Here is a 447,577-nt window from a genome sequence, read left to right as displayed (position 1 = left end):
GACTGTAGGATGGGGGCAGTTGGTGCTTTAGAATTTTTAAGTTTTCACTTTAAGAATGGACAACTGACCTGACACTAATACAACACTGTATGTCAACTACCAAAAAAATAAATAGTGGGAAAGGAAACTCTTAGTTTCAGCTCAGGTCGTGATCTCAGCATCATGAGATCGAGCCCCACATTGGGCCACACGCTCAGTGTGGAGTCTGCTTGAGATTCTCTCTCCCTCTCCCTCTGTTCCTCCTCACCCCTGGCCAAACTCTCTCGAATCTTTAAAAAAAAAAAGTGGGAAAATGGATAACTTAAATACTAAATATGGTATTTCAAGTTTTTAAAAAAAATATTTTATTTGCTTGTCAGAGAGAAAGAGTATACAAGCGGGCGAGCAGCAGGTAGATGGAGAATCAGGCTCCCCACTGATCAGGGAGCCCGACACCGACTCGATCCAAGGACCCTGGAATCGTGACCTGAGCCAAAGGCAGCTGCTTAACTGACTGGGCCACCCAGGTGTCCTGGTATTTCAAGTTTTAAAAAATGCTTTTCAGTTGGCATTTATGCCCATATTCCCAACTTATGTTTTTATCATTAGAGGTCTCTAATAGGTAGAGATCATTTTTACATGCTATTTAAACATATCCTGTCATAATATATAGGCCAGCAATAAATAAATAAAAAAACTATCCATCTATTATTATATCTTTTCAGCAGAAAATTAAAAGTCTATAATCCCATCCCTGAAAAATTATTCATCATTTATTATGGTCACTCATTATTTAAAAACTAAACAACATGTTTTTAAAAAGCAGAAGAGTGGGGCGCCTGGGTGGCTCAGTGGGTTAAGCCTCTGCCTTTGGCTCATGATCTCAGGGTCCTGGGATTGAGCCCCACATCAGGCTCTCTGCTCAGCGGGGAGCCTGCTTCCCCCTCTCTCTCTGCCTGCCTCTCTGCCTACTTGCGATTGCTTTCTCTGTTAAATAAATAAATAAATAAAATCTTTTTTTTTTTTTAAAGGCAGAATAGTTTAAAATTGGGGGATTTCATGAACATTCCTGAGACTTCCACCTTCTTGTTCATGAATCACAAAGATTCAAAGATTGGTCTGGTGAGAGTCTGGAAACACGGCTGGTCTGCCGTGCTCCCTGCCACCTGGTCTTGCCATCATCTTCGTCACGTTCTGTGTGTGCTCCTCCTGTTCTCAGAAGGGCCCGTGGGAAACCCAGAGCTGCACACATCCCTATCCTGCTTAGAACTCCTCATCAGCTTCTCACAATGTTCGGGTGCATATATCCCCACCTGTTGACAGTTTTTAGCATCCACCACAATATAGATGTGTTTATAAACTGCAGTGATGTGTTGCTGCACAAAACCAATACATTCGTCAAATATGCAAAATGTAATAATTTTTAAAAGGGGGTGATTTTTTAAAATACAGAAATTATAATTTTATATCCCAGCAAGCCAGGGACTGAATCATCCGGGGTAATTTTCAAGAAGTCAGGCTTTACTTTGGGGTTCATGCATCTGAGGAACAAGAATTCAAATTCCTTAGCAATTGTCCTCACGGTCAGGCCACCCTTACACCTCTCTGTGCTCGGAGCACATTGGTTGTATGTGGAATAGTCTCACTTCTGTGCCCTCCCTATTCCTTGCTGCCTAGAGTGACAGTCTCTGATTTCGCTCGGTGAAAGTCTTTCCAGTTTTAAGTCACAGCCTCATCACTACCTCTTCCAAGAAAGCTACTTCTCTCTAAGAAGAGTTGGTGAACAATACTAATCCTTGTTTTTATTATCCTCCTACAGCAGCAGCTCCACCACGGGCTGCCGTCCTGCTCGGCCAGTGCGAGAAGCGGCACACATGTCTGCTATCACATCCCAGGGAGACACGTAGTGCTCCCCCGTTACTGCATGAAGCAATAACGGAGGCTCAGTCCACCCTCTGGAGTTCAAACCCGAGACCGTTTTCCAGTGACTTCTTCCATGGCCTGATCCCTCACACGGCAATGTGCCCTGGAAATCTGGGGCTGTTTTTTACCGATTTTTGCATTCCTGCTGTCCGGCATCATACCTGGCCTAGGAAAACAACTCAATGGTTACTGAATAACTTTATAAGCAATTTTTAAAATAACCTTGTGACCCTTCACAGTTGGTATACTGATGGGGTTCTTAGGCTAGTTATAAAACGTTTTTTTCTTATTAACTGTTTATACACTTCTTGCACAAATAAAAGCTCTCCTGAGCTCTCATATCATTTTTCTTTGCTTCCTGTCAAGAAAGTAGGTTAGAGGATACAGTTAATGGATTTCTGAAGGCACGAGCTGGGGCCCAGTATTCGCTCAGCCGCAGCTTTCCCAGTCGTTCGACCTCCCTGAGCTGGACTTTCCTCCTCTGTAAAGTGAATTAGGAATAGGAAGCATTTCTAGCAATGACTAGCACACAGGTCTTGCTCCATATCGGTTACAGTTCTTAGAGATTTAAAAAGGATACCTCTGGCCCCAGCGGGTCCCAAGCTTCATAGATGTTTTGGCATCTGAGGGGTTCCTCTACCTTGGACCTCTTGTCTCACTCTAAACCCCATCTCTGGACAATCACATGCATACTTATGACTTCAAGAATCACTTTTCTTGTCAGTTATGCTAAATTCTACCTCTCGGTTCATGCCTTTAGCCCAGGAAGCTCTCTGAAACTTCAAACTCAAATATACAAATGGCTACTAGGTACATCTCACCATGTCTCAAGTATAAAGACTAGGACAAGGACAGACAGATAAACAGATAACACGGACTTGAGTTTCAGATGGAAAAGGCAAGGGCATCATTAGTACTTTCATTCATAAAAGAGCCAGGTGGAGGGAGAAGCTGGGGACACAGAGATACAAACTGGAGGGGCCAGTGAGTGTGGCTGGGACAGGTGGGGTCAGAACGGTGGTGGTGGGGAGAAGGAGGGAGATGCAGGAATGAGGGTTCTGTCCAGTGACTGCTGATGTCTCTGGGAAAGCAGAGAAGGCCCTGTTTATTAGAAATACAGCAGGAGAAAGGGCAGCCAAGGACAGATTTAGGTTGTAAGAATGTCCATCTGCGGCCAAGGAATGGACAGGAGCTGCCTTGTGAGGTCCAAGAACACAGTCTGGATGTGTAGCTCTGTTAGAGTCTGCCTGGAGGGCAGAACCGTGAATGGAGAGGAGCCCTCAACGAGAGAGATGCGTTCCTGGAGCCCACGCGAGGGAGGACATGGTTCTAACTAGAGCATGCTGACACACATAGGGACCCTGGGCCAAAGCAAGAGAAAGAGAATGAAAGAATGCAGTGCTAGGGGGATAGGAGGCTGTGATCAGACAGCAGGGGTCTTGAAGTATAGTTTTCCAGGAGGAAGCATTCCAGGTAACTGCAGGTGTTACAGCGTGGCCTTGGCAGTGGGGAGCCGGAAGGGCTGGTCCTTGCACTAGCGCAGGTGTTGCTTTGGCCATGCCCCCGGGCACTGCGAGGAGGCGGAGTCTGCAACCTGTGGGCAGGCCCAGCGCTTCAGCGGCTGAACCATGAACGACGGTGCCCAAAAGAATGAGCACAAGGTTTTGCGTCAGAAAGAATAAGGATAGTAGGAGGCGGGCAGCACGGCGGGGTAGAGAACTCATGGACTCTTCCTGCTGGCGGGGAGGGCTGGCGGAGATTGCTGAGGACTCCGGGGAACGTGGACCAGAAGAGAATGGATCAGCTTTGGAGGTGGATGAAACGTGGAAGGACTTGTTCTAGGAGCTAGAGGAGCGTTATTTGTCAAGGAGTAGGGGTTCAAGAATGCCCAGAAGGAAGTCCTGAAGCAGAAGAAGGGGAAGGAAGTTAAGGGGAAGGAAGAGCAAAGCAGGTTGGGGTTTCCATGAGGGGTGTGAGAAGCAGGTTGAGGGCTCCACTAGTTGCCCTGTGGGTTGCTCTGCGAGGTGTGCTTGGGTGTGCAAGCTCCGGGTGACAGGAGAGCCACAGAGAGATGGTTCCATTGATGAAAGTCAGTCGGAAGAACACGTTTCAGTTCCCAGGGCTGCAGTCACAAAAGTGTCTTCCTGTCCATTTGGAGGAAGTAGTCCAAAGAACAAGAACATTCCTTATTTGGGGTGGGGGGGGAGCTGTTTGTTCATGTGGAGGAGGAAGGCCAGAAAAGAAAGCAAAACCCACCATGGTGAGCAGTGTGGCTCAAGAGTGGGTACATGGAGGAGGACTCCCCACATGGGGGGGTTCCAGCTGTTCACTGAAGTAAAACCACACAGACAGAGCTAGATCTGCAAAAGTAGTCAAAAACGGTCTAACTGGTCAACCTCTCATCTACGTGTGCAAACGTGTGCCTTTAGGGGATACACTCAGTGTTGGAGAGAAAGCCCTTCTAAGCTTCTCTCAGGGCGGCTTACCCTCTGGAATCACCACAGGCAAATACTGGGACAAGTCTTCAAGTGGGAGCACCAACTCTTTCCTCTCCCTGATCTGCTCTCGGCTATTTAAAAATGAAAGGTCAAATCTGACTATCTTCTAATATCATTTTCCCTGAAAACATCATTAGGCTGAAATGGATCTATTACTTCGACCAGTGTCCTAGCTATAACTAAATAGAAATTAAATTATATAAATATGGAAATATAAATGTATTATATAATAGGAAATATTATATTGTGTATATTATATATTATAATACATAAGACAAATATAATGTATACACATATAATTATATATATTATATCAATATAATTGTATTATATAGAGGTTTTGTTTTTCTGTTATAAAAGCTATTATACAGTCATTGAAATTTTTTACATAGTTACAACATTAACACTTTGAATAAATTTCTCCACTTTTCCTGGCCTATATTTAGTGATCCTGACTGTTTTGTCTTATAGTGACAGGACTGAACTATTGTCAAACCACTCTCTCCTACTCAATCCACTGTAAATCTTTCAAACAAAGAAACGGATCCACAGTCTTAAAGACCAGGCACTCAGGACTCCTTGGAAATTTCTGGTGGCAAACACTATTCCAGCAGACCTCCAACTGCTCCAAATCTCCTGCGCCCTGTTTAGTTTCCCATTGTGGGAAAGAAAAGCCTGATGGTCTGCAAAACTCCATTGCCTGCCAATCAGTTGCACCTGTGAGACAGCCTGATAAGAGCCCAGGATGCCTGGAGCCCCAAGGTCACTAAAGTCAGTCAGGCAGATACAGAACACAGATGGAGAACAGTCCTTTACTTTGAATCCAGTTGACCTGGGGCACCTGGGTGGTGCAGTCGGTTAAGTGTCCGGCTCTTAGTTTCAGCTCAGGTTGTGATCTCTGGCCCATGAGATCGAGCCCCATGCTGGGCTCTACACTCAGGGCAGAGTCTTCTTGTTCCTGTCCCTTAAAATAAATAAACTTTAAAAAAAATTCAGTTGATCAAAAGCTTCTGCACAGCAAAGGAAATAGTCAAAAAAACAAAGAGGCAACCCACGGAATGGGAGAAGATATTTGCAAATGACAGTACAGACAAAAGGTTGATATCCAGGATCTATAATGAACTCCTCAAACTCAACACACATGAAACAGGCAAACACATCAAAAAATGGGCAGAAGATATGAACAGACACTTCTCCAATCAAGACATACAAATGGCTATCAGACGCATGAAAAAATGTTAATCATCACTAGCCCTCAGGGAGATTCAAATTAAAACCACATTGAGATATCACCTTACACCAGTTAGAATGGCCAAAATTAACAAAACAGGAAACAACATGTGTTGGAGAGGATGTGGAGAAAGGGGAACCCTCTTCCACTGTTGGTGGGAATGCAAGTTGGTGCAGCCTCTTTGGAGAACAGTGTGGAGATTCCTCAAGAAATTAAAAATAGAGCTTCCCTATGACCCTGCAATTGCACTCCTGGGTATTTACCCCAAAGATACAGATGTCGTCAAAAGAAGGGCCATCTGTACCCCAATGTTTATAGCAGCAATGGCCACAGTCGCCAAACTATGGAAAGAACCAAGATGCCCTTCAACGGATGAATGGATAAGGAAGATGTGGTCCATATACACTATGGAGTATTATGCCTCCATCATAAAGGATGAATACCCAACTTTTGTAGCAACATGGATGGGACTGGAAGAGATTATGCTGAGTGAAATAAGTCAAGCAGAGAGAGTCAATTATCATATGGTTTAACTTATTTGTGGAGCATAACAAATAGCATGGAGGACAAGGGGCGTTAGAGAGGAGAAGGGAATTTGGGTAAATTGGAAGGGGAGGTGAACCATGAGAGACTATGGACTCTGAAAAACAATCTGAGGGGTTTGAAGTGGCGGGGGGGGGTGGGAGGTTGGGGTACCAGGTGGTGGGTAATTATAGAGGGCACGGCTTGCATGGAGCACTGGGTGTGGTGAAAAATAATAAATAATGTTTTTCTGAAAATAAATAAATTGAAAAAAAATTTTTTTAAATAAATAAAAAATAATTCAGTTGGCTTATTCCAGCCCATTCAGAGTTTGCACTGCTGAGGAGATATGGACACACTTCTCTACTCAGATTGATCTTCCCAGGTCCAACAGTTGGCTTACAGCAGTGAAATTTCCAGCAAATTTGCTAACACTAATCCCCTCAGGGTCACACACATGGCCACCTGTCACACTTAGCAGGGCCACTGACCTCAACCTCCTTCTTCCCTGGCCCCGGAGGGCTCATTTCAGCCTCTTCTCTACCATCACACTCAGGCTTGAGCACAGCGTCTGTCAGATTTGCCTCCACTTGGATCAGCCAGAAAGGATGGGGAATCCCGCCAGATCCAGAGATTGGAGGGGACTGCCTGCCTAAGGGATATATCAGTATTTCCTGATCACCATCCCCCCCCCAAGCATATCTTCTGTGATTGTTATGTGAAGAAGGACATTTGTCCCTCTCTTCATCTTGAGTGTCAGAGACCCTTTTCTGTCACCTAAGTCATAGTACCTGCCAGGACCCTGGACAGAAAAGTAGGTTTGATCCAGGGAGAAGAGAGTAGCAACACATCCCACAATGCTAGATTTTCAATTAAGAAATATCCTCCAGGGGCACCTGAGTGGCTCAGTGGGTTAAAGCCTCTGCCTTCCGCTCAGGTCATGATCCCAGGGTCCTGGGATCAAGCCCCACATTGGGCTCTCTGCTCAGCAGGGAGCTTGCTTCCCTTCCTCTCTTTCTGCCTGCCTCTCTGCCTACTTGTGATCTATGTCTGTCAAATAAATAAATAAAATCTTAAAAAAAAATAGAAAGAAAGAAAAAGAAATATCTTCCAGGGGTGCCTGGGTGGCACAGTTGGTTAAGCATCTGCCTTCAGCTTAGGTCATGATGTAGGTTCCAGATATTGAGCTCCGGTGTCAGGCTTCCTGCTCAGTGGGGAGTCTGTCCCTCTCCCTCTGTCTCCACCCATGCGCGCTACCTCTCTCAAATAAATAAATAGAATAAAATAGAAATACCCTCCAAAATCCTAAGTTCTTAAATGTCTGCCTGGTTATGCAATCCTGACCACATTATCTGGGTTCATGGTTTAGGACATTTTATTTCCCTAACTTGAACTTCCCACTTGATAGAAAAAAGTGATCACAAGTGGGACCCCCCAGTGAAAGGATCCAGTGCAGTTTAACCTAATTAAAAGCTAACTAGAGGGCCCTGGGCTTGGCTATGGCAGAGTGGCCCATATCTGACCTACCCAACAATAAAAGCCAGAAAACAACCATCACCCACTGACCCCTAACAAAACAAAACAGTTGAAAGCTATCGGAGGGCAGCAAAGATACTCAGGACGTAGGAGAGAGAAGGGTCATTCGGGAGGGGAGCCGGATCTCCTCCAGAGATTTTCACCCACTGAGCCTTTGCTAATTCACAGTGCAGCCCAACACAGTCCAACACTGGACAGGGGACATCTACACTGGAGTTTGCGGCAACAGAGGCAACTAGGAATGGAGGACTCAAGATCCTGGAAAAAAGGACCTGCAGAGAAAGGGGACCCCTGCTGCACGTGGAACCTCCAGTGGAAGGACCTGCTGATGCCTGAGGTGCACATCGCAGAGTGGGACAGCACAACAGATGGGGCTGATGTGGCCAGGCTGGAGAGCAATGCCTGCTCCCATGAGAGGAACGCATGCCTGATGGTACAGCGACTAAGAACGGAGGAAGAAAGAAATCAGCACAAAAATGAGCAAGCAGGGGCGCCTGGGCGGCTCACTCATTGGGCATCTGCCTTGGGCTCGGGTTATGGTCTGGGGGTCCTGGGATCGAGCCCCGCATTGGGCTCCCTACTCAGCCTCTCCCCCTCCCACTCCTGCTGCTTGTGTTCCCTCTCTCGCTGTCTCTGTCTGTCAAATAAATAAATAAAATATATATTTTTTTTAATGAGCAAGAAGCTGGTGCAGATCAGTGGACTGCCGAGCATGATTCACCCAAGCTTCTGCACTTAAAGTGTGAGGAAGAATGAAACCATAGTAGTAACTTACATTGTAATATACTTGCAAGCAGAAGTAAAAAGAAATGTACAAGATGAATACAGAAACCTATGAATAATTGAATAACTGGAGACATCTTTGATATATGGATAGGAAGCCTCAAAATTATAAAGATATCAATTCTTCCTACAGTAATCTGTGTATTTAACATGATTCTGGTTAAAATCCCAAAAGATTACTTGTAACACTAGATGAAAATTCTAAAATATAGACTAAACCTGTGAGAATATTCAGAAAATGTTCAAAAAAGAAAGTAGTGAGTTTAAATGGTTCCTTCCAGATTAGATTATAAAGTTATAACAGGGATCATTCTCTTGATCACTGGGGTAGAATAGATTCTAAATGGATTCACGAGAAGCCTAAAGAAACCACAAAACACAAACCATAACAGTCATGCAACATAATGTAGGTCATTCCATATATTGTGATTTCATTTTTATAACATATACTTTGATGCATTTTGGATTTTTGTTTGCTTTAAGGAGGTAAAAACTAAGCGTTTTCCCCGGGGAGTTCATCATCACTGAGTGCCCACATGGATTACAAATAATTCTCGTGTGCCGGCTTCCTGGGACTCATTCAGTCTCGCTCTTTACCTGCACTACCGTAATCACTGTAGTCTCATGTGTTTTTATGTACAGAGGGCAAATAGACCTGATTTTTTATTTCCAGAATTTCTCCCAGCTACTGTTACATATTCTTTCATAGAACCTTTTAAATTATTTCATCAAGTTACAAAAATAAGTGTTTCTTTTTCTTTCTTTCTTTTTTTGGGGGGTGTGTGACTCATTTAATTTGTTGATATATTTGGGAAGAGGTGACATCTCTACCATGTTGACTCTTTGGACCCAATCAGAAGAGAAGTTGATAGTTTCCTTACAGGAAACATATTTCCAAAATAAAGGGTAGAATGCATGTATTTGTTATTCAGGTATAACAATTTGTATAATCTGCCAATGACTAAAAGATTTAAGTTTCTATAATTAGGTTATAGTTTTCACAGTTTTTATCTTAAGGGTAATCTCTGCTATTTTTACTTTGATGTTCATAAATGTTGAACTCGCACATTTTTAAATGCTTACCAGTTCTTCTACGTTGGCTCTGATGTGCTGGATCAGACTATCCTATGTGAGCTTTTTCAAGATCTGAGATTTTTACGTTTAATTCCAGTATAGTTAACGGTGTTATGTTAGTTTCAGGTGTACAGTGTGATTCAACACCTCTCCACTACTCAGTGCTCATAAGTGTAGTCTTTGTCTGCATCACCTGTTCCCCCACTCCCTGCCTCTGGTAACTATCAGTCTGCTCTCTATAGTTAAGGGTCTGTTTTTTGATGTATTTTTTGTTCATTACTTTCTTAAATTCCACATAGCAGCAAAATCACATGGCATTTGTCTTTCTCTGATTTATTTCACTTAACATGATACTCTCTAGCTCCATCCATGTCCTTGCAAATGGCAAAGTTTCTTTCTTGTTAACAGCTGAGTAACATCCCATCCTGTGTACGCATGTATAAATATATACACATACACACATGCATCTTTATCCATCATTCAATGGACACTTGGAACACTTGGGCTGCTTCCATAATTTGGCTATTGTAAATAATCCCGAAAGAAATCAAGGTGCATACATCTTTTTAAATTTGTGTTTCCATATACTCTAAGTAAATGCCAAGTAATGAAATTACTAGATCATATGGTATTTCTCTTTTTAACTTTTTGAGGAACATCCCTGTTTCCACGGTGGCTGCACCAGTTTGCATTCCCATCAATAGCGCAGGAGGGTTCCTTTTTTGCCACCTCCTCACCAACACCTCTTTGTGGTTTTGACTGTAGCCATTCTGACAAGTGTGAGGGGATAGCTCCGTTATTTGTGGCACGGTAGTAGTGCCTGTCAGCCAGCCAAGGGTCCACTTTTTCTATTGTTACTACTTTGTCTTATGAAATTATCTGCATATTAACTATATTTTGACCTTATAAACATAATTGAGACATGGAACCATAAATGGGTTGGTGTTAGTAATAAATTCATTCTATTGCAATAAAGGAGGAATTCATCAGATAGATGCAAAGCAGCAAAACCTCAGCTTCAGCCAGGCATGTTACAATGAAAATAAAGCAAAATTACATGAATTATATCAAAACTGTATTAATAAAGATGATTGTATAGAAGAACAATGTCCAATGGAATGTAGTACAAGCCACTTGGGTTGATTTTACATTTCCTAGTAGCCACATCAAGGTAAAAACACAAATGAGATTAATATAGTTTCTTTAGCTTAATGTATATATTTCAACATATAACACGTATTAATATTCTTGATATGGTGATCTGCATTTATGGTAAGATTTAGAAAGCTGCTACTTTACACTTTCCGAGTCTCCCCTCAGTCCAGCTACATTTTCAAGCATTCCAAAATGCACATCTGATAAGTGGCTAGTGTAACGGAAGGCAGAGTTCTAGAAGGCAAGGTATGGTTAGGAATCGTACCATAGTTTAGCTCTCTTGGAATGAAATACCCTTTGTAACTTAAATGATCATCCAGCTGTGGTGTGTTACGTTTTCATGAACTTTTTCATGAGCCTATTTTTAAAAGAACTGTTTGCATGGTATTTTCATGTTAGAGGTTCTTGGCAATTAGGAACTTCTGTAACTTCTTTACCCATACGTATCAAGTGACTGCTAGGCCTCTTTAAAATTCTTTGCTTAACTTTAATTTTGATAGTATCTTATGATCCGTGCTTTGGACTTGTTTGCATTTCCCTGACCTATTGTGCCTATCCTTTTATTTAAAACTTTGACTGCTCTTGTTTTAAAAGTGTCTCATAGACCTCATATACCTTTCTTAATTGTATCTCTAGTAGACATCAATTGGTTTAAATTTGTGATCCAATAGGTGAGCAAATACCATTTGTACATTATTATTATACTATCACTATAGCTTATTAATGTAGTTTTTACTATCACTGTATTTTTATATTATTATAGATACGATATTATATAGTATTACTGTAGCTTCACTGATATTTTTGTGAACACGCATTCCAATTTCCTATCTCCACAATATACCCTGTGGTTTCCTTGAGTTCATCTCACCCTTCTCCCTGTGGTAGTTTGAAAGTTATTAAGAATGATCCTATCTCAACTTTAAGTAACATACGTAAACGAGGATATTTCCAGTCGGCTTTACTCCACTTCGCAAACAGAATAAATTCTCTTTACTTCTCCCTGTGGAAGATGAGGGAATTCACCCACTTAGACTTCCTTCTTATATTGGCTCCAAGTTTTGATTGGGATATATTAGGATTTTTGTCTATGATTGCTATTATCATCATGGGGCTTTTCTGTAAATAGGTATAATACCCTGTATAACAATAGGTACAACACTCTGTATTGTGAGCATGATTATTCTGTGCTTAGAGAGTTTAATGTTTACTGTCGGCCAAGGCCAGCTACATAATTTGTAGACCAAGTGCAAGATGAAAACATGGAGCTCTTTGTTCCAAAATCAAGATTTCTAAAATGGCAACCATAAAGTGCTTAACTCTGTGGGATTCTTAGGCATAAAGCTCTGGGCCATGGTACAGATCCTAAAGTCCATGAAGGAGACCCTTCTGTAGAGTTTTTATGCCACTTCCATGTTATTTTATCATTTAGTCAACTGGATTAGGACTCTGCATCAGTCCTGGACCTACCAGCCTTCAACTGTCTTCCTCTCCCTTCTGAACCATACAGGGGCAAGATGTTTTATCAGCGTGTTGAATGAGCTGGTTTTCAACGAGGTCTGGACAGCAGGAGAGGAATTGGGAGACTGGAGGACAGGGTAGCGGACTGTTTTCTCCCTCTCCCTGTCCAGCTCAGGTTGCATCCCTGGCACCCGCTCCCCATGGGCCTTGAGCAACAGCTCCATTTCATGCCAGATTTCAGCTTCCTGCAGGTGACTGGTCCCTGGGCTCCTCTGTCCTACCAGCTGTGAGACTTGCTTTTGTTAATCATAAAGAGTCTCCTTGTCCTACATGATCTTAACTCCTCCAATAACCGTGAAACTGATTTTCTTCATTCAAGTCCCCCTTTCAAATACTCCTGAGAAATCAATGTCCTGAGCCTGTACAAAGTGATGGTAGTCTGTTACCTTCTCATGTAAATGACAACTGAACATGGTATAGAATTCATGAGTTGTACTGTACTTACCTCAACAACCGTAACAAAAACATTGCTTCGGGTAATATAGACATTTTAACAATTAAAACAAAACAAGACAAAATATAAAAAGCAAAAACAAAAAACAAAACTGCATCTCCAAAGCGGAGTTTCACAAACTTTACCATGCATCAGAAACCCCTGGAGGACTTATTAAAAACACACATTTCTGGGCCCCACCTCCAGAGAATTGAAATGCATGTGTCCATGGTAGGGCTCTAGGACAGGCTGTTCTAAGAAGATGCCCCATGATGAAGCCACCGGCCTACAGACGCACAGGCAAACACTGCTCTGAAAGCTGCTCCAAAATCTACTAGTATTTCATGCTACTGAAAAGAGGTCTGAGTTTATCTTCAGTTCCAAACTTCATACGTAATGTGCATATTTATAAGATTCCGTCTTTAACCCTGGAGTTTAGCTGATTCACTGGAACGTTATCATGGCGTCGGCCACACACTAAATTTTTCTCATCTGAAGAGGATCGTGTTCATTTTAGAAAAAAAAACCTGATCATATTTAAGTACAGTTTTGTTTCCCTTGTTCTATGTTCCACTTTAGGCAGCAACAGCAAATTTTCCACAGATCAGCTCTCCGAGGCGGATCTCCCCCAACCCACCCCCGTGCCCCCTCCAGGTTTCCTGCAGTTTGGTAAGAAGCCCTGCGAGGCCCTGCGAGGCCTCATCTTCCCAGAGGACTGCTGGATTGGGAATGAAAGTAGGTTATCTGGAAACTTCGTGCTTCCATTTTCTTCACACAGATCTCTCGCAACCCACGGAGGACCAGCCATGGATCTGGCCTCTCACAGAGCCAGGGTCTAGATCATGAGAAGGGGTACACGGGGACCCAAGACTTCTCGATCCTGCCACCAATGTGCTTCTGTGCTGAGGGACTGGCCCCCGTTTCCTCCCTTGGCACTTCACCTCCGCCCTCCAACTTGAGGTCTTAGTGCGAGCGTCCCCATTCCTGCCCTTCCTCTCCCCTCGCTCCCTACCACAGGACTCCTCCTTCGATGTGGTCAAAATAAAAATGGTCTTTTGGCTACTTTTTACAATCAAGGGAGTTTAAAGTGGAAAATACTTGGTTTCTGAATACAAAGTTTACTGAACTATTACAATTTTTGTTCACTTAGGCTATCAGAAAGGTTTTACTTTTTTTATTTCCCAGTAACTTTCCTAGTTTCAAAATAACTCACTCATAATGGAGAAAACTAGGAATGCACAGAAAAGAGAGAAATAGGAAACAAAAATTGCCCATCATTTCACCATCTGGAAGTAACCAAGGCTGGCATTTTTGCACACTTCCTTTCCATGTTTTTCTATGTATTTTAGCTTGCTGAGAGAAAAAATTATGTAATTCAATTTTGATCTGATATTTTTATTAGAAAATTATATTTTCTGGGTCAGATGCAGTGATCTGGCAGGAATATATATACATATATATTCCTGTTTATATACATATGAATATATAACCCTGTTTCCATGGCGTGACTAAAGATACACTGGATTACACCTTTGCCCGAGCATAATTACTAGTAGTGCCTTCTTCCACTGTTATTAGTGTCTCAGTAAAGCAAAAGTGAAGAAAGTTAGAGAAAAGAGTTTTAAAAGATTTTGTTTTGTACTTATTTTTAAGGAGAGAATGCACAGTGGGAAGGAGCAGAGAGGGGCAGAGAGAGAGAAAAAAGCAGACTCACCAGTGGGCAGGAAGCCCAACGTGGAGTTCAATCCCAGGGCCTGGAGACCTGAGGCAAAGGCAGATGCTCAATCCACTGAGCCACCCAGGCGTCCCAAAACAGATTTTGTTTATTTAAGGAAGTCAAAAACAGGTGACTGAACCAAAAAAAGTAAAGCTTTCTCTATATTAAAGATTTGAAGACACCAAAAGCGAAACAGTGTAACAATAAAAAAGTTGGAAAGGCAGAGGGAGAGAGGGAGAGGAGAGACAAGCATTAAAGTGAATCAAATGCTTGCATAGGACGTAGCCCACCCGGTACACTGGCATCAAACTGTCTCTTTCAGGGAGCTGTTCTTCCAGAAGCTCCACTGCCCCTCCCCCTGTTGCTTGGCACGCTGATGCTAAGGGTCAGAGGCTACACTAGACCTAGACCACAGAACCTCCACCAGTTAGTGCAAAATACGCATTTCCACCCACAGATTTGCCAGAAGATGCCACTATCTCAAAGTGCAAATTTTTTTTCCTTCCTAGTTCTATACAGGCCGTATGTCTGCTCAGTGAAAACTAGGTTCCATATGGATCTCCAGCTGCAAGAGAGTCTGGAAAATGTAGGTTTCCTTTTAAAAGGACTTCCAGCCTCTGTAGTACAGGAAGGGAATAGGCGATGTTGGAGTTGGTGCGGAGAGAGCCAGTTTGCAGAATATGCTGCCGTCGGCTTGCCTAAATAACACCTGTTGGCAGTATTTTAAATACAAATACATGTATACGAATAGGAAGTGCATCCAGTACCGAAGGAAAAGCAGCTTCTAGTCGTTTTCCACCCTCTTCCTGTAAGAGTTAATCTCTCGCTGCATAACAGATGAACCTAAACGAAGGCAGCTTTTGAAACAAAACACTTAATCTTGTTCTGTGGTTCAGAAATCTAGGTTGCTTAGCTGCTTGTCTCTGGCTCCAGCTGTTGACTGGACTGGTCTCCCATAAGTGCTCGGCTCAGGGGGGATTGCCTTCTGAGATCTTGGGAGGGTTTACCCCTCACAGGAATTGCAGGGAGGGTCCCAGCTGCTTGTGGGCTCCGGGAGGCAGGCCCCCTCCATTCCTTGCCTCCTGACACCCTAAACAGGGCAGCTTACAACAGAATAGCCAGATTCCCTCCAAGTGAGCAGACCAAAGAGCAGTGTAGGGCCAAGGACGATACCCAAGATGGAAGCCACAGTCTTTCTAGAACATGATCCTGGAAGGGACATCCACCTCCTCTGAATTCTACTCATTAGAGGCAAGTTAGTATGTGCAGCCAACACTCAGGGGCAGGGCTTACCCAAAAGTGAGTGCCGGGAGGTAGGATCATCTCAGAGGTTCCCACCACACCTCCTCTCCCCCACACACTGTCACCCCAAAGTAGCCGCTGTTAATAATGCCTTCTGATTCCTTTCAGGGAAAAGGGAAAAAAAACCACAATTGAATTTAAGTCAATTTTCCTAAGTAACCTGGAAGTGTGCCAACAGTTGCTGCTAAGACTTAAATGTCAGCCACTTCAAAGTAGCATGAAAGTCGTCCTCCCAGCCAAGCAGACCAGATGAGCACCGAAGCTCGCGGCTTGTGTTCAGCCAAAGAGGCAAACAGTACGGCAACGGCGATGTGGTGCAAGTGCCCAAACGTATGTTTACATTTTCACAAATAAAAGAAAAGAAGAAATCAACTGCGGAACATATGGCCCATGCCTCAGAAGTTGTTTTTGGAGAGAGAAAAAAAAAAGTTACTGTGCTCAGAAAATAGGTCCACCCATGTCTGTGGGGACAGGGTGGCACTCCAGGACATGGACAGGTTGTAGCCTGATGCACGAATGACCGTGATCGGGGTCCACTGGCCCCAGCCACTGCACCTGCCCACCCTCTGCCCTCCTGGCCAATGCTGAAGAAATGAGAGGACTACCCCTCCTCAGAGATGAAGAGACAGATTTTGAAATACGTGATTTGCCCATCTTCCAACCTGGGAGTCTCTGGTTTCAAGGCCTTTGCTCTTCTATTGGACTCCCCAATGCCCATGGTTGGCTTCAGCCTCTCCCCACTTTTACTGACATCCAGACTCTTCCACAGCTTGACTGGGCAGACCTAGCTGCAGCCCACCTTGCCAGTGGTCTCCTTCTATGCAGAAGGATATTTTCCAGCGGTCACCTGCCAACCCCTCTCCCATGTGAAGGATTCGGGAAATAAGCATCAGATCCTTCTCATCTGGTTCCAAGCAGTCTAGACAAGGGAGACTCATAAGGTCTTCTTTTCCTTACAGAGGCCAACAAATATTTAGAAGTCCTTCTTAAACTCTTCAGTACAGCAGGACATTGGCTGCTGGCTTTTGTCCTGAATTTAAATTAAGAACGCAACTATAAATAGATGGAAGACTCAGCTATTTGGAGAGAAAACTCTACAAATAACACTTGTAGAGACTGCCCAAATATAACCACCAAGACATGTAATTATGTTAGAGAGACTGCTGGGTATTAGAAACTACTAGAAGCTATTTGATTTAAGAATGTGAGCTGTTACTGTTGTGAGAAGGTGGAAGAGGGTCAGCAAAGTGTCCTCCAGACTAAAGATGTCCTTTAGGACAGAAAAAAGGAAGCAGTCATTTTATACCATTTTCACAGAGCTTCAGTCTTCGTAACTGACAAACCCCGGGAGGGGGGCGATCAGAAAGAGAGATGATCCAGACAATACACAGTCACCCTCCACCCCTATTCTCCATCCAGTCTGGACCTGAATCCCCAGCTTTTATGGGGGGAGGGACTGGTGATGGGTCACAGAGTAGTTCAAGTAGTACCACCTGTGTACCTGTCCTAAGAGACCTGAAATAGCATTAGTGAACATCAGAAGGAGCCTGCTCACATACTGCGCAGGGCACATGTTCACCTCCCCCTCCACAGGACCTGGAACATGCAGTCCCAAAGGAGGTCACTGCATGGGCTAGTGATGGAGCTACTGTTGTCAGCCCTCCCACACACTACACCCTCCATCTTTGTGACCCATACAATCTTAACGTGCCCCTGTTCCAAGATGCCCCTGGAGCCACATACCAGGAGAGGTCTTGCATCCCTGTGCCGCAGCAGCAATAGAAGCAGCAACAGATTAACCCGTCCCTCCCCTGGCTTTGTGCCATTCCGCATTCTTGAGAGGCAAGGACAACAGCAGCTCGAGCTAACTTCCTGCTAGAAAGGGGTGTAGGTCAGGATTTGAGGAAAGGAACAGCCTCACGTCCTACTGCAGATGTTCTCTAGTACGAAGCTGAGCCCTTGTCCTTCACTAGAGCCATAATTTCAGAACTCTCATGTATAGAGTTAATAGCTTAGTCCATGTTTCATTACAAGGTCAATCAGGTCAGTTGAGTTAAACAGTGGGCTCATTTCAGGAAATGGTCCTGTCGAAGGGCTTTCAAAGTCAGGCCCAGAGTGTGCATCAGGTAGAAAATTAGCCAGCTATGCAAGGAAACCAGAAGAAATTCAGGATCCAGCCTAGTTTTATAGGTAAACATTCAAGGACAGTTCATCATAACTAGAATCTAACGCCCATGAAGGTGTGTTACTGAAATTTTTTTCCTTTCTGAAATCAGCATTTCCAAAGGTAGCCAAGTTAAGACTACGCTGTTTATGAAACCAACCCCATTTTAACAAACTTAGCCTAATTATTTATATAAATGCAGCAAGAATATGGGGCACCTGAGTGGCTCAGTGGGTTAAGCCTCTGCCTTCGGCTCAGGTCATGATCTCAGGGTCCTGGGATCGAGCCCCGCATCGGGCTCTCTGCTCAGCAGGGAGCCTGCCTCTCCCTCTCTCTCTGCCTGCCTCTCTGCCTACTTGTGATCTTCCTCTCTCTGTCATGTAAATAAAAAACTAAAATCTTTTTTTAAAAAAAATAAAATGCAGCAAGAATAAAGACTGGCCATTTAAATTCTTTTAAATCTGCTCTGTTAGAACCGCTCATGAGGAATTTCAGATTGACCCTCTAGCCACAGCCTTTCAAGGCTAAGAACCCCATCAAACTTGCCTGTAATACTTACAGATTTTCTAGGGTTGCTTCCTCTTCTAGAGGTCCCCAAGGACTTCGGTGTTCTGAAGCCTGCCAAGAAGTGACCTTCCTTATTCACTTGGTAAGGCTCCCTGGAACTCCGCAATTAGGGTACCAGGCCGATTTTGGCCATGGTTGATCTGTCCCATAAAGTCAACCTTAGTTCCTTAAAGCTGTCTGCTTGCCTGGGTGGCACCGTTGGTGGAGTGTCTGATTCTGGATTTGGCTCAGGTTGTGATCTCAGGGTTGTGAGATCAAGCCCTGCACTGGGCTTCAAGCTCACCTGCTTGAGAGATTCTCTCCCTCTGCTCTGTTCCCAACTCTAAAAAGACTGTTGGCACCTATGTGAACCTGCCCAGGTCTCTAAAAGATAGGACATCTTGTCACAGCCTCAGTAATAAAACCAATGTTTCCAACGGTATTGTGTTATAGGTAGAGCAGGTTTTTTAAATTACTTTTTTAAAAAATTTCATTTATTTAAGAGAGTGAGAAGGAGTGAGGATGAGCAGAAGGAGAGGGAGATACAGACTCCCTGTTGAACAGGGAGCCCGATATATGGTTCGATCCCAGGATCCTGAGATCAGGACCTGAGCCGAAGGCACATGTTTAATGAACTGAGCCACCCAGTTGCCTGAGGAGAATAGATTCTCGTTGAGTTTATGGGAAAAAACTATAATTGATTTCCTACCTTGCTCCTGCCACAAGCCCCAGCCAAACCCTCCTGGATATGAACTTAAGTCTAATTCTAATTCACGACTCACATTGGACATTAACCCCCCAGGTCCTGTATTTGTTTTACTGGCATTTCTGCTGTTAAAGCCTTGTTAGTTAGCACCCCAATCCCAACATATGCCCTTTTTAACTAAGACATACAAAGGTCTTAAGATCTGTGTTAGACGGCAAATAAAACGTTTCTAGTAGCCCAACAAACAAATAAGAGGCTGTATAATTCCTTACAATTTTAGGGACCGGGAAGGCTTGTATCTGATTAGTGATACCCAATGGCATCACTTTTGTCCTAGGTGATCAGAAACTGTACTTTGACCCGGCCACCAGACATTGCTGGTGTTTACCTTCCATCCTCAGGACTTTAGTTATGCCTGTAACAACAGCTCCTAGAGATGGAAAAGGTCAATCACAGATTAACAAGACAACTACAAAATGACAAATCACCATCTTCTCCGGCAATTTCCATTTTTCCAAACCCCTGGGTCCTATACCTTGACAAACTGTGGGACTATGGAGGTACTGTTGGGGCAACCCTGAGAAGGACCACTGTCTCCCATCCCACGTGAAAGCAAAATGGTCTTGGGATTCAAGTCCTAGTGGAATGCTGAAAAGGGCAATAAATAGAACCAGGACACAAGTAGACCTTGTGTGTCAGGATTTCTTCTTACTCTCCCCATCCCCACGTTATTATAACTATTGAGTTCCTTATAATCTGTTGCATTTAACAGGTCCCATTAGATTTCTTTATAGGCCACACCTGATTATCAAATGGGTTTTGACCAGGCTTAATCTTTTCTACTTCTTTCACGGTGGCAGTGATCCCATGTGCCCTTCCTCCAGGTGGGTAATATCACCTTACAGGTATTACTTTTCAGGGAACTGGAAGCTGTCTAGGATACCAGTGTCCATGACCCATGACGATGGGTTTTGTCACTTGGATACAAAAGCTGAAGTCTCCTGTCAAAAAGTTGTAATTAGATCCAGGTTCTGTAAAACATCTATGCCAATAAGCACAATGCACCAGAAAACAGCAGGAAGGAAGCCTGCCATTCTATAGATAGAGACTAATTTGACCTTGATTATTTGTCCCCCATAATCATCAACATCCTTTCTTTCTCCCTGAAATTTAAAGAGTTTCCACAGATAAGTCTAATTCAGCTCTAGCATCTAGTTGAGTTAACAGAGTTGGTGAGAGTGAGACCAATAGATGGTTAATTAGACCTGGGGCCCCCTCTTGGAGCCCCCTATTGCACACACTAGAGGGCAGCACAGGTCTAATCCCATTCCTTGGGGAGGGGAAATCTACTCCCAAAATTCCTGGTACCATTGGAGGGGCACCCAGCAACACACCTGGGTTTTTGAACCTTCCCCCAAGGGGGTGAACTGCTCTTCCTTAGGCAATGCCTTCCATAAGCTTAGCCAGACCAAACTGGGTTGTTGGCCCATATTTCCTCTTGGGTCGCAGATAATGTTAGATCTTGCCACACTTGTTTACAAGAGACTCCAATAAACTCCCTCCCCATTTTAACGTTGGCAGGAGCCTCTGCTTCTCCCCATTTTTCAACCCACCTCTTTCCCTTATGACAAATGTTTTGGGTTTCACTTAAGTCCACCACCACAGTGGGCTGAGTGACCACAGGAGCAAGGACAGACACTGAAATCCTATACCATGCCCTTAGGGCTGGCTGTGAGAGCTGGTCCTTCACATCAGAGGAAAACAGCTTTTCATCTCTAACATGCTGGGCGTAAATGGCACATTTCATTCCCAGTTCACTCACAATTCCTCGTCGTTCTTCTCTAGACGTCCAGCATAACAGATAGGAGGGACATTCCAGCCATCAGACCAGGTTTTCTGAATGTCAGGACATACCTAAATGATCAGATTAGCTAAGCACCCATCATTCTCAGCCACAAGGCCATCCCCAACCTCCCACACCTGTCCCACACTATACCATCTCCCCCAGTCTCCCCAGGGGGCAACACGCAGCCTGCCGGCCCTTCTTGTTCCCACACCTCCACACCTCCACTTGAAGCAGCTGGTTAGCTGTCTCCATTCAGCAGCAGACTATTTTTTTCCTCTAAAGCCACTGTTCCTGTTTGTCCCAATTCTCTCCTTCCTGGAGGGTCTCCAGTCACGCAGTCTGGTGAGCACAGATCGATGGCCCAGCCATGGTCACGAGAGCTTGCTCACCTTCCCTCCTCCGCTTCCTCCCCCCACAGTCTCAGAGAAGATACTGAATATCCCCCGGGGCATTTTCAGGGGGCCCTTGGATTCACACACTGATCTAAAGCATTCAAAATGGCCGAGTCTCCCCACATAGCAGTGGCGGGGCAGCCTGGGGCATCTCCCGTGTCCCCATCACCCAAGCTGGCTTCCTTTCCATCCTCCTGGCTGGCTCGCTCACCTTAGAGGAGGAGGAGGGTCACCAAAGAATCCTCCAAATGGAGGAGACCCTTTAAGATGGCAAGACCGCGCTGGCCACCCCATGCCACTTTCAGTATTACTCAGGGTAACTCACTGCCAGGGCAAAGTGAGCAGAAGGACCCCCAGGTCATAGGCAGCCATGCTCTATCCAGACCCTCATGCCCAGCTTTTACAGAGCGAGGGGCATGGCGGGTAAGGTCACAGGGCAATTATCTAAAGTGGCACCACCTGGGGACCAGTCCATGCTCCTCATTATCCTCATTAAACTGAGGTCTTCTGTACACTGCTCTGGGGACAGGCCTTCCCACATTCTGGTCGGAGCCAACATCAACCTCCACGAGGCCAGGACCATGTGGCCCCAGGGCAGGCCACTACGGGGGCATGGAGCAAGATGGAGAGCCAAGGGGGACTCGGGGTTGTCAGCACCCCTACAGCTGTCTTCAAGATTAAGTATTCATCTAACAGCTATTTATTGAGTGGAGTGTCAGGCATCGGAAATGCAAAAATCCACAAAAGCATCTTTTGATGTAAATCTAGGAGTCTGGAAAGGCAGAATGAGGGATGATCATACAGAAATAATTATGCCACTGCAAAAAAGGCATTTCTTCCCCAATTCTGTTGTCATGAAGAACTTGTGTTCGACAACCCAGGGCTTTTCTCCACCCCCCTTCCCCTCTTCTCTCCTTTCCCTTCACAGCAAACGAGGCTCATGGTGGACTGTCTGATGGAGTGTGTGGAAGAGGAGATTGGACTTGCTTCTTTGCTCTCTCCCTGTCCCTCCCTGACTCCCACCAGGGGGCTCTCCGCCATCCACTTACAGGAAGCCTGAGAGTGCAGCTTCCTCCCATGGGAGGGCAGTGTCATTGGCGTCAGCCCACATGTCCACACACACTCCAACTTCCCCTTCGAGGGAAAGTCTGCAGTTAACAAAGCTGATACTTTGATCCCCATCTGATGATCCCTATGTGTCTGTTTGAACCAGGGAAGGAAGAGTGATGTTATTTACTGTGCCCCTTACAACTCCAGGAAAAACCGGGTATGCATTAAAGGACACATTAAGGACAGACCATCTCTTTCCACTGGACAGATAAGAGCCTCACAGCATGGATGTTCTTGGGGTTAGATGTTCAAGTATCTGGATGAGGAAGGGAGGAAACAACGTGTCAGGGAAGATACTAGGAAAAACTCTCTCGCAGGAAAATGTCACGGCAGGAAAACAGAAGCATCTGTGTGGCCACAGGGTGGACAGGTTGTAGGGAGGGGGAAGTAGGGCTGGGGTCCCACTGTGGGGGCCGGGACAGCTCCCTGTCACCACCACCAGGAATTTGGTGCCTCTGAGATGGAGACCACGATTTGCTTGTTTCAAGAACTACCCCAGATAACCACGACACACAATTAGCTTTGCTGTCCTCCCGGCAGAGAAGTTTGAACTGCATCCCATTAGTAATGAGAGGTCTTGAGAGGAAGCTGACTTCAAACATCTGTGAAAAGACACCTGGTGGCCACTGTGGACCCAAAAACAAGAGGGGGAATTGCTGGTGGGGTGCCGGCTGCAGGGGATGAAAGGCGGAAACCACAGTGGCTGGAAAGGGACAGGGAGAGTGGGGTACATTCTAGGTGTATCTTGCAGGACGGGGACAGGACTTGCTGACTGGATGTGGAGTAAAGTGTGGGTGTGTACCCACAGGGGAGGAACAGGCTGGAGGGTTCTAGCTTGGCTCAGCAGAGGTGGAGAGATGCCTGTAGGGAGTATCTTATCCCGTGATTCGTGCATCTCTCTCCATATCTCTACTTACCTGTCCCTATGCAGGGAAGAGGGGCTGATCTCAGTGGTCATAGTCTGACACTCTCTGGACCATGCTTCGCTTCTGAATCAGGTCCCTGCACTGAGCAGTGCTGCAAATCTCCGTGTCCTGAGCTTAGGTGAGTGAGGCAGACCTGTCCTTTTCTTTGTGCTCTGTTTGGTGTAAAGAGCCTCTTCAACTCAGGACAGAATAGATGGGAGAGGTCTGGCTTTACTCTCCTGGTCTAAGTCACGGTCTCCAATTCTGGTTTTAAGGATGAATCAGTTGGGTAACCATTCATCCCAATTTATTCCGGAAAGCCCTAACTAACACATGTTACATCCTGTTTAGTTTAGTTTGTGTCTTAAATATGTTTTAAAGATTTTTATTTGTGTATTCATCTGAGAGAGAGAGAGAGCGAGCGAGAGAGCATATGAGCAGGGGCGGGGGTCAGAGGGACAGGGACCAGCAGACTCCGTGCAGAGTAGGGAGCCTGGGGAGACACTGCAGGAGGCAGGGGTTCTCCTTCCAGGTTTTGGTGGGGCTCCCTGGTCATCCAGTAAGCTGGCTGCCTGATGGTTACCCCAGCCTTGCAGGCATGAACTCCAGCCCAAGCCACACACATACCTGCACTGAATTCCTGCAGAGCATGGCCGGGTCCACTCCCGGTTACAGCAGTGACTGTAGTAGAGCCCTGACTCCCTCTGTGGACCAGACCACCCACCGTGGCTACGCTTTGCCCTGAAGACTGGTCTCTGTGGCCCTCCTGATTCAAACCCCACGTGTTCCAGACCTTGCTCCCACAGTGATACCCGACTCTCTGCCCACCTGTCCGCCCCCCTGACTCGTGGGCTCAGAAGATTGTTCCTGCTTGCCCAGCAACTGTGGACAGCTCTGTCCAGAGCAACCAGGCAACTTCTCCATCACCCCTACCTTCTTCAGTGAATTCAGAGGCAAGCCTTGGGAATGGGGCCCCTTCCAAGTTTGCACTTCCTTATGTATTTCCCCTCAGTCCTTTAGATTTCTCTTGCAGTCTTCAAAGTTACTCTCATATCATAATTTAATAGTGCTTTATGTTAAATCATGAAGAGGCAAACACTTGCTCTAAAGGATCAAAAAGTGAGTATTTCAGACTCTGGAGACCATACAATCTCTGTGACAACTACTCACCCCTGCTGTTGTACATGAGAGCGGCCACCGTTAATATGCAAGAGAACTGGTGTGGCCGGGGCACCTGGGTGGCTCAGAGAGTTAAGCATCTGCCTTTGGCCCAGATCATGATCTCAGGGTTCTGGGATCAAGCCCACATCAGGTTCCTTTCTCAGCGGGGAGTCTGCTTCTCCCTCTGCGTCTCCCCCCAACTGTACTCAGTCTCTTGCTCTCTCTCTCACACATAAATAAATAAAATCTTAAAAAAAAAAAAAAAAAGAATTGGTGTGGCTGTGTGACATAGTCATTTCCTTATACGTGCATATATCGAACCCCATGTTGTACTCCTTAGACTTGCACAATGTTATCTGTCAATTGTATATAACACAGTATAATATAATATAATGTAATATAATATAATATAACACAATATAATATAATATTTAAGCCATGAGCACTTGGCTCACACCTCACACACAAAAAATGTGTTTGCCAGTACGTACATATTTATCAGCACACTGCCCTTGGGCTGCTCAACTTCCTTTGCCCCCACACACAGGCCAGAAGTACCTGGGAGAACTATCTTCAGGGGCATCACTTAACCAATAATTCAAGGTGTTGGGGGTATAAATACACTGGCTCCCTTGCCCCTTGGCTGGGATTGTTCTGAGCCACGTGTTTTACAGGGATATGGACAGCTTCCCACAAGACTGAGCACGGTGTCAGTTGGCTTAGGAACAGACCTGTTATTGGCTTCTTCTTCCTTGTCCTACATCATCTGCCCATTCTTCTGATGGCTTCCCAAACCTTTAGATAAACTGTGTGCACTCAGGGCTAGCCTCAGTGTCTTCTTCCGGGGGAAATCCAGCTGGGAAAGAGATACAAATATTGGGCTGTTTTGTTGCTGAACTAAATACAGATATTGATAGAGCAGAGAGTTACAGTGAACAACAATGTTCTTACTAGATTAAGAAAACAGCACACCCTATGACGCACAGTCACTGTCAAACATCCTGCCACAGAAAGAGCTGCCATACATGGTACATTTCAAATACTGGTATATGGGGCACCTGGGTGGCTCAGTGGGTTAAGCCTCTGCCTTCAGCTCAGGTCACGATCCCAGGATCCTGGAATCGAGCCCCGCATCGGGCTCCCTGCTCAGCTGGGAGCCTGCTTCCCCCCTCTCTCTCTGTCCGCCTCTCTGCCTACTTGTGATCGCTCTCTCTCTCTCTGTCAAATAAATAAATAAAATCTTAAAAAAAAAATACTGGTATATATACCAGTACAACCAAATTGCATTTCTGGGGAGAGTGGAAGCTGAGAGTGAAAACAAAAACACTAGGAAAGGGCAATTCAACTTTTAATCCCTTTGCCACCTGTCATGGACTGGAGTTTAAAGATGTTTGAGCCTTTGAAGAATTCCTTTGCAAATCACATTTGGTGTCCCACAGATGGTATTAAACTTTTTGCAATGTAGCAATTTAAAGTGTGTTTGCATTTTGTTTAAAATATTAAACAAATGTAGCCCCCAAAATCTCAGGGAATTTTAAAAAATTACAGTTTGAAAACAACACTTGCACTCCTACACACAAGAATGACATAAACAAACAACCCAATTAAAAAGTCGGTAAAAAAGTGGAATAGGCATTTCCTCAAAGATGTGCAAAATGTCTCATAAGACCATGAAAAGATGCTCAACATCACTCGTCATTAGGGAAATGCAAACTGAAACCACAATGAGATACCACCTCATATCCATTAGGATAGTTATCAAAAACAGAAAGAAAAAAAAAAAAAACACCAAAACCAGAAAATAACAGGTGTTGGCAAGAATGTGGAGAAATGGGAACCGTTGTGCACTACTAGTGGGAGGGCAAAATGTACAACCTCTATGGAAACAAAGTGGCAGTTCCTCAAAAAATTAACTGAATTACCATATGATCCAGCAACTCCACTTCTGGAGATATATCCCAAAGAATTTAAAGCAAGGACTCCAGGAGATATTTACACCCTCATGCCCATAATAGTATTCTTCACAATAGCCGAAAGGTAGAAGCAACCCAAATGTCCACTGAGAGATGAATGGATAAGCAGAATGTGGAGCATACAATCAATGGAATATCTTTCAGTTTTAAAAAGGAAAGAAATTCGGACAAATGCTACAACATGAATGAACCTGGAGGACATAATCCTAAACAAAATAAGCCAGTCCTATAAGAACAAACGCTGTATGATCTCACTTGTATGATATAACTTACAGTAGTCAAATTCATAGAACCAGAAAGTGGAAGAGTAGTTGCTAAAGTCTGGGGTTTAGCAACAGGGTTTTCAGTTTTGCAAGGTGACATGAGCTGAGTTCTACTTTTTTTCAAGATTTTATTTATTTTTTATAGAAGAATGAGAGAGAGAGAGAAAATGAGCAGTGGGGAGGGGCAGAGGGAGAGGATGAAGCAGGCTTCCCTCTGAGCAGAGAGGCCAACGTGTGGTTCCATCCCAGAACTCTGGGATCATGACTTGAGCTGAAGGCAGAGGCTTAAATGACTGAGCCACTCAGGTGCCCCCCAAATATTTTATTTTAAAAAATATTTTTATAGAACTATTTTATAAGCATACCAACATAATAAAACCTGTTAAAGATCAGTAAATAAATATTTCTAATTTTATGATTTATTCTTAGCAAACTCTTTCAACCTCAAAAGTATTCTTATTTTGATGATAAATTAAATGCTAAGTTATTTATAAAGTTTGTATGTTCCCCATGTTGGTTGTTAATCCCTATCTGGCTGGAACCCAGCCTCGTGAGGACACGGTTGGGAGCTGGCATTCAAAGGCAGGACATTCCTTGGGGGAAAGCTATACTTCATCCTGTGGCTGTGGACGCATAGGATTATTGGGGAGTGAGATTCTTTCAGTTCCATTTAAGGCTGACTTCAAACACGCAGAGCATCAGCTGGGCTCTGAGTGGGGAGGAGGGAGGATGTTGTTTTGCTGTCACAGCTTGTTTTCCCCCTTAATCTGTTTCTCAGGCAGGATGGCTAGAGTAACTTGAACCACAGCGAAGTATCTCCTCTTCCACATCACATGGCGGCCTTAGGGCTCTCCCGTGTGATGTGCGGGGCCTTGGTTCATTAGCTGCAGGCCCAGACAGGTGGCCTGGAACAGGGTTCCTAGACTGCTTATCTAGAGGCAAGAAGGGAACCAGAGTGAGACCAACGAACGTCCTGATTTCATGTGGTAGGAGCAGTTTCTTGCATCACCTCCTCCTTCCCCCTGAGAATAAACGCAACTTTGGATTGTTAATTACATATACTTTTTTAGAAAATATTTTATTTATTTATTTGAGAGAGAATGAGAGCAAGAGCACAAGCAGGGGGAGTGGCAGAGGGAGAGAGAGAAGCAGGCCCCTGCTGAGCAAGGAGCCTGATGAGGGACTTGAGCCCAGGACCCTGAGATCCTGACCTGAGCTGAAGGCAGATGCCTAACTGACTAAGCCACTCAGATGCCCCTAATTACAGATACTTTATTGTGTCCAGTTTTTCAGGGTCCAAACTATGACTTCAATTACAGTGAGTTATTTGTTTTAACTTTACTTATCAGTAAGTAGAATCAGATGTCTCAGGGCCTTTGGGGACCTTTATATATTCCTATACAGCGATGGTCAGGAGTGGTCACATGACTTGTATTGACCAATGAAAAGAGGGCAGAAGAAATGTGTGTTACTTCTAAGCAGAGTCTTTAAGAGCCACTGTGGTTCCCCACGTCTCTTTTCTCTCTACCACAGCAACTGAGAATATTTCAGGCAGAAGCTGCTCAGCTAGCCTGGTTCCAGGAGGAAGATGACAGAGCAAACCCCTAGCAACCTGTCACAACAGACAGGTAATGTGAGTGAAAAATAAAATCATCCTAAGTCTCTAAGATTTGAAGGTTTTTTGTTACTGTAGCATAACCCGACATATCCTGACTAATGCATAAATTTTATAAATCAAAGGTTAGGGAAAAAAAATCTAAGTGTGTCCAGACACTTTGGTCAAAAGACTGCACAAAAAGAAGGGGATGAAAAGCCCCAGAGAGGCAAGCCAGGCAGGGTCAGAGTAAGTTAGTCCCAGCTGGGCTTAGACGCTAGGAGGATGGGCGGCGGGGGGCGGGAGGGGATGTTTCCTGGTTAAAACTGCCTCATTTAGGTAGATGGAAGTGAAGAGGTGGGCATGATTTGTTTGAGAAATAGAAGTTCTAAAGACTCAGAAGTTGGTACCTTCACTTTTCTTATTGTGGAGAACCTTAGAAGGTAGGTTATGGATGATTGTGTTGGGGAAGCAAATGTGTAAGTGCAGAATAAAGAGAAAAGGAGTAAAAAGCGTCCGGTCTGCTGTACAGTGTTAGCCCTGCCTGTGCTAATGGGGAAGCAGACAGTGCATGCGCGGGAGAGATCTCTGTCTTGGCTGGGCTGGGCGAAGACAGCAGGAAACAGGAAACAGAGCACTAGAGGCTTCTCCCAATGTGACAAGAGGCACCAGAAGGACAGTTTTCTCCTGTTACAGAAGGCATACAAGCTACTCGAAGACTAGAAGTAAGAAGCTGCTGCCTTGGAGGGAGGAGTCAAGATGGCGGAGAAGTAGCAGGCTGAGACTACTTCAGCTAGCAGGAGATCAGCTAGAGAGCTTATCTAAAGATTGCAAACACCTGCAAATCCATCGGCAGATTGAAGAGAAGAAGAACAGCAATTCTAGAAACAGAAAAACAACCACTTTCTGAAAGAACTCTACGGAAAGCGCTCAGGGAACAAAAGCTCCTGAAAGCAAAGCCGAGCAGATCACTCAGCCCGGCCCCTGGTAAGGGCGGTGTAAATCCGCCTGGGGCAAAGACACTTGAGAATCACTACACCAGGCCCCTCCCCCAGAAGATCAACGAGAAATCCAGGCAAGACCAAGTTCACCTACCAAGGAGTGCAGTTTCAATACCAAGGAGAGAACAGCAAAATTCCAGAGGAGGAGAAAACAAACCACGGAACTCATGGCTTTCTGCCTGTGATTTTTTAGTCTTGCAGTTAATTTAACTTTTTTCTTTTTCATTTTTTTTTCTCTTCTTCTGCTAAAATTTTTTTATAACTTTTACCCTTTTCTTTTTTAACGTTTTTTAACTAGATTATCTAATATATATATTTTTTTCTTTTTTATACTTTTCTTCATTTTATTTTTTTTTAATTCTTTTTTTTTCTTTCTTTCTTTTTCAACCTCTTTTTATCCCCAAATCAGAAGAGATCCTAATCTCTTCAATCTTTTTTTTCTTAATTCTTTTTTAAATTCTTGATTGAATTTTTAATTCAATCTCTTTTTTCTTAATTCTTTTTTTCTTTTTTTTCTTTCTTTCTTTTTGAACCTCTTTTTATCCCCAAATCAGAAGAGATCCCAATCAGAAGAGATTGGGAGATCCCAATCAAAGGAGATCCCAATCAGAGGAGATCCCTCACCCAATCGTGAGGGGGGAGAAATCCCCCCTCATGATTTGGGATCTCTTCTGACTTGGTTAAAGCATATTTTTCTGGGATTGTTGCCACCCTTTTAGTATTTTACTTGCTCCTTCATATACTCTTAGCTGGACAAAATGACAAGGCGGAAAAATTCACAACAAAAAAAAGAACAAGAGGCAATACCGAAGGCTAGGGACCTAATCAATACAGACATTGGTAATATGTCAGATCTAGAGTTCAAAATGACAATTCTCAAGGTTATAACCGGGCTTGAAAAAGGCATGGAAGATATTAGAGAAACCCTCTCCAGAGATATAAAAGCCCTTTCTGGAGAAATAAAAGAACTAAAATCTAACCAAGTTGAAATCAAAAAAGCTATTAATGAAGTTCAATCAAAAATGGAGGCTCTCACTGCTAGGATAAATGAGGCAGAAGAAAGAATTAGCGATATAGAAGACCAAATGACAGAGAATAAAGAAGCTGAGCAAAAGAGGGACAAACAGCTACTGGACCATGAAGGGAGAATTCGAGAGATAAGTGACACCATAAGATGAAACAACATTAGAATAATTGGGATTCCAGAAGAAGAAGAAAGAGAGAGGGGAGCAGAAGGTATACTGGAGAGAATTATTGGAGAGAATTTCCCCAATATGGCAAAGGGAACGAGCATCAAAATTCAGGAGGTTCAGAGAACGCCCCTCAAAATCAATAAGAATAGGCCCACACCCCGTCACCTAATAGTAAAATTTACAAGCCTTAGTGACAAAGAGAAAATCCTGAAAGCAGCCCGGGAAAAGAAGTCTGTAACATACAATGGTAAAAGTATTAGATTGGCAGCTGACTTATCCACAGAGACCTGGCAGGCCAGAAAGAGCTGGCATGACATTTTCAGAGCACTAAACGAGAAAAACATGCAGCCAAGAATACTATATCCAGCTAGGCTATCATTGAAAATAGAAGGAGAGATTAAAAGCTTCCAGGACAAACAAAAACTGAAAGAATTTGCAAACACCAAACCAGCTCTACAGGAAATACTGAAAGGGGTCCTCTAAGCAAAGAGAGAGCCTACAAGTGGTAGATCAGAAAGGAACAGAGACAATATACAGTAACAGTCACCTTACAGGCAATACAATGGCACTAAAATCATATCTCTCAATAGTTACCCTGAATGTTAATGGGCTAAATGCCCCAATCAAAAGACACAGGGTATCAGAATGGATAAAAAAACAAAACCCATCTATATGTTTCCTCCAAGAAACTCATTTTAAACCCGAAGACACCTCCAGACTTAAAGTGAGGGGGTGGAAAAGAATTTACCATGCTAATGGACATCAGAAAAAAGCAGGAGTGGCAATCCTTATATCAGATCAATTAGATTTTAAGCCAAAGACTATAATAAGAGATGAGGAAGGACACTATATCATACTCAAAGGGTCTGTCCAACAAGAAGATCTAACAATTTTAAATATCTATGCCCCCAACGTGGGCGCAGCAAACTATATAAACCAATTAATAACAAAATCAAAGAAACACATCCACAATAATACAATAATAGTAGGGGACTTTAACACTCCCCTCACTGAAATGGACAGATCATCCAAGCAAAAGATCAACAGGGAAATAAAGGCCTTAAATGATACACTGGATGAGATGGACATCACAGATATATTCAGAGCATTTCATCCCAAAGCAACAGAATACACATTCTTCTCTAGTGCACATGGAACATTCTCCAGAATAGATCACATCCTCGGTCCCAAATCAGGACTCAACCGGTATCAAAAGATTGGGATCATTCCCTGCATATTTTCAGACCACAATGCTCTGAAGCTAGAACTCAACCACAAGAGGAAGTTTGGAAAGAACCCAAATACATGGAGACTAAACAGCATCCTTCTAAAGAATGAATGGGTCAACCGGGAAATTAAAGAAGAATTGAAAAAAATCATGGAAACAAATGATAATGAAAATACAACGGTTCAAAATCTGTGGGACACAACAAAGGCAGTCCTGAGAGGAAAATATATAGCGGTACAAGCTTTTCTCAAGAAACAAGAAAGGTCTCAGGTACACAACCTAACCCTACACCTAAAGGAGCTGGAGACAGAACAAGAAAGAAACCCTAAGCCCAGCAGGAGAAGAGAAATCATAAAGATCAGAGCAGAAATCAATGAAATAGAAACCAAAAAAACAATAGAACAAATCAACCAAACTAGGAGCTGGTTCTTTGAAAGAATTAATAAAATTGATAAACCCTTGGCCAGACTTATCAAAAAGAAAAGAGAAAGGACCCAAATAAATAAAATCATGAATGAAAGAGGAGAGATCACAACTAACACCAAAGAAATACAAACTATTATAAGAACATACTATGAGCAACTCTACGCCAACAAATTTGACAATCTGGAAGAAATGGATGCATTCCTAGAAACATATAAACTACCAAAATTGAACCAGGAAGAAATAGAAAGCCTGAACAGACCCATAACCAGTAAGGAGATTGAAACAGTCATTAAAAATCTCCAAACAAACAAAAGCCCAGGGCCAGATGGCTTCCCGGGGGAATTCTACCAAACATTTAAAGAGGAACTAATTCCTATTCTCCTGAATCTGTTCCAAAAAATAGAAATGGAAGGAAAACTCCCAAACTCATTTTATGAGGCCAGCATCACCTTGATCCCAAAACCAGACAAGGATCCCATCAAAAAAGAGAGCTATAGACCAATATCCTTGATGAACACAGATGCAAAAATTCTCACCAAAGTAGAAGCCAATAGGATTCAACAGTACATTAAAAGGATTATTCACCACGACCAAGTGGGATTTATCCCAGGGCTGCAAGGTTGGTTCAACATCCGCAAATCAGTCAATGTGATACAACACATCAATAAAAGAAAGAACAAGAACCATATGATACTCTCAATAGATGCTGAAAAAGCATTTGACAAAGTACAGCATCCCTTCCTGATCAAAACCCTTCAAAGTGTAGGGATAGAGGGCACATACCTCAATATCATCAAAGCCATCTATGAAAAACCCACCGCAGATATCATTCTCAATGGAGAAAAACTGAAAGCTTTTCCACTAAGGTCAGGAACACGGCAGGGATGTCCATTATCACCACTGCTATTCAACATAGTACTAGAAGTCCTAGCCTCAGCAATCAGACAACAAAAGGAAATTAAAGGCATCCAAATCGGCAAAGAAGAAGTCAAATTATCACTCTTCGCAGATGATATGATACTCTATGTGGAAAACCCAAAAGACTCCACTCCAAAACTGCTAGAACTTATACAGGAATTCAGTAAAGTGTCAGGATATAAGATCAATGCACAGAAATCAGTTGCATTTCTCTACACCAACAACAAGACAGAAGAAAGAGAAATTAAGGAGTCAATCCCATTTACAATTGCACCCCAAACCATAAGATACCTAGGAATAAACCTAACCAAAGAGGCACAGAATCTATACTCAGAAAACTATAAAGTACTCATGAAAGAAATTGAGGAAGACACAAAGAAATGGAAAAATGTTCCATGCTCCTGGATTGGAAGAATAAATATAGTGAAAATGTCTATGCTACCTAAAGCAATCTACACATTTAATGCAATTCCTATCAAAGTACCATCCATCTTTTTCAAAGAAATGGAACAAATAATTTTAAAATTTATATGGAACCAGAAAAGACCTCGAATAGCCAAAGGGATATTGAAAAAGAAAGCCAAAGTTGGTGGCATCACAATTCCAGACTTCAAGCTTTATTACAAAGCTGTCATCATCAAGACAGCATGGTACTGGCACAAAAACAGACACATAGACCAATGGAACAGAATAGAGAGCCCAGAAATAGACCCTCAACTCTATGGTCAACTAATCTTCGACAAAGCAGGAAAGAATGTCCAATGGAAAAAAGACAGCCTCTTCAATAAATGGTGTTGGGAAAATTGGACAGCCACGTGCAGAAAAATGAAATTGGACCATTTCCTTACACCACACACAAAAATAGATTCAAAATGGATTAAGGACCTCAATGTGAGAAAGGAATCCATCAAAATCCTTGAGGAGAACACAGGCAGCAACCTCTTCGACCTCAGCCGCAGCAACATCTTCCTAGGAACATCGCCAAAGGCAAGGGAAGCAAGGGCAAAAATGAACTTTTGGGATTTCATCAAAATCAAAAGCTTTTGCACAGCAAAGGAAACAGTTAACAAAACCAAAAGACAACTGACAGAATGGGAGAAGATATTTGCAAACGACATATCAGATAAAGGACTAGTGTCCAAAATCTATAAAGAACTTAGCAAACTCAACACCCAAAGAACAAATAATCCAATCAAGAAATGGGCAGAGGACATGAACAGACGTTTCTGCCAAGAAGACATCCAGATGGCCAACAGACACATGAAAAAGTGCTCCATATCACTCGGCATCAGGGAAATACAAATCAAAACCACAATGAGATATCACCTCACACCAGTCAGAATGGCTAAAATCAACAAGTCAGGAAATGACAGATGCTGGCGAAGATGCGGAGAAAGGGGAACCCTCCTACACTATTGGTGGGAATGCAAGCTGGTGCAACCACTCTGGAAAACAGCATGGAGATTCCTCAAAATGTTGAAAATAGAACTGCCCTATGACCCAGCAATTGCACTACTGGGAATTTACCCTAAAGATACAAACGTAGTGATCCAAAGGGGCACGTGCACCCGAATGTTTATAGCAGCAATGTCCACAATAGCCAAACTATGGAAAGAACCTAGATGTCCATCAACAGATGAATGGATCAAGAAGATGTGGTATATATACACAATGGAATACTATGCAGCCATCAAAAGAAACGAAATCTTGCCATTTGCGACAACATGGATGGAACTAGAGCGTATCATGCTTAGCGAAATAAGTCAAGCGGAGAAAGACAAATATCATATGATCTCCCTGATATGAGGGAGTGGTGATACAACATGGTGGCTTAAGTGGGTAGGAGAAGAATCCATGAAACAAGATGGGATAGGGAGGGAGACAAACCATAAGTGACTCTTAATCTCACGAAACAAACTGTGGGTTGCTGGGGGGAGGGGGGTTGGGAGAAGGGGGGTAGGGTTATGGACATTGGGGAGGGTATGTGCTTTTGAGTAAATTGGAAGGGGAGATGAACCATGAGATACTATGGACTCTGAAAAACAATCTGAGGGGTTTGAAGTGGCGGGGGGGTGGGAGGTTGGGGTACCAGGTGGTGGGTATTATGGAGGGTACAGCTTGCATGGAGCACTGGGTGTGGTAAAAAAATAATGAATACTGTTTTTCTGAAAATAAATAAATTGGAAAAAAAAAAAACAAAAAAAAACGAAGCTGCTGCCTTGCTTTTTTGTTTCTGCTGTGATGACTCTGCCCTCTCCGGTGGCCCAATAAAGACCAGGGATGAGAGCTTCCTGGGAAGCCCAGGAACCAACCTGGCTAATGTCCTTCCCCACATTTATTATCACAGCAGGCGCTTCCGTGTTCCCCCTGCTGCTCTGTCTTGTAGGGACAGATTTGGCACGCAGTGTTTGTGGGGGCAGGGGCTGTGACTAGCAGGGCGGATGTCAGGGATCCTTAGCTTGCCATTTAACTCCTAACATGCATATAATAGAATATATCTCAACCACTGGGACTGGTGTGTCTACAGGCAGTTTTTCACGGAATAAGAAGGTAACTAACTAGAGGGGAACCTGGGAGGCTCAGTTGGTTAAGCATCTGCCTTCAGCTCAGGTCATGATCTTGGGGTCCTGGGATAGAGTCCCTGCCTCAGGCTCCCTACTCAGTAGGGAGCTTGTTTCTCCCTCTGCCTGCTCTCTCTCTTAAATGAATACAATCTTAAAAAAAGAAAGAGGTGGGGTGCCTGGGTGACTCAGTAGGTTAAAGCCTCTGCCTTCGGCTCAGGTCATGATCTCAGGGTCCTTGGATCGAGTCCCGCGTCGGGCTCTCTGCTCAGCAGGAAGCCTGCTTCCCCCTCTCTCTGTCTGCCTCTCTGCCTACTTGTGATCTCTCTGTGTCAAATAAATAAATAAAATATATTTTAAAAAAAGAAAGAGGAAGGAAGGAAGGAATGGACAAACAAACTAGAGGAACGCAGTGTGCAGCTGGAGCGCCGTCCAAGACAGGTGTGATAGATGTAGAGACAGCAGAAGAATGGATCCAGCGGCTTACAGGGAATATGGCACATCTGCCTGAGGCCCTGGCCAGCAATCTGGTCCAAAATAAGCCAACACTGGAACAAAGAGAGTACATAATGGGCTTTTAAAGAGGGATACTCCTGCTTTATGGTAAAATATGAATAACTGATAGTCTGAGACAAAAATGGGGAGTCCTGTGTCCCTTTCCCCCACGACTAATGCTGTCATGCATGTACATGTGTGTGCACAGACACATGAGGAGCCATGCAGAGACATGCAAAAGCAAGGACTAACATGACTATGTGACAGGCGGGCAATGGCTTGTCCTGAGACAGGTTCTGCTGGAAGAGCTGGAAGACGGGTAGTTTGGGAAAAAGCACTGGAGCAGGAGGGAGCAATGTCATGTGCTAGTCTTGCCCTCTGTAAGGAATTCAGAAGGAACTAAAGAAATCCTTCCCTGAAATTTGAGACTGATTCTAAATATAGATGTAACTGCATCGCCTTTGTGCTCTGCCCAGCTCCTGGGATGTGTTCTCTGCATCCTTCTCCTTGCTTCCTTTGCTTTTGCCCACAGAGCTCTGCAAGTGTGATTCTTCCAGAAGACTTCCTCAGCCTTCTGAGGCAGTCTTTAAGTGACTCAAAGATGCCCTCAATACTGATTAGTAATACTCTTCCCTTTCTCTGATCAATTCCAGTCTCCTGCTCTCAATAATGAGTATTTCAAATATTTTACTTTATTTGACAGAGAAAAGAAAGAGAGCACAAACAGGGAGATTGAGAGAGGGAGAAGCAGACTCCCTGCGAGGCAGGGACTCAATCCCAGGACCCTGAGATCATGACTTGAGCCAAAGGCTGACCCTTAACTGAGCCAAAGAGGCACCCCAGCAATGACTATTTCAAATCATTTCTCATCCTTCTGAGAAGGCTTTTCATTTCAGCAGATAAGCCCATTCCCTATTTTACTGGGAACTATGAAGCCACCGGACAGGGATTCCTTCAACTTCCTGATATAAAATCTATATAAGCTATGCCCATCTACACCCATAAGAGTTGGTCCCCCCACCAAACCCCTGCGGATGGCTGCCCCCTTCTCCTGGGCCTGGGACTCTATATGCTCCTGCCATCAAATATCCCCTTTCCCTCTGCATACCCAACCAGCCCTTCCAACTAGACCTTTCCCAACACCATTTAAATGTCTCTTCTGTCTTAAATGTGATTGGGGCTGGATGTGGATTGGGGAGAAAGGCCAGAGACTTCTAAACTTCTGGTAATGATCTTTTTTTGAAGTTGGGTGTGGGTCTGTGGGTATTTATTTTATTCCTTAGAATGCATACATATTATATGTGTTCTTTTGTGTACATAAATTCTTCACAATTGAAAAGGCAAAACAAAGCCAAACTTCTCAATCAAAAATCATTATCCTACCACCATATTTCACTTTTCTTTCATAAATAGGCTTCTTGGGAAAAAATAGTCTGTATTTTCTTTTGTTTGTGAATATTTTGCTTCTTTAGGCAGTAAAAATTTTGAATACAGCCTCTTCTAGAAAGTACTTGAATATCAGATACTGTGTTTTTCATGTAATTCATGACATTAGGGAGTTTGAAGGGGTCTTCAACTTCAGAGATAAGCAACCATACATTTTCCCCCTCTGAATGATTCATAACATTTGCATTACATTAAACATGTAATTTTAAATCCTGCTATTTGGGGTAATGTGTTCTCACCTTTGCATGGCATAAAAACCAGAAGGAAGTAAGGTGTTATGAATCCTAATTGTGTTTTGAATATATTACTGATAATATTGTCCTTTGGTGATGGAATTAATATGCTTTATTCTTCACTATTTTTCTGGAGAAAAAGAGAAGTCTGTCTCTTCTGTCTTTATTGTCTTAATTCCCAATGTCTTCTTAACCTACCCCAGGCTGGATGTCCTGCTCCCACTCTCCCCACCCCCAGTCACTCCTCTGAACTGTCTCTGATAAGGTCAACAATGATGTCCCTGTGTGCAAACAGTGGACATTGTTCTGACCCTATCTGACTGCACAATTCAGCAGTGTTCCTCAATGCTATCGACCACTTCCAATTCTTTGCAATTCTTCCCTGGCCTTCAACATTGCCTCCTTCTCCTGCTTTCCCTTCTACCTCTCCTAGCCTGCTTTGTGGACTTTCTTCCATTCAGCCATTAGATATGGAGCTTTGCAAAGCCAAAGTCTTTGTTCCAATATAGGCTTTCTTTTTAGGCAATCGTATCCAATATCATTAGTTTTAGCTGATATCTCAAAGCTATTTAGATCCGGTTATATCTCAGGTTCATGCATTTCCTGAGTTCCAGGTGCACATATCCCATAATCTACTTAATATTGCCCTTTGGTGTGTCAGCACCTCATGTCCAGGACCAAACCCAGGCTCTTCCCCCAAGAATTCTGGTCTTCTGACAGTGGTCCCTGTCTCTGGGACACCTGATGCCTGTTTCTCTGGCCATTTTCTCACCCTCCATAGGACCTTTGTACATCTCAGTCTAGCTGCATGGAATGCTCTTCCTTCTTCTCTTTCTTCACGTAACTCCAGACATTCTTTAGATGTCAAGGGTCTCTTCCTCAGAGAAATCTACCATGTCCCATAAGTCGGGGTCAGTTTTCTTTCTTTTTTTTTTTTTTTTTTTAAGACTTGTTGCTTTTAAGTAATATCTATACCCAACGTGGGGTTTAACTTCATGACCCCAAGAACAAGAGATGCATACTCCTCCAACTGAGCCAGCCAGGAGACCCTCAGTTTTCCATAGTACATTCCTTTTCCCTGGAGCACTTATCTAAACTTGAAAGTTTGTATTTATTGATTAGTGTGCTTACTTGGAAAACCTTGGGGGCTCTCCCTAAACTCTCAACTGCCTCCCCCACAGAACTATACTTGTTAATGGCCCCAGTATGTCGCTGGTGCCTGTAGAGTGCCTGACACCCACCTGGGTGTCTCAGTTGGTTAATAGTCTGACTCTTTGTTTCAGCTCAGGTCATGATCTCAGGGCTGTGAGATCGGGACTGCGTCAGGCTCCATGCCCAGCACAGAGTCTGCATAAGATTCTGTCTGTCCCTCTCCTTCTGTCCTTCCCCCACCATCTCTCTCTAAAAATAAGTAAGTAAGTCTTTAAAAATATATGTGTGTTTAAGGCATGTGTGTATAATCACAAATGAATTGATTAGCATGTAGTGTGATATACTTAACCCCTCTATAACAGTTAAGTAATTTGGGTGCTTGTTTTTGTTGGAGGTCTGAATTGTAGTACTTTGTGCTTCTATTTTGTTGTGTGGCTAAAGTCTAGAGAAAGGTGGACTTCGGTGACACACTGGACACTCTGCTGACCTGTAATTGGGATAGCCCTGTAGGATGGGGTGCTGGGTGCACATGGGAGGAATATTAAGAAAACTTTTCCTGAAGAGGAGCATTGAAAGCCTCCCACCACCTTCCTCTCTTGCTTAGAAGCTGCTCTTGTTAAAAGCTGACAGTAGGTTATGCACTATGAGTTATTGTGGAAACACAAGTCAGGGAGGTATCTGAAACATTGTAATACAGAAGGAGCTTCATCTGTATAAGTTTCAGGAGAAAATCTCTTCTTTGGATATAGGTTTTAATTGTTGCAATGTCTGCTCTTCTGAATATAAAAGGCCCTTTTGAGGACCATGAGATTATTCTAAGGTTCTACAAGCAGATAGATGTTTCTTTTCTCTCTATTCTCAAAGGACCCCTTGAAGACCAGAAAAGAGGTATGCTGGCAATGGTAAGAGGGGAATTGAAACCAGGGAGGCTGAAAACTATTGTACATTGTGAGCAAAGAGTAGGGGTGAAACTCTGTGATCATCAGAATGAGGACAACCTCATTTATATAGCACTGATCATGGTCCTGACACTGTTCCAAGGGCTTTATATAAACTATTTTAATCCTCAGTACAATCATAGGAAAGGAGTACTATTTTTATCCTAATTTTAGAGATGAGGAAACTGGCAGAAGAGCTAAGTAACCTGCCCAAGATTATTAATGCTGTGCCATTGTTATCAAAATTTTCAATAGCAAATGAATTTAGACATTTAAAAAAAAAGCATACTATACTCCATAAAAGAAACAATGATAACTGGTAGGAGAAAGCCTGCAAGCTTCCAGAATTAAAAAATATTCTTTTTTTTTAAAGATTTTATTTATTTATTTGACAGAGAGAGATCACAAGTAGGCAGAGAGTTAGGCAGAGAGAGAAGGGGAAGCAGGCTCCCTGCTGAGCAGAGAGCCCAATGCGGGGCTCGATCCCAGGACACTGAGATCATGACCTGAGCCGAAGGCAGCGTCTTAATCCACTGAGCCACCCAGGCGCCCCCAGAATTTAAAAATATTCTTAATGGGAAGACTGTTGATTTAGAGTTGGGGCAGTAGGTGTTAGCTGGGTGGTAGGAGTGGGGGGGGCACAGTTGCTTGCAAATCTGTCTCCTCTGAAGGTTGTTGCTTCCTTCTTGGGTGAATATATTTGTCTATCTAAGTCTTTACATTCTCCAGATTCTTCTGAACACATTACAGACATAAACCAAATCCCTCTTAGCCTATAGAACTGATGGACCCTTGTGGAACTGAGTTTTTTTATTTTCAAAAAGTTGGGATAGAGTTGAATCTTGGGAGCATGGGGAGATTGTGACCTAGTTCCTTAATCCATTTGTACATGGGTCCTTAGCATTTTGCTCGGGTTCAAGGACCATTTGGGTCATCAGCTATGTATATCTTAGAAAATATGACATTATAGAAGATTATTCTCCTTTCTGTAAAGAGAGTGTGCACAGAGAAAAAGTAAGGACGTTCTTAGTTTAGCTTGACTCTCTTCTCAAGTGACAGAGGGATCCAAAATTGAAAAGGCTTGACAAGAGGCCAGAGTTCTCTGTGTTAATGAAAATAGAAATACACTCAGAAAATGCATCAGTGTCAGAAAAATTGAGGGACAAATGTTTAAGCCATTGGAACCGGTGAATGACAACTGTAAGGGTCCTACCGCAGCCCAGGAAACAGGAACCCAGAGGTCCAGATAAGAACTTCCCATGAGACCACTGAGGGACGACAGTGGGAATAACACCCAAGTAAGGGGATCCATTTGGAGGTCTGCAGGGTCCGAGCCATTCCACTCCCCATGCCTCTGGTGGATCTGGGGCAAGGTCCTTTAGAAGTGTCACCCTAGGACAGGCCTAGGGCTGCTGCCTAACTCTCCAGGGAGTGCTGGGCATCTGGGCAACTGTAGGTCCTCTGGCAAGTACTGTAAGGAAGCTGTGGAAAAGTTGGGGGTAGTGACTGTACACAAGGACCAGCAGAGTGCTGAGTGAGTTCTAAGGGTTTGGAGAAGATGCCAAAAAATGGAGACAAAGCCCCTCCAAACTATGAAAATGTGATGTTGTGATTTATAATAAAAATAGTTGGTCATCCTCCACAGTTAGTGACTCACAGATCGCCAAACCCTTGGAACTTCCTAAGTGTTGAGAATGACAAAGGTGTCTATTGTTGTTTGAATGGGGTGACTTTTGGACCTCACCTATGGATGGGGGCTGGTTGCCAGGAGAACCAACCATGGGATACAGCGTTGGAACTTTCAGTCCCACCCTCCCCCCACAAACATCTCAGGGAAGAGGAGAGAGCCTGGAGGTTAAGCCAATAACCTATGGCCAATAATTTAACCAATAATTACTATGTAAAAAGTCTCCACAATACCCCAAGAGGACAGGGTTGGGAGAGATTCCGGGCCAGTGAACACATGGAGGTTTGAGGAGAATGGCACACCTGGAGAGGACTTGGAAGCTCTAGCCTCCCCTTTCCATATGGCTTGCCCTGTGCATCTCTCCAATATAGCTCTTCCCAAGTCCTATCCTTTTGCCAGCAATCTAGTAAGTGAAATGTTTCTCTGAGTTCTATGATTAATTGATTAATTGAACCCAAGGATGGGGTTGGGGGAACCTCTGATTTGTAGCCAGTTGGTCAGAAGCACAGGTGACCACCTGAGGATTTGATTGGCTTCTGGGAATCTGATGCTATCTCTGGGGAGACAGTGTCAGAAGTGGGTTGATTTGCAGGACACTGAGCTGGAGTTGAAGCATTGTTGGTGATGTGGGAACTCACCCCAGACCTGCCCCCATACAAACAACGGAATTGGGAGCAGAAGCCCCTTTAAAAGATGGGAATGTATAAAAGCATCTTAGAAGGTAAAGAGTATGTTATGAAATCAGCTAAAGTCACCATTAAGGACATGAGGGGCAGATGCAAAAAGTAGTTAGTGAATTCCTCCTATCGCAGGGTTAACTCGGGTGAATATTTGGACAAGCTTACCCACAAAGGCCTCTGGAGGTCAGTGCCATATGAGGACACAAAAGAAAACATGAATAAACAGAAAGTTGTATGAGTTCCTGAATGAGATATTTTCATACCACGAAATGTGAATTCCCCCATTAAAATAGAATTGAGTGCAATCCAAATTAGAACCCTTGTATGTGTGTGGGTTTTTGAATTAAATGAACTGAAAGTTCACATGGAAGAATAAATGTTCAAGAAAAGCCAAGAAAACTTTGAAAAAGGGGGACCTTGTAAGACATTAAAACCAGTGGAGCCTCTGTAAATAAAAACAACTTGATATTAGCATAGGAATAGGCAGTAAGATGAGCAGAACTGAGTAGAATAGGATGCCCTAAATAGTTCCCACTGCCTGTGGGAAACTGATATATGAAACATACATTTTAATTCAGCAGGAAACAATGGTTTATTTAATAAATAATACTGGCAAAACTGGCAATGCATTGGCAAAGAATAAATTTGATTTCTGTCTCTCATGCAAAAATAAATTCCAGATGGAATGAAATCTTAAACATAAAGAATGAAACAATGAAATCTAGAAGGAAATGTGAGACACCATATACAGAAGCTAGAAGTTGGTGAGGCAGGAAACACATAAACTATTGAAAAATTAAAACTATTTTGGTTTTATAAATATTAAAATGTCTTAAGAAGTAAAATATAGGGACGCCTGGGTGGCTCAGTTGGTTGGACGACTGCCTTCGGCTGAGGTCATGATCCCGGAGTCCCGGGATCAAGTCCTGCATGGGGTTCCCAGCTCCATGGGGAGTCTGCTTCTCCCTCTGACCTTCTCCTCACTCATGCTCTCTCTCAAATAAATAAATAAAATCTTAAAAAAAAAGAAATAAAATATAACAAATTTAAAAGTAGCCTACAAACCATGGATTGAAGAAAGCTTTTGCAATGCTTATACAATTCACCCCTGAGCAACTCAAGTTTGAACTGCACAGATCCACCTGTAGGCAGAGTTTCTCAGATAAATACAGTACAGTACTGTAAATGTGTTTTCTCTACATGATTTTTTAAAAGATTTTATGTATTATTTGAGAGAGAGAGGACTGGGAGGAGGGGCAGAGAAAGAGGGAAAGACTCTCAAGCAGACTCCATGCTGAGTGCAGAGTCTGACGACATGGGCTCAATCTCATGCCCCTGAGATCACAACCAGAGCTGAAATCAGGAGTTAGACACTTAACCAACTGAGCCACCCAAACATTCCCCCCTTATGGTTTTTTAAAAAAGATTTTGTTTATTTATTTGACAGAGAGAGAGAGAGACAGTGAGAGAGGGAATACAAGCAAGGGAAGTGGGAGAGGGAGAAGAAGCAGGCTTCCCACTGAGCAGGATGGTGGGATCATGACCTGAGCCCAAGGCAGATGCTTAACAACTGAGCCACCCAGGTGCCCCCCTTATGATTTTCTTAATAACATTTTCTTTTCTCTAGCTGATTTTATTATAACAATATGGTATATAAGGCCTATAATATAAAAAATATGTTAATTGACTGTGTTATCTCTCGACTGTGTTAGACTCTGGTCAACAGTATCCTATTAGTAGTTAAAATTTGGAGGAGGCTCAAAAGTTATATGTGGATTTTCAACTGTGTTGGGGATGGTGGTCAGCACCCCCAGCCCCCACATGTTCAAGAGTCAACTGTAATAGATAAAGGGCATATTAAATACAAACAACTAAATTACACCAAAAAGACCACTCAGTAAGAAAATAGAGGAAATAAGTAGGCACATCACAGAAGAACAATTCCACATGTCTTGAAATAGCAAAACAAACAAACAAAAAACAGAAGGTCTTTAAGCTTCCTACTAGCCAGGGGAAACCAAATTACAGTAATTATAAAGGATCGCTGTATACCAATGATCTTTGCAAAAGTGAAAAAGAAATTTCACCCATAATTGGAGTTTTACTGTCAGGAAATGGGATGCTCATTCACTACTGATTCACATGTGAACTGTGCTGCTATTTGTGAAAACAAACTAGAAACATCTGTTAAAGAAAAAAAATCAGCAGGGGCACATGGGTGGCTCAGTCCCTTAAGCTCAGGTCATGATCTCAGGGTCCTGGGATGGAGCCAGGTGTTGGGCCCCCTGCTCATCAGGGAGTTTGCTTCTCCCTCTCCCTCTGCCTCTGCCCCTCCCTGTGCTTTCTCAAATAAATAAGATCTAAGAAAGAAAGAAAGAAGAAAAAGAAGGAAGAACCCCAAGCAGTCTAACCCCTGGAAATCTAACCTCTACATGTAAGAGTAGCAATGCAAAAAGAAATATGTGGTCAGATGTTTGTTTCAGCATATTTTGTAGAGCTAAGAACCCTGGAAACCAAGTAAATGAATATACATCAGTAGACAGATGGTTATATAATATCTGACCAAGGCATACATTATAGGTATGAAAGACTCAGCTATGGCTACACTAGTGGACATGGAGGAATTTCATGAGGCTGGTAAACCAGGAGTACAAGATGCAGATGAAATATATATAATACAATCTCACTTTTGTCAAAGTTAAAATGACAAAAAAGCTCCTTGATTTTATACACACGTATGTGTATGTCTATTGTATATTTGTGTCATTTGGTTACATAGTATGTATATGTTCATAAATATGTGCTCAAAAAATCAGGGAAGGATGGTCACTAAAAAATCATTGGTGGTCACAACATGAAGTTTCTCTTTTTTTAATTGTTTTAAAAAGATTTTATTTATTTGGGAGCCAGAGAGTGAGAGAGGGCATGAGCAGGAGAGAGGGGCAAGAGGAGAGGGAGAAGCAGACTCTCTACTGAGCAGAGAACCTGATGCAGGGCTCAATCCCAGCACGTGGAAGTCACGACCTGAGCCAAAGGCAGACACTTAACCAACTGAGCCACACAGGAGCCAGTTTCTGAGGGACTTTAGGGGCATCTGAGTCTGGAGATGGCCTGCAGAGCACAGTGGCTATGAGGATTGGCTCCGGAGCCAGAAAAGTTGGGTGAGAAGTCCACCTCAGCTGCCTTTTAACTGGGAAATTTACTCATGCCTCAGTTTCCTCATTGGCAAAAGGATTTATAATACCTAACTCACAGACTTGTTATGAGAATTTAATTAAATGAGTCAATATTTAAAGCACCTAGAATAGAGCTTGGCAGACAGTAAGCAGTATATAGGCCTTTGTTAATTAAATTTTCACACATTGCTTTATCTTGTTCCAATAAGGTGTTATTTATGGGATCAGAACACATTTGAATGACATTAAAGGGACAAATGCAAGAGTTGTTATAGTAGAATATTCTGACTTAAAAAATCAGTTTTTATTTTTAAGTAGGCTCCACGCCCATTATGGAGCCCAACATGGGGCTTGAACTCATGACTCTGAGATCAAGATCTGAGCTGAAATCAAGAGCTGGATGCTTAACTGACTGGGCCACCCAAGTGCCCTCCACATCGTACTGTTTTTAAACTTCTTTTCATTTTCTGCAAAGTGTGACAATTCTGCAAATTGTGTCCAAGTGTGTCACATTCTGCAAAATGTGACAACATTTCTCTTTGTAGGTGGGAAGTAAGAGAGAAGAGAGGGAGGAAGAAAGAAAGGAGGAAAGAGAGAAGGAATGAAAGCATGTAAGTGGATAGTGCCAGGTGCAAAACAATGCATATAGCGAGATCCTCTGCGAAGTCAAAATAAAGACACGCAGAGCCATGTCAGCAAGGTGTGGGGATAGTAGGTCCCAGCCCATGCTCCCCTACAAAAAACAACGATTTAACCAACTATCCACGGACTGAAATAGCACTGCTCTGGCATAGGGAACCTGCAGCAATGGAGTGGAGCACAAAAACAGAGGGAAAAAAAGATAGGAAATATTTTACTTGCATCCAGTCATCAGACCGGCAAACTCATGCCTCTGGACATGAGTTCCTTCCATGGGACAAAAGGAGAGCAGGAGGAATCCGGCAGCCCTCCAGTGGGGACCCCCAAAGCCCCCACGGCTACTGTGGAGGTCCCTCGCCTCCCAGAGCTTTTGCCACTGAGAATCCCTGAAGTCTTAACTGATGTGGATGACAGCTGCCAGACCTTCCCAGAGCCCAAGCCACTGAGCCCTGCCAGAGCCAGCATCGCCATACCTCTGCCCCCCACCCCCAACACTGGCATCACTGCGCACACACACCCTGTATCTGGTGGCCCTGCCCACTCTTGGGGTTGGTGCATGTGACTCTGGACCAGCCCCAGACTCCACGGAACAGATCACCCCATTGACCCAGTGCCCTCACATCCACTCACAAGATCTTTCCCTGTGGAAGCCAGCTGATAAAGTACTGGGGAGGTAACTACTTCCTCAGATCCGAGGACACCAGTGCAAGACTACAAGGAACATGACACCACCAAAGGAAGACCATAAATTTCCAGTAACTGACACAAGAGAAATGGAGGTCTATGACATCTTTGACAAAAACTCAAAGCAGTTGTTTTAATGAAGCGCAGAGAGCTTTATGAGAATGCAGATAATTCAGTGAAATCAGGAAAATAATGTATAAACCCCAAACAAATAACCCAAATTAAAAATGGGCTAAGGGGGGAGGAGTCAAGATGGCGGAGAAGTAGCAGGCTGAGACTACCTCAGCTAGCAGGAGATCAGCTAGAGAGCTTATCTAAAGATTGCAAACACCTGCAAATCCATCGGCAGATCGAAGAGAAGAAGAACAGCAATTCTAGAAACAGAAAAACAACCACTTTCTGAAAGGTAGGACTGGCGGAGAAGTGAATCCAAAGCGACGGGAAGATAGACCGCGGGGGGAGGGGCCGGCTCCCGGCAATCGGTGGAGCAACGGAGCACAAAATCAGGACTTTTAAAAGTCTGCTCTGCTGAGGGACATCGCTCTGGAGGCTAAACCGGGGCGAAGCCCACACGGGGTCAGCGTGACCTCAGGTCCCGTGCGGTCACAGAAGGATCGGGGGTGTCTGAGTGTCGCAGAGCTTGTGGATATTGGAACGGGAAAGCCGGCTGCAGAGACAGAGCTGACAGTAAGCTCGCAGCTCGGAGTTGCCTTGAACCGGTCGCAGGCTCGGTGAGCTCGGAGCGGGGCCGGAGGTTAGGCAGACGAGAGTTACTAGGAGCTGTTCGCTGAGGGCGCACAGGGGAGCGGGGCCCCGGGCTCTCGGCTCCTCCGGGCCGGAGACCAGGAGGCCGCCATTTGTGTTCCCGTCCTCCGGAACTCTACGGAAAGCGCTCAGGGAACAAAAGCTCCTGAAAGCAAAGCCAAGCAGATCACTCAGCCCGGCCCCTGGTAAGGGCGGTGTAATTCCGCCTGGGGCAAAGACACTTGAGAATCACTACAACAGGCCCCTTCCCCAGAAGATCAACAAGAAATCCAGGCAAGACCAAGTTCACCTACCAAGGAGTGCAGTTTCAATACCAAGGAGAGAGCAGCAGAATTCCAGAGGAGGAGAAAACAAACCACAGAACTCATGGCTTTCTGCCTGTGATTTTTTAGTCTTGCAGTTAATTTAATTTTTTTCTTTTTCATTTTTTTTTCACTTCTTCTGCTAAAAATTTTTATAACTTTTACCCTTTTCTTTTTTAACGTTTTTTAACTAGATTATCTAATATATATATATTTTTTCTTTTTTATACTTTTCTTTATTCATTTTCTTTTTTTTAATTCTTTTTTTTTCTTTTTTTTCTTTCTTTCTTTTTGAACCTCTTTTTATCCCCAAATCAGAAGAGATCCTAATCTCTTCAATCTTTTTTTTTCTTAATTCTTTTTTAAATTCTTGATTGAATTTTTAATTCAATCTCTTTTTTTAATTCTTTTTTTATTTTTTTTCTTTCTTTCTTTTTGAACCTCTTTTTATCCCCAAATCAGAAGAGATCCCAATCAGAAGAGATTGGGAGATCCCAATCAAAGGAGATCCCAATCAGAGGAGATCCCTCACCCAATCGTGAGGGAGGAGAAATCCCCCCTCACGATTTGGGATCTCTTCTGATTTGGTTAAAGCATATTTTCCTGGGATTGTTGCCACCCTTTTAGTATTTTACTTGCTCCTTCATATACTCTTAGCTGGACAAAATGACAAGGCGGAAAAATTCACAACAAAAAAAAGAACAAGAGGCAGTACCGAAGGCTAGGGACCTAATCAATACAGACATTGGTAATATGTCAGATCTAGAGTTCAAAATGACTATTCTCAAGGTTATAACCGGGCTTGAAAAAGGCATGGAAGATATTAGAGAAACCCTCTCCAGAGATATAAAAGCCCTTTCTGGAGAAATAAAAGAACTAAAATCCAACCAAGTTGAAATCAAAAAAGCTATTAATGAAGTTCAATCAAAAATGGAGGCTCTCACTGCTAGGATAAATGAGGCAGAAGAAAGAATTAGTGATATAGAAGACCAAATGACAGAGAATAAAGAAGCTGAGCAAAAGAGGGACAAACAGCTACTGGACTATGAGGAGAGAATTCGAGAGATAAGTGACACCATCAGACGAAACAACATTAGAATAATTGGGATTCCAGAAGAAGAAGAAAGAGAGAGGGGAGCAGAAGGTATACTGGAGAGAATTATTGGGGAGAATTTCCCCAATATGGCAAAGGGAACGAGCATCAAAATTCAGGAGGTTCAGAGAACGCCCCTCAAAATCAATAAGAATAGGCCCACACCCCGTCACCTAATAGTAAAATTTACAAGCCTTAGTGACAAAGAGAAAATCCTGAAAGCAGCCCGGGAAAAGAAGTCTGTAACATACAATGGTAAAAGTATTAGATTGGCAGCTGACTTATCCACAGAGACCTGGCAGGCCAGAAAGAGCTGGCATGATATTTTCAGAGCACTAAACGAGAAAAACATGCAGCCAAGAATACTATATCCAGCTAGGCTATCATTGAAAATAGAAGGAGAGATTAAAAGCTTCCAGGACAAACAAAAACTGAAAGAATTTGCAAACACCAAACCAGCTCTACAGGAAATACTGAAAGGGGTCCTCTAAGCAAAGAGAGAGCCTACAAGTGGTAGATCAGAAAGGAACAGAGACAATATACAGTAACAGTCACCTTACAGGCAATACAATGGCACTAAAATCATATCTCTCAATAGTTACCCTGAATGTTAATGGGCTAAATGCCCCAATCAAAAGACACAGGGTATCAGAATGGATAAAAAAACAAAACCCATCTATATGTTGCCTCCAAGAAACCCATTTTAAACCCGAAGACACCTCCAGACTTAAAGTGAGGGGGTGGAAAAGAATTTACCATGCTAATGGACATCAGAAAAAAGCAGGAGTGGCAATCCTTATATCAGATCACTTAGATTTTAAGCCAAAGACTATAATAAGAGATGAGGAAGGACACTATATCATACTCAAAGGGTCTGTCCAACAAGAAGATATAACAATTTTAAATATCTATGCCCCCAATGTGGGCGCAGAAAACTATATAAACCAATTAATAACAAAATCAAAGAAACACATCCACAATAATACAATAATAGTAGGGGACTTTAACACTCCCCTCACTGAAATGGACAGATCATCCAAGCAAAAGATCAACAGGGAAATAAAGGCCTTAAATGATACACTGGATGAGATGGACATCACAGATATATTCAGAACATTTCATCCCATAGCAACAGAATACACATTCTTCTCTAGTGCACATGGAACATTCTCCAGAATAGATCACATCCTCGGTCCCAAATCAGGACTCAACCGGTATCAAAAGATTGGGATCATTCCCTGCATATTTTCAGACCACAATGCTCTGAAGCTAGAACTCAACCACAAGAGGAAGTTTGGAAAGAACACAAATACATGGAGACTAAACAGCATCCTTCTAAAGAATGAATGGGTCAACCGGGAAATTAAAGAAGAATTGAAAAAAATCATGGAAACAAATGATAATGAAAATACAACGGTTCAAAATCTGTGGGACACAACAAAGGCAGTCCTGAGAGGAAAATATATAGCGGTACAAGCTTTTCTCAAGAAACAAGAAAGGTCTCAGGTACACAACCTAACCCTACACCTAAAGGAGCTGGAGACAGAACAAGAAAGAAACCCTAAGCCCAGCAGGAGAAGAGAAATCATAAAGATCAGAGCAGAAATCAATGAAATAGAAACCAAAAAAACAATAGAACAAATCAACCAAACTAGGAGCTGGTTCTTTGAAAGAATTAATAAAATTGATAAACCCTTGGCCAGACTTATCAAAAAGAAAAGAGAAAGGACCCAAATAAATAAAATCATGAATGAAAGAGGAGAGATCACAACTAACACCAAAGAAATACAAACTATTATAAGAACATACTATGAGCAACTCTACGCCAACAAATTTGACAATCTGGAAGAAATGGATGCATTCCTAGAAACATATAAACTACCAAAATTGAACCAGGAAGAAATAGAAAGCCTGAACAGACCCATAACCAGTAAGGAGATTGAAACAGTCATTAAAAATCTCCAAACAAACAAAAGCCCAGGGCCAGATGGCTTCCCGGGGGAATTCTACCAAACATTTAAAGAAGAACTAATTCCTATTCTCCTGAAACTGTTCCAAAAAATAGAAATGGAAGGAAAACTCCCAAACTCATTTTATGAGGCCAGCATCACCTTGATCCCAAAACCAGACAAGGATCCCATCAAAAAAGAGAGCTATAGACCAATATCCTTGATGAACACAGATGCAAAAATTCTCACCAAAGTAGTAGCCAATAGGATTCAACAGTACATTAAAAGGATCATTCACCACGACCAAGTGGGATTTATCCCAGGGCTGCAAGGTTGGTTCAACATCCGCAAATCAGTCAATGTGATACAACACATCAATAAAAGAAAGAACAAGAACCATATGATACTCTCAATAGATGCTGAAAAAGCATTTGACAAAGTACAGCATCCCTTCCTGATCAAAACCCTTCAAAGTGTAGGGATAGAGGGCACATACCTCAATATCATCAAAGCCATCTATGAAAAACCAACTGCAAATATCATTCTCAATGGAGAAAAACTGAAAGCTTTTCCCTAAGGTTAGGAACACGGCGGGGATGTCCATTATCACCACTGCTATTCAACATAGTACTAGAAGTCCTAGCCTCAGCAATCAGACAACAAAAGGAAATTAAAGGCATCCAAATCGGCAAAGAAGAAGTCAAATTATCACTCTTCGCAGATGATATGATACTCTATGTGGAAAACCCAAAAGACTCCACTCCAAAACTGCTAGAACTTATACAGGAATTCAGTAAAGTGTCAGGATATAAGATCAATGCACAGAAATCAGTTGCATTTCTCTACACCAACAACAATACAGAAGAAAGAGAAATTAAGGAGTCAATCCCATTTACAATTGCACCCCAAACCATAAGATACCTAGGAATAAACCTAACCAAAGAGGCTAAGAATCTATACTCAGAAAACTATAAAGTACTCATGAAAGTAACTGAGGAAGACACAAAGAAATGGAAAAATGTTCCATGCTCCTGGATTGGAAGAATAAATATTGTGAAAATGTCTATGCTACCTAAAGCAATCTACACATTTAATGCAATTCCTATCAAAGTACCATCCATCTTTTTCAAAGAAATGGAACAAATAATTTTAAAATTTATATGGAACCAGAAAAGACCTCGAATAGCCAAAGGGATATTGAAAAACAAAGCCAAAGTTGGTGGCATCACAATTCCGGACTTTAAGCTTTATTACAAAGCTGTCATCATCAAGACAGCATGGTACTGGCACAAAAACAGACACATAGACCAATGGAACAGAATAGAGAGCCCAGAAATAGACCCTCAACTCTATGGTCAACTAATCTTCGACAAAGCAGGAAAGAATGTCCAATGGAAAAAAGACAGCCTCTTCAATAAATGGTGTTGGGAAAATTGGACAGCCACGTGCAGAAAAATGAAATTGGACCATTTCCTTACACCACACACAAAAATAGATTCAAAATGGATTAAGGACCTCAATGTGAGAAAGGAATCCATCAAAATCCTTGAGGAGAACACAGGCAGCAACCTCTTCGACCTCAGCCGCAGCAACATCTTCCTAGGAACATCGCCAAAGGCAAGGGAAGCAAGGGCAAAAATGAACTTTTGGGATTTCATCAAAATCAAAAGCTTTTGCACAGCAAAGGAAACAGTTAACAAAACCAAAAGACAACTGACAGAATGGGAGAAGATATTTGCAAACGACATATCAGATAAAGGACTAGTGTCCAAAATCTATAAAGAACTTAGCAAACTCAACACCCAAAGAACAAATAATCCAATCAAGAAATGGGCAGAGGACATGAACAGACGTTTCTGCAAAGAAGACATCCAGATGGCCAACAGACACATGAAAAAGTGCTCCATATCACTCGGCATCAGGGAAATACAAATCAAAACCACAATGAGATATCACCTCACACCAGTCAGAATGGCTAAAATCAACAAGTCAGGAAATGACAGATGCTGGCGAGGATGCGGAGAAAGGGGAACCCTCCTACACTGTTGGTGGGAATGCAAGTTGGTGCAACCACTCTGGAAAACAGCATGGAGGTTCCTCAAAATGTTGAAAATAGAACTGCCCTATGACCCAGCAATTGCACTACTGGGAATTTACCCTAAAGATACAAACGTAGTGATCCAAAGGGGCACGTGCACCCGAATGTTTATAGCAGCAATGTCCACAATAGCCAAACTATGGAAAGAACCTAGATGTCCATCAACAGATGAATGGATCAAGAAGATGTGGTATATATACACAATGGAATACTATGCAGCCATCAAAAGAAACGAAATCTTGCCATTTGCGACAACATGGATGGAACTACAGCGTATCGTGCTTAGTGAAATAAGTCAAGTGGAGAAAGACAACTATCATATGATCTCCCTGATATGAGGAAGTAGTGATGCAACATGGGGGCTTAAGTGGGTAGGAGAAGAATCCATGAAACAAGATGGGATAGGGAGGGAGACAAACCATAAGTGACTCTTAATCTCACGAAACAAACTGTGGGTTGCTGGGGGGAGGGGGGTTGGGAGAAGGGGGGTAGGGTTATGGACATTGGGGAGGGTATGTGCTTTTGGGTAAATTGGAAGGGGAGATGAACCATGAGAGACTATGGACTCTGAAAAACAATCTGAGGGGTTTGAAGTGGCGGGGGGGTGGGAGGTTGGGGTACCAGGTGGTGGGTATTATAGAGCACAGCTTGCATGGAACACTGGGTGTGGTGAAAAAATAATGAATACTGTTTTTCTGAAAATAAATAAATTGGAAAAAAAAATATATAAGGTATAAATACAGGGATTTTGTATGCTTTGTTCATGGATATATCCCAAGCTCTTAGGTTAGTGCCTGGTACATAGTGGACAATGAAAAAAGTACTTGTCAAATGAATGAAAGAGTGAAGTGTGGAGACATTTAAACAAAGACTGTATAGAGCCTCCCCTAAACTCCGCTTCACTCCTTGCCACTTCTTGCTTTAAAAAGGCAAATAGAGGGGCGCCTGGGTGGCTCAGTGGGTTAAGCTGCTGTCTTCGGCTCAGGTCATGATCCCAGGGTCCTGGGATCGAGTCTCGCATCGGGCGCTCTGCTCAGCAGGGAGCCTGCTTCCTCCTCTCTCTCTGCCTGCCTCTCTGCCTACTTGTGATCTCTCTCTGTCAAATAAATAAATAAAATCTTAAAAAAAAGGCAAATAGAACATGAACTGCTCAGCCCTCAAATTGAAATTTTAAGAGAACACAAGATGTTCCATACGATGGTAAGAAAGTAAAGAAATCACTTACGTTATGACAGAGGGAATAGGATGTCAAGGAAGGGTCAAGAAATATAATTAAGATAAAAGAAACAGAACAGCAACCTGTAAACATACCACAGGAAAAAAACGAGGTAAAACTCAATTATTCCATGTCAAAGACAAAGACAGACCAAGGTAAATAAAAATGTAACTCGAAAAACAGAAGGAAACTCCTCAGAGTTGATTTTTGCTGTAAAACGATTACTAAAAACATAAACTCAATAAGGCAAGATCTTGGAATTGTGCTTTTGACAAACACACCATTTGAAGGCATCAAAGAGCTACCAAATCAGGGAGGACTGGTGGAAGTGAGTCTATAAATTAGGGAAGAGAGGTTGTTGCAACTGACATTTGGCACCATTTTTTACTCCCTACTCCTAGCTAGGAGATTTTACTGATAAAGCAAGCAAGCAAGCTAGCTAGCTGCAAGTCTAAAGGTTAAGAAACTATGGTTTACAGAGTGAGCAACTGTTTAAAATTTCTGGAAGGTCTGGGGGCTTGGGTATAATCACTGGAGTATGAGCCCCAAAAGGGAGAAAAGATCTGAGTATTCTACTGGGATCATGAAAGGGTAGATACTCCAAGATTACAGTGAATCATAAATTGCCCAGATTTCACAAAAAACAGGTCTGAATAAGTTCAGTCTCTATTGGGATTAATGTAATCTTCATTCCTCTAACTGCCCACCAGAAACAAAAGTAAGTCCTCATTGGAGGAAGATACTATTGGGAGCCTCAATTTACCTTGACAACATATCACATACAATGTTTGATATCAACCAAAAATTGTTTGCCATTCCAAAAAAAAAGGGGGTGGGGGAGAATGGAAGAAAGGGAAAAGGAAGGGAGAAGATAAAAAATGATTTGACTGAGAAGAAAGAGAAAAAATAAAAGAAAATATTTAGATGGGAAATTTGATTATTAGAGCTACCAGATAAAAATATCAAAATACTTATAATTAATACACATAAGAAATTAAATGATGAAATAATGAATTTCAGTACCTACTGGATGTTATAGAGAATAATCATATGGGAATTCCCTGACTGAAAGATATATAACTGAAAGTAAGAATTCAGAGGTAGGAATAGTTTCACTGTAGATTAGGCTGTCAATGTTATTATGTTGCCCAAGCAACATATCAGAGAAACTGAAAAATCTTAATTTTAAAATAACATTAAAATGACACTGAAGAGCTGTGGAAACAATAAAGTCTAGATGATCTATACTACAGAACACAACAATCCCTTTCTGAGTGAGGAATGACTGGCAGCTATTTTCACATGTGGGAGTAATTGTCCTGTCTGGTAGCATGGATGTGCCACTCAAATCTTCGAGGAAGGACTTGTTGGCTCAGCAGCTGGGAACACTGTCAGAAGATAGCCTTTTTTTTTTTTTAAAGATTTTATTTATTTATTTGACAGAGAGAGATCACAAGTAGGCAGAGAGGCAGGCAGAGAGAGAGAGAGGAGGAAGCAGGCTCCCCGCTGAGCAGAGAGCCCGATGCGGGACTCGATCCCAGGACTCTGAGATCATGACCTGAGCCGAACGCAGCGGCTTAACCCACTGAGCCACCCAGGCGCCCCCAGAAGATAGCCTTTGGTTGTTAAAACCCTTTGGTGATTGCCTGAACTGTGGAAACATACCTAAAGTCACGTTCTTAGCAGGGGCTGTGGGGTGGCCTTTATCTAATGACTGGTTAGGCATCTGACTCAACACAAGAAAACTGTGACCGGCCATTTTATTCTAGAAACGCTTTTGGGTTTGCTAACACTACTGGGCCTGCACTGCAAGTTGACTTATCTCTCTATATAAATCTGTTCTTTCTTTTCCCTTCCATAGATTTCAATTCCTAATAAACACACTGTCCATTAGACTCTTGTCTCGGAGATTGCTGTATGGAGAACTTCACCTGTGAGGGTTACTGCCAAAAGTAGCCAAACAAGTGAACATTAAAGTGGGGATTTGGAGCTAGATTACTCTTAGCTCAGCTGCCATGACTGGTGATAAGTAGAGCACAGAGGGTTATTAAAACTCTCAGTAGTGATGAATGTTGATGGTACATACAGCAGAGTGCATCAGCTGGTGAAAGGTATGAGCCAATGTTTGAAAAGATATGGGAGAGGAAAGGACTACCATATATTAAAGCCAAATATGAAAATTCCATAGCTGATATCAAACTCAAAGGTGAAACAATGAAAGCTTTTCTTCTAAGATCAGGGAGAAGACAAGGATGACCACTCTTACCACTTCTAATCAACACAGTACTAGAAGTTCTAGCTAGAACAATTAGGTAAGAAAAAAAAAGCATCCAAATTAGAAAGGAATAAGTAAAATTGTCCTGACTGCTGATAACATGATCTTATTTCCTAAAGATTCCATAAACTCCACTATAGTACCAGCAAAAAGACTCCTAAAACTAAAATAAATTCAGTAAAGTCACAAGATATAAAATTAATATACAAGAATCAGAGACCAAGAAAATGAGGGAGAGACAAGATGGCAGAGCAGTAGAGGACTGAAATGAGATCAGGTCGCAGGAGTTCAGCTAGATAGTTATTAAACCATTCGGAACACCTACAAACTAAACGAGATCAAAGAGAAGAAGAGAAGAAATTCTAGGAACAGAAAATTGACCACTTTCTGAAAGGTAGGATATGCAGAGAAGTGAATCTGAAGCAACGAGAAGATAGACCATGGGGGAAGGGGCCAGCTCCCAGCAAGTGGCTGAGCAGTGGAGCACAAAATCAGAACTTTTAGAAGTCTGTTCCACTGAGGGATATAGTTACAGAGGCTAAGTGAGGCTGGAGCCCTTGCAGGGACAGTGTGGTCTCAGGACCCGCAGGGTCACCGAAAGATCAGGGGTGTCTGAGTGTGGCAGAGATCCTAGGTATAGGAGTGGGGAAGCTGACTACAGCGACAGAGTTGAGGAGTGAGCTCTCAGCTTGGGGTTACCTTAAACCGTGATCTGCAACACAGTCAGACCACTGCTCTTTGAGCAGAGACCCCACAAGTGGCAGATCCAGGGAGACTCACCTTCCTCTTCTGGAGGCAGGAATCTGCTGGGTTTGGAGACTCCAAATGGGGCTGTGCACCAGAGACAGAAATGCTCAGTCACAGGCCAGGTGAGCCCAGAGTGCAGCCAGAGACCAGGGAGACGGGAGTGATTGACCCCTTTTCTCTGAGGACGCAATGAAGAGTGATGCCCTGAGCTCTCTGCTCCTTCGGACTAGAGCTTGGGATTCCACCATTTTCATTCTTGTCCTCTAGAGCTCTACAGAAAGCATTCAGGGAACAAAAAGTCCTGAGAATGAACTTGTTAGCCCGGCCCCTGGCAAGGGTGGTGCAATTCTACCTCGGGCAAAGACACTTGAGAATCACTACAATAGGCCCCTCCCCTAGAAGATCAGCAAGAACATCCAGCCAAGACTAAGCTCAAACATCAAGAAGAAGAGCTTGAACTTTAGAGTTAGGGGAAAGCAGTGCATGGAATTCATGGCTTTCTCCCCATGATCTTTTAGTCTTGCAAAGTTATTAATAAAGATATTAATTTTTTTAATTTTAATTTTTTTCTTATTCTAATTTTCACTTTTCCTCTTCCCTCTTTTTTTTTTGATTTTATTTATTTATTTGACAGACAGAGATCACAAATAGGCAGAGAGAGAGGAAGGGAAGCAGGCTTCCTGCTGAACAGAGAGCCCAATGCAGGGCTCAATCCCAGGACCCTGGGATCATGACCTGAGCCGAAGGTAGAGGCTTTAACCCACTGAGCCACCCAGGCGCCCCTTCCTCTTCCTTCTTTTAACGTTTTTTATCTAGTTTATCTTAACAATACCTTTCTCAAAAAAAAATCTTTTTAAACCTTCATTATTATAGTCAAATTTTATCCGTCATTGTATTTAACCTTATCTTTTGTCTACATATAGGGTTTTTTTTTTCCTAAAAAATTTTGGGATAAATTAGATTTTAAACTAAAGACTGTAGTCAGAGATACAGAAGGACACCACATAATTCTTAAAAGGACTATCCAAGAATAGCTAACAATTGTAATTATTTATGCCTTCAATACGGGAGCAGCCAATTACATAAGAAAACTGTTAATCAAGATAAAGACTCATATTGATATGAATACATTAATAGTAGGAGATCTTAACATGCCACTCTCAGTAATAGACAGATCATCCAAGCAGAAAATCAATAAAGAAACAAGAGCATTGAATGACACATTGGACCAGATGGACCTCATAGATATTTACAGAACATTCCACCCTAAAACAACAGAAAACTCATTCTTCTCGAGCGAACATGGAAACTTCTCCAGAATATATCACATACTGGGTTACAAATTAGGGCTCAACCGATACCAAAAGACTGAGATTATTCACTGAATATTCTCAGATCACAATGCTTTGAAACAGGAGCTCAACCACAAGGAAAAGTTTAGAAGGAATTCAAACACCTGGAAGCTAAAGGCCACCTTGCTTAAGAATGATTGGATTAGGGGTGCCTGAGTGGCTCAGTGGGTTAAGCTGCTGCCTTCGGCTCAGGTCATGATCTCAGGGTCCTGGGATCGAGTCCTGCATCGGGCTCTCTGCTCAGCAGGGAGCCTGCTTCCCTCTCTCTCTCTCTGCCTACCTCTCCGTCTACTTGTGATTTCTCTCTGTCAAAAAAATGAATAAAATCTTTAAAAAAAAAAGAATGATTGGATCAACCAGGAGATCAAAGGAGAACTTAAACAATTCATGGAAATCAATGAGAATGAAGACACTTCAGTCTAAAACCTGTGGGGTACAGCAAAGGTGGTCCTAAGGGGGAAATACATAGCCATCCAAGCCTCCCTCAAAAAAAACCTGAAAACTCCAAAATATACCAGTCATCTCTACACCTTAAAGAACTGGAGAATCAACAACAAATCAAACCAACTCCACACACAAAAAGGGAAATAAGATTAGAGCAGAGATCAATGAACTGGAAACTAGAGATACAATAGAATGCATCAATGAAACTAGAAGCTGGTTTTTTGAAAGAATCAATAAGATCAATAAACCATTGGCCAAACTAATTCAAAAGAAAAGAGAGAAGGCCCAAATTAATAAAATTATGAATGAAAAGGGAGCGATCACAACTAACACCAAGGAATAGAAACAATCATCAGAAATTATTATCAACAGTTATATGCCAATAAGTTAAGCAACCTAGATGAAATGGATGCATTCCTGGAAAACTATAAACTTCAAAAATTAAACCAGGAAGAAACTGACAACCTGAATAGACCCATACTAGTAATGAGATTGAAGCAGTGATCAAAAACCTCCCAAAAAACAAGAGCCCAGGACTTGACAGATTCCCTGGGGAATTCTACCAAACTTTCAAAGAAAAAATAACACCTATTCTCCTGAAGCTGTTTCAAAAAATTGAAGCAGAAGGAAAAATTTCAGACTCTTTTTATGAAGCCAGCAATATCCTGATCCCCAAACCAGGCAAAGTCCCCACCAAAAAGGAGAATTTCAGACCAATATCCCTGATGAATATGGATGTTAAGATTCTCAACAAAACCCTAGCAAATAGGATCCAACAGCACGTTAAAAAGATTATCCACCATGACCAGGTGGGATACATCCCTGGGTTTCGAGGATAGTTCAACATTTGCAAATCAATCAATCAATGTGATAGAACAAATCAATAAGAGAAGAGAGAAGAACCACATGGTCCTCTCAATTGATGCAGAAAAAGCATTTGACAAAATCCAGCATCCATTCCTGATTAAAACGATTTAAAGTATAGGGATAGAGGAAACGTTACTCAACTTCATAAAATCTATCTATGAAAGACCCACAGCAAATATCATCCTCAATGGGAAAAAGCTTGCAGTCTTCCCATTGAGATCAGAAACACGACAAGGATGCCCACTCTCACCACTCTTGTTCAACATAGTATTAGAAGTCCTAGCAACAACAATCAGACAACAAAGAGAGATAAAAGGTATTCACATTGGCAATGAAGAAGTCAAACTCTCTCTCTTTGCAGATGACATGATACTTTACATGGAAAACCCAAAAGACTCTACCTCCAAACTACTAGAACTCATACAGCAATTCAGTAGTGTGGCAAGATACACAGAAATCAATGGCTTTCTTATATACTAACAAAGAAAATACAGAAAGAAAATACAGAAATTAGAGAATTGATTCCATTTACTATAGCACCACAAACCATAACATACCTGGGAATAAACCTAACCAAAGAGGTAAAGGATCTGTACTCGAGGAGCTACAGAACACTCATGAAAGTAATCAAAGAAGACACAAAAAGGACCATTCCATGCTCATGTATTGGAAAAATAAACATTGTTAAAATGCCTATACTGTCTAGAGCAATCTGTACTTTCAATACCATTCCGATCAAAATTCCACCAGCATTTTTCAAAGAGCTGGAGAAAACTATCCTAAAATTTGTACGGAATGAAAAGAGACCCCAAATTCCTAAGGAAATGTTGAAAAAGAAAAACAAAACTGGCATCATCACGTTGTCTGATTTCAAGCTTTACTACAAAGTTGTGATCACCAAGACAGCATGGTACTGGCATAAAAACAGACACATAGACCAGTGGAACAGAGTAGAGAGCCCAGATATGGACCCTCAACTCTATGGGCAAATAATCTTTGACAAAGCAGGAAAAAATATACAGTGGAAAAAAGAGTCTCTTCAACAAGTGGTACGGGAAAATTGGACAGCTATATGTAGAAGAATAAAACTTGACCATTTTCTTATACCATACACAAAGATAAACTCAAAATGGATCAAAGACCTAAAAGTGAGGCAGGAATCCATCAGAATCCTAGAGGAGAACATAGGCAGTAATCTCTTCGATATCAGCTATAGCAACTTCTTTTAAGATATGTCTCCAAAGGCAAAGGAAACAAAAGTGAAAATGAATTTTTGAGACTTCATCAAGATCAAGAGCTTCTGCACAGCAAAGGAAACAGTCAATAAAACAAAGAGGCAACCCACGGAATGGGAGAAGATATTTGCAAATGACAGTACAGACAAAAGGCTGATTTCCAGGATCTATAAAGAATTTCTCAAACTCAACACACACAAAACAGATAATCATGTCAAAAAATGGACAGAAGACATGAACAGATACTTCTCCAATGAAGACATACAAATGGCTATCAGACACATGAAAAAATGTTCATCATCACTAGCCATCAGGGAGATTCAAATCAAAACCACACTGAGACCTTATACCAGTCAGAATGGCTAAAATTAACAAGTCAGGAAATGACAGATGTTGGAGAGGATGCTGAGAAAGGAGAACCCTCCTACACTGTTGGTGTAAGCTTGTGCAGCCACTCTGGAAAACAACATGAGGTTCCTCAAAAAGATGAAAATAGAGCTACCTTACAACCCAGCAATTGCACTACTGGGTATTTACCACAGAGATACAAATGTAGTGATCTGAAGCAGCACGCGCACCTGAATGTTTACAGCAGCAATGTCCACAATAGTCAAACTATGGAAAGAACCATTAACAGATGAATGGATAAAGATGTGATACACACACACACACACACACACACACACACAGGAATACTATACAGCCATCAAAAGAAATGGAATCTTGCCATTTGCAACAATGTGGATGGAACTAGAGGGTATTACGTTGAGGGAAATAAGTCGATCAGAGAAAGAAATTATCATATGATCTCCCTGATGAGGAATTTGAGGCAGAGTGGAGGGCTTGGGGGGTAGGGAAGGAAAAACTGAAACAAGATGAGATTGGGAGCGACACAAACCATAAGAGACTATTAATCTCACAAAACAAACTGAGGGTTGCTGGGGGGAGGGGCATAGGGAGAGGGTGGTTGGGTTATGGACATTGGTGACGGTATTGCTATAGTGAGTGCTGTGAAGTGTGTAAGCCTGACGATTCACAGACCTGTACCCCTAGGGCAAATAATACATTATATGTTTATAAAAATAGTACATTTTTTAAAAGTTGCTAAACTGAACAACTTAATATTTTTTTAATGGAAAAAAAAGAATCAGGGACTGAAATGGCAGTGGAGTAAGAGGGCCCTAAACTTGTTTTGTGTAGATAACTAGATAACTATAAAATCATCCTAAATACCTGAGAGATCAACCCAAAGACTGAAAGAACAAACCCCACAACTAAACGGAGAGAAGGAGCCACATAGAAGAAGGTAGGAAGTATGGAGACATGATTTAGGGAAGAAATGGATAGAGTGTACTGTGGAGGGGAGGGAGCTGTGGTCATGGAGCAGAGTGAGAGAGAAAGAGGAGCACACAGAGGAACCCAAAAGGAGAATATTTTCCTCAAGCCATTGGCTTGGAAAATGAGAGCAGCTGAATTTCATGAGTTCTTACAACCAGTGGGACATAAAGCCTGGAGTTTTAAAGGTCAATGCCCTCTTCTGGGATAGAGCCTGTAGAGTACTGTGCTGCTCCTAGAGAGAAAGTGAAACCACCTGGGGAAAGACAGCATGGAAACAGTGATATCAAGAGCACCTGGGGCACACAATGGAGAGATTATTCACTCTTCAAAGTATATCCTTGAGAGGCAGCAATCAGGGGGACACTTCTCCAGGAAAAAGGAGCTAGCTGGAGCCATTTCCCTCTCTTACCCCTTAACATAATCAGAGGGCCACCTGTGAGAAGCAGAACAGTGCCCACACTAACTGTCTAACTTGCATCCACCAAAACTAAGAAATTGCCTTTCTTAGTCATATTTGCCTCAGTCCCAGAGTGGCAGGTCACTACCCAGAAGACCAGCACAAACACCTGCCCACAACACATCTCTTAACCAGAGAGTTCTGCAGTGCCTCAGTTCTGGTGGAGGTTGTGTCAGATCTTTTTTCACAAGCAGACCAGAGCACACCTACCTGAAACTCATTACATTCAGGCCAGGGACCAAGCACTGCCAACAGTAGGCAAGGAGAGCCTTTGCAGATGACTGGCCTAAAGGCTAAAACAGCCAAAACACAACACCAGGAAATACTCCCTGAAGTGCCATGCCTTGGGTACATGACCACCTCTTCGTAAGATCATTACTTTCAAGAGCAGAATACATAGCTGGCTTTCCAACACAGAGAAGAAGGCAGAGAGTTAGACAGAATGTGACAAGAAGACAGAATGTGAAGACAGAAGAGTTTAGTACTAATCAAAGAACAAGATAAGTCCAGGGCCAGAGATCTAAGTGAGACAAATATAAGTGTCAGACTTGCTGGAAAATTTAAAGCAACAGTCATAAGGATATTCACTGGGCCTAAGAAAAAAATAGAAGACGTCAGTGAGAACGTTAGCACAGAGATTAAAAAAAAAAAAAGTCTGGGGTGCCTGGGTGGCTCAGTGGGTTGGGCCGCTGCCTTCGGCTCAGGTCATGATCTCGGGGTCCTGGGATCGAGTCCCGCATCGGGCTCTCTGCTCGGCAGGGAGCCTGCTTCCTCCTCTCTCTCTCTCTGCCTGCTTCTCTGCCTACTTGTGATCTCTCTCTCTGTCAAATAAATAAATTTTTAAAAAAATTTTAAAAAAAGTTAAAAAGAATCAATCGGGAATAAAGAGTGCAGTAAAAGAGATTGGAGACAGGTTTGGTGCAAGGAACAGCAGGCTGGAAGAAGCAGAGGAATGAATTAGTGACCTAGAAAACAAAATAATGGAAAACAATGAAGCTGAATGAGGAAAGAATTGTGCAACACAAGAATAGATTTTGGGAACTCAGTGACTCCATTAAACAGAATAACATTCATATTATAGGATTCCCAGAAGAAGAAGAGAGACAAAAGGGGGCAGAAAAATTATTTGAAGGAAAAAACAGCAGGGTAGTTCCTTAATCTAGGGAAGGAAACAAACATCTAGATCCAGGAGGCACAGAGAATTCCCATCAAAATCAACAAAAGCAGGCCAACACTAAAACATATTATAATTAAATTTGCAAAATATAGTGATAAAGGAAAAAAAAAATCTTAGAAGCACCAAGGCAAAAGAAGTCCTTAACTTATAAGGAAAGACTCATAAGGCTTGCTGGAGATTCTCAGTAGACACTTGGCAAGCCAGAAGGGAGAGGCATGTTATATTCAAAGTGCTGAGTGGGGGAAATCTGCAGCCACAAATACTCTAGCCAGCAAGTTATCATTCAAGATAAGAGGACAGATAAAGATTTTTCTAAGACAAAAACTGGAAGAGTTCATGGCCACTGAACCAGCCCTGCAAGAAGCATTAAAGGGTACTCTGAGTACAAAGGGCGACCAAAAGCAACAAAGACAAAAGAGTCAGCGAAAAGTCTCCAGAAACAATGACAAAACAGGTAATAAAATGGCAATAAATACATATCTATCAATAATTACTTTAAATAGAAATGGACTAAATGCTCCAGTCAAAAGGCAAGGGATGTTAGAATGGATTAAAAAAAAAAACCATCAATATGTTGCCTACAAGAGACTAATTTTAGATATAAAGTCACCTGCATATTGAAAGTGAGGAGATGGAGAAACATTTATCATGCAAACATTTATCATGAATGTCAAAAAAACAAAAACAAAAACAAACACAGAGTAGCAATACTTAGAAAAACTAGACTTTAAAACCGAAACTGTATAATGGTTTCACTGACATGTGAAATATAAAGAATAGCATGGAGGACATTAGGAGAAGGAAGGGAAAAATGAAAGGGGAGAAAAGAGAGTGGGAGAGGAATCATGGGAGACTATGGACTCGGGGAAACAAACTGAGGGTTTTAGAAGGGAGGGGGGTAAAGGGATGGGTGAGCCCAGTGAAGGGTATTAAGGAGGGCACATATTGCATGGAATACTGGGTATTATAATGCAAACAATGAATCATGGAACGCTACATTAAAAACTAATGATGTACTATATGGTGACTAACACAACACAATAAAAAAAATTATACAGGAAAAATAAGTAAGTAAATAAATAAATAAAAGACTGGAACCCGAAACAAAGAAGGGCAATATATAATCACGAAAGGAGCAATCCAACAAGAAGATATAAAAATTGTAATTATTTATACACCCAAAAAGAAAGAACCCAAATAGATAAAGCAATTAATAATAAACATAGAGGAGCTAATTGATAACAATACAAAAATAGTAGGGAACTTTAATGCTCTACTTACATCAATGGATGGATCATCTAAACCAAAAATAAATAAGGAAACCAAATGGCTTTGAATCATAGACAGGGCCATATAGATTCAACCAATATATTCAGAACATTGCATCCTAAAGCAGCAAGATATATGTATTTTTTTCAAGTACACATGGAATATTTTCCAGAATAGATCACAGATTAGGTCACAAAACCTTTTGTGTTTGCTCAACAAACACAAAAATATCTTTAAAAAAAAAGCAAACATAAAAAGATTCTGTTTATATCATGCACTTTTTCTGAACACAACACTATGAAACTAGAAGTTAACCACAAGAAAAAATGTGGAAAGATCACAAATACATGGAGGTTAAAAATCATGCTACAAAACAGTGATTTGGTCAACCAGAAAATTAAAAAGGAAATTAAAAAATACATGGAAACAAATGAAAATGGAAACAGAACAGTCCAGATCCACTGGGATGCAGCAAAAGTAGTCCAAGAAAGACGTATATAGCAGTACAGGCTTTCCCCAAGAAGCAAGAAAAATCTCAAATAAACAACCTAAACTTACACCTAAAGGAATTGGAAAAGAATAGCAAATGAAGCCTCAAACCAGCAGAAGGAAGGAAATAATAAAGGTGAGAGAAAAAATAAATGATAAAGAAACAAAAAAATGTAGAAGAGATCAATGATACTAGGAAATTGCTCTTTGAAAAAAAAAATAATAAAATTGAGAAACCCCCTAGCCAGACAATCAAAAATAAAAGAGAAAGGAACCAAACAAATAAAATCCCAAATGAGAGAGGAGAAATAGTAACTAACACTACAGAAATACAAACAATTAAAGAAGAGAATATTATGAAAAACTATATGCTAATAAATTGGACCAACTGGAAGAAACAGATAAATTCCTAGAAACATAGAAACTACCAAAACTGAAACAGAAAGAAATAGAAAATTTGAACAGACTGATAACCAGCAAAAAAGTTGAATCAGTAATCAAAAAACCCACAACAAATAAAACTCCAGGATCAGATGGCTTCACAAGTGAATTCTACCAAACATTTAAAGAAGAGTTAATACCTATTCTTCTCAAACTATTCCAAAAAATAGAAAAGGAAGGAAAACTTCCAAGCTCACTCTATGAGGTCAGGATTTTATCTGGTACCAGAAACAGATACAAACATCATTTAAGGAGAGAACTATAGGCCATTATCCATGATAAACATAGATGCAGAAACTTCCAATAAAATACTAGCAAACCGAACCCAACGATGCATTAAAAAATTGGTCACTACAATCAAGTAGGTTTGTAAAGCATGGTTCAATATTCACAAATCTATCAATGTGATACACCACATTAATAAAAGAAAGGATAAGAACCATATGATCCTTTCAATAGATGCAGAAAAAGCATTTTACAAAGTACAACATCCATTCATCATAAAAACCCTCAGTAAAGTAGATTTAGAGCAAACATACCTCAATATAATAACCCACAGCTAATATCATTCTCAATGGGGAAAAACTGAGAGCTTTTCCTCTATGATCAATAACAGGATGACCAATCTCACTACTGTTATTTAACATAGCACTGGAAGTCCTAGCTTCAGCAATCAGAAAACAAAAAGAAATAAAAGGCATTCATATTAACAAGGAAGAAACAAACTTTCACTATTTGCAGATGGCATGATACTCTGTAAAAAACCCTAAAGATTCCACCAAAAACCTACTAGAACTGATCAACAAATTCAGTGAAGTCACAGGGTACAAAATTAACATACAGAATCTGTTGCATTTCTATACAACAATAATGAAGTTGCAGAAAGAGAAACTAAGGAGTCAATCCCATTTACAGCTGCATCAAAGCCCATAAGATACCTAGGAATAAGCCTAACCAAAGAGATGAAATACCTGTATCCTGAAAACTATAAAACACTGATGAAAGAAATTGAAGATGACATAAGGAAATGGAAAGACATTCCATGCTCATGGATTGGAAGAATAAATACTGTTAAAATGTCTATACTTTCCAAAGCAATCTACACATTTAATACATGCTTGTAAAAATACCACCAGCATTTTTCACAGTGTTAGAACAAACAATCCTAAAATTTGTGTGGAACCACAAAAGAACACAGATAGCCAAAGAAACCTTGAAAAAGTAAAGCAAAGCAGGAGGCATCACAATTCTGGGCTTCAAGTTATATTGCAAAGCTGTAGTAATCAAAAGAATATGATACTGGCACAAAAATAGATACATAGATCAATAGAACAGAACACTCAGAAATGAACCCACCATTACAAGGTCAATTAAGCTTTGACAAAGCAGGAAAGAATGTCCAGTGGGAAAAAGACAACCTCTTCAACAAACAGCATTGGGAAAACTGAAGAGCAGCAAGCAGATAATGAAACTGGACCACTTTCATACATCATCCACAAAATTAAATTGAAAATGGATTTAAAACCTAAATTTAAGACCCCAAAACATAAAAATCCTAGAAGAGAACACAGTAACTTTTTGACATTGGCCATAGCAACTTCTTTCTAGATATGTCTCCGGAGGCAAGAGAAACAAAATCAAAAATAGGCTGCTGAGACTTCATCAAAATAAAAAGCTTCTGCAAAGCGAAGGAAGCAATTGGCAAAACTTACTGGCAACTTGCAGAATGGAAAAAGATAGGTGCAAATGATATATCTGATAAAGGGTTAGTATCCAAAATATATAAAGAACTTGTAAAACTTAACACACAAGAAACAAATAATTCAATTTTTAAAATGGGCAGAAGACATGAATGGAAATTTTTCCAAAGAAGACATACAGATGGCCAACAGACACATGAAAAGATGCTCAACATCACTTATCATCAGGAAAATGCAAATCAAAATCACAATAAGATATTACCTCATACCTGTCGGAATAGTTAAATTCAACAACACGAGAAACAAGAGGTGTTGGCGAGGATATGGAGAAAAAGGAACACTTGTGTACTCTTAGTGGCAATGCAGACTGGTGCAGTCACTCTGGAAAACAGAATGGAGGTTCCTCAAAAATGTATAAATAATATGACTCTAAAATCCAGTAATTGCACTACTAGTTATTTACCCAAAGAATACAAAAATACTAATTCAAAGGGATACAGGCACCCCAGTATTTATAGCTGCCATTATATGGAGTTGCCAAATTAGAGAAAGACCCCAGATGTCTATTGATCAATGAATGGATAAAGAAGATGTGGGATAGATATAGATATAAATAGATAAATATAGATATCTATATCTATATATATTCAGCCATAAAAAGAATTCAAATCTTGCCAATTGCAACAGCATAGATGGAGCTGGAGAGTATTATGCGAGTGACATAAGTCAGTCAGAGAAAGATAAATACCAAATGATTTCACTCATATGTGGAATTTAAGAAACAAATCAAATGAGCAAATTGGGGATAAAAGAGAGAGAGAGAAGCAAATAAAGAAATAGACCCTTAAAAAAAAAAAAAAGAAATAGACTCTTTGTTATAAAGATCAAACATGGTTACCAGAGGGGAGGTGGGTAGGAGAATGGGTAAATAGGTGGTGGGGATTAAGGAGGGCACTTGTGGTGATGAGCATCAGGTGATGTATGGAAGCATTGAATCACTATACTATACACCTGAAACTAATATAACACTATGTTAACTAACTGGAATTTAAATAAAAACTTTTTAAAAACTTTTAAAAAATTAAGTATTTAAAAAAATTTTATCAATAATAAAATTTTTATTTTATAAATTTCATATAAATTTCACTTGCATTTCTATGCACTGACAATGAGCTATCCAAAAAAAGAAATAAGAAAATAAATCCATTTACAGCAGCATCAGAATGAATAAAATATTTAGGAATAAACTTGATGAGGTGGAAGATTTGTACACTAAACACTATAAAATACTGATGAAAGAAATTAGAGAAGAGGGATACCTGGCTCAGTTGATTAAGCTTCTGCCTTCAGCTCAAGTTATGATGCCAGAGTCCTGAGATGGAGTCTCAAGTTAGGCTCCCTGCTCGGCAGGGAGTCAGCTTCTCTCTCTGCCTGCTTCTCCCTGTGTGTGCTGCTCCCCCTACTTGTGTGTACATGCTCTCTCTCTCTCTCTGACAAATAAATGGAATCTTAAAAAAAAAGATATTTAAGAAGACACAAACAGGGGCGCCTGGGTGGCTCAGTGGGTTAAGCCACTGCCTTCGGCTCAGGTCATGATCTCAGGGTCCTGAGATCGAGTCCTGCATCGGGCTCTCTGCGCGGCAGGGAGCCTGCTTCCCTCTCTCTCTGTCTGCCTGCCTCTCCATCTACTTGTGATTTCTCTCTGTCAAATAAATAAATAAAATCTTTTAAAAAAAAAAAAAGAAGACACAAACAAATGGAAAGGCATCCCATGTTCATGAATTGGAAGTCCTAATATTATTAACATGTCCATACTACCCAAAGTGATCTATAGATTCAATGGCATCTCAGTTGAAATACCAAAGGCCGTTTTAACGGAAAAACTATTCTGCTATTCATAGGGAGCCACAAAATATCCCAAGTATCCAAACCATCTTGAGCAGAATGAATAAAGCTGGAGGCATCACACTCCCTGATTTTGAAACATGTTACAAAGCTACAATGATCGAAATAGTCCTGGCACATAAACAGACATATAGACCAATGGAATAGAACAGAAAGCCCAGAAATAAATCTATGCCTACACAGTCAGCTGGTCTTCAACAAAGGTGCTAAAAATATACAGTAAGGAAATAAGAGTTCATACCACAAATGGTTTTGAGAAAACTGGATAGCCATATGCAAAAGAAAGAAATAGACCCCTAAAATCAACTCAAAATGCATTAATGAGTTAAACACAAGACCTGAAACTTAAAACTCTCAGCAGAAAACACAGGGAAGAACCTCTGTGATATTGAAGTTGGCAATGATTTCACAGATATGACACCTAAGGCACAGGCAACAAAAACAAAAACAGACAAGTCAGACTCCATTAAACTAAAAACCTTCCGCACAGCAAAGAAAATAATCAGCAGAGTGAAAAATCAATCTAGAAAATATTTGCGAACCATATATCTGATAGGAAGTTAATCTCCAAAATATGTAAGGAACACCTACAATTCAATACCAAAAAACTAATAATGCGATTAGAAAATGGGCTAAGGATTCGAATAAGTATTACTCCAAAACAGACAAAAAATGGTGAATATGTATACCAAGAAGAGAGTCCAATGTCACTAATCATGAGGGAAATGCAAACCAAAATCACAGTATCACCTCATACCTGTCAGAACAGTTATCATTAAAACAAAACTGACAAGGGGCGCCTGGGTGGCTCAGTGGGTTAAGCCGCTGCCTTCGGCTCAGGTCATGATCTCAGGGTCCTGGGATTGAGTCCCGCATTGGGCTCTCTGCTCAGTGGGGAGCCTGCTTCCCTCTCTCTCTCTCTGCCTGCCTCTCCATCTACTTGTGATTTCTCTCTGTCAAATAAATAAATAAAATCTTAAAAAACAAACAAACAAAACTGACAAAAATTGACAAGGATATGAAGAAATATTAGTGGCAATGCAAAACGTTGCAGCCACCATAGAAAGAGGTATGGAGGTTCCTCAAAAATTATAAATAGAACTACCATATTATGCAGGAATCTTACTTCTGGGTATTTACGCAAAGAATTGAAATAAAAAACTCAAAGAGATATAAGCACTCCCATGTTCACTGCAGCATTATACACAATAGCCAAGAAAAAAACCTAACTGTCCATCAACACAGGAGTGGAGAAAAAATATGTGGTGTGTATTCATTATGGAATATTAGTGAGCCTTTAAAATCTAAGAAAATTCTGCAACATACATAGCATGCGTGTACCATGAAGTCACTATGCTGAAGCAAATAAGCTGGTCACAGAAAGACAAATGCTACATGATTCTACTTATATGAGTATCTATGATCAGTGTCATAGAATCAGTGTAATGGCAGCTGTCAGGGATTGGTGGGAGAAGGGGAATGGGGAAGTTACTAATCAAGGGACATAAAGTTTCAGTTGAGCAAGATGAGTAAGTTCCAGAGATGTGCTTTGCAACATTGACAGTCAACAATATTGTATTATACACTTAAGTATTTGTTCAATGTGTAGATCTCATGTTAAGTATTCTTATCACCATAAAAATTTCAAATAAAAATTTTTAATAAAAATTTTAAAAAGAGAAACTTCAGGGAAACAGTAAAATGATTATGGAGTTCAATGCTTAATGCTAAACTCATTGATACACTGGTAAGAGATAAGGAAAGGCTAAAAGCAAGTAACCGGAAACTGAAAGACCAGTGAGAAAGACAGAGTACCCTCTTGGTGGAATGCGAAGAGGCTCTGAAAATCATCCTGTGGGAGTGCATAGCAATCTGAGCATGGGCCCAGGACTTAATCACCAAAGTAGCAGAGCTCTAAGGGTTAATCTCACAGCTGCAATGAGCCTTCAGTGCCAAGATTAGAGTCTTGTTTGGAAAAGACTAAGACATTGATACATGAGATGGAGATATCTAAGTTGAAAATCCTGAACATCTTAAATCCACAAATTTCCCCCAAACACCTGAGCCTTCAGAAGTGGCCCATCCTTCCCTTTGAAGAGTTAGCACTCTTTTCCTTTGAAGATAATTTGAACCCTCTCCCCTATAAGGCAAAGATGTACCTGTCACTTTCCTCCTGGCTACTAGGCCTGGAATTCAAATCGCATGATATCCCAACCAGCAATGAGCCAGGCACGAAAAAGGAGGAGAGGACTGTACCCCAGGGACTGCTGGTCCCAGATAGCATGTACTGGCAATATCCTGGGGTAGGGTATGTGTGTCTGGATGCCGAGTGTGTTTGATAAAGAGGGCCCAGAATTTAAGATTTGATAAGGGAACGTTTATAAATTGCACGCTCCCAAGATCTAGGATTTAACAGCCTGGCAAGGACTCCAACCTGTCTCCTAGAAGCATGGAAAAAGTAATGGCCTAAGTAAGGGAAAATAAAAACCAGAACTACTGTGGCAGGCAGTGGGGGAAAGGGATTAAAGGACTCAGGGAAGGGGCGCCTGGGTGGCTCAGTGGGTTAAGCCACTGCCTTGGGCTCAGGTCATGATCCTGGGGTCCTGGGATCGAGCCCCACATCGGGCTCTCTTCTCAGCCGGGAGCCTGCCTCCTTCTCTCTCTCTCTCTGCCTGCTTGTGATCTCTCTCTATCAAATAAATAAAAAAAATTAAAAATAAATAAATAAAAATAAAAAAAGGACTCAGGGAAGTGGCCATGCTGGAGTGGATAGACTATGAAAGGCCAAAAAACTCAACAAATAATCATGTTTGATGGGAAGGCCTTCAAGACCCACCATGTACCATCGTCATCAGGAATACAGTGACAACACTAAGAAACTCACCGGTGGTCTCCTCTGTGGGCCAGGGCTCAGGGGAAGTAGAACTAGGGCATGATAGCAATGGGGAAGACAAGGTCTGGAACAATAGAAGCTGGGGCAGAGCACGGTGGGTGTTGTCATTATCATGACACAAGGTCAGGAGAGGTACTCCCCAAGTGCATGAGAAGAAGTATAGCCGACTGCACAAAGCTACACTGTAATACACATGGAGATGTGATATCCAGATTCCCTTTAAAAGAAGGACTGTTTCCCCCACTTAAAAGGCAACCAGCCCTTTAAGGATTGCATCGGTTACAGAGAGTCACCATACCCTTCCTAGGGCAGCCCACACTTTGTGAGTGCTTGAGGCCTGGGCATAAAGGTCTGAACATTTCTGCACAATGCAGGAGAAATCAGATGGACCATTGCAGTTTCAGAGTTTTCTGTGTGGCTTGCTGAGGCCTTTGGACATGTATTGAAGCTCAACTTCCTTCAGTGTCCATTCGTACTCTTTCCCAAAGATCTGTCCATTGCATGATCCCCAGAACCTCTGAATGCTAACGAATTTGTAAAAAGGGTCTTTGCAGATGTACTAAGGTAAGGGTTTAAGATGAGTTCATCTGGATTATCTGGGTGGGCTCTAAATCTAATGAATGGTGTCCTTATAGGAGAGACAGAGGAGAGAAACATGCAGAGATGAGAGAGGGAAACGGCCATGTGCAGTTGGAGGCAGAGACTGGAGTGAACAACTACAGGATGAAGAATGTCGATTGTCACTAGAAGGTGGAAGAGGCAAGGAATAGAATCTCCTTGAGTGACTAAGGTGGGAGCACAGCCCTGCCAACACCTTGATTTCAGACTTCTGCTCTCCAGAAATATGAGAAAATAAATTTCCATTATTTTAATTCTAAACCCAGTTTGTGAAAATTTGTAATGGTAGCTCCAGGAAATGAACACACTTCCTTTCATAGGTATTGGTCCCAAGGGGCACTTTCTGTATACAGAACTCCATCTTAGTCTGGTTCCCTGAAAACCTAGTCTGTGGCATGGGTCGTGGACTGGGTCAGCCACAGTCAAAGTGACTTTTCCACAATAAGACATCAACTGAATGTTTAATGTTAACTGTCATGATAGAATGGAATCTGCAAAAGACCTGTGGTTGGCAATTAATGGCTCTGCAAAGACATCCACATCCCATTCCCCAGAATCTATGAATATGTCAGGTTACATGGCAAAGGCGAGTTAAGATAGCCAATGGAATTGAGGTCAGTAATCAGCTGACTTCAAGATGGGGAGATTACCCTGGATTATTTGAATGCACTCAGTGTAATCACAAGTGTCCTTAAAAGTAAGAGAGGGAGCTAGAAAAACAACAACAAGAAGACAGATGACAACGTGAGAAGAGAAGAATTGGGATTGAAATTGCTGACTCTTGCAATGGAGAAAGAGGCCATAAACCAAAGAATGGAATTCTAGAAGGTGGAAAAGACGAGGAATCAGATTCTCTCCTAGAGCCTCCAGAAAGGAAGGCACCCAGCTGACACCTTGATCTTAGGGCATTGAAATCTCTGTCTGACTTCTGATCTATAGAACCATAAGATAATACACTTGTGTTGTTTTAAGCCACCAAGTCTATGGTAATTTGTTACAGTAGCTATAGAAAACCAGTGCAAGTCCCACATGTAAAGCTAGCCCTCCACACTTAACAAATCTCACTGGCTTTTCCTGAATTAGTAGTGGCTGGTGATGAAACTAAGACAGAGATATCTCTTTCTCTCATGGTGCCTGTATCACAGGCTGGAAGGACATGATATCTCCTCAGAATACTTGAGACTAGACGATAACTAAAATCTAAACCCCAGTACCACTGGCTCAACTCTTGATGAAATCAAAAAGGTCAGTCTTGTCATGAAAACAAGGAGAGATCTCAAGGTCTTATAGTACTCTGGTGAATCGCTTGCAAGAGGAGAAGAGGGGGCTGACTTCATTCTCAAGAGGACCAGAGGTAAACTGAAGCCATCAGAAACTGCTACTAATCCCCCATCCAACTTAATTCCTAGTATGACCAAAGAAATCAGCCTTTTACCTTAGCTGGCTAACAGAAAAGGGTATACCATTTGGGGGAAAAGATTATTTGCTTCAATATCTACTCTTTTATATGCAATTTCTTTCATAAAAGACATATAAAACATATAAGACACAGGATCTATTAATCTAGATTAGAAAAAAACACATTGGTAGAATCAGACCTATAGATGCAGATGACCCAGATACTGAAATTAGAGACATAGATTTCATAATCTCTCGTCTTAAACTGAAAGAGATATTTGGGAAATAATCTTTCATTTGCTTCAGCTTTACAATTCTTTCAGTTTTTTCCTCAGCCTTCAAACTGACAAAAATCCAAAGGCTTGGTAAATTAGCAAGACTGTGGGGAGACAGGCACTTTTATACCTTGCTGATTGGAATGAAAAAAAGTACAATATCATGGAAAATAATTTGACAATACTGAACAAAACTACATATGTATGTATTCTTTGGCTATTAGATTTCCTTCTAGGAATTCATCCTGAAGATACACTTTGAACAACATGAAAATATATATGCAAAGTTATTCATTGCATCACTATTTGTAATTACAAAACATCGCAAATTACTCAAATGCTCAAATATAGGAGACTGCTTTCACAGGCTAAATCTGGGATAATTTGAGCATCAAGACAAATCAGGACCACAATTGTTGGTTAAATAAGCTGTGGCAAATACATACTATGGAGTATATAAACTGGTAAGAAAGAGGAAGAAAATGTCTATGAATTGGAAAGCAATAATTTTGAGAATATATTTTAAGTTAAAAATGCAAAAGAGTACAGGTAGCATGTTACCTCTTTTTATAAGAAGTAAAAGAAAATTAAATCTGTATATTTATCATTTTAATTTTGTATTAAAACTGTATAATTTTTAAAAGTATTTATTTGAGAGAGACAGCACGAGCAGGGGGGTGGCAGGGGCAGAAGGAGAGGCAGAAGCAGGCTCCCCGCTGAACAGGGAGCCGGATGCAGAGCTTGAACCCAGGACCCCCAGATCACGACATGAGCGGAAGGCAGACGCTTAAACAACTGAACCACCCAGGCACTTTTATATCTGTATAATTTTGAAAAAATAAATACAAGAATGACAACACAAAAACTAATGAAATTGTTCACACAGAGCAATGGAGATGAAGGGGTTGTAGGGATAGGGAAAGGAGTGACCTTCCCTGAGTATACCTTTCTCTACAATTTTGACCTCTGAATTCATATTAATGTTCTAGTATCTAATAACATTAACAAGAATGAGAGAAAATCTTAAACTAAATGAAAACAGTAACAAATGAGCCTAACCATTTCCAATGACTAAAGTGATTTGCCTGAGGGAGTTTTCCTTTTTTCGTTGTGGTAACATATACATAGCATACAATTTATCCTTTTAACCATTTTTAACTGTGTAGTTGTGTTGCATTAAGTACATCCATAGTGTTGGGCAATCATCACCACTATCCACCTGCAGAACTCCCTTCATTAAACAGCAAATCCCCACTGCCCCCAGTTATAGACACCACTGTTCTATTTTCTTGTTTGTTTGTTTGTTTTGAGAGAGAGAGAGATAGAGAGCAAGCATGCTGGTGAACATGTGGTCATGGGGGAATGGCAGGGGAGAAAGAGGGAGAGAATCTTAAGCAGGGTCACTGCAAAGCCCCACATGGGACTTGATCTCACAACTCAAGATCATGATCTGAGCCCAAATTAAGAGTTGGATGCTTCATCCACTGAGATACCCAGGTGCCCGGGCACCACTGTTCTATTTTCTGTCCCTATGAAATTTGACTATTCTAGGTACTTCATATGAGTGGAATCATATGGTATTTGTTCTTTTGTGAAAAGCTTGTTTTACTTGGCATTATGTCCTCAAGATTTATCTATGTTGTAGCACGTATCAGTATTTCTTTTGTTATAAGTCTGAATCAAACTTTGTTGTATGCATGCCCTGTATCTGTTTATCCATTAGTCAATGGACACAAGTCGCTTCTACTTCTTGTCTATTATGAATAATGCTGCCGTGAACATGGATGTACAAATACCTCTTAGAGACCTTGCTTTAATTGGAGGTGGGGTATATATCCAGAAATGGATATATATATTATATGACCCAGAAATGCTGGGTCATATAATAATTCTATTATTAATTTTTCAAAGTACCACATTGTTTTCCACAGAGGCTATATCATTTTACATTCCCACCAGCAGTGCACAAGGGTTCCAATTTCTCCACATCCTTGCCAACAATTATTTTCTATTTTTGATAGTATACCCATCCTAATGGGTATAAAGTGGTATTTCATTGTGGTTTTGATTTACATTTTCCTGATGATGAGTGATACTGAACATCTTTTCATGTGCTTATTGGCCATGGGTATATCGTCTTTGGAGAAATGTCTATTCAAGTTCTTTGTCCATTTTTAATCAGGTTGTTTGGTTTTTGTTCTTAATTTGAAGTTCTTTATATATTCTGGACATTAATCCCTTATCAGATATATAGTAAACAAATATTTTCATTGATTCCACGGTTTACCTTTTGACTATGTTGTTTCTTTTGCTTCTTGTGATGCACAAAAGCATTTAATTTTGTTGTAGTCCAATTTACCTAATTTTGTCGTCCATGATTTTATCAAGATATCCAAGAAATCAGTGCCAAACTCAGTATCAGAAAACTTTCTTCTGATATTTTCTTATAAAAGTGTTCTAGTTTTAGGTCTTGCATTTAGACCTTTGGTCCATTTGGTACATAGTACAAGGTAGGAGTCTAACTTCATTTATTTGCATATCAATACCCAGTTTCCTCAGCACCATTTGTTGAAAACAATGTCCTTTCTTCATTGTATGGCTTTGTCACTCTTCTTGAAAATCATATGACCATACATGTGAAGGTTTATTTCTGGGCTCTCTCTTCTCTTCTATTTTTCTGTATGTCTGTCTTTATGCCAGTAACCCAAATAAGTTCTGAACAAAACACTTTGACTTCGATCTAAAGAAAAACAAGGTAAACAAATCTTGACCCTTTTTTTTTTCTTAAATCTTGACCCTTTTCAGTAGGTTTAATTATTGTAGTGATATGAAGATTATTTTGTGGGTATTGCAGAATTGGGCAAATGAGGAACTCTAGTGAAGTTTTGGGGAGCCAGAACAATGTGGAAGATAGGGGATACAGATAAAAAATATGGAATGGAGGCAAGCAAAGACTTAGGTTGGATCTAAATTAGGGGTATTGGTATAAATTTATTATTTCAATGACATTCAGACATTCAGGGGCTATGAGCAGAGCCTGAGCCCAGAACTTCGTTTCTAAATACAATTCTCCACAGAAAGGAACCAGAAGTTCATGGAGAAATGACCTCCTCAGAGGCTGGAGCAGGGAAAACATGAGAGGAGCATGAAACATCTTATTGTGCCAGGAAAGAAGGACGTGCCAGAAGAATGATGAGGCCATGTAAGAAAAAGTGGAAGACCTTTCACTGGCCAAGTGTGGGATAATTTGGGCAGAAGGTGAATAAGAACAATAGTAAAGTGAATAAATCACGAATCCATGGGTCCATAGTGACCATAGATAATAAATTAATAAATATGTGGGGGAAAAGGGACAGCTCTTCCACAGAGTAGAATGCTGATTAATAAACACAGTAACACTGATTCAATTAGAGAATCACCTTGAAAAATCACTTTAGCAAAGACAGATTTAGGCAAGAATTGCCATGCATGCCAACCTGTGGGAGGGAGAGTTTTACAATAGATAGGACACTTGTATGGTCTCCCTACAAGTTTCTTATTTATCACAAGTGGGAAAATAGTAGCTATATTGTGGAGAAACCTGCCAACAGAGAGGACTGTAACTTCCTCAGGGACAAATGAGCTGTGTTTAAATGTAAACATTTGTGCACCTAGGAGGATGACCAAGATAGTACGGCTCCTTACTATCTTGGCCATCCAACTCCCAGGGAAGTTGAAGGAACAGAAAACGATATTTTGGAGAGACTGAAGAACATGTACCTTGTCTGTGCCAGGAACTCTACACCTGAAGCACAGAGAGCAGGAGAGGGGTCTGCTGCCGAGATTCCTCTTCAAGAAGGCTGGCTGCCCCTCTCTGAGGGAGCCTAGTCCCTGGGCAGAGAGATTCCTGGTCCCAGTTCAACCCCTCCTAGGGCCACCCTTCTCCAGGGACTGGTGCGCAGGGTTGTAATGGCCTAGCCCTCAAACACAGATAGGGACTAAGGGCAGTGGTCATAACAGAGTCCCTCCCAGATTGGTCAAGCTTTTGTCAGGCTCACCTGGCCACTGGACTTCCTCTTCTGCCAACCTTGCTTCCTCCTCCCGCCTCTCACAGCTCAATGCTCTAAGGAAAATAAGGACAACTCATAGACTTATAAAAATACATTGTTTCAGAAGAAAGCAACAGATGAACACAGACTGTTCCAACTAATGAAAATCTTGTTTTTGGAAATCTGTCAGTTATTTGGACTGGGGGATACAATTTTTCCTCAGATCTGCTCTGCTAGGAAGAGAGAGGCTGGATTCTGTCTATGTTTCCATGGCCTGCTCTAACAAAATAACCCAATGTGGGCCTTGAAAGCAGAGAAATATGTTCTCTCAGTTTGGAGGCTAGATGTCCACAACCAAGGTGTAAACAGGCCATGCTCTGTCTCCCGGCTTCTGTGTTTGCTGGCAGTCCTCAGGGTTCCTGGCTTGTGGATGCATTGTTTCAGTCTCTGCTCCCGCCTTCCCTCTGTCTGTCTGCACAAGGTCAGTGTATGTGTCTGTAATACTTCTCCTTTATTTGTGAAAATGAGTAAAGGACAGGCAGACTAGGTCAGGAGGAAAAGGTAGGGGGCTTAGACTGACCATAAAAGTCCTCAGTGGCAACATATCTGGGACCCCTTTCCCTCTAGAGAGCTCTTCTTTTCTGCTTTCTCTTTTTAATAAATTTCACTTTGCTTTACCCTTTTGTCCATGAGATTCATTCTTCAACTCCATGAGGCAGACCCCCTGCAACATAAATACTAGTTATACTGGACTGAAGGCCCACCTAACCCCAGTAGGACCTCATCTCAACTTACAGGTTAGTTACAACTGTAAAGACCCTAATTCTAAATAAGGTCATATGCATAGGTCCCAGAGGTTATGACCTTATCTTTTGTGAGAATTGTAAAGAAAAAATTCCTCCAGTATGTTTTTTCTCTACTCTCAATACTTCTGGCCACCAAATGGGGTTAAGGCTCAGGGGGTTCCGTGCCATGCAATTCTGCAATACCGCTGGGTGTCCTACAATTCAGTGCAGCCCTGACACCATCTACCTGGAGTTAGCATCACATCTCCCAGATTAAGGGTTCAGTCCCACAAGGACTACCTTCCCCTTTCAGACACCAACTGCAAGTCTAGATTGTTACCCGTGCTTCTGACCAACTGATTATCAACCAGAGGTTCACACATCCCTCTCCTTGGATTCAAACAATTTGCTAGAACATCTCACAGAACTCGGAGGAACATTTTATTTACTAGATTGCTGGTTTATTATAAAAGGATATAACACAGGAATAGCCAGATGGAAGAAATGCATAGGGCAAAGTATGTGGGAAGGGGTGTGCAGCATCTCCACGTGTTCAACAACCCAGAAGTTCTCTGGATCTAGTCCTTTTGGGTTTTTATGGAGGCTTCATGACATAGACATGAATGATTAAATCACTGGCCAGAGGTGACTGAACTCAATCTCCCCTTCCTAGGAGGGGAGGAGGGTTTGTGGGACTGAGGGAGGGGTAGAACATTTTAATCCTCTAATCACACGGGTATCTTGACAAACAGCCTTCATCCTCATAGTTTTCCCAAAGCTGCCTCATTAACACACATCCAAGTGTTGTTTAAAGGGGTTTGCTTTTGAATAACCAGATACCTTTTTTTGCTCTAACCACTTGAGAAACTCCAAGAATTTTAGGAGGTCTGTGCCAGGAACAGGGACAAGAACCAAACATAATATTTCTTATTGTAAATCACAATATCGCAGAGACTAAATTCAACCCATGATGTATTATGTCTTAGACTCACTAACTGAAGCCGGTTTAAGCCCAATAATGTTTAACTACAACAGTAACACTGAAAGTAGTATGTACAGGAACTATTTCTACCATCTTCACCCAACCTACCTGATTCCTTGGCTTGGAACAGCTACATGTTGGGGGCCTTTACAGAAGAGAGATGGAGTGAGGGGATTTTGAGACATAAGAACAGGTAGGAGGTCACGCGGCCCCTAGAGACTCTAATGCAGGGGAGTAGGCAGGCAGATGTTTGGGAGAACACGATCCCTAGGATAGGCTTCCTTCACATAATATCATATCATGACCTTGGCTCCTTAGGGAAAGGTTTGGGCTGATATGCAGTCTTACAGTGCAGAGACATTGGGGACAATGTGGGGATCCAAGAACAATAATGATCCAAGGTAGGACCTCTACTGTGATGGTGGCCCCAGCTCTAGGAGCCACCTTGGAGACAGGAGTATAGCAGAGAACCAGGTAAGGATGGTGGGGCAGCCACACAAAGGCAGGCACATCTGGATAGCTATAGTCTAAAATACAAATATGGGCAAATTTAACCAAAACGAAGTTCCTTGAACCAAAAAGGTATCTGCCAATACAGAATAAAACTAAGTATTTGTTAAGAGGTTTTGAAGTGCATCACAGTTATAAAGCTGAGGTTGTCCAAGCTGAAAAATTCCTGATAAAATAATCTAGTTCTTGAAATTATTAGGAGGGGGCTCTTGGTCACCCGGACAGATGTGCTCATACCCACACTGCACATGGAATTTTTATGGCTTATTTGTGGATAGAAAATAGCTTAAAATATTTGCAGGAATTTGTCCCTTTCTTCAGAAAGAGTTGCAGCTAATTAGAATTCCCATTTTGTTTTGCTCTCTGACCTCTCTATTGGCTTGTAAGCTATTAAGTGATGTTCTAGCCATTTGTTTGGGATATGGGAGTTGTTTTGCATCTACTTTGCAAAAAAAGCATCAAACACGGTGTCAAAACACGTTACAGTTATTAGGCAATTTAATACAATGTCATTGTTTTTCTTAGTGGCCAATGGCTTTATGAAAAACAAAGCTCTTCCCTCCTATTTAGTATTTTGGGATGAATTAGTGATGCATTATTAATGTAGTGAGGAGGTTGCTATTTTTAGACCTGGTTATATTAGGAATAGAAGAAGCAAAATTTAGTAAAAATGTATTGGCACTAAAATGTAAATAATTGGCCTAATCTGAGGAGTTGACTATGAATCCGCATTTGAATGTTTTCACTTGAAATGTACAAGATAATTGGTCAAAATATGTATCATTTTATAGGACACCCTCCTTTCACTGCTAGTTTCTCACATTTGTGAGAAAATAAAATTGCTTCTGAGTCTCTGAAGTATAACAACTACTCCTGATTTGGTTGGGGCCAAAATTCCAGTTAGGTTCCACTAAATGTTGAAGGGAAATGAATGCCTCCTTCATTAGATATAGGAACACAAAGATTTTGTGGCTAATTAGAATATGTAGGCATGTATCACAACTCTTATAAATGCTTGCAAAGAGCAAGACATATAAAAATGGATTTATAAGTCTCCTTAAGGGTCTAATTGGACTTACAAGATAGGCAAGGATAAATCTCTGTGCCATTAAAAAATATAGAAAATGAGTTCTGCGGTAACACTAATAATTCTGGGCCTATTCCAAATTATCAAAATCTATCATAATTCATTTTTGACTTGTCAACCATCTGAAGTGCAATTTAGGAGGAAAGAAGGTAAACTGGAAGCTAAAAATAATTCAGGAATTCTGTCTAGCTTCGATGAAGATTTGGAGTTGGAGTCAGGATACTTTCTGTGAAACTTACCTGAATGAATGTTACATATAACTTGACACCTAAGCCTGACCTCAACATGGGAAAAAAAATTGAGGTTATTCCTAATTCATGGTGGAATCTACATAGAAAGGCATGAACCTCCTTTTTCCTCGACTGGGGAGAAAAATGGGCGGGAACTAGGAGGAAGAAACATAATCAAGCAAGCAAGGAATGTTGGCGTGTAGGCCCAATCATGTTGGGGATGAAGAAAATGCACACAAAAGTATAACTTATACTTACAACTCTTATACCTCCACCTCTTATAACTCTGGAGGTGGAAGGTGCCTCTGAGATCACTTGTCCTGCAGAAGGACTTCTGCTGAGTGCAGGGAGGTCCGCAGAGCTGAAGATCTTCCTTAGAGACAGATGCAGGGAATAACGTCTAGCCTAATGGGGGGCTCTGGGTACCCCTTACCCTCCACGACCAGAGAGGGATCTACCTGATTATTATATTTGGATCCTGCATAAGATTTCATATTTGGGTAGGAAAAAAGCCTCTACTCCATGGCATAAAAATACTTAAAAAAATCATTGTTGTTGGGGTCCCCCTTACACTCACTCCAGTAGCATTATTGCAGAAATAGGAGAATAAATAGCTAAGAACGGATGCTCAAGATCTAGTCTCATATATGCATGCATTTCTTTTCAACAAATATTTACAAAGCACCTACTAAGTAGCAGCCAACGTGCTTCCTCAGTTTTCCAGGCTGGCTAGAATAACCCATGTGGCAACCTGAAAATTGATACCATTTTACCTCTCAGCTGGAGGGAAATGGTTTGATAAGTTGGCGCATAACAACTTTGTAACATGCTCAGCATGTCTTCCAAATCGAATTATCAAGAAATGACAAGCTTCCTAGTTCCGCCCACATTACAGACCTAGATTTGGGCATCTCAATGGTGAGAGAAGCTCGCCATTTGCAATTTTAGTTCAAGACATTTGCTGTGTGCCAAAAATTGGTGGGGGAATAACGGCAAAGAGGGACAAAGGCTGGTGCCGTGGGAACTCATGGCTTGGGACCTAAGTAAGCAGAGGAAAAGTAAACCTACTGCTTGGAACTCTGTCCCTTGCTTGGTAGAAAGAGGCCAGTGATGTCTGCAAGGGAAGATATAACCAGGCCCAGCATGGGAGCAGAGGAGGCTTTGGGACTCATAGTATAAAAGTGACCATGGACAGATATGCTTCAGAACATTCTGGTGTATTCCAGCATTCTGCGGCTTGTATCCTCACAGCAAGATCTCAGGGCACAGCTGAGGTTCTGAAGGCCACTGTTTTAGAAAACTGATTCAATTCCTGGCTTCTGGGCAGTCTTTTCTATGGAATGTTGACCAAGAGAGGAATATTCTCTTTATTTCCCTCTGAAGTAAACTTCTGTTTACTTGGGATGTTGGAAGTAGGGTGACTGACTCTTCTGGGTTTACCCAGGACTTTCTGGCTTATCCCAGGCAAACTGGGATAAACAGTCATCCTAAGGAAATAAGAGTTAGGTGAATAGACTGGGTCTTTCAGTAATACACCACTGCAAAAGTGAGAGGCTTAAAACCCCTCTTTTTGTTTACTCACCAATCTGCACTGTAAAGGGATCAGCTGGGTGATTCTTCTGGTCATCTTACTGATGATTGTTTGTAGGGCTACATTGAGGTAGTGGGTCTGCTGGGGTTTCCCCACTACCCCATGGCCTCTCCAAGGGGCTTTTCATATCAGGGTTGCTGAACGTTCTCCTTGGTGGCACAGGGTTCCCTCAGGGTGCCACGCCTTCCTGGTTTCTCAAGGCTTAGGCTGCAACTGGCCCAGTGTCCTTCCACAGTATCTTATTGGCCAAAGCCAGTCACGGTGCCACTGTAGTGTCAAGGTGAGGGGACTTCGCAAGCAGTATCAAGGGGTATTGTGTGTGGGGGGGCGGCAACACATGGAACAGTCTGCTTCACAGGTGCAGTGGGATACTCATTTGGACTTACAGGATTCAGGTGCCTGATTTGACCTCTGACCTGCTTGCTGGGTCACCTGCCTTTCAGGTTCATACTCTCAGAGAGAACTGAATACCGGTAGTTTCGCTGTTGGTCAGGGTCTTCAAGAGCTCTGGGTGAGGTATACGGCAAAGGTATCCCTATTATTCTTTACTTCTGATCAATGAGCTGGGGAGGGTGAATCTTTGTTTGCAAGAAGCAACAGGTTAAGAGACCTGGGTCTTGCAATGTTCAAGTGAGGCGGTAAAGGACCTAATTCTGCCAGGAAACACTTCTGGGGAAGTAAGTCTCCGTGCCAAGGTACAGGCTCCAGGCAGCAATTACACAGATCACCAAAGCACAACCTCTTGCTTAAAGGGACTGGCCCTTCTCAACATGCAACCTCCCTGCCTCCGACCCCAAATCTCGTCTTAACGTTTGAACAAGTGTGTGCACTGGTTTCCCTCTCTACTGTAGCTCTAACCCCTGAGCTGACTTGGTTTCCCAGCCCGCTTTCCTCCGTTGGTCTGTGAGCCTCCTGAGGGCAGGGGCGAGGCCCAGCGCTCTGGAACACGCAGATGGGGAAGGCTGCACTCTCTGGACGGCCCATCCACCCTCCAGCCGGAGCACCTCCAACCCTGGCTTTCCCCTTCCCGCCTCCTTCCCCCACACCTCCCCCACCCGGAAAGAAAGGGGCCCCTCTCAGTCTCCCCCAGCACAAACTCCGCCTTTATAGAGCTCCGGAGCTGCCTCAGGGCCCTGGAATTGCTGCTTGGCGTCGTCCTCTTCCTCCTTCCCACCTCCTCCTCCACTGCAGTAGGCATTTTGACTTCGGGCTCCTTCCCTCTCCTCTTCTCGCGGCTCGGCCCGGTCCCGCCTCCAGGCCCCGCGCGCCCCGCCTCCGCTCTGTCGCTTTAAGCCGGTCCCGGCGCTGAGCCCCTCCCTCACCCCTCCTGGCGCTCCTCCGCCGCTCCTCGCCGCCCCTCCCGCTCCTCCTCCTCTCCTGCTCCTTCTCCTCCTCCTCTGCTCCCGCTGGTCCTCGCCGCCGCCGGCCCGCCTCCCGCTCCGCTCCTCGCAGCCTCCTGGACCCGCAGCCATGGCCGACATCAAGACGGGCATCTTCGCCAAGAACGTGCAGAAGCGACTCAACCGCGCGCAGGAAAAGGTCAGGGCGGGCGGCGGGGCAGGTAGCGGGGGCGCGGCGGCGAGGGCCGAGCGGGCTGGGGCCGCGCTGGAGGCCCGGCCGGGGCCGGGGGCGCGGGGACGCCCTGCGCGGCGCTTCCGCTGCTGCGGTGAGGCGGCCACGGGCGGGGAGGCGGGAGCGTCGGGGCGCGCGGTCCGTCCGAGTCTCCCCGCACGCTCGCCCCCCTCACGGCCCGCGGCTCTCCCGGGCGGCCGCGGGCGCGAGCGGTGGCAGGTGCGGCGGCTTCCCGGCTGCCTGCCCCGGAGCCCAGCGCATCTCCCTGCCCGCAGCTGCCTCGCCCCCGGCTGGCCCGCGGGTCGGGGAGATTGCGGCAGCGGTCCTCCCCGCGGGGTTTCCTGGGGACCCGAGCGCAGCAGAAACGGCTGGGGTAGCACAGAAGCTACTCTCAGAAGCTGTATGGATCGAAAGGGATCATCACGGAAAACCAGTGGCTTTAGTACGGTGCTGTCTAGTGAATCCAGGAGTTCCAAATAGACATCTAGATACACACTTCTTTCCATTTTCTGTTGTCCTTCTCTGGGTCTCTCTCAGTGGGTGGCCCTTTTGACGCCAGTGTCCTCTGGAAGGTCAAAAATAAATATGACCCCAACCTTACAGTTCTTTTCTGCACATTTGTGCACAGAGGAAGGCGTTTTATTGCATTAAAAAAGTGTGTTACAGGCTCCTCGGCAGATTGACCCCTCAGTAATTTATTTTTTTCTCCCAGAGCTAGGCACAAATGAATCCCAGGTTTACACCAGGCACAGCGCTGAGCAGTTGAGGTCTTGTACCAGACATTGGGCGCTTGTCATCAAGACCTTGCCAGCACTGGGTCTTCATTTGTGTCTCCAGCGAAAGGACATTCACACGATAGCTTAAGCATTGTACTTGAAAATGAGCACTGCTCTTTGAGCCCCTGGTTTGTATCAGCCGAACTGTGTTCTCCTTCATGTGGCAGTATTTTCCCTCTCTGGGATTCTGGGTGTCTAGTGTTTTCCTGTTTTACTGGAAGTCAGATTTGCCGCCGTGCTCAAAATGACAGTGAATTTCCCTTTTCAGACCCTGATTCAGGCTGCTCCCCAGTTGCCACAGATGTCGAGGAACTGAGCAGAAGGGGGCACTGATCCTTTGCCAATCCCCAGGCCCAGAGGCTCTGTGGCTGCCTCTAGTCCCTCCTTCCACACATGCACACTCAGTGCAGTAAGAGGATTGTATTTCTTTTAATATCTACCCAAGCTCATCCTGAACTAACGTGAGCCTCCTCTGCGCTCCTTCAGTAGCTGAATTAGCAAGGTTTCTTGCCCTCTTCCAGTTTCTGCTTACTTGTTCAGGAAGTAGCCAGGGTCCTTCGGCACCCCAGCCAGGTTTTGTCATCATTTTTCCTTATATTGTTTTGCCCATTCGTAGGTATTCCTCCCCACTCTCCCCTTCCAGGTAATTACTTGAATCTTTGGTCGGAAGCTTTTCATTGTATCTGCTTTCCTTCCACCTGTGAAGGAATTTAGTGATAATAGTCTGCCTTTTCACATATTAAATTATTTCTTAATCTAGGTCACCAGCTGTTAATATGCCCAAAATGAATGAAAATGTAATCTGTCTTACAGAGCATTCAAGCTCTTATGAACTGTTGAAAACTCACTTTGTTATTATTAAGGTCGGGTGTGTATTATGATTGCAGTTGAGGATGGTGGTTGCTTTTCCATGGGAGTGGCGGTCTAAGGGAGGTTTACCTGCATCCAGCTTCAAGAATCCTATTTTCTTCCCTGGGGAAAGTTGCTGATGAAGAGGGCCAGCTGCACCAAGTTTAGGGGTAAAGACGCCGAAAGGCTAATATGGATTCTACCGGTGGGTACCTTCTGCCCCTTTTCTGAGCCCGTGCAGCACAAGGAAAAGGGCATGTGGGAATTCAGGTCAGGTCGCACAGCCAAGCCCAAACAGAAGCCACTGGAGGGTAGAAATCACAGTAAGTTGCTGTCGCAGGCATTAGACATCTCCTGCAGTGATTCCTTCCTCTTAGATCTTTGGACTGTTCCTCTTCTCCAATGCACCGATGTTCCACTGCAATATCTGTATGCCTCATGTGTTCTGGAGACCTTGGCTCATTTTTACAACCAAATTTTCTCAAAAGCGAGTTACGCCCATGACTTTCTCATCGTCTGTGCTACACCTAACAGCTGCATGCATTTTGAGCTCCAAATGCATGACTGAAGCTACTCTCAGGAGGCGGTCTTACTTTTTTTTTTTTTTTTTAATGAATTTAAAATACATTTTGTTCTTACTGAAGGTCTGTGAAGGTTCAGTGCAGAAGAGTGAATAATATATAAGCAAGGAAAAAACTAGTAACAAATCAGGACTATCATAATTCTACTACCCAGAAACTTCACTATCATTTGATGGGTATTCTAGTGGATCTTTTCCCATATGTACATAGATGTATTTATACAACAAAAACAGGCTCATATCTTTAGTTTTTTAACCTGTTAATTTCATAATAATGTTGAACATTCTTGAGTATGTACATATTTTCCGTCGACATTTTAAATGACTGAACAGTATTGCGATGCATGGATTTTAATGAATCTCCCATTTTTTGGACATTCAGTTTCCCATGTTTCTGTATATATAAATACAAATCCATGGGAAAACTTGTAAGGAAAATGGTTGCACATAGTAGGGAAAATGTTTGCATCTACTCTGAAGTATTTCCTTAGATAAATTCCTAGAAGTATAATGTCAAAGGTATGCTTGTTTTTATTATAGCTGGATTGCTTTTCAGAATGGTTGTAACCATTAACATTCTCAACAGGGGTACATGAGACACTTGCCAACACTGGATAATAAAATTCATAGTGGTCTTTAGCTATGTCATTGGAAAAAAATGAGTTCCCATTTATTTCATTTGTTTGATTATTAAAAACCAAACATTTTTATATTCCTTTTTTTTTTCACTTGTGAATTGTGTGTTTATATTTTTGCCCATTTAATGTAGCATCTCCACCCTATTCTGTGTAAGGGTGAAAACTATTCTAAAGGTTACAAATACGGTTTATTTTCTGTTTACTTTTTAATTTTTTGATTTTTTTTCTGCCATAGTTTATATTTATATTATGTTTATGTTTCATGTATATCTGCTTAAATCTATCAATTTCTTTTTTTTTAAGATTTTAATCTCTTGAGAGAGAGAGAGAGAGCATGAGCAGGAGAGAGTGGCTGAGGCAGAGGGAAAAGCACTCTCCCTGATGAGCTGGGAGCCCAACTAGGAGCTCCATGCCAGGGTCCTGGGATCATGACCTGAGCCGAAGGCAGACGTTGAACCATCTGAGCCACCTGGGTGCCCCTATCAATTGGTTTTGTATGACTTCTCTCTTGGGTGTTGAGTTAATCAGGGCCCTGCCACTTGTAAATATCAGAAAACTCAATTCAAGCTGATTTAAGTAAAAAGGGGACTATAATTACTAAATTACTAAAATTTAAACTAAATACTAAAATTAAAAATAAGGCTCTTGCACGTATAATTTTAAATGAGATTTTTAACATATAAGTAGATAATTGTATTAAACTACAAATGCTCTTACACCTGTGTGTGTGTATATATATATATAAATGTATGCGTATGAGAATATGGGTTCTTACACCCATATTGAGGTAGGTACTATTACTACCCCATTTTAAAGATGAGGAAGGGGTTAGGTAACATGCCCAGGATCACACAGTAAGTAGCAAGGGTGATGTTTGAACCCATTATGTGATACTTCCTCTTATAATTAATGAAGACGGTTGGGGTAGACAAACCTCAGACCTGTTGGAACCTGGGGTTCAACCACAGACATTGAGGCTCACATGCCTTCATCTCTGCTCTTCATTCTGTCAGCCTCATTCTTTTTTTTTTTTTTAAAGATTTTATTTATTTATTTGACAGAGATCACAAGTAGGCAGAGAGGCAGGCAGAGAGAGAGAGAGAGGAGGAAGCAGGCTCCCCGCTGAGCAGAGAGCCCGATGCGGGACTCGATCCCAGGACCCTGAGATCATGACCTGAGCCGAAGGCAGCGGCTTAACCCACTGAGCCACCCAGGCGCCCCCTGTCAGCCTCATTCTTGGGGCCAGTTTTTCTCTCTTGGGGGTAAGATGGTTGTCAGCAGCTCTAGAGGAGAGTGTGTTTTTCCTTCAGCATTTACGGAGAACTCAGTATGGTTCTCATTGGCCTAAATGGGGCCTTGTGCTTCTCTCTGGGAGGAAAAAAATCCCTCTGGCCAAGGACCAGGACCATGGGTTGGATTGAGTCGCCTGAGTCGCAAACCCCTGCTGAAGCCGGGATGGAGAACTTCCCCCTGGACCAAATGGACTGCTGGTGAAGGACGGGAAGTCAAAACCCAGAGGGGGAGTGCATGCTGCCCTGACAAAACAGGATCCGTTGAGGGGTGCCTGGGTAGCTCAGTCAAGCCTCTGACTGGCTCAGGTCATGTTCTCAGGGCGGTGAGATTGAGCCCCACTGCAACACCACACTCAGCGGGGAGTTTGTCCCCCTCTGCTCTCCCTGTGCGGCTCCCCCGACCCTGCTCTCTCTCTCAAATAAATAAATAAAATCTTAAAACCAAGTATTTACTGAAGCATATTTAAAAGGCCTTGTCTGTCCCATGTTTATATAAATAATCATACAATTTATATTTTAACATTCGTGGAAAAATTTCCTACCAAATTAATGTATGCAATTTAAAAATCAAATAATAAAGCAATGTAATGTAAAGGGCTTATTATGAAAAATAGCAGGCCCCCTTCCCCTGCCCTCAACCTCCAGTCTTGTTTCCTCAGAGGAAGCTATTACTAAGCACAACATCTCTATAAGATATGCTTATATAACTATTTCTTGATTTACTTTTTCATATTTGGTGAAGATAGGTAAAGATTTAGTTGTCTTACATTCATCTCTTTACTTCTGCATTCTCTCGTCATATATTATGGCAAAAACCATTGATTGCTGAGGATTATATTTTAAAAAATTGAAGTATAATTTTTATTGAATAAGTTATACGAATCTTAAGTATTCCACTTTGTGAATTTTTATGTGTCTGTATATCTGCATGGTTATCACCCAGCACAACTTATAGAATATTTCTGTCACACCAGATCTCTTGCGTTTTTTGTTTTGTTTTTTGTTTTGTTTTTTTTGGTCTTTAAAATTTCTTTAATTAAATTCCTTTACTGTCATTTCCCTAATAAGCATCTTCCCATGTACTTATTGGTAACTTTGGTATCTTCTTTTGTGAACTCTGTTAAAGCCTTTTGCCCATGTTTTTTATTTGGGTTTCTTGTCATTTTTATTATTGATTTGAGGAACTTTCTTAAATATTCAGGATATGAATCTTGTCAAAAAGACATTTTGCAGGTATTTTCTTTCAGAAAGTGGTTTGCCTTTTTCCTTTCTTAATGGTGCCATTGGATAAACTGAAGTTTCAAATTTTTATGAAGTCGTATCTGAGGAGTAAGTTTTTCATTCAGCTTTTTGTTTTCCCTGGAGTTAATAATTGCTTTTCTTTATTTGCTTACTTTTCTATGAATTATTTAGAATTATTTGTTCTTATCTCATCAGATCTTTCAACGTCCATCACTATTATTATCAAATTGTCAATATATAAAATAATGTAATTGTTCTGTTTTCTTCAAGTGAAGGATCCCTCTGTATATTCCCTTTTGGGCTTCTGCCCTTTTGCTGTAATCTGGGATGAGATTCTTTCAAGGCTTCTATAGAGCTGTTATCCTATGTCTTTCCTTAACAGTACTGGGGTCGAGGAAGGGGCTTGATGGCTCATCTATTCTATATTCCCAGGCTTTCAGACAGTCCTTTTTCCTCAGTGTTGCTCTTCATCCTCACCTGTGTAGTACTTAGCTGCATTAGGGCCTAAACCAGAATGTGTGTGTGTGACTGTGCGGTGAGAATTGGCTGCTTTTTTATTGGTTGCTCTGTACAGGCACTTTTTTATTTTATTATTTTTTTAACCTTTTGCTGTTTTCCTGTTTCCATTTTTCCATCCTTGGTTCTGCTTCCTTAAAATGTATTAAATGCTCTGATCCACTAAAGATGCCTCCCCTGTATTTGTCATTGTATGCTCATTTCTTCTTTATTCCTTTACTATCATTTTAGTTGGGTTTTGAGAGGAGATGGAGATAAACACTGTTTATTTATCTCTAAACTTTTTTACTAAATATTTAATCCCTCTGAGATTTATATTTCTGTCCATCTTTTTCCTTCTGTAAGATCTAGTGCCATTTATTTGGTCTTAGCCATCCTTGACTTCTGTGCAATATTTAAATTGGTGGAGAACTTGAAACATTTTTAACATTTAAATGTTTTTTTGACATGACTCTTGTGCGTGAAGAAACTTTAGGTATATTATAATATGAATCTCTTTAGATATTGCTTTTGTTTCTTTCCTCATGTTTTGTTTAATAAGAGAGTTATGCTTTTTAAATTTTTTAAAAAGAATTTTTATTTATTTTAGAGAGAGTATTGTGTGTGTGGGGGTTGGTGGGTAGAGGGAGAACGAGAGAGAATCTTAAGCAGACTCCATGCTGAGTGCAGGGCTGGACTTGGGGCTCGTTCTCCTGACCGTGAGATCATGAACTGAGGCGAAACCAAGAGTCAACTGTTTAATCCACTGTGCTACCCAGGCACCCTACACCATTTAAATTCTAAAAAGTGTCCAGTTTGGTATTCTTTGTGTTGGTTTATCTGTCCCAAGTGAAAATTACCTAAATCCGGGCGCCTGGGTGGCTCAGTGGGTTAAGCCGCTGCCTTCGGCTCAGGTCATGATCTCAGGGGCCTGGGATCGAGTCCCACATCGGGCTCTCTGCTCGGCAGGGAGCCTGCTTCCTCCTCTCTCTCTGCCTGCCTCTCTGCCTACTTGTGATCTCTGTCTGTCAAATAAATAAATAAAATCTTAAAAAAAAAAAAAAAAGAAAATTACCTAAATCTTAGACGTAATTTTTTTTCATGTATTGTATTTTCCTAACTAAATTGAATATGCTTGAGGACAAGCACCAGATGTGTTGTGAGTTGTATGTATTTGGTGATGATGTTTTGATTTGACTTTCTATGTTCTTGCTTGTTTATATTGCACCCCTGCAAAATATCCTTCCACATTATTCTTTCTCTGTCTTTCGTGAAATTATCATGAGGGTTTCACTGTATAGCACTGTCGTTTTGTGTGTCACTTTGTAAAGGTCGTACATCAAATAAATTGTTCTTACAGGTTCTGTACATGGTAAGAACTGCAACAATATTAGGTTGAACTGAGCTAACTTGTCATTTTTGTAAGTCAAACAGTCAAATATTGGTAGAATCATGTGGTTCAACCCAATATTGATTGTGTGATACAGCAAGAAAAACATGTCATTTCCTCCTATATACCTAATTATGTGATAATTGTGGGTCTTTAAAAAAAGTATTGCCTTGCTGATGCCTGCAGTTAGGTTTGTGTTCAAAGAGAAACATGTGGATGATTTTTCTCTGTGCATGTGCTTGTGTGTATGTGTGTATTTATGTTTTGTAGGTTTTATGTAAATTGAATAGGAGAAGGAAGACCTTGCTCTGTCCAGGAGAGTTTTGCCATGGGACCCAGAACGCTGTCCATAGAAGAGTAGGTTTTATGACTGCATTTACATCTGAAGACACTTTGGAGACAGAGTCTCTGCGGTAGTCTAGGGTTTTCTCTTTCAAGGTCATCTAAAGACTTTTTTTTTTTTTTTTAATTTATTTGAGAGAGAGAGAGAGAGAGAGCACGCACAAGCAGGGGTAGGGGCAGAGGCAGAGAGAGAAGGAGACTCTCTGCTAAGCAGGGAGAATGATGCCAGACTTGATCCCAGGACCCTGGTAACAGGACCTGAGCTGAAGGTAGACGCTTAACCGACAGAGCCACCCAGGGTCCATGAAGACTTTCTTATTGCCTGCTTCTACATTGTACAAGCTTATACCTTCCCTTCTACTAAGATCATTTTCTCTGGGTGTATTAAAAACTGCTAAATTAAAAGTGACATGGGGGTATTCTTGACAGAGGAAAGCTTCCTTTCATTTTCTCTTTTTAAAAGCACACTCAAATGCCCAGAAATTGTACGGTATGAAATCAAAACTACAGGAACTCAGATTTTTAACACTAGTGAAATTATCATTCTCCTTTACAGGATAGCATATGTGTGGTGTATATATGTATGAGATTCATAAGTCATACTTACAGAAGTCAATTTTGTTTGTGGACCAGTACAACTTAAAATACCTGGAAATACTTATATAAATAATATGGCCCACTTTCCTTGGGGTATAAAATGAGGTACCATTTCTTTGAATATTCAAATTAAATGGTTTCAACATTCCATCCTATGTATGGTAAGAATCTCTTACTCCCCCTTGGGATTCCTGTCTTATGAGAAGTTCAGCAACCCTATGGGGAGTTCCCTCTTCTCTGAAGGAGTCAGTGGTTTTTACACTGGCCTTATGGCGAATGATCCCAAAAGGGTGTCTAGCATTCAGATGTCATTCCTGTCCCTTGGGTGACCACTGTAGTGATCAGGGAACACAGTGCTCTCACTATTGGTTCCCATCGTAAGGGCAGGGACAGGAAGACTTTTTCTCTAGGTTATCCTCAGCTATGGTTAGTCTGCACTGCAGCAGGCCTGAGCTCCAAATGTATAAGGTCTTTATCCATGGGTTTATCATTTCCAAATACATCTGCACATATACACACATAGCTCCCATTCTAAGATTTCCCATGGTGCCAGAATTCTTAAGTTAGGAAAGATTTGCTATCCTCCAACACTGAATAACCATTCCGTCCCACTGCACTCTATTCCATTTCTAAGAAAATGCCTGTGGGAGCATACCAAATTGATTTCAAGACTACAGTTTGAAAATACTATGCCATAGGATCTACCGTGCCTTTTCCTAGATGTTGACTTGCTTTTGGGTCACTTCAGTCCATTCAGGAATGGGTGGGTGTGAGGGATATAAGTGTGTACTTATGTGTGTGTGTGTGTGTTTGTGTGTATCTATGATTAAGTTTCAAACTGCTTTGACTTTTTTTTTTAAGATTTCATTTCTCAGTAATCTCTATAGCCAACACAGGACTTGAAGTCACAATCCCAAGTTCAAGAGTCGCATGCTTCACTGACTGGGTCATTCAGATACTATTGTTCTAGCTTTTTAAAGTCTGAGAATCTTCACCTTACTGTTCAAACACAATTTTAATTTTTCTTAGGCATTTCTAAGGGCCATCTGAATAAAACTTCTGAGGAAATAAGGGCCTGTGGGCTTCTGTGAAGGGAATAACACATGTAAAGATTTCTTGGTTGTGGATATAATTTTCCAGATTATCTCAGTAATGACTAACATTTACATAACGAAATATAATAACACTATCTACATAGCATTATGCAAAATTAAAGTGACAATAATCACAATTTCTTGAGAACATATCCATGGGCCAACTTTTAATATAGAAATGCTGAAACTTCATTCTTATTGATTCAAAATCTAAATTTAGGTGTAGTACTTAAGTAGATACATTTCTTGAATACATATTGATCAAATCTCTTCTTAGGAATGATGTTGGATAAATCCATTGGTAAGATCTTACTTTTGAAATATTTGCTATGCTATAGGCATGTATCAATTTTGATTACCCTGAAGCAACTTAAGATGGATGTACAAAAAAAGAAATCAGAGAACTACCATTTTGATCATTTCACCTTATTCTCGTAGTTATTTAGTTAAAAGTTTAGTTCATATATACGAAGAACCTAAATGTATCTATGCCATATATTTTTTGTACTTAAAAGTGCCTACGATAATTAAAAAACTACACATAGGCCCATGTATAAATGTATATTTATATAAATATACAAATGTATATTTGTTATAGCACCTAATACTAAGTAAAGGCTTACCTTACTTACTCTAAAAGTTATGTATTCTGTTGTGAAGTCCATCTGGTAGAATTTATTCATTCATTGTGAATGCATTAGATTTTTAATAAATGATTTATTAATAAATAATAATGATAAATAAATAATAATGATTATTAATAAATCATTTATTAAGAATCTAATGCATGAAAGACCCTTGCTAGATACTTGTCATGTAGCAATCCACGAGGCCATCCTGGTTGAGCATATTGACCAGCAGGAGTTGGTAGAGAAATCTTTGAGCATAATGATAACTACATGGTTGGTAATAAAAAAATCATAATTAAAAATTCTTTGGGGAGAAAGAAAGTACTCACCTAGAGTGAGGGGATTGGACACACCTCTCTGAAGAAAGTAGATGTTAAGCCAAGATCGGAAGGCTTTTGCAATATACAGGCAAGAGGAACGGGGTAAGGGTTTAGTGATTATGGGAGTCAGGAAACATTCCATAGAAATATGGAATAAGAGCTGTGGGGACAGAAATAAGAGCTGTGGAATGTAGAAATCAGAATCCATTCTTCACATTGGCCTTATGAATGATCCTCTTCTACATTGCGTACTCAGCGAGGAAAAGTGGACCTAATTTTGTGTGATCAGATTTTTAGTCATCCAAAGTCATCTGAAGAACTCTAACTCAATCTACTTTCATGGATTTGTATCGTCTTTTATATCAAACCATCAAAAATTCAAAATAAAAATGAAAGCCCTTAAATGGCACACATTTACAAAGATGAATTTATCTTTTCAACACAGGGTTTGATCAAGAGGTTTGATTGCTTTTGGATGGCTAACATTTATTTAATGAGAAGAGTGCGAGGGAGAGACAGAGGGAGAAAGGACAAAGAGAACACACATGGTTGAGGCTGGTACCAAGTTGACTTAACTATGTTGTTGGCATTGACTTGATTATTTTGCAGACATGGTCTTGAATTAAGAATAATCTGAGGTGATGTGCAGCTTGGAAGGAATTAAACTTGGTAGAGAATCTTCTGTAGCAGACTTTGTCTTCCTCTACATAGTAATGGTTGCTAACCCTTGAGTAGTATAGATAGTCTGAGCCTTGGAAGGATCTCCCATTTTGTGGTAGCACAGCCTAGAACTGTATGGTACCTTTCACACACCATATAATTCCTCAATATTTGAGACATCTGCTACAGGAAATCTTGCCCCTCCTGCTTGCTCTCTGTTCACTGGGTTCTTCTCTGTCTCTAGGAAACAATGACCAAATTTTTTTCTCCCACCCTCCAGGAAGTACATGTGGCTGTGGGGACCACTAGCATTCTAAAGCAGTGGGTTAGGACAGAAGAGGGCTTTTCTGGGGATCTGTATTGGTCCCTAATTGCTCCTATTAACTGTAGATAATCTAGAAATCAAGTACCTCTAGCTCAATGTTTTCTCCTAGTGTAGTCAGGAATATTTGGGGAAGGGGTGAGTTAAAATGCAGATTTCTGGGCCTAGTTACAAACTTCCCAGAATCTTTTAAGAAAGACTTGGGAATATGCGTTTTTAATAAGTTCCTCTGGTAAGTCAAAGGTTCTGTGAGGTTTGCAAAGCACATTGCTTTAGAGAAAGGAGTTTGTTTGAGATTTTATGGTGATTTATGATTTCCTAATCCACTTCAGGGTTATAATATTGCGAGTAAGACTTCTACCACTCAGTGACTATAATTTTCTCTCCAGTGTAGTGAACAGAGAAAGGGGAAAAGCAGTACCCTTATGGGACACTTAAAAACTAACTTTAGGGGAGCCTGGGTGGTTCAGTGGGTTGAGCCGCTGCCTTCGGCTCAGGTCATGATCTCAGGGTCCTGGGATCGAGTCCCGCATCGGGCTCTCTGCTCAGCAGGGAGCCTGCTTCCTCCTCTCTCTCTGCCTGCTCTCTGCCTACTTGTGACCTCTCTCTGTCAAATAAATAAAATCTTAAAAAAAAAAACAAAAAACAAAACTAACTTTAATCCATTGTATATGTGGACCATATTGTTGAAGGGCATCTTGGCTCTTTCCACAATTTAACGATTGTGGCCATTGCTGCTATGAACTTTGGGGTACAGATGGTCCTTCTTTTTATTACCTCTGTATCGTTGGGGTAAATACCCAGTAGTGCAATTGCAGGGTCATAGGGTAGCTCTATTTTTAATTTCTTTTTTTTTTTTTAAGATTTTATTTATTTATTTGACAGAGAGAGATCACAAGCAGGCAGAGAGGCAGGCAGAGAGAGAGGAGGAAGCAGGCTCCCTGATGAGCAGAGAGCCCGATGCGGGGCTCGATCCCAGGACCCTGAGACCACGACCTGAGCCGAAGGCAGTGGCTTAACCCACTGAGCCACCAGGCGCCCCATCTATTTTTAATTTCTTAAGGAATCTCCACACTGTTTTCCAAAGTGGCTGCACCAACTTGCATTGCCACCAACAGTGTAAGAGGGTTCCTCTACACTGTGTAAGAGGGTCTCTCTACATCCTCTCCAACACGCGCTGTTTCCTGTCCTGATAATTTTGGCCATTCTAACAAGTATAAGGTGGTATCTCAATGTGGTTTTGATTTGAATCTTCCTGATTTGATTTCAATCTCCCTGATTTGATTTGAATCTCCCTGATGAGAAAAAATGTTCATTTTTTCATGTGTCTGTTAGCCATTTGTATGTCTTCTTTGGAGAAGAGTCTGTTCATGTCTTCTGCCCATTTGCTGACATGATTATCTGTTTTTTGGGGTGTTGAGTTTGAGGAGTTCTTTGTAGATCTTGGATATCAGCCCTTTGTCTGTAGTGTCATTTGCGAATATCTTCTCCCATTTCGTGGGTTGCCTCTTTGTTTTGTTATGTGTTCCTTTGCTGTGCTATTGATCTTGATGAAGTCCCAAAAGTTCATTTTTGCTTTTGTTTCCTTTGCCTTTAGAGACGTGTCTTGAAAGAAGTTGTTCTGTCTGATGTCAAAGAGGTTACTGCCTATGTTCTTCTCTAGGGTTTTGATAGATTCCTGCTTCCCATTGAGGTCTTTCAGCCCTTATGCCTCCATCAGAAAGGATGAATACCAACTTTTGTATCAACACGGATGGGACTGGAGGAGGTTATGCTGAATGAAATAAGTCAAGCAGAGAAAGCCAATTATCATATGGTTTCACTTACTTGTGGAGCATAAGGAATAACATGGAGGACATTAGAAGGAAAGGAAAAGTGAATTGGATAAATCAGAGGGGGGGATGAAGCATGAGAGACTGGACTATGAGAGACAAACTGAGGATTTTAGAAGGGAGGAGGGTGGAGGAATGGGCAGGCCTGGTGATGGGTATTAAGGAGGGCACGGATTGCATGGAGTACTGCATGTGGTGCACAAACAGTGAATCTTGGAACACTGAAAAAATTTAAAAAAATTAAAAAAAAAGCCCAGTCCCTGCAAAAAAGAAAAACAAAAAACAAACAAAAAAACTTACCTTACACTTACAATAGCTTACTTAAATTTCAAAGAGTTCAGTCAGTTTGAAATACTGGAAATGCTACATCAAAGGACAAATGTCTTCTTGTTAGGAATGTTGGATAGCATGGAAGGTTGGATTCTGTGTAATCTGATTCTGTAAAAAAAAGTATAATTTTAGAGTGATGGTAGTTAACACATCAGTCAAAAAAGTGGAAATGCCTCGACAACCTGCAGTGTATTTTTGGTTGGTGACAGAGAAGATGGAGTGAGTTTGAGAGATTTATTTATAATTACATTGATTTCATCTGTTTTATCATGGCGTTTGAGATAATAAGATTGCTTAAGTGCCTAATAGAGAGTGTGATTAAAACTCAGAGGATGGTTTCAGTCTCCTGTGGAAGAAGTGCTGTTTGCTAGGGACTAGACTGTTTGATTCCAAATTTAATATTTAAAAAATATTCTGTTAAGGATTTACATGTCTGTATTCTTTTTTTTTAAAATTTTATTTATTTATTTGACAGAGAAAGAGCACAAGTAGGCAGAGAGGCAGGCAGAGAGAGAGGGGGAAGCAGACTCCCTGCTGAGCAGAGAGCCTGATGCGGGGCTCGATCCCAGGACCCTGGGATCATGGCCTGAGCTGAAGGCAGAGGCTTAACCCACTGAGCCACCCAGGTGCCCCACATGTCTGTATTCTTTTTTTTTTTTTTAAAGATTTTATTTATTTATTTGACAGAGAGAGATCACAAGTAAGTAGAGAGGCAGGCAGAGAGGAGGAAGCAGGCTCCCCGCTAAGCAGAGAGCCCGACTTGGGGCTCGATCCCAGGACCCTGGGATCATGACCTGAGCCAAAGGCAGAGGCTTTAACCCACTGAGCCACCCAGGCGCCCCCACATGTCTGTATTCTTAATGGATATTATTTTAGAGCTTTCCAAATGATGTCTTTGTCTGATTTCTGTATCTGAGTAATAAGTTTCTAATGATGTCTTTGTCTGGTTTTTGTATCTGAGTAATAATGGCTTTGAAGAAAGAATTGGGAAGTGGCCCCTCTCCTGTTTTTTGGAAGAGTTTGTGAAGGATTGGTATTAATTCTTTAATATTTGTAGAATTCACCAGTGAAGCAATCTAAGCTTCATTATTTTTAAATTGTTGTAAGTTTTTTGATTGCTAATAAAATCTCTTTATTTGCTTTACATCTGTGCAGATTTTCTAATTCGTTTTGAGTCAGTTTTGGTAGTTTGTGTCTTTGTAGGAGTTTTCCATTTCATCTAGTTTATCTAGTTTGTTGGTGTACAGTTTTTCATAGTATTCTTTTATGTGGTAGTATTCCTTTTTTTGTTTGTAAGGTTGGTTGAAATGTTACCTGTTTCATTCCTGGTTTTAGTAATTTCAGCCTTCTCCCTTTATTTCTTCTAGCAAAAGCCTTGTCAATTTTGTTAATCTCGCTAAAGAACCAACATTTGGTTTCATTGATTTTTCTCTATTCTTTTTTATTCTCTATTTCATTTATTTCCACTCTAATCTTTATTTTTTCCCTTCCTTTTTTTTTCTTTTTGCTTTGGGTTTAGTTTGTGTTTAGTTTAACATGGTCATTGATTTGACATCTTTTTAATATAGGTGCTTATAGTTCTAAATTTCTCACTAAGAAATTTAGCTGCATCCCATGTGTTGGTAGATTGTTTTCATTTTCATTTATCTCAAAGTATATCCAATTTCCCTTATGATTTTCTTTGATATATGGGTTATTAGGAATGTGTTGTTTTATTTCCACATGTTTAATTTTCTAAATTTCCCTTGTTATTAGTTACTAATTTCATTCAGTTGTAGTTGGATAATGCACTGTATATGATTTCAATTCTTTTAAATTTACCAAGGGTGGGATTTGGGTGAAGATAGTCAAAAGGTACAAACTTCCAGTTATAAGGTAACAAAGTTATGAGATGTAATGTACTATTTGGTGATGATAGTTACAATATTGTATTGTATATTTGAAAGTTGCTAAGAAGGTAGATCTTAAAAATCTCACAAGAAAAAAATTTTTTACTATGAGATGATGGATGTTAACTTGTGGTAATTATTTTGCACAATATACATCTACCAGGTTATTAGGTTGTACACCTTAAGCTTATGCAATGTTACATACCCTAATTGTATCTCAATAAAACTAAAATAAATTTATTGAGGCTTATTTTATCGTCTAACTTACCGTCTATCCTGGAGGATGTTTCATGTGTACTTGAGAAGAATTGTAGTCTACTCTTGTTGAATGAAGTATTCTATAGATGTGTTTTAGAACTTGTCAGTTTATGGTGGTGCTCAAATCTTTTATTTTCTTACTGGTTTTCTGTCTAGTTGTTCTATCCAGTATTGAAAATAAAGTATTGGAGTCTTCAACTATTATTTTTGAGTACTTTGTTCTCTTCAAGTCTATCAGTTTTGCTTCATTTATTTTCGTGTACTTTCATTAGGTGCATAAATTTTTCTGTTTGTTATATCTTCTTCATTAATTCACCTTTTGTCTCTATAAATTGTTCTTCTTTTTATTTGATAATAATAACTTTTCTTAAAGTCTGTTTGATATTATAGACACTCCAGTTCTCTTTTAGTTACTGTTTGCATGGTATATCTTTTCATTTTTGTACATTCAACTTATTTATTTCTTTGAATCTAAATTGTGTCTCTTGCAGACAGTATATAGTTTGTTATTTTTTATCCATTCTGCTGATTTCTGCCTTTTAATTGTGGTGTTTAATTCATTTACATTTAATGTATTTACTGAAAAAGTAGGAGTTTGGTCAACTATGTTTTAATAATAATAATAATAATAATATAGGTATGCTCAAAAGAAAAAAAGCTAGCCCATTTACTGTGATGGTTTCAACATGAAAGTGTGGCTCCTGCCCCTCACAACTCCAGGTTCCTTATTACACACGTTTAAAATAATTGTTTTGCTCTAGTACTTAACGGATAATAAAATTTTTAAGTCACTGTAGCCTTCCTTTTTCCAGTTGTCTATCACACAGCTGCAGGAGGTCTACATATAGAGGTGGTCTCAGGTTAATGAATAGGAAACCTTTATTGGAGGTGACCAGGAAGAAGTCTGCATTGATCCCCAGAGGACATTTTAAGCATGTGTATAGAGCAATTTCTTTGGGGTAGCATAGTAACTCTGTTGACACTCCTGTTGTCACTAAAGATTCTGTTTCCTCAAGTTTAAGTAGAAAGACTATTTGTAAGTATGTGTGTGTCTGTGTTCATGTGTGTTTTTTAAGGAAACTTTTAGGATAAGGCGTGGCATGCATGTATTCAGTTGCAAAAATCCTAGATGTACAGCTTGGTAAAATTTTACATAGATAAATATAAATAACAAAATGTGTGTTACTGCCGCATGAATGAAGAGCATTCTAGAACTCAGTGGGCTCTTTCATGCCTCCTCCAAGTTAATACTTCCTCTCTTTTCACTTTCTCTTGCTGGGGAACTGCTATCCTGATTTTAAGTTTCACCTGGTCTTCATATATATATATATATATATATATATATATTCATATATATCCATATATATATTCATATATATTCTTTGTTAAGATTTCATTTATTTATTTGAGAGAAAGAGAGAGAGCATGAGCAGGGGTGGGGGAGGAGTAGAAAGAGATGGATAAATGGGCTCAATCCCAAAACCTGGCGATCACTACTTGAGCTGAAGTCACATGCTTAACCAACTGAGCCATCCAGGCGCCCCTGATCTTTATATTTGTATAAATGGAATCATACTGTGTATACTCTTTTGAGTATACTTTTTCACTTATTGTAATACATGTAAGATTCATCCATGTTGCTATGTGTAGCACGTTTTATTCATGAACAACATTATACTGTACAGTATCCCCCAATGTAGACATCCTTTAGTTGACAGCCATTTGGTTTGTTTCTAGGATCTGTCTCTTATGAATAATGCTGCTGTGCACATTCTTGTACGTGCCTTTCAGTGGTCCAAAGCACTAATTTCTCTCGAGTTAATACCTAGGAGTAGAATTACCGGTTCCTCAGGGTAGGTGTCCTTTAGCTAAAGCTAAAGTATCTCCTAAAGGAGATACTACCAAATAGTTTTCCAAAGTAATATACCAAATTGGCACCATCAGCAGTTGTGAGAAATTGAAAACACCTGTATCTTCAAATGATAAGTTTGGTGTTGCAGACAGAGTTGTGTTTGTTCACAGCAGTGAACAAACTCGTACTGCTTAATGCAAAAATGGTTTTATCTATAACATTCAACACATAGTCATAGGAACATTTCTTTGTTAGGAACCTGTCAATGTTTAAGTCACGTGATGTTGGAGTAGTCACCAGTTATAACTCACAGTACAATTCACATGCACAGAGGAAATGTACAGATGTGTACATCTGTACAGATGGTGTCTGTGTAGTTAGGGTGTGGGGCCAGAGACTGGTGCAGATAGCGGGAAGGGGTTCTGTGGTGTGCTCTGCTCTGCCTCCTGTCCTCCAGGAGCAGTGTCTCTTGGCCACAGTGGCTTTCTCTGCAGGTATACGTGGTTCAGTAACTTATGATCTGCATCTCTGGGCTCAAGCAAGGCCCAGTGGCATACTCCAGCTGACTCAGCCTCATCTTGGTTTCTCTTGGCGGTGTACGTTCCTCTGCCATCTGGCTGCACCGGCTTTGGGCTCTGATCCCCAGCCACGTCGTCACTGCTACAGTAACTGGCCTCTCTTCCAATCTGGTGAGTTTTCTGGCCGCACTTCCAAGGATCTGTGTGTTCACCACATGAGTGTCAAGGGCATCTTGGGGAATTTAAACTTTAGGGTTTCTTTCACCTGGTTGAATAGTGTCACTGCAGGTGATGTTGCTGTGCCCATGGTTGGTGAGAAGGGCAGGCTGAGAAGTGATTTTTATAAAGTTCTCTGGATGTGAGGGCCACAGCTCTTCCTTGTTCTTCACATTATCCTCACTCCAGAGGGAGGAGCCGGGGGAAGGGGTGGGGGTTGGGGTGGGGAGGAGAATTGGGATGCACTTTTTTCCCCATCCCTTATTCTCCTCTCTGGAGGGGAAGGGGTTTCTCTTCCTTCTCATCTATCTTCCTGCTGAAGAGCTTGCTGGGCTGTAATGGTAAAGGAGGCATTTTATTCCACTGTGGGGGCTGGGACTCTTAGAGCCAGGCTTTGTTTCCCTCTTTAGCATTCGATCTACTAAACAAAGAAATGGATTATGGAAAACTTGCTTTTAAGGCATCCTATTCTTGTGCTCAACTGGTTTGCATTAAGAATTGGGGGCTTTCTGTTGATTGAAGGAAATTACAGTAGAGGCATCCAGGGGCTGAGAAGAGAGGGGAGCAGGGGCTTACTGTTTAATGGGTGTAGAGTTTCTGTTTGAGATGGTGAGAAGTCCTGGAAATGGATCCTGGTGATGGTTGCCCAACACCGTAAATGCAATTGATGTCACCGACTTGTACACTTAAGAAATGGTTAATATGGTAAATTTTATGTTATATATGCTACTTATTACAGTCAAAGACATTAAACAAGCAGAAAAAAAAAAGAATTGGGTGCTTTCTGTTAGGAAGGATTAGACTAATTTGCATATATTAATTTAAGCATTATAGTGAGCCTGTGCAGAGCCTGGCACCCGGAAAGGAAAAGGTGAGGTGGTTTGCTTGAGATTACTTAGCCAATTCGGTATGGGTTTGGGACTTGGCCTTGGATGTTTGGTTCCAGAAGGCTCACATTTTCTGAAATGACCAAACACTTTGCAGAGCGGTATTCTTTTCTTCAGTTTGGGAAAGTTTTTCTGCAGTATGGAGTTGAGAAAATGTCAGGTCTCATGTAGTGGCCAAGGGTGAGAGAGGAGTTGTTGTGGTCTGGTACCCAAAGGGGTTTCATTCCCTTACGAGCCATTCATTGCTTTATGCATCATCATATTTAAACCCTGGGACCTCTTAGTTACCTTCTTTTTTTTTTTTTTTTTTAAAGATTTTATTTCTTTATTTGAGAGAGCGAGAGAGAGAGTGAGCATGAGCCGGGGTCGGGGGGGTAGAGGGCAGAGGGAGCGGGGGAAACATGCTCCCCACTGAGCAAGGGAGCCTGACCTTGTGAGGCTCCATCCAAGGGCCCTGGGATCCTGACCTGAGCCGAAAGCACTTACCAGCTTAACCGACTGAGCCACCCAGGGCCCCCTCAGTTACCTTCTGGATTTTATGTAACATATATATATTTTATATATATATATAAAATATATATATATTTTAAAGATTTTATTTATTTATTTGACAGAGATCACAAGTAGGTAGAGAGGCAGGCAGAGAGAGAGAGAGAGAGAGGAGGAAGCAGGCTCCCCGCCGAGCAGAGAGCCCGATGCGGGACTCAATCCCAAGACCCTGAGATCATGACCTGAGCCGAAGGCAGAGGCTTAACCCACTAAGCCACCCAGGTGCCCTACTATATATATTTTTAATGTACTATATATTTTTAGACAGTCAACTGGGTTTGGTTAGATGGTAGTTTCATCTGAGTAGCTCAGACTACTCAGAATGCGATGTTCAGAATCTTGTGGAACCTTGAAGGAGGTCTTGGTAACTTGGGATCATTTTTCCTTGAAAGACAGGTTTAGAAAAATCATAAAGAATTTTTGAATATCTGAATTCATTTCATTTCTTACAAGATGGATGCCCTTCAGAATCTTTGCAGGTCACCTTAGAGTTGAACTTGGGGAGTAAGAGAAAGAAATGTCACCAAGCCTGGCCTCACAGATAGGGGTGGAGAGAACAGAGCAAGGATGCCTGTGCTCCATTAGGTGGACCAAGGACAGATTTTCATGAGCTGTCCATGAGCTTGTGGATGTGTCTGTACCTGCTTCTTAGAAACTTGTGTATGCTGAGAATGTGAGTTCCTCTTAATTCCAGTTTGCTTGAAAATCTCTGTTTATATCTTCCCAGATGCTTTTCCAGAATCTCAGTAAGTCTTTTTTAACAATTATTTATTTATTTATTTATTTATTTATTTTTCCAATTTATTTATTTTCAGAAAAACAGTATTTATTTTTTTTTCACCACACCCAGTGCTCCATGCAAGCCGTGACCTCCATAATACCCACCACCTGGTACCCCAACCTCCCACCCTCCCGACACTTCAAACCCCTCAGATTGTTTTTCAGAGTCCATAGTCTCTCATGGTTCATCTCCCCTTCCAATTTACCCAAAAGCACATATCCTCCCCAATGTCCATAACCCTACCCCCCTACTCCCAACCCCCCTCCCCCCAGCAACCCACAGTTTTTTTCGTGAGATTAAGAGTCACTTATGGTTTGTCTCCCTCCCTATCCCATCTTGTTTCATGGATTCTTCTCCTACCCACTTAAGCCCCCATGTTGCATCACTACTTCCTCATATCAGGGAGATCATATGATACTTGTCTTTCTCCGCTTGACTTATTTCGCTAAGCATGATACGCTCTAGTTCCATCCATGTTGTCGCAAATGGCAAGATTTCGTTTCTTTTGATGGCTGCATAGTATTCCATTGTGTATATATACCACATCTTCTTGATCCATTCATCTGTTGATGGACATCTAGGTTCTTTCCATAGTTTGGCTATTGTGGACATTGCTGCTATAAACATTCGGGTGCACGTGCCCCTTTGGATCACTACGTTTGTATCTTTAGGGTAAATTCCCAGTAGTGCAATTGCTGGGTCATAGGGCAGTTCTATTTTCAACATTTTGAGGAACCTCCATGCTGTTTTCCAGAGTGGTTGCACCAGCTTACATTCCCACCAATAGTGTAGGAGGGTTCCCCTTTCTCCGCATCCTCGCCAGCATCTGTCATTTCCTGACTTGTTGATTTTAGCCATTCTGACTGGTGTGAGGTGATATCTCATTGTGGTTTTGATTTGTATTTCCCTGATGCCGAGTGATATAGAGCACTTTTTCATGTGTCTGTTGGCCATCTGGATGTCTTCTTTGCAGAAACGTCTGTTCATGTCCTCTGCCCATTTCTTGATTGGATTATTTGTTCTTTGGGTGTTGAGTTTGTTAAGTTCTTTATAGATTTTGGACACTAGTCCTTTATCTGATATGTCGTTTGCAAATATCTTCTCCCATTCTGTCAGTTGTCTTTTGGTTTTGTTAACTGTTTCCTTTGCTGTGCAAAAGCTTTTGATTTTGATGAAATCCCAAAAGTTCATTTTTGCCTTTGCTTCCCTTGCCTTTGGCGAAGTTCCTAGGAAGATGTTGCTGCGGCTGAGGTCGAAGAGGTTGCTGCCTGTGTTCTCCTCAAGGATTTTGATGGATTCCTTTCTCACATTGAGGTCCTTAATCCATTTTGAATCTATTTTTGTGTGTGGTGTAAGGAAATGGTCCAATTTCATTTTTCTGCACGTGGCTGTCCAATTTTCCCAACACCATTTATTGAAGAGGCTGTCTTTTTTCCATTGGACATTCTTTCCTGCTTTGTCGAAGATTAGTTGACCATAGAGTTGAGGGTCTATTTCTGGGCTCTCTATTCTGTTCCATTGGTCTATGTGTCTGTTTTTGTGCCAGTACCATGCTGTCTTGATGATGACAGCTTTGTAATAAAGCTTGAAGTCCGGAATTGTGATGCCACCAACTTTGGCTTTCTTTTTCAATATCCCTTTGGCTATTCGAGGTCTTTTCTGGTTCCATATAAATTTTAAAATTATTTGTTCCATTTCTTTGAAAAAGATGGATGGTACTTTGATAGGAATTGCATTAAATGTGTAGATTGCTTTAGGTAGCATAGACATTTTCACTATATTTATTCTTCCAATCCAGGAGCATGGAACATTTTTCCATTTCTTTGTGTCTTCCTCAATTTCTTTCATGAGTACTTTATAGTTTTCTGAGTATAGATTCTGTGCCTCTTTGGTTAGGTTTATTCCTAGGTATCTTATGGTTTGGGGTGCAATTGTAAATGGGATTGACTCCTTAATTTCTCTTTCTTCTGTCTTGTTGTTGGTGTAGAGAAATGCAACTGATTTCTGTGCATTGATCTTATATCCTGACACTTTACTGAATTCCTGTATAAGTTCTAGCAGTTTTGGAGTGGAGTCTTTTGGGTTTTCCACATAGAGTATCATATCATCTGCGAAGAGTGATAATTTGACTTCTTCTTTGCCGATTTGGATGCCTTTAATTTCCTTTTGTTGTCTGATTGCTGAGGCTAGGACTTCTAGTACTATGTTGAATAGCAGTGGTGATAATGGACATCCCTGCCGTGTTCCTGACCTTAGTGGAAAAGCTTTCAGTTTTTCTCCATTGAGAATGATATCTGCGGTGGGTTTTTCATAGATGGCTTTGATGATATTGAGGTATGTGCCCTCTATCCCTACACTTTGAAGGGTTTTGATCAGGAAGGGATGCTGTACTTTGTCAAATGCTTTTTCAGCATCTATTGAGAGTATCATATGGTTCTTGTTCTTTCTTTTATTGATGTGTTGTATCACATTGACTGATATGCGGATGTTGAACCAACCTTGCAGCCCTGGGATAAATCCCACTTGGTCGTGGTGAATAATCCTTTTAATGTACTGTTGAATCCTATTGGCTAGTATTTTGGTGAGAATTTTTGCATCTGTGTTCATCAAGGATATTGGTCTATAGCTCTCTTTTTTGATGGGATCCTTGTCTGGTTTTGGGATCAAGGTGATGCTGGCGTCATAAAATGAGTTTGGGGGTTTTCCTTCCATTTCTATTTTTTGGAACAGTTTCAGGAGAATAGGAATTAGTTCTTCTTTAAATGTTTGGTAGAATTCCCCCGGGAAGCCATCTGGCCCTGGGCTTTTGTTTGCTTGGAGATTTTTAATGACTGTTTCAATCTCCATACTGGTTATGGGTCTGTTCAGGCTTTCTATTTCTTCCTGGTTCAATTTTGGTAGTTTATATGTTTCTAGGAATGCATCCATTTCTTCCAGATTGTCAAATTTGTTGGCGTAGAGTTGCTCATAGTATGTTCTTATAATAGTTTGTATTTCTTTGGTGTTAGTTGTGATCTCTCCTCTTTCATTCATGATTTTATTTATTTGGGTCCTTTCTCTTTTCTTTTTGATAAGTCTGGCCAAGGGTTTATCAATTTTATTAATTCTTTCAAAGAACCAGCTCCTAGTTTGGTTGATTTGTTCTATTGTTTTTTTGGTTTCTATTTCATTGATTTCTGCTCTGATCTTTATGATTTCTCTTCTCCTGCTGGGCTTAGGGTTTCTTTCTTGTTCTGTCTCCAGCTCCTTTAGGTGTAGGGTTAGGTTGTGTACCTGAGACCTTTCTTGTTTCTTGAGAAAAGCTTGTACCGCTATATATTTTCCTCTCAGGACTGCCTTTGTTGTGTCCCACAGATTTTGAACCGTTGTATTTTCATTATCATTTGTTTCCATGATTTTTTTCAATTCTTCTTTAATTTCCCGGTTGACCCATTCATTCTTTAGAAGGATGCTGTTTAGTCTCCATGTATTTGTGTTCTTTCCAAACTTCCTCTTGTGGTTGAGTTCTAGCTTCAGAGCATTGTGGTCTGAAAATATGCAGGGAATGATCCCAATCTTTTGATACTGGTTGAGTCCTGATTTAGGACCGAGGATGTGATCTATTCTGGAGAATGTTCCATGTGCACTAGAGAAGAATGTGTATTCTGTTGCTTTGGGATGAAATGTTCTGAATATATCTGTGATGTCCATCTCATCCAGTGTATCATTTAAGGCTTTTATTTCCCTGTTGATCTTTTGCTTGGATGATCTGTCCATTTCAGTGAGGGGAGTGTTAAAGTCCCCTACTATTATTGTATTATTGTTGATGTGTTTCTTTGATTTTGTTATTAATTGGTTTATATAGTTTGCTGCGCCCACGTTGGGGGCATAGATATTTAAAATTGTTACATCTTCTTGTTGGACAGACCCTTTGAGTATGATATAGTGCCCTTCCTCATCTCTTATTATAGTCTTTGGCTTAAAATCTAATTGATCTGATATAAGGATTGCCACTCCTGCTTTTTTCTGATGTCCATTAGCATGGTAAATTCTTTTCCACCCCCTCACTTTAAGTCTGGAGGTGTCTTCGGGTTTAAAATGAGTTTCTTGGAGGCAACATATAGATGGGTTTTGTTTTTTTATCCATTCTGATACCCTGTGTCTTTTGATTGGGGCATTTAGCCCATTAACATTCAGGGTAACTATTGAGAGATATGATTTTAGTGCCATTGTATTGCCTGTAAGGTGACTGTTACTGTATATTGTCTCTGTTCCTTTCTGATCTACCACTTGTAGGCTCTCTCTTTGCTTAGAGGACCCCTTTCAGTATTTCCTGTAGAGCTGGTTTGGTGTTTGCAAATTCTTTCAGTTTTTGTTTGTCCTGGAAGCTTTTAATCTCTCCTTCTATTTTCAATGATAGCCTAGCTGGATATAGTATTCTTGGCTGCATGTTTTTCTCGTTTAGTGCTCTGAAAATATCATGCCAGCTCTTTCTGGCCTGCCAGGTCTCTGTGGATAAGTCAGCTGCCAATCTAATACTTTTACCATTGTATGTTACAGACTTCTTTTCCCGGGCTGCTTTCAGGATTTTCTCTTTGTCACTAAGGCTTGTAAATTTTACTATTAGGTGACGGGGTGTGGGCCTATTCTTATTGATTTTGAGGGGCGTTCTCTGAACCTCCTGAATTTTGATGCTCGTTCCCTTTGCCATATTGGGGAAATTCTCTCCAACAATTCTCTCTTGTATACCTTCTGCTCCCCTCTCTCTTTCTTCTTCTTCTGGAATCCCAATTATTCTAATGTTGTTTCGTCTTATGGTGTCACTTATCTCTCGAATTCTCCCCTCATGGTCCAGTAGCTGTTTGTCCCTCTTTTTCTCAGGTTCTTTATTCTCTGTCATTTGGTCTTCTATATCGCTAATTCTTTCTTCTGCCTCATTTATCCTAGCAGTGAGAGCCTCCATTTTTGATTGAACTTCATTAATAGCTTTTTTGATTTCAACTTGGTTAGATTTTAGTTCTTTTATTTCTCCAGAAAGGGCTTTTATATCTCTGGAGAGGGTTTCTCTAATATCTTCCATGCCTTTTTCAAGCCCGGCTAGAACCTTGAGAATTGTCATTTTGAACTCTAGATTTGACATATTACCAATGTCTGTATTGATTAGGTCCCTAGCCTTCGGTACTGCCTCTTGTTCTTTTTTTTGTTGTGAATTTTTCCGCCTTGTCATTTTGTCCAGCTAAGAGTATATGAAGGAGCAAGTAAAATACTAAAAGGGTGGCAACAATCCCAGGAAAATATGCTTTAACCAAATCTGAAGAGATCCCAAATCGTGAGGGGGGATTTCTCCCCCCTCACGATTCTCCCCCCTCGGCTTTGCTTTCTGGAGCTTTTGTTCCCTGAGCGCTTTCCGTAGAGTTCCGGAGGACGGGAATACAAATGGCGGCCTCCTGGTCTCCGGCCCGGAGGAGCCGAGAGCCCGGGGCCCCGCTCCCCAGTGCGCCCTCAGTGAACAGCTCCTAGTAACTCGCGTTTGCCTAACCTCCGGCCGCGCTCCGAGCTCACCGAGCTTGCGACCGGTTCAAGGCAACTCTGAGCTGCGAGCTTACTGTCGTCTCTGTCTCTGCAGCCGGCTTTCCCGTTCCGATATCCTCAAGCTCTGCGACACTCAGACACCCCCGATCCTTCTGTGACCCCGCGGGACCTGAGGTCACTCCGACCCCGCTTGGGCTTCGCCCCTGTTTAGCCTCCAGAGCGATGTCCCTCAGTGGAACAGACTTTTAAAAGTCCTGATTTTGTGCTCCGTTGCTCCGCCGCTTGCCGGGAGCCGGCCCCTCCCCCCGGGGTCTATCTTCCCGTCGCTTTGGATTCACTTCTTCGCCAGTCCTACCTTTCAGAAAGTGGTTGTTTTTCTGTTTCTAGAATTGCTGTTCTTCTTCTTTTTGATCTGCCGATGGACTTGCAGGTGTTTGCAATCTTTAGATAAGCTCTCTAGCTGATCTCCTGCTAGCTGAGGTAGTCTCAGCCTGCTACTTCTCCGCCATCTTGACTCCTCTATTTATTTATTTATTTATTTGAGAGTGAGAGCAAGAGAGAGAGCAAGAGAGTGAAATAGAAAAAAACAAGATGGGGGGGGAGGGAGAGAGGCAGAGGGAGAAACAGGCTCCCCAATGAGCAGGGAGCCCGACATGGGGCTCAATCTCAGGACCCTGAGATCATGACCTGAGCTGTTGGCAGATGCCACCCAGGTGCCCCCAAACTCCATAGGGTTTATCTGATCCATCCTAGCAACTCTGTAGCACCGTGGACCCCCAGCTCCCATTCTTTCTGTGTGCGGCAGAGAAGGCAGGTGGTACCTAGTATCACTTTGATGAGGGAGCAGGAGGCTGGCTGAAGACAAAGCAAAAGCTGGCACCTTGCACCCCCTCTCCACCTGCTCCCCTCGGTAATATGTGTGACATTCCTCAGGCACCCCTGAAACAAATAGTTAACTTGCAGAGATCACATACTGCAAGACAGAGTCTTCCTTGTTTTACAGATGTCTTAGAGATCTACAAACAAAGAAGTTACCTTATCAATAGCACAATTTCCAGAGGCACATAACTCAGTTCCTCAAGCCCTAAATAAAGTTAAATTTCTTCTAAACCCAAATCTCACTAACAAAGACGCTTGATAGCAGAAATGTGATTGGCTTGTGAAAAGACGACATTGATCAAGCTGCAAGGCCTCAGGTATCCCTGCACCCTGTAAGCACTCTTTAGCATATGAAAGCTCTATTGAAACCTCCCCCTCACCTTCACCCAACCACAGGGTACAAAACCTGCCATCTCTCACAACCTGGGGCAGCAGCTCTTCCTGCCCAGGGGTCCTGTCCCTGTGTTTTAATAAACTACCATTTTGCACCAAAGATGTCTCAAGAATTCTTTCCTGGTCATTGGCTCCGGACCTCAGCCCACCGAACCTCACCTAGGTTCTAGAACTTCATCAACTTCTTCCCTTCTCCTTTGGTAATAGAGCCCTAATTTTTGTTGCCCGTGGGGCAATCCAGGTAGAGATAGCATTTCCTGTGGGGCGCCTGGGTGGCTCAGTCAGTTATGTGTTTGCCTTTGGCTCAGGTCGTGATCCCTGGGTCCTGGGATCGAGCCCCACATCTGGCTCCCTGCTCAGTGGGGAGCCTGCCTCTCCCTCTGCTTCTGCCTGCAGCTCCCCCTGCTTGTGCGCTTTCTCTCTCTCTCTGTCAAATAAATGAGTAAAAATCTTTAAAAAAAGAAAGAAAGAGTTTCCCTACCTCATTTTCAGCTAACTGTGGCCCTGTGAATCTCCTCTGCCCAGTGGGAGATGGGCAGAAGGCAAGATGTACAACTTCTAGATCTTGATTTGTGTTCCCCACCCCCTTGCCCAAGTTGAGGGTGGAATGGTGGGAGGAGGAGCTAAGACCCGAGACTAGTCCATGATCACCCCAGCATCTCCGGGGCTGAGCGTGGCAGGAAAATGAAAGCAGAGGAGCCAGGGTCTGCCCCACTGAGGGACCTCCACAACAGCCTGGGTTACCTACTCGTAGGTCAGGTGCATGACAGAGCAAGGGAAAATTGGTCTCTACAGAAGCGACTATGCTTTTTGGCTTTTATTCCTGCAGCTAAACCTCTGTCTTAAGGTTTCATTTGACCCCTTTGAAATTGCTTTTTTTTTTTTTTTTTGTGAATCAGAAAGTGTCAAGTATCATCAATTTCCTGCAGTTCTACTTAAGAATACACATTCATTTAATCGTTTAATCATTTTTTTTCCATTGAGTTTCACGCCTATTGTCTGAGGAGGCATACTGTGAAAGGGGAGATTGTTTTATGGAAGGTGCAAGGATGACTCAGACAAGGTGGGGAAATACTTTCAACAAGGGGTAATGAGCAGGCGCTTGATTACTTAGAAATTATCCAGATTCTATCTGTTGAGAAGATTGATCTCTTTCGTTAAGACCTCCCTGGAGTCGTTACAGAGTATTTTTATTCTAATAAGCTGGAAGGCAGCCACCTCAGTGGCCAAGTATATCAATGGATGGCTTTGAGGTTAGACCTCTGGGTGGTGTTTTTTTATGAACTGTGATGCTAAAAGTTCATCTGTATTGGGTTCTGATGCCAGTGGTAGTCATTGAAGATGCCATCAAGGGTCTGTTTGGAGGTGGCCATGATACCTTAGGAGAGGTGTCTTTGGTAAAAGAGAAGCTATATTGCTAGAACTACAGAAAGATTTGCTAAGATCTGGAAGTAGTTCAGGATGGTAGGAAGAGCTTTTGGAATTAGTCAGGTGTGGGCTCAAATCCCAACCTTCTCAGTTCCCAGCTGTGTGGTCTTGGGGCATATCTCTCTGAATCTCTGTCTCCACTTCTGTAAAATGCAAATAATGATGCAGATTTTTTAGACTGCTGTTAGAATCTGACTTAATATTTTAAATATTGGCACAGTATGGGGCATTTCCACAGAATATAAATGGTAGCTATTTTTAACTTCTTAAGATTTTAGCGTCTTTCACAAGGTAGCAAATTAGTGCTATATTTATGTGTTTTTAATCTTCCTTTAGAAAAGATGGCAAAAAGGGTATCTAAATGTATACTCCACACATCTATTTGGGCCAACTGGGGAAGCGCCCTGCTTCAACAGAGAGAACCTGGTACATAACACATATTTCCTTGGGTCACATGCAAGTGTGATAAAGAGGTGCCCCAGAACCATGGGCGAGGATAGACCACTTGACATCTTTCTTCCTTTGGGTACCTCACAGGCGGTGTGTGGCCCTCATCCTTACCTATAGGGAAACAGACCCATGGAATCTTTTGAAAACCTTGATTCCTGTTCATGCAGGGACCCACCCTTAGGTTGGGTTGAGAAAAATGCATTTTCTCTCTTTCTTTTCTCTTAAAATCTCTTAAATATTGACGCCATGAGACCCTTTGAGAAAACTGTTCAGATTATAAGGAAGAAACTTGATCCTGTGGGTAAGATTGAGAAGAAATCCGCCTCGTCTTCTCTTCAAGCTCTGAACACTCCTTGAAATGCTAGTGGAATTTCCATGGTGGTGATGGTGGAAAACCAAACCAGTCTTACTAGCATCTAGACTTTTGAGTTTTAGAGCCAGAAAGTGAGCGATCAGATCTGTGTCCTCAGACCTGGGTCGTTTGCTGGCCAACTGCTGGACCCCATTTGGGATCTGTTACATTTGTAGTACCCAGGCTCATCTCTTTTCCTGTAACTTGACTGATTCCCCAGTAGAATCAAGGGTTTAATACTTAATTCTTATTGCTGACATTTATGAAGCAAGGAATTAATTAAATCCTCTGTCCCAGTACAGTGTATAATACATATGATACACCTGTAGACCAGACGACCTCATCTAAGTTGACACACTTAGGTGAGGCTACCTGTGGCCAGTGGCTAGAATTCACCTGCGGAGTTGCTTTTGTCTTGGACTACTTTCTGCAAATGACAGAGTTAGTGCATAGGCAGGCTATAGAAGTTGAAAGAATATTCCCTACGTTGGCTGTGCCTTCTATAGTATAGTCTGGAGGCTTAGAAATCAGAGTGATACACAAGAATTCATCAACCAACCCTCACTTTGTAGAACAAAAATGATCCCGGGGCTTAGATAAGAGACAGTTACCTCCTTTCAGAAAACTTTTTTGTTGTGAGAAGAACACAATATGAGATCTGCCCTCTTAACATATTTGAGTACATAAGGAAGTATTTTTAACATAGGTACAGAGTTGTACAGTGGCTTTCTAGAGCCTGTTTGTTGTGCCTAGCGGAAAATTCATGCCCCTCGATTGGCAACTCCTTATTCCCTCACTCCCCTCAGCCCTTGGCAACCACCATTCTACTCTTTGATTCTATGGATCTATTTTAGATACCTCTCAGGAGTAGAATCATGAAGTAGTTGTCCTTTTGTGACTGGGTTGTTTTACTCTGTGTAATGTCCTCAGGGTCTATCCATGTTGTAGTGTATGTCAGAATTCCCTTATTTATTTGTTTGTTTGTTTATTTATTTATTATTTTAGAGAGCCAGGGAGAGAGAGAGAGAGAGAGAGAGAGCAAGCAGGAGAAGGGCAGAGGGAGAGGGAGAGAGAATCAAGCAGACGCTTCACTGAGTGCGGGAGCCCTGCACGGGGCTCAGTCTCGTGACCCTGAGATCATGCACCACCTGAGCTGAAACCAAGAGTCGGCACTTAATCGACTGTGCCACGCAGACACTCCGAATTCCCTTCTTTCCTGAGGCTGCCCCATATATTACTGTATGTATCCATCCATCCATCCATCCATCCAGAGCACATTTTCTTTATCCATTCATCTATCGATGGACACTGAGGTTGTTTCCACCTCTTGGCTGTTGTGAGTTAGTGCTACAGGGAACGAGGGAGGGTAGATAATCTCTTGAAGATCCTGATTTCAGTTCTTTTGGAGACCTACCTGGACGTGGGATTGCTGGATCACTGAATCTGATGTATCTGGGTACTGCTCACCTGGCTTCTGTTTTTCTTCTTTCTCTTCTTTCATTTGGCTACTCTTGTTATACACCTTGGCTCTTTTCTATATGAGCTCATAAGATGAAAATAAATATTTTTGTTTGCTATATTACTGAACGTTTTACATTCCTTTTAAAAAAATTTATAAAGTTGGTAAAGATGGATACTACTGTGTTAAAATGTGGCTGTCCCCAGGGTGCCTAAGTGGCTCAGTTGGTTAAGCATCTGACTCTTGATTTCTTCTCAGGTCATGATCTTGGGGTCCTGAGATAGAGCCCCACATGGGGCTCCCTGCTCAGTGGGGAGTTTGTTTTCCCTTGCTCTTCTGCTCCTCCCCCTGAACTCCCCTCTCTCAGGTAAATGAAATCTTAAATAAAAATAAAATGTGACTCTTTTAACTACTTGTTTGGCTAGAGAAAGGTCATTTACCAGCAGAGACTGGTTTCGGCAGCCTGCCTCTCTCTTAGCCCATTCAGCTTGTCTTCCGAGGGACTGGGGTTGGTGCCAAGAACCCATGAATCTTTTACTAAAACTTTACTTTTGCTGAAAATAATGCTCTTTGATTCATGAAGACTTATTGTTGACTACATAGAACACAGTTAATCCGGTAACAGAAGGAGAACGGCTCATCTAAGCTGCCCATTGTGTTGCTCAGAAAACCTGTATCTTTGTCACCTGTTCTTCTGTAGGAGCGTGCCTATTGGAGGCTTGCCCAGGGGGAAATGGCCCTTGCATGATTTCGATTCCCAATGCAGGCTGGGCATGTGGCTTAAAATAATTAGCTGCTGAGGCGTTTGTATCCTGCATAAGAGAGAGGCAAGCAGAAGGCTTTAATATACTGGGGACAACCTCTAGCGACCAGACTCTTCCACCCTGATTTATTTCTGTATGAGACCTCAGCTCTGTTTCTCTGGTTTGATGGTGGTATTGATACTTGGTGTCAGTAGGGACAGTTAGTGGCATCACATACTGGGGGATTGGGGAGATCTGTGACAGAGATAAAATGATCAGCCTTTCTTCCTTTGAAGTCTTGGCTTTTTGGTGCACTGGTCAGGATCATAGCTATTGCTCCAGGCCTGAAAGTCCCCATCAGGGATCCCAGTGATCCGTTACAAGGGTAGGGAGCTATTACAAGGTTAGGGAGCTACTCAGGGAAGGGAAGGTGCGAGGAGGGGGGCAAGAGAGGCAATTTATCTAACTTAATATTCACAGCAGTACTGGGAGATGGAAATCTTTAGCCTTATTTTTACAGGTGAGGACCCTGGGGTGCAGAGAAATGAAGTGAGGATAATCAGAACAGCGGTGAGTGGCCATGGGGCCACATCTAGGAAAGCTGGCCCACGATTCACACTCACACGCCCACAGCTCTGCACACCTGCAAAGCTCACATCTTATACAAGCAGATACCTATAGGAACGCTGACCACGGGGATTTTATGACGGCCACCGAAAATGGCTGGTTTATATGAGCCTTTTCACCAAAGAGGAGAAATCAAAGAAAGTCCCATCCTTTTAGTAATTTTCATCATGCTTTATAAATGGAGCTTTTAATAGACTTAATGTTTGTAACATGAGGAATTTAGTCCCCCAAAGGCTTGATATTATTTTCTATTTTCAGTATCTTCAGTGGTATAGGCAATTAAAATCAAATCCACAACAGGAAAATGGTGCGAAGTTGCTGGTGTTCCTCCTTATGGCATCAAGACCACCTACAGTTTCATTTCATCATGTAGTCACGGGAAAAGATGACTTAGCAGACATGAGACCATTCTCCAGTGATAGAAACAGATCCTGCCAGGTTTTGTCACCTCCCTTCCTCACCTGTCTAAAGCTTCTGCTTCACAGGAGGCTCTGTGGCTTCTGGAAGGGCCTCTCAAGGTCTTGCTTTTGACCATAGGCTCTTCAGTGTTAGCTTGAAACATTGCCACAAACACTCAAAAATTGGAGATGCATTATTTATATATAACCCAATGCACATATCAGTATTTCAGCATTTTGGGTGACCTGCTTTGGACATTTAGTTACAGGAGAGTTTGTAATTTAAAAAATGAGGTGACTTCATGTGTTGTTTAGATTCTTTGGTATTGGGGATAGCTTCTATACTTACTTGGGACTTCAGAAATTAGTAGTGAAATTTAGAAAGGTTCGGTTGGACATTTCTCTGAGTGTGTCATTTCTGTCACTGTCCCTTCAGCAAATACTTGCTGAGCCTCTTTGGACACCTTGTAGCAGAGTAGTTGTCGTGAAGATCCATCTCATTTTGAAGGGTCAGAACAGTGCAGTGATTAAAAGTATGGGGTTTCCCAAATGAATCGAAAACAGTTGTCCAAAAAAACCCATATTGGACATGAATATTCATAGCAGTATTATCCGTATTAGCTAAAGGTGGAAACAGTCCAAATATCCATCCCATAATGAATGGAAAAGCAAAATGTGGTATGTCTATCCAATGGAATATTATTGTCTTAAAAGGGTTATTGTTCTGACATGGCTACAGCTTGAATAAACTTAGAAAACATTATGCAAAGTAAAAGAAGCCAGACAAAAGAGATGATTCCATTCATATGAAATATCCAATATAGGCAAATGCATATAGACAAAGCAGATTAGTGGCTGCCAGGGGCTAGGAGAAGAGGAAATGTGGTCTCCTTCCTCATAGGGGATAGAATTTCCTTTTGGGGTGCTGAAAATGTTCTGAACCCAGCTATGGTGATGGTTGCACACAGTGCGAGTATACTAAATGCCAACAAACTGTTCATCTCAACATGGTTAAAATGGTGAATTTTATGTTATGTGAATTTCACAATTAAAAAAAAAAAGCAAGAAAACCAAACCCCAAAGTGTTGGGGGTACTAACCTGTGTTTGAGTCCTGGCTCTTGAGTTAGGGTATGTCTCTGAGCCTCTGTTTCTTCCTTTGTTTGTAACAGCAGTGATTTCTCCCTTACCCAGCTGTGGGAGTTGCATGTGATAGTGTGTATTCCAACTGTGAGAAGCCCAAGGGGACGGCATTCCTCTTTTAGTGAGTTTAGCCTTCAAACACTCCACAAAGCACTGTAATTCCTAAAGTAATACTGGGTCAGGTATCTAAAACAGAAAAACACTAAGCACCTTCTTCCTTTATGTTTCCCTGGAGAACCCAGTGTGACCTCTAAAGATGCCTTAGAAGGTACTAGAAGTCTTTGCTAAAGTCTCTCCAGAAGTGCCAGAGGTGGTATATATTGAGCGTTACACTCAATGTGGAACATTCTGGAGAAGCTTTTCACCTCATCCGTCTTCCACCTGCCCATTTATCTGGGTGGTGTGGCCTCCTGGACATGCTCTTCTCTTCCTCTTGCTTTAGTTCCCGACACCTGAAGTAAAGTCTGTGCTCCTCCATGGTCTCCTCACCTTTCCTCTCTTGCTTCCTTTTCTTACCTTCTTTGCTTGTTGGAGCTCGGGAGCTTCCTACCATGTATCAGCTTGTCCTCTGTCCAGGGCTTTTCAGTTCTGCAGAAATACCTACTGCCCTGGTCAGCACCCCAAGGCTCTCCATCCTCAAAGAAGAAAGGCTAATGTTTTATCTTGTTGCAGGAAATTTGTATTTATATAGTAAATGGCCTTCATTAATTGCCGCTAGGCTTAAAATGAATCACCTGCCAATCCTTTATCATTTCTGTGAAGGATATAGAGGTGTTACTTAATAAAAATGATAATCTATTTTGATTAATGACCTTGTACCTCCATATAGGAAAGAAGCATTAGAAAAGAGCGAAAGAAAATGCTATTCTTAGAACGGGAAGAACAAGAAGAAAAGAGGGAGGAAAGAGAAAAATTTTGAATGGGGCTGTCATTTGCTTTGGCTGACAGTCATTCCTCACAAGGCCACCAGATGGGTGAAGAGTGAGTGTAGTTGATAGTTGACGATCCTTGGTCAGGATCCTTGGTCATCATAATTTATGCCGGGTCTCTGGATGAGATCCTCGTTCAGATCTCAGGAATGTTAAAGGGCAGTGTAGAGGAAACTGAGGCTGCCAGAGGCTGTACTCATGAGTGCGGTGTGGCTACACCTGGATTCCAGCCCAGGCTGTGGGACCCAGATTGTGCGCTTCCACCCTCTCTGTGCTGGGCCTCAGGCAGACAAGTGCCTCCTCAATCCCGTGTCTCCTTTCTTCGTCCCAAACCCCCCGGGTGCTTCCCAGCACAGACATAATAACCCCATTCACAGACATGGTGGGTATACAGAAGGAGCAGAGTTTTGGGTCTGGGGAGTTAGAAGGTTTATTACTTTCTTCTCTTTTGTAGTTTGCATTTGTCTTAGATTCACTATCATCCGAGCTCTGCTTGGAGCTTCTAGGAGGACGGCTGAGGGGATGGGGGCATTTGCGGCAGACCACCTGACATGGTGTCCAGCAGGGATCTTATGATGATCTCAGGGACCCTTAGACTTCTGGGTGTGGTCCTCCCACTTGTCCCCCACTTTAGTCTCTCTAGCCTTTGGTGGATAAAATTTGGCTGCCTGCCTGGTGTGTGATTATTCTTTGTTTTCTAGATCTGTTTACTATAGGTTTCTTTCTGTGTGTTCTTTGTTGGCGACAGTGCAAATATCTCTTATTTAGAAAGATTTTAGTGCACAAGCTGAATCAGAACCAACACTTGAAGCTTCATAAATGACCATGTTGGCCTGTTCCAGACAGGTGCAGTTGCCCTTATTTGCCTCCTTTTGAAGGTTTCTGGAAATTCCCTCAACATCTTAATCAGCACAGAATATAATTTTCACATTAAGCTCCTTCTTTCTGTCCTATTCCCTAAATGGTTGTGGTCTGTCCTGTGTCCACTGAAGAGAAAAGACATTGCCTGTCGTGCATCATATACTCACATATTTTGTGATATTTTATTAAAACCTGTATCTCTTTTCTTGTCTTTGTTTCCAGGACGAGAGCAGGGCTTCCTAACTGGTAGTTAGGAATAGTCGCGGGCCTCAGGGATGTCCTAACTGGTAGTTAGGAATAGTTGCGGGCCTCAGGGACGTGTCACGTAAATGACTGGGTTGTACGAGCAGGAAAAGCTGGAGCCGTGTGAGGCTGGGTACTAGCAGTGAGCTGGCCTAGTGGGTCTGGGGAGCCCCTTACCGTGTTGGATTTCAGAGCCTACTTGGTGGATAGATCTGGAAGCCTGGCTTTTCTCCTGGTGGCTTTAATCATTCCATGGTGCCCAATCAAGGGGCTTTAGAAACCAAACACTATCCTTGTTTTAGGCTACTACACAAGCATGTCCTCTCGTAGCTGTTATTGATCTTAACTCATTACCAAAGAGGTTTAGGCACTAGAAAGAATCTGCTTCCATAGAGTCCAAAGAAAGATGAAGAAATAGAAAAGAATTTCAAAACTGGTTAGAATAGCTTTCTCTTTTGCTTTGGGATTTTGAGAAACAAGAATTGTTTATTCGTATGACTTTTTTTTTTTTTTAAGATTTTACTTATTTATTTGTCAGAGAGAGAGAGAGAGAGAGCGAGAGAGCACAAGCAGGGGGGGCTGCACAGGGAGAAGCAGGCTTCCCTCTGAGCAGGGAGCCCGATGTGGGACTCAATCCCAGGACTCTGGGATCATGACCAGAGCCAAAGTCAGACACTTAATTGACTGAGCCACCCAGCATCCCTTTAGTATGACTTTTAATGTGATATTCTTCTGCCTTATTTTATTTCAACGTTTATTTTGACACCACTTCAGGTTTCTAGAACAGTTGTAAATGTGCTATTCAATTAGAAAATTAGTACACTGCTAATATCCAAGCTTGAGACCCAATTTTCGTCTCCCCCCAATTGTATCCATTATAGCACCGCATCTTTTTAGTCTCCTTTGATCTAAAGCAACCCTCAGCCCTCCTTGGTCTCAGGATCTTGACAGTTTGACAGTTTTGAAGACTCTATGGCAGTTTTATAGAATGCCTTCAGTTTGAGAATGCTTGTCTCCTTGTGATTTGATGACTATGGCAGAAATCCTGGAGAAGTGAAGCCATGTTCTCTACGTGTCATTGCAGTGTGTCTTGCCAAGGTCTTGGAGATTGTAATAAGGAGAACGATACACCTTCGTGATACTGACATCCTAATTTCCCTACCCTATGAATACCTTACCTTACCGGGCAAACGGGACTTCACAGGTGTGACTCCGTGAAGGATGTTGCGATGGGGAGATTATTTTGGAAAAGCACAAATCACCCCAGGGGTCCTTCTAAAGGAAAGAGGGAGACAGGAGAGAGAGAAGGAGCTGGACAAAGGAAGCAGAGTTTGTAATGATGCAGGACCTGGAGCCCAGGCATGCTGGCGTCCTGTTAGGAGCTTGAAAAGGCAGTGGAACAGAGGTTTTCTTAGAGCCCCCAGAAGAAACACAGCCCTGATGACACCATCATGTTAGACTAGCAAACTCATTGTCAACTGACCTCCAGAACAAATAATAGATTTGTGTTATTTTAAGGCACTGAGTCTGTGGTCATTTGTTAGAGTAGCAGCAGGCAGCTGATACAGAGGTCCACCTAGAAAGCGGGGCCAGAAGATGATGTGAAGAAGGGTTCCAAGGGAGGGCTTCCTGGTGATCATGATGGGCATTTACAACCCTCAGGACCCCGGCTGTCCCATCCTCAGTGGGCTTTGCTGTGCAGCCCACTGTTGGCCAGTACGATGGTCCTAGCCACTGTCAGATGGCTGTCCTTAACATTTCCCAGTAGGGACTGCAGAGGCAACGTTAAGATGACCGCTGGGCTCCCGGGGCTTTTGTTTACTGTCTTTATTTGGGCTTTCCTTCAGATCCTTTTTCCTTTAGATGTGGAAAATTTGCTGATAGATTTATACTGATTGGAGGTAATTATAGGTTTGCTTTTGGGATCTATGTTACCCAGAGTGTCCTCTGTAGCTTTCTAGCATTTTTTGTTGGCTGTTACCTCTGTTTTCTTCTTGAGAGTTGTCAGCAGTATGAAGAAGTAGCTGTGATGAGCCCCGATTACACAAGTGGGAGCAGACACTCACTTGTACAAAATCACACGGGAGAGTTGGGGTTTTAAGGCATGTCTGTGGGACTCTGAGCTTCTGGTCTCTTCATTTCACTATCTGACCTCTGAGGAAGGGGACCATGTTAATGTTTTTATATATTTTTAGATTTTTTTTAATTTTTTAAGTAGGCTCCAGGCCCAGTGTGGAGCCCAGTGTGGGGCTTGAATTCACAATCCTGAGATCAGGAGTCGAATGCTTAATGGACTGAGCCACCAAGGCGCCCCACCACGTTCATGTTCTCAATCCAGCAAACACATAATGAGTAGTTCTGTGCTTACGACATGGTGAGGGCTTCAAAGAATGAGAAGATGAATAAGACACAGCTTGTCTTCTCAAATATCTTATAAGTTTGATTATTTGAACATATCTTTGAGTACCCTAGGCTATGGGGAAAATAAACAACAACCCTGATTTTAAAGAACCTCTAACAAAATGGAAACTTAGTTATATTGTACAAAGAAAAGCAAACGGATTTTCAGTGTGACGTGAAATAAAGGTGTTCCGCCTTGTCTTCCAGGGGAGGCTGCTTTTAATGGGGTGTGATTTTAGTAGATCTAAAGAGATCTAAAGAGGAATGCAAGTCAGCCCCTTGCTTCTGGGGGAAAGTGCTTCCAGTTAGCGTCAGGGTGAGTTGTGGGGACAGCTCTGGCAAGCGTGAACTGGAAGGGCCAGCAGTGGTGCCTGTGAACTCCACTTTGGGTTTGGATGCCTGGACATTCTCTTTTGATTTCCATCCCAGCAGAACAGTCTTGTCTGGGCATGGCCAATCAGGTGCACCCCACACTGACAGTTGGAAAGGCTGCTTTGGAGCTAGAATGGAGAGCCAGTGGATGACAAGGAGCCTTGAGAGAGATCAGAGTCTTGGTGCTAATAAGAATAGACATAATGAACAATACTGTTTGAATACCTCCCCCGTCTAGCAGAAGAATATGCTGTACCTTTGGCTCAGTGCTGGCATGGGAAATGTTTGTTTCCCTGTCATTTTATAACAGTCATTTTATAACAGTGTCTTAATGTTTTATTTGAGTTGCCTTGTAACAGGATTGAACTAAGAATGCATAGCCCAAGCTTGCCAATGAAAGAGGATTCAAAAGCCCCCTAGAAAAATGTTGACGAACTGAAGTTAGAAGAGCATTAGGGGAATTATCCTCTGACCAAGTGGGATTTGTCTTTTAAGTACAGGGATGGTGTAATATTTAATATTATAAAGGGGAGCACTCCAAAAACACATGGAAGGAATAATGATCAATAGCTGGTCACAGAAAAAGCTGCTAATTGGGGAACATGTTACATTGAACAATAGGAAATCACCATATAAAAAGTTAGTCAAAGATTGGCTACATTTTTACACTGCACAATAAGAAAATGACAATCAATAGGTTATAGTTTCAATTAGTGTGTAAAAATGTATGATAAAGTTCACCACCCACTCCTGATTGAAACCTTCTTTCTTCCCATGATACAAAATATTAATATTCATCTTAGGGTGAACATCCTAGCCATTCTATTTAAAACCAGGAATAAAGGGCGTCTGGGTGTCTCAGTGGGTTAAGCCTCTGCCTTCGGCTCAGGTCATGATCTCAGGGTTCTGGGATTGAGCTCCACATCGGGCTCTCTGTTCAGCAGGAAGCCTGCTTCCGCTCTCTCTCTCTGCCTGCCTCTCAGCCTACTTGTGATCTTTGTCAAATAAATAAATAAAATCTTTAAAAATAAATAAATAAAATCAGGAATGTGAAAAGAATTCCCCAATCAACAACATTATGTTGATCTGGAATTCTAGGCTAATTCAAAGAGGCATGAAATAGAAGTAGGCTTAAAACATGAAAGTGACGTGATAACAAGAAAAATTTAAATATTTAAATTTGTGACAGATAACAAGAAAAATTTAAATATTTAAAACTCATGAAATTAAATCATTTAGTAATGAAGTTAGTATATTAGTACAAAGGAAACAATATTACTATTTTCTTACATGTCATCAATATTTAGAAATAAGATCTATAAGAAGAAACTATTTCATGTAGCTTAACAACAACAAAATATGACCTCTGGGCACCCTACAAAACAATGTGTGGGAATTAAATAAAGTAAATTATATATTGAGAGCCATAGCTATAAGCTTAGTGATGGTTTAAAAATATCGGAACACAAGGAAGATGAACTATGTTCTTTTAGAAAGACTGAGTGTTTTAAAGATAGTGATATTTCCCAACCTAATTTCAAATAAAAACAAAAACAAAAAACTAAGAACATAATCAGGTGAAAATACATAACGATATTTTGGATTTTTTCATGCTATCAGAGCACTCATCCTCTTCAAGTTTAATGTATTGTGAAATAAGTAAAACAATAGGGTATTTGCTCAAGAATGTGTACACAGATTGTGCACAGATTTAAGAATGTACCCTAGAAAAAGGCAGACCCCTCAGAAGCATTGCTGCTATAGAGGGGAGCACTCCAAAAACATATGGAAGGAATAATGATCAATAGTTGGTCACAGAAAAAGCTGCTAATTGGGGAAAACATGAATTATATAAGTCTGCATCTTACACCATAAACAAAAATAGTTTTCAGATGGCTGAAATATAGAAATGAAGTCAGACAATCCTATAAAAATTAATGGTGAATATATAACTCAATCTGTGAAGAGAATGAACTTCTAAGCATAAAGGCAGCAAAAACAATTGCATAATTTTGATGCATAAGATTTAAAATGTAGATTTGTTTGAAACGTATTAAGCAATATTAAGAAGCAAATAACTTGCAGCACGTGGGTGGCCCAATGGGTTAGGTGTCTGACTTGTGGTTTCTGCTTAGGTTGTGATCTCATGGATCACGCGGTGAGCCCCACTTCCCGTTCCACGTTCCGTGGGGAGTCTGCTGGAAATTCTCTCTCCCCCTCTGCTCCCCCTGCTTGCATACTCTCATTCGCTCTTGTACTCTCTCTCTCTCTCTCAAATAATTTAAAAAAAACAAATAACTTAAAATACATTATTTGCAACCTATAGGAGTTATTTTTATACTATATCAAATCCTCGTAAAATCCAATCCAAATGAATTCTTTAAAATCAAAGTGCTTTAAAATTAAAAGGTAAAATTTAATGTAGTCTAACAGGGAAATGGACCAATGACTGGTTTAGATGGTTCTTAAAAGAAGCAATAAAAACAATTTAGAAAGATATGAAAAGATCAGTAATTGGTAATGAAAGAAATACATTGAAATTATGATTTTTATCTCACTTGGTTATACCCTCAAAGAAAAAAACAAAACAAAACAAAAACAGAACAACAGCTCTGTACCTCTTGGTAAGGGCTTAGTCTAGAGGTCTCTCTCCCAAATTGCTGGTAGGGAGCACAGTCCTGAATGTTTTCAACTTTTGGTTTAGTAATCCCACTTTTAGGATTATAAGAATATTAAAAGCTATAAGGATATTTAGTGTAACAATGCTTTGGATAGGGAAATGTGTAATAGTGAATGTTAGAATAAATAATGTTGGGAAATCAGAACTCTGTTAATTTATGATGACCCACTGATTATTAAGTTACTATTAAAATAATGTGTACTGGGCTGGGTTAAACAGGTGATGGGGTTAAGGATTGCTCTTGTGATAAACACTGGGTAGGAATGTCAAATCACAATATCGTACACCTGAAACTAATAAAACACTGTATGTTAATTAACTGGAATTGAAATGAAAACTGAAAAAAAGTTTTAAAAAGTACAAAATTTATCTAAAGAAACATTAAAATATTTGAAATCTATTTAATGTTAATGATAAAATATTAAGTAAAAGTGCATGCTACAGACTACATGTAATTTTCTATGTGTGAACATATCAACTTATACAGGTATATTTTCATGTATAAATAGGACTTGGGTGATTGCATGTGCCTATAAATCAACAATATATGTCTTAGTGCTTCAAGAGTATTTAGACAGATAATAATATAACCTATTTTAAACTATCTATAAACTAAACTATTAAACTATAAACTAACATTTTACTATGTTGCTAAAAGCAGCAGTCATAGAGACCACATTCTTGCCACAACTCAGAGAGTTAGGAAGTAACTCAAAAGTTTTATCCACAATTCAACCAATTGAAAAATTACAAAGAATTTTGTTAAGTAACTTAAATTGAGGAAATCAAAACTACATTTAGACACTATGTAGAAATTAGTAATTTAGTACGTTATATGCTGAAAGTCATGAGATATGTGCAGAACTATGCTGAGAAAAAGCAATTGCTTTAAAAGCTTTTGTGTTAAATAGGAAAAGAGAAAATTAAATAAAATGAGTCTCTAACCAAGAATTTAGGAAAATGTAATTTAAGGACAGGCGGAAAAAGGACTATAAAGATGAAAAGAAAACAAGGAGCAAGTCAATAACACGATACAATAAAATGATGCCTTAAAGTAAGGCTTAGCTTTTCTTAGAGTTTATAAGTTCTCTCTACACTCAACACGGGTTTCAGACTGACTCTTTGCAGATAAAATGTTGCACACACACACTCTTCCAACTGAGCCAGCCAGGGGCCCTCCAGGGTTAGTAGTTTTTTTTTTTTTTTTAAAGATTTTATTTTATTTATTTGAGAGAGAGAGACAGTGAGAGAGAGAATGAGTGAGGAGAAGGTCAGAGAGCGAAGCAGACTCCCCATGGAGCTGGGAGCCTGATGTGGGACTCGATCCCGGGACTCCAGGATCACGCCCTGAGCCGGAGGCAGTCGTCCAACCAACTGTGCCACTCAAGCGTCCCGGGTTAGTAGTTTTTTGAAAAAATGTAACATAAATGTAACTCTGCAGTGACCAACCAAGCACAAAGGCTAGAATAAGGAAATGAGAAAGGAAAATAGGAGAAAGAAGATGGAACCACAGGTGCAGGACTGATAAAAATGTAAAACACTCACGCTAAGTTGGAAAATTTTAGTAAAAGGAAGTAGATCTTATCAGATATTAAAACATTGCTAACACAAATAATGACTTAAATGCTGGCAAAATTTTAGTGAAAGGAAGTGAACTTTATCAGATATTAAAATATTACAAACATAAATAGACAAATCAGTGGAAGATGATAGAAAACTGAAGATATAAACCCAAAGATATGTAAGGATCATTCAACAAGTCAGTTTGGGTCAATGAGTCCTCATTTTAGGGGAAAAAATGCCATTATATTTATTCTATTCACTGTGTCTAGAAATAAGCTCACAGCTCACATGAGGTTTAATGTGTAAAGGATAGGTGTTCTAAGTGCCGGAGAATACATCTGGAGGGAAGTGTCTCCGAGCCAGTACCAAGGCAGATACTGCACCACCGAAGACTGACAGATTTCACTCTTAAAAACAAAACAAGTAAATTTACCAAAAATAAGATTAAGATACAGCTAAAAATATTTTCACATTATGAGGTCACTCATGGCGTGTGGTAGCATTATGTTCAAATGAATTTTGGCGGATAGGTGTTACGGAGACTAGTTTGGTTAGTCTTAGTAGAAAGGCTTCATGTTGCCTTCTGGGCATATTCTCAGTTTTCGGTAGGAGTGGTTTCTGCCTCTGCTTGTGAGAGATTACAAAAATCTGTTTTAATTGTGGAAAGAAATTTTGAAAGATAATTCACCTCAACACAGAAAATATATATTTAATTTTGTTTAAGAAATCCCAGAACAGACACATGAAAAAATGCTTCACATCACTAGCCATCAGGGAAATAAAAATTAAAACCACAATGAGATACCACCTATACCAGTCAGAATGGCTAAAATTAACAAGACATGGAACAACAAATGTTGGAGAGGTTGTGGAGAAAGGGGAACCCTCTTACACTGTTGGTGGGAATGCAAGGTGGTACAGCCACTTTGGAAAATGATACAGAGTTTCCTTAAGACATTAAAAATAGAGCTACCATACGACCCAGCAATTGCACTACTAGGTATTTACCCCAAAGATACAGATGTAATGAAAAGAAGGGGCATATGTACCCCATTGTTCATAGTAGCAATGTCCACAATAGCCAAACTCTAGAAGGAGATGAGATGTCTTTCAACAGACAGAGAAGATGTGGCTCATACGTACAATGGAATATTACTCAACCATCAGAAAGGACTAATACCCATCATTTGCATTGACATGAATGGAACTGGAGGGTATTATGCCAAGTGAAATAAGTCAGTCACAGAAAGACAATTATCCTATGGTTTCACTCATATGTAGAACACAAGGAGTAGTGTGGAGGACCATAGGGGAGGGGATGGAAAACCGAATGGGAAGAAATCAGAGAGGGGGATAAACCATGAGAGACTCTGGATTCTGGGAAATAGACTGAGGGTTGCAGAGGTGAGGGGATGACCAGGTGATGGGTACTGAGGAGAGCACATGATGTGATGAGCACTGGGTGTTGCGTGTAACTGATGAATCACTGAACTCTACATCAAAAACTAATGATATACTGTATGTTGGCTAATTCAACATAAAAAAAAAAAAAGAAATCCCAGGCAGTATATTACTTCAAAGCATAGTTCCTGAATTAAAATATTCACAATTGACTGTATTAAAAAAGTACTTTTTTTTTTTTTTAACCTCAAACACCTATTTACAGAGCTGATTCAAACCCATGTAGGTCAAGTGCGTGATCTGCTGAACTTAGTGAATCATCAGAGCTCTTTTTCTGTTACTCTCATGTGGCAAATATTCAGTACAGAGCAGAATTTGACATCATATGACTTCCATGATGAAGTCTTATTAAAAGGAAGTAAAATAACGCACATAAATATGCATGAATTCCTGTGACTGTGTATGCCGTGCAGCTTCACAGATGACAGTTTCAAGAGGGATGACTATGAGGGCGCCTGGGTGGCTCAGTGGGTTGAGCCTCTGCCTTCGGCTCAGGTCATGATCCCAGGGTCCTGGGATCGAGCCCCACATCAGGCTCTCTGCTCCGCAGGGAGCCTGCTTCCTCCTCTCTCTCTGCCTGCCTCTCTGCCTACCTATGATCTCTGTCAAATAAATAAATAAAATCTTTAAAAAAAAAAAAAAGAGGGATGACTATGAATCCGGAGCTTTTATTTAAGTTTATTTATTGTATCAGAACCATAGGAGGAAATGGATGTTGTTTTTTTGGTTTTTTAGTTTACCATACTGACAAAGAACTATGTATGCAAATGGAGAAATGATCTGAAATAGATTTTTCATTTATTCAGTGATGGTTGTGTTCTTGCTGTGGGCCGGGCAGCATTGGACTTTATCCTGAAGTCAGTGGGAAGCTGTTAAAGGTAGAGTGGGACGCGAGTGGAGTTGAGTGTTTGAAGGACCATGTGCACTGCGGTCTGGAGGATGGATCAGGGTGGTAAGCTGGACAGGAAGCAGGGACAGGTGGCAGATGCCATCTGCAAGGAGGAATGGCAGTGGACTGGAGAGGGGTGGACAGGACCGAGGGGGCTCTGGGAGGTACAACTGACAGGATTTGGTATGCAGGAGTGGACAAGAGGGATGGTCAGGACAATCTGAGACTTTCAATTTGAGAAAGTAAGTGTGGAAGGCAAGGATTGGACTCCCCTCCTTTCTCATCCCGTTGTCCCCATCAGCAGTTCCCATGTCATTTGATCATGCTCTTGGGCCATGGAAAATTCTACAGCCATGACACGAAAGCACCCTTCTGAGCTTGTTTATACAGCAGTGTCCCACTTTAAGATTTGGGTGGAGATAATGCACTCTTTCCATCTTGTATTTCTCCCATCTCTCGGGAGTGTCTCACCAAATACTACTCTCACTTCCTGCTGCCACGCTTCTTGTCTGGGACCTTTTTCTCTGCTGGGTCTGAGAGCTCACTGGGCTCTTTCCTTTGGGCTTCTTTCCAAAGGGCCAGTTCTGCATGTTCCCACCTGGAGCTGGGACTGAGAGGGGAGGCTGAAGACCCCCTACTTCTCCTAGAAGGCAGAGGCTTGTGCACAAAACAGTAGACTCCTCTCTTCCCTCCCCCATGCAAGCATTCCCACCTCCTTCCTAGGGGTCCTCAAACACTGTACCCCAGTAGCTCCTTGTACCCCAGTAGCTCCTTTCCTGCACTTATTCATGTCCAAGTTCAAGTTAGGCTTTCCTGGACACCCCGATTGAGGTCTTCCCTAAATTCCTTTTGGAGAATTCTTGCTCTTCTCCCTGGCCTCTGCTCTGTATTTGGGCTTACTCATCACTGCCTGCTGTGGAGGAGAGAGCTGGAGGAGGGAAAGGAGATACAGAGGCATGGAGCCAGGGCAGCAAGCAGCTTCCATCAGAGGGGATCAGAGTTCATATTTTGAAGGTGTAACTGGAGGGCTGTTACCCTCTGGCCCTGCCCCAGGTCTTGGCAGATTTCTGTCCTGGAGGGAAAGGCATTTGAACTCTTTCTCTTGTACACTTGGGTTTAATACATATCACGACAATGGCCCAGAAGCCACTTTTCAAATTGTGACTCTTGTTGGGACTCCTCTCATCCCTGCCTTCTGTTTCTGGGAAGGGTTTCTTAGATTCTTTGATTATCGCTGCATCGTGGAGGATAATCATTTGAAAAAATTAGTCCTAATTTAAAAAATCTAGAAATAATTTAGAAGTTTCATTGACATCCCCTTCTCACTAGGCTGGACCACCCTTAGGTGAAATTTGGCACACAGGTGTGTTTGTTTAACCCACTTCATGTGAGTTTTTCAAAACTGTGCATTTAAATATCAGGAGATTCCACAGTCATCTGTAGTTTTCGGATTTCTCTAGAGGAATATGAAGATGTGACTTTACTGATGGCTTTCTCTCCTGGCAGCAAACTGCTGGAGTGCAATAGATACTTTATTTTTATTTTTTAAAGAATTTATTTGTCATAGAGAGGGGGAGAAAGAAAGAGCACAAGCAGGGGGAGTGGCAGACAGAACGAGAAGCAAACTCCCTGATGAGCAGGGAGCCTGCCCTCGGACTCGATCCCAGAACACTGATCAGATGCAATCATGACCTGAGTCGAAGGCAGATGCTTAATTGGCTGAGCCACCCAGGCGTCCCCAGAATAAACCCTTTAGATGAACCCTATCCTCCCTCTGTCCAGCTTTGGGCAGACCAGGGTTCTTTGCTGAACTGACCCACTGGTCTGAACCATAGAATGTGCTCATAATCCCTCCCTCACAGGTTTTTAGTGTGGATTATGTATGCAATGTCTGCTATGAAGTAGACAAACAGGAAATGTGGGTTCCTTTCTCCCAGAGAGTGAGTTTATGGGCTTCAGAAGAGATGGTGTGTTTTGGGAATGTGTTTTGGGATATTAGAGGAGGTATATGAAATTTATTGGGATCATACATGTATCTTGTGTGCACACCAGGCAGAAACCTGGCAGAGAGAAGTCATTCTAGACTCCTCTCTCTCTCACCCCACATCCAGTCCATCAATAAATCATGTCAGCTCTACTTTCAGAACGTACCTGGAATTCGACCTCCCCCATCACCCTCCTTGACCAAGGCTGCTGCTGTCATATCTCCCTGAGTTACGGCAGTTGTCTCCCAACTTGGCTTCCCGCTCGTGCCCTTGAGCCCTGCAACCTGTGTTCCACACGACCACCAGCTTGCCACGGGCAGAGCCTCTTCTAGAACCTTCCAGTGGGTCCCCATGTCATTGGGGGAAAAGCTACCACTCTCGCCAAGTCCCCCAGCTGTCCTCGTGGTTTGGGTTCCCCTGACCTTTTGGACCTCATTTCCTGCCACCTTCCCCGGAGCTGTCCCCTCTGTCTCTTCTCTCTGGGTTCCTTATCACTTCGTGAGCATTTCTACTAATACACTGTATGTTTTACCTATTTTTCTTAGGCTTATCACTGCCCCCAGTTGCATGGAAGCTTTGGACAGGCGTTCTGACTGTGCGATCACTGCTCCCCATGTCACCAACAGCACCTGGCACATATGGGGTGCCCCATACGTTTGTTGATGACAGAATCAAAGTTAATGAAAGCCTGTCACCAAGTTGGACCTAATGTGGCATTCTCTTTTCCAAAGCGAAGCTATGAGGTCATGCAGCAAATGAACGTTTGCTATTTTTAGAGGGGCATTTAACTCCTGGGATAGAACTGAAAGCAATAAAGGGAAAATTGCAGGTCCTTTCATATTTTTATTTGATTAAGTATAAGAGCCACCTAGGAGCACTGCTAGTTAATCCCCTGGTGCTGTGGAGGGAGCTGTGGTTAATTTGGCGGTGTTTGCTCACTTAGAACACCCGTTCATTAGAGTGCCCTGGGAGCTCCTGCAGCTTTTTTTTTTTTTAAAGTATGTCAAAGCAAATTAGTGGATACATTTCAACTTTGGAAGTACAGGTTGGGTTTCAGGAGAGTGAAATAGATTCTTTTAGAAATGCTAAAATAATTAAATGTTTCCCCCATTATTAAGATGCTTTATGATTTTTTTTCCCTCTAGAGAACCTTTTCTTTATATCATCTAGTGAATGTATTTATTATATCCGTACTGTGTGCCAAGTGTTTTCCAAGCTATAAAGTGAAGTATTAAGACACAGTTTGCACTTGAATGAGTTGCATTTTAGTGAGATACTGTAGGTTCGTAAGCAGCTGCAAGAGAACAGTGAAAGAGATCCAGCTTTAAGTCATCGGGGTCTTAGAAGATGCCAGATGCTGTTCTCAGAGTAGGGTCAGAGCACCTGCCCTTAGTTAATCAGCTGGGAGGTAGGGTCTGCGTTGCTGCTTAGTGACCAGTAAGGTGAGATGCAGAGAGCTTCAGTAACTGGTCAGGATCTCACAGGTAGGATCCTGCAGGGGGAGAAACCAAATATGAACAAGGTCCTTTGACTGGAAGGTCATTTCTCTTTCCACTCAAACATGGCTGAGGAGGTGGCATGGTTCATGAGAAGGGAAGGGTCGTATCTGTGTGAGAGACCTCAGAGAAAGCTGAATGGAGGGAAGGGCTTTCGAAGGAGCTCCACGGTCAGGCAATTAATAGAACAGAGGTGGTGAGGGACTGAGGGCGGCTGTGGAGTTGCCAGCATATTCTGCAGGATAGGGGAAAGACCTGAGAACTTGGGGAACTGTACAGTATTTCCCCATTTTGGAGACCCTTTCAAACTTATGAGAGCAGAATTTACAGAGAATGTAGGCATCGTGCGTCCGAGATGTATATATTACTCTGTCCCTTGTTTAGGATACCTTTTACTTGGAAATTGCCTTAGCTTTAGAAATGAGTGAGCTTGGGTTGGGAGTCAACTGATAGCTTAGCTGTGGGCAGAGGAAAGAAAAAACAATGGGTCTTCACTTTAGAAGAGCTCCTATGGTATAGTGGAAAGACCACTCTGGGCTTTGGACACAGCTCAGCCTGACCACTGATTCCCTCTCTCAGTCAGTCTCTCTGTGGTATGTTTCATCCTCCCTAGAGTGACAGTGATGATACTATGTTCTCCAGAATATAAGGCAGCCAACGAGAAGATTCATTCTCAATTTTTTTCCCTGTATATACTTTTTTTATTTTTGAGAGAGAGAGAGAGAGAGAGAGTGCACATGAGTGGGGGAGGGAGGTGGTAGAGAGAGAGGGAGAGAGAGAATTTTAAGTCCATGAGAATGATGACACTGAGATCACCACATGAGTCGAAATCAAGAGTCAGACACTTAACTGACTGAGCCACCCAGGCGCTCCTCCCTATATATTTATGAACTTAAAAGGTTGTAGTTAAACGAGTTGAATATCAACTTATAATATTAATGTACTAATTTAGTAACCAATTATAAGTCTTATTTAAATATTTATTTGAGAGAGAGGGAGAGCATGAGAAGGGGGAGGGTCAGAGCGAGAAGCAGACTCTCCCTGCTGAGCAGGGAGTCTGATGCAAGACTCTATCCTGGGACTCCAGGATCATGACGTGAGCCGGAGGCAGCTGCTTAACCAACTGAGCCACCCAGGCACCGTAAAAGTCTTTTATGTAAAAACCTATCTTACCTTGGATGGGCACCTGGATGGCTCAGTGGTTTAAGCCTCTGCCTTCAGCTCGGGTCATGATCTCAGGGTCCTGGGATCGAGCCCCGCATCAGGCTCTCTGCTCAGCGGGGAGCCTGCTTCCCCCTCTCTCTCTGCCTACTTGTGATCTCTCTCTGTCTATCAAATAAATAAATAAAAATCTTTAATAAAAAAAAAAAACCTCTCTTACCTTGGAGAACTAGCTTTTTTTATTCTTACATTCAATGGAACAATTTTTTAGCCTATCATGTGCATGTTTGACCTCAGTGTGTGTGTTCCCAGTGGAGCCACCTTTTGGCTGACTTGGTTTCCTAGAGCATTTCAACATTCTGTTAAGGTTGTTTGAGATAAAGCACCCTTTGAAACTTGTATGATGCTGTCCCTGAAAATTTTATTCCAAGCAGCAAGAATCCATTAGGATAGTTTGTTTTTTTTTTTTTTTTCATTCATCCTGTTTGAGATGGTTTGTAATTTCCACCCACAGAATTATTTTTCTTAAAGATTTTCTTTATTGGGGCGCCTGGGTGGCTCAGTGGGTTAAGCCACTGCCTTCGGCTCAGGTCATGATCTCAGGGTCCTGGGATCGAGCCCCGCATCGGGCTCTCTGCTCAGCAGGGAGCCTGCTTCCCTCTCTCTCTCTCTGCCTGCCTCTCTGTCTACTTGTGATTTCTCTCTGTTAAATAAATAAAATATTTAAAAAAAAAGATTTTCTTTATTTATTTGAGAGAGAGAGAGAAAGAGAGAGAGAGAACATGAGTGGTATGGGAGGGACAGAGGGAGAGGGAGAAGCAGACTCCCTACCAAGCAGGGAGCCCAGCTTGGAGCTCGATCCCAGGACCCTGGGATCGTGACTGAGCCAGAGGCAGATGCTCAACTGTCTGAACCACCCAGTTGCTCCCACCCACAGAATTATTTTAAGCGAACTTTATCCCAGGGTCCAACATTTGCAACCATGTGTTCACAGGTGCTCCCTCTGGCCTACAAAACTTATATTGGTTGGTATTGGGTAGGGTTGGGATATTTACCCCAATTGTACTGTTTTGTCCTCATTTAATAACTGAGAGCTCTGTAATAGGAAATCCTGTGTAAGCAGCCAATTACAAGGCCTTTATTCTTGGAAGAATAATTTTGTTGAACAAAATCTCCTTTTCAGGTCAGGCAGAAAGAGCATTCTATAAGAACTCAGATGCTGGTGAGAATACATGGTGTTTGACAGGACCGTGACAACATAGTGTCCCCGGAGGGCACGTGGGTTGTTTTCTGTAAAGCGTTTGCTCACTTACGGTCTGGATTTCAGATTTCAGATTATGTGATTTCTATCTTCACGTTTAATAGTAATACTTTGGTATCAGTTAAAAGTAATTGAATTTGGAATTTGATTAGCAACCGAGATGATACTGCTTTCCACTGTAAAATGTAGGGAATGGGCACACCTAGTTTTCATGGGCTTATTATGCTAATTTCATTTGATTAAATATGTTAGGCATAACATATTTATGTTGTGCATAGAAGGGTGGTGGAGGAGGGTATTGAACTCCAGGAGCCCACAGAATCCTCAGTGAAATTGGAATAGTTATGGTCACAATCTCAGTAAAGTATGTACTAGATTTAGTATCATGAGCATTCTTCATTCTGATGGTTTGGTGGTAAAGAAATTGTAGTCTTTAGGGTCAGAGTCAGTTTTAAGAGTCTTTCTGAAAATACATTTTTTTCCTGATAATAAAAGTGATAAATACCCATAACAATTAGTCCAGTATAGCTACCAATTATAATTGGAGAGTCAGTTTGGCATAGAATAAGGTCAAATATGCCAATAAGAGATATTAACAGGCAAAAAAGCCCAAGAGTTTTACATTTTGAAGGTCCATTTTGATGTGGTTGCAGTAATGGATCTGGCACATATGGTAGACATTGAAAAAATCATAAATCATGGTGCCTTTTGCTTATGTAGATCAATTCACCAAGGGATAGGAAGAAGGATAATGATTATACATATACCTGGAGTTCCTTTGTTTGTTTGTTTTTACTATCTAGGAAACCCTAATCCAGTGGAAAAGCTTCAAGATAGTAAGAAGTCCATTATGTGTTGGTATTGAGAGAATGGTGCTGAAATAAAGTTGGGGAAAAAGACTGAGATATGATTAAAGGTATTACAGGAAATGCTAATCATGATTAATAAGCTGTTCTGAAGTTGAGAATTTTGAAATTGAGAAGCCCAGTTGATTGCTTGGGACTGTGTGGGGGCTCAGTATTAGATGGAAGATGATAACGTAGGGCCTGCCGGCAGTCACCATAATTGCAAGGGACCCAAGGTATTGGCATCTGAGACCTGATGTTTTAGTGTGTCAAAGCAGGGTCACCTCTTTGTTGTACCCCTGGAAGGTTATTGTCATTGCTTGAGAATATTGTTAATTATTTTATGCAGAGAAGAAGCTGGCTTTGCATTTCCCAGTCCCAGGTAAGTATCTTGAGTTAGATCTAGCAGAGTGCTTTTTCTTTGGTGGACCTTCATTCATTAATGAAAATCCCTTTTTGGTACAAAATGTTTCTTAAGTATCTGAGGGTTTTTATTACCTGGACTTAACACTGCTGAAAACTCATGACGTTTAAGCTGTTCATTTCCCTAGGAAGCACCTCCTCCAGAGTACTTCCTGGATGATGTCAAGATGCTTCTTTGATGGCAGTAAGCAGTCACAACCAGCCACGCTTTTGTCCCACCTGCTGTAGGGAGCACAGGCACCCAGAGCTGTTTTCTAGTATACGCAGTGGTCCGAAGCTCAGGGAGGGGTGTAGAGCCCAGCAGAAAGGCTGGTGTGCCTTCAGCTCCTTGATTTATTTACTCTCTCTTAAGGGAGCCATCAACTGTACAGTTGGTAGAGGATCCCAGATTTTAACCAGTTACTATGTCGATTATGCCCTTCATTCACACCCTGCAGATTCGGAATAGTTGCGGATTTTGTGTGTGGTACACAGTGGCATTTGTGTGTGTTTATGTAACTAATGGTATTTGGGTCACTATTATTTGGGGCCAGAGTGCATTGTTATAGGGAAAAGAATGCAGACTTTGATGTCAGGAGGACCCGGTTTATCGTCTAGATTCTGCTGAATGAGTCATCTAATTTTGCTAAGCATCCATTTCCCCATCTGCAAATTGATGACAAAGGCACATATTTTGGCCGAGATTAAAGAGCTATGGTAGAGAGGTTAGCACAGGAGTAGGAAAGGGTAAGTGGGAAGTACATAATAACTGAGGGTTGTGATCATAAGAAGCAAAGTCGTGGTCTCGACTCTGACGCATTAGCAGGTAGACTGTGTACAGATTGATCTTCCTGGTTGGGGTCACGTGCTTTCATCTTATATGCTGCTTTGGTTTTAGTTCACCCCAGTCAGCGTGGACCTTGCCTTTACACAAATGCCATAAACGTAAGAGAAAGATCAGTCTGTGTTGCTTAAGCTGACTCACAAGCAATTAGCACCTTCATATCTTGATTTGATGCGAGTTACTATCTAGAGTGGTTTCAAAATTCAGCAGATGCTCTTGGTTTGAGATACTCCATGATTGGTACCTCAAGATAGAAGTCTGAAGGAATCAACTGTCACTTCACATTGTGCTGTTACAAGATGCTGCATTTCAGATACCACTGTGGTTTTATTGTAAAGTATGTTTTGCCCAGAGAACACCTTTTCAGAAACTTCTGGTGACTGGAGGGATGGGCATATGACACAAGAACACAGATGCTGGGTGATGGGTAGATGAAGATCGCTTACACAACTATCTCTAATTCTGTGTGTGCTGGAGAAAGTCCACAATAAGAGATTTCCACATTTATAACATTCTTGGATGGTTGCCTTCCTGTGGAAATATTCTGAAGGCATAGACCTGTTTTGGTGCCATGTCTGATTTCCTGGAGCCATCTTTGAGGTGTCATTTAATGTGTCACCTCATTATTTGTAGGAGGGGATATAAACTCATTTCCAGAGAAATATGAGATGGTTGTCTAAATGCAAAGAGCCTCAGAGAATAGTCTATCAGGAGAGCTGCAGTGTCTCTGTCCTTTGCTTTAAGGATTATGTAAGCGAGTTCCTCCGTGTAGCCGGAGTCCATGGTTAGCCATGCATTTATATTTCATTTTGCCATCAGAAGCAATCAGTGTTGAAGCCTTATTGAGATTTAGAAATTCTGCCATATGTGGCACTCAAATGATGAAGGATGTTCAAAACTAGTCCCGGCTGCATTTAAACAGCCTGTGAGAGTAGACAGGAAAATTCCACCAGCGTAGCGGACTCCAGGGCTCTTTAGTAGATCCATGTAGTAGAAGTTTACACTGAATTCGAGCCTGTGGTATGTCAAATAACAATGAATCTGGTATAAAGTGCTTCCGACTCATTTTATTCAAGGATCCTAATGTGAAAAGAATGTGTTTTTCTTCAGCCAGATGTGTGTCTGTAGGACCTGGTACTACAGGTGACCTCAGGGCTTCCTGTCCCCACTGAAGTGTGTCTTCTTACTTGGTAGGCGCCCCATGAGTGCCCTGCCATAGTTAACAGGGTTTATGCTTCTCTCCTCCCTTCAGCTGAAAGCTCGTTACCTCCTTACAGAGCCTATCCATCGTCTTGCTTGCTGGAAAATGGTTAGTTGTTTACTCTTTCCCAAAGAGTCGTGGAGTAGAGCCTGGAACTTGGCATCAGACAGACTTGAGTTTAAGTCTCTGGTGCTGCCTCCGGATGTGACACACGGCCTCACAAATTCTCAGAGTCCCCATCATCAAATGGGAATAATAGCAGAATCTACCCATAGCACTGAGGTAGCTCCTCATTTAAATGACACCCAATAAATAATTGTGTGAATTATCGTTACTAATATAATTATGAATCATTGACTCAGAAGTCCAGATGTTTGAACATGCAGCTTGCTGCTTCCCAAAGTCAGAAACTACCATCCCTTTTGGTTGTCATGGAGAATTCAAAGATAAGTATTTTGTAATTCTTACCTAGAAGGGAGAGGAAATTTCAGTTTGAAACCTGAAACACGTGGGGGAAATGTGGACCCCGAGGCTATTTGGCCAGAATACACACATGCCCTTGCATGCTGGATTCAAGCCCAGATCTTACATAACATCCGTTTTATTTAGGTAGAAGACATGAGGACATGGCTCCATCTGCTCATGTCTCTGCTGAGACAGCAAAGGGATCAGGCCATGTGCCCAAGAGAGGACAGAGGGAAAATTTCCAGGAAGCCTACTCCCTGTGAGCACCCATCTCCTCGGTCTCTCATCATAAACCCGGCTTTTCAAATTCCTAAGAGGTCCTTTCTCTTTTTCACCACATGACGTGATTCCTGGTTAAATGCCAAGAATTACACACCAGAGAAGGAATAGCATCTTCCTAAGGGGTGCTCTAAATTTTGGCAGAATAACGGCCTCCAGAGGAGGGTCCTTCATGGAAGGCAGTGTCTGAAAGGAAGGTACTAGGCATTAGTAAATGACTCATTTGGCTGCATAGACACTTCATGAGGATAGCTCTGTCTAATGAGGAGGTGTAGAAGCAATGGCATTTCATGGAAGAGTGGCCCAATTTCTACTATAGTATCTCACTGCCAGAGCTCCTTGGAGATACAGCTGTTCTTTTGTAGGCAGGAAATGTAAAAGATGAGTCCCTTAAACAAGGAAACTATCAAAGACCAACTGGGGTCACTTACAAAGGATAGAGATGCCAACTGGAAAGTGTTCCCAGTGGCCTGAGACATCACAATAAGAGCATTGAAAGGATAAGGACTACAGTGTGTTGAAACCCATCAAATACATAAAAATGAATGGGTTCTTAATGATGCTAAAAGTGTTGAAAAAGATGTGCACATATGAAGATAAACTGTTTGTAACCAAGTCATTTTTCATGGATCCAGGCAGATGGAGATCAAATCCTAAACTCAAAACAGTGACTGTTCCATTCATTGCTCTCTGTGTCATTACAGAGCAGGACTCAGTGAGCTAAGGGTGTTACTATGGTGATGGTGGAGGGCAAGTTCTTTGGGGACAACTTTCAAGGGTCTTGAACTCAAAGAAGACCTCATAACTTAGGGCCTCCTGGGCTCTCCTTACTGGGGTTTCCATGACCCTGGGACATGGCCTTCAAAGCATTGTCCCTTTGTATTGAGGTTTTGTTCAGGGTTGTTTCTCTATGAGACTGCAATCTTCCCAGAAAACGGGGTCTTTGGTTTATTCTCTTTATTTTTATTTCTATTGTCTACCACAGTGGTTGGCACACCATAACACTTAAACGTGAGTTGAATGAGTAAGTACTTCATAGAATATGTCTATCCTATTCATCCTCAAACTGAATGCAAGAAGCTTCATATGACTATCTATGTATGTATTTTCCTTGAAAGTTCTTTACTGATTTTTTTTTTTTTTGCTTATTAGGAGTATGTCCTGATATTATTTTACTATTTAAAGGTGTATAACTTATGCTTAATTACTGAGCATGAAAAAAGTTTTACTTGTTTATTTGAGAAAGAGAGAGAGAGTAAGAGGGAGCAAGAGGGAGCATGTGCATAAGCAGGAAGGGCAGAGGAAGAGGGAGAGAAAAATCTCAAGCAGACTCCACACTGACTGTGGAATCCGAAGTGGGGCTCTGTCTCATGACCCTGAGGTCATGACCTGAGCTGAAACCAAGGATTGGATGCTTCACTGACTATATCACTCAGGCCACCCCTGTTACTGAAACTTTTTATGAAATCCACCATTTATTTAATACCTACCTTTGCTAGGCTCTTCATTGGGTACTTTGTAAAGCTCATTTTATTTGACCCTCACAAGATTCTTGAAATCTCGATTTCATAGATGGGAAATTAAATTTCAAGCAAGCTAAGTAAATTGTAAAAGACATTCAGCTGGGAGGTGGTGGAGCTCCAGTCTGTGGCACTCCAAAGTCTATATTCCTTTTTTACTACAAGAGATACAGAAATGTAATCTTGGACTGATGGATGTTTTGAGTGAGGGGAACTCTGAGGAATGTAATCCTGGAGAATAAATAAAGAGGACAGCAGTGAGTCTTTAGACTTGACATTTTATTAGAAGAATTCCCTATTCCCTTTAGTAATAAGCTAGGAGATTGCCCGTGCATTGTCTACTATTATGTATGAAGAACCATTCTAAGCTAGATTTCCCCTTAGAGTTCTAATGAAGATAAAGAGAATTTGAATCTGTGGGCCAAATTGTGCTTCCATGTGCGATGGTCATATGCATTTTAAAATCAGACTGTGAATAGAGCCTTTCAGACTGATTGCGTTAAATCTTTATTTGACTCTGGCCCTGTGTGTCTTTCACCATGCCCCTTTCAGCTAAAGCTTTGCCATATGTCAATTCCTGGGGTCACTCTCAAGCTGATGCCTGATTAATAGTTTAAGAAATACATGTGAGTGAGAGTGACTTAGAGTCTGAAGCAGTGGAACTAGAAGGAGATTCAGCATAGGAAACTGTATGGAGGAGCAAGGCACTCATTCACACGGTCTGTGCCTGTATCAGCTCTCTATAGCTCTCTGTGTATCTATCTGATCATCTGTCTCTAGCTATCATTTTTCTGTGTCATTGGTTCTCAAACTTTTTGATCTCAGGACTATTTTAAACTCTTTTTTTTATGTGTTACTTTTAAATTTAAATATAATTTTTATGTGAGTGTAGTTGACACACAAAATTACATTAAAGTATACAACATAGTGATCCACGTCTCTCTACATTGTGCTATGCTCAACACAAGTGTAGCTACCAATTGTCACCCTACAACACTGTTACGATACTGTTGACTATATTCTCCATCTCCTATTTCCCACTATGCTTCACGCATTTTGCTCATCTCCTCATCTCCCTTCCCTCTGGTGACCATCAGTTTGTTCCTTGTATTTATAAGTCTGATTCTGCTTTGTATATACATATGTACATATGTATATGTATGCTTTGTATGTATGTATAGGTATATGTATATATGTAATACATATGTATGCTTTGTATGTATGTATGTGTATATGTATATATGTATATACAAAGCAGAATCAGACTTGTTTTTATATACAGACTTGTATAGATATATATACATCATATTTTTCTTATCCATTGTCTTATCTGTGGACATTTATGTCACTTATCTATCTTGGCTATTGTAAATAATGCTGCAATAAATACAGGGATACACATATCTTTTTGAGTTATTGTTTTCGTTTTCTTTGGATAAATATCCAGTAGTGGAATTTCTTGATCATATGGTAATTCTGTTATTATTTTTTTGAGGAACCTCCATATTGTTTTCCACAGTGGCTGTACCAATTTATATTCCCACCAACAGTGCACAAGAGTTCTTTTTTTTCCATGTCCTTGCCAGTCCTTGTCATTTCTTGTCTTTCTGATTTTAGCCATCCTAACAGGTATAATGTGATATCTCATTGTGATTTTGATTTGCATTTCTCTGATGATTCGTGAGTTGAACATCTTTTCATGTGTCTGTTGGCCATCTGTATGTCTTCTTTGGACATATGTCTATTCAGGTCCTCTGCCCATTTTTTCATCAGTTTTTTGGTGTTGAGTTGTATAAGTTCTTCATATATTTTGGATATGTATTTTGGATAACCCATTATTGGATATATCGTTTGAAAATATCTTCTCCCATTCAATAGGTTGTCTTTTTGTTATGTTGATGGTTTCCTTCACTGTGCAGAAGCATTTTAATTTGATGTAGTCCCAGAAGTTTATTTTTGCTTTTGTTTCCCTTGCCTGAGGAGACATATCTAGAAAAATGTTACTGCAGCTGATGTCAGAGAAATTACTGCTGTGCTTTTTTCTAGGATTTTTATGGCTTTGGGTCTCAAATTTAGGTCTTTAACCCATTTGGAGTTTATTTTTGTGTATGACATTTAAACTCTTAAAAAAACAATGGATAACCCCAAAGACTTATGGTTTACTTGGATTATATTCATTGATATTTCCCATGTTAGAAATTAAGACAGAAAAGTTTAAAACATAGGAATATATAGGGACATGTTCCATTAGCTGTCAGAATAAAGGTGTCCTCATATCATGGAGTTTCTGGAAAACTCCACTATACCCACGTGAGAGAATAGGAGTGAAAATATTTTTGACACCATGGAGCCATTGAAAGGTTTTGGGGATTCATTAGGGGGGCTAGGCCGTATTTTGATATTGCCTTTTATTTCTCTCTTTCTCTCTTGAATCCTTTCTAGTCAGGCTTTCTACCTGGTCATGCCATTTATATTGCTTTTGTCAAGGCCATTATTTGGTTCAGTGGTCAGGTCTCAGCCATCACTTTACTTGACCTCTCAGAACCACTGACATAGTTGATTATTTACTTATCCTTGAAATATTTTCCTCATCTGGCTATCAGACTCACTTTCTCTTTTCTTGATTTCCCCCTTACCTCCTTGGCCACTTAATGTTAGAGCTCCCCATAGGTCACTCTTTCAATTTCTTGGTCTTTTTTTTTTTTTTTTTTTAACCTATGTTATTCACTTGGTGTGAACATCACGCAGTCTCCTGTTTTTAAATACCATTCTGTGCAGATACTCCCAAGCATACCTTTCTAGGCTTGACTGCTCTCCTGAACTCCAGAGCTGTATTTCCAGCTGTTTGCATCTCTCCTGGGGTGTCTAATAGCATCTCATATTCAGTATGTGTGAAACTGAGCCTCCCAAGCTCTCTGTTATGCAAAACTTCTTCTATAGTCTTCCTCTTCATAGCAAATGCCCTTCTTTCAAGTTGCTCAGTCCAAAAATCTGTCGTCATTATGGACTAATTTTTCACACTTATTATCCAGTCCATTAAGTGGTCTAATGTGGCACAAATTTTAAAATAGATCCAGAATCCTACTGCTTTTCACCAGCTCATCCGCTACCATCACCATAATATCTTGGCCGGGTTACTGTGAGCCTTCCTTCAGACTGCCCCTGGTCCCCCCAACCTTGCTCCACGATATCCTTCTCTTCACACGGTGAACTGGTTGTTGTTGTTGTTGTTAAAAGGTGAGTCAGATCATGATCCTCCTCTGTTCCAAGCATTCTGGTGACTTTTAATCTCTGAAGGAAAGACAGTCCTTAAAAAAGGCTCACAATCCTAGCAACAGCAATCAGACAACAGAGAAATAAAAGGTATCCAAATTGGTAATGAAGAAGTCAAACTCTCTCTCTTCGCAGATGACATGATTCTTTATATGGAAAACCCAAAAGACTCCACCCCCAAACTACTAGAACTCATACAGCAATTCAGCAACGTGGCAGGATACAAAGTCTGTGCAGAAATCAGTGGCTTTCTTATACACTAACAATGAAAATACAGAAAGGGAAATTAGAGAATCGATTCCATTTACTATAGCACCAAGAACCATAAGATACCTGGGAATAAACCTAACCAAAGAGGTAAAGGATCTGTACTTGAGGAACTACAGAACACTCATGAAAGACATTGAAGAAGACATAAATAGATGGAAGACCATTCCATGCTCTTGGATCGGAAGAATAAACATTGTTAAAATGTCTATACTGCCTAGAGCAATCTATACTTTTAATGCCATTCCGATCAAAATTCCACCGGCATTCTTCAAAGAGCTGGAGCAAATAATCCTAAAATTTGTATGGAATCAGAAGAGACCCCGAATCGCTAAGGAAATGTTGAAAAACAAAAATAAAGCTGGCGGCATCACCTTACCTGATTTCAAGCTTTATTACAAAGCTGTGATCACCAAGACAGCATGGTACTGGCATAAAAACAGACACATAGACCAGTGGAACAGAGTAGAGAGCCCAGATATGGACCCTCAACTCTATGGTCAATTAATCTTTGACAAAACAGGAAAAAATATACAGTGGAAAAAAGACAGTCTCTTCAATAAATGGTGCTGGGAAAACTGGACAGCTATATGTAGAAGAATGAAACTCGACCATTCTCTTACACCGTACACAAAGATAAACTCAAAATGGATAAAAGACCTCAACGTGAGACAGGAATCCATCAGAATCCTAGAGGAGAACATAGGCAGTAATCTCTTTGATATCAGCCACAGCAACTTCTTTCAAGATATGTCCCCAAAGGCAAAGGAAACAAAAACGAAAATAAACTTTTGGGACTTCATCAAAATCCAAATCTTCTGCACAGCAAAGGAAACAGTCAACAAAACAAAGAGGCAACCCACGGAATGGGAGAAGATATTTGCAAATGACAGTACAGACAAAAGGTTGATATCCAGGATCTATAATGAACTCCTCAAACTCAACACCCACGAAACAGGCAAACACATCAAAAAATGGGCAGAAGATATGAACAGACACTTCTCCAATGAAGACATACAAATGGCTATCAGACACATGAAATAATGTTCATCATCATTAGCCCTCAGGGAGATTCAGATTAAAACCACATTGAGATATCACCTTACACCAGTTAGAATGGCCAAAATTAACAAAACAGGAAGTAACATGTGTTGGAGAGGATGTGTAGAAAGGGGAACCCTCTTACACCGTTGGTGGGAATGCAAGTTGGTGCAGCCTCTTTGGAGAACAGTGTGGAGATTCCTCAAGAAATTAAAAATAGAGCTTCCCTATGACCCTGCAATTGCACTCCTGGGTATTTACCCCAAAGACACAGATGTCGTGAAAAGAAGGGCCATCTGTACCCCAATGTTTATAGCAGCAATGGCCACAGTCGCCAAACTATGGAAAGAACCAAGATGCCCTTCAACGGATGAATGGATAAGGAAGATGTGGTCCATATACACTATGGAGTATTATGCCTCCATCAGAAAGGATGAATACCTGACTTTTGTAGCAACATGGACGGGACTGGAAGAGATTATGCTGAGTGAAATAAGTCAAGCAGAGAGAGTCAATTATCATATGGTTTAACTCATTTGTGGAGCATAACAAATAGCATGGAGGACATGGGGAGTTAGAGAGGAGAGGGGAATTGGGGGAAATTGGAAGGGGAGGTGAATCATGAGAGACTATGGACTCTGAAAAACAATCTGAGGGGTTTGAAGTGGCGGGGCAGGTGGGAAGTTGGGGTACCAGGTGGTGGGTATTATAGAGGGCACGGCTTGCATGGAGCACTGGGTGTGGTGAAAAAATAATGAATACTGTTTTTCTGAAAATAAATATATTGGAAAAAAAAACTTTAAAAAGGAAAATTAAAAAAAAAAAAAGGCTCTCAAAGCCCCCATATGACTTGTCTTCTAGCTCCATTATCTCTTTTGACCCATCCTCTGGCTCACTTCGATCTACCTGCACCTTCATCCTTGTGGTACCTCTGGGTTCTTACCCTTACGGCCTCCTCTTAGAGTGTCTCTCTCCCTTTATCTCCAGGATTCACTCTTTTATCCAAAAACAAAGACAAAAGTAAAGGGACGCAAATGAAAACTTTGGGATGTGTTGAATATGTCTATTACCTTTGTTGTGGTGATGGTATTAAGGGTGACTACATATGTCCCAACTCATCAAATTGTACAAATTAAATATATGCAGTTGTTAGGATCAGTTATACCTCAAGAAAGCTTTTAGAATAACATCTGTAGACCATTATTCAGATACCACCTTCTCAAGTGAAGCCTTTCTTTATCACCCCTTCCTGCTTTATTTTTCTCCACCGTACTTTTCATTATTTGATGTACTCTGTATTTCACTTATTATTTACAAAAGTGATCTCTCTTGACTTCTGGGGAAGATGGCAGTGTAGGAGGATCCTAAGCTCATCTTGTCTCATGGATATAACTAGAGAATTCTCACAACATGGTAAAAAAAAAAAAAAACCAGAAAATGACAACGGGCAGAAATGACTCTCTACAACTAAAAGTGGAGAAGAGGCCATGTTGAAGAAGGTAGGAAGGGCAGAGACAGGAGTGGGAGCTAAATAGACCTGTGGTCCTGTGCACAAGAGGCAAGAACACAGTGGGCATGGAGAAGGGAGAGCAGCTGGTCCCCAGGGCAGGCACCCCAGGCACAGGGGACCCACACTGGGGGGGATGAATCTCTATACATTTGACTTTGAAAACCTGAGGGGCATAATTTGTGAGTTCTTATAATCAGCAAGGCTTAACCCCTGAAATTTTAAAAATCAGTGGGCTTGGCTCTGGCGGAGCCCAAAAGGCAAGAGGAAGCTGAGTCCCCACCCTTAAAGAGAGAGCACAACAAGGAGCCACTTGGAGGTACAGCATAGAAAAGGCATTTCGAAAAATGCCTGGTGCATACTCTCAGATCGTGTGCTGGGGGGCAGGGATCCTTGGAAGAAATCTCCAAGAGCAAAAGAGCTGGTACTGCCATTTCCATCCCCCACCACCTAGCCTAGATACATAGACACCTGTGGGAACCAGAGCAGTGATAACACTTTCTTTTTCTTTCTTTCTTTTCTTTTTTTTTTTAAAAGATTTTATTTATTTATTTGACAGACAGAGATCACAAGTAGACAGAGAGGCAGGCAGAGAGAGAGGAGGAAGCAGGCTCCCTGCCGAGCAGAGAGCCTGATGCGGGGCTGGATCCCTGGACCCTGGGATCATGACCTGAGCTGAAGGCAGAGGCTTTAACCCACTGAGCCACCCAGGTGCCCCAGTGATAACACTTTCCATCTGACTTACTAGCAACATGCCCTGCAGACACGCCCCCTCCAACCAGGCCTCAGATCCAGGTCTCCTCCCATAGCAGACCTGTCCAAACCTTGCTAACACTGCCACCCTACTCCCCCTTTCTCCTTTTGACCGTCCCTCTCCCATATGCCTTTGGTTGGAGCCCATCTGAAGTGGTGGCACAAGCCAGGCAGTGTTCAAGCAGCCCCACGAGGGGACACCAGCACTCTAAAGTGACTCCTGGGTCTGAAACAGGAAGGTCATCACATACACCCATCTGACTGTGGCCCCAGAACTGGGGTGTGGGCAGACATTGGGTCTGACTGCAGGACTTGCCCACGAGTGAAAGCTTCTCAGAGCACAACATAGGAAAGGTGCCTGGCAGTTCAGTACTACTGTATCTCTGACAAATGTCTAGTCTGATTTAACTCAAACCCAAGATAGCTCTATCCTGGCCCACAAACAACACAGGGGCCAAACTCTGCCCGTTACAGGCAAAGAAGGCCATTGCAGATGACTGGACTGAAGGCAAAAGTGGCTCCGTCAAACAATAGAATGCATACAACACACATAGGAGACAACCCTGAAGCACCAGATCCTGGGGAACAGGGGATATTTCACTGCCAGGCACTACAGGACCTCTTCTTCATAAGGCCACTACTTTTAAGAACAGGACATGTACAAACTTTGCACATCGACACAGACACACAAAGTGAGACAAAATGAAGAGATAGAGGAATATGTCCCACATGAAAGAATGGGACAGAATCCCAGCAAGAGAGCTAAATGGTACAGAGACAAGTAAGTATGTCTGATGGAAAATTTAAAGTTATGGTTATAAAGATACTCACCGAATGTGAGAAGAGAGTGGAAGACCTCAGTAAGACCCTCAGTAAAGAGCTATAAAACATAAAGTACCAAAGATGAAGAATTCAATAACAGAAATTAAAAATACAGTAGGTGACATAAATAGTAGTTAGAGGAAGCAGAGGAATGGATCAGCAGCCTGGAGGACAGAGTAATAGCAATTAAGCTGAACAGGAGAGAGAAAAAATAATAAAAAAAGAAAATAGATTAAGGGAACTCAGTAACACTATCAAAGAGGGGAAAAAATGCATTCTGAAGGTTCCAGAAGAAGAGAAAAGGGGTCAATTATCTGAATTTATCTGAATAACTGAAAACTTTTCAAATATGGGGAAAGATACAGAAATCCAGATCCAGGAGGCACAGAGAACACTGAATAAAATCAACCCAAGGAGGTCCACACCAAAGCACATGGTCATTTAAATGACAAAAGGTAGTACCAGAGAATTTTAAGAGCACAAGAGAAAAGAAAGACTATTAAACGTATATTGGAAATCCTATAGGGCTGTCAGGTGATTTTTCAGCAGAAAATTTTGTAGGCCAGAAGGGAGTGGCATGATGTACTTGAAGTGCTGAAAGGTCAAAACAAAACCAAACCCCAAGCCCTGCAGCTAAGAATACTCTATCCAGCTGGGCTAGCATTCAGAATGGAAGGAAAGATAAAGAATTTCCCAGACAAACAAAAGTTAAAGGAATTCATGACTACTAAACCAACCCTACAAGAATATTAATGAGAACTCTTTGAATGGAAGAAAAGACCATAGGTAGGAGTAAGAAAAGTAGGAATCTCAAAAGCAGTAAAATTGCGTATACCTGTAAAAATCAGTCAGTGAATTCACAAAATGAAAGGATGTGAAGTATGACACCATATATCTAAAATATGTGTCAAGAATCGGAGTAAGGAATAACCTATAAGACCTAAAGACACATGCAAATTGAAAGTGAAGAGAAACATTTATTATGCAAATTGAAGTGAAAGTAAAGCTAGAGTAGCGATACTAACATTGGATAAAATAGACTTTAAGGGGCGCCTCGGTGGCTCAGTGGGTTAAAACCTCTGCCTTCGGCTCAGGTCATGATCCCAGAGTCCTAGGACTGAGCCCCTCATCAGGCTCTCTGCTCGGCTTTCTCCTTCTCTCTGCCTACTTGTGATCTCTGTCAAATAAAAAAATAAAATCTTAAAAAAAAATAGACTTTAAGATAGAAACTGTAAAAAACCCCAAAAACCCAGAGACTGTAACAAGAGACAAAGAAGGACACGATATAATCGTAAAGGAACAATCCAACAAGAAGATACAACAATTGCAAATATTTATACACTCAACTTGTGAGCACTAAATATAAAGTAGCTAATGACAAACATAAAGGAAGTGACGGTAATACAATAATAGTAGGGGACTTTAATACCCACTTAGATTAATGGATGTCATACAGCGGAAAATCACCAAGGAAACAGTGACTTTGAATAACACATTGGATCAGGTGGATCTAACAGTTGTATTCCGAACATTCCCTCTCCAAACAGCAGAATACCACATTCTTTGCAAGTGCACACAGAACATTCTTCAGAATAGATTACATACTAAACTATAAAACAAGTCTCAAAAAATGAAAAAGATCAAAGTCAGACCATCTTTTTTGACTAGAAAACTGTGAAACTAGTAATCAACCACAAGAACTAAATCTGGAAAGAGCACAAATACACAGAGGTTAAGTAACATGTTACTAAACAATGAATGGGTCAACCAAGAAATCAAAGAGGAAAAAAAAAATGATGGGAAGAAATGAAAATGGAAACACAAAGGTTCAAAATCTGTGGGATGTAGCAAAAGCTGTTCTAACAGGAAAGTTTATAGCAATACAAGCTTACTACAAGAAGATAGAAAATTTTCAAAGAAACAACCTAACCTTACACCTAAAGGAGCTAGAAAAATAACAAAGAAAACCCTAAACCAGTAGGAGGGAGGAATAATAAAGAGGAGGGTAGAAATAAAACAGAAACTAAACAAACAAAAACAAACAAACAAACAAAAATCCCAGTAGAACAGATCAATAAAACCGAAGCTGGTTCTTTGAAAAGATCAACAGAATTGATAAACCTCTAACCAGATTCATCAAAAAGAGAAACAGAGAGAGAGACTGAGACAGAGACGGACAGAGAGAAAGGGAGGACTCAAATAAAATCAAAATGAAAGGAGAAATCACAACACCACAGAAGTACAAAGGATTATAAGAGAATATTATGAAAAATTGTATGCCAACATACTGGACAACTTAGAAGAAATGGCTAAATTCCTAGAAACATAGACCCTCCTACAACTGAATCAGAAATAAATAAATAAATTTTAACAGACCGATTACCAGCAATAAAATTAAATTAGTAATCAAAAAACTCCCAAAGAACAAAAGTCTAGGACCAGATGGCTTCACAGGTGAATTCTACCAAATATTTAAAGAAGAGTTAATATCTATGCTTCTCAAAATATTCCAAAGAATAGACAAGGAAGGAAAACTCCCAAATTGATTCTTTGAGGCCCGCATTACTTTTAAACCAAACCAGATAAAAAGACTACAAAGAGATAGAGAGAGAGAGAATGAGAAATATAGGCCAATATTTCTTTTTTTAATTTTTATTTGTTCTTTTATTTCTTTTCAGTGTTCCAGAATTCATTGTTTATGCACCACACCCAGTGCTCCATGCAATACTAGAATTTCTTTTAGAATGGGATGTGACTTTGATTTTAGGAAGGCCCAAATTATACATTGGGGTTAAACTATAATCTCATAGGTACATGGTTAGATGCTTAGGCACAAATTGATTTTATAGTGAAGGAAATTCAGTGTTGGGATTCTGCTTTGAGACAGAGAATTATACCAGGATTGTCCTCATCATCATCCCATTTATTTTATACCTTCTCATACTCAGTGGATAGCAGTGATAAGGAGGGTGACTATTCTAGGCTTCGTAGAGTAATAACCGAGGGAGGAAAAAAATACCTAGCCACAGGTCTAGTCCATCCATCTGGGGCATAATGCCTAACACTCCTGGGATTTTACACCCCAGGTTTCATATTTCAGAAGATACCGTCCAGACAGCTGTGAGGGTTTGGCAGTGTGGGTCGATATTATGCAAAAATGGGAGAGGGTTAAGAAAATTTGGGAAGTAGCCAATTCAAGTTTCTGATTTTCCTGGTGCCTTCATTTTGCTTTTGTGCCTTGTAAATCTCTAAGAAGGAGTTGTAGGTTATTGTGTTTCCTCCTATAGTGTATACTTAGTGGGACTCAGAGCCTTTATGTTCTTATGGAAGTTCATTGGGAGAATTCATGAGTATTGTAATGAGTCTTTACTGTTTATATACATTCCTTTTTTTTTTCATCTTTCTTCCAGCCTCCAACTAGGAAGAGAAAGACCTACAAGTTAAGTAGAGAGCTCTTATAATTAGTTTTTTTTCCAAAATGGGAACAAAGTCTAGGAGGATATTTTACATATATAACTGAAGTGGTGCTTTCATGAGAATCTGTATATGTGTATGAGCATCAAGGGTTGACTGGTGTTTTGGGGATTCTCCATTACATAAATGTTTCCCTGCAATGTTCAGGGACTGCTCATACATTGTGTGCATTTTCTTGGTCCCTTGAGCTTCTTTTTCCTTGTGCATAATTTATTTAAAAAGTTTGGTGAGAGACAAGCTCATTGTTAAATTTAGGTGTAGGGATGAAATTATTACTTCAGATCTGTCTATAAATATTAAAAGTAGCTATTATCCTTTGATTTTGATTTATTGATAAATCAAAGATAAATATTTTATCTTTTCAAGATTCAGTCCAGGAGAACAACTATTGACATCAATGTTATTGCATTCACAGTTCAGTTATTGCTCTTTTTGCAAGTGATGGAGTTCTAGAACCTAGGTGAGGTTTGTTGGGCTGTGGTCCGGAGCCGATGACCAAGAAAGAATTCTTGAGACATCTTTGGTGCAAAATGGTGGTTTATTAAAGCACGGGGACAGGACCCGTGGGCAGGAAGAGCTGCTGCCCCGGGTTTTGAGGGATGGCAGGTTATATGCCTTGCGGTTGGGGGTGTGGTGAAGGGATGGGAGGTTTCAACGGAGTTTTCATATGTTAAAGAGGGCCTACAAGGTGCTGGGAGGAGGCCTTGCCCTTGTGGCTTGATCAATGTCGTCTTTAGGTCAGCCATTAACATCAAGATAGTTGGGAGATTCTTGGTGGGGTGTTATGATCCTGCTATCATTTACATTCCCTTCTACCTCAGCCTCCTCCAGTTTCGTTTATGATGGGGAGGGAGACATTAGGGCTTTAGGAACTGAGAGTTATTTGCCTCTGGAAATTTGTGCTGTTGTTAAGGTAACCTCCCTGTTTGTAGATCTCTGGGACATCTGTAGAGCAAGGGAGATTCCTGTCCTATAGGATTGTGATCTCTGCAAGTTAACTATTTATCGTTTTATGGCAGTAGGGGTGCCTGAGGAATGCTACACATATTACGGAGGGGAGCGGTGGAGAGGGGGGTGCAAGGTGCCAGCTTTTGCTCTGTTCTCAGCCAGCCTCCTGCTCCCTCATCACAAGGAGCGTTCTGGTATTTGGTAAATCTTAGGCTATCACATTATCTCTTAAGATCTCAGCACATAGTATCTGATCACTGAACATTAGTCAAGACAGTATGCCCCAACAACTGTAGCCACCACCCAGAAGAAGACAGCCTACGCTTGATGTCTGTTAGACTAAGAAACAACTAAGGAATTGCGGTTTTGGAAGTGCAGTTGTCACTATTCCTACTTTGAGGCTTGAGAGACTGTTTTCTGAAAAATGGTGCTGGAAGGGGCAAGCAGAGCCAACAGCTGGTGAAGATGGCGTGACCATGTTTCCGTTGGAACCAGTGTTTGGGGGAGAGAGCCCTGGAGACAGGACACAAATGGGAATTCTGTCTCTCCCACTGTCCTACACCATGACTCATGGGTCACTGCACACTGTACACCAGCTAGAAACCAGTAGTAGACACCAGCACGACCTCACAGTCTTTGCCTTTTTCTCTGGTTGTCTTGCAGTTGTGGTTTTCAGATTGTGGTCCAGGGACTCCAGCAGAGCCCAAGACGTTTTGGGGGGCTTTGTGAGGCCAAAATTATTTTCATAATGGCACCAAGATACGATTTGCTTTTATTACTCTCAGTCTTTTACAAATGTGCTGTGGAGTTTTCCATCTAGTATCTCAACAGATTGAATGTGGAAGTAGATGTGAGAGTACAACTGTCTTCTTTTAAGTCAGACAGTAAAGGGATTGGTAAAACTGTAAAAAAAACCCCAAAAGCCATAAAACATCATAATATGTTATTTATATTGATATGTGATGAGTTTATTGTTATCTAAGTGGCTTCATAAATATTTAAAATATTTTGCAGTTAAAATTCTAATATAAATATTGGTAGATGTAGCTTCTATAAAGTAAGGATCTTTATAAATAATTTTTAGTGTAAATATATTCCAAATACTGCATGTAGTTTTGTTTGCTAAATCTGGCAATGCTACCTGCTCAGGGAGGGCTTTTATTTGCACCTATACTTTGTCTGGGGGGAGCATAGAGAAGCCAAAGGCTCTTCTTGCTTACTTATTGATGGCCACCTCAGCGGGCAGTGGAACGAGCTCGAAGGAGTAAGGACACACCGGGTTATTCCTGATGTCTTTATGACTTGCAATAGTGGGTGTGATTTTCTTTTGGAAAGAATTAAAGGTCACTTTAAGGGCATCACCTATATGAAGATAGGGCCTCCCTGGTTGCATGGGACAGCCTCAGCAAGTGATCTCAGCCCAATCTCTGTCATCTATTACTAGACACAGAGTATTGTGTCTTTTGTCATTCCTAGCAGATCTGCATAGGGGGCTCAGTGATTGTGCCTCTTTCCAATGTTAAGCCCTTGGAATTTGCCAGGAGAGGGCTATAGGGCTAGGCCTCCCTGGCATTGATTGACTGATTCATTCATTAACTTTATTAACTCGTGCATTTTCTGCTTTCTCCCTTCTTCCGTCCCTTCATCCTTTTCCTTAACCTCTTTTTTTTCCCCCCACTGTTTCCCTCATTCTCCCTCTCATTTGTTCAGCATTCTGCAGTATATTAGGCACTGGGGTGGTTGTTGATTTTCAGGAAAAAAACAACAAGAAAGTGATGTTTCTGCCTTCGGGGAGCTTGATCTGTATCTCAGAATTCTTTGCAGTTGACTTGTGCTAATCAAGCTCCCAGGGAATGAAACATAAATGGGAATGTAAATGCATTAATTTGCAATGGAGGACTGTCCTTTCCAGTAGATTCTATTTCTTAGCATCTGCCTGTGGAGAAAGGAGGGCTGATGTGCAGACCTATAGCTGACAGGTCCAGGAGGAGGAGAAAGCCCCAGGAGTGGGGTGATTTGTCTCTGCTTCATGCATCCTGAATGCTTGCTGTGCCAGGAGGGTGCGGTGCGCCCATCCACTGTGCGGCTCGTTCTGTTTGCTCCTTTACGTTTTCAGAAATGAGTTTTTGGAGATCATGTGTTTAGTGACTTTTTTTTTTTTTTAGTGACTTTTTTTTTAAAGCTGTAATGAAGTTTTATGTTGGAAGTAGTATATCTTTTGTCTGTTCCTGCACATAAAAAAGGTATTTCCAAATTCCTCACACTCTAGGAAAGATAATCTATGTGTAATCTAGAAGAGACTAAAATGGAAGGCCAGAACCCCATCATATCTTCCTTAGGAAAGAATAATACTAATAGCTTTTAATATTGAGAGTAGATTGTGGCCTTATATATAATATTTCATTTGGTTTCTCAAAATAACCTTCTCAAGTAGATTTTACCATTTCCTTTTTTTTTTTTTTTTTTGAGAGTGTGTGAGTGGAGGGGAGAGAGAGAGGGAGGGAGAGAATCTTAAGCAAACTCCATGTGGGGAGCCTGACCCAGGGCTCTATCTCAAAACCCTGAGATCATGACCTGAACCAAAAACCAAGAGTTAGACATTTACCTGACTGAACCAGCCAGGTGCCACCCTCATTTCCATTTTATAGATGAGGAAGCTAATTCCAGAGAGGTTAGGTGACTTGCTCCAGGTCTCGCCCCTATACATGACAGAGCGCAGAACCCGTCTCTGAGTCCATGTTCGTAACTGTGTACTGGGCTGCACCCCATGATTTCCTTGTGCTGGACACAGGTGAGATTTAAGTGGAGATCACTCAGGGATGAGGTTGGGGCTTCTGTCCCATTCTTTAACATTTTCTCAGAAATACAAATGGGGAAGAACAATGAGCGACTCTCTATGCCCTATCCTTTTGCCTTTTGTCTCTGAGTTGATAAATATGATGATGATTGTCTGGCCATTAATCCTCACTCGGGATGATTTCCTGGAAAACCCTGGATCATTATTCCAGGTATTCTCAAGTGAGTAAGTATGAAAACAAGAAAAAGTAACGAAGACAGAAAAGTAATACATTATATGGAAAATTGTCACAATTTAATATCTTGAGGATATTAAATCAAACATTTGAAGGGCTGTCACGTGTAAGGGTTAGTTCTGCTCTGAAGGGATGAACTAGGGGAGCTAATAAAGAGAAATGATAAGCATGAATTGTGGAGCTCAATATTCAGGAGTTTTTATTTTGTTTCCTCCCTCTTTCCCTCCCTTCCTTCATCCCTAGCTTCCATTAGATTTTTTAAAAGAGATATACTCATGGCTATATATATATTTTTTAAATCAAGTTATTACAGAGAGGATGAAACATTTTTTGGTCCTATATTCCCAGTGTCCTTTGGAGGGCCTACACAGAATAGGGCCAAAGCACATTTGTTCACAGATGAAAGATGTGACAGGAAGCCTGGGATTTGAGTTTACTGACACTATTCAGTCATCGTCAAATGTTTTAGTGATGATTTTTTGTTTAAGTAGTAGTATATGAGTGCTAAATAATTAGATTTGGAAAGCCTAGAAGAAAAGCAGAATACAAAACTCACCCATAGCCCTGTCTCCTAAAGATAATGTTGGTAACCACTTACCAATTTTTATTTGTTCCATTAGAACATCAGCTGCTGAGAGTATGTCTCTCTTCTGTTACATAAATCTTGTAATTAGTGGAAATCCTAAGGAGAGAGAGAGCTGCAGTTCTGATCTTTGGTGATGTTACGAGTGTTCACTTGTGTCCTGAGGATCTACCATTTGAGAGAGATCTAGTCATTGCCAGCCTTCAGCTGTGGGATTCTAGAAATCATCTTCTCCGTTGTCTTCCTCACTACATCCGTGAGTGTGTGATGAGAGAGCACAGCATGGTTTCTTCTCCATTGTCTCTCACATTTGTGATGTCAGCAAGGAAAATAAGAATATACATGATCAAGTTGGCATGACTAATTTTGGGAAAGAAGGATGACTCACTAATGTTGCTAGGATTGTTAGCTGGCTACTGAGGAAGGAAAAAAAGAACTTTAGATCCCTGTGATCCACTGTCCATCCAGATCCATCCAGAGACCCTGTAAGACCGTGTTTGAGCAAGTCTAGGGTTGGTCTTCTTGGGTTCAAATCCTGGTGCTACCACTTACTGGTTGTGTGACTTAGGTCAAGTTACTTCACTTCTGTTTGCATCCATTTTTTTCATCTGTAAAATGGGGTTAATAATAGTAGCTGCCTTGGAGGTATTTGTGAGAATTAAATGTGTTACTTTATTAGTTGCTATTTATACTATAAATTAGAACAGTATCTGGCACAAAGCAGGGTCCATACAATTGTTTCCTATTTTTATTATGTCTGCTATTATGTTTGTGACTCTTAGGGTAATTGTTCACTACTGTTACCACTATTATGACCTATATATATTTGTATTTAAAGAAATCGTAAGATAACCAGGAAGAAATAGAAATTAATATTTATCTGATCTTAAAATTAGAAAAGCCTCCCTTAAGCATGCAATCAGTGCAAGGAGCTACAAAAGACAAATAAATTTACATCAACATTAATGTCTGTGTTGGATATGTCAACAAAGCAAAGAATATTTACAATTATAAAAAGTAAATAAAACCCACAATATATGGTTGGAACATAGTTGACAAATGATGAGGTAAGAGTTTGGTTTCAAATCTGATTAGGCGCAATACCAAAGCGCATGCCTTGATTTATGTTCTGTTATATTATCGTTGCCTTTAGATCGTGTTCAAAATTATGCATGTACACTTAGGCATGATATATGTACATATTTCCTTCCTACTTGTTCCATAAATGATTTAAGCCTTCCTACAGTAATGTGAAAAGTGCAAAACAGCAAATTTTAAAAATAGGAGGAAAGAAGAGTTAGGGTTGGGAGGTTGAGGTCCAGCCACAGTGCAGCTGTGATTGATAAGTAAGAAGTGAGAGCAGTTTCCCCATCCATTGTCTCTAAGCCCAAATCTACCTGATTACCTAAGGGATGTACAGTTTTGATACTGAGAACAGCAGAAAAAATTTTCCTCACAGTGTTTAAATGGTAACAGAACAAACAGCCATCTTGACAGTGTTATGTATCTAGTACTGGAACTGATGGTGATGCAGCATTTCACTCTCTGTGTGGGCCTCTGGCACCACAGCGAAAGAGATGACAGGGAAGTGATTTTTCAGAGTTGAGGATGGGGATATTGACCACCTGCGTCCTGGGCTGGCTCGCCCTCAGATGCCTTCCTCTGGGGTAGAGGGAAAGCTTCTTCCTTGGCTGCCGGTGTTGGAGGGGCTGGACCCTGTGGGCTACATTTCCCAGGATCTCCCAGTTGGCTTCCCACTGGGATTGGCCGGTGGAAGGCACTGGTAGGAAGTCAGAGAGTGGGGGAAGGGAGCCACCTGCGTTTTCCCCTTGCACTCCCTGGGATGGCTTCTTCAGCTGTAGCTGTGTTTCCTTCCTGGGTCCAGTGTCACCGTGGACTGGCTTACTATGTGGTAAAGCTTCTGTCTGGTGACCTTGGCCCTGGGGCTCATTCAGGACATCATTTCCTCTCTTTGTCTCTCCCACCCAGGTGTGAGAGCCACTTCCGTTGCTAGTCTTTGTAGTACCTCGCTGTGTCCCTTTGAAGGCTCTGCTCCTCCATCTTCTCTCTAGTAAATATGCGAAACTGTTTCTGTTTCTCTGACTCATACAGACATCAGCTCTCAGTTGATCTGGCTGGATTCTGGGTGATGATCTAGATCTTCTCACTGATCAGCACAATAAAACCAGCCTCACCAGCTTGTTTCTGTTGCTAATGTGGAATGCATTACTTAATAGAAAAGTCGTCCTCTGTTCCTTCCCTGAGAAGGCTTTCTTCTTGAAAGGGCTGTTTGGGTTGAAATGGAGCCTCACCAACTGGCTGGGAGTCCAGGACCTCTGATTTCCAGGACTCATCAGGGCAGTTTCCAGGCAAGCTGCAGTGTCAGAGTCTACTTGAGCATCCACTTGCACTGCTCACAGCGTTATGTAAAATTTGTTCTGTCACAGAGAATTACCATTTAGATTGGAGAAGTGTAACTCATTTGTTTCAGTCATCTATTCCCAAGAAACTTACAGCCTTACAAATGTAATATAATTGGGACATTTTGTTTTTCTCTTTTATGAAAATTGCTTTCCTCTCTGTATTAATAAAAAAAGAACAAAGAATGCCTCAGAAGACACATATATGCAACTTTTCTATCCCCTTGTCCACTCAGAGAGGCATGGGTAACCAGCCTCTCACAGGGATTCCTCTACTCATATCTCTTCTCCTCGCAGACCCCTGAGCCCAAATTTGCTTTTCGTCCGAGGCCTTTCTGAATTCTGACTTCCCTGCTAATTTCTTTAAAAAAAAAAAAAAAAAAAGATATTCTGTATTCTTACCTGACCAATAGAAAATGGAAGAGACCCTCTCCCCACCATTATTATTATGTTACTTGACCTACCCCCAACTCTCCGTTCAACTGTACTTTGTTCTAATGGTAGGTACTTCCCTCAGGTTTTTCATATCATGTGAGTTGGTATTTATTACTAGCTCACAAATACAGTATTTGTATCATAAAAAGATAAAAATACATGTATAAACTTAAGCCACTTATATTCAGATGTTAGCAAGCAGGCACCTTGGTGGCTCGATTGGTTAAGGGTCTGTCTTCAGCTGTGGTCATGATCTCAAGGTTCCCGGATGGAGTCCTGCATTGGGCTCCCTGCTCAGTGTGGAGTCTGCCTTTCCCTCTGTTCCCTCCCCCATTGATGCTCTCTTGCTGTCTTTCTCTCTCTCTCTCTCTCAAATGAATAAATAAAAACCTTCAAAAAATAAAATAAATAAAAACCTTCAAAAAAATGTGAGCTAGCATTGGAAGTTTTTTAGTGTATGATAATTTAAAAAATTTTAAGTATATAGTGTTTCATTGTACAATTATTTGGTGGTTCACCAATCTGGGGGGCTTCTTTTTCTTTTTACCAATAATGTTATAATGAGAGTATTGATACATAAAATCATTGCTGGGTTTTAGACTGTTGTATTAGGTAACATAAAGTATTTCTCAATGATCATATTATACAGATTTTATCAGCCAAAATAGATGAGGATTACCATTTTGTAGTATAATTTAAAACTTGAATCTCCTAGTGGCAGTGTAGATTCTCATTAAGAACATGGGCTTTGTTTTTGGACAGACCTGGATTTGAGTCTCATTCTCCACCCTGGTGTGTGACCTTGGGTGTTTCTGTATAACTTAATAGTAGGGGCATTGATATCACTCATTGTTTAGATCTGTGCTGCCCAGTATGGTAGCCATTAGCTGCATGTAGCTATTAAATATTTAAAATACAGCTGGTAGAACTGAAGTACACTGTAAGTTAGAAAATTTGGTATAAAAAAACACAAAATTGGTTATAAAAATATGGCATAAAATAGGCCAGAAAAATACAAATATCTCATTTGTAATTTTTATATGGATTACATATTAAAATGTCAGTACTTCAGAAATATTGGGTAAAAAATATTATTTAAATAATTTTAACCATTTCTTTTTTAAAAAGATTTTATTTATTTGACAGAGAGAGAGAGCACACAAACAGGCAGAGTGGCAGGTAGAGAGTGAGGGAGAAACATCGTCATCATCATCCCTGATGAGCAGAGAGCCCAACATGGGGCTCGATCCCAGGACCTTGGGATCACGACCTGAGCCAAAGACAGATTCCTACTGACTGAGCCATCCAGATGGATTAATTTCTTTAATGTGGCAGGTAACAAATATTAAAGTAGATGTGTAACCCTCACATTGTATTTCTCTCTCTCTTTTTTTTTTTTTAAAGATTTTATTTATTTATGTGACAGACAGAGATCACAAGTAGGCAGAGAGGCAGGCAGAGAGAGAGGAGGAAGCAAGCTCCCCGCCGAGCAGGGAGCCTGATGTGGGGCTGGATCCCAGGACCCTGGGACCATGACCTGAGCCGAAGGCAGAGGCTTAACCCACTGAGCCACCCAGGTGCCCCACCTCACATTGTATTTCTATTGGGCAGTGCTAGTGTAGGGGATTACATGAGATAATGTGTAAATCACTTAGCACTGTACCTGACATGTGATTGGGGTTACTTAAAACTGCTGTTTGTGTAGTAGCAGGAGTAATAGTCAATGACAGTGTCGTGGTGTCAGGCGCAGAGGCTGAGCACTAAGTGGCTGTTTGCACATGGGGGTGAGGGGGGAGAAGGAGACAGAGTAAGTGCTTAAGGAAACAAGGGAGCAGAAGTGAAAAACAGAGACGGGAGGCAGCAGATAAGAGACCTAGGAGTATTTGTTGGACAGTAGTGAGTGTAGCCAGTCTCTGGCTTTGTTCCATGGATGTCTGAGATGCTTTTAGGTATAGAAACAACCAATATTGGTTTAGGTGAATTCTTTCCAGTGAGCCAGGAGGGAACTAGCAGTAACCTCTTCAGTGCCTTAAGAAGAGCATAATCTTTTTGACTTTTTAGTAGCAGTTGAGTCTAGTCAGGAGACAGAATCCTGCAGCTCAGGGGACTTCTGGAGCAGCATCCTGAGAAGCTAACCCACCTCAGACTCTTGCTGGTATAAAGGGTCTGTACCCCAGCAGAAGCACTTGTGAGAGTGCTGGCACTCTGACAGCACCCCCTCCCCCCGCCTGCCCAGACTCCTCACTACTGCCTCACTGCACCCGGGGTGGGGGTGGGGGGGCTTTCCATAGCACGACAGAGTTGCTGGTGTCCTTGGCAATTATGCAGATGTTGATGGTCCCTCCAGTGCTAGGGCTCTGATCACTGACTTCCTTCTCTTCCATCAGTCTCTGCCACACACACATACCCTAATGCAAATACAATGCCTGGCACTCAACCCCCTGGGCACTGGGTGCCATTGGGCATGGTCGTGGTCCTGGACCTGGGTGCTGCATTGGCACTGTGTGTGACTGTGCTTGTGGCAGGCAGGAGCAGTTAAACACGGCAGCTCTTCCTGAAGTCAGGATGCAGCTTCATCATCATCATCTGTTTCTCAACCAGCTTTTCAGGCAGCCATGCATGATAAAACGTACTTGCTCCAGAATTTGAGGGGCTGTTAACTCCTCCATTTCGGAGCAGCCAGACTTCCAAAGGCAAGATTTTTTACATGTTAGCCATTACACGTTATATAAATGTGCTACCTAAATTGACTTACTTTGCTGAGCAGGGAGCCTGACATGATGCTGGGCGTGACTTCACGACCTTGAGATCATGACCTGAGTCAGAATCAAGAGTTGGAGGTTTAGCCAACTGAGACACTCAGGCCCCCCTAAAGTTAGTATCTCTTAAAATCTCAGGAAGTACAAAGATACTTGGGAAAGTTAATTTGGAACCATGTTTAATGTATCTATAAGATTTTAGAGGCAATTCCAATCTTAGATCAAAATATTGTATAGAAGAAATATATGTAAATGTATAAGTAATAGAATACATAGGGATTCCCCTTTATACCTGTTATAGTATCCCCAGTAATTTTAGATGCTATCAAAATTAGAATGCAGGTTTAATTATTGATTGTTCCTGAAATGGCTCCTGAAATGGAACAAAAATTTTGTATAAATATTGTAAAGTTTCGCAGGCCAGGTAAACACAACACCAGGCAAGGTGGGCGCAAGGCAAGATTTATTAAAGGCATCTCCGGCGAAGTTTCAGGGCTCAGGAGAAGGGGAGCCAGGAAGGTCGTGCCAGGAGGAGGTGGGCACACTCAGGCGAGGTTCCTTGCCTCCGGAAGGGGAAGTGGGGGAAGCCGCACTAGGAGGGATTTGGCGGGGGTCTTTTATCGGCAGGGCATGAGCTCACATCCATATTTGGTGATGGGAAGGTATGGGGTGAGAGGTCCTGATACTACTCCTGTTTCCTGCACAGGAATCGGGCTACCTATGGAGACATGACCTGGGTACACCCTTTTGGTGGGAGAGTCTAGGGTTGAGGAAGGCGGGGGAGGGGACTGAAAGATGGCAGCCCCGGCGGTCGTTTCTATTGTTCCTCCTGCATTCCCGGAACCGCCGACCCAATAAATATTTTCAGCACAGGTTGGAAAGGAGACTCATAATAGTCTCATTTCTTCCTCTTTCTCCCTCTTCCTCCCCCCTTCCTCCTCCTCCTTTTTCTTTTTCTTCCTCTTCTTCTCTTTCCTTCCTTCTTCTTCCCTTCTGCCTCCTCGCCCTCCATCCCCTCTCCCTCCCCCTTTCTTCTTCTTCTGATGGGTTTTGGGCGGCATGGAAACTCCATTTCCCGGTTTACAAATTAACCTAAGATCTTTCTGAATACTGCAAAAAACCTAATATGTAAAGTTCTCCTGCCTGGAAGGCGGAGGGCTAGTAACATCCAGCTGATGATGGCATGATTCTGCCCGGGCAGATGTCCTCACGGAATGATCTGAAGGGTTTGCAGGTAGCAATGCTCTATCATAAGAACTCTGCCCTTTGTGTATCTTAAAACTGAGGAGCTTCAAGAGAGCTTGGTCTCCTCTATAGCCTGACAACATGAGGATGAGGTGCTTTTTCCCAAAGGTGCATTTTCCCAAATCGTTAGGTTTTCTTTGTTTTGTTGTAGTGAAGAAGAAGCTTTACCTCATTTCTGTCATCGTCGTGGTTGAGGTGTAATTGACTCGTAACATTTATATTAGTTTCACTCTGATTATATAATAGAGGCTGAGACTAAACTGCAGCTTGGCAGAAATGATAGCATGTCTCCTTTCTAATACTTGGTTATATTGTCTCTAGTGAAAGTCACCCCCTTTGAATTAAGAATGCTATTTGGAGGTTAATGGTAGTAAAGAAGCCTTTACTAAACACAAGTCTCATCTATAACTGCCATACGTGAAAAAAGTCTTACCTTCCCTGGGATGAATCTCCCTTTTTCTAGTGAACTGAGGATCTGAGGGATTCTTTCATGCCAGCACCTGCCAATAGATTTTGTGCAATCCTTGGTTCTTGGTCGTGGCATTGACACAGAGCTTGTCCTTCATCATCCTTGGGCGTTAGCCCTTTAGTCTCAAAGTCTTTGTTCTTCTTGCCTCTGCAGGACTCTGTTCTAGACTGCAGCCCTCTTATCAAAACCACGTGGCCACCACTTCAGAAACTCGGAGCCTTTGTCCTGCAGCTCCAGAATGTTCATAGGCCTGCACTGCCTCCATTACCTGGAGAAGTGAGCCCCAGTCCATAGAGTTCCTAATCCCTGATCACTCTGTGATGTATGTCGGGGTTCTGTCTTTTCATACCCGCCCGAAGTCCTGGGTAATGGAGATGGTGGGAGCTTAGACCAATCCTTTGGAACTAGACAACATTTAAACCTTAGTGATGTCCCTCATAGTGCATTTGACTGACATTTGGGGAGATATTTTACCTCAGTTACAGGTAGGGATTGATCCCAGTCAATCTACAAACTACATGAAACTTCTTGATAAGCATATTCTGAAAATATTATTATTCTAAAGAATTGGAGGTAACCATGATCAAAATGAGAACAATCACACCAGTCTGTTTGGTGATAAAATACCGTGGAGTGATTAAAACATAGATGCTTGAAAACTGTGTGGTGAGGTGATAAAATCCTCAAGATGTAATTTTAAGAAAAATGTGATTCCAGTAATATAAAAAATAAACAAGTGATTGCAGTGGGGGGAGGAGGAAAGGACATATGCTAGATGCTAATAGTTTTTTTGCTCGTTGCTGAGATGGTGAGAGATTTTCATTTTCTTAAGACTTGACCATGGTTTCTGTAACAGAGCATTCAAACTTATTCTGTAAGAGCATATCAGATTTATTCCTAATGATTTGGGGTCTGTTTTTACTGTTTTCAAATAATAATTCATAAAGAAATGCATGTATTATATGTTGCTTTCATCAAGGTATTCCAGAGTTGCAGATCACTTATTTACATACATTTTTCATTCAACAAGTATTTACTGTAGAGCTCATTGCCTGAGAAATTCAGGCTCTGGGAGTCAGATCTCTGGATTCAAAGCTTAGCTGTTTGATCTGTTGGGTGCTTGCTACTTGGAAAGTTCCTCCTTCAGGCCATTTTCCCCTGTGGAGTACACATAGCCTCCTGGGGAAAGCATGGCCTGGATACTTACCAAATGCCATGAAATGAAATAATTTGATCATGATGTGTTTATTATTGCTGTCTGGCCAACTGAATTCTCAAACAGCATTTGAAATAAATGGGTGAAAGAAGAGAGATTTAGAAAACCTCCTCCCCTGGGGGAGAGAGATTGGTTGGTACTTTGGGGCATTTATGTATGTAATTTACAAGCTGGCCACTGGTGAACCATTCCTACAGTCACTCATTTGCTCATTAATTCATCCATCATTCCAGATTTCATGAGCATCTACTATGTATAATGATAGGCCTTCTGAGACCTTTTCTTCAGGAAATACATTTTAGTTCAAGTAGGAAAACATAAAGTGCTTAACAATTGGTTGGATGCAGAGGTAGTTGACCTGAAGGGACTGCTGTCAAATTCGGATCTTGGTGGCTGTGCTTAGTGAGGAGAAAATACAGAAGTGCTCAAAGAAGCTGCTCCAAGAGACTAATGATGGCTTTCCATTCTGTTTCAAGTGAAGTTTGCTCCCTTGAAAGAGGGGGAAGAAGTGTGGAGACATACCCCTTTGCATTGGTTTGATTCTTTCTGCTGCTGTGTTCTTTTAAAAGCAGATCACAAATAAAAGATCCTCCTGGTTCTTCTCTGCATTCCCCTAGATCCCTGCGCCCCTTGCTGCACACCCCTCTCCCATCCTCCTCTCTCCTCTTCTGCTTCTTTCTGAACTGCATCATGGATCCTCTACTATTTGCGACAAGCCCACTGTTGCCTCCCAGGTCAAGGCTGTGAACCTTAATGACCCCTTCATGGGTGTGACTTTTGCGTGTCTCCTGTCAACATCAGCGGTGTGGGAGGCCCATATGTGTCTTCCATTTTTCTTTCCTCTCCTTTCTCTGCCAACAGGTGATAATAAATATTATTTATGAACTACTGATTCCATCCTGATGTTGTCTTAAGTCTGTAAGTGACATCACTTCAATTTAAGATGTGTTTTAAAATTAATTGATTTAATGAGAAAAGGAAACCACAGAGTGGTGAACACGGCCTCAACCCTCACCATGTCAGACAGCTACCTGGGTCTGCTGCAGTGATGGCTTTTCCTTTTCTTTGTTTCTTTGTTTCTTTCTTTCCTCTTTCTTTCTTTTTTTTTTTTGTATCTCAGGGTTTGCTGGGAAGAGTTGGAAGTGTCAGTGTGTTTTGTTTAGGGTAAAACAGGATGGTTTTTTGCTTCATATTGCCCAGATGCTCCTTACGTGCCCTGCTGATCTTTTTCATCTTTCTTTTCCAGTCTTTCCATCCATAGAATGACTCTCTTCTTCTTCTGCCCCTCTCTGTTTCCATCCATCCAACTTCCTTGTGCTCTGGCCCACATGGCCCCTCACCTGACATTTGTCCCTCTGGAAAGCCTCCTGCATTTGTTGGCTCGGGCCACTCTAACGGAGTACCATAGTCTTAGTGGCTCAGACAACAGACACAATTATTTCTCTTGGTTCTGGAGGCTGGAAAGTGTAAAATCAAGTTGCTGGCAGATTGGCTGCCTGGGAAGGGCCCGCTTCCTGGCTTCAAGGAACCTGCCTCCTCTTGTAAGAGAGAGGGCTCCGGTCTGTCCTCTTTTTATAAGGGCACTAATCCCATCATGGGGCTCCACCCTCCTGACCTCCTCTAACTCTAATCTCCAACCCAAGGCACCACCCACAACCTATATTTTGGGGGCACGTTCAGTCTATAGCACCTTCTTCCTTCACCTGCGCCAGAGTTGTTCTTCCTTCCTCCTTCCTTCAGGTTCGCACAGGTGCCACTCCCTCGGCGCTCCAGATTTATGTGCTCTCCTCTGCTTCATGAGTGGCTCAAGAGCCCCCACATTTGCCTACTTTCTGTTGTGCAGTGTCTGGCACAGCACTCGGTGCGTGACTGACATCACTGTTTCCTGACTGAGTTGACGACTGATCACGATCCCTGTGCTGGCACCTCTTGGGCTGTGTGTGTGCCTCTTCCCACAGGGTGAGATGGTCTAGCCTCCCAAGAGGGACCAGGCAGCGGTCGTTTAGGTGGAGTGCTGATGACTACAGTCATGCTATCAGAGGTGGAAGGAGATATAGTGGCTCATTATTAAACACTTATGTCCATGTGGGAAAGGTGACACCGGTGTGTTTGAATGACTTGGCTTGATCTCGAGCAGAGGTAGTTACGCACCTGCCCTATGAGCTTAACCACTTGCCTGTGGATCATCTTGACCGTTGGGGCTCCCAGTAGCGCAAATCAAAATGGGATACAAAAAGGACAGAGTGATTCTTCGTTGAAGACAGTTTTTCTTAATGAATGGGTTAACTTTCTTTAACAAGTGGATGAGCTTTTAAGGTGTTCCTTTTGCCTAAATTTGAGAGAATTAGCAGTAAAAAGAGTATGTCCACTAGTGGCAGAGCTGGAATTCAAACCCTCACGGTGTGGTTCTAGAGGATGAAATAGCCCCTCTGCTGTCTTACCCCAGACCAATGACATCAGAATCTCTGTGTTTTAGAAGCATCTGAGGTGATTCTGTTGTACGTCCAGGCCACCAGTGGATGAGGAACCACTAGTGGACTGAGGTGGGCCACAAATAGTACAAGACAAAACTAACCCACATGTTCTCTTCTTGACTACATGTAACCTATTGAGCAGTGTGGCTTGGCTGAGGGGATGCTGCACAGGGTACATGGCTCTCGTGATCACAGAGCAGAGCTGCCAGAACCTCACTGTCTCAACACTTGAGCCAGCTAGCTGGTGCGGTGTCACAAACCACCCCCAAACTTAAAACAGTAAACGTGTGTCATTTCTCTCAATTCTGTGGGTCAGGTGGGCAGTTCTTGTGGTCTGGGTTATCTTGGCTGATGTCAGCCTTGGTTGCTGGCATTTGGGCAGGGGCAAGATGGTCTAGGATGGCCACACTTGCCTGAGTAGAGGTTGATTCGTGATTGGCTGGGATGGGGGGGAATGACTTGGCTGCCTGTACTGCCTCATTTAACAAACTAGCCTGGATTTGTTCACAGAGGCCGTGGGCCCAGAGTTCCCAAGTAGAAGATGCTCTTCAGTAGAGACTTTCAAGTCTTCATCTACCCGAAGTTTGAACTAACTTCTTGGCCAAAGCAAATCACATGGCCAAGTTAAATTTGGGGGTTGGAAGAACAGCCTCCACCTCTTTTTTCTAAATATGTATTTGTTTATTTGAAAGAGGGGCAGAGGAAGAAGGGGGGCAATATAGGCACACGCTCTGCTGAGCCCGACACGAGGCCAGATCCCAAGAGACTGCGATCATGACCTGAGCCGAAACCAGGAGTCAGAGGCTCGACTGACTGAGCCACGCGGGCACCTCACAGCCTCCACCCCCTGCTGGGAAGGAAGAGTTGGAAGGTAACATTGCAAAGTAATGTGCATGCAAGAAAAGGAGAGATTTTTGTGGGCCCTCTGTCATAATTCCAATTAGCAGCATTCCGTATGAAACAAGAATTGTCTGTGGACATACACTTTATTATAATAGTTACTTTTGTGTTTCAAGTGGATTTACAATAGCATCACCAAGGCCTTGTTAGGAGAGCCTGGCTGTTTGCTCCCGTGTACAGATGCCTTGCCGGTCAGCTGGCACTAGAGCACGTGGTCTGTTGACTCGAGATAATGCACAGCTTGGCATTGTGGAACAGGAGGTTGATGAGAGGACAGAGTTCTGGGATTTTAGTACTGGCTCTAGCACTTTCTAGCTGTGTGACACTGGGCCATTCATTCAATACCTGTAAGCCTCAGTTTGCTCAACTGTGAAATGGGGCTAATAACGGTACCTGCCTTAGAGGGTGTTTGTGAAGGTGAGTCACACGGAGCACGCAGCACGGTTGTAGGCACAGCATTATCATCTGGCCCACGTCTGAGACAGGATGGAACTCCCATTAGCTGCTGCTTGGTGGGACTCCTGGCTCCTGCTGAGCCCCGAGGTAGCTGTCAGTGAAGGCCGCCTGGCATGCTGCTGGGATGCCTGACTCCCCAGTGCATCAGGTGAAACCACAGCTCTGGCTTTCTTCCAGGACATTCTGGAGATGCCACTGTCTCTTGCTGCAAGCCTCAAAATTAGGTTGGGCCATCTTAGTCTGTCATCTATATTCACCTTGTGCAGGTGAGCCGGAAATTCAGCAGGACGTTGACTGCTTTGCCATTTGCTGTTGTCATAGTCGAGAGAGGAGCTGGAGGAGTGTGGCTGGGACCTGATGCGAGTTCAGGGGTACGGCTGCTGGGTTTGCCCGAGGGCTGGGTGACCGGGCGCGGGCAGCTGGCGAGTCATGTCTCTGGTATCCACCAGAAACCTGAGGAGGCTGGAAAGTGCATGAATTATACATCTTGACAACAGAACAGGCGAAGGGCATGTCTTCTGTGATTCTAGTTTTTCGTGTAACAAACTATTCTTGGATTCGGCATCTATATACTTTCATTACATCTTCCTGTTTGCTCATTGGTGTGTTGCTGCCTGAATAAAGTGAGGGGAGTGACTTCCGGTGGAAGAAAGCAGAAGCTCTTAATGCAGAAGGCCTGTTTTCCACCTAGGTACCAATTACAAAAACAGTGAACATTGTTACCTCTTCTATCTTTTACCCCCCATCCCCGGGGAGGGGGGGTAATATTTGGGTCACTGGAGCCCAGAGTGGCTGTGGAGTGTCACAGGACTAACACCCATCACTCACCAATGCCTTTTTAAGGGAACTTTTTTTAAGATGTGAAAATTGTTATATAACATGTTTCCTATCTCTTAACCTACAAACATTGCTTTGAAATGAAATTCATTCTTTCTCAGCCCAATATGGACTCACCAGCCTCTTCCCTCCTTCACAGCAAATTTATTTTCATTCCACCTCCCCAAGGACTAAAAATAGCATTAATCAACGTGTTTGAAATGATTCCTCAGATTTAATCGGAGGGAGGTTGGATGAGGGAGACCACTTTTTAGGTCCAGAAGCAATTTTCTGTTCTCTCAGCAGGCCAAGATGCAAATTTAAAACAAGGTCCCTACTTGCAGGACTGAACTGTCCAAGGTGGGGGTCTCTCTCTGGAGTATCAGTCAACAGTTTCGGCCAGATGGTTCCCCACCTGCATTTATCGTGTTTGTCAGGTGCACAGCCCTTCGTGTCATATCCCCGCCCCAAACCATCAGCGACCACACCTGGCTGCTCGTCGTCCTTGCGTTTCTTGCTGTGGAATCCTTTCTCTTGTTCTTGTTCAGATGGCCTTCTCTAGAATCTACACTTAGAAAGGTTCCAGAAAGGTCCATGATTAGGTCCATGATTTGCCTCAGCAATTAAGTCAGTGTGGAGTCTTCTGAGGGTTTCCCAGGCAGCTGGCTAGTCACCTTGTCTTGTGGTTTTTACCTCTTCAGTGTTTCATGAATCTTTCTCTTTTCTCCTTTCCTTTGTTTTTCTTTGTAGCACCAAATGCCATCCAAAACTAATTTTGTTTTGAGTTTTCTTTTGTACTGACACACAGTAGAATAAATTCCACAAAGGAAGGGTGTGTGTCCATCTTGTCCCTGACTGTATAACCAGAGGAGCGTCCCCATGCACACTCACAGCAGGGCCAAATGCTGAGACCAGGTTTGCAGCAGAGAAGGAAGTTTCATTTGCAGGACGGCTGCATGAGGAAACAAGGAAAAAAACAAAAACCAAAAACAAAAAACCTCAAAAATACTTCTCTGAAAATAAGGTCTTGAGTCTTGATGGGCTTTTGGGGAAAGGTGGAGGGAGTGTGACTTGAAGCTAGAAAGGGTGAGGTAAGTGTTGGTCTGCCCCGGAGCGGTGGCTCACTGTGCTCTTTCAGAGGTCACACGCTCAAACATGGCAGCGTTGATAGGACCAGGGTATGGAGATTGCAGGCTCCTTGTCCTCAAAAGTTCACCTATTTGACATTTGTGCAGACCCAGTAGCTAGGTCGAGGCTCTCAACTGGTCTGAATTGGATGGAAGTGAGCCTCTTACCTTCTAGAAGACAAGCTAAGCAAGTATCTTGTGACTTGTACGTCAGAGAGATTTCATCCATAGAAGCAGGTACAGAGCCTTATGGAACATTACTTAAGCTGGGGCTATTTAGAAGGAGGCAGTTGGAACACCTGTTGTGGAAAGAAATAGGCCTCCTGTTATAGTCTGCTTCCTCTGTCTACCCTAAACAAGCAGCAGTAATCTAGTCTTGCTTTAAGTCGATTAAGAGTAAAACTTTAAAGATTTAAAAAAAATTTGTTTAGACATATACGGGGTGGGAGGGGCAGGGAGAGAGGGAGAGAGAGTATGTTAAGCAGGCTTGCCCAGTGTGAGCCCAACTTGGGGTTCGATCTCACGATCTTGAGATCATGACCTGAGCCAAAATCAGGAGTAGGACACTTAACTGACTGAGCCACCCAGGCGCCCCAGTTGAAAGTAAAACTTAAACTGCCAAGCACTGGTTTCATCCGTATCCCCGGAGACTGGAGCAGTGCCTTGTGCAGGTTCTGCCACCCTGAAAGCTGCAGGAAGAGTACCAGGACTGGGAGTGCTGTATGCAATAGCAGGGACGTTCACTAATGGGACAATGAGTGAATTGACATATCTATTACCACATCTTGGTTCCATCCACATTTTTCTTCCTTGCTATCTCAGTTGTCTCATGCTTCCTTATCATCCAGCCCTCAAGCTGGGCACTGTGGTCCTCCCATGTGGTTACCTTGCTCCACCACATCATTCTAAGGCCAGCATCATTCTAAGGATAGAGGTGCACAGACCCTCTGTCATCTGGCCCATGCCTCCTTCAGCCTCATCCTGGGTCAAGGTGTGCCTCACACTCCAGCAGCCATGAACCGAAGAGTGTCATTATTCACTCTCACACTTTTGCTTCTTGCTTCTGTGTCTTTGATTTATTTTTTCAAGAAGTGTTTGCATGCTTATTATGTGCTAGACCCTGTTCTAGATGCTGAAGATACAGCAGTCCAGAAGATAAAAGATTTTTCTTATGGAATGTGAATGAAATGGGGGAAGCAGATAACAAGAACTGCATAAAAAAATAAGAAAAATTGCTATAAAGAGAGGCGGGGCAGAGCAGGGAGCAGAGAGGGTAGGGGTAAAAGAAGGGAGGTGATATGGGTTCTTTGCTGAGACTAGCTTCTGTGTCTTTCGAGATGACTCTCCAGGCTCATTTCTCCCCTGAAGGTCTTCCCAGACTGCCGGCTCACACAGAGAGAGGGGCCCTTTCAGGTCTTCCTCAATCTTGGTGTGAGGGGTGGGTCTTGTGTTTGGCATACGGCTGTTCTCTAATGATAGAAAAAGTCGAAATTCATGATGCTTTGACGGTGCTCCTGATGGTATTTTACTTCAGAATAATCGAAGGAGGGCAAGACTTAGATCCAACATTTTCTTAAAAGTTGGAATGCTCTTTTCTAGGTTGTTTGGCTCAGTGACTTTGGCCTAACTTCCAAAGTACATGTGTATTTTAGAAAATTACGGAAAACTGTGAAAATTATGAAGATGGAAGTAAAAAATAACCCCATAAATATCTCTCTGCTAACCTTTAGCTACTGCTAATATATGCCCCAGAGCCTTTATGTGTGAATATGTATGGGTGTGTGTGTGTGTACGTGTATGTGCACATACACATATTGGATCATAATCTTGCTGTCTTATAACTTTTTTTACACAATAAGATACTGGGATATTTCCCCCTGTTTTTGAAGATTTTGAACATGTATTTATTATTAAGTATATGTGATATTGTGATTATAATAAGACATTATATTTGGTCTTATCCAGTTCCCAGCACAGAGTGCCGAAGACCCTCAGGAATTTCTTCATTAGGGCAACAAAGTCTTTTGTTATGTTAATGAGGCGGCTCTTGGTTGGCATCTAAGGGTGGGGGCTGGTGGTCAGGAGAGACAACCACCCAGTTAGAGTGAACTTTCAGTTCCACCCCTGCAATGGCCAGTTATTTAATCGGTTATGAGTATGTGATGAAGCCTCTATGAGAACCCAAAAAAAAACAAGGTTCGAAGAGCTTCTGAGGTAGTGAACACATCAGGGCTTGGGATGAGTGGTGTGCCTGGAGAGGGTATGGTAGCTCAGACATGTTGCCCTGTGCGTCGCTTCCATTGGGTTGTTCCTGAGGCAACGAACCAATTATCTGGAAAGGGAAATATTTCTCTGAGTTCTGAACCCAAGAAGGGGGTTGTTGGAACCTCCCACCTACAGCCAGTGGGTCAGAAGTGCCGTTGACAATCTGGACTTGTGATTTGTGGCGGGGGGGGCATTCTTATGGGACTGAACCCTTAACGTGTGGGATCTGACACTACCTCCAGGTAGACAGTGTCAGAATTGAGTTGAATTGTAGAATACCCAGCTGGAGCTGGAGAATTGCTTGCCCTCCCACACTAGCACATACATATACACATTGGAATTGGTACTAGAGTCATTAGCATAATATTCTTTACTGTAATAGTCCTTAGAACTTAACCTGCAGGAATTCTTTGAGGACAGGGTTGAAGTTCATTTCCTCAAGGAAAACTTTTTTCTGCCACAGCCAGGCCCCTGCCAGCACCATCAAGCCCAGGAACCATGGCTCCAGCAAACAAAGATTGCTTTATTTATTTTTAAAAAAAGATTTTATTTATTTATTTGAAAGAGAGAGCACAGTGAGAGAGAAAGAGCAGGAAGTTGGGGGGACAGGGGTAGAAGGAGAAGGGGAAACAAATATCCTGCTGAGCAAGAAGCCTGATGTAGTGTTTGATCCCAGGAGCCTGAGATCATGACCTGAGCTAAAGGCAGATGCTTAACCAATGGGCCACCCAGGCGCTCCAGAAAGATCACTTTAGATAAAATTCTTGGCTTGAGGTTTTGTTCCCTTGACTCCGCAGATAATAGAGCTGTGAGTTTTGAATGCAGTGAGACCAGATAGGGCTCACCATTTCAAGGACTGTGGTTCTTCCCACTTCCTCTTTTTTTTTTTTTTTTTTTAAGATTTTTTTATTTATTTGAGAGATCAGAAGTAGTCAGAGAGGCAGGCAGAGAGAGAGAGAGGAGGAAGCAGGCTCCCCGCTGAGCAGAGAGCCTGATGCGGGGCTCCATCCCAGGACCCTGAGACCATGACCTGAGCCGAAGGCAGAGGCTTTAACCCACTGAACCACCCAGGCGCCCCCTAAAACTTCCTCTTAATAGCAAGGTCAAACATGTTCTTCTGGGAATGGGTAGAGTTCTAATTCACTGTGACACTGCAAACTTGGTCCTTTGGGGTCCCAGCCTTAGGCAGGGCTGGGGAGGGGAGTGCTGGGGTATCCTGGTAGACTCTCCACCCTGGGTTAGAACCAGCTAAGCATTATCTTTAGTTGGTCCAGCCAGAGCAGCTGTCTTCTTTTGGAGCTAAGGCCTCCCAGACCATTCCTACTGGCCTCTTTGATTTAACTTAATTCTCCCACACTCAGCAACACTTTGAAAACAGAGTTTATTATATTTTGTCTGGAAATTTGGGGTGGGAGGGTTGTTCTAGATGTCTAGCCCACCACAGTGTAAGAAGTAGAAATGTCAGTAACATATTTAACATAATTCTCTATTTTGGGGTGTTTAAGTTGTCTGTACTGTTTTGCTATGGTGAGTAAAATTATAATGAGCATTCTCATAGAGACATCTTTGGAAATATCTCTGATTTATTCCTCTGTGTATTCATAGAAGCAGAATTGCTGGGTCAATGAATATAGATATTTTAGGGATTTTGATAGATGGTGCCAAACTGTATTCCAGAAGGACTGAATGACATTGTACCCTCACGACAGTACTCATTTATTTTAGGCCTCTAGAGGACGTGACTGTATTCTTCTGAGGCCAGTATATGGCACAGACGGGAAACCCAGGATGTCCTGGGTGGTACTTAAGTCTCAGATTTACTTTGTTTTCTACTAAACACAGGAGACCAATGGAAATCTTCACTGACAGGAATCGAACTTCCCCCTTGGGCTTCGAAAGTAAAAAAGGGTAAAATCAGGCTTCATGAAAATGTCTGGAATGTAGCTCTTGGCATCTTCCTGGTTTCAGGAAGCCACTTCCGGCCAGGTGGGTGAAATGGAGGAGTACGTCATAGGGGTGATGCTGCAGAAAGGTCCAGCACCTCCGGCACGTTAGGAGAAATGCTGCTTTTGGAGGGAGAATCCAGAGTCTTTGGAGGCTGTAACTTCACTAAGCTCTGTATCCTTGACAGCTGGTTAACGACCGGCTGCCTCTTCTGTAGCAAAAGCAGAAACCTGCTTTCTGTCCACAGAGCTGGGGGATGAGACCCCAAGCATGTGGTTCTAATTCAAAGGGCCTTGCCTTTGAAAACCATCAGGTTCCATTTTCTATCAGTTTGAGTTTGGGAATTTTATTTTGTAGAAATCAGATTCTGGCAGCACTCAAGACCCCATCGGAAAGCTCATGACAACGATTTTTAAGGGCCTTACTCTGAGTCAATATTTAGGACACAGGCTTGCTTTACAACTGGGGTTTTAGAACTTGACTTAATCTAATATATATTTAAATACACACTTCCTCGTGTGTATTACAAAGGCTTCATTTGGACCCTCAGTAGCCTGTTCTGAGAGCCCGGTTTTGTTCTCTGACTATGTATATATGTGCGTGTGTGTTTTGCAACTGCAAATAGTACACCCTCTCCATGGGTTCAGGATGGGCATAGCAGAATAGTTGGATCACCGGGGCCACAGATGGCCTCATGCCACCAACCAGGGCCTGGCAGGAAGCAGAGTTCAGCTCTCGATGGTTCAAGAGGCATTCATGAATGCACTGATTGCAGAAATGTGGGAAGTATTAAAGGCATCACCAGAGGCTGATACTATGGGAAGTAGCTTTAACCGCTGCTAGTTTGAACGGGCAAGGGAAGAAAATGGGGCAACGAGACCCAGTGAGAGCTGGAATCATAAAGGAGAGTTTTGCAGACAGGAGTTACAGGGATGAGGGGACATGAGCCCTGCCACAAGCACAACTGAGTTGGGACAGAGTGGAGCCTGACCTTTCTTTCCTCAGCTGCAGCTGCTTTCCATTGGCTTCAAGAGTTAGATGCACGGGAGCTTGGGTGATTCAGTCCACTGGGTCAGTTGCAGCAGGTGCAGAGAACTCTAGAGCATGGCTTTGAGGCCAGTGGATGGTTAGTTCTCTGAAGGGTCTTGTGAATGTGTTACACAGATGGTTTTATTTCATTAGTAGTCCTTTAAATGGTGAGAAACCAGTGGAGTCTAACTTGGCCAAGTTGAGGTGTGAACCAAGTACTTCCCTGAACCCCATTATTTGAACCTGCTTTGTACTGAATTATTCACACAGATCAGTTAATGATACTGATATCTGTATCCCAGTAACCCAAGTTACACCCGATGGGTTACAATATAGGGATTCTTCTGGGGAACAAATGATCTTCAGGACCCTGTCTGTAGGCAGTAGACAGTTGGGGAAAGGAGTCCTACAGAATCTGTGTGACCTATCCAGGGTGATAGAGCTTAAACCCAGCTGAACCAGGACATCTAATGTCCTGGGTTGGTTCACTTTTGGGTGCTGTGTAAATTTGGTATTAATTTAAGATAGCCTGCCAGATGACCCTGATGCCATCCAGGTTGAGAAGCTATTTGAGAGGTTCCAGAGATTCCCAGGTCTAGAACTCTACAGTGTGGCTCAGAGTTTGCCCAGGTGTAGAGCGTCAGTCTTGCGAGTTACTCTTTTGACAAAAAGTTTCTCTGCTCAGAATTCTGGACAGCACTACATTCTGCATCTCCCTCTTGGAGATTCCAAATGCACTTGGCATATAAGGCCGTATGAAGTTATCTGGTTTCCTGGACCATTTCAAGAGTGAGCTATTATTAAATGTATGTTGAAGGGTATCATTTGTCTTTCCAACTGGTTATGTAACCCTTCTATTTGGCCCTCAATGCCCAGGAGAGTGCATCTGTACAGTCCATAATCACAAATAAAGCTCATTTAAGTCGCTTACAACCATACCTCAAGACCTGAGTATGGTACAGACATTTCTTTATACTTTTCTCATTTCCTAAGTTTGTAGCATAACATTTCATAAGCAGCCTACGTAGCATGTGTAGCTCTGCATCTCTCTCTGTCCCTGCCCCCCCCACCCCATTTCTTTTCTTTTTTTTTTTTTTTTAAATCAAGAGTCAGATGCTTAACTGACTCAACCACCCAGGTGCCCCCCCCCCACCCCATTTCTTTTCTTCCCTATCACTTTGGCTCTTCCCCAGGGTCCTAGGTTCATTGGGAGGAGGGGGATTTTGTGTTTTTCAGTTCTCAGCATCCTTTGAAGAAAATCAGGTCCTTCATATTTTTGGGAAAATTTTAGAAAAATGAAACTTCTTCTTGCTGGCTACTTTTCACAGTGTAATTCAAGTGTGTGCTCCATGCTGACAAAGTCTGTTACAAACTCTCAGTGAGAGGTGAGGAATGAGAAGGAAAAGGAAAGAAGCAATGAAGGGGAGAGAAGACACCCCTTTGCCACAATTATGAGCAAAGGAGGCAGTGAATACTTTTAGTGTTGATAGGGGATCTTCCGAGGCTGGCCTAGCCCTGGTGTCGGGTTCACAGTCGGGTACTGAGCAGGCATGGGCCTTGGTTACTCATTAGGTTTTGGAGGAGGAAGCAAAGATCCGTTCAGTGTTAAGTGCAGTGTTAAGTGCCGTGGCATGCAAACTACTGAGTTAAAGCCTCTTTCTTATTTTATGTAGAAAATCATCATAGGACATTTATATGGAAATAGATTTGTTCTTCATAGCTGTGATTTTCTGATGTTAAAATCCCCTGCCTACAGTCCCGAGGAGCTTGAAGCCTTGGTTCTGAAATCCAAAACCAGATGCTGCTCATCTGGTTTCGGTTGTTGTTTCTGCTTGAAAGGGCAAGAGAATCCATTGGGGTTTTGAGCAAGCCAGTGATTGCTTATCATTTTGGCGGATGGCCAGGAAAAACTTGAGGGATGTTCCCTTTCATTTATATGAAGCTGTTGAACGTACCTGAGCCAGAAACTCAAGTTTAATTCACGTATTGTGGACAAAAATGTGACTAATCGGGATATTTTCTCTGGAGTGGTTTGCAGAATCATTTTATAAAAATCTAATTCTGATGACGTCATGAAAATGCAGATTGAATTGCAGCCAGAACCTAGTCAACTGTCCAGAACATTTCACCATTTGAAAATTTTTTAGTCATCACTTTTAAGAGAGTGTGTTCACTTTAATAACCAGAAGTCAGTATGTATCCTGTGACCGTAATATCTCCAGTCTGCTGATCTTGTATTCTTTTTCTGCATCTACAACAAATGCTCAGAATAATGACTTAGATTCTTTTATTTACCTGTGGGATTTGACACTGAGTTTGTAATTTTTAGAGCAGACCTCCTTGAATGTGCAGACGGATTGCCTGGGGATGTTGTGAAAGTGCAGATTCCAATTCACTGGATCTGGGATAAGCCCAGATTCTGATTTTTAGCAAATTGCTGGGTGAGGTTGGTGCTGCTGTGTGAAGATCCACTTTGAGTGGCAAGTTTTGAGAGAAGGAAATGTAAGTAGGATGAAAGGACTCCAAATAAGGAATCTGTTTACCTATTGCTTAATACATTCATTAAGATGACTAATTCTTGGAAGCAATGCAATAAGATTTGAAAGTGTTTATAGGTTCCTCCTTTCAGTTAACCTGACATTGATACTGGTCAGAGTACAGTATTCTTTCTGTTTTCTGACTAATCAGATATCAAGTATTATATATTATGGCTCTAACTGGTACACCCAGGAGCAGAAGGAAAAGAACCAACGTTTTAGAAAGCAAACTCATCTCTGAATCTTTTAAAAAAGAAGGCAGATGGGACGCCTGGGTGGCTCAGTTGGTTAAGCAGCTGCCTTCGGCTCAGGTCATGATCTTAGCGTCCTGGGATCGAGTCCCACATCGGGCTCCTTGCTCGGCAGGGAGCCTGCTTCTCCCTCTGCCTCTGCCTGCCTCTCTGTCTGCCTGTGCTCGCTCTCTCTCCCCCTCTCTCTGACAAATAAATAAATAAAATCTTTAAAAAATAAAAAAAAAATAAAAAAGAAGGCAGAGAAGTATTCTAAAATACTGCATAAAGTATGGAACCAAACCAGTGTCTTCCGTGAATCTAAAGGATTATCTCATGAATGTACATTCTGTGGGGAGTGGTTTTATCCTAGAAACATGGCCAGTTATGTTTCCAAAAACACAGTCCTCCCTTCTTTCTGTGTTGGATTCTATCTTGTAGCTTCTGGGCTCTACACACGAGACCCTCCCTTAAGACTTGATTGCTTGATGCATGTGGAATAAGGCTTATGAACTAGTTGTTTGTAGTCATTGTTTTCTGTCACTGTGGACAAGATTTACTAGGCACTAAGGTACTAAGGTCGAGGATTTTGAACGAAACAACCATTTCTGTAGGACAGAAATCAGCCATCCCATTTTTAGTTTTTCTATTCTGGTAGTTTGTCTTAATATCTCTAAAGAGCTTTGGTGTGGGATGTAGCATCCTTTTTAAAAAAATTCTCCTTTTCTCAAAATTGTTTTGGTTATTCTGTGTCTTTTACATTTCCAGATTAATTTTAGAATTAGTTTCTTCAAAAAAGTCTGCTAGGATTTGGTTGTGAATATCTGAAATTCTCAATGGAGGAAATATGGACATCTTAAAACAACACTGATGAAACAGTATTGTGACAACTCCTGGTTTAAAAGTCCTACAACCTCTTAAAAGGAAAAAACAACTTCTGCCTTTTGAGATGCATTCAGTTGAAGGCTGAAAACATCCTACTAAACACTTTTTAATGATAATTATCCTTTGGCAACTATAGAGCTTATGTTCCTGGAAAGTTTGTCGTTGGCAAAACCCCATTGTTGTGGGCTTAGTATACTTAGACTTGCTTATTGTGCACATTATTTCTGGTAGGATAAATTGTACTGGTTTGTTTTTAGATCATTCCTATGGGGTGACACACAGTGCTACTTTTTTAGAAGAGTGTTGGATTGTTGAATTCATTATTTTTCCCTGTTCAGAGGTTTCAGGATACTGGGAGATTTTAAGCTAGAAATTTTGAGATGCAAATTCTATTCTAGGATGCTCTGTGGAGAGAGATAAGGGAAATGGGTAGGGGACGAGGGGATGGAAAGCCCTTGGTCCCAACGGCAATGGGGTGTTGGTGACGTCTTACTTCCTGGCCTGAAGTAGAAGAGGAGGGAGCCACTATGAAAACTCAGAGAGAGGAGATGTAATTGTTGGAGAGACCACCATTGAAGCCACTGCACCAGTGGGTGGTTGACAAAGAGTCAGGGAACTTGTGCCCCAGCCTGTCCCTTCTCCCACCCTTCCATCTCCTGCTGGGGCTTCCCCTTGGTTGGCCCCAGATAGAAGCCAGAGGGCCAGGGCAGGAGGCAGTCCCTGCAGATCCAGTTTCTAGAGCGCTGAGCAGGGTGACAAGGGCAGATGGGTAAATGCAGAGTATGCATCACAGAAGAAGTGTCTGCAAGTACAGTCATTCCCCCAACCCCCCCGTCACCGTCCCCAATGCCAGGGGATGCCTGAAACCATGGATAATACAAACCCTGTATATATTATTTTCTTCCTTATTCATACATACCTTTGATAAAGTTTTATTTATAAATTAGTCACAGCAGAAGACTTACTGCAATAACATAATAAAATAGAAAAATTATAATAGTAAACTATAAGTAAAGTTATATGAATGCAGTCTTTCTTTTACAAAGTGTTGTGCTGTACTCCCCCTTCTTGTGGTGATGTGGGTGATAGAATGCCTATGGGACAAGATGAAGGGAGGGGAACGATGTAGGCGTTGTGACGTAGCATTAGGCTACAACTGACCTTCTGACAGCACGTCCAAGAAAGATCATCTTCTAGACTGTGGCGGGCCTCTGGTAACTGAAATTGAGGAAGATTAAACTGGATGGCGGTGGGGTGGGTGCTATCTTTACTGATGGTGTGAACAGCTAGTGAAAGGCTATTCCAGAAGCATATTTCACCAATGCAAGTCTTCTATGAATATCAGGGTCTCCAAAAGACTGTGGTGTTCTCCCCACCCATCCTGTCATAATTCTCACTCACCAGACTGTTTCTAAAAACATCACCCTAAGATAGCCTAAGTGGCATGTAAGAGTCTGGTGATACAAGCCAAAGCATAGTCTCAGTGTGATTTTAAAAAACTTCTACAAAGTTTATATTCCACATCATAAAATATCCACGTTAACCATAAGAACAAGGTAATTCTGGCTCAGGAAATGCCAAATTAAATCTGAAGAGCAGGCTTTCTACAAAACTGTGCTTCATACTTTCTCTTCCTTGGTACATTTCCTTCACGTTGATCAGCCATTAAAAATGGCTACAGAAAACTGAGAATCAATGCATAAAATGAAAATAAAGAAATACATGCAAAAATTATTAGTGCTACATGATTCACTTTTCTTCTTTGTTTGTTTGTTCATAATTTCCTTGCTTGTGGTGATTGTATTTTCTCTGTTGAGAAGTATTTTCAGCTCTGAGAGGCCGGGAGCAGGAGGCTGTGCTCTGACACAGGCAGATTGTAGGCAGGCCGAGGGAGCAGCCTCTTTCTCACCCGAGGGCCCTCAGTACCTTACATTGTCCCTCTGTTCCAGTGCTCTTTAGAGAAAGGTTATGAAGGCACTCAGAGTTCCTTCTTGAGCACAGATCTTTAGAAAACAACCACAGGAACAAACTGAACTGAAAACATCGTGTCCAGTCCTATGTTAGGACTCATTTCTAGAGAAAGGATGTTTGGTTTTCAGTCTATTAGCAATCTCCTTTTTCTTTTTTTTTTTTAATTCCATTCAAACCTATAATCTGTATAAAATCTAGGTTTTAAACATCAAATTATTGATACTTTTGGAGAAATAAACATTAAAGATAGAACCACCAGTGAAATCCTCTATTGGCTGCATATCCTGTTGGATGCATCCCAAATCCTTGGTGATGGTGAGCCTGGCATTTGGGGTGTACTGCATGGCTTTGGGGGCCTTTAAAAACCTGCAGTATTTTGGTGGCACTCCAATCTGTGATCATGAAGAACATGTTTTGAGACATTCTCTAAGTACCCAACAGCCTCTCTCTTTTTCTTCTTTCACAGTGTATTTGCAAGTAAGGAAAAGGCAGGTTACCAAAAGTCATCATTTAATTAAAAAGGAAGTGAGTTTGCTTGAGAGAATGAATAGCCTTTTTGATGTCACTCAGTGACCCCAAGTAGGACTGCAATGAGAATTCCAGTATGAGGATTCTGGTCATACTATTGTTTCTAACAACAACAACAAGATGCTACAATTTTAAATAATGTTTAGTCTTGAAAATAAAACCTAAAAAGAGCCAGCTGCTCTTGGTATTAGCCCAGTTCCACCCTCAGTCCCTAGGCACAGATTTTCTTGATTCAGGAGATCCATTAGCAGATCTGATGGTGGCATTTGGTCTTCCGGTTTGAATGAGAGTCACACGGAAGAAGTCCATTTCTTGCCACTCTCAAACTCCTCAGATGCTTCAGTAATATGGGGAAGTTGCTAATAAAGATGGTTTCTAGGAACTTAGACATCTACTCTAGGCTACTCTTGGTTGCCTTGGCAATGTTGCTGACATATGTATGTTTCTTAGAGTTGGAGAATTGCCCAAAAAGCATTTACTGAGCTGAAGAAAGAGAATTTCCAGCAAACCATGCTCTCAGTGAAGATGGTTTCATAGTCTTCACAGTGTCTCATTAGCCGTGAAAGATTCCTCTATATTGTAGAAGACTGAAGATGTGACCTTGGCAGTATACTTCTCTCAGACTCTCATTTGTTGGATGGGCAAGTTAGATTGCATGAAATCCACGCTCCCTTTCAGCCTCTTCCCATTGCGATTTAAGATGAAGATGTTAAATGAAAGAGAAGAAAAAGAATGAACCCTTACTAAAAAGCATCTTTTGGAGTCAGGCATCAAATTAGGCTCTTTACTCATGTTCTCATTTAATCTTCCCAGATCTGGTCTGCTCCCTATTCTAACGATGGGGAAACAGAAGCTTAATGACGTTTAGAGTTTTGCAGAGGTCACCCAGATTTCATAGGTGATCAAGTGAGGTCCTGTTTGATTTGACTTGTGTCCTTATTTTCTTTCCACTGTGCCCATCTTGGAATTGCTTCATCTGATGGAAGCCATGAACCACTTTGAATAAAAGACACATTCAAACTATATCAGACATATAATTTCCAGTCATCCGTGGACACCATGGAATCTATCTATGGACCTAGATAGAGGGCCCCTTGCCTCAAAAGAGGCCAGGGTTATCTTTGCTCTCCTCAAGGGAGACCCACAGTCCATCTACATGTTACTCACTTTTCAAGTCTTATTTGAAGAGACTCTGTGTTGCTGTAATTATTCCTTTATGTGTATCTTCATCAGACAAAGGGAAGGTTATCTCTAGGGAACAGCTGTAGAATCCTCAGATCTCAAGATCGATGTGTGCCTCAGGAGTCATCCATAGGCCCCTACTCTCGGTCCTTCAAGATTGTCCAGTATCATGTGTTAGGAGGTCAGTGATTCTAATAGGTAACATTCTTAAGCCCTTATTGCTAGAAATAAAAGTTTTACGTGTATCTTACCATTTAATTTGCAAACCATTTGATTTAGGTGTGAGTAGTATCCATAATTTACAGATGTGAAGGTGACCACAGAAAGATGAAGAGCCTTGCCCAGGGCAGACTCCAAGGGAAGGGGCTGGGGGTGAACCTGCCCCATTCCTACCCACTGTATTAGCTCTCTTTTATTCTACAACTTCTCCAAAACCAGAGAATTCACATGCTAGTAGAGCTTATATCTGAGCAAATCAATCAAGAATTACTTCCCTTCCACCAATTGAATTCCTTCCTCTTTTACATTTGATTATTTTCTCTTAGGAGCAGGCTGGTACATTTAAGGAGAACCTCCCTACAAATAATCAAGGGATTTTATATTCATATGTAATTCCTCACCTGTTTTTGTAGTAAAGATCAGAGACGCCCATATGATGAAGAGAGAAGAAACTGTTCCCCAAATTGTGCTCCAGTAAATAGTAACCTAAGAGGTTAACAAGTATATGTGGGAAACACAGGGTTGAATAATGTTAAATGCAGAGTCTTTAAAATTGCATTACTTCTTGGAGACTTAAATATGCTTATACTGGAAAATTATGAAAGGTTTAGGATTGTGTTAGAGAGGTGAAGTTGACTGTTGTCCAGTGTATTTAATATTCATTCAGCATTCCTTATTGCCTCTATATGTCATTTCTTTGAAATTTTCCTGGAACTGGTAACATCTTAGCAGTTTCTCATTAAATACTGAGTTAAAAATTAATCTTTGACAGGTGTTCATGTTGTGTTTTTATGGGCACTATGATTTTCCCTTTTTTAACCTTTAACTATATTGTTTGATATTCTATAGAGGGATATATAATACTTGGTATTTTTCTGATGGATTTAAACTTGAATTTTTTTTTTTAAATTTTTTAAATGGAGATTTCTGAGATTAGGTCCCATGGAATACTCTTTGGGAAATACCACCTTAGAAAGAACAGGGTGAGTCAGAAGGGTAGCTGAAAACCAAACCCCAGTCTATGTAGATTTAGAACACATAAATTTAGAACATCCCTATTGGATACAAAGGGGGCAGGCATTCTTATTCTGAGAGTAGGCCGCATTCACATGGTATAAAAAGCAGAGAAGCAATTATTTCAAATTCCCACAAAGAGACAGGGCTCTCATTCCCATCCATTACCAACGATTTTAGTCCAGGGCCTCAACACACTGCCTTAGTGAGGGTTTTTCTCAGCTGTCCCTGAATTTGCCCATCTCAACCCTTGAAGTTACCTCTTGAAATTTAGGAGAAAGATTGTTGATAAGGTAGAACAAAACTTCCAAAAATCTTTCCTATGATTTTTAATCAGTTACCACTCCACTAGGGCATGTAAGCTTTGTTGACAGCATGAGAAAGAAGTTGGCAGCACTTGGGGGAAACTATGTTTTATGATGCCAGGATTATGGGCTGCAAGGAACTCATGAAGGAGAGTGGTGTCAGGAATGAGACCTTTAGTGCTGAAGTGTTGGAAGAGGTGTCGGAGAGGACCTGGGTTATCTGGATTGTCTCTCTCTGAGCTTTTCAACCTAATGGAAGGATCTTGTCTTGACATCTGTGGAATCCAGTGAGGTGGTTTCATCTTGTTTTTCTCTACCACCTCCACTTCAGTGAGTTACTCTGTGCCCTGATCTTACAAGGAGGTAATGTCATCCCAGGCCTTTTGCTAGTCAGAAGCAAATTGGATGGTTTCTGCCTAAGTGAGGATAGAATGGGGGAAGGCATTTTATACAACCTGTGGATGTCGCTCACAGTCTATGAGTAAATGTAATAACCTATTTTGGATTGAGATTATTTCAGATGGCTTTTGTTTAGCAAAAGTATGGATCTAGCTGTTATTGCATGAGCATTCCTGACAATATGATAGAGTCAGTGGGAGTGGAGGAGAATGTCTTAGCTCTCCAGGGAAGAATATGGCCAGAAGGCCATGTTTCTTTCCCCTGTTGCTGTCTTTAGGGCATTATCGCCTAGTGGTGAGAAGTAGACTTGAATCAGCCTGTCTGCCTGGAATCCTGACTCAGTTATGTGCCAGCTTTGTCACTGGCCAGTTACTCCAAATTTCAGTGTTCTCGTTGGTAACGTGAAAATAAACATCGTAACCTAACTCATAAGATTGTTGGAAAGATTAGATTCATTTTTAGATATAATGCGTATAGAAATTTGGTATATTTTAAATTTCCATAGATAATAGCTAATATATTAGGGAATTACAGAGCTATTAGGGTGGGGCATTTTCACAAAAGGAGGAGAAACCAGCACATTTCCTTTCTTTCTTCTCTGTACTCCTTTTCGTTGGTTTCATACCCTTCGTCACCAAAAGCCAGCCCCCTCTTGGGCAGTTTATTTCAGCCCTAACTGAAATCCTGAACTCCTGGGTAGAGCTTTGTGAACTCTTTGTTCTACCTAAGCTAACATCTTCCGTGTTTGTAGTGTAGGTCTGTGTTTTCACGTTGCTAATTCATCTTCTGCTGGTCCAGTGGATAACTGAGGTCACCAAGACTGTCTGAGGAGTGTGTATAAAGGGATCAGGAAGAGAACTGCTCCCTAGAGTACTGCCTGGGTGTAGAGCCCTCCCTGGCTCCCCTAACCACATGCATTTTAGCAGCTCTTCTGTGGGTGGTTCGCCACCATTTCAGTAGACATGGGTCTACTGACCCATGGACAGGGGTCAATGGAGGAATATCTTCCTCTGGATAAGGAGCAGGAGGATTAGTTTAAATGATGTAATGTGGTTGGAGAGTTTTGTATTACCCTGTGCACTATTGGCATATCCTTAATGGGGTTGGGGTTGCCACTGAAGAGGAAAAATCTAGTCTCTCTCAGAGGGTCAAGGTGACTTGAGGGCTTTAGTACAATTCTGTGTTGCTGAATTTTGGTGTAAATGCTGTGTTCTCTGTTGGGTACTGGAAGTATCTGGATTCCTAGAAATGTACCTTAAGAGACATGGAGGCTAACCCAGAGGGAGAGAACAGGCACCTTGAGAAGAGAAGGGCCTTGGATGCCAGGGGCCAAAATCCATTCATCTTTCCTTGATCAGTAGTCCTCAAGCTTTTTTTTTCCACCAAGAATTATATTTTTTAATTTGGAGAACTAAGATGTCCCCAGCTTTCAATGTTGGGAAGTAGAGAGGAGAACAGACATCAGGAACATGATACCTGACCAGGTCGATGCATGACTGAAAACAGCTTGGCTGCTGCTTACTGTATCTGCATTCTGGGGGCCCTTCTCACTTACCTCTTTTTCCCTCCTAGGCTCCAGAACTTTCTTCCCTCCACTGCATTCTAATTCCCAGTTGGTTCTGTCACACCTAGCATAAACCTTCTCCTCTGTGAGATTTGTACTTTCTCTCTACCATATGTTATCCTCAAACTTTTTAAGTCTGACATTCACTCAAATGGACAGAAGGCTGGGAACATCCCCTCTCTCACCTATTTTTGCTTACCTCCCCAACAATGTTTCCCAGAATTAGAGGAAGGCCCCTGCCAGCCTCTGAAAGGCTTAGAGGCCACGATGGCTAATGTATTACTGAAAACTGCCAGAGCAAGAAGTAGATGCTATGATGACACAGACATAAATCTGGGCCAGATAGAGGGTAAAGTGCAGGATCTTGACTGGTACGTGAACCACACCAAAGGATGATTCATCTTCCTTGCAAGTTAGGCCACCTTAAAGCTACTTCTTGAAGTCTTTGAAACACAGTCAGAAGGAGGTGAAAGGTCTAGGACCCAGAAGTTTGGCACACAGTGCAGTGCCTGCCCATAGAACCCTAAAGCACAAGTGGTTATCCTGCATTTTCATGGCTTCCTTCCAGTTCCAGGTGGTGGAACTTCCAGAGGCAGAACTTGCACATGGACATGTAAGTGTCTGGACAGATGAGTGCACATGTGCACATGGGCTGGGGTGGGGGTGGGGTAGACCAACTCTTCATGTCTTATTCAGATAAGAGGAGACCCTGCTCATCCCATGCAGTTGACTGGTGGAATGAATGGATAATGTATACATAATTTTATCTCCTCCCTCCTCCTCCCCCTTCTCTTCCTCCTCCCCCTCCCCCTCGCCTGCCTCCCCCTCCCCTGCCTCCCACTCCCACTCCCCTACCTCCCCCCCACCACCTCCAATACAGAGCATGTGAAGAGAGGGGTGCTTCCTTGTTTGGAAAGGACTATGTTGTGCAGTTCTCTCATTGACTTTTAGAGTCTGACATAAAGAAGCATGAATCCCTCAGATTTAGAAGTTTGTCCAGTCTGATCCCTCATCCAAAGCCTGAATCTTTCTCAGGAATCCCAGTGGCCCATCCTGCAGAGTTCTTTTAACCATTCTTGTTGAAGTACGTGTGGTCTTCATCCTTTCCTTGTACCAGCTCCTTTGCATCCCATCATTTCCATGTGCAGTGGAAGGTAGTGAAGTTTTTCTTTGCCTTAAAATGCCAGCTACCTTTTTTGAAAGCCACCAACATAGCATTCCACTCCTAATTTAAAAATATGCAAAGAGGGCAATTCTTCTGTTCCTGTTATAGCAGTCAGTCAGTACTTATTTGCTCTGGACTTATGAGGATTTGAACCTTGATCGAAATAGTACATTTACAGTATGGGGAAACTGCCCAAATCAAAGAGTTTTGAATTTTTAGGGACCTTACTTGACCACTTCATGAACAATTAACATTTCATGAAATAAATAACAATTAATTGAACAATTCTAGAAAATCACTCTAAAAAAAGAACATGAGATTCCCATGATTGGAGGAGCCTGTGCAAACTGTGCTGGGGAACAGACTGCTTTAGGAGACACTTGCAAGAAGATTTATTAGTGGAAATATTCTGAGCTACCATATTCCTGCTTTTCCTTCCTATTTAATTTTTCATTCGCCTGGTGCATGCTGTCTTTTATGATCAGGTCAGAATTTCTTTTTTTTTTCCTTTTTCTTTTTTATTATGTTTAGTTAGTCACTGTAGTCACATTAGTTTTGATGTAGTGTTCAATGATTCATTAGTTACGTATAACATCCAGTGCTCATCACAACACGTGCCCTCCTCAATACCCGTCACCTGGTTACCCCTTCCTTTCTGAGACCCTCGGTTCGTTTCCCGGGGTCCAGATCAGAACTTCTGAACCTCAGGCCTGAGGTGGGAGCATGAAGCAGCCAGACTTATGGGGATGATTCAGAATCTCACCTTCAGAAAGGCAGTTTGAAAAAGCTTATTCAACTTAGAATGGAATTTTACATTTGAAAACAGTGGCAACGAAAGTGACAACAAAATATTATTTCAAAATAGTAAAGTGTCAGTGCAAATGAAATTGACTTAAAGCAAAATGCATGAGCACAGAATTGTCTGCCCTTTGCCTGTAGGTGGAAGATGTTATTGCATTGTCAGAACGTAAATATCAGATACATGAATGTATAGTAATTGTCCTGTAACATCAGTGGTACCAAACCGGTCAGGCTTAATTGATAATTTTGAGGTGGCCAGTGGATCAGGAATGCGAGAAGCCACCTAAGCTGGAAACTCACTGTCAAATATGGTGACAGAAAACAAGGTAGAAGATATTCTTAATCCTCTCAGTTCCAGGATTTGGTATTTTTGTTGCCTTAAGGTACTTCTACTGTAGCAGATCAATTTTACCCCCAGTTTTGAGGCTGCTGGAGAAAAATGACAAAACCACTGAAATGAGTTTTCTAGCTGGTCCTTCAATTTCATCCAAAGTCCTGATGCATGTTTCTGGTTCTTAACTTTCCTAATCCCACATCGGAACCATTTCCCTCCCTGGCGTCTTAACCACAGCCTACATCCCAACAGCTGGCAGCAAGGTCATCCTCGCATGGTCTCTGTCCCTACCTTGTCCATCTCGTAAGCCTGTAAGTACTTGTTAAGGGTCTGTTCTATCTGTCTCCTAGCTCAGGCTCAGTCACATTGCCTTTGTAGTTTCTTAACTTGTCCCATCATCTCTTAATCTGTCCTGATCACTGCCACCCAGGTGCACAGGTTTATTCGGGTGTCCCCCTCCAGGGAAACACCTCACTGGCTCACTGTCGTCTATAGGAGAAAATTACAGTCTTTAGTTGTGCAGACTAATCCCCTCTGTAATCTGCCATCTTCCTCCCACACCAACCTTATCCCCCCCAGCTCCCCTTCTTGCACCTCGTGCCTCAGCACCACCAGTCTCCTGTCCCTAGATTCACCCCCTTCCTTGTGGCACCTTGCATGGAGGTTGGCATGCAGTCTCCAGTACGTCCTCTTCCGCCTGAGGTCGAAGTGAATAGATTTTCTTCTCTGCCTTCATGGTGATTTGCGTTCTTTTGTAGGGTAAACTTGATACACATGATAAAGTTGATACACTCAAACCTGATACATTTATTATGGCTTTGAGAATTAGAAGATATCTGAAATGAGAATTCAAATTTGAATTAGAAGATATTTATTTTGTTCACCTGTTTGATGAATACATCTTCTCTGGTCCCTGTAACTATTGCTTCAAGCACTTAGATAATGGCTAGGACAGTGAACTTATTACCTCTACCAACAAACAATTTAGTTTCGAGAAAACTTTGATAGGTTTGTGCAAAATGTTTTATATATAGCTTTTACCTACTGATGCTAGTCCTCAATCTTGGTTTCTAATGGAAAAATCTGATCCTTTTTTACCACCTTCTTTACCCTTCAGTCTTTGAAGACAACTGCACTCTCTTCCTCTTCTTTTCTCCCTGGCAATATCTCTAGTTACATCAAAATTTCCTTTTACCTCAGGGAGTCAGTTCTGTGTGCTTTCAGGATTCCCTTTAGCTGGGTCCAGGCTGGCTGTGACTGTCTGTGCTCACCACCTTGTCCATGACAGGGAAGCCTGCAGCCCTGCTCTCCCACTTGCTCTCATGTGGCCTAAGGAGCTTTCCAGCAACATCACTTTGTTGACTCGCATTGAGTATCTGCGAAAGTCATCCCTTATTTCTCCCGAAGGGTGGAAAGTGACATATTCCTAGGATCCGTTCTGTTCATGTTGGTTGAATGTTGATATCATAAATTCAGTACTTGTACCATTTACATTTTTGACCCAAATTTTATTTCCGTTGAATACCATCTTGCAGAAGAAAGGTCTTTTTGTGAATCCTGATTCTCATTGTGGGATACATCCAATAGCTAACCCCCCCACCAGCTTTTTGTCCGTGTAAGTTTATGCTGTTGATGCAATTAAAATAGGAGTGAGGAGGCTCCATGAGAATCAGCTGAAACAATAGAATCCCCTGTCACAGTGACTGGCATGAGAAAATCCTTAGCAAAGTCCACGTCTTTTGCTGCCCCTGACTCATGCCTTTCCCATCTCTCTTCTGGCTGCTGCTATCAAGATGTGGGTGTGCTGTAACTCACAGAGGTCTGGGTCCTTTACTGCAGTCTTTAGAAGAGAGAATGTAGGCTTGTAGGCTTACGGAGTCATCCAAGTATAATTCTCTCTTGACACCTAGGAGCAGTTTTTTGGGTCGTTTTTTCTACTTTAATTTTATGAACAATTTCTAGAAATATGAAATGCAAGGTGTCCTGACTTAAAATTTAAATAACAGACTTTCAGCAAAGGGTCTGTGAAGAATCCCCTTCCCAGTGGTAGATATGCACCCTTGAAGATGGGTCTTTCTCAGAGTATTGTGGCCTCCAGGAATCTCAGATGAGAATGACAGGATGTGTAAATCCCACTTGTTTCCCACGAGAAGGACAGGCTATCTGTGGGTGGGGACAGGGGTACCAGGCCTCAAAAAGGGAATTTTCCAGAGGGTCTCTGGTAAGCTGCTTACTCTGTCTTATTTCCTCATTTGCTATATGGATAGAATAAGAAGCAACTATGAGTGTTGTGAGAATGAAAGACAGACATAACATGTAAATCACTCTCTGAGGTTTCAGGTGCATAGTGGAGGCTCTGTAAACATCTTTCCCTTTTCTGCCACTCCTGAGATCACAGTGCCTTTGCACTGTGTGGAAAGTGGTGGGGTTGAGGTTGCTTGCTCAGGAGAAATTGACAGCTTTTCTTGGCTTTTGGGAACTGCTGCCAACAGATGCGGTGTTGCCACTACTCAAAGATTTATCTGCTCTAGAGTAGCCAAACATTGACGAAATAGTAAATGTTAAGAATCAGGAGGGAAGGTCACGTAGTTAATGCTAGGTACCTCCCCCGCTGCTCTTAGTGTTTATGTGTGTGGCAAGAGGTCCTTCAGGAGACCTGGCTTCAAAATGAAAATTTTTTTAAAAGGTAGAATAAAGAAGCTATTGAATGACTTCTTAAAGTTATTTTTACTTTGGAACAAAAAATACAGGAGTGGATGGGGGGAGATCGTAGAACAAGGTCAAACATCCCTACATCATTGGATTTCTTTCTCTAGCAGGTGTGGCCTGTGCGATTTTGATTTGTCTTCTCTCTCACCACAATGGTAACAACAAAAATAATAGTAACAGTGTCTTTCATTTACAACACACTTCTAAGATGATCTTGTTGTTACAGTTTTTCAAAAGTTAAGGACATTTTCATATAAATAATTTTCAACTCATTAAGGCAGTGTTTATGGAGTTTTTAAAAATTCTCAAACAATCTGGTGTTTTAGAACCTAGATGTGGGACTATTGAATAGAGAACCTAGTTATGGCTCTCAGGATCCTTCTACTCTGTCCCCAAGTAACTTTCTGCTCTCTCTCGAAGAACTCCTTCTCCTAGAACCCCATCCTGTGCTTTAGGAAGGCAGAACACCTCTTGCCCAGTACCACAATATATAATGATTTTTCCAGTGATCTCTGCTGAGGCTGCTTTTTTGGCTGGAATGTGATCGGTCACATTCCTGTCTGCTAGGGTTTCCAGCATAGTTTGAAAAGCTCCACATAGCATTCCCTAATGCTCTGGATTGCTAATTTCCAGTCTCTATTCAGGGCCTCTTTGAGCTTTTAGGGAGTTGAAAGTCATATTGGAGGGTGGTGGGGGAGAGTTGGCCATGGACCTGTCTCCATTAATTCTAATACCATCCCTATAAAGTAGGTAATTCTTCAGGGACATGACCTTGGTTTACTGTTTTTTTTTTTTTTAAGATTTTATTTATTTATTCGACAGAGAGAGAGATCACAGTAGGCAGAGAGAGAGAGGAGGAAGCAGGCTCCCCGCTGAGCAGAGAGCCCGATGTGGGACTCGATCCCAGGACCCTGAGATCATGACCTGAGCCGAAGGCAGCGGCTTAACCCACTGAGCCACCCAGGTGTCCTGTTTTGTTTTGTTTTGTTTTTTTTTTTAAAGATTTTATTTACTTATTTGACAGACAGAGATTACAAGTAGGCAGAGAGGCAGTCAGAGAGAGGAGGAAGCAGGCTCCCTGCTGAGCAGAGAGCCCAATTCGGGGCTCGATCCCAGGACCCTGGGATCATGACCTGGGCCAAAGGCAGAGGCTTTAACCCACTGAGCCACCCAGGCGCCTCACTTGGTTTACTGTTTAACAAACAACTGTGTACCTGTTATGCATTGAACATGGTACCAGATGCTTTGGACAAGAAAACAAGACAGAGCTTTGCCTCTGCCTCCTGGAGGAAGCAGATATGTAAGTCGATGAATGCAATGTAATATTATATTTCTTAGCCTGTGGGCTGCTGAACTTGGTTAAAATCCAAGACTGATCAACCCCAAGCCATCAAGAACTAGATGTTTCCAGGGCAGAAAAACTGGCTATGCTGACTGATGTCTCCTCAAAAGAGCAAAACAGAAGCTTTGCTCTGCCTGTTACTTGAAGACATTGAATCAAACTGTTTTGTTTTATTTGCCATCTAGGTCCTTCAGAAGCTTGGGAAAGCCGATGAGACAAAAGATGAGCAGTTTGAAGAATACGTCCAGAACTTCAAACGGCAAGAGGTAAGTACAGTTATCTAGTTTCTGGAAGGGGAAATGGGTTGACTGTGTTTGTGTTTTAGTATTTAACTAAAATGTGTTAAGGTGGAAGGAGGAAACTTTCTTTGGGGTTGGCATTAACCCAAGGGTGACACTTGCTAATTGTGTAGGCTTTCTTATGTCAAGTGAAGGAAGAGGCAGTAGGTGCCACAGGAAGATGATTTGTGTTTAGACTGTCAGGAGATTAAGACTTCGCTTGACTGGAGCTCTTTAGTACAGATTATTGATCTAAAGGAAAGATGTTGTTTCGGGTGATTTATAGTCTTAGTATAGTGCAGTATTAGGGAAACAGGAATTAGATACTTCTGGCACAGTATTTTTAATTGCTTCATGCTTCAAGATCATGCATTCTTAACAGGAATTATATCTCCCCTAAGGGGGTGAAAATTGGTTCTTTGTAGACAAAAGAAATGTACTCTTTTTATGTGTATACATCACATAAATAGACATATAGTATATCCATGGTATTAAAATTTCATGGGGGTGTGTGATGAGGAAGAAAATGTCTACCGAGCTTCTTGAGGGGGGTGATCATGAAGAAGAAGGTTGAGACACATGGTTTGTGATGTTTGGTCGTTTGATGGGCTGCTGTGTGTTTAACAGACACATGCATGAGGAAGCAAACTCTTTTCTAAATTATCGGATTATATCTCTAAGGCTTGGATAACTGGCCAGAGTTGTGCATGAGGGTCAAAGTGGGGGGAGGTGTAAGTGGGGCTCTCTATGGTTAGAAGCTCTGATCTGAAGGTCATAATTGAGTTTGGGTGGGAAGAAGGCTGGGATGGCAAGCTCTGGCAAAGAAGGTTTGGACAGGGCAATTATGTGAGAGCACAGATTTATTTTTCCTGGTGTCATTGGAGCTACCAGTGTCCATAGGATATTGTGGCCTTGGGGATTACAATCGGTAATGCAGATCCTCATGGGTTTCATTTTGTCCCCTTCGTTCCTGTTTGCAGGAAATAAATCACCTCAAATCCTGAAGATTACTTTCTTCCATATTGGGCCAGAGTCCCTACTATTTGTCTCACTGCAGACATGCTATTGCTTTCCTTCACTGACACGGGGTGATGAAATCCAACACGTATGGAGTCAAGTAGCCCAGGCTCTGCCAGAGCAGAATCCTGAATACCTCCCACTTCATCCCAAGAGTAGGAGTGGATATGCGCAGATAGGTACTCGGTTTATACTGTGAGTGGTAGCCATCATGTTGTGCCTGAAAATGAGGAAGAAGAGAAGGGAGCTGGAGAAGAGAACAGTGACATTGAAACAGATCATATCCAGGAAACAGTACTATGGAGAGATTTGGTTTAATGAGGTAGAAGAGAGAATTCTAGAGAAATATCAGCTCTAGGCCTGTAGACTATGGTGTCGCCCAGTCTCCTCCAGGACTGATTCTCCATGTCTCCTTACATTCTCATTCTGTGAGTTTTTGTACGTTCTCTCATGACTTTGGATAACTTTCGTATATATCACTGTCTGTAGTCAAATGCTCTACCACTGAGCTATACCCCCTATATCACTGTCTGGATTGCAGCAACTTCACACAGGGAAACTTGTCAGTCTCTGCAGGGTGATTCCAAATATCTGCTTTAAGGGATTTGAGTTAGATAGAAAGGATTCATGTCTGTAGTTTTGCCTGCTTCTTGAGGATTTACATTCTTCTCTTCCTGTCTGGTGTGTCTCTGTGGAGCTAATTAGGTCTTTGCTCTTGGTTCCCCCCCCACCCCCGTATCACTCTTACGGTGTTTTGATGTTGTTAGCACCCCAGAAGGCTAACCTTGGGAAGCATCAAGTTCAGAAAAGACTTCGTGACTAGGAAGCATTTTGCATTTTCCAATTTCAGTGAATTCTCATTGGCCTTTTTTTTTTTTTTTTTAACTTGTTGACTGAACCAGGTGAGAATTGTTTTTAGTCTCAGCACTAAAGAAAAGTATGATTGGTTAAATCATCAGCTTCCACCAGTTAAATGACCTGTGCCACCAGCAGCAGCAGCCTGGGGTGACCTTGTAATGTTGCTATGCCATCCATTCCCATCACTAGATGTATTTTCAAATGTTATAGAGCAAATGGTATACTATCATTCTTGAAGACCCAACACTTTGGTCCTTACGAAGAATATTAGCAGATTTCAAGAACTGGGTAAAACTTCAAAATCTGGGGAAGTTGGAACAAACAAGTCTACTTTAGAAGAGTGGAACAAGCAGAATGGAATGTAGGAATAGTATTTCTTAAAGAGTATCTTGACCTCCCCTCTTTGACTCCTTTTGAAACATTTTTGCATCAAAACATCTTGGATTTGCACATACTCATTCTGATGTTTATCTGTTTGTTTCTTTTAATCAGAAAACCTAAATGTATAGTTCTTTTAGTGCAGAAAGGAGGAATGATGGTACCTTAACTCTGTCTGTATAATAGAGGGAGAAAAGGAGAAAGGAATGGACAGGAGGGAGGGAAGAGAGGGATTTGTCAGTTTTCTGTAAAAACGTACTCATGCTTGAGAAGACTGGTGGGAGGATGACTGTATTAATACTCTGCAGAAGGGAGAGTATTTTAAGCCTCTATATGTATTGGTAACCAGTTCACATCTGTTGGTTATGTTGAGAAAGGTTTTCTACATTTGCTTGTGCAGAAACATTAACCTAGAAAGGAGGATCTATTTAGATTGTAGTAACCTCTACAAGGCCCATTACTTTAAGTGTTCATGTAAAGGTAAACCGTTACTCTAAAGGCAGAAGGCATCATCTAAAAGCAACAGACTCTAAAGATATTATCTGACCCAGGAAATCTAGATTTCATCTCCTTTTCTGTGACAATGTATTTTTCAAATCCAAAAAGATACTATATAGAGTATCCGATGAACTCTATTTGGATTTGTGCATTGTATTATAGTCACCTGATCATGCTTAATTCATACTTAATCCAAAGTGGATTTTTCTAGAATGTTCTAGGAAGTAATTAAACATCTTGGGCCCAGGTGATTTTGCTTTTAAATTCCCTTTAGTAAAATCATGAAAGCCTCATAGTGATTGATGGAAACGAAGTTGGCAGCTGCGTCTGTGTTTGAACTCTGGCTTGAAGCTTAACTTTTATCTTATTCCAACTCCAGGTTTTCTTTTTGATCCCAAACCTCTTTTCCTGAAAGCTGGATTTTGTTAGACTGAGAGCGTAGATGGAAGGTCTATGCACACTCCCTTGGTTGTCCTTTGGGTTCTCCATTGCTGTGGTTTTTGTGGTCCAGATTTCACAAACTGCTTAACTGGGACAAGGATGAAGGGGAGTGTAGGGCAGAGCAAAAATAAATAGAGTGAACTCTTCTGCCGAAATCTTGGGATTTTCCGTGATGAGGAGTGCCAAAGAGAGTAAGGATTATAGAAATCCCTCAGGAGAAAGAACACAATGACTTCAAGATGTCCTCCCCCAAAGTGTTGTATTTTTACCCCTCTTTTTTATTTTGCCTGTCTTACCAAAGCCGCTAACAAGTAGCAGAATTGATGGTGTGAACATCGCCTACTTTTACCTGGTAGCCTGCTGATGAATCTGTTCATGAACAAAGAGGTCCCAGACGGGAAAGAAGGTCCCTGGCCTCTCTTCTTCCTCCTTGCTAATAAGTCTGCCCATGTAAGATGCCATGCGTACAGCAACTGTGCTAATTACAGTGACTGAACAGCTCAGGGACTGTTTGGACCCAGATAACCCGCTATTTGGTCACATTTCAGTGAGTACAGCTGGGAGCACCCAACCGGACTTACAGTCCAAAAGCCAAACTTGGAATAAAGGGGAGAGGTCTCTTACCTCTCAGGTAAGCGATGTTGTTCTGCTCCCTCTCCCCATGCCCACCAGCGAGGAACAGCGTCACTTTGCTGTAATACAAAGAAGGAAGGAAATGCTCAGGCCTTGAACTCATCTCCAGTGGTGAGAATTTGGAGCCAGTTATTCCAATTATTAGGATTATCCAGTGACTGAAAGCTGGAGTCGTGTCTTCTTACAGCTCTCTCCTCAGCACAAGCATCCTGTGTAGCTGTTTTCATCTTTATATATTCACAGGATCTAGTGCTTTGCACCTAAGCTTTAAAAATATTTCTTAAACCTGAGAAATATTCTAACCCTGTGGCAGAAATGATAATTTAAAAGAATTTTAATAAAGATTTTATTTATTTGAGAGTGAGAATGAGTAAGAGAGAGAGCAGGAGCCAGGGGTAGGGGATGGAGGGTCAGAGGAGGTGGGAGAAGTAGACTCCTCTCCTGTTGAGCAGGAAGCCCAATGTGGGGCTCCATCCCAGGACCCCTATATCATGACCTGAGCCCAAGGCAGACACTTCACCAACTGAGCCATCCAGGCACCCCCAGGAATGATCATTTAAAGCACATTCTTAGATCGCGTGTTTATTTCTGGGATGGAAAAGATGAATATGTGAATTTTTGTAAGTCAACTTCATGACATTTTTAAATACATATGCATGAAGTAATTAAAAATAAAACTTATAGAAGTTTTAAAAATGTAAATATAAATATACTCCCACACTGTGTTAATGTGTGGATAAAATTTTTATTTATGGCAAATTTCATTTGCATTCTGAAAATCTTTGCAATTTTCTTGAGCATATACTTGAGCATATAGGCTCAGCAGGGCCTTAGAACTATTTCATTTTACCACAAATAACTGTGATCTGAATATGTTAGTATCTATCTTTTATTATATTAATAGTGACCTTCCTCTGAAGTAACCACTGCCTGGATTAGATGTGATCCCATCTGTCTGTCTGGGGTAGTGATCCAGTTTTTTTTTTTTAAAGATTTTATTTATTTATTTGACAGAGATCACAAGTAGGCAGAGAGGCAGGCAGAGAGAGAGGAGGAAACAGGCTCCCTGCTGAGCAGAGAGCCTGATGTGGGACTCGATCCCAGAATAATCCTGAGATCATGACCTGAGCCGAAGGCAGCGGCTCAACCCACTGAGCCACCCAGGCGCCCCGGTAGTGATCCAGTTCTAAACAACAGCATCCTAATCCAGAGTATGGAGAACCTCAGCCAGCCTCTGGAGCCTGCTGTCAGGTCATCAGACCAGATTCCTTTTTTTTTTTTTTTTTTTTTTTAAAATCAGACCAGATTCTGATTAAGAACGTCAGGGGGCAAGTGTGGTGTCCACCAGAGCAGTGTTTTTCAACTTGAGCTGCATCAGATGCAGCACAGATGGCTGGGCCCCACCCCTGGACTGCCAGGTCAGTAGGTCTGGGGTGAGGTCTGGACATGAGCATTTCTGACAGGGTCCCAGAAGATGCCAATGCGGCTAGTCTGGGGGCAACAAATTGAGGGCTCATGCTTTATTTCTGTTTGTACACTCGTCTTTATGCACTTCCTCTAATTCTTGAAACTTCTTACCCTCCATTTGATAGACATTTTAGTGTCTTTATGATAAAATTTGGAGAGCGAATAGGTGGCCATGCCTTGAAGTATCTGTGATCTGCATACCTTCAGTTTTTGGAGAGGATCTTAACCTCAGCAGGTGTGACTTTGGGGGCAGTGAGTTCCCCTTCTGCCCCGTGTTGTTGATTCTGGAAGCTGTACGGCCTGTGAAAATTTACATGCCCCTGTAAGAGAACATACATGCTACTCAGACCTTCATGAGAATGAGTTTAATAAGTCTCTTTCTAGGTAATCAGGCTTAATTAGGGGACAGTATAGACAGTATTAGACTCCCGGTATAGGATCCTGAGAAGAAATGAAGAGTATTTACCTGAATCCCAGATATAAGGTCTTGAAAATAAAATTTTTCAAAGCAGCTGAAGGGAAATTTATAGCATTGTATCTTTATATTGGAAACAAAGAGAGGAAACAAATCAATAGTCTAAGTTCCTACCTCAAGAAAGTCGAAAAAAGATGAACAAAATAAGCCCAAAGCAAGCAGAAGGAAGGAAATATAAAAGGGCAGAGATCTGTGAAACTGAAAATAGGACAAGAATAGAGAAAATGAATAAAAAGCAGATTCTCTGAAAAAATTAATAAATTTGATAAATCTTTAGCAAGGCTGACTCCCCAAACAGACATAAATTATCAATATCAGGAGTGAAACAAAGGATATCACTATAAATCCTCTAGCTACTATAGATCCTGTAGCTAGGAAAAGGACAATCAGCAGATACTATGAACAGCTCTGTTTGCTTCTTTATTTATTTATAACAAGGACAGGAGTGAAGAGCTACTCAGGAAAGACAGTGGCATATGTAAAACCCAAAACTTTAGAAAGAGAATGCCCCCTTTGAAAAACTACATATGATTTACTAATATTAATGCTAAGAGCTGAGTCAGGAGAGTGAGGGTGGAGGTGAGCTGGGTATGTAAATGGGCCAGGTAGGGCTGGTCTGCCTTCCTTCCTCCCTTCCTCTCTTCCTCCCCTATCCCTCCTCTCCCCTCCCCTTCCTTACATTCTTTCTTCTCCTCTTCCTTTCCTCCTCCTTTTTTCTCACTAGCTTTATTTAGATATAATTGACATGTAACATTGTGCAAGTTTAAAGTGTACAAAGTGTTGATTTAATACATTTAATGTCTTACAAAATGATTACCACCAGAGTTACACCACCTAATTACTATTTTTATTTTGTGTGGTAAAAACACTTAAGATGTAGTCTCTTAGCCGCCTCAAGTATATACCACAGTATAAGTAACTGTAATCACTGTGCTGCACATTAGAGTCCCCAGAACTTCTTCATCTTTTAACTGGAAGTTTTTACACTTTGATCCATATCCGTCTTTTACCCCAACCCCTAGACCCTGGTGACTGTCATTCCAGTCTCTGTTTCTATGAGTTTGGCTCTTTTAGATTCTACATATAAGTTATTTTATACAGTATTTGCCTTTGTCTCACTTATTCTGCTTAGCATAATGTGCTCAAGGTCTGTGTATGTTGTTGTAAACAGCAGAATGTCCTTTCTCATGGAATAACATTTCATTATATATTTCATGACCATTTCAATAATATTTCATTATATATATACATATTTAAATATATAAACATTATATATATAAGTATTCCATAATATATTCCATTACACACACACCCCACATCTTTTTTATCCAGTCATCCTTTGATGGACACAGGTTATTTCCATATCTGACTACTGTAGATAATGATGCAGTAGACACAGGAGTGCAAATATTTCTTTGAGATCTTGTTTTAATTTCCTTTGGATATATACCCAGAAGTGGAATTGCTCGATAAGGTAGGTCAGTGTTTTTTGTTTGTTTGTTTTTTGTTTTTTCTAGAACCTCCATACCATTTTTCACAGTGACTGCTCCAATTTACATTCCTGCCAGCGGTGCCAAAGCGTTCCTTCACTTTTTTCCGCATCTTTGCCAGCACTTACCTCTTGGGTTTTTGATGATTGCCACTCTAACATGTGTGAGGTGACATCTCATTGTGGTTTTGATTTGTATTTACCTTGTGATTAGTGAGGTTGAGCACATTTCCATGGTCCTGTTGGCTGTATGTCTTCTTTGGAAAAAGGTCTATTTAGTTCCTCTGCCCATTTTAAAAATTGGATTGTTTGTTTTGTTGCTATTGAGTTGTAAGAGTTCCTTATAAGCTTTGAATATTAACCCTTTTTCAGATAAATGGTTTGCAAATATTTTCTTCCATTCTATAGACTGCCTTCTTATTTGTTGGTGGTTTCCTTTGTTATGCAGAATTCGTTTTTTTTTTAATTTGATGTAGTCTCTTTTAATTTGTTGTATAAGTTCATACTTTTAAATTTGACAACCACAATGGACCAATTCCTCAATGACCATAAGCTGCTAAAAGGTAATAAAGCTTAAATAGACTATCGGAGTAGTCTTATAACCATTAAAGAGATTGAATTTGAAATTTAAAATCTACAGAAATATCTTCTGGACCAGGAGGTTTTATTGAGGAATTGTGATATTTAAAGAAAAATTAGCACCAATTTTATGCAGTCTTTTATAGAAAGTAGATGTAGCCAGCGACCTTAATAGCCAAACCAGGAAATGACAGTGTAAAAAGAGAAAACTGAAGATCAATATGTTTCATGAACTTAGACATATAAATCCTTAACAAGGTATCAGCGAATCAAACCAATGATGTATAAAAGGAATTATAATCATGACCAAGTAAGATTTATTCTAGGTATTTGAGTCTGGTTTAACAGTCCAAAATCAATCAGTGTAATCCACCATTTAAACAGGGTAAGGAGAAAAAAACCATGCAGTCATACTAATTGATGTAGAAAAAGTATATGACAAAAATCTAACACACATTCATAATGAAAATGGTCAGCAAATTAGAAATAGAGAGCACTTACCTCAACTTGATAGAGTATATACAAAATAACTAAGGCTAATACCGTACTTAATGGTAGAAGAATGAATGCTTATCCTAAAATTGGGAACAAGTCAAGGATGTCCATACCCACCAATGTTGTCCAATGTAGAACTAGAGGTTGCAGCTGGCACAAAAAAGAATAAAAAAGGAAATGAAAGGCACACAGATCAGAAAGGAAGGTATAAAATATTTATTTTCAGGTTGTGTACATAGGAAATCCCAGTACCTCAACACAAAACTCTTAGAACAAATAAGTGAGTTCAGCTAGGTCACAGGATACAAGGTCAACATCCCCAAATCAATCACATTTCTATATATTAACAATAAACATGTGGAAACCAAAGTTAAAAACATAGTAACATTCCAAATAAATGAATTGTTTACTTCCCAAAATATGTGTCTATATGCTGAAAATCATAATAAGCTAAAGAAAAAAATCAACTAAATAAATGAAGAAACATATCATGTTCATGGATTGGAAGACTAAACATAGTAAAGATGTCAGTTCTTACTGAATTAGTCTATAGGTTTAATGAAATTTAATGGAATTATTATAACAGTTTTTAAAAAGACATACACAAGCTTATTCTAAAATTTATATGGAAGCATGCAGACCCTGGAATTCTAGATTAAAAGAGAGATAACAAGAATAAAGTGTGAAGAATTACTCTATTTCAGTAATAAGTCCTTTTCTACTGCTGAAGTAATCATGACAGTATGGTATAAACAGGGTAGACACATAAATAATGGAGCAGAATAGATAACTCAGAAATAGAGTCATACATCTATATTCAGCTGATTTTTGACAAAGGTACAAAGACAATTCAATAGAAGAAAGAAAGTGTTTCAATAATTGTGCTGTAATAACTGGACATCTATAGACCTCCTACTCCCCCAAAAATGAACCTTGACCAAAACCTAACTCTTATACAATATTAAACTCAGAGTGGATCAAGGACTTAAATGTAAACATAAAGTCTTAAAGCTTTTGGAAAAAGAAGAGAAAGTTTTCAAAATCTAGGAATAAGTAGAATTTTTAGACTGGAGTCTAAAATCACAGTCCAAAAAGGAAGATCTGATAAATTGGATCTCATCAAAATTAAAAATTTTTGCTCTGCAAAAGAACTCTTAAGAGGATAAAAAGACAGGTATTTAGAACATATAAAGAACTCTCAAAACTCAACAGCATAAAACAAATCAATCTAGTTAGAAAATATTCAAAAGCTATTAACAGACATTTCACTGAAGAGGATATCTGGATGGCAGAGAAGCCATTCATAAAAAGATGTTTAACATATATTTAGAATCAGAGAAATGCAAACTAAAAATATAATGTCACTATATTCCTCAGAATGGCTAAAATAAAAGTTAGTGATGACACTAAAGAACATTAATGCTGGCAAGGATGTTGGAGAAACTGAATTACTCATACATTGGGTACCCCTGATACAGCTCCACTGGAAAACACTTTGTTTCTTGAAGAATTTCTGTAAAAGTCATGCACTGTCATGTCACCCAACAACTGTACTCTTCAGCATTTATCTCATTTCCATAGACATGAAAAATTACTGTTCATACAGTATCCTATAGATATACAAATGCTTATAGCAACTTATTTGTAATGGCTCCAAATTGGAAACATCCCAGATATCCTTCAACAGGTGAATACTTAAACAAACTGTGGTATGTCCACAGCATGCAGTATTACTCAGCAATAAAGATGAAATTACTGGTATATATGGTAACCTGGATAAATCTCTAGGGAATTTGAGTGAAAAAAAGCCAGCCCTAAAAGTTTACATACCATATGATTCCATTTGTAACAAACATTATTGACATAACAAAATGGCAGAATGGGAGGGAAGAATCACTTTTCTTCCAGGTGTTAAGGAAGGGAGAAGGGAGGCAGGTGTGCTTACAAAAGTTAGCACAAATGATCTTTGTCCTGGTAGAATTGGTTCTGTGTCTTAACTGTGGGGATGGATACATGAAATTATACATGTGATAAAATTGTATAGAACTAAATACACATACATGTATGAATACAGGTAAAAACGGGGATATAAGATCGTGGATTGCATCTATGTTGTGATTTTGTTCTCACTATAGTTGTTGCAACAGTGGGGGAAACTAGGTACAGGATAAAGGACTCTGTATTACTTTCTCTAACTGGATGGGGTTCTGCAGTTACCTCAATAAAAATTTCTGTTGAAAAACATCCCCTTTTACACTTCTACTTAGAAAAAGCTGACCACCTACTGCTTATATCAGATAAAAGTGCTTTAAGGTAAGAGCCAAAGGCTCACATTTTTACAGAGATGGAGAGGGAACCTAAATGAGGAAGTAAGCAAGGAGAGAAACAAGGAGTGGTGAGGTTTGGGCTGAATTACAGAATGCGTAGGGTGTAAAAAAAAAAAGCAGCTATCAGTGCCAGCTCACATTGGTCACATGAGAATGGGGCCCAGAGTTGCCACATCTGATTCCCCAGAAAAGGTGAAATCTGCATTTTACATGAAATCTCAATTGATTTGATATATTTTATATTTTTAAATAATTTTGAATTTATAGAGCGTTATAAAAGGTACACAGAACTGTTGTATACCCTTTACCTAGGTTTTCCAATTACTTTATCATTCTCTCTGTCCATCCATCCATGCATCCACCCAACCATCCATCCATCCATCTGTCCATCCCATACACCTATGATCTCTCTATTGCACAAAAAGGACACTTTCCTACAGAGCCACAGTTCATCCATCAAAATCAGTGAATGACTGTCAATCCTCTATTATCACCTAATTTATTATGAACCCTGAATTTGCCTGTGATAAAGCTTTTGGTCTGAGAAAGACCCTGTTAAGGGAAGGAAAAGACAAACTACAGACTGGGAGAAATTATTTTCAACATATTGTTCGCTTATGTTTTTCAAGGTCCGGGGCCATTCCACAGTCAGATTTGCATTTAGTTGTCAAGTCCCATTAGTCTCTTTAAAATTGAAGATGTTCTTCAGTCTTTTCTTGTCTTTCATGATCTTCAGATCTTTGAGTACAGAGCAGTGTTTAATTGTAGAATGTCCCTTGACTTGGGTTTGCCTGATCATCTCTTGTGTTAGCTTCATGTGACCCTCTGTGGCAGGATCTTCCTGGTGTTTGATATCAGGGCACACATGATTCTGATTTATGCCTTTACTATGGATGTCAACTTTTATCACTTGGTTAGAAAGAGGCTGTCTGCTTGATTGCTCTAGTCCTTAGTTTTAAATTCATAAGTAATCTTAGAAGTATTTTGTGGAGATAGACTTTAAGATGATGATTGCTAAATAGTGGTTTTTTTTCCCCAATTCCTTCTACACTTACTGCTTAACATTCTGCTCCATGGTAAAAAATGTCCCCTTCTCTTCTAATTAATTAATTGTCTTTGTAAGGACTTAGGAGATTCTTATTTCATTCAGTGGGTTATAAAACATTATTACTAGTCCTGGGGCGCCTGGGTGGCTAAGCCTCTGTCTTCTGCTTGGGTGGTGATCTCAGGGTCCTGGGATTGAGTCCCGCATCAGGCTCTCTGCTCAGTGAGGAGCCTGCTTTCCTCTCTCTCTCTGCCTGACTCTCTGCCTACCTGTGATCTCTGTCAAATAAAAAAATAAAATCTTAAAAAAAAAAAACCCAAACAAAAAGTTTGGTATTTTTTTTATTGTTTTTTATTTTTTCCAATTTATTTATTTTCAGAAAAACAGTATTCATTATTTTTTCACCACACCCAGTGCTCCATGCAAGCTGTGCCCTCTATAATACCCACCACCTGGTACCCCAACCTCCCACCCCCCCGCCACTTCAAACCCCTCAGACTGTTTTTCAGAGTCCATAGTCTCTCATGGTTCATCTCCCCTTCCAGTTTACCCAAAAGCACATACCCTCCCCAATGTCCATAACCTTCCCCCCTTCTCCCAACCCCCCTCCCCCCAGCAACCCACAGTTTGTTTCGTGAGATTAAGAGTCACTTATGGTTTGTCTCCCTCCCTATCCCATCTTGTTTCACGGATTCTTCTCCTACCCACTTAAGCCCCCATGTTGCATCACCACTCCCTCATATCAGGGAGATCATATGATATTTGTCTTTCTCCGCTTGACTTATTTCGCTAAGCATGATACGCTCTAGTTCCATCCATGTTGTCGCAAATGGCAAGATTTCGTTTCTTTTGATGGCTGCATAGTATTCCATTGTGTATATATACCACATCTTCTTGATCCATTCATCTGTTGATGGACATCTAGGTTCTTTCCATAGTTTGGCTATTGTGGACATTGCTGCTATAAACATTCGGGTGCACGTGCCCCTTTGGATCACTACGTTTGTATCTTTAGGGTAAATTCCCAGTAGTGCAATTGCTGGGTCATAGGGCAGTTCTATTTTCAACATTTTGAGGAATCTCCATGCTGTTTTCCAGAGTGGTTGCACCAGCTTGCATTCCCACCAACAGTGTAGGAGGGTTCCCCTTTCTCCGCATCCTCGCCAGCATCTGTCATTTCCTGACTTGTTGATTTTAGCCATTCTGACTGGTGTGAGGTGATATCTCATTGTGGTTTTGATTTGTATTTCCCTGATGCCGAGTGATATGGAGCACTTTTTCATGTGTCTGTTGGCCATCTGGATGTCTTCTTGGCAGAAACGTCTGTTCATGTCCTCTGCCCATTTCTTGATTGGATTATTTGTTCTTTGGGTGTTGAGTTTGTTAAGTTCTTTATAGATTTTGGACACTAGTCCTTTATCTGATATGTCGTTTGCAAATATCTTCTCCCATTCTGTCAGTTGTCTTTTGGTTTTGTTAACTGTTTCCTTTGCTGTGCAAAAGCTTTTGATTTTGATGAAATCCCAAAAGTTCATTTTTGCCCTTGCTTCCCTTGCCTTTGGCGATGTTCCTAGGAAGATGTTGCTGCGGCTGAGGTCGAAGAGGTTGCTGCCTGTGTTCTCCTCAAGGATTTTGATGGATTCCTTTCTCACATTGAGGTCCTTAATCCATTTTGAATCTATTTTTGTGTGTGGTGTAAGGAAATCGTCCAATTTCATTTTTCTGCACGTGGCTGTCCAATTTTCCCAACACCATTTATTGAAGAGGCTGTCTTTTTTCCATTGGACATTCTTTCCTGCTTTGTCGAAGATTAGTTGACCATAGAGTTGAGGGTCTATTTCTGGGCTCTCTATTCTGTTCCATTGGTCTATGTGTCTGTTTTTGTGCCAGTACCATGCTGTCTTGATGATGACAGCTTTGTAATAAAGCTTGAAGTCTGGAATTGTGATGCCACCAACTTTGGCTTTGTTTTTCAATATCCCTTTGGCTATTCGAGGTCTTTTCTGGTTCCATATAAATTTTAAAATTATTTGTTCCATTTCTTTGAAAAAGATGGATGGTACTTTGATAGGAATTCCATTAAATGTGTAGATTGCTTTAGGTAGCATAGACATTTTCACAATATTTATTCTTCCAATCCAGGAGCATGGAACATTTTTCCATTTCTTTGTGTCTTCCTCAATTTCTTTCATGAGTACTTTATAGTTTTCTGAGTATAGATTCTGTGCCTCTTTGGTTAGGTTTATTCCTAGGTATAAAAAGTTTGGTATTTTTAAAGATTTTATTATTTGACAGTTTATTTATTTTTTTATTGACAAGTAATAAACTAGTACTTTTGAAGCACAATCGCACTTCCCCAATGGGGGAACTGCTGATACTGAGTTCTGTGTCCCCATTATTCTTTGAAAATTTCTTTTTTTAACATTTTGCCACAGAATGTTCTAAGTTCATGTTGTGCTTGCCCTACCAAGCCTTCAAATGAGTTGTTTCTTTAAAGAGTCCTGGGTTTGTTGTCTTCTTAAGTGGAGAATGGCATTTAGAAACTAGGAGCTGAGTGCTGGCTATATTCTTTGGTTCTAGGGTATCATGCTTGTAAGTCCTCTAACTGAACAGAATTACACACATGTATTCATAACATACTGTGTTTTTTCTCATCTATTTATCTGAAACCATGGCATCTCTAATTACAGTTCAGTATCTCCTGCTTTGGGTCTTCCCTTTGTTCATATTTATATTTCCTTTATTGAGAGAGATAAATCTGGCTTCCATTATTCCCAGTATGTATTTATTTGTGCAATACCTTTACGGTAACTGGTCTCCTGATAATGTGGACCATATCCTCATCTCCTGTGTTGTACCAGTCAAAAGTGTTCTCTGCTCCTTCACTCTGGGCTGATTCACATTGGCCTCCCCTTTTCTCCTCCCCTCTACTCTACGCATGTTGGCCAAGACCCATCAACCACTTGGCATACCCCTTGTGTAGTGGTATGCCTGCTTATAGTTCTTTGTCCTGGCTTTTGGCACTGGACTTCTAAGAGTTCTTCCTCTATCCTCACTGACTTTGACTGTGCACCAGTGGAAATAACTAAGTTATTAAATGTTGGCATCTAATTCAGTTTCATAATGGAGCCCACAAAAATATCCATGTCTACGGGATGATTCCTGGGCTACATCATACTAAATGTATAAGCAGTACTATACATACAAGTATACTATATGATTAACATTATTAATGTCCTGAAGGAAAGGTAGCAGTTAATATAATCTGTTAACTTATTGGAGTGTCTTCTTTTTAGACTTTAATAGAATGACAGTTATCAATTAAGAAGATGTGGTTTGTCTATATTGTCCCTAAAGAATTAAAATGTGGTTCCTGCCACCTTCTCAGGAATTCCTAGTAAGAAGTGTAGTAATACATTTCACAGGGTGGTAGAATTGGCCCTAATGATCTTGGCTCCATTGTGGCTGCTGAAGGAAGTCACAGAAGAATTCTCCACCCTGGGATGAAGGCTCACTCATCTCAGAGGAGCCCTGTGCTAATTACAGGTTTGTTACTCATTGAGCATTTCTCTCCTATTGTCTGGTTTTAATACTTCCACTTAAACTGAGCATTATTTCATGTTCTGTATTTGAGAAAAAAAGTCATTTGTTCAGGGCGAGGAAAAGGTGGAAAAGTAAAATGTTTAAGTTGTGTTAAGGCGGAAATAGCAGAACTATTTAAGATCAAAGAGGTCAAACTATTTGAAATGCAGTTATGATGTTCATGACATTTGTTAATGGTGTGATATTAAGGATGAGCTATGGGGCTGATTGCCTTCACATCCAGTTTATTGCCCACTGTTTGATATCTTGTAGCAGAATACAAGGTTTAAATTAGTCAGACTTATCTTTGGGTCCATTATATAACAGACAAGTCTGCCAAGTGGAGAGAAAGCAAGTCTTTTGATGCTTCGTGAAGGTCTGTCATAAGTGGACATGGCAGACCAGCAGGACAGAATTCTGGTGACATTTCAGCAAAGAGTGTATAAGAAAAGTCCTACTGAAAGTTGTGGCTCATGAAACTTCTCCAACAGAGAATGAATAGTGTGTAGATCATGAAGACAGCATGGATATGAGGTGGTGATAAGTTTCCATTTCCTTTAATGAAATCAAATAAAGCAAGAGTGATATGTGGAGCAGTAAGTTCTACTCAATCTTCACCTGAGAACATCTCTACCAATAGTTCTATCTGTTCTTCAAAAATATGTCTGACTCCATACCTACATTCTAACTCATTAAAATCCATGATCTTCTGTCTGGAGTAATTTCCTTAAGTTAGCCTTTTAAGAATATGTATTTTCATGACTTAGGGAAAATTCTGCTTGGTTATTCTTGGTCTTTATTCAGTCCTCTGTTTTGTAGGACATAAATTATTTGTAGCTACAAATTGCCTTGGGCTTCTTCTCACATTCAGAGCATTAAACCTTTCTTTAGTCATACCCTGATTTGATCCCAGTGTCCCATGTAGTATTTGGCCCATACATCCTATCTGTGATGCAAGTGGCTTTTCTCTGTAGCACCATACTGGGGAGATGGATAGGAATCCAGGTGCTCTGGTGCAGTGAAAGGCAGAAAGGAAGCTGGTGGAGTGAATAGTTGGTGGTCCATATCTAACAATATCATTTAGGGACTGAACTGCTTACTTCCAAGCTCTTCTTCTACTTCCATTTCCCCCACTTGCAAGTGCTTCCCTGCGATTAAATCACCCTTGCCTGACCTGTCATGTCCATGTGTTCCAATCCCACCTTCTCTTACAGTCAACTGACAAGTATTTCCTGCATGAGGTCTTTCCATTCTCCTCAGTCAGCATCTTCCTCTATAGACTCCTGTAGTACATCTTTTATAGTTCATCTGGTAACTCTTGTTCCATTTCTCTTATATGACAGTATATCCATGTCCTCATTAGATCATGAAATATTTAAAGGAAGACACCCTGTCTTAGTCATTTAAAAAACTTCCATGCCCTCTAGCACCTATTAAGTAGGTACTTAGTAAGTACATGGCTCCTTTTTTTCTTCTTTTTTTTTTTTAAAGATTTTATTTATTTATATGACAGAGAGATCACAAGTAGGCAGAGAGGCAGACAGAGAGAGAGGAGGAAACAGGCTCCCTACTGAGCAGAAAGCCCAATGCGGGCTCGATCCCAGGACCCAGGTCAGGCCATGACCTGAATCAAAGGCAGAGGCTTAACCCACTGAGCCACCCAGGCGCCCCAGTACATGCCTCCTTGTCACGCATATTCTCTGTCTTTACTTTTTGTCTTAGATATTCCATGCCTCCTCATTCATTCAGTGTCAGAGCCCTTCTTTATTGTCATTTACTTTTCCTATTTTATCTTAATTTTTGGCAGCAAAATAGTCCCTGGAGAATGTCTGATATGGCCTTGAATTGATTCCAATCTGGATTATCAAGTCTAGAGCAAAGCTTTGGCCCCTCCCTGGAGGAGAGTTCTATGCTAATTCCATGCTACTTCATAAATATCAGCTGGCACATACATTATTTTTCAGTGTTCCAAGAGCCTTGTGTATATTTACTAACTTAATATAATTAATTATGCAGAAGGATGTTTTTCAGTCCTTGAATCCCAGTTATGTTTTCCAATTTTAGGTTGGTTTTTTTTTTTCCATGTATTGTATCTTGGAGCAAGCTCATTCTTCACTGATAGGACAGTGTTTTTTTTTTTTTTTTTTAAAGATTTTATTTATTTATTTGACAGAGAGAGATCACAAGTAGGCAGAGAGGCAGGCAGAGAGAGAGAGGAGGAAGCAGGCTCCCTGCCGAGCAGAGAGCCCGATGTGGGACTCGATCCCAGGACCCTGAGATCATGACCTGAGCCGAAGGCAGCGGCTTAACCTACTGAGCCACTCAGGCGCCCCTAGGACAGTGTTTTCACCACAGGGCATTAATACATTGAAGTGATACCAGTTAATTGCTTCTGAGAAGCTTAATTGTTGAGTCTTGTTTGAATTTATGGGTTTCCATTAAAGTTTAAACTCAGTGACCACACAATATTCTATAAAAGAATTTGTGTGTGTCTACATCTTTTGAAATAAAGTTTCCCTAGAGATACTCCTAGTTCTAGCTAACTTTAAGTTTCTGTGAGAATTCTGTAATACCGAAAACCATCTAATTGAACATAATAATAATTAAAAAAAGAAAAGCAAGGGAATGACAACCTTCAGGAATAGTGAAGAGAAGGTGGTAAGTAAGGAGCACAATGGTTTAAAAACTTACTTTTATAATTCTGTATCTTAAACTGTTTGGGTATACAAATATGTATTTTACTGTTAATCTTTTAAATGTGCATATACCAAAAAAAAACCAAACCCAAAACAAAGAACAAAATCATCTTAGTGTGCAAATATTTTCCAAAACTTAAAATGTTTCCTGTTAATATCAACTTTCAAGAAATTTTGTAGGTTGATAGACGCATGTTTGGAACAATAATATGTAATTATTTAGACATCCATCTGCCTTACATTTATTAAGTGTCTTCTTCTTCTTCTTCTTCTTTTTTTTTTTTAGTGTCTTCTTGCCAGGAATGTATCTAGGTCTTTGGGAAACTTCAGTGAATACAAAGATCACTTCGATTGTGGATCTCATGTTCTAAAACACAGAAGCAGACAATAAGCCAAACATCATAAATAAGATTACAGGGCAACTGGGTGGCTCAGTAAGTGGAGTGGCTGACTTTTGGTTTCAGCTCAGGTCGTGATCTCATGGTTGTGGGATGGAGCCCTGCATCAGTCTCTGTGCTCCGCACAGAATCTCTGTACTCAGCTTGAGATTCTGTCCCTCCCTTACCTTGCCTCTCTCCCATTTCCCCATTCACTCTCTCTCTCTCAAATAAATAAATCTTTAAAAAAATAAATAAACACATAACATTGTCATCTAGAAAATGATGAGAATTATAAAGAGAAAAACAAGTTTTTTTTGTGTAAGTAGAGAATACCTAGAGCAAGGTGAAGGGTATCAGAAAGCTTGGAAAACTGCAAGTTTCAAGTTTTGCTTTAAAGCAAAGGGCAAGTAAATAAAACTGTAGTTTGGGGGAGGACGTTGGGTCAAGCGAACATTTTTCTTAAGATGGCAAAAATACGTGTATATTAGTGGGACTCATTTAGTATAGCAGGAAAATGCGATGAATCACAGAGAAAGGGAAGAACAGCTGACTCATGTCCTTGAGTATGCGGGAGGACATAGGATCTTGTACACAGATGGAGGGACGGCCATGGGTACCTCATCGAAGGTAATAGGCAATAGGCAAGACAGAGCTTCCCTGTGGATAAGTGTATATTGGAAGCTCTTCTTGGCTGACTGAACACATAATTATTGAGCGTCTGCTATGCACAAAGCAATGGAAGCAGAATGATAGCCATGTCGGTCGTCATTCTTGTCTTTGTCAAGCTGGTGGTCTAGGGTGCAAAAGTCCTTTTTCTTTTTAAGCAGTTAAAGTAGTAATTTGCACAGGACTGTGCAAAAATACAGATATCCATGACGCATTTGGGTATCCTAGTTTCACCACTTAACATTACACACAAGTTTACTCTCACTCCAGTTGGTATTCTGAGAAAAAATGATTTCTACACCTTCCCACACTCTCATTTCCATCTAGACTCTAGCTTGATGGGTGTCTATCAGTTGTTGCTGCAAAGGTTCTCACTCTAGTGCTAAATATCCATGAAATTGTTATGTGCTCACTATGAGACTCTTAGTTTACCTGATTTAGATGTAGTACATTCAGTGTATGGCGAAGAGCAAGGGAATACAATCCTGGCCACTAAGTCCCTAGTTAAGACTGGCAGCTTCCTTGGTAATATTGTTTTAATGGAAAATATGTGCGTATAGTCTCGATTTAGAGTCCTTTCTTGATAAGTATATCCCACTATGATTGCTAATTCAGTTGACTTCTGTGGAAGGGAACAGAGAGTTGAAACATGTAGGTGTCAAAAGAACCGATTGGCCCTTGCTCTACAAATTCTCCTATATTTCTCTATAGTCTCTCTTTTATTTTCTGATACATCCATTCATCCTCCACTATTTTGCTCATTGACTTTTAAAGAGCAAGATGTATTTATCTGCTTCCTGTGATTGTTCAGGTGTTGCTGTCCATAGTGCTAGGCGGGAGAAAGAAAACAAAAACATGCATTGGAAAACCTGTCTTTTATCCTCTTTACTCTTATTTGTCTTATTACATCTATAAGAATATCTCTTTAGGGGTTGCCTGTGTGGCTCAGTGGGTTAAGCCTCTGCCTTTGGCTGAGGTCATGATCTCAGGGTCCTGGGATCGAGCGCCGCATCGGACTCTCTGCTCGGCAGGGAGCCTGCTTCCCCCTCTCTCTCTGCCTGCCTCTCTGCCTACTTGTGATCTCTGTATGTCAAATAAATAAAATTTATAAAAAAGAATATCTCTTTAGGTATGGCATAGTATATAAATGAAAAGGTTTAGTTGAAACTTCACCAAAATTTGCCTTAACTACAGACCCTCCAGGTTTCAGTTCGTGCTACTCCCTGTGGTGCCTGGTGCCCAGTTAAGAAATCTCTTCCAGAGGAAGCTCTTTGAGTTAACACTCTGATGGTTTCCTTTCAGGTATCCTGTGCTATTAGCTTTAACTGTATTTTCCCTTACTACATTAATTAACTGTGTGAACGGGGGAGGATTTCGTATCCCATTCCTCAGCCTTCAGTTAGAGACCAATTCTATATGTTTTCTACTTCCCCTTGTGAAATAAGCTTATTATCTAGTTTGGTTGTTCCTTGCTGAATGATGCCCAGATTGATTGCATTGTTGTATAATGGGATGCAGAGAATAAGGCACATCTCTCATCCGAGCCCAGGAAGGCTGTCTGAAGTGGTCGTGAAAATCTGCCAGGATGTGGTGCAGTTGATTTTCAGGTTTGCACCAGTATCATTTGCTCCCATTGTCTGTGATTCTCTCTCATAAATCATCCTGTACCCTCATGCAGACTGTGCATTGGGCTTGCAGCCTAATTGACAGAGGCATTGGAAGGGATGTCTGATGCTGATGGACTGAAACCCAGAGCTGCTTTTTTGTTTTTTAATTTTTTTAACTGTCTTTTTGGCCATCTTACAATAGATACATCAACACACTGAGTGTCAATTACACTATTGACACAGTGACAGACTACATTAGAGGTTTCCGAATAACTGTCAGAATCACCTGGAGGCCTTATACCAATACTGACTCCTGGCTCCCCATCTGGACTTCCACACCAGCTCTAAAAAGCCATCAGATGGTAGTAACAACCTGTATGCATGCCTGAGTTCATACCAGTATAGTAAAGGCAGTGACTTCCTTAATTGCACATCTATTTGAATATGTCCTTAACCTAGACAACTATAAGAATCTTCTAAGGAGCTTGAAGAATTGACATATTTCCAAGTCACCTCTGGGTGGCTTAGGTAAAAGCAGTGATGAAGTGTTTCTATTATGAAGCCTTCCCACAAGCAGGCTTAGACATCCACAAAGTGGTTTGCACAAAACCCCGTCTCTCTTGATTCTCCTGGAAGTCCACAGTTATAATTCTGCTTTGTGTATTAGAAAACTGAATATGTGTCACAAAGCTTCCATTTTGAGCATGAACCTGATGATTCTTTTGGCATTGCTGTTCATGCTGTTTCATTTCCTTACAGTTATTTATCATAGTGACTTGATTTTTCTCATATTTGATGTTAAGTCACTCTTACATATCTATGTAAATTATTCCCATGCATTTTAAGTTCCTCTATTATTGCAACATTTAAAGCTATCACAAAATCTTTCTGAAAAATAAAATTATGTATTTGAATCTTAGGAGTACAAATAAAGGCAGCATTCTAAATTCCCAAGCAGCTTGTTTTGGGGAGGTTTTGCATATTCCTCATGAAGATACTCCTTTGTAATACAATATGTAACAAAACTTGGGTCAGTCAAACATCTATGAATTTCTCTTTCTCTCTCTTTTTAAATATTTTATTTATTTATTTGACAGAGAGACCGTCAGAGCAGGAACATACGTAGGGGGAGTGGGAGAAGCAGGCTTCCCAATGAGTAGGGATCCCAATGTGGGACTCGATCTCAGGACCTGGGATCATGACCTAAGCAAAGGCAGATGCTTAATGACTGAGCCATCCAGGAGCCCCAGGTTAGATTTCACCCAAAAATCTAACCCATTTAGATTTCCTCTCTCTTTTAAATCTTTTGCATTAATATCTGCCAAAAGAAAAAAAATTGAAACAGAGAAATTTTTCTATCAAGTCAATGTTAGGGTCTTAATGATGGCTCCTGTTAACTACAAAGAGCTTAAAGCAAGGAAACAAAAATGTAAATTTTAGAGACCCTCCTGCATTTACCTTTGAAAATCTGTTCCTCTTGAAAATATTTTGTAGAATAATCATAGTAATATAATAACATCCAGTTTTTTTTTTAAAGATTTTATTTATTTATTTGACAGAGAGAAATCACAAGTAGGACAAGTAGGCAGAGAGGCAGGCAGAGAGAGAGGAAGGAAAGCAGGCCCCCTGCTGAGCAGAGAGCCTGATGTGAGACTCAATCCCAGGACCCTGAGATCATGACCTGAGCCGAAGGCAGCGGCTTAACCCACAGAGCCACCCATGCGCCCCATAACATCCAGTTTTTATGGAATGCATACTGTGTGCCTGGCTCTCTTCTGGTATTTTCCATGGACTATCTCCCTTGACCTTCATGATAGCTCTTGGAAGTAAGTACTATTATTTTACTGATGTGATGAGGAATCCTAGGCCTAGAGAAGTAAGGTGGTTTGCTCAAGGTTGCAGTTAAAAGTAGTAGAACTCAGATTTTAAAACAGGTCCCAGAAACCACCCGTCTAACCACTGTGCTACATGAAACCATAGAATATACTCTGGGAATTGTGAGCTTTTGAGCAAAACAAGTGAACAGTTGGTATTTTAATTTCAAGATTAGGACTATATCATGAGAACACAGAAAACAGTGTCTTGCATTAAATTATTGTCACTGATCAACAGCTGATTCTTCATGGACAGCCTCAGCTGTTATCCATGCATTTGTAGGCTGGGGACACAGAGGTGGAGGAGGCCAGTGAGGCACATGGGCTCTGGAGGCAGATTATGGAGTCTGAATCACACAGACTCCCCAGGCTCTGGTACACATGTTCCTTTATACCAGCAGTAGGATCTTTGGGCAAGTTGCTCAGCCTCTGCGTCTCAGTCTTCTCTTTGGTAAAAGTGTGCCAACTTCAGGGAGTTAATTTGAGGATCATGATTTAATTGGACTGTGGCCCTTGGGACATCTGGAACAAAGGGACCACTGAGTGTTAGACTTTGGGATTGTGTTACTGAACTATGAACTTGCTCTGAGAATATCATCATGGGCTGAATTGTGTACCCCTAAATTTATATATTGAAGTCCAGGACACTTCAGAGTTGTGACTATATTTGTAGACTGGGACATTAGAGAGGTAGTTAAGATTAAATGAGATCATCTGGGTGGGTCATAATCCAGTATGACGGATGTCTTTACAAGGCACAGGACAGACACCAAGGATACATGCAAACAAAGGCCACCAGCCTGTAAGCCAAAGAGTAAGGCCTCAGAAGAAGCCAAACCTACCAATCCCTGAAAATCCCTTGGACTTTCAGCTGCCAGAACTGTGAAGAAATAAACTTCTATTGTTAATACACGCAGTTTATGGTATTTTGTTATGGTAGCTCTAAAAAACTAATACATCAAAAATGGAGTTTTAGGAACATTCTGCATATTATACTGTGACTAGCATAATGATTGGCAGGGCACCCCCTTCCCTCTCATTAATACATCTCATTAGTAACTGGACAGAGCAATTGCTTTTCTCATACTTTTACAGCCTGTCCTGTTTGGTCACAATGGAACGTTGTAGACATCCACACCCACAGAAAGGGACATTGAACAATAAGGCATTGTTGGGGTGGGAGTCCTGTGGAGTTTCCCTGAATTTCTGTGTTGATTTCCTCTCCACTATATTAAATACTGTGCTCTAGGTATTAAGGCCAAGGTTGAAAAAAATGTTTATATAATAGTCCTAAAGCACCTTACGAGTCACATGTACACACTCACACGTGTGCACCTGTACAGGAAAAAAAAATGGGACGGCTTTTCAGGGATCACAAACTCAATTGCCTAACAGCAATAAAGCATATCTTCGCGTTGTATCCAACCTGGATGTGGTGACTTTAATAGTTCTAACTGGACACTTATGTCCCCTTACACACATGGGTTAGCTTACCATAAGACCAGAATAGAGATCTACATGAACTCAAGTTAGTGGGCTTAAGGGAATTCTATGGAAAATTTGTATATGGAATTACTAGTAGCTAGATTATTGGTTTTGTTTTGTTGAAAGGTAAAGAATATATTTGATTTGTTTTTCAGATTGTAAATATTCTTGGAATTGCTGACAAGGGGAGTTGGAAATTGGGCCAGGAATCTGGGATGAAATTGTGGAAGCTGAGATGTTCTCTGCTGTCTGTCACATGTCCCTGTACCCTCTTACCCTCCACTGCCATCAATGCAGATTTCAAAACCCATTTAGATTTCCTCTCTCTTTTAAATCTTTTGCATTAGTATCTGCCAAAAGAAAAAAAATTGAAACGGAGAAATTTTTCTATCAAGTCAGTGTTAGGGTCTTAATGATGGCTCCTGTTAACTACAAAGAGCTTAAAGCAAGGAAACAAAAATGTAAATTTTAGAGACCCTCCTGCATTTACATTTGAAAATCTGTCATCTTCCAGTATAAGTACATCTGACTTGTCATAGGGAAAGAGCTCTGTTTCTTCACAGACCAAGAGTGCCTTTAGTGTTCAATGGTCTAACATTATTTTTAATTATAAGTGGATTCAGATTAGTCATCTGTTAATCAAGATGATGATTGTGGCCTTATTAAACTTCATCTCCTTGATAATCTAATTTTCTTCTAAGCTTCAAAAATGATAATAAATCTTACTAGCATTGCTTTTTAGATTGAGTTAACCTGTCTGAACTCTGAGAAATTGGGCCAGTTTTAACTTGATAATGTTACTTAGCCTTTTCATCAGAAAAATGTCAGGAAAGGCCAAAAATAATAATGTGACTATGGGAACTTCTATAGGCTCATGATCACAGATGAGATGACAGGACTTAACTTTGTGACATTATATCTCTTCAGATCTAACTCTTATATGTCAGTACTGCTGGCTTTCAATCTGAGCGTCAAATCACAATTTCTGAGAGGCAAGTTAATGAAAATATTTCTGTAATGTATGTGGTGTCTTCTTTCTCCTGTCCATCCTTTCTTTTTATGACAAAAGTTACCTATAAATGTAAATTAATACTACACTCACAACATTTTAACAAGTCAGCTCAGAAAGCCCTTGGCTGTTTAATAGGTAATGAATGCCTATTGTTTAAGGTATTTGGCTAGATTTGCATAACCCTATGAGTAATATCCACTAGATTTGGTTTTGCAAGCACAGTCAGGGCCATAATAATTCACACCCTTGCGCAGGGGTATCATATACATGGTGGTATGTGGGCATGCCCTTGAATTTTCAGTAATTGCTGCCCTAAGTGTAGTTCCTTAGAAATTATTCATTCATTCTATACATTGTATCTACAATTCAATCAAATTAATGCCTCAACTGAGGCTTCTTTGGGCAGAAGTAATAGGGTTAAAGGTAAGCTAACAAAATTATACCTCTTTATGGCTTCTGAAGTTCTAGGTGTAAGTGTTAACAAATATTGATATATTTTTAATGCTTCAGAATTTAGCATATCTAAACAATAAACAGCTTGACTCATTAATCATCAAATGTCATTCATCACAGCTAAATGCAGCCTTGTTTTTAAGCCCAATGCCTTATAGGATTTTGAGACACTACTGAGTTTTGGAGTCTGTGGTAGTTCTTCTTACTAGGGACTTGGCTCACTTTGAAGGAAATATGTTTAAAAGTCATCTGTTCACTTAGCAGAGTGCAGTAGGAAACTTTGATGCAGTAATGGCCCTTTGATACTATCTAGGTTAAATCTTTGTTTGAAGAATGGGGCTGTCCAAGGTGCTGAAGAGAGACTTCAGATGAAATCTATCCAGGAGCAGCATGTCTGGGACCCCCCCTCGTCCAACACCCCTCCCCCCTCGCCTCCCCCGTCTACCCCAAGACATATATACAAATAATTAAGGAATTGGTTCTACTGAGGACCAATCTGATGTCAAACAATTTGGAAACAGGTTTAATTAATATAGAATGTTATTTCTTTGTATTGAGTAAGACAGATATCTGAAACCTTCTGTGTTTGTGTGCCAGTGTTCTTTCTCTAACTATTTAATTAGATTTTAAGTTTCACTCTAATCCTTGGGGGAGGATGTGGCTCTCCCGAGTAGTGCTTACAGAAGGAATGGAAGAAAGGAACAGCTTTAAGATATCACTCAGCAAAGGAATAAACAGATTTTTTTTTTTTTTTTTTTTGACTAGAAGCAGTGATTCTCAGACCTTTGTTAAGGTTTTAAAACCATGTGTACTTTTTGCATGCCTGTTGATTTTTTTATTATCTCCATGATGAAACCCAAAATGACCCGGTCTTGTTTTCCAGGATAGCTGGGAAGCAGGGAACTAGGGAGACTCTTTCCTTCTCCCTAGCCTTACAAGAGTGTGACACCCAAGGGAGTGTGTGGGTAGAAGTAGCTTTAATGAGAAAGGAAAAGCAGGCGGACTCCCTTGGGCTGTGTGGGAAGAAAGTGAGGCCCGGCATTGTCTGGGCTGGAGAAGCAGCAGCTTCTGACACTGATAAATGATTCAATTGAAAAAAATAAATGAAGAACCTTCAGCATCAGAGCCACATTATTATCCTATGTGCCAGGGAAAGGAATGTTGTAGGCGAGAATCCTTCTTAGATCTTGTCCGAGGAGGAGTATTAGTTGGCAATCAGACAACTTAATTATAATAGAATCACTTGACTTCATCTTGGCTTGAGCCCTAGGGAGAATGTGCCCACAAGTTAGAGTAATAATTTCATTTTACCTTATAGAGTACAACATGAAGGATTCAAAGGGAGAACATACTCATATAGCTGTAGATGGTATAATTTTGAATCTGTTTTCTGTGCAATACATAATTCAAGGCTGAATTACCGAAATGGTAATTTCCAGAGGAATATGAAACAAATTTCAGATGCATTGAAATCTGAGCTTTGGTATAAGAATTTATTTCTAATTTAAAGCCTCTTTGTGATTCACATAGAATAATGATGTTAAGAAAATTTTATTAGGCAGTTGGTTCTGTAGAAGAACTACTTTGTGGCATATTATAGGTGAGAAATTTCTCTCCAGAGCCTTTTACCTTTTTGATTCAGGCAGAATTTTAGATGATCTTCAAGGTGGTTATTACCAAATGATTTATGAACCTTAAATAATCATGCAGAAAAATTAAGAATTTCAATAATTGGAAAAGAAGAAAGTTATTTAAATCAGACTTTGAGTTTATCTGCTTAAATTGAACTCATCTGTTTAAGACATTATTGTCTAATTTGAACCGTCTGCTCCTCTTAGATACCTAAAAAATTTCTTCTGGGATTCTTATTTCATTTTTTTAAAAAATGTTCATTGCTTCCCTTGGGCTAGGGGAATGCAGTGTCTGGAGTGAAGCCTGAATTTATTTCATGCTCTCTCTTTTTCAGAAAGAAAAGGCAATTGTGGGATTAGCTTGACATGCTTTATTTCTTAAACATTTGGGAAAAGAGTATCCTTCCCCACTATTTTTTTGAGATTTCCAGAAACCCTGAATGATCATGGTGACTCATAACCAGCTGGCTTTGTATGGCTTTCTGAGGGGAAAGCAGACTCCCAAGTTAAAGACAAGCTCTTCCTAGCTCGCTTGCACACTTACTGGGAAGTACCATGAGGGGTAGGACTGTAGAGCCCTGAAGTGGACAGGTGAAAACAGTGGATGTTTGTGCAGTTCTGCATTTAATCTCTGTGTAGGTCTTCTTTGTACATCATAACAGGTGGTTTAGTGGTTTAAAAGAATGGTTTCTTCTCCCTTTGCTCAACTCCACCCTCAGTAAACTGATATTCCAGAGAGATTCTTTAGGTGTATTTTGTCTCTGTCTGTGCTGTAGACAGACCATTAAGAACCTCCAAGGTGGACACTTCCCCATTTTGCGAAGCGAGGTCTTAGGGGATTCAGAGCCTTCTAATTGCACCTCTTAGGGCTGTAGGCTTTAGATTGATCTGGGTCTAGATCTGTCCAGGTAAGTCACACATCTGATTGTGGGTATTCTCTCTAAATTAAATGCCGTCTATTAAGATGCAGGATTCTGGACCTCGCTTCTTCTCTCTTTGTACCATTTACCTCTTTCTTTCGCTTGACCAGCATGCAGGCTTCCATCTGCTAAACCGTCCACTCTGTCCTTAATCCTTCCAATTGGATTTAGCTTCTGAAATGTTTCTGTCAGTGCCTTTGGTGCTTTTCTGCTAACTCTATTGACTTTTTTTTTTTCTCTTAGATTTCAGCCTTCTCCATCTCTCAGCATTTCCAGTATTGAACCATTTTCTCAGGCCATTTAGGGTAGGGGATGCTTTGGCAGCAGCCTGTCAGTGGCTTTTGGCCAGAGAGGTTGATTTCTCAGTCGTGAAACTGTGAACAGCAGCTGTGCTCCACATTCTCTCCACTCCATGATACCAGGTGGAGAAGCAACCCACATCTGGGGCATTATAAGATACAGGGTAGAGGGGAAAGAAATGACAGGACTGCATGATGGCTTCTTACTGCTCAGGAGTAGGGGCGGGGCACTTCTACTCTCCTTTCATTGGCCATGGTTGATGTTGATTGGCAGGAAGTGTAGTCCTTCCCCAGATCAGATCGGGTCATGGGGGTGTGGGGTGGAGTAGATTTAACAATGATACAGCCTCCCACAACCTTATATTTCAGCTTAGATACTCAGAACCAGACACTGTCCCCTCATATCACAGATCTTAAGTATGGGGAAGATGTACTTCTTTCTTTTCCAAATGCTTTTTGTGGTGCTATGGACCCTGGTCTAACTCCACCCGTTTCTTCGGATCCTCTTCATTCTCTACATTTACGCAAGTGTTGTTCTATTCATTCTTCTCATACTTTCCCTACAGTTTTCTACTTTACGTTGATGCTCCAGAAATCCAGAATATTTTTATTGGTTTGTTTGTTTTTTGTTTTCTTTTAAATCTAGCTTGTGATAGTTAGCTTTAACATATTTCTGGATAGTGCAGCAAAATAAGAGAAATGTAGAGTTTTGATTTTAAACCATGTGGAGACATTCTGTATACTAGATCATGTAGAAAAATAGTCTCATCCAGAAGTCCTTTTGAGGTCTAGTCATAATCTTAAACACTCCTTTTCAGAGTTTCTTTGTATTATTTACTGTCTATCTTTAAATGTGGTGAGCATTTTCTTTACTTTGTACCCCCGAATACTTGGAATGGTTATTGCAGAGCTAAATGTAACCTGCTTTGCAATGCACTTTTTATTTCGATACTTCAGTTCCTCTACTAGATTGCAATTTACTGAAGGCAGTAGGGTTTTTTTTCCCCCCTTCATACCTACCCTCTTTTTTTGCTCAATGCTAACACATGCTTGTTGAATTGAATAGGACTATTATTGTTGCTATTTCATTAATTACCAAGGTGGAGTCCTTCTGTGTTATAGCTATCTGCAAGTTTATTAAATGATTGTGCAGTTAAAATGTATATTTTAAAAATGTTTCCAATTGCCCTAGTACCTACCCTTTCTGAGCCCACTGGATTTAGTATCTACTCTCCACAAGGGGGGAGGTTCTTTGCCTGAGGCCTTTCTCTGGTATCCCCCAGGAGCAGCCCTCAACCTGGTAGCTAATCTGGCTAATCAGAGTTGATGAGTGAATGTCCCACTTCCCTTGCTCTTCAGTTATCTAAAGGGGGTCTGATACTTTCTCCCAGAGCTCACCAGTGTGGACAGATTGAGGCTGGGCTGCCCACCCTGGTAACTTGCTTATCATGTACCATGTGTGTACCCCTGCCTGCCTCATTTCTCCACTGCTGGCAATCTCATTTTAGTCTCAGAGTTTCTAATTCTAATCCAAACCAAAACAAAGATTTTATGTCAAAATTTATAATTTTCGACGGTCTCTATTTTGGTGATGCCAAATAATAATATAACACACAACACAAATGTAGTTTAAAGATTTCTGGTGGCCACATTTTATAAACTAGAAAGAGTGAAATTCATTTTAATAATACAGTTATTTAACTCAGTGATGAGGGAGCAGAAGCTAGTGGAAGGCAAAGCATAAGCTAACACCCTGCAACTTCCCCTCCCCCCTACTCCTGGCTGGGATATATGGGATGTTCTTCTAGGAAGCTCCCCACTGTCTTCCTGTTATTGCTTTGCTAGAGGGAAATACAACCTTAACTTGACAAGGCAAGGTCTCTGGTACCTTGTAGGTCCTCTTTAGCATGTGGAACTTCTTTTGAAAACTTCCTTTTTATTTTATTTTTTTTTTAATCTCCTCCAACCCCTTCTATATAATCACTTGATCCTCACAACCCCAGTGCAGTTTTTTCTGCCCATGGGTCCTGTCCCCGTGCTTTAATAAACCACCATTTCCACTAGAGATGTCTTAAGAATTCTTTCTTGGTCATTGACTGCAGACCTCACCCCACTGAACCTCATCTATATTCCAAAACCACATCATTAGTATATCCCAAGTATTATCATTTTACCATGTAATCGATATAAAACTTATTAATTAGAGTTTTTGCAACCAAGTCTCTGAAATCTGGTATTTTACACTTCCAGTACATCTCCATTTGGACAAGCCGCGTTGCGAGCACTCAGCCACATGTAGCTAGTAGCTACCATATTGAACAGTGGGGATCAATTTCCGACTGTTGTATTCCATGCATCAACATTTAGGGACTTGCTGGCTCTTGAATATATAGGAGGCTCTCCGGTGGGTCAGTTCCCGTTCTCAGCAAAATCTGACTTACCTTTACTTTTAAGCTGAATAAAATCTCTATAAATGTTTACATGGATGGGTGCCTTATTTAGTCTGTGTGTACATATTTATGTTCTTTCAAGAAAGAGCCTCTGGTAATAATATCTCTGAGACTTACTGCCTTTCACGTGTTTCCATGCAAAATGTAGACAAGATTCTTAGCATCTCTGTGTTTGTGTGTCTTTCAGGCAGAAGGTACCAGGCTTCAGCGAGAACTCCGGGGCTATTTAGCAGCTATCAAAGGTAATGTGTGTGAGTTGTTTGCTGCACATTAAGTTACCAGGCACAGATTGTTCTTGAAATTCATGAGTGGCGGGATTATGTGTTAATTACAAATCCGTTTGGTTTTCTGGCAAGATGTACTTGAGCACAGGTGTTCATTCCATCCACTCCCAAATTCCCATTGAAATGATAATTAGAATATACAAGGAAAAAATGTCGACTGTTATGCTGGTAATGAGGAATAAGTGCCTCCCACACCAGAGATTTCTAGGAAGGTGTGAGATACAGCGTGCTTGATACCTTGTTTCAGAAAAGCTGCAGTTGGTTTATATCCTAAGGGAGAGCATGTCCCAAGTGTAGAGCACTCACAGACTCACACTTCAGCCATCTAGCTGAAGGGGCAAGATACTGCGGCAGAGGGTTGTCAGAAATCATGGCCCTGGACACCTGTGACTTACAGGGATCAGCTGCACTTGCAGCCCTGTCACTGGATGGAGGCAGAGAGGCTGTGACATTGGTTCTCGGCCTCAGCCACGCAAGGCAAAGAAATGAGGTGGGTGGTAGAGGGTAGGAGAGGGCAGTCAGGTGTGCTCTGTTCTTGCCTGCTATTCCTTATAGAGCTGCCTGCACTGAGGTAGACCCAGGTGCAACCATGGGTGTGATGATTACAAGGCAGACTTTGAGATTGGTGGGGGGAGAATGGATCTGCAAGGGGTCTTTTTTTTTTTTTTCTTTCATTCTGCCTCTTTTATTTATTTACAAGTTTCATTTTCTGCAAGGGGTCTTGTCAACTAGCGAAATATCCAGGAAAAAGTAAGATCTCAAGCTCATTGTCTACTCCCTCCTTCTCAATTACAGATCTAGTAAAGAGTTAAATATGTATGCAAAGACATGCCCTAAAGCACTAGAATAAAATACAGTAGACTTAGTCTCTAATTTTGGGTAATGAGGTCTTTTCAAGGCCAACCCAAAAGACAGATACCATAAAGGGAAAGATTGAAAGATTTGACCTCATAAATATATCAAACTCATGTATACATTTAAAAAATCATTTTGACAACATATTTAATTTAAGTGAGCTCAGTTAGACGCTAAATGAATATCCGTTGATGAAAAGAAAAAAAAATAGGTAGAACATATGAAGAAAAAGTTAGCCAGAGAAGAACCGGGAGATGGGTATGAAGTGTGAAAAAATAGTTTCAGGTTTTAAAAACGGTTTCACTTGTCCCCATGGATGGATAATCAAAGAATATTAAATAAAATCAAAAGGGAGATACTGTCATTTTTCTTCCAAGTGTTTAAAGACATTAAAATGAAAAAGACCATACTGCATAGCACTGAAAAAGCTGTGGGGAGCAGACCCCTTTCATATACTGCTGCTAAGACAGCTTCCTTGAGAGCAGTTTGGCAAAAGCCTCTAAATGTCTATATCTGGGGAGGATGGGGCATCCCATTAGACACAGCAGTTCCAGTTCCAAGAACTTACTCTAGTCATCTCATTGTGGCTGTGTGAAATTGTTTCAAAAATAGTGATAAATAATGAAATCATAATCTTAAGAATAAAAGAATTTTAGTCATAATAATAAACTTTAGTGAAATTGATTAATAAACTAAACTATATTTAAGCTCATATAGGACAAGCATATAATTTTAACTCTCATGATGACTCTGAGGTAGGTACTTGCATCGTCTTCATGTTATAGGTGAAAAAATTGAGGTTAAATAGCTTTAAATAGTTAAATAGTTAAGGAAAAAGCAGAGAGGTTAAATAGCTTGTTCAAGGTCATGGACTAATAAACAGTATGGCAAAGATACATACCCTGGTCCATATGTCTCCTAAGGCATTGCTCTTTTATATATTGAAGTATAATTAACATATAGTGTTATATTAGTTTCAAGTGTATAATAGAGTGATTCAACGATTCTGTTACTCAGTGCTCTGAACTCTTAATCCCATTCATCTCTTTCCCCCATCCCCCACCCAAATCCTCTCTGGCAACCACAGTTTGTTCTCCATGTTTAAGAGTCTGGTTTTGTCTCTTTTTTCCCCTTTGTTTATTTGTTTTATTTCTTACGTTCCATATATGAGTGGAATCGTATTTGTCTTTCTCTGTCTGACTTATTTCACTTAACACTCTCTAGGTCCATCCTTGTTGTGGCCTTTGCTTTTATATATATATATATATATATATATTTTTTTTTAAGATTTAATTTATTTGTTAGAGAGCACAAGTAGGGGGAGAAGCAGGCAGAGGGAGAAGTAAGCTCTTCACCAACCAAGGAGCCTGAAACTGGGATCATGACCCAAGCTAAAGGCAGATGCTAAACTGACTGAGTACCCAGGCGCCCCAAGTACAGGATTTTTTTTAAAGATTTATTTATTGAAGTACCTGGGTGGCTCAGTTGGTTAAGCAACTGCCTTTGACTCAGATCATGATCCCGGAGTCCTGGGACTGAGCCCTGCATTTGGTTCCCTGCTCAGCGGGGAGTCTACTTCATTTCTTCCTCTGCCTCTACCTGACACTCTGCCTACTTGTGCTCTCTCTGTCAAATAAATAAATAAAATATTTAAAAAGAGATTTATTTCTCTGACAGAGCGTGCATATGAGTGGAGGGAGGGGCAGAGGGAGAAGAAGAGACTCTCAAGCAAGACTCCCCATTGAGCCTGGAGCCTAACGTGGGGCTCGATCCTAAGACTCTCAGATCATGACCTGAGCTGAAATCAAGTGCCAGCTGCCTCACCGACTGAGCCATCCAGATGCCCCCACAGGATTTTCTTTATGTTGGCTGATTTTTTTTTCCCCCAATGTTGGCTGCTTTTTTTTTTTTTTTGATGTGGATAAATTTGTTGAATGAATGAGTGAATTCAGTCACCTTCTCAAGTCTCTGTACTTTGGTCAATTTTACATCCTTAGTAGGAAGACTGCTGTTTTAAACCTTTAAGACTAGAATAATTCTTTTCCTTACTAGGGTCTAGGAGAATCCACCAAGTGAAGAGTTAGTTCCAGAGGGACACTTGGGCAGCATCAAAGCAGCCTTTCAATGTTGCAGATTGTGTCCTGCTTCCACTTCTAATGTACACATTCCCATATGAAGGAGAAGGATCTGTTCCCCAACACTTTCTGTTAACAAATCATGCTCCATAAAAGGGACCTATGTCTAAATTACTCTGGTCACAGCTGGTTGGAATGAATTTTCTAACAGAGCATAATTACTACAGGGCCCTTAATATGTTAATATAATCTCCAGAAGCTCTATGGGTGGCCTGCATTTACCAGGTATTTGACGATGCAATGCTTTTCTCTTCTCAAAGTCATACCAAGAATTAGAGTTCCTTGGAGCACATTTTTGGGTTTTGAGGAATACAAGGAAAGACAGGGGTAGGCATTAAATAAGTCATAATTTGGATTTTCAAAGGTCTTTTGTGGTCAGCTTTTCTAGCTTTCACAAAAAAAAGAACACTAGCTAACTAATTGTACTGTAATGCAGGTGAACATTATGTAAGAAGGATATCTGGTCTGGCCCCAGGGGCAGTGGTAGGAAGATCACCAAGCTCTCAGCTACCTTAGCTTCCTCATCCATAAAGTGCTCCACGTGCTCTCAGAAGACCTCAGATCTCTACCACTAGGACTCTGCAAAATGAAGTTACTCTTCACCTTATTATCACTGATATCTGGGTGCCATTCACTTCTGTGGCTCATTATTATTTCTACAGATGTTTAGGTAGGTCTTATGTTTTCCTTTTAACTTAGCAACAAATGTATTGAGTCCCGTTTATGGGCACAGCGCTGTTCTTGGAGTGGAGATGCAGAGATGAACAAAGCAGAGTGCCTATTGTCGTGGAGTTGGCTGCAGGGAAGGGAGAAAATTAAATGAGCAGAAAGGTCACGTATACATAGTAGAACATGCTTTAACAGACGTGTGCACTATGTGCCTCACAACGGAGGACAAGAGACTCCTCCACCCTAGCCCCTGAGAGACAGGAGACCAGGTTGGTCCTTCCAAGGAACTTACACTTAAATGGACACAGGAAGGGAGTATAACTAGTTATCAGGTGATGAGATATGCCGGAGACTGAGGTTGATGTTGGAAGGACTTTCTAGATAAAAGAAGCTACAGCTACAAAAGTTCAGGAAGCATGAAGAAGTTTGTGCTCTTTGGGGAACAAGTAGATCATTGAGGGTAAGCAAGAAACTGAAATGGATGAGATGTGGGAAGGTAAGAATGCTTAGGTATCCTGTCGTGTTGGGGTTTCAGTCTGTCAGCACAGAAGGGAGTCATTGCATTACTGTAGGCAAGGGAATGAGTCACATGATCCGATTAGCATTTTAGGAAAATAGTTATTATGGTTTTGTGGGATTCAGGCTAGAGGAGATGGAGCTGCAAGTCTTCTTAAAAGTCTAGTATTTAATAATGATAGCGATAAAAGCTAACATTTATTGAGCACTTCTGTGCGAGGCACTGAATTCAGTTTTACTGTCTCATTTCTTAAAATTTCAACTGTGACCATGGCATGTAGTATCATTTAAAAACAGTGTATACTTTGGAAGACTGAGGTCTAGGATGGTTAGGTAATTTGCAGAACGTTACAGAGATGATCTGTATTAGAACCCAGATTTTAACGAAAGCTGATGGATTGCAAATAATAGTTTTAATTGTTATGACACCGTGCCTTCAGAAATGTTTTCCATAATGGTGGCTGACATTTGAGTGTTAGCTTTGCAGAACCACTTTGCTCAATGGTTTGCATGGATTATGTCATCTAATCCAAATGATAGATGATAGATGACGGATGTCCAGTTCAGGGCTGTGGCAGTGGGCATGGAAGCAAGGGACTTCATCTGAGAATCAGTCAGGACTGGTGTGCCTTGGTGACATCCTCACATTGGGAGGATGAATCTGGGATGACTTCAGGTTTCCTAACTGGGACAACTGGGTGACGTTCATGAGGGTTAGGAAGGGAAGTAGGATGAGATTTTGTCAGGAAGTTCTGAGTTTGTTTTGGGCACGTGAAGCCTGAGGAACAAGTAGCTCCTCCAAGTGGAGATGTCCAGTAGGGAACTGGAATCAGGAATCACTGATGCAGGGGTGGTGGTGGAGCCCACACCCAGGGATAATGAACACACGAGAACTTCCTGTCCATGGAGCATGGCCCAGATGGTGACATCAGTACTTTTTAATTGTATGTGACTTGTTGTGTGTGAGCATGACCCAGCGGGAGGGTTGACTGTCCTGGAGCCTCTCACACTCTACCTCCCCTCCCCCACCGCTCTTGCTTCTATATTTGCTCTCCTTAAATCTCTAGGAGAAAGATGCCCCATCCTGCTTTTCTCTGAGCCAACAGTATACTGGCTTCTGAAACAGCTTTCTTCTAAACAATGGGCTGAGCTGCCAGATACTTAACAATATTTTAGATACTCTTGTAATGGTTTATAGATGCTGCTGGTTATTGCCATAATGTATTTTAGCTGATGTTATTTTTAACTAAAACATACACCCTCAGGCTATACAAAGAGCACTCTTGTAGCAGTGTAATCTCTGCAACATATCTTAGAGGGTGAAAATAGAAACTCGCAAATTTGGTTGCAGAGGGAAAGAGGATGTTGCAGTAAATGCCTTGGAGATGATCCAAAATTTAAAGCAACGGAAGTGGTTCCTATCCAGTAGTAAAATAATAATTCTATGTGTGATATTAGGTGCCTGTCTTGCAGTTTTGGAAATCACTAATCTTTTAATAAAATACTGGATATAGATATTATTAAAAGCCAGAGGTGGCATTTAGTATCTACTCTTTGCTTTGACACTGCCAGGTTACATTGAAGGGAACTTGGGTTTAGCCTTTTTTTTTTTCTTTCTCTCTCTCTCTTATGCTCTGTCAGCAGAGTAAGTTCTAAATCCCTAAAATCTTAGCTATTCTTTAGGCCCCTTAAAAGCAAAGCCTTGTGTCTTGTTCACCTATGTGTCCATCCAAGTACTTCCTATGGAGTGTTCTAGAAACAATTTCTGTGTCAAAGTGGATTCTTTCCAAATTTTCCATCACTACTTATCCACAGAGCAATTAGTAGTTATTTTTGGCTGCTAGGGGGCATATTTACTGCAACATTTTGCTTTTAGCCCCAGTGAGTAAGGTCTTATATAATTTTATTTTAAGCTTACATTCACAGTTTTATTTTTCACCACAAAGGTTATTTGTCCTACAATGCCATCATTTCTTTTTCTTCCTCTTAAGACCTTAAGTACCTGTCTACACAGCTATTTATAATTTCCATCAGACTTAAGACAGAGATTTAAGGGAAAACTTCAGAAGGCTTTTGGCATCTGAGTTATGGAAGGATGTCAACCAGTGACTGACTTCTGAGGGGTACGTTTCTTAATAGAGGTTTACTTATCCTTGGAGAGGGGCGAATGTGGATGCTGGACATCATGCTGGTTCACCTCAGCAGTGGCCACACATAGAAGAGGGGACATGCTCATTGGCTTGCATTCAAAGTACTAGAGGACACTTGCAGGTTTTGCATTAATTTTTGGCTGTCTACACTCTCATGCCTTCATGTCATCACTGCAGGGGCTGCTTCTTTTGGTCACCAAGTTGTTTCAGCTGGTGTGAGCCATACAGTATGTTGTTGGAAAATTCTTTAGTATGCTCAGTGATTTGCTTCATGGAGAGAGGGTTACAGGCTTTCCTACTTTATGTGACCTGGAACCCTTCAAACTTCTCAAGTGCACAGACCAAGTCTATATCTGCATCTTATCAGAAGGAGAGCAGGGGCATTCCCTGCCTAGAGAGAAAACATACCATGAAATACCATGCTGACTTGTACCTATTCCTCAAGGACATATTTCTATCACTTCACACATCTTTTATTTTGTCCTTTTCTCATAACAACCCAGAATAGACTCCCTTACATCCAACAGGCATCTAGTTGAGTCTAGATGGTTGCAGCTTTCAGTTTCATAAAAACTTTCCATTGTGGAGTCTGTGGCATTATGTTTTATGAGATGCTTTTCATTTCTAAGGAAATTTTCATATTCCCTAGTGACAAAAGCCAAGACACCAGCTGGGCCAGGTCTCAGCTTCCAACCGGTAGGGAGGGTTTGGTGCCAGGGGAGAGCTCCTCCAAGGCACCAGCCAAGGAACGCACTATGGACTGTTCTCAGCCCTGTGATGTTTCCATCCAACCCACACTGTCGCCTCCATGGTTTGAAGGAGGGGCAGAGCAGAGACTGTAAAAGACTTGATGATACTTACTGTCACCATGTTGCACAAGAACACTTTATATCTTTCCTGTTATTTAGCAACCATGGTTTTGCAACACACCCCAAATGTATGTCTAATGGAAGTTCTGACACAGACTTAAGAACTCTGAACTTTATGAGCATTTTGATTTAAAACTGTATATGTAGCTTTTAATCATGTTATAAAAAGAAAATTTTTTCTTTCGAAAAGGGTTAGGTCACTTAAACTACTTCCAACTGTTTTGCCCTAGAATCCTGTTAATTTTGCTTCAGCCTGCTTCTGTCAAAGCTTTATTTCTTGGATTTAAATTAATTTAGGGTTAATTTTATTTTTAGAGCTCCATAGTCTATGGACAAATTATTTTAGGAGTCCTGTGTATTTATGGTTGTGTCCTGTCGTAAGTGACGGCATATGTAATAGAACACATTACTATTGTTTTCAGAATAGGACACCTTGTTGATTTTTTTTCAAGACTCAGTATCTGCCATTATCATGAAAATAAGAGAAAATGCACAATGTGATCAGATACATTAGAGACCCTCACGGGGCAGTTGTGACTACAGATGCAAGTAACAGTCGTGCCTTCATGATTTTTCCTTCGATGATTAGTGGGTAACTCAAGGTTTTTCTATCTTAGAAAAGGAGGGGACAGAGGAAGGGGTGCCTCACCCATGTCTATCCAACTAGAGTTGTTTTTCTCCAACACTAGGTATGCAAGAAGCCTCAATGAAGCTCACAGAGTCGCTGCATGAAGTCTACGAGCCTGACTGGTATGGGCGGGAAGACGTGAAGATGGTTGGTGAGGTATGAGCCAGGATTACAGACCACAGGAGGCTGGGGCACTTCTGCCAGTGTTCCAGCACGATCCACTGAATCATGACAGGGCACTGTGCACCCAAACGACACCATACGGTTCTGCCATCCAGATCAGCCCAAAGTCATAGTGATTAGTGAGCCATTGTAAAACTACTAGGGTAGACAGCTGTGTGTTAAAGATGATTTTTCTTCAAAATAGGAATAGTGTTTTCCTGTCCCTTTCTACACATTTTAGCTCATCTCAGCAGCAGAACTGGCTCAGGGCGTGATTTTGTATATGAACTTCATCCCTGCACCCCTTCTCTCCCCATCCCTTCTTGAAAACAGGGTCAGGAAGCGCAAAAAGCATCTATTTCACTTAAATGCCACTGGTCCATTCATGGGTCTGCAGAACCTAAGGACAGATGTGGTCAGCCTGCTAATAGGAATTCAACTTCCAGAAGCCTTTGTCTCTAGTCATGTCTTAACACCTGAAATCCAGTTTGCAGCGGAGGGCCATCTGGCTGGCAGGAAGTGAGAAAGTGGGTATTTTATGCTTTGCCAAAGGCCTAATGGGGTGGAGACCAGGAGTGGTCTCTCTAAGATGTTGCATGAGTTCTTCAACTTCTCAGACTTGAGCTTTCTCATATGCAGAGTAAGAATAAGAATTATACCTACGAATAGCCCATTTAAAGCCTGTGTATTCCCATGATTGGGATGGTGCTCGGTGCATGTCGTTATTACTGATGGTAGCAAAGTGCCTGTCAGGGCTTCTCTCATGTCCAGATTCTTTGTTAAAGAGGTTATGCCCACTTGGCATGAGCTCACTGATGAGTGTTGAGGCGTGGAAGGCCTAAGGGTATGGCCACCCGAGCTGGAGAGAAAGGCTGATTTGTGATGCACTGGCCATCTATGTGGGTTTTGGAAAGCTGGGTTAACAGTGCAGCCCTAGGCTGCTCCATGGAAATTCTGACACCCCCATATTGACCTTCATAATTTTGTTAGGATAAAAAAGAAAAAGCCCAGAGATTTATTTATAAGGAAAGTTCTTGACCTTCTACCCGTTTAGAAAACTTTCAAAATCTGAATCTGGCAAAACCAGCCTCCACACACCACTTTCCCATGCAGTTACTAAGTAATTGCTTTTTCTCACCTTTCTTCAACAGGAAGACAACATTTCAACATCATGTTGTTAAATGCTTACCTTATAAATTTCTGATGACTGGTGTATAATTAACAGTTCATTGTGAAAAGAAACTTTAATGGATACTAGAAACCTGTGTTACTAGCTTTCAGAGCACCACATTACATTCTGTGTGTGACAGATGCCACTGTTGACATTTATTCCTTCAGAAAATGGCTGCTGTCCCACCTGGGTCCTTGGAGGTCCTGCCAGGATTATTATTATTATTATTTTTTTTTTAAAGATTTATTTATTTATTTATTTGACAGAGAGAGATCACAAGCAGGCAGAGAGAGAGGAGGAAGCAGGCTCCCTGCTGAGCAGAGAGCCTGATGCGGGGCTCGATCCCAGGACCCTGAGATCATGACCTGAGCCGAAGGCAGTGGCTTAACCACTGAGCCACCCAGGCGCCCCCTGCCAGGATTATTGAAACCTTTAGTTGAAGATCTAAATACGGGCTCTTCCGATGGTGAAGGAGCCAGACATTATATGTTGAAAGCATCTATTCACATCAGAAGATGAGCCTTTTCATATGGAGGGTTTACATTTTTTTGTTGGCATAAATTTCATAAATTGGCTTCTGTAACAATGAGGATCCATATTTGAAGTGTGAAAAAGAAACACAGGCAACTAAGCCCCCCCAAAAATGGTTTTCCGAAGGTAGAAATTTATCTCTCTCTCATAAAAGAGTTGGGAGTGAGTAGCCCGGGTCTGGTGACGTCAGGGGTCCGTCTTTGCCATCCTTGCTGCCTCTTGGCCATTGGCTTTCATTTTTGCACCCAGTCAGCAAATGGAGGAATTGGGGAAGACCAGCATCTTTTTAGGGACACTTCCTAAAAGTTCATCCTTTTGGCCAGACCTTAGTCTCGTGGCTACACTTAGCTGTGACACAGGCTGGAAAATGTAGTCTGTATCCTTGGTAGCCTACATTGTCCATTAGAACTGGTAACCAAATTGCCTTGAAATTTTATCGTATTTATTAAATAATCACATTTTTTCTAATATCTGTTATCTGAGAAAGTAGCATTTATCTAATTTGATCATACCTGATTTGTATTTTAGAAGTTTGGTGAAAAGTATCCTTAAAACACTTAAGCAGTTATTTCTTTATTTCTCTTCTTTCAGAAATGTGATGTCCTGTGGGAAGACTTCCATCAAAAACTAGTGGATGGGTCCTTGCTGACACTGGATACCTATCTGGGCCAATTTCCTGACATAAAGGTATTTTACTTTGTGTCTATAAAGGGAAGAATTGAATGGTTCTGTGTACTTACTGAAATGTGGGCAAGAGTAAAGTGAAATTCAGAGTCCTCCAACTGACATCAAAGACAGTAACTTTTCATTTATTTAAGCATGGAAGCTTTATCCTGTTCCTGTTGGTTTGAAATGAAATGTAGCCCCAGAAATCACATTTTCCCCTTTAGCGAGCTGCTTCAGCTTTCATTTCTCTACAGATGTCTTTTTAGTATCCCAGATATAAAATTGCAAACCAGATACCAAAAATTCTGATCTTCTTTATGTTCCAACCTTTTTATTGTATAGCATTTGATAAGAATTTCCATTAGAATAAACAGCAGTCTCCAGGAAAGGAGAAACTTCATTGCAAAGCTGAGAGCAAGATCTAATCTTTCCTTGTTTATTGTTCAGAGCATACCTGCATGTGTTTTCTCTCCTTAAAATTTTCTGGATCATATTGAACTGTTAAGATAGAAGTGTATCAAATACATTAGCAACTGGATCTAACAATATCTGGTCTAAAACATCTGTCTTATTTGATGCTTGGATTCATTGATGGGAAATAAATAAGCAGAGGATCAAACATTGTAGATGTAGAATTGACTCTGGAGATAGAGATGGTTTTTAAACCATCAGTGCTGTACCTGGCAGATGGTAGTGGGAATAGATCTGCACCCCAGTTGTTTTTCCTGCTCAAGAAGGAATACCAGGTAAGTACCAGGGTGCTGGGCTTCTTCTAGGTTGAAGGTAGACGTGAACCAGCATTCATCCATCTGCAGAACCTTAATTAGCTGACTTCTGATGTGAATCTCCACTTTTCCCTGGTTTGCTCTGTAGCCATGGCTGAACACCAGGACACTAACTGCAGGAACATGCACTGGCCTTGGCCATAAAGCATAGTGAAGCTTCTCAGCCAGAGCAGCACTCCTGTCAATGAAGTCAGTTTCCTTGGTTCCATACATAACACCTAACAACTAGATGGCCAGCATCCAAAGTGCGTTTTGGGATGCAAGGGCACCAAACAAAACCTCAATGGACCAGACTGGGTACATTAATTAGCCTTGGTGGCAGAATGTCACAGAGAACAAGTCCAAATGATAGATTCTCAATGATGTTATCATAATAGGCAGGAGAACACTTCAGAGGGCTGTTGTATGATTTTATCCTCTTTTAAAGATGTAAGTTGGCTTTTTAAAATTTTCTGAGAGATTTAAAAAATAAATTAAAAAATTTTAGGATCCAGTGAGGCTACATGCACTAGCCTATAGGGAATATGTCTTGGGATATCTTCAGATTATTTGGTGGACAGTCAGTCACATTCTGGCTTAGAGTTTGTAACATTTGTGGAGCAAAGAGTCTCAGAATCGTTATTATTACACTTCAGAATATCATTTATTGTGTGGTAATTTAATCTGCATAAATATCAGTTCCTAACAAATCAGAAGAAGATAAGGGAAAACTTCGACCTTTCAAAGCACTTTACAAACTAGCCTAAATTATTTATATAATACACCTTCATAGTATGATTTAAGTAAGCAAATGAAAGCTGTGATTGACTAGAGAAAAACACATTTGAAAAGCTGTTCAGCTTCATGAATAAAAACTTAGTATCCTCAAAAAAATGTGGAGGATCTTAGTTGCTGTGGTCCTACTCAGCCATCGTTATTTGGAAATTGGCCATACTCTCTAGGAGTGTGTAATTTGGGAAGACAGATACACACAGAAGTACCTGCCTTGAAACACAGATTAAAACAAAATCATAATGGGAGTACTTGGGTGGCTCAGTTGATGAGGCACCTGGCTCTTGGTTTTGGCTCAGAGTCGTGAAATCAAGCCGCATATCAGGCTCCATGCGCGTGGGGAATCTGCTTATGGATTCTTTCTTCCTCTGCCCTTCTGCCTACCCATGGTCTCCCACTTCCCTCTCTATCTTTCTCTAAAAGTAAATAAATAAATCTTAAAGTAGATTAATTAAATAAAATCATGATGGATGAGATTAGCTCGGATTTTCAGTTTGTTTTACATCAGAAAGATGAAGAACTCAGAACTTTTGCTTAAGCAGTTCTTTTCCTGAGGTCCACAGTTGAGGTCATGCACAAAGATGATCCTCCAGTGATTGAACCATCTACACTAGATACGTGGGGAAAATGTCATCTAGCTGGGTGTCTTGAAAATAAATAAAATACATGTCATGGTGTTGTCTACATCATGGAAAGAGGCTGAAATAATCTCTGTTTCTCTTTCTCTGAAGTCACATTTAGAATATCCTACCATACACATAGGGCTTCAACCAAAGTAGAGAATTGCGAGACTGTTTCATATGGCAAGGAGTTGTTCCTAATATTTGAGAGGTGGTTTTTCTGTGAAGATAAACCTAAGGTATCCTCTGTGTCTTTGCTCACTTGAACGGAAGGTAGAAGGGGATGAAGACTCTATCACTCCATCAAGTTAGTGCTGAAGGTTTCCGTAATGAACGGGTTACTGATGGAAAGGAAGGTAATGACTAAAAACACTGTGTGGAGAATTTTCGAAGCATGGAACACAACTGACTTCTCTGACTTCCATTTAAATCAAACAGTCCATGTATAGTTAAAACGTCAGGCAAATTTCCAAATATTTACTGCCGCTCACCAGCAAGGGCTATGAAGTACCATTCATGAGGGAATGATGTTTGACTTTTCGAACTGTGATTGGCAGGGCACCCAGTGTTACAGTTCTTATTACGCAGCACTGACATCTAAAATCAATATTCTAATAAGAGCCAGCTTGTCATCAACCCAGGCAGCCTTACAGCTGTGAGCAGTTATTGCAAAATGTGGTAGATTGCATTTGGCTGCCCCACATAAGCACCTAAAACATATATTTACAGCAGTGTGACAAAGTGAATTCTGGATTGGGGTTCTTATTGACATTTTTAAAAAACACAATAAATTAAAAGTTTTTACTGTATAAGTGCAGTGTGCAGTGGGAAATTGAAGAAATTTCAATTGAGCCATTTCATTAAACTCTTTACTGTGAAATAAATAGAAATTGTATTATTTCCCATATAAAAGGTAAGGTGAATTAACTCTACCCTTAGAAGATATGATTCTTTTTTCAAGTTTTTCAAGTGTCAGATAAGGAAGGAAATAAGATTGATATGTATTTCCAACGCAAAAATGTGTGACTCAAAATGAGTGATGGACTTCGAAACAGGCCATTTATGCTAAGCCCTACTCTGTAATGGACTTGTCGGTTACCCAAGAAAATGAGTCACATAATTTATTTCACTTCTTTTTTTTTTTCCCAATTTATTTATTTTCAGAAAAAACATTATTCATTATTTTTTCACCACACCCAGTGCTCCATGCAAGCCGTGCCCTCCATAATACCCACCACCTGGTACCCCAACCTCCCACCCCCCCGCCACTTCCAACCCCTCAGAATGTTTTTCAGAGTCCATAGTCTCTCATGGTTCACCTCCCCTTCCAATTTACCCAAATTCCCTACTCCTCTCTAACGCCCCTTGTCCTCCATGCTATTTGTTATGCTCCACAAATAAGTGAAACCATATGATAATTGACTCTCTCTGCTTGACTTATTTCACTCAGCATAATCTCTTCCAGTCCCATCCATGTTGCTACAAAAGTTGGGTATTCATCCTTTCTGATGGAGGCATAATACTCCATAGTGTATATGGACCACATCTTCCTTATCCATTCATCCGTTGAAGGGCATCTTGGTTCTTTCCATAGTTTGGCGACTGTGGCCATTGCTGCTATAAACATTGGGGTACAGATGGCCCTTCTTTTCACGACATCTGTATCTTTGGGGTAAATACCCAGGAGTGCAATGGCAGGGTCGTAGGGAAGCTCTATTTTTAATTTCTTGAGGAACCTCCACACTGTTCTCCAAAAGGCTGCACCAACTTGCATTCCCACCAACAGTGTTAGAGGGTTCCCCTTTCTCCACATCCTCTCCAACACATGTTGTTTCCTGTTTTGTTAATTTTGGCCATTCTAACTGGTGTAAGGTGATATCTCAATGTGGTTTTAATTTGAATCTCCCTGAGGGCTAATGATGATGAACATTTTTTCATGTGTCTGATAGCCATTTGTATGTCTTGATTGGAGAAGTGTCTGTTCATATCTTCTGCCCATTTTTTGATGTGTTTGCCTGTTTCGTGTGGGTTGAGTTTGAGGAGTTCATTATAGATCCTGGATATCAACCTTTTGTCTGTACTGTCATTTGCAAATATCTTCTCCCATTCCGTGGGTTGCCTCTTTGTTTTTTTGACTGTTTCCTTTGCTGTGCAGAAGCTTTTGATTTTGATGAAGTCCCAGAAGTTTATTTTCACTTTTGTTTCCTTTGCCTTTGGAGACGTATCTTGAAAGAAGTTGCTGTGGCTGATATCAAAGAGATTACTGCCTATGTTCTCCTCTAGGATTCTGATGGATTCCTGTCTCACGTTGAGGTCTTTTATCCATTTTGAGTTTATCTTTGTGTACGGTGTAAGAGAATGGTCGAGTTTCATTCTTCTACATATAGCTGTCCAGTTTTCCCAGCACCATTTATTGAAGAGACTGTCTTTTTTCCACTGTATATTTTTTCCTGTTTTGTCAAAGATTAATTGACCATAGAGTTGAGGGTCCATATCTGGGCTCTCTACTCTGTTCCACTGGTCTATGTGTCTGTTTTTATGCCAGTACCATGCTGTCTTGGTGATCACAGCTTTGTAATAAAGCTTGAAATCAGGTAAGGTGATGCCGCCAGCTTTATTTTTGTTTTTCAACATTTCCTTAGCGATTCGGGGTCTCTTCTGATTCCATACAAATTTTAGGATTATTTGCTCCAGCTCTTTGAAGAATGCCGGTGGAATTTTGATCGGAATGGCATTAAAGTATAGATTGCTCTAGGCAGTATAGACATTTTAACAATGTTTATTCTTCCGATCCAAGAGCATGGAATGGTCTTCCATCTATTTGTGTCTTCTTCAATTTCTTTCATGAGTGCTCTGTAGTTCCTCAAGTACAGATCCTTTACCTCTTTAGTTAGGTTTATTCCCAGGTATCTTATGGTTCTTGGTGCTATAGTAAATGGAATCGATTCTCTAATTTCCCTTTCTGTATTTTCATTGTTAGTGTATAAGAAAGCCACTGATTTCTGCACATTGACTTTGTATCCTGCCACGTTGCTGAATTGCTGTATGAGTTCTAGTAGTTTGGGGGTTCTTGTTTTTGAACAAAAAAGGTGACCTAGTATACTCTTCCACCTTATTCCCAGGCTTGGAAGACTTTGAATTTTGGCTCTTTTCAAAAAATCACATTCATCATCAAAGAATCAAGATTTGCTTCTTGGAATATACTAAAGAAGAGTTCCACACCCCACTCCCTCCCCTACAAGTTCATGAATCAGAGCTTTACCAGAGATACCTGGAGTTACACAAGGTCACTGTTTCAAGGGACAGTGTTCCTTTGAAGGTAGTAGTAAGATGTTTGCTAAAAAGAATGAGCTTTGTCACTTTATAGGCACACTGTCCCCACTAGGGAACCCTGAAGGGCCTCCCTGCATCCTGCCTAGACTAATTCATCCCATATCTTTAAGCAAATGTGAGTCGGCCATACTTTCCAGTACTAATACCAGTTGGAAGCAGTAGGTGTAGAGGGTGAAGAGATTGGAGGTAGCTGAATGAGAGTAACTGCCCCAACCCACTTCTCACCCATCCTGAAGGGAGTATAGAGGAATAGCATAGAGTGACAGGTGGTAACTGAATGGTGGGTAGGTTAGAGAAATATGCGCACAGTTAGAGGGACTAACTGAGAGTCAGGAGGAGGGCTGGGACTGGATGAGGCAGGTGAGGCCATTAGAGTTCAAGATATAAGGAGGCACCCACTCTTGGTTGCTGAGCCCACACCTATGTGACCCTGAAAGTAAGGGCCTTCTTAGATGTTGGGCCTGGGTGTCTCGTGTGCCACAGCCTACTCCTGGTACTGGCTGGCTGACATCTAATTCATCTTTGCTACAGACTTTCTGAGCAATTTTAGACAAGGTATCAGTTAATCTCATGCAACTCGAAATTCTCTACATGTAAAGTGGGAATAATCCCTGCAACACCTATACTGTAGGTTGCTGAGGGTCTGTGACATGTGACTGTGTTTCTATGCCATAAACATATTGTTGGTTTCTTCTTCTTACTATATTAAATTTGAAAGTTTTTTAAGGATCTCCTCTTCCAGTAGTTCTCCGATTGGACTGGCTTGGTGTAACTGGACCACAGGGGTCTTTTCTAAAAGACCAAATTCTTGGGCCTCATAACAGACTAATTAAATTGGCTTATTATTTACTTATTAGTTATCCCTCTTTTCTTAAGGTTTATTTATTTGAGGGAGAATGCATGTGTGTACGAGCAGGGGGGAGGCAGAGTCAGGGGGAGAGACAATCTCAAGCACACTCCGCACTGAGCATGGAGACAAACATAGGGCTAGATTTCACCACCCTGAGATCATGACTGAGTCCAAATCAAAAGTTGGATACTTGACCACCTGAGCCACCCAGGTGCCCCTTACTTTTGTTTTAGATATTTATTTATTTGAGAGATAGAGTATATCTCTTTCACTTAAGCTTTTAGTGGTTGCTTTATAATTTATAATGTACATCTTTAATTTTACCAGTCTAACTTCAAATACTATCATAGTACTTTTATATAAGTAATATACCTCCAGTTCTTTCTTCATTTCTTCTGTTATTATTACAAAATTTTCCTTTACATATGTTATAAAACCCACAGTACATTTTTCTGTTTCTTTTTTGTTCTAGATAATCAGTTACCTTTTAAAGCACTTAAAAGTAAAAAACCAAAATCATGTATATTGACCTTGAATTTTATAATTTCTGGTACTTAATTTTTTTGTGTGTAGCTTTCCTTCGTATTAAAATTCCTATGATAGCAGTGGATTATTTCAGTTTTGTTTATCTGCGAAAGACTTTTTAAAAAGATTTTATTTACTTAGAACACACACAAGCTTGGGAGGGGCAGAGAGAGAGGAAGAATGAATCACAAGAAGACTCTGTGTTGAACACAGAGTTTGATGTGGGGCTTGATCCCATGATCCCGAGATCATAACCTGAACTGAAATCAAGAGTCAGATGTTTAACCATCTGAGTCATACAGGCTCCCCAGTCTGATTAATATTTTATTTCACTTTTACTTTTGGAAGGTATTTCATTGGGAATAGAATTCTGAGTTGGCAGATTTCTTTTTCTTTTTCTTTTAAATTTTCAGCACATTAAAAATGTTATATCATTGTATTCCGGCTTGTATAGCTTCTCAAGATTAGCTTTCTATAATCCTTGCCTTTGTCTTTATATTTTTCTTCTTGATTTTACGCAGTTTGGCTATGAAGTGTCTGGATGGATATTGTTCGGTGTTTGTTATTCTTGGGGTTTTATGAGTTTCTTGGGTCTGCACTTTGAAGATTTTATTATTATATAAATTTCTCAGCCAATATCTCCGTAAATATTTCTTTTGACTTAACCTCTCATCTCTTTTGGAAACTCCAAAGACCATGCTGGACTATTTAATATTGTAATACAGGTCTTGTATGCTTGATTCCGTTATTTTTCAACCTCATTTCTCTTTGTGTGTGTGTTTTTTAAAATTTAATTTTGTTTTTGATGTTCCAAAGCTCATTGTTTGTGCATCACACCCAGTGCTCCATGCAATGTGTGCCCTCCACAATACCCACCACCAGGTTCACCCCACCCCCCAGACCCTCTCCAAAACCCTCAGTTTGTATCTCAGAGTCCATAGTCTCTCGTGGTTTGTCTCCCCTTCCGATTTCCCCCAGCTCACTTCTCCTCTCCATCTCCCAATGTACTCCATGTTATTCCTTCTGCTCCACAACTAAGTGAAACCACATGATAACTGACTCTCTCTGCTTGACTTTTTTCACTCAGCATAATCTCCTCCATTCCTGTCCATGTTGATAGAAAAGTTGGGTATTCATCCTTTCTGATGGAGGCATAATACTCCATTGTATATATGGACCATATCTTCTTTATCCATTTGTCTGTTGTAGGGCATCTTGGTTCTTTCCACAGTTTGGTGACTGTGACCAATGCTGCTATGAACATTGGGGCACACATGGCCCTTCTTTTCACTACATCTGTATCTTTGGGGTAAATACTCAATAGTGCAATAGCAGGGTCATAGGGTAGCTCTATTTTTAATTCCTTTTTTAAAAATTTTTATTTATTTTTTCATTTGTTTTCAGCGTTACAGAACTCATTGTTTATGCACCACACCCAGTGCTCCATGCAATACGTGCCCTCCATAAAACCTACCACCAGGATCACTGAACCTCCCAGGCCCCTCCCTTCCAAAACCCTCAGTTTGTTTCTCAGAGTCCATAGTCTCTCACAGTTCATCTCCCTCTCTGATTTCCCCAACTCACTTCTCCTTTCCTTCTCCTAATGCTCTCCATGTAATTCCTTATCCTCCACAAGTAAGTGAAATCATTCGATAATTGACTCTCTCTGCTTGACTTATTTTGCTCAGCATATATTCTCCATTCCTGTTCATGTTAATACAAAAGTTGGGTATTCACCCTTTCTGATGGAGGCATAATATTCCATTGTATATATGGACCATATCTTCCTTATCCATTTGTCCATGGAAGGGCATCTTGGTTCTTTCCACAGTTTGGTGACTGTGGCCATTACTGCAATAAACATTGGGATACAGATGGCCCTTCTTTTCACTACTTCTGGATCTTTGGTGTAAATATCCAGTAATGCAATTGCAGGGTCATTGGGAAGCTCTATTTTTAATTTCTTAAGGAATCTCCACATTGTTTTTCAAATTGGCTGCACCAACTTGCATTCCCACCAACAGTGTAAGAGGGTTCCCCTTTCTCAACATCCTCTCCAATACATGTTGTTTACTGTCTTGTTAATTTTGACCATTCTAACTGTTGTTAGATACCACATTGAGGTGGTATCTCAATGTGGATTTGATTTGAATCTCTGGATGGCTAATGATAATGAAAATTTTTTTCATGCGTCTGTTAGTCATTTGTATGTCTTCATTGGAGAACTGTCTGTTATGTCTTCTGCCCATTTTTTGATGTGATTATTCAATTTGTGTGTGTTTAGTTTGAGGAGTTCTTTATAGATCTTGGATATAAGCCCTTTGTCTCTACTGTAATTTGCGAGTATCTTCTCCCATTCCATAGGCTGCCTCTTTGTTTTGTTGACTATTTTCCTTTGCTGTGCAAAAGCTTTTTATCTTGATGAAGTCCCAAAAGTTCATTTTCAACTACCACCAAGGAAATAGAAACAATCATTAGAAATTATCAACAGTTATATGCCAGTAAGTTAAGCAACCTAGATGAAATGGATGCATTCCTGGAAACCTATAAACTTCCAAAACTGAATCAGGAAGAAATTAACAACCTCAGTAGTCCAATATCTAGTAACAAAATTAAAGCAGTGATCAAAAACCTCCCCAAAAAACAAGGGCCCAGGACCTGATGGATTCTCTGGAGAATTCTTCCAAACATTCAAAGAAGAAATAATACCTATTGTTCTGAAGCTGTTTCAAAAGATAGAAACAGAAAGAAAACTACAAACTCTTTTTATGAAGCCAACATTACCCTGATCCCCAAACCAGGCAAAGACCGCATCAAAAAGGAAAATCTCAGACCAGTATCTCTGAGGAATACAAATGCCAAGATTCTCAACAAGATCCTAACTAATAGGATCCAACAGTACATTAAAAAGACTATCCACCTTGACCAGGTGGGATTTATCCATGGCATGCAAGAGTAGTTCAACATTCACAAATCAATCAATGTGATAGAACAAATCACCAAGAGAAGAGAGAAGAACCACATGGTCCTCTCAATTGATGCAGAAAAAGCATTTGACAAGATACAGCATCCATTCCTGATTAAAATGATTCAAAGTATAGGGATAGAGGGAACAGTACTCAACTTCTTAAAATCTATTTATGAAAAACCCACAGTGAATATCATCCTCAATGGGGAAAAGCTAACAGCATTCCTTATGAGATCAGGAACACGACAAAAATGTCCAATCTCACCATTGTTGTTCAACATAGTACTAGAAGTCGTAGCAGCAGCAGTCAGACAACAAAAAGAAATAAAATGTATTCAAATTGGAAGTTGTCAAACTCTCTGTCTTCGCAGATGACATGTGACATGATAGTTTATATGGGAAACCCAGAGGACTCCACCCCCAAACTACTAGAATTCATATAGCAATTCAGTAATGTGGCAGGATACAAAATCAATCTACAGAAATCACTTGCTTTCTTATACACTAATAATGAAAAAATAGAAAGGGAAATTAGAGAATCGATTCCATTTACTGTAGCACCAAGAACCATAAGATACCTGGGAATAAACCTAACCAAAGAGGTAAAGGATCTGTACTCAACGAACTACAGAACACCCATGAAAGAAATTGAAGAAGACACAAAAAGATGGAAGAGCATTCCATTCTCGTGGATTAGAAGAATAAACATTGTCAAAATGTCTATACTGCCAAGAGCCTTCTATACTTTCAGTGCCATTCTGAGCAAAATTCCACCGGCATTTTCTGAAGAGCTGGAACAAACAATCCTAAAATTTGTGTAGAACCAGATAAGACCCCAAATTGCTAAGGAAATGTTGAAAAAGAAAAACAAAAGTGGGGGGCATCACGTTGCCCGATTTTAAGCTTTACTACAAATCTGTGATCACCAAGATAACATGGTACTGGCAAAAAAAACAGACACAGTGGAACAAAGTGGAGGGCCCAGATAAAGACCCTCAACTCTATGGTCAACTAATCTCTGACAAAGCAGGACAAAATATACAGTGGAAAAAAGATAGTCTCTTCAATAAGTGGTTCTGGGAAAATGGACAGCTGCGTGTAGAAGAATGAATCACGACCATTCTCTTACACTATACACAAAGATAAACTTGAAATGGATAAAAGACCTCAACGTGAAGCAGGAATCTACCAAAATCCTAGAGGAGAACATAGGCAGTAACCTCTTTGACATGGCCCACAGCAACTTCTTTCAAGATGAGATTATGCTGAGTGAAATAAGTCAAGCAGAGAGAGTCAATTATCATATGGTTTCACTTATTTGTGGAGCATAACAAATAGCATGGAGGACAAGAGGCGTTAGAGAGGAGAAGGGAATTTGGGTAAATTGGAAGGGGAGAGACTATGGGTAAATTTGGGTAAATTGGAAGGGGAGAGACCATGAGAGACTATGGACTCTGAAAAACAATCTGAGGGGTTTGAAGTGGCGGGGGAGTGGGAAGTTGGGGTACCAGGTGGTGGGTATTATAGAGGGCATGGCTTGCATGGAGCACTGGGTGTGGTGAAAAAATAATGAATAATGTTTTTCTGAAAATAAATAAATTGGAAAAAAAAAGATATGCCTGTAAAGGCAAAGGAAACAAAAGAGAAAATGAACTTTTGGGACTTCATCAAGATCTCTTTGTGTTTTAATGCAAATAATTTTTCTTGATGCATTTTCAAGTACACTGTTCTTTCTTGGCTGTTTCAAGTGTAGCAATTAGTGTATCAAAGAAATTTTTCCTCTCTGACATCCTTTTTTAAAAATTTTTTACCTTTTCCACTTGATTTTTTATTTGATCATTAAAGTTTCCATATTTCTATAGAAATGACCCATCAGTTTATGTCTGTTATTCTCCTTTCCAACTGGATACTTCCACATATTAGTCATAGTCATTTTCAAATTTCTGTTTGGTATTTCCAGCATCTGGGTTATGTCTCTGGTTCTTTTGATTGCTTTATCTTTTCTCATGGGTTTTCTTTTTGTGTGTTTCATTAGTTTAGATTGATTCCCAAGACGTCATTTAGCATGAAGCCTGAAGTAAATGCCTTGAAATGGGCATGACTTTTTGTCAGACCAGTAGTGGAGGGGGGTGCAAATCAATCTGATCATGAATTGAGCTGGATTTAGGTTTGTTGGTTATTATGATTATTACTATTATTACTTTCATTGCACTATGGCTTTGACATTCCTTTTTTTTTTTAAGATTTTATTTATTTGACAGAGAGAGAAATCACAAATAGGCAGAGAGGCAGGCAGAGAGAGAGAGAGAGAGGAGGAGGAAGCAGTCTCCCTGCAGAGCAGAGAGCCCGACTCGGGGCTCGATTCCAGGACCCTGGGATCATGACCTGAGCCGAAGGCAGAGGCTTTAACCCACTGAGCCACCCAGGTGCCCCGACTTTGACATTTCTTTAGAATTGGGCTGCTAATGCCTTGTGCTTATCTGCTAACATCTATGTTTTCAGACTGTTGGGTTGAAGTCTGGTTTTTGCCTCTCCTTTGCTCCATGTAGTGTAGGTCATTGGATGCCAGAGAATTTTTCTCCGTGTCCTTGTTCCCTATCAGATCTTACTTCCTTGTGTGCCTGTATTGCAGAAGGAGCCTCTCTCTATACACTTGCCCTACCTCCAGTGGTAGGCAGGTAGCACTTTTAAAAAAAATTTTTTTTATTAACATATAATGTATTATTAGCCTCAAGGGTACAAGTCTGTGAATCGCCAGGTTTACACACTAAACAGCACTCACCATAGCACATACCTTCCCCAATATCCTTAACCCAACTACCCTCTACCTACCGCCCACACCCTGCCCCCAGCAACCCTCAGTTTGTTTTGTGACATTAAGAGTCCCTTACGGCTTGTCTCCCTCCCGATCTCATCTTGTTTCATTTTTTTCCTTCCCTACCCCTCAGACCTCCTACTTTGCCTCTCAGATTCCTCATATCAGGGAGATCATATAATTCTCTTTCTCTGATTGACTTATTTGCTAAGCATAATACCCTCTATTTCCATCCATGTCATTGCAAATGGCAAGATTTCATTTCTTTTTTTTTTTAATTTTTTATTTTTTCCAATTTATTTATTTTCAGAAAAACAGTATTCATTATTTTTTCACCACACCCAGTGCTCCATGCAAGCTGTGCCCTCTATAATACCCACCACCTGGTACCCCAACCTCCCACCCCCCCCGCCACTTCAAACCCCTCAGACTGTTTTTCAGAGTCCATAGTCTCTCATGGTATCTCCCTGATATGAGGGAGTGGTGATGCAACATGGGGGCTTAAGTGGGTAGGAGAAGAATACATGAAACAAGATGGGATAGGGAGGGAGACAAACCATAAGTGACTCTTAATCTCACGAAACAAACTGTGGGTTGCTGGGGGGAGGGGGGTTGGGAGAAGGGGGGAAGGTTATGGACATTGGGGAGGGTATGTGCTTTTGGATTTCATTTCTTTTGATGGCTGCATAGTATTCCAATGTATGTACACACCACATCTTCTTTATTCATTCATCTGTTGATGGAACTCTAGGTTCTTGCCATGGTTTGGCTAATGTGGAAATTGCTGCTATAAACATTGAGATGCACATGCCCCTTCAGATCACTACATTCGTATCTCTAGGGTAAATACCCAGTAGTGCGATTCCTGGGTCGTAAGGTAGCTCTGTTCTCAACTTTTTGAGGATCTTCCATGCTGTTTTCCAGAGTGCCTGTACCAGCTTGCATTCCCACCAGCAGTGTAGGAGGGTTCCCCTTTCTCAGCATCCTCGCCAGCATCTGTCATTTCCGGACTTAATAATTTTAGCCATTCTGACTGGCATGAGGTGGTATCTCATTGTGGTTTTGATTTGTATTTCCCTGATGCTGAGTGATATGGAACACTTTTTCATGTGTCTGTTGGCCATCTGGATATCTTCTTTGGAGAAATGTCTGTTCATGTCCTCTGCCCATTTCTTTCTTTTTTTTTTAATTTTTTAAATTTATTTTCAGCATAACAGTATTCATTTTTTTTGCACCACACCCAGTGCTGCATGCAATCCGTGCTCTCTCCAATACCCACCACCTGGTTCCCCCAACCTCCCACCCCCCCGCTCCTTCAAAACCCTCAGATTGTTTTTCAGAGTCCATAGTCTCTCATGGTTCACCTCCCCTTCCAATTTCCCTCAACTCTCTTCTCCTCTCTAACTCCCCTTGTCCTCCATGCTAGTTGTTACGCTCCACAAATAAGTGAGACCATATGATAATTGACTCTCTCTGCCTGACTTATTTCACTCAGCATAATCTCTTCCAGTCCCATCCATGTTGCTACAAAAGTTGGGTATTCATCCTTTCTGATGGAGGCATAATACTACCATTTCTTGATTGGATTCTTTGTTCTTTGGGTGTTGAGTTTGATTAGTTCTTTATCGATTTTAGATACTAGCCCTTTATCTGATATGTCGTTTGCAAATATCTTCTCCCATTCTGTCAGTTGTCTTTTGGTTTTGTTGAATATTTCCTTTGCTGTGTAAAAGCTTTTGATTTTGATGAAATCCCAATAGTTCATTTTTGCCCTTGCTTCCCTTGCCTTTGGCAATGTTTCTAGGAAGAAGTTGCTGTGACTGAGGTAGAAGAAGTTGCTGCCTGTGTTCTCCTCAAGGATATTGATGGATTCCTTTCTTACACTGAGGTCTTTCGCCCATCATGCGTCTGTTTTTGTGTGTGGTATAAGGAAGTGGTCCAGTTTGATTTTTCTGCCATCCAGTTGTCCCAACCCCATTTGTTGAAGAGACTTTTTTCCATTGGACATTCTTTCCTGCTTTGTTGAAGATTAGTCGACCATAGAGTTGAGGGTCTATTTCTGGGCTCTCTAGTCTGTTCCACTGATCTATGTGTCTGTTTTAGTGCCAGTACCATACTGTCTTGAAGAGCTTGAAGTCTGGAATTGTGATGCTGCCAACTTTGTCTTTCTTTTTCAACATTCCTCTGGCTATTCAAGGTTTTTCTGGTTCCATACAAATTTAAGGATTATTTGTTCCATTTCGTTGAAAAAATGGATGGTATCTTGTTAGGGATTGCATTAAGCATATAGATTGCTTTAGGTAGCATAGACATTTTCACAATATTTGTTCTTCCAGTCATGAGCATGGAACATTTTTCCATTTCTTTGTGTCTTCCTCAGTTTCTTTCATGAGTACTTCATAGTTTTCTGAGTACAGATTCTTTCCCTCTTTGGTTAGATTTATTCCTAGGTATCTTATGGTTTTGGGTGCAATTGTAAATGGGATTGACCCCTTAATTTCTCTTTCTTTTGTCTTGTTGTTGGGGTATATAATAATGCAAAAAATTTCTGTGCATTGATTTTATATCCTGACACTTTACTGAATTCCTATAAAAGTTCTAGCAGATTTGGAGTGGAGTCTTTTGGGTTTTCTACATAAAGTATCATATCATCTGCGAGGAGTGATACTTTGACTTCTTTTCCAATTTAGATGCTTTTAATTTCTTTTTGTTGTCTGATTGCTGAGGCTAGGACTTCTCATACTATGTTGAAAAGCCTTGGTGATAATGGACATCCCTCGTGTTCCTGACCTTAGCAGAAAAGGTCTCAGTTTTTCTCCATTGAGAATGATATTTGGTGTGGGTTTGTCATTGATGGGTTTGATGATATTGAGTAAGTACCCTCTATCCCTACACTTTGAAGAGTTTTGATGAAGAAAGGATGCTGTGCTTTGTCAAATGCTTTTGCAGCATCTATTGAAAGTATCATATGGTTCTTGTTCTTTCTTTTATTAATGTATTGTATCACAGTGATTGATTTGTGGATGTTGAACCAACATTGCAGCCCTGGAATAAATCCACTTGGTCGTGGTGAATAATCTTTTTAATGTACTGTTGGATCCTATTGGCTAGTATTTTGATGAGAATTTTCACATCTGTGTTCATCAAGGATATTGGTCTCTATTTCTCCTTTTTGATGGGGTCTTTATCTGGTTTTGGGATCAAGGTAATGCTTTCCTCATAAAATGAGTTTGGCAGTTTTCCTTCCATTTCTATTTTTTGGAACAGTCTCAAGGGAATTGGATTTAATTCTTCTTTTATTTATTTATTTTTTAAAGATTTTATTTATTTAACAGACAGATCACAATTAGACAGAGAGGCAGTTAGAGAGAGAGAGAGAGGAGGAACAGGCTCCCTGCTGAGCAGAAACTCCAATGCAGGGCTTCATCCCAGGACCCTGAGATCATGACCTGAGCTGAAGCAGAGGCTTAACCCACTGAGCCACCCAGGTGCCCCTCATTGCTTATACCCCTTAATGGTAGAATTCCCCTGGGAAGCCATGTGGCCCCAGGCCCTTGTTTGTTTGGAGATTTTTGATGACTTCTTCAATCTCCTTACTGGTTATGGGTCTGTTCAGGTTTTCTATTTAATCCTGGTTCAGTTGTGGTAGTTTATACGTCTCTAGGAATGCATCCATTTCTTCCAGATTGTCCAATTTGCTGGCGTATAGTTGCTTATATTATGTTCTTATAATTGTTTGTATGTCTTTGGTGTTGTTTGTGATCGCTCCTCTTTCATTCATGATTTTATTTATTTGGGTCCTTTCTCTTTTCTTTTTGATAGGTCTGGGCAGGGGTTTATCAATCTCATTAATTCATTCAAAGAACCAACTCCTAGTTTCATTGATTTGTTCTACTGGTTTTTTTGTTTTTGTTTTTGTTTTTTTTTTTTGGTTTCTAGTTCATTAATTTCTGCTCTGATCTTTATTATTTTTCTTCTCCTGCTGGATTTAGGCTTTCTTTGTTTTTCTTTCTCCATCCCCTTTAGGTGTAGGGTTAGGTTGTGTATTTGAGACCTTTCTTGTTTCTTGAGAAATGATATAGTAATTGTATTACTATATATTTTCCTCTCAGGACTGCCTTTGCTGTGTCCCACAGATTTTGAACCATTGTGTTTTCATTATTATTTGTTTCCATGAATTTTTTTCAATTCTTCTTTAATTTCCTGGTTGACCTATCCATTCTTTAGTAGGATGCTCTTTAGCCTCTATGTATTTAGTTTCATTCCAAATTTCCCCTTGTGATTGAGTTCTAGCTTCATAGCATTGTGTCTGAAAATATGCAGGGAATGATCCCAATCTTCTGGTACCAGTTCAGACCTGATTTGTGACCCAGGATGTGATCTATTCTGGAGAATGTTCCATGTGCACTAGAGAAGAATGTGTATTCTGTTGCTTTGGGATGGAATGTTCTGAATAGATCGGTGATGTCCCCTCTGGTCCAGTGTGTCATTTGGGGCCTTTATTTCCTTGTTGACTTTTGCTTGTATGATCTGTCCATTTCAGTGAGGGGAGTTTTAAAGTTCCCTCCTATTATTGTATTATTGTCCATGTGTTTCTTTGATTTTGTCATTAATTGCTTTATGTAGTTGGCTGCTTCCATGTTAGCAGCATAGATATTTAAAATTGTTAGATCTTCTTGTTGGACAGAGCCTTTGAGTATGATATAGTGTCCTTTGTCATCTCTTATTATAGTCTTTGGCTTAAGTTTTAATTTATTTGATATAAGGATTGCCACCCCAGCATTCTTTTGATGTCCATTAGCATGGTAAATTGTTTCCCACCCCCTCACTTTAAATCTGGAGGTGTCTAAAAAAAAAAAAATCTGGAGGTGTCTTTGGGTCTAAAATGAGTTTCTTGTAGACAGCATATTGATGGGTTTTTGTCTTTTTATCCATTCTGATACCCTGTGTCTTTTGATTGGGGCATTTAGCACATTTATATTCAGGGTAACTATTGAGAGATACGAATTTAGTGTCATTATATTGCATGTAGGTAACTGTTACTGTATATTGTCTCTGTTCCTTTCTGGTCTACTACTCTTAGGCTCTCTCTTTGTTTAGAAGACCCCTTTCAATATTTTCTGTAGAGCTGGTTTGGTGTTTACAAACTCTTTTAGTTTTTGTTTGCCCTATAAGGTTTTTATCTCTCCCTCTATTTTCAATGATAACCTAGCTGGATATATAGTATTCTTGGCTGCATGTTTTTCTCATTTAGTGCTCTGAATATATCATGCCAGTTCTCTCTGGCCTGCGAGGTCTCTGTGGATAAATCTGCTGCCAGTCTAATATTTTTACTATTGTATGATACAGACTTCTTCTGCCGGGCAGATTTCAGAATTTTCTTTTTGTCACTAAGACTTGTAAGTTTTACTCTGAGATGATGAGGTGTGGACCTATTCTTACTGATTTTGAGGGGGGTTCTCTGTGCGTCCTGGATTTTGATGCTTGTTCCCTTTGCCATATTAGGAAATTCTCTGTAATAAATTGCTCCAATGTACCTTCTGGCTCCCTCTGTCTTTCTTTTTCTGGAATATCAGTTATTCTGATATTGTTTTGTCTTATGGTATTATTTATCTCTCCAATTCTCCCCTCGTGGTCTATAGTTGTTTGTCTCTCTTTTGCTCAGCTTCTTTATTCTCTGTCATTTGTTCTTCTGTATAACTAATTCTCTCTTTGGCCTCATTTATCGTAGCTGTAAGAGCCTCCATTTTTTATTGTACCTCATTAATAGCTTTTTTTGATTTAAGCTTGCTTAGATTTAGTTCTTTTATTTCTCCAGGAAGGGCTTTTATTTTTCCAGACAGGGTTTCTCTAATATCTTCCATCCCATTTTCGAGCCCAACTAGCACCTTGGAATCATCATTCTGAACTCTAGTTCTGACATATTATCAACGTTTGTATTGATTAGGTCCCAGCCTTCAGTACTGCCTCTTGTTCTTTTTTTTGTGATGAGTTTTTCTGCCTTGTCATTTTATCCAAGTAAGAATATATGAAGGAGAGAATAAAATAGTAAAAGGGTGGCAATTACTGCAGAAAAATATGCATTAACCAAATCAGAAGAGACCCAAATCATGGGGAGAAGAAAGGGCGTAGAAAGAAGTTAAAAAAAACTTGGAAAAAAAAAAGAAAAAGAAAAAGAAAATATATGTATTAGACTGGTGAATAGGACAGAGCCACCCACTTGATTTTGGGAGTATTTTGGTCTCTTAGTAGAAACTACCTTCCATAATTTTAAAGAACAAAAAAGAAAATGTATATATATATATATATACACACACACACACACACACACACAAATATAAGGGTTAACATGAGGAAGGGATGGAGTATGACTGTAAAGATGAAAATTTTAAAAAATTCTAAAAAAGGAGTTGATAAGATAAGGTGGTTGGGAAAAGAAAGAAAAAGAAAATGGAGAGAATTTGCTCAGTCTGGAGACTAGAGCAAACCCTGTGTCAGATTTAGGGTATATTTTGATTTATTAGAAGAAGTTGTATCGCAAAATATTTTGAAGAAAAAACCCTATGTGTATACAAAAGATAAAGTTAGATATAATGAAGGGTAAAATATGACTACAATAATAAAGGTTCAAAAAGATTTTTTTAAGAAAGGTATTTTTAAGGTAAATTAGTTAAAAAATGTTAAAAAAGAATGAGTAAAAGTTAAAAAATTAGAATAAGAAAAAAAGTTGAAGAATTTAATTAACTTTGCAAGACTAAAGAATCATGCGGAGAAAACCATGAATTCCATGCTTTGCTTTCCCTTCTGGAAGGAATTCTGCTGTTGTCCTTGATCACTGAGCTTGTTCCTGGCTGGATTTTTTGCTGATCTTCTAGGGGAGGGGCTTGTTGTAGTGATTCTCAAGTGTCTTTGCCCGAGGTGGAATTGGACCACCCTTGTCAGGGGCTGGCCTAAGTAATCTGCTGGTATTAGCTCTTGGGAACTTTTATTCCCTGAATGCTTTCCCTAGAGTTCTGGAGGACTGGAATGAAAATGGTGGCCTCTCAATCTCTGGCCTGGAAGAGCCCAATACTCGGGGACCCACTCCTCACTGTGCCCTCTGCGAAAGCATTCAATCACTCTTGTCTCCCTGGTCTCCGTCCTGCTCTGAGCTTACCCGGCCTGTGACTGAGCATTTCTGTCTCTGGCACACAGCTCGGTCTGGAGTCCCCAAACCCAGCAGATCCTTGCCACTCTTCCAGGGATTTCTCCCCGGATCTGCCACTTGTGAGGTCCTTGCTCAAAGATCAGTGGTCTGACTATGCCACGGATCACAGTTTAAGGTAACCCCAAGCTGAGCGCTCACTCCTCAGCTCCGTCTCTGTATCCAGCTCCCCCACTCTGATACCTGCAAGCTCTGCGATACTCAGACAGCCCCATCCTTCTGTTACCCCACAGGACCTGAGCCCACACTGTCCCTGCAAGAGCTCCACCCCAGCTTACCCTCTGGAGCAATGTCCCTCAGTGGAACAGACCTCTAAAAGTTCTGATTTTGTGCTCCGTTGTTCCGCTGCTTGCGGGGAGCTGGCCCCTCCCTCTGCAGTCTATCTTCCCATCACTTCTGATTCACTTGTCACATGTCCTATCTTTCAAAAAGTGGTCGATTTTCTGTTTCTAGAATTGCTGCTCTTCTTTACTTCAATCTCCTATTGGATTTGTAGGTGTTTGGAATTATTCGATAACTATCTAGCTTAACTCCTGCTACCTGATATCATCCCAGCCTACTATTCCTCTGCCATCTTGACTCCACCTCCCCATCTATAACTTATTGTTGAGTGTTAGACTTATAATGGGGATATGGCTGGTTTTTGTTATATTTGTTTGGCCTGTCCTTTTTTTTTTTTTTTTAAAGATTTTATTTATTTATCTGACAGAGAGAGAGTGAGAGAGGAAACATAAGAATGAGAAGTGGGAGAGGGAGAAACAGGCTTCCTGCTGAGCAGGGAGCCCTGATGCCAGGCTCGATCCCAGGATCCTGGTACCATGACCTGAGCTGAAGGCAGACACTTAGTGAAGGCAGACACTTAACAACTGAGCCACACAGGGGCCCCATGTTTTTGGCCTGTCTTAAGCAACATCAGTCTCATATCTTTGGTTGGCCTTAGACAGGAATTTCCTGCCCCACTCGAGTGGAAACAGACCTCTGCTTGTTAAAGGAGCCAGCCCATGGCCCAAGAAGGTTTTATACACCTCCCCAATCAGTAGAGATTTTTCTTCTACCTTTCCTTGTGTAAAATTGATCTTTACATATATCATAGGGGCCGGAAGGGTTTCCTAAAGCCTTTTGCAGGTCCAGATTTGTTTTGCTTCTATTCCTCTCCATCAAGCAGTATATCTTTGCCTGTTGTCTGTGGGCTCCCCCCTTAAGCAACTTATAGCTTTTGCCTTGTAAGAGAAAAAGGTGTATGAAATGGACACACCCTACTGCCCACCCTGTAACACCCATAGCTCACTTCATTCTCACCTGTACTGCTTAAGTATATCTTCTTCCCAAGCATTCTTACAGCATCCATTGGAGGCTGAAGGGAAGAGCTTACCCTTAAGTGCAATTTGCCCTTGTGTCTTGGCTACCCAGCTTCCCACAGGGATACGTTAACCATCCTCTACCATTTTGTTAAAATATTGGCTGATGTCTTCATGTCCACAACTTCTACCTGTACTTTGGTTTGTTGGCACAAATGATTTGTTGTCTTGTCTCTCCTTGGGGGACTTAGTTCTTCTTCCCAAATAGAAGACTTAAGATTATTTTGCTGCCTTGTGACCCTTAGGTCTCTGATGGAATCAAAAGGAGTTATCCTTTTATAGATTATCCAAACTTTTTCTTGTCCGTGTGAGAGTGACATTTGTTGTAGCCGTCTATATCCTAAACGGAAGTGGAGTCTCTAAGGATGCATGTGTTTTTATGGCTCCTCAGGTGATTCTAATGAACAGAAGGATTGAGGACCATGACTAAGAAAAAGGATTTTTTTAGGAAGTAAATTTACGTTATAGAACTTCTGTTGGTATGAATGTTATTAGAGTTCTAAAACCAAATCCTACTAGAGTCTTCCATGATATTCAGAATGGAACATCGAAAGACTTAGAATCGAGGGTAAAAGATCGTATTGCTTCCCTTAACCAGTTCTGGAATATTTCTGATCTTGACTGCAAATTCTACCTTTCACTGTTCATAATCAGCCTAATTATTTTCAGAAGGAAAGCTATTTACCTGATGGTTTTTAAGGAGAGAATTGGACGTGGTAGTGTGATTTCCAGGTATCACTCGTTGAAATTCTGGTTCACTTTCAGTGTACGGTCAAGATCCTCTGTTGCTCTGCACAATGGAAGCATTTTAGTAATCAAAAAAAGAATCTATAATCATGCATGCATTTCCTTGTCAACAGAATCGCATCGCAAAACGCAGCAGGAAGCTGGTGGACTATGATAGTGCCCGCCACCACCTGGAAGCTTTGCAGAGCTCCAAGAGGAAGGATGAAAGTCGAATCTCGAAGGTAAGAATTGATCCAACTGCTGACACCACTCTCCATATTATATAATGTATAACGACTTTGTTTCTTAAAATTAAGCAAAACTCAGAGATATTTTGGGTTCAGTTCTCAAGCATGACAATAAAACAAATATTTGTAATAAAGCCATCAAATGAATTTTTTAGTTACCCAGTATATCCGAAAGTTATGTTGATGCTATACCATAGTCTATCAAGTGTGTAATAGCATCGGATTTAAAAATACAACATTTTTATTAGAAACACTTTATTGCTAAAAATTTTATTACGTGAGCTTTCAGCAAGTCATAATCACTGATCATAGTTTATAACAAATATAATAATAATGAAAATGCTTAAATACTGCAAGAATTACGCGAATGTGAGACAGAGACATGAGATAAGCAAATGCTGCTAGAAAAATGTTACCTATAGGTTTGCTTGGTGCAGGGTTGCCACAAACCCTCAGTCTGTAAAAATATTCAGTGTCAATAAAGCACAGTGAAACATAGCATAGCAAAACATGGTATACCTGTTATTTCCTTTTTAAAGGAGAGTGGAATTAGGACAGAATTTAAGCTGATACATGGTAGTTGTGGGCTGCTTTCCCTAATTTTTTATGAGGTTTTTCATGTGATTTTAGAGTTCACATGGCTGACACTGACTCACACATTTTAGTCAGAGTCAACCTTGGCCCCAGCAATACTGCAGGCTCAGCGAAAGTAATGTGTTCGTCCACTTCTTTCTGTGTTTAAGGTCCGTATTTGAAGTTAAAAGGCAGATTCAGGGGGCGCCTGGGTGGCTCAGTGGGTTTGGCCTCTGTTTTTGGCTCAGGTCATGATCTCAGGGTCCTGGGATCAAGTCCTGCATTGGGCTCTCTGCTTGGTGGGGAGCCTGCTTCCTCCTCTCTCTCTGTGCCTGCCTCTCTGCCTACTTGTGATTTCCCCCCTGTCAAATAAATAAATAAATAAAGTCTTTAAAAAAAAAAAAAAAGGCAGATTCAGATAGAAAACCAAATTTGAAATTCTAAGACATAACCTATGGTTGCCAGAGAGTGCAGATATGTGCTGGGCTTATAGAACATTCGTTTTCTTTTAGAAAACTCGCTTCAGTAGCTTTTACTATGTAAACCAGTCACTTACAGATGCCAGCTGATACCTGCTAACTATTCCCTTTGCTTCCAGTCTTGCCTCCTTCTATCTGCCTACACACAGCTGTCTGAATAGTATTTCTGCATCACATATCTAGATATGTTTCTCCACCGCTTGTCTTTTAATGGCTTGGATAGCCTGTAGAAAACAAATCTAAATTTCTTAGTGTGCATATGAGACCCGCACAACTTGGTCATGACTCATCTGTTCATCCTAATCAGCTTTTGAATCTTCCTTCCCCTCTGCTCCTCCTTTCATACCCACACCCTGAACGAAAGCTCTCCTGACCCACACATCCATTCCTGAGCAGCCACGATGAGAGCTGCCCTTTGCGTAAGACACCTTAGGTGCCAGGCACCCTCTCATCTGTGCCATTGCTTCTTAATACTCATGACACCTGTGAAGTGGGCATTACCATCTCCATTTTATCAGTGAGGCCTCAGAGATGAAGAACGTTAAAACCATTTCACAAATTGACACCATTAGTAAGCTAGGATTCTATCCCAGGAAATGCCACCTTTATGCATTGTAGCACCTCGCCCTCCGCTTCTTCAAAGGGAACATTTGCTGATTCTTCAAGATTCTTTTAGAATATCACTTTTCCTGTGGAACCCTCTGTTTCTGTACCGTCTTCCCCAGTAGCATGCTCTGCAATAGTTTTAAGTGCTAGTTTGTGATGTAATTATTTAGATTTCTCACTAGACGGGGAAGTCCTTTGGGAAGTATCCATGTCCGGTATCCAGAACAGAGCGGTGTGTGGGACAGGCAGTTATATTTTTGTGGTCAAACTGCCAGGCTACAAAAGCAACCACTGTAATCAAGTCAGTTTTTGTGTCTTAATAAGACTTACTCTTTTGAAGTGCCTGGGTGGCTCAGTGGGTTAAAGCCTCTGCCTTCGGCTCAGGTCATGATCTCAGGGTCCTGGGACCGAGCCCCGCATTGGGCTCTCTGCTCAGCAGGAGCCTGCTTTCCTTCCTCTCTTTCTGTCTGCCTCCCTGCCTTCTTGTAATCTCTGTGTGTCAAATAAATAAATCAATCTTAAAAAAATGACTTACTATTTCACTGTTACTGAGAAAAATTATGCAAATTTTATTCGTTTTTTGGTTTGTTTTTGAGAGGAATATGCGTGTGCTTATGAGTGGGGGGCGTGGGTAGAGGGAAAGGGAGAGAAAGAATCTTAAGTAGGCTTCATACCCAGCCTGGAGCCTGATGGGGGGCTCAGATTTACCCTGAAATCATGACCAAAGCCTAAATCAAGAGTCAGATGCCTGACCAACTGAGTCATCCAGGCCCCCCCAAAATTATGTGGATTTTAACCAGACAAATTTCTGTCCTTCTCAATATGCTGTAAAGCTGTTCCCATGTTATGTTAAATGCTATTGTTGTATATAGAAATAGCTTGTGTTTCAATGACATTTTTTAGCATAAACACTTGTTATGTGTCTTCTAGGCAGAAGAGGAATTTCAGAAAGCACAGAAAGTATTTGAAGAGTTTAACGTTGACTTACAAGAAGAGTTACCATCATTATGGTCAAGGTAACATTACATCTATACAGGGGGTCCACATCCCTTTTAAAAAATCAAGAACAGAGAAATCCCTTCTCTTGTCTTTATTGCTTGGGATGCTAAAGGTCATCCAAGAGAAGTGTTCTATTTCTGTAATTTTAGGCAATAGCTACTTGCCACATATGGTAGGCTGTTGAACACTTGGACTATGGCTAGTATGGTGGAGGAACTGCATTTTAGATTTAGTTTATTTTGCTTTGATTCATTTAAATTTAAATAACAACCTGAGGCTAGTAGCTATTCTATTGACTGCAAAGTTTTAGACCTTGATCTATTTCTCAAATGGGGCCCCAGATCTCAATTGGAGGCATGTGGAGAACTGCCCTTAACTTTGAAATTCACAAGGATACATTTTAGCTCTTGGCAGGATTCCATTTCTTCCGAGAGGTCATCTGGTCTTCCAGTGTTGATGTCAAACCTCTGTTTTCAGCTCTGACCTTTTAACCTGAACTTCATTCCTGTTTGAAGGGCTAAATATTCTTTTTATTATGGGCACTCTGCATTTCCTGTGGCATTAAGTGCATTGTCCATCCTTTGTCTTCTTTTTCCCACTCAGTGGTAGAACCAAGATGTTGTTGGATAAAGTGGGTCCTTATGTCTCTCAATTTACATCAGCGACTCCCCTGCCAAATAAACAGAATTGTGTTCTCTGTGCAACCCTGCTGTAAGGCAAACCATCTAGCCCAGCTTCCAACCAGATTGGCATCCCTTAAAGCCTTCCTCCATAGATAATCTGGAGTTCCTACTTAGCCTCTAAAATTGTCAGCATTTTGAGGGTCTACAGTGGAGTTTATCCAAAAAATTGAGTTTGCCTCAATTTTTTCCTGGAGTAGGCACTCCATGTTTATTTTTGAACTACTGAAATATCTGGAGGAAATTCTGGTCAGTTCCTGATAAAGTCAGCCTGCAGGGCATGACCACTTCAATGTTCAGCCATAACCCGAATTTTAACATATGTGAACTTAGCTCATCGCTCATCAGAATTTACTCATCCTTTCAACATCTGTATTTCTCTCTGTGGTACTATCGTTCCTGGGCTCCCAGACTACAAACTGTGGAGTCAGAAACTATAGAAAACCAGAGGACCATCAAAGGAGTCAATCCATCCTTTTTCTCTGTGGTCTTCTGGATTGGTCTCTCTCTCCCTGTTCTCACTGCCACTGTCTTTACTCTCTCTGTGGGTAATGATGGTGGTTTTGTCCTCACATTTGTGTCTTTGACCTCATCCTGTCCACCTTGTCATTCAGAAGCTCTACCTTGACCAATCTTTGTGGTCTGCTGAGGAGCCTACTGTGTGCCCAAAGAGGATTTTGAGCAGCCTGAACATATAAAACCTCTAGGGATACAGATGAAGCAAATACCTATTCATAATTTTAATTGACGTAGTCATGCCTTTTTAAAATCACAAATTATATGAAATTATATTTTTTTAAGAAATCTATTTTACGGGTGCCTGGGTGGCTCACTCTCTAAGCATCTGCCTTCTGCCTTCAGCTCAGGTCATGACCCCAGAGTCCTGGGATTGAGGCCCACATCAGGTTCCCTGCTCAGCAGGAAGCCTACTTCTCTCTCTCCCATGCCTCCGCTTGTGTTCCCTCTCTCTGTTAAATAAAATCGTTTAAGAAAAGAAATGTATTTGACACTCATATTTCAAGTAATACTAAGATCTTTATATCTGTCTTTGGCATCCATGTCTTCGTCCTCATTAAGGACACTCATCAAGTCAGCTGGTAGTTCCCCAGAGCTTATTATCTTCCCCCACAGATATCCCATCCCAAACACAAGTTGTCATTTGCATACAATTTAGACAGTTACTCTGTTCATTCCCCCTCTAAAGGAATTTTTGTGGTCTCAAATGTAATTACTTACTCAGTTGCTTTTTAAACTGATTTTGCAAGAGCTAAGGTACCACAATACTCAACACTTCCAATTATGACATAATACTTCTGGGTAAATTGTCTGCCAAAATTGCCAGAACACAGTTATTATTTGCCTTAATATGTATTGGGTGTGTAATGAATTTCTTTTCCTAATGTTCTCTGTAAGAATTCAAAACCAGCAATGACTGATGCCATTGAGGCTTATGTATCGTCCCCAAATAGTATTTATTATTCAGTGTAAGAATCTGTCAGAGTATCTTGTAATATAAAAGACTTTGTAAGAACTTAAACACAATGGGAATATTTGAAGGATAAATTTGGAGGGAAATCTTTCCCCTCATCTGGCCAAATGCAATCTCAATGTTTCGGTGCTTTATAATCCACTGACTTATTCCCACATTCAAGGCTCACTCCTTTGTATGTCGATCAGGTCCTGCCTTTTGATGAAAACCTAGTTTAGGCCTTTTCAAAATTTGGGGGGGGTTATTTAAATTCAGTTAATTAACATATAGTATATTATTAGTTTCAGAGGTAGAGTTCAGTGATTTCATCAGTTACATATAACACCCAGTGCTCATCACATCTCATGCCCGCTTTCATACTGATCACCTAGTAACCCCATTCCCCCCCTTCCCCTCCAGCAACCCGCAGTTTTCTAGAGTTGAGAGTCTCTTATGGTTTGTTTCCCTCTCATATTTTGTCTTATTTTATTTTTCCCTCCCTTACCCTTTGATCCTGTTTTGCTTCTTAAATTCTGCATATGTGGGAAATCGTTCTCTGATTTATTTCATTTAGCATAATACCCTCTAGCTCTATCCACATCATTGCAAATGGTTAAATTTCAGGGTTTTTTGATGACTGAGTAATATTCCATCGTGTGTGTGTGTGTGTGTGTGTGTGTGTGTGTTACATCTTTATTCATTCATGTGTTGATGGACCTCTGGGTTCTTTCCATTGTTTGGCTATCGTGGACATTGCTGCTAGAAACATTGGGGTACGGGTGTCCCTTTGGATCACTATATTTGCATCTTTTGGATAAATACCATCTTTTACTGGGTTGTAGGGTAGCTCTATTTTTATCTTTTTGAGGACCCTCCACATCCTCACCAACACTTTTGTTTCCTGATTTGTTAATTTTATGTAGGCCTTTATATATATATTGTATTTTTTGACGTATTATGTGTATTATGTGTGTTTATGTGTAGAAAAAGAGCTCATTTATTATTGAATACTGTCTATTTTCAGGTATCATTTTATGCACTTTGCATGCATAATCTCTAGTTATCACAATTACCTATATACCCTCATCTTAAAAATGAGGAGGCCAGGGATGATACTGGTTAAACACTTTGCCTGATACTGTAAGGTTTATAAATCCTAAAGCTGGCCCTTAAATAGACTTCTGTGGTACCTCCTGTTAGTCCTGATGTCTGATGTAGGCCTTCTCCTTACATACAGTGAGACTGTATGCAGACTTTCAATAAATAACATTTATTTCATGTAATCGTTTTATAAATACATGTTTTTTTCCCAGCCATATCACTCACCTTGAGATTGAAGTTAGCACTTTGTGTCTTCTGTGCCTCCCTCCTGTGGTGAAATGAGTACTGACAGCAGCAGTATTTAAGGAATGTGCTGGAAGAGGGGCCTGCAGATGAGCCTGAGGGGAAATAATCACAGATGTAGGAGAAGACCCAGAAGAGTAGTACCTTAGAAAGCCAAGAATGGAGAGATTTTTACCAGTGAAGGAGTGCCAGGAGAATCACTTATAAAACAGAAGTCAGGGGCACCTGGGTGGCTCAGTGGGTTAAGCCTCTGCCTTTGGCTCAGGTCATGATCCCAGGGTCCTGAGATCAAGCCCCTTATCCTGCATGGGAAATTTCTCTGCTCAGCGGGGAGCCTGCTTCCTCCCTTTCTCTCTCTGTCTGCCTCTCTGTCTACTTGTGATCTCTGTCTGTCAAATAAATAAATAAAATCTTAAAAACAAAAAACAAAACAAAAAAAAATGGAGGTCAAGCAGTGGAGAGGAAGAGTGTATTGTTTCCAGAGAAGCAAAGGGGAGTTTCCAAATAGGTTCCAGCTGAGGACGGGGTCACAAGCCTGACTGCAGGCGCTGGAGAGACCGTGTTTGGTGAAGCAGGATCATGACTAAGATGGACCTGAGGAGTCATGGCAACAGATAGAGGGGAGTTGAGAGGGCAAGGGAAGCCTTTTAAAATAGTCGTTACTGTTTTGAGAGTTGACAGTGGCAGCGGCACATAGGGGATGATGGAGGACTGAGGATTTCTGGAGCAAGTGGAGGGTGAGGGATAAAGACTAGGTGTTGGTGGAGCTCAGCCACCCAGTGGGCCCCCAGCATTGAGAGGCCTAAACTTGATAAAGCCAGATGCTGAGCCTGAGGGGGCAGCAGCCTGGAAGAAAAGGCTAAAGATTAAAGATTAAAAATAAATTAGCAAGTGGAACAGAAGTGAATGAATCAAGGATCTTGTGGTCCAGGAAGTGAGAGTAGGGAGTGTTCTCATTTGGGTTTGAGTGATGGCAATATCCAGAGCTCACAAGGTCAGTGAGCCAGGGGTTTCTTATTTGCGTGGAGAGTCCTATTATGGGGATCTGCTGTGTTTGTGTTAGGGCCCAGGGGAGGGGAGAGAGGGAGGTCGTGAGACACATGTTGTGGGTGCTGTGAACAGGGTGGGGCCTGGGAGGTTGGGAGATTTCTTCCTTCTTTCAGTCCACCCCTCTAGTAAGTGTGGGACGGCAGAGGATGCTTCCTCCATTGCAGGGGGCTCAGGGGGAAATAGTGACCCCACCCGGGGCACCTGGGTGGCTCAGTGGGTTAAGCCGCTGCCTTCAGCTCAGGTCATGATCTCAGGGTCCTGGGATCGAGTCCCGCATCGGGCTCTCTGCTCGGCGGGGAGCCTGCTTCCTCCTCTCTCTCTCTCTCTCTCTGCCTGCCTCTATGCCTGCTTGTGATCTCTCTCTGTCAAATAAATAAATAAAAATCTTAAGAAAAAAAATAGTGACCCCACCCTGACCTATGCAGACTTCCTTTAGGGTATCACCAGGGGAGAGTAACCTGGTCTGCGCCCCTTGGTGGTGATAGCTCAGCTCTTAATCCTTCCCACTGTTTCCAAGGACAAAGCACTGTCTTAATAAAGGATTGGAGGTGGTCTTGACGGCTAACCAGGTGGGGTCTGAGGATGCCTCAGAGGAGTCCTTCAGGGAAATAGGAATGTCTCAGAGCCCTGTGTTTATGAAGACCTTGTGAAGTGAAACCTCACTGTACTCAACAGCCTGCTGCTGTTGGTGGATGTACGCCTCCTGCTGGTGACATCAGTTTTCTACAAGCTAAGGTAGCCACGTACAGTCAGGATATGCCCTTGCAGTGGGAGAAATGCACACTAGTCCTTTCATTCATTTGTGGAATATTTACTGCATGCCTGCTCTGACCAGGTCCCTTATTAGTGCCTCTGGTAGTGAATGAGTCAAAGGCATTCCCTACTTTAAAAGAGTCTCTGATTTCTTAAATTGAAGAAAACCATTATCTGGTGAATTGCATCAAAGATATTCAACACTCTAAGTTAAATACATGCTAGTTGACTTAAGTTCTAAAATCATAAAAATATTAGAAAATTGATTGATATTTGTTTAGTCATTCTCAACAAGGTATTCCTGGCACCACACCAATTATTTCCCTAAATAATACTTTCTTTTCTAGAGAGAGAGAATGAGAGTGGGGGTGACAGGGAGGGACAGAGGGAGAGGGAGAATCTCAAGCAGACTCCCCAGTGAGCATGGAGCCAGACGCAGGGCTCGATCTCACTGCCCTGAGATCATGACCTGAGCTGAAATCAAGAATCGAACGCTTAACCCACTGAACCACCCAGGTGCCATGATAATAATTGATACAAACTATATATCAGATATTGATATAAACTATATATCAGAAAATAAAATTTAAAGACAGAAGAATGGGAACTCTTGTTTTTGCTAAATGTGTCCAAGGATCAATATGTTTAATAGTAATTCCCTTACAAATAAACAAGAAAAAAACAAGCACGAAGAAATAAACACAAAATATGAATAGATGACTCACAAAAGAAGCAAAATAAATGGCTAATAAATAAATGAAAAATGTATCAACTTTAATTAAGGGAATATAAATATAAAAGTCAGCAAGGTATTAACTCTCACCTATCAAATTTACAACGGTTTTGTATAACCTCATGCTGAGAGCTGAGGGAGTCGAAGGACCCAGCCTGGGTGGGAACAGCTTGGCACAAGTCATCAAAGCTTCTATGGTGTCTGCCTCTCACACAGCACTTATATCCAAGAAACTTACCCTAAGGAAAGAGTAGAGCTGTGCACCAAGTCTTAATTCATAGATCTTCATTAGGGTTTTATTTTGAAAATAAAAACAGTACTCACCAGTGAAGGTCAACTACACCCTACACAACCCCTCCATCTGCACTCCCCTTCTGCACCCTTGGTCTATACCACCTGTCCATCTGTACTTCTCTGGCCGTCTACACTCCCCATGCATCTACACCTGCATCCATCTCTGCCCCCCCATCATACCCTATCCATCTACACCCCATCCACCTACACCCCCCATCCGTCTATACCCTCCGATTCACACATCTTCTCTTGCCTTGTATTTAAATCTGACCCTTTTTCAGGGCAGCCCAAGTTTATCCTCTCAAGCAGATATTCGCAGCTGACACAAGGCTGTTAATTCCCATCTTCTCAGTGCCCTTAGCTGTTTCTGTCCAAATCTACTCGTTTTTGATATTTCATTGTAGGTGACCTTTTGTGGTAACGTTAACATTCACAAGATGTCTTGAAGTCTGCTTCTTTGACTCACCAGAATGACAGAGCGCATGTTCAGTAATCTGCGCTCAGGTCCTCCTTTACCTGGACTGTCATTCTCAGAGCCCCTGGAGCCCAACACTAGGCATGAACCTAGAGTGAATCAGCCCTTTGTTGAGTAATCGAACGAGGGGGAATGTATGAGGAATGACTGTTGATGGGAGTCCCAGAGAAGTGGTGCACTAGGAAGACTTGCCTGCCAACAGAAGAGTGAGCCAGTCCCTCTGTGGTGTTGTCCCAGGACTTGCCATCTCGCCTCCCATCCAGCTGCTGCTGTAGTCAGTTTCCTCCACTGCAGGTCCTTTCCGTGCCCCTGCCTTAGACATGGCTAGAGGCTGCAAGCAAGCATGGCCGGCAAGCGATCTGGAAGATCCTTAGCCTCAGAGCATAGGTCTGCCTGCTTCGCTGGGCTCTTATCTCCTAGTCTGCTGGTCTGACCCTCCCAGGTAGTTACTAGTTCCCTGAACATCCTGTGCCAGGATTTTCTTTATTAATATATGTATATGTACCTATCTGTCTGTCAATACGTCCCATCTATGGGACGTATGTAACAGATACATACATAGAGACACATACACATACACACAATGGATATTACTCAGTCATAAGAAAGGAGATTATGCCATTTGGGAGTAACTACTAGGGTATCCCTTCAGGGTATCATGCTGAGTAAAATAAACCAGACAGAGAAGGACATATGTCCTGCTTAATCATAATGTTCAATACCTACAGTGACCATGCATCCCTGAATTCACCTCTTTTTTCATTTTGTTGTGAAATAATACATAAAATGACCTACGTGTTTGTGTGTGTATATGTAGCCTACCTCTAAGCATTGCCGGGTGATGGACACTGGGATTGCTTTCCTATCTTGGCTGCTGTGAAGAACGCTAGCCATGAAGAAGGCAGTGCCTGCATCTCGGCAAGATCCTGTTTTCATTTCCTTCAGAAATGGACCCAGCAGTGGGATTGCTGGATCCAGTGGTAGTTCTATTCTTAACTTTTTGAGGACTTTTCCACACTGGCTACACCCACTTACAATCCCACCAACAGGGCACGCGGAGTCCCTTTTCTCCACATCCTCGCCAATACTTGTTCCCTCTTTTTGATGACAGCCCTTCTGACAGGTGTGAGGCGAAACTGCATCATATCACTTATATGTGGAATCTGAATCAAAAAGGCAAACTCACAGAAACAGAAAGTGGAAAAGTGAAGGTGGGGGAAATATGGAGAGCTTGGTTAAAAGATTACCCAGAGCTATAGAACACTATATTATATAATTGAAATTTGCCGAGAGTAGAATGTTCACACACAAGATAAATGCATAAGGTGATATCTGTGTTAAATAACTAGATGTGGGGAACCCCTCACAATTGTATATCAGGTCATCATAATGCACACTTTAGATGTCTTACCATTTTATTTATCAGTTAAACCTCAGTAAATGAAAAAAATGAAAGAAACCCAAACAAACTAGTCTTATAAGGTTAAAAAGAAAAATAAATAAATAAATAAATAAGTGAAACACGGTAGGAATTTAAGGTATAGGTTAACCCATAGAATAAGTAATTTTACTAATGGGATGCATATAGTGCTTACCTAGTATTTCATCTCTGAATCTCAATTTTTATCTTTTATTTTGTTAAAATTCTAAACCACCTGATTTCATCAGAAACCACAGAAATAATGATATTCATGCTTAAGCAGAATTTCTTGACTAACAGTGCATGCTTTTCTATTGGTTTTCCTCCTTTTGGGTCCAAATACAGGTTCTCCACTGATTAACTGCAAGAGCCTAGACAGTGACTCTGTCGGTGCCTCAGTTAACCAGACAGTATACTGAGGCTCACTGTCTTGGGGGTGGTTACAGGAATGAAGTGAGGGAATATGTAAAATGTTTCAATGGCTGCTTTTTCTGTCGCCTTTAATGATGATGGAACATTCGTCCATCTGGCTTATTGGAATCCTGCTTACCACAAGGCACAGAGAAATGGGAAGCACCCTTTTCTCTGTCCGTTCATGTCATTGCTTAAAGATTTTATTCATTTATTTGAGAGAAAGGAAGACAGACACCATGAGCCAGGGAGGGGTAGAAAGACAGATAAGGAGAGAATCTCAAAGACCCATGTGGGGCTTGATCCCATGACCCTGAGATCATAACCTGAGCAAAAATTAAGGGTTGGATGCTTAACTGTCATTGTCAGTGGCCTCCAGGTACCCCTCATGTCATTGTTTAAATAAGAGGGGTTCTAAAGAAGAGGGGTCCTCAGGGCACCCTAAGTTTATCCTTTCAAGTAGATGTTCAGGCATCTGATGTTACAGGAACATTCTTACTCCCCCAAAATAAATATTCCTTTTTTTAAAAAATGATTTTATTTATTTATTTGAGAAAGAGCACATGAGAGAGAGATAGAGCATGAGCATGGAGGGAGAGATAGAGGGGGAGGAAGAAGCAGGCTCTGTACTAGGCAGGGAGCCCGATGTCGGACTCCCATCACAGGACCCTGGGATCATGACCTGGGCTGAAGGCAGACGCTTAACCACCTGAACCACCCAGGCACCCACCAAATAAGTATTCTAATTACAGTCCCCTTCCCCCACCCTGAGTATATGTTTATTCCATATATCTGCCTTATCTAATGTTTTTGGCATCTAAGTCCTTACTTGGGATTTGGAATCTAGTGAACACGTCAGGATTCTGGAGTTATTTTTGAGAATGTTACTGAAACAAGAACATGAGTTAAAGTAGTAATTTACTAGATGGATTCAGAAGGGTTGAATTAATAGAGTCAAAAGGGTCCTCACTGAGAGCAATGGGAGCCCATACAGGAGGTGCCAGGCTGAATCTGCAAGTGCTGCTGGGTATGCTAACTATTAGAGACCTAAGACTGTCCCGTCCCGGAACACCTCCACTCCATGGATTTGCTTCACAAATGTGTGAGATATTGGTATTGGATATCTTGAGTTTCTTTTTGCTCAGTGAAAGCACACTCTTACTTTGAGGAATTACAATGAACTGGTAGGTTTTCTGTTTTCTCCACCAAACATATTTCAGAATCCAAATACATGGTACCAAAACGAGACCATGCATAGGGTATAAAAATGAAAGGTAAACTTCACTATCTCCAGCCCTTTACACGACACACATCTAAAATACAAACAGATTCTTAGGGCTGCGCTTCCCAAAAGCATTCTCCCTGCACTAGCAGCCTCAGTGTCAATGAGAACTTGGTAGAAATGCAAATCCTCCGTCCCCACCTGGGACCTGCTGAATCAGAAACACACCTCCAGCTGTGCTGCACAGGTGAGAGCCAAGGTCCCCAGGCGTCAGCCGCTTTAGGAGAGGTTCTGCTCCAAGCCAGAAGATTTGGTCCGGTGTTAGTCAACATCATAGGAAGAAAACATCAGAGGAAGGAATGCATTTATTTAAGATTTTATCACCTTTAAAATTACAGTTCTGCTGACTGATCTTTCCCTGCCCCTCTCTCCCCTCTGTGTCTCCACATGGTAGACGGGTCGGGTTTTACGTCAACACTTTCAAAAATGTTTCCAGCCTCGAGGCCAAGTTTCATAAGGAAATTGCAGTGGTGAGTAGTGATGATTATTTTTACTTGTGGAATAGAAAATGAACTTTTTTTTTTTTTCTCTCAAAGCGCATGAAATGGTGCAGCAACATCATCTGCGTGTGTGTTTTCATGGTGTGTTAAATGGTGTTGCTCTGATGTTGTGTAGTGGCCACATAGATCTCTTTTGTCCAGATTTTATCTCTGGGTGTGCAGACAGGCTCCCAGGAATCACAGCCTGTGTCTGTGTTTTTCTTCTGAGATGCTTTTTCTCTGTGTCCCAGACTCACGGTCTTGTTTTGCTTTGTTCTCAGTCAGCTTCGAAAGTTGGTGTTCAAGCAGTACTTCTTAGGCTGAGGAGGAATCGGTATCTGAATGTTCAGACAATCAGCCCTTCTGTCATCTGCTGAAGTCTGAGTTCAGCAGGGTAGTTGTATGACTTTATCTTCAGTAGAGTCAGTGGGAGCAATAAGTTTTCGTTTTCTGTGCTGTCCTCTGATTAATGGATATATTTTGTTTTTTTTAAAGGTTTATTTGTATTTGTGGCCTTTCACTTTTGACATGAATTTTAAATTGCCCATTTGCAGAATTTAAGTTGTCCAGAGACCATCCATAGTATGTAAGATTCTCAGTAGACAGTTTCTTTCTTGGAGCAGTAGCCTGAATTGGCCTCAGAATGACTTAACAGCTAATAGACAAATGGTCTCTGTCCCTCTAGCTTTGCCACAAATTGTATGAAGTGATGACGAAGCTGGGTGACCAGCACGCTGATAAGGCCTTCACCATTCAAGGAGCTCCCAGGTAGGCTGTCTTCATCTGAGCCAAGTTATGTCTGTTCACCATTAAAACAATGCTTGTTGCAATTTCTGTAGTCTGCACAAGCCTATGCTATTTTACTCATTCTAGAAAAATCTAAACCCAAGGAGACTTTCCACATTGAGGCTGACAGCAGCCTCATTCTGGGCTTGTATGTTGACCTTTAGTTTTCAGATTTACTCAGGGTGGGTGTTTGTCATGGTCACAATAGATTTGTCCATTTTCCAGGAGTCCCATCAACAGTTGTGTAAACTTTTAACATATAATTTCTAGTCATGCACTTGTTAACTTTCTTTGGAGAAGAAAGGAATTCCCCAGACACATGACACTGAGATCTTATACTTATCATCGGTGCTGGCATCTTTAATGGCCCATTTTGGGAGAGGAGAGGGCGTAGGTGAGACCGCAGCACCATACTGCCTCGTAACTTTACCTTTCCAACACTGCATTGTTTTGATTCTTTTGCACATTGTTTTGTGGTATCAAAGGCCCAGCTATTCGTAACCAGATCATCTACCTTTCTAGGACCTGGCTTCTCACCAGCTTTCTCCTGTGATTTTGGAATCCCTTTAACCCATCCTTCTCAGGCATTATGTACTCAAGGAATGTGGGCTAATGGTCCTTGGGCTGAAAGTAAGAAGATCCAGCTTTCCAGTTTCTGACTATACAGTTAAATTACTTTGCCTTCCTTAAGTGCGTCCAATTAATTCTCTGGTTAAAGATCTCTCTTTCTATCTCTCTCTTTTTTTTTAATCAGCAGAAAAAAAAATATGTTATTGAACTAAATGGTTTGTAAGGTAATATTTGCATTTTTAATGTCAATCAACATAAATACTCATACACACATTTATAAAAACACACACTCCTGCACAGGTGCCTCCATCACCATATGTTCAGACCTCTCTGGAGAGAGCTGATTTTCTTCTTTGATGTTCTTTGTATTATCCATAATCATCATAGTCTCTGTTACAGAGCTATATGATACAAGCATTTAGTATCTCTTATTTTTCTAAGGGAAAGGACATTCCCTAAAAGAATATATGAAAGGCCTACTGCTTCCTCTGTAGTATTTCAATATGAACTTGGAACAAAGACAAAGTTGTAATAAGAACGTCAAAATGACATCGGGTATTTTAACAATGATGTACATGAAAAAATGAAGGGTTACTCCCTCCTAAAGACATGAGAAGGACAACTGTGTCTGAAAATCTCAATATTGCTGAATTAGATAAAATGAAGAGAAAATGGGGTTATGACCACTTAACAAATGTTCCTTTCATTTTTTTACATCATTCCTCTGCAGAATGAGGTGGTGAGTGAGCTCAGTTGTTGCCCTCTTGAGCATAGACTGGGGCCGTGCTTCCCGACAGAGGCCATGGTTGCTGGCGCAGAGCCTCAATCATGCGGCTTATCCGTGTCCTCCGCAGGACCCACTCCCTTGAATATGTAGACCATGCTGTAGTGTGTGAGCTTATTTATTTTGGGGGTATAGACCCTCCTCCCTCAATCTGTAGACATTAGAAAGACTTAGAGAGTAGGATGTGTCCCCAGTGCCCTCCAGGTCATTGCATTTGAGCTGGTCCCAGGCATCTGGCCTGGTGCCAGGAACATAGTGGTTCCCAGGAGACATTATTGACTCTCTGCCTTCACATAATTTGTTTGCACATGTCATGTGTCTGAACCAAGCCTTTGTTTTATAAGGTATAGAAAGAGGAACAGCTAATGAATTTATTTCCAAATGTCATCAGAAAAGACTCCTATAAAATCTTATTTTTAAAGATTTTATTTATTTGTTTGAGAGAGAGAGCACACACAAATCTGGGCAGGGGCAGAGGGAGAAGTGGACCCCCCACTGATCACGGAGCCCAATGCAGGACTTGATCCCAGGGCCCTGAGATCATGACCTGAGCCGAAGGCAGACGCTTAACTGACTGAGCCACCTGGGCGCCCCTGACTCCTATAAAATCTTAGCACTACCCTGCCTTTAACATCAGATTTATAATTTTCAGGGTAGATTTTTTATAGATTATGACGTAGCAAGATTTTCTTATAAACCAAAGGGGAGAGTAATTCAGCTAAGTCAGCTCACACTTGGAAAATTCTTGTAGAGGCTGTTTGGCACAATGGAAAGAAGAGAGGGTTTGCCTTCCCAAGGCCTGAACTCAGACCCACGAAATTGCTGAGTGACTTTAGGGGTTTTTAACCTCTCTGTGCCCCACTCTGCTACCTATAAAGTGGGGACATTGATGCATGGGTATTGCAGCGGTTAGAGATCATATGAATGAATGAGGTCTGGCACACAGACCATAGACAATAATGGTACCAGTTTCACCAACACTGTTAGTAACCACCACAACTAATTTAGAAGGGGGCTCCATGACAGGCAGAACCAGATGTTCTCAGGATTCCTCTGAGATGGAGGACCCTGGAAAGTCAGTGTCGTTCTCTAGATTGCTCATCACTGACTCTCGTGTGTTCATCTAGCGATTCTGGTCCTCTCCGCATCGCAAAGACACCATCACCGCCCGAGGAGGCCTCACCCATCCCGAGCCCGACAGCCAGTCCCAATCACACGCTGGCACCTGCGTCTCCCGCACCAGCCAGGCCTAGGTCACCTTCACAGGTAGGAAGAGGTGAAATGTACTGGGGAGAATGCAAGAACTGGTGGTGAGGTGATCCTATCTGGGATAATCCCATAGTGCTGGGGCATTAAAAGGAGTTTCCTGTTGGGGAGACTTGGAGTCTATGGGCATTGTGATGGTTGCTAAGGAATCAACCTCTCCAACGTGGATTCCTGTTTTCTCACATGCCCTGTGTTGGGGTGTGTTGAGACTTCTCTCCACAACCTCAGCTTCCTTAGGCTCACGTGCACTCCTCTTTTCCCACCTCTCACTCTCAGAAGGGCCCAATCAATGTCACCTTCTCCCTGGACGTTCCCTCCTTCTAGCACTTTCTGTCACACTTGTAGAAACTCTGGCCAAGAAAGCTTCACAGCCTGGCTTATACGCCATTTTACATCTTCTGGTCTCACCCACAGTATGCAGCACATGAGTAGACATTCATCAAAGGTATCTGGAACAAGTAATCGAGAAAAACAGCGAGGGCTGGAAAAAGTCAACACAGAAAAACATTGCCACCCTTGTCTTCCCCACTTGGGGTGAAGGCAAAATTCCTACAGCAAGAGTTGAAGTTCAAGTCTTTGAAACTAAGGGAAGTGGTGAGAAGGTCCATGGAATAGATCTGTGAAGTCCTGACTTCTCAAAACACTCTAGTGGAACGTGAAATTCATGTTCTCTGTGGGTGATCTCACGGAGTCCAGTGAAAAGCTTTCCTGCTTATAGTGTCAAAATTCTAATTTCTTGCTAAAATGAGGAATCCGTTTTGGTTGACTTCACAAAGGGGGCAGTCCTAGTTTAACTTGAGAGGCGTAGGCACCTGGCCCTGGCCCTGCGTGCAGCGCTGGCATCGAAGGGCAGGGGGTTGCACTCCCTGAGTGATTCTCGGGGGGCCCTTGCTTGTGGGTGCTCCCAGAGTCACGTAGGCAGACTGCATTCTCTACTCCCTTAGTTCCCTTTTTCCTCTGTGCATATCTAAATGTCAGTCAGTGCAGTATGTCTGCCCAGCGCTGTTCAGGTGGCATTTCTACACAACTCAGATGCCATCTTTGGCCGAATTAATTTGTTTGTGTCTCTCATGTTTTGTAGACAAGGAAGGGGCCTCCTGTCCCACCGCTGCCTAAAGTCACCCCAACAAAGGAACTCCAGCAGGAGAACATCATCAGTTTCTTTGAGGACAACTTTGTCCCAGAAATCAGTGTGACGACACCTTCACAGGTAAGTGTCTACTGCAGATCTGGGATGAGCACACAGGTACCAGGGCAGCGGGATCCTCGGGGACCATCTCTCAAGGTGCCAGATGTCAGAGCCAGCAGCATCACTCCAGGTTGGCCTTAATCACTTGGTATGTCTAAAGCATTCTCAGATGGGAGGCATACACACAGTTTTTGGAAATACTGAAAAGTGTAAAATGAAGAATTTTAACGATTACTTACATCATACCGCCCTCACCTAGACACTAATGCACTTTGGCATGTTTTCCTTCATGCTTTGATTTCCAGGTGTGTACCGATTCCATACCACAACATCCAGATTATATTGTTAGGGATTCCTGACTTTTCTGCTTCAGAACACTTTTTTCATGTCATAATATTGTCTCTTCCAAAGAAAATGTGGAAGCAGAGTATTTTCTCTGATGGATGGACCAGCCTGTGATTGTGATCACAGGTCATTTCTGATTTCCTGTTTCTTCACCAGCACTTCTATGAACGTCAGTATATGTTAATTTATGTTTACAACCTCAGTTACTTCTTTTACATTGCTTTCTGGTAGAGAATAGGAAAATGAAGTTAAAAGAGGTGAATATTTTCAAGCTGTTTGGCATTCATAACTAGTAACTGTATCCATTTCCATGATTTGGCAAAGACACCTGGCTGCACCTGCTCCTGCTCCAGCTCCCTTGGTAGGCTGCAGACCCCTCTCTGCTAGCCACTTGGTTGTCCTGTTGCCTAGAATGAAGATTCTTCACTTCCAGAGCTGTTCCTCATGCCATTGAAGCTATTTTTTAAGTTATTTTTTAATTTTTTTATAAACATATAATGTATTATTAGCCCCAGGGGTACAGGTCTGTGAATCACCAGGTTTACACACTTCACAGCACTCACCATAGCACATACCCTCCCCAATGTCCATAACCTGAAGCTATTTTTTTTAAGACTGAAAGTCCCCAGAAACATCCTGCCAATATTACTTACCCCCAGTGGTCTCAGAATCAGAAATAATCCCTGCATTTTGCAAGAGTTGTGAGCACAGTGCTGTAATTACTGAGTACATCCATAACAACACTGTGTATCATGAGCTAATTACAGTCACATCCTGTTGATAATAACAGGAATAAAGTGCTAATCACAGAGCTCAGGAAATAGAAACTCAGAAGAAATGCAAATCAAAATGTGTCATTGTTTTTAAGGGCATTTATGAATAAGGTGCAGTAACTTTTTTAGCTATTGTTTTCCTTCAGTGTTTGGTAGGAGATGGTGAATTGGGTAAGGTAATGGGGCTTGACTGTGATTTAGCAGCTCCTCTGAAGGGGGAGACTTGCACGTTGATGAGCACATGGACAGATGATGTCTGTGGCTCCACAGATGCCTCCAGAGATAGCAGTCTCGGAGTCAGGTGATCTTATCTGGCACCAGCCACTGTGTGGACCCCAAACTCCAGTTTTCATTTCCAGCTTGTCCTCTCCCTTTGATTTGCTATCAGCTCAGCTTCCTTCTCTTTCTTGCTACATCAGTTTCAGACTGAGATGTTTAAGGTGATCATATCCTTATCCTTGCTCAAGTTGCTTGCCCCAGCACCCTTAAATAGCATGCTCTCAATCCTAACCACTAACAGAACTTGCTCACCTAGAAGCCAGATGCCCTTGGCTGAAGACACCCCCGCTTAGCACTGGAGGCAACAGAAGTCGAGGCAACATGGCATGTAGATGAGTTCTAAAGCAAAGCTGGGGGCTCAAGACAGTTCTTTCCTTTAAAATGTTTTGTTATTTGCAGTTGGCTGGCTCACATAAGGGTCTTTGGTGGTAGGGAAAAAAAAAAGAAAGCATTTTTTAAAATCACAAATTCTAGAAGAGTCTCTGAAGTACTTCTAAGAGTGTGAACGTTCGCAATACTGAGCAGCGGTCATGGGTAAAGTCAAGAGTCCTGGACAGAGGGAGAGGAGGCACCTGTCAAAGCAGAAAGGGCTTGGGCTGGGGCTGCCACAGGGATGCAGCTGGTTGGAGGGCAGCCTGCCCCAGCCTGGCTGTTCTTGGTGCACTACTCCAAAGCCCTGGGGAGGGAAGGAAGACATCACTTCCCACTCTCTGGACCTTTATAACATCCTTGCTGGTGTCCCCTCCAATGTGCTAGGTGATTTGGAAAGCACTAACCACCAGAGACCTTGTGGAGGTGCATTTTGGGAATTCAGGTTCATTTATGTTGTTTTCATTAGGAGGAGGGAGAAGGGGATTTCTGTGGGGTTTTTTTTCCACATTTGAAGCGGCGTGGCTCCCGTGTGAACCGTGTGAACCACAGAGTGTGACCAGAAGCAACTCCATTGACTAAGCAGCTGTTCATCTTAGGTCACCATCTCAAGAGAGGGCGCGAGGCAGGCGCGAGGCAGGGATTTATGTTTCAGTCCACTTTCTCCCCTAATGAGTGATACGATGTAGCTTTATTCAAAATTGCACAGAAGTTGCCTTTCCCTGAAGCTTCTTGACTATTTCCTCAGTTCCTTATTCCTCTGTAGCTATGCTCAGATATGTGTTCTTTCACCTCTTTTGGGTCACATGCAGCAGTTTTCTGAGTCGGCAGACCCCGGGTGGGGGCCGAGAATCTGTATTCCTCCCAGGAGATGCTGACGCTGCTAGTCGTGGGATTAAACTGTGAGAACCACTGTTACAGGCCCGGATTTCCAAATGTGTGGCCATGAATAAAGTACCACAGTGAATGAACAGCTCTCTTCCAGGGAAATATCAAGCCGAGTCAAGGGTATATCATGACTGACCACTTACAGCTGCTCCACTTAAAAATAGTGTGACTTGAAATACTCCGTATTTTGCCTGTTGGAAGCACTCATACACGTGCATGCTTGTAACATTAGATACGTTGATCAGACTATATGTCAAGCTACACATTCGAAGTGAATGGACACTCATCAAGACTTTAATGTTTTTATTTTATTTTATTTTATTCATTTGGTGGGCAGCAAAGCAAGGTTTATTGAGTGATAGCAAAGTGATAGTACAAAGCTCCTGAACAGGGAGGGGGTCCAAGAGGGTTGCCCTTGGGACTATGCTGTTTCTAAACATCACAGGTAAATCATGAAAAAGAATAAATAGGAATGCCAGGAGAAAATGAGATGCCAGTTGCATGGAAGCAGAGTATTGGAATTTAGCAAGCTGAGATGTATCCGAAAAGCTTTCCTCCCAGATACATGTATTTATAGTAATAGGGAGTCATCCCTTTCAGTTTTATGTTGATATTTTTACCAAGTTTATACGGCATTTTACATTGAACAGATAGGTCTGCGTTCCCAGTTTGCTGTTTTTATCCTGAGCTCAGTGGGGAACTACAACGTTTGCATTAATCCCACCCACAAGTTCCAGATGTGGTGACTGAGATATTCCTCAACATCTGACAGATTCGTATGTCCTATCCACCAAGCTTCATTGCAGTGACAGTCTCTCTTGAGTTTGTCTTGGGATTTGAAAGGAATGCATCAGACCTACAGAGCCCTCTATTGGCCTCAGACTTTAACTCTATCATAGAATCTTCTCTGGGAGATTTCCTTGCCTGGTAGTAGGGAGAGATCCGTGTGTCAACACAAAAGCGCTGACCTTGCTTCCCTGGTTCTGTTTACAAAAATGAAACTGCCCATAAATAAATTGGGAAAAAAAATAAACAAACAAACAAACAAACAAAAAACAAAAATGAAACTGCCAGGGGACAAACCCAGCCCTTTCTATTTTTCCCTCCCAAGAAACTAAATGGGAAGAGATGTGTGTGTGTGTGTGTTTCTTACGCTATTCTTTTAAAACAGCATTTTCCATCAAGTCCCATAAGATGCTGTGAAAAGGGGTCCTGGTCATAGGGGGCTGGGAGGGGCTGCATCGCCTTTTGCTTTACATACTTTATGTTAGTGTGTTCAAGGCTCTGAGAAGTTCTGCAACAAAAGCCATGCTTTTTTAAATCAGAGTTTCTCTAACAGTCTTCCTTTCTTCCCAAAGTACTACTTGTTCCAGGGAAATGGGCGTTTGCTGAAACACATTTAAGAAGTCAGATTTAGAAGGTATTATGTCCCTAGAAACCAAACTTATGGCATATAAGTAGGATTTTAACAGATCAAGACAGAAAAGGCAATCATATATTTGTGTACAGAGGTATACACACATGCAAGCTTGTTTCTTTTTTCCTTCCAAAGTCCAAAGTTTTGGACTGCTTTCTCTTCTGACTTTAATTCCATTCATGTTCACTCTCCTTTCCCACCAGGGCTTTCCATAGGGACTGTGGCTCTGAGCAAATGTTGGGTTGGGGGAGGCACTCTGTCCATATAACCAGTTTGAGTCACTTGAACTTATCAGCAATAATCTGGCGGTCAGTCTCATGGGATTCCACACATGAAATGCCATGTCGGCCAGCGGGCGCAGTCTGCTCACCAGGCACCCTCTTGGAAACAAACCAGGCTACCGCATTCCAGGACAACTGGGTGTGCGTGACCCCCCAGAGTTCCTCCATATAGAGCAGGGTCCCAGAGTGCTCCAAAGAGGAAAGGTGGGGGCTAGGCCCATGTGGGTCCTGGTGCAGACTTGGGGTGTCCTGACTGGATAGCCTTGCTAGCCACAGCTGCCACCAGCAGAAGAGGACTTAGGTATCAGGAAAGGTGCTCAAAAGGGTGAGCCCCCCCTGAGAGGCGCAGGGCTTGGGGCAGGGTCCCTCTCACTGGCCAAGAGGAAGAAGACATTACACATTTTTGAATTTTTTTTTTTTTCACGGCAGGTAACCACCAGCTATTTGCCTAAATCATTCCCAACAACGATGTTGCGTCTTTTTTGCTCTTTCATACAGCGTTCTCTTTTACAAACCCAGATGGGTTATTTTTGGCCCATCTAAGCTCATTGCTCCAGGCCTATCTTGCCATTCTTTCTGGAAGAGCCTGCTGTGCGGGAAGGCAGGACAATAGCACAGCCGTGCAGTCCCACGGCTGTGGGTGTCACATCAGCACCATTCATTTTGATACCCTTACATCTCTGCTTTCCAGCCAAATGCTGCATCTCACATCTTAAGTTCATGAAATCATCCTGTTTTTCCTAGCCGATCACACGGAAGTAGATATTCAACTTGCTTGATGAGTTTACAAGAGTCTTTTTTGTCTGGTCAGTCCAGACAGAGGCAGTCCTGTGTGCGCGCACCGCCCCCCTCCTAGTAGCTGTCACTGGTTGTGAATACCGCCTGGCTTTGCTTTTCAACCATTGCTATATTTCTGGGCCAGCTGCCTCTTCTTTCGGTTGATGTTTTTTCAAAGTAAACACGTTAGCATTCTTGTAACACAGAAAGAATTAGTAATATGGAAACTGGAATGAGGAAAACAGTGCATTTCAGGCCCCGGTTAGGTCGGTCTTTTGCCCCAGTGGGTCACCCTCGGCTTCGTGGTTCCTGCAGCAGACACAGCCAAGTAGTGCTATGCACCAAGGAGTGAATTTATCCTCTGGGGCCCTGACAATATTCTTAAACCATTGTGTAAGTTGGCCTCGCAAGCTTCCAAGGTTCTTAGACTCCTGAACCTCTAACGATGCCTTGACTTTTTGCACTTCCCCCGTTTTGCATTTTATATTCTACCTCTTTACAAAGCATCCCATGGTATAAAGCTCTTTTGAGATTTTGTGTTGTTGAACATGGTTTCATGGTATGGGTAGAGAGTGGGGGTTAGATGGTGCAGAGAGGCCAGCAAAGGAAGGGGAGAAGGGGACGCAGAGAAATGAGTTGGGGAGAAGGGAAGAAGCTCACAATGGGGAAGCGCGTGTCTGAAAATGTCCTGTGCACAATGTCCTTCCATTGTGTCTTGACGTCATTCCTGTGATTTACAGGCCATTATCCCTACTCTAAAGTTGAGCAGACCTGTCCTCTTTCTGCAACACTGTGGTGCTTCTAGGGCAGACATGGAAAGCAGAAGCCTATAGACCACACCTGCCAGCATCTTAAGCACCTGGAAGATAGTGGATACTAGATGCCCAGTAAATTGGACAGATCCATTTTAACTCTTTCTCTCCTTAATGTTCAGGATCCATGTTCTGTAGAAACTTCTTTGGGTTTTCAATATTAGCAAAGTCCTTCAGGTTGTTATATATCAGTGATTATACTAAATTCCAGATGTGGTGATAGGAGGGTCTTTTTTCATCCAGTGATCATCACAGAATGTCACTTCAAGCACAGGCCCTATCCCTCTCTCCTCCGTCCCTCTTCTCAGTACTGTCAGTTGTTACCTCTTACTCAGAGTGTGTGTAAGGCCAACAAGCAAACTCATGAGGTACTACACTAAGGATGGCTGTACCATCTACCATCTTGTTTCCAAACCAACCCCCCTAGGGGAACAGCTCCTTAGAAAGTTTAGTTTGCTGTGTGTCAGCTCATGGAAACATTTGCAAGATTATATAAACAGGCACATAGACCAAATGTGGTAACATTTGTGACAAGCCTAGGTGACGGGTAAATGGATCTTCATTGTATTGTTTTAGCATTTTTATATAATAAAAGCTGTAGAACAAATACTTGACCATGTCCCATGAAATGGTTGAATGATGTCCCATTCTGTGATTTCAAATCTAAATCTCTCGAGCCTCGGCAGTATACTATAGCTATTGCCATCGCTCACATTAACGGTGATGTACCCATCTGTAGTGGTCTTGTCACAGGCTTCTGGTCATAAGGTTAAGTTCCCTTAGGCCACTGCATGCATTACAAATGAAATGTTAAAACTTTACTCACTGTTATAAATTATGAGCTATTTTGTGACCCTTCCATAAAAGACATGTCTGTGACGTGAAAAATAACTCCCAGTGGGCCTTTTTCCAAAAAAGTTTATTTAAGCTTTCTGTCTTAAGCTTCCTAATCTGACCTCTCTGCCTTACTGGGAAGATAATAAGTGTCCTGCAAAATATTTAGAATAGAGTAAATGTCCTAAAAATACGTTTAATAAAAGAGGGGCGCCTGGGTGGCTCAGTTGGTTAAGCAACTGCCTTCAGCTCAGGTCTTGATCCTGGAGTCCTGGGATTGAGCCCCGCATCGGGCTCCCAGCTCCACGGGAAGTCGGCTTCTCCCTCTGACTTTTTCCTCTCTCATGCTCTCTCTCACGTCTCTCTCTCAAATAAATAAATCTTTTAAAAAATATGTTTAATAAAAGAATAAAAACCTAATGCTTGGGACGAAATAGTACCTTCGGCTTTACTGTCATCTGGATCACTGAAATATTGTGTTACCATTAAGAAATCAGTGTGTGTGTGTGTGTGTGTGTGTGTGTGTGTCTGCATGCAACCCTGGGGATGTTTTGGAGACTCTAAATGTTGTGTGACTCTTATTGTTTTTGATGTGAGAACACTTAGTATCTTTTTTTTTTTTTTGGGCAAATTTCAAGTGTGTAATACACTGTTTTTACTTACAGTCAAGTTTTTACTTACAAATTAACCAACATCTCCCTATTTCCCCTCTTAAACCGTGGCAGCCACCATTCTACTGTAAATTGAAATCTCTGTTACCTTATATGCTTATAAAAATAATGCCATAAAGGGACATTATTAAATAAAGGGGTGCCTGTGTGGCTCAGTTTGTTAAGCCTCTGCCTTTGGCTTGGGTCATGGTCTCAGGGTCCTGGGATCGAGCCCTGCATCCGGCTCTCTGTTCAGCAAGGAGCCTGCTTCCCTCTCTCTTTCTGCCCACTTGTGATCTCTGTCTATCAAATAAATAAATAAAATCTTAAAAATAAAAAGAATAATGCCGTAAAGGATGCCTTGTAAACACAAAAAAATAGTCAATTACAGAGAAGCAAAAAGCTTAAACGTGTAGTGATATTTTCCAGCAAAACTCACTCTTACAAATGTACTTTTCATCACAAAGGCAGAGGGAGAGGAGAAAGAGACTTTTAAGCAGGCTCCGCATCCAGCCTAGAGCCAGATGCAGGGCTTGATCTCAGACCCTGAGATCATGACCTGAGCCCAAATCAAGAGTCAAGCTTAACTGACTGAGCCACACAGGTGCCCCTAAAGTATACATTTTGATAATTTAGAAATATGTGTACACCCATGAGACCATCACCAGGATCAAGATAATGACCCCCAAAGCTCCTTTGTGTCTATAATCGCCACCGTTCCTCTCCACATATTGCACTCTCTAGGCAGACACTCATCTTTCTGTCCCTGTATGTTCATTTGCATTTCCTAGAATTTTGTGTAGATGGAATCGTACAGAATGTACCCTTTTTGGTCTGGCTTCTTTTCCTCGGCATCTTTATCATGAGGTTCATCCATTTTGTAGCATGTATCAGCAGTTCATTTCTTCTCTTTGCTGAGTAGTATCTCATTCTATGGACATATCAGGGTTTGAGGGATTTTTCATCTATTGACAGATATTTGGGTTGTTTCCAGATTTTGGCTATTATATATAAAGGTACTGTGAACATCTGTATCCAAATGTTTGTGTGTACACATGCTTTTATTTCTTTGGGTACCAGATCATACAGGAGGAATAAGTTTAACTTTTCAACTGCCAAACTTCTAAGTGATTATACTATTTGAGTTTCCATCCACATTGCATGAGCATTTCAGATTCTCCACATCCTTGCCAACACTTGGTATGGCTAGTTTTTTAAATTTTAGCTGTTCCAGTAAGTGTATAGTGTTATTTCATTGCAATTTAGTTTAGACTTCTCTAATGGTTAATGATGTTAGGCATCTTTTCATGTACTCATTTGACATCTGCTTACCTTCTTTATTTCCCAGCTCAACTGAGGTATAGTTGACAAATAAAAATTGTATATGTTTAAGGTATACAACTTTATTTTTTGATATATGTACACATTGTGAAATAATCCTCCCAACCCAGCTAATTAACATATCCATCTCTTCAAATAGATACCTTTTTAAAAAAATTATTGTTTTTGATGTGAGAAAACTCAGTATCTATATTTTGGCAAATTTCAAGTCTGTAATACACTATTTTTACTTACAGTCACCATGCTGAATATTATAGATCTCTAGGACTTGGTTAACTGAAACTTTATACCCCTTAACCAACATCTCCCTATTTCCACCTCCCCTTAAGCCCTGGCAACCACGATTCTACTCTCTACTGCCATGATTTTTATTATTTTAGATTTCACATGTAAGTGAGATCATTTGTTTTTCTGTGTCTGGCTTAATTTACTTAGCATAAAAACTTCTGCACAACCAAGGAAACAATCAAGAGTATAAAGGCAACCTAAGGAATGGGAGAAAATATTTGCAAACATCTATCTGAAATATATAAGGAACTCACACAATGCAATAGCAAAAAAATAAAAATAAAAAAAATAAAATATTTGGATTTAAAAACGGATAAGGGACCCACCTAGACATTTCTCCAGAGAAGCCATACAGGTTGCTAACAGGCAAAGGAAAAGGTCCTCAGCACCACTAACCATTGAGAGACGTAAATCAGAATCACAGTGAACTCTCACCTCACACCTGTTAGAATGGCTATCACCAGAAAGACAAGAAATTGCAAGTGTTGGTTGCAATTTCTGTTGCTAGGAATGTTGATGGGAATGGAAATTGATAAAACTACTATGGAAAACAGTATGGGGTTTCCTCAAAAAATTAAAAATAGAACTACTTGATGAACCAACAATCCCACTTCTGGGTACTTATTTCAAGGAAATGAAATCACAAATGGTCACTGCAGCATTATTCATGAGGGACAATACATGGAAATAACCTAAGTGTCCGTCAGTGGATGAATGAGTAAAGAAAATGTGTATATACAGAGTGGAATATTCAGCCTTAAAAAATAAGTCCTGCCATTTGTGACATTATGGATAAGTGTGGAGGACATTATGAAACCAGTGTATCGTCACTGGTGTCTGTGAAAAACTTTTGCTGTTGTATTTATTTCTTTGATTGAGTTTTGAGAATCCCTATATATTCTGGATGCAAGTCTTTTATCAGATATATGATTTACAAATATTTATTCCCAGTAGGTGACTTACCTTGTCATTCAAATTGTCTTGTCGTTTTCAAATACTTTTTCTACATCTATCAGGATTTTGAAGAGAGTTTTTGAAGAGTAGAATGTTTTTATTTTTGTGGAGTCCATGTATTTCTTTTTCCAGAAGTAGACATTTCATGTCTCGTCTAAAAAAATCTTGTCTAACCAGGGTCACAAAGATTGTCTCCTGTGTTCTCTTCTAGAAGTTTTATGGCATAAGGTGTTACATTAGGGTCTGTGACCGATTTTTGAGTTAATTTTTTAATATGGTTTAAAGTATGAGCTGAAGTTTATTTCTTCACTAATGATGTGTGATTGTTGGAAAGTCTGTCCTTATTCTACTAAATTGCCTTTATACTTTCGTGGAATATTAGTTATCCATATGTGTGTGGTTCTGTTTCTAAACTTTATGATTTTTCCATTGATCCATTTGCCTATCTTTTATGTCAGTACCATATTATCTTGATTACTGCCACTTTCTGTAAAGCTGTCTTGAAATCAGATAAGATTAGTCCTTCAACTTTGTTATTCTTTTTTCAGAGTTGTTTTGGCTATTCTAGATCCTTTGAATTTCCATATGAATTTTAGAATCAATATGTAAATTTCTACAAAAACACCTTCTGGGATAATTTATTAGATTCCTAGGACTGTTTTAACAAAGAACCATGAACTGGGTGGCCTATACCAACAGACATTTATTGTCTCACAGTTCTGGAGGCTAGACATCCGCAGTCAAGGTCATGATCAAGTCTGAGATTAGCATGACCATGCTTCTTCTGAAGGTCTGGGTGGATCTTTTCTTGCCTCTCTCTCGGTGGTTGCTGGCAGTCCTTGGTGTTCCATGGCACCTAGAACATTATTCCAGTCTCTGCCTCGGTCATCACACTGCATTTTCCCTGTGTGTCTGTGTGCTCTGTGCTCTGTATCTTCACATGGCATTCTCCTTGTGTCTGTGTGTCCTAATTTCTCTGTTCTCATAAGCTCACTGGTCATTGCATTAAGGCCCATCCTAATTCAGTATGACTGTGTCTTAATTTCATTGCATCTGCAAAGGTTCTTTTGTCAAATAACATCACATTCACAGGTTCCTTGTGATCATGAATTTTGGGGGCATGGGGCATAGTATTCAACCCAGTACACATATTGGTTGGTTTTTCATTGAATCTGAAGATCAGTTTTGGGAGCATTGACATCTTAATTATACTGTATTACGTGACCCATAAGCACAGTATAGCTCTCCCTTTACTAAGGGCTTCTCTGATTTATCTTTGCTGTGCTTTATAGTATTCTGTATACAGGTATTTCTCATCTGGGTATATCTCTAAGTATTTCATATTTTTAGTACTATTGTAAGTCATATTTTTAAAATTTCAGTTTCTGATTGTTCATACCATTACATATAAATACAACTGATTTTTGTGTATTAATGCTATATCCTGCAACCTTGTTTAACCTCTATATTAGTTCCTGTGTAGCTTTTTTAATAGATTTTCATGGATTTTCTTGTATAAGTGATCATATCTTCTGTGAATAAAGATGGTTTTACTTTTTCTTTTTATTCTGGATGACTTTTATTGCTTTTTTCTGCTTATTTTAATTTTACTGTCTAGCGCTGCCAGTGTATTATTGAATAGAAATGGTGAGGCGGCCATCCTTGTCTTGATATTAGGGGAAAAGCATCCAGTCTTTCATTATTAAACATGGTGGTAGCTGTAGGTTTTCATAGATACTCTTATCAGGTTGAGGAATTTGCCTTTTTTCCCTACTTTGTTGAGAGTTTGAACAGGAATGAATGTGGATTTTTTCAAATACTTTTTCTGCATCTATCAAGATGATCATATGAGTTTTTTTTGTTGTTGTTAATATGATGAATTACATTCATTAGTTTTCATGTGTTAAGTTAATCATGCATTCCTGAGATAAACACCAGTTGTCATGATACAATTCATTTTTATATATATTTTCATTCAGTTTGTTAAATCTTTCTCTAGCATTTTTGCATTTGTGTTGATGAAGAACATCAGTCCATAGGGTGTTTTTTTTTATGTCATTTTCTGATTTTAGTACCAGAGTACTTCTTTCCTAATAGAATGAATTGGGAAATATTCACTCCTCTCCAGTTGTGTAGAATTGGTATTTTTTTCCCTTCCCTACTTCTTTGGTAGAATTCACCAGAGGAGCCATCTATGCCTGAGGAGTTTTTGTTTTGTTTTGTTTCTCTCTTAAAAATTTTTTATTTGAGTGTAGTTGGCACACAATATTACATAAGTTTCAGATGTACAACATAGTGATTTGGCTTCTCTATATGTGTAAGTTTGTATTTCTCAAGAAATTTGCCTCTCTCATCTAAATTGTTAAATGTATTAGAATGAAGTGATTTATAATAAATACTTCCTTATTTTTCTTTTTTACTATGTGTGGTGATGTTCCCTCTTTCATTCCTGATACAGCTAATTTGTGTCTTCTCTTTTTTTCCCCACCTTGATCAATCTGGCTAGAGGTTTATGAATTTTATCAGTCCTCTCAGGGAAACTTCCTTTTGGTTTTATTGATATTCTCTCTCTCACTCTCATTTTCTATTTTATTCATTTCCACTCTGATTTGCATAATTTTCCCCATTTCTATTTAGAATTTTATTTGCTGTGTGTATTTCCCCCGCTAGTTTGCAAGGTAGAAGCTGAAGTTACTGATTTGAGACCTTCCTTCTTTTCTTATATAGGGATTTAATGCTATAAATTTCCCCTAAATACTGTTTTAGCAGCATCTCACAAATTTTGGTGCATTGTCTTCATTCTTAATTCAAGATAATTTCTAATTTCCACTTTGATTTCTTCTTTTGGTTTCTTTTATCAGGTTATTTTTGTAATTTTGTCAATTCCAGAGATAACTCTCTTACTGATTGCAAACTTAATTCCACTGTTGTCAGAGAGCATACTTTGTGTGACTTGAATGTTTTTAAATTTATTGAGACCTGTTCATTGTTCCAGAATAGTGTCTATTATGTTCCATGTTCTGCATGCACTTGAGAAGAATGTGTATTCTGTTATTATAATGGAATGTTTTGTAAATGAGGTCAAACTGGGTCTTGGTGTTTTCTGTATCTTCTATAACTTTGAAGGTCTAGTGAAATCTCCCCTACAATATTGTGCATTCTTTTTAAAAGATTTTATTTATTTATTTGACAGACATCACAAGTAGGCAGAGAGAGAGAGAGGGAAGCAGGCTCCCTGCTGAGCAATGCGGGGGGGGGGGGGGGCTGATCCCAGAATCCTGGGATCATGACCTGAGCCAAAGGCAGAGGCTTTAACTCACTGAGCCACTCAGGTGCCCCATATTGTGCATTTTGGAAATTCCCTTTTGCTGATTTCTTGGTTCCTCATGTATCTTCATACTCTATGATTGAATGCATAAATATTAAGAATTAATGTCTTTTTGTATTAGGAAATGACCTTCTTTATCCCTAATAATGTTCTCTGATTTGACATCTACTTTTCTTGACATTAGTATAACTATTTGAGCTGTCTTTTGGTTAGACTGGTATATTATATCTTTCTTTATCCTCTTACTTTTAACCTATTTGTGTCTCTGTATTTGAAATCAGTTCTTAGAGGCAATTATCTATTGAGTCTTGCTTTCTTAGTCCAATCTAATAACCTCTGCTTTTCATTATATTATTAGACCAGTTTCATTCAAGGTAGTTATTCACATGGTGAAGATTAAACCTAGCACTTCAATATTTGTTTTCTATCATGCCGTCTATTTTAGCCCCCTTCCTCCTTTCACTGCTCTCTTTTAAATTAATTGATTTTTTTATTACTCTCTTTTATTTTATTAGCTATAACTTGTTTTCTTATTTTAGTAGTTGCTTTACAGCTTGAAGTACATGTTTTAATTTATTACAGTCTACCTTCAAATAGTAGTACACCATTTCAGGTATAGTATTTCAGGTGTAATATAAGAAAATTTACAGTAATATATGTACATTTCCTCATTTCTGATTTTTCTACTATTTCTGTTATAGATTTTACTTTTTTCCCCCTAGATCTTACTTTTTAATGTAAAAATAACTTAATGTTTCTTATTTTTAAATTGCATTATGCTAGTCACCATAGAGTACATCATTTGTTTTTGATGTAGTATTTCATGATTTATTGTTTGTGTATAACACCCAGTGCTCCACACAATCTGTGCTCTCCTTAATACCCATCACCAGGCTCACCCATCCCCCACCCCCTTCCATTTAAAAGCCTCAATTTTGTTTCTTGGAGGCCATAGTCTTTCATGGTTCATCTTCCACTCTGATTTCTCTCCCTTCATTTATTTGTTCCTACTTCTAATGCCCTCCATGTTATTCTCTATGTTTCATAAACAAGTGAAACTATATGATAATTGACTTTGTTTGACTTATTTCACTTAACATAATCTCCTCAAGTCCCATCCATGTTGATGCAGATGTTAGGTATTTATCCTTTCTGATGGCTGAGTAATATTCCATTGTGTGTATGGACCACATCTTCTTTATCCATTCATCTGTTGAAGGGCATCTTGGCTCTTTCCACAGTTTGGCTATTGTGGACATTGCTGCAATGAACATTAGGGTACAGATGGCCCTTCTTTTCACTACATCTGTATCTCTGGGGTCAATACCCTTTAGTGTAATTGCAGGGTCATAGGGTATCTCTGTTTTTCATTTTTTTGAGGAACCTTCGCACGGCTTTCCAAAGTGGCTGTACCACTGTGCATTCCCACCAACAGTGTAAGAGGGTTCCCCATTCTCCACATCCTCTCCAACACTTGTTGTTTCCTGTCCTGTTGATTCTGGCCATTCTAACTGTTGTAAGGTAGTATCTCAGTGTGGTTTTGATTTGACTTTCCCTGATGGCTAATGATGATGAACATTTTTTTCATGTGTCTGTTAGCCATTTGTATGTCTTCTTTAGAATGTCTACTGGTATGTCTGCTCAGGTCTTCGGCCCATTTTCTGTCATAATTATCTGTTTTTTGGGTATTGAGTTTAAGAAGTTCTTTATAGATCTTGGGTATCAGCCCTTTGTCTATAGTCTCATTCGCAAATATCTCCTCCCATTCTATGGGTTCCCTCTTTGTTTTTTTGATTTTCCTTTGCTGTGCTGAAGCTTTTTATCTTGATGAAGTCCCAAAAGTTCATTTTCACTTTCGTTTCCTTTGCCTTTGGAGATGTGTCTTGAAAGAAGTTGCTGTGGCTGATGTCAAAGAGGTTATTGCCTATGTTCTCCTCTAGGATTTTGATGGTTTCCTGTCTCACATTAATGTCTTTCATCCATTTAGACTTTATCTTTATGAATGGTGTAAGAGAATGGTGGAGTTTCATTCTTCTGTATATAGCTGTCCAATATTCCCAACACCATTACTGAAGAGACTTATTTCCACCGGATATTTTTTCCTGCTTTGTCAAAGATTAGTTGACCGCAGAGTTGAGAATTCATATCTGGGCTCTATATTCTGCTGCATTAGTCTATGTATCTGTTTTTGTGCCAGTACCATGATGTCTTGGTGGTCACAGCTTTGTAATATAGCTTGAAATCAGGCAATTTGATGTCCCCAGCTTTATTTTCTTTTTCAACATTTCCTTGGTGATTTGGGGTGTTTTATGCCCCTATAAATTTTAGAATTGTTTGTTCTGGCACTTTGAAAAATGCCCTTTGTATTTTGATGGGATGGCATTGAAATTATAGATTGTTCTGGGCAGCACAGACATTTTAACAATGTTTATTCTTCTGATCCATGAATGTGGGATGTTTTTTCATCTTTTTGTGTCTTCTTCAATTTCTTTAATGTGCGTTTTGTAGTTCTTAGAGTATAGATCCTTTACCTCTTTGGTTAGGTTTATTCCAAGGTATCTTATGATTCTTGGTGCTAATGTAAATGGAATAGATTCTCCAATGTCTCTTTCTACAATTTCATTGTTAGTGTATAAGAAATCAACTGATTTCTGTGCATTGACTTTGTATCCTGTCAAATTATTTGAATTGCTGTATGAGTTCTAATAATTTGGGAATGGTGACTTTGGGGTTTTCCACATATAATATGACATCATCTGCGAAGAGAGTTTGACCTCTTTGCCAATTTGAATACTTTTTATTTCTTTTTGTTGTCTGATTGCTGTTGCTAGGACTTCTAGTACTATGTTGAACAATAGTGGCAAGAGTGGGCATTCTTGTTGTGTTGCTGATCTCAGTGAGAAAGCTCTTGGTTTTCCCCATGGAGAATGTTATTTGGTGTGGGGTTTTCATAGATAGATTTCAAGGAATTGAAGAATATTCCCTCTATCCCTATACTCTTGAAGAGTTTTAATCAGGAATAGATGCTGTTTTTGTCAAATGCTTTTTCTGCATCAGTTGAGAGGTTAATGTGGTTCTTCTCTCTTCTCTTATTTATGTGTCCTATCACATTGACTGGTTTGTGAATGTTGAGCCACACTTGTATTACAGGGATAAATCCAACCTGGTCATGGTGGATAATCCTTTTCAGGTACTGTTGGATCCTATTAGCTAAGATCTTGTTGAGAATTTTGGCATCATATTCATCAGGGATGTTGTTCTGAAATTCTCCTTTTTGTTGGGGTCTTTGACTGGTTTTGAGATCAAGGTAATGCTGGCCTTATGAAAAGAGTCTGGAGGTTTTCCTTCTGTTTCTATTTTTTTGAAACAGCTTTAGGAGAACTCAAATTATTTCTTTTTTGAATGTCTGGTAGAATTCCCCAGGGAATCCATGAGGCCCTGGACTCTTGTTTTTTGGGAGGTTTTTGATCACTGCTCTAATCTCATTACTAGTTATTGGTCTATTCAGGTTGTCAGTTTCTTTCTGTTTCAGTCTTGGAAGTTTATGGGTTACCAGGAATGTATCCATTTTGTCTAGATTGCTTAACTTATTGGCATATAGCTGTTGATAATAATTTCTGATGATTGTTTCTATTTCCTTGATGTTAGTCATGATCTCACCCCTTTCCTTCATAATTTTATTAATTTTGGTCCCTTCTCTTTTCTTTTGGATTACTCTGGCCAGTGGTTTATCGATCTTATTGATTCTTTCAAAGAACCAGCTTCTAGTTTTGTTGATGTGTTCTACTGTATCTCTGGTTTCTAATTCATTGATTTCTGCTCTAATCTTAATTATTTCCCTTCTTGTTCCCTTCTTGTTCATAATTTATTTTTGATTCTCCAGCTCTTTAAATAGTGTGAAGAGAGTTTGTATATTCAGGTTTTTTCTTCTTTTTCTTTCTTTCTTTTTTTTTTTTAGTGAGTTGTGTTTGGCTATGTATTTCCCCCTTAGGACCGTATTTGCCATATCCCATAGGTTTTGCAATGATGTGTCTTTGTTTCTTTGTTTTCATTGGTTTCCATGAATTGATTATGTTCTTCTTTTATTTTCTGATTTACCAAAACATTCTTGAGCAGGATGGTCTTTAGCTTCCAAGAGCTATCTTCTAGTCCTTTCTCTCTCGCTTCACCCCCCACTCAGGGATCCCAATAATTCTGACATTGGAATGTTTCATGGTGTCACTTATTTCTCTAATTCTGTTTTCATGGATTTTAAGCTGTTTGTTTCAGGGCTCCTCCTGCTCCTTCTTTTCTGTTTATCTTCTAGATTGCTAATATGTTCTTCTGCTTCATTTATCCTACCTATTAGAGTATCTAGATTAGATTGTATCTCATTGATAGCATTTTTAATTTCTGTTAGATATGCTCTCACTTCTTCCCTTCATCTGTGTTGCCATTAATAGTGTCTCCATCCTGACTGTGGTCTACCCTGAAGTCTATCTCTGACATATTGTGTGGATCCATATCCACTAGATCTACTGGAGAGGCCATTGTCTCTGGTTCTTTCTTTGTTGGGGGTTCCTCTTCCTCATCATTCTGTTGAGTTGTGGTTGAGAGGATGTACAGCTGAAAATATCAACCACTATCCGGGCAAGGTGCACCCCCTTGACTGATGATCCTCTGGCCCCGTAGAGATCCAAAATGTGTAATCTTACATCTCTGACTGGTTTCATGGGTGTTGCCATGTTACTTTGTTAACTTTGTTTAAGCAATCAATTATCTTTTAAGTAAATTTAAATAATAACTAAAGTCATATATTCTTACCTACATAGTTACTATTTCTCATTCCTTTGGCGCTTGTCATTTCCTTGTATAGATCCATATTTCCATCTAGTATCACTTATTGTGGCTGAATGATGTCCTTCACATTAGTTGTAGTATGGATCTGATGGCAGTGAATTCTTTGTTTTTCTATGTATGAACAAATAGTCATGTCATTGGTGTTTTCAAAAATATTTGCAAGGAGCACAGAATTCTAAGTTTCTTTCTCTCAGGACTTTAAGGGTATTGCCTCACCATCTTTTTGTTTGCATTATTCCTGGTGATAAATCTGCTATTAATCTCAGTCTTTTCCTCTGTGAAGTAATACATTCTTTTCCTCTGGCCAATTTTAAGAATTTCTCTTTAACATGGGTTTTGAGAAAGGTAGTCATGTTGTGCCCAGGTGCACTACCTGTGTCTCCCACCTTCCTTCACCAGTGGTTGCCCCAAAGCTTTTGCTTTTCATGGTGAGTGGCAGGATTACAAAAAAGCAAGTCAACCATGCAAGCCTATTTCAAGCCTTTGCTTGCATGACACTTACTAACAACCATTGGCCAAAGAATGACAGATGGTCATCCCCAAGGCAAGGGATAAGGAAGTAAACACCATCCTTTAGGAGGCCATGGCAAGTAGGCATAAAGATTATGGTCAAATGATATACCTGTACTGGAAGAAGTTCAGTATTTCAGACGTAAGCTTAGATGTTCCTAGTGGAAGACACTTCATGAAATATAGTATAGAAGATTATTATAATTGGTAGGATTTTCCCATTGGATATTTTCCCCCTTTGGTTTATACATCTAGTCTTCTTTCTTAAGAGCACATTCTAGGTCACCTCTTCTAGAATTTTTTTTTAAGATTTTGTTTATTTATTTGACACAAAGAGATACAGAGTACAAGCAGGGTGAGCAAGAGGCAGAGGGAGAGCAAGAAGCAGATGCCTCACTGTGCAAGGAGCCGGACATGGGGCTCGATCCTAGGATCCTGGGTTCATGACCCAAGACAAAGGCAGACTCCCAACAGCCTGAGTCACCCAGGTGCCCTCACCTCTTCTAGACTTTTAATGGTAAAACAGTACTTAAGCTCTAGCTTACAAAAGCTTAAGAATGTTGGGACCATATCAGATCTATTCTGATGGCAACACAGGTAGAAGGAATGAGAGATTAGTTTTCTTTTATAATGTTAAGTGAAAGGCAAAAGATTTATGCGATCTGAAGAGAATTACATGTCACAGTGATTCAACATATAATGACAGATTTGTCATTTTATAAGGGAATATTACATCACCAGGCAACTCCTTTTTTGTTCTTTTTGTAGTTCTACCCAACTACTCTTTGATATGAATGCCTTAAGGGTAACACTCAACAATTCAGGGTGCAAAACCAAATAGAATTTGAGTTTGAAGATGCCAACAGCACATTTTGAAGGCAGTCACACTGGTATTACAGATATTTGAAGATGGTGGTTTTACACAGATATACTTAATTGCCAGTATAATTAACAACCATGTAGCTTCCATCTCCATTTAGAGTATCTCTTATATAGTATATACAATGGATTCATTGTCTTTATACTCACGGTATTCTTACTAGGTTGTATCACTCACATTTTATGCATGAAGAAATGGAGGCTCAAAGAAGGTGAACTAGAGGTACCTGGGTGGCTCAGTCAATTAAGCATCTGCCTTCGGCTCAGGTCATGATCCCGGAGTCCTGGGATCGAGTCCTGCATCAGGCTTCCTGCTTAACCAGGAGCCTCCTTGTCTCGCTGTCCCTCTCCCCTACTTGCTCTCTCTCTGTCTCTCTGACATAAATAAACAAAATATTAAAAAAAAAAAAAGAAAGAAAAGAAACTGAACTAATTGCCCAGAGAGACACAGCTAGCAAGTGGCAAAACTGGGTGTAAACCCAGATCCATCGCAAAGTCTAAGCATAGCTCCGTATAGTCTTTTCATCCCTGATGTCTAAATTCCCATCTGAAGTTCCTAAGGGGGATCCATTATGCTCATGGAGGATTAATGGACGTATTTGGAGGGATTAACATTTTATGAAGCATTTCCAGACTGTCAGGAGTTCCTCTGCAGATCCTCAGGGTTGCCTGTTTGAGAGATGGGAAACCAGGTCCTAGTAGCAGTCTGGAATAGCATCGGAGTCCAGGGCATCCAGCTGTTTCAGTCCGGCCTCAGCTGCAAGGCAGCCGAGGGAACCAGGACAGTAGCTAAGCTCATTTAGCCCATTGTCCTCATCCCCAGATGGAGAAATGATGCCGCTACCCCAGAATTTTCTAAGGATTAGATGATGAAAGTGAAATGAATACATTTGAGCACTCTAGGAAGGTAATTCTTTGAAGGCAATAAAAGTGTTCTAGGGTTATCATTAGATGGCAGCAAAGTGTCCTAACCTGAGTTAATATTTATATGTATTAAGTTCTCAGAACAGTGTCTAGCACATTCAGAATGAATATTGGTGTTCACAGAATTTCACAAAAAATATGATTTGTATCAATATAAATGTTGGTGAAAAACAGAACTGATGCAGATTTGAATAGGGGCCAAAGGAATCTGTTGATAGTTTTGTGATTGTAATTATTAAAGAAACAGGGATATCAGAATAGCATTATCCTTGTGAAATTTTAAAAGTGTTTAAGAATAATTATACTGCAAAATAGATAGCTCAAAACCTGTAGCATGATATCGAAACAGATTTTCTACTCCAGTGAGTATAGGTACTAAAAAAAGTATTATCTTTTATATCTCAAAGTTTTACATACAGTTTTAAATTTTATGTCTATGATTGATATTAATTACGCTTAATTTAGGCTGAGATCATGATAGAAGCGTCATGAGACTGAGGCCCATATGGGGCTTCTCACTCAGTGTGTAGTCTGCTTCTCTCCCTTCTCCCTCTGCCTCTCAACGTGTTCATGTGTGTGTACTTGCTCTCTCTCAAAGAAAATAAACAAACAAACAAATAAATAAGATCTTTCTCTGAACATCCTTATTCTTTTTTTTTAAAGATTTTATTTATTTGAGAGAGAAAGGGAGAAGGAGAAGCAGGCCCCCCACTGAGCAGGGAGCCTAATGTGGGACTCCATCTCAGGACCTTGAGATCATGACCTTAGCCAAAGGCAGACGTTTAACTGACTGAACCACCAGGTGCCTCCGAACATCCCTATTCTTACATGTGCTTTATTCATGATTGTGACCTTTCAATTACTAGGTAAAAGATGGTCAAAATTGAAACTTATATCAAATATTAAACACATGTAACTTGATTCTCTGAAAACTGACCCAGTTCTATTCACCATGGTAGTTTATAGAGACTTTATTTCAGCTCTACCCTTACTATGTAACTTGAGCCAGGGATAGGCTAACTTCAAAGCCCATGTTATTTTTTAATATAATGATAAGTGAACAAATATTAATGTTCACTATTTTAAATGTTTTGCTATTATCATAGCAGGACTCTTATCCTAGGTCTTATTTGTTTTACCTCTTTCTAAACCATGAATGTTATTTTCCAGCGACTGTTGGGAGACATGGTTCTTTCCCCATATCTTCCCTTTCACCCTCCCTCCCTCATATACACAGTGGAGACCAACAGCATTATGGATGAAGAATGATCATATAATAATTAGATCAAGGGACAGGGTCCCTCCAAGGGCATGAGGCAGGTGGATGTAGTCACAATAGACGGTGTCCCTTCCTTTTTACATACTAACTTCATAGGGGATATTATGGCAGTGGGCTACAGAATGGATCCAAGCCATCTGATCATCTGTAATTCTTGATCAGAGATTTCTGAACTAGCAAAGGGGAGTCCTTGGATATTGGTGACATCAGGATATACCTCTCAGACATTCTCTTCATTGGCTGGATTCAGACCAGGACAAGGAGAAGATTTTTTTTTTTAATTTTTATTTTATTTATTTGACAGAAAGAGATCACAAGCAGGCAGAGAGGCAGGCAGAGAGAGACAGGTGGAGGCAGGCTCCCTGCTGAGCAGAGAGCCCGATGCGGGGCTCGATCCCAGAACCCTGGGATCATGACCTGAGCCAAAGGCAGAGGTTTTAACCCACTGAGCCACCCAGGCACCCCCGGACAAGGAGAGGAATTAAAAGTCAGGTCACGTTCCTGGGTGTCTGAGATTGTAGCTGTCCAGGGTTGATTATTTCCCCCTTCATCACATTTCCTGGGAACTCTGGGAGCTTATGGGTGAGTTGCATCACTGTGCTCATGAAGGGAAGTTAACTCTGGAAACTACCAGAGCCTGCTTTGGGGGTATTCAGTGGTGTTGAGGATCATACATGGATTATATCACAAAGTCTCACACTATTTTTTGTTTCATTTTAACAGAATGAAGTCCCTGAGGTGAAGAAAGAGGAGACATTGTTGGATCTGGACTTCGACCCTTTCAAGCCTGAGGTGGCCCCTCCAGGTTCTGCTGGAGTGACTCATTCCCCCATGTCGCAGGTATCCATTGGTGGTTCTTGTTTTGGGGGTGCCATATCAGAACTTGAATAAGTTCTGTAAGGCAGCTGATGCCTGTCCAGGAACCTCGCCCATTGCAAGTGACTATTTACTTTTCTTTGGAGTTGACAAACATCACCCAATGGGAAGGAAGGGTAGAAAAAGGACCTTATGCATAGTTCATTCCAAAGCTCCCCCCACAATTAGCATTCTCTGTACATAGAGCTGGGATAGCCATGCATTCCAGTTTGCCCAGGAATCCTCCATCTCCGAGTAATTGTCAGTATTACTGTCAGTAATATTGTCAGTATTATTGTCAGTATTAGTTTGCCCTCAGAGTGTTCAGCTTCGAATAGTACATTTTCTGGCTTCTCTAAATGAAGCTCTTTTGGCTCTGGGCTTAAACTTACTGTTTTCTCCACTTTCCTTCCTTAACGTTTTGTAGACTAAAGCATGTTAGAAATAACATTGAAATTATGCCCCAACAGAAATGCTTTCCAGTCTTGGTAGTTTTGAACTCGATGATGTTGTCCTCCTCCACATTCCAGAAGCTTCCCTCATTTGATCTTGACTATGACCAGAGTAGGCCTTGCTTATCTAACTTGTCCTTGCTCATCATTTCCTCACCCTCAACATTTCCCTACTTCCATAGTGATCGCCACAGTGTTCTCCAGCAGAGGGATCTTGGAGGTGGGCTTGGTAATGACTTCTGGGTGATTCTTCAGCAGTAGACATCCTTTACAATTGCCTATGCTCATGAAAGGAGGTTAACTCAAAATTTGGCTAAACAGAAATTTTTTTATATCCGTATTTTTGATGTGCTTGGAGGCTCACACTTAAATTTGGGCAAATCCAAAGATGCTAGAGTATATTTCAAATTAATTAATGAAGGTATATTAAAAAACTAAATTTGAGAATTGAGACCTCACTCAATTTTTCAGTCTTGAAGTCTTCTGATACCTTACAGTTAAACCATAATAACCTGGGGCGCCTGGGTGGCTCAGTGGGTTAAAGCCTCTGCCTTCGGCTCAGGTCATGATCCCAGGGTCCTGGGATCGAGCCCCGCATTGGGCTCTCTGCTCAGCAGGGAGCCTGCTTCCTCCTCCCTCTCTTTCTGCCTGCCTCTCTGCCTACTTGTGATCTCTGTCTGTCAAATAAAATAAATAAAATCTTAAAAAAAACCCCATAATAACCTTAGTATAAACCTTGATAAATAAGCTTCTCCTAATCCATGCTTTATTCCATAATGTGACTGGGTTTTTAAAGGCCTCCCTGTTTTAATATAGGAACAATAAAATCTGAGATGTTAATAAAGGAAATAACTAGTATGCAGATCAGATACTAGCCTTAAAGATATTTTGCAAAAATGGGTCTCTTAGATAAATGTTTGGGAAAATTCTATTAACTCCCTTTTAAAAGGAGAGTCGTAATATGCATTGGAATAGTAAAGCTTCCAAGATGTTCTACAATTAAAAGAAAAAACTGTATAGACATGTTTAACTTAGAGTTTCCCAAATTTGACCACAGAAATCTGTTTTAATGAAAGTTTATTAACAGTTATTGGAATGTACTCTAAGATATACTTTGGGAAATGCTAACATAATAATTGTCAGCAAGTTTTGAGGTTCTATGTTGGTGGCCAAGGAAAGCAGAAAATGAATGCACATCTCATTCAGAATACTTCCTTGTCAGAGCTTCTTTGTTGTGCAGAATTCATGGGCCTTCCTTTGCCATGCTCTCCAGCATTCACTGCTCTAGTGGCAGAAGGCAGGTTTCTGCAGTTAATGCTGTTGGGGTCAGTGGATGAGATGCCACAGCATTTCTGTCTTTGAGTTTGAATCGAGAGAGAAGTCTCTTTTGTATCAACTCATGATTAAATAAATCCACAGATCATAGAACCCTGTGTAGATTTAGAACAAAGATTCTTTCAGAATTTAAAAAAAAAAAGACTTCAGTTAAACCTTCAAAAGTCTTTGGAAGAAAATGCATCATTGCAGTTAGGAAAAGCACTGCCCCTGGTCCCGTTGGCTCTAATTGAGTCAACTCATAGCAGCGTCATTCTGGGAGCGTCTCTAATCACATCTTCTTTTCACCAAGGATAGTCTTAGGCTGCAATAGCAAAAAGAACAGAGCCATTAGATTCTGCTGGCCTTTCTTCTCCTTTGCTCAGAATGATCTCCCTTACCCATCACCTGAGCCAGAGTTTTAAATGAATGTTCTCACTGCTAGCAGAGCACCTCACCTGTGATCTCCACAGTGTCCACAGGAGTTAACACACCCTTTCATGATCCTGAGGACTGATAAACATGCCATTCCACATTGCTGCCTTCCTTTGGAGAAAATACCAGTGCTGTCTGCGTTATGCAAGAATATAGAGTATCTTCTAGGGGCTATGATTCTTAAGGGCCCTGGAAGCAAGAAGAACCAAATCATCTGTATAATCAGGAAGTGCATATTAATTTCAGGAGTCCACATGCAAATAACTATGGCTTTCCCTGCAGCTGTTCCAATCTCCTTTCTTAGTCATTGACAGGTGGTTGCTAACCCAGAGACCTGCCATGCTGCACAGAGAAGCTGGGTGGCTGGGGCTGAACGGTCTGAGCAGACCCAGACTGGGGGATTGGTGGGTAGGGGGGTGGGCTCACTCAGAACCGCAGAGCCCACATTCTGTAGTGCAGAATCCTAATGAGACCTCTGTGACCCCATCTGGAAAATCCCAGATTCTTAGAGTACCAGGCTTTCTAATTTGCCACTCATTTAGTGATTCAAAACTAGTGCATAAACACAGATCTGTTCCAGTCACAAAAACAAAGGCAGAAAAGGATGTGGCTTTGGCAGCAATTCTCAATCACAAAGGAAATGAGAAAGAGAGGTCTCCCTCACTTTCCCAAACACGCAGCAGAAATCACTCAAGCAGAGAGAGTCAATTATCATATGGTTTCACTCATTTGTGGAGCATAACAAATAGCATGGAGGACAAGGGGCTTTAGAGAGGAGTAGGGAATTTGGGTAAATTGGAAGGGGAGGTGAACCATGAGAGACTATGGACTCTGAAAAACAATCTGAGGGGTTTGAAGTGGCGGGGGGGTGGGAGGTTGGGGTACCAGATGGTGGGTATTATAGAGGGCATGGCTTGCATGGAGCACTGGGTGTGGTGAAAAAATAATGAATAATGTTTTTCTGAAAATAAATAAATTGAAAAAAATAATAAAAAAAAAAAGAAATCACTTGAGCCATCTGGATCCATTTCCCAGAATCAATGAGCTTGATAATTAAAATGCCAGCAGTAAGTCTAATTCATCCATATGTCTTAGGGAGCACCTGCTAATTTGCATGATTATCTATTAGTTGAGCTGTGTTATCATCTAACTCAACGTATTGAAGAACTCTTTTTGTGGGGTTCATTTACCATCAAACTGATCATAATGTAACCTTTTGAATATGGTGGTGGTAGGGGAAGGGGTAGTATTAGCAATGACTCAGATCTGCATGTCCCCAAAGATGTGAGAAACTCTAATATCTGGATACATTGTACTTCATTTAACTGTGTGTGTGTGTGTATGGGGTTGTGTGTGTGCATGTGCGGGTATGCACACAAGTGCTAAAGTAAACCCATTCTACGGCTTTCAATTTGTAGAGCAAAAAGCAGATCGACTGGTTCTCTGGTGTCCAGTATGGTAGCCACAAGCCACTTTTCACTATCTAAATTCAAATTAAGTAAAATTATGTAAAATTTAAGATTCAGTTCTGTTACGCTGGTACTTCTCAAGGGCCCGTAGCTACATGTGACTAGAGGCTGCCGTGTTGGACAGCACAGACAGGGAGCATCAGCATCACCAGAGTTCTGTTGAACAGTGCTGTGCTCAGTGTTTCAGATGCCTTCCTTCAAGACATTTGGTCACTTAGTATTTTTTACATGTGTGGGATTTGCAGGCTAACCATATTTTTGTTTATCTCTTTTCAGACATTGCCCTGGGACCTATGGACGGTAAGAGTAATAAAAGCTTGTATTTTGATGTATCTGGATCCCCAGACATTTGGAAACCCTGTTATATATGTTATATTTATTTAACCCTGTTATATTCACCTGTGGTGGGAAGAAGACCTAACATTTTTAATGACAGTGTAGTCCCCTAGAGCAATCATCAGCTCCCTGATGGTTCCAAGCATTGCCAGCACCTGGAAACAATGGTGAGGAAAAGAGTGTCAGTGTGCCAGAGCCCTGGATAAGCAACAGTTTGGTGTTAGGCCCCTTTGTGCTTCTTCCTGTGGTTATCAGTGGCTACTGGAGATGTTGTAGCAAAGACAGGGCACATTTTTTGTTGATTTTAAATAGAACGGAAGAAAACATGGATGAGAAAATGTAAGGGGCAGGCTAATCTGCAGGAACTTCTTTTTGTATTATTATGATAATGAAGCTTCCTCAATAAGAATTTGAGCTTTAGAGCCAGACAGACCTGGATTTGAGCCCAGACTCAACCTTTTATAACAATATGACTTTAAGCGTTTATGGACTTGTCTTTCATCAGTCTCTGTATTTCTCATCTGTAAAATAAGGTTAAGGATGCCTATATAGAGGGTTGTGTGAGGATGAAGTAGATAGTATCTATAGAGTGCTTAGCCCCACATCCAGTAAAGATCCATAAAAGGTAGCCGTTACTAGTAACGGTGTGTATTCAGCTAATCTGATGGGTAAGGATGAGCACTTCCAGAAGTTAGAATTTGGGGAAAAGACGCGGAACAGAGCTTTGTGGTGGCAGCACCCATGTGGATTCAGAGGCTGACCACACCCATATGGAGACTCACACCCCTCACGGGTGGGGCATTTGCCCTGTTTTGGAAAAGCTGTGGTCACATGGTCTTCAGAACTCAACTATTGAGTTTCATGATAACTTCTTTTTTAGTGAGACAACAACAGGAAAGTTTTCTAGATCTAGCTATTCATGGGCCTAATCTTCTAAAGTAACATTGCTACTCTTGTAGCAGGGAGCAAAACACAAAGATGACTGCTCCCTTCCCTTCCATAGGAGTGGGTTTATACTGCACTACTTAGGATCCTTGAAGCATCATGGGAGAACACCTAAAAAATGTTGATTGAAAACATCTTTTATAGTGAGATGGCTTTGCTTGTGTAATCATAAAAAGGGATACATAGATATTTAAATTCTAGCCACATTTGAATTCTGTGTTAATGGTCTTCATGATCAAGAGGACATTGCTAATGTTTTGTTATTCCATTATTTCATATCTTTAGCTGAAGTTATAATACACTTGTTCCTAGCTAGGAATGGTATGGTGAGGATGGAGGTATCATCTAGAAGGATCATGGGTCCTTTCAGAGGACAAAACTGCTAAGAATAGTAGCAGGGAGCAAAACTCTAGCTCCCTGTACATAAATGCTGTTTCTTGATCCTCTCAGTCTCCCCATGTTGCTCATTTGTGTGCAGATAATGCTTCTAGGCTGAGGCGGGGTGGGGGAGAACAATGGGGAGTGGTGAGTACCAGATCATTCTCCATATAAACACTACCTCAGAGGCAGAAGCAAGAATGGGGTGAGTTTGAGGGAAGATTTATTCTGATATTGTGTCAGAGCACATGATGTTGTGTACTTTTGTGGCTGCTGGGGCTTGGTCTTATTCTGGTGTTCTTGGGTTTGCTTATTTATTTGAAACTTTGCATTTCAAAGTCTGCTAAATCAGGAGTCTTATAATAGCCCTAAAACATTTTTGTTAACTAGAAAATGAGAGAGGCTTTCTTCATGTTTCAACTGTGTGGTCTTAAGCAGTATTGGCACAAAACTCATTCCAATCACAAAACAAGTTGTGAAATTTAATCTCTAACCAGTAGAAGCTGCAGCTTTCAGGAGAGTATTGACTCTGGACAGCATGGGATTTTAATGTGCCAGAGAATTTGCTTCTTTTGACCCATTATTATTATTATTATTATTATTGATTATCTTTTTTTTTTTTAATTCAAACAGACAAGCACTGATTTGGTACAGCCGGTAGGTAAATATCCAGAACATTCTGGATTTTTAAAAATATTTAATGTGTATTATATAATGAATATTATCTAGAATGAGCTTTTTTTTTTTTTTCTCATGGCATTGCTAATCACAGATTTAACCTTAAGACAGTTAATTTAAATACTCTAGCTTTGTTTAACTGGTGCTACTCTACTGAAGAGCTTTGCGTTTCTCATCAATTCTTACCATGATCTATTTCATCTTCTGTTTTTTTTTTTTTTTCCTTTGCTATTCTACATACTCTAAAGACTGACTCTTCAAAAAGTCTCTCCCTGTATAACCTGATCATGGAGGAAACTCCAGGCAGTGGGTTGGCCGAAGAAATTCAAAGATCTCAGATTGACCTAGGTGCATTTATTTGGGGCCCTAATGGTAGTACAGAGAGTGTCAGCCAGGCAATTACCCAAGGTGGGTCTCAAGAAGGCTCTTCATGTCTCTCTGAAGCAGAGCAAGACATGGGATTATCCACTGGAATTGCTTCTTCTGCTGACTGGCACACTGTAGCTGAACAGGGTGAGCATGTCATGGGGCCAGCCCCTCTGTGTGGAAATGAGCACCTATACCCAAAGCCTGTGCCTGAGGCTGAATTTGCCACAGTGGCTTCTACGGAGATGGAGCAGCCTCATGACTTACCAGCCTCAGAGATGGCAGCCACAGAAACTGGTGGCCTGGTTAAAGAAAATCAAGAAGATGTTAAACAGTCAGAAGAAAAAGAAGAGAAAAAGAAGATAGAAGATTCTATGTGGGCAGGTGTGGAGACATGTGAAAAGGTAGACACTAGAGTTATTGATACCAAGGCACTAGAAGGTACAGAGGAGTTTGAGGAGAAAGCGTGTGAAAGTACAGGAGACAGGCTAGTAGATCTTCTTAAGACACTGGGAAAGCAAAACCGGGAAGCCATAGCAGTTAGTAAAGAGGAAATGAAGAAAGATCTAAGAATTGGTTGTAAGGAAACTGAAAAGGCCAATGAAAAATATTTTGATAAGACTGATGTATTAGAAGAAGACCTAGAAAGAATAGATACAGCAGCTGAATTTAGGGACAGAAGCCAAGGGCTAGATGAGGGGAATCAAGTAGTAATTCATAATTGTGAAATTATAGAGGGCTCTGGAGCTAATCCCAACCATCACACAGATATTTTTAATCTGCATTTCCAGACTGATTCTGTATCTAATAGTGAAAATGAAAGCCCTGAGGGATGTGGTTTAGCTAGAAAAGACATAAGGAAAAATTTAATAGACTCTTCTAACCAGGATATAGTACATCACTCAGGACAAGGTAGTGCAGATGCTGAAGAAATTCAGCATAAGGCTATGTTACATACTCCTAGGGTTGACAGGAATGAAAATCAGGCTGTTGTTTCATCATTAAAACATCAAGTGGCAGCTCATTCTAGGACAGAGTTTAATTATTCTCTGGAAAATAATGCAAACAGGAGAGATCGGTGTTTGCATAAGGCAGAAGACTCAATAATAGAGGGTTCTGAAAATACAGCAACTGAGAACTGTAGCCATAGCATTAACTTGCCAACGATTGTAAAAACAGACTCTTGGGCAGCATATCCAGGTCAAATCTGGCAGCTGAGCTTGGATCCAGCAGTGAATAGTATAGATATATTAGAATTCTCTGGTATACCAGATGGCCAAGCCAGTTGGCTTGATCCTATTAACCACTGGCCTATCAGAGATACAGAAGTTTTAGATAATTGCTGGGAGCATTTAGATACAGTTGAAGGCAAGGTGGACTTAGCAGTGGATTTATGTGGGGAGCAAGCCATTGCTATCCGCTGGGAACAAAGTCAAGAGATAGCTAGACCCTTCATTCTGGGAACCTCCCACAATGCTAGCACGGAGAATTCTGCTAGTCCCCAAGACAGTGACATCAGCAACTCAGATTTATCTGAAGATGAAATTGCTAACCAGAGATATGGATTGTTGTACCAAGAAATAGAGCCTGATAAAGAAGAGGTACTTACCCCACTATGTAGTATAGACTAGCCAAAGACTTCTGTAGGTTCTGTTTTCCTAATGTTTCCCACCTACTTCATTATCCATCCATCACTGTCTCCTCTGAGGCTTGCCTCATCTCCTTGAAATCTGTGCAGACCAAACACAAATAGGTTGACAAAAAACAAAAAAACAAAAAACCAATTACAAAAGCAGGATCTTTGTGTTGGGAACTAATGAGTCTATTTTACCATCCCATTTACTGTTTATTCTATTTTCACTTTAACTGTTCAAACACTAAAAACAACTAAAAATATGTAAACAGACTAATTTAATCTTCCTAGAGTGATTCTATAGCAGTAAGAGCACATGCTATGTTTCTACCCAGGTCCCCTGAAACTATAGACTCTCATAATAGCTTTCGATCCAAATGATGTATTAGAGAAATACTGAAGATGCTTCTGGATTCTATCAGTGGCCTAAAAAAGGATCTACTTAACCCTTCGTGGCTTTTCTCTGGAATCATCTTCATCTCCATTGTGAAAGTGGACTTTGGTTAACACTGAGCCACATGCCAGTAAATATTATTATTTGTAAAAATAATCTTTATCTGTCAGCCTATTTAAAATAATACTGTATGGCCTTTTACATTTCCTAAACACTTTCATGCACAGCAACCTTTTGTATTATTTTAAAACATGTAGTGGTCTTCACTTTCCAACTTGTCTGGTGGACATTTACTGATCCCACAAAAATGATAAAACATAACATACTTTGATTTTCTTTCCTGTTTAGGCTTCTGGTGGTACATTTAATGGATTCACCCAGGTAAGAGATCGATTCGCTGGCACATTCTGTCTGCTGAAAATGATACAAATTGTTAAAATATGGACCTCAGTGTCACTAGAAGAGCGTGATGTTGAAGCATGTTAGTGCAAAACTTGACCCTATGACTTCCAATTTCAGTAATGGAAAGAGTAATAGTGGCAACATTGTAGGATTGTTGTGAAGAGTCAGTGAGACATGCTTGCGGAGCACTTTGCCTAGTAGCACCTACTAAGTGCTTCCCAGCTGTAGTAGCTATTAATATTGTTAGCTCTGTCGTGGAATAAGGCTGATTCCCCTACTAGAAATGAGAAGTTCTCCTGACTTGAGAGAGCCACTAGATTCAGCTGTTGGAATAAAGGAGGTGAGATTGTTTTGAGCCAATGGGATGGGTCCTTAGAAAGTAGAAATGGTTTTTAGGATCCTCCTTATTTAGATTAATATAAGAGCCCTACTACTTTGAACCTTACCTCTTCAGTCATTCTTCAAGCAGGAGCTCTTTGAGGTTCAGAAGCCACAGATTGGCTCTGATCAAGAAGGCAGAATTTCCCTTGGGTGTCTGTGGAAGAGGAGCCACAAGATGGACTGTCCCATCATTCTGTATGACCCAACAGATAGACAGTTGTAACCCACGCAAGTGTAGACTACACAGCTCTTAAAGTAAGTTCTGAAAACCTCTTCAAGGGAGACTTAAGACAGGCTTGTCTGTGATGAATGTTTTATCGTAAAATTAGAGATGAACAATTTCTAATTTTAACGTTTAGAATTTCTCTATTTAAAAGTTTGACTGCTTTCCCCCCATGTTACCTGTAAAATGATAAAGACCGCCCATACCCGAATCCAAATACAGGTACACACAACCATGGAGGGAGAAGATAATGCATCTCTTGAGTCTGCATAAAACTCATTTGAAAAGTCAGGTTATAAGAATTGTTACTTATTTCCCATTTTTTAAAAATGGTATGTTTATCCATTATAAATGTACCTTCTGTAAAGAGTAACAAAATTATATAAGAGCATTTTATAGAAAAAGTTCAGACTATCATATACCCCCTCCACTTCCTGTTTCTTAGAGGTAAGTACTTTTACTCCTTTTCACTATTGCTTGATTTCAGCCACATGTGTGTGCATGACTTGCTTATAATGCTACTTCTTGGTCTCTAAAGCATTATCTATTGACTCCTCTCTCCAGAAGGTGCAGACTTAATGTTCCTTCAGACGCCCCCCTCTCAGTTTGCCCTCCCTCCCCTTCCTGCCCTTCGTCTGCTATAGTCCCACCATAGCCATCCAGCCAATCTGTGGTGATAATATAATAATATCAATACTATTGGCGCCCCCACCATGAAGTTTACCTTTATTTTATGCCAACTTTCTGTTCTCCTTTGAGGAAATAATCACAGGGCTTTTTTGTTTGCTTGTTGGTTCATTTGCTCTTAGTGTTTTAGGGACTTATCACTAATTTAGTCCCATACTCTGTAATAAGTGTCTCCTCGTTTGTTTGGAAAACATTAAACATTTGGTCAGCTTCATCTTCCTGAAGAACTTCCTTGTTTCAATTTCTGGAGTGTTTTGTCTGAACTGGGTTCTCTCTGGTGATGCCTGCTGCCATAGCTATTCCCACAGGCTCTCCTATTAAGTCTATCCCAGGCATTGCCTTCACCATTCCCTTGTGTCAATACATTCTTTTTCAGAAAAAAATCGTATTCATTTGGCTTAACTCCACATACTAAAACCCATCTTCATCCATAAATTAAAGCACATCCTTTGTAGCTCCCTAAGAAAAATGCACAAGAGGAATATACTTGTGACCTTGTACATAGGAAAATGTCTTTATCTAAATATATAATGATCTGTTAGATTAGATATCATATTAGAGTATAATTTTTCCCTTAGAAAAATTATGTTGCTCCATCCATTTCTACTTCCTAATGTTGTCACTGAGAAACTATTGTTTTGATTCTTTTTAAAAATTAATCTTAGGTTTAATAAAATTAAGATCATCATGAAAACTCCATGCTAATTTTTAGAATAATTTTCCAACAGAAATATTCCACAAACAATACCTTTACATCATGTTGGAATTTTATAGTAGGATCATAGAGTTTTTTTTTTGAATTAGTATTTGAGGATTTTGTCAGTTTTACCAAAGGCCTTTTTAAATCTTGAATATAATTATTTAAATAGTATTCTTGGGGTGACTGGGTGGCCTAGTCGGTTCCAGCTCAGGTCATGATCTCTGGGTCAAGAGATCCAGCCCCTCATCAGGCTGCATGCTCGGTGCTGAGGCTATTTAGAGTTTCTTTCTCCTTCTCCATATGTCACTCCCTCCCCGACCTCTGCACTTACACTTTCTTTCTCTCTCAAGTAAATAAATAAACCTTAAATAAATATAAATAAAATAAATAGTATTCTCATTCTGAGTATCTGCTGTGTCATTATCTTTGTTGGTTCATTTTTCATTTGTTAGCTGGTCTTTAATTGGGCATAACCATTAATTGTCAGTGGTTTTGTGTAATACTGTACTGGCACTTCAACATCACTTTGGTCTACTACTAGAAGTTCTGTATCTTATATCAAAATTTTAATTTCAATTTTCGGGCAATTTGTGTAGAGATTGAAGTATTAAAAATTATTGGGAAATGATAGATATTAGTCTTTTTTTTAGGTTTTTATCTTCCAATATAGTAAACATACAGTCATATGTTAGTTTCAGGTGAATGGAAAAGGAAGAGATGGTATATATACAATGGAATATTACTCAGCCATAAAAAGCAATGAAATCTTGCCATTTGCTACAGTGTGGATGGAGCTCCAGAGTATAATGTTGAGTGAAATAAGTCAGTAAGAGAAAGACAAATAACATAAGATTTCACTCATATGTGGAATTTAAGAAATAAAACAAATGAGCAAAAGAATGGAAAAAGAGAAAGAGAGATAAAAAAAACCAAAACTCTTAATTGTAGAGAACAAACTGATGGTTACCAGAGAGGCGATGGGGTGGGGGATGGGGCAAACAGGTGATGGGGATTAAGGAGCGTGTGCCTGTCAATGAGCGCAGGGTGATACATGGAAGTGCTGAATCACTATATTGTTTTGATTCTCAATATTTTAAAGAAAACTCTTCTTTCTTTATCTCTCTTTCGGTCTCTGCCCTCAGCAATACTACTTTCTCTTTGTCTCTGGAAGTTTATAGAATCTCTTTTTTACCTTGTGTTTCTGAAATTTTACAGTGATTTACTGTTGTCTGAGTCTATTTCATGTATTGCACTGAGGCTCTTTTAATCAAAATCTATGTTGTCTAGAGGGGGAATATTTTTTAATCTCACTGGGGGTTTCTTTTCTGTTTTCTAAGTCTTCTAGTTGTTTTCTTTGCTTTTTCCTTTTCTTGGTCATCTTTCTCTGCTTTCCAGCTCTTTCAACAGATACTTTTTTTTTTTTTAATTTCCAAGAGCTCTTTTTGTTGACGATTTGTTTTTTAATTGCCTCCTCTTATTATGTCATGAATACAACACTTCCATTATATCTCTGGAAGTATTAATAATCATGACCATTTTTGAAGGTCTTTTTCTACCTAGAAAGTCTTTGTTTCTTCCCCTTCTTATTCTTCTCCTTTTTTTTTTTTAAAAAAAAACTATTCAGTGTCTGAAAAACAATCTGAGGGGTTTGAAGTGGCGGGGGGCGGGTGGGAGGTTAGGGTACCAGGTGGTGGGTATTATAGAGGGCACGGCTTGCATGGAGCACTGGGTGTGGTGAAAAAATAATGAATACTGTTTTTCTGAAAATAAATAAATTGAAAAAAAAAGATATTGAGAAGACATTAAAAAAAAAACTATTCAGCTTTTCCTTTATTATTTGAGGCTCTTCCTAAATGTCTGGTGATCTTGGTCTACTCATATTTAAGAATGGGATAAGAAAAAAGCTGACAAGAAAATTTTACAGGTAGATAGAACTCATTGACTGTAGATATTGTTCTGGAATTTTTTGGTTCATTTTTCCTGTTGAGAAGCCCTTGTTATGAAATTCTGTTGGCATTTTTCTTGGGCTGGTTAAATTTCTAGCTCTTCTGGTCTCTTGTCTGGTGGTATAATGGGAGGTGAATAGTAAAGAAGTTGGGGGTTAGAGGGGAGGTGACCAGGGCTCTCAGTTTGTTATGTAAATTCTCCCTTAAGTCTGCTATTTTCCTAATATATCTCTGCATTCCCCAGTCCAGAGGCCCTTTGTTTCAGCCTCTGTGGAAATAATGTCAAGTCTTGTGCTGCAACAAAGAGATATTGCTTGGTTTTCGGATACATGAAAAGATCTTAAGGTCCAGTTGCTTTTTTATAGACTTCCAGCCAATTCCCTGTCTTTAGCACCAGACAGGTTCCATTTCCCTTGGTCCCTGTGTTTCTAATTCTTTTTTTTTTTTTTTGGCCTTTTTTTTTCCCAATTTATTTATTTTCAGAAAAACATTATTCATTTTTCTTTCCAATTTATTTATTTTCAGAAAAACAGTATTCATTATTTTTTCACCACACCCAGTGCTCCATGCAATCCGTGCCCTCTATAATTACCCACCACCTGGTACCCCAACCTCCCACCCCCCCGCCACTTCAAACCCCTCAGACTGTTTTACAGAGTCCATAGTCTCTCATGGTTCACCTCCCCTTCCAATTTACCCAAATTCCCTACTCCTCTCTAACGCCCCTTGTCCTCCATGCTATTTGTTATGCTCCACAAATAAGTGAAACCATATGATAATTGACTCTCTCTGCTTGACTGATTTCACTCAGCATAATCTCTTCCAGTCCCTTCCATGTTGCTACAAAAGTTGGGTATTCATCCTTTCTGATGGAGGCATAATACTCCATAGTGTATATGGACCACATCTTCCTTATCCATTCATCCGTTGAAGGGCATCTTGGTTCTTTCCATAGTTTGGCGACTGTGGCCATTGCTGCTATAAACATTGGGGTACAGATGGCCCTTCTTTTCACGACATCTGTATCTTTGGGGTAAATACCCAGGAGTGCAATTGCAGGGTCATAGGGAAGCTCTATTTTTAATTTCTTGAGGAATCTCCACACTGTTCTCCAAAGAGGCTTCGCCAACTTGCATTCCCACCAACAGTGGAAGAGGGTTCCCCTTTCTCCACATCCTCTCCAACACATGTTGTTTCCTGTTTTGTTAATTTTGGCCATTCTAACTGGTGTAAGGTGATATCTCAATGTGGTTTTAATTTGAATCTCCCTGAGGGCTAATGATGATGAGCATTTTTTCATGTGTCTGATAGCCATTAGTATTTCTTGATTGGAGAAGTGTCTGTTCATATCTTCTGCCCATTTTTTGATGTGTTTGTCTGTTTCGTGTGGGTTGAGTTTGAGGAGTTCATTATAGATCCTGGATATCAACCTTTTGTCTGTACTGTATTTATCTTCTCCCATTCCGTGGGTCGCCTCTTTGTTTTTTTGACTGTTTCCTTTGCTGTGCAGAAGCTTTTGATTTTCATGAAGTCCCAGAAGTTTATTTTCGCTTTTGTTTCCTTTGCCTTTGGAGACGTATCTTGAAAGAAGTTGCTGTGGCTGATATCAAAGAGATTACTGCCTATGTTCTCCTCTAAGATTCTGATGGATTCCTGTCTCACGTTGAGGTCTTTTATCCATTTTGAGTTGATCTTTGTGTATGGTGTAAGAGAATGGTCGAGTTTCATTCTTCTACATATAGCTGTCCAGTTTTCCCAGCACCATTTATTGAAGAGACTGTGTTTTTTCCACTGTATATTTTTTCCTGTTTTGTCGAAGATTAATTGACCATAGAGTTGGGGGTCCATATCTGGGCTCTCTACTCTGTTCCACTGGTCTATGTGTCTGTTTTTATGCCAGTACCATGCTGTCTTGGTGATCACAGCTTTGTAATAAAGCTTGAAATCAGGTAAGGTGATGCCGCCAGCTTTATTTTTGTTTTTCAACATTTCCTTAGCGATTCGGGGTCTCTTCTGATTCCATACAAATTTTAGGATTATATGCTCCAGCTCTTTGAAGAATGCTGGTGGAATTTTGATCGGAATGGCATTAAAAGTATAGATTGCTCTAGGCAGTATAGACATTTTAACAATGTTTATTCTTCCGATCCAAGAGCATGGAATGGTCTTCCATCTATTTGTGTCTTCTTCAATGTCTTTCATGAGTGTTCTGTAGTTCCTCAAGTACAGATCCTTTACCACTTTAGTTAGGTTTATTCCCAGGTATCTTATGGTTCTTGGTGCTATAGTAAATGGAATCGATTCTCTAATTTCCCTTTCTGTATTTTTATTGTTAGTGTATAAGAAAGCCACTGATTTCTGCACATTGACTTTGTATCCTGCCATGTTGCTGAATTGCTGTATGAGTTCTAGTAGTTTGAGGGTGGAGTCTTTTGGGTTTTCCATATAAAGAATCATGTCATCTGCGAAGAGAGAGAGTTTGACATCTTCATTACCAATTTAGATACCTTTTATTTCTCTCTGTTGTCTGATTGCTGTTGCTAGGACTTCTAATACTATGTTGAACAAGAGTGGTGAAAGTGGGCATCCTTGTCTTGTTCCTGATCTCAATGGGAAGGTTGCAAGATTTTTCCCATTGAGGATGATATTTGCTGTGGGTCTTTCATAGATAGATTTGATGAGGCTCAGGAATGTTCCCTCTATCCCTATACTTTGAAGCGTTTTAATCAGGAACGGATGTTGGATTTTGTCAAATGCTTTTTCTGCATCAATTGAGAGGACCATGTGGTTCTTCTCTCTTCTCATATTAATTTGTTGTATCACATTGATTGATTTGCGAATGTTGAACCATCCTTGTAGCCCAGGGATGAATCCCACCTGATCATGGTGGATAATCTTTTTAATGTGCTGTTGGATCCTGTTGGCTAGGATCTTGTTGAGAATCTTAGCATCCATATTCATCAGTGATATTGGTGTGAAATTCTCCTTTTTGGTAGTGTCCTTGCCTGGTTTGGGGATCAGGGTAATGCTGGCTTCATAGAAAGAGTCTGGAAGTTTTCCTTCTGCTTCCATTTTTTGAAACAGCTTCAGGAGAATAGGTGTTATTTCTTCTTGGAAGGTTTGGTAGAATTCCCCAGGGAATACGTCAGGTCCTGGGCTCTTGTATTTTGGGAGGTTTTTGATCACTGATTCAATCTCCTTATTAGATATCGGTCTATTCAGGTTGTCGATTTCTTCCTGGCTCAATGTTGGTAGTTTATATTTTTCCAGGAATGCATCCATTTCATCTAGGTTGCTAAGCTTATTGGCATATAACTGTTGATAATAACTTCTGATGATTGTTTCTACTTCCTTGGTGTTAGTAGTGATCTCTCCCTTTTCATTCATAATTTTATGAATTTGGGCTTTCTCTCTTTTCTTTCGGATTAGTGTAGCCAGTGGCTTATTGATCTTATGGATTGTTTCAGAAATCCAGGTTCTAGTTTCATTGATACGTTCTACTCTATCTCTGGTTTCTCCCTCATTGATCTCAGCTCTGATCTTGATTATTTCCCTTCTTATGTGTGGAGTTGGTTTGATTTGTTGTTGATCCTACAGTTCTTTAAGGTGTAGAGACAGCTGGTCTGTTCTGGATTTTTCAATTTTTTAGAGGGAGGCTTGGACGGCTATGTATTTCCTCCGTAGGACTGTCTTGGCTGTATCCCATAGGTTCTGGACCGAAGTGTCTTCATTCTCATTGGTTTCCATGAATTGTTTCAGTTCTTCTTTGATCTCCTGGTTGATCCAAGCATTCTTAAGCAACGTGGACTTTAGCTTCCAGGTCTTTGAGTTCCTTCCGTACTTTTCCTTGTGATTGAGCTCCAGTTTCAAAGCATTGTGATCTGAGAATGTGCAGGGAATAATCTCAGTCTTTTGGTATCGGTTGAGTCCTGATTTGTGACCTAGTATGTGGTCTATTCTGGAGAAGGTTCCATGTGCACTTGAGAAAAATGAGTATTCTGTTGTTTTAGGGTGGAATGTTCTGTATATATCTATGAGGTCCATCTGGTCCAATGTGTCATTCAATGCTCTTGTTTCTTTATTGATTTTCTGCTTCGATGATCTGTTTAATTCTGAGAGAGGCGTGTTAAGATCTCCTACGATTAGTGTATTCATATCAATATGACTCTTTATCTTGATTAACAGTTTTCTTAAGTAATTGGCTGCTCCCATATTGGGAGCATAGATATTTACAATTGTTAGATCATCTTTGTGGATAGTCCCTTTAAGGATTACGTAGTGTCCTTCTGTATCTCTGACTACAGTCTTTAGTTTGAAGTCTAATTTATCTGATATGAGAATCGCTACCCCAGCCTTCTTTTGAGTCCCATTGGCATGAAAGATGCTTCTCCACCCCTTCCCTTTCAGTCTGCGTGTATCTTTAGGTTCAAAATGGGTCTCTTGTAGACAGCATATGGATGGGTCCTGTCGTTTTATCCAATCTGCAACCCTGTGCCGTTTTATGGGTGCATTTAGGCCATTCACATTGAGAGTGATTATTGATAGATACGTTTTTATTGACATCGAGTTACCTTTGAAGTCTTTCTTTCTGTAGACTGTCTCTATATTTCTGTTCAATGCTATTCTTGGGATTTTTCCTCTTTTATAGAACCCCCCCTTAATATTTCCTGCAGTGTTGGCTTGGTAGTTGCATAGTCTTTTAAGCCTTGCCGGTCTTGGAAACTCTTTATCTCTCCATCCATTTTGAATGTCAGTCTTGCTGGATAAAGTGTTCTTGGCTGCATGTTCTTCTCATTTAGTTCCCTGAATATATCTTGCCAGCCTCTTCTGGCTTGCCAGGTCTCTGTGGACAGGTCTGACGTTATTCTGATGGGCTTCCCTCTGTAAGTAAGGAGCCTCTTTGCCCTGGTGGCTTTCAAGAGATTATACCTACAATTATAATTCCTCAATTTGACTATCAGGTGTCGTGATGTTTTTTTGGAGTGTATAATCTTGGGTGGAGACCGTTCTGCCTCTAGTACATGAATGCTGGTTTCATTCGCGAGATTCGGAAAATTTTCATGAAGGACTTGTTCCACTATATCTTCTAGACTTCTTTCTTTCTCCTCCCCTTCAGGAATTCCAATAATTCTGACGTTGGAACGCTTCATGGCATCATTTATTTCCCTGATTCTGCTTTCGTGGGATCTAAGCTGTTTGTTCCAGGCTTCCTCCTGATCCTTTCTCTCTATCTGTTTGTCTTCCAGATCACTAATTCTATCTTCTGTCTCAGTTACCCTAGCTTTGAGAGAGTTTAGATTAGATTGGAACTCATTGAGAGCATTGTGGACCTCCTCCCTGGTAGCTTTAAGCTCCGCCCTAACATTGTGAACATCCTGTCTGGTTGCTTTCAGTTCGGCCCTAATCAATTCTGTTTGGTCATGCATGGCTTTCTCCAACCTAGCTATTGCCTGGATAATTGTTAGCTTGAATTCTCTTTCCGACATATTGTCTATGTTGATAGCCGTTAGCTCTATTGCAGAAGGTCCATCCTTTGTATCTTTCTTCTGTTGGGCATTCCACCTCCTAGTCATTTTGGTGGGAGAAGACTGAACAGATGTAGCTGGATGTATCAACTCTGGTGCAGTCAAGGTGCACCCTGGAACACTTCTGAGCAATCAGGATTCTCCACCCAAACGAGAGACAAAAGAATAGAAAAAGGGAAAGAAGAAAAAGAAAAAGAAAAAGAAAAAAAGAGAGAGAGAGAGACAGGAAAGAAAGGGAAGATGAAAGAGAAGGTTCAGCCCAGATGGGCCCCAAGGTAAGATTTATGAAGTAGACAAACAAAAAGAGATAAAAAGACTGATACAATTATATGGCAAGAGAAAGAAAAAAAATATATATATGCATATAAAGAAAGAACCTCGTCAAAAAGAACCACAAGTGTAAAATTTATATGCTATCGGGGCAAACTCAAAAAACACAGAAACACTGGTGGAAGAAGATGGGAGAGTTCTTATAAATTCTCAGTGTGTGCGAGGAAGGTTGTTTTGATTCTTCCTGGATGTATCTTGATATCTTTGTTAAAGGACTCAACTTTCCTAAGATAAAGGGGATTAAAAATTGGTTTACCTATAGGGGTAGTATTGATTGGGGAAAGGGGATTACTTTGAAGTTAACTCTATATGAATATTAGAGGATAAAAATAAAAAGGAATATACTAGACTAAACTAAAGTAAAATTTTAAAAAAAGGAATTCAAAAAATAAAAATGCAAAAGAAAAACATAGGTGTATATATCAAAAAGTTCATGTTAGGAAAGTATTATGGAATTTGATGTACTGTACAGCTCGCTGTGATGGTAAATAGGTTAAAAAAATTACCTATGTGAAAAAAATATATATATATATGAACCGGAATAGTGGAAACGAGTGAATAATACAAGTTTTCCTATGAAGTAGTGGTGGTTCTCTTGTAGTCCTTTTTTTTTTCTTTCTTGGTTTGTTTTCTGGGGGAGGGGCCTGCCACGTGGGTTGTCAGTCAGTGATGTTTCCTGAGTTGAGTCCCCCCGCCCCCCTCAAGGGGGTGGGCTCTGGGGAAACTGTTTTTTTTTCAGGCTTTTGTTCTCTGGTGGTTTTTTTGCTTGTTCACTTTTTTCCCTCTCACCTTGACCGCCTCTGATGGTTTTTGTAGTATTAGAAGAAATCAAACCACACCCTGATCTCCGTCTCAGAGAGAAACCTCAGTCTGGGTGCAGAAGCTGAATAAATAAATTCCCCCTTGGTCGCTGGCAGTGCAGGTTCCAAGTTGCAGACCCTGGGGGCGCAGGATCTTTTGCTAGTACCCAAAGCCAAGGCAGTGGGGGCTGTCTGAGCTCCCGACCGCCAGAGAGGTTCCAAGCAGCGATCGCACACTGAGATTTTGCCGCCGGCCTGGGCTGGAAGTGCCCGGCTTGCGCTCAGCTCTTTTCAGAGGCGGCTTTGGGTCGGGCGCGCTTCTGGGGCACTGAGAACGGGCTTTTGCGCGCCTCTGTCCAGGGAAGAGTTTTGGGCGCGCGTGGCTTAGGCTTTGAAACAGTGGCGCAGGTCAAGGAGCGCCCGCCGGGCCTCATTAACCCAGGGGAGCTCGAGAGAGACGTGCGCGCCTATCTCAAGCTTTGTGGTAGGACTAGCGTGCGTTCTGCAGACCGGCGCAGCTCCCATCCCCTCACAGGAGCGGGAACCCAAGTGCTCTGGGGCGCGCTGGAGGCTTAGGGACCAGGAGCTGGTTTCCCCGCTGCACTCTCTCTGCCTCTGCGCCGGGGAGGCCGCCTGGGACCGGGGACTTAAGCCCGGTCCCTAGCCGCCCGATTCCCACAATCCCCCCCCCCCTCCCTGCGATCCTTTGCTCTTTTGGAGTGCTTTCAACCAGTCTCCAATTTAATGCTGGTCCCCAGACGCGGGGCACTCTCGCTCCTATTGGGGTATTACTTTCCCACCAGTCGCCACTGGTGGCTCCCTCCCCCTTTTGTTTATCTTCTGATATCAGTCCGCAGTTCCCATTCCGCTTTACCTGCTCACTGGCGTCTTCTGCCCCTGTAGAGATCCAGACATGTATAATTCTGATCTCAGGCTGATTTCATGGGTGATCGGAGTTCTTTGGTAGGTAATCAGCTCACTTTGGGGTACCAGCTGAAAAGACGCCTCTTCCTACTACCCCGCCATCTTCACATCCCTGTGTTTCTAATTCTTGATCCTTTGGGAGATCTGAGTAACACACTGGGTTGTGTTTTTGGCATTTCCTACATCACCGTAGGATACAGAATTTTTGGGGCATCCACTAAATTACTTCTTTTGTCTGCTTTTCAGTTTCAGAATGTTGTTGCTCTTATCTTTCTTCTCATTCTTTTTATGCTCATGGATTTATGCCTTTTTAAATTTACTTTATGAAATTCCCTTTATTGTTTACTTTGGATTCTGGAGGTAACAGAGGTAATTGCCTCAATACAACATCTTTACCCAACAGTCACTGTCTCATTTTTTTTCTGTCGGGGAGCCGTGATATCAAATTCTATGGGTACTTTTTTTTTTTTTCTCGAACTGGTCAGATTAACCAGGAAAGACTCTTCTGGTCTTCTTTCTGGTGAGTATAAGTCTGGCTACCAGCATAATGAGAGATGTGTATTGTCCTTGAGGTCCCTGTTCCCTTAGATTTATTCCAGCTTGTTTTTTTTTTTTAGGTCAATGAATACATGGTGTAACATTTTTTCACTTATGACTCATTATTAACCCATAGAAGTCACACCTAGGTGATAGAGTAAGACTGAATTTCTAATATTTTAAAAGTGTGAATTTGTAGCTTAGAGCTACAAAATTCTAATTTAGTGTAGAATTACTTCTAAGAAGTAATTCTAAGTAAATAAAAACTAATAATTCTAAGTAAATAAATTACTTCTAAACTTCTAAAAAGTAATTCTACTTCTAAGAAGAATTACTTCTAAGAAGAGAAGCTACAGAACAAAAACGACCCTGAGGTCACTACCCCTTTTCTCAAACGACTCTTACTGTACTATTGTGTGGTATCACGCTAGCTCAGTTATGTTTAAAACATTTGCTGTTAAAATTACTTTGGTATTATCTGCGTTTCTGATTGAAAATAAAAGACTTTTTAAAACTTTATATTGTACTTATTGATACAATTGATAGAAGCTAATTGAAATGGTATCTTTCTTTTTTTTTTTTTTTTAGCAAATTAAGCTGGAATCTTCATAATTTTTCATTTTCTATTTTTTCCCAATTTTAGCCCCAGGACACTTCATTATTTACAATGCAGACAGACCAGAGCATGATCTGTAACTTGGTAAGTTGACATTGGTGTGTATTTGAGGGCATTGTCAGTTACTACTGAACATACTAGGATTGATCATTCTAGATTATCTAGAGCTTGAATATCCAGAATGTGGTTTCTGCAGCCCTTTCTTTTTAGGAAAGAGGAAGGAAAGCTTCTGAGAAATCTCACTGTGGCTTTGATTTTGGTTGATTCTATTTATAAAGGCACAGTGATCCCAGCAGAAAGCAGAAGTCTCCTAGTTCTGGGCTTCATTGGAGCCCGGTAAATCCATGGATGTTTCCGCCTGAGTGTAACTTACTCCACAGGATTGGAAATGAAATTGCCTCAAGAATTCATGCTTCGGGGGGGGCGCCTGGGTGGCTCAGTGGGTTAAGCCACTGCCTTCGGCTCAGGTCATGATCTCAGGGTCCTGGGATCAAGCTCCGCATCAGGCTCTCTGCTCAGCAGGGCCTCTCTGCCTGCTTATGATCTCTGTCAAATAAATAAATAAAATCTTTAAAAAAAAAAAAAAAAATTCATGCTTCGGGATAGATCCTTGCTTCCTGAGCCTGAAGCTACCTCATTTCTCATCTCCTCCCTCCACTGTGTTGGTTGTAGAAAGAAGTCACATGTACTAGAGATGTGATTCCCCTGTTGCTGCCAAAGGACATGAGGACAAAGCTTAGCTAGGGCGTGAGTAGGAGCGGACAGAATTATACTTGGTATCAGAGGAGATTCCAACAAGATTGTTGTTGCACTTGTCATGGGAAACCTTTTCTGCAGCAGCTTGCTGAGGAAGTTGAAGGAAGAGGCCTTGAGTGATGTCACTTGTGAGCTTGATGGCCATAGGCTACATAGGACAGGGTGTTCATGAGCGTTATTTGTAGCTCACTCACTTTACCGTGGGAATGCGATACAATTATCCCAGCTCCTGGCTTTCACATTAGAAGCTTAGAATCAGATTTAAGTAGAATAAATTTTTCTTTTTAGACAATTTCACTTCTAAGTAAGGAATTCAGTTCTGGGAACTTTGTCTTAAAGCTTACTTCGATAATTTCTCAAAGGCCAGTATATCTGTGATACCTTGTCTATCGATACTTTTTGCCTTTTGGGTAACCAGGTGAGAGGTGGAGTCTATGTGACCTGCAAGTAAAGATTTAAATGTTTAGAGTACAAATTATGTTGGTGTTGATAATGGAGCCGGAGAGACTTACATGTCATGTTTATTGCTGAATTTCAGCTTGGGTGTAGAGTAGGGGTTATACCAACACTGGAGGATGAGATTTTTAATTATCAGTTGTGAAGGGGTCAAGAGAAAGATGGAGAAATATTGGTATTAAAAAACAGGCAGTGGATCATATTTAAACTCCCACCTATTACTCTCTTGCAAAAATCCAGGCATAGAATTCTTAAAACATCTTCCTATTCCCCTCAGCTTGCTGTGGGAGCTTTCATTGCCTGCTCTTCCCTTCTGTGGATAAGTGTTCTTTATTTTGTACCTTCTTTCCTTTGGGGAAATTAGCTTTGTCATGCCCAGCATTGCAGATGCTGTTAACATTGGCTAAGCCATGTGAGGAACTAGGAAATCACAGTGAAACCATGTTTCACCGAGTTGCAATGGCCTGCTTCCCATCTTATGACAGAGGATACTGAAAAATGTGCAGGGAGGCTATGCTCCCCATTTTGTTCTAAAGGAAGAATTCCATTTCTGTGTCTCAGAGTTAAGCCATTGTGACATCCCCCTGCCACCAGTAAATTTAGAGTATATTTCTCCTTTGAATGTGTGACAGTCGCCACCCCAGCAAACAATAGAAAGTGATCACAAGCGCTCCTGAACAGGGATGGCCAGCTGTCAACCCATCTGCAAGGTCGTTCAGGGAGGAAACTTGTAGAAAAAAAATATGGTACATGTAGGGTATAATTCTGATATGACTACTTTAGATTTTTCCATGAAATGTAGTTCACAATTTACCTTTGCTTTTCTTTTATCTTGAGAAAATATTTACAATTTTACACTACCTTAGAAGGAATCAAAGAGTGACTTCCATTTCTAAGTTGGAGTAGTTGATTTTACGTACAATCATGTTATCGTGTTTATTCTTACTCATCACTGAGTTATATTTGTCCCCCTAAAATTAAAGTTGTAAAACTGCATAGGCATATGGTACTATCTCATGTGATGTGATAGTATAGGGGAAATGTGACTTGTGATGACATACCGATCCTATGTTTTCTTCAAACTGTGCTTCTGTTACATTTGATTTCAGCAAGCGAATGCAATTCAGCTCCTACGCAAAATCACTTACTTATTTTTGCCTTATATGAAACTTCAAAATTTCTCTGGACTTCCAAGAAACCTAGGCTTTGATATAAATTTTTTTTTTCATTTTACGTTTTCTCTGTATTTTCTTATGTAAAACGATATATTTATTTGATTCCTATTTTGAAACTTCCCTTGGGTCCTTATCTGGCTTTAAACATTCTCCTTAGATACTCAGCCCACAGGGGGACAACCCTCTGTATGTGGATTTCTTGGTGCTTTATCAAATTGCCCTTCCTATCCTTGTTGTGTAGGTCATTTGATACCATCCTCTCATTGTCAGAAAATCACCTTGACTTCCAAACTGTAAGGTCATATCCTAAGAGCTTATGGTATCTCTTTGCTGCTCTGTAACCATGTTCCATTACGAAGATAATTCTTTCTGAGCAATAAAAGTGAAATCTTTTCCCATAAAAACTCCTTAAAGTACATTATAGTGAATTTTATCTCATTCTTTCTTAAAAATTGTGTCAGGTTACCCTGTAAATGTTATAAAAGCCCATAAAAGTATCAAATCTCTACACACTTATCTACCAAAGTGTCCTTTCTTTTTTATTATGCCCTTTAAAGGGAAGGGTGGTGTGGAATCAAGGCCTGAGTCACAGTGGAGGGTTTGGTGGGGGGCACAAGAGAAACATTTTGTGTATTTATCCAACACTAAGCTAGTCATTACTCACTTACTGTAATCTCAGTCGAACCACCCCACCACTTCTGTATGGAACTTGCCATGCTCACCAACCTCTGTGGGCAGGTGTGAGAGGGAGAGAGCTAGAGGAGGCCCTTCATTGATTCGGGTGAGAAAGAATCTGACAGAAGTGAACCAGTTTCTCCAATCCCAGTATTAAAGAATTCTTCCTTCTCTAGAAAAACACTTTTCAACTTTCTTACAGTTTGAATGTCCTGATGGGAAAGAAGCTTAGTGTGCCTTCTAGTGACCATCCATTTGGTAAAGTAGTGCTGCTAAATAAACATGCTTACGTTAGTCAAAATTGAAAAAGAGAAAACATTGTCAGTAACTGTGGTGACTGCATTCGCTGTGGTGGTTTTAATGGCCCGTTGTGACTTAATAGTGCTAATTTTAAAACTAACAAAGTCCACAGCTTAAGAGAGTCCAGAGGCTTGATTCAGCATATATTTGGAGGATGTCTATGAGTTAAGGTCACAGTGGGATGGAAAGAAGTCAGTCTTGTCCACAGAGTTAGGAGTGTCTAATTGGTAATAGCAAGGATATTGCCCTTTAGTTCTTTACGTAATTAGTTTATTATAGGAAAAGAAATGGATAGCTAAGAATTTGTTGGGAGCAGGAGAGAAACAGAACAAGAAACTAAACAGGAAAGTTATCTGTGATTGTGGTGGCCACCAAGTAGCTGGGTCTGCCTCCCAGCCGGAGCAGTGACAACAATGGCTCCGTAATGACCTATTCATGCAGATAAATGTGTTTTGATCTGAATATTGGGATAAGCCCTCAATTTTGGGTGCAGCGCATGTCAACAGAGCTGGGAGATCCCAGAACCATGTGCCTCTGAGCTCTTCCTACTTCCTTTCAACTGGCAAATGTGGGGAGCTCCTTGGGTCACCTCTCTCTGTCAGATAGCAGAGAGTAACACTCTAGGATCCCTTGTAGATGTCTTCGAGCTGCAAGTAAGTACAATGAGTAACCAAATGGTAAGTCTTTGTCAGACTTGAAGGGAAACAACAGCGGTTGGTGATACTACAGGGAAGCTTAGTAAGAGTCCATTTGTAGACTTTTCAGTGAAGCGCTCATCATTATGCCAGGTGTGGGGCTTTTTTTCAGCACAGGTTTAATGAAGCTAGTTGCCTATAGGATGACGAAGAAAGTCTTAATTGCCCAGTATTTTGTGATGTTACCTGTTCACATGTTGAATCTTTCTTCTCTAACGTTCAAAACAATGAAAGGCTGAATCTGAACAGGCTCCGCCCACAGAGCCGAAAGCAGAGGAGCCCCCTGTCGTTGCTGCACCTGATGTTGGGCTGGACTCTGGACTGGACACCCAGGCTGAGGAGCCAGTGGAGGGGGCAGTGGTGAGCACCGCCCCCCTCCCACCCTCCACCTGTCTCCCCTGCCACAGCCCTGCACATCTCATGATCTCATTTCTCCCTCCTCATCCATGCTTCTTCACTTGTGCTAAATCACCTCCTTGTCTGCGATGGCTCCCCAGGTTCAAATAGGCTTTGTGCCTTTGACAGTGAAACTTCGTTCTCTTTTATGTTTTTAAGAGAAAGATATCCAGAGATCTGATCTTAAGAACTAGAGAGAAATGTCACATAGCCACGGCTTGGTTCTCAAAAAAGGATGCTTCCATTCTTTTCTGAGATGCTCCCTTCATGGTAGGTAGGTTGCAGAACTCACAAATAACCAGCCTTGTTATAGTTGTGCGCTACCTCTGATGGCTAGAGATGCACCTCCAGCGAGGGACCAAGCTGCAGGTGATAAACAGAAAGATCATAACTTTGTGGGTTGTGTTTACATATTTATTTCTCATAATATTAGTTGGTAGGTTGGTTAAGCCCTGACAAGGGATTGAAATCCCATACTAAAATCATTGAATCTATAAAGATTCCTGTGTTGTACAACCATTTCCTCAAAATCATGTCTGATATTGGCTCTTACATTAAGAGGGACCTTGAGGATGTAGAGGGTGGGGGCCCTTTGTCTGCTTGGAAACCTGCTCTTACCCCATTCCATACAGTCATATACCTCATTGCATCACAAACTGGGATGAGCTCTATGTGGAACATGCATGTTGAATTGGATAGTGTAACATTCATGAAAGTGTAGGATAATACTAAGGAAACTTTAATTCAAAATACTCATGGAGAGGGGCACCTGGGTGGCTCAGTCAATTGGGTGTGTGACTCTTGATCTCAGCTTATGTCTTGATCTCAGCGTTGTGAGTTTAAGCCCCACACTGGGCTCCATGCTGGGCATGGAACCTACTTAAAAAAACAAAACAAAACAAAACAAAAAACAGCTCATGGAGAATGAAAAATAGTTTGTTGATGAAATACAGTTAAAATGTCTCCCAAGAATCTCAATCAGGTTACCATTTCCTATAGCCTTTATAGAAGCTGTACAAAGACAAGAAACAGTATCCCTCTCCCCCAAAATAACATTGACTAGATTAGGTAACAAGAGAAATTCAAGTTATATTTCTTGCTATTATTTGTTATTTTACCAGGAAGAGGGTCTTCTGTCAAATCTAGAGTTTATTAATAGAGTAGAAAAATAAATATAGGGCAAGATAGTGATGGGAAATACAGATTAAGAATAACTCAAAAAAAAAAAAAAAAGATCATGTTTTCCATTTAGAGATACAGAGCTGGACCAAGTCCTGTAGGGAAAATAAGAAGTGTGTTCTACTAGGTTAAGTCCCTCTTGGAAGTGCTGCTTGCATGGAGCGTAGATTGGGGAATTCTGAGGCTCTAGGCTCCAGCATCATCTTTTTCTCCCAGACTCACTAGTGATCTCCATACGTCTATATAGAGGGGCCCTTTCATGTGGGGTCAGATTGTGATGTGTTCTCCCAACTTAGCTTTAAGAATATTTACATAACAAAGGAAGGGAAAGGTAGATTTTATTTTACTGCTGTTAAAATTTAGGAAAGAAATGTGATTTTTCAAAAATGCAGATGATACAAGGGAGTTAGAAAGATATTGATGAGTTCCAGATGTTGATTTAGAAATCACTTCATTTCCAAAAAGTTCTTACCAGTTTCTATTTTGTATAGTAGCACAGACTTCATCTTCACCAGAGTGGTTTTTTTGTTTTGCTTTGTTTTGTTTTGTTTGTTTGTTTTTTAAGATTTTCTTTATTTGACACAGAGAGAGAAATCACAAGTAGGCAGAGAGGTAGGCAGAGAGAGGGTGGAGGGTGTGTGTGAAGCAGGCTCCCTGCTGAGCTGAGAGCCCGATGCAGGACTCAATCCCAGGACCCTGGATCATGACCTGAGCTGAAGGCAGAGGCCACCCAGGCACTCCCTTCACCAGTGTTTTTAAACCACATTGGTTCCATGCCCCAGACTACTCAGTGTAAGGCTTCATGCCAAAACACCCATGATTTTGAGCAAAGCTCTTTGATGTTGTGCAGGAGCTAGGAAGTGTGAAATAGACAAGCTCACATGTTACACATGGGCTGGAATGTTGGTCTCCCATGATCACCTCTCTGAGGGCCTTGGCCTCGTACCTTGCACACCTATCCTTATTTTAGCAGACTTATATAAGTAGGTTTTGTTTTTTCAGACCCCAAATTTACTGGTTTTCCAGTGAACAATATAAATAGCTACTGGAGCACATGGGTGGCTCAGTGGGTTAAGCCTCTGCTTTCAGCTCATATCATGATCCCAGGATCCTGGAATCGAGTCCCACATTGGGCTCTCTGCTCCACGGAGAGCCTGCTTCCTCCTGTCTCTGCCTGCCTCTCTGCCTACTTGTAATCTCTGTCTGTCAAATAAATAAATAAAATCTTTAAATAGTTACTAATCATTATGTATCTACTATACCATACCTACTATAAAGATTTATAATATTTTTAACCAAGAGTGAACTTAAACATATATTTTTTTAAATGTACAATTATTGGGCACCTGGGTGGCTCAGAGGGTTAAGCCTCTGCCTTCAGCTCAGGTCATGATCTCAGGGTCCTAGGATTGAGCCCTGCATCGGGCTCTCCGCTCATTGGGGAGTCTGCTAACCCCCGCCTTCTCTCTGCCTACTCGTGATCTCTGTCAAATAAATAAGTAAATAATTTTTTAAAAAATGTATGGTTACGGAGGCACCTGGATGGCTCAGTTAAGTGTCTGCCTTGGGTTCAGGTCATGAACCCTGCATCAGCTCCCTGCTCAGCATGGAGTCTGCATCTCCCTTTCCCTCTGCCTGCCACTCCCCTTGCTTATGCATGCGCTCTCTCTCTGTCTCTGCTAAATAAATAAATAAATAAAATCTTTAGAACAAAAACAAGAAGTGTATAGTACAGCCATCAAGCATCACTAAAACCAGCTTCCCTAGTGTTGGTTAAGGAAATATTTGACAACATCCTTCATTCTGAAAATACTTGTCTCCTAAAGCTTACAAGTGAACTTTAGAGAATCAAACGATTGGATTCCCTATGAAATGTAAGGCAATTTGGAGAGACTTGTGAAGGATTTAGGTATCTGCTGACACCCAAAGGCTATGCAAGAACATCAGGTACAAGCCATCTATGATCTCTATCTGATAAATAAATTAAAAAAAAATACCATCCTATAGAATGTGTTTTTTTAAATTTAATTTTTTTTCAGTGCAACAGAATTTATTGTTTATGCACCACACCCAGTGCTCCATGCAATACGTGCCCTCCTTAATACCCACCACCTGGCTTCCCCAACCTCCCATCCCCTGCCCCTTCAAAACCCTCAGATTGTTTTTCAGAGTCCATAGTCTCTCATGATTCAAGATATGACTCCAAAGGCAAAGGGAACAAAAGCGAAAATGGACTCTTGGGACTTCATCAAGATAGAATGCATTTTTTAAAAGATTTTATTTATTTATTTGGTAGAGATCACAAGTAGGCAGAGAGGCAGGCAGAGGGAGAGGAGGAAGAGGCTCCCGGCTGCACAGAGAGCCCGATGCGGGGCTCAATCCCAGGACCTTGGGATCATGACCTGAGCCGAAGGCAAAGGCTTAATCCACTGGGTCACCCAGGTGCCCCATATAGAATGTATTTTTATTCTCCAGCATAGATTTATAGCTTCTTTCTTCTGGTCATAATAATTTAAGATAATATTAAGGTTATTTTTTCTAAAGAAAGGTCTCCTTTGCTAGATGTGTGATATTTTGTTGTAAAGACACAAAAAATCCACATTGTGTTCTGAGCATTAATTAATAGGTTGGCTGTGGCTATCAACAGTTAGGATTGGGTTGATGTGACCTTTTGAAGTCATCCTTTTTGCTGCCAAAATATCACCACACAGTTATTATTTCGAGTCTTGACAATCCATTTTATATGAGGTGAAGTTTGTGGTGGTTTTGTTAAAAAAAGAAAAAAAGAAGAAGAGGCAAATGTAATTTCAAAAACAGGGAATTTTAATGAAGAAACCTGGGACTTTCAAGCAAAATAACTATTAAATTTTTGTTTTTTTAGTTTTTCCCTACAGTACTAAATTGTACTTGTATATCTATAGGATGCATGAAGAAAGAAATGAGCACGTGCCTTCTATTCAAGTGGACAGAAATCTTCCTGGCAACATGAAGATCATCTATGAACTGTGGTTTGGCATATATACATATATATTCAGTCGTTTAAATTGGTCTTGACAAGTCAACTGAAGTCTGGTGATGTTTTAAAAAAAAAAAAAAACAGTGAAAACAAAATAGTCCCCCAAATAATGGGCTAGTGTTTCATCTTCCATGAACCTCCATCAATTCTAAAAACATTTTTCTAGAATTGCTGTTCTTCTCTTCGATCTGCCGATGGATTTGCAGGTGTTTGCAATCTTTAGATAAGCTCTCTAGCTGATCTCCTGCTAGCTGAGGTAGTCTCAGCCTGCTACTTCTCCGCCATCTTGACTCCTCCCCCCAATTCTAAAAACATTTTTATCTTGATCTTTTTCTCATTTATGTTTTAGAAATGATACTAACCCTAAAATAAATTTTAAAGAGCCAAAACTTGTTTCTTGTCCAGATGTTTCCATCTTATATAAATAATGGCAATTATCTTTAGGAAGATAATTGATTAGTATTTGTCTCAGATATCAGTATCAGAGAATTAGGTTAAGAATCAGATAAAGATTTTAACCCATATTGATTCCATTTTCTTGTAGAGTCATATTCTAGTTTTTTCTAAATTTCTGTCAGCTCCTGTATTTTGCTTTAATTGCGTGAACTGGACCAATACCTTTTTTTTTTTCCTGTTGTTTTTAAAGAAATACACTGCAATTCATTTTAGGGTTAGTATCATTTCTAGAACATAAATGGGGAAAAGATCAAGATAAAGATGTTTTTAGAACTGATGGAGATTCCTGGAAGAGGAAACACTGGTCTATTATTTTGGGGACTACTTTTGGTTTTGCTGCATTTTATTTTTTGAAACGTCACTAGACATCAGTTGACTTGTCAAGACCAATCTAAACCACTGGGTATATACGTATATATGCAAACCAGTTCATAGATGAACTGCATGTTGCCGGGAAGATTTCTGTCCGCTTGAATAGAAGGCATGTGTTCATTTCTTTCTTCATGCAGTTGGCAAGTATGATCTGAGTCCTCTCTAGATATTGGGCTTTGTTCTGATCTGGGGGAGACAGTGGTGCAGGCAGTAGACCTAGCTCCTGCCATCCTTGTTCACACAAACTGGTGGTGGGAGACAGAGACTGCAAGGAGTTGGGGTTTCCTTGAGGATGGCCATGTGCTTGGGACTGAGCATTTGACCTTTTCTCCTTGTGTGGAGGAAACATGAGAGCTGGGGCTCCCACTGCCTCCAGGTCTGAGTTCCCAGTACGCAGAGAAAAACACAAGATCGCAGGAAGCCAGAGGAGCTTGATTTCTTGTCTGCCCTTGGTGATCATAGAATTGTGTCCAAACTCAAAGTGCTCACTCTGAAGCATGCTGTAAATTAAATTAAATATACATACACCCTGGGGATGGATATACCCTTTACCTTCCTCAGGAAAAGCAAATCCCCTTCTTGAACAGGTGTGCGTGAGGGTTATGCACTTTTATTGTCTGTGCTAAGTGTTATAGTGGGAGGTGATAGCAGGTTCCATGTTGTTCTTCCACTGTTGAGGAGCTTTTTGTAGATGATGGGTGCCTAGCGTTTTTTTAAGTCTTATTCTTGGTGTGTGCTTTTTTTTTTTTAATTGAGGTGAAATTCACATAACATAAAATTAATCCTTTTAATGCGAACAGTTTGGCTTTAGTTCATTCATAATGTTGTACAAATGTTAACTTATATCTGGTTCCAGAACATTGTTGTTACCACAAAACTTCTGCCCATTAAGCAGTTACTCCATCCCCTCCCTCAGCCTCTGGTAACTGCTGTTGAGCTTTCTGGCTCTGTGGATGTATCTGCTTCTGGACAGATCGTATGGCTAGAATCAGACAGTGAGTGACGTTTTGTGTATCTGTGGTTTAAACTTTTTGTTACATAGGAATTCTTGTGTTTTGGCTTGACATTTTTAACGGGCTTTGGTCGTAATTAACTGAAATAAAAAAAAAAATTCCCCTGTTCTCCCTTAGTATATGTTGGCTCAGTTCACAAGCCCATGCAGAAACCTTTCCTGGCCATCAGCGCAATTGGAAAGCCTGTGTAAGACCAGACCCATTGAAATGTGAAAAAGACAACCTCGTTTAGACAATACTGTCCACCTTCACTTCCCCTGCAAACATCAGTTCCTGTCCCTCCCCGTATATCAGACTTAGGTGTGACAGAGCCTTAGAGACGTCTTCTACCGGCTCAGCCCTCTCACTCCATGGGTGACAGTGTTGAGATTTATCTAGTCCTGGATACTGTTGAGCTGAACATCCAGACCAGCATGTGTTCCCGTTCTGCAACTGCTTCTTCCCCTTTCTCGCCTGCTGGAACCCAAGCCTGGGTCTACTCTGAGGAACGCAGCCTGAGCAGTGGCATCAAATGCTTCACAGATCATTCAAAGATGCCATGGCCAGGGGCAAGGTCAGCTGTTAATTGTGCCATGAAGACATTTTCCTTAATGAGGCTGTCCTTTGTGACTGGCTGCTTTGTACACTAGATCTGGCTCATGGTGCCATCTCCAAGAGTGCACAACACACCACATTCACCTTTGCTTCAGAAGAGATTCCATCTTTCCTAGCCACTTCTCTTATGGACTTTGCAAACAAACCTCTAATTAAACCTTCCATGTTCTTCCATGTATCATTATTGGATATTTGGCCATGACCTGAAAGGCCAGACTTACCAAAAATTCATTAACTTGGAGATCTGAAGTTTTGCAGAAAGTGTGGCGCTCATTCAGACAGGTGTTGCCATGGCGACAGTGCTGTCTGCAGCCGAGCTGCTCTGGGACCTGGCTTCTGAAGGTTGATGATGGCACCGCAGGCAATACTCAGGGAGTAGATTAAAAAGATGATTGAGGCGAAGGTCAAGGGGAAGAAAACCACTAACTTCCTTTATTAGGGAGGGATACCCGTGGATATATCAAATGAAGTTTGTAATACCAGGCGCCACCTTAAACAGGAGCACCATTGGAGGCCCAGTGTTCTTGGAAGGGCTCACCTCAGTCATCCTGCTGAAGCAAAATGAGGACCTGAGCTGTTCCAAGTAGAGTCAGCGTGATGAGGAAAATTGGTCACCAGCCCGTGGCTCGGTACATCAGTCTTAGGGGCTGTAATAATGCTCCCTGCCTCTTAGGCTTGTCTTTAAAATGCACCAGGGGAACAATCCTGTATTTCCATAGAAATGCTTGGATCTTCAGACTGATTAAGGGCTCAGGTTGGATCCAGATTAAAGGATGGACAGGAAAAGGCAAGGGTGACCTATGACCAGGATTTCCTCTGTGTTATTTATCTCTTTTTGTGGCTTCCCAGAGGGGCTCAGGGGTCACTCCAGCTTTCATGCTGATGAGTGCAAGAATCAGAACTAAAACTCAGATCCCTAGTTGTCTCTGTAGTGGTACTCCATTCTGTCCTGTTTCCTTCGCTGTAAGATGGGTTAGATGAGACCTGTGGTCCTTCCAGCTTTGGGATCCTACCCATCTCTAACCTGTGAACACAATTAATGAATGTCCAAGTGCTGACTTTCTAACTCTGCAGTGCAGTGGATAAAGCCAGGAGATGGTTGATCTTCTAACTTTCCCAATCCATACATATCTTTCTAAACAATGAATCTGTGGGCTGAAGGAAAATAGTAATGTTAAGGGAAATTCTCTCTGACCAACCACTTTTCCTTACCTTTCTATTATGTAATTAGATCTTAATTAAGAGGGATTTTATGACATGTTTCCTTAGTACCCAATAGTGCACGTAAATGAGTATTTTATTTATAAACTGCAAATCTCATTTTAAAGAGTAGCATTCCAAGACTATAAGTGAGTGTATTCTGGTTTATGAAATTCCACTCACATTCTTTATCAAGCAGCCTTTGCTTGGGGTTGTCTGGAGGAAGCTGTGGGTCCGTGGAGATGCTCCATATCTAAGAATTAGTATGGAACTCTGATTTGAGAGGAGGGTTGTCTTCTTGGATACAGGATGGTCTGATAAAACACAGAATTTAGAGTTAGACTGGATCAGCCCTTGTTTACTGACAGCCTGAGTTACTTGATCTCTAAGTGTTAGCTGACTTGTGTAGAAAATGGGAATGATGTCTAATAGGGATGTTGGGCACATAATTTGCGGTAAATGGGACACACCCGAGATAACGCCTAGGGAGCCCTAGAGTCACAGGAAAGGTTAGCTCCCCTCCCCCCCTCCCTTGCCACGCTGGGCTGCAGAATGTACATACATTGAAACTGTCCAGCAGAAGCCTGCCTCTGCATCAGAATGATGACTCCATGCCTGGGGTCAGTTGGTAAACCTGGAGTTCAGTGAGTTTTCAGCCAAGTGCCTCTTCCAAGAACAAGTGTCCAGAAGATGGTCCCTCTGACCATCTTTTATAGTGGTATAAAACATCCTTTAACAAAATTAACACTCCTCAGTCTATTTCTTAGCTCCTTTACTATTATTTGTGTCACTTACCCCAGGAATATTTAAGCGAAAATGAAATGCATCCAGGATCACGTAATGGAAAATTAAATGAGAAACCTGAAAACATTAAAAAAATAAATCACAAAAATTATAGCAGATTCACTATTATTAGGGTTCTTTTTTTTTAATTTTAAAGCTCCTTATCCTCAAATATACAAAGAAAGTCAAAGTTTCAGTAGTACTGTATTCTAGAAATATATTAGCCAAGCTCAGGAGGATTTTGCACAAACCAGGGCCAGAACAGATTCTTAAAGCACAGCCACTGAGCCTGGCATGGATAAGTATGTGACCATTCCATCCATCCAGCCCCCCGTGAGTGTGGGAGTATCGGTCTGAAACACCCAGGTCATCTTGTGCCTGCTGTTTCCCTGATGGCAGCTCCCCTTTGACCCATACATTGGGACATTCAAGACAGTTGCTTGTAGGTAGATTCTTGATGAATCCCTTCCCAGCGGCTATTCAGAAAGGACATCTAAAATGCCTACATGGAGAGGAAAAGTAACAAATTGTTCCTGTGTCTACTGATCAGGCCTGGAGGGATATCACCTCATTTTAAATCATGAAACAAACATGTTTTTATTTTTTTTTATTTTTTATTTATTTATTTTTTTTCAATTTATTTATTTTCAGAAAAACATTATTCATTATTTTTTCACCACACCCAGTGCTCCATGCAAGCCATGCCCTCTATAATACCCACCACCTGGTACCCCAACCTCCCACCCCCCGCCCCGCCACTTCAAACCCCTCATGAGAGACTATGGACTCTGAAAAACAAACATGTTTTTAAAATGGCATAGAGCCTGTAGAATGAGCAACACAAAAGAAGGAAGAAACTGCACCGTAGATGGTGTTCAGATTTTCTTTAGAGAACAACAACAAAAGTTACCAGATTTTTTTGTTGTTGTTGGTAAAATTTCTAGATAACCTTCATCACAGGAAACAAAAAAATGAAAGGGGGGTGGTAAGGTAACCACATTGAGATAAAAAGAGATTTGCTTTTGAGGCATATGAAAAGGGAGGTCCATGACCTAAGAAACAACTTTAATGGGAGGAGATGTAATACTAGAATTAAAACTTGCAGATAAGTGGTAAAGACCGGACATCACAGTGTAGAGAATTGTTGTGATAGGAGGTAAACTGAGGGAGCTCTTTCAACACAAAGAGGAAAATAGTAAGGAAAGATGGTAGATGGGGGAACCAAAGACTGAGGAAAGGATTCACAGATCATCAGTTTGCCAAGAAGGGACCATAAAGAAAGGAGTAGCTGCCCCATCAGTCAGCCCTATGGAGAAGTGTTTTTTTTTTTTATTGCAGGAATTCCTGCCTGCAGACCATAAAAACCACCTACAAAAGACAGAATTTATGAGGGACTAACATCTGGATGTATTCTTTTAAAATTTTAAATTCAGAGTTGATAAGAAAGTCCTGTAAGCATTTTGTCTGGAGCAGGGTGCTAGCAGAGAGCAATCAGGTGGACCTCAGACTTGCCCTTCCCAGGGTGAACGCTCAAGAGCTGTTGGAACACCTGGTAGACGTTGAACACAAAAAAGTCACACTGTTGCAGTTTTACCCTAAGACAGTGTAGTTGGTCATATGTAAAAGCGGCAGAGAGATGTTATCAAATGTAGAAAGGCTATAGAAACACCAGAAAATTTCCAAAAAACATTTTTATGAAGATGTATTCCAATAGACTGAAAAAAGATGACTCAAAGTCAACATGAACAGAAAGAATAAAGCAAATGTAACACGTCAGTTGAAGGTCTCAGGTAGTAGGTATTTGGACGTTCACTGTCTGATTCTTTTTATTTTCTCTGTATTGACTTACCATAATAAAGTGCTGGGCAAAAATTTAGAAACAGTCATTAGTAGCAACATCGTAAATGAATAAAAGTATTAGGGTCTAGTATTTATTTAAATGTACGTCTGACCAATTGCTGTTAATATGGTTACAAACCAAGATCTCCCATCAGAATATTATTACAACATTTAGAAACTAGAAACCAACTAGTGTTCAATGACAAAAAATGTTAAATTGTCAAATAGAAAAAACAAAGTACAGGGTGCCTGGGTGGCTCAGTCGGTTAAGCGACTGCTTTCAGCTCAGGTCATGATCCTAGAGTCCTGGGATCGAGTCCCGCATCAGGCTCCCAGCTCCACGGGGAGTCTGCTTCTCTCTCTGACCTTCTCCTCGCTCATACTCTCTCTCTCACTGTCTCCCTCTCAAATAAATAAATAAAATATTTAAAAACAACAAAGTACAAATTATAAAGTCCATTTATATAATTTTATAAGAAACATGATCACTGTATTATAAACAGATAATAAAGTGCCACTAGGCACAGAAAAATGATTGAAAAAATAGGTGAAAATGTTATTTATTTTATTATCTTTAAACCCATGGTCTCCATTATTTTTTAATCAGAGGACTGCCAATCTCCAGTTAAAATAGGCTAACCAGTAGATGCATATGGAATATTATACCAGGGTTGTCCTCACCCAGACCAGTTACTGGTAGGCGGCTTCTCTGGCATTGCTCAGGCTCACATTACCAAGGAAACACCGAGTAAATAAAATGAGTCCATAAATTACATAAAGACCAAAGGTCACCAACTCTCATGCAGCCCATCACTACGGCTCCTCTGGAATCTGGGTCCCCTTTGACCTTCCCTCACAGCGCATCTCCTGGAGGGCGTGACTCTTTTCTGTCATCCTATTGTGTCTCCCTACTTTGCAGGATACACGGACCATTGTTGTACTGCATCCATTTTGTCCCACTTACAGAAATTTTGCTAACAGGTGTTTGGGGGGACACATGAATACCATGACCACATCCCTTTCTGTCAAAGAGATTGTTGGGGCAGAAGTTGAAGAAAACAGATCTGTGTGTTGTGATAAAAAGGGAGCTGTTCACCTTCCCAAAGACATGCTTGTCCCTGTGGTTTCTGAACAGTACAGCTTGAGCAGAGGATAAGATCTTGGTGTTTCCTTTAACATTTGGAGGGACATGACAAATTGAACCACATTAAACATCAAAGGCTTGAAATACTTTCAGTGGTTTCATTCCTCTGGTTTCCCTGGATTATATTTAAAAAAACAAACCAACCAAAGAGCAGTCATGAATCATTGTGGTTTTTCCTAGAAGGTGTAACCTCTCCGGTATCAAGCAGAGTCCAGAAAATGTTTTCCATTTCTCAGTCTACGAAGAGCTAATAAATTGGACTCCATAAAAATGGTAACAAAAAGAGGAGTAACGGGCACTTGGGTGGCTCAGTGGTTTGGGCCTCTGCCTTAGGCTTAGGTCATGATCTGATTCCTTCAGCATCAGGTCCTGGGGTTGAGCCTTGCATCAGGCTCTCTGCTCAGTAGGGAGCCTGCTTTCCCCTCTCTCTCTGCCTACTTCTGATCTCTCTATCTCTGTCAAATAAATACATAAAATCTTAAAAAAAAAAAAAGTGAGAACAGTGTCACTGGAACCCTTTTTGACCTGTCTTTATCTGGCGATAACACCCTAATCCAAGCAAATGGGATCCTATTTTCTATTGCATTTTTATGCTGTTCTGTGTTTGCAGTTGGTAAATATACATTAGAAATATTTCGGTAAGAGTGGAAAATGTGCAAAAGATTCCAGGCTTATGCTTTACAGGGAGGGTGACCTCTGATTTTCAAAGCTATTCTGGAGGCAGAAAGAGAGGAGGGAATATAAATAGTAGACAGGCCTTCTCTGTTTCTGTAACATTCTTAAGGTCTGTAAAATCAAAGTTTGTACTTGGTTAGAGAAATAGGACTTCATTACTAATGGACTCAGAGAAGAAGGAAAGGATGTTAATTTCTTCCCTTTTCCAAGTAGGTCATTAAAAATGCTTGGTTTTTCCGCTCTGTAGTCAAAGTGCCAGTTTCCTTAGCTCCTTGCCTTCACTAGCATTAATTTCAATCTTGGTGATTTTTATTGGCCTTTATCCTTCTGTCCCTTTTTTGTGTATATGAGAGAGGTCAGGTAAATTGCTGCCAGGTGAAAGCTGGGGTATTTGCTCTTTTTGAGTTCAGCAAGCATCACAGTGTGAACAGGCAGGGCCCTTGGCCTCCCCCTGCTGGTGGTCAGCATCACAGCAGCCGCAGTGTCCAGCCTAAATCACATCCAGCCAATGACGGCTGTTTGAATTACTTAGGTGATGACATATTGCAATAGTAAAATCAGATACAATCAAATTGATGGCTATTTAGAGTACCAGAGATAAATCGGACTCATCATTAACATTCTATATGTATAGAGAGATTTAAATTATTTTTGGCAACACCATTAATACTTAACAGAAATATATTCTCTTCTGGACATACTTCCATTCAGTTGGGAGTAAAATCCAATCACTAATAGTATGTGCTTGGTACATTTATGTATGGGAGGATTTATGCATAATTATTTGGGGGAATAGCCTATTAAACATCATAGTGGTTGCTTTCTTACCTGTAACTATGTGTAAATGTGCTGTGCTCTCTCTGTGTGTGTGTGTGTGTGTGTGTGTGTGTGGTGGTGTGCACTGTTCTGTTTGCCCATACCATCTGCATGATATATAGTCTATCTGGTTTTCAGCCATTGAAACCAGGGAAATGTTCACTCCATAGGTGCAAATTTTCCAAGCAGATGGAAAGCATAGATAACTCGGAATTATGATGGCACCACTTTCCACATTTGAGCCTGAAAGTCCACTGTATGCACTTTATCTATAGTTTGATATGCAAGAATTTTGCTAAGTAATTCTTGGGATCCTGGAGCAAGCCTGTTGATTTCTTCAACAATAAAGCTATGAACAGTTATTCATCTTCTTGGAATGAAGAGGATGATCTTCTTCATTATCTGGTTCTTACTCTTTTTTAATTATTTTTAACTTTATTTTTTCAGTGTTCCAAGATTCATTGTTTATGCATCACACCCAGTGCTCCATCTAATCCATGTCCTCCTTAATACCCACCACTAGGCTCGCCCAACCCCCCTCCCCTCCAAACTCCCCTCCAAAACCCTCAGTTTGTTTCTCTGAGTCACATCCATACAAAGACCCGTGTTTATTTAAAACAAGAGATGCAATTGTCTTAAATTTTTAACTTTCTATTAGGGGGATTGTCAGTCATTCACAAAAATATGAATCCCTACTTCAGTAGTTGTTAGCATTTAAATTTACTTTATATGAATGTATTACAACTCATATAATTGATTACTTTTCTGAACCCAGTAGTACCTTAAAGACAGGATGAAAAAAAAAAAAAGAAAGAAATGGTATATCATGGGCATGACTACATTTTGGATCATTGTACACTTTGCATGAGCCAAATTTCAATGAGAGACAAGTACATTTCAAAGAATATGGCCATATAACAAAGAGTACAGCTGTGAGCAAGCAGTATTTTTCATCCCTGAAGTAAAATATATTGTAGAAAAATGTATTCTGTGGCAGGTAATTTTTCTTTACTACCTATAAATTTGAGTCAGAAGAAAGGTGTTTTATAAAGACGTGTTGCTTTGAGAGTAGGTATGTGGCTCACGTTCTCTATCTCCCACTTCTGATGCCCATTCTGCAGGCACTGGCCACCCCTGCTCTCGGTCTGACAGTCAGTATCCGTGATACTGGAACTTTCCTAACCCAACAGAACAACTGGGGAGAATTTATTCCATAGAGAAGAGGAAGGGCTAATGCTAATCACATCAGATAGCAAGATCAATTTTTGAAATACGTATCCTGGGTATATTATATAAGCTCAACTGATTACTCTTTTTCCTCAGCCATTTCTGATTTGAGCTTCTCAAATCAGGCCTGCCACACCGATGTTAGAGTCTTAGATGTGTGTTCGGCAACCAATCTGCCTAAAGCTAACACTTCTGATTGCACTTTCTTTAATTATTGCAAGCTTTAAACACTACTTCCAGCTCTTCTTTGGACTGTGTGCAGCCTTAGAAAATTCTCATTTTTTAAATTTCAATCCTATTAAAAGGACCCCAAATTTGAATCAGCTTTTATTATAATGTGCATTTCATAACAAAAAATGACTTGCCTTTCCTTCTCAAGAAGTCTAATTGAGAAAATTCCCCAATATATTGCTTTTCATAAATGTGATTTAGCTTTGGGGACCTTCCCCATGAAGATTTTAGAGTGTAGACTGAAATGCGGTTTTTCTAAACTCTGATTTTGCACGATGAGGGAGCTGCCAAGGAGGCTCCAGTGGAGGAAACAGAGATGGAGAAGGCAGCTCTTCCTGCTGGGGAAGGAGCAGGTGTAGAGGAGACCAGGACTGATGCTGACACTATGGAGGCCATAGACAGTGACAGATCTCAACCAGAAGAACCAGAAGCAGCAGGCTCTCCGGTGAGTGAACAGGGAAAAGGGAGGCTCTGGGAGGAGGTGCCCTGGTTGGAATGCTGTGTAATGGAGAGTGCTGGTAACAGCTCTGGGGGCAGAACAGGTTTGTGGCCATTGTGTGGTAACCTGGTTCACCAAATATATATGTATATATATAAATATGTATTTATGTATATTATGTGTAATTTTATATTCATATTTTTATTTAATATTTTTATTTTTATTATATTCCTTATATAATAAAAATATAAATTATATAAACAAAATAAATTTAAGGTATATAAAATTACACATATATAATGTAGTACATATATATAATATAAATTATATATTTATAATTTAAACGAAATTTCGTTTATAATTTAAACGAAATATAAATTATTTCGTTTATATTATTTATATTTTTGTTATTATTTAAGTATTTGTATATAAGATTGTCAGCAAGAGACTGAGCCTGGCTTTCTCTCAGTGTCAGCGTTGCAAGGTTCACACAGGCCTTGAGTGATGGAGAAAAAGAAGAAAGCACAGATGATGTAAGCATGAGATGGAGGGAGCAGGAAGAGAATGTGGCCAGATGGTGGGATATTATATGGATTATGTGAGAAAATGACCGTACAGATCTTAGCCCAGTGCCAGGCATGTGGGGAGAACCCGATATTAGTAGTTACATCCTATCGTTATTAGTAGTATTTAGGAATTGTTGTTATCATTATAGCCCCTCACGTCCACCATTAGGGAGGCTCCTTTCAGCAAAAGCTCATCCCTGTTAGCATATTTGAGAGGCCAACAGGTCATTAAATACATACATGAAGTTGCTGGACTAGGCCCAGTGCCTCACTTCTTCAGAGAACTGTTTGTTCAAAGTCCACAAATCCATATAGTCCATGATGTGGGGGGCACACAGCAAGGGCAGCTCTAAACCACACCGTTGGTCTAGACTCCAGAAAGTAACAATGAAAATTAGGCTTTCAATGTGATACTCTCCTTTGTCCTGATTTTACCCATAAGAAATTTCCACCAAATGTCTCCAGGGTTACTCAAAAAATGATCCCTTTCATCCCACTAGAAAAACAGCAGTATTGGTATTTGAGAAATAACTCAAAAATACGTGCCATTTCTTCCTGAGATTTTTCTTATCACAATGCCAGAACTGTTTTGTATTATATTGTTAGACTTTTGGAAAAGTGTATTATTTTCTCCAAATTGAAGAATGGAAGTGCTTAAGCCCACTGATATCCAAGGGAATAAACATCTCTAGACTTCCATTATGCTAGTGAAATTCTTCTCATCATCTTTGTTTGTTACCAAATAGGAAGGAGATCTTGATCCTTTGTTCTGTCGCACCCCCTTCCCGTGTAGAGTCCTCGGAGGAGTGATTGCTGGGAATTGTCATCCCTCCAGCTCTAACTGCAGCTTGAGCTCTAAAGACAACAAGCCAAACAGATACAGATTTTAAACCCTAGCCAGATCTGTACAAACAATCTGGTTGGAGGCTAGTCAGGAGTCCCATGGCCTCTGGAAGAAAAGCAGTTATAGGAGGTTCACTGTCAGCTTCAAGCGTTGTTAGGACTTAGTGGAACAAGAGTGGACCACAGCAAAACTGAGGCCATTCTTGGGACCCTACTGGATTCCTCTTCCGGGGGGCCCCTCCCTCCTCTCTCCCTGTAGTCTCAGATCTTTTTCCCAATTTCCATAGAAACCCCACTTTTCACAAAGGGCCTGACTGCTCAAGGATCCAGAAATTAATCCCATTAAAGGTTTCTGTCTCAGGAGAGAGAGAAAGTTGACCATGTCAGGAGGAATGTCCTGCAAGGCTTGAGGCCCAAAGGTTTCGGCCAGGTTTGGGGAACAGTGGGTATTTTATGGAAGGGAGGATGTGGGGAACGTGGGAGCCAAGGAGGGTACGTCAGGGATAGAAGCAGAGCACAGTGCACCCGAGGATGCAGAAGTCTTTCTTCCCAGCCCCTGCTCAGCACCACCACATTTTTCTTCCTCCAGGAGAAGGTCATCCCTTCAGTCGTCATAGAGCCCGCCTCCAACAACGAAGGAGAGGGAGACCATGAAGTCCCCGCAGGTGCAGAGTCCATGGAAACATCTGGTGCCCCGGCTCTTCCCGGCCCCGCTAGTGAGCCCCCAGAGTTGGCCGCAGAGCCCAGAGCCAGTGAGGACTCCCAGCCACTGCCCTCCACTCCAGCAGCAAGTGAGGCATCTCAAGATGTGCCTCCCGGCTTCCTCTACAAGGTCTTGTCATTTTGTCTTGTTTTAATTGGGTGGCCATTCATCCTTCCTTTTCTTTGAGGCCCCTTTGCTGGAACCTTTGGTTTTCGGATGTTTGCATTTGTATTTTTTGCAATAGGTATTCCTTCTCTGTACTGCTTTCCCCACATCACAGTGTAAAATGGCAGGATTTCTGGGCTTCTGGACAAGCAAAAACACAGTAATGACTTTCCATCTCTTTCAGCAATCCATAGTTAAAGAATGTTCGCCACAGGATAAATGGTATACCCCTTGGTAGTGAATGGGTGAATTCTCTGCACCCCCTCTACCCCCAAAGTGCCCTCTCCTGCTCCTCTCCCAGCCCTGTGAGTCCCTCCAGCCCTGGACTCAGACCAGGGCTTTGAAATCCTCCTTGTATGCATCCACCGGGGGCTGGATTATACACCAGCTGGCCGGGGCGCACCCCGGCTTTTCTCCTTATCTGCAGTGTGGCCTGAGGAACATCACTTCTCTGTCTGTGCTCCAGTTTCTCAGTAGGAAAGTGAATTGGGGAATAAGCTAGTCATTTCCAGCTCTGACATTTTATGATTCTATATAAAAAATATACATTTTAATAGCCAATCACGTGATCTCTGGGAGTAGGGCTGAGGGGAGGGACATGGGAGAAATAAACGGCTCATAACTCCAGCGGGGTGAGTATGTGGGTCATTATGGTGCTCTTTCTGCTTTTGTTTCTCAGAATTTTTTATGATTAAATTTTAAGGAAATCTTTCAAAAAGGGAGGAAAAGGGTAGGGGAGAGGACAGGGATTTTTTAACAGTATACACTTGCAATGAGTGGTAGATAAGCCCTAGAGATTTAATGCACAACATGGTAAATATAGACAATAATATTGTATCATAATCATCAAATTTGACCAGAGACTAGACCTTAATTATTCTAGCCACTAGAAAGAAATGATAAATACGTACCGTAATAGAGGAGCTCAGTATTGCTACAATGGTATCCTCTTACAGTATACAAATGTATCAGATTAGCATCTGTACCCCTTAAATTTGCACAATACTATATTTAAAATATATTTCTATTTTAAATTTTAATTTATTTACAAAATAAATATAAATAAATAAAATAAATAAAAATGAAATTTATGTATTTATTGATAAAATTATTAATTAATTGGTTGATTGATTAAATCTCTACACCCAACTTGGGGCTCAGACTCACAACCCCAAATTGGGAGTTGCATGGCTTTCCAACTGAGCCAGCCAGGCACCCCAAATATATTTCAATTTTAAAAAAAGAAGAAAGAAAAGAAACGGATATGGTTTAAAGGTTAAGATAGGAAATTTTTAAAGAAATTGATTGCAGGGTTTTATTAAGTAGTAATTCCCATATAATGTGGAAAGAGATGACTTTTCCCATTATTTTAAAAAATGTTATATGTGCCATTTTATTTATTTATTTTTTATTTTATTTTTGGGGAGGGTCAGGAGAGTGGCAGAGAGAGTGGGAGAGAGGATCTTAAGCAGACTTCATGCTCAGAATGGAACCCAACCTGGGACTTGATCTCATGACCCTGAGATCATGACATGAGAGCCAAAACCAAGAGTCTGATACTTAACCAACTGTGCTACAAGGTGCCCCTGATTTTTCCAGTTATTAAGTACTTGACAGAAGTGAGGTTAGAGGAACTTTCTGCTAGACACTTTAAGTTCGAGTTTAAAAATGAACAATAATAAAACATCAATGATAATAAAATGTAAATATGTAACAAAAATATGACAAAATTTAATTAACACATGACGTTTCAACTCTTGCAGAAGGCATTGCGTTACTAAACGTATACCAAATTGTCACAATATCAGTCTTCAAGGATTGGACGTTTTAAGTAAACAAGACCTCCTTTCTATGTTTAGAGGTCTTCTCCCTTGGGGTATGCTGGGATCACTGTCTTCCTCATCCAGCAGTACCTGCTGACAGTCTGGCTGGGAGACTTCAATGTAACATTTCCTTTTGCTTTTAAAATAGTAAATTCTTTTAAAATCTTTTGCAGGTGGAAACACTGCATGATTTTGAAGCAGCTAATTCTGATGAACTTACCTTACAAAGGGGTGACGTGGTGTTGGTGGTCCCCTCAGACTCAGAAGCTGACCAGGTAAGGAGAGACTGAAAGGTTCTACGGGCCATGTTGTTGTTGTTGTTTTCCCTGAGGGTCACTGGGACACAGTGAATAACTGAAGACATTTTCTATTTTCTGAGATGTTGCATGGCAGCTCTGAAAAGGGCTTAAGGTTTATGAGCACATGACAAGGCTAACTGTAACTCTTTAGAACACCTCTTTTAGGATATTGTTATGTATTTCTCTTGAAGATTTTATTTAGGAGGGGCAGGAAAAGATGGCAGAGAATTAGGAGACCCTATTTCAACCGGTCCCCTAAAGTGAGCTAAATATCTACCAGACACTCTGAACACCCATGAAATCAGCCTGAGATGTAGGATTATACACTGCTGGATCTCTACAGGGGCAGAAGACATCAGTGGTGAGGTAAAGCAGAGTGGGAATGCTCGGACTGATATAGGAGGATAAACAGAAGGGGAGGGGGCCACCAGAAGCAACCCTTTGGAAAGTAATACCCCAATACAAAAGTGCCCTGTGGTTGGGGACAAGCATTAACTTGGAGTCTGGTTAAAAGCACTCAAAAAGAGCAAAGGATCGTAAGGGGCAACTGGTGGACAGGTGGTCACGGTCACGGGCCTAAGCCCACATACCCAGGTCAGCCACCGCTGGTGACCACCCATGCCAGAGAGAGTCCGGCGGAACCTCCAGTCTTTTGGCTTGCGGCTTTTGGCTGCTTGCACCACGGCTTGGCTGGGTGCACTCCTGTCAACACCTGAGAGAGCCTGGTGTGGGTGCCAGCCAGCGGTCTCTGGGACCAAAGCCTTCCACGACCAGCCAAGGGTCTGGACATTCCCAGTCCATGCCTGAAAGAGCCCAGCATGATCTCTGGTTGGGATCCCTTTGCAGCAGCCTTCTCAAACTGCATGACCACTGGTCTGAGCGTACCTGGCAGTGGGCCTGGACTCCCGACAGCAGTCCCAGCAAAGGCAGCCACCCGCAGTGGGCTCTGCAGACCTATATAGCTTGTGGTATTAGTGGCTCAGGGGTGCAGAGACAAGCCAGGGCTTTGGGTGACCACTAGGATGGTGGTGACTTGGGGGTGTGCACTGCCTGAGGGAGGTTGTGCTGTTTAGAGAGTTTGCATAGGGGGAGTCTGTGTGTTTGGACCACCCAGAGGGGAGCAGACTGAGGCTTCTCTCTGAGGCGGAGGTCTGGGTGCAGACATATTCTTTCTTTGCTCTGACCCCCTGAAAGGCCACAAAAACCTCCAGAGAACCAAAGCCTGAAAAACCGGTTTCCACAGGGCCCAGCCCCTTAATAACCTACAGGGCGACTCAACCCAAGCAAGACTGATAGAAGAACAGCACAGCAGGCCCCTCCCCCAGAAAGCATGCCAAAAGAAACCTAGCAAGACAGAAAGGGCTGGCAGGGCACTAAATGAGAAGAACATGCAGCCAAGAACAGTTTATTCAGCAGGGTTAACATTCAGAATGGTTGGAGAGATAAAGAACTTCCATGACCAGCAACATTTGAAAGAGTATATGACCACCAAGCCAGCACTACAAGAAATATTAAGGCGGTGGGGGGGGGTTCTATAAAAGAAGAAAGAACCCATGAGAGACAGAACAGAAGATTACAGAGACAATCTGTACAAACAAGGACTTCACAGGCAAAATGATGTCAGTAAAAACATATCATTCAAAAACCACTCTTAATGTGCATGGCCTAAATGTTCCCATAAAATGGCACAAGGTTACAGATTGGATAAAATGACAGGACCTGTCCATATGCTGTCTACAAGAGACACATTTGGAGCTTAAAGATATACCCAGACTGAATGTGAAGGGATGGAGAAGCATCTTTCATGCCAGTGGGTCTCTAAAGAAAGCTGGGGTAGCAATTCTTATATAAGATAAATTATAGTTTAAGTGAAGACTATAGTCAGATACAGAAGGCCACTACATCATTCTTAAAGGATCTAGCCACCAAGAAGATGTAACAGTAGTAAATATATTTGCCCCCAACATGGGAGCAACTACATAAGCCAACTGTTAATCAAAATAAAGAGTCATATTGATATGAATACATTAATTGTAGGGGATCTTAACATATCACTCTCAGTAATAGATCATCCAAACAGAAAATCAATAAAGAAACAAAAGCTTTGAATGACTTTGGACCAGATGGGCCTCATAGATATATACAGAACATTCCACCCTAAAACAACAATACTCATTCTTCTTCAGTGCACATGGAAGTTTCTCCAGAATAGACCACATACTGGGTCACAAATCAGGGCTCAAACGATACCAAAAGACTGAGATTATTCCCTGCATATTCTCAGATCACAATGCATTGAAACTGGAGCTCAACCACAAGAAAAAGTTTGGAAAGAACTCAAACACTTGGAAGCCAAAGACACCCTGCTTAAGAATGTTTGGATCAACCAGGAAATCAAAGAAGAAATTAAACAATTCATGGAAACCAATGAAAATGAAGACACATTGGTCCAAAACCTATGGGATATGGCAAAGGTGGTCCTAAGAAGGAAATACATAGCCATCCAAGCCTCACTCAAAAAAAATCTGAAAAACGTAATATACATCAGCTCTCTTTACATCTTAAAGAACTGGAAAATCAACAACAAATTAAGTCAACCCCATGCACAACAAGGGAAATAATCAAGATTAGAGCAGAGATCAATGAGATAGAAACTAGAGTTACAGTAGAACACATCAATGAAACTAGAAGCGGTTCTTCAAAAGAATCAATAAGATTGATATACCACTGGCCAAACATAGAAAAGAAAAGAGAGGGGACCTGAACTAATAATATGAATGAAAGTGGAGAGATCACGATTAACACCAAGGAAATAGAAACAGTCATCAGAAATTATTATCAACAGTTATATGCCAGTAAGTTAAGCAACCAGAAGAAATGGAAAAATCCCTGGAAACCTATAAACTTCCAAGACTGAAAAAAGAAGAAATTTACAGCCTGAATAGACGAATATCTAGTAACAAGATTGAAGCAGTGATCAAAACTTCTCCAAAAACAGGAGCCTGATGGATTCTCTGAGGAATTCTACCAAAAATTCAAAGAAGAAATAATAACTATTCTCCTGAAGATGTTTCCAGAAATAGAGACAGACGAAAAACTTCCAGGCTCTTTCTATTAAGCCAGCATTACCCTGACCTCCAAACCAGGCAAAGACCCCATCAAAAAGGAAAATTTTAGACCAATATCCCTGTTGAATATGGATGCTAAGATTCTCAAGATTCTAGCTAATCAGATCCAACAGTACATTAAAAAATTATCCACCCTGGCCAGGTAGGATTTATCCCTGGGATGCAAGGATGGTTCAACGTTTGCAGATCAATCAATGTGATAGAACAGATCAATAAGAGAAGAGAAAAGAACCACATGGTCCTCTCAGTTGATCAGAAAAAGCATTTGACAAAAAACAGCATCCATTCCTGATTAAAACGCTTCAAAGTATAAGGATAGAGGGAACATAACTCAACTTCATAAAATCCATGAAAAACCCACAGCGAATATCATTCTCAATGGGGAAGAGCTGAAGCCTTCCCTTTGAGATCAGGAACACACCAAGGATGCCCACTCTCACCGCTCTTGTTCAACATGGTACTAGAATTCCTAGCAAAGGCAATCAGACAACAAAAAGAAATAAAATGTATTCCAATTGGCAAAAAAGAAGTCAAGCTCTCTGTCTTTGCAGTTGACATGATATTTTATATAGAAGACCCAAAAGACTCAACCTCTAAACTACTAGAACTCATATAACAATTCAGTAATGTGGCAGGATACAAAATCAATGCACAGAAAACAGTTGCTTCCTTCTACACTAACAGTGAACATATAGAAAGAGAAAGTAGAGAATTGATTCCATTTACTATAGCACCAAGAAGGATAAGATACCTGGGAATAAACCTAACCAAAGAGATAAAGGATCTGTACTCGAGAAACTACAGAACACTCATGAAAGAAATTGAAGAAGACAGAAAAAGATGGAAAAGCATTCCATGCTCATGGATCAGAAGAATAAACATCATTAAAATGCTTATACTGCATAGAGCAATCTACACTTTAAATGCCATCCCAATCAAAATTCCACTGACATTTTTCAAAGTGCTAGAACAAACAATCCTAAAATTTGTATGGAACCAGAAGAGACCCCGAATTGCAAAGGAAATGTTGAAATAGAAAAACAAAAGTGGGGGCATCACATTGCCTGATTTCAAGCTTTACTACAAAGCTGTGATCACCAAGAAAGCATAGTTCTGGCACAAAAACAGATACATAGACCAGTGGAACAGACTAGAGTGCCCAGATATGAATCCCCAACTCTGTGGTCAAATAATCTTCGACAAAGAAGAAAAAATATCCAGTGGAAAAAAAGACATTCTCTTCAATAAATGGTGCTGGGAAAATTGGACAGCTATGTATACAAAAATGAAACTCGACCATTCTCTTACACCATACAGAAAGGTAAATTCAAAATGGATAAAAGACCTCAATGTGAGGCAGGAATTGATCAAAATCAGAGGGGAGAACATAGGCAGTACCTCTTTGACATCGGCCACAGCTCCTTCTTTCAAGACAGGTCTCCAAAGGCAAAGGAAACAAAAGTGAAAATGAACTTTTGGGACTTCAACAAGATCAAACACTTCTTCACAGCAAAGGAAACAGTCAACAAGACAAAAAGGCAACCCACAGAATGGGAGAAGATATCCGCAAATGACACTGCAGACAAAGAACTGATATCCAAGATCTATAAAGAACTCCTCAAACTCAACACTCATAAAACAGATAATCATGTCAAAAAATGGGCAGAAGACATGAACAGACACTTCTCCAAGGAAGACATACAAACGACTAACAGACATATGAAAAATGTTCATCATCATTAGCCATCAGGGAGATTCAAATCAAAACCACATTGAGATACCACCTTACAACAGTTAGAAAGGCCAAAATAACAAGACAAGAAACAACGCGTGTTGGAGAGGATGTGGAGAAAGGGTAACCCTCTTAAACTGTTGGTGGGAATGCAAGTTGGTGCAGTCACTTTGGAAAACAGTGTGGATATTCCTTAAGAAATTAAAAATAGAGCTACCTTATGACCCTGCAATTGCACTACTAGGTATTTACTGCAAAGATACATATGTAATGAAAAGAAGGGCCATATGTACCCTAATGTTCATAGCAGCAATGGCCACAGTCACCAACCTGTGGAAAGAGCCAAGATGCCCTCCAACAGATGAATGGATGAAGAAGATATGGTCCATATATTTAATGGAATATTATGCCTCCATCAGAAAGGGTGAATACCCAACTTTTGTATCAACATGGATGGGACTGGAAGAGATTATGCTGAGTGAAATAATTCAAGCAGAGAGTCAATTATCATATGATTTCACTTACTTGGGGAGCATAAGGAACAACATAGAGAACATTAGGAGAAGGAAAGGAGAAGTGGGTTGGAGGAAATCAGAGGGGGAGATAAACCATGAGACACTTTTTTGTTTCCCTTGCCTTTGGAGACCTGTCTTGAAAGAAGGTGCTGTGGCCAATGTCAAAGAGGTACTGCCTATGTTCTCCCCTCTGATTTTGATCGATTCCTGCCTCACATTGAGGTCTTTAATCCATTTTGAGTTTACCTTTCTGTATGGTGTAAGAGAATGGTCGAGTTTCATTCTTGTATACATAGCTGTCCAATTTTTCCAGCACCATTTATTGAAAAGACTGTCTTTTTTCCACTGGATATTTTTTCCTGCTTTGTCGAAGACTGTTTGACCATAGAGTTGTGGGTTCATATCTGGGCACTCTAGTCTGTTCCACTGGTCTATGTGACTGTGTATTTTTGTAGGAAGAAGAATTCTGAATTGACTTTTATTTCTTTCACCTCTTTAAAGATGTTGTCCTGGGGCACCTGGGTGGCTGAGTGGTTAAGTGGCTGCCTTTGGCTCAGGTCATGATTCCAGGGTCCTGAGATTGAGTCCCACATCAGGCTCCCTGCTCCGTGGGGAGCCTGCTTCTCCTTCTCCCTCTGCCTGCCACTCTGCCTCCTGTGCTCTCTATCTTTCTATCAGATAAATAAATATGATCTTTTAAAAAATAAAAAAAAATAAAGATGTGGTCCCATGGTTTTCTGTTTTCTGCTTTTTCTGACTAAAATTCAGCTGCCATTTGTTCACCATTGTTTCTGGTAAATGTGCCTTTTTCCCGGACCACTTTTAAGAATTTCTCTGTACCTTTGATTTCCATTGGTTCAATATAATATGCTTAGGCCTTGTATTTTTTGTAGTTTTCATGCTTGGGGTTCACTGAGCTGCTTAGATTTGTAACCCGATGTTTTTCATTATATTTTGAAGACTTTCAGCTAATTTTTCTTGTATTTTTTTGGTGCCTCATTCTCTTTTTCCTCTTTTGTGATTCCTTAATTATTCATCTGTTGGACTTCTCAATGTCTAAGACTGTCCTTTTTATTCACTGTTTCTTTCTGGTACTCTGGTTGGATCATTTTTATTGGTTTGTCTTCAAGTATAGTGACCTTTTCTTCTGCTAAGTTAAAATTGGTTGTGAAGCTTATCCAGTGAGGTTTTCATTTCAGATGCTATACATACAGAGTTCTATAATGTTCATGTAGTTTTTTGTTTGTTTGTTTGTTTGTTATTTTAGTTGACATTTCTTTCCCAAAATTTCCTATCTATTCTTTCATGATAGCCACTTCCAGTGTTAGGTACTTGTAAATATTTGTAATAGCGCATTACTTTCCTACTGTTAACTCCAAAAACTAGCCCGTCTCCGCACACATTTGTATCAGTTGCCTTTTATCATTGGGATGCATGTTCCTCTTTTTTCTCATATCCAGTAATTTTTTATTGATACTGGACACATTGCAGGGTCTGGATTCTATTTTTTGTCTCTGAAGCTAGTTTCTTTCCCCCCTAGCAGACATGTAAGTTACTAGATAATTAGCTTTAATTCATGGAAGCTTTGTTTTATACTTTGTTAGGGTGATTCTGTTTCAATTTTGCCTTTACTTTTAGGGTGACTTCTTACTCCTGAGATACCTTTTACTTCCAAGGATGGCCCTTCTGGAATTTCAGTAGAAATCCTGAAGGTTTGACCAAGCTTCCTAACTTGGTGGGATTCAAACTTCAAACTGCCTCCTCTTCATTGACAGGGTTTAAATTTCCTCTCAGCTGTTCTGCCTTCCTTCTGTTGCTTCTCCCAGATTCCTTGGGGAGCCACCCTGTATATTTACAAATTTGGGGGGCAGCTCAGGATTTTAGGGAAGTTTCTCTGCATATTTTGTAACCTGCCTCTACAGATCTCTTCTAAAATATCCCCCATAAAAATATAGCTGCTTGTATGTCTGGGTGACACAGCCTCTTAAGTTTCCAACTCCTGATTTCAGCTCAGGTCATGCTCTCATGATTATGAGCTTGAGCCCCATGTTGGGTTCTGTGCTGGGTGTGGAGCCTGCGTTTCATATTCTCTTCCTCCCTCCCTCTGCCCCCCCCCCTTGCTCATGCCCTCACTCTCTCTCTAAAATAAGTAAAAAAACTGTTAAAAAGTACAGCTGCTCTGGAAGCCCTTCACTCTTCCTTTTAATGTCCTGCATCAAACAGACTTGAGAATAATCCTCAGGGGGAAAACTGTATTACCACAGATCTCATTCATCACAATTTTTTACTTTCCAGGGTTAAATATTCTCCAGTTTTTGCCTGCTTTTGGTCACTGCTAGTGCCTTCAAATAATTGTTATATATGTCAATCCCATTGTTTGTAACAGTCCCATTATATAACTTTTTATGCTGTTTTATAAGTCATTTCTATATATAAATAGTTGAATATATGTACATATAAAGATATGTAGTTATTCTAGTGTTTATAAGTGTTTCATGCAGAAACACTTAACTGATACAAACTATTTGCCATTGCCAGAACTATAAATCTTTCATCTATCACATACTTTAAGAAGTTAAAATTTAATTTTTCCTATTTGCCTTAGCTAGAGATTGCTTTAGCTAGAGATACTGGCTATTTGATACTGGCTAATGTTTTTCACTTTACTATATAAATTGTATTTCAGAATACACATGTTAGACTATATCTTGATTATGAGTTTGTGCCACTTCTTAACTTTTTTCTTTATTGAAACAATTTTAAAATGCATGACTCTGCTTGGCTCCATTAGATTTTTCACTCATTGTAAATAAAGTCAACTATAGACACTTGTGGGGGAAAATATGGCCTTTGATGCTGCCAGAGATTCAGAAAAAATTGAGTTATCATCTTTTATTTTAAGTGTAACTTTGCCCTTCACATATATAACATCATAATTTTAAAGAGGGCACTCTTCCTCCTAGCCAGGATATTATCAGTCATTATTATTGAGTCATCTTTTTCTCCATTTTTTTTTTCCTGCCTTCAAAAATTGGCCTGTCTAAATGCTTATCTTGCTAGTCTGTATAGCAGCATCAGTTTATAGTCTCAGATTACATCAAGAGGGAATGTATTCAGCTTCTTTGTTTAATTTTGGAGACCTCATTTTATCTGATGTACTTGAACTCTGTTGAGAATTGCTTCAGATTAAATCTGGCCATCCCTCATCCTAAGTGGGATCTGTTTCGTGGACTGGTTAACATAATCAAGACAAGTACTATAGGAATACATTAAGTGATTCAATGGAAACATACCCCGTTGCTAATATTTGAATAGTATAGATTGGATAATGAATTCTTTTAGAAGCATTGTACATTGTGTACTCTTACTTATGTCTGTTTTAATTGAACATTAAGGGAATGCAGTATTTTAATGGTAACCCTGCCAGTATCTTTATCTAGAGGCCTGTTGCCATTTTTGTCTTCTCTGAAATCTTTGTTGCCGAGAAAGGCAGGATTACACTTTTTGTTTCAGATGGGGTTGGTGTAGTGTATTCTTGGTTATCAAAATGCTCATAGTTTGGGGACTTTGAAATGGTAAATATTCATGGTGTGTAAAGAAGCATGATACATAACTACGGTCTTAATTACATTAAAATGCTTTCTTTTGTAGATACACACATGGGACCTAGAAGTCAAACTGTAAACTGCTTGTGATTATGGATGACTTTGTTCTTTGCTTCTTGTGTTCTTCAATTTCCTTTTATGCACATGTTAACTTTTAAAAAATAAATTTTTTAAAACCTAAAAAAAAAAAAAAGTATTTCCTGTTAGTTTTTGCATTATACAGTCTGTATGTTTCATGCTGTTCCTTCCACTCAGCCTTTTCCAGCCAGGCTCTGCTTATCTGCAAGAGGCCAAGGGCAAGTAACAGCCTCCATTCCTCATTTAACCTATTGTCTCTCAAGCTGAATGGCCACACATGGTGGTTTCAGCTTTCTTTCTGTGGCTAAATGTCTTCATTCTTATTATGTTACTACTGTAAGATGGACCAGTGTTTTGGAGGAATAATTGATAAAGGATACATAAAGACTATGCGAATGTTTCCAGCAAGAATATCATGACAACAAACTGCTTTATAGTTCATATAAACTTGAAAAACGAGAGATTATAACAGCAACAGCAGAGAGGATAGTGAGAGCAGGTACCCAGATCTAGTGGCTATTATTTGATAAGCCCTGGGTATGCTGGTTTATTTGGGTCACATGATGTGAGCTGGGGGCACAGAGTTCTCTCCTATAAGCCAGTGCTTCGGGATGGAATACAAAACCTCCCATGTCCTCGTCCACAATGTATTCTGACCTTGGTCCTCATGCCACTTTTTACTGTAACCTACGGGATATGGAGCCTTCATATGCATTACATGTTTTCACGTGCTGTTCTCTCTTTGCCTGGCTAGCAATCTAATCCTTTTCTCTTCCTTAAGAACTCATGTCATAATCCAGTTAACGTCAATGAGCTCTACTTTAGACAAAATTATACTATTTGTATTAACAGTTAGCTTTCACAGATCCAGAAAATAAATAATCTCAAGTGTTTGTTGTTATTTATTTATTTTTTTTTACCTAGCAACCTATTTGGAACAACCCTTCCCATTGACCTATCTCAGCACACTGGCTTATATATAATGTAACATCCTGGTACAGGATCACTACGCTAAATTACTTTAACTGTCGGCAGTACAGACTTTTCAGGTAGTTTCTTGGACCTTGAATGCCCTGTCTTTGTCTTGCAGGATGCAGGCTGGCTGGTAGGAGTGAAGGAATCAGACTGGCTTCAGTACAGAGACCTTGCCACCTACAAAGGCCTCTTTCCAGAGAACTTCACCCGGCGCCTGGATTAGGGCCAAGAATATTATAGAAAGAGCCCGGTTTTTGGGTTTTTAAACTTCCATGAAAACCCAAAGAGTTCACTTTTGCTGTTGCACTCTTAATGATGTACAGGCTAGTGCCAGACAAAGCTTGGAAAGATATCAGTGGAGCATGTGTGTAAAAAAAAACAAAAAACAAAACAAAAAAAAACAAGTAAATTACAGAAAAAGTCCTCACTGTTTCCCACGTTATCCATAACAGGTTTCTTTGTGCTTTGTCCAAGCTGTGGAGACTCTTGTCCTTGATCCCTTCCCGCCATTTCTAAAGTAGCTTTCTCCAGACCAGAACCTTCATTTCTCTGCACCAAGTGTATGGTCCTGAGTGGCTGCCCTGCAGAAGATGTGGCAAATTTTCCTGTAGTACAAGATTATCTTCCCCTGCACAGGTGTGAGCACGTGCTCTCTCTCCCTTTCAAGTTGACTGTGTTTCAAACTCAACTGCTGCACAAAACATTCTTTTCCAACACCTCCCTCTCTCTATATATCTGGCCACACAGTTCCACATGCTATTTGCCGTCACTCTCAGATCTATGTGTATGCACGAAGCTACATATACATAGTTGCTTCCTTTCGTTCCATCATAGCTCTTTGCCTCCCAAGTGTCATTGATACATGCATTGCTCTTGCTCTGTCTGGCATTAGAGGTGCAGTTTTGCCTCAGGGCAAAACCAGCCATCCCATTGCCAAAACAGTCGACAGTATCTGTGTTTTGTAATGTGGTTGTCAGGACACAGTGACAGATAGCATGTCATGGCTGCCATCCCTTTGGAGAAAGCAGAGATTTGTTATCTAAGCTTCCAGCTGCTGTGGTTGGAGTTAAGCTAGTTGGGATGAGCAGCTCTATAGTGTTCCCTTTTAAAGGTTGGCTGGCTGATGGGGCATCAAAGTCCACCCCCAAAGAACACTATTAAAAAAAAAAAAGCTCCTATATATTTCCAACTCTTTATATTTATGCAACTCATCTTCTCAGATTGTCCTAAAACAAGATAGGTGATGTATGCTGTATCCACAGGTCATCTGTAACAGTTATGTTTTCAGTGCTGTGTCATTCCAAATAAACCTTTGGTAACCTACAGCAATTACCTGCTTCCTTCTGCGGAGTCATTTGTTTCAGAAAGTTTGGTTCAGTTGGAGGCACTACTTGGAACAGGGTATGGATACTACGAATACTATGACACTGAAACAGGTTGGAGTTGTTATTTGTGCGGAAATCTGCTTATTCCTCTGGATTATGCTCCGGAACCTGCCTCCCTTCCCCAAAGCCCCCCCCCACCCCCCCGTCATTGTTGATCACCCAGCGATGACTACAGCACAAATAACAGCTGTGGACTGAGGCCCCTGGCAGGTGCCAGCTGTGACCCAACCATGTATCACCGAAAACCTGATGACCTTCATAATCAGCACTTCCCTCTGCCACCAGCTCATTTTTTCAGTCACTTTTCTTTCTGCCATGTTGATGCTTGTAAGTACTTTAAAACATATAGATCACCTGGAATGGAAAAGTCAATTCACTGGGCCACTGTTCAGAGAAGAGAATTCTTAAAACAAACATCTTATATTCGATCTACTCTCTTTCGTGCTGGTATAAACAATGTAAGCTGGTCAAGAGTGGGCATTATTAGACTTGTGAATTTACTACGTGTTTCTGATTTGTGACATCAGTCTGGTGGATTACCAACTGGTGGATAACAGGGAAATAGCTGTTACTGATCCAGGATTTTTCTAGGGGCTAATTGACAGGGAAGTTGGATCATCATGAACGCTTCTTTAGCGCAAGAAAACAAGGAGCACTTCCCAGTAGCATAGCTGGTTATTAAACAAATAAATTGCAGCAATATGAGATTGATAATAAGAGGCTGCTTCTGATATTGGAGTACACGGAGAAGTTACCAATGAGACTGAAATTTCAATTCTTGTAATAAAACGCACCTGAAGTTCTTGAAATAACAATTGCTGCCTCTCCTGGAGCAGTTATTCTGCAATCCCTCCCACACTCTCCCTAACACCGTAGTGGCTCCCCAGGTGTGCAGCCTGGCAGCACATGGTTTCTTAGGTAGGTTTTGCCCACACCTATAACATTCCTAGATGAATTTAACAAGTCCTTCCAAAATGCAAGGTGCTTACTTAGTCATTTTGTCCTGGTTTAATTTCAACAACAAAGAAGAGTAGTCAAAATATTTCCTTCAAAAATATTCATGATTGTTGATTGTCTAAGGCACTGAAAATGAGGCTGAGGGGGAAGAGGATGGGAAATGGGTCTTCTCCAGAAATGTACAAAGAAATGGTGTGAATTTTCTTTTCCACTCAGTAGATTTTCTAGGGAACATGGGTTACTAGTGTGGAAGCTCTTTGCCCCTCTCTTTCTCCAATTAGTCTGGCTCAAGTTCTGAGGTCACCAAACCATCATAGGCACATACTGGGGTCATATGTTGGCAAATCTGTAGCAATGCTTTACTCCAAATGGCCTTGACCCAGCAAGCCGTACCCATGCCCACTCTTGTGTTTTCAGATTTCTCTTTAAACCCAGTGGCACGTGGACTTTTGAATAATTCCAAGGCCCTTCAAAGAATCACACAGAGCAAGCCTGTGGGTATTATTGAACAGACCTCCAACTGGCACCCCTACCAATATCAGAAACAGACTCATTTAATCCTGAGTGAAGTTTATGACTGCCGAACAAGCCCTCTCTCACTTTGAATTTTAATGGTATCTCAGCAAAACTGGAGCCCAGGGATGGGCATAGCTCCCTGCATCACGCTGTCACACTGCTTCCACCATCGTCTGCTCCTGACAGGGTGGGGACAGTCTCTGAGGGAACCCGAACACGGCCACTATCTCCACCATGGCCTGCGCTGAGGGGAAACGGGGGTGCCGGCCCTGAATGCCGAGCCCTCTTGTGTCACATACAGACGCCTCTGATCAGGCTGTTGGAGAACTCACAGCAAGAACCCACAGCCCATGGTGATGGCCCAGCCAAGAAATAGTCTTGGGGAAACTGCAGCATTTATGAGAGATCAGTAAGGTACAGAGGCTGCACCTCAGTGCTGATGCCACACTTGAGTCACGTGGCTGAACACCTGGAAGCCTTCCACACAGGCTTGTGTGCCTTTCTGGTACTCCACTGATCTTTCTAGAGGAGCCTGAGCTGCCTTCTGGTGTTAACCCAGAACCTAGCTGAGTTGTTTATAAACATGACATGCCAAACTTTGGATATGAGCACCACACATCCCCTTGAAGGTGGCACATGCCACAGTCTTCCTGGGGCTTGGGTAAATGGAAGCAGCCACATCTGGTGGCTGTGTGGAGAAGACGGTGGCTGATAATCTCTCAGCAAATCTTGGAAGTTCACAGCCATAGGCTTCCATTTATTCTTGCCTCTGGCCTGATTCAGACCTACTTTCTCCTTGTCCTGCATGTGATGCCTCCAGGAGGACCCTGGGCTGCTCGAGAGCAGTAGCACTCAAGGAACACGCCAAGGCTGATGCGTTGTTCATAAAAGTGCCCCTAGTGCACTTGAATAAGCTCACTAGTCAACCCCAATGGACTGTGACTCCTGGCTTACCCTTTTCTCATTTGCTTAACGGCAGCACAGGGTGACTGTTTTCAGCTTAAATGCTGACTGAGACACAACCCTTAAATCTTTGCAAATCAAGAGGAAGGCCAGGTACCCCGAAGCTCTTTAAAGAAGATATCTAAAGTCTCCTGTTTCCTAGAACCCAGCACATGCCCAGTCCCCTGAGAATTCTGGTCCAACACTCAGGTGATCTCATGCTTGGAGGTCAGGTCGGAGCCGTGTGCTTATTTCTCTGCCACCTGCCAGGGTGGGCTGCTCTGCGCTCTGTAAGAACACTTGATAATGGATTGGAAAGCCACAGAAAGCAGGTGCAGGGTAGGAGCACCATGTCCAAGGACATTGCTGCCTGGCAGATGCCCTCATGCCCTCCCTGGCCCAGAAATAAATACCACTATACTCTGTGTCCTGTGCTCTGCTCTGCAGAAACCTGCCCGTGACCAAGTGATTTCTGTGGCATTTGATGATGCCACCAAACCTCTCCAAACCCCAGGCCCAAGAAAGCATCTTCTTGTTTCCTTGCTCTGTTCCTTCTCTGTCACATTTACTAATTTTTCTTGCTTCTCCAGTGTATGCTGGAGGTGGGGGTCAGGTGGGGCTCCATGATCCTCAGTCCCTTGGTGTATGTTCCAGCTGTCCAGAGAATGTTTCCTTCAAAGTGTCCAATTATGGCTCCCAAGCCCACATGTGCATTTATTCATTAAACATTTGTCAAGTTCTTGTTCAGTGTACATTACTGCACACAGGGGCCACATTCACTGAGACTTTGCATCAATGAACTTCTTTCAAAATGCCACCCACAGTGCATCCCTGAGGGTCCTCCTTTCTTCAAGAGCGCTAGGCCTGCAAACATGGGTGCTTCATTTTCCAGACAACAGACCCCTGCTAGTGCCTCCTCCCTCACAGAATCATGCAATTGTTGCAACCTGATCTAGAAGTAGTCCTCATCCCTGCCAGGGAAGACCTTGCTCTTTAATTTCCCCTTGACTTCCCTGCTTCCCCTTTTCCCAGTTTTTCTGCAGTCCCCAAACTATTTTACAAACCTTGATGTCCATATGGGACCACTGTCGTGCTTTTCTCTCTCTCTCTCTCTCTCTCTCTCTCTGTCTCTCCCTCTGTCTCATACAAATAGGCTGACAGGAACAGTACGCCCTTTATATAAACGTAAAGATTCATTATGTACCAGCAGTACTTGATAGTTTTCACAAACATAACACAATCCTTTCATTTGAGGCTGGGGACAAAGAAAACCTGCCAGAAGAAGCCACTTACCTAAGATTACCAAGCACACTATTTATACAATTGGTAAAACAGGGCTCTGGCATTGTATTTCTGGGCCCCTCCACTCACTAAGCTGATCCTTTGCTGTAACGGACCTTACCTGGGGAACAATAAAGAGGACTACAAAGTGTGTGATATACCTGAAATGGCCAGCAGAGGGTATTAGAAGTCAGTGTAAGTTACATTCAAAACTGGACTTTTCAAGCAGGAAGCTAGGATTTGAAAACAAATGGCAAGTCTAAACAGGTCATATTTTTGCATTCAAAGCAACAGCTCAGTGAGGACAGAAAATAATTCTTGAAGACTGGCACAGTCTTCAAGAGCCTGGCCAACTTGAAGTTCTCTGTATGCTCTGCCTTAGCCAACAATCTCAAGTAAGTGATTCAACCTCCTTAGGCCTCTGCTTTAACCCCTGCTTTATGCTTTCAGGGAAGGAATCAATATGTACAGTGTCTGATACTCAATAAAGTGCATTTGATATTACTTACTGGATCGATGACCCTGTCAATCCCTCTTTCAGGCCTGTGTGTTGAATCGTGATTTGTGTTGTCATGTTCCCATCCAAGTCTCAGCCCAGACTGACTACCTGAATATTCTGTTCACTGAGTTTCTTCTCATCTTCTATGTAAGGAACACAATAAGTAATTCAATTTTACTGATGCCTTTATAAAACTCTGCTAAAACACACATGATACATTATCATATATATATATAGTCATCTAGCATCTTCCAGTCCTTTGTCTGAGTGCTCACCATACAGAGGGATGTGTCCTCACAAAGCTCATTAAGAACATTACTGATCTGTCTCTTTCAGAGGTCATGAAATCACAGGACATTCTAATAGTTCATGATAGATAAACTATTACCCACATGTTACTAGGTAGTACCTCATCTCACAGCCAGCTGAGATAGAAGTGTAAGCACTAGTGTGTAGGGCATGACCATGTCCCCAGGGCAACAATGCTGGTGACAGTTCTATCACCACCATTATTGATCTGATCTCTTGTGTGCCAGGTGTGATCATCAGGAGAAGGCAAGGGAGTAAATGTATATTTGTGAGTTGGACCCATCCAACCATAGCAAGCACAAACCTGTATCCTACAGGCCCCAGGAGACCCAACAAGAGGACCAGAGAGAAGAAAAAGAATGATGGACAGAAGAGGCTCATATGAAGAGAGCACTGAGAGCAGCAGAGAGTGGTCATCATGAGACAGAGAAATGACACAGATGGAAAGACAGAGAATTTAAAGTAGCTACTGTGACCATGGAAAGGGAGTCAGAGGGAGAGAGAGAGAGAATGTAAAATAGATAAGAGCGATGTCAATAGTTGAAGGAGCTAGGGAGTAGAGTTGGGCAGAAAGACATTGGGAAACAAAAGCACAGAGACAGAAGAGAGACACGCAGAGAGATATCAGGAGGAGACAAAGGAGAGATAAGGGAAATAAAGCAGGAGAAGGAGACCCAGCTAGAATGGGTGACAGAGAGAAAGACGCAGAGGGACAGACAGCAACAGGACAGGAGACAAAGAAAGAGCATGGACACAGCCATGGGGACAGAGGGAGGTGAGGAGCAGGGATCGGTAGGGAGGAGGGACACAGAAGGGCAGTGAGAGAAGCACCAGTGTCAGTGAGGGAGCTAGGGACTGCCTGAGGACATGTGTCTGATCCAGTGTCTCTTTAGCTGTTACATGGGGGCGAATTCCTAGCTCTCAAATTCTCTCTGATTCTTCCTGCACTTAGTGGTGGTAAAAATTCCATAGAGAAGAGCTGTCATGCATAAGCTCTGTGTAGTCTAAGATATTGTCTGTATGTAAATGGGCAGGGAAGTGGTTGATTCATTTATGGTTGTGTTATTTCTGTTTTCAGTCACTTCTCATCTGAGCCCTGGTACTTGGAGAAAGAAATGGTATTTGATGCCACAACATAGATGTTAGGAATGCTCACTTCTGGATTACTATTTCTCTCCTTTTTTCCAGTGGATATATCAAAAAAGAGCAATATTTAGAGACATGAATTCAAGTGACACATCACAGAGTTTTTACTAATCATTAAAAATTGTATATTTGTATATTCCCCTTATACTGATATCTTACTGCCTAACTCTATCAATATTAATTTTAAAACATCAATATACACACATTATAATTACCAGTAACAAATACAGGGCCAGAGGATGGAATTTAACATTTCTCTCTTCCTCTCTCCCCACATGTTCTCTTGGGTCCCTGGTGCTCCATGAATTATGTCTGGTACCAACAGTGCCCTTCTTTCCATGCTGGAGCTTTATGGATTCTTTACCATTCTGGCGGAGAAGATTTTTCTTGTTACATTTTTGTTTTAATAATTTTCTTTGCAGGTGCCTGGGTGGCTCAGTGGGTTAAGTCTCTGCCTTCAGCTTAGGTCATGATCTCAGGATCCTGGGATCAAGCCCCACATTGGGCTCTCTGCTCCGCAGGGAGTCTGCTTCCCCCTCTCTCTGCCTGCCTCTCTGCCTACTTGTGATCTCTGTCTGTCAAATAAATAAAATCTTTTTAAAAAATTGAGATTATACCATGCATATTTTCAGACCACAATGCTTAAAGGAAACCATAATGAAACATTTAGATGAACCACAAATACATGGAGGTTAATAAACATCCAATGAATGAATAAAAAGTACAAGGAGGAAGTTGAAGAAGAATATTAAAAATTCTTGGTATTTTAAAAATACTTGGTTAATAAATATTAAACAAATGAATAAAATGAATAAAAAGGTCAAGGAGTAAATAGAAGAAGAATATTAAAATTAATAAAGAAGGAAAGAAGAAGGAAGATAAAGAAGAATTTGAAAAATACTCGGTAGTAAATGAAAAAGAAAACACAACAGTCCAAACACTTGGGACAGCAGCAAAAGCGGTTCTAGGATGAAAGAATAGAGTAGAACAGGTATTTCTAAAAAAACAAAAACAAAAGCAATAACAACAACAACAACAAAGAAAAACCAGAAAAGCCTAAAATACACAATGTAACCTAAAGGAGATAGAAAGAGAGTGGCAACGAAAGCCAAAGTCCAGCAGGGAAAGAGAAATACTAAAGATTAGTGCAGAAATCAATGATAGGGAATCCAAAACAAAACAAAACAAAAAACGACAACAGTAGGACACAAGTGAAACCAAGAGCTGGAACTCTGACAGAATTAAGAAGATGGAGAAACCTGTAGTCAGCAAGATGATAAAAGAATGAACTCAGTGAAAGAGGAAAGATCACAACCCACACTGCAGAAATACAATAAGAGAATATCATATGCAACTCCATGCCAAAAAGCAGAGCAATCTGGCAGAAATGGACAAATTCCTAGAATCATAGAAACTACCAAAACTGAATCAGGAAGAAATAGAAAAGCCGAACAGACCCATCACCAGCAATTGAAGAAGTCATCAAAACGCTATCAACTAGATCCCAGGGCCAGATGGCTTTCCATGGCAATGAATCCTTTTTCTTCTGAAAGTTTCCCCCAAAAATAGAAATGGATGGAAGACTTCTGGACTTATTCTATGAGGTCAAAATTATCTTGATCTCAAACCAGACAAAGACCCTACCAAAAAAGAGAATTATAGGCAACTACACTGATGAAAATGGCTGCAAAAATTTTCACCAAGATACTAGGCCATAGAATCCAATAGTACTATAGGACCATTACTTACCGTGGCCAAGTGGAATTAATTCCTGGGCTAAAGGATGGTTGAACATCTGCAAAACCATCAAGGTGTTACACCACATTAATATAGTAGAGGACAAGAAGCATATGGTTCTCTCAATAGGCTGTGTGAGGAAGCAAAAGGTGCCATCCGCTTAGCTCCAAGAAACTCTGGGAAAGCTCAGGCTTAACTCTGGCCTCAGAGCCAGGTATGTGCGCTGCTGCTGGATGGGCTCCTTTGGCTCCCCAGCCACCAACCTCATGATTAGCCATGGAGGTGGAACTGACTGACAGAGCCTCCCCTGAATTCTGGGTGCCTGCTGCCTGCTGCCTTGGTAGACGAACCTGTGGAGGGAACAGCAAGAGGCAAAGTGCGTTGCTTGAAATCCCGGGGATTTGCTGAGCATAGAAATCTGGACACAGAGTTCCATCGAAGCATCCCTCCGAGTTTCCCCCTCGAGGTCACACCCGAAGCCTGAGCCTCCCATGGCTAGCTCACGTGACACAAGCGAGGAAACCTTGTGCAGCAGATCCCGTGGAGCTGAGGGCATGGTTCCAATGAAACCTGAACCTGGAGTCCCCCGAAGGCCCTCTTCCCTCAGACAGGCCCCCCCGCCTCCCCCAACCTTAACCCTGACCGCAGGCTCCGTGCCACCATGGGGGAGTCGTTTCCCATTTCCCGGAGTGTAACTCTTTCCTGAGCCCGGCCTGAAGGTCTGGTCTATGCGAGAGCCCTTGCTCTGTCTTAGGCACAATGGAGCTGTCTTCCTCCACGCTCACGCAGCGCACACTCAGCAATCAGGAGCACGGGAGGAAAACATGCCGCTGTGCAACCACGCATCTGTGGGACCATAGACCGAAATCTGAAGGGTGGCCTAATTAGGGAACAGAGCCACTGCTGGAGAGCCACAGCCGAAGCCTGAACCTTCCCCTAAGGTTAGAGCCCTAAAAGCGCTCAGGATGGGGTGGATTCTGCGGTCCTCTGCAAAGGGATGTTGCTGTCTTCAGGTCCAGAACCCTCCCCCGGGGGCCAAAAAGGATGTCTTTTTTTAGGTGTCTGAAGAAAGCCAGGGTACTCAGGCAAGGGCTAAACACAGAAATTCTGGTGCCTAGAATGTGCATGGAGGTTGCTGGAGATCATGGTGCCCAAAAGAGTGGAAAACTTGAAGACACTAAGACCTCCTCCCAAGGTTCCCATAGGAAGCCAGCTTCTCAAGCCTGTGCTAGGCAGCCCGCCATTCAGTCCCCAGGGCCTTTCCTTCCATGAAATTTGATAAATGCCTAAATGATCCCAGGACCTAACCTGAACCCGAGCACTAGTTCTGGGCAGGGGCATGTGGACGCCCAAGCAAAATGCTCCATCACAACTTCAGAGAAAAAAAATGGAGGAAAATTTCCCTTACAAGGACATCCCCATGTGGAAGAGAGAAGGGTATCCAAGTCTACAGGTGCACACTAAAGAAACGGGCACATATGCTTATGAGGCCAGAGGAAATGACTGGGGAGATGGCAGGACATGATCCGGGGGACAGATAACCAATTTCTATTAAACTCAGGAAGCTGAAAGGAAGCAGGAGAGACAGCCCTTTGAGGAAGAGCAGGCCGGTGGCAAGACAAGTGTCACCCACTCACTGTGCGGAGAGATAGAAGCCCTGGCTGCTAGGACACATGAGGGGATGACTAGGACAGGGGCGCAAGCTCTGTCCCCTGTCCCTGGGGCAGCCATGGGGTGTGATCAGGTGCCTGACCCTGAACTCGCAGAAATAGCTCCCTGGAGGAATGGGCAGTCAGCTGTCATCTTCCTCCAGGATGTGGCAGCATTGGCGGAGGCTGGGGGTGGCCGGGGAAGGAGCGGGGACAGTCCCCCACAGGCTCACCATTCCAGGGCACAGGCGGTGTGCAGTACTCCTGTCGCCTCTCCTCTTATCTGGGGAAGGCACCGGCCTGTTCCCGAGTCTGCCTGAACGCCAGAGCAAAAGGCCAGACCCTGGTTAACCCGGGAGATGGCAGTCTGCGCAGAGGGCCACCCTGGGCGACGCACGCTGCTGTAGGGTTGAGGCTGTGTCTGCTGACATCGGCGAGGCAGGGTGAGCCCAGGGCATGAACCTGGTGCCTGGGAAAGCAAGGCCCAAGAGGCGCCAAGTCTCCCGCAACTCTTCTTCCCTGACGCGAGAGAGCGAACGCCCAAAGCCTCCTTGAGGAAGCAGCAGCAAAGTGCAGTTCACACCAGGGTAACCTCTGTGCAAGCTCAGAATTTGTGGTGACCGTGGTGACGGGCATGTCCTTTTCCTTAAGGCTGTTACCACAGGCGCGACCTCGCTTCTCTCTTGGGCAGAGGGGATGTTGGGCAAAGAAGATTTCGCTCTGGGCTGGTTTATCCCACCGCGCTATGGAGCACTAGGCTCAGGCAAGTAGCAGCAGCCCACAGATCTGACTCTGATTTCCCAGCGAATGCCGAGCTTTCGCAGAGGTTTTCGGCGCATGGCACGAACCGCACTTCGCAGCTGCTTCCTCAACAAGGCTTTGGGCTTTTGCTCTCTCGCTTAAGGGAACAAGAGTTGCTGGAGAGTTGGTGCCTCTTTGGCCTTGATTCCGGGGCCCAGGTTTGGGTCCTGGGCTCACAGTGCCTCGCTGACTTCAGGAGAAGCAGTTTCGTTCATGCAGCAGTGTGTGTCAGCCAGAGTCACACTCTGCGCAGACTGCCTTCTCCCCTGCTAGCCAGGCCCTGGCCTTTTCCTCTCACATTCAGGAGGATTTGGGAACAATCCTGTGCCTTCCAGAGATGAGAGGAGAGTTGATAGGAGCACTGCACAGGGCCTGCGCCCTGGGATGGTGAGCCTGTTGGTTACTGTCCCCGCTCCTTCCCCGGCCACTGTTGCCACCGCAAAAGCTGCCACTTTCTGTAGGAATTTGGTAGCCGACTGGCCACTCCTCCATGGAGCTGTTTCTGCGTGTTCAGGATAGGTCGCCTGGTGGCCCCCAGAAGTCTGCCTCTGGGACAGGTGGGCAAGACGCTGTAGTCGTCTATGCTTAGAGGTCAGGAGAGGCCTGCCTTTTGCCCAGACTTCTCAGAGTGGAGCAGGCGCCTCTGCCCTAATCATCCCCTTGTGTCTCCTTATAGGCCAGCCTTCTGCCCCAGTGCACAGTGAGCGGGTGAAACTTGTCTTGCCACCGGCCCGCTGTTCCTCAGAGGGAAGGCTCTCCCGCTTTGCGTCAGTTTCCCGACTGGATTGCCAAGGGCTCTTCTGCTCTCCCCGGGGCATCATGCTGCGCTCTCCCCTGACATGCTCCTGCGGTCTGAGGGGACAGATGTGTCCCTTTGCTTAATGATGTCAGCACAGGCACGGTCACACTTCTGTGTTCAGCAAGGGATTGTCTGGGTAAGGAGGCATTTCTCTGAAGTTGATTCTCTGAGTGCGCTGTGGAACACTAGGCTCAGGCAGCACACAGACCTGGGTCTGAGTGCCGAGCTCAGATTCAGCTTTCGCTGAGGTTATCGGGGTGGCTCGGAGACCTTCTCGTTACTACTTTCTCCCGCACAGTTTGTGCATTTGCCCTCCCTTGTCACGGAAGAAAAGGTGTGGGAGAGTTGTTTCCTCTTGGGCCTTGCTTCTCTGAGCACAGGTTAGGACTGTCCTCACACTGTCTTGCCAAATTCAGTAGGCGCAGCCTCCTTCCCTTAGCAGCGTGCGTCACCCTAGTCCCACTCTGGGCTGGCTGATTTCTTCTGGAATTGAGGGTCAGCGCCGCACCAAGAACCTCTGTGAAATCTCAGCGTTAGTTTGGGACTCAGAGCCAGGTCTGTGTGCTGCTGCTGGTCTTCTGAGCCTGGTGCTGCACAGCGTTCTTGGAGAAAAAACCCCTGAGAGAAACCCACCTTGTCCTGACATCCCCTCTGCCCAAGACAGAAGCATGGCTGCACCTTGGTAACAGGCTTAAGCAAAGGGCCACACCTGTCCACTCGGTCCCCAAGAGCTTGTCTGGGGAGTGGGCAGCACGCTGACCCAGGAGGGCAGAGGAGCCATTCCCATTACTGTTGGGAAACTCACGTGAAACCCAAGAGCCTGCCCAAAGAGGAACAGAGGACCGGTGGCAAGAGAAGTATCATCCAGTCCCTCTTCAGGTTGGAGGAATCCCTGGCTGCTAAGCAGACACAAGGGGAAGACTGGTACAGGGGCACATGCTCCACCCTGAGAAAGGAGTCTGGGGAGAAGGCAGGCCTGTCCTGTGCCTCTTGGCCCAAGAGGAAAGCAGCGCCTTTTCCACCTGTCCACGTGAATGTGCGTGGCCAGACCCTGACTCTAAGAACAAGTCCTTGGTGAAACCGCCCCTCAGCTACCATCTTCCTCATGGAGATGGCAGCGTTCTTGGTCGCAGGCGTGGAAGGCAAAGGAGAGGGACAGGCCCCACAGGCTTACCCCTCCAGGTACAGTGCTGGTGGGAGTACTCCTCTCAGGTCTCATCTCGTCTCTGTAAGAGGCTGGCATTTTCAATAGTTTGTGTGAAGGTGAAAGGAAAACACCATGCCCTCGCTAACCTGGGAGAAGGCAACCTGTGCTGAGTGTGGCTATGGGCCAAATAAGTTGTTGCCAGAAAGGAGGCTGCGCCTTCCTTGCCTTCCTTTGTAGGAGAGGCAGTGTGAGGATAGGGTTGGACCCTGGGCTCCAGGCAACGATACCGAAGATAAAGAGTCTCTCCTGAACCTGTTTTTCCCTGAAGAAAGATGGCGACCTCCCAAAGATGGTGACCTGGCAAATGCTGTGTGAGGAAGCACAAGGATGGCGCCATCGGCATAGCTGCGAAAAATGCTGAGAAGGCTCAGCCTTAACTCAGGCCTCAGAGCCAGGTCCATGCACTGCCGCTCTATGGGCTCTTTCAGCTCCCTGCCACCAGCCTCACGCTCAGCCCTGGAGGCAGAACTGACCGACGGAGTCCCCAAGCCTGAGTCCCGGGTGTGTGCTGCCTCAGACTCACCTGACTAGTGCTAGACGAAACCGTGGAGGAACAGCAAAAGGCCCAGTGGGCTGCTCGCAATTCCTGGGGATTTCTGATCATAGGAAACTGGACACAGAGTTCCATCGAAGCATCGTTCCAAATTTCCCCCCAAGGGCACACCCTAAGCCTGAGCCTTCCATGGCTACCTCTCATTAGAGAAGCCAGGAAATCTTGCGCATCAGACCCAGCGGAGCTGCTGGCAGGATTCTGATGCAAACCTGAAGTTGGATTCCCCAGAAGGCCTTCGCCCCTGACACACACACCCCCCCTTAGTCCTGACCACAGCCTTCCTGCCACCATGGGGGAGTCACCTACCATGTCCCGGAGTGTAACTCTTACCCCAGCCCTGCCTGAGGGTCTGGTCTGTTTCAGAGCCCTTGTTCTGCCCGAGGCACAATGAGCTGGCATCCTTCGCCCTCCCCCATGGCACAGTCAGCCTTCAGGAGCTCGGGAGGAAAACATGCGGCTGTGCAACCCTGGGTCTGTGGGACTGCAGGGTCCCCAGTCCCAAACCTGATGCTCAGCCAGATGAGGGACCACCACCGCAGCCAGAAAGTCACAGCTGAAGCCTGCACCTTCCCCTCATGCTAGAGCCCTTCAACCAGCACTCAGGCTGGGGTGGCCTCTGTCATTCTCTGGACTCGGCCCCTACTGTCTTCATGTCCAGAACCCTTGCCCAGAGGCCAAGGTGGATTCTGGACATCTGGGGAAGCCTGGGCTACTCAGGCAAGCATAAGGACAGAAACTTTGGTGCCTAGAACCCGGGGGCATCTTGCTGGAGAACACAGGGCCAGCGATGATTCAACACCTCTCAGTGGCTAAGTGCCTCTCACCAAGGCCCTATTGGAATCCTGTTGCTTGAAGCTCTTCTTTCAGTCCCCATGGCCCTACACTGCCACGCCAGTTGATAAAGGCCTCACTGATGCAGGATCCAAGCTGGGCCCCTAGCACTCGCTCTGGCCTGAGGCATGTGAACCCCAGAGCCAAGTGCTCCATCGCACTCTTGGAAAGGCAGCCCGGAGCGATCCCCTCCTTCCATGGGCATCCCCTGTGCCGAGCCTGTGGGTGCACACTTATGAAAAGAGCCATGCCTGCCCCTCAGTTCTGAGCAACAGGTCTGAAGATGGTAGTGCATGGTCCCCAGAGGGCAGAAAAGTGATTTTTTTTTTTTACTGTCTAGAAGTTGAAGGAAAGGGTGAGCCACTGAACTCCAAGAAAAATAAGCTGTTTGCAAGGAAGCTTCTTCCACTGAAGCTCTGTGAAGACAGAAGCCATGGCCTCTTGTGCCTAGGAGAGCATGTATGGGGCAGGGCCACATACTCTACCCTGAGAAAGCAGTCTGGAGAGAAGGCAGGCTTGACCTGTGCCCTTTGTCTCAGGAGGACATCAGCAGCTTCTCCACCTGTCCATGTGGAAGCCTAGGGACCATGCACCAGACCCTGAACTCTAAGAAACAACTCTTTGGACAGCCCGCCCCTCAGCTACCATCCTCCCCCACAAAGATAGAAGCATTTTGGGTCATAGGTGTGGAAGGGCAAGGAGATAGAGACTCCTGGCACCAGCCCCTTTCCATCCCTGGCCCCCCTTTGCTCCCGCTAAGGCCAAGAAAAGTCCAAATAGCCATTCCTTGGACTAAGATAAGATAACAAGTCATTGTTCCTGCAGAGACAGAAGAAAAGACAAGAAGACTGGTCCTGTTTGAATAAGAAAAGAAAGTGAAACAGCCCTTGAGGTGATTTAGCACTCTCCTGAGATGCCTCAACATAGGTTATACTTCCACTAGAAAGAGCCGTTTGGCCTTGGGGGAACTGGGAGAGACCTTGAAAACACCCTGCTACCACGCCCCATTGCCTGTAACCATAAAAGCTCACTCCTAACCCTGTCGGGTGCTCAGTCTCTGGGAACCATCCCACTGAGCCCGCTGGCATTAATGAAGCTGTGTTCTCCCATCTCTCCATGTGCCATTTGGGTTTCCTCTGTCACCTCAGATTTTCAGCAAGATGAGTGTTATAATGTGATATAAGTTATACAATATGTAAAACAACTAGGAAAAATCCATGTGTTTACTTCCTTGAAACTACACTCTGCTTAAAGTGTCCTTGAATTAACATCTTCTTTAAATTTGAACATTATGTGAGTACACTTAGCAAAAAAAAATTTTTTTAAAATGTGCTTAACTTCCTGAAAGCGACTTTAAGAGTCGGTTAAGAAACAACTTCCTTTTTTACATGTATGTTCATAAACTTCTGTGTATAATCCCTAGAAATTGGCCTTGTACTTCATTCTTTGAAACTATAATGTCCTTAAACATCTTCAAGAAACAATGGGGGTTTGTAAAGTTAAGAAGTGTTTTCACTCCTGTAGTTTTAACACAACAAAATGGCATTGTGAGTAATTCTTGAAACTACACTGTTTTTTTTTCCATAATCCACACATACATATTCTTTTCCTTAGAATGTAAGTGTTTTATCTTGTATGGATATGGCTACTAAAAAAGATTAGTTGAATTCCTCATAACAACACTGTGTTTAAACCACTTATCAAGGAATATCTCCCTTTCATGAATATATATATATATTATATAATATATATATATAATATATATTATATATATAAAAATATATATATTTTATAAAATATATATATATATATTTTAAATTAAGTGTAGAAGTATTAGAAAAGGAATGTGCTTACCTACTTGAAACTAACATCATTTTCACTCAGATGTGTGTATGTGTATACATAGTATACATGTATACATAGTAGGGAAACTCCCTAAACTACATTGTGTTTTTTTAAAATATTTTATTTATTTATTTGACAGAGAGAGATCACAAGTAGACAGAGAAGCAGGCAGAGAGAGAGATAGAGAAGCAGGCTCCCTGCTGAGCAGAGAGTCTGATGCGGGGCTCCATCCCAGGATCCTGAGATCATGACCTGAGCCGAAGGCAGCAGCTTAACCCACTGAGCAACCCAGGCGCCCCCTACATAGTGTTTAAAGTGTTCCTAAAGTAACAATAACTTTCTTTAAAACAGAAGCTTGTGGGTGTGTTAATTTTCTAAGATGACAGAGTAGTAGGGGGATCCAGAACTTGCAGTGTCCTTTGAATACAACTAGATCAACTTTTAACTCCTTTGAACAATTAGGAAGAGGACTGGAGGAGTAAAGAAGCATCTGCATAGCTGGAAGGAAGGAAGGAAACAATCTGCACTGTTGGAGACAGAAGCGAGGTTCAGAGTCCTGAGTTGGGGGATTGGGAAGCCATGCGGCCCAGATGGGGAGGAAGCCCAACTCACAGAAAAAAGTCAGGGGGAGGAAGCAAGTTGGAAAGAGTGCAATGGGTTCTGACCCCACAATAAGCGAAGGTGAGGAAATCCCTTGGGTCACTCAGGGAGAGAGTGCTACCCTTCCTGGGGGGCTTTGGCAGGATTTGAAGAGATCAGACTGAGTTCTCATGAGATTTGGCAAGATTTCTGTTGAAATCTTGTGAGAGGTTCCTCGGTTATCATAAGATTTGTACTGAGAGCTCATGAGATTTGGATTAAGATCTCACGAGATTTGGAATGAGATCTAGTGAGACTTGGGTGAGAAATCATGAGATTTGGAATAATATTAAATTTAGGTAGAAATATCATGAGATGTGTAAGATATCATGATATTGGGACTGAATTCTCATGAGATCTGGATGAGTACTCAGGAGATCTGGAATAAGATATCATGAGATTTGGGAAGAAATCTCATGAGATGTCCATGAGATATCACAAGATTTGGTCTGAGATCTCACAAGATATGGACTAAGATCTCATGAGATTTGGAATGAGATCTGGTGAGATTTGGATGAGATCTCATGAGATTTGGACACTGTCCTCGATCGCTTCTCGGCCTTTTGGCTAAGATCAAGTGTGGACACTGTCCTCGAAAGATTTCGAATCAGATGTTAGGAGATTTGGCTAAAAAATCTCAGGAGATGTGCTGGAGATATCACAAGATTTGGCCCGAGTTCTCAGGAGATTTGGACTGAGTTTTCACAAGATTTGGATGAGCTCTCATGAGGTTTGGACTGACATTTCATGAGATTTGGGTAGAAATCTCACAAGATATGTGTGAGATCTCACAATATTTGCAATGAGACCTGGTGTGATGAGGATGCAATTTCAGAACATTTGGAGGAGTTACCTCCAGTGACTTTGACACTGTACTCACAAAATTTCTTTTTTTTCCAATTTATTTATTTTCAGAAAAACAGTATTCATTATTTTTTCACCACACCCAGTGCTCCATGCAAGCCATGCCCTCTATAATACCCACCACCTGGAACCCCAACCTCCCACCCCTCTGCCATTTCAAACCCCTCAGATTGTTTTTCAGAGTCAATAGTCTCTCATGGTTCACCACCCCTTCCAATTTACCCAAAAGCACATACCCTTCCCAATGTCCATAACCCTACCCTCCTTCTCCCAACCCCCCTCCCCCCAGCAACCCACAGTTTGTTTCGTGAGATTAAGAGTCACTTATGGTTTGTCTCCCTCCCTATCCCATCTTGTTTCATGGATTCTTCTCCTACCCACTTAAGCCCCCATGTTGCATCACTACTTCCTCATATAAGGGAGATCATATGATAGCTGTCTTTCTATGAGGTCCATTTATCCCCTACTGTTGACTTATTTCGCTAAGCATGATACGCTCTAGTTCCATCCATGTTGTCGCAAATGGCAAGATTTCGTTTCTTTTGATGGCTGCATAGTATTCCATTGTGTATATATACCACATCTTCTTGATCCATTCATCTGTGGATGGACATCTAGGTTCTTTCCATAGTTTGGCTATTGTGGACATTGCTGCTATAAACATTCGGGTGCACGTGCCCCTTTGGATCACTACGTTTGTATCTTTAGGGTAAATACCCGGTAGTGCAATTGCTGGGTCATAGGGCAGTTCTATTTTCAACATTTTGAGGAACCTCCATGCTGTTTTCCAGAGTGGTTGCACCAGCTTGCATTCCCACCAACAGTGTAGGGGGGTTCCCCTTTCTCCGCATCCTTGCCAGCATCTGTCATTTCCTGACTTGTTGATTTTAGCCATTCTGACTGGTGTGAGGTGATATCTCATTGTGGTTTTGATTTGTATTTCCCTGATGCCGAGTGATATGGAGCACTTTTTCATGTGTCTGTTGGCCATCTGGATGTCTTCTTTGCAGAAACGTCTGTTCATGTCCTCTGCCCATTTCTTGATTGGATTATTTGTTCTTTGGGTGTTGAGTTTGTTAAGTTCTTTATAGATTTTGGACACTAGTCCTTTATCTGATATGTCGTTTGCAAATATCTTCTCCCATTCTGTCAGTTGTCTTTTGATTTTGTTAACTGTTTCCTTTGCTGTGCAAAAGCTTTTGATCATGATGAAGTCCCAAAAGTTCACTTTCACTTTTGTTTCCATTGCTTTTGGAGACATGTCCTGAAAGAAGTTGCTGTGGCCAGTGTCGAAGAGGTTACTGACTATGTTCTCCTCCAGATTTCAATAGATTCCTGCCTCACGTTGAGGTATTTTATCTATTTCGAGTTTATCTTTGTGTATGGTGTAAGAGAATGGTCAAGTTTCATTCTATACACAGCTGTCCAATTTTCCCAGCACCTTTTATTGAAGAGACTGTACTTTTTCCACTGGATATTTTTCCCTTCTCTGGTGAAGATTATTTGACCATAGAGTTGCAGGGCCATATCTGGTCTCTCTACTCTGTTCCACTGGTCTATGTGTCTGTTTTTGTGCCAGTACAATGCCTTCTTAGTGATCACAGCTTTGTAGTAAAGGTTAAAATCAGGCAATATGATGTCCCCACTTTTGTTTTTCTTTTTAACATTTCTTTAGCAATTCGGGGTCTTTTCTGGTTCCAAACAAACTTTAAAATTGTTTATTACAGCACTTTGAAAATAGATGTTGGAATTTTCATCAGGATGGCATTGAGAGTACAGATTTCTCTGGGCAACATAGACATTTTAACAATGTTAATTTTCTGATCCATGAGCATGGAATGGTCTTCCATCTTTTTGTGTCTTCTTCAATTTCTTTCATGAGTGTTCTGTAGTTGCTCGAGTACAGGTCCTTTACCTCTTTGGTTAAGTTTATTCCCAGGTATTTTATGATCTTGGCGCTATAGTAAATGGAATCGATTCTCTAATTTCCCTTTCTATATTTTCATTGTTAGTTTATGGGAAAGCAACTGTTTTCTGTACGATTCTGTGTCCTGCCATATTACTAAATTGCTATATGAGTTCTAGTAGTTTGGGGTTGGAGTGTTTTGCGTCTTCCATATAAAGTATCATGTGATCTGCAAAAAGAGTTTGACTTCTTCATTGCCAATTCGAATACATTTTATTTATTTTTTGTTTTCTAACTGCTGTTGCTAGGACTGGTAGTACTATGTTGAACAACAGGGGCGAGAATGGGCATCCTTGTCGTGGTCCTGATCTCAAAAGGTAGGCTGTCAGCTTTTCCCCATTGAGGATGATATTCGTTGTGGGTTTTTCATATGTACATTTTTATGAATTTGAGGAATATTCCCTCTACCCCTATAGAGTTTAAAGAGTTTTAATCAGGAACAGGTGCTGTATTTTGTCAAATGTTTTTTTCTGGATCAATGAGAGGACCATGTGGTTCTTCTCTCTTCCCTTATTGATTTGTTCTATCACATTGATTAATTTGCTAATGTTGAACCACACTTGCATCACGAGGATATATCCCACCTGGTCATGGTGAATAATCTTTTTAATGTACTGTTCGATCCTATTAGCTAGGATCTGGTTGAGAATCTTAGCATCCATATTAATCAGGGACATTGGTCTGAAATTCTCCTTTTTGATGGAATCTTTGCCTGGTTTGGAGATCAGGGTAATGCTGGCTTCATAGAAAGAGTCTGTAAATATTCCTTCTGTTTCCATTTTTTGAAACAGCTTCAGGGGAACAGATATTATTTCTTCTTTAAATGTTTTGTAGACTTCCCTAGGAATCCATCAGGTCCTGGGCTCTTGTTTTTGGGGAGGTTTTTGATCACGGCTTCAATCCTGTTACAAGATATTGGTCTATTCAGGTTGTCAATTTCTTCCCGTTTCATTCTTGGAAGTTTATAGGCTTCTAGGAATGTCTCCATTTCTTCTTTGTTGTTTAATTTATTAGCATATACCTGTTGATAATACTTTCTGATGATTCTTTCTATTTCGTTGGCATTAGTTGTGGTAACTCCCTTTTCATTCATAATTTTATTAAACTGGGTGCTCTTTCTTTTCTTTTTGAATAGTTTGGACAGTGGTTTATTAATCTTATTGATTCTTTCAATGAACCAGCTTCTAGTTTCATTGATGTGTTCTACTGTGCCTCTAGTTTCTAACTCATTAATCTCTGCTTTAATCTTGATTATTTTCTCACTTGGGTGTGGTGTTGGCCTAATTTGTTTTTGATTTTCTAGTTCTTCAAGGTGTAAAGAGAGCTGGTATATTCAGGATTTTTCAGTTTTTTGAATGAGGATTGATGGCTATGTATTTCCCCCTTAGGACTGCCTTTGCTGTATCCCACTGGTTTTGGGTGAATGTGTCTTCATTTTTATTGGTTTCCATGAATTGTTTAAGTTCTTCTTTGATTTCCTGGTTGATCTTAACATTCTTGAGCAGGTTGATCATTAGCTTCAAAGTGTTCAAATTTCTTGCAAAATTTTCTTGTGGTTGAGTTTCAGTTTCAAAGCACTGTGATCTGAGAATATGCAGGGAATAATCTCAATCTTTTGGTATCAGTTGCGACATGATTTGTGACCCAGTGTGTGGTCTATTCTGGAGAATGTGCCCTCGAAAAGAATGGGTTCTGTTGTTTTAGGGTGGAATGTTCTGTATATATCTATGAGGTCCATCTGGTTCAATGTGCCATTTAGTGCTCTTGTTTCTTTATTGATTTTCTACTGGGTGATATCCCTATTACTGAGAGAGGCATGTTAAAATCCCCTACTGTTAAAGTATTCATATCAATATGACTCTTTATCTTGATTAACAGTTGTCTTATGTAGTTGGCTGCTCCCATATTGGGGAAATAAATATTTACAATTGTTAGATCTTCCTGGAGGATAGACTCTTTAAGAATGATGTAGTATCGAGGGGGGACAAGATGGAGGGGTACTAGGAAGAGGCGTCTTTTCAGCTGGTACCCCAAAGTGAGCTGATTACCTACCAAAGAACTCCGATCACCCATGAAATCAGCCTGAGATCAGAATTATACACGTCTGGATCTCTACAGGGGCAGAAGATGCCAGTGAGCAGGTAAAGCGGAACGGGAACAGCGGACTGATATCGGAAGATAAACAAAAGGGGGAGGGAGCCACCAGAGGCTACCGGTGCAAAAGTAATACCCCGATACGAGCGAGAGTGCCCTGCGTCTGGGGACCAGCATTAACCTGGAGACTGGTTGAAAGCACTCCAAAAGAGCAAAGGATTGCGGGGGCAAATTGTGGGAATCGGGGCGGCTAGGGACAGGGGCTTAAGTCCCCGGTCCCAGACGGCCTCCCCGGCGAGGAGGCAGAGAGAGTGCGGCGGAGAAACCGGCTCCTGGTCCCTAAGCTGCCAGCACGCCCCAGAGCGCAGGGTTCCGGCTCCTGTGAGGGGATGGGAGCTGCGCCGGTCTGCAGAACGCGCGCTAGCCCTACCACAAAGCTTGAGATGCGCGCGCACGTCCCTCCAGCTCTCCTGGGTTTCTAAGGCCCCGGGGCGCTTCTTGACCCGCGCCATTGTTTCAAAGTCTAAGCCGCACGCGCGCGCGAAACTCTTCCCCGGACAGAGGCGCACAAAAGCCCAGCCTGCTGCTTACGGACCCGCGCCCCATTCTCAGTGCCCCAGACGCGCGCCCGACCCACAGCCGCCTCTGAAAAGAGGTGCGCGCAAGCCAGGCACTCCCAGCCCGGGCCGGCGGCAAAATCTCAGTGTGCGATCGCTGCTTGGAACCTCTCTGGCGGTCAGGAGCTCCCAGACAGCCGCCACTGCCTTGGCTTTGGGGACGAGCAAAAGATCCTGCGCCCCCAGGGTCTTTAACTTGGAACCTGCACTGCCAGTGTCCCAGGGGGAATTTATTCAGCTTCTGCACCCAGACTGAGGCTTCTCTCTGAGACGGAGATCAGGAAGTGTTCCAGGGTGCACCTTGACTGCACCAGAGTTGATACATCCAGCTACATCTGTTCAGTCTTCTCCCACCAAAATGACTAGGAGGAGGAATGCCCAACAGAAGAAAAATACAGAGGATGGACCTTCTGCAATAGAGCTAACGGCTATCAACATAGACAATATGTCGGAAAGAGAATTCAGGCTAACAATTATCCAGGCAATAGCTAGGTTGGAGAAAGCCATGGATGACCAAACAGAATTGATTAGGGCCGAACTGAAAGCGAACAGACAGGATGTTCACAATATTAGGGCGGAGCTCAAAGCTACCAGGGAGGAGGTCCACAATGCTCTCAATGAGTTCCAATCCAATCTAAACTCTCTCAAAGCTAGGGTAACTGAGACAGAAGATAGAATTAGTGATCTGGAAGACAAACAGATAGAGAGAAAGGATCAGGAGGAAGCCTGGAACAAACAGCTTAGATCCCACGAAAGCAGAATCAGGGAAATAAATGATGCCATGAAGCGTTCCAACGTCAGAATTATTGGAATTCCTGAAGGGGAGGAGAAAGAAAGAAGTCTAGACGATATCGTGGAACAAGTCCTTCATGAAAATTTTCCGAATCTCACGAATGACACCAGCGTTCATGTACTAGAGGCTGAACGGTCTCCACCCAAGATTATACACTCCAAAAAAACATGACACCTGATAGTCAAATGAGAAATTATAATTGTAGGTATAATCTCTTGAAAGCCGCCAGGGCAAAGAGGCTCCTTACTTACAGAGGGAAGCCCATCAGAATAACGTCAGACCTGTCCACAGAGACCTGGCAAGCCAGAAGAGGCTGGCAAGATATATTCAGGGCACTAAATGAGAAGAACATGCAGCCAAGAATACTTTATCCAGCAAGACTGACATTCAAAATGGATGGAGAGATAAAGAGTTTCCAAGACCGGCAAGGCTTAAAAGACTATGCAACCACCAAGCCGACACTGCAGGAAATATTAAAGGGGGTTATATAAAAGAGGAAAAATCCCAAGAATAGCATTGAACAGAAATATAGAGACAGTCTACAGAAAGAAAGACTTCAAAGGTAACTCGATGTCAATAAAAACGTATCTATCAATAATCACTCTCAATGTGAATGGCCTAAATGCACCATAAAATGGCACAGGGTTGCAGATTGGATAAAACGACAGGACCCATCCATATGCTGTCCACAAGAGACCCATTTTTTTTTTTAGATTCATTTTTTTCCAATTTATTTATTTTCAGAAAAACAGTATTCATTATTTTTTCACCACACCCAGTGCTCCATGCAAGCTGTGCCCTCTATAATACCCACCACCTGGTACCCCAACCTCCCAACCCGTCGCCACTTCAAACCCCTCAGATTGTTTTTCAGAGTCCATAGTCTCTCATGGTTCATCTCCCCTTCCAATTTACCCAAAACCACATACCCTCCCCAATGTCCATAACCCTATCCCCCTTCTCCCAACCCCCCTCCCCCCAGCAACCCACAGTTTGTTTCGTGAGATTAAGAGTCACTTATGGTTTGTCTCCCTCCCTATCCCATCTTGTTTCATGGATTCTTCTCCTACCCACTTAAGCCCCCATGTTGCATCACCACTCCCTCATATCAGGGAGATCATATGATAGTTGTCTTTCTCCGCTTGACTTATTTCGCTAAGCATGATACGCTCTAGTTCCATCCATGTTGTCGCAAATGGCAAGATTTCGTTTCTTTTGATGGCTGCATAGTATTCCATTGTGTATATATACCATATCTTCTTGATCCATTCATCTGTGGATGGACATCTAGGTTCTTTCCATAGTTTGGCTATTGTGGACATTGCTGCTATAAACATTCGGGTGCACGTGCCCCTTTGGATCACTACGTTTGTATCTTTAGGGTAAATACCCAGTAGTGCAATTGCTGGGTCATAGGGCAGTTCTATTTTCAACATTTTGAGGAACCTCCATGCTGTTTTCCAGAGTGGTTGCACCAGCTTGCATTCCCACCAACAGTGTAGGAGGGTTCCCCTTTCTCCGCATCCTCGCCAGCATCTGTCATTTCCTGACTTGTTGATTTTAGCCATTCTGACTGGTGTGAGGTGATATCTCATTGTGGTTTTGATTTGTATTTCCCTGATGCCGAGTGATATAGAGCACTTTTTCATGTGTCTGTTGGCCATCTGGATGTCTTCTTTGCAGAAACGTCTGTTCATGTCCTCTGCCCATTTCTTGATTGGATGATTTGTTCTTTGGGTGTTGAGTTTGCTAAGTTCTTTATAGATTTTGGACACTAGTCCTTTATCTGATATGTCGTTTGCAAATATCTTCTCCCATTCTGTCAGTTGTCTTTTGATTTTGTTAACTGTTTCCTTTGCTGTGCAAAAGCTTTTGATTTTGATGAAATCCCAAAAGTTCATTTTTGCCCTTGCTTCCCTTGCCTTTGGCGATGTTCCTAGGAAGATGTTGCTGCGGCTGAGGTCAAAGAGGTTGCTGCCTGTGTTCTCCTCAAGGATTTTGATGGATTCCTTTCTCACATTGAGGTCCTTAATCCATTTTGAATCTATTTTTGTGTGTGGTGTAAGGAAATGGTCCAATTTCATTTTTCTGCACGTGGCTTTCCAATTTTCCCAACACCATTTATTGAAGAGGCTGTCTTTTTTCCATTGGACATTCTTTCCTGCTTTGTCGAAGATTAGTTGACCATAGAGTTGAGGGTCTATTTCTGGGCTCTCTATTCTGTTCCATTGGTCTATGTGTCTGTTTTTGTGCCAGTACCATGCTGTCTTGATGATGACAGCTTTGTAATAGAGCTTGAAGTCCGGAATTGTGATGCCACCAACTTTGGCTTTCTTTATCAATATCCCTTTGGCTATTAAAGGTCTTTTCTGGTTCCATATAAATTTTAATATTATTTGTTCCATTTATTTGAAAAAGATGGATGGTACTTTGATAGGAATTCCATTAAATGTGTAGATTGCTTTAGGTAGCATAGACATTTTCACAATATTTATTCTTCCAATCCAGGAGCATGGAACATTTTTCCATTTCTTTGTGTCTTCCTCAATTTCTTTCATGAGTACTTTATAGTTTTCTGAGTATAGATTCTTAGCCTCTTTGGTTAGGTTTATTCCTAGGTATCTTATGGTTTGGGGAGCAATTGTAAATGGGATTGGCTCCTTAATTTCTCTTTCTTCTGTCTTGTTGTTGGTGTAGAGAAATGCAACTGATTTCTGTGCATTGATCTTATATCCTGACACTTTACTGAATTCCTGTACAAGTTCTAGCAGTTTTGGAGTGGAGTCTTTTGGGTTTTCCACATAGAGTATCATATCATCTGCAAAGAGTGATAATTTGACTTCTTCTTTGCCGATTTGGATGCCTTTAATTTCCTTTTGTTGTCTGATTGCTGAGGCTAGGACTTCTAGTACTATGTTGAATAGCAGTGGTGATAATGGACATCCCTGCTGTGTTCCTGACCTTAGTGGAAAAGCTTTCAGTTTTTCTCCATTGAGAATGATATTTGCGGTGGGTTTTTCATAGATGGCTTTGATGATATTGAGGTATGTGCCCTCTATCCCTACACTTTGAAGGGTTTTGATCAGGAAGGGATGCTGTACTTTGTCAAATGCTTTTTCAGCATCTATTGAGAGTATCATATGGTTCTTGTTCTTTCTTTTATTGATGTGTTGTATCACATTGACTGATTTGCGGATGTTGAACCAACCTTGCAGCCCTGGGATAAATCCCACTTGGTCGTGGTGAATAATCCTTTTAATGTACTGTTGAATCCTATTGGCTAGTATTTTGGTGGGAGTTTTTGCATCTGTGTTCATCAAGGATGTTGGTCTGTAGTTCTCTTTTTTGATGGGATCCTTGTCTGGTTTTGGGATCAAGGTGATGCTGGCCTCATAAAATGAGTTTGGGAGTTTTCCTTCCATTTCTATTTTTTGGAACAGTTTCAGGAGAATAGGAATTAGTTCTTCTTTAAATGTTTGGTAGAATCCCCCCGGGAAGCCATCTGGCCCTGGGCTTTTGTTTGTTTGGAGATTTTTAATGACTGTTTCAATCTCCTTACTGGTTATGGGTCTGTTCAGGCTTTCTATTTCTTCCTGGTTCAATTTTGGTAGTTTATATGTTTCTAGGAATGCATCCATTTCTTCCAGATTGTCAAATTTCTTGGTGTAGAGTTGCTCATAGTATGTTCTTATAATAGTTTGTAATTCTTTGGTGTTAGTTGTGATCTCTCCTCTTTCATTCATGATTTTATTTATTTGGGTCCTTTCTCTTTTCTTTTTGATAAGTCTGGCCAAGGGTTTATCAATTTTATTAATTCTTTCAAAGAACCAGCTCCTAGTTTGGTTGATTTGTTCTATTGTTTTTTTGGTTTCTATTTCATTGATTTCTGCTCTGATCTTTATGATTTCTCTTCTCCTGCTGGGCTTAGGGTTTCTTTCTTGTTCTTTCTCCAGCTCCTTTAGGTGTAGGGTTAGGTTGTGTACCTGAGACCTTTCTTGTTTCTTGAGAAAAGCTTGTACCGCTATATATTTTCCTCTCAGGACTGCCTTTGTTGTGTCCCACAGATTTTGAACCGTTGTATTTTCATTATCATTTGTGTCCATGATTTTTTTCAATTCTTCTTTAATTTCCCGGTTGACCCATTCATTCTTTAGAAGGATGCTGTTTAGTCTCCATGTATTTGTGTTCTTTCCAAACTTCCTCTTGTGGTTGAGTTCTAGCTTCAGAGCATTGTGGTCTGAAAATATGCAGGGAATGATCCCAATCTTTTGATACCGGTTGAGTCCTGATTTAGGACCGAGGATGTGATCTATTCTGGAGAATGTTCCATGTGCACTAGAGAAGAATGTGTATTCTGTTGCTTTGGGATGAAATGTTCTGAATATATCTGTGATGTCCATCTCATCCAGTGTATCATTTAAGGCCTTTATTTCCCTGTTGATCTTTTGCTTGGATGATCTGTCCATTTCAGTGAGGGGAGGGTTAAAGTCCCCTACTATTATTGTATTATTATTGATGTGTTTCTTTGATTTTGTTATTAATTGGTTTATATAGTTTGCTGCACCCACGTTGGGGGCATAGATATTTAAAATTGTTAGATCTTCTTGTTGGACAGACCCTTTGAGTATGATATAGTGCCCTTCCTCATCTCTTATTATAGTCTTTGGCTTAAAATCTAATTGATCTGATATAAGGATTGCCACTCCTGCTTTTTTCTGATGTCCATTAGCATGGTAAATTCTTTTCCACCCCCTCACTTTAAGTCTGGAGGTGTCTTCGGGTTTAAAATGAGTTTCTTGGAGGCAACATATAGATGGGTTTTGTTTTTTTATCCATTCTGATACCCTGTGTCTTTTGATTGGGGCATTTAGCCAATTAACATTCAGGGTAACTATTGAGAGATATGATTTTAGTGCCATTGTATTGCCTCTAAGGTGACTGTTACTGTATATTGTCTCTGTTCCTTTCTGATCTACCACTTGTAGGCTCTCTCTTTGCTTAGAGGACCCCTTTCAGTATTTCCTGTAGAGCTGGTTTGGTGTTTGCAAATTCTTTCAGTTTTTGTTTGTCCTGGAAGCTTTTAATCTCTCCTTCTATTTTCAATGATAGCCTAGCTGGATGTAGTATTCTTGGCTGCATGTTTTTCTCGTTTAGTGCTCTGAAGATATCATGCCAGCTCTTTCTGGCCTGCCAGGTCTCTGTGGATAAGTCAGCTGCCAATCTAATACTTTTACCATGTATGTTACAGATTTCTTTTCCCGGGCTGCTTTCAGCATTTTCTCTTTGTCACTAAGGCTTGTAAATTTTACTATTAGGTGACGGGGTGTGGGCCTATTCTTATTGATTTTGAGGGGCGTTCTCTGAACCTCCTGAATTTTTATGCTCGTTCCCTTTGCCATACTGGTGAAATTCTCCCCAATAATTCTCTCCAGTATACCTTCTGCTCCCCTCTCTCTTTCTTCTTCTTCTGGAATCCCAATTATTCTAATGTTGTTTCGTCTTATGGTGTCACTTATCTCTCAAATTCTCCCCTCATGGTCCAGTAGCTGTTTTTCCCTCTTTTGCTCAGCTTCTTTATTCTCTGTCATTTGGTCTTCTATATCGCTAATTCTTTCTTCTGCCTCATTTATCCTAGCAGTGAGAGCCTCCATTTTTGATTGAACTTCATTAATAGCTTTTTTGATTTCAACTTGGTTAGATTTTAGTTCTTTTATTTCTCCAGAAAGGGCTTTTATATCTCTGGAGAGGGTTTCTCTAATATCTTCCATGCCTTTTTCAAGCCCGGCTATAACCTTGAGAATTGTCATTTTGAACTCTAGATCTGACATATTACCAATGTCTGTATTGATTAGGTCCCTAGCCTTCGGTACTGCCTCTTGTTCTTTTTTTTGATGTGAATTTTTCCGCCTTGTCATTTTGTCCAGCTAAGAGTATATGAAGGAGCAAGTAAAATACTAAAAGGGTGGCAACAATCCCAGGAAAATATGCTTTAACCAAATCAGAAGAGATCCCAAATCGTGAGGGGGGATTTCTCCCCCCTTACGATTGGGTGAGGGATCTACTCTGATTGGGATCTCCTTTGATTGGGATCTCCCAATCTCTTCTGATTGGGATCTCTTCTGATTTGGGGATAAAAAGAGGTTCAAAAAGAAAGAAAGAAAAAAAAGTAAAAAAGAATTAAAAAAAAGAGATTGAATTAAAAATTCAATCAAGAATTTAAAAAAGAATTAAGAAAAAAAAAGATTGAAGAGATTAGGATCTCTTCTGATTTGGGGATAAAAAGAGGTTCAAAAAAAAGAAAGAAAGAAGAAAAAAGAATTTAAAAAAAGAAAATGAATAAAGAAAAGTATAAAAAAGAAAAAAATATATATATTAGATAATCTAGTTAAAAAACGTTAAAAAAGAAAAGGGTAAAAGTTATAAAAAATTTTAGCAGAAGAATAGAAAAAAAAATGAAAAAGAAAAAAATTAAATTAACTGCAAGACTAAAAAATCACAGGCAGAAAGCCATGAGTTCCGTGGTTTGTTTTCTCCTCCTCGGGAAGTCTGCTGCTCTCTCCTTGGTATTGAAACTGCACTCCTTGGTAGGTGAACTTGGTCTTGCCTGGATTTCTTGTTGATCTTCTGGGGGAGGGGCCTGGTGTAGTGATTCTCAAGTGTCTTTGCCCCAGGCGGAATTACACCGCCCTTACCAGGGGCCGGGCTGAGTGATCTGCTCGGCTTTGCTTTCAGGAGCTTTTGTTCCCTGAGCGCTTTCCGTAGAGTTCCAGAGGACGGGAATACAAATGGCGGCCTCCTGGTCTCCGGCCCGGAGGAGCCGAGAGCCCGAGGCCCCGCTCCCCTGTGCGCCCTCAGTGAACAGCTCCTGGTAACTCGCATCTGCCTAACCTCCGGCCCCGCTCCGAGCTCTCCGAGCCTGCGACCGGTTCAAGGCAACTCTGAGCTGCGAGCTTACTGTTGGCTCTGTCTGTGCAGCCGGCTTTCCCGTTCCAATATCCGCAAGCTCTGCGACACTCAGACACCCCCGATCCTTCTGTGACCCCGCGGGACCTGAGGTCACGCCAACCCCGCGTGGGCTTCCTCCCGGTTTAGCCTCCAGAGCGATGTCCCTCAGGGGAACAGATTTTTAAAAGTCCTGACTTTGTGCTCCGTTGCTCTGCCGCTTGCCGGGAGCCTGCCCTTCCCCCCGGGGTCTATCTTCCCGTCGCTTTGGATTCACTTCTTCGCCAGTCCTACCTTTCAGAAAGTGGTTGTTTTTCTGTTTCTAGAATTGCTTTTCTTCTTCTCTTCGATCTGCCGATGGATTCGCAGGTGTTTGCAATCTTTAGATAAGCTCTCTAGCTGATTTCCTGCTAGCTGAAGTAGTCTCAGCCTGCTAATTCTCCGCCATCTTGACTCCTCCTCCAAGAGACCCATTTTGAACCTAAAGATACACACAGACTGAAAGTGAAGGGGTGGAGAAGCATCTTTCATGCCAATGGGACTCAAAAGAAGGCTGGGGTAGCGATTCTCATATCAGATAAATTAGACTTCAAACTAAAACTGTAGTCAGAGATACAGAAGGACACTACATAATCCTTAAAAAGACTATCCACCAAGATGATCTAACAATTGTAAATATCTATGCTCCCAATATGGGAGCAGCCAATTACTTAAGAAAACTGTTAATCAAGATAAAGAGTCATATTGATATGAATACACTAATCGTCGGAGATCTTAACACGCCTCTTTCAGAACTAGACAGATCATCGAAGCAGAAAATCAATAAAGAAACAAGAGCATTGAGTGACACATTGGACCAGATGGACCTCATAGATATATACAGAACATTCCACCCTAAAACAGCAGAATACTCATTCTTCTCAAATGCACACGGAACCTTCTCCAGAATAGACCACATACTGGGTCACAAATCAGGACTCAGCCGATACCAAAAGACTGAGATTATTCCCTGCATATTCTCAGATCACAATGCTTTGAAACTGGAGCTCAATCACAAGGAAAAGTTCCGAAGGAACTCAAACACCTGGAAGCTAAAGTCCACGTTGCTTAAGAATGCTTGGATCAACCAGGAGATCAAAGAAGAACTGAAACAATTCATGGAAACCGATGAGAATGAAGACACTTCGGTCCAAAACCTATGGGATACAGCAAAGGCGGTCCTAAGGGGAAAATATATAGCCATCCAAGCCTTGCTCAAAAAAATTGAAAAATCCAGAACACACCAGCTGTCTCTACACCTTAAAGAACTGGAGGATCAACAACAAATCAAACCAACTCCACACATAAGAAGGGAAATATCAGGATTAGAGCTGAGATCAATGAGAGAGAAACCAGAGATACAGTAGAACGTATCAATGAAACTAGAAGTTGGTTTTTGAAAGAATCAATAAGATCGATAAGCCACTGGCTACACTAATCCAAAAGAAAAGAGAGAAATCCCAAATTCATAAAATTATGAATGAAAAGGGAGAGATCACAACTAACACCAAGGAAGTAGAAACAATCATCAGAAGTTATTATGAACAGTTATATGCCAATAAGCTTAGCAACCTAGATGAAATGGATGCATTCCTGGAAAAATATAAACTACCAAAATTGAACCAGGAAGAAATCGACAACCTGAATAGACCGATATTTAATAATGAGATTGAACCAGTGATCAAAAATCTCCCAAAAAACAAGAGCCCAGGACCAGACGGATTCCCTGGGGAATTCTACCAAACCTTCCAAGAAGAAATAACACCTATTCTCCTGAAGCTGTTTCAAAAAATTGAAGCAGAAGGAAAACTTCCAGACTCTTTCTATGAAGCCAGCATTACCTTGATCCCCAAACCAGGCAAGGACACTACCAAAAAGGAGAATTTCAGACCAATATCACTGATGAATATGGATGCTAAGATTCTCAACAAGATCCTAGCCAACAGGATCCAACAGCACATTAAAAAGATTATCCACCATGATCAGGTGGGATTCATCCCTGGGCTACAAGGATGGTTCAACATTCGTAAATCAATCAGTTTGATACAACAAATTAATATGAGAAGAGAGAAGAACCACATGGTCCTCTCAATTGATGCAGAAAAAGCATTTGACAAAATCCAACATCCGTTCCTGATTAAAACGCTTCAAAGTATAGGGATAGAAGGAACATTCCTGAACCTCATCAAATCTATCTATGAAAGACCCACAGCAAATATCATCCTCAATGGGAAAAAGCTTGCAGCCTTCCCATTGAGATCAGGAACAAGACAAGGATGCCCACTTTCACCACTCTTGTTCAACATAGTATTAGAAGTCCTAGCAACAGCAAGCAGACAACAGAGAGAAATAAAAGGTATCCAAATTGGTAATGAAGAAGTCAAACTCTCTCTCTTTGCAGATGACATGATTCTTTATATGGAAAACCCAAAAGACTCCACCCCCAAACTACTAGAACTCATACAGCAATTCAGCAGCGTGGCAGGATACAAAGTCAATGTGCAGAAATCAGTGGCTTTCTTATACACTAACAATGAAAATACAGAAAGGGAAATTAGAGAATCGATTCCATTTACTATAGCACCAAGAACCATAAGATACCTGGGAATAAACCTAACTAAAGAGGTAAAGGATCTATACTTGAGGAACTATAGAACACTCATGAAAGAAATTGAAGAAGACACAAAAAGATGGAAGACCATTCCATGCTCTTGGATCGGAAGAATAAACATTGTTAAAATGTCTATACTGCCTAGAGCAATCTATACTTTTAATGCCATTCCGATCAAATTTCCACCGGCATTCTTCAAAGAGTTGGAGCATATAATCCTAAAATTTGTATGGAATCAAAAGAGACCCCGAATCGCTAAGGAAATGTTGAAAAACAAAAATAAAGCTGCGGCATCACCTTACCTGATTTCAAGCTTTATTACAAAGCTGTGATCACCAAGACAGCATGGTACTGGCATAAAAACAGACACATAGACCAGTGGAACAGAGTAGAGAGCCCAGATATGGACCCTCAACTCTATGGTCAATTAATCTTCGACAAAACAGGAAAAAATATACAGTGGAAAAAAGACAGTCTCTTCAATAAATGGTGCTGGGAAAACTGGACAGCTATATGTAGAAGAATGAAACTCGACCATTCTCTTACACCGTACACAAAGATCAACTCAAAATGGATAAAAGACCTCAACGTGAGACAGGAATCTATCAGAATCTTAGAGGAGAACATAGGCAGTAATCTATTTGATATCAGCCACAGCAACTTCTTTCAAGAGACGTCTCCAAAGGCAAAGGAAACAAAAGCGAAAATAAACTTCTGGGACTTCATGAAAATCAAAAGCTTCTGCACAGCAAAGGAAACAGTCAAAAAAACAAAGAGGCGACCCACAGAATGGGAGAAGATAAATACAGTACAGACAAAAGGTTGATATCCAGGATCTATAATGAACTCCTCAAACTCAACCCACACGAAACAGACAAACACATCAAAAAATGGGCAGAAGATATGAACAGACACTTCTCCAATCAAGAAATACAAATGGCTATCAGACACATGAAAAAATGCTCATCATCATTAGCCCTCAGGGAGATTCAAATTAAAACCACATTGAGATATCACCTTACACCAGTTAGAATGGCCAAAATTAACAAAACAGGAAACAACATGTGTTGGAGAGGATGTGGAGAAAGGGGAACCCTCTTCCACTGTTGGTGGGAATGCAAGTTGGTGCAGCCTTTTGGAGAACAGTGTGGAGGTTCCTCAAGAAATTAAAAATAGAGCTTCCCTACGACCCTGCAATTGCACTCTGGGTATTTACCCCAAAGATACAGATGTCGTGAAAAGAAGGGCCATCTGTACCCCAATGTTTATAGCAGCAATGGCCACAGTCGCCAAACTATGGAAAGAACCAAGATGCCCTTCAACGGATGAATGGATAAGGAAGATGTGGTCCATATACACTATGGAGTATTATGCCTCCATCAGAAAGGACGAATATCCAACTTTTGTAGCAACATGGACGGGACTGGAAGAGATTATGCTGATTGAAATCAGTCAAGCAGAGAGAGTCAATTATCATATGGTTTCACTCATTTGTGGAGCATAACCAATAGCATGGAGGACAAGGGGCGTTAGAGAGGAGTAGGGAATTTGGGTAAATTGGAAGGGGAGGTGAACCATGAGAGACTATGGACTCTGAAAAACAGTCTGAGGGGTTTGAAGTGGCGGGGGGGTGGGAGGTTCGGGTACCAGGTGGTGGGTATTATAGAGGGCACAGCTTGCATGGAGCACTGGGTGTGGTGAAAAAATAATGAATACTGTTTTTCTGAAAATAAATAAATTGGGAAAAAAAAGAATGATGTAGTATCATTCTTTACCTTCTGTATCTCTGACTATAGTACTTAGCTTAAAATCCAATTTATCTGATATGAGAATCACTATCCCAGCTTTCCTTTGCAGCCCACTGGCATGAAAGATGGTCCTCTATCCCTTCTTTTTCAGTCTTATTGTATATTTAGGTCCCAAATGGGTCTCTTGTAGACAGCATGTGGATGGGTCCTGTCATTTTATCCAACCTGTAACCCTGTGGCATTTTATGGGCACATTTAGGCCATTCACATTGAGAGTGGTTATTGAAAGATATGTTTTTATTAACATAATGTTGCCTGTGAAGTCCTTCTTCCTATATATTATCTCTGTAAATTTTTCTTCTATGCCACACTTGGGTTCTTTCTGCTTTTATAGAACCCCGGCCTTAATATTTCTTGTAGTGCCAGCTTGGTGGTCACATACGCTTTTAAACCTTGCCAATCTTGGAAGATCCTTATCTCTCCATCCATTTTGAATGTCAGCCTTGTTGGATAACGTATTCTTCGCCATGTGTTCTCATTTACTGACCTGATTACATCTTGCCAGCCCTTTCTGGTTTGCCATGTTTCTCTGGACAGTTCTGACGTTATTCTGAGGCACCTTCCTCTGTATATAGGGAATCTCTTCCCCCAACTGCCCTTAGGAACTCTTGTCTAAAATTACAATTTGTGAGTTTCACAACCAAGTGTCTGGAGGTCTTTCTAGATTCATTGATCTTGGTGGGTTTCCTTTCTGCCTCTAGGACACGAACTCTTGTTCCATTCCCCAGACTGAGGAAATTTTCATCCAGAATTTGTTCTACTGTATATTCCAGTCTTCTCTTTTTCCACCCCTCAGGGATCCCAATAATTCTGCCGTTGGAACCTTCCATGGCATCATTTATTTCTCTAATTCTCTTTTCATGGATTCTAAGCTGTTTGTTCCAGGCTTCCTCCTGATCCTTTTTCTCTATCAGTTTGTCCTCTATATTACTAATTCTATCTTCTGCCTTGGTTACCCTAGCTGTTAGAGTATTTAAATTGGAGTGGATCTCTATGATAGCATTTTTAATTTCTGCCAGGTCAGCTCTCACTTCCTCCCTTAGAGGTTCTATGTTGTCACTAATGGTTTTCTACAACCTAGCCATTGCCTGGATAATTGTTACCCAGAATTCCCTTTCTGACATACTGTTCATGTCCATATCCAATAGTTCTCATGGAGAGGGTGCAGTCTCTGAATTTTTCCTCCATTGGGTGTTCCTCCTCACAGTCATTTTGGTGAGGGGATGTGTAGCTGAGTATATCAACCACAATCCAGGCAAGGTGCACCCTGGAACATTTTGGAGCAGTTAGAAGCCACCACCAAAAATGAGGAAAAAAGAAAAAGGAGAGAAAGAGGAAAAAAAGAGAAAACCCAGCCAAAATGAGCCCCAAAACAAAGATTTATAAGGTGTATAAGCAAAAATGACAAACAAAAAGAACTTCAAAATGAATTGACTAGAAAAACAGAAGAACTCGGTCAAAATGAACCCCAAAAGTAAGATTTCTATAATACCAGAACAAAAAAAAAAACACACAGAAACACTGACAGAGGAATAATATGCGAGGGTCATTAGAAACCCTCGATGTGGGCAAGGAAGGTTATTTTGGTTCTTCCTAGGTGTATCTTGATATCTTTGTTAAAGGACTCAACTTTCCTGAGCTGAAGGGAAATTAAAGGGAATTAAAGGGAAATTGAAGGGGTAGTATTGAATAGGGAAAAAGGATTACCCTGAAGCTTATATCTATATGTATTTAATTAAAAACAAAAAAAAAGAAAAGAAAAAAACACAGGTATATGTATGAAAAAAGTTCAAGTTAAAGGTTATTATGAAATTTATTGTATTGAACCTCTCATTGTGATGGTAAATAGGTTTAAAAAATTAAGAAGAATTAGAATAGTGGGAATGAATTAAAAATAAAAGTTGTACCTATGAAATATGCAGGTCTCAGGGCAATACTGGAGTTTAATATATTGTTTTCCCCTGATATTGTAGTTTTACAAATTTATGGGGACCCTGTGGTGGTTGTCCTCTTGTTCTTTTGGCTTGCCTTCTGGGGGAGGTGTCTACTATGTTGTTCTCCCATCAATCTTCCTTGGGTTAAGTAGCCCTTCAAGTTATCAAGGTGTTGGGCTCTGGAAACCTACTTTTGTTCTCTGGAAGTTTTTGTTCTTTGGTGTTTTTTTGTGACTTTTTGGAGGTTTAGTGGAATGCAAACTGTTTGCACCCAGACCTCCCTCCACTTTAGAGAGAAGCTTCAGTCTGATCACCTCTGGGTGTTCCAGAACACACAAGCTCTCCCTCTGCAAACTCCACTACACAGTGTAAGCTTTCACAGGCAGTGCATACCCCCAGCTGTCTCAGTGGTCGCCCAAATCCCACACATTTCACTTCCATGCCACTAAAACCTCCAGCCATATTGGTCCAGGGAACCTTCTTCTGGTGCCTGCCTTTGCCAGCACTGCTGTCTGTAGTCCAGGCCCATGCTACGGGCCCTCATACCCCATGGTTGTGCAGTTTATGGAAGGCTTCTTCCACTGAGAGATCCAGACCAGAGATTGCTCTGGGTTCTCTCAGGCATGGGCTTGGAGCATTCATACCCTCAGCTGATTGCAGAATGCTAAGGTCCTAGAGACCGCCTGCTACCACTCACACCAGGCTCAGTCACCTGTGGGAGAACACTCAGACTCCATCATCATGCAGGTCATGGAAAGCTGCAGTCCTAGAGACTGCCCCCAGAACCCACTCCAGGATCTCTCAGGTGTGGTGGGAGGCTGGTAGAGCACCCAGATGAGTGGTGGTGCAAGCAATGCAAAACCTTCTCTCTGATACAGGTGGTCACCAGCGGTGGCTGTCCTGGGAACATGGGCTTAAGTCCCTGTCCATGACCACTCAATTGTACCAGTTGCCCCTTAAGATCTTTTGCTCTTTTTGAGTGCTTTTAACCAGACTCCAAGTTAATGCTGGTCCCCAACCACAGGGCACTTTCATATTGGTGTATTACTTTCTAATGGGTCCCTTCTGGTGGCTCCTCCCCCCTTCTGTTTATCCCCCTATATCAGTCAGAGCATCTGCACTCCACTTTACCTCTCCATTGATGTCTTCTGCCCCCGAAGAGATCCAGAAGTGTATAATATTACATCTCAGGTTGATTTCGTGGGTGTTCAGAGTGTTCTGGTAGATATTTAGGGTCGCTTTAGGGGACCGGTTGAAACAGGGTCTCCTACTTCTCTACCATCTTGCCCCTCCTTCTCTTTCACAAGATTTCAAATCTGATCTCATGAGATATAGCTAGAAATCTCACGAGATATGCTGGAGATCTCACAAGATTTGGACAGAGTATATGTGGGTATGTTGCTATGTTGGTGTTATGTTGGTGGGTGATGCATGGTGTGCGTGGTATATTGTGGTGTATGTATGGTGTGTATGTTGTGTATATTTGGTGTGCTTTTCTGTAGTACAAGTGTTGAGTCTCTCCTATATATGTGGCATGTGTTCTTATGTGACCTGTGTGTATATGCCAAAAACGCACAACACTTGTACCACAAAAAACACACCAACATGCCATACACGGACCACATAGAAAGACACTACACACACACATACACACATACACCATGCACACACCATAGATACACCACACTTGGTACACATACCACCCCAAACCACACTGCACATACATATGGCATGCAAATAGCACACAAATAACCCAGGCACAACACATACACTACAAACACAATGCACATATATCACACATACACACCACACATGCCCCCACCCATATACACTACACAAACACCAAACACACACCATACCAAACACATCACCTTCACACACAAACCACACATACAACACATGAACACATACCACACATGCACCACTCATGAATTGCCCACACACACCATATCTATGCCACACAGCTACACCCATATATTCAACACATGTACATATACCACACAGACACCACACAAGCCAGAACACCTATCAGACTTACATCACACACAAAAAAATCCATCTACACACATATACCACACCACACACTGCACATATAATGATCACAAACCCGGGCATACACACACACATGAACACACACACACACACACACCTGCTGAGTTCTTGGTGTCAGCGTGTCTCCATCCCCTGGCTGATTGACTTGATTCATCATGAAGAGAAGATTCATGGCACGAGTTACATGGAAAGAACGTCTGAGTTGATTACAGCACTGAGTCCCAGGTAAAGACACTTGAGATTTGCTCCCTGTCCCCCGCAAAGCACCCCTACTATCCCTGAGATACTGCTACCTAGATTAACTGATGGGAAGGGCAGGAAAGAGGGCCAAGGGCAGAAGTTTTCTTTCCCTTTTATCTGGTAATATTCAGACCTCTTGCTGACAAGACTCCCAGATGTAGCCAATGGAGGTTCCCTTTGCCCAAGTCCAAAGGTGTTTCTTACCCCTGATAGGCTTAGCTCGCTAGGGAATTGTGCTAGTCATGTAATTTTTGTCCAAATCACATTCTCATATCAATTGAAGAATGCCAGCCCTCTGTATCTATTTCCATACTAGGAAATCCCTTCAGGATTTACTGGTGAGTTCCCATACTAGTCCTCTGCTATGCAATTTAATCAGTGTCCAATGTCTCCCCCACCCTGGAAAACAAAACGAAACAAAACAAAAACAAAAAACTGGCTGTGTGGTCCCTGAATGATTGCTGCTTAGTCAGCTGCCACAAATGTGTTTGGCAGGCAGCTTCCTGACCACCCTTAAATGACCTAGATACCTGCGTTCTGAAAAGCAAGAGGTTCATAAATGTGAAGTATGCTCTGGGAACAGCTCAATACAGAAAGAGCCCTTTCCAATAATACTGTCCAAACTCCAGTTCCAAACACTGAGTATCAGTCACAAGCACCCACCTGCTACCACTGAGCCACTGCTGCCTTGATCTACTGATGCGAATTGCAGGAGAAAGAGCCAAGAGCCCAAGAGCCAAATTTGCTCTCTTCCCATGATCGAACAACACAGGCCTCTGACTGACAGAGTTGCCAGTTGTGTCAATGGGGATTTCCTTTAGCCAAAGTGCACTGGTGTTTCTGATTCCTGAGATGGCCAGCTTGCTAGGAGATTGGGCAAGTAACACCATTTCCAACATCCACAGATGGCAGTGTCTTACAGCAATATCCTTTGCTTGAAACGGGAGAGTCCAGCCGAGTGCTTGGGACTTTAGGGTCGGTAAGGAAGAGGGCCCCTCAAAATTTGGTTTCAGAAGGATGTGGACATCAGGAGGTCTGGGAGATTTGAAGATGCCCAGCAGAGAATGATTGTGCATCTGTTGGACCACAGGATTTGTGAGCGAAGTGACCTCATTTCTGTGATAAAAGACAATGAATTGAGACACTTACTTCTCAATTCAATCAATTGAAATCAATGGATTTAGTCCACTCCCATTGGAAAAGTAGGATGTGGCCCTTCTGGTTGCCATTCCTATTCTCTTGCTGTATGTCTAACTTGAGCTTCATTCACATTCAGGGGAGATGAGGCTGTAACTCATGCAGACAGCATGCAGAAATTGATAGACTGTTTCTACTGTGGTCCTAGGTGAAGCAAGAGTGATGAGCATCTGATAACTACAGAAAAGATGGCCCTTCTATCCCAGAACACTGGCTTCTCAGCCAGCTGGAGGAAGCCCAGGTATGGGTTGCCAGCTTGCCTCCCACCCCTGGATCCCCAAGATATTTTTGTTCTGAAGAGCAGACGGTTTGCACATGCACAGCGTGCTCCAGGACCTGGTCAGCACAGAGGGAGTCCTTTCAGATACTGCCCCAAAGCCTGGTTCCAAACCCTTGAGCCTTGGCTTGAGCAACCACCTGATAGAACTGAACCAACACTGCCTGGATCCCCTGGTTGGGAGGGAAGGGAAAGCAGCAAAGGCCAGAAGCTTTCCTTCTCCTACTGAAGGAAGGAAGCAGGCTTTTTCTAACGGCTCCCAGCTGTGGTCCACAGAGATCCCTCTGCACAGGCTGCCACTTTTTCTGGGTCTTGAGACAGCCATCTTGCTAGGAAATTGTGCTGGTCACTTCATTTTCAAAATTATCCCATTCTCATCTCTAATGAAGGACTTTGGCTTTTTGGGTATTTCATTTCTATCCCTTTGATGGATGTTTTCTCATTATTTCATTAACACATTCCACTTTAATCTTCTGACCAGCTGAATGTGTTTGACAACATCTGTCCAAGGTGAACAAATGCTCACCTCCTGATTTTCCTTGCAAGTGCTTGCCCATCTCTGGTGTTTGGTAACACCGGAGTTGTTATCTTTACCTCCAACCTCAGTTCTTCAGTGGGTTCAAAGTCATTACATTCAGTTTGCCATGATTATTGTAAAATGGGCATACTGCCATTTTGAGCTCTCTGCATTTCTAAGCCCAAATGGGTCCTCTCTCCTATTTTTGTTGTTGTTTTGTATTTTCTTTATGTTAAAATTCTATCAAAAACATTCTAACTGGTGTAAGGTGATATCTCAATGTGGTTTTAATTTGAATCTCCCTGATGGCTAGTGATGCATGAACATTTTTTCATGAGTCCGATAGCCATTTGTATGTCTTCATTGGAGAAATGTCTGTTCATATCTTCTGCCCATTTTTTTCAATTTATTTATTTTCAGAAAAACATGATTCATTATTTTTTTACCACACCCAGTGCTCCATGCAAGCCGTGCCCTCTATAATACCCACCACCTGGTACCCCACCCTCCCACCCCCCCGCCACTTCAAACCCCTCAGATTGTTTTTCAGAGTCCATAGTCTCTCATGGTTCACCTCCCCTTCCAATTTACCCAAATTCCCTTCTCCTCTCTAACGCCCCCTGTCCTCCATGCCATTTGTTATGCTCCACAAATAAGTGAAAACATATGATAATTGACTCTCTCTGCTTGACTTATTTCACTCAGCATAATCTCTTCCAGTCCCGTCCATGTTGCTACAAAAGTTGGGTATTCATCCTTTCTGATGGAGGCATAATACTCCATAGCGTATATGGACCAAATCTTCCTTATCCATTCATCCGTGGAAGGGCATCTTGGTTCTTTCCATAGTTTGGCGACTGTGGCCATTGCTGCTATAAAATTGGGGTACAGATGGCCCTTCTTTTCATGACATCTGTACCTTTGGGGTAAATACACAGGAGTGCAATTGCAGGGTCGTAGGGAAGCTCTATTTTTAATTTCTTGAGGAATCTCCACACTGTTCTCCAAAGAGGCTGCACCAACTTGCATTCCCACCAACAGTGTAAGAGGGTTCCCCTTTCTCCACATCCTCTCCAACACATGTTGTTTACTGTTTTGTTAATTTTTTGATATGATTGTCTGTTTTGTGTGTGTTGAGTTTCAGGAGTTCTTTATACATCCTGGATATCAACCTTTTGTCTGTACTGTCATTTGCAAATATCTTCTCCCATTCGGTGGGTTGCCTCTTTGTTTTCTTTTTTTTTCCAATTTATTTATTTTCAGAAAAACAGTATTCATTATTTTTTCACCACACCCAGTGCTCCATGCAAGCCGTGCCCTCTATAATACCCAACACCTGGTACCCCAACCTCCCACACCCCGCCACTTCAAACCCCTCAGATTGTTTTTCAGAGTCCATAGTCTCTCATGGTTCACCTCCACTTCCAATTTACCCAAAAGCACATACCCTCCCCAATGTCCATAACCCTACCCCTCTTCTCCCAAGCCCCTCCCCCCAGCAACCCACAGTTTGTTTCATGATTAAGAGTCACTTATGGTTTGTCTCCCTCCCTATCCCATCTTGTTTCATGGATTCTTCTCCTACCCACTTAAGCCCACATGTTGCTTCACCACTTCCTCATATCAGGGAGATCATATGATAGTTGTCTTTCTCCGCTTGACTTATTTCGTTAAGCATGATACGCTCTAGTTCCATCCATGTTGTCGCAAATGGCAAGATTTCGTTTCTTTTGATGGCTGCATAGTATTCCATTGTGTATATATACCACATCTTCTTGATCCATTCATCTGTGGATGGACATCTAGGTTCTTTCCATAGTTTGGCTATTGTGGACATTGCTGCTATAAACATTCGGGTGCACGTGCCCCTTTGGATCACTACGTTTGTATCTTTAGGGTAAATACCCGGTAGTGCAATTGCTGGGTCATAGGGCAGTTCTATTTTCAACATTTTGGGGAACCTCCATGCTGTTTTCCAGAGTGGTTGCACCAGCTTGCATTCCCACCAACAGTGTAGGAGGGTTCCCCTTTCTCCGCATCCTCGCCAGCATCTGTCATTTCCTGACTTGTTGATTTTAGCCATTCTGACTGGTGTGAGGTGATATCTCATTGTGGTTTTGATTTGTATTTCCCTGATGCCGAGTGATATAGAGCACTTTTTCATGTGTCTGTTGGCCATCTGGATGTCTTCTTTGCAGAAACGTCTGTTCATGTCCTCTGCCCATTTCTTGATTGGATGATTTGTTCTTTGGGTGTTGAGTTTGTTAAGTTCTTTATAGATTTTGGACACTAGTCCTTTATCTGATATGTTGTTTGCAAATATCTTCTCCCATTCTGTCAGTTGTCTTTTGATTTTGCTAATGTTTCCTTTGCTGTGCAAAAGCTTTTGATCTTGATGAAACCCAACAGTTCATTTTTGCCTTTGCTTCCCTTGCCTTTGGCGATGTTCCTAGGAAGATGTTGCTGCGGCTGAGGTCGAAAAGGTTGCTGCCTGTGTTCTCCTTAAGGAATTTGATGGATTCCTTTCTCACTTTGAGGTCCTTAATCCATTTTGCGTCTATTTTTGTGTGTGGTGTAAGGAAATGGTCCAATTTCATTTTTCTGCACGTGGCTGTCCAATTTTCCCAACACCATTTATTTTTTTTTCCCCAATTTATTTATTTTCAGAAAAACAGTATTCATTATTTTTTCACCACACCCAGTGCTCCATGCAAGCTGTGCCCTCTATAATACCCACCACCTGGTACCCCAACCTCCCACCCCCCCGCCACTTCAAACCCCTCAGACTGTTTTTCAGAGTCCATAGTCTCTCATGGTTCACCTCCCCTTCCAATTTACCCAAATTCCCTACTCCTCTCTAACGCCCCTTGTCCTCCATGCTATTGGTTATGCTCCACAAATGAGTGAAACCATATGATAATTGACTCTCTCTGCTTGACTGATTTCACTCAGCATAATCTCTTCCAGTCCCGTCCATGTTGCTACAAAAGTTGGATATTCGTCCTTTCTGATGGAGGCATAATACTCCATAGTGTATATGGACCACATCTTCCTTATCCATTCATCCGTTGAAGGGCATCTTGGTTCTTTCCATAGTTTGGCGACTGTGGCCATTGCTGCTATAAACATTGGGGTACAGATGGCCCTTCTTTTCACGACATCTGTATCTTTGGGGTAAATACCCAGAGTGCAATTGCAGGGTCGTAGGGAAGCTCTATTTTTAATTTCTTGAGGAATCTCCACACTGTTCTCCAAAGAGGCTGCACCAACTTGCATTCCCACCAACAGTGTAAGAGGGTTCCCCTTTCTCCACATCCTCTCCAACACATGTTGTTTCCTGTTTTGTTAATTTTGGCCATTCTAACTGGTGTAAGGTGATATCTCAATGTGGTTTTAATTTGAATCTCCCTGAGGGCTAATGATGATGAGCATTTTTTCATGTGTCTGATAGCCATTTGTATTTCTTGATTGGAGAAGTGTCTGTTCATATCTTCTGCCCATTTTTTGATGTGTTTGTCTGTTTCGTGTGGGTTGAGTTTGAGGAGTTCATTATAGATCCTGGATATCAACCTTTTGTCTGTACTGTCATTTGCAAATATCTTCTCCCATTCCGTGGGTTGCCTCTTTGTTTTTTTGACTGTTTCCTTTGCTGTGCAGAAGCTTTTGATTTTGATGAAGTCCCGGAAGTTTATTTTCGCTTTTGTTTCCTTTGCCTTTGGAGACGTCTCTTGAAAGAAGTTGCTGTGGCTGATAGCGAAGAGATTACTGCCTATATTCTCCTCTAAGATTCTGATAGATTCCTGTCTCACGTTGAGGTCTTTTATCCATTTTGAGTTGATCTTTGTGTACGGTGTAAGAGAATGGTCGAGTTTCATTCTTCTACATATAGCTGTCCAGTTTTCCCAGCACCATTTATTGAAGAGACTGTCTTTTTTCCACTGTATATTTTTTCCTGTTTTGTCGAAGATTAATTGACCATAGAGTTGCGGGTCCATATCAGGGCTCTCTACTCTGTTCCACTGGTCTATGTGTCTGTTTTTATGCCAGTACCATGCTGTCTTGGTGATCACAGCTTTGTAATAAAGCTTGAAATCAGGTAAGGTGATGCCGCCAGCTTTATTTTTGTTTTTCAACATTTCCTTAGCGATTCGGGGTCTCTTCTGATTCCATACAAATTTTAGGATTATTTGCTCCAGCTCTTTGAAGAATGCCGGTGGAAATTTGATCGGAATGGCATTAAAAGTATAGATTGCTCTAGGCAGTATAGACATTTTAACAATGTTTATTCTTCCGATCCAAGAGCATGGAATGGTCTTCCATCTTTTTGTGTCTTCTTCAATTTCTTTCATGAGTGTTCTATAGTTCCTCAAGTATAGATCCTTTACCTCTTTAGTTAGGTTTATTCCCAGGTATCTTATGGTTCTTGGTGCTATAGTAAATGGAATCGATTCTCTAATTTCCCTTTCTGTATTTTCATTGTTAGTGTATAAGAAAGCCACTGATTTCTGCACATTGACTTTGTATCCTGCCACGCTGCTGAATTGCTGTATGAGTTCTAGTAGTTTGGGGGTGGAGTCTTTTGGGTTTTCCATATAAAGAATCATGTCATCTGCGAAGAGAGAGAGTTTGACTTCTTCATTACCAATTTGGATACCTTTTATTTCTCTCTGTTGTCTGCTTGCTGTTGCTAGGACTTCTAATACTATGTTGAACAAGAGTGGTGAAAGTGGGCATCCTTGTCTTGTTCCTGATCTCAACGGGAAGGCTGCAAGCTTTTTCCCATTGAGGATGATATTTGCTGTGGGTCTTTCATAGATAGATTTGATGAGGTTCAGGAATGTTCCCTCTATCCCTATACTTTGAAGCGTTTTAATCAGGAACGGATGTTGGATTTTGTCAAATGCTTTTTCTGCATCAATTGAGAGGACCATGTGGTTCTTCTCTCTTCTCATATTAATTTGTTGTATCACATTGATTGATTTACGAATGTTGAACCATCCTTGTAGCCCAGGGATGAATCCCACCTGATCATGGTGGATAATCTTTTTAATGTGCTGTTGGATCCTGTTGGCTAGGATCTTGTTGAGAATCTTAGCATCCATATTCATCAGTGATATTGGTCTGAAATTCTCCTTTTTGGTATGGTCCTTGCCTGGTTTGGGGATCAGGGTAATGCTGGCTTCATAGAAAGAGTCTGGAAGTTTTCCTTCTGCTTCAATTTTTTGAAACAGCTTCAGGAGAATAGGGGTTATTTCTTCTTGGAAGGTTTGGTATAATTCCCCATGGAATCCGTCAGGTCCTGGGCTCTTGTTTTTTGGGAGATTTTTGATCACTGCTTCAATCTCATTATTAGATATTGGTCTATTCAGGTTGTCGATTTCTTCCTGGTTCAATTTTGGTAGTTTATATTTTTCCAGGAATGCATCCATTTCATCTAGGTTGCTAAGCTTATTGGCATATAACTGTTCGTAGTAACTTCTGATGATTGTTTCTACTTCCTTGGTGTTAGTTGTGATCTCTCCCTTTTCATTCATAATTTTATGAATTTGGGATTTCTCTCTTTTCTTTTGGATTAGTGTAGCCAGTGGCTTATCGATCTTATTGATTCTTTCAAAAAACCAGCTTCTAGTTTCATTGATACGTTCTACTGTATCTCTGGTTTCTCCCTCATTGATCTCAGCTCTAATCTTGATGATTTCCCTTCTTATGTGTGGAGTTGGTTTGATTTGTTGTTGATCCTCCAGTTCTTTAAGGTGTAGAGACAGCTGGTGTGTTCTGGATTTTTCAATTTTTTTGAGCAAGGCTTGGATGGCTATATATTTTCCCCTTAGGACCGCCTTTGCTGTATCCCATAGGTTTTGGACCGAAGTGTCTTCATTCTCATTGGTTTCCATGAATTGTTTCAGTTCTTCTTTGATCTCCTGGTTGATCCAAGCATTCTTAAGCAAGGTGGTCTTTAGCTTCCAGGTGTTTGAGTTCCTTCGGAACTTTTCCTTGTGATTGAGCTCCAGTTTCAAAGCATTGTGATCTGAGAATATGCAGGGAATAATCTCAGTCTTTTGGTATCGGCTGAGTCCTGATTTGTGACCCAGTATGTGGTCTATTCTGGAGAAGGTTCCGTGTGCACTTGAGAAGAATGAGTATTCTGCTGTTTTAGGGTGGAATGTTCTGTATATATCTATGAGGTCCATCTGGTCCAATGTGTCGTTCAATGCTCTTGTTTCTTTATTGATTTTCTGCTTCGATGATCTGTCTAATTCTGAAAGAGGCGTGTTAAGATCACCTACGATTAGTGTATTCATATCAATATGACTCTTTATCTTGATTAACAGTTTTCTTAAGTAATTGGCTGCTCCCATATTGGGAGCATAGATATTTACAATTGTTAGATCATCTTGGTTGATAGTCCCTTTAAGGATTATGTAGTGTCCTTCTGTATCTCTGACTACAGTCTTTAGTTTGAAGTCTAATTTATCTGATATGAGAATCGCTACCCCAGCCTTCTTTTGAGTCCCATTGGCATGAAAGATGCTTCTCCACCCCTTCACTTTCAGTCTGCGTGTATCTTTAGGTTCAAAATGGGTCTCTTGTAGACAGCATATGGATGGGTCCTGTCGTTTTATCCAATCTGCAACCCTGTGCCGTTTTATGGGTGCATTTAGGCCATTCACATTGAGAGTGATTATTGATAGATACGTTTTTATTGACATCGAGTTACCTTTGAAGTCTTTCTTTCTGTAGACTGTCTCTATATTTCTGTTCAATGCTATTCTTGGGATTTTTCCTCTTTTATAGCACCCCCCTTAATATTTCCTGCAGTATCGGCTTGGTGGTTGCATAGTCTTTTAAGTCTTGCCGGTCTTGGAAACTCTTTATCTCTCCATCCATTTTGAATGTCAGTCTTGCTGGATAAAGTATTCTTGGCTGCATGTTCTTCTCATTTAGTGCCCTGAATATATCTTGCCAGCCTCTTCTGGCTTGCCAGGTCTCTGTGGACAGGTCTGACGTTATTCTGATGGGCTTCCCTCTGTAAGTAAGGAGCCTCTTTGCCCTGGCAGCTTTCAAGAGATTATACCTACAATTATAATTTCTCAATTTGACTATCAGGTGTCGTGATGTTTTTTTGGAGTGTATAATCTTGGGTGGAGACCGTTCAGCCTCTAGTACATGGACGCTGGTTTCATTCGCGAGATTCGGAAAGTTTTCATGAAGGACTTGTTCCACGACATCTTCTAGACTTCTTTCTTTCTCCTCCCCTTCAGGAATTCCAATAATTCTGACGTTGGAACGCTTCATGGCATCACTTATTTCCCTAATTCTGCTTTCGTGGGATCTAAGCTGTTTGTTCCAGGCTTCCTCCTGATCCTTTCTCTCTATCTGTTTGTCTTCCAGATCACTAATTCTATCTTCTGTCTCAGTTACCCTAGCTTTGAGAGAGTTTAGATTGGATTGGAACTCATTGAGAGCATTGTGGACCTCCTCCCTGGTAGCTTTAAGCTCCTCCCTAACATTGTGAACATCCTGTCTGGTCGCTTTCAGTTCGGCTCTAATAAATTCTGTTTGGTCATCCATGGCTTTCTCCAACCTAGCTATTGCCTGGATAATTGTTAGCCTGAATTCTCTTTCCGACATATTGTCTATGTTGATAGCCGTTAGCTCTGTTGCGGAAGATCCATCCTCTGTATTTTTCTTCTGTTGGGCATTCCTCCTCCTAGTCATTTTGGTGGGAGAAGACTGAACAGATGTAGCTGGATGTATCAACTCTGGTGCAGTCAAGGTGCACCCTGGAACACTTCCTGATCTCCGTCTCAGAAGCCTCAATCTGGGTGCAGAAGCTGAATAAATTCCCCCTTGGACGCTGGCAGTGCAGGTTCCAAGTTAAAGACCCTGGGGGCGCAGGATCTTTTGCTCGTCCCCAAAGCCAAGGCAGTGGCGGCTGTCTGGGAGCTCCTGATCACCAGAGAGGTTCCAAGCAGCGATCGCACACTGAGATTTATCCGCCGGCCGGGGCTGGGAGTGCCTGGCTTGCGCGCACCTCTTTTCAGAGGCGGCTGTGGGTCGGGCGCGCGTCTGGGGCACTGAGAACGGGGCGCTGGTCCGTAAGCCGCAGGCTGGGCTTTTGTGCGCCTCTGTCCGGGGAAGAGTTTCGTGCGCGCGCAGCTTAGACTTTGAAACAATGGCCCGGGTCAAGAAGCGCCCCAGGGCCTTAGAAACCCAGGAGAGCTGGAGCGACGTGCACGCGCATCTCAAGCTTTGTGGTAGGGCTAGCGCGCGTTCTGCAGACCGGCTCCCATCCCCTCACAGGAGCCGGAACCCCCGCGCTCTGGGGCGCGCTGGCGGCTTAGGGACCAGGAGCCGGTTTCTCCGCCGCACTCTCTCTGCCTCCGCGCCGGGGAGGCCGTCTGGGACTGGGGACTCAAGCCCCTGTCCCTAGCCGCCCCGATTCCCACAATTTGCCCCCGCGATCCTTTGCTCTTTTGGAGTGCTTTCAACCAGTCTCCAGGTTAATGCTGGTCCCCAGACGCAGGGCACTCTCGCTCGTATCGGGGTATTACTTTTGCACCGGTCGCCTCTGGTGGCTCCCTCCCCCTTTTGTTTATCTTCCGATATCAGTCCGCTGTTCCCATTCCGCTTTACCTGCTCACTGGCGTCTTCTGCCCCTGTAGAGATCCAGACGTGTATAATTCTGATCTCAGGCTGATTTCATGGGTGATCAGAGTTCTTTGGTAGGTAATCAGCTCACTTTGGGGTACCAGCTGAAAAGACGCCTCTTCCTAGTACACCGCCATCTTGTCCCCCCCAACACCATTTATTAAAGAGGCTGTCTTTTTTCCATTGGACATTCTTTCCTGCTTTGTCAAAGATTAGTTGACCATAGAGTTGAGGGTCTATTTCTGGGCTCTCTATTCTGTTCTACTGATCTATGTGTCTGTTTTTGTGCCAGTACCATACTGTCTTGATGATGACAGCTTTGTAATAGAGCTTGAAGTCTGGAATTGTGATGCCACCAACTTTGGCTTTCTTTATCAATCTCCCTTTGGCTATTCGAGGTCTTTTCTGGTTCCATATAAATTTTAATATTATTTGTTCCATTTATTTGAAAAAGATGGATGGTACTTTGATAGGAATTCCATTAAATGTGTAGATTGCTTTAGGTAGCATAGACATTTTCACAATATTTATTCTTCCAATCCAGGAGCATGGAACATTTTTCCATTTCTTTGTGTCTTCCTCAATTTCTTTCATGAGTACTTTATAGTTTTCTGAGTATAGATTCTTAGCCTCTTTGGTTAGGTTTATTCCTAGGTATCTTATGGTTTTGGGTGCAATTGTAAATGGGATTGGCTCCTTAATTTCTCTTTCTTCTGTCTTGTTGTTGGTGTAGAGAATTGGAACTGATTTCTGTGCATTGATCTTATATCCTGACACTTTACTGAATTCCTGTACAAGTTCTAGCAGTTTTGGAGTGGAGTCTTTTGGGTTTTCCACATAGAGTATCATATCATCTGCGAAGAGTGATAATTTGACTTCTTCTTTGCCGATTTGGATGCCTTTAATTTCCTTTTGTTGTCTGATTGCTGAGGCTAGGACTTCTAGTACTATGTTGAATAGCAGTGGTGATAATGGACATCCCCGCCGTGTTCCTAACCTTAGGGAAAAGCTTTCAGTTTTTCTCCATTGAGAATGATATTTGCGGTGGGTTTTTCATAGATGGCTTTGATGATATTGAGGTATGTGCCCTCTATCCCTACACTTTGAAGGGTTTTGATCAGGAAGGGATGCTGTACTTTGTCAAATGCTTTTTCAGCATCTATTGAGAGTATCATATGGTTCTTGTTCTTTCCTTTATTGATGTGTCGTATCACATTGACTGATTTGCGGATGTTGAACCAACCTTGCAGCCCTGGAATAAATCCCACTTGGTCGTGGTGAATAATCCTTTTAATGTACTGTTGAATCCTATAGGCTAGTATTTTGGTGAGAGTTTTTGCATCTGTGTTCATCAAGGATGTTGGTCTGTAGTTCTCTTTTTTGATGGGATCCTTGTCTGGTTTTGGGATCAAGGTGATGCTGGCCTCATAAAATGAGTTTGGGAGTTTTCCTTCCATTTCTATTTTTTGGAACAGTTTCAGGAGAATAGGAATTAGTTCCTCTTTAAATGTTTGGTAGAACTCCCCCGGGGAAGCCGTCTGGCCCTGGGCTTTTGTTTGTTTGGAGATTTTTGATGACTGTTTCAATCTCCTTACTGGTTATGGGTTTGTTCAGACTTTCTATTTCTTCCTTGTTCAGTTGTGTTAGTTTATTTGTCTCTAGGAATGCATCCATTTCTTCCAGATTGTCAAATTTGTTGGCATAGAGTTGCTCATAGAATTGTTCTTATAATTGTTTGTATTTCTTTGGTGTTAGTTGTGATCTCTCCTCTTTCATTCATGATTTTATTTATTTGGGTCCTTTCTTTTTTCTTTTTGATAAGTCTGGCGAGGGGTTTATCAATCTTATTAATTCTTTCAAAAAACCAGCTCCTAGTTTCGTTGATTTGTTCCATTGTGTTTTTTGGTTTCTATTTCATTGATTTCTGCTCTGAGCTTTATGATTTCTCTTCTCCTGATGGGCTTAGGGTTTATTTCTTGTTCTTTCTCCAGCTCCTTTAGGTGTAGGGTTAGGTTGTGTATTTGAGACCTTTCTTGTTTCTTGAAAAGTCTTATACTGCTATATATTTTCCTCTCAGGACTGCCTTTGTTGTGTCCCACAGATTTTGAACAATTGTGTTTTCATTATCATTTTTTAATGAATTTTTTCAATTCTTCTTTAATTTCCTGGTTAACCCATTCATTCTTTAGAAGGATGCTATTTAGTCTCCATGTATTTGGGTTCTTTCCAAATTTCCTCTTTTTTTTTTCTGATCTGCTTCTTCCAAGAACCCTAATGGAATGATTTTTCTTTCTTACATTTGTTTCCAAATTTCCTCTTGTAGTTGAGTTCTAGCTTCAGAGCATTGTGGTCTGAAAATATGCAGGGAATGATCCCAATCTTTTGATCCCGGTTGAGACCTGATTTAGGACCGAGGATGTGATCTATTCTGGAGAATGTTGCATGTACACTAGAGAAGAATGTGTATTCTGTTGCTTTGGGATGAAATGTTCTGAATATATCTGTGATGTCTATCTAGTTCAGGGTGTCATTTAAGGCCTTTATTTCCTTGTTGATCTTTTGCTTGGATGATCTGTCCATTTCAGTGAGGGGAGTGTTAAAGTCCCCTACTATTATTGCATGATTGTTGGTGTGTTTCTTTGATTTTGTCATTAACTGGTTTATATAGTTGGCTGCTCCCACGTTGGGGGCATAGCTATTTAAAATTGTTAGATCTTCTTGTTGGACAGAGCCTTTGAGTATGATATAGTGTCCTTCCTCATCTCTTATTATAGTCTTTGGCTTAAAATCTAATTGATCTGGTAAAAGGATTGCCACTCCTGCTTTCTTCTGATGTCCATTAGCATGGTAAATTCTTTTCCACCCCCTCACTGTAAATCTGGAGGTGTCTTCGTGCTTAAAATGAGTTTCTTGGAGGCAACATATAGATGGGTTTTGTTTTTTTATCCATTCTGATACCCTGTGTCTTTTGATTGGGGCATTTAGGCCATTAACATTTGGGTAACTATTGAGAGAAATGAATTTAGTGCCATTGTATTGCCTGTAATGTGACTGTTACAGTATATTTTTTCTGTTCCTTTCTGATCTACCACTTGTATGCTCTCTCTTTGCTTAGAGGACCCCTTTCAGTATTTCCTGTAGAGCTGGTTTGGTGTTTTCAAATTCTTTCAGTTTTTGTTTGTCCTGGAAGCTTTTTATCTCTCCTTCTATTTTCAATAATAGCCTAGCTGGATACAGTATTCTTGGCTGCATGTTTTTTTCATTTAGTGCTCTGAATATTTCATGCCAGTTCTTTCTGGCCTGCCAGGTCTCTGTGGATGTCAGCTGCCAATCTAATGTTTTTACCATTGTATTTTATAGACTTCTTTTCCTGAGATGCTTTCAGGATTTTCTCTTTGTCACTAAGACTTGTAAATTTTACTATTAGGTGACGGGGTGTGGACCTATTCTTATTGATTTTGAGGGGCGTTCTCTGCACCTCCTGGATTTTGATGCTTGTTCCCTTTGCCATATTGGGGAATTTCTCTCCAATAATTCTCTCCAATACCTTCTGCTCCCCTCTCTCTTTCTTCTTCTTCTGAAATCCCAATTATTCTAATGTGGTTTCGTCTTATGGTGTCACTTATCTCTCGAATTCTCCCCACCTGGTCCAGTAGTTCTTTGCCCCTCTTTTGCTCAGTTTCTTTATTCTCTGTCATTTGGTCTTCTATATCACTAATTCTTTCTTCTGCCTTATTTATCCTAGCAGTGAGAGCTTTATTTTTGATTGCACCTCATTAATACCTTTTTTGATTTCAATTTGGTTAGATGTTAGTTCTTTTATTTCTCCAGAAAGGGCTTTTATATCTCCTGAGAGGGTTTCTCTAATATCTTCCATACCTTTTTCGAGCCCAACTAGAACCTTGAAAATCGTCATTTTGAACTCTAGATCTGACATATTACCAATGTCTGTATTGATTAGGTCCCTAGCCTTCAGTACTGCCTCTTGTTCTTTTTTTTTTGTGGTGAATTTTTCCGCCTTGTCATTTTGTTCAGATAAGAGTATATGAAGGAGCAAGTAAAATACTAAAAGGGTGGCAACAACCCCAGGAATATATCCTTTAACCAAATTAGAAGAGATCCAAATCATGAGGGGGGAGAAAGGGGATAAAAAGAGGTTCCAAAAGAAAAAAAAAAGAAAAGAAAATAAACAATTGAAAAAAGAAAATGAATAAAGAAAAAGTATAAAAAACAAAAATATATATATATATATATTAGATAAACTTGTTAAAAAACGTTAAAAAGGAAAAGGGTAAAAATTAAAAAATTTTAAGAGAAGAAGAGAAAAAAATTGAAAAAGAAAAAAAAATTAAATTAACTGCAAGACTAAAGAATCATGGGGAGAAAGCCATGAGTTCCGTGCTTTGCTTTCTCCTCCTCTGGAATTCTGCTGCTCTCCTTGGTATTGAAACTGCACTCCTTGGTAGGTAAACTTGGTCATGGCTGGATTTCTCTTTGATCTTCTGGGGGAGGGGCCAAGCTCTGCAACACTCAGACACCCCTGATTCTTCTGTGACCCTGCGGGACCTGAGGCCACGCTGATGCCACATGGGCTTCATCCTGGTTAAGCCTCTGGAGCTATGTCCCTCAGCGGAACAGACTTTTTTTTTTAAATTTATTTATTTTCAGAAAAACAGTATTCATTATTTTTTCACCACACCCAGTGCTCCATGCAAGCCGTGCCCTCTAGAATACCCACCACCTGGTACCCCAACCTCCCAACCCCCACCACTTCAAACCCCTCAGATTGTTTTTCAGAGTCTATAGTCTCTCATGGTTCATCTCTCCTTCCAATTTACCCAAATTCCCTACTCCTCTCTAACGCCCCTTGTCCTCCATGCTATTGGTTATGCTCCACAAATAAGTGAAACCATATGATAATTGACTCTCTCTGCTTGACTGATTTCACTCAGCATAATCTCTTCCAGTCCCGTCCATATTGCTACAAAAGTTGGGTATTCATCCTTTCTGATGGAGGCATAATACTCCATAGTGTATATGGACCACATCTTCCTTATCCATTCATCCGTTGAAGGGCATCTTGGTTCTTTCCATAGTTTGGCGACTGTGGCCATTGCTGCTATAAACATTGGGGTACAGATGGCCCTTCTTTTCACGACATCTGTACCTTTGGGGTAAATACCCAGGAGTGCAATGGCAGGATCGTAGGGAAGCTCTATTTTTAATTTCTTGAGGAATCTCCACACTGTTCTCCAAAGAGGCTGCACCATCTTGCATTCCTACCAACAGTGGAAGAGGGTTCCCCTTTCTCCACATCCTCTCCAACACATGTTGTTTCCTGTTTTGTTAATTTTGGCCATTCTAACTGGTGTAAGGTGATATCTCAATGTGGTTTTAATTTGAATCTCCCTGAGGGCTAATGATGATGAGCATTTTTTCATGTGTCTGATAGCCATTTGTATGTCTTGATTGGAGAAGTGTCTGTTCATATCTTTTTTGATGTGTTTGTCTGTTTCGTGTGGGTTGATTTTGAGGAGTTCATTATAGATCCTGGATATCAACCTTTTGTCTGTACTGTCATTTGCAAATATCTTCTCCCATTCCGTGGGTTGCCTCTTTGTTTTTTTGACTGTTTCCTTTGCTGTGCAGAAGCTTTTGATTTTGATGAAGTCCCAGAAGTTTATTTTCGCTTTTGTTTCCTTTGCCTTTGGAGACGTATCTTGAAAGAAGGTGCTGTGGCTGATATCAAAGAGATTACTGCCTATGTTCTCCTCTAGGATTCTGATGGATTCCTGTCTTACGTTGAGGTCTTTTATCCATTTTGAGTTGATCTTTGTGTACGGTGTAAGAGAATGGTCAAGTTTCATTCTTCTACATATAGCTGTCCAGTTTTCCCAGCACCATTTATTGAAGAGACTGTCTTTTTTCCACTGTATATTTTTTCCTGTTTTGTCAAAGATTATTTGACCATAGAGTTGAGGGTCCATATCTGGGCTCTCTACTCTGTTCCACTGGTCTATGTGTCTGTTTTGATGCCAGTACCATGCTGTCTTGGTGATCACAGCTTTGTAATAAAGCTTGAAATCAGGTAAGGTGATGCCGCCAGCTTTATTTTTGTTTTTCAACATTTCCTTAGCGATTCGGGGTCTCTTCTGATTCCATACAAATTTTAGGATTATTTGCTCCAGCTCTTTGAAGAATGCTGGTGGAATTTTGATCGCAATGGCATTAAAAGGATAGATTGCTCTAGGCAGTATAGACATTTTAACAATGTTTATTCGTCCAATCCAAGAGCATGGAATGGTCTTCCATCTTTTTGTGTCTTCTTCAATTTCTTTAATGAGTGTTCTATAGTTCCTCAAGTACAGATCCTTTACCTCTTTAGTAGATTTATTCCCAGGTATCTTATGGTTCTTGGTGCTATAGTAAATGGAATCGATTCTCTAATTTCCCTTTCTGTATTTTCATTGTTAGTGTATAAGAAAGCCACTGATTTCTGCACATTGACTTTGTATCCTGCCACGCTGCTGAATTGCTGTATGAGTTCTAGTAGTTTGGGGGTGGAGTCTTTTGGGTTTTCCATATAAAGAATCATGTCATCTGCAAAGAGAGAGAGTTTGACTTCTTCATTACCAATTTGGATACCTTTTATTTCTCTCTGTTGTCTGCTTGCTGTTGCTAGGACTTCTAATACTATGTTGAACAAGAGTGGTGAAAGTGGGCATCCTTGTCTTGTTCCTGATCTCAGTGGGAAGGCTGCAAGCTTTTTCCCATTGAGGATGATATTTGCTGTGGGTCTTTCATAGATAGATTTGATGAGGTTCAGGAATGTTCCCTCTATCCCTATACTTTGAAGCGTTTTAATCAGGAACGGATGTTGGATTTTGTCAAATGCTTTTTCTGCATCAATTGAGAGGACCATGTGGTTCTTCTCTCTTCTCATATTAATTTGTTGTATCACATTGGTTGATTTGCGAATGTTGAACCATCCTTGTAGCCCAGGGATGAATCCCACCTGATCATGGTGGATAATCTTTTTAATGTGTTGTTGGATCCTGTTGGCTAGGATCTTGTTGAGAATCTTAGCATCCATATTCATCAGTGATATTGGTCTGAAATTCTCCTTTTTGGTAGTGTCCTTGCCTGGTTTGGGGATCAGGGTAATGCTGGCTTCATAGAAAGAGTCTGGAAGTTTTCCTTCTGCTTCAATTTTTTTGAAACAGCTTCAGGAGAATAGGTGTTATTTCTTCTTGGAAGGTTTGGTAGAATTCCCCATGGAATCCGTCAGGTCCTGGGCTCTTGTTTTTTGGGAGGTTTTTGATCACTGATTCAATCTCGTTATTAGATATCGGTCTATTCAGGTTGTCGATTTCTTCCTGGTTCAATTTTGGTAGTTTTTATTTTTCCAGGAATGCATCCATTTCATCTAGGTTGCTAAGCTTATTGGAATATAACTGTTCATAATAACTTCTGAGGATTGTTTCTACTTTCTTGGTGTTAGTTGTGATCTCTCCCTTTTCATTCATAATTTTATGAATTTGGGCTTTCTCTCTTTTCTTTTGGATTAGTGTAGCCAGTGGCTTATCGATCTTATTGATTCTTTCAAAAAACCAGCTTCTAGTTTCATTGATACATTCTACTGTATCTCTGGTTTCTCCGTCATTGATCTCAGCTCTAATCTTGATTATTTCCCTTCTTATGTGTGGAGTTGGTTTGATTTGTTGTTGATCCTCCAGTTCTTTAAGGTGTAGAGACAGCTTCTGTGTTCTGGATATTTCAATTTTTTTGAGCGAGGCTTGGATGGCTATATATTTTCCCCTTAGGACCGCCTTTGCTGTATCCCATAGGTTTTGGACCGAAGTGTCTTCATTCTCATTGGTTTCCATGAATTGTTTCAGTTCTTCTTTGATCTCCTGGTTGATCCAAGCATTCTTAAGAAGGTGGTCTTTAGCTTCCAGGTGTTTGAGTTCCTTCAGAACTTTTCCTTGTGATTGAGCTCCAGTTTCAAAGCATTGTGATCTGAGAATATGCAGGGAATAATCTCGGACTTTGGTATCGGTTGAGTCCTGATTTGTGACCCAGTATGTGGTCTATTCTGGAGAAGGTTCCGTGTGCACTTGAGAAAAATGAGTATTCTATTGTTTTAGGGTGGAATGTTCTGTATAAATCTATGAGGTCCTTCTGGTCCAATGTGTCATTCAATGCTCTTGTTTCTTTATTGATTTTCTGCTTCGATGATCTGTCTAATTCTGAAAGAGGCCTGTTAAGATCTCCTACGATTAGTGTATTCATATCAATATGACTCTTTATCTTGATTAACAGTGTTCTTAAGTAACTGGCTGCTCCCATATTGGGAGCATAGATATTTACAATTGTTAGATCATCTTGGTGGATAGTCCCTTTAAGGATTATGTAGTGTCCTTCTGTATCACTGACTACAGTCTTTAGTTTGAAATCTAATTTATCTGATATGAGAATCGCTACCCCAGCCTTCTTTTGAGTCCCATTGGCATGAAAGATGCTTCTCCACCCCTTCCCTTTCAGTCTGCGTGTATCTTTAGGTTCAAAATGGGTCTCTTGTAGACAGCATATGGATGGGTCCTGTCGTTTTATCCAATCTGCAACCCTGTGCCGTTTTATGGGTGCATTTAGGCCATTCACATTGAGAGTGATTATTGATAGATACGTTTTTATTGACATCAAGTTACCTTTGAAGTCCTTCTTTCTGTAGACTGTCTCTATATATCTGTTCAATGCTATTCTTGGGATTTTTCCTCTTTTATAGAACCCCCCTTAATATTTCGTGCAGTGTCGGCTTGGTGGTTGCATAGTCTTTTAAGCCTTGCCGGTCTTGGAAACTCTTTATCTCTCCATCCATTTTGAATGTCAGTCTTGCTGGATAAAGTATTCTTGGCTGCATGTTCTTCTCATTTAGTGCCCTGAATATATCTTGCCAGCCTCTTCTGGTTTGCCAGGTCTCTGTGGACAGGTCTGACGTTATTCTGATGGGCTTCCCTCTGTAAGTAAGGTGCCTCTTTGCCCTGGCGGCTTTCAAGAGATTATACCTACAATTATAATTTCTCAATTTGACTATCAGGTGTCGTGGTGTTTTTTTGGAATGTATAATCTTGGGTGGAGACCGTTCAGCCTCTAGTACATGAACGCTGGTTTCATTCGCGAGATTCGGAAAGTTTTCATGAAGGACTTGTTCCACGATATCTTCTAGACTTCTTTCTTTCTCCTCCCCTTCAGGGATTCCAATAATTCTGACGTTGGAACGCTTCATGGCATCATTTATTTCCCTGATTCTGCTTTCGTGGGATCTAAGCTGTTTGTTCCAGGCTTCCTCCTGATCCTTTCCCTCTGTTTGTCTTCCAGTTCACTAATTCTATCTTCTGTCTCAGTTACCCTACTTTGAGAGAGTGTAGATTAGATTGGAACTCATTGAGAGCATTGTGGACCTCCTCCTTGCTAGCTTTAAGCTCCGCCCTAACATTGTGAACCTCCTGTCTGGTCGCTTTCAGTTCGTCCCTAATCAATTCTGTTTGGTCATGCATGGCTTTCTCCAACCTAGCTATTGCCTGGATAATTGTTAGCCTGAATTCTCCTTCCGACATATTGTCTATGTTGATAGCCGTTAGCTCTGTTGCAGAAGGTCCATCCTCTATTTTTCTTCTGTTGGGCATTCCTCCTCCTAGTCATTTTGGTGGGAGAAGACTGAACAGATGTAGCTGGATGTATCAACTCTGGTGCAGTCAAGGTGTACCCTGGAACACTTCTGAGCAATCAGGATTCCCCACCCAAATGAGAGACAAAATAAAAGAAAAAAAAAAAGAAAAAAAGGAAAAGAAGAAAAAGAAAAAGAAAAAAGAAAAGAGAGAGAGAGAGAGAGAGACAGGAAAGAAAGGGAAGATGAAAGAGAAGGTTCAGCCCAGATGGGCCCCAAGGTAAGATTTATGAAGTAGACAAACAAAAAGAGATAAAAAGACTGATACTATTATATGGCAAGACAAAGAAAAAATATATATATATATATGCAAATAAAGAAAGAACCTCGTCAAAAAGAACCACAAGTGTAAAATTTATATGCTATCGGGGCAAACTCAAAAAACACAGAAACACTGGTGGAAGAAGATGGGAGAGTTCTTATAAATTCTCAGTGTGTGCGAGGAAGGTTGTTTTGATTCTTCTTGGATGTATCTTGATATCTTTGTTAAAGGACTCAACTTTCCTAAGATAAAGGGGATTAAAAATTGGTTTACCTATAGGGGTAGTATTGATTGGGGAAAGGGGATTACTTTGAAGTTAACTCTATATGAATATTAGAGGATAAAAATAAAAAGGAATATACTAGACTAAACTAAACTAAAATTTTTTTTATAAAAAAGGAATTCAAAAAATAAAAATGCAAAAGAAAAACATAGGTGTATGTATGAAAAAGTTCAGGTTAGAAAGGTATTATGGAATTCGATGTACTGTACAGCTCGCTGTGATTGTAAATAGGTTAAAAAAATTACCTATGTGTAAAAAAAAAATATGAACTATAATAGTGGAAACGAGTGAACAATACAAGTTTTCCTATGAAGTAGTGGTGGTTCTCTTGTAGTCCTTTTTTTTTTTCTTTCTTGGTTTGTTTTCTGGGGGAGGGGCCTGCCACGTGGGTTGTCAGTCAATGCTGTTTCCTGAGTTGAGTCCCCCCCCGCTCCCCTCAAGGGGGTGGGCTCTGGGAAAACTGGTTTTTTTTTCAGGCTTTTGTTCTCTGGCATTTTTTTTGCTTGTTCACTTTTTTCCCTCTCACCTTGACCGCCTTTGATGGTTTTTGTAGTATTAGAAGAAATCAAACCGCACCCTGATCTCTGTCTCAGAGAGAAGCCTCAGTCTGGGTGCAGAAGCTGAATAAATTCCCCCTTGGCCGCTGGCAGCGCAGGTTCCAAGTTGCAGACCCTGGGGGCGCAGGATCTTTTGCTCGTCCCCAAAGCCGAGGCAGTGGCGGCTGTCTGGGAGCTCCCGACCACCAGAGAGGTTCCAAGCAGCGATCGCACACTGAGATTTTGCCGCCGGCCCGGGCTGGGAGTGCCCGGCTTGCGTGCACCTCTTTTTAGAGGCGGCTGTGGGTCGGGCGCGCGTCTGGGGCACTGAGAACGGGGCGCGGGTCTGTGAGCCCCAGGCTGGGTTTTTGCGCGCCTCTGTCTGGGGAAGAGTTTCGCGCGAGCTTGCGGCTTAGGCTTTGAAGCAATGTCGCGGGTCAAGGAGTGACGGCAGGGCCTCAGTAATTCAGGGGAGCTCGAGGGACGTGCGCTTGTATATCGAGCTTTGTGGTAGGGCTAGCGCGCTTTCCGCAGACCGGCGCAGCTCCCATCCCCTCACAGGAGCCGGAACCCACGCGCTCTGGGGTGCGCTGGCGGCTTAGGGACCAGGAGCTGTTTCTCCCCTGCACTCTCTCTGCCTCAGCACCGGGGAGGCCGTCTTGGACCGGGAACTTAAGCCCCTCTCCCTAGCCGCCCCGATTCCCACAATTCTCCACCGCCCCCCCCCCCGGGATCCTTTGCTCTTTTGGAGTGCTTTCAACCAGTCTCCGAGTTACTGCTGGTCCCCAGATGCAGGGCTCTCTCGCTCGGATTGGGGTATTACTTTCCCACCAGTCGCCACTGGTGGCTCCCTCCCCCTTTGGTTTATCTTCCGATATCAGTCTGCTGTTTCCATTCGGCTTTACCTTCCCACTGTCATCTTCTGCCCCTGTAGAGATCCAGACGTGTATAATTCTGATCTCAGGCTGATTTCATGGGTGATCGGAGTTCTTTGGTAGGTAATCAGCTCACTTTGGGGTACCAGCTGAAAAGACGCCTCTTCCTACTACCCCGCCATCTTGTCCCCCCAGAACAGACTTTTTTTTTTAAAGATTTTATTTATTTATTTGTCAGAGAGAGAGGGAGAGAGATTGAGCACAGGCAGACAGGCAGGCAGAGGCAGAGGGAGAAGCAGGCTCCCCGCCGAGCAAGGAGCCTGATGTGGGACTCGATCATAGGACGCTGGGATCATGACCTGAGCCGAAGGCAGCTGCCCAACCAACTGAGCCACCCAGGCGTCCCTGGAACAGACATTTTAAAGTCCTGATTTTGTGCTCTGTTGCTCTGCCACTTGCCGGGAGCTGGCCCCCCTCCCCCCGGGGTCTATCTTCCCGTCACTTTGGATTCACTTCTCCACCAGTCCTACCTTTCAGAAAGTGGTTGATTTTCTGTTTCTAGAATTGCTGTTCTTCTTCTCTTCGATATGCCATTGGATTTGTAGGTGTTTACAATCTTTAGATAAGCTATCCAGATGATCTCCTGCTAGCTGAAGTAGTCTCAGCCTGCTACTTCTCTGCCGTCTTGACTCCTCCCCACTTTCTTGTTTCTTGAGAAAGGCTTGTACTACTATATATTTTCCTCTCAGGATGGCCTTTGCTATGTCCCACAGATTTTGAACCATTGTGTTTTCATTATAATTTGTTTCCATGATTTTTTTCAATTCTTCTTTAATTTCCTGGTTGACCCATTTATTCTTTAGAAGGATGCTATTTAGTCTTCATGTATTTGGTAAAATGTCTATACTGCCTAGAGCAATCTATCCTTTTAATGCCATTGTGATCAAAATTCCACCGGCATTCTTCAAAGAGCTGGAGCAAATAATCCTAAAATTTGTATGGAATCAGAAGAGACCCCGAATCATTAAGGATATGTTGAAAAACAAAAATAAAGCTGGCGGCATCACAATACCTGATTTCAAGCTTTATTACAAAGCTGTGATCACCAAGACAGCATGGTACTGGCATCAAAACAGACACAAAGACCAGTGGAACAGAGTAGAGAGCCCAGATATGGACCCTCAACTCTATGGTCAATTAATCTTCGATAAAGCAGGAAAAAATATACAGTGGAAAAAAGACAGTCTCTTCAATAAATGGTGCTGGGAAAACTAGGCAGCTATATGTAGATGAATGAAACTCAACCATTCTCTTATACTACACACAAAGATAAACTCAAAATGGATAAAAGACCTCAACATGAGACAGGAATCCATCAGAATCCTAGAGGAAGGCATAGGCAGTAATCTCTTCGAGATCAGCCACAGCAACTTCTTTCAAGATATGTCTCCAAAGGCAAAGGAAACAAAAGGAAAATAAACTTTTAGGACTTCATCAATATCAAAAGCTTCTGCACAGCAAAGGAAACAGTAAAAAAAACAAAGAGACAACCCATGGAATGGGAGAAGATATTTGCAAATGACAGTACAGACAAAAGGTTGATATCCAGGATCTATAATGAACTCCTCAAACTCAACACACACGAAACAGGCAAACATATCAAAAAATGGGCAGAAGATATGAACAGACACTTCTCCAATCAAGACATACAAATGGCTATCAGACACATGAAAAAATGTTCATCATCATTAGCCCTCAGGGAGATTCAAATTAAAACCACAATGAGATATCACCTTACACCAGTTAGAATGGCCAAAATTAACAAAACAGGAAACAGAATGTGTTGGAGAGGATGTGGAGAAAGGGGAACTCTCTTCCACTGTTGGTGGGAATGCAAGTTGGCAAAGCCTCTTTGGAGAACTGTGTGGAGATTCCTCAAAAAATTAAAAATAGAGCTTCCCTATGATCCTGCAATTGCACTCCTGGGTATTTACCCCAAAGATACAGATGTCGTGAAAAGAAGGGCCATCTGTACCCCAATGTTTATAGCAGCAATGGCCACGGTTGCCAAACTATGGAAAGAACCAAGATGCCCTTCAACGGATGAATGGATAAGGAAGATATATTTGGGTTCTTTCCAAATTTCCTCTTGTGATTGATTTCTAGCTTCAGAGCATTGTGGTCCGAAAATATGCGGGGAATGATCCCAAACTTTTAATACTCTTTGAGACCTGATTTAGGACCCAGGATGTGATATATTCTGGAGAATGTTTCATGGGCACTAGAGAAAAATGTGTATTCTGTTCCTTTGGAATTGAATGTTCTGAATATATCTATGATGACCATCTGGTCCAGTGTGTCATTTAAAGCCTTTATTTCCTTGTTGATCTTTTGCTTGGATGATCTGTCCATTTCAGTGAGGTGTCAAAGTCCCCTTCCATTATTGTATTATTGTCAATGTGTTTCTTTGATTTTGTTATTAATTGGTTTATAAAGTTGGCTGCTCCCATTTAGGGGCATAGATAGTTAGATCTTCTTGTTGGATAGACCCTTTGAGTATGATACAGTGTCCTTCCCCATCTCTTATTATATAGTCTTTGGCTTAAAATCCAATTGATCTGATGTAAGGATTGCCACCCCAGCTTTCTTCCGATGTCCACTAGCATGGTGAATGGCTTTCTATCCCTTCACTTTAAATATGGACGTGTCTTCGGGTCTAAAATGAGTTTCTTGTAGGCAGCATATTGATGGGTTTTGTTTTTTATCTATTCTAATACCCTGTGACTTTTAATTAAGGCATTTAGCCCATTTTACATTCAGGGTAACTATTGAGAGATAGGAGTTTTAGTGCCATTGTATTGCCTGTAAGGTGATTGTTTCTGTATATTGTTGCTGTTCCTTTCTGATCTACTACTTTTAGGCTCTCTCTTTGCTGAGAGGACCCCTTTCAATATTTCCTGTAGAGCTGGTTTGGTGTTTGCAAATTTGTTCAGTTTTTGTTTGTCCTGGAAGTTTCTTTTAACCTCTCCTTCTATTTTCAGTGATAGCCTAGCTGGATACAGTACTCTTGGCTGCATGTTTTTCTCATTTAGTGCTCTGAATATTTCATGCCAGTTCTTTCTGGCCTGTCAGGTCTCTGTGGATAAGTCTATTGCCAATCTAACATTTTTACCTTTGTATTTTAGACTTCTTGTCCCAGGCTGCTTTCAGGATTTTCTCTTTGTCGCTAAGACTTGTAAGTTTTACTGTTACATGATGGGATGTGGACCTATTCTTATTGATTTTGAGGGGGGGTTCTCTGCACCTCTTGGATTTTGATGTGTGTTCCCTTTGCCATATTAGGGAAATTCTCTCCAATAATTCTCTCCAATATACCTTCTGCTCCCCTTTCTCTTTCTTCTTCCTCTGGATCCCAATTATTCTAATGTTGTTTCATCTTATGGTGTCACTTATCTCTTGAATTCTCCCCTCATGGTCCAGTATTTGTTTCTCTCTCTTTTGCTCAGCTTCTTTATTCCTTGTCATTTGATCTTCTATATAACTAATTCTTCCTTCTGCCTCATTTATCCTAGCAGTAAGAGCATCCATTTTTTTCAGAATATTTTTTTTTAATTTTCAGCATAACAGTATTCATTATTTCTGCACCACACCCAGTGCTCCATGTAATCCGTGCCCTCTATAACACCCACCACCTGATACACTGACCTCCCACGCCCCCACCCCTTCAAAACCCTCAGATTGTTTTTCAGAGTCCATAGTCTCTCATGGTTCACCTCCCCTTCCAATTTCCCCCAACTCCCTTCTCCTCTCCATCTCCGCATGTCCTCCATGCTATTTGTTATGCTCCACAAATAAGTAAAGCCATATGATAATTGACTCTCTCTGCTTGACTTATTTCACTCAGCATAATCTCTTCCAGTCCTGTCCATGTTGCTACAAAAGTTGGGTATTCGTCCTTTCTGATGGAGGCATAATACTCCATAGTGTATATAGGCCACATCCTCCTTATCCATTCGTCCATTGAAGGGCATCTTGGTTCTTTCCACAGCTTGGTGACCATGGCCACTGCTGCTATAAACATCGAGGTAAAGATGGCCCTTCTTTTCACTACATCTATCTTTGGGGTACATCCCCAGTAGTGCAATGGCAGGGTCATAGGGAAGTTCTATTTTTAATTTCTTGAGGAATCTCCACACTGTTTTCCAAAGAGGTTGCACCAACCTGCATTCCCACCAACAGTGTAAGAGGGTTCCCCTTTCTCCACATGCCCTCCAACACATGTTCTTTCCTGTCTTGCTAATTTTGGCCATTCTAACTAGTGTAAGGTGATATCTCAATGTGGTTTTAATTTGAATCTCCCTGAGGGCTACTGGAACTCATACAGCAATTCAGCAACGTGGCAGGATACAAAGTCAATGTATAGAATTCAGCTTTTGTTCCCTGAACGCTTTCCATAGTGTTCCGGAGGATAGGAATGAAAATGACAGCTGCCCAATCTCTGGCTCAGAGGAGCTTAGAGCTCTGGGCCCCACTCTTCAGTGCTCCCTCAGAGAAAAGTGCTCAGACACTCCCATCTCCCTGGCCTCCAGCTGCGCTCTGAGCTCACCCAGCCTGTGACCAAGAGTCTGTCTCTGGCCCACAGCTCTGCCTGGAGTCTCCGAACCCCACAGATCTCCGAGCTCTTCCAGGGTGTGTCTACCAGGATCTTGTGGGGACCCCACTCACAGAGCAGTGGCCTGTGCCACGGATTACAGTTCAAGGTAACCCCGGGCTGAGAGCTCACTTTTCGGCCCCGTCTCTGTAGTCGGCTTCCCCATTCTAATACCTGTGAGCTCTGTGACACTCAGATACCCCTGATCCTTCTGTGACCCCACAGGACCTGGGGCCACACTGACCACGCATGGGCTTCACCCTGGCTTAGCCTCTGGAGCAATGTCCCTCCGTGGAGCAGACTTTTAAAAGTCCTGATTTTGTTCTCCATTGCTCTGCTGCTTGCAGGGAGCTAGCCCCTCCCTGCCGCGGTCTATCTCCCCGTCGGTTTGGATTCACCTCTCTGCCGGTCCTACCTTTCAGAAAGTAGTTGATTTTCTGTTTCTAGAATTGTTGCTCTTCTTCTCTTCAATCTCCTGTTGGATTCGTCAGTGTTTGCAATGGTTTAATAAACTATCTAGCTGATCTCCTGCTACCTGATGTCGTCTCAGCCTGCTACTTTTCCTCCATCTTGACTCCTCCCCTACTTAATTCTTAAAAAAACCATGTTTTTGACAGCTACATGTATCTTGTCATTTCAAAGTCACATAAATAAGTTTGTTCTTTCCCTCCTATTCATTACTGTAGTGTTCCATGGTTGTTCTGTGTTAAAAATCAGGGTGGCTATGACCCATTCAAGCCAATTCTGTCCTGGTTTTTATTTTTTTTAAGATTTTATCTGTTTGACACAGAGAGAGGGAAACACAAGCAGTCAGAGTGGGAGAGAAAGAAACATACTCCATGCTGAGTAGGGAGCCTTATGTGGGTCTTGATCCCAGGACCCTGGGGTAATGACCTAAGCAAAAGGCAGATGCTTAAAGACTGAGCAACACAGGCACCCAATCTGTGCTGCTTTTTCAAGGATTAAATGAAATAATCTGTGTCAAGTATTTGGCACAGATGCATGTTCTCTGACTCTTCTGCTTTGTATAGCATCTCTGCCCTTTATTATAGCACCACATAATCCTTAGAAGGAGAAACAGAATGAGTGTGCTATCATGATCTCAGGAACCAGGGGTAAATCAAAGGTATCACAGTTATGTTGACAAATAGCCAAGTTACCAAAAGTAACAAATTTTTTTGAAGTAAAGTATTTACCTCAGTATTTGAAAGTGGACTAAGGAGGTGGGAGAGGAATTTTTATAATTTCACACATTACATGTGTGTGCCACTATTTGTTGAAAACTCACAACCAGTTACTATCCACAGAATTTTATTCTCAATCATTGTTTTTAGTTTCATTACATTGTAAAGGGCTTTTGCTGTCTTCTTTACAAATAAAGGGAGAATCCTTCTTCTTAACCATCTAATACTTATTCAGGATTTTTAGTTTTCTTTGCAGAACTCTGGATAACAAGGTGGTAAAGACATATCCACCATGTTGGAAGCATCTGGTGTGCTCAGAGGTCTGTTCCAATGGAGTAATGTTTGTTTCTTCCCAGAATTGATCCCCAAATGTGCAGTGAATTGTTGCTTCTACTTGAGGAACAGGATTTATACCTTAGTGTCTCTTATACACCAAATAGGTGATGTTTACTTAAGGATTAAACAATCAGTAGATTAAGCCTGTATGGCTACAGGATAGTAATAAATGTATGGATTTTTATGTTTGACAGATCATTCTACCTCTGAAAAACTGCAATTCCCATGAATAAAATTGGAAGTAATAATAACAGATACTTGTGTAATATGTTTACCCTTTTCCTGCCTTCATCTTGAACCATTCAAGTACAAGAAATCTCTCTCTACATTGCATTAAGAGACAAAGAGATTTTCCTCTGAACCATTCACTGTGTATTTTCAGAGTTCCCAGACAGCCTAATTGGATGGGATATTGATTCAAACTGTCCTAATTTGTACCATAATTATCAATATCATATGGGCTCACTGTATGAACAGAATCTAAGATGCTTTCCTGAAAAGTTCAGGAAATAACTGCAGAAGTAGAGGCTCAGGCTGGGTACTCAGCTATGCAGCCTCTGTGCTTGCCCATTTTGAGAATGATGTGGGTGGGCCAGACCGGAAGATATTTCTTGTGCAGCTTCTCTTGGCACCTCTGAGGCTGTAGGTCCAATTACAGCAAGCCCATTAGTACACAGCCTTGTCTTGTTTCCTTAAGAAATTATTTTTAAGGTTGAAGTAGAAGTTTGTTCTTCCCACCTCAGCAATAGTAAGTAAACTTCGGTGAGACGAATGTTAGACATTCTATCTGTCATCTGGTTTCTGTCAGTACCAGTGAATGGTTCTTTTGTTAACGTCCTTAGTGGACACTTTCCAAGATATGTGGACGCACTGATCTCTCCCTCTAGAAAATGATACTTTACGTTGCTCCAACTTCAACTGCCCAAGGCCAACTACAAGAAGAAAAATTCCCAACAATAAAGATTTTGAGTCTCTCCTGTAGACTGAAGTAATGGGGGACACAGGCATAGAAGGACAAGAAGATGACTGCTTCCAGTACTGGCATCCCAATGGGCTGGCTAGCTCCCTGATAACAAGATAAGAATTGAGGTCCCCATTAGAAGGACTCATCATGCCAGGGGCAGGAGGGTGGGGCTAGTTCAGGTTTCTGGGAAGAAGTAGTGGCTTAGATAGTTCCCTGGAGTTCTTCATGATCTTCCACAGATATGAGCTGCTCTGGGGTTTCCTGTGCCCTGTGAATGCTGGGCAGATGCAGTAAGAGGGCTCCCAAGTGGGAAAGAAATTCCTGGTATTGGTATGAATGTGTCTGCCTGAGTTGGGATATGATGATTCTCACACCCACAGCCATTCCCTCTAGAATCCCATGCTGCAGACACAATGCTCAGAAACATGAGGACAAGCCAGCTGGATTCAATCCCTATGTCTATCTGTCTCTGATTCACTGATGATTCAGGACTCAGATGCCAAATCTGACCTTACTCTTCTGTAACACAGCACAACAAAACAACAGACACTGAAATACCCCACTGACATTATTGAATATGCCATGTGCAAAATCACCACAGTGTTTTTGTGCTTTTTAAGGTTAATTGAGATGTTACGACAGATTAGGACTCAGAGGAACAAAATTTTATTTATGCAGCAGGTGCCTCCTAGAAGGGACTAGACTGCAATGCTTGGGGATACATGGGTCAGAGTAGTATCTGGTAACCAGCTTCTACTTGCCCTGGGCCTTGCAAGTCTCTCATAAGTATCATCATTTTCAAAAAATTGTTATGTTTCATATGTAATGATAATCTACAGAATTAACATAGCATCTAATGTTCATTGTAGGCTTGTAATTTGTCAGGCAATGTTCTAAATCTTTTCTTGTTATTGTTATATTTAATCCTCTCACAATCATGCGAGATTGTTGTTATGCTTAAGGGTCATTTCACAAGTGAGAACAGTGGCAGAGAGAAGGGGCTCACACAATGACACAGAGCCAGGTATTATGAGAATTCATGTAAATAATAGCAGTTCCTTAAAGAAAATTTGAGTAAAATGCAATATGGAAATGACAATTCAAGACACCATTATTTTAACACAGCATAAATTATTCTCTCCATTTTACATCATTAAATTTTCACAAATTTTTCTAAAGTTCCTGTTGAAAACTGACATACCTTCTGTGTCCTGAGGTCTCAGTCTCTAAAGATACTGTTACTAAGGTACACTTCTCTTCCATATGTAAATTGAGAAAACACATTAAGCAAAGATATTTTGAGAAGCAAAATAATAATGAGGCAAATATTTCATAAGAAGCAGAATCTACTGTTTCCAAGCATTCCTTTTGGGTAGAGTTCATCTTCTCCCGTTTAGTGTATTCCACTCAGATTCTAGTCCCCAATTTAATTCCATAAAAAAATTAGGTGGCTAGGAGGGTTCTGTTCAGTGTGTGGAGTTAATTGCAAGCTGTCCTTGCAGTCTAGGGAGTCTTGCCCAGGGCTACCTCCCCGCAATCCCTACAGTTCACTTACTACTTGATTTGGCTCACAGAAGTGCTCTGGGTCACGCTGACACTGTCCTTGAACTCCTCTGTAAATATGCTTGGGGAAATGCTCTTGTTTTGAAGCAAGGTGGTCACTTGGGACTTGTGGCCCTTCAAAATTGAGCTCCTTGATAAACATTCGTGTTACTGAATTATCAAATAAAGACTGTTATGCACATTGGGGCTCCACTGGGTCATCAGCCCATGGAGACCTCCCAATCCCTGCTTTGTATCTCTTGTTTTTCTTAATTCCCCACTGTTCTCTCTCCATTTTTCTGGGACTTCTCGTGCCAGTCCCAGACAAGTGGTGCTTGAATGGGGATCAGAGAACCAGAAGACGTCTTTTAAGTGAAGAGGTGAGGAAACTCCCCTGGTGTGCGCAGTAAGTTTTATCGTGGGGGACATATTTAGTCCGGAGTAATAAATTATGGGACAGTTAAACTCTAAGGAAAGAGAGCTTTCTGTCTATGCTTGAGGCCCCAGGCTGTCGGGTCCGCACTTCGCGATTAGAACGTTTTCTGCAACGTGGAAGTTTGTCCCTCGTTTCCAGAGAAGGGCACTATTAGCTTAGCTACTTGGGAAAATGTTGGCCATTGTTTTCGTCTGTGCCCCCTTGCATGTGCCAGGAGATGCCTTCCCTTTGTGGAGCTTGGTCCGTGATTGTCTTGATCTGATGCATAAAAAGTGAAAAGCGCCTTTCAGTGCGCTGGTCAAGACTTCAGCAGAGGCTCCAATGGACCCCTTCACTCCTCTGGAGCCCACTCTAAAGGATAAGCCTCTGCCAGAGAAATTCCAATAAAAACTAGAGGATGAGGAAAGAAAGTATGAAAAATGAAAAAAATTCTCCTCCTCCTTCTGATATGGAGGATGATGAGAAAGAGGACCCCATGAGGCTTTTGCTGCCTTTTCTAAATTAGCCATTACTACGGCTCCCTCTACACCCTCCCGCAGTCCCCAGGGCACCTGCTTTGCCCCTTCTCCCATCCTGTTGGCTGGAGCTTGTTCCAAATCTCCAGTCCAGTCTCCTTTGCAGGGAGCACTTTTGCAGGCACAGGAACATGGGGAGGAGACCATAGGCTTTAGCTGCTGCCCACTAATGGAGCATGTCCATGCTCGAGATCAAGTTACTCAACAGCATTAACTGCGACCTTTTAAGACTCTTAAGGAATGAAAGACTGCTTTCACGCAGTTCAGCCCTACAGCTCCTTTGACTTTAATGGATATTGAAGCTATTCCGCCTAGCAGTTGGCCGTCCATTGCTCTTGCCTACCTCTCCAGAGGAGACTGTTCGTTGTGGAAATCAGATTACTCAGATCCAGCTTCTGACCAAGCTAAATGGAATCACCACCACAATACGCCTATAACTTTTGATACGTTGGTAGGAGAGTGTCAGTATTCACCTATGGATACTCAGCTCACTGGTCCAGCTGCTGCTTATCACTGAATTAATCGCCTAGCAACAGAAGCCTAGAGGCAACTGCCCAATACAAAGGAATTGAGTCAAATTGGACAGGGACAGAAGAGCCGGATTGGGAGTTTGTTTCTCCCCTCCTTCGGGTTATTGGTCATTTGTAGTAGGTGGAAAAGCAAGCATGATTTAGTAAAACAATTGGCCTATAAAAATGCTAATGCTGCTTGCCAGACTGCTATATGACCCTGTAGAAAGAAAGGTAATTTGTCAGAGTATATAAGGTTGTGTCCTAATGTTGGACCTTCTTACATGCAGAGAGCGACCTTTGTGCTGCTTCCATAGGCACCCAGGCCGGCCCACCTTTTTTACAAACAATTTGGTAAACAAAACAAAAGCTGCCCTTCTGTGGTGAATAAACAAGTATTTGTCAAAACTTGGTATAGATGTGGGGCTCCAGGACATCTTGCTGGAAATTGCTTTGTTTCTGCAACTGCTCCTCCTCTGTTCCCACAGGGAGGCCTTCTGGCCTCTGCCCTCATTGTCAGCAACAGGAACACTGGGCAAATGAATGTCAACCTAAGTATACTGCAGAGGGATTTGAACTCCTGGGAAGCAGATTTCGGGGCCAGTCCCAAACCCGTCAAGCAGTGGGGGCAATGTCTGTGTATCCACCACAGATTTTCCCCCTACAACCCCTGGAATATCCCAGTTGTCCAGGCTACCAAGAAAATGAAGGACTGGACCTCAGTATTAACCCCTGAAATGGGTCCCCAAGCCATATCTACTGGAATTTTTGAACCACTTCCTGTTGGTTTGCTTTTAGGATGCTGCAGTCTGACCTTGAAATAATTTTTTATTCTCCCTGGAGTCATTGACTCTAATTATACTCGTGAAATTAAGATCATGGCTCGTGCTCCTAATCATATTGTTACTATTTCCCCAGACATAAAGATTGCCCAATTGGTTATTCTTCCTCTTACTAAACAAGGAGCAGTATTGCAAAAACACCCCAGGGAGATCATGGTTTTGGTTCCTCTGATGCTGCCTATTAGATTGGAACTAATGATCAAAGATCATACTTTTCAGGGACATTTGGACACAGGGGCTGATGTTTCTGTTATTGCCCAACATTGCTGGCCTTCATCTTGGCCTACACATGCTGCAGTTACCGAGTTACAGGGTATAGGACAGAGCAGATCTCCTCTGCAGAGTTCTAATATATTACATTGACATGATAAGGAAGGTCAGGGCTCTATTCACCCCTGTATATTACCAGGACTTCCTGTAAACCAGTCTTAATCGAGATGGGTGCTCTCTTAGTCAGTCCAAATGAAATTATAAGTTCACAGATGTTGAATCAAGGCTTTATTCCCACCAAGGGGCTAGGTAAAGAGCAACAGGGAATAATTTCTTCCATGTCCCCTTGGCCCAACATCTCCTGTTAGGAAGTAGGCTTTTCCTAGGGGTCTTTTATCTCTTGACACCCTTGTCCAAGGCACAGCTAATCCTATCACATAAAAATCAGATAACCCTTTATGGGTGGACCCATGGCCCCTTTCTCAGGAGCAGTTAGATGCTATACATTAACTTGTAATGGAGCAATTATAGCAAGGCCATGTTGAACCTTCTACTAGTCCATGGAATACTCCTATTTTTGCTATCAAAAAGAAATCTGGTAAATGGCATTTGCTGCAGGATTTCAGGGCTGTAAATCAAACCATGGAAATCATGGGGTCTTTACAGCCTGGACTTCCTTCCCCTCTTGTTCTCCCTTCACATTATCACCTTGTTGTTCTAGATTTAAAGGATTGTTTCTTTACCATCCTTTTTCACCCCTCAGATTGGAAACTATCTGCTTTCAGTGTTCCTTCTCATAATTTTCACACCCCCATGGTACAATATCGGTGGAAAGTTCTCCCTCAAGGGATGGCAAACAGCCCTACTTTATGTCAAAAATGTGTTGCTCAGGAAATTTTACCTATCTGATTACAGAATCCCACAGCCTGTATCATCCAATGGATGATATTCTTTTAGCTCATCAGGATGTTGATACCACCTTAAAAACTCTCAATGGGTCTTTCATAGAGAGATTTGATGAAGTTCAGGAATGTTCCTTCTATCCCTATACTTTGAAGCATTTTAATCAGGAACGGATGCTGGATTTGGCCAAATGCTTTTTCAGCATCGATTGAGAGGACCATGTGGTTCTTCTCTCTTCTCTTATTAATTTGGCAGGATACAAAGTCAATGTACAAAAATCAGTGGTTTTCTTATGCACTAACAATGAAAATACAGAAAGGGAAATTAGAGAATCGATTCGATTTACTATAGTACCAAGAACCATAAGATACCTGGGAATAAACCTAACCAAAGACGTAAAGGATCTGTACTCGAGGAACTACAGAACACTAATGAAAGAAATTGAAGAAGACACAAAAAGATGGAAGACCATTCCATGCTTTTGCATTGGAAGAATAAACATTGTTAAAATGTCTATACTGCCTAGAGCAATCTATACTTTTAATGCCATTCTGATCAAAATTCCACCAGTATTCTTCAAAGAGCTGGAGCAAATAATCCAAAAATTTGTATGGAATCAGAAGAGACCCTGAATCGCTAAGGAAATGTTGAAAAACAAAAATAAAGCTGGCGGCATCACCTTACCTGATTTCAAGCTTTATTACAAAGCTGTGATCACCAAGACAGCATGGTACTGGCATAAAAACAGACACATAGACCAGTGGAACAGAGTAGAGAGCCCAGATATGGACCCTCAACTCTATGGTCAATTAATCTTTGACAAAACAGGAAAAAATATAGTGGAAAAAAGACAGTCTCTTCAATAAATGGTGCTGGGAAAACTGGACAGCTATATGTAGAAGAATGAAACTTGACCATTCTCTTACACCGTACACAAAGATCAACTCAAAATGGATAAAAGACCTCAACGTGAGACAGGAATCCATCAGAATCTTAGAGGAGAACATAGGCAGAAATCTCTTTGATATCAGCCACAGCAACTTCTTTCAAGATACGTCTCCAAAGGCAAAGGAAACAAAAGCGAAAATAAACTTCTGGGACTTCATCAAAATCAAAAGCTTCTGCACAGCAAAGGAAACAGTAAAAAAAAACAAAGAGGCAACTCACGGAATGGGAGAAGATATTTGCAAATGACAGTACAGACAAAAGGTTGATATCCAGGATCTATAATGAACTCCTCAAACTCAACCCACACGAAACAGACAAACACATCAAAAAATGAGCAGAAGATATGAACAGATACTTCTCCAATCAAGACATACAAATGGCTATCAGACACATGAAAAAATGCTCATCATCATTAGCCCTCAGGGAGATTCAAATTAAAACCACATTGAGATACCACCTTACACCAGTTAGAATGGCCAAAATTAACAAAACAGGAAACAACATGTGTTGGAGAGGATGTGGAGAAAGGGGAACCCTCTTCCACTGTTGGTGGGAATGCAAGTTGGTGCAGCCTCTTTGGAGAGCAGTGTGGAGATTCCTCAAGAAATTAAAAATAGAGCTTCCCTATGACCCTGCAGTTGCACTCTTGGGTATTTACCCCAAAGACACAGATGTCGTGAAAAGAAGGGCCATCTGTACCCCAATGTTTATAGCAGCAATGGCCACAGTCGCCAAACTATGGAAAGAACCAAGATGCCCTTCAATGGATGAATGGATAAGGAAGATGTGGTCCATATACACTATGGAGTATTATGCCTCCATCAGAAAGGATGAATACCCAACTTTTGTAGCAATATGGACGGGACTGGAAGAGATTATGCTGAGTGAAATAAGTCAAGCAGAGAGAGTCAATTATCATATGGTTTCACTTATTTGTGGAGCATAACAAATAGCATGGAAGACAAGGGGTGTTAGAGAGGAGTAGGGAATTTGGGTAAATTGGAAGGGGAGGTGAACCATGAGAGACTATGGACTCTGAAAAACAATCTGAGGGGTTTGAAGTGGCGGGGGGATGGGAGGTTGGGGTACCAGGTGGTGGGTATTATAGAGGACACGGCTTGCATGGAGCACTGGGTGTGGTGAAAAAATAATGAATACTGTTTTTCTGAAAATAAATAAATTGAAAAAAAAACTCTCAATGGTTTGAAATCTTTTTGGAAAAATTTGGGCTCTGTATTGTACCAGAAAAAAATCAATTAACTGCTCCATATTCCTATTTAGGACACCTAAATATCCTATTTAGGGCACCTTATTGAAGGGCATCATATTCATCTTTGAAAGTTATAGATACACTTAGATTATTTAAAAAGTAAACAATTTCCGAAAGCTTTCAGGAGACCTTAGCTGACTTTGCCCAACCCTAAAACTTACTGCTGGTGAACTAAAACCTCTTTCTGAAATCTTGAAAGGTTCCTTGGATCCTACTTCACTTTGCCCCTTGTCATCTGAAGGAGCTATGGCTTTAAGACTGTGGAACAGGCTATGAGATGCACAAGTTACTCAAGTTAACCCTACTCAACTTTGTCTCTCCTCATTTGTCCAACTGCATATACCCCAACTGGTCTCCTCCCGCAACCCCAGGGAGTTTTTATAATGTATTAATTCATTCTCCTCAGCTGAACTCTCAATTACACCTTACTATGAGTTAATTTCTACTCTAATTTTTAGGAGTCATCGATATTGCCTTCAACTTTTAGCCTGTGCTAAAAGTTGTGCTTCTTGTTCCTCTTTCTTAGGATCAGCAGACGTGCCTTTGGGAAACCTTTATTGCATGGCAAACGGCTTTGGTTGATTTTCTTGGACAAATTTCTTCCCATTATCCTTCTGATTGGTTGATGCATTTCACTTTGGCTATGCAGTTTGTCTTCCCTAAGGTTATTCAAACTCAGGCAATTCCTGGCATGTGCACCATCTTTATGGATGGATTAGCTTCAGGTATTGCTGCAATAGTAATTGCTAACCATCCCATTACTCAACAGGTTTCTCTCTCATCAGCACACCGAGTGGAATTACATGCAGTTATAATGGCCTTTACCTATGTTTCTTCTCATCCCTTCAATTTATATACAGAGAGTAAATACATGCTCACTGTTTTCATGACTATTGAAACTGGAACTTTTGGCTCTACTCCCAATAGTACTCTTCTGCAACAATTTTTTTTTAAAGAGATGAAATCGATTTATTTTAGATAGATTCTTAATGAAGAAGTGTAGCAATTCCACCCATCTTTCAGAAATAGGAGAAATAGCTCATGAATCTTCTGCCCTCTCCCTGCCATCCTCACCCCCATATGATTTTCATGGACACCAAAGAGGAATTAAGAAACTAGATCTGGGCTTCTTAAGGGCTGTGGGCAGACATGTGTAGAGCTAAAAGCCCAATAGGTTGTTTTCAAAAGCTGTGCCCACCACTCCCACACCCCAGCTCAGGAACATCAACTCTCCCTACATTTTTTTTCTTAATAAATGAGAAAGCAAAACTTCTCCCATGCAGCCAGTGTTTTGACAAACATTCGTGAAGCTCATTCTCTGTGTTCAGGACATGCTGGACATGAGACACTTTAACAAGATACAATCTTTAAAAATAATAATAAAAATAAAATTTGAAAAAACGCAAAAAATACAGTCTTCCTACATAAGTGCCCAACTTGTGAAAAATTCGGACATGAAAATGGGCCGTGATGATGCTAGTTGGTGTAAAATGAACGTTAAGAAAGGGCTTCTAATCGGGCTCAGGGAGTCCGAAAGCCCTCTACGAAGTGCCTTCTGAGCAGAGGAGTTAGCCAGACAATGACAAGGCAGAGAGGACACCATAAGCAAAGGTACAAAGTGGAACACAGCACTGTTGGGAGTGAAAAGGTGCACATGTGCTCAAGCATGCACACATGCCCACATGGTACCAGCCTCGTGGGAGGGAGAAGAGTATATTTGTGGTTAGAAGCAACAACAGTAGATAATAGGTAGCCTGAGTTGCTGGAAAACCACATATGGTCTTGAGAGTAGAATCACAGGAAGCTGCACCTGCTGGCAAGGCTCGGATTGGAGGTTTCTTGGATCCAGCAAGATTAAGTGATTTATCCAAGGCCACTTGGCTGGTTAACAGAGATGAGACTTAAGTCTTCTTTCTCCCAAGTCAGTTCTATCTCCACTGGGTAATAATAATGGCGAACAAGTATTGGTAGTTATGATAAGATATTACATGCATTAAATTTTTTAAGTCTTTACAACAGTCCAATAAAATAGTTGTTGCTATTATTAACCCTGTTTTCCAATGAAAACACTGAGGCATGGGGAGTTTAGGCACTGCTCAAAGTCACGGCTGACAAGCGACTGTTTCTTAACCATTATTTCACAGATCCTCTGAATTGTCTTCTTTTTTTTTTTTCTTTTTTTCCAATTTATTTATTTTCAGAAAAACAGTATTCATTATTTTTTCACCACACCAAGTGCTCCATGCAAGCTGTGCCCTCGATAATACCCACCACCTGGTACCCCAACCTCCCACCCCCCCGCCACTTCAAACCCCTCAGATTGTTTTTTAGAGTCCATAGTCTCTCATGGTTCATCTCCCCTTCCAATTTACCCAAAAGCACATACCCTCCCCAATGTCCATAACCCTACCCCCCTTCTCCCAACCCCCCTCCCCCAAGCAACCCACAGTTTGTTTCGTGAGATTAAGAGTCACTTATGGTTTGTCTCCCTCCCTATCCCATCTTGTTTCATGGATTCTTCTCCTACCCACTTAAGCCCCCATGTTGCATCACCACTTCCTCATATCAGGGAGATCATATGATAGTTGTCTTTCTCCGCTTGACTTATTTCGCTAAGCATGATACGCTCTAGTTCCATCCATGTTGTCGCAAATGGCAAGATTTCGTTTCTTTTGATGGCTGCATAGTATTCCATTGTGTATATATACCATATCTTCTTGATCCATTCATCTGTGGATGGACATCTAGGTTCTTTCCATAGTTTGGCTATTGTGGACATTGCTGCTATAAACATTCGGGTGCACGTGCCCCTTTGGATCACTACGTTTATATCTTTAGGGTAAATTCCCAGTAGTGCAATTGCTGGGTCATAGGGCAGTTCTATTTTCAACATTTTGAGGAACCTCCATGCTGTTTTCCAGAGTGGTTGCACCAGCTTGCATTCCCACCAACAGTGTAGGAGGGTTCCCCTTTCTCCGCATCCTCGCCAGCATCTGTCATTTCCTGACTCGTTGATTTTAGCCATTCTGACTGGTGTGAAGTGATATCTCATTGTGGTTTTGATTTGTATTTCCCTGATGCCGAGTGATATGGAGCACTTTTTCATGTGTCTGTTGGCCATCTGGATGTCTTCTTGGCAGAAACGTCTGTTCATGTCCTCTGCCCATTTCTTGATTGGATTATTTGTTCTTTGGGTGTTGAGTTTGTTAAGTTCTTTATAGATTTTGGACACTAGTCCTTTATCTGATATGTCGTTTGCAAATATCTTCTCCCATTCTGTCAGTTGTCTTTTGGTTTTGTTAACTGTTTCCTTTGCTGTGCAAAAGCTTTTGATTTTGATGAAATCCCAAAAGTTCATTTTTGCCTTTGCTTCCCTTGCCTTTGGCGATGTTCCTAGGAAGATGTTGCTGCGGCTGAGGTCGAAGAGATTGCTGCCTGTGTTCTCCTCAAGGATTTTGATGGATTCCTTTCTCACATTGAGGTCCTTAATCCATTTTGAGTTTATTTTTGTGTGTGGTGTAAGGAAAAGGTCCAATTTCATTTTTCTGCACGTGGCTGTCCAATTTTCCCAACACCATTTATTGAAGAGGCTGTCTTTTTTCCATTGGACATTCTTTCCTGCTTTGTCGAAGATTAGTTGACCATAGAGTTGAGGGTCTATTTCTGGGCTCTCTATTCTGTTCCATTGATCTATGTGTCTTTTTTTGTGCCAGTACCATGCTGTCTTGATGATGACAGCTTTGTAATAGAGCTTGAAGTCTGGAATTGTGATACCACCAACTTTGGCTTTCTTTGTCAATATCCCTTTGGCTATTTGAGGTCTTTTCTGGTTCCATATAAATTTTAAAATTATTTGTTCCATTTCTTTGAAAAAGATGGATGGTACTTTGATAGGAATTGCATTAAATGTGTAGATTGCTTTAGGTAGCATAGACATTTTCACAATATTTATTCTTCCAATCCAGGAGCATGGAACATTTTTCCATTTCTTTGTGTCTTCCTCAATTTCTTTCATGAGTACTTTATAGTTTTCTGAGTATAGATTCTGTGCCTCTTTGGTTAGGTTTATTCCTAGGTATCTTATGGTTTGGGGTGCCATTGTAAATGGGATTGACTCCTTAATTTCTCTTTCTTCGGTCTTGTTGTTGGTGTAGAGAAATGCAACTGATTTCTGTGCATTGATCTTATATCCTGACACTTTACTGAATTCCTGTACAAGTTCTAGGAGTTTTGGAGTGGAGTCTTTTGGGTTTTCCACATAGAGTATCATATCATCTGCGAAGAGTGATAATTTGACTTCTTCTTTGCCGATTTGGATGCCTTTAATTTCCTTTTGTTGTCTGATTGCTGAGGCTAGGACTTCTAGTACTATGTTGAATAGCAGTGGTGATAATGGACATCCCTGCCGTGTTCCTGTCTTTAGTGGAAAAGCTTTCAGTTTTTCTCCATTGAGAATGATATTTGCAGTGGGTTTTTCATAGATGGCTTTGATGATATTGAGGTATGTGCCCTCTATCCCTACACTTTGAAGGGTTTTGATCAGGAAGGGATGCTGTACTTTGTCAAATGCTTTTTCAGCATCTATTGAGAGTATCATGTGGTTCTTGTTCTTTCTTTTATTGATGTGTTGTATCACATTGACTGATTTGCGGATGTTGAACCAACCTTGCAGCCCTGGGATAAATCCCACTTGGTCGTGGTGAATAATCCTTTTAATGTACTGTTGAATCCTATTGGCTAGTATTTTGGTGAGAATTTTTGCATCTGTGTTCATCAAGGATATTGGTCTATAGCTCTCTTTTTTGATGGGATCCTTGTCTGGTTTTGGGATCAAGGTGATGCTGGCCTCATAAAATGAGTTTGGGAGTTTTCCTTCCATTTCTATTTTTTGGAACAGTTTCAGGAGAATAGGAATTAGTTCTTCTTTACATGTTTGGTAGAATTCCCCCGGGAAGCCATCTGGCCTTGGGCTTTTGTTTGTTTGGAGATTTTTAATGACTGTTTCAATCTCCTTACTGGTTATGGGTCTGTTCAGGCTTTCTATTTCTTCCTGGCTCAATTTTGGTAGTTTATATGTTTCTAGGAATGCATCCATTTCTTCCAGATTGTCAAATTTCTTGGTATAGAGTTGCTCATAGTATGTTCTTATAATAGTTTGTATTTCTTTGGTGTTAGTTGTGATCTCTCCTCTTTCATTCATGATTTTATTTATTTGGGTCCTTTCTCTTTTCTTTTTGATAAGTCTGGCCAAGGGTTTATCAATTTTATTAATTCTTTCAAAGAACCAGCTCCTAGTTTGGTTGATTTGTTCTATTGTTTTTTTGGTTTCTATTTCATTGATTTCTGCTCTGATCTTTATGATTTCTCTTTTCCTGCTGGGCTTAGGGTTTCTTTCTTGTTCTTTCTCCAGCTCCTTTAGGTGTAGGGTTAGGTTGTGTACCTGAGACCTTTCTTGTTTCTTGAGAAAAGCTTGTACCGCTATATATTTTCCTCTCAGGACTGCCTTTGTTGTGTCCCACAGATTTTGAACCGTTGTATTTTCATTATCATTTGTGTCCATGATTTTTTTCAATTCTTCTTTAATTTCCCGGTTGACCCATTCATTCTTTAGAAGGATGCTGTTTAGTCTCCATGTATTTGTGTTCTTTCCAAAGTTCCTCTTGTGGTTGAGTTCTAGCTTCAGAGCATTGTGGTCTGAAAATATGCAGGGAATGATCCCAATCTTTTGATACCGGTTGAGTCCTGATTTAGGACCGAGGATGTGATCTATTCTGGAGAATGTTCCATGTGCACTAGAGAAGAATGTGTATTCTGTTGCTTTGGGATGAAATGTTCTGAATATATCTGTGATGTCCATCTCATCCAGTGTATCATTTAAGGCCTTTATTTCCCTGTTGATCTTTTGCTTGGATGATCTGTCCATTTCAGTGAGGGGAGTGTTAAAGTCCCCTACTATTATTGTATTATTATTGATGTGTTTCTTTGATTTTGTTATTAATTGGTTTATATAGTTTGCTGCACCCCCGATGGGGGCATAGATATTTAAAATTGTTAGATCTTCTTGTTGGACAGACCCTTTGAGTATGATATAGTGCCCTTCCTCATCTCTTATTATAGTCTTTGGCTTAAAATCTAATTGATTTTATGTAAGGATTGCCACTCCTGCTTTTTTCTGATGTCCATTAGCATGGTAAATTCTTTTCCACCCCCTCACTTTAAGTCTGGAGGTGTCTTCGGGTTTAAAATGAGTTTCTTGGAGGAAACATATAGATGGGTTTTGTTTTTTTATCCATTCTGATACCCTGTGTCTTTTGATTGGGGCATTTAGCCCATTAACATTCAGGGTAACTATTGAGAGATATGATTTTAGTGCCATTTTATTGCCTATAAGGTGACTGTTACTGTATATTGTCTCTGTTCCTTTCTGATCTACCACTTGTAGGCTCTCTCTTTGCTTAGAGGACCCCTTTCAGTATTTCCTGTAGAGCTGGTTTGGTGTTTGCAAATTCTTTCAGTTTTTGTTTGTCCTGGAAGCTTTTAATCTCTCCTTCTATTTTCAATGATAGCCTAGCTGGATATAGTATTCTTGGCTGCATGTTTTTCTCGTTTAGTGCTCTGAAGATATCATGCCAGCTCTTTCTGGCCTGCCAGGTCTCTGTGGATAAGTCAGCTGCCAATCTAATACTTTTACCATTGTATGTTACAGACTTCTTTTCCCGGGCTGCTTTCAGGATTTTCTCTTTGTCACTAAGGCTTGTAAATTTTACTATTAGGTGACGGGGTGTGGGCCTATTCTTATTGATTTTGAGGGGTGTTCTCTGAACCTCCTGAATTTTTATGCTCGTTCCCTTTGCCATACTGGCGAAATTCTCCCCAATAATTCTCTCCAGTATACCTTCTGCTCCCCTCTCTCTTCTTCTTCTGGAATCCCAATTATTCTAATGTTGTTTCGTCTTATGGTGTCACTTATCTCTCGAATTCTCCCCTCATGGTCCAGTAGCTGTTTGTCCCTCTTTTGCTCAGCTTCTTTATTTTCTGTCATTTGGTCTTCTATATAGCTAATTCTTTCTTCTGCCTCATTTATCCTAGCAGTGAGAGCCTCCATTTTTGATTGAACTTCATTAATAGCTTTTTTGATTTCAACTTGGTTAGATTTTAGTTCTTTTATTTCTCCAGAAAGGGCTTTTATATCTCTGGAGAGGGTTTCTCTAATATCTTCCATGCCTTTTTCAAGCCCGGCTAGAACCTTGAGAATTGTCATTTTGAACTCTAGATCTGACATATTACCAATGTCTGTATTGATTAAGTCCCTAGCCTTCGGTACTGCCTCTTGTTCTTTTTTTTGTTGTGAATTTTTCTGCCTTGTCATTTTGTCCAGCTAAGAGTATATGAAGGAGCAAGTAAAATACTAAAAGGGTGGCAACAATCCCAGGAAAACATGCTTTAACCAAATCAGAAGAGATCCCAAATCGTGAGGGGAGAAATCCCCCCTCACGATTGGGTGAGGGATCTCCTCTGATTGGGATCTCCTTTGATTGGGATCTCCCAATCTCTTCTGATTGGGTCTCCCAATCTCTTCTGATTGGGATCTCTTCTGATTTGGGGATAAAAAGAGGTTCAAAAAGAAAGAAAGAAAAAAAAGAAAAAAAGAATTAAAAAAAAGAGATTGAATTAAAAATTCAATCAAGAATTTAAAAAAGAATTAAGAAAAAAAAGATTTAAGAGATTAGGATCTCTTCTGATTTGGGGATAAAAAGAGGTTCCAAAATAAAGAAAGAAAAAAAAGAATTAAAAAAAAAGATAATGAATAAAGAAAAGTATAAAAAAGAAAAATATATATATATATATATTAGATAATCTAGTTAAAAAACGTTAAAAAAGAAAAGGGTAAAAGTTATAAAAAATTTTAGCAGAAGAAGAGAAAAAAAAATGAAAAAGAAAAAAATTAAATTAACTGCAAGAGTAAAAAATCACAGGCAGAAAGCCATTAGTTCCGTGGTTTGTTTTCTCCTCCTCTGGAAGTCTGCTGCTCTCTCCTTGGTATTGAAACTGCACTCCTTGGTAGGTGAACTTGGTCTTGCCTGGATTTCTTGTTCATCTTCTGGGGGAGGGGCCTGGTGTAGTGATTCTCAAGTGTCTTTTCCCCAGGCGGAATTACACCGCCCTTACCAGGGGCCGGGCTGAGTGATCTGCTCGGCTTTGCTTTCAGGAGCTTTTGTTCCCTGAGCGCTTTCCATAGAGTTCCGGAGGACGGGAATACAAATGGCGGCCTCCTGGTCTCCGGCCCGGAGGAGCCGAGAGCCCGGGGCCCCGCTCCCCAGTGCACCCTCAGCGAACAGCTCCTGGTAACTCGCGTCTGCCTAACCTCCGGCCGCGCTCCGAGCTCACCGAGCTTGCGACCGGTTCAAGGCAACTCCGAGCTGTGAGCTTACTGTCGGATCTGTCTCTGTAGCTGGCTTTCTCGTTCCAATATCCGCAAGCTCTGTGACACTCAGACACCCCCGATCCTTCTGTGACCCCGCGGGACCTGAGGTCACGCCGACCCCGCGTGGGCTTCCTCCCGGTTTAGCCTCCGGAGCGATGTCCCTCAGGGGAACAGACTTTTAAAAGTCCTGATTTTGTGCTCCGTTGCTCCGCCGCTTGCCATGAGCCGGCCCCTCCCCCCGGGGGTCTATCTTCCCGTCGCTTTGGATTCACTTCTCTGCCAGTCCTACCTTTCAGAAAGTGTTTGTTTTTCTGTTTCTAGAATTGCTGTTCTTCTTCTCTTTGATCTGCCGATGGATTTGCAGGTGTTTGCAATCTTTAGATAAGCTCTCTAGCTGATCTCCTGCTAGCTGAGGTAGTCTCAGCCTGCTACTTCTCCGCCATCTTGACTCCTCCTCTTCTGCAACAATTTTTAACCTTGCAAAAACTTATTCAAACTCGCTCTGCTCTCTGTTTTGTCAGTCACATTAGAGCTCATTCTCTTCTCAGGTCCCTTGGTGCCAGGAAACTCAATAGCCAATAAAGCTATGCATGTACTTTTCCTCGCAACTGTACAGGTCAATCAGGCCATTTAATCTCAAGCCACTCTCATCAAAATGCTTCCGCTCTTCACAAACAAGTCTGTCTCACTCAAGAGGCTGCTCATCAGACCATGAAGTCCTGTCCTACTTGCCCTGAATTTCTCTCTGCATCTCTGTTCCATCCTTTAGCATTAAACCTCATGGTTTGTTACCAGGTCACCTTTGGCAGATAGATGTCACTCCTGTCTCGTCTTTTGGAAAATAGATATATTTGGGGGAATTGGGGGAATATATTTGGGATATATTTGGGGAATTATATCCCCAAACAACTGCTGATTTATTTATTTATTTATTTATTTTCCAATTTATTTATTTTCAGAAAAACAGTATTCATTATTTTTTCACCACACCAAGTGCTCCATGCAAGCTGTGCCCTCTATAATACCCACCACCTGTTACCCCAACCTCCCACCCCCCCCCGCCACTTTAAACCCCTCAGACTGTTTTTCAGAGTCCATAGTCTCTCATGGTTCATCTCCCCTTCCAATTTACCCAAAAGCACATACCCTCCCCAATGTCCATAACCCTACCCCCCTTCTCCCAACCCCCCTCCCCCAAGCAACCCACAGTTTGTTTCGTGAGATTAAGAGTCACTTATGGTTTGTCTCCCTCCCTATCCCATCTTGTTTCATGGATTCTTCTCCTACCCACTTAAGCCCCCATGTTGTATCACCACTTCCTCATATCAGGGAGATCATATGATAGTTGTCTTTCTCCGCTTGACTTATTTCGCTAAGCATGATACACTCTAGTTCCATCCATGTTGTCGCAAATGGCAAGATTTCGTTTCTTTTGATGGCTGCATAGTATTCCATTGTGTATATATACCACATCTTCTTGATCCATTCATCTGTTGATGGACATCTACGTTCTTTCCATAGTTTGGCTATTGTGGACATTGCTGCTATAAACATTCGGGTGCACGTGCCCCTTTGGATCACTACGTTTGTATCTTTAGGGTAAATACCCAGTAGTGCAATTGCTGGGTCATAGGGCAGTTCTATTTTCAACATTTTGAGGAATCTCCATGCTGTTTTCCAGAGTGGTTGCACCAGCTTGCATTCCCACCAACAGTGTAGGAGGGTTCCCCTTTCTCCGCATCCTCGCCAGCATCTGTCATTTCCTGACTTGTTGATTTTAGCCATTCTGACTGGTGTGAGGTGATTTCTCATTGTGGTTTTGATTTGTATTTCCCTGATGCCGAGTGATATGGAGCACTTTTTCATGTGTCTGTTGGCCATCTGGATGTCTTCTTGGCAGAAACGTCTGTTCATGTCCTCTGCCCATTTCTTGATTGGATTATTTGTTCTTTGGGTGTTGAGTTTGTTAAGTTCTTTATAGATTTTGGACACTAGTCCTTTATCTGATATGTCGTTTGCAAATATCTTCTCCCATTCTGTCAGTTGTCTTTTGGTTTTGTTAACTGTTTCCTTTGCTGTGCAAAAGCTTTTGATTTTGATGAAATCCCAAAAGTTCATTTTTGCCCTTGCTTCCCTTGCCTTTGGTGATGTTCCTAGGAAGATGTTGCTGCGGCTGAGGTCGAAGAGGTTGCTGCCTGTGTTCTCCTCAAGGATTTTGATGGATTCCTTTCTCACATTGAGGTCCTTAATCCATTTTGAATCTATTTTTGTGTGTGGTGTAAGGAAATGGTCCAATTTCATTTTTCTGCACGTGGCTGTCCAATTTTCCCAACACCATTTATTGAAGAGGCTGTCTTTTTTCCATTGGACATTCTTTCCTGCTTTGTCGAAGATTAGTTGACCATAGAGTTGAGGGTCTATTTCTGGGCTCTCTATTCTGTTCCATTGGTCTATGTGTCTGTTTTTGTGCCAGTACCATGCTGTCTTGATGATGACAGCTTTGTAATAAAGCTTGAAGTCCGGAATTGTGATGCCACCAACTTTGGCTTTGTTTTTCAATATCTCTTTGGCTATTAAAGGTCTTTTCTGGTTCCATATAAATTTTAAAATTATTTGTTCCATTTCTTTGAAAAAGATGGATGGTACTTTGATAGTAATTCCATTAAATGTGTAGATTGCTTTAGGTAGCATAGACATTTTCACAATATTTATTCTTCCAATCCAGGAGCATGGAACATTTTTCCATTTCTTTGTGTCTTCCTCAATTTCTTTCATGAGTACTTTATAGTTTTCTGAGTATAGATTCTGTGCCTCTTTGGTTAGGTTTATTCCTAGGTATCTTATGGTTTGGGGTGCAATTGTAAATGGGATTGACTCCTTAATTTCTCTTTCTTCTGTCTTGTTGTAGGTGTAGAGGAGTGCAACTGATTTCTGTGCATTGATCTTATATCCTGACACTTTACTTAATTCCTGTATAAGTTCTAGCAGTTTTGGAGTGGAGTCTTTTGGGTTTTCCACATAGAGTATCATATCATCTGCGAAGAGTGATAATTTGACTTCTTCTTTGCCAATTTGGATGCCTTTAATTTCCTTTTGTTGTCTGATTGCTGAGGCTAGGACTTCTAGTACTATGTTGAATAGCAGTGGTGATAATGGACATCCCTGCCGTGTTCCTGACCTTAGTGGAAAAGCTTTCAGTTTTTCTCCATTGAGAATGATATTTGCAGTGGGTTTTTCATAGATGGCTTTGATGATATTGAGGTATGTGCCCTCTATCACTACACTTTGAAGGGTTTTGATCAGGAAGGGATGCTGTACTTTGTCAAATGCTTTTTCAGCATCTATTGAGAGTATCATATGGTTCTTGTTCTTTCTTTTATTGATGTGTTGTATCACATTGACTGATTTGCGGATGTTGAACCAACCTTGCAGCCCTGGAATAAATCCCACTTGGTCGTGGTGAATAATCCTTTTAATGTACTGTTGAATCCTATTGGCTAGTATTTTGGTGAGAATTTTTGCATCTGTGTTCATCAAGGATATTGGTCTATAGCTCTCTTTTTTGATGGGATCCTTGTCTGGTTTTGGGATCAAGGTGATGCTGGCCTCATAAAATGAGTTTGGGAGTTTTCCTTCCATTTCTATTTTTTGGAACAGTTTCAGGAGAATAGGAATTAGTTCTTCTTTAAATGTTTGGTAGAATTCCCCCGGGAAGCCATCTGGCCTTGGGCTTTTGTTTGTTTGGAGATTTTTAATGACTGTTTCAATCTCCTTACTGGTTATGGGTCTGTTCAGGCTTTCTATTTCTTCCTGGCTCAATTTTGGTTGTTTATATGTTTCTAGGAATGCATCCATTTCTTCCAGATTGTCAAATTTGTTGGCGTAGAGTTGCTCATAGTATGTTCGTATAATAGTTTGTATTTCTTTGGTGTTAGTTGTGATCTCTCCTCTTTCATTCATGATTTTATTTATTTGGGTCCTTTCTCTTTTCTTTTTGAAAAGTCTGGCCAAGGGTTTATCAATTTTATTAATTCTTTCAAAGAACCAGCTCCTAGTTTGGTTGATTTGTTCTATTGTTTTTTTGGTTTCTATTTCATTGGTTTCTGCTCTGATCTTTATGATTTTCTTCTCCTGCTGGGCTTAGGGTTTCTTTCTTGTTCTTTCTCCAGCTCCTTTAGGTGTAGGGTTAGGTTGTGTACCTGAGACCTTTCTTGTTTCTTATTATAGTCTTTGGCTTAAAATCTAATTGATCTGATATAAGGAGTGGCAATCCTTATATCAGATCAATTAGATTTTAAGCCAAAGTCTATAATAAGAGATGAGGAAGGACACTATATCATACTCAAAGGGTCTGTCCAACAAGAAGATCTAACAATTTTAAATATCTATGCCCCCAATGTGGGTGCAGCCAACTATATAAACCAATTAATAACAAAATCAAAGAAACACATCAACAATAGTACAATAACAGTAGGGGACTTTAACACTCCCCTCACTGAAATGGACAGATCATCCAAGCAAAAGATCAACAGGGAAATAAAGGCCTTAAATGATACACTGGATGAGATGGACATCACAGATATATTCAGAACATTTCATCCCAAAGCAACAGAATACACATTCTTCTCTAGTGCACTTGGAACATTCTCCAGAATAGATCACATCCTCGGTCCTAAATCAGGACTCAACCGGTATCAAAAGATTGGGATCATTCCCTGCATATTTTCAGACCACAATGCTCTGAAGCTAGAACTCAACCACAAGAGGAAGTTTGGAAAGAACACAAATACATGGAGACTAAACAGCATCCTTCTAAAGAATGAATGGGTCAACCGGGAAATTAAAGAAGAATTGAAAAAAATCATGGAAACAAATGATAATGAAAATACAACGGTTCAAAATCTGTGGGAGACAACAAAGGCAGTCCTGAGAGGAAAATATATAGCGGTACAAGCTTTTCACACCTGCTGATTTATTGAATCATGCTCTTTCTGTTTTAAATTTTCTGAATCTTGATGATCAGGGATGTTCTGTGGCCAAACAACTATAGGCTCCTTCTCATAGAAGATGCTAGAAGTGCTAGAAAGATCCTTTAATCGGATATTGGATGGGGCCTGATCCTGTTCTTATCTGGGCCTGATGGTATGTGTGTATTTCCTAGGTCTGCTGATTCACTTGGGTGTGTTCCTGAGCGGCAAGTTTGTTCTCTTCATTTACCAGTGGCTAGAGAATGAGCTGATTCCCCCATTCAATAAATTGCATCTGACCCCACAAGTAGTTATCAGTTGCCTTGCCCAGGCGACCCGGCATCAGGTTCCACGCAGCTGGGGACAGATCAAAAGGCTGGTCAGTGAGGGGATAGATATTGTAAGGAGGCATGGGGGGGTGACCTGGTGGCTGATAAATTGTTTGTGGGTATGTTGGCTGTTCTTTCTTGCCAAGTGAGCCCAGTTTATGCTCACTCCTATTGGACTTATTTTCCGGATCCCCCTCTGTTACACCCGGTTACCTTGATGGATCCTAGTATTAAGGTTTTTACTAATCACACCACCCTCATTGGTGGGGAGAGTAACACCCACATTACCCCTCAATGGGCAGTCTTCAATTATACAGGACAGTCAGCATCACCTCCTACCTGTTTGAGCTCAAGCTCACAGGTTGGATGCCTTCAACTGAGTTATGAGTTCAAAGTCAATAAGGGAAAAAATGTTATGAGGTCTGCATCTTCTCGGCCTGTTCCCGAACTGTGAACCATTGTTAAAGGAGGCTTTTCTACTGCTTCCACCACAACCTTTGCTTCACCACATCCTGGACTTCCTGTTCTGATACTTGCCTTCGTGTCTTTGGCTCATTTTTTCCATGGCTAGACTGTTATTTCACACCACCTTTGAAACATCTTATCCAAGGGACTTCTGAAAAAATCTTGATGGACTGGTCACACCAATCTGCAAGCTCTAGAGAGGTGGCTAAGTGGATAAACTCTTAGGGGGGATGGGTCTTGAATATTTTACCTGGAAAAGTAATGTATAAAGGGACCTTTGGAGATTAATTGCTGCCTACAGGGAAAGTATGGTTTCAATGACCTTTAATGGGCCCCCTACTACACATAGCCTTGTTGCTTGTGTGGCTCCTCCTTATGTATTGCTTAGAGGTCCTATTGTTATCACTCTTGAGGAATACCAGTATTCACTGAAATGCTTGCATTGTAACCTTACTAATTGTTTGTCTAAATACAATAGAGATACAGTTGTCCTTCAGCAACCATCTTTTGTTATGCTCCCTATAAATCTCAATAAAAAAATAAAAATAAAATAAAATAAAATAAAATAAAATAAAAAATAAAGTGGCCCTTGGTGTGAAGATGCTGGGCGCAAACCTTAATGGAGATCAACAAACAATTGTCTAGGGACCAGAGGGTTATTGACACGATTATAGCTGGCCTTGTGGCCTTGGTCACTCTCATCACTAGTGCTGTGGCTTCTGCAGTAGCACTCAAATTGTTCAGACAAAGCATTTTGTCAATGATTTAACCCCCAATAGTTCTCTGGCCCTTTGAACTCAGGAAGAAATTGACAGAAAGATAGAAACAAAGTTAAATGCTCTTGAAACTGTGGTTACACTGTTGGGAGATAGAATTCAGAGTATAAAGGCACGGCTTCCATTACGCTGCCATGCAGCTTTTAGGTGGATCTGTGTAAGCCCTCTGTTGTATAATGATACCTAATGGGACTGGAACAAGGTTAGAACTCATCTGGAAGGGATTTGGTCCCATAATAATGCCAGTTTGGACATAACAAAATTGCATCAAGAGATTTAGGATATCCATGATTCTCAATTAGATATAGTTTCTCTGGCACAGCTCACCGAGCTGTTATATAAGTTGTTATATAAATTGTTATATTTAAATATATTTAATTATATAAATTGTTATATAAGTTGTTATATAAATTAAGGGGCTTTAATCCTTTCAGTGTCTTGCAACATTCATCTGGGTATTTGCTCAGTATTCTTGTTTCACTCACACTCATGTTCTGTATTTTTCCAGTCTCCCTAGGACTTGGATTCCGCCAGCTCATGCAACTTCAAATCACAGCCCCAGAGTTCAAATTGAAAAATAGAGAAAGGAGAACTGTGGGGAACTAATTAAGCTGACATGGTCCTTGCAGTCTAGGGAGTCTTGCCAAGGGCTAGCTCCCGCAATCCATGCATTTCACTCTCTATTTGATTTGGCTCACATAAATGTTCTTGGTCAGGCCAACACGGACCTTGAGTTCTCTATAAATACCCTTGGGAAAACTCTTTTGTTTTGAAGCAAGGCGGTCATGTGGGACTTGAGGTCCTCCAACCTTGAGCTCCTTGATAAACATTCTTGTTATTGAACTATCAAATACAGTCCGTTATGCATGTTGGGGCTCCACTGGGTTATCAGCACATGGAGACCTCCCGATTCCAGCTTTCTCTTATTTTCTTAATTCCCCAACATTCTCTCTTGGTTTTCCCTGGGACTTCTCGTGCTGGTCCACAACAGTTCAGGTGCAAGAAGGCAACGGGTTCCCCAATAAAAAACTGTGATATCAAAATCAGCATGGGTTAAAATGACAATCAAAGAATCAGTGCAACTGAGGTGGGAGAAGAAGGACTAAAGGATCATATATCTCATTCCATGTGCTGTGTGCCTGGCCTGCAAATCTCTCTTTCTTTCCAACAGATTTCAAGGTTGGGGCCTTGAAATAGGGATAGAGCAGATGAATATGTTGATATTATTTGGGGAATTTAGCATTCAGGTAAATAGTTCATATAGAAAGGTTGCAAGGAGATATCTATATTCCCACAAGAAGCCCACTGCAGATAAAACTATTAGAAATAGAAAATAGAGGTTTTTTTTTTTTTTTGCTGTTTTTATATGGAAAAGTCAGTTGATAATTTCTTGGCATTTTACTTATTCTCTGAAAACACCTACTCACTCAGGGTCTGTATATGTGCTTTGTACATCCTAATAATGTTCAATATCAGTCTGTCTCTGCTGTGGGGGACAGTGTAGTGTTTCTTATATTGTCCTGCAGTGAAGAAGCGGTTTAGTGCAATAGTCAAGAGGAGTCCGCTGATGTGGGTCCCTCCCCTTCTCTGTACCTCACCCTGTGTGACCTGGAAAAGCCACTAACCCCTTACCTCAGGAGTCAGCTATGCTTGATGATGATACTGGGAAAGAGCATTTAGATGATGTGGGTTACAGAAGCTAACGTACGTCCAGATGTGAGAACACTGAAAGAGAACTTACATACACTCCCCGCCCCCGCGCCCCCAAACACACACAGAATTTAACTCTGTGGTACAGGTTTTCTCTCTTTTTCACAGGGAGAATCAACTGGGGCCCAATATGGCAGCCCATCTCCCAGCCTCAGGGAATTCTGAACTCTATTATGGTGACATCCTGCTGGCACCAGCCTCCCCACACCTCACAGGAAAAGGCCTTGCTCCAATCCTAACTTACCACATCCCCTAGTGTTCACTTAAGGAATTGCAGTCCTTAAACCTTACAGGGCCCATTAGTCCAGTTCAGAAATCATGGACTAACCACTGGGCGTTAAACCTAAAATCTTTAAGCTCTAATTTCTTTAGTTGTAAAATGGACCAATAATAGTCATATTACAGACAGGTTTCTTTTACACACAATAATATTGGTACACCATGATTCTCTGTCTCAGCCTGAACCTTACTCACATACTGAGTCTCTGGATGCTGAGATGATAGACAATGGCATATGTGTACTTGTGTGCTCTCAGTCCCCACAGAAGACTTTAATTCACTGGGAGTGTCCAAGGATGCTTTGGAAGTGCAATTCCTGGGGATAGCAGAAAAGTAACATGCAAGTATAAACCAAGATGTCTTCTTGGAAAGCCCAAGAAGTGCTTCAGACCAGGGGAGGTTGAAGCTGGGAGCCCAGCTGTGGGGCTGGTTGTAGTTGCCACTGTAGGGAAGGCTGTGGATGACACAGACCTGAGGAGGAGATCTGGTTTGAGTTTTAAGACTCACCATAGTTTTAAGACTGTGGATACCATCCTGCACAGGAGTAAATGGCCATATCTTC

General features: G+C 41.3%; 1 protein-coding gene across 1 annotated transcript; it reads left to right on the top strand.

Moving 5' to 3' along the window:
• The first annotated feature begins 85,739 nt into the window (after positions 1-85,739).
• Positions 85,740-355,701, top strand: AMPH (amphiphysin). Its single transcript, XM_044245644.1, has 21 exons — positions 85,740-85,846; positions 195,081-195,161; positions 226,118-226,172; positions 234,098-234,192; positions 236,492-236,587; positions 258,656-258,763; positions 261,358-261,443; positions 271,731-271,806; positions 272,501-272,583; positions 275,083-275,221; positions 276,303-276,431; positions 298,901-299,017; positions 302,979-303,002; positions 304,995-305,018; positions 307,781-307,813; positions 320,531-320,587; positions 324,795-324,920; positions 339,782-339,946; positions 341,939-342,181; positions 344,214-344,315; positions 354,488-355,701. The coding sequence occupies exons 1-21, from the start codon at positions 85,778-85,780 to the stop codon at positions 354,593-354,595; spliced, it is 2,016 nt and encodes a 671-aa protein (XP_044101579.1). The 5' UTR covers positions 85,740-85,777; the 3' UTR covers positions 354,596-355,701.
• Positions 355,702-447,577: the final 91,876 nt, after the last annotated feature.

The sequence above is a fragment of the Neovison vison genome, chromosome 4 (genome assembly GCF_020171115.1).
Source record: "Neovison vison isolate M4711 chromosome 4, ASM_NN_V1, whole genome shotgun sequence".
Taxonomy (NCBI): Eukaryota; Metazoa; Chordata; class Mammalia; order Carnivora; family Mustelidae; genus Neogale; species Neogale vison.
This window is presented reverse-complemented; position numbering and strand designations above follow the sequence as displayed.

What these genes read in the sequence shown, in the direction of transcription:
- AMPH (XM_044245644.1), top strand. Translation starts at nt 85,778, where the DNA reads ATGGCCGACATCAAGACGGGCATCTTCGCCAAGAACGTGCAGAAGCGA. An exon ending in TCAACCGCGCGCAGGAAAAG is followed by an intron (nt 85,847 to 195,080) that starts GTCAGGGCGGGC and finishes TTTGCCATCTAG; the next exon opens with GTCCTTCAGAAGCTTGGGAA. An exon ending in GCCAATTTCCTGACATAAAG is followed by an intron (nt 236,588 to 258,655) that starts GTATTTTACTTT and finishes CCTTGTCAACAG; the next exon opens with AATCGCATCGCAAAACGCAG.